The following is a 444434-nucleotide window of genomic DNA, read 5'->3' as shown; positions in this document are numbered from 1 at the left end:
GTAGAGGATGTACAACAGGAGGGTTATATAATCATAAAAAAAATATTCTTAAAACGAAAGGAAAAGATCATCTTTGACGATGTCTAGCATTTTGGCCCCGCTGGCCCATTTTGGCCCCGCTGTATTGCCTTTCCTCACATTTGGTTAAGTGTGTGTGTGTGTGTTTGTTAAGCTTTGGTCAATAGCTTCTTTGGCAAGGAAAGAGTTTGCTGCTTTAGTCTGTATTGAGTTGTTACTTAGTGTTAATCCCCATTTCCCACTACCACAAACAAACAGACAAAAATGACATTACACAACAGTGTCTTCATCTTTCCTCGTATGTGTAGGCTACACATCCAGAGGGATTAGCCTTCATATCACAGTGCTCACTACCCCACGGCCATATGCTCAGCACAAAAAGCTACCAGTCCCCACTCCACCCACACACACACACAAGTGTATGCACACAACAGTGACACACACACACACACACACACACACACACACACACACACACACACACACACACACACACACACACACACACACACACACACACACACACACACACACACACACACACACACACACACACACACACACACACACACACACACACACACACACACACACACACACACACACACTCTCTCTCTCTCTCTCTCTCTCTTCCTCCCCCTACCTCCCCCTACACACAAACACATGGTACCGCTGGGTTAGGCCTGTGCCAAAATGGCAGCTTTTTATAGCCTGTAGGTAATCCATTGGCCCGGACAGAGAACACAGAAACAGAAACTGTGCCCCAATGTCTGCCCCCAAGCAGACCTGGGTTCAAATATAATTTGCAATCTTTTAAATACTTTGAGTGTTTGCTTAAGCCTGCCTCGAGTGACAAATGTGCGAGATTTATACATTTGGGAGTATTCTTTTGATTCCATTTCTCCATGCTTGCTCAAACACAGCTGCAGTATTTGAAATTATTTAAAAAAATATTCAACCCAGGTCTGCTTTGATGCTTGTTTTGTACTTTTTATCTCACGTTCTTTCTGTTTTTATTTACATATCAATTTTTATGTCATAACTGCCATTTCACCAGAGGGATTAGGCATTTTGGGAGAAAAATTATATTATGCCATCTGTGTTTGATCACTGCTTTCTCTAGGGAGTATAACTTTGAATGAGACAGAAGTAATCCAATGCTTCCTCGTGTATTTGGACTTGGATGTCCAGTTAGATTTGACTGGATTGTTGGACAATAATATTCAATGGCTCTGCTTGTACAGAATTTATGGCAAGTATTTTTCTTACATCCCACCTCTCTGGGCAGGCAATGCTGCGTATTAACTGAATATAATTTCTGTGTGTGTTTTTGTGGGATTCCTTGCTTTCTAAGCACAGCCACAACCATCTGGGCAGAGGTAAAATTGCAATTAAAAGTTGTACACTGAACTGTGACAAATGTATTTACAGTTGCATGTTAAAGTGACAATGATTTAACTAACTGGAAATCAATGTGGCACACATGGGCAATTCATATCCACTCTGTATGTATGTCAATACTATGTAACCAGCTCACCTCCATCACACAAACCCACATACAGTTGAAGTCTGAAGTTTACCTACAGCTTAGCCAAATACATGTAAACTCAGTTTTTCACAATTCCTGACATTTAATCAGAGTAACAATTCCCTTTCTTAGGTCAGTTAGGATCACCACTTTATTTTAAGAATGTGAAATGTCTGAATAATAGTAGAGAGAATGACTTATTTCAGCTTTTATTTCTTTCATCACATTCCCAGTGCGTCAGAAGCTTACATACACTCAATTAGTATTTGGTAGCATTGCCTTTAAATTGTTTAACTTGGGTCAAACGTTTCAGGTAGCCTTCCACAAGCTTCCCACAATATGTTGGGTGAACTTTGGCCCATGCCTCCTGACAGAGCTTGTGTAACTAAGTCAGGTTTGTAGGCCTCCTTGCTCGCACACGCTTTTTCAGTTCTGCCCACAAATTTTCTATGGGATTGAGGTCAGGGCTTTGTGATGGCCACTCCAATACCTTGACTTTGTTATCCTTAAGCCATTTTGCCACAGCGAATGCTTGGGATCATTATCCATTTGGAAGACCCATTTGCGACTAAGCTTTAACTTCCTGATTGATGTCTTGAGATGTTGCTTCAATATATCCACATAATTTTCCTACCTCATGATGCCATCTATTTTGTGAAGTGCACCAGTCCCTCCTGCAGCAAAGCACCCCCCACACCATAATGCTGCCACCCCCGTGCTTCACGGTTGGGATGGTGTTCTTCAGCTTGCAAGCCTCCCACTTTTTCCTCCAAACATAATGATGGTCATTATGGCCAAACAGTTCTATTTTTCTATCATCAGACCAGCGGACATTTCTCCAAAAAGTACGATCTTTATCCCCATGTGCAGTTTCAAACCGTAGTCTGGCTTTTTTTATGGCAGTTTTGGAGCAGTGGCTTGCTTCTTCCTTGCTGAGCGACCTTTCAGGTTTTGTCGATATAGGACTCGTTTTACTGTGGATATAGATACTTTTGAACCTGTTTCCTCCAGCATCTTCACAAGGTCCTTTGCTGTTGTTCTGGGATTGATTTGCACTTTTCGCACCAAAGTACGTTCATCTCTAGGAGACAGAACGCGTCTCCTTCCCGAGCGGTATGACGGCTGCGAGGTCACATGGTGTTTATACTTGCGTACTATTGTTTGTACAGATGAACGTGGTACCTTCAGGCATTTGGAAATTGCTCCCAAGGATGAACTAGACTTGTGGAGGTCTACAATTTTTTTTCTGAGGTCTTGGCTGATTTCTTTTGACTTTCCCATGATGTCAAGCAAAGAGGCACTGAGTTTGAAGGTAGGCCTTGAAATACATCCACAGGTACACCTCCAATTGACTCAAATGATGTCAATTAGCCTGTCAGAAGCTTCTAAAGCCATGACATAATTTTCGGGAATTTTCCAAGCTGTTTAAAGGGACAGTCAACTTAGTGTATGTAAACCTCTGACCCACTGGAATTGTGTTACAGTGAATTATAAGTGAAATAATCTGTCTGTAAACAGTTGTTGGAAAAATGACTTGTGTTATACACAAGTAGATGTCCTAACCGACTTGCCAAAACTATAGTTTGTTAACAAGAAATTTGTGGAGGGGTTGAAAAACAAGTTTTAATGAATCCAACCTAAGTGTATGTAAATTTCCAACATCAACTGTACATGTTTTTTATTTTACCTTTATTTAACTAGGCAAGCCAGTTTAGAACAAATTCTTATTTTCAATGACAGCCTAGGAACAGTGGGTTAACTGCCTTGTTCAGGTGCAGAACGACAGATTTTTACCTTGTCAGCTCAGTGATTTGATCTTGCAACCTTTTGGTTACTAGTCCAATGCTCTAACCACTAGGCTACCTGCCGTCTCCAACACTTAGTGCTGCGTGGTGGTGTCATATTGGGGGTGTTTGGTTGGCCCTGGTTGGTGGTGTTTCCTGTGCATTGTGTGATCAGAGTCTATGGTGAATTGGTCAGACCCCATGGGAGCCTGCCTTCTGTGACCCAGATCTGGTCTGGACCAGATTAGACAGAAGGGTCCCTCCAGCTTCCTCTGTTCTCTTCTCCTTTCCGCTTCTCTTCTCCTCTTCTCTCCTCTTCTTTTGTCCTTTCTCTACTCTTCTCTTCAAACATACTAACTCAACCAACTAATGTTCAATCCCCAAAAGTTTACATTCATACATACATATAATTTTCTTCTGCTCACATATCCTCTTGACTGCATACGGCTTTATTTGCGACCCATTTTGCATACAGACGTCTGCCTAAAAGTCAAAAACATCCATCTCTTCTCTGCCATGCAATTAACATGGAAATTGGAATGTGACATGTTGGATGGGACAGGGGTTTTAATGACCCACCCAATTCCCAACTTCTCATCTCTCCATCTTGCTCTCTCTTTCTCAGGCTATTCTCTCTTTCTCTAGTGGGCGTTTCCGGCTTGACACTGGCCTAATGAATGAGCTGGATGATTAATGCCAACAGGGGAGAAATGGGGGGGTTGGGGGGTTGAAGGTGGGAAAGGGGCCTTCCAGGATGCCATGAAGGTGGGAGATAAGTGGGGGTGAGGTTTGAGGGCGAGTCCTAAAGGCTCTTCCCTGTCTACAGTGTGTTGAGAGGGCCCGTGAGCTAGTTTAGGGATACATGAAGGTAGAAGTGCTGTATATCAGTCGTACATCATTGTTTTGGGTAGTCTCTGTCGAGCTGAGCTATAATAGATATATGAGTTGGTCTGAATATGTTAATTCGGAGACCTGTGTGTCTCCTGTCTTTGTCTGTGTTTCTTGTGACCTGACTTGCATAGTAGTGCATCGCCGATTAACTACACAGAGAGCAGTCCCATTCCCACTCCCATTTGAATTACTCCTTGATCCAGCTAGGATCAAAAGACACATTTCTGCAACATGCCTTGTTTTTCCAGGGCACAACAGTAGGCTACAGTACCGTACAAAGACAACACATCGTGCCCTTTTTCAGTTCACTGCTGGGGCACAATGAGAGTACTCCCAGGACACTCTATTGTTTGCCAGTTTGTGTGTGTGTGTGTGCGTGTGTGTATTTATATATATATATATATATATATATATATATATAGGGAACCTCAGGGTAGTGTGTGATGTCTCAGGTGGGCAGAGGAGAGGGTGCCTGTTATTTATTGCTCTGGGTTAAGGCCCCTCACACTGGGAATTGCATACTTCTCCATGCAGAGCCAACCAGGTGGAATGTACTGTGAATAGTCAGAGGCTTCAGGAAGAAAATAAAGAAAACATGACTTCAGCTAAGCTTTTACATTTTCATTCCACCTGGAAAGAAGGGGTGGGGGGTCGTACACAGTAAACTTATTTCTAGACATTCTTATGAAACATGACTTGTAAAGTCCAAAAAAGTACCCAATTTATTGTTCAACAAATGTATTTTATTTTATTATTACAAAACAACAAGACTACCAAAAAGTTAGTTGACAGAACAGGTTATTTTGTTTTTTTTAACAGAATATGCAAGTCGGCGCACAATCGCAGCAACAGTCCTTCAAAAGTGACGGTTACAATCTTTTCACAACGTTGTCGGTCTGTCAGTTCACAACTAGCTTCTTCTGTAAAAAAAAACAAACAACAACTTTGAAAATAATATTCTCATTGGACCAGGGGCGATAGGGATCCAGAGAAGACAGGCAGAGTCGTCCTGAGTGCACGAGGACCCCTGCAGGTTCAGCTGTCCGGCCGGCTGCCTGACATGAACACACTTTGTGCTTCATATTTGTTGTTGTTTCTCCACCACAACAAGAGTGCAATAGTCTTTATGCTTTCCGAAGGGTATACAGTTCTACAAAATGACGTTGGCACATTCAAGACATTAACTTTTTATACATGTGTTTTTCCTTATAAATACAATATACTTTTTCTTTCCCTTTATCCAGAGCCCACGTAAAAACAGTACAGCAATGGCTATTTGCAAATGAACACGGGCCAAGCCCGAGAGTCATAAATAATCATAATAATATAAAACAATTTATGAAAATCCGTTCTTATTCCATTGTTCTTCAGAAAGTGATCTTAATTTTTTTTCTGTTTGCTTTGATCGAATAAAGAAAATGGGAGGCATCAAAGGAATGTCGAACGACAAAGGTGTTTTGTTTTCTGCGAGTCTTCCGGTATCCACTTATCTCATTTCCTGCAACAGACAGACAGACAGACGTGTCAACATATGAATAAAAGGGGGAAAACGCAGAAATTATTATCTGCACATAACAGTAAGGAGCTCTCACAAAGCATGTCTCATAAATTAAAAAGGTAGTCTACATTGCTAGTTTTGAATACAACAACATGTATTTAGTTGTCAATTTATTTTCAAAACAGAACCCATAACCAGATACAAAACTAAATGACAGGAGCTTAAAAACCCTAAGGAGGTGGCTTTTAAGCAGTCGTGGAAAAAGTACCCAATTGTCATACTTGAGTGAAAGTAAAGATTCTTTCATATAAAAATAGTTAAAGTATTTGGTTTTAAATATACTTAAGTATCAAAAGTAAATGTAATTGCTAAAATATACTTAAGTATCAAAAGTAAAAGTATGAATAATTTCAAATTCCTTATATTAAGCAAACCAGACTGCACGATTATCTTGTTATTTTAATTTACAGATAGGCAGGTACACACTCCAACACTCAGACATAATTTACAAACGAAGCATGTGGGGTTTTGTGAGTCCACCAGATCAGAGGCAGTAATTTGACCAGGGATGTTCTCTTGATAAGTGTGTAAATTGGATCATTTTGTGTAAAAAAATTGTACTTTTGGGAGTCAGAGAAAATTTAGCACATAACATTCTTTAAAATGTTGTAAAGTAAAAGCAAAAGTTGTAAAAAATATAAATGGTAAAATAAAGTACAGATACTACCTAAGTTGGTTTTCAGGGTATGTTAAAGTATTTTTATTTAAGTACTTTACTCAGCTGCTTTTAAGTATACACTTTTGGGAGAAAACCCACATTTTTACTAATAACCATCATAAAATGTTTCTAAACCAGGGCAAAACCCCTATTCAGCTCTATCTCGCTGTAACCCAAACTCTAGTCAACCGCCCTATGGGAGCAGCTCTGGTTCGTCCTTCATGGATTACTTGACTCTGTAATCACCCGAGGGATTGGCCGTTAATCGAGGAAGTCAAGATCTGAGGGAGTCACACAAAACGTATCCCCCACTGGGGGGATAAAGAACAACTCCCTCCCCAATCACACAGATACCCCATTCAACTGCTCTGTCCAAGTGGAAACATAAGGCTCAGCACCATGACAGAAAGAGGGGTAACCCGCAACTGGCTCCCCAGTGAAACACACAGTCCTTCTATTGTAAGGCTCTGGCTTTTATGTTCCTGGTGGAGCAAGAAGGGCAGTGGAGGTGGGGGTGGGGGGGCATCCCCCTCACTAGGGAGCCTGCAGGGAGTGCATATAAGCAACAATCACGCAGAGAAGTGTTCCCTCAGTAGTGCACTATAGAGGGAGAGTGGGGTACGGGGCTATCCTTGACATTATTATACACTGTGCAGAGGGTTTTGTGTTGTGTGTGTGTGCATGAGTGTATATTTTAATGGAGAGAGATTAAGTATTTGTGAGTATGTGCACATATTTTTCTATAGATATACAATATATAGTATTTGTACTACACGCTTGACAAGGTTTATCATTTTGCTCAGTTATCCCTCGTGTCAGCATTTCCATGCTAATGAATGATTATTTACAGTGGGGAGAACAAGTATTTGATACACTGACAATTTTGCAGGTTTTCCTACTTACAAAGCATGTAGAGGTCTGTAATTTTTATCATAGGTACACTTCAACTGTGAGAGAAGGAATCTAAAACAAAAATCCAGAAAATCACATTGTATGATTTTTAAGTAATTAATTTGCATTTTATTGCATGACATAAGTATTTGATACATCAGAAAAGCAGAACTGAATATTTGGTACAGAAACCTTAGTTTGCAATTACAGAGATCATACGTTTCCTGTAGTTCTTGACCAGGTTTGCACACACTGCAGCAGGGATTTTGGCCCACTCCTCTATACAGACCTTCTCCAGATCCTTCAGGTTTCTGGGCTGTCGCTGGGCAATACGGACTTTCGGCTCCCTCCAAAGATTTTCTATTGGGTTCAGGTCTGGAGACTGGCTAGGCCACTCCAGGACCTTGAGATGCTTCTTACGGAGCCACTCCTTAGTTGCCCTGGCTGTGTGTTTCGGGTCGTTGTCATGCTGGAAGACCCAGCCACGACCCATCTTCAATGCTCTTACTGAGGGAAGGAGGTTGTTGGTCAAGATCTCGCGATACATGGCCCCATCCATCCTCCCCTCAATACGGTGCAGTCGTCCTGTCCCCTTTGCAGAAAAGCATCCCCAAAGAATGATGTTTCCACCTCCATGCTTCACGGTTGGGATGGTGTTCTTGGGGTTGTACTCATCCTTCTATTCCTCCAAACACGGCGAGTGGAGTTTAGAGCAAAAAGCTCTATTTTTGTCTCATCAGACCACATGACCTTCTCCCATTCCTCCTCTGGATCATCCAGATGGTCATTGGCAAACTTCAGACGGGCCTGGACATGCGCTGGCTTGAGCAGGGGGACCTTGCGTGCGCTGCAGGATTTTAATCCATGACGGCGTAGTGTGTTACTAATGGTTTTCTTTGAGACTGTGGTCCCAGCTCTCTTCAGGTCATTGACCAGGTCCTGCCGTGTAGTTCTGGGCTGATCCCTCACATTCCTCATGATCATTGATGCCCCACGAGGTGAGATCTTGCATGGAGCCCCAGACCGAGGGTGATTGACCGTCATCTTGAACTTCTTCCATTTTCTAATAATTGTGCCAACAGTTGTTGCCTTCTCACCAAGCTGCTTGGCTATTGTCCTGTAGCCCATCCCAGCCTTGTACAGGTCTACAATTTATCCCTGATGTCCTTACACAGCTCTCTGGTCTTGGCCATTGTGGAGAGGTTGGAGTCTGTTTGATTGAGTGTGTGAACAGGTGTCTTTTATACAGGTAACGAGTTCAAACAGGTGCAGTTAATACAGGTAATGAGTGGAGAACAGGAGGGCTTCTTAAAGAAAAACTAACAGGTCTGTGAGAGCCGGAATTCTTACTGGTTGGTAGGTGATCAAATACTTATGTCATGCAATAAAATGCAAATTAATTACTTAAAAATCATACAATGTGATTTTCTGGATTTTTGTTTTAGATTCCGTCTCTCACAGTTGAAGTGTACCTATGATAAAAATGACAGACCTCTACATGCTTTGTAAGTAGGAAAACCTGCAAAATCGGCAGTGTATCAAATACTTGTTCTCCCCACTGTATGTATGACACTAGCACTGAACCATAGACAGTATAACCACCTCTCAGTTATGGACTGTTTTGTTCCGGCACCTATTTGGCTGGATCTGGTACCTCTCCAGGTATTACAAATTATTTTCACTTTTTGCAATGTAAAAATTGTAATCAAAGCGATCAAAGTTCATTCGAGTTGTCTTTTCCTTAATTCTCCTGCCCCCACAAAAAAACGTGATGTCAAAAAGTATATTTTCAGCCTGGGCCTAATATTCTAAGAGTTAATTTGGGTTAGGCCGGCCTGGGTTTATGGTTTGTGCAACATAGTAACCTATGTTTGAGACCAACGCGTGGCCATGGCTGTGTGAGATGCGCATCAGTATCTCTCACATAACTAGAATGAGATAAACTTTTTATGATCTCTGTGCCTCTCTGCTCTGATAGACATGAGCTGCAACTCTCATCTCTCCAGTACTTCATTTATTTCCTAATTGAATCATAGGGTTCTGGAGGAGCCTTTCGCCGCCAGATAAATTAGAGTAAATTTTTCAAAATTATAGAATTACTGCTGTCTGTTCTGAAATAAATGAAATACTTCATAATAGCCTACTACACCATGAGAGGACCTATAATTTAGCCACAGAGGATCAATTGCTTATTTTTTTTAAGTAGCCTAGCTGTTGAATGTAGCCCAATAACAAGGAATAGCCTACAGTCGGGAACGCGCGGCAAATCTGTCAGTAAAAAAACAGCATGCAGACAAAACAGGCCTTTCGCAATATTTCAAATAGAATCGAGGGAAAACACAGGTTGGAAAGCAAATGGCTCCTGCTGAAAAGACTATGCTGTAGGCTACCAAAATATTTGATCAACTTCCAAATATTGTTTTACAAGAGAGAGAGATAGGCTTTTGGCACGAGCGCATGGCCATCACCAGTGAGTGAGCTGCGCATCATTGGGCGAGTCAGAGAAACTGGAAAGCATTTTTAGGACTATAATTTCCTCCTCACATTGTAGCCTACAATATGTGTCTCCACACACCTAGGCTTAGGCTATTGATGGATTCAAGACGAGGTCATTTTTATTAATCTCAGATTCTCAGTTTGTCAGTGTCAAAGTAGCCTGCCATTTCAATTATTTGTGTGCAATAAAAAAGATTCTACCAGAGTCTCCAGTCATGTAAAATTACGTACCATTGCATGAAATGTGTTTATAAAAGGTTACATTTTTCCCGGATCCTTGGCTACTAAAAATGCTCCCAATGTGTGCAACTTCTGTAAGAGCCTCTACTCTACTGCTCTATGCTACTACGCAAATGCGACGATATGCATGCATGTCACGCTCATTGTTGCAAGGATTGGACCAAGGTGCAGCGTGGAAGGCGTTCATCATGTTTATTAATGTGAACCAGCAACAAAACAATAAAGAGTAACCAAAACGAACATGCAGCTTTGTAGTGCAAAAATGCTACAATACAATGCTGTAGTATCTCTTCTCACCCCTCTATTAACCACTGAACTCCAGCAGACATTGTAGCTCCCAATAACTAGAACCAATCATGGTCCCCTTGTATTACCACTATTCCTACTAATGTAGTCTCTTCTTGATATGAATAGTTCAACTAAATGAGAGAGAAGAAAAAACAACAGATATTGTGGCTCCCAAGAACCAGAACCCTTGTCTCACCTCGTTGTGTTTCCTGCCTGAGCCGGGACCCCCTCGTGACCCCGTGGAGCCCCGCGACGAGGAGCTTCCTGTAGTGGAGCAGTTACTGGACATCTGACACCCCCGCCCCGCCAGGTAGCTGGGCTTGCTGTACGGGATCAGGTCCTCATCTGTGGAGGAGATGGGATTGGAGGAGAGGGGAGAATTAGGGTCAGGGATTTCCATATTGGGAATGGAGAGTGAGACAAATGGCTATTCTACTGATGAAAGAGGGTCTTGAAGGAAAGAGGAAGTAATAAGAGTTTTAATGGATGGATTTGTGAAATTAAATGTATTCATATGTTAGTGTGTGTGTGTGAGAACGGGTTTATGAGCATAATTGATTTCTGTATTATTATTTGTGTGAATTAGTATTTTCTGGGTGAAAGAGTGACTGTGTTTGGGAGTGAGTGCTAATAGGCAACTGCAAAGGCTCTGGCTGTGCTTGTGTGTGTGTTGTGAATATGAGACTGTGCATGTGTGTGAGTTTGCACACCACACTTCAGTATCTGCACCACTCACCATCTTGGCGTCTCTGTCCTGATCCCTTCCTGTAGGGGGTGCTCCTTTCTCCCTCTCTGTCCAGGGATGCTTGGCCACAGTCTACAGCCCTTGCTGGGCACCGCACTGCTCCATTCTCTGGAGGTGGCTCTGGTGGAGGAGGGAGGTCTTGAGGAGAAGACACATGGACAACAGGGTTAGGGTTGGACTGCACTGGAAGACCAGTAAATATATAAACATATAGGCAATAATGTAGGCTTTACGCACACAGAGACATGCTCATGCCCAACATATATTAATTGATTTGTTTGTTCACTCACATGCGTGTGTGCGTGCGTTTGTGTGAACAAACAAATCAACGAATATATGCTCACACACACACTCACCTCCTTGATTAAGCACCTCTCTTCTGTAAGCTCCGCTGTTGGAAGTCTTCTTTTTCACTCGAGACTTCAGGCCGGGGGGAGCGTGTGTGTTGTCAGCTGGGGAGGGCTGAGCTCTTACTGTAGGTCAGCCAGAAAGACAGAAAACATTACTAGAAGGTAATTGGACATTGGTCCTTTGAAGCACTATACATGGATAAATAACAACATTGCAATGCCTTATGTAATTTCAGCTGATCGTTTAGGTGTTACGAATAACATGAATTACATACTGGATATTAATGTAATTCATTTTCTGTGTGTGTACATGCATGTGCGTGCACTGGCTTTGAATGTATGTGTTTATGCACATCCGTAGGTGGTGCATTCACTCGTTTGTGTTTGCACAGAGCAGTAAGCGTCACTGACCAGGTGTGGTGGAGCTGACATTGTCGGCACTCAGTGCTGCCCCCTGGCTGAGGTCACGGCGGTGGGCCAAGCCATTGCGGAGCGGTGTGCCCACCTCGGAGCCCTCACCGTGTTGCTGGGCTGAGAGGTTGGGGTTGGACTGGGTGAGGGGTGGGCTGGGCGCCCGGGGCACTGAGACGGGACCGCAAGGTAACCTACTGTATAATGGCAAAGAAAGAGTGGGTGGTTAGCAATAGCAATGACATACTACTGTTATTTTACTACGATGATATGTTACACAATTGAATTATTGTTTTGTTTATTTGAATGGGGATTTTACTGCTCATATCATGAGCATTGTGTTATCTGCTGTTAATGACATTGGGCAATTACCATACCAAAGCAATGATTATACCTATGTTATTACCATTTTATTAATTTGAACAAGAGGTATTCACTGCCATCACCATTAGTATCAGTGGAGGCTGCCGAGGGGAGAACAGCTCATAATAATGGCTGGTACGGAGCAAATGGAATGGCATCAAACCATGTGTTTGTACATACATCATGTGGCTTTTAGAATTTGACTGTTTTGTCATGTCATACCATGCTAGCTGCTGTCCATCAAGGAGGTGAAGGCGTGCTGTGTTGTGGGGTGGATGGCGGCTCTCCTCTCTGGGCGATGGTGTGAGGGTGGCGGTGGACTGGTGACTAAAGGAGGTGGCGGGGGACGAGGCGTCACCCCTGAGGGGAGGGGCGGGACCTACCTCGCAGCCCTCGATCAGATAGGTTCTTTCCGGAAGGGGCGGGCACCACTCTTCCTCATCAGACCTGCGATTAAATGTAATTATTCCATAGGTTCACTTTAGACAGAGGAGGATGACGTGGACCCTAGAGAATGATCTATGGTCAGTTTTTACATTTTCCTTATTAATGGTCAGGATTGGGTAGGATAAACTGTTCTTAGATCTGTGTCTAAGGGCAATTTCAATCTGGACCATTATAAAACAGTCACCACTACATCACTGCTTGTGCAGTATGTGCTATGGAGCAGTAGATCGATCATAGCACATTCACGATGGTGGCTCCAACAAGATCCTATTAAATTATTAAGTATTCTAATTCCTAATTCTATGGGTGGCCCTCCCTCTCTAATGCCTACAGTATTTGTCTGTACCGTATTGATTTCCACTGCTCTACAGCATCATTAGACAGTCTTCCCTGTGGGCAACACTATACCTGTTACAGGTCTGCTGAGGGCCATGTCTGAACAAGAGACTTCACCTGGGTGAAAAAAATCACATTCCATGTCCTTCTATGCCTAAGGCATTTCCATCAAACTGAACTGGCTTCTTCACAACATGGGAAATGTCTTTCAGCTATGTTTTTCATACGTGTGCATGGAATCAGTTTTTATACATTTGTGTTTGGTAGAGAAGTATGTGTGCGCGCGTTCGTGTCTGTGTGAGTGCCAAGTGCATTCATGTGTGTGTACATCATGGAGGAAATGGCCAAGGCCAGGGAGTAACCTAGTTAATGTCATAATGCCAGGCCAACGTTCCTCTCAGCTAGCCACAGGGGCTAACTCATAGGTTAACGCTGTTATCGTGGGTTCATCACCAATCTCTGCTAACTGCTAACGGCTAACCGCAGGGAGGGCGGTGCATGAGAAGGCTGCTGAATGATTACTTTGTTCTGGTGACCAGGAGAAAAGAACATGAGAAGGGGAACGGGCTAACGTAGGCTAATGTCATTAGCTAACGGGGTCAATGTGTAAGAGGGTTGGAACTTGGGAATGGTGGCTAAATTGCTAACTGCCTGCTAGCTTCTTGGATAGCGCCAATGTAATCTAGCTGTCAGAAATGCTTAGAAGTAGAAGTTTCTAAGCCTCATGCCTGCTTTAGTTGAGCTGCTAGCCTAGCCTATTCTAGAGGAGTGAGTGGCAGTTAGGAGCGATAAGTGAATGGTCCCCTTGCCAAAACGTGATGAATACTGACTTGCTGGCCTTGACAATACTGTGTTATATGAAGTGTGTGCGTGCATGCATGTGTGACTATGTGTGTAGGCGAATGCGTATGTATCCATTTTGCAGTGTGACAGTAATGTGGTTCAGCGGGGACCTGGAATAAAAGGTGCATTGAGGTCCAGAGCTAGCAACGGGTTAACAGAGAGAGACCAAAGAAGAGACTGTCCTGTCAGACAGAAACGTCATTAACCTCCACACAAAGCTCTGGCCCACCACTATGTGTCAGTGGGGCCTGAGAGTGCAAGGACATGGGCCAAGAGAAACACAGTGTGAGAGAGTCAAAGGTCCACAGGACAGTATACAGACCTATAAAGATTGTCCACAGAGGTTACATGAGAGAGCTACCATACCTCAATCAGTATGACCTCAAAGTTAGCAAGAAGATGGTGTAACTGATGTGTATGTGTGTGTTTAGTTGGTGTGTGTTATGCCAGACATCGTAAGAGTGTGTGTGTGCGCATGTGTTCACGCTTATGTGTATTCATGTGTGTCTGTGTGCTTACCCTAGCTCCATGTCCTCATGGTCATCCATGGGCATATCCTCTACCACACACTGCTCCAGCTCCCCAGATGAGGGGGGTGGGGGGAGGGCTTCTGTCCATTTTAGAGAAGGGGTCTTCACCGCCTTCCCCATGGACTTCTGCTTGGGTTTACCTACACATAGACACACAAAGAGCTGGGTTAGTGCTGTTCAATGGAGGTCCTAAGGTCTCTAAATTCCTTTTAATATTCTTGAAAAAGGTATATGTCACAAACCGCAAAATGGAAACATAACTGGAGATCCCTTGTCATTTTTGGAGACATGAATCAGTGTTACACAGTAGGTTAGCCACCACTACCTCTCTTGTTGCTAGCTAGTAGGTACCATAATATGGTTTCATGGCTCCAAAAATGTCAAGGTGCCTCCAGTTATTATGTTTACATTTTGTGAATGTTGCTTTGGGGTCTTGGTGCCCCACACTGAACCATTTACCAATGGAAACACAGTCTTAAACACTGTCTTACCGCAGTCCGTCCTGCAGCGCTCGGGCTGGGCGTACTGGGAAGAGGGTCCGGCGGGCTGGGTGATCCAGTGACCGCCATCTTGCTCTGTGGGGCTGTGAGAGCCATGGAGTGCCTGGTTGGTGAAGGGCATGATGGGAGTGCTGGCGTAGGGCGTGGTGGAGGAGTAGGGGCTGTTGAAGCTCCGCAGGTCCTCGGCGTTGGGGTCGATGGTGCTGTAGATAGGACCTTCGTTGGAGCTGCCCGTGCTGTACTTCTCTGTCTGGTTCAAGTAGTTAGAGATGCCCGCTTCTGATGGTGAGAGGGGTCAGAAGTGAGAAGTCAGATTCAGGTGACAGGTGACTGACTTATGGTAATGAAAATTAATTTGTTATTCAACTAACTGCAGAGTTAGTATTGTTATGTGAGTTAAGCGATTCTTGTATTACCCAAAACAGTTACCATGACATACAGTGTATTCGGAAAGAATTCAGACTTTTTCCACATTTTGTTACGTTACAGCCTTATTCTAAAATGGATTCAAATGTGTTTTTCCCCTCATCAATCTACACACAATACAAAGCAAAGCAAAAGCTGGTTTTTAGAAATAAAAAACTTAAATATCACATTTACATAAGAATTCATACCCTTTACTCAGTACTTTGTTGAAGCACCTTTGGCAACGATTACAGCCTTGACTCTTCTTGAGTATGACGCTACAAGCTTGGCACACCTGTATTTGGGAAGTTTCTCCAATTCTTCTCTGCATATCCTCTTAAATTCTGTCAGGTTGGATGGGGAGCATCGCTGCAAGGCTATTTTCAGGTCTCTCCAGAGATGTTCGATTGGGTTCAAGTCCGGGCTCTGGCTGGGCCACTGAAGGACAATCAGAAACTTGTCCCAAAGCCACTCCTGCATTGTCTTGGTTGTGTGCTTAGGGTTGTCGTCCTGTTGGAAGGTGAACCTTCGCCCCAGTCTGAGGTCCTGAGCACTCTGGAGCAGGTTTTCAACAAGGATCTCTTAAATACTTCGCTCCATTCATCTTTCCCTCGATCGTGACTAGTCTGCCAGTCCCTGCCGCTGAAAAACACCCCCACAGCATGATGCTGCCACCACCATGCTTCACCGTAGGGATGGTGCCAGGAGGTTTCCTCCAGATGTGACACTTGGCATTCAGGCCAAAGAGTTCAATCTTGGTTTCATCAGACCAGAGAATCTTGTTTCTCATGGTCTGAGAGTCCTTTAGGTGCCTTTTGGCAAATTCCAAGTGGGCTGTCCTGTGCCTTTTACTGAGGAGTGGCTTCCGTCTGGCCACTCTACCATAAAGGCCTGATTGGTGGAGTGCTGCAGAGATGGTTGTTTTTCTGGAAAGTTCTCCCATCTCCAGAGAGGAACTCTAGACCTCTGTCAGAGTGACCATCGGGGACCTGATCAAGGCCCTTCTCCCCCGATTGCTCAGTTTGGACGGGTGGCCAGCTCTAGGGAGAGTCTTGCTGGTTCCAAACTTCTTCCATTTAAGAACGATGGAGGCCACTGTGTTCTTGGGGACCTTCAATGCTGAAAAAAATGGTACTCTTCCCCCAGATCTGTGCCTTGACACAATCCTGTCTCGGAGTTCTACAGACAATTCCTTCAACCTCATGGCTTGGTTTTTGCTCCGACATGCACTGTCAACTGTGTATATAGACAGGTGGGTGCCTTTAAAAATCATGTCCAATCAATTGAATTTACCACAAGTGGACTCCAATCAAGTTGTAGAAACATCAAGGATGATCAATGGAAACAGGATACACCGGAGCTTAGTTTTGAGTCTCATAGCAAAAGGTCTGAATACTTATGTAAATAAGTTATTTCAGTTTTTCTAAAAAACTGTTTTTGCTTCATCATTATGGGGTATTGTGTGTAGATTGATGAGGAAAAAATGATTTAATCCATGTTAGAATAAGGCTGTAACGTAACAAAATGTGGAAAAAGGGAAGGGGTCTGAATACTTTCCGAATGCACTGTATACAGGATACAGTAAGCACAATAAAATATAAAAGTACAACAATTCAACCTGTTTGGTTTGCAGAAGCTATTCAGACCTGCCAACCCTGTCCAACATTTTAGAGTACCAGATGCACGCGGGAAATTGAAGAATCAACTCATGCGCGTAGAACGCTCGCTTTATTTCTTGACAGCATTCCATTTACACATATGGTAAAAGTCACAAACAATATATTTCACGAGGCAAGTCACTTAAGAACAAATTCTTATTTACAGTGGGTTAACTGCCTTGTTCAGGGGTAGAACGACAGATTTTTACCCTGTCAGCTCGGGGATTCGATCCAGCAACCTTTCGTTTACTGGCCCAACACTCTAACCACTAGGCTACCTGCCACCCCATCTAATTACAACGAAAAACATATTTTTTAAAAACAATACATTAATCATATATTATAGCTAGGAAAATATATGTGTATATATATACAGTATATTTAATTGTAAAAAAAATACTATTGCATAAACCAATGGCGTATAAATTAGCGTGGGAAAAATATCCACATAGTAATAAAGTTGTTTATAGTTGTCTGCAGCTCTGCTCATTAGTTATTTTACTCCAGCGAGAACAGAGCTGAGAGACCGTCGTAGCAGCGATTATCTTATGAAGGAATTAGCAGTTAGCTAAATGCAAAGGAGCAACATGGCAAGCATTGGCGAGCCACAACTAGAAGACGCCCCAGTATCATTCAGGTCTGCCGTCTGGGAACATTTCAGTTTCCCTGTAAACTATAACGGGGATTGCCAACGAGTGGTGGATAAAACTTCTACAACATGTATGCTCTGTTCATTGCTGATAGCCTATTCGAGTGGCAATACGATTAACATGACTACTCATTTGCGCCGACATCACCCCAAAATGCCAATCAGTGTGACTAGGCGAAAAAATGAAACGGCAACCAATCGGCAACCACTTCTCCCCACAGCCTTCACGCAACAATATGCGGCTGACTCCGGTAGGGCTAAAGAAATCAACGGAGCGAAGGCAAAATTCATAGCGGCAGATATGAGACCCTTCTCTGTGGTAGAGAATGCAGAATGCTTCACTATTCCTTCCATTTTGCCCAGACATGAATACCTGCCTTATACAACAACAACAAAAAAAACTTGAGAGCAAGTTGTCAGGAATGAGGTCTGTTGCTCTAACAACAGACAGTTGGACGTCTAGAGCTACCATACTGTAACGGCTCATTTCATTATGGCAGAGTGGGAGATAAAAAGCCATCTCTTTCAAACACGTCCCCTTGAGAGTAGTCACAACAGTGTAAACTTGGGGGAAGAGCTAAGGGCAGTAGTTGCAGTGTGGAAGTTGGAGAGGAATAATGTAACGATTCCTGTGACCACTGACAACACTAGAAATATTGTAAACAGTTGCGCTAGCTGGACTGGGGCCACAGATAGGATGCTTTGCTCACGTTATTAATCTAGCATCTCAAAAAGCAATGTCAGTGAATCCAGTCTCTTGCCTCCTAGCAAAGATCAGGAAGGTGGTATCCCTCTTTCATAAAAGCACAACTGCTGCACATGTTTTCAAGACAAAACAGGAGATGCTGGAGCTGCCAAACCACAAACTAATCCAAGATGTCCCTACTAGATGGAATTCAAGCCATGACATGGTTGAGAGATACCTTGAGCAGAAAGTTGCGGTGTATTCTACACTGACTGATCAAGCTGTGAGGAAGAATGTCAAAGATATTGTGACTGTTTGAAAATAACATAAGACTAGCAACGGAAGTTATCAAAGTGTGCAAACCTCTCAAAACAGTCACAACACTGATCTGCACTGAGAGCATTCCATCAGTTTCCATGGTCCTGCCTATGAAAACAATGATCCTGAAATCAATGGTGGCATCTGATGAAGATGAACCCGCATTAAGGGATGTCAAGACTGCTATCAGAGTTAACCTGGAGCCTAGATATGATGACCCTGGTCCAAGACTTCTTACACAAGAGCACCGCTTTGGACCCCCGGTTCAAGTCCCTGCTGCACCTGGATGCTGCTGCTCATCTGAGAGTCTACTATGAACTTACAGCAGAGATTGTGACCAATATACAACAGGTATTGTATTTATTTTGTTAATGTGACATGTATTATTTTATTAATTAGTGATTTAACAATTCATTATAAGGTAATAATTGTATTGTCATAATAGTGTCTGATATATATTTCTAACAACAAATCATATTTTTAAAGCCACTTCAGAGATAGTATTTTCATCTAATTTAATTCTGCAGGGTCAAGCCAGGCGACAGGGGTTCTCCTTCAGAAAATAAGTCTGCCATGACTGAGCTTTTTGGAGAGTTGTTCACGACCCAGGAGCAGGGAACCAAGTCAAAGGTCAAGGTCCCCTGGATGCTGATCCACTTACATGGTGGAAGACCAAAGAGTTAATTTACCCTCATATTGCCATGTTAGCAAGGCGCTACCTGGCTCTGCCTGGGACCTCTGTCCCTAGCGAGAGGGTATTCTTTCTTTCACTAGCAAATGCGAGTGAACTGCTGTTAGATTTACTCAGTGGATAAATTTTTTATTAAAAAAAGATATATAAAAAAAAAATCAGGCCCTATTAATTTCTGCATACTTTTAACTCGGAACTCGTACCTGCATGGACAGAGAATTGCGTAGTTGGTACGCAAAATGCGTGCATGCTGGCAGCCCCGTAGTATACCATTCAAGTTTATATCGCGTGCAGAGGGCAACTATACATTGAGGTTTCTTCAAAGACTGAGACTAGACCAAAAGGCATTGAAGAGATAATCCCTGGTTGTGTACAAAACAAAATGGCCATCGTGAGCAGAATCATGCTGTGTCTCATACCATTGTAGTATCTCTCTGCCGTGTCATGTTTGGAGGTGCAGCAGTTGACAGCCTCCTTGCCACTGTGGACCAGGTTGGTGGTGGGCCAAGAGTCTGCCAGCCATGGGTAGTTGCCCATGTTGCCACCCAGCATGCCAGGCCTAAAACATCATTCATCAAATCAAATCCATTTCTATTTGTCACATGCGCCCAATACAACACCTTACAGTGAAATGCTTACAATGCAGTTTTAAGAAAAATACCTACGAGAAATAAGAAATAAAAGTACCAAATAATTTAAGAGCAGTAGTAAAATAACAATAGCGAGGCTATATACAGAGGGTACCGGTACAGAGTCAATGTGTGGGGGCACCGGTTAGACAAGGTAATTGAGGTAATATGTACATGTGTACAATAATATGTACACTATGATCATATCTGATGCCAATCCACAACTTTGTTCTCATCACTTTACAAAAAAAGGTCTAATATAAGAATGTGAAAGTCAACTTGAAATTACATAAACAGGGATCCTTACCTTCCATTAAGTCCAGATGCCTCTCCATGTGGAAAGCCAACTGCAGAGAAAATTAAATGTGCATTCAGGTGTGAATGGCAAGGTAAAATACAGTAAGGTTGCCACAGTGCAGTATGGTACATTTCGCTGTAATATATTGGCACCCCTAAAGCAGGAATCAGCATTTGAAAAAATAACAAAGCGCATTCATATTCTGTTTCAGTAATAGGCTCAGGGATGGGGCTGGAGAAATGTAACCACTCTCAAATTCATAGACAAAGCTATGGATGCAAGTACTGACCGTCCATGATATCAAAATTATAGTTCTAACCATGTTTTCAGGCTGTATAGTGTTTGTTTACATTTGCTTTGTTTCAAACATTTGAGTAAAGCAACCTTATATTTTGGGTTCTGATGGGGTATGACAGTTGAACAAAGCTTGCGATCCATTTACCGTATATGTTATATTCTTCAAGAATCAATGGGTACATATCATTAAGTTATAAGCCCGAAAACGGATGTAGCAACTGCAGATGGCCCCTTTAATGCATCGAAAGACTATTTTGGTGTTCACACAAGGATTTGTTTGATTTACAACTGCACAACAAGTAAAACATCTAAACTGAAATGTAGATAAAAAAATAAAAAAAGTATTACGAATTCAGAAGAATTCAAATGAATTTGTTTGGAGGCAGGTGATTCTCGTTTACTATGTCACTTTTGGTAAGTTTCAGGTGCCTACAGTGTAAAAATAGTAATTCAACCAGGTTTGAAAAGAGAAAACAGAAGTTTCTTCTCCATTGCACTCCATTGTAAAGTGCAAGTTTGCCAATATATTAGAATGCAATAAGTAAATATTTTGTTAGGTAACTTTAAGGTATAATAGTAGCCTTTTGTAAAGTGCAGTAGAATAATTGATATGGTACAACATACTTATTTGATATTGTGGTAAAGTAACATTAAGTGGTGTGTAAAGATTGCATCATATAAAGTGTGTAAAGTACCAGCAGGCGTGTAGTTGAACGATGCGGTATAGTGACTAAGCTCCTTCCTCTTCTTGCGGCGGCAGTAGATCCACACGCTGAAACCCATGAGGATGACCCAGCAGGCCCCGCCGATCCCAGCGATGAACGCCGGCTGCTTCACCACGTCAGTAATCTGCTCGGCCAGGCTCACGCTGCTCTCATCACCCTCCACGCCTCCCCCGGTACCGGGCACTGACGGTGCCTCCACTGGCAGCTCTGAAGGAGAGCGGCAAGTAGTTAGTGAAGTGATATTTAACTTTTACCTGGTAAGTGTTATAACCAACCTCGAATCCCTGAGCCGAATATGTGAAAAATCTGTCGATGTGCCCTTGAGCAAGGAACTTAATCCTAATTGCTCCTGTAAATCGCTCTAGATAAGAGTGTCTGCTAAATGACCAAACATTTAAATGTTATTTAAAAAATGCTTAGCAATAATTTCAGTAATTTTAGCTACCCCCACTATCTCCTTGATATCGCAGAACTGAAATGTCTAATTCTGCTAGCTTGTGGTTCTGGGGGGACTCACTGATGAGGACGGACACAGGCTGGCTGTGGATGCCCACTCTGGCGCTGGTCACCGCTGCCACCTCCACCTGGTACAGGATGCCTGGCAGCAGCCCCTTGAGTACGGTGGAGAGGACAGTGCCATCCACGGTGGTGTTGATGTGGTAGCGGGTCTGGGTGTCATTGCCCACACACCACACCTGTTGATGGTTGGAGGACGGTGAGTTGGTGTGAGAGATGGAAGAGGTCAAATTTGCAGTGTCCAAATTAGGAGGCAGGTTAGCGTTTTTTTCCGTCATGGATCTTGTTCTGAAGGCAGCTCTGCACAGCCACAAAGTCATAAAATCTGATTTTAAACCTAACCTAACACTAATCTTAACCACACTGCTAACCCTAACAACTAACCCTAACCTTAAATGAAGATAAAAAAAACAATTTTAGTTTTTATATATTTTTTACAATATAGACAATTTTGATATTGTAGCTGGCCTATCTAAGAAGAAATCACTCAGTTCTGCCTCCAGGACGAGACTCATGACAGTAAACGTCAACATGCTATTAGGACTGCCTGTTGTGACTCTGAGGCAGTCATTATATAGACACAATTTATTTTACAGTCCTGTTTGATACTTATTTGGTAACTATGGGTACTTTCTGGTACTTGCTTCAAAGAATTCAAAACAATTCATAGCAACTCCTTTGTTTCCAATTACTTGTTTTAATGAATCCCAAAGAAACTATGTCGTAATTATGTAACTATTATTCTGTAATGTCCATTTTGTTTATATGAAAATACCACCCCTATGGATGCACGTTTTTGGACAGATCCAATCATCATGCCATTTTCTCTGGTTCAGTCAGCATACCTTGTACTCCTGGATTATTCCATTCTTAATGTCGGCGGGAGGAGGCTCCCAGGACACACTAATACTGGAGCTGTTGCTCAGCTTCACTGTAACCACGGTGACTGCTCTGGGAGGGGCGCTTGGGACTGCAGGAGAAGAGATATGAGCAAGGTGTGAAAAAAACCCAACTGATATAGAAAAAATGAAATAGGGGCATTTGGTAAAATAGCGAAAATATGATTTGAGATTGATGAAAATGGCCGACTCCATCAAATGCCATCAAATGGTTATTGAACTATAAACAGTGCTTCGTCTTCATAACAGGATGTAAAGGTCACACAGGTGTTGGGAATTGCAATCCAATTGCTTCGACTGTGATGTGACTCCTAGAGGCTCCTGAACAGCTAGCTATTTTCAAAAAGCCAGAGTCCTCAAAATGTTCCAAGACAAGTACTAAAAAGTTTTATTTAAAAACCACTTCTAGAATGTATTTTGTATTTCACCCTTATTTTGCTGGGTGAATTGACTGAGGGCACATTTTCTTTGACAGCAACGACTGAGTATAAACAATCAATCGCCACTTTAAAAGCCTTTATTTGAACCTGGAAATCCCATTGAGAAAAACCTATTTTAAAACCCTTGTTACCCACCATTCCCTCCATTATGGACATAGGCTATCTCAAGTGTACCATGTCCATATTAGGAGAGCCTCGGTCTCAAAAGGGCTTGTGTCAGTCTCATCAGAAGTTGTGAGTATCAGTAGCTTCTAGCCAGTCTTACCTTCCGCTGCTGTTCTGATCAGCAGCAGCCGACTGTCCTTGCCCTGGAACTCGTCGAAGTAGGGCCGGATCTTGATCTCATACTCTGTGCCTGTGAGCAGGTCGGCGACCACGGCCAGGCGCTCTGACGGGGCCTTGATATCCTGCAGCTGCCAGGTGCCACCGCTGGGCCGGTAGAGGAGCCGGTAGCCCTGGATGTACTGGGACTGACGGTCTACCTGGGGAGGGACAGAAGAAAGGGGGGGAAAGAGAGAAAAAAAGAGAAATGTATGAATGACAGTTTACTGCCCTTGGAAATGGATATACAGTAAAAAACATTCCAGAGTGTGAAAGTACAACGGATGGTGTCACGTGTGCTCCCTCTCCGGCCTCTTGGTCAGCAGGCTGCTCGTTATGGCGCACACCTGTCACCATCGTTACGCTCACCTGCAGGTCGTCAGATTCACCTAGACTCATCACTTTCCTGATTACCTTTCCTATATATGTCACTCCCTTTGGTTCCTTCCCTCATTGTTTCTGTTTCAGTTTCATGTCTGTGTGCTGTTAGTGTTTCTTGTTTTGTATTATGTTGTGTTTATTTATTAAAACACACACTACCTGAACTTTCTTCCCGACTCTCAGCGCACATCGTTACATATGGTATTTCTCCTGTGAAAGAATATGTCAAAAACTCAGGTCAGGGTACTCACCGTCCATGATACTTGAACACTGGAGGCAGTGAGTGTGATAGGCTCCTGAAGATGAACACCCACCTCTCCCAACTCTCTCTGGACCTGCCTGTGGTCCACTCCCTGACCTGTAGGACTCACATCTGCAAACACAACATTAACAAACATCAGACACAAAATAATCATAAAACTATAGTAGATGCTTACTGTAGCTCACATACACTTGATTGAAATAATCAAAATCGTTTTTATGAAGCCTTCAGACCACCATGCTTTCATGATGAAATGCCTCAAAATTTGAGAGAAAAAAGTTTTCACTTTTAAAGTTTTCACGCTCTCTCTACACTAACAACCACCTTGTAATGCTTACAATTTTTTTCAATTGTCTTTCATAGTAAATGTCCAGTAAAGCTGTTATATCCCCTCCCAGGTACTGACCTTGTGTGCGGACGGGCTCAGAGATGGGGCTGGGGTCACTCAGCCCGTAGGCGTTGACCGCTCGGACGATGAACAGGTAGATGGTGTTGGGAAAGAGACCGCTGACAGTGTGTTTCTCCAACTTTACCAGGTCAGCCACCGTTTGCCACGTACTGCCTGCTGATTGGCTAGAGTAAGAGACCACAGACAATGATGTCGTGTCATTTCCAATTATGTTAGTAAAGTTACTGTGCAAGGCAAGCCTTCCTTATACCCTATAGTGACAACGATGTCATTACTCTATAGTGACAATGATGTCATTACTCTATAGTGACAACGATGTCATTACCCTATAGTGACAACGATGTCATTACCCTATAGTGACAACGATGTCATTACCCTATAGTGACAAACTATTATTCACTGTCTTCATTCTGATTACAATAACAATAATGCCAGCTGTGTTTATGTCAAGTCTTCATTTTTTTTTGTCCTTTTAAAATGGCTTGTTTTTGTTAAAATGTGTGAGATCACTTGCATAATGATACTATTTCGCTCTGTAATAAATACATGTGATAAATCTTGTGAACAACGCATGTGATGAAGGTAGAGGGAAACAATTTGATCTTCTTTGGCTTTGACGGTCCCGTTTGCATTTTCCTCTCCTGACTCTTCTTATTTAGATTAAATGAATGGTTTGTTCTCGGGGTTCCGCCTGCTAAATAAGTTATGTTATACTCACAGGCATGATTCAAACAGTTTTAGAAACTTCAGAGTGTTTTCTATCCAAATCTACTAATAATATGCATATCTTATCTTCTGGGGATGAGTAGCTGGAAGTTGAATTTGGGTATGCTTTTCATCCAAACGTGAAAATGCTGCCCCCTATCCTAGGGGACAACAAAGTCAATGTATTGGAGTGGCCATCACAAAGCCCTGACCTCAATCCTATAGAACATTTGTGGGCAGAACTGAAAAAGTGTGTGCGAGCAAGGAGGCCTACAAACCTGACTCAGTTACACCAGTTCTGTCAGGAGGAATGGGCCAAAATTCAACCAACTTATTGAGGGAAGCTTGTGAAAGGCTACCCAAAACGTTTGACCCAAGTTAAACAATTTAAAGGCAACGCTACCAAATACTAATTGAGTGTATGTAAACTTATGACCCACTGGGAATGTGATGAAAGAAATTAAAGCTGAAATAAATAATTCTCTCTACTATTATTCTGACATTGCACATTCTTAAAATAAAGTGGTGACCCTAACTGACCTAAGACAGGGAATTTTTCTAGGATTAAAGGTCAGGAATTGTGAAAAACTGAGTTTCAATGTATTTGGCTAAGTGTGCAGTAGATGGTAAACTTCCGACTTCAACTGTACATGTACTCTAAACAGAGTAGATAGGGGCGGCAGATAGCCCAGTGGTTAGAGCATTGTGCCAGTAACCGAAAAGTTGCTGGATCAAATCCCCAAGCTGACAAGGTAAGAATCTGTCGTTTTACCCCTGAACATGGCAGTTAACACACTGTTCCCCAGTAGGCCGTCATTGTAAATAAGAATTTGTTCTTAACTGACTTGCCTAGGTAATTTAAAACACACAAATACATATATATATATATATAAATACAGTACAGTAAAAAGTTTGGGCACACCTACTCATTCAAGGGTATTTCTTTATTTGGACTATTTTCTACATTGTAGAATAATAATCAAGACATCAAAACTATGAAATAACACATATGAAATCATGTAGCAACCAAAAAAGTGTTAAACAAATCAAAATATATTTTATATTTAGGATTCTTCAAAGTAGCTCACCTTTGCCTTGATGACAGCTTTGAAAACTCGTGGCATTCTCTCAACCAGCTTCATGAGGTAGTCACTTGGAATGCTTTTCCAACATAATTTAAGGATTTCCCACATATGCTGAGCACTTCTTGGCTGCTTTTCCTTCACTCTGCGGTCCAACTCATCCCGAACCATCTCAGTTGGGTTGAGGTCGGGTGATTGTGGAGGCCAGGTCATCTGATGCAGCACTCCATCACTCCATCAAATAGCCCTTACGCAGCCTGGAGATGTGTTTTGGGTCATAGTCCTGTTGAAAATCAAATGATAGTTCCACTAAGCTCAAACCAGATGCAATGGCGTATCACTGTGGAATGATGGGGTAGCCATGCTGGTTAAGTGTGCCTTGAATTCAAAATAAATCACAGACAGTGTCACCAGCAATACACCATCACACCTCCTCCTCCATGTTTCCCGGTGGAAACCACACATGCGGAGATTATCCGTTCACCTACTCTGCGTCTCACAAAAACACAGCGGTTGGAACCAAAAATTGCACATTTGGACTCCAAAGACAGATTTCCACCAGTCTAATGTCCATTGCTTGTGTTTCTTGGCCGAAGCAAGTCTCTTTTTCTTATTGGTGTCCTTTAGTAATCGCTTCTTTGCAGCAAAACGTAGTTTCCTCTGAACAGTTGATGTCGAGATGTGTCTGTTACTTGAACTTTGTGAAGGCTGCAATCTAGGGTGCAGTTAACTCTAATGTACTTATCCTCTGCAGCAGAGGCAACTCTGAGTCTTCCTTTCCTGTGGCAGGCCTCATGAGACCCAGTTTCATCATAGCGCTTGATGATTTTTGAAACTGCATTCGAGGAAACTTTCAAAGTTCTTAAAATTTTCCGAAATGACTGACCTTCATGTCTTAAAGTAATGATGTTTCTCTTTGCTTATTTGAGCTGTTCTTGCCATAATATGGACTTGGTCTTTTACCAAATAGGGCTATCTTCTGTATACCAACCCTATCTTGTCACAACACAACTGATTGGCTCAAATGCATTAAGAAAGAAAGAAATTCCACAACTTAACTTTTAACAAGGCTCACCTGTTAATTGAAATGCATTCCTTCCAGGTGACTACCTCATCAAATCAAATCAAATCAAATTTTATTAGTCACATACACATGGTTAGCAGATGTTAATGCGAGTGTAGCGAAATGCTTGTGCTTCTAGTTCCGACAATGCAGTAATAACCAACAAGTAATCTAACCTAACAATTCCACAACTACTACCTTATACACACACAAGTGTAAAGGGATAAAGAATATGTACATAAAGATATATGAATGAGTGGTGGTACAGAACGGCATAGGCAAGATGCAGTAGATGGTATAGAGTACGGTATATACATATGAGATGAGTACTGTAGGGTATGTAAACATAAAGTGGCATAGTTTAAAGTGGCTAGTGGTACATGTATTACATAAAGATGGCAAGATGCAGTAGATGATATAGAGTACAGTATATACATATGAGATGGGTAATGTAGGGTATGTAAACATTATATTAAGTGGCATTGTTTAAAGTGGCTAGTGGTACATTTTTACATAATTTCCATCAATTCCCATTTTTAAAGTGGCTGGAGTTGAGTCAGTATGTTGGCAGCGGCCGCTAAATGTTAGTGGTGGCTGTTTAACAGTCTGATGGCCTTGAGATAGAAGCTGTTTTTCAGTCTCTCGGTCCCTGCTTTGATGCACCTGTACTGACCTCGCCTTCTGGATGATAGCGGGGTGAACAGGCAGTGGCTTGGGTGGTTGTTGTCCTTGATGATCTTTATGGCCTTCCTGTGACATCGGGTGGTGTAGGTGTCCTGGAGGGCAGGTAGTTTGCCCCGGGTGATGCGTTCTGCAGACCTCACTACCCTCTGGAGAGCCTTACGGTTGTGGGCGGAGCAGTTGCCGTACCAGGCGGTGATACAGCCCGACAGGATGCTCTCGATTGTGCATCTGTAGAAGTTTGTGAGTGCTTTTGGTGACAAGCCGAATTTCTTCAGCCTCCTGAGGTTGAAGAGGCGCTGCTGCGCCTTCTTCACGACGCTGTCTGTGTGGGTGGACCAATTCAGTTTGTCCGTGATGTGTACACCGAGGAACTTAAAACTTTCCACCTTCTCCACTACTGACCCGTCGATGTGGATAGGGGGGTGCTCCCTCTGCTGTTTCCTGAAGTCCACAATCATCTCCTTTGTTTTGTTGACGTTGAGTGTGAGGTTATTTTCCTGACACCACACTCCGAGGGCCCTCACCTCCTCCCTGTAGGCCGTCTCGTCGTTGTTGGTAATCAAGCCTACCACTGTAGTGTCATCCGCAAACTTGATGATTGAGTTGGAGGCGTGCATGGCCACGCAGTCGTGGGTGAACAGGGAGTACAGGAGAGGGCTCAGAACGCACCCTTGTGGGGCCCCAGTGTTGAGGATCAGCGGGGTGGAGATGTTGTTACCTACCCTCACCACCTGGGGGCGGCCCGTCAGGAAGTCCAGGACCCAGTTGCACAGGGCGGGGTCGAGACCCAGGGTCTCGAGCTTGATGACGAGTTTGGAGGGTACTATGGTGTTAAATGCTGAGCTGTAATCGATGAACAGCATTCTCACATGGGTATTCCTCTTGTCCAGATGGGTTAGGGCAGTGTGCAGTGTGGTTGCGATTGCGTCGTCTGTGGACCTATTGGGTCGGTAAGCAAATTGGAGTGGGTCTAGGGTGTCCGGTAGGGTGGAGGTGATATGGTCCTTGACTAGTCTCTCAAAGCACTTCATGATGACGGAAGTGAGTGCTACGGGGCGGTAGTCGTTTAGCTCAGTTACCTTAGCTTTCTTGGGAACAGGAACAATGGTGGCCCTCTTGAAGCATGTGGGAACAGCAGACTGGGATAAGGATTGATTGAATATGTCCGTAAACACACCAGCCAGCTGGTCTGCGCATGCTCTGAGGACGCGGCTGGGAATGCCGTCTGGGCCTGCAGCCTTGCGAGGGTTAACTCGTTTAAATGTTTTACTCACCTCGGCTGCAGTGAAGGAGAGCCTGCAGGTTATGGTAGGAGGCCGTGTCAGTGGCACTGTATTGTCCTCAAAGCGGGCAAAAAAGTTGTTTAGCCTGTCTGGGAGCAAGACATCCTGGTCCGCGACGGGGCTGGTTTTCTTTTTGTAATCCGTGATTGACTGTAGACCCTGCCACATACCTCTTGTGTCTGAGCTGTTGAATTGCGACTCGATTTTGTCTCTGTACTGGGACTTAGCCTGTTTGATTGCCTTGCGGAGAGAATAGCTACACTGTTTGTATTCGGTCATGCTTCCGGTCACCTTGCCCTGGTTAAAAGCAGTGGTTCGCGCTTTCAGTTTCACGCGAATGCTGCCGTCAATCCACGGTTTCTGGTTTGGGAATGTTTTAATCGTTGCTGTGGGTACGACATCGTCAATGCACTTCCTAATGAACTCGCTCACCGAATCAGCATATTCGTCAATATTGTTGTTGGACGCAATGCGGAACATATTCCAATCCGCGTGATCGAAGCAGTCTTGAAGCGTGGAATCAGATTGGTCGGACCAGCGTTGAACAGACCTGAGCGCGGGAGCTTGTTGTTTTAGTTTCTGTTTGTAGGCTGGAATCAACAAAATGGAGTCGTGGTCAGCTTTTCCGAAAGGGGGGCGGGGGAGGGCCTTATATGCGTCGCGGAAATTAGTATAACAATGATCTAGGGTTTTTCCAGCCCTGGTAGCACAATCGATATGCTGATAGAATTTAGGGAGTTTTGTTTTTAGATTAGCCTTGTTAAAATCCCCAGCTACGATGAATGCAGCCTCAGGGTGTGTGGTTTCCAGTTTACAAAGAGTCAGATAAAGTTCGTTCAGGGCCATCGATGTGTCTGCTTGGGGGGGAATATATACGGCTGTGATTATGATCGAAGAGAATTCCCTTGGTAGATAATGCGGTCGACATTTGATTGTGAGGAGTTCTAGATCAGGTGAACAGAATGACTTGAGTTCCTGTGTGTTGTTATGATGATCACACCACGTCTCGTTAATCATAAGGCATACCCCCCCGCCCCTCTTCTTACCAGAAAGATGTTTGTTTCTGTCGGCGCGATGCATGAAGAAACCAGCTGGCTGCACCGACTCCGTTAGCGTCTCTTGAGTTAGCCATGTTTCCGTGAAGCAGAGCACGTTGCAATCCCTGATGTCTCTCTGGAATGCTACCCGTGCTCGGATTTCATCAACCTTATTGTCAAGAGACTGGACATTGGCGAGTAGTATGCTAGGGAGTGGAGCGCGATGTGCCCGTCTCCGAAGCCTGACCAGGAGACCGCCTCGTTTGCCCCTTTTACGGCGTCGCACAGGGTCGCCGGCTGGGATCAGATCCATTGTATTGGGTGGAAGGCAAAACACTGGATCCGTTTCGGGAAAGTCATATTCCTGGTAGGAACGATGATGAGTTGACGTTAATCGTATATTCAGTAGTTCCTCCCGACTGTATGTAATGAAACCTAAGATTACCTGGGGTACCGATGTAAGAAATAACACATAAAAAAACAAAATACTGCATATTTTCCAAGGAACGCGAAGCGAGGCGGCCATCTCGTTTCGGCGCCGGCACTATGAAGCTGGTTGAGAGAATGCCAAGAGTATGCAAAGCTGTCATCAAGGCAAACGGTGGCTACTTTGAAGAATCTCAAATATAAAATGTATTTTGATTTGTTTAACACTTTCTTAGTTACTACATGATTCCATATGTGTTATTTTATAGTTTTGATGTATAAAGAAAAACCCTTGAATGAGTAGGTGTGTCCAAAATTTTGACTGGTACTGTATATATTTATTTTATTTTACCTTTATTTAACTAGGCAAGTCAGTTAAGAACAAATTCTTATTTTCAATGACGGCCTAGGAACAGTGGGTTAACTGCCTTGTTCAGGGGCAGAACGGCAGATTTTTACCTTGTCACCTCGGGGATTAAGTCCAATGCTCTAACCACTAGGCTACCTGCCGTATGCACATACACTGACATTGCTCGTCCTAATATTATATATAATATATATCCTAATATTAAATATTTCTTAATTCCATTCTTTTACTTTTAGATTTGTGTGTATTGTTGTGAATTGTTAGATATTACTGAACTGTTGGAGCTAGGAACACAAGCATTTCGCTACACCCGCAATAACATCTGCTAAATATGTGTATGCGACCAATAAAATGTGATTTGATTTTGATTTGTTTGATGTGGAATAAAAGCAAAGTGGGGGCAGCTGGGATGTTTGGGGAGTGGGTTAGCATGGGCCAGCCTCCAACCTAGCTGGGGTTGATTAGAATGTGAAAGGTGTCAGAGTCGGCGTGTCCGCAGGGGTGTGTGTGTGTGAGCCCTACTGCCTGTCATGCCCGGCTAACACGGCTCATGTGCTGACACACCATTAAGAAAGGATGAGGGATGGCTGCCCACAGCAACCTCTGGCTAGAGAGAGGACAGTGGGCTGGAGGATAGAAAATGTGTGTTAGGGCAAGTGTGTCTTCAGATGTTACGTGTTACTTCTAACAAAAACTGGTTTTCATATCTGTCTTTCTGTCTGTTCTACAGAATGTACCACAAGGTTGAGCCCTACTGAACGCGGCCCAGGTCTATCTTCTACTGTCGACTCCACCCACCTGAAGGCCTCGATGATGTAGGAGGTGACGGCAGCCCCCCCCTCGTGGGCGTTGGGCTGCCAGGTGAGGGTGACACTGTTGCGGGTCACGTCGGTCACCACAGGCTTCTGGGGAGGTCCCGGTAGCTGGAAGGGTTCTGATGCCTGGGGCACAAATGAACCTCCACTCTCTGAAAATCACAAAAAAATCACAAAGTATCAAATCAAACTTTATTTAAAATGCATTTAAAAAGAGACAACAGAGACAGAGGATGAGAGGGTAGCTGGATGGTAGTAGATCTCCTATATTTAGTAGTAGTGCAACCATTCTCAATATAACTGTTTTTGGAAGACTAGCACTGGCCCTTTTGTGGGCTAAAGAGTTACGAATAAATCATTCATGCAATACGGTCAATTCCATTTCAATTCAGTCAATTGCGAATTGAAAAGCGACATTATTGTCAATAAGGAGTTGAAATGGAACCGACACCACAGCCCTGATCACAGTAACTGACTTTGACGGACTGGCTGAATAACAGTTTAGTTGTGAATTATCTGAGTTTCGGCTTGGTTGGTTTACGATGCATTAGTAGGCACTAAATACCATCTTATCAAGCTTCATCAAACATTAGCATTTCATAACAGCAATAAGACACTACTTATTCCAACTCATCATCCCTCTGCTTCGCCTTGGGCCAAACAACGCCCCTAGGTGTGATTACATCCACAATATCACAAGACCTCTGCCTTTTTTCTTGATTCAATGATCTTATATGGGCATGACTGTCACGGATCCCTCTGGAACACACCTGGCCCCTATTCCCACTGATCGTATTTGTATATATGTGCCCTTTGGTTTCCTTTAGGGGGTCGATTATTGTTACAATGTCCGTTGGTGCGTGTGAGTACCTGTGCTGTGTGTTTTGGGCTTTCGTGCCCTTGTGGATTGCACAGATGATTATTGTTCTCGTCCTGTGTGTTAATCATTATGCGTGTGTGTTATTTATTCAAGGTACTCCTCGTTTTTTTGTTTGGGTTTCTACCCTGTGTTTCTGTTAAGTGTTTGTTTGGTCTTTGTCCCCATGCCTACACGGCACTCTGTAATTTGGGCTTAATTTAAAAAATATATATATTACACATTCCTGCATCTGTCTCCCAAATCATTGTTACCAACGTGACAGAATAATTGACCATTAAGGGAGACAGCGGGAATGGCCCGTCCGACAATGCTGCGACTGGACCGTCTGGCGTTGCTGCAACTTCGGCAGCTACAACTAGTCCGTCCGACGCCACTGCTACTGGTCCGTCTGATGCTGCAACTAGTCCGTCCGACGCCACTGCTACTGGTCCGTCTGATGCCGCCACAACTTTTGCAGCAGCAACTGGCCCGTCCGACGCAACTTCAGCAGCTGCATCGGGTCCTGATCGACCTGCACTGCATTCCTGTGATTGTCCTCGAGGCCGGTGTCGTTGCGCTGCTGTCACGGATCCCTCCCCGTGCCTTTACACGGCACGCAGTAATTTGTGCTTAAGAATAAAAACTATTACGCATTCCTGCGTCTGTCTCCCGATCCTTCATGCCAATGTGACAATCACATGGCAGAGAGGCAATCTAATACTGTAGGGAGGAGTTTATTACAGTAGATTTACCATTCACTGTGTCCGTGTGCATGTGTGTGTGTGTGTGCGCGCGCATGTACGTGTGTGGGCATTTACCTTTCACAGTGAGTACACCGCTCCACATCGTTTCTCCGCTGGAGCTGGAAGCCACGCAGGTGTAGGCCCCCGAGTCGGTTTCCTGGCAACAAGAGAGAGGGCCTAGTTAACATCGGTGTATATGCACAGAAGCACAATGCCTTTGCCTTTTCACATTCAGGTGTTCTGGAGCAAATCTTTCCAGATAAGTAAACATGAACATCTACCTAGAATCTATGGTCTCCAAAGACTGTTAACTATGTATAATAATTCTGTATATCTCCCCAAAGATACCCATATGTTGCATTGCTCTGATCTAATAAGTACTATTCTCATAATGGTTATTGGGGAAGTATTCTATTTACAGTATGTTCTATTGGAACATAGTTGTTGGATATGGACATTTGCGCTCATATGGTTCCATGAACATTAATAAAGAGTAACATTACACTTTGCTGTTAATGAAGTCTCACATGTAGCTGTAACACTGTTAGCTAGTCCCTTAATAGAGAAACCACAGTTCCTCAAAAAGGGTTTGGAGCATACAGTATGTGCTGTTATTTTAGTTTTTTTTTACTATAGTACCTCTGGGCCTGTGCACATAAAGCGTCTCGGGTTAGAGTTTCTGATCTAGGATCAGGTCCCCCCTGTCCATGTAATTGTATTCATTAAGATCTAAAAGGCAAAACTGATAATAGATTTGCACTCCTACTCTGAAAGACTTTACAAATATGGGCCCTGATCCTTTGGTACCAATGTGAGAGTTTTCAGGGGCAATCTGCCATTGCTACATCAATTTTTGAACTTATACATTTATTATATTTACCAATTGATTTTTAAAGAACACTAACTTATAAATGCCTCATGAGCTTAGTTCAACTGTTGTACCCCAACGTTTAAAGGAGGATAAAGGACTGTTCACATTATGTAGACAATGGTATTGTGCTGGGCATAATGAACATGACGTAGAAAAGAGGTGGAATATGTAACCAGAGGGGGTCTGCAGACTTCTGCGGCTCATACAGCACTTCATACTTCTGTGGCTCTGACTGTGCTGCATACTGAGCACTCAATAGTAAGCAGCGATCCAGGCTGATGATGCATAGCCATGCTACTAGCAAGGGAAACTTTGTGTGTGCGTGTGTGTGTGTGCGCGCGCATGTGTGTGCATGTGTGTGTGAGTGTGTGTGAGAGACTGTAAGTGTGGGTCATTAAAAATTCATTGGGAAGCTCAGAGCTAGACGGGGGCTAGAAATTGCTCACAACAGTGGAAGATGTAGAGACTTTAATTTGCAGACAAGGATCTAATGATGGTGACAGCTCACGGCCACCCGCTTGCAGGTTAGTGGGCTACACAATCACACAAACACAGATTTCAAACTACCAACTAGGTTTTCAGACCTTTTGGTTAATTTAAGACCACTCTTATTCAAAACGAAGGTAATTAATTATACAAAGCACACTACAAAAACACAGAGCGAGACAACACAATGCAATCAATATAATGCAATGTGGTTGGTGCTTGGATGCCATCCACTACTTCTCTCTGTGTGTGTGTGTGTGTGTGTGTGTGTGTGTGTGTGTGTGTGTGTGTGTGTGTGTGTGTGTGTGTGTGTGTGTGTGTGTGTGTGTGTGTGTGTGTGTGTGTGTGTGTGTGTGTGTGTGTGTGTGTGTGTGTGTGTGTGTGTGTGTGTGTGTGTGTGTGTGTGTGTGTGTGTGTGTGTGTGTGTGTGTGGCTGGCCAGTTGCAGTAGCGTTGGCATTACACAAGTCTAAGTGCCCTGTCTAAAAGCCCCAAGAGAGACAGGAGAGGTGACTCCAAGTCCAACAGTACATCACTCTTCCTTCTCACTTCCTATAGGCAGGCTGACCCTGAACGGGCCTGTATGGCAGCCAAGGATATGGCTATCTGTGGCGGCAGGTCCATGTTGGTGACTGGTGATTGGAGGAGAGAAGTGGGAAGGGGTAAACGGTCGGGCATCTAACTATTAATCATGGTTGGCAGCTTTGGGTGCTGCGCTAAACAGATTGTTAAAAATGTATGAAGGAGGCAAGAGTTTGTTATTTTCTCCACATCCCCGCTGTTCTAATATCATCTCCAGTGCACTCTTTCTCTATATTGTAGCATCTTCGTTGACTTGTTCTGTTTCTCTCTCTCTCATCTCATCTCAATATCATGTCTTTCTTTCTCCTCTATTTTCTTTCCATCCCCCTCGTTCTTGCTCTGGTCCCGGGGTAATGGGCATCTCTTCAGTCACAGAGAGGAACAAACAGACCATCTGGTCGGGTCCCCTGCCCTCTCTTCTCCACCCCACCCTCCTCTCTCACCTCTCCTCCCTCCACCAGAAGTCAACTTCCTGTGCCCCTCTCTGCTTTAGTTAAAAGATGTGCACCCTGATAAAAGGGAAGGAGAGCAATTAAAAACGAACAGGGACAGTGTCCAAGATTCAAAAAGATAGAATTGGCCATAAGTACAGTCCATCTAGTCGAGGCGAGTCGAGATGTGAGAAATTCTCTAATACAGTCATTAGAGGAAGTACCAAAGAGTGTTTTCTACATCTTGAGTGCATGACAAATGTGTTGGTACATTGAGATGCTTGACTTAATCTTTTTTCTTTCTCGGTCTCTCCCTCTCTGCCTCTCTCAAAACCCCTACAAGGATTTAATTAAAGTCATGGCGATCGTTAATCACTCTGGGCCCAACAATCAATTAATTAACGCGTCAGCTGGCCCCGAAGCTAGCCACACACTCCGGTGACCTGCAGGTGCAGCCCACAACCCCAGAGGGCTCTTGGTAGAATGTATATCATTATCCGTGCATATACCACCACTAACGATTGCACTTGTTCATTACCTTGGCGAGTATGCATCACTGCTAAGCTTTATGACGCCACAGAAACTCGACCACCAATCACTAAATCACTGAGTCACCCATAAACCATAAAAAAGCCACTCTGCCAGTATGATATTCCAATATTAATATCTGCCTCTCAATTAGATTGCATTAGATTGCTGAGTTGTGTTTTAGAGTGGAAGGCTAGTATGACCTGTATGACGCTCAATGAGTAAATATCAATATATCAAATGGACAGGTTACTTTGCCGTGGCATCTCAAAACTGCTATGCCTATTGCTGTGACTGGCAGTGAGTCATAATAGTACAATGAATTAAATTAAGCTAAATACCATTAAGGCTGAGAAGTTGATTGGATTGCATTGGAAACAGCACTCAGTTGTGACTGCATGCGGTTGCTTAGTATCACCTAGGAGAAATAGCTCAGATGATTGGCCATGATGAGACTTGGAGTGCATTGAGAGGAAATGTGAAGCGTTTAATTTCATATACTAATATCCAGGGAGTGATGGCATTTACGAAGGAGGAGGGAAAGAGAATCAATGGGAACATTCTAGCAACGTTCATGAGCATTATTGGGAACATTCTTTCTATGTTCTTAAGAATTATTGGGAACGTACTATGTAAGTTATTTTCAGGTACCTGCAGGTTTATGATCTGGAACATTCCGTTCTCCATCAGGCTGACACGCTCGTCTCCCAGGATCCTCTGGCCGTCCTTCTCCCATTGAATGCTGGGCAGAGGGTTGCCCATCACGTGGCACTGTAAATGGGCCATGGAGCCCGGCGCCAGCGTTTGATTGGTCGGTCCTTGGCGGATGATGGGTGGGACTCGGTCGGAGGATGCTGTGTGGGGGAGGGAAGGAGAGAGAGATACGTTAAGAGAGTGTAGTTGAGTGTATTCTCTTGGAGGACCATCCTCCACCAACCAGCTACAGAATACAAACACATTGCTATATATTCATGAGATAAGCTGTCTTAGAGATCATAAAACAACTAATATACATAAATTAATCGTAATAAACAGTTACGGCATGTTACGTTAATGTATCCTAAACATTTGCAGCATGGAGAGACCTTGAAGCCATCAGCCACTCTGCCTTGTTAAAATACTCCAATCCAGGGGCCTCCTGAGTGACGCAGCGGTTTAAGGCACTGCATCGCCGTGCTTGATGCGTCACTTCAATCCCAGGCTGTGTCACAGCCGGCCGTGTCTATGAGACGGCGCACAATTGTCAGGGTTAGGGGAGGGTTTGGCTGGCTGGGATTTCCTTGTCCCATTGCACTCTAGCGACTCCTTGTGGTGGGCCGGGCGCTTGTAAGGTGACTTCGGTCATCAGCTGGTCTGTGATTTAAAAATGTTTTTATTTTGTATTTTTTTTATTGAATATCCAATACATACAATATACTTGCCGCTCAACAACTACACCACACCAGCCATCCATCAGACTCCCATTCAGAGCGACACACAGAAGCATCCAGTGTCAACGCCCTGCTCAAGGGCACGTCGACAGATCTCCCACAAGGCCCAAAAAAATGGGGACGCGAACCCTCCAAGATCCCCCCACAGTTCCCCATAGCTGTCCCTCAACCATCCAAGACCCCTCCCACAGTCACCTCTCCCAATATTTTTTTTCATTCTATTCCCCACCCTCAATGCACCAACAACCAAGAAAATTAACTCATGAGAAAAAGAAAAAGACAAAATAAAACAGAAAACAAGAATGCAAAAAAAACAAAGGACATCAGGGACAACTAAAATCATAACAGCAAGGCCAACTGTATATGTTTGAGTGCATGTCTGGCACTATTTACATGTGTGTATTTGAATGAGAGTATGTGTATATGCATGTGTACAAACACCTGCACGGCATCAGCCTCAGGCAAACAGGCATTGGCTGTAAAAACACTGCCCCTCAGCGTCATTCAAACTTACTTTTTATTATGTTTTATTTTGACTTTATTTTTTATACTTTATCTTTGACCATCATTCTATTAGACAGACATGTTTCCTCCGACACATTGGTGCGGCTGGCTTTTGGGTTAAGTGAGCAGTGTGGTTTGGCAGTGTCGTAGAAAGCCCTTGTTGATAGTAGCTAGATAGCCACACCCTTGCAGTCAGAGTGCAGTATAACTGCAGTACACTGTAGTATAACTGTAGTTAGAATGCAGTATAACTGCAGTAGGCTCCAAATACTGTGTCCAAAATAACCGTTTTTTTTTTACTATAATAATTTTGCAGTTGAACTGCAGTTACAGTGCAGTATAACTGCAGGACCCCCTAACGGTGAATGATGAACTGAAAACTTGAAAGAGTCATGGTTCTATGAGCCTCTCGTTCACATGTCGTTCAGCATAGGGGGCTTATTGGAGCTGTCATTTTGACTGAGACTTGTAAACGTGTGATTTAAACAATGTACATTTGATAATTGCTAGGCAAACAAATATGAGGTCTAATTGTGGCTGCAACCGGACTAGATTGTGAACAACTCTTGGCAGAATGCATTTCTTGACTGCTGTGAGGCTGATAAGTAGCCTGACTCACACTAGCTAACATTAATAACTAACCCTGCTTTTATAGCTAAGATGCCGAAAAGCTGTTGGGTTCCGTTTTGTTTGAACAGTAGTAGGAGAAAACCACCAAATCAAGTTTCCTCGACTGGCCAAGGACCAGGTTAGACAAACCTCATAGTTTCAGGCTATACGCCGCAATGATGATGTAAATCTGTGGGCTCCGGTTACTCGATACATTTGTGTGTTCAAAGCACTTCATTCACAGTAAGTCGATGATTGGCTGAGATAATGAGTGGGCTGGACATGCAGAGAGATGAGTTCGGATTGGTCTGCCATGTAGCAGGCTTCTGTCTTTTTGAACTGGTCAGTATGTGTAGGTAATCCTGTCTAACCCGGCAAATTTTTGTATATATATCGTGTAGTAGAACTGCATAAGTGTTGTTGCTCTCCACTTTCTGGAGGACCGAGTTTTGAAATCAGTGGAATTAGAGTATGATAGTTAAGGAGCCCTGTCTCCGTATTACATCTTCAAACTAAGGGCAACCATGGCATCTGTGACAGAGGGAGAAGCGTCCATCCATGTATACGGAGATAGTCTGGCTAGCTACATTTTCAGATATTACACTTTTCTAATTTTGTCAGAAAGTCGTTTTCATATCAAGTTAGTGTACTGTTAGCTCGCTAGCTAATGTTACTTGGCTGGCTCGCTAGCTAACATTACGTGTATGAATAACCAACACATTTTTTGAACGGTCAACACCCATTGAATATGGCCGGTGGCAGTAAACGTTGGCAAAAAAGCATAAATTATTGCCAGCAGTCACCAGCGCTCTGGATAACATAAAAACAGCCTAATCAGCTCTACTAGGGCGAGTAAAATGGTCAGAGTGAGCTGTTCTCTCATTTGTGTCTGGAAGTAGCTAGCAAGCTAGCCAACGTTAGCCAATTAGCCTCGGTGCTTGACTGCTGTTGTTAGGACAGAACGCTCGGATTAAAGAGATGTTAAAGCTTAAGAGGGTGTGAACGATGCTGAATGGGTGTAGACAAAGAGGAGCTCTCCAATAGGTGTACCAAAAATATTCAAAGGCCATTTTCTCAAAAGTTAGGTTTTCAAAGCAGAATTACTTTCCCATTGTTCCTCAACTGTAATGTGTGATATACCATTTTCTACATTTATTCAATGTAAAAAAACACAATTTCAAATGTTGCTACATAAGACCGAATCGGGCTTATCGGTTACATTTACAAAAAAATCTTTATATTGCTTTCTCCCATTAGACAGCAATGTTATGGCTTAACATGCCAAAGTAGCGCTGAATAACTTAATATTTATTTGAGTGGACCTGGAAAACTATTTTTGTGTCGAGCGGCGTGAGGGAGGCGGAGGACCATGAATAAGTCATTGACGAGTCAATTACTTTGGCATTTACCATTCCCTCTCCAATGTATCTAACAGTTTTAATGGTAAAACCAAGGACATTGGACTGCGGGGATTGTGTACAGTACATGCTGAAATTGGGTTTGAGATATTGGACTCCATTCCAAGAGGCCAAGGGGATACTTTTATGAAAAAACATATTGGAAAGGAAACATAATAATTCACAACATACCACCAGGATTGTGGACACAATTCCCGCATTTGCCACATCACATACTATTTATTTATTTAACCTTTATTTAACTAGGCAAGTCAGTTAAGAACAAATTCTTATTTACAATGACGGCCTACCAAAAGGCTAAAGGCCTCCTGCGGGGACGGGGGATAAAAAAATAAAAATATATATAAATATAGGACAAAACACACATCACGACAAGAGAGACAACACAACACTACATAAAAAGAGATGTAAGACAACATAGCAAGGCAGTAACACATGACAACACAGCATGGTAGCGACAACAACATGGTAGCAACACAAAACATGGTACAAACATTATTGGGTACAGACAACAGCACAAAGGTCATGAAGGTACAGACAACAATACATCACGCAGAGCAGCCACAACTGTCAGTAAGTGTCCATGATTGAGTCTTTGAATGAAGAGATTGAGATAAAACTGTCCACTTTGAGTGTTTGTTGCAGCTCGTTCCAGTCGCTAGCTGCAGCGAACTGGAAAGAGGAGCGACCCTGGGATGTGTGTGCTTTGGGGACCTTTAACAGAATGTGACTGGCAGAACGGGTGTTGTATGTGGAGGATAAGGGCTGCAGTAGATATCTCAGATAGGGGGGAGGGAGGCCTAGGAGGGTTTTATAAATAAGCATCAATCAGTGGGTCTTGCGACGGGTATACAGAGATGACCAGTTTACAGAGTATAGCGTGCAGTGATGTGTCCTGTAAGGAGCATTGGTACTATGTGGCTTTGTTTTGTGTGCTAAATAGCCATATGGCGGTTTTATTATTATTCACCTTTATTTAACCAGGTAGGCTAGTTGAGAACAAGTTCTCATTTGCAACTGCGACCTGGCCAAGATAAAGCAAAGCAGTGTGACACAGACAACAACACAGAGTTACACATGGAGTAAACAATAAACAAGCCAATAACACAATAAACAAGTCAATGACACAGTAGAAAAAAGAAAGTCTATATACAGTGTGTGCAAAAGGCATGAGGAGGTAGGCAATAAAAAATTACAATTTAGCAGATTAACACTGGAGTGATAAATGAGCAGATGATGATGTGCAAGTAGAGATACTGGTGTGCAAAAGAGCAGAAAAGTAAATAAAATAAAAACAGTATGGGGATGAGGTAGGTAGATTGGGTGGGCTATTTACAGATAGACTATGTACAGCTGCAGCGATCGGTTAGCTGCTCAGATAGTTGATGTTTAAAGTTGGTGAGGGAAATAAAAGTCTCCAACTTCAGCGATTTTTGCAATTCGTTCCAGTCACAGGCAGCAGAGAACTGGAAGGAAAGGCAGCCAAATGAGATGTTGGCTTTGGGGATGATCAGTGAGATATACCTGCTGGAGTGTTGTTATGGTGACCAGTGAGCTGAGATAAGGCGGAGCATAGACTTATAGATGACCTGGAGCCAGTGGGTATGGCGACGAATATGTAGTGAGGGCCAGCCGACTAGAGCATACAGGTCGCAGTGGTGGGTGGTATAAGGTGATTTGGTAACAAAACGGATGGCACTGTGATAGACTGCATCCAGTTTGCTGAGTAGAGTGTTGGAAGCTATTTTGTAGATGACATCGCCGAAGTCGAGGATCGGTAGGATAGTTAGTTTTACTAGGGTAAGTTTGGCGGCGTGAGTGAAGGAGGCTTTGTTGCGAAATAGAAAGCCGATTCTAGATTTGATTTTGGATTGGAGATGTTTAATATGAGTCTGGAAGGAGAGTTTACAGTCTAGCCAGACACCTAGGTATTTATAGTTGTCCACATATTCTAGGTCGGAACCGTCCAGGGTGGTGATGCTGTCGGGCGGGTGCGGGCAGCAAACGGTTGAAAAGCATGCATTTGGTGTTACTAGCGTTTAAGAGCAGTTGGAGGCCACGGAAGGAGTGTTGTATGGCATTTAAGCTCGTTTGGAGGTTAGTTAGCATAGTGTCCAAGGAAGGGCCAGATGAAAAAAGAATGGTGTCGTCTGCGTAGAGGTGGATCAGGGGACCGCGGAAGCTTTCCAATCTTTAGGGATCTCGGACGATACGAAAGAGAGGTTGAACAGGCTGGTAATAGGGGTTGCAACAATGGCAGCGGATAGTTTTAGAAAGAGAGGGTCCAGATTGTCTAGCCCAGCTGATTTGTACGGGTCCAGGCGTAAGTGGATACATGTCAATCTACCTTCATAGAGGCTGAAATATGGGAAGGAGGAGCGGAGTGTTTGTGTGCATGAGTGTGTTTGAGTGTTTATGTGTGTGGCACTATCCCTTTATGGAGGGATGGCACTAAATCCCATCCCTCCACAGACTGTCCATCCTGTAGTGAAGCACAGGCCCTGTGTGTTTTGCGTGATTGTACACCAGCCAATGTTGCCAAAACATATCATTAACACAAAATGTACCTCAAAATGTATATCAAAACTACAGTCTTATTGTATCATCATGAGACAAATATCTTTCTACGGGACCCAGAAATGCATTTTTTGCTGAAGCCATAGCTAGTGAAATTGTTGGTTTATGAACTCAAACACCATGGCTGAACTATGACAAAGAGAAAATGTGAAACAAATATTTACCATTGAGCTGTAAGCATAATGTACACTTAGGTTGTTGTCTGTATGCTAAGCTACGATATTCTAGCTAAGGTACAGTGCTTTGAGGCAGACACGGAGCACAAATGCATCTAAACAACAGTTTATCCCCTTCCTTATTTGGCACGGCGGGACGAGGGGAGCATGTGTTCCCGGCGAGGTTAATTTGCATAGCGACATTCCGACTTGCCCTTTTTGATTACGTCTCGCGTTACCTCCTGCTGTTTGTTCATTTGGGGGACTGAGGGGGGCGACAATTTTTTATGTTTGATGGCTTTGAAGAATCTTTAATTGATTTGGGTTTAAACAATTGTGAAGGAAGTGATGGAGGGTGAGGGGGAGGTGGGGGGTTACTGGACGTCTAGTCCTTTGGCTAAAACAGCAGTCCATGAAATATGTCAGCATAAAAAATGATAATTAGGTAGTCGGAAATAGACTAATTCCCAAATGGCACCCTTTTCCCTTTATAGTGCACTACATTTGACCTAGGCCTCTGCTCAAATTTAGTGCACTATAAAACAAATACAGTGCCATTTAGGATGCATCCAAAGTGTTAGATGGTAATGGAATATCAATGTGGGTTTGTACGAGGAAGGCTCTGGGTTGGCTTTAGGAGATTGGTTAATTGAAGCTGGCTGTGTGTGTGATAGTTGATTACCCCCTAGGGATCACTAACTCCAAGGAAACTCACGCTAGGTTTCTGTCCTTACAGATTAGCTTTCATACACACACAAACTGGCACACACTCACTCACAAAGGAATGCACAAGCACACACACGCATGCACACACACACCAGTGGAGGCTGGTGGGAGGTGCTATAGGAGGATGGGCTCATTGTAATGGCTGGAATGGAATAAATGTAACGGTATCAAACACAAACATGTGGAAACCCCATTTGACTCGGTTCCATTCCAGCCATTACAAGGAGCCCTCCAATAGCTCCTCCCATCAGCCTCTGACGCATACATACACATACACACACAAACAAACTGAAACACACACAATAAGAGGCTGTGACGGTGCAAACAACTATTTTGGAGGCCTATGAATTTCTGGGACGGTGGGAATCCATTCTTTAACGACAATGTTCAGGCAGGTGAGAGATTAAAACATGCCATGATTTCCTGATTTGTGTGTGTGTTTAGCATGTGTGTGTGTCTGTCCCAGACTTTTGTGTATGAACAGCTATACAATATACACTGCTCAAAAAATAAAGGGAACACTAAAATAACACATCCTAGATCTGAATGAATGAACTATTCTTATTAAATACTTTTTTCTTTACATAGTTGAATGTGCTGACAACAAAATCACACACAAATTATCAATGGAAATCTAATTTATCAACCCATGGAGGTCTGGATTTGGAGTCACACTCAAAATTAAAGTGGAAAACCACACTACAGGCTGATCCAACTTTGATGTAATGTCCTTAAAACAAGTCAAAATGAGGCTCAGTAGTGTGTGTGGCCTCCACGTGCCTGTATGACCTCCCTACAATGGCTGGGCATGCTCCTGATGAGGTGGCGGATGGTCTCCTGAGGGATCTCCTCCCAGATCTGGACTAAAGCATCCGCCAACTCCTGGACAGTCTGTGGTGCAACGTGGCGTTGGTGGATGGAGCGAGACATGATGTCCCAGATGTGCTCAATTGGATTCAGGTCTGGGGAACGGGCGGGCCAGTCCATAGCATCAATGCCTTCCTCTTGCAGGAACTGCTGACACACTCCAGCCACATGAGGTCTAGCATTGTCTTGCATTAGGAGGAACCCAGGGCCAACCGCACCAGCATATGGTCTCACAAGGGGTCTGAGGATCTCATCTCGGTACCTAATGGCAGTCAGGCTACCTCTGGCGAGCCCATGGAGGGCTTTGCGGCCCCCCAAAGAAATGCCACCCCACACCATGACTGACCCACCGCCAAACCGGTCATGCTGGAGGATGTTGCAGGCAGCAGAACATTCTCCACGGCGTCTCCAGACTGTCACGTCTGTCACATGTGCTCAGTGTGAACCTGCTTTCATCTGTGAAGAGCACAGGGCGCCAGTGGCGAATTTGCCAATCTTGGTGTTCTCTGGCAAATGCCAAACGTCCTGCACGGTGTTGGGCTGTAAGCACAACCCCCACCTGTGGACGTCGGGCCTTCATACCACCCTCATGGGGTCTGTTTCTGACCGTTTGAGCAGACACATGCACATTTGTGGCCTGCTGGAGGTCATTTTGCAGGGCTCTGGCAGTGCTCCTCCTGCTTCTTATTGCACAAAGGCGGAGGTAGCGGTCCTGCTGCTGGGTTGTTGCCCTCCTACGGCCTCCTCCAAGTCTCCTGATGTACTGGCCTGTCTCCTGGTAGCGCCTCCATGCTCTGGACACTACGCTGACAGACACAGCAAACCTTCTTGCCACAGCTCGCATTGATGTGCCATCCTGGATGAGCTGCACTACCTGAGCCACTTGTGTGGGTTGTAGACTCCGTCTCATGCTACCACTAGAGTGAAAGCACCGCCAGCATTCAAAAGTGACCAAAACATCAGCCAGGAAGCATAGGAACTGAGAAGTGGTCTGTGGTCACCACCTGCAGAACCACTCCTTTATTGGGGGTGTCTTGCTAATTGCCTATAATTTCCACCTGTTGTCTATTCCATTTGCACAACAGCATGTGAAATGTATTGTCAATCAGTGTTGCTTCCTAAGTGGACAGTTTGATTTCACAGAAGCAGTGTATATCAATGTTTTTGAGCAGTGTATATCAATGTATATCATCCCGACAGGATTTCCTGGTGATTTCTTGGGATATTTGCATTAAAAAAATGCTAGATTTTTTGGCAATTTTCACTAGCGTTGGTAATTTATACTCTTAAAAACTTTTTAATTTATACTCTTAAAAAAATATTCATATACAGTGGGGAGAACAAGTATTTGATACACTGCCAATTTTGCAGGTTTTCCTACTTACAAAGCATGTAGATGTCTGTAATTTTTTATCACTTTTACACTTCAACTGTGAGAGACGGAATCTAAAACTAAAATCCAGAAAATCACATTGTATGATTTTTAAGTAATTAATTAGCATTTTATTGCATGACATAAGTATTTGATACATCAGAAAAGCAAAACTTAATATTTGGTACAGAAACCTTTGTTTGCAATTACAGAGATCATACGTTTCCTGTAGTTCTTGACCAGGTTTGCACACACTGCAGCAGGGATTTTGGCCCACTCCTCCATACCTTCTCCAAGACCTTCAGGTTTCGGGGCTGTCGCTGGGCAATATGGACTTTCAGCTCCCTCCAAAGATTTTCTATTGGGTTCAGGTCTGGAGACTGGCTAGGCCACTCCAGGACCTTGAGATGCTTCTTACGGAGCCACTCCTTAGTTGCCCTGGCTGTGTGTTTCGGGTCGTTGTCATGCTGGAAGACCCAGCCACGGCCCATCTTCAATGCTCTTACTGAGGGAAGGAGGTTGTTGGCCAAGATCTCGCGATACATGGCCCCATCCATCCTCCCCTCAATACGGTGCAGTCGTCCTGTCCCCTTTGCAGAAAAGCATCCCCAAAGAATGATGTTTCCACCTCCATGCTTCATGGTTGGGATGGTGTTCTTGGGGTTGTACTCATCCTTCTTCTTCCTCCAAACACGGCGAGTGGAGTTTAGACCAAAAAGCTCTATTTTTGGTCAAAAAAATATTCATATACAGTGGGGAGAACAAGTATTTGATACACTGCCGATTTTGCAGGTTTTCCTACTTACAAAGCATGTAGAGGTCTGTAATTTTTATCATAGGTACACTTCAACTGTGAGAGACAGAATCTAAAACAAAAATCCAGAAAATCACATTGTATGATTTTTAAGTAATTAATTAGCATTTTATTGCATAAGTATTGCTATGAGACTAGAAATTGAGCTCAGGTGTATCCTGTTTCCTTTGATCATCCTTGAGATGTTTCTACATCTTGATTGGAGTCCACCTGTGGTAAATTCAATTGATTGGACATGATTTGGAAAGGCACACACCTGTCTATATAGGTCCCACAGTTGACAGTGCATGTCAGAGCAAAACAATTCTGCAGCATTGAAGGTCCCCAGGAACACAGTGGCCTCCATCATTCTTAAATGGAATAAGTTTGGAACCACCAAGACTCTTACTAGAGCTGGCTGCTCAGCCAAACTGAGCAATCGGGGGCTAAGGGCCTTGGTCAGGGAGGTGACTACGAACCTGATGGTCACTCTGACAGAGCTCTAGAGTTCCTCTGTGGAGATGGAAGAACCTTCCAGAAGGACAACCATCTCTGCAGCACTCCACCAAAACCTGTCTCAGAGCGCTCGGGACTTCAGACTGGGGTGAAGGTTCCCCTTCCAACAGGACAACGACCCTAAGCACACAGCCAAGACAACGCAGGAGTGGCTTCGGGACAAGTCTCTGATTGTCCTTGAGCGGCCCAGCCAGAGCCCGGACTTGAACCCAATCGAACATCTCTGGAGAAACCTGAAAATAGCTGTGCAGCAACTCTCCCCATCCAACCTGACAGAGCTTGAGAGGATCTGCAGAGGAGAATGGGAGAAACTTCCCAAATACAGGTGTGCAAAACTTGTTGCGTCATACCCAAAAAGACTCAATGATGTAATCGCTGCCAAAGGTGCTTCAACAAAGTACTGAGTAAAGGGTCTGAATACTTGTGTACATGTGAAATATCAGTTTTAAATTAGCAAACAATTCTAAAAACCTGTTTTTGCTTTGTCATTATGGGGTTAGGGTTAGGGTTAGGGCTAGAATATGGCTATAACAGAATGTGGAAAAGTCAAGGCATCAGAATACTTTCCGAAGGAACTCTATGATTGGCCAACAACAAGCTACACACGCCACGCTCTTCTCTCTTGAAAAGCAAGAGCAGCTGCATAAATTATAAAATGTCTCTTTCTGTCTCTACTGCAGCAATCGTGTTTGGATCTGTACATGTCATTCCGGACAAGTCAGTTAAAATTACACATACCCTGAGACAATCATATCAGATCCGACTGAGACCCGTGACATTATTTAGGCTTCTGGATTTTTATTTAACCTTTATTTAACTAGGCAAGTCAGTTAAGAACATATTCTTATTTACAATGACGGCCTACCGGGGAACAGTGGGTTAACTGCCTTGTTCAGGGGCAGAACGACAGATTTTTACCTTGTCAGCTCGGGGATTCAATCCAGCAACCTTTTGGTTATTGGCCCAATGCTTTAACCACTAGGCTCCCTGCCACCCCACGGGTATATGTGGATTCGGACCCGCTTGGGTCCCAGATCGGGTCCCGGGTATATGTGGATCCGTGAAGCCCTCTAGAGTTTGTGTTCCTCCCACAGACACTCACCACTCTCGACCTCCAGCAGGGCCTTGGTGAGAATGCTCCCAGCTACAGAGATAGCCTGACAGATGTAGTATCCTGAGTCCTCACTGTGGACGTCTGTGATGGTCAGCTCCCCGCTCAGAGACACAGAGAACCGGCCTGACTGGGCAGTTTCCTGGATGGGGAACAGCAGGATCTGGGGAGGCAGGAAATGACACAACACACGGTCACATAACAAGTAGGCTGAAACCAGTCAGCACAGGGGGACAAAACTTCACATCAACTGTTGTCACACAACAGGTAAAGCATATCATAACACCACATTATTATGAACGTGATTTGGTTCTCAATTAACCACCCTGATAGAAATTGGCTGTGTAAAACTGAATAGTATTTTGCGAGTGGAATTTTGAAAGTGTTAAGCAGTGGATGCACTTAATATAATTCAGCCTTCTGAAAGGCCACATGAAAGAGAGAGAGAGAGAATGTCTGTGTGTGCATGCATGGCTGTTTGCTAAATGCATGCAGTGTATGTATGTGTGTGTGCTTTTCGTCGCCTCTAATGTGTATGTGTATATTTTGGGGGGTTGCAGGCGTGCGGTGCTCTTTGACTCTGTCCTCTAAGAGGCTTAAAGCTGGTTGGCGGACAGCCCATGGCTAGAGGTAAAAGATGAAGGGATAATCGTGTGTGCGTGAGAGGCAGAGAAATAGTGAAAAAGGGAGAGGGCCACAGTCGCGCTTAGGGATAGAGAGAGGGAGGACACAGGCACAGAGGGATAGAGGGAGAAGATGGGCACAGAGGGACAGAGGGAGGGAAAAAATTGAGGGAAAGGGCAAAGAAGGAAAGAGGGAGAAAAGAGAGGGCCACAGTGGCACAGAGGGCGAGCTAGAGGGAGGGAAAGAGGGAGGAGAGGGCGCAGAGGGATAGAGGAAGGTATAGTGGGAATAGTTAGTTAAACCAAAGAGAAGCCCTCTGTTGTGCTATTTAGAGCCAGGCAGTTTGGTGTTATCTAACACAGCCATGGCAGGGCTACAAATGGGTTCTCTCTCTCTCTCTCTCTCTCTCTCTCTCTCTCTCTGCACCTCCTACTCCCATATACAATCCTTCGCTCTCTACATCAACTTCTCATTCCTCTCCCCTCTTTTACATTAGCATCTATCCATTTCTATCTTCCCTTTTCTGTTTCTACCTCTCCCTCTACCCACTATACCAACATCTCTCTCCCTCTATCCACCTTCTCTTCATATCTCTCTCTCCATCAACCCCCCCCCCCCCCCACCCTCCTTCTGTCCCTGAGAGTGGTGCTACAGGCTCCCACGCACACACTCCCATCAAGCCTTTCAGCATGTTGCCGCAGACTGTGATGCTTCACAGAGTTCTCTGGATTCTCACAGTGACACGCACGCAGACACATACACACACTTATTTTCTATCTTGCTTAAGGAGCCTATATACTCCTGGTGAGATCTGCTCTAAAATGATAAGTATATTGCACATTTACACCATAGACTAACACCAGGGTTCACCTCCCACTGCCTCAAAAAGTGTGTGTGCACTTGAGCGCATGTGCGTGTGAGGACAAATTACTAAAGAGGGAGCCAGAGATCAATATAGCCTAACCAGAAGAAAAAAAACGGTTTCCGATTCTCCTCATCCTGCTGCCCGCTGCTGCTGGCCTTTGCAGATTCTGCCTTTAAACTCAGGAAGTTCCCAGTAATAGGCTACACCAGTGGTCGGCATCCTTTTCCATTTGGAGTGCCAAGTTATCGTACCATTTCTACTGATCTGCATGACAGTTATGATTTTCATATGCACATTTTCATGGAACGGTTTCATTTTATTTATACAAAGGTCTTCCTATCTCAAAGTCAATGTCATGTTGTTAACTTGTTTGGGATAGGGGGCAGCATTTTCACTTTTGGATGAATAGCATGCCCAGAGTGAACTGCCTCCTACTCAGTCCCAGATGATAATATATGCATATTATTAGTAGTATTGGATAGAAAACACTCTGAAGTTTCTAAAATTGTTTGAATGATGTCTGTGAGTATAACAGAACTCATACGGCAGGCAAAAACCTGAGAAAAAATCCAAACAGGAAGTGGGAAATCTGAGGTTTGTAGTTTTTGAACTCACCCCTATCGAATACACAGTGGGATATGGGTTATTTTTCACTTCCTAAGGCTTCCACTAGATGTCAACCGTCTTTAGAACGTGGTTTGAGGCTGCTTATGTGAAGGGGGGCCGGATGGGAGTTGTTTTACTAAGGGGTCTGCCTACAGCCTCGTTCTCAGTCACGCGCTTTCACTTGAGAGGTTGCTCTCGTTCCAGTGCATTTCTACAGACAATGGAATTCTCCGGTTGGAACATTATTGAACTTTTATGATAAAAACATCCTAATGATTGATTCTATACTTAGTTTGACAAGTTTCTTCGATCTGTAATATAACTTTTTGAACGTTTCATCCAAATAGACCAGATCGCGCTTTTGGATTGTTTACCAAAAGTCCCCTAACAAAAGAAGCTATTGGACATAAATGGACATAAATGATGGACATTATCGAACAAAACAAGCATTTATTGTGGAACTGCGATTCCTGGGAGTGCATTCTGATGAATATCATCAAAGGTAAGTGAATATTTCTAATGCTATTTATGAATAATGCTGACTACCCAACATGGCGGATATTTCTCTGGCTGGTTTGGGCTCTGAGCGCCGCTCTCAGATGATGCTTTTTTTTATTTTTTTTATAAATCTGACACAGCGGTTGCATTAAGGAGAAGTATATCTAAGGTTTCATGTATAATAGCTGTATTTTCATCAACATTTATTATGAGTATTTCTGTGAATTCATGTGGCTCTCTGCAATATCACTGCATGTTTTGGAACTACTGAATCTAACACGCCAATGTAAAATAAGATTTTTGGATATAAATATGAACTTTACCGAACAAAACATACATGTATTGTGTAACATGAAGTCCGATGAGTGTCATCTGATGAAGATCATCAAAGGTTAGTGATTCATTTTATCTCTATTTGTGCTTTTTGTGACTCCTCTCTTTGGCGGGAAAAATGGCTGGGTTTATCTGTGACTTGGTGGTGACACTGCCACAAGAGGTATGTGGCAGGGTCTACAGTCAATCACGGATTACAAAAAGAAAACCAGCACCGTCGCGGACCAGGATGTCTTCCTCCCAGACAGACTAAATAACTTCTTTGCTCGCTTTGAGGACAATACAGTGCCACTGACACGGCCCGCTACCAAAACCTGCAGTCTCTCCTTCACTGCAGCCGACGTGAGTAAAACATTTAAACGTGTTAACCCTCGCAATGCTGCAGGCCCAGACGGCATCCCCAGCCGTGTCCTCAGAGCATGCGCAGACCAGCTGGCTGGTGTGTTTACGGACATATTCAATCAATCCTTATCCCAGTCTGCTGTTCCCACATGCTTCAAGAGGGCCACCATTGTTCCTGTTCCCAAGAAAGCTAAGGTAACTGAGATAAACGACTACCGCCCCGTAGCACTCACTTCCGTCATCATGAAGTGCTTTGAGAGTCTAGTCAAGGACCATATCACCTCCACCCTACCTGACACCCTAGACCCACTCCAATTTGCTTACCGCCCCAATAGGTCCACAGACGACGCAATCGCAACCACACTGGACACTGCCCTAACCCATCTGGACAAGAGGAATACCTATGTGAGAATGCTGTTCATCGACTACAGCTCAGCATTTAACACCATAGTACCCTCCAAACTCATCATCAAGCTCGAGACTCTGGGTCTCGACCCCGCCCTGTGCAACTGGGTACTGGACTTCCTGACAGGCTGCCCCCAGGTGGTGAGGGTAGGTAACAACATCACCACCCCACTGATCCTCAACACTGGGGCCCCACAAGGGTGCGTTCTGAGCCCTCTCCTGTACTCCCTGTTCATCCACGACTGCGTGGCCAGGCACGCCTCCAACTCAATCATCAAGTTTGCGGACGACACTACAGTGGTAGGCTTGATTACCAACAATGACGAGATGGCCTACAGGGAGGAGGTGAGGGCCCTCGGAGTGTGGTGTCAGGAATATAACCTCACACTCAACGTCAACAAAACAAAGGAGATGATTGTGGACTTCAGGAAACAGCAGAGGGAGCAACCCCCTATCCACATCGACGGGACAGTAGTGGAGAGGGTAGTAAGTTTTAAGTTCCTTGGCGTACACATTACGGACAAACTGAATTGGTCCACCCACACAGACAGCGTTGTGAAGAAGGCGCAGCAGCGCCTCTTCAACCTCAGGAGGCTGAAGAAATTTGGCTTGTCACCAAAAGCACTCACAAACTTCTACAGATGCACAATCGAGAGCATCCTGTCGGGTTGTATCACCGCCTGGTACGGCAACTGCTCCGCCCACAACCGTAAGACTCTCCAGAGGGTAGTGAGATCTGCACAACGCATCACCGGGGGCAAACTAGCTGCCCTCCGGGACACCTACACCACCCGATGTCACAGGAAGGCCATAAAGATCATCAAGGACAACAACCATCCGAGCCACTGCCTGTTCACCCTGCTATCATCCAGAAGGCGAGGTCAGTACAGGTGCATCAAAGCAGGGACCGAGAGACTGAAAAACAGCTTCTATCTCAAGGCCATCAGACTGTTAAACAGCCACCACTGACATTGAGTGGCTGCTGCCAACATACTGACTCAACTCCAGCTCACTTTAATAATGGGAATTGATGTAAAAAATGTATCACTAGCCACTTTAAACAATGCCACTTAATATAATGTTTACATACCCTACATTACTCATCTCATATGTATATACTGTACTCTATATCATCTACTGCATCTTGCCATCTTTATGTAATACATGTATCACTAGCCACTTTAAACTATGCCACTTTTATGTTTACATACCCTACATTACTCATCTGATGTGTATATACTGTACTCGATACCATCTACTGCATCTTGCCTATGCCGTTCTGTACCATCCCTCATTCATATATCTTTATGTACATATTCTTTATCCCTTTACACTTGTGTGTATAAGGTAGTACTTGTGGAATTGTTAAGTTAGTTTACTCGTTGGTTATTACTGCATTGTCGGAACTAGAAGCACAAGCATTTCGCTACACTCGCATTAACATCTGCTAACCATGTGTATGTGACACATAAAATTTGATTTGACCTAACATAATCGTTTGTGGAGCTTTCGCTGTAAAGCATTTTTGAAATCAGACACTGTGGCTGGATTAATGAGAAATGTATCTTTAAAATGGTGCCTAATACTTGTATGTTTGAGAAATTTGATTTATGAGATTTCTGTTGATTTGTATTTGGCGCCCTGCAATTTTATTGGTTGTTGGCGAGGGGTTCTAGATGAAAATTATACAAATCTAAAAGTAACTTTTATTGCCATTGCCAATGTGTAAAAATAGCCTACATAAAGCCAATAAATAAAAACATTGCAGCCCGCAGGTAGAAAATATCTGGATAAAAATCCTATAAACCACATTGGCTACGCATGGCCTGTCTGCAAGTAACTTGAACATTGTATCAACCATTAACTTGGTCAGCCAGAAGCTGGTGCTAACAAATTTGCAGCATTGTATCAAATATTCTGGGCCCTCAGAGTTTCCTGTGCCAATGAGCTCCAGACAGACAGACACAGCTGTAGGCTTTTTGTGCAAGGGATAAGACGTAATCAGGTAGGCCTATTTTATGACGTTTCCACCCGACCAGAGCATGACATTTTTTTCCGTTTCATGCTGAGTGGTTATCGAAAGGGAGAGAGCTGGAAAGATTTTTCAAATAGGCTACGTTGAGGATCTATTGACAATCTCAATGGATGTGAAAAAATACGGTTTACTTACTGTTTGAGTCAAAGAAAAGTGAGTTTGAGAATCTCCACAGTGACGATAAGTTAAGACAATCAGAAATAGTATTTATAAGCCTACATTTCCGAGCAGGCCAGGTAGCCTAGGCATAGTTCTATGCGTAATTAAGTGTGTGTCCTTACTCAAGATTGACAGGAGCGCTCCAAACAAAAGACAATGAATAAATTGACAACTTGTAAATGGAATGAAATAAACATGTGTAGCCTAGGTTGTGCGCTCTACAAACAACGTGTCCACTTCTACATTGACAACGGTAAGACTGTAATGCATTCAATATATCATTATTATTAACAGAAAATACCGTAACCAAAATAATGTAGATTAGAAGTTATGGGAATTAACGGTAAATGTACTGCTGGTGATACTGGTGTTGTAAGGGGCTTATTACAGTTGTATTCCAGCCACTAGGGAGTACTCGGGTGAAGCCCATGGGAAATAAAGCAAAACAGTTTATGTGGACTGGGGGAGAGGAAGAGTTTTTTTTTTTTTAAATGCTCTAAACTGCTGTTACATCGTGTTGACATGGTCAAGTAAACAGTACTTTTCGCGCTGGAGTTCACATTATAAGCTCATAGAAAGGATAACACATTTGTTACCCTTTCTATGAGCTTATAATATACACTACCGTTCAAAAGTTTGGGGTCACTTAGACATTTCCTTGTTTTTGAAAGAAAAGCTATTTTTTTCCATTAAAATAACATAAAATACAGTGTAGGCATTGTTAATGTTGTAAATGACTATTGTAGCTGGAAATGGGCTGATTTTTCATGGAATATCTACATAGGCGTACAGAGGCCCATTATCAGCAACCATCACTCCTGTGTTCCAATGGCACGTTGTGTTAGCTAATCCAAGTTAATAATTTTAAAGAGCTAATTGATCATTAGAAAACCCTTTTGCAATTATTTTAGCACAGCTGAAAACTGTTGTTCTGATTAAAGAAGCAATAAAACTGACCTTCTTTAGACTAGTTGAGTATCTGGAGCATCAGCGTTTGTGGGTTCGATTACAGGCTCAAAATGGCCAGAAACAAAGCATTTTGTTCTGAAACTCGTCAGTCTATTATTGTTCTGAGAAATTATGGCTATTCCATGTGTGAAATTGCCAAGAAACTGAAGATCTGGTACAATGCCGTGTACTATTCCCTTCACAGAACAGCGCAAACTGGCCCTAACCAGAATTGAAAGAGGAGTGGGAGGCCCCGGTGCACAACTGAACAAGAGGACAAGTACATTAGAGTGTCTAATTTGAGAAACAGACGCCTTACAAGTCCTCAACTGGCAGCTTCATTAAATAGTACCTGCAAAACACCAGTCTCAACGTCAGTGAACAGTGAGGAATCGACTATGGGATACTGGCCTTCTAGGCAGAGTTCCTCTGTCCAGTGTCTGTGTTCTTTTGCCCATCTTAATCTTTCTTTTTTAACTTTTTCTTTGCAACTCTGCCTAGAAGGTCCGCATCCTGGAGTCGTCTCTTCACTGTTGACGTTGAGACTGGTGTTTTGCGGGTACTATTTACAACATTAACAATGTCTACACTGTATTTCTGATCAATTTGATGTTATTTTAACGTACAAAACAATTGATTTTCTTTAAAAAAACAAGGACATAAGTGACCCCAAACTTTTGAATGGTAGTGTAAACTCCAATTCTTTAATGGGTCACCAATGTTGTATTGGACTGTTAGTTGACTAACTGTAGACCGTCTGATGCTCTGCACAATTCATGTCAGCCTCCTTTGTCCTCTTTCATCAATGACCCATTTTCGACCAATGGCCTGCCATTGGCATGGCAGCCATTTTGTGCCAGAACCACACTGAAGGAACATCAGTTCCACAGTGAAGTGGTCATATTGGTGTATACAGAGCAACTGTGTTGACCTGATACAGTATTCTATGGTGGGTGTCTTACCTGGCTGCCTTCTTTCTGCCAGAACACGGCAGGTGGAGGGTTGCCCTTGGTTCCACAGAGGAAGTTTACAGTGCGACCCTGGGCTGTGATCTGGTCCCGGGGCCGAACCACAATCTGAGGGGGCACTGCAGAGATGGAAGAGTATGTTAGGACATCCAGAATATGTTCATGTTGTGTTTCTTTGTGTGTGCACGTGCGTGTGTGTATGCCTGTGTTTAGTGTGCACTTGCTATCCTGTCTTCTTGTGAGTGTCTGCAAGCGGTGTGTGTCCACCAAGCTGTCACCATTGACACCGTGCATGTGTGGAATGCTTAGAGGCCCACCAGAGCACCCTGTGCTCACAAACACTATGGACACACACACACACACACACTCTCTTTAGAGTGAATAAAATACAGACCACCACTTTGACAACTCTACCAATCTAACACTTACATCATTTGAAGATTATATATTTTTTACAAGGATTTAGGGTTCTTTGGCTTTCTACATGCTCAGTGGTGCATATAGAGGAGCCCACCCTCCCTCTCTATCCTATCCAGTCATGTACACCTTAAACTGGGGCACAAATCTGGAGATTTGGAGGTCACTTCTTGATCTAGAACCTTGTATTCAGAAGTCTTTGAAGGAGGAAAATAATACAATGGGGGTGAGGAGAATGAAAATTCATCCTCATAATCTCTCTCTCTCTATCTCTCACACACACACACGCACACGCACACGCACACACACACACACACACACACACACACACACACACACACACACACACACACAGCTTCTTGATTGCTATTGATCACACAACCAGCTATTGTCTATTATTGCAGAGGGACTGAATGTGTAATGATGTCACCTTTGCCCTTGTAGTGCCTAATTGATTTCTCATCTCCCTGGCTGATCCACCTTTCTTATTTCACTTTCACTCTCAATTAGAGAGCAGACAGAGATGAAGGCCAGGGGTTAAAGAGAAGGAGGGGTAGAGAGGAGGGATAGAGAGAAGGAGAGGGGGTAGAGAGAAATAGGGGTAGAGAGAAGGAGCGGGGGTAGAGCGAGTGAGTTGGGGGAGTGAGAGGCAGAAAGAGAGAAAGGAAAAGAGAGTTAGAGACAGGTCCTGACAGAGCACATTAATAGTGCCTTTGGGTTGCATCCTATTTATCTCCGCTTTCAATTCCTTTCAATTCATCAAACCAATAGTGGAGCCAGACCCCAGCAATCATTATCGACCCACCTAGAGCAGTTAGTCTAACAGAAAAGCTACCACCTTTGGTTAACTGCCCTGTGTGTATTTTCACTTTGGAGGTGTGTTTATTTCAGGATGGTTGCTCTATTTCTGAAGTGTGTAGGCCTACCACAAGCTTTCATTTTTCCCTAACGACGCCCCATAGACAAAGCTACCCCTTCTTCCTGTCACCCTCGCTCTTCGCACAGTGGGATGGGTGTGGTCGGCATGTCAACAATCGGATAAATCCCCCGCAATATAGACCCCAGGCAGAGGTCGCTGAGGGTCGTGTTCAGGGGTCAAACGAGACGCCACATGCCGACCCCAAAGGTCAACAAGGTAAAATCTGAAACACATCCCCTACTGTCTGTCATTTGGTCTAGGGGCTGTGGAGCAGAAGAAGAGCTAGCTAGCTAGCAAACAAAAGTAACACCAGAAAACAATAATCTATGTATCCCCCTTTTCTGTCTACGTAGCTATCTCTGGGGCATGCGCTCCTTTTAATTCAATCCCATTGTCACGGTTGATGAAAGCACTGAAATAGTGCAGAAACGCAGCGTAATAACCACATCTTATGCTACCTCACCCTAGGCTTGTGCGCACACACACAAAGACAACACACTTTGATGTGGCGGCAGCGTAGCCTAGTGGTTAGAGCGTTGGACTAGTAACCGAAAGGTTGCAAGATCAAATCCCCGAGCTGACAAGGTACAAATCTGTCATTCTGCCCCTGAACAAGGCAGTTAACCCATTGTTCCTAGGCCATCATTGAAAATAAGAATTTGTTCTTAACTGACTTGCCTAGTTAAATAAATAAAAAATATATATATCAACAACAATACCAACAAAACAAATCCAGTCCACACTAGATTGGGGTTTGATTAAGACAACTTGACTAAGCACAAACCCAGCTAGTTTTAGTGTTTTTTTTAACTGGGTCTTTTCCCCCTCCAAAGCTCCATCTTGAGAATAACAATGGCGATGCTTGATTTGAGGAGACATTCACTCACACATCGCCTATGGCTACAATAAATAATTAGCCATAAAGGGCACAGCGCTACAGCGCTGAGCTTCAGAGGCAGGAAAAATTGAGAAGATTTAATGTTCTCACATGGGATAGCACATTGGGGAACACACTGTAATGGTGGATCTAAAATATACATAACACCAGAATTGAGAAAACGTATCAGATGTGTCATAGGGAATAAATAAGAAATGCCTTCCGCCTACTACACGTTTTAAGAAACTAAGTTCGATCCTTAAAGCCACAATCCTGATTTGTTTTGTCAGCCAAAGGAATTAGCCACTTGGTTTGGTTTTAAGCTGAGGGATGGGGCTGGAGAAATATATTATTTGATTTATCAACCTTGAAATAAAAATAGATAGATACTTGCTTTGAATTTCAAAAGAGGAGTCCGTTGACTTATTTTAAGTGCCTATTGCAAGGAAGTGTGTGTCTTTGTGTGTATAATACTTTTCAACTGACTCCTCAGCCCCCACATACTGTGCTTACGCTAGGCTAGATCAGAGTGCAGTTAGTTTCAGTGTTGAAGTTGTATGGAACACAGCAACTCACAGCAGGCCTCTAAATCAAACAGCAGCCGACAGTGTTTACAACAGATGATCTAAAACCATGCACTAAGAGAGAAGAGGCTCTCAAACACACACACACTCATCATCATCATCGGCGATCACTTGGGGTCGAGTATGATTGTCCTACTGATGGGTCCTGCTTGTGGGTCTTCAGATAGCTGAAGAGGCTGAGCCGGGAGCCACATATTTTGGTGCGGTGTGGCCAGGGTTGAGTGGTGGATGGTGGTTGGGCCTTATTGATGGAAAGTTTCACCTTTCGAAGTTGCTGGTTGTCCTCTGCGGCATGGCAGAGATCTTCTTCATAATGTGCTACTCCTTCTTGTACAGTTTTCCTCTATGTCGACCTATCTTTTCGTAGTGTCCTCCCAGCTGAAGTTGTTTATGTGGAACCTTTTGAGGTTAGTATTTAGGTTGTCCTTGTACCGCTTCATTTGTCCTCCAGGAGCCCGCTGTCCTGCGTTTAGTTGTGAAAACAGGACCTGTTTTGGGAGGCGAGAGTTGGGCATCATGACAACATGGCCAGTCCATCGTAGCTGGTGTTGAGCAGTGTTGGTGGTAATGCTGCTGATGTTTGCCTCATCAAGGACACTGGTGTTGGTGCGCCTGTCATCTCAGTTGATCCTCATGATGTTGCAAAGGCATTTTGGTGGTGCGACTCCAGAGACTCTGACTCTCTATTTGTTACACAGGCTTTTGGACTCCCATCCTATTCTAACCACCTCTCGCCGGCTTTGTATTCATGTTACCTGATAAAATTGCTGTACAATATGATCTTGTTGCCATCTGATGCACATTCAGATAAATAAATCAGCACTGCATAAATCAGCACTGCAGAGCTCTCCCTGTCCTATGCCGTGCCTTGATTGTACTACTGTTGATGAAATCTGGAAATGTGCATGTACACCCTGGCCCATCTACTGTTGCTAGCCCCAATTCTGACTTGTGCTCTGATATCTGCTTCACTGATTTCTGCTCTCGTAAAAGCCTGGGTTTTCTGCACGTTAACAACTGTATGGGTTCACAGCTCCAATCCGGGTGTGTTGGTCATTACTGAGACGTGGTTAAGGAATAGTGTTTTGAACACTGATGTTAACCTTTCTGGTTATAACCTTTTTTGGCAAGACAGATCTTCCAAAGGTGGGGGAGTGGCAGTCTTTACCAAGGATCACTTTCAGTGCTCGGTTGTCTTCACCAAGTCTGTCCCCAAACAATTTGATTTGCTGGTTTTAAGCATTCAACTTTCAAATAGCAATTTTTTGACTGTTGCTGGGTGCTATCGTCCTCCATCAGCACCGGCAGCGATAAAGATAAAGAAACGGTGGGTGCAATGATGCTGCCTTGTTTAACTCCAGTGTTCATCTTTTAGAGTTCAGTTCCTGAGCACTGAAGCTATCATTCTGGTATTCGCAGTTTTCTGGTGAATTTGTCAGGGCAGCCGATTTTTTTACAGAATCAGCCAGAGGGCATGGTGTTTCACAGAGGCTTTTGTAAGGTCTATAAAGGTCATGTACAGTGGTTGCTTTTTCTCCCGTCATTTTTCTTGCAGTTGTGTTGCTGTGAAGATCATTTCGGTGGTGCCTCTGTTTAGACGAAAGCCATACTGAGATTTTGGAATACCTATGTAAGAATGCTGTTCATTGACTACAGCTAAGCATTCAACACCATAGTGAAGCTCATCATTAAGTTCGGGGCCCTGGGTCTGAACCCCGCCCTGTGCAACTGGGTCCTGGGCTTCCTGACTGGCCGCCCCCAGGTAGTGAAGGTAGGAAAAATCCAATCACATATATACAGTTACTGGCACAATGCTCTAACCATTGGGCTACCTGCCGCCCCTATCTACTCTGTTTAGAGTACATGTACGGTTGAAGTTGGAAGTTTACATACACCTTAGCCAAATACATTTGAACTCAGTTTTTCACATTTCCTGACATTTAATCCTAGAAAAATCTTAGGTCAGTTAGGATCACCACTTTATTTTAAGAATGTGAAATGTCAGAATAATAGTAGAGAGAATTATTTATTTCAGCTTTAATTTCTTTCATCACATTCCCAGTGGGTCAGAAGTTTACATACACTCAATTAGTATGTTTCGGGTAGCCTTCCACAAGCTTCCCACAATAAGTTGTGTGAATTTTGGCCCCCTCCTCCTGACAGAGCTGGTGTAACTGAGTCAGGTTTGACGGCCTCCTTGCTCGCACACGCTTTTTCAGATCTGCACACACATTTTCTATAGCTTCCTGACTGATGTCTTGAGATGTTGCTTCAATATATACACATAACTTCCCTACTCATGATGCCATCTATTTTGTAAAGTGCACCAGTCCCTCCTGCAGCAAAGCACCCCAACACCATAATGCTGCCACCCCCGTACTTCACTGTTGGGATGGTGTTCTTCGGCTTGCAAGCGTTCCCCTTTTTCCTCAAAACATAACGATGGTCATTATGTTCAAAAAGTGATATTTCTGTTTCTTCAGACCAGAGGACATTTCTCCAAAAAGTATGATCTTTGTCCACATGTGCAGTTGCAAACCGTAGTCTGGCTTTTTTATGGAGGTTTTGGAGCAGTGGCTTCTTCCTTGCTGGGCAGCCTTTCAGGTTTTGTCGATATAGGACTCATTTTACTATGGATATAGATACTTTTGTACCAGTTTCCTCCAGCATCTTCACAAGGTCCTTTGCTGTTGTTCTGGGATTGATTTGCACTTTTTGCACCAAAGTATGTTCATCTCTAGGAGACAGAACGCGTCTCCTTCCTGAGGGGTATGACGGCTGCGTGGTCCCATGGTGTTTATACCTGCGTACTACTGTTTGTACAGATGAATGTGGTACCTTCAGGTGTTTGGAAATTGCTTCCAAGGATGAACTAGACTTGTGGAGGTCTACAATTCTTTTTTCTGAGGTCTTGACTGATTTCTTTTGATTTTCCCATGATGTCAAGCAAAGAGGCACTGAGTTTGAAGGTAGGCCTTGAAATACATCCACAGGTACACCTACAATTGACTCAAATGATGTCAATTAGCCTGTCAGAAGCTTCTAAAGCCATGGCACAATTTTCTGGAATTTTCCAAGCTGTTTAAAGGCACAGTCAACTTAACGTATGTAAACTTCTGACCTACTGGAATTGTGATACAGTGAATTATAAGTGGAATAATCTGTCTGTAAACAATTGTTGGAAAAAATACTTGTGTCATGCACAAAGTAGATGCCCTAACCGACTTGCCAAAACTATAGTTTGTTTACAAGAAATTTGTGGAGTGGTTGAAAAACAAGTTTTAATGACTCTAACCTAAGTGTATGTAAACTTCCGACTTCAATATATATATACTCCAGACTCCAACATTGCTCATCCTAATATTTATATATTTCTTAATTCCATTCTATAACTTTTATCTTATTATTTTATATTTAAGATTCTTCAAAGTAGCCACCGTTTGCCTTGATGATAGCTTTGCACACTCTTGACATTCTCTCAACCATCTTCATGAGGAATGCTTTTCCAAAGGTCTTGAAGGAGTTCCCACATTTGCTGAGCACTTGTTGGCTGCTTTTCCTTCACTCTGCGGTCCAACTCATCCCGAACCATCCCAGTTGGATTGAGGTCGGGTGATTTTGGAGGCCAGGTCATCTGATACAGCACTCCATCACTCTCCTTGGTCAAATAGCCCTTACGCAGCCTGGAGGTGTGTTTTGGGTCACTGTCCTGTTGAAAATCAAATGATAGTTCCACTAAGCGCAAACCAGTTGCGATGGCGTATCGCTGCGGAATGCTATGGTAGCCATGCTGGTTAAGTGTGCCTTGAATTCAAAATAAATCACAGACAGTGTCACCAGCAATACACCATCACATTTCCTCCTCCATACTTCCCGGTGGAAACCACACATGCGGAGATCATTCGTTCATCTACTCTGCGTCTCACAAAGACAAGGCGGTTGGAACGAAAAATTTCTAATTTGGACTCATCAGATCAAAGGACAGATTTCCACCAGTCTAATGTCCATTGCTCTTGTTTCTTGGCTGAAGCAAGTCTCTTCTTCTTATTGGTGTCCTTTGGTAGTGGTTTCTTTGCAGCAACTCGACCATGAAGGCCTGATTCACGCAGTCTCCTCTGAACAGTTGATGTTGAGATGTGTCTGTTACTTGAACTTTGAAGTATTTATTTGGGCTGCAATCTGGGGTGCAGTTAACTCTAATGTACTTATCCTCTGCAGCAGAGGTAACTCTGGATCTTTCTTTCCTGTGGCGTTCCTAATGAGAGCCAGTTTCATCAGAGCGCTTTATGGTTTTTGCGACTGCACTTGAAGAAATGTCAAGTTCTTGAAATGTTCCGCAAATATGGACTTTGGTCTTTTACCAAATAGGGCTGTCTTTTGTATACCAACCCTTCCTTCACAACACAACTGATTGGCTAAAATGCATTAAGAAGGAAAGACATGGTCCAGAGAATGCTAAGAGTTAGCAAAGCTGTCATCAAGGCAAAGAGTGGCTACTTTGAAGAATTTCAAATATAAAATATTTTGATTTGTTTAACACTTTTTGGGGTTACTAGATGATTTCATATGTGTTATTTCATAGTTTTGATGTCTTCACTATTATTCTACAATGTCGCAAACAGTCACAATAAAGAAATACCCTTGATTGAGTAGGTGTGTCCAAACTTTTGACTGGTACTGTATGTATTCTAGGAGCACTGGTCCGCCTTCCTTCAGGATTTCTGCTGGAATCCCATCGGGGCCGGTGGCTTTGTTGTTCCTCCTCTTCCTGATGGCATCTTGCACCTCCTGCAGGCTAGGTGGTTCTGCCATGTATTCCTCCTTTGTTGGTCGCTGAGGGACGTGATCATTGACCTCTATCTCAACTGTTGTACTTCTGTTGAGGAGCTCCTCAAAGTCTCTGGAAGCTCCAGTGTCTGCCAGCTGCTGGATCTCCAGGGCCTTTTCTGTCCATCATTTGTTTTTTAGTTCCTTCACCTGGTGTTGGACAACTGCCTTCGCTCTGGCATGAGCTTCTCTTGTGGCCCTGCAGTTGATATCGTTCTGCCAGGCACAGAAGGTTCTCTGCTTGGTGTCAATGAGCTGTTCAATTTCAGAGTCATTCTTATCAAACCAGTCCTTCTGCTTTTTGGTCTTATAGCCGAGGGTGTCCTTGCAGGCGTTAAGGATGGTGGACTTGAGCATGCTACAGTGTGTTTCAATATCCTTAGGATATTATTCAAGCAGTTCTGCACTTAGAACAGTCTGGAGGTGTTGTCATTTGCTGGCATCACCAAGACTTTTGATGTCAAACCTTGGCCGATTCAGCTTTTTCTGCACCCTCCTTTTCCGCATGAGTCAGATGGACATAGTGGAGCGATTTCGACGATAGTCTGTCCAGCAGTCATCTGCGCTTGTCATTGCTCTTGTGATGTTCATACACACACTCAAACAGACAAACGCAAACAAGCTATCTTACACACACACATACACACAAGAACAGTCAGTTCTCCTTCTCAAGCTGTCTTACATATGCACACACACACGGACAGACACACAGACACACAGACACAGTAACAAAGCACAGCCGTGTCCTCGGAGAGAGCCTCCTCAGGGGCAGAGAGTGACAGGCAGCTGTCACAGTCACACAGTGACGCAGACAGACAACAGACACACAACAGACACACACACACGTGCTGGAGTAGACCCACTTGTAATTAAAAATGCACCCAAACGCTGTTAATACTGTATCAAAAATGCATTTTAAGCTTGAAACTGCTAAAGTTCAATGTACCCTCTAAGAACAATGTTCTGTGCAAAGACAATTGAAACAGATGTATATACGAAAACCCTTGCATGTTGAAGTCCACAAAATGTTCTATCCAAATTTTTATCATTGCATACTGATGTTTTGCTGATAAAATGGAGGCCATCTTTTACATTTAGAGTTTGCAAAAGATTCTGTGCTCTGATGAGACAAAAATGTAACTCTTTGGCCTGGATGCTAAGTGCTATGCCTGGAGAAAACCATGCACAGTTCATCACCCGTCTAACACCATCCCTAGCGTGAAGCATGGTGGTGGCAGCATCATGCTATGGGGATGTTTTTCAGCGGCAGGGACTGGGAGACTGGTAAGGATAGAGGCAACAATGAATGGAGCAAAACACAGGCTAATCCTTGATAGCCTGCATCAGAGTGCAAACGACCTTTGACTCGGGTGGAGATTTACGTTCCAATAGGACAATAACCCCAAGCATAGAGCCAAAGCAACGCTGGAATGGCTTCAGAACAAGAATGTGAAAAGTGTGCCTCAACGTCAGCAATCCAATCAGCTTCGAGTTCATCTACAAAATGGTCTGTACTATAGATAGTCTGCACTATAAATACAGCAACAGCCATTGACACAAACATTAAAATGCCAAAAAATGCAATTGAATCGAACTGGTCCGTGATATTGATGCACGCAAAGCTAGCCTTTTCTGTACACTTACAACAACATACATATGGTATTGTCAGAGTATGATTTGACAGGGCTGCCAGGGGGACTTAATGAATATTGACTTTTCCCCCCAATCATACAGTATAAAAGCAAACGAGGGGTTTCTACTATGCCCAATACAGATGTAGTATCTTAATTTGATCAGTCTTTTGTTGCTGAGAATTTTCCTGCATATCAGGAAATGCAAACTTGTAGTGTATTTAAGTTTAAAAAGGTTCTGATGTTTATAATTTCCACTCTGAAAATTCAAACTTGATTTGCCCTAACAAACAATCTATCAACCCCTACAAAAATGTCCATTAATAATCCACATAATAATTCACATTTCCTGTTGCTGCAGGATTATTTTCCTGCTGTAGCAAACTGGCTCAAATTAAGATCCTACATCTGTATGGCAACCACATGGAATCAGATAATTCCTTGCCCTCCTCCCGACACACACACACACACACACACAAGATGAAATGGTGTACTTACTGAATGGACCCACTGGAATGGGGAGATGGAGAAAAATTGAGCAGAGAGAAAACACAAAGAGATGAATGAAAATGAGATGGGTTGAGTTGAGACTTGATTTAATGAGCAGTGCAGTCCAGTGAACCAAGATTTAGTGTATCATCATTAGATTATGCTTTATGTAGTATGGCTCAGGTTTGAGGGTTGTAGTATGGTTCCGGATGGAGTCAATTTAGTCAATTCAGGAAGTGAGAAATAAAGAAATGCCATTTAAAAGTTTCTAACAGAATTTCTATTCATCTTCTGAATTGAGTGAATTTAAATTAAATTGACCTCAACCCCTGCTATGGCTAGGTATTTTGGTTTGATGGCTATACTTAAAAAAAGAACACACACACACTAGCATACCCCATTAATATTGCAGCTGCACTCTCCAAAGTAAATAATGTTGCCATAATTCACACAGTACAATCTCCATGCAATTCCATGCCATAAACTCCTATTGGTGAGTGTGTGTGCACCTGTGTCTTTACTTGTGTGTGTATGCGCACACGCATGTGTGTGTGTGGAGGGTTCCAAAAGTAAAATGATGGGAGTCAAATGCTGCTGAAATTGAACTAAACTAAACCTTTGATAATGCCTGTCAGCTTTACATAAGAGACTGTGTGTGTGTGTCACTCATGCCCATATTCGTGTGTCCATATTCATGTGTGTTGTGCCTGGTCTTACCATGAACCTGCAGGCTGCCCGATGCTTCTGCCTTGCCCACGCTATTCTCAGACACACAGGTGTAGGTGCCCTCGTCCTCAGCCCGAACCTGGGTTAGACGCAGGCTGTGGTCACTGCGGATATCTGACCTGCAACAACAACAACAAACCAGGGTGAATATATAGAATGAGAGCATGATATGCTACTGTACATGGGGTCCATTCGCTCTCATTGATTTCTGGTGACTAATGCAATGTTGTGTCTCTGTCTCTGTCTCTGTCTCTGTCTCTGTCTCTGTCTCTCTCTGTCTCTGTCTCTCTCTGTCTCTGTCTCTGTCTCTGTCTCTGTCTCTGTCTCTGTCTCTGTCTCTGTCTCTGTCTCTGTCTCTGTCTCTGTCTCTGTCTCTGTCTCTGTCTCTCTCTCTGTCTCTGTCTCTGTCTCTGTCTCTGTCTCTGTCTCTGTCTCTCTGTCTCTGTCTGTCTCTCTCTCTGTCTCTGTCTCTGTCTCTGTCTCTGTCTCTGTCTCTGTCTCTATGTGTGTGTGTTCTCACCTGCCACGGGGCAGCTCTCCTTCCTCTCTCCTCCAGCGGATGGTGGGGGCGGGGTCTCCGTGGGCCTCACACAGGAAGTCCACTGTGTCATCAGCCAACACCACCTGGTTCACAGGACGCTTAACAAACATGGGTCGCTCTGACAGACCGAGAGTGAGAGAGAGATATGGTCAGAGAGAAAACAACGTACAGAGAGAGAGAGAGAGAGAGAGAGAGAGAGAGAGAGAGAGAGAGAGAGAGAGAGAGAGAGAGAGAGAGAGAGAGAGAGAGAGAGAGAGAGAGAGAGAAATGAAAGGAGGACAAGATTGGAGAGTGACAGAAGTTAGGAAAATATGATAAATACACAGTAGAAAATAGAGAGGACCGGAGAAAACACAGAACCAGGGAAGCAAGGTCATCTGAATGTAAACTCCCACTCACCAAACACCACTAGTTCTGCTGGGTCGCTGTCCCTTTCCCCCACCATATTGGTGCCCACACACACAAACATGCCTGCGTCGCTCTTCCTTGTGTTCGAAATCATCAGCTTGCCTCCTCGAATCTATGAGAGAGAGAGAGAGAGAGAGAGAGAGAGAGAGAGAGAGAGAGAGAGAGAGAGAGAGAGAATTCACTCTATCATGTTGTTTATTAAGCAAACAACACATTTAGGCATCTGTGTCTGTTTATCTCTCTTTCTCCATACCCCTGGCATCAAATTGTCACTATCTCTTTCCGTTTCTGTCCCTCTCTCTTTCTCCAACCTCACCCCACTCCACTCTCTCTCTTTCCCATCCCCCCTCTGACTATTCCTCTTATTCATGTGGTTGTATTTGACATTGAGAGAACCTCCACATAGACGAATGTGGAATACATATACCCAAGGCCTTCTATACAGATAAGTGACTGTAGTGTGAGTTATGTGTGTAGTGTATCTGAGTGCTTTAGGCCTCAGGGAGAGCAGAGAGGTGGTCTGTTGTACTGGTGGGTTCAGTTTTTGGTCATTACACCTTCAAATAGATTCAATTAAATGAGCCATATAATCTATTCACTTCCATAATTGACGAAAATATAAAATCAATGCAATTGCATACACATGATTGTCCATGATAGCATTGACCAGCATAACAAAGAGATACAATTTTACAGACGGATACAACACTGAAATGATGAAACTGAGGTATAGATATAGGTATTCTAGGTTCTATAGGTATACTTATAGATATGTATAGGTGTAGACGGACGGACGGACGGACGGACGGACGGACGGACCGACCGACCGACCGACCGACCGACCGACCGACCGACCCATTCAAGGGGTTTTCTTTATTTTGACTATTTTCTACATTGTAGAACAATAGTGAAGACATCAAAACTATGAAATAACACATATGGAATCATGTAGTAACCAAAAAAGTGTTAAACAAATCAAAATATATTTTATATTTGAGATTCTTCAAAGTGGCCACCCTTTGCCTTTGCTAACTCTTGGCATTCTCTCAACCAGCTTCATGAGGTAGTCACCTGAAATGCAAGATAATTTGTGGAATTTCATTTGTTTTTAATGCATTTGAGCCAATAAGTTATGTTGTGACAAGGCAGAGGTGGTATACAGAAGATAGCCCTATTTGATAAAATACCAAGTCCATATTATGGCAAGAACAGCTCAAATAAGCAAAGAGAAACGACAGTCTATGATTACTTTAAGATATCAAGGTCAGTCAATGCAGAAAATGTCAACCACTATGATAAAACTGGCTCTCATGAGGACCACCACAGGAAGGGAAGACCCAGAGTTACCTCTGCTGCAGACAATATGTTCATTAGAGTTACCAGCCGCAGAAATTGCAGCCCAAATAAATTCTTCACAGAGTTAAAGTAGACATCTCAACATCAACTGTTCAGAGGACACTACATGAATCAGGCCTTCATGGTTGAATTGCTACAAAGAAACCACTACTAAAGGACAACAATAAGAAGAAGATACTTGTTTGAGCAAAGAAACACGAGCAATGAACATTACACTGGTGTAAATCTGTCAAATCAAATCAAAGTTTATTTGTCACGTGCGCCGAATACAACAGGTGTAGACAACAGGTGTAAACAGTGAAATGCTTACTTACAGGCTCTAACCAATAGTGTGAAAAAGGTATGTCTGTGTCTGTGTGTGTGTAGGTAAGTAAAGAAATAAAACAACAGTAAAAATACATTTAAAAATAAGAGTAGCAAGGCTATATACAGACACCAGTTAGTCAGGCTTATTGAGCTAGTATGTACATGTAGGTATGGTTAAAGTGACTATGCATATATGATGAACAGAGAGTAGCAGTAGCGTAAAAAGAGGGGTTGGCAGGAGGTGGGACACAATACAGATAGCCCAGTTAGCCAATGTGCGGTAGCACTGGTTGGTCGGGCCAATTGAGGTAGTATGTACATGGATGTATGGTTAAAGTGACTATGCATATAAGATAAACAGAGAGTAGCAGCAGCGTAAAAGAGGGGTTGGGGGGGCACACAATGTTAATAGTGCGGGTAACCATTGGTTACCTGTTCAGAAGTCTTATGGCTTGGGGGTAAAAACATCAGGATGCTCTCGATGTTGCAGCTGTAGAACCTTTTGAGGATCTCAGGACCCATGCCAAATCTTTTTAGTTTCCTGAGGGGGAATAGGCTTTGTCGTGCCCTCTTCACGACTGTCTTGGTGTGTTTGGACCATTCTAGTTTGTTGTTGATGTGGACACCAAGGAATTTGAAGCTCTAAACCTGCTCCACTACAGCCCCGTCGATGAGAATGGGGACGTGCTCGGTGCTCCTTTTCCTGTAGTCCACAATCATCTCCTTAGTCTTAGTTACGTTGAGGGATAGGTTGTTATTCTGGCACCACCCGGCCAGGTCTCTGACCTCCTCCCTATAGGCTGTCTCGTCGTTGTCGGTGATCAGGCCTACCACTGTTGTGTCGTCTGCAAATGTAATGATGGTGTTGGACTCGTGCCTGGCCATGCAGTCGTGGGTGAACAGGGAGTACAGGAGGGGACTGAGCACGCACCCTTGGGGAGCTCCAGTGTTGAGGATCAGCGTGGCAGATGTGTTGCTACCTACCCTCACCACCTGGGGGCGACCCGTCAGGAAGTCCAGGATCCAGTTGCAGAGGAAGGTGTTTAGTTCCAGGTTCCTTAGCTTGGTGATGAGCTTTGAGGGTACTATGGTGTTGAACGCTGAGCTGTAGTCAATGAATAGCATTCTCACATAGGTGTTCCTTTTGTCCAGGTGGGAAAGGGCAGTGTGGAGTGCAATAGAGATTGCATCATCTGTGGATCTGTTTGGGCGGTATGCAAATTGGAGTGGGTCTCGGGTTTCTGGGATAATGGTGTTGATGTGAGCCATTACCAGCCTATCAAAGCACTTCATGGCTACAGACGTAAGTGCTATGGGTCTGTAGTCATTTAGGCAGGTTGCCTTTGTGTTCTTGGGCACAGGGACTATGGTGGTCTGCTTGAAGCATGTTGGTCTTACAGACTCAACCAGGGAGAGGTTGAAAATGTCAGTGAAGACACCTGCCAGTTGGTCAGCACATGCCCGGAGCACACGTCCTGGTAATCAGTCTGGCCCCACAGCCTTGTGTATGTTGACCTGTTTAAACGTCTTACTCACGTCGGCTACGGAGAGCGTGATCACACAGTTGTCCGGAACAGCTGATGCTCTCATGCATGCCTCAGTATTGCTTGCCTGGAAGCGAGCATAGAAGTGATTTAGCTCGTCTGGTAGGCTCGTGTCACTGGGCAGCTCGCGGCTGTGCTTCCCTTTGTAGTCTGTAATAGTTTGCAAGCCCTGCCACATCCAACGAGCATCGGAGCCGGTGTAGTATGATTCAATCTTAGCCCTGTATTGACGCTTTGCCTGTTTGATGGTTCGTCGCAGGGCATAGCGGGATTTCTTGTAAGCTTCCGGGTTAGAGTCCCGCACCTTGAAAGCGGCATCTCTACCGTTTAGCTCAGTACGAATGTTGCCTGTAATTCATGGCTTCTGGTTGGGGTATGTACGTACAGTCACTGTGGGGACGACTTCCTCAATGCACTTATTGATAAAGCCAGTGACTGATGTGGTGTATTCCTCAATGTCATCAGAAGAATCCCGGAACATGTTCCAGTCTGTGATAGCAAAACAGTCCTGCAGTTTAGCATCTGCTTCATCTGACCATTTTTTTATAGACCGAGTCACTGGTGCTTCCTGCTTTCATTTTTGCTTGTAAGCAGGAATCAGGAGGATAGAGTTGTGGTCGGATTTACCAAATGGAGGGCGAGGGAGAGCTTTGTACGCGTCTCTGTGTGTGGAGTACAGGTGATCTAGAATTTCTTTCCCTCTGGTTGCACATTTAACATGTTGATAGAGATTTGGTTGAACTGATTTAAGTTTCCCTGCATTAAAGTCTCCGGCCACTAGGAGCGCTGCCTCTGGGTGAGTGGTTTCCTGTTTGCTTATTTTCTTATAAAGCTGACTGAGTGCGGTCTTAGTGCCCGCATCTGATTATGGTGGTAAATAAACAGCCACAAAAAGTATAGCTGAGAACTCTCTAGGAAAGTAGTGTGGCCTGCAATTTATCACAATATACTCTACTTCAGGCGAGCAAAATCAAGAGACTTCCTTAGATTTCGTGCACCAACTGTTGTTTACAAATATGCACAGACCGCCCCCCCTCATCTTACCGGAGTGTGCTGTTCTATCTTGCCAGTGCAGCGTGTATCCCGCTAGCTGAATATCCATGTCGTCATTCAGCCACGATTCCGTGAAACATAGGATATTACAGTTTTTGATGTGCCGTTGGTAGGATATTCGTTATCGTACCTCGTCTAATTTATTGTCCAATGATTGCACGTTGGCGAGTAATATTGACGGTAACGGTAGCTTTCCTACTCGCATTCTGCGGATCCGGACGAGGCATCCGGCTCTACTTCCTCTGCGTCGCTTCCTTATGCGAATAATTTGGATGTCTGCCCTGCGGGGTGTTTGGAGAATATCGTGTGAGTGCTGCTTGTTGTTGTTGAAGAAATCTTTGTCTAATCCGAGGTGAGTGATCGCTGTCCTGATATCCAGAAGCTCTTTTCTGCCGTAAGATATGGTTGCAGAAACATTATGTACAAAATAATTTACAAATATCGCAAAAAAAACACATAATAGCACAATTGGTTAGGAGACCATAAAACGGCGGCCACCTCCTCCGGCGCCATGTCCTTTGGTCTGATGAGTCCAAATGTGCGATTTTTGTTTCCAACCGCCGGGTTTTTGTGAGATACAGAGTAGGTGAACGGATGATCTCCGCATATGTTGCCTATGCCGTTCTGTACCATCACTCATTCATATATCTTTATGTACATATTCTTTATCCCTTTACACTTGTGTGTATAAGGTAGTAGTTGTGGAATTGTTAGGTTAGATTACTTGTTGGTTATTACTGCATTGTCGGAACTAGAAGCACAAGCATTTCGCTACACTCGCATTAACATCTGCTAACCATGTGTATGTGACAAATAAAATTTGCTTTGATGATTTGATTTGATATGTGGTTCCCACTGTGAAGCATGGAGGAGGAGGTGTGGGGGTGATTTGATGGTGACACTCTTGGTGATTTATTTAGAATTCAAGGCACACTTAACCAGCATGGCTTCCACAGAATTCTACAGCGATACGCCATCCCATCTGGTTTGCACTTAGAGGGACTATCATTTGTTTTTCATCAGGACAATGACCCATCACACATCCAGGCTGTGTAAGGGCAATTTGACCAAGAAGGAGAGTATTGGAGTTCTGTATCAGATCACCTGGCCTCCACAATCACCCGACCTCAACCCAATTGAGATTGTTTGGGATGAGTTGGACTGCAGAGTGAAGGAAAAGCAGCCAACAAGTGCTCCGCATATGTGGGAACTCCTTCAAGACTGTTGGAAAAGCATTCCAGGTGAAGCTGGTTGAGAGAATGCCAAGAGTGTGCAAAGCTGTCATCAAGGCAAAGGGTGGCTACTTTGAAGAATCTAAAATCTCAAATATATTTGTATTTGTTTAACACTTTTTTGTTACTACATGATTCCATATGTGTTATTTCATAGTTTTGGTGTCTTCACTATTATTCTGCATTGTAGAAAATAGTCAAAATAAAGAAAAATCCAATAAGTAGGTGTGTCCAAACTTTTGAGTGGTACTGTAGGTATAGATAGACGTATATGCAGGCCTGCAGGTCTTTTTTTGGATAGCCACAATAATGAAATTATTGAAGGAAGCAACAGAGGCATATTTCTATAGACAGATAGAAAGGACTCACAGTGATCCTCTCGTCGTGGTCGTTGACTTTCATGTTGTTCCTCTTCCAGGAGATGGTGGGCTCCGGGTGGCCCCGCGGGGGGATGCACTCCATGACTGCTGGCTCCCCTGCCGCCACCACAACGTCACTGGGCGTCTGCCTGAAGTCATCCCTCAGGACTGGAGGTAAGAGAGAGGTTGGAGAGAGGGAGGTGAAGGGGGGTTATTATATAGCAATGATTCCTCAATATCATTTGCTTGGTAATTTTACACATGTATTTCTTGCCAAAAAAGCACTATCGCAGATGGATGTGAATAGAGAGAGGGAGATACAGAGCACTACGCCTACTGCCCAATTCCAAATCAACCCCTAACCCCCTAAGCACTTTGTTGATGTAATACGATTCGATAGGTAATAGCAAGATCATAATAGCTCTGCCTTTCCCTCTGTAAGGGAGAGACAAAGATGCCGTGGAAGTCCACATCAAAATTCTAAAGTAAGGGTAGTCTAGCACATCTTTCACTGTGCAGGGTAGCTTATAATGTAGGCTAAGTTTCATTTGTAAGTAGGAACTGTATGCCATAAAGCTTTGTGCTGTCTCCACTATCAACTCTCAAGTCTAAATAAGAGATGAATTGAAAACAGATGAAATTCAGAAACCAAGAGCAACTCTCAGTGTGTGATTTAATGTTATAACCCAAAGCCCTTCAATACTAAGATAATGAAATGGCTGTGTTTACTTGCGCATGCGTGTGCGTCTGGGTGCTGGGTGCCTCCCTATGGTCTTCATTGACACAGTGTTCGTGTGTGTGTGTGTGTGTTCGTGTGTGTGTTATCGCAGCTCCTTTCTGGCACAAAGTGGATTAATTCCTCAACACACACACACACACACACACACACACACACACACACACACACACACACACACACACACACACACACACACACACACACACACACACACACACACACACACACACACACACACACACACACACACACACACACACACTCGCAGACAAAAAAGATATAGACGTGCTGTACATGAGACAGAAATACAAACACTTGAAAATACTAAAGAGACATACACTCAAACACATAGTTGCGCACAGGACATGAGACAAAAGCCTACAGATATACGAACACGCACAAACACACTTACACTCTCACACATCCCCCCCTCGTTATTTCACTCTCTCTGCCACTCTGCAATTGGTGCCTGGATATGGCCTTACATTTATGAGCAGAAGGGCTTTTGTGATATTGCCAATTTGCACTCGATTCAATCTACTGCAGTGCTTAATCTGAGCTGGATCTTGCCGGAACAGGATCCGGCACCTCTCCGTTTTGGACTGTTTTGTTCCGTAACCTATTTGGCCGGATCCTGTACCTCTTGTGGCATGAAAAATAATTAACTTTTTTAAATGTAAAAATTATTATAAAAGTGATCAAAGTTAATTCGAGTTGCCTCTTTATTAATTATCCTGCCCCCACAAAAAAACGTAATGTGAAAAAAAATGTTTTAGGCCAGAGCCTAATATTCTAAGAGCTGATTTGGTTTGGGCCAGGCTCGGGTTTATGGTTTGCTCGACATTGTAATTTACTGTATGTTCGAGATCAACGCAAGGCCGTGGCTGTGTGAGAAGTGCACCAGTATCTCTCACATAACTAGAATGAATTCGACTTGTATGATCTCTCTGTTCTGATAGACATGAGCCTGCAACTGTCATCTATCTGGTGTTGCACTTCATCATTTATTTCCTTATAGAATCATAGCCGCGTGAAGGGTTCTGAAGGAACTGCAGCACCCCTGATGAATTGAAATACATTTGCCAAAATTATAGAATTCCTGCTGTCTGTTAATGAAATCATTCAGAATAGCCTACTACATCATGTGAAGGCCTATAATTTAGCCCCAGAGGATCATTTGCTTATTTTTAAAAATAGCCTAGCTGTTGGTTGTAGCCCAATAGTAAGGAATAGCCTACAGTCGGGAACATGTGGCAAATCTGTCAGTGAAAAAATATAATGTAGACAAAACAGGCCTTTCACAAAATTTCAAATACAATCAAGGGAAAACACAGGTTGGAAAGCAAATGGCTCCTGCTGAAAAGCAGAGACTCTATACTGTAGGCTACCAAAATATTTGATCAACTTCCAAATATTGTTTTACAAAAGAAAGAGATACTTTTGGCACGAGTGCATTTGCCATCACCAGTGAGTGTGCTGCATTTTTAGGACTATAATTTCCTCCTCACATTGTAGCCTACAATATATGTCTCCACAAACCTAGGCTTAGGCTATTGATGGATTCAGGACGAGGTCGTTTTCATTGAGCTCAGATTTTCAGTTTGTCAGTATCAAAGCCTGTCAAAGCCTGTCATTACGATCATTTGTGCTGTATTAAAAAAAGTAATGTAACATGACGTAGAATTGCATGTAATGCATTTATAAAAGGCCACGTTTTTTCCAGACCCTAGGTTACTAAAAATGTTCCCAATGTGTGCAACTTCTTTTAAGGGCCTCTATTCTACTGCTCTATGTCACTACACAAATGCGATGCTATGCATGCAATGCTTTATTGTAAAGGTGATTTTTTTTTCTCCCCCTCATGCATTCTGGTACCTTAGAACTCCCAAGGTCACCCCCCTCTCTCGCTCACTTTTTGTTCCGGAACCTCCCGATTTACAAATTAAGCACTGATCTACTGTAATACCAGACTGCTGTTAAACTGAAAGGAGTCAGTTGGAAAATGGCAGTAGCTTGTATCATTGTGTTAAAAATAACTATGAGCATAGTGGAGTTGGTATTTGAGAGGGATCACTGTCCAACCCCAGGCTTCTATCCTCAAATATCGCCCCCATATTTGTACCCTCCCAAAATTATCTTTCACATCAGCTTCTGTCCCACAGTTAGCCAATGGGAAACTTGTGAAAATGGGTAGTGGTCAGCTTCTAAACTTACTCAACTTTCTACACAAAATCAGCCACTCATCTTTGAATTGAGATTCGGACATCAATGATGGTGGATGATTTATTGATGTGTGAGAGCGTTATGGGGGTGAATGTGTTGCAAATATTATGATGACCTGATCAGTAATATCAATGCATGGACGTTCTCACTACATCCTCACTGAACATGCTCTCATGAGTATGGAAAGTGTGAAACTCAAATCTTCAAGTCAAATGTTAAGAGGAAAGATTTCCCTCAATGGTTTTCCTCCAAACAATGGAAGGCCTTACCCCATATTAATTGCAACAGCACTGATTCACTATATTGTCTATTATTCAGATATTGCAATGAACAGCTTTGTCACATTCCAAAAAGCACCACTATCCCTTAACTGGTCATTAGGGGCTGAATTACTGTGCTAATGTCCTCACAATGTCACCCGAGCAGGGTGGTTCTGAGCTTAGTCTATCTGATTAATGACAACTCGCTCTTATAATGAAGGTTGAGAAAAGCCAACAAAACCCGACGACATTACCATAACCATCCTTTATGGAACTTATGAAGACATTCCCTATTTCTGTCAATGGCTAACATCCATTATGAGGACACCTTATCTCTACTGATGGGTTACGTCCCTTATGAGGACTCACTCTCCCTATCTCTGTCAATGGGGCCCTCTCATCCTGCTTATGTTTGTAATAATTTCTCCAAATGTCAAGATAGCGTGGTGTCCAGTGTGTGTGTGTGTGTGTCTCCATACATCAGCCTGTTTTGTTTATAAGCAAGGTCATGCCAGATCGAAGTGTCTGATTGAGAGAGAATGGGGGATATTTTTTTATTTCCTTCAACAGTAGCAGTATCATGGAGATACAGTATATAATGGAAGAGGTGTTTTCTGGGATGAATGAACAGTAAATGAACTGTTGAGACTGATGTTAAAACGCTCCACATCTCAGTTTCCTTGAGGATAGTAAATTGTAGTGCCTTAGTTTAAGTATATCATTGCTATTTCTAAGCCCTTGCCTAGGGCATGTGTGTGCTTACTTGCCCATACGGTATATGTTAGATCCCATACTACCACCCCTTTCCCTAGACTCCAATCATTGGAGTGGACCACACAGCCTTTGGGACCCACTCTCCCATCGGCACATCAACTGAGGGCCTGAAACACATGCGTGCGCGCACACACACACACACAGCCCCTGACCTTATATCAACCTCATTCAAACCTTACCCCAACCACCATTAATCAAGACCAAAACAGTGCACTACCAAAATCACTCAGGGACCTGTCCAGTCATGGCATGTGGTTTCAGGGAACCTATTTAGCTTGCTACATCCTGGGTCCGGATTGGAGTGCCACAGGTTAAGGAAATCTTGTGTTGACCTGTCACACCCGATGCAAGGGGTCCTTGATCCTAGGTCCCTGGATCCCTCTCCTCACTTGCCTCTGCTTCACTGGATGCATCACAAATGGTACCCTATTGCCTATTTAGTGCACTACTTTTGATAGGGGCCCATAGAGCTCTGGACAAAAGTAGTGCACTATATAAGGAATAGGGTGCCCTTTGGGACCCATCCACTGCATCTTTGAGAAAAGGGGCTCCACAGAAACTTGATTAGGCACTGGCAATTACCCATAAAGCCCTTGGGGGACCAGATTAAGCAGGTGACCCTTGACCCGCCAGTGCTGATGCCCCTCAGGGGAAGCTCCTCAAAAAAGACAGGCATAATCCCTACCACCAGGCCTGCATGGCCCACTTCAAATAAGAGGGGGAGACACACACACACACACACACACACACATATGCAGAGAGACATGCACACACACATACACAGATATTTATTTATTTATATATACACACATAAACACACACAGATACACACGAACACATCTCATGAGAGAGGTAGACCCTAATGAAGGCAACCCTATTCCATCTATCAGCTAACAAAAATCAATTTCTCATCTCAGAAGTCTTTTCTGTTTTTAAGTGAGCTCTTTTACAGAGTCAACAATCACGCAGCACGTCTGTTTGAGTTAGCTGTCAACGCGCGTCTCTCATCCAATGTAGCTGTTTGTCTACACCAATGACAAATACACTAGTCACACAAAATTACAAATAGCAAGTCTAAGCTTACCACTCTGTCATCTACATGCAAACATATCCCTTACATTGAATCTAACAAAGAAAATAAGCCACGCATATAAACAAAATCAACAATATCAGCTGTGTATTTACGGAATCAATCTTTTCCCCAGTGACCAGCGAATTACTCTTGCAATGTCATGCTTCTAATATGTCCCCACTACAACAACACTTTTCAATGTCAGGACCTCACTAATATATAAGTGCATCGTTTGTGCTCCTGATTTGAAGTAAACGCTTGAGGCAGGCAGGTGGCTCACTTAATTAAAAGTCCACTTTATTGTCATCATCAAATGCTCATCAAACGTTCATCACATTCATCAAAACATTCATCAGATGTTCAGGAAGAGGCTAGTGTGTGTTCTTTCCTCCTGACAAGCGTCAGTAATTTACAGCAGCTCTATTCATGAATACATTTTCATATAGATGACGAAGAGTGAGAGAGAGAGACAGAGAATAACGGATCATCTCAGGCTGGTAAAAAGAGAGCGAGAAAAGGAGAGAGATGAAGAGAGGGAAGAGAAGTGAGCGGGAAAGATAGGGAGAGAGAAAGAGACGTAGGTCTCCATTTCAGGCTCTATTGTGTGTGGGTTTATGGCGGTCATCTGTCAATCTGTCCACTTGCATCTCAGGCTGATGTGAGGCAATCTGTCACACACACTTGCGCGCGCACGCACAGGAGACGGGTCATCTACGCCTCCACACACACTAATCGCTGCGTTTTATCATCCTCAAACATTGATCTGATTTAGAACCAACAAAACATAACACACACTTTTACAAGCCCCCCAGACCCCCGTGATATGATTCCAAACAGAGATTGAAATTATAATACGTTATACGACTGTGGATGTACCTAAAGTGACAGTCTTAGGGGCCAAGCCGAGTTTCATCAGCTCCTGAAGTTGAAGAGGCGCTGTTGCGTCTGTGGATGGACCATTTCCGGTTATCAATGAGGTGCCCGCTGAGGAACTTAAAGCTTTTCACCCTCTCCACTGCGACCCTGTCGATGTGGATGGGGGCGTGCTCTCTCTGGAAGTCCACGATCAGCTCCTTAATTTTGTTGATGTTGATGGAGAGGTTATTTTCCTGGTACCACTGCCAGGGCCCTCACCTCTCTGTAGGATGTCTCGTCATTGTTGGTAATCAGGCCTACCACTGTTGTGTCATCAGCAACCTTGATGACTGAGTTGTAGACGTGTCATTGGCCTCCGCCCAGTACCCTACTCTGAACTTAGTCACTGTTACTAGCCAGCTACCACCCGGTACTCTACCCAGCACCTTAGTGACTGCTGCCCTATGTACAGTGCCTTCAGAAAGTATTCACACCTCTTGATGTTTTCCACATTCTGTTGTGTAATATTTTGACATTGAGCAAAAACATTATTTAAGGAAAATAAAGCACAAATATATCTTGATTAGATAAGTATTCAACCCCCTGAGTCAATACATGTTACAATCACCTTTGGCACCGATTACAGCTGTAATATTTGGGGGGGTAAGTCTCTAAGAGCTTTGCACACATGGACCTTGAAATTTGCCCATTAAGCTCTGTCAAGTTGTTTATTGATCAGTGCTAGACAGACATTTTCAAGTCTTGCCAGAGACTTTGAAGACGATTTACGTCAAAACTTTAACTATGACACTCAAGAACATTCAACGTCATCTTGGTAAGCAACTCCAGTGTATATTTGGCCTTGTGTTTTAGGCAATTGTCCTGCTCACAGGTGAATTTGTCTCTCAGTGTCTGTTGGAAAGCAGACTGAACCAAGTTTTCCTCTAGGATTTTGCCTGTGCTTAGCTTTATTCCGTTGATTTTTATTCAAAAAAACTCTGTAGTCCTTGACGATGACAAGCATACCCATAACATGATGCAGCCACCACCATGCTTGAAAATATGAAGAGTGATACTCAGTGATATGTTGTTGGATTTGCCCCAAGCACAACACTTTGTATTCAGGACAGAAAGTTCATTTCTTTGCCACATTTTTTGCAGTATTACTTTAGTGCCTCATTGCAAACAGGATGCATGTTTTGAAATATTTAATTCTATACAGCGTCCTTCTTTTCACTCTGTCATTTAGGTAGGTATTGTGGAGTATCTACAATGTTGTTGATCCATCGTCAGTTGTTGCCTATCACAGCCATTAAAAAAATCACCATTGGCTTCATGGTTTAATCCCTGAACTGTTTTCTTCCTCTCCGGCAACTGAGATAGAAAGGGTACCTGTATCTTTGTAGTGACTGCGTTTATTGATACACCAACCAAAGTGTAATTAATAATTGCAGCATGCTCAAAGGAATGTCGTTTTGTTTTTTGTTTTTTCATCTACCAATAGGCGCCCTCCTTTGCTTACCATTGGAAAACCTCCCTGGTCTTTGTGGTTGAATCTGTGCTTGAAATTTGCTGCTCGACTGAGGGACCTTACAGAAAATTGTATGTGTGGGGTACAGAGATTGGGTAGTCATTTAAAAAATCATGTTAAACATTATTATTGGATAGTGGGTTCTATTCCCGGGACCACCCATACGTAAAAATGTATGCACGCATGATTGTAAGTCACTTTGGAAAAAGTGTCTACTACATTGTATATACTGTATTATATTACTCTAAAACATTTATATGGATGGCCCAACCGCTTTCCCTCTTAGGTACATAGCCAATATTGGATCTGAATGCTGTGCTGCAGGATGTCACACACTCTAAAGTGCAGTCATGCACTGTAAAAAAACGTTGGAAAGGCCTTTTAAAATGCGTTTATATTGTTTGCCTAATTCACTTCCGTTTTCTCGGTTTTGTTTATCCAGGTTTTGGATTTCCCACATTTTTTTCACACTTTCTTAATAGAAAAACAGGGTTTTATTTTCTGTGTTCAAAACAATTCTTAAACCACATCTGGGGACGAAATTTGAGGTCTTGAGAAAATCGAATACATTTTTATTTTTGAGTGTAGTTGCCCTTTAATTCAGTGTGCATACCCTGTACTGTTGTTTGGTTACCGGTGTTTCTGTAGTGCAGTAAGCGCACATGTGATGAGTTCGCAAATCAAACGTCCGCTAGTGGTGCCACAGAACAACGAAAAATGAGTAAATTAACCTTTTCTTTATTGTAATTTAGTAGTAGTTAAGTGTTGAGTTAGATTACATAGCTACCTCAATCATTATTTCAAATCGTTAATTCACAGCAATTGCTAGCTAACTAGCTAATGAAATTTAGCTAGCTAGCTGTTGTATAGCACACTGTATTACTTATACAACTAATATAAGGACAGGACATGAGATGGGAGTAGAAATTAACGTGGGCATTGTTTAATGCGTTTCACAGGAGGAACATTCCAAGCATTTCAACGTAGGTAAGCAAGGGGGGGTTACAGGTGCCCTAAAGGGACAAAACTAGAATATCAATACACAACATATTCCTCCCCCTTTACATTTGATGACTCATAAGGAAAAAGTAAATATTCACTGTTTTCTTTTTAACATAAGTTCTCTTAATGTAAATAAATGAACTTTCAGAATAACCTTTTCTAAATAAGGGAAAGAGGGTAGACTGCCTCAGTTCCCAGACTTAACCCTGGGGTGTATTCTGCCCCAATGTCGGAGGTTAGTCTGAACTAAATAGTCAACCTGTCAGGGGGTCGTCTTTCTCCTACAGGGTAATGACGACGTACAGGTGAGTCTACAGTCACATTATCTCTGAGTCTGAGTGGTGATGGTGTATGCCCAGACTGGGGTGCAACAGTACCCTGCGTAGGCACTCTGGCTGGTTCAGGTGAGTCTGGAGCACTTTTCACATTTGTAGGTTGCTGCAGTGGATGTTCAGGTGATGGCTCGTAGTCATGGTAGGTCTCCAGTAGCTGATCTTAGTTTGTCACTTGACATGAGTCATCTCTGAGGTTGGTTCCTGGCAACAGTTGATCCACGTGTCTCCTCCAGATTATGTTTTCCGATGTGTGAACTGTGTAGGACACAGGCCCTGTTTGTGCAACCACTGTGGCTGGTATCCACTTTGGACCTTTGCAGTAGTTCCGAGCAAGAACTCTCTCCAGTTTCTGTAGGTTAACAGGAAGGTGTTTAGACGCCTATTGAGGGAGCCGTTCCCTTGTGATGATTTTAAAGCTTGCTTCATCGTTTGGAGAAACCTTTCAGCGAGGCCGTTCGTTGCAGGGTGATACGGCGCTGACTTGATGTGTTGAATTCCATTTGCTTCCATGAATGACCGGAACTCTTCAGACACCAGTTGGGGGCCATTATCACTAACGAGTTGCGTTGGCAAGCCGAAGCAACTGAAGATTGACCGTAGCTCTTCGATGGTTCTCTCCGCTGAGGTGCTCTTCATCACTGTGACCTCAGGCCATTTACTGTGTGCGTCAACTACGACTAAGAACATACAATCCTCTAGTGGGCCTGCATAGTCTATGTGGACTCGCTGCCAAGGCTCCTCTGGGAAGTCCCATGGGTGTAGTGGCGCTAGCTGAGGCATGTTCCTCATCTTTTGACATGCGGAACATGACTTGACCTTGTCTTCGATAGCTGCGTCCAGACCTGGCCACCAAAAGTAGCTGCGTGCAATCTCCTTCATTCGCACCATGCCACAGTGCCCTGAATGGAGTTCTTCAAGCACCTGCCTTCTCAGTGGCGGCGGTATGATGACTCGAAAACCCCATAGCAAGCATCCAGACTGAACTGTGAGCTCGTTTCTCCTCACTAGGTAAGGTTGTAGGCTGTCCGACATCTCTACTTCTTTTCCACGAGTGACAATGTCCATGACCTCAGACATCACTGGATCAGTGTGGGTGAACTTTTTCACTTGGACAGATGTAACTGGGGCGTTCGTCACTTCCTTGAAGTAGAAGATTTCAGCCTGGGAGTGCTCAGTGTGTGCGACAGGTGAACCGACTTACGGTTTGGAGCGAGCAGTCGCAATTCCGCTTCGCTCCACAGGTAGTTTTACCATTTTCATTTTCATTACAGTACAACGGTTTGATTTGTTTGATCTTAGCTAGCTACATAGCCGTCTTTGTATCAAAGATAATTGTGTAGTTATTGAGGTTCGCTAGCCAGCTATTTTCGTCCGAACGTGACGTAACATAGTCAACACTGCTAGCTAGCCAGCTAGCCACCGAATAGCAGCATAGCAGCACTGGAGAAACGATTACATTACAACGGAACGACTTGATTAGTGTAGTGTTAGCTGGCTACATAGTTGTCTTTGCTATCTTTGTATCTAAGATAATTGTGTAGCTTAGAGTTGGTTAGAGTAATTATTCGGTTAACTAGCCAGCTATTTTCGTCCGCCGCGCTGCGCTGCCGTCTCCTACCTAGTCAACACTGCTAGCTAACACTGCTAGCTAGCCAACTTCTACCGAATAGCAGCACTGTAGAAACTCACATTACAACTTACATTACAACGGAACGACTTGATTAGCGTAGTGTTAGCTAGCTACATAGTTGTCTTTGCTGTCCTTGTATCCAAGATAATTGTGTAGTTTTGAGAAATTGTCGAGGTTACCTAGCCAGTTAGAGGTTACCTAGCCAGCTACACGTTCAAACAAAGTCAACAACGCAGCCACTGCTAGCCAGCCTACTTCACCGCCAGCAGTACTATATCATTTTAGTCAATAAGATTTTATTTTTGCAACGTAAGCTTAACTTTCTGAACATTCGAGACGTGTAGTCCACTTGTCATTCTAATCTCCTTTGTATTAGCGTAGCCTCTTCTGTAGCCTGTCAACTATGTGTCTGTCTATCCCTCTTCTCTCCTCTCTGCACAGACCATACAAACGCTTCACACCGCGTGGCCGCTGCCATTCTAACCTGGTGGTTCCAGCGTGCACGACCCACGTGGAGTTCCAGGTCTCCGGCAGCCTCTGGAACTGCCGATCTGCGGCCAACAAGGCAGAGTTCATCTCAGCCTATGCGTCCCTCCAGTCCCTCGACTTCTTGGCACTGACGGAAACATGGACTACCACTGACAACACTGCTACTCCTACTGCTCTCGCCTCGTCTGCCCACGTGTTCTCGCACACCCCGAGAGCTTCTGGTCAGCGGGGCGGTGGCACTGGGATCCTCATCTCTCCCAAGTGGACATTCTCTCTTTCTCCCCTGACCCATCTGTCTATCGCCTCCTTTGAATTTCATGCTGTCACAGTTACCAGCCCTTTCAAGCTTAACATCCTTATCATTTATCGCCCTCCAGGTTCCCTTGGAGAGTTCATCAATGAGCTTGACGCCCTGATAAGTTCCTTTCCTGAGGATGGCTCACCTCTCACAGTTCTGGGTGACTTTAACCTCCCCACGTCTACCTTTGACTCATTCCTCTCTGCCTCCTTCTTTCCACTCCTCTCCTCTTTTGACCTCACCCTCTCACCTTCCCCCCCTACTCACAAGGCAGGCAATACGCTTGACCTCATCTTTACTAGATGCTGTTCTTCCACTAATCTCACTGCAACTCCCCTCCAAGTCTCCGACCACTACCTTGTATCCTTTTCCCTCTCGCTCTCATCTAACACTTCCCACACTGCCCCTACTCGGATGGTATCGCGCCGTCCCAACCTTCGCTCTCTCTCCCCCGCTACTCTCTCCTCTTCCATCCTATCATCTCTTCCCTCTGCTCAAACCTTCTCCAACCTATCTCCTGATTCTGCCTCCTCAACCCTCCTCTCCTCCCTTTCTGCATCCTTTGACTCTCTATGTCCCCTATCCTCCAGGCCGGCTCGGTCCTCCCCTCCTGCTCCGTGGCTCGACGACTCACTGCGAGCTCACAGAACAGGGCTCCGGGCAGCCGAGCGGAAATGGAGGAAAACTCGCCTCCCTGCGGACCTGGCATCCTTTCACTCCCTCCTCTCTACATTCTCCTCTTCTGTCTCTGCTGCTAAAGCCACTTTCTACCACTCTAAATTCCAAGCATCTGCCTCTAACCCTAGGAAGCTCTTTGCCACCTTCTCCTCCCTCCTGAATCCTCCTCCCCCTCCTCCCTCTCTGCGGATGACTTCGTCAACCATTTTGAAAAGAAGGTCGACGACATCCGATCCTCGTTTGCTAAGTCAAACGACACCGCTGGTTCTGCTCACACTGCCCTACCCTGTGCTTTGACCTCTTTCTCCCCTCTCTCTCCAGATGAAATCTCGCGTCTTGTGACGGCCGGCCGCCCAACAACCTGCCCGCTTGACCCTATCCCCTCCTCTCTTCTCCAGACCATTTCCGGAGACCTTCTCCCTTACCTCACCTCGCTCATCAACTCATCCTTGACCGCTGGCTACGTCCCTTCCGTCTTCAAGAGAGCGAGAGTTGCACCCCTTCTGAAAAAACCTACACTCGATCCCTCCGATGTCAACAACTACAGACCAGTATCCCTTCTTTCTTTTCTCTCCAAAACTCTTGAACGTGCCGTCCTTGGCCAGCTCTCCTGCTATCTCTCTCAGAATGACCTTCTTGATCCAAATCAGTCAGGTTTCAAGACTAGTCATTCAACTGAGACTGCTCTTCTCTGTGTCACGGAGGCGCTCCGCACTGCTAAAGCTAACTCTCTCTCCTCTGCTCTCATCCTTCTAGACCTATCGGCTGCCTTTGATACTGTGAACCATCAGATCCTCCTCTCCACCCTCTCCGAGCTGGGCATCTCCGGCGCGGCCCACGCTTGGATTGCGTCCTACCTGACAGGTCGCTCCTACCAGGTGGCGTGGCGAGAATCTGTCTCCGCACCACGTGCTCTCACCACTGGTGTCCCCCAGGGCTCTGTTCTAGGCCCTCTCCTATTCTCGCTATACACCAAGTCACTTGGCTATGTCATATCCTCACATGGTCTCTCCTATCATTGCTATGCAGACGACACACAATTAATCTTCTCCTTTCCCCCCTCTGATAACCAGGTGGCGAATCGCATCTCTGCATGTCTGGCAGACATATCAGTGTGGATGACGGATCACCACCTCAAGCTGAACCTCGGCAAGACGGAGCTGCTCTTCCTCCCGGGGAAGGACTGCCCGTTCCATGATCTCGCCATCACGGTTGACAACTCCATTGTGTCCTCCTCCCAGAGTGCTAAGAACCTTGGCGTGATCCTGGACAACACCCTGTCGTTCTCAACTCACATCAAGGCGGTGACCCGTTCCTGTAGGTTCATGCTCTACAACATTCGCAGAGTACGACCCTGCCTCACACAGGAAGCGGCGCAGGTCCTAATCCAGGCACTTGTCATCTCCCGTCTGGATTACTGCAACTTGCTGTTGGCTGGGCTCCCTGCCTGTGCCATTAAACCCCTACAACTCATCCAGAACGCCGCAGCCCGTCTGGTGTTCAACCTTCCCAAGTTCTCTCACGTCACCCCGCTCCTCCGCTCTCTCCACTGGCTTCCAGTTGAAGCTCGCATCCGCTACAAGACCATGGTGCTTGCCTACGGAGCTGTGAGGGGAACGGCACCTCCGTACCTTCAGGCTCTGATCAGGCCCTACACCCAAACAAGGGCACTGCGTTCATCCACCTCTGGCCTGCTCGCCTCCCTACCTCTGAGGAAGTACAGTTCCCGCTCAGCCCAGTCAAAACTGTTCGCTGCTCTGGCACCCCAATGGTGGAACAAACTCCCTCACGACGCCAGGTCAGCGGAGTCAATCATCACCTTCCGGAGACACCTGAAACCCCACCTCTTTAAGGAATACCTAGGATAGGATAAAGTAATCCTTCTAACCCCCCCCTCCCCCTTAAAAGACTGAGATGCACTATTGTAAAGTGGTTGTTCCACTGGATATCATAAGGTGAATGCACCAATTTGTAAGTCGCTCTGGATAAGAGCGTCTGCTAAATGACTTAAATGTAAATGTAAATGTAGGTAAGGGAAGCCTTGAGAGGCCGTCTGCATTGCAGTGCTGCTCAGACCTTCTGTACTTGATATTGTACTGGTGAGCAGATAGCAATAACGCCCATCGCTGCATGCGGCTGACTGCAAGCGACGGAATGCCGGTGTGGGGACCAAAGATGGAGGTGAGGGGTCTATGGTCCGTCAGCAGTGTGAATCGTCGGCCTAACAGAAACTGATGAAATTTCTTAACTCCAAACACAATGGCGAGTGCTTCACGCTCTATCTGTGCATAATTGCTCTCGGCTTTACTTAAGGTCCGTGATGCGAAAGCAATTGGCCTTTCTTCACCTGATGGCATTATGTGTGAGACAACTGCACCAACGCCATAAGGCGATGCATCACATGCCAACTGTAATGGCAAGTTGGGGTTGAAGTGGGTTAGGGCCTCTGACTGAGCTAAGGCTGTTTTCACTTTCTTGAAGGCCTCCTCACATCTGTCTGTCCACTTCCACTGTTTGGTTTTGTTCAAAAGTTCATGCAGTGGCTTTAACATGTTAGCTAGGTTTGGCACAAACTTTGCGTAGTATGTCTGTAGTCCTAAGAATGATCTCAGCTGACTCACGTTCTGTGGGGATGGAGCTTCCGCAACGGCCTTCACCTTCGATGGCGCCTTGTGGAGCACCGAACTGTCGATGACGTGGCCCAGGTACCAAACAGAGGGCCGGAAAAACTCACATTTGTCCTTCCGGACCCTCAGACCGTACTCCTCCAATCTCTGTAGTGTAGCGTTCAGGTTTCTCAGGTGCTCCTGCTCGTCTTTGCCGGTGATGAGTAGATCATCGAGGTAACATTGGACCCCAGTGAGCCCGCTCAGTATCTGGTCCATAGCTCTCTGAAACAAGGCCGGAGCTGAGGTGATTCCAAAAGGAAGCCTCCGGTACCTGTACAGTCCTTTGTGAGTCACTATGGTCAACAGTACTTGTGACTCTTGGTCCACATGCATCTGTAGATAGGCCTGACATAAGTCTATCTTACTGAATTTTTGTCCTCCAGCTAAACCAGAAAAGAGGTCGTCAATGAGGGGTAGTGGATATTTTTCAGCAGTCAAGACTGGGTTAATGGTGACTTTGAAATCACCAGAGTCTGAGTGATCCATCTTTTTTTATGACTGGAACAATGGGTGTAGCCCATTCACTAACATTCACTGGATCCAATACTCCACTCTCGACTAGTCTGTTTAGCTCAATTTCAACTTTTGGTTTTATGGCGTATGGGACAGGTCTAGCTTTGAAGTATTTTGGCTTGCTGTCTGGTTTCACGGTCAGTTTAACTGTTATGTCCTTCATACTGCCAAGTTCTCCTTTGAACACATCCGCGTGTTTCCTCAATATCCCTTGTAGGTTTGTGTCCTCTTTTGCAACCATATGAATTTCCTGCCAGTTTAGTTTGATCTTTTCCAGTCATGTGCGTCCTAGCAATGCTGGATGGTTGCCTTTCACAATGTAGTGGTAGCTTTACCTTCTGTTTGTTGAGCTCCACCGTATCAATCACACTTCCTCTCACTGGAACAAACTCACCGGTGTATGATTTCAGCGTCATCTTTGTGGGCTGTAGTGTGAGGTGATGTAGTTTCTCCTTGTATACAGCCTCAGACACCAAAGATATGGCTGCTCCAGTGTCCACTTGCATCCGTACTGCGTTTCCATCCAGTAGCGGTGTCACCCAGTAGCCGTATCCATTGTCTGAAATGGACATAACATGCAAAGATTCTTCCCCTTCAGACAGGGTATCACTTTGTTCATCCTCTGTGTGCTCCATTTTATGCACTTTCTTTTTGTACTTCCTGAAGTCCCTTTTCCTTTGTTCATTACTTTTGTTTGATTGTGTCTTTTTGTTCTTACATGCACGTTCGATGTGACCCTTTTTTCCACAACTTTTGCAGTCTAAGTCTTTGCACCAACACTCCTCTGCTTGGTGACCTGGTTTCCCACAGCGATAGCATGGCTTGCCACCTCCTGCCTTGTTTTTTTAACCACGTAGACACCTTATGCACTTTGGTCAATGCACAGGTGTTGTGCGTCTTTATTTGCTATTTCCATTGACGTACTACCTTCTATTGCTCTCTGCAATGTTAAGTTACTCTCAGTCAAAAGGCGTTTCTGAATTGCCTCGCTGCGCATGCCACACACTAACCTATCACGTATAGTGTCACTCATTGATCTCCCAAATTCACAGTGTTCAGATAACTGTTTCAATACAGCCACAAACTGTGAGATTGATTCCCCCTCATCTTGATTTCTCTTATGAAACCGGAATCTCTCTGCGATTATCAGTGGTTTGGGAGAATAATGTCCTTTTAAGGTAGCCACAATTTCATCATATGACTTATCACCTGGTTTTTCAGGCGTTACTAGGCTGCGCAGTAGATTTAATGTTTTTCCCCCCATAACAGTCAAAAATGTTGGCACACCGACTTCTGCTTTAATTCCATTTGCCAACACAAAGTACTCAAAACGTTCTGTGTAAGAACTCCATTGTTCCACAGATTCATCAAATGTTCCTATATTTCCAATCAATGCAGACATTTTAGGTTTATTTTTCTTTCTCACACTTTTCAAACGGTCCCTTACTCCCAGACCCTTTTCTTTCTTTCTTTTAACTCACGCTGACTTCACTTTCTCCCGCAGCGAAACTCTTCCTATCACACTAAGCTCTCGTTGCCGTGACATCAAAAGCTAGCTAGCATCACTCGACTGGCTAGCTCCACGTTTTGTTTGCGTCTTTCTACGGCGAAAAAAAAAACAACGACTTTAACTCAGACTTTCTGCCAAAGATGATGAGCACAAACGTGAGAACGTTTCTTCCTCGTCGCCAGTTTTGTTGTATAGCACACTGTATTACTTATACAACTAATATAAGGACAGGACATGAGACGGGAGTAAAAATGAACGTGGACATTGTTTAATGCGTTTCACAGGAAGAACATTCCAAGCATTTCAACGTAGGTAAGCAAGGGGGGATTACAGGTGCCCTAAAGGGACAAAACTAGAATATCAATACACAACACTAGCGGGCTCAGCAAAAAGACTATCCCCTAGATACAGTCATGTGTTATGTCATGAGATTTGTAAATGAAAGAGGAATATAATAATACAAATCGAATGGAGTTTCCCATCTCCCCTTTCATAGTATGCCCATTTCCTAACAGACCTGCTAACTTTCATTGTTGTCACCTTAAGGTTGGAACCAACATGCAGTACCTCCAGTAGGCAGAGGCCAGAACCATACGTCTGCTAGCTCAGGAGTAAGCTACACTGTTCACAACCCTGTGTAATGTTCAATGTAATTGCATTTCTGGACTTTTTGAAACTTCAATGTATGTGTATTGTTTAAAAAAATTACAATAAAAGGAAATGTATGGTTTAAAAATGTCTTTAATGTTTATTTGTTTAAGCTGTTAGTGAAAATTCTCAAAGTGTTAATACATTTGTATTGACATCATTAAGCCTTTATGTATATGTTATGAATGACCAAAGGTGCCTGACTTTATAGTAAGTACAGCGTCATATGATACAAGGTATTTATCTGTGTTATAAATGACCAAAGCGGTCTGTAGTACAGTGTCATGTGATATAGAGTCTTTATGGATGTGTTTGAATGACCGAAGGTGTTTGACTTCCAACAAAGTATTACAGGACACTACATAAAGTGTCAATAAAGAGGTTATTAACATTCTGATGATTTATGAAGGTTCTCTCATGAGCCACAGGTTGCTGTAGGGTGTGATAGGTATTTAAATATGTTGATGGACCTGCAAAACGTGTGTGTGTGTGTGTGTGTGTGTGTGTGCGTGTGTGCGTGTGTGTGTGTGTCAGAACCACAATGATTTGGAGTGGTCCCACCTGAGACTACTGCACCAGGTATTCCTCTTCTGTTCCCATGCTGGAGACCAGGGCTTGATTACAACCTGTTACAATGCTGCCAACATTTTGTGTCTGATCTTTCAGCGGGGGAGTGGGTGAACGTGTCAAAGACCTGACTGGGACCAGCACCGTGCAGTATGGCTCGTTATATTGTTGTGTCAAAGACCTGACAGGGCCCAGCACTGCATAGTATGGTTCGTTATATTGTTGTGTCAAAGACCTGACAGGGCCCATCACTGCATAGTATGGTTCGTTATATTGTTGTGTCAAAGACCTGACTGGGCCCAGCACTGCATAGTATGGTTCGTTATATTGTTGTGTCAAAGACCTGACAGGGCCCAGCACTGCATAGTATGGTTTGTTATATTGTTGTGTCAAAGACCTGACAGGGCCCAGCACTGCATGGTATGGTTCGTTATATTGTTGTGTCAAAGACCTGACTGGGCCCAGCACTGCATAGTATGGTTTGTTATATTGTTGTGTCAAAGACCTGACAGGGCCCAGCACTGCATAGTATGGTTCGTTATATTGTTTTGTCAAAGACCTGACAGGGCCCAGCACTGCATAGTATGGTTCATTATATTGTTGTGTCAAAGACCTGACAGGGCCCAGCACTGCATAGTATGGTTCGTTATATTGTTGTGTCAAAGACCTGACAGGGCCCAGCACTGCATAGTATGGTTCATTATATTGTTGTGTCAAAGACCTGACTGGGCCCAGCACTGCATAGTATGGTTCGTTATATTGTTGTGTCAAAGACCTGACTGGGCCCAGCACTGCATAGTATGGTTCGTTATATTGTTGTGTCAAAGACCTGACAGGGCCCAGCACTGCATAGTATGGTTCGTTATATTGTTGTGTCAAAGACCTGACAGGGCCCAGCACTGCATAGTATGGTTCGTTATATTGTTGTGTCAAAGACCTGACTGGGCCCAACACTGCATGGTATGGTTCGTTATATTGTTGAGTCAAAGACCTGACAGGGCCCAGCACTGCATAGTATGGTTCGTTATATTGTTGTGTCAAAGACCTGACTGGGCCCAACACTGCATGGTATGGTTCGTTATATTGTTGTGTCAAAGACCTGACTGGGCCCAGCCAGGGGTGTTTCTAGGATTTGAAGACATTGGGTGCTTAGCCCAAAGCCAGTTGGGGGGTCCCACAACTAAATGCATGAATTTGGTGCACTTTGAGATTAACATTGAGACACTGCCAGTAGTCAATTACAATTGCTACTGTGTTTCTTTTAATCTGGAACACATACAGCTACAGTGCATTGCCAAACACCACTCAACAACTTCAAACATACAGTAGACTCTGACCTGTCCAATGAGCCCAACTGATTAAAGCATCCCACAGTACCCAAACACTCACTCACACACGCACACACACACGCACACAGTACAGTAATTAGAATCCATAGGTCAGCTTTAAGTGATACAGTCTACTATGTGCTCACCCCTCCTCAGCCTCTCTACAGTACATCACTTTCTCTGCTTTCTTCAGTTCTTCTTTCTTAGTATTCTATGCTGCTGTCGCTTGTCTACCCTCCTCTCTCGTCCTATCCTAGTTGCAAAGTGTAAATGTAAACAATTGTTTTCATAGTAATTTCACTGGCTTTTTCACCACATCTGCTAATTCTTTGTAAACCATGTTTTACTTTTTCACTGTCTGTATTTCAGCTCTTCTAATTTGGCAAGTAAATAAAACTAATTAGAATCTACAGTGCATCTTGAAGGGTATATGAATTTCTACAATTTATAGTTGGTTTGAGGATTTTAAGTCATTGAAATTTGGAGCTATTGTAATATTAACATATTGTCCTGTGTACATTGTGTAATTTATCGATGATCCCAAACCATCCCTATAGGGATATCCAAAGTCAAACCAAATTTACCACATTAATTACGATCAGGTCACGTGCAGCTGCACTCCGAATTGATGTTTATTTGTGTGCTGCCAGATGTGGGCAGGATTTAAACAAACCCAACCTTTATTTACATTGTGATGCAGTCACAACCACAAGTCTAACAAAACTCAGTTTAGGATGAACTTGACTTTATGACCAAAATTATCCTTTTTGACAGTAGAATAAATGTGTCTGACTCAAATCGATGCCACATAGGTTGTTTCTACAGAAGTTGTTTTTAGGGTCAGTTGCTCTTTAAAGTTATTGTAAACTGACACGACCAGGGCAACTCAACTGTAAAGAAAAATGCAGGTGTCTGCATAACAGCACAACACAACTCCAAATGTAACACATGCAAATGTAAAACTTACTACTCAGCCTGAACTGTCCCTACTTGCTCCAGCAAATAGGTAGCTTTTCGTGTGGAGCCAACTGGTAAGATGCTTCAGGAGGGCGGTCACGTGTGCTAGCAAGGCAGAGGTACTGAGTTTGCGCCAGGTATTGGCGAAATTGGGATGAAAAGTTCATCACAAAGCAAGCAGCGTGATGTCCTTTACACAAACATGACAGATAAGAAGCTACACTATATATAGAAAAGTTACACTATATATAGTAAAGTATGTGAACACCCCTTCAAATGAGCGGATCCGGCTATTTCAGCCACACCTGTTGCTGACAGGTGTATAAAATTGATCAGACAGCCATGCAATCTCCATAGACAAACATTGGCAGTAGAATGGCCTTACTGAAGAGCTCAGTGACTTTCAAAGGGGCACCGTCACAGGATGCCACCTTTCCAACGAGTCATTTGTCAAAATTCTGCCCTGCTAGAGCTGCCCTGGTTAACTGTAGGTGCTGTTATTGTGAAGTGGAAACATTTAGGAGCACCAATGGCTCCACCGCAAAGTGGTAGGACAGAAACTAACAGAACGGTACAGCAGAGTGCTGAAGAGCGTAGTGTGTAAAAATCGTCTGTCCTCGGTTAAAACACTCACTACCGAGTTCCAAACTGCCTTTGGAAGAAACTTCAATACAATAAATGTTCGTATGGAGCTTTATGAAATGGGATTCCATGGCCGATCAGCCACACACAAGCCTAAAATCACCAAGTGCAATGCCAAGCGTGGCTGGAGTGGTGTAAAGCTCGCCGCCATTGGACTCTGGAGCAGTGGAAACGTTCTCTGGAGTGATGAACCACGCTTCACCATCTGGCAGTCCGATGGACGAATCTGGGTTTGGCGGATGCCAGGAGAACACTACCTGTCAACTGTAAAGTTTGGTAGAGGAGGAGTATTGGTCTGCGGTTGTTTATCATGGTTCGGGATAGGCCACTTAGTTCCAGTGAAGGGAAATCTTAATGCTACAGCATACAATGACATTCTAGACGATTCTGTGCTTTGTGGCAACAGTTTGGAGAAGGCCCTTTCCTGTTTCAGCATCACAATACCCTCGTGCACAAAGCGAGGTCCATACAGAAATGGTTTTGACGAGATCGGTGTGGCCTGCACAGAGCCCTGACCTCAACACCATCGAACACCTTTGGGATGAATTGGAACGCAGACTGCGAGCCAGCCCTAATCGCCCAACATCAGCGCCCAACCTAACTAATGCTCACGTGACTGAAAGGAAGCAAGTCCCCGCAGCAATGTTCCAACACCTAGTGGAAAGCCTTCCCAGAAGAGTGGAGGCTGTTATGGCAGCCAAGGGGGGACCAACTCCATATTAATATCCATGATTTCGACGAGCAGGTGTCCACATACTTTAATAAAAGCGAAAGCATACCTTGACTTGGAAGAGTTCCAATGTTGGATAGCCTTAGCCAACTAGCTAACATAAATAGCATTCCTCTCTGTTTGAGTCAGGTTGTTGATTAAGCTAAATTAGCTAAATCAAACACCTTTGGGATTACAGGCAAACATCCGCACTGAGCTAAAGGGTAGAGCTGCCTCTTTCAAGGAGCGGGACTCTAAAACGGAAGCTTATAAGAAATCCTGCTATGCCCTCCGACGAACCATCAAACAGGCAAAGCTTCAATACAGGACTAAGATCGAATCGTACTACACCGGCTCCGATGCTTGTCGGATGTGACAGGGCTTGCAAACTAAAAAATGTATTAAGTTATAAGACCTCTATGATTCATTTTGTCAGTTATACCAGCGAATCGAATGTGAGGTTTTTAGATGACATAACACTTGAGGAAACATAACTTAAGGGCCGATGTATTTTCTATGTTTTGTTCACCAACAATCTAACCACAAAGCTGGCAATTCTTTCCCCTCTCTTTCTGGCTGCCCTCCCCTTCAAGTTTGTTTATTTGTCGTATACACATGATATGCATGGAGTACACAGTGCTCCACACAGTGCATGGAGTACACAGTCAAGAGGTTAACCTGCAACAACAATAAGAAAGGTATGTAGCTAAATAAATAAAAACAGTAATATAAATAAAAGCTTAATTCAATAATTTCACCAATTTAATAACGAGCAGTTCACTTATTTATATATATTTTAATACAAATTGTTCCATAGTCCATATGGAAATAACAAACATGAGCCAAGTACGGAATAGGTTATAAGAATATCACGCATAAAATTTTTGTCTGTTCTACCACCTCAACATTGCTAATTTTAAATAGGGTTAAATATAATGTTGTTAAGTTCAGCTTCAGTCCACAGGGGGGCACTGTGTCACTTGGCTGTGCTTCAGTCAGAAAAACATTCTCTTATCTCTTTGGTCTCAGCTACTAGCCCGCCAGTAGTTACTGAAGGGGCTAGCCAGCCAAGCTAGCTACTAGGGCTGACCCCATTTAGTCAACTGGTCGATTGTTTAGTCGATAGGCTGTTGGTCGACTGAGATTTCTTTAGTCGAGCAGTAGCCTCCCCCCCCAAAAAAATTATATATATCGTGGTGTACAAGACACCTGTCTGATTCGCGTTGAGTGGACTGATCAATTGTGTAGGCAGTAGGGATGGCACAGTCCATCAGCATAAGACATGATACTGAAATTGTATATGGTTGTATTACATAAACAATAGTGCAAAACGAATAAAAATTATATTATTTAATAACAAATGCACTTTCTCCCTCGTTGGATAGTGGCCGCTGTCCACGGTTCTAAAACACATCAGTGCGCTGTTGAATTGGCACCTTTTCCTAGACCATGTTGATATGTGCACATTAGCAATGTTAACCAGCATATTGGTGTTGAGAGCAATGCCGCGGAGGCACTAGCAGAATGAGGAGATGAGAAAACAGCTCTTGCCTTATTGACTAAGAAAAGTGAGGAGAAGGAAACCCAAACTTAATTAGGTCTATAATCAATAGCCTAACTGTTAAATGTCCCTGGCTTTATTAATTATCAGTATATTTACAGAAATACGGTCAGATCCTGCTTATGTTGCCTGTTTGTAGTTGTATTTGCATTTATTATGGATCCCCAATTGTGACCCGATTCAGGAAAATAGGCGTATGTCACAAGTCACCACTTCACAGGAGAGCCGTTTGAACGTTAAAAAATATTTTTTTAACAAAATGCGTTTTTTTGGGCAGAAATGCCTTCTCAACCATATGAACTTTCATGTGCCTTAATAACAAATGTGTATGCCATCTGTAAATACGAATACAATTGTTATATTACAGGCCTTGTTGGTTAAGCCACAGAAAAGTCAGCAACCTTCCCACTAGCCATGATTGGCTGAGATGAGTGGGCTGGACATGCCGAGAGAGGAGTTCGGATTGGTCTGCCATTTTGAAGGCGTCTGTCTATTTGAGCTCGTCAGTCTGTTGGTAATCCTATTGAATGCGGCTTTTTTTTTAAATGTATTGCGTAGTGGAGCTGCATAATTTTTTTTGCTCTCCATTTTCTGGAGGATCAAGTTTTGAAATCAGTGGAATTGGAGTATGATAGCTAAAGTCTCTGGATTACATCTTCAAACTAAGGGCAACCGTGGTATGGCATTCCTGACAGGGAGACAGGTCCATGATGCATGTTGAAAAGTATGCAGGTGAGATAGTCTAGCGTTAGCTAGCTACTGTACATTTTTATATATTACACATTTCAAATTTTGACAGAAAGTGGTTTCATTTCAAGCTAAAGTGCACTGTTAGCTAGCTAGCTAACGTTAGCTGGCTGGCTCCCTAGCTGATGTTATTATTTCTTTCCCAGAGCCATTTGCTTTTCTAGTTAGAGTCTAATGTTAGCTAGCTAACATTGGACCTGGTTGGTTAGCTCCCAGCACTGTGGCATTGTTGCCACTTTGTTCATTGTTGTTTAACTAGCTAACGTTAGCTGGCTGGCTCGTTAGCTAACGTGACGTGTGTACAACACCCATTGAATATGGCCGGTGTCAGTAAATGTCTGCAAAAAAGCGTAATGAAATTGTTGACAGCAGAGCTGGTTAGGCTGTTTTCATGTTATCCAGAGGTAAACTAATCATCAGTCAGTGTCAAGTGTGTGCTTCGAGAGAGAAACAAGATGGGTGGGGCTAAAGCTTAAGAAGGTGTGAACGATGCTGAATGGTTATAGACAAAGAAGAGCTCTTCACTAGATACATTCAAAGGCAATTTACTCAAAAGTGAGTTTACAAGTTGATCAACTTTCAAAGCAGAATTACTTTCCCATTGTTCCTCAAATGCAGTGTATGATATACCATTTTGTAGCTCTGAGTCTCTACTTTATCTAATGTAAAAAAATTTTTTTTTTAAAGAATCTCACTTTACTACATAAGACCGAATCCAGGTGGCAAGTCACATTTGCTCTTGTACCTTGGGCCCAGCAAAATTAAGGCAGACATTCACAACATATTAAGTATGTACCCTCAGGCCCCTACTCTACTACCACATATCCTCAACACAAAATCCATGTGTACGTGTGTGTATAGTGCGTATGTTATCGTGTGTTTTGTATGCATGTTTTTTAAATCTAATTTTACTTCTTGCATGAGTTACTTGATGTGGAATAGAGTTCCACGTAGTCATGGCTATATGTATTACTGTGTGCCTCCATAGTCTGTTCTGGACTTGGAGACTGTGAAGAGACCTCTGGTGGCATGTCTTGCAGGGTATGCATGGGTGTCTGAGCTGTGTGCCAGTAGTTCAAACAGCCAGCTCAGTGAATTGAACATGTGATGAAGTCAATCTCTCCTCCACTTTGAGCCAGGAGAGATTGACATGCATATTATTAATATTAGCTCTTTGTGTACATCCAAGGGCCAGCCGTGCTGAGCCAATTGCAATATTCCTAAGTCCCTCTTTGTGGCACCTAACCATACGACAGAACAGTAGTCCAGGTGTGACAAAACTAGGGCCTGTAGGACCTGCCTTGTTGATATGTTGATAGTGCTGTTAAGAATGCAGAATAGCTCTTTATTATGGACAGACTTCTCCCCATCCTAGCTACTGTTGTATCAATATTTTTGAACAACGACAGTTTACAATCCAAGGTTACTCCAAGCAGTTTAGTCTCCTCAACTTGCTCAATTACCGCATTATTCATTACAAGTTTTAGTTGAGGTTTAGGATTTAGTGAATGATCTGTCCCAAATACAATGCTTTTAGTTTTTGAAATATTTAGGACTAACTTATTCCTTGCCACCCATTCTGAAACTAACTGCAGCTCTTTGTTAAGTGTTGCAGTCATTTCAGTCGCTGTGGTAGCTGACGTGTATAGTGTTGAGTCATCCGCATACATAGACACTCTGGCTTTACTCAAAGCCAGTGGCATGTCGTTAGTAAAGATAAAAAATGTAAGGGGCCTAGACAGCTGACCTGTGGATTTCCTAATTCTACCGGGATTTTGTTGGAGAGACTTCCATTAAAGAACACCCTCTGTGTCCTGTTAGACAGGTAACTCTTTATCCACAATATAGCAGAGGGTGTAAAGGTATGACACACATATTTTTCCAGCAACAGACTATGATCGATAATGTCAAAAGCCGCACTGAAATCTAACAAAACAGCCCCCACAATGTTTTTATCATCAATTCCTCTCAGCCAATCATCAGTAATTTGTGTAAGTGCTGTGCTTGTTAAATGTCCTTCTCTATAAGTGTGCTGAAAGTCTGTTGTCAATTAGTTTACTGTAAAATAGCATTGTATCTGGTCAAACACCTTTTTTTTTTCTTTTTTTTTTTTTTTTACAAAGGTTTGGTAACAGGCTGATTGGTCGGCTATTTGAGCAAGTAAAGGGGGCTTTACATATCCTTAGGTAGGGGAATAACTTTTGCTTCCCTCCAGGCCAGAGGGCACACACTTTCTAGTAGGCTTAAATTGAAGATATGGCAAACAGGAGTGACAATATCATCCGCTATTATCCTCAGTAATTTTACATCCAAGTTATCAGACCCCGGTGGCTTATCATTGTTGATAGACAACAATCATTTTTTCACCTCTTCCAAACTTACTTTACGGAATTCAAAATTACAATGATGGTCTTTCATAATTTGGTCAGATATACTTGGAGGTGTAGTGTCAGCATTTTTTGCAGGCATATCATGCCTAAATTTGCTTATCTTGCCAATGAAAGTTGACAATATCAGTTGGTTTTGTGATGAATGAGCCATCTGATTCAATGAACGATGGAGAGGAGTTTGCCTTTTTGCCCAAAATTAAATTTAAGGTGCTCCATTTGTCAAAGGCAGGGCTGCAAAATATTTTGCTTGTCCATTCCCAGCGTGCCTCTCCAGGGTGCTGTTGGAAAGATGCATTTCTGCAGTGCTCCACCAACACTCAGTCCCAAAAAATTATCTAACATAAATCATGTAGCAGATATAGGATATGGTAGAAAGAGTATGTGGCCTTTTCTGAAGCCTTCAGGCTGAAGATAAAATGTATGTCAATGTAATGAGATGGACACTTTTTACATCATGCAGGTTTCTCCGATCAAATAGCCTAACCTAAATGGGGCTCAATCAAATAAAAAAGGAGCTGTCATGTTAGAAAAGCAACATATCCTTCAAACAGGACAGGTCTAAGTAAGATGGACAATCACAACTGCTGTCCAGGAGCTTCACCCCATTGTCATGATCAGTGTTTTCAACCCTTGCGATAAAGATTGCAGTCAGAATGCAGTATAACCAGTTAGGGTGCTATATAACTGCAGTATCCTGCAAATACTTCATCCAAAATAACATTGTTTTTTTTCACTGCAGTAATTTATCAGTGTAACTGCAGTTAAAGTGCAATACAACTGCAGTTCAACTGCAGTACACTGCAGTTATTTCCGCAATTACTGCATCCAAATCAAGTCCTGTCCATAACAGCACCAAAAAAAGACATCTAAAAGGCGCTGGCATCGGTCAACTGCAGTTACTGCACCTTTGCTGCATCTTTTTTCTTAAGGAAAGTTTGTATCCTACCATTTTTTCACAAGCTGATCATATAGAGCGAAAAAGTAAATACTTTTGAATTTCCCGCTGTGTAAACACATTGCAAATATGCTCGTGATAGCTCCTGATAAAGTTGGGTAGCTGATATTCAGAGCATAAATAGCCAAATTGATTAGTCACAGGAATCAGGACTAATAAAGACAATGCAATGGCCTGTTTCACAAATGGTGGGCCTACCACATACGGTACATGGGCATTCATAAAATTTCATTGCAGGCGGACATGGTAGGCTACACCCTAGTAAGCACGAGCCAACGTCTTTTGGATGTGTTTTTTGGTCCTGTCCGGACGTAGTTTTTTGGTGTTTTACAAACGGTAGGCCTATCACATAGATGGGCTTTCATAAAATTCAATTTTAGGCAACACTATAGGCTACACCACAGTAAGCACGGACCGACGCCAAAGCCTTTTAGGCGTCTTTTTTTGGTGCAGATCCGGACTTGATTTCCACATCCACGGACATTGGTTTTTGGTCCGATCCGGACCAATCATAGACGTTTATGTTATTTTTTTTTATTTTTTTATTTTTTATAATATGTTTATTATTTTCCAATAAAAATAAAGTAAAAAAGACAGCAATACAAACAATGACATTCATTGTACTGTTGAATGGGATGGCCAGTTTAGAGGACAAAACAAAAGTTAACTCACACATACACAAAATAAAACAAAATCCTATTAGGTGGTACATGTATAAGAAGACAGCATATAGTCATTACAAGCAGTGTAGTTCAGCCAAAAATAAATATTGAGTGGAGTACAGCACAGAGTAGCAGCAGATCGTCAGCCCAGTTATGAAGCGGGGCTAGACCATTTATCCAGTATCGGCTGCCATATTTTGTAAAACAATGGACTTCTATTGGAGGTGTTGTATCGAATCTTTTCCATATGGATTACATTCCCTAAATCCCGTAACCACATTTCAAAGGTAGGTACAGTCTCCAATTTCCAAAATTGCAATATGAGCCTTTTGGCTAATAGAGTACACAGAGAGACAGCTTTCCCCTCCTGGTTATTCCCATCAACTGTACCAAACAGAGCGATCAATGGGTCTGGGGCTAGAACTCTATCAAAGGCCTTAGATAAGTAATCAAAAATGAGAGCCCAGTAAGCATGTAATTTAGGGCATGTCCAGAATAAGTGGGTCAACGTCCCCTCATCCTGCTTGCACCTCTCACACAGTGGTGAGGTGTCCGGGAATATTTTATGCAGTTTTACTTTTGAGTAGTGTAACCTGTGTATCACCTTAAACTGTACAAGGTTGTGTCTGGCATTCACTGAACTGTGGTTTATATTCCTGAGAGCTTCTATCCAGTCCTCATTTGAGATTTCTGAACCAAGTTCTTGTTCCCAAGCCCTTTTAATGGTGTCTGTGGATACCTCTATGTGGGCCTGTAGCACATCATACAGTCTAGAGACCGACCCTTTTGAATGGGGTTTGACAAGTATCAAGCTATCTAATGTAGGACTATTGGGCTTAATGCCATACTGTGGGATATGTGTCCTTAAGAAATTCCTGATTTGGAGGTATCTGAAAAAATGTGTTGTTGGCATGTTGAACTTTGCCTGTAATTGTTGAAATGAAGCTAACTGACCATCTATGTATAAATTACCAATTGTTGTGAGCCCCTTCTCCCTCCACTGTGAAAACACCACATCATCCAATGCAGGGTGGAAAGCATGATTCAGGCTAATCGGGCTGTCTATGTAAACAGTGGGTATGTTAAGAAAATCCCTAATCTGTTTCCAGATCCTAAGCGTATGACAAATGACTGGATTGGAGTCATAAGTGGCTTTTTTCACATATGATGGGCTATTAACAAGTGCAGGGAGTGAGGAACGTTGACAGGAGGCCTGCTCGATCAAAAGCCATGAAGGCATATCCTTCTGTCTCATCGCAGGTAAACTTTCCCTCCAGAAAGACACAATGTTCAGATTAGCAGCCCAATAATACAGTTTGAAGTGAGGAAGGCCAAAGCCCCCCTCTATCTTGTACTTGCATAAATGCTTCTTTGAAATTCTGGCTGCCTTGTTATCCCATAAAAATGGAGTTACTATTGAATCCAGTTTCTTAAAATAGCTTTGTGGTATGAAATTGGGTAGACATTGGAAGAGGTAAAGAAACCTGGGTAGGACAACCATTTTAATAGCGTTTATACGACCAACCAAGGAAATAGGCAGAGTTTTCCAGAAATCTATATTTTGTTTAAGCTGATATATTTTCATGTCCCAATTCACTTTCAATAGCTGGTCAAGGTCTCTTGTCACTACAATGCCAAGGCTTGTGAACTTGTCCCTCACTGTTCTAAACGGGGTAGATTGCAGAAATTGCATATCCACAGGCCGTGATATTGGCATCAACTCACTTTTTTGCCAGTTTATCTTGTAGCCAGAGAAGGAGCCGAATGTGTTTATCAAGTTAAGTAATGGTGGAATAGAAGTTTTAGGCTTGGACAAAAACAAAAGAACATCGTCTGCATATAGGGAAATTTTGTGCTGTGTGTCTTTTATTTTAACAGAAGCTATATCGGCACATGCCCGAATGCGAGTAGCAAGGGGTTCCATGGCTATAGCGAAGAGAGCAGGCGAAATAGGGCACCCCTGTCGGCACCCCTTGAACAGGCGGAATGACTGCAACATTTCCTGATTGGTCACAACGGACGCCATTGGGTGTGCATAAATAATTCTTATCCAATTAATAAATTCCTTTCCAAATCCGAAATGCTCCAGAACCGACATCATATACTTCCACTCAATCTGATCAAACGCCTTCTCTGCATCAAGAGCTATTACCACTGCCTCAACTTTATGATCATGATACATTACGTTGAAAAGGCGTCTCAAATTGTAGTATATATGTCGGCCCGGGATAAAACCTGTCTGGTCAGGGTGTATGATGTCGGAAATATATTTTTTCAATCGGTTTGCCAATATCTTTGTCAACACCTTGTTTTCTATGGGGAGTAACGACACGGGGCGATACGACGACATCTCCATGGAATCTCTATCTTTTTTCAAGATCAGGGCTATTGTAGCCTCATACAGTGTTTGCGGGAGTTTGGTATTTTCTTTGGATTGTTGAAACATTCGCAGCATAAGTGGAGATAGACTAGCGCAGTACTTCTTATAGAATTCTATTACATATCCATCGGGCCCAGGGGCCTTGCTGTTTGGAAATTGTGCTATCGCTGTGTTAATTTCATCTAAGGTTATCCCTGCATCGAGTGCGGCAGCTGCCCCCCTGTCTAGTTTAGGAAGTTCACATTCAGCGAGAAAGCGTTCCATAGTTTGTGGATCAGTAGCATCGCATTTTGATTGGTATAGCTCTGAGTAAAACTGCGCAAAGCATTTATTAATGTCCTGCGGATCTGTTACTATTTTACCCTTCTTGTCTTTTATTTTGTGAATAGCTCTAGATGCTTGTACATGCCTTAGCTGTCTTGCTAATAATTTATGTGGTTTGTCCCCCAGTTCAAAATAACTTTGTTGCGTTCTAGCAAGTAAAGAGCCCACCCGTTTCGAAAGGATGGTATTGTATTCATACTTTAACTTTGTGATCTTCTCAAGGACTGTATACGAGGAATTTGTCCTAAAAACGTTCTCCTGTTCCCCTAACTCTCTTTCAATTTCTCTCAGCCTAGTATTGGCACGTTTCTTCCTCTCTGATGTATAAGAAATAATGTAACCTCTAATCACAGCCTTTAGAGATTCCCAAAGGGTGGAGTCGTCAACATCCCCCGTGTCGTTAGTACTGAGGAAAAAGGCAATCTGCTCCTTCAAATACTGACAAAAAGCCTCATCTTTCAACAGGTATGCGTCTAAGCGCCACGGTCGCCGACCTGTCGACATATTGTCGCGTTTCAGCACCATGGACAGAGGAGAGTGGTCCGTAATTAGAATGGGGTGATAGGTAACCGACTCAGCTGCTGAAATTAGTTTGGAGTCCAACAAAAAATAGTCAATTCTGGAATATGATTTATGAACTGATGAAAAGAAAGAATAATCCCTGTCTGTTGGGTGCGTCAGTCTCCAAATATCGACAATGTTAAGGTTTGTCATCAATGTATTTAGACAGACACTGGCATTTGATTGTTGAAGTGACCTTGATAGCTGTTTATCTAAAAGAGGATCTAACGTACAGTTAAAGTCACCTCCAACAATAACACTTGTATCCGAGATATTTGGTATGGCCTTAAATACCCTTTGAAAAAATAATGGATCATCGAAGTTGGGTCCATATAAATTGACCAAGGTTATTGGTTTTGAATTCAGTGTACCAGCCACAATAATATACCGACCATTAGGATCTGAAATCGAGGTTGAGTAAACAAAAGGAATGTTTTTCCTTATCAGGATTGCTACCCCTCTCGCTTTTGCATCAAAGTTAGACTGGTATATCTGACCGATCCAGCCGACTCGTAGCTTGGCCTGCGCGGAGCGTTTAATATGAGTTTCTTGAAGAAGCACTATGTCAGCACCCAGTGATTTAAGATGAGAAAAAACCTTAGCTCGTTTCACGACATGCCCTAATCCATTACAGTTCCAGCTGACTATCTTTATTCCACCTGGTCTACTCTGTGCTCGGTCACTATGTGGCATTTCTTATTTTAAAGCAAATTGCTGCTGTCATACAAAACCCCGAAGAAAAACGTCCCGCCGTGCGGGAGCTTGTCATGCCACCTGTACTAATAAACGTGAACATAAAACACAGACCCCATCCCCCCTCCCGTCCCTCCACCCGTCCCTTTACTGAGTGACTTCCCCAAACGAAGCGCTCCTTGACTAACACACAAACCTTAGGGTGTCTAGACATAAAGCTTGAACTAACTCGTCGTCTATAGATGCTCCGCATATAAACTAATATTAAATAACACTTAACTTAACTCTCACGTTAGGGGGTGAGTGGCGCTAAAACATGACATGCCAAACAATGCTATATTAGCCACAACATCTCACCTATCATATAAGTCCCAATTTCTGATCTTCTGATCGAAAAGACATAGATCGGAAATTCAATTCACACACATTCCTGGCCTGTATTTGGCCATTTAGCCTGCTGGCACAACCGTTCTGTATCCTCAGCCGGGGAGCTTGCTTGTCAAGAACAGATCGGCCTCTTTTGCGTTGTCAAACGTACGTGTTGATCCCTCGACTGTCACCTTAAACCGGGCTGGGAAGAGGAATCCATATCGGATGTTGGCCGCCCTGCATTTGTTGCGTACCTCATCATACTCTTTCCGTTGGTTCCTCACCTCCAAGGTAAGATCTGGGTAGAAAGACACCCTGGCTCCGTTGTAGTTAAGGGGGAACTTTTGACTAGCCAGCTTGAGGATGAGATCCCTGGTGTGGGGATAGTGCAGCCTTACAATGAATGGCCTTGGTGGCCCGCCCTTGGCCGGCTTCGTTGCCTGTGCTCTGTGTGCGCGGTCGATCAGGATGGCCGTTTTGAAGTGTTCACTCCCCAGCAATGCCGGTATCAGCTCCGAGACAAATTCAGTGGGTTTCCCTTTCTCAGTGTCCTCCTGGATCCCACATATTCGGATGTTCTGGCGTCTTGAATGCGACTCGAGCATTTCCAGTCGGGCCTTCAGGGTTTTGTTGTCATTTTTGAACGTTGCGCACTGTTTCTCTATGTCCTGTAGCCTGGCCTCGTGATCGATTGTCGTCTGCTCAACCTCGTGCACCCTTCCCTTAGTTGCCTTCACAGTTTCGGCCAAAGTCCCAATACTCTTTGAGATATCAGCCAACCTTGTGTCCACCTTCTTGCTTAGTGCGTTTATGGCAGCCAGTATGTCACTTTGAGTAGGATCTGTGGGGAACTCTTGGAAGCTAGCCTCTTCAGCTAGCTCCTCGTGGGTCGGCGACGTTGAAATTGGTTCGTTGTCTATCTCATTCCAATTATCTTGTTTAGCGCCCCCTTTTTTGTTGCCTTTTCCCTTTGTCATATTTGTTTGAAGTTATAGGTTGTGAGAGGTTAAGATAAATATTAATTTGTTTCAAAATTGAGCGGAGCTCTAGCAATGCACGTCTACTCCATAGCACGCTCTCTAGCGCCCCCCCATAGACGTTTATGTTTGATTCAGATTTTGTCCGGTCTGGACCAGCCTTAATTTGGTAAAAACATAAATGTCTATATATGACTTCTTTCCAACTTTCATTCAGAACACAAAACGTCCGGAAAATATGCATGTTCAGTGTCCTGGAAAATATATATTTTAAACATACGGAAAATACCCTTTCACCTTTCATTCAGAACCTAAATTGAACCGAACGTATTTTAGACGTCTTTCCAATGTAATTTTACTTACTGGGACTATTCTAGTTTTTCTGGGGGGCAGCATTTTTGGTCTTGCCAATGGCAGCAGAATGGCAAAGAGCGACCCTGGCTATAGGTCAGACCCTATTGTGCCCTATTCGGATGGGATCAGTTTTACTGGTCGGATGTCGGGTAATGTAATTATGTGCATGAGCACAAAACACCACATCTGTAATTTGTGTCCCGTTCGAACCTGCCATTTCAGTAATTTTTTAATGGCAGGAGTGTAACAATTCTAACCAGAATAACCTACTATTTTTTGGCAAACTCCAAAGTCCTCTGATAATACTAGTCCCGAGCGAATCGACATCCTTGTGTTTTAAGAGAAATGTCTGAGTTTGACAGGTGTTGCTCTCGGTTTGCGTAAAAAAACAATAACTAATTCGAGAAATGTAACTAAGTGCTGCGAATAAGCTATATATGAACGGCCTACATGTAGCCTATCAACTTTCACAGTGAATGCTTTTGTTTACAGTACCAGTGAAAAGTTTGGACAACCCTACTCATTCAAGGGTTTTTCTTTATTTATACTATTTTCTACATTGTAGAATAATAGTGAAGACATCAAAATCATATGGAATCATGTAGTAACCAAAAAAGTGTTAAACAAATCAAAATATATTTTATATTTGCGATTCTTCACAGCTTTGCACACTCTTGGCATTCACTTCCATAATTGACGAAAATCAAAAATCAATGCAATTCCATACACATGATTATCCATGATAGCATTGACCAGCAAAACTAAGAGATACAATTTTACAGACGGATACAACACTGAAATGATGAAACTGAGGTATAGAAATAGTTATTCTAGGTTCTATAGGTATACTTATAGATATGTATAGGTACAGACAGACAGACACAGACAGACAGACAGACAGACAGACAGACAGACAGACAGACAGACAGACAGACAGACAGACAGACAGACAGACAGACAGACAGACAGACAGACAGACAGACAGACAGACAACAAAAGTTTGGACACACCTACTCATTCAAGGGGTTTTCTTTATTTTGACTATTTTCTACATTGTAGAATAATAGTGAAGACATCACAACTATGAAATAACACATATCATGTAGTAACCAAAAGTGTTAAACAAATAATATGAGATTCTTCACAGCTTTGCACAATCTTGGCATTCTCTCAACCAGCTTCATGAGGTAGTCACCTGGAATGCATTTCAATTAACAGATGTGCCTTGTTAAAAGTTAATTTGCGGAATTTCTCTCCTTAATGCGAGCCAATCAGATGTGTTGTGACAAGGTAGGGGTGGTATACAGAAGATAGCCATATTTGGTAAAAGACTAAGTCCATATTATGAAAGAACAGCTCAAATAAGCAAAGGGAAATGACAGTCCATCAATACTTTAAGACATGAAGGTCAGTCAATCCGGAAAATGTCAAGAACTTTGAAAAGTTTCTTCAAGTGCAGTCGTAAATCAAATGAAATTGTATTTGTCACATGCGCCGAATGCAACAGTGAAATGCTTACTTACAAGCCCTTAACCAACAATGCAGTTTTAAGAAAATACCTAATAAAAGTAAGAGATAAGAATAACAAATAATTAAAGAGCAGCAGTAAATAACAATAGGGGGGCTATATACAGGGTGTACCGGTACAGACTCAATGTGCGGGGGCACCGGTGTTGAGATAATAGAGGTAATATATACCTGTGGGTAGAATTATAAAAGGGACGATGCATAGATAATAACAACAGAGAGTAGCAACTTGGCGCTCCGGAACCGCTTGCCGTGCAGTGGCAGAGAGAACAGTCTATGACTAGGGTGGCTGGAGTCTTTGACAGTTTTTAGGGCCTTCCTCTGACACCGCCTGGTAAACAGGTCCTGGATGGCAGGAAGCTTGGCCCCGGGGATGTACTGGGCCGTACGCACTACCCTCTGTAATGCCTTGCAGTCGGAGGCCGAGCATTTGCCAAAAACCATTAAGCGCTATAATGAAACTGGCTCTCATGAGGACCGCCACAGGAAAGCAAGACCCAGAGTTACCTCTGCTGCAGAGGATAACTTCATTAGAGTTACCAGCCTCAGAAATTTTATCCCCAAATAAATGCTTCACAGAGTCCAAGTAACAGACACATCTCAACATCAATTGTTCAGAGGAGACTGTGTGAATCAGGCCTTCATGGTCAAATTGCTACAAAGAAACCACTACTAAAGGGAGAAACAAGCAATGGATATTGTGAAACCTTTATTTAACTAGGCAAGTCAGTTAAGAACACATTCTTATTTACAATGACGGCCTACCAAGGAACAGTGGATTAACTACCTTGTTCAGGGGCAGAACGACAGATTTTTACCTTGTCAGCTCAGGGATTCGATTCAGCAACCTTTCAGTAAATGGCCCAACACTCTAACCGACATTAGACTGGTGGAAATTTGTCCTTTGGTCTGATGAGTCCAAATTTGAGATTTTTGGTTCCAACTGCCATGTCTTTGTGAGACGTAGAGTAGGTGAAAGGATCATCTCTGCATGTGTAGTTCCCACCATGAAGCATGGAGGAGGAGGAGTGATGGTGTGGGGGCGCTTTGCTGGTGAAACATTTAAAAAAGAATTCAAGGCACTCTTTTTTCAATTTAAAGTTTTATTAAGTTTTCTTGTTTTTCAATCAACCAACAAAACACATTCCACATTCACAGATGTGGCAGACATAAATAATAAAATAAAATATAAAACAAACAAACTTGCAGCAGCACTATCAGCGTTCCTTTTAGCTATTTCCAGCCTTTGCTGAGACGACGAGCAAAGAATCAGTTTTTACAGCACCTTGCACAACATGTACCTGCCCATTTCCCTAATCACCCCATTCACTCTGCCCAATTTTAAATATAGTTGAGTAGTGGAGACCAGAGTCTATCAAACTTGGGCTGTCTCTTGTGGAGGTCATAAGTGAGCTTTTCAAGAGGAAGAAAGTCAACAATCTGGTCAATCCACATTTTAAATGTAGGAGATGTATTAGAAGCCCACAATAGAGAAAACGTTTCTTAGTAAAGTGTGTGATAGTCATAAACACATTTTCTCTGTCAGGATCAAGAACAAAGTCCTGCTGGGCAGTAAGAAGATAGATAGATAGATACACGGGGTAAGGCACTCTTAACCAGCATGGCTACCACAGCATTCTGCAGCGATACTCCCATTACCATCTGGTTTGCGCTTAGTGGGACGATCATTTCTTTTTCAACAGGACAATGACCCAACACACCTCCAGGCTGTGTAAGGGCTATTTGACCAAGAATGAGAGTGTTGGAGTTCTGCATCAGGTGACCTGGCCTCCACAGTCACCCGATCTCAACCCAAATGAGATGGTTTGGGATGAGTTGGACCACAGAGTGAAAGAAAAGCAGTCAACAAGTGGTCAGCATATGTGGGAACTCCTTCAATGTTGTTGGAAAAGCATTCCAGGTGAAGCTAGTTGAGAGAATGCCAAGAGTGTGCAAAGCTGTCATCAAGGCAAAGGGTGGCTACTTTGAAGAATCTCAAATATAAAATATATTTTGATTTAACACTTTTTTAGTTGCTACATGATTCCATATGTGTTGTTTCATAGTTTTGAGGTCTTCACTATTATTCTACAAATTTAGAAAACAGTAAAAATAAAGAAAAATAATCGAATGAGTAGGTGTGTCCAAACTTTTGATTGGTACTGTATATGTTTTGTGAGTATTAATTGGATATTTCCAAATGCATCAGTAAAAAATATTGAGCCTATTTAATGCAACCCTTGCTGTTAATAGACTGCAAAGCAGCAGCATACAGCTGACCTAAACGTTTGGAAATAATAAGTTAACTTTCTCATCCATAACCTTAAAATGCATCTCAAGTGCAATTGCACTGTTTAGCTCACGTCTGAAGGCTGGGGGAGCATTTAGGATGTACTGCAGATGCCTAAAATATCCTAATGATTATGATCACACTTCCTCAATTCAAATATTATGGCGACACTATAGGAAAGATGGTTTGGTATGGTTTAAAAACTTGGGAACCAAGCTCGAGTTATCAGTGTGGCCCTATCACCTGGATATGTTTTTTAATTTTAATTTAATTTTAATTTATTACAACAAAAAAACACAAGGAAGGGGTAACATTAAAAGTATTAGAACATGAAGGACAAACAATACAGCATCAAGACACTATCAAACATGTATCAGTCTTTCCGCAACAGAGCCATCCTTATGTGTGAGGGTGCGTGTGCATGATAGTGATATAAAATATATGTCATAGTTTCCTTTTTCATGATCACAATCTTGTGAAACCCGAACCCTCCAAGATCCCCCCACAGTTCCCCAATAGCTGTCCCTCAACCATTCGAGACCCCTCCCACAGTCCGTCCCCCCCCCCCCCGGAAAAAAAAACAATTAATACCATTCCCCACCCCCAAGAACCCCCAAATGCACCAGCACCAACAACCAAGAGAATGAACTAAAGAGAAAAAAGGAAAAGAGAGAAGAAAACAGCAAACAACAATGCAAAAAAAATTCAACAAAATAATACATTTAAAACAAAGGACATCAAGGACAACTGAAATCATAACAGCAATGCCAACTGTATATGTTTGTGTGCATCTCTGGCACTGTTACATGTATGTGTGTGTTCTTGTATGTGTTTATTTGAATGAGAGTGTTTGTATATGCATGTGTACAAACACCTGTACGGCATCAGCCTCAGGCAAATCGGCATTAGTTGTAAAAACACTGCCACTTAGTGTCATTCAAATGTCCTTTTATTATGTTTTATTTTGACTTTTTTTTGTCATTTATCTTTTGACCATCATTCTCTCTCACACACAGCAACTCCACTCGTCTCCAATTCCACATACCAACCCTCAGCTTCCCTCAGCCCATCCCATCTATCTCTGCTGGCCACCCACTTCGTGTGTGTACGCAACACATATATTTCAACTATGCTATGATGTTTAACGTACAATTTCAATCTATCTAATCGAATAGAATCTACAGATTGCGTGTTGAAGATAAATACTTTTACTAAGAGTATTAGTATATTAGTAATTGACTGACCCAGTCTCTCCAGATCTCCTAACAGTACTATTTCTAGTGTCAATTTTAGATCAATGCTATGCATTTTCAGCCATTCCTGAACCTGAGACCAGAAACAGGCTACCTGAGGGCAATACCAAAATAAATGGTCTATTGATTCTGTATCCTCACAACAAAATCTGCAGAGCTTCGATGATTTTATGCCCCAAATATTCAACATTTTGTTGGTGGCAAGAATTCTATATAATAATTTTAGCTGAAAAGCACGAAGTCTTGAATCTTGCGCTGTTTTATATATCAACCCATGGAATCGGTACATCAAAAATCTCTTCCCAACTATTTTGCAATTTGTATGGCACAGTTGTCAACATACTGGTACTCCTCCGCCAGTTTTGATCCTTTATATTGGGCAGACAGACCAGTTCTGTCTGCCCATTTTTGGGGCAATGCTGTAATCAATTGGTTGTACTCTTGGATTGAGCAGACCTTCCCGTACAATTCTGATAACTCCATGAAGGACATAACTCTACCCTTACGATTTACAATATCATTGTCACGTTCTGACCTTTATTTCCTTTGTTTTGTCTTTAGTTAGTATGGTCAGGGTGTGAGTTGGGGTGGGCAGTCTATGTTATGTGTTTCTATGTTTGGGTTTGTCAATTGGCCTGATATGGTTCTCAATCAGAGACAGGTGTTTTGCATTGTCTCTGATTGGGAACCATATTTAGGTTGCCTGTTTTCACTGTTGGTTTGTGGGTGTTTGTCTCCTGTGTCTGTGTTCATGCCACACGGGAATGTTTCGGTTAGGTTACTTTGTTATTTTTTATTTTTTGTCGTGTTCAGTGGATTATATTAAAACATGGCTAAGCCAGGTAGGAGACCTGAGCCAACTCCCCGTGCTTACCGTGGAGAGAGAGGGCGTCGTACTGGTCAGGCACCGTGTTATGCGGTGGAGCGCACGGTGTCCCCAGTACGCGTGCTTAGCCCGGTACGATACATTCCAGCTCCTCGTATCGGCCGGGCTAGGTTGGGCATCGAGCCAGGTGCCATGAAGCCGGCTCAACGCATCTGGTCTCCAGTGCGTCTCCTCGGGCCGGCGTACATGGCACCAGCCTTACGCATGGTGCCCCCGGTTCGCCAGCACAGCCCAGTGCGGGCTATTCCACCTCGCCGCACTGGCCGGGCTACGGGGAGAATTCAACCAGGTAAGCCGCCAGAGTCTCCCGTCTGTCCTGAGCCGCCAGAGACTCCCGTCTGTCCTGAGCCGCCAGAGTCTCCCGTCTGTCCTGAGCCGCCAGAGTCTCCCGTCTGTCCTGAGCCGCCAGAGTCTCCCATCTGTCCTGAGCCGCCAGAGTCTCCCGTCTGTCCTGAGCCGCCAGAGTCTCCAGTCTGACCAGCGCCGTCTGAGCTGCCCGTCTGACCAGCGCCGCCTGAGCTGCACGTCTGCCCAGCGCCGTCTGAGCTGCCCGTCTGCCCAGCGCCGTCTGAGCTGCCCGTCTGCCCAGCCCCGTCTGAGCTGCCAGCCAGTCAGGAGCCGCTAGAGCCCCCCGCCAGCCAGGAGCCGCCCGCCAGCCAGGAGCCGCCCGCCAGCCAGGAGCCGCCAGAGCCGCCCGCCAGCCAGGAGCCGCCAGAGCCGCCAGCCAGCCAGGAGCCGCCAGAGCCGCCAGCCAGCCAGGAGCCGCCAGGAGCCGCCAGCCAGCCAGGAGCCGCCAGAGCCGTCAGTCAGCCAGGAGCTGCCAGAGCTGCCTGTCACGCCGGCGATGCCGGAATTGCCCCTCAGTCCGGAGCTGCCCCTCAGTCCGGAGCTGCCCCTCAGTCCGGAGCTGCCACTCAGTCCGGAGGTGCTTTTCAGTCCTATGAGCCCATTTACAATCATTTAAGAACAAAATACCCTTTTCAAACATCTTTCCTATAAATACAGGTATTTAATCAACCAGCAATTTTGAGTTCAGCCATAATATTTGTTGTAATATTTGTTCTATCTTTCTATCAGGGGGATGAAATTGAAATTGTAGCCAGCTCTGCAATACTTGTTTGAAAAAGACAGATACTTTGAAAAAAGTATCATTTTCAATTAATCGAAAATGAGACATGGCAATCTGCACAAAGGCAAAAAGGTCATTTTTAAACATTGGATTAGCTTTTCTTATTAATCCACTTGAGAACCATTTAGGGTTCAAATAAAACTTTTGAATGAGTGAAGCTTTTAGAGAGAGGTTAAGTGCTTCTATATTTAATCATCTCAACCCACCCAATTCATATTCATTATATAGATAGGCTTGTTCTATTTTGTCTGGTTTAGCATCCCAGATAAAGCAAAATATTTTTTGCTCATATGATTTGAAAAACGAATCATCAGGAGTAGGCAGCGTCATAAGTAAGTGAGTAAACTGAGATATGACTAAGGAGTTAACTTCTCTAGGATAGGGGGTAGCATTTTCACTTTGGATGAATAGCGTGCCCAGAGTGAACTTCCTCCTACTCTGTCCCAGATGCTAATACATGCATATTATTATTACTATTGGATAGAAAACACTCTGAAGTTTCTAAAACTGTTTGAATGATGTCTGTGAGTATAACAAAACTCATATGGCAGGCAAAAACCTGAGGAAAAAATCCAAACAGGAAGTGAGAATTCTGAGGCTGGTCGATATTCAACTCATCAATTATTCAAATCCCAGTAATATATGGATCTGTTTGCAATTCCTACGCCTTCCACTAGATGTCAACAGTCTGTAGAACGTTGAATGAAGCCTCTACTGTGATGTGGGGCCAGATGGGAGGTGTTTCAGTCAGTGGTCTGGCAGAGAGCCAGTTCCTGGTCACACGCATTCCACATGATATCGCCTTGCGTTCCATTACTTCTGTAGACACAAAGGAATTCTCCGGTTGGAACGTTATTGAATATTTATGATATCAACATCCTGAAGATTGATTCTCTACTTAGTTTGACAAGTTTATTCGACCTGTATATAACTTTATACTATATAAGTTTTTGAAGTTTTCGTCCTACGTTTGCCTGGACCTGCGCGAGCGTTTGGACATGTGTACTAAACGTGCTAGCAAAAGTAGCTACTTGGACATAACCTGTTATGGCTGCAGGGGGCGTATTGGAAAAACTGGAAAATATGTGCCAATTTTCAAACGGCCTCTTAATCAAATTTTGCTCTTACAATATGCATATTATTAATACTATTGGATAGAAAACAGTCTCTAGTTTCTAAAACCGTTTTAATTTTTTCTCTGAGTGGAACAGAAGTCATTTGGCAGCACTTTCCCTGACCAGGAAGTAGAATGTCAGAAATCTCTGCTCTCTTCAACGTTATGCCTATACATGGTCATTTGACGTAGGACCCTACGGACACTTCAGACGCCTTCCTCTGGGTGTCAAGAGGGTGTGAGAGAAGGAATTTTGTGTTCATCTTGTTTAGAGGTTGAATAATAGCTATTTCTTTGGCGTGACCGACCAATTCCGGAAGTCTGAAACGCGCGACTTGGGAGTGACATTGGGTTCTGTTTTGCTGCCGTTTTGGACGGGAACAATCTCCGGCTCGGTTTTTAGTTGATAAATGAGATCATATCATCGTAATGTATGTTTTTTCAATATAGTTTAATCAGATTATTTGAATTTTTTCGGGAGTTTTGCCGTGTTCCGTTCTCTGAATTTATTTATGTTGGACAGATCCGTGCCAGTGGACCGGTACCCATGCTAAATTAAGGTGGAAAGTTGCCATTATGAATCCAAACAACGACTCATCTGGACAAAGGACACATTGATCAACATTCTGATGAAAGATCAGCAAAAGTAAGACCCAATATATAATGTTATTTCATATATCTGTCGTGCATGTCAACTGGTCGTGCGCGCCCAAGTGTGTCTGGCTAATGTGGCTATGCTAATATAGCGCTACATTTTGTTTTCGCTGTAAAACATTTAATAAATCGGAAATATTGTCTGGAATCACAAGAATCCTGTTTTTCAATTGCTGCACAGTATGTATTTCTCAGATATGTTTTATGAGGAGTAATTAGGTATTTGATGTTGGTGTCTGTAAATGTTATGGCTGCTTTCGGTGCAATTTCTGATTGTAGCTGAAATGTAATTTATGATTTATACCATAAATATGCACATTTTTCAAAAAAAACATATGCTATACAATAAATATGTTATCAGACTGTCATCTTATGAAGTTGTTTCTTGGTTAGTGGCTATATATATCTTTATTTGGTCGAATTAGTGATAGCTGGTGATGGAGGTAAAAACTGATGGTGTTAGAAAGTGGTGTCTTTTGCTAACGTGGTTAGCTAATAGATTTACATATTTTGTCTTCCCTGTAAAACATTTTAAAAATCGGACATGTTGGCTTGATTCACAAGATGTCTACCTTTCATATGCTGTATTGGACTTGTTAATGTGTGAAAGTTAAATATTTTTAAAAAATAGCTTTTGAATTGCGCGCCCTGCACTTGAGCTGGATGTTGTCATAAGTGTACCGGTGTCGGGCTGCACCCCAAACAGGTTATTAATGGACATTATCGAACAAAACAACAATTTATTGTGGAACTAGGATTCCTGGGAGTGCATTCTGATGAAGATCATCAAAGGTAAGAGAATATTTATGATGTAATTTCGTATTTCTGTTGACTCCAACATGGCGGAGAAATGTTTTTTTATATCTGAGCGCCGTCTCAGATTATTGCATGGTTTGCCTTTTCCGTTAAGTTTTTTTGAAATCTGACACAGCGGTTGCATTAAGAACAAGGGTATCTTTAATTCTATGTAAAACATGTATCTTTCATCAAAGTTTATGATGAGTATTTCTGTTATTTGACGTGGCTCTCTGCAATTTCTCCAGATATTTTGGAGAGTTTTCTGAACATGGCGCCAATGTAAACTGAGATTTGTGGATATAAATATGCACATTATCGAACAAAACATACATGTATTGTGTAACATGATGTCCTATGAGTGTCATCTGATGAAGATCATCAAAGGTTAGTGATAAATTTTATCTCTATTTCTGCTTTTTGTGACTCCTATCTTTGGCTGGGAAAATGGCTGTGTTTTTCTATGGCTATGTACTGACCTAACATAATCGTTTGGTGTGCTTTCGCCATAAATGCTTTTTTAAATCAGACATGTTGGCTGGATTCACAACATGTGTAGCTTTAATTTGGTGTCTTTCATGTGTGATTTCATGAAAGATTGATTTTTATAGTAATTTATTTGAATTTGGTGCTGCATTTTTACTGTCTTTTGGCCAAGTGGGACGTTAGGGTCCCACATACCCTGGAGAAGTTAATCAGGGCAATTTTTCCATAAATAAACAGGTATTTACCTCTCCATGGTTGCAGGATCTTGTCTATTTTTACAAGTTTTCTATTGAAATTCATTGTGGAGAGCTTATTTATATCTTTTGTGATATGAATACCGAGTATGTCTATTTCACCATCAGTCCATTTTATAGGTAAGCTGCAGGGTAATGTATTTTTTAAGGATCCAATACGTAATATTGTACACACTGTACATAATTAGGTTTTAGTCCAGAGAATACAGAAAAGTTATCTAGATCTTTAATGAGACATTGCAGGGATCTAGCTTGCGGACTTAACATAAAACTTGAGTCATCGGCATACATGGACACCTTTGTTTTTAAGATGGTCAAGTCGAAGTCAAGTCGCACGTGTTTTTTCTTTTTGCCAAGTCAAGTCTCAAGTTGCAAAATTTGCATCCAAGACACGTGATTTGAGTCCACATCTCTGTATAGCATGACATACGGTCATAGATGCTTTGTAACACATGTATGTAGTGCTTATGAAGGCTTTATGAAGCCTTTACAAACTGAACATAATTTAAAGCAGGACCATTATCGGTCTGGTCCCTAAGTCGAGCAGGGAATTTCAAACACAGATTCAATCACAAAGACCACAAAGGTTTCCCAATGCCTCAGAAAGGCACTTATTGGTAGATGGTAAAAACAGACATTGCATATCTCTTTGAGCATGGTGTAGTTATTAATTACACATTGGATGGTGTATCAATACACCCAGTCACTACAAACATACAGGCGTCCTTCCTAACTCAGTTGCCAAAGAGGAAGGAAACCGCTTAGGGATTTCCCCATGAGGTTTTAAAACAGTTACATAGTTAAATGGCTGTGATAGTAGAAGACTGAGGATCGATCAACAACATTGTAGTTACTCCAAAATGCTAACCTAAATGACAGAGTGAAAAGAAGGAAGCTTGTACGGAATAAAAATATGGTGGTGGTGGCTGCATATTGTTATGGGTTTGCTTAGTCCTCAGCAAGGACTAGGGATATTTTTTAGGATAAAAAGAAACAGAATAGAGCTAAGCGCATGCAAAATCATAGAGGTAAACCTGGTTCAGTTTGCTTTCCAACAGACACTGGGAGACAAATGTACCTTTCATCAGGGCAATAGCCTAAAACACAAGGCCAAATATACACTGGAGTTGCTTACCAAGATGACATTGAATGTTCCTAAGTGGCCTAGTTACAGTTTTGACTTAAATTTGCTTGAAAATCTATGACAAGACTTGAAAATGGCTGTCTAGCAATGATCAACCACCAATTTACGGAGCTTGAAGAATTGTATAAATAATAATGGGAAAATATTGTAAAATCCAGGTGTGCAAAGCTCTTAGACTTACCCCAAAAGACTCACAGCTGTAATCACTGCCAACGGTGATTCTAACATGTATTGACTCAGGGGTGTGAATACTTATGTAAATACAATTTAATTTGAATTTATTCATAGCTGACTATGAATGTGTGCTGTATCGATGGCGTGTGTTTGACATTCAATGAAAGCGGCCAGTGCCTATGATGATAAGGTCAATGTATGCAATCTATGCCTCATCTCCTGTGTGTTGAATTAAGTAGGCCTAGCCCCCCCCCCCCCCCCCCCCTTATGGTTTTGCATGTCCGTTTTCTGTATGAGGTAGTTGTACAGTCGTGGCCAAAAGTTTTGAGAATGACACAAATATTAATTGCCACAAAGTTTGCTGCTTCAGTGTCTTTAGATATTTTTGTCAGATGTTACTATGGAATACTGAAGTATAATTACAAGCATGTCATAAGTGTCAAAGGCTTTATTTGACAATTACATGAAGTTGATGCAAAGAGTCAATATTTGCAGTGTTGACCCTTCTTTTTCAAGACCTCTGCAATCCGCCCTGGCATGCTGTCAATTAACTTCTGGGCCATATCCTGACTGATGTCAGCCCATTCTTGCATAATCAATGATTGGAGTTTGTCAGAATTTGTGGGTTTTTGTTTGTCCACCCGCCTCTTGATGATTGACCACAAGTTCTCAATGGGATTAAGGTCTGGGGAGTTTCCTGGCCATGGACCCAAAATATCGATGTTTTGTTCCCCCGAGCCACTTAGTTATCACTTTGCCTTATGGCAAGGTGCTCCATCATGCTGGAAAAGGCATTGTTCGTCACCAAGCTGTTCCTGGATGGTTGGGAGAAGTTCCTCTCGGAGGATGTGTTGGTACCATTCTATATTCATGGCTGTGTTCTTAGGCAAAATTGTGAGTGAGCCCACTCCCTTAACTGAGAAGCAACCCCACACATGAATGGTCTCAGGATGCTTTACTGTTGGCATGACACAGGACTGATGGTAGCGCTCACCTTGTCTTCTCCGGACAAGCTTTTTTCCGGATGCCCCAAACAATGGGAAAGGGGATTCATCAGAGAAAATGACTTTACCCCAGTCCTCAGCAGTCCAATCCCTGTACGTTTTGCAGAATATCAGTCTGTCCCTGATGTTTTTCCTGGATAGAAGTGGCTTCTTTGTTGCCCTTCTTGACACCAGGCCATCCTCCAAAAGTCTTTGCCTCACTATGCATGCAGATGCACTCACACCTGCCTGCTGCCATTCCTGAGCAAACTCTGTACTGGTGGTGCCCCGATCCCGCAGCTGAATCAACTTTAGGAGACGGTCCTGGCGCTTGCTGGACTTTCTTGGGCTCCCTGAAGCCTTCTTCACCACAATTGAACCGCTCTCCTTGAAGTTCTTGATGATCTGATAAATGGTTGATTTAGGTGCTATCTTACTAGCAGCAATATCCTTGCCTGTAAAGCCATTTTTGTGCAAAGCAATGATGACGGCACGTGTTTCCTTGCAGGTAACCATGGTCGACAGAGGAAGAACAATGATTCCAAGCACCACCCTCCTTTGAAGCTTCCAGTCTGTTATTCGAACCCAATCAGCATGACAGCTGTGTTAATGAGAGAATCACTGACATGATGTCAGCTGGTCTTTTTGTGGCAGGGCTGAAATGCAGTGGAATATTTTGGGGGGGATTCAGTTAATTTGCATGGCAAAGAGGTACTTTGCAATTAATTGCAATTCATCTGATCACTCTTCATAACTTTCTGGAGTATATGCAAATTACCATCATACAAACTGAGGCAGCAGAATTTGTGAAAATGTATATTTGTGTCATTCTCAAAACTTTTGGCCACGACTCTATATTTATTTTGCCTTGGACACCAGATGTATAGGCAGATGTATAGGGGGTGGGGGATTGAGTGTATTGGTGGGTCCCCAAATTGGTGATCAATAAAAGTGATTGTTTGGCGGGTGGGAGGGGAGGTAGGGGGATGGAGGAGGTATGCCTTTGGGGGCTCTCCATGGGGGCCCCATACTTTCACTAGGATTAAAGACAGTTGTGGTTTGGCCTGTAAATTCTCGCTTAAAACACGAACACACATGTGGCCACACATACACACATTGAGTGACATTGACATAAATACACATGCATGTGTGTGTGAATGAGTACCTGAGGGGCAGATGATCTCTAGTTATCCCTCATACTCATAATGTAGAGGGTATTAGTGTTGGGACTCCTACTGCTAGAACCACAGCTGTCATGGAGGGTGTGTGTGTTGTGTTTGGTGTTGGGGGGGTTGGTGGCATGAGCTGGACGGGTGGTTTGAGGGGAGGTTTGTGTGTGAGTGTGTGTGTACGAAGAGAGGAGGGAGTTGTTTGGTGCTTAGAGGCACCTGCGGCCAGGAAATCTGTCCCACCCAGAGCCCCCTCACACACACACCCACCCCTCCCTCCACGCTCTCTCCTTGACGTTTCATCATCTCCAAACTCCCGATAGGGAACAAAGAAAGGCCCACTCTGGATAATGAGACTGGTTGATGGCGGTAGGGAAGGCTGGGACTGGTATGGTGAGGCAACCACTGACGGACCCAGACAGATATTGCCTTGGGGATGATAGGGAAATGAGAAGGGGGAGGTTGGGGGGAGGAGGGTCCAGTCCAGGAGGGTCCCACCCCCCCAGCCATATGACCCTGATGGTATGTTTTCTCCTCTCCTTTCTCCCCTTCCCTCATTTCTCCTAATTTTCTCCCCCTCTTTTGTTTATGATGCGTGTTTGTCCTTGTCGCGCCACTCATTTAGAAGCTGTCTCCCCTGGTTAGGCCCGTCACCTGAGTCCTGTTAACACACAACAGCTGGGGGTTCCTCCCCTTCCCCTCACAGACCCCCATCCCTGGGCCAACCTCTCTGGCCTTTGGGCGACTGATGGGTGAAAGGCAGCTGGCACCACCGTGGTGGTGACAGGGCATGAAAAATGATTTCCTTTATGACAGAGAAAACGCATAGGACTCTCCAGGTTGATGGGAGTTCTGATACACCACCATGCATTATAATACTGCTTTTTAAGCATTCTTCCTTTTTTCTTTGTTGCTTTGCATGAAATTTATTTTTTTATGAAACAATAAAACAAACAATGTTTGCATGTCTGCTAAAGTAGTGTGTCAGTTTGGGCAACTATATGAGGCAATACTGTTTACAAATAAGGTTTCACTTCCATTTTCCAACTCTACCCAGGGATGCATGACAGAAAACATACACTTCTTTAAAGCTTCTCAAAACTCATCAGCTTTGGTCAGAGCACCTCATAAAAACTCACTCGTAGCACGACTCATAACAACGCAATGTAGAAATACTGTAACGTTCGTAATTCAACCTTATATGACATAAAAATTGGTGTCTCAGACTGCCATGAAAATAGTCGGGGGAGGCCGGCATAGACGGGGAGGGACAGATAGACGAGGTGAGCTGTCAAGGTGCAACATTTCAGGCCATTTTAAGTGGTCATAAATGGCGGTGCCTGGCCCTCCTCAGCAGCCTTTCACAGACAGAAGTGCTAGGGTACAAATTGGAGTAATAAATGAGTGTGTGGCGACCGCACTACTCAATGTGGAGGGGGACTGTGACCTGCAGGGCCTCATATGAGAGCGAGCGAAACCTTGCCTGTGTGTGTTCATATTTGTACATGTATAGGTGTGTGTATATGTGTAGCCTACAGTATATGTGGGTGGGGAAGGCCAGTAAACTCCTTCATAACAGTGAGTTGGAGGGAGGGAGGGTAGTTTATATGGTAGTTGGCTTGGTCTTCACCCTCTCCTGCATGCACCTCCGTCCCCAACATTCTGCCCCATGTCTCTGGGCCAGTTTGATTGAAACACAGACATATTTCAAGTCAAGAGGGGCGTTATTAAAATACTACGACAACTGGAATGTTCCGACACCAGTCCGACCCACTACTTCTCCCCATCACACTATCACACTCCCCTCTGCCTTTTCAAGCTTTCTTTTCCTCTCTCCCCTTCTTCTTAGCCCTCTTCCCACAAAAGCAGCACTGGTCTCTTTCAGCCTTGGAAAGCAGCCTGTGGACACACACACACACACCTCTTTGGGGTGTAAATCCTTCCAATCCCCCATACCATGGGAAGTGTTCACCTAGTGTCTCGCTTCATGGCCCATTCCCATCTCCTATAACGGTGGTCCTGCTCTGGCTGTGCTCATCCGTCAAGGGGCAAGAGGTTAATCCCCCAACACACCTTTCCTGTATGTGTCTTTGGGGGGAGGGAGAACTGTGTGTGTGTGTGTGCGTGTGTGGGTGTCTGTGTGCATATGTATGTATTTGGGCTACAGTCCCCCAGGCAGCTAGGCTTAGCTGAGCACCGTAATTCAAGGAAAGTACGATAGGGAAACATGTCTGCTGCCAGCCAAGAAGCCCTCTCCAACCTCTCTGCCGTCACACTGGAGCATTCTGACTGAAGCCAGTTTTGAAGCCATGTTCCAAATGGGCCCTAGGAAAAAGCGGTGCACTATAAAGGAAAAAGGGTGCCATTTGGGATGCATGCTATGTCTCTGTCTGAGAATGTGAACACAGCACCAACGGAGGGCTAGATGTAACCTAAATAACTAATAGGTCCAAGAAAAGTATCTTAACTTATATCATATATTTTCTTTCCACAATGAATAACAATGAAAACACTTTGTGTCATAACAGCTCCTTATGGGTGACTATGTTATATAAAGGCCAGCAAAGAGTGGAAAATGAATAAATTCGAACACAAAAAATGAGTAACGTGCAGCCTACAGTATATGTGTGTGGGGAAGGCCAGTAAACTCCTTCATAACAGTGAGTTGGAGGGAGGGAGTGGAGGGTCGTTTATACAGGGGTTGGCTTGGCCTCCATCCTCTCTTGCGTGCATCTCCGCCCCCCCAACAGTCATTCCCATGTCTCAGACCTAGTGGGCCAGTTTGATTGAAACACAGCCATACAGTACTTCAAGTCAAGAGGGGCCATATTAAAATACTACTTGGTGTTTGCGGGCGAGCGGTGTATACACCCCTTCGCCACTGGAATAAAGGTCTGACCCAAAACAACTGAATGGTGAAAACAAAGAGAGGAAGCATGGTGAGAGGGAGGAGGGACGGGAAGAACGAGGGGACTGGGCAGTAATGATGGCAGGGCTTACGGGGGGAGAGTCCGGCCCCTTTCAGCCCCCAAGCATAGTCATTTTGTATGCAGATTCCTCCACAATAAATCCATTACTGATGTGGTCTAATCCCATGCGTGTGGCCAGCTAATAGAAACATTGTTTGCCCTGGAAGAGGATTACTTTAATCTAGTAATGGTCTGCTTGTCCTATGGAAGGGGAGCATAGGGCCACAAGGAACCCCATTGTCTAGAGGGGCAATTGCCTCCATTCTCCCAAATTCCCCCCACTGACCCTCTCTATTCTGTCTACTGTACGCCAGCCATCTGGAGAAACTGTTCTGTCCCCACACTATCACAATGAAATGAGAATGGAAGATTAGAATGGGTCATTCTGGTTCCACCTCCCCCACCCCCTCTCTTTAGGGTACTGTATCTCAGTACGATAATGAAGATCTCTGAATACTAAGCGAAGTCTGATAAATAATTGAAAATTAGGTTTCAAAAGGTGCTTAAGAGTTAGATTCCCAACTGATCTCTTGAAGAGTGTTTTATGGCTTTCTAAAAAAAACGACCAACCATCCATCACAGCCTGGGGACAGATATGGTGTAAAATAAGTATAGGGGGGCTAGGGTTCAGCCGTGTGATGTTTAGTTTGAGATTGCAGCCCGGAGGCACTGTCGTTCCACACAAACAAGGAGTTGATGAGTGGTCAAACATAAAAACGTCTCAGCCTTTTCTCTAAAAGCTGTATGACAATAAAATTACCATAAAACGGACAATAACAAAACATAAAAAGCTTCATTGAACAAAGACTGAATCTTGCAGTAGCATTGCCCAAAACCAAAATGGTAGATATAGTATCTAGATCTAGTATCTAGTATCCTGAAGAGAAATATTCTATTTTGCACCTATACTGTAAACTCAATTCAATTAAATTGGTTATCTCGAGTTGGAAAGTGTGCAAAAAGTACAACTGCGTCGCGCAAATTTACTCACAGAATGTGTGTGGGCTCGGAAGCTTTCTTGGTGCCCACCTTACAATGTGGGACAGCTTGCCAAATCCCATACGCCTCTATATCCACCTTCCCTCAGGAGCCAATGCGGGTAAAAAAAAAAAGAGTTCTGAACATAGTCGAAATGACTCATGCACACACAACAGCAGAGAGACATGACTGAAATGCAGAATCTGGACTGGGACTGGGCAGTGAGCGAGAGCGAGAGTTGTATTGGGTGCACACATCGGTGATAAAAACCAGGCCCGTTTTCAATCTGTTAATCTGTGCTCATTTCCAGTTTTTTTTTTGCCACTTGTCCTTTGGACATGTAGGACAGACTTTTTCTCAAATCACTATGATTATGCCTTTGCCTGCTGGACAATAAAATAATGTTGATTTGAAAACCAATAGAACATGAGAAGAATGCTGGTTTCAATGGCCTATTAAGTGTTTATATGGTCATATATTGGCTAGGCTACTTTGAAACAAGGTAAGACATGCTTTATAAAATTACATAAAATGTCCAGGTTTTAAACAATTACGTTTATGGTTAAATAGTTTCAAAATACTGACCGCCTCCGCTCAGATTCAAAGTGGGTGATGTGCGGTGTGCAACAGGCACCTCCTTCACTCTCCGGTCTTGTGACCAATTGATCTGAGTGAACTTTGCCTCGAGTAGGCTATGTCAACAGAATGAAGTCTTTAGACGCTAATTATCCTTCATTTGTCAAACATGACTGGCGTTTAGCCTATATTTATGAAATTAAAAGTCTCATTTAAGTTTGGCTACATTTTCTTGCGTCTCCCTCATGTCAGGATCGGTTTGGACAAGAGACTGTAGCCAATATGCATATCACCTACACTTTGACACGTAGGTTTTTTTTATTGATGTACATGGGAAATTTTTATTTATTTATTTAACACGTTTTCTCCCCAATTTCGTGACATCCAATTGGTAGTTACGATCTTGTCTCATCGCTGCAACTCCCCAACGGACTTGGGAGAGTCTTGCTTCCTCTGAAGCATGACCTGCCAAGCTGCGCTGCTTCTTGACACACTGCTCGCTTAACCCGAAAGCCAGCCGCAACAATGTGTCGGAGGAAACACCAACATCCAATTCTGATCGGAATAGGCCTTCATTGTTTGATATTGTGATTTGTCAGATTTTGTAAAAATTGTCCATTCGGACAGCTTAAATCTATATTCTTCTTGTCTGACAATTGTTTTACTTGTCCTGGACAATAGGACAAAAGTCGGGAGATTTAGCGGTTGGGAGATTTAGAATAGATGCTTACGCAAACACGACAAGGCCGGAGACAATGCCAGATACCACATTGTTCTAGCATCTACTGGCATGCGCCAACTGTTACACTGTTGGTTCCTTCTCGCTTTTGTGCTATTGCTGTAATTGAGGTACATGTCATGTTATCAGCTTTGTATATTGGATAGAGATAGGATAGGAGGCAGATTGAATAGGAGGCGGTTTGTGTGTGTTATGCCAACTCTGAAGCGGTGGTCATCTTAAGGTGAATGTCAGCTTAGAGAGTTTAAACGGTCATTTGCTTGGTCATTTACCATTTGTGGAGGGTTAAAAACAAATATATCCCCTTGAAATGTGCTTTTAATACAACAATGTATGGTACTGTTGAACGCCTAGAGTTTAATGTGTCTGTAAATAAAATGTTCCCAGAGTCAATTAAGCGAAAACTTGACTTTGAATCAGCCTCTCGTCTGGCAGGCAGAAGGCTCCCGGGGAAGAGATGCAACAAAATTAACGGAATAATAAAGCAGCCGTTGGTAGAACCTGAAAACAGCAACATATCCACCGAGCCTGACCCGACAGGAGTCGACTCGGGGACAAGGATGGGAGTTGATCTATTTTTGAACCGCATCTTATTCCCGAACAACATGCTTTTGAAATATATCCGAACAAATTTGAGGAATTCTGTGATCACAGGATAACAAGGTTACAGGACTCCAATTAGCACTCCTACTATTGCATAACAGTTTGGGAACTAACAGAATCTGACAGACGGTGGAGGTCAGTGGGAGGGTCTGGTGGATTTGACAGTGTGGTATAGCCAGCGGAGCTAGTGATCTGTAGCCATGAGACATAATGTAGTGTGATTAGTCACAACGGTCGGAGCAGGCTTTTATTGTTCTCTTCGGCGGTCTGCGTGGTCCTGCCATAACCCAGGGCACACAATGGCCCTGCAGATGCCCCACTGCTCATTAGCATGGGGCAGGGGTGGATGGAGAGTGTGTGTGTGTGTGTGTGCGTGTGCGTGTGCGTGTGTGTGTGTGTGTGCGTGCGTGTCTGCGTGTGCGCAATGGGGGTTAGGGGGTACTTTTATAAAGTTCTTCCTCACACCACCTGTTGTCATCTCCTCTTGACCCCCATCCTCCCTCTCTCCACACAACACACACACCACTGGCCCCAGGCCACCAGTACAGGTCTTGGTCTCGTTAGCCCCTATCTGGTCTAATTAATTCATGATCCTATGAGGAGGTCAGATTTGGCCGTTGAGGCCGGCTCGATGACCACCAGAGGGAAGGGGGACAAGAGGGGCCAGCCAGGGTCCCAGCCTCACCTCGGGCCATCTGACCCCTCCTTTTGTGTTTAGCCCCCTTGGTCCTGTCCTCTGCCCCGTCCTCAGCCTACACAAGCCTGACCGCCAGCCCACTGATCTCATTAGTGAAGCCTGGACACACAGGAGGGCTCAGAGAGAGTCCAACTCTGAGACAGACCAACTCAGAGATATCAACTCTGAAAGATCAACTAAAAGACTGACCAACTCAGAGAGATCAACTCAGAGACTGACCAACTCAAAGAAAGATCAACTCAGAGACAGTCCGACTCAAAGACGGAGCAAATTGCCTTGGAACCACTGATGTCCCTAATCTCTGCTGGCGACTATGGGCCCAGGCCTATATTTCAGGATTTCTGCTCCTAGCTAGACATGAGGTTGGAAAAAGCTCAGTCAGGAGTATGAAGCAGTTATGGAGAAACGTGGCCCATATTGGCCCTGACCAGGGTTAATAACAAAGAGGGAAACCAGCCTGGAGCTGCCTGAGGAGAGCGTTCCCTGTAGCAGCTTGGCCATTTCAAAATGGAGGGAGGCAACTCAGACACCCTTATCTGCCAAGTCCCCCCCTTCCTCCCAGTTCCTAATCCCCTAAAACCTCAAAATCTTTTTTTCTGGAGGAAGGGTGGGGGTGTGTGTGCTTCAGCTGCTTCTCAGACACTGCCGTCCTGGATTAGGACGGGTGATAAAGTTGGCCCTGCTCCTGCCACACACATACAAACACAGACACACACAAACATAAAAAACAGAGACACACACACACACTGAACCACACACACACCAGATAGAGGAGGGAGGACAGTGTCGTCAGATCCTCCCCTCACCTGTGAAATCCCAGAATTCCCCCGGCAGCTGCCATCCTGCCCCCACCTGTTCCCCTGGAAACCACAGCTGACCTCCACATGACCTTCAGGCTCTTTTTTGGACCCCCCTCTCTCCCAAGTTACCGGAAGCAATCCTATTTCAAATGTATCTCAGGGACTGACCCTGCTCCCTGTCCCCCTCTGGTACACCTCCATGCCTCGCCTCCTCAAACATATTCATGAACCATAAAAGCAGCGGTAGAGACAGAGACAGAGACGGGGTCATAAAACCTTCAGGGCAATATAAAACACCAAACAATTGACTGGCGACCTGGGGAAAGGCAGTCTGAATTTCAAACAGCTTCTCTTCAGTTGGGTCTATTGTACAGCGATGACTATTACGTTGCATTTTTAGCCGTAAAATGTGATATGGTCTTTGATGTGGATACCATCCACGAAACAAACACACACAGGCGAACACATTCAACACAGACACACTAATGTACTATATATACAATGACACATACACACACTCACAGTATGGACAGTGCCTGTCTGGTCTCTAGACCACCGCTCATCTGTGCTGCTCAGTGCCTCTCCGCTGGTAGCAGATGGAGCAACTAGAGGTTAAACCCCCTGAACCTGTGAGTGAGCCGTCCCACGAGCAATCTGGCTCCTACTCCCAGCTCACTAACTAGCAAAGAGCCATTGAAAGGCTACTGCCATGCCCGCCCCATACCCGCGCCACACCGATGCCATGCTGTGCCCCTGGCATGGGCACAGTGGCACAGAGGGTCCTGGCATCCAGGGTCGTATTTCAAGAATCACCATCATCATGCAGGCACCATTGACACGCGCCCACTGATGGAGATGAGCAGTTCCTCTCTAGGCGACCCCAGCCATGAGCCAGCCCTGGGGCCAATGATCCGAAAGTCAGATGTTCGCGCACACACACACACACACACACACACACACACTCATATAACCATGAGATTGCAGACTGAGAGAAAAAGGAAACATAGGATCCTTATCTTCTGGGGAGAGGAGATGGGAGGTATGAGCAGTGCCACTGATCCACAATGGGCAGTGTGTGGGGGTGTGTGTTGTAGTAAGGGATGTGTGTGTTGGTGAGGGGGGGTGTCCTCTCCCTGAGGGTCGGAGCAGGCGTTCGGTGTGTGTGTGTGTGTGTCTCGGTCGAAAGCCAGCTGGAGGGTGCATTGGTCTCAGAGATACCAGCTTCAGAGACCAGCAGAGACACTGGGCTCCAGAGACTAGGTCAGGATGCCAGTACCTCAAGGCCATAGGATTAGGAGTGACCCAGTGAAGCAAGAGAGAAACCTGTATAGCACTGAATTAGTGAAACCAGACCAGCATCAAATAGAGATGAGAGAAGTTGAGAGCCATCATTAGCTCATTCAACCACTTTCCATTGCAACTCTTCCTTAGACCATACAGTGTAAATGAGAATGTCTTCTCAATCAACTTACCCTGGTAAAAGAAAAGAATGTCTTGTGTAAAACCAGCACCAGTCTTAGAGCTAACATAAGTAGCCCGCCTCAAAAAGACCATCATGGCTGAAAATACTAGTCAGACAAATCATGATTCCAACAAAAACATTTCCACGACACATTGTCTTATTCCTCAGCTCCCAAATGATCCTGTGTTCTGCAGCCTACTCCACTTCCCCTAGCACAGACGAATACCTCCTAAGGCTTTACTGCTGAAAGTACACCCTTCTGAACGGCCAAGAACACAACTCCAATCTGCTTGCTCACAGCCAATCCCATAAAACATGTGGCTATTTGAGGCATCGGGATATGAGAGGAAGACAAAGTAAAAAGATAATCCTTGGAGTTATGCTTTCTGTTCAGGTGACCGACGTACGCCTTAACGACCCCGCCAAAGAACAAGCATGGGACTAATTTATGTTAGTGTTTCTGTGGAAGCAGTCAGGGGGAAATTAGGCTTGAAGATTAGGTTATAGGGCTGGAGCCTTCCAAAACAGGACGCAGGACCCGAGGTGTTGTAAGAGGGTCTAGAGTTTCACTGATTTTGGAGTGAAGAGGAGATGTTTTCCATTCTTTTTTCAGCTGTTTCTTATTACTGCATCGGGAGGTGAGTTTCATGTTATGGGGGGTTTGAGCAAAGGGCAGAAGAATTTAGAAATTCCTGAGATGTTTGCAAGTTTTAAGGCGAGCAAATTTGGCTCCAATATACACTCCACAAAAGGATGGATGAAAGCGTTTGACTTTCACTGCTACCTTAGTAAAAACAGTTTCTGTGTTTCAGCGCTAATTTGAGGGGGGGTAGTTAGTCATGGGTCAAAGACAGCCTTCACAAGAATTTAGCTCTAATAGATATGTGTATGTTGCTGTCAATACTGTATACAAACAACAGTCTGTCAGATAAACTGCTTACATCATCCTATAACAGTGTCAGAGGAATTGGGTAACTGTAGCCTCCCAGGGCTACAATGAAAACCAGGCAACAATACATACGAAGAAACCATCCTCAACTCATATCAGGAAAAACGTAATAAAAACAGCTTGAAAATACTGAAATACTCAAATTACCCGTGTTGTTGTAGAATGGAATTACATAATGAAATCCTAATACAATAGCGCATTGGCTAAACTAATAGTGAAATCAAATTGGCCCATCCACATTTCATTACAGCAGAACAGATATCAGCAGTGGCCTATTGTGAAAAGTTGCGAGGCGCCAACTTCCATTGTTTTCCATTCTCACAGGGTTTTCTATAGTGTGTGTGTGTGTGTGTGTGAGATGATTTCGGGGGCTAACACCTGGAAACAGGAACCATTGCCTGTTCTTGCTACACTTTCCCTTTCCAATGGCACTTATTCGCTTGAGCTGTCACTTATTCGCATTAATGAACCCAGTCCAGGAAGATTGCCTCTCTTCTCTGTCAGTGCTATACAGTGCTATTCTCCAGCCATCTCTGCCATCTTGGCTGACACCAAGAGCCAAATGGCAGACAAAAGCAAAGGCACTTACTTGCCACCTCCAGCGATGCATTGCGACTGACGGCCTCGCCTAGGTAGTTGCGTGCCACGCACACATAGACCCCCTCGTCAGGCTTGCTCCGTCGACCATGGACGATACGCAGAAAGAAGAGGGAGCCGCTGGGCAGCAGCATACGGTGGGAGCGCGGGTCTTCCCTGTCTGTCTCCACTCGTTCGCCATCTTTGTACCACTCCACCATGGGGCTGGGACGCCCCTCGGCCTTGCAGTTGAGGGTGGCTGGTTCGCCCTTAGACACGATCAGGTCAGAGGGGTGCTCCACAATCCGCGGGGGGGCATCCTCCAACCTGGGCCGGGATCCTGGAATAGAGAGAGAGGGGGTAACGGGTTAAAAGTGTACTCTGTTGTGTGACTTGTTGTCAGTAAGTAGGAAAAAGCAGGAGAGAGAGTGAAGAGGGTTAAACTCTTCTATGTTGTGAATATGCACTAACTTTCTGGAGGGGAGAGGGGATAGGGCTCCTTGAGTATGCACTAACTTTCTGGAGGGGAGAGGGGATAGGGCTCCTTGAGTATGCACTAACTTTCTGGAGGGGAGAGGGGATAGGGCTCCTTGAGTATGCACTAACTTTCTGGAGGGGAGAGGGGATAGGGCTCCTTGAGTATGCACTAACTTTCTGGAGGGGAGAGGGGATAGGGCTCCTTGAGTATGCACTAACTTTCTGGATGGGAGAGGGGATAGAGCTCCTTGAGTATGCACTAACTTTCTGGAGGGGAGAGGGGATAGAGCTCCTTGAGTATACACTAACTTTCTGGAGGGGAGAGGGGATAGAGCTCCTTGAGTATACACTAACTTTCTGGAGGGGAGAGGGGATAGGGCTCCTTGAGTATGCACTAACTTTCTGGAGGGGAGCGGGGATAGGGCTCCTTAAGCCTGTTTGGGATAGGGGGCAGCATTTTCACGTTCGGATGAAAAGCGTGCCCAGAGTAAACTGCCTGCTACTCAGGCCCAGAAGCTAATATGTGCATATTATTAGTATATTTGGATAGAAAACACTCTGAAGTTTCTAAAACTGTTTGAATGATGTCTGTGAGTATAACAGAACTCATATGGCAGACGAAAACAGACAAACAAATATGGCAGACGAAAAATCCAACCAGGAAGTGGGAAATCTGAGGTTTGTAGTTTTTCAAGTCATTGGCTTTCGAATATACAGTGTCTATGGGGTCATATTTCACTTCCTAAGGCCTCCACTAGATGTCAACAGTCTTTAGAACCTTGTTTCAGGCTTCTACTATGAAGGGGGAGCGAATAAGAGCTGTTTGACAAAGGGGTCTGGCAGAATGCCATGAGCTAAGTTAGGCACGCCGCCGTGAGAGCGCGCTGCGTTCCTTTTAATTTAAGGAATTGTCCGGTTGAAACATTATTGAAGATTTATGATAAAAACATCCTAAAGATTGATTCAATACATCGTTTGACATGTTTCTACGAACTGTAATATAACTTTTTTGACTTTTCGTCTGGACTTTCGTCTGGACTTCCCGCTCCTTGTGAATTTCGATTGGTGAACTAAAAGCGAAAACAAAAAGGAGGTATTTGGACATAAAGATTAACTTTATCGAACAAAACAAACATTTATTGTAGAACTGGGATTCCTGGGAGTGCATTCTGATGAAGATCATCAAAGGTAAGTGAATATTTATAACGCTATTTCTGACTTTTACTGACTCCACAACATGGCAGGTATCTGTATGGCTTGTTTTTGTGGCTTAGCGTTGTACTAAGATTATTGTATGGTGTGCTTTTTCCGTAAAACCTTATTGAAATCTGACACAGCGGTTGCATTAAGGAGAAGTATATCTTTAATTCTATGCATAACACTTGTATCTTTTATCAAAGTTTATGATGAGTATTTCTGTAAATTGATGTGGCTCTCTGCAAATTCGCCGCAAATGTTTTCGAGGCACAACATTACTGAACATAACGCGCCAATGTAAACTGAGATTTTTGGATATAAATATGAACTTTATCGAACAAAACATACATGTATTGTGTAACATAAAGTCCTATGAGTGCCATCTGATGAAGATCATCAAAGGTTAGTGATTCATTTTATCTTTATTTCTGCTTTTTGTGACTCCTACCTTTGGCTGGAAAATGGCTGTATGTTTTTCTGTGACTATGCGCTGACCTAACATAATCGAATGGTGTGTTTTCGCTGTAAAGCCTTTTTGAAATCGGACATGATGGCTAGATTAACAAGAAGTTAAGCTTTAATTTGGTGTATTGCACTTGTGAATGTATGAAAGTTAACTTCTTTCAGCTAGGGGGCAGATTTTTATGTTTGGAAAAATAAAGTTCCCAAGATTAGGATAGAAAACACTCTAAAGTCTCCAAAACTGTCAAAATATTGTCTGTGAGTATAACAGAACTGATCCTGCAGGCGACAACCTGAGGAAATCCAACCCGGAAGTGCCTTTTATTTGGAAAAATCCCTGTTCCGTTTCTAAAAAATATTTTTTAATTTTGCGCTCTGCCATTTCAGCGGATGTTGGCTAGGGGGAACCTTATTAACCCTTTCCACCTGTGATCAGCACCAACCCTCTTCCATCCTTTCCTGTAGCTGTGTGCATACTGAAGGAGCCCTATCCCCTCTCCCCTCCAGAAAGTTAGTGCATACTCAAGGAGCTCTATCCCCTCTCCCCTCCAGAAGGTTAGTGCATACTCAAGGAGCCCTATCCCCTCTCCCCTCCAGAAAGTTAGTGCATACTCAAGGAGTCCGATCCCCTCCTGAAAGTTAGTGCATACTTATTAATTTCTCTTTGAGCTCCACCTTAGCCCTCTAACTCTTTTTTACAAAGGAGACACTCCACACATGGGCTGAGTGGGCTGCAAACAACAGAATAAACAAGTCAAAAACAACATTCAATTCTGGCTCAAACACATGTCAACAACATATGAAAAAAAACATAGGTCTCGAGGAAACTGGGACATGTTGAGTTATAGTTCTCCACGTGATACTATTCCGTATTCATATCAACATGATGGCTGAGAAATTACATGCTCTAAATTTGACTATCAAACAAAAGAGTGAGAGTGAGAGAGAGAGAGCGAGAAAGAAAACAGATGAGAGAGAACAGATGAGAATAATTCCAGCAGGTTTTGATGCTGTAGTGCTTAGAAATTGCTTCCTTGTCATTCCCCCAAGTTTTAATGACAGTGTGTTGATGGGACAATTATGGATGAATAGCAACAGGAGCAGAAACACTAGCACCGTGGGGCGAGAGTGTTTTTTTAGAGTGTTTTTCTCACGGTATTTGTCAGAATAATTACGGAGATGCATCCCGATGCCGATTTTTGATGGAGCCACAAGTTTTTTGAGTCTTTGAGCTGAGTTGACTTGTCAGCAAACCAAGATGGAGGAGGAGGCTCTCAAGACCTCTCCACAGAGCCAGGTGTGAGAATGTAGGTTAAAATTGTGTCTGATAACAACTGATAAGAGGGCGGCTTCGTATCCACTGGGCGAATGCCTTTCCCTCCACGGTCGAATCCTCCAGGGTTATAGGATTAACAAGTCAAAGGTAGATGGCTTTTAGTTGATGGAGGAGATACAGGATGATTGTATTGAGTGATGGACCCTCGCTCAAACCTATTACTTTCTTATAGAAGGAATGTGTGGAATCTTGATGTAAAGGAAATGGTGGTAGATGGAGTTTTAAATCATATGTTAAACAGCAAATGTGATAGCTTGACCTTAGTTCGTGGCTAATATCTTAGAGTATCATGGGTCGTTATCATAGAGAATGATAGGCCTTTCAAAGCAAATGCTTGAACTGGCTGCTAAATCTTAACTTGAATACTGCCTCTCGAAGAGCACAATTAACCTGTATTCCAGCAGAGCTTGGTCTACTCATGCCTATAACCAAGTATAACACAGAATCTGACGGTCTACTAAACAAGAAACCACTCTCCATTTGTTTGTGGAGAGTAGTTGTCTTCCCTCTAGGGCAGACTCTGCAGAAGAACAGTATAGGACCAACTGACACTCAGCTAATAGCTTTTAGGGTGTAGAAAAGCTGGACAGATCTACGTTGAGGGGGTTGGTGGAAGGTTGTCGGGAAACCCAGCATGACAGGGCTTAAAGAGCTCCTTCATAAATATTACAGGCCGGGCCTTTTTAAAGGGGAAGGGACCGTGGTCTGAGACTGAGCTAATGTTATGTGGGCATTTTTAAAGCAACCAAGCACCTAATTGGAAATGGAGCAAAATGTTATGCAAAGGTTTTTAAAGGAGAAGAATACATTGCCTGAGATTGAGCTAAAATGTCATGCTTGGGTTTCCAAGCAGAAGGAGGCATAACTTGAAATGAGCAAAATATTAGGCAAATGTTTAGATACTGGTAAACTGGTAAAGGCCAAGAGATGGAGTTCAATGTTATTATAACGGTCGGTGCTGTTTAAGATTAGGGAAGACGATTTTTTTAAATGTGCGTGGTCTTATTTCTATTAAAGCATATTGGATTACTGTCATTCATATTCCATTCACCCAGCTCAATGTAACATCGATAGGTTTAGGCTACTACGTAATACACAAATTTGCCCTATACACATCATGAGGTTGCTACAACCTAGCCTACAAATTAAAGTTAATAACGTAGCTGCACGGGTAGAGAGACAAATATTGGAGTAATCAAGGTGACAGAGAGTAACACATTCACCTTGCACAATCTTGCCAGCATCTAGCTGATCTAGGGTGTAATCATTAGTCCAAACAGTTGCAAAACAAAACAAGAGTTTCTATTGGACAAATTAAGTTATATCGATCCCTGTTTCATTTGCTTGCGTTCATATTTTTGAAATTAGTAATTTATTTGTATTTTATATTTAACTAGGCAAGTCAGTTAAGAACAAATTCTTATTTACAATGACGGCCTACACCGGTCAAACCCGGACGACACTGGGCCAATTGTGTGCCGCCCTACGGGACTCACAATCACGTCGGTTGTGATACAACCTGGATTCGAACCAGGGTGTCTGTAGTGACGCCTCTAGCACTGAGATGCAGTGCCTTAGACCACTGCATCACTTAAGAAACATTTTCCAACAGAATCGTCGGAATGAACACACCCTTGATCACCCGCACACACAGTTCACTTTCATAGCAGCCACATACAAACAGCATCATCACTTTGCTCGTTGTATAATTCCTTCTTGCATCTACGAGCTCTCCTCCTCTCACCTTTTCCCTTTGCTTGTGGACTTCAGTGCAGTCTGTGACCAGGTGAAAAAAACTCTCCAAGCCAAACCTTCCTAAGTAGCCTTCCCTTGTGCGATCCGGAATGGCTCATAGGCTCCTGCCCTATCTCCTGTTTCTGTAGCGTGAGGCAGCTTGACATAGAAGTACACACCCTGGACAGGACGCTAGTCTATCGCAGGGTCTTACCCCCAATCTATCTCCTAAATGTTGATTGCCAAGCAGAGAGACATCAGGTCCCATCTTTACAGGCTTTGGTATGACTCATCCAGGGATTGAACACACAACCTTCCAATCTCAGAGTGGATACTCTAACCGCTGAGGCCACTGAAATGGTAACCCAAACCTTCATACCATAACCACTAACCGCTACACACAGCCTACATTGTTGTTACCATCATAGTCAACATAGCTACACTATATATAGTATGTGGACACCCCTTCGGCTATTTCAGCTACACTCGTTGCTGACACGTGTATAAAATGGAGCACACTTCCATGCTATCTCCATAGATAAACATTGGCAGTAGAATGAAGAGCTCAGTGACTTTCAACGTGGCACCGTCATAAGATGCCACCTTTCCAACAAGTTAGCTAGTCAAACTTATGCCCTGCTAGAGCTGCCCCGGTCAACTGTAAGTGCTGTTATTGTGAAGTGGAAATGTGCTGAAGTGTGTAGCGCGTAAAAATCGTCTGTCTTCGATTGCAGAACTCACTACCAAGTTCCAAACTGCCTCTGGAAGCAACTTCAGCACAATAACTGTTCTTCTGGAGCTTCATGAAATGGGTTTCCATGGCCAAGCAGCCGCACACAAGCCTAAGATCACCATGGGCAATGCCAATCGTCGGCTTGAGTGGTGTAAAGCTCACCGCCATTGGACTCTGGAGCAGTGGAAATGCGTTTTCTGGAGTGATGAATCACGCTTCACCATCTGGCAGTCCGACGGATGAATCTGGGTTTGGCGGATGCAATGACAACTACCTGCCTTAATGCATAGTGTCAACTGTAAAGTTTGGTGGAGGAGGAATAGTGGTCTTGGGCTGTTGTTCACGGTTTGGGCTAGGCCCCTTAGTTCCAGTGAAGGGAAATCTTAAAACTACAGCATACAATGACCTTCTAGATGATTATCTGCTTCCAACTTTGTGGCAACAGTTTGGGGAATGCCTTTTCCTGTTTCAGCATGACAATGGCCCCGTATACAAAGCGAGGTCCATACAGAAATCATTAGTCGAGATCGGTGTGAAAGCACTTGACTGGCCTACACAGAGCCCTGACCTCAACCCCATCGAACACCTTTGGAATGATTTGGAACACCAACTGCGAGCCAGCCCTAATCGCCCAACATCAGCGCCCGACCTAACTAATGCTCATGTGGCTGAAAGGAAGCAAGTCCTCGCAGCAATGTTCCAACACCTAGTGGAAAGTTTTCCCAGAAAAGTGGAGGCTGTTATAGCAGCCAAGGGGGGACCAACTCCATATTAATGTCCATGATTTTGACGAGCAGGTGTACACATACTTTAATAAAACCGAAAGCATACCTTGACTTGGAAGAGTTCTAATGTTGGATAGCGTTAGCCAACTAGCTATCATAAATAGCATTCCTCTCGATTTGTGTCAGGTTGTTGATTAAGCTAAATTAGCTAAGGGAATTAGCTAGCTAGGTAAATAGAAGTGAAAGTGAAAAAAATACTGCAAAATATAGCTAGCTCTCTCTTTCTGCTGCTTCTCCTTCATTTTTTGAAGAAATGAATTTGATCCAAACTCTTCAACTATTATATTTCTCTCTGAGTTAACTACTCACCTCATTTTATGCACTGCAGTGGTATCTAGCTGTAGATTATGCTTTCAGTACTAGATTAATTCTCTGATCCTTTGATTGGATGGACAACGTGTCAGTTCATGCTACAAGAGCTCTGATAGGTTGGAGGACATCCTCAGGAGGTCGTCATATTTACTGTGCAAGTCTATGGAATGGGGGTGAAAACCATGAGACTCCTAGGATATGTGATGAAGTCAATGTACCCAGAGGACAGAAAGAAGCTGTCCTTCGGCTCCACCATGTTGCTACCCATGATAGTGCTGTTTAGACTACTGTAGACCTTCATGTAAAAGTGACTTTTAATCAAATATTTGGTGATGTCAATATATTTAGTATAGTTTTATCAAAAGGTGTGTTCAAAGGGTAAGGTGAGCTCTAAATTATACTCCTTCTCCAATTGCAACTTGAAAAGAGAAAGAGGCTATTGAGTAGCTTATAAACTATGAGAGAGGACAGTAGACAGTCTGAAAATAGGCCTATGCCTGACTGTCCGGAGAGATAGACATATAACTGACAAACCTAGGCTCTCCCTGGACTTATTCCCACCTGGCGTGGTATATAGGGGCAAGAAAGTGTCAGCTTCAAAGCTTAATATGAACTCATGAAACCATGGGGAAGAGCATGGAGCTGAGACTCCCAGAAATGTATACAGTTGAAGTCGGAAGTTTACATACACTTAGGTTGGAGTCATTAAAACTTGTTTTTCAACCACTCCACAAATTTCATGTTAACAAACTATAGTTTTGGCAAGTCGGTTAGGACATCTACTTTGTGCATGACACAAGTCATTTTTGAAACAATTGTTTACAGACAGATTATTTAACTTGTAATTCACTGTATCACAATTTCAGTGGGTCAGAAGTGTACATACACTAAGTTGACTGTGCGTTTAATAAACAGCTTGTAAAATTCCCGAAAATGATGTCATGGCTTTAGAAGCTTCTGATAGGCTAATTGACATCATTTGAGTCAATTGGAGGTGTACCTGTGGATGTATTTCACATCCTACCTTCAAACGCAGTGCCTCTTTGCTTGGCATCATGGGAAAATCAAAAGAAATCAGCCAAGACCTCAGAAAATAAATTGTAGACCTCCACAAGTCTGATTCATCCTTGGGAGCAATTTCCAAATGCCTGAAGGTACCACGTTCATCTGTACAAACAATATTATGCAAGTATAAACACCATGGGACCAAGCAGCTGTCATAACGCTCAGGAAGGAGATGTGTTCTGTCTCCTAGAGATGAACGTACTTTGGTGCGAAAAGTGCAAATCAATCCCAGAACAACAGCAAAGGACCTTGTGAAGAGGCTGGAGGAAACAGGTACAAAAGTAACTGTATCCACAGTAAAACTAGTCCTATATCGACATAACCTGAAAGGCCGCTCAGCAAGGAAGAAGCCACTGCTCCAAAACCACCATAAAAATGCCAGACTACGGTTTGCAACTGCACATGGGGACAAAGATCGTACTTTTTAGAGAAATGTCCTCTGGTCTGATGAAACAAAAATAGAACTGTTTGGCCATAATGACCATCATTATGTTTGGAGGAAAAAGGGGGAGGCGTGCAAGCCAAAGAACACCATCCCAACCGTGAAGCACAGGGGTTGCAGCATCATGTTGTGGGGGTGCTTTGCTGCAGGAGGGACTGTTGCACTTCACAAATTAGATGGCATCATGAGAAGGAAAATCATGTGGATATATTGAAGCAACATCTCAAGATATCAGTAAGGAAGTTAAAGCTTGGTCGCAAATGGGTCTTCCAAATGGATACTGACCCCAAGCATACTTCCAGAGTTGTGGCAAAATGGCTTAAGGACAACAACGTCAAGGTATTGAAGTGGCCATCACAAAGCCCTGACCTCAATCCTATAGACATTTTGTGGGCAGAACTGAAAAAGGGAGTGCAAGCAAGGAGGCCTAGAAACCTGACTCAGTTACACCAGCTCTGTCAGGAGAAATGGGTCAAAATGCACCCAAATTATTGTAGGAAGGAAGTGGAAGGCTACCCAAAATGTTTGACCCAAGTTAAACAATTTAAAGGCAATGCTACCAAATACAAATTGAGTGTATGTAAACTTCTGACCCACTGGGAATGAGATGTAATAAATAAAAGCTGAAATAAATCATTCTCTACTATTATCACTACTACTACTTTTATTATGACATTTCACATTCTTAAAATAAAGTGGTGATCCTAACTGACCTAAGACAGGGAATTTTTACTAGTTTCATCAGACCAGAGAATCTTGTTTCTCATGGTCTGGTAGTCCAAGCAGGCTGTCATGCACCTTTTATTTAGGAGTGGCTTCCGTCTGGCCACTCTACCAGAAAGGCCTAATTGGTGGAGTGCTGCAAAGATGGTTGTTCTTCTTGAAGGTTCTCCCATCTCCACAGAGGAACTCTGGAGCTCTGTCAGAGTGACCATCAGGTTCTTGGTCACCTCCCTGATCAAGGCCCTTCCCCCCTGATTGCTCAGTTTGGCCGGGCGGCCAGCTCTAGGAAGAGTCTTGGTGTTCCAAACTTCTTCCATTTAAGAACAATAGAGGCCACTGTGTTCAAGTTTTTCTTGGTACCCTTCCACAGATCTGTGCCTCAACACAATCCTGTCTCAGAGCTCTACGGACAATTCCTTCAACCTCATGGCTTGGTTTTTGCTCTGACATGCACTGTCAACTGTGGGACCTTATATAGACAGGTGTGTGCCTTTCCAAATCATGTACAATCAATTGAATTTACCAAGGGTGGACTCCAATCAAGTTGTAGAAACATCTCAAGGATGATCAATGGAAAGGGGGACACCTAGTCAGTTGTACAACTGAATGCCTTCAACTGAAATGTGTCTTCTGCATTTTTCACAACCCCTCTAAATCAGAGAGGTGCTGGGCGCTGCCTTAATCAACATCCATGTCTTCGGCACCCGGGAAATAGTGGGTTAACTGGCTCAGGGGCAGAACGACAGATTTTTACCTTGTCAGCTCGGGGAATCGAACCAGCAACCTTTCGGTTAACCCAACGCTCTAACCACTAGTCTACCTGCCACCAACAGGATGCACCTGACCTCAATTTTGAGTCTCATAGCAAAGGGTCTGAATACTTATGTAAATAAGGTTTTTCTGTTTTTTATTCTTACAAAATGTGCTAAAATCTCTATAAACCTGTTTTTGCTTTATCATTATGGGGTATCGTGTGTAGATTGATGAGATTTTTAAAAAATGTAATCCATTTTAAAATACGTCTGTAATGTAACAAAATATGGAAAAAGGGAAGGGGTCTGAATACTTTCCGAATGCACTGTATACAGTAATGGCTGCATGATGTGACTATAGGCTAAGATGATTTGAAAAAGTTGCAAAAAAATATTGCGCTCTGTTCCTTGCCTCAGCCTCTGTTCTCTCATCAAGTGATCATATTTCCACCAATCAGACTATTCTCAATTTAATCTTGTCTTTACTAATATGTAACATTTATTATGATCTAGAATGGCCCATTATCAAATGGGCAGGAAAAGGGTCAAGGGAAAAAGGCATGTCATACTTTCTTTCTTTTGATTGTTTCTGGATTATATGTGTATCGTTTTTTTATTATTATTATTGCAAGGTATTACTTCACTGTTGGAGCTAGAAACACAAGCATTTTGCTGCACCTGCAATAACATCTGCAAATCTGTGTACGCGACCAATAAACTTGATCATAATTTGAATATTTCACCCCATGAATCAACCACTGTTTGAGGAACATGCTCTCTGCGCGGCAGGTGATATTCCATCCAAACTCTGTATGCCATGGGCTCGCCAAACCTGTTCCTGCAGCTAACTGTGCTTCATTTGGGAAACAAAGTGAAATCTGTTCAGGAACATGGAAAGTAACATGTTGTTACAACTAAATATATTTCATGAAACTGTTGACAGTCCCTCTCTCAAGAAAGGAATGAAGAAGAGAGAGGAGAAGGAAACACAGTGGTGAGATGTTCTGTAGCTAACAGTAATGTGACAGCCTATTCATTATGAAACTATAAAAATGCCCTATAACTAGGCTATTCAAAATCAAGTACAAATTCACTATAATGATAGGCTAACTCTGTAAGCCGCCCTGCACAATCAATGAACCAACAGCATCACCTAGGCTTATACATTCTCCCCCAGACTCAAGGAAAGAAAGTTTGGAGCGTAGCATAAGGTAACCAGTCCATCCAGTATGCCTAATAATACAGTCCACACTCAAAGGATACTACTAGAATGTGTTTAATTTTGGATTATATACCAATTGTGTACCAAAGACATCTTAAATCATTTTTGTTTTTGTTTTTATGCCATGCATTATATGCTGTAGGCTATTAGGCTATGTATTGTATAACAACACAATCATTATTTCACTTCTGTTTTTGGGGGGAGCTTGGGCTCATATAGGCCTATGCTTATTCCACTCAGTTTTAACCTGGTGTTGAACTTCTTTCTTCAAATTGATCATCACAGTGAGGTGAGTTTTAAAAGCATGATTCTGTTTTGATGATAAGTGTTTGATGTGATTTTTGATTGCATTTGCATTGATGTCAGAGTGGTTAGAGGGACAATAGAGTGCTTCGTACCAGGCCATTAGCAACGTCTTTAGCGAGTTGGGTACTACCAACGCATGTCCAGAGTGCATAAGAGGATATTACCGTGACTCAACGGTCACATGGAATTTGGCTGCGGTCATTTACATTTTAAGTCATTTAGCAGACGCTCTTATCCAGAGCGACTTACAAATTGGAAAGTTCATACATATTCATCCTGGTCCCCCCGTGGGGAATGAACCCACAACCCTGGCGTTGCAAGCGCCATGCTCTACCAACTGAGCCACACGGGTCATGACTCATGACTGCTGGTGTGGCGTAATACGGTCACCGCTACAGCCCTAGTCCAAAGGCAAAAAGATGTGCAATGGTTTGGGTTTCCTTAACTGACCTGAGGAGCATTTGAAGTGCATTGTAGGCTACTGCAATGTAGGCTATGGTCCCGTGTAGCTCAGTTGGTAGAGCATGGCGCTTGCAATTCCAGGGTTGTGGGTTAGATTCCCATGGAAGACAAGTATGAAAAAAGGAATGAAAATGTATGCACACTACTGTAAATTGCTCTGGATAAGAGTGTCTGCTAAATTACTAAAATTTAAATGTACAAATGCTACTCAATGTACTGCAACAGAGTCCAGAGTGTTGAGCTGCTTTGTCTTCAATGGATATTCGAATGCTTTAACGTTACATACTGGCATTCGTGTGATTACATATGAGCTGTTTGGCTATGGGTGTATTGACCAGATACTGTGTGTATGGAAGTACAGATGTTTATCAAATCATTCCGAAATGTGTGGTCATGCTATGGTTGCTGCTAATGTAGGCCGTCATTGTAAATAATAATTTGTTCTTAACTGACTTGCCTAGTTAAATAAAGGTTAAAAACTTTTTTTTAAAACATACAAATAGCCTCATGAGAAGAACATGCTATACAATATTGTCATGCCCACTAAGACTCCACAGCAAGCTATCGTGACTGATTAACAGCAAAGGATGAGAGTAAATTTGAGTTTTACATGCTTGTCGGATATATGTGTTTTGAGAGAGAGAGAGAGAGAGAGAGAGAGAGAGAGAGAGAGAGAGAGAGAGAGAGAGAGAGAGAGAGAGAGAGAGAGAGAGAGAGAGAGAGAGAGAGAGAGAGAGAGAGAGAGAGAGAGAGAGAGAGAGAGAGAGAGAGAGAGAGAGAGAGAGAGAGAGAGAGAGAGAGAGAGAGAGAGAGAGAGAGAGAGAGAGAGAGAGAGAGAAACCCATAACTATTTTCCCATCACTACAACAATGTATATAGACGTAATATGACATTTGGATGTGGGAGTCTTTATGTCTTTATTCTTTTGGAACTTGTGTGAGTGTAATATTTACTTGTAACTTTTTATTGTTTATTTCACTTTTGTTTATCCATTTCACATCCATTTCATGTTTCCAATGTCAATAAAGCCCCTTGAATTGAATTGAGAGAGAGAGAGAAAGTAACACAATGGCCTTGGTACGGGAACATAGTCTTGTTCAGACTTCAAATATCATTCTATACTGGAGAATGAAAAACTGCTGTGGCTGTGCGTTTTTCTCTTCTTCAAGTTAGCGAGTGGATTGGTTTGACCTTGTTGTCTGAAACAAGAGAGCGTACCAGCATCCATAGTGGATTCCATCTCCATGCCATCTCCCTCCACTATTTATTTCACCATGTCTATCCTAGTGGGCTTTTACCCGCTAAGCAGATTGATCAACTTCTCTGGGGAAGTAAACTCAATCTGCACATCACCCAACTCCCACAAATCACTTAAGTACTCACTTGACTGACATTCTGATGAAAGATGGGCCGAGGGGGACAAATAATTTGCACATTAACATTGTTCAAGATTTAAAAGAGACACTAGCAATTTAGCGCAACTTCTCACAAACAGAACGAAGATCATATTAAACCTTTTCTTTGTGTTTTCTAAGTAGTCAAAATATAATTCAAATATGGTTAAACACTATTTTTACCACACAAATTCACTACATCAGCTAAAATGTGGCCCGTGGAGGCATTTGGCAATTCTATCTTGGTTTGACCTGGGAAAAAAGTTCAATTACAAATCTCTATGACAGCAGGCTCAACCCCCATCAAGAGGTTAGAGGTCAATTGAATAATTGTCTTCTTCATTCAAGCACATGAGAAAGCCTTGATGTCAACACTCACCAACGTACAGAAGACAAATTGATACAGCTAGCTTGCTAAACATCCCCCCACACAACTAGCTAGCTTGCTAACCACCCCCCCACATACCTCCAAAGTACTCTCATGGCAGTTATGACACATGAGTAAAGTATGTGAGAAGACCTTGCTTTCATCTCCCTGCGGGGCAAACCTGAGCATAAAACACTGATGACATCTTAGCTGAGTCGGAGTCATACATTTTGACACCGTGAAAAATCTCTTTAATTTCCACCTGAGGAACTTGAGAATTAATCAGGCATGGGCTGCCTATCAGAACATAGCACCTCAAATCCTTATCACACTGTGAGGCTAAAAAGAGAAGATTAATCCATGCACTGGCTTACCATTTGAAATCACGGCTAAGTCAACCCCCCGCTTCAACTCAGCCCCGCTTCTCCGCAACTCTCTTAAATAAAACTTCTGACTTCAAGTCACCACGGCTGGAAGTAGCCTTTCACATTTTAATTCCAGTACAGTAGCTACTATAGAAGTGACCACCATCTGAGAGTTTAAAGGGGGTTATCAACCAGAGGTAGTAGGACAAGAGGAGAGGCATGAGGGGAAAGAGAAAGAGAAAACCACCAACATTCTTATTCCTCCCTCATCTACAATTATTTTTACCAGACTGCCCTCCCGTCCATCTACACTGAAGTTTGTTGTTTTATAGCAGCCCTTCTCCACCTCCTCCTCTTCTCTTTCGCCAAAGCCTGGGAATTTATTTGCAAATGGGCATTCCTTTCCCTATGTTAAATTGGGAGAGGGAAGGGGCGGAGAGTGGGTGCATTCTCTCCAACCGCCTACTCTTTGAGCCGGGGTACAACAAAAAGTGGCACTTGCATGAAAATCTAAACAGTGGGTCGTAAAAGCTATGGTCTTCAAAACTGAGCTTCTGATGGTTGCGAGTGACTAAATAGGCCAGGGTCAACTCTGGAAAGGAAATTGCTCTGGTGTTTCCTTCTCCCTTCTCCCTCTTGGGGCTAGAGGGTTTCATGACGGGAGGCTCTCTGTCTTTGAGAGGGGACTTAAGGCATCTGCATGCTTCCCATCCGAAACAGTTCGAAACAGTTTGTGCATAATATTATGAAAACATTTTGTGACGTTATGTTCGTTTTGGTCTTCAGCAAGGGCTGTTCGTGCCCACATTTTTTCTCGAGGCAAGCCGAAGTCGGTAGCCGAAGTCGGTAGCCGAAGTATACTCCCCTTTGTTGGTCATTGGTCAACAGTAGGGTTTCTTCAATGAAGTGTTTGTTCTCATTCAACGATATACAACTTGTTTTCATGCCAAAATTTGCACTTGACAAATACTGCACCAAACATCTTACTTAGATGTAAAATTGTGCGACTAAGATCTCTTCGGCAAAAAACAGAAAAATTACTGACAGATTTCTTGAATTATCTTAGATTACTTCTGACTATTTTGAGGAAGTGTACGCCTTCATTCGGTCTTATGTAGCAAAATTTGAAAAAGTGTTTTTTACATTGGATAAAAGCAGACACACAAAATGATATATCATACACTGCATTTGACGAACACATTTTGAGAAAATGGACCCATTCGTTCACACCCTCTTAAGCTTTAGCCCCACCCATCTCTTTAAGGGCTGATCCGAGCGTTCTGTCCTAACAACAGCAGTCAAGCACCAAAGCTAACTGGCCAACGTTGGATAGCTTGCTAGCTACTTCCAGACACAAATGAGAGAACAGATCACTGACCATTTTACTCACCCTAGCAGAGCTGGTTAGGCTGTTTTTATGTTATCCAGAGCGTTGGTGATTGCAACTGTGCTGCTGGCAACAATTTACAGGGCGAATTTACTAGCTACGTCTATCAACAGTTGTCCCAGTGACATTCTATTGAAATGGTTACTTGCATAGTGGAGTCTTTCGTTAAGACATAGGTAAACAATGAACCATACCATGCATGAATGTGCAGGTAGCTAACCAACCAGGTTCAATATTAGCTAGCTAACATTAGGCTATAACTAGCAAAGCAAATGGCTCTGAGATACGAATAATAAGATCATACACGTAACGTTAGATAGTGAGCTAACAGTACACTTGAAATGAAAATGACTTTCTGTCAAAATTAGAAACGTGTAATATCCGAAAATGTAGCTAGCAAGACTAGTTTACCGTATACATCATTTGACCTCACATCTTGCTGACAGTGCATATTGGTGGTTGGGGTATTTATTTAATTTTGTAATTATAAAAATAAGCTGTTACCATGTTCTGACATATGCTTTCTGTTTCAGAGTTGTAACAAAATGACTCCATGGATAAAATTGATTGAACACTTGAATTTTTATATTTTTTGTTTTGTTTTTGTTTTTACATATAGCCTACAGTAACATAAACTAAGGCAAATACTATTGTGTTATTTGAACAACAAAAAAATCGCATTCTAAACATTACCAAATTATCATTTTTGCGATAGCAAATATTACATTTATTAATTACATTGTTAGAATGTTGCAGTAAGAATGACAACTCACTAGCTTGAAGGGGTGTCCCTCGAGGCTCAGCGGTTCTAGTATTAAGGAGAAAACACATTGCACCGAATGACGGTCTACCGTTCATCTGCTGTTCGTTCACAGAGACATGTAGAATCGGTTTGCACTTGGTTTGCAAATTACTTGCACTCTGTTCAGAGGTGCTAAGTACTCTCGGCCGGCAAACAGTACCAGCGTGTCCGTACCTTTAGAAGCCTCAAATGCAGAGAGCTTGCCTACGAATTGGAGCGGGTAAGTGATATTGAACAGCAAGAATCTGAATGTAGGCATACATTTAAGATGTACAATAAATATATCACAACCCCATCCATGAATTAAACTCATCATGCTTTTTCTAGGACTTTATTGGTTCAAGTTATTCAAGAAACAGCAACATCTATCATGTTGGACACCAGAGGCCAAATCCTTGGCAAGGGTCACTGCCTAAAAGGCAACATTTTTATTGTGATTGTGTTGAATTGTGTTTGTGAAATAAACACAATTCAGTACAGCAATTAGTAGAAGTGGAACATGTTACCCCAAGGGGGCTCAACTTACCCTATCCTTATTCTCAATTTACCCCATACCTGGGGTAAGTTGTGCCAAGGGACAACTTTGTTTTCAGTAATGTTTACATGAATTCTGTTTATATCCTGAAATATATGTAGATAGCTTTGTTAGAAATAATACTATATTTCCCTTGAAGTAGTGATGCTGAATGTAAAAAAAAAAATGGGTCAACATGCCCCACTCTCCCCTACTAACACTGTCAATTGTACATGAGAGAGGGAAAGGAGGAGGAGGATGGGGAGAATAGAGAATGGAATCATAAGCGAGATATTGATGCTTCCTGTGCTGAGTTCCAGGGCTTGTCACTTTGCATGAAGGCTACAGCGATGCACAAGCCACCCTCAAGTCTTACCTCTGCTTAACTCTTTCTACATTTGATCCCACTGAAAACTAATTCAGAGAGATACTAACAAGTTTTTTCTTATTTCTTTATAATCATTAACCAAACAACAGCGACATCTGGAAAACAACTTTGCAACCGATCACGTTTCACAAAGAGCTGTCTGTTTCAGACTACAGGCAGTCATTTTTACTTAGCGTGGAGGCAGGGGTGTAAAAGGCAGATCACTAATAAATTGTCAGTGAGTGCAACAGTGGAGCCCCTGCTTAGCTGTATCATATCACTGGGGCGTGTGAGACTGTATCCCAGAGTGAGCTCCTGGTTTGGGGGTTCCACTGAGACCAGCCCAACACCACATCTGGGGGAGACAGTCTCAGCATTCTTCTGGATTAGAGAACCCACCGGAACTGAAGACACAGACATACACGTGTGCACACACAAACTGCCCCTAACTCATATCCTGTCTGACCCACAGACCTCACATATCACCACAGAAGAGGAAAGGGGCCCAAAGTGAACTTGGTGGATATTATCAAGGCATATATTGAATGGTGTAGTAGGGGGGATATCAAATGTCTGGCTGCAGAGCCTGTTCCTGCTATCCGCAGCAGATTAAGTCAGATTAACATCCCTATGCTCAGTCAGGGCCTAGCCTTGATCTCTTTGTGCATTTGGCGCTTAGCGCCTGCCTGAACAACAAAAGAATAAAGGTAACAAGGCAAAGTATGCGACATAGCTAGTTTTAAACTCACTCTGCAAAATTCACATTAGAGATGTACTCCTTAGAGTTTCTTATAAACTGGCAATACTGCTTTACAAAACGAAGGCAATACAAGGCACTAGGGATGTGTCCTAGAGTGATAAGGGATGGACACAACAGGAAATGGAGCAAACGACCAGCGGAGGAATTCTATGTGGAGAAAGATCTTCCCTTCTCGTCTGTACCTACTTCTCACTACTTCTCCCATATTGACATTCCTATCTGAGACTACAGGAATATTCAGTGGAAATCTGACAGGAACTTATCCTAATGACAGATGCCAAAGTCAAGAAATCGATGACAGCAGCTGACAAATTCTCCCCTACTCTGATAGGAATTATGAATCATCAAACGATTGCCTGAGCCTTTCGAAGTGCTCAAGTCTGCAATGTCTGGCACCTGAGAAATACCAAATGGTCTCCCTGCCAATTTGTAGAATTCTGCCAGCTGCTTCGGGTGACAATAAGACTTCGGGAGGGCGCACACTTTTACATTTTGGTTGTTGACAGTCAATTTGAAAATGTAGCTGCACCTTTGTGGAAACACTACCTGAGCTGCTTCAAAGCTGCATGACAGACAGACAAGTCCTTCAATGAATAGACACTTTTACGCAAGTAAATTGTCTGTTTTACCTAATGCTCTGTCTCATCTAATGAAAACCAAATCTCTGTTGCTAGACTTCAGAGGATGGCTAAGGGGGAAGAGAGAAACAGAAGCTTGATAACTTCACTCTATCTCCAATCCTCTTTACCATATGCCATGTATTTATTGTTTATTTTTGACATTTTCATCTGACCTTCACCAGAATGCTGAGCAATTATAACTGTCCACTAAATACTATGCTGTTAATGGAAATGGAACTAAGATAAAGCTACTAACAGTACAACAGACAGAATAGAAAGACAAGTAGAGAGGAGAGACAGAATAGAAAGACAAGTAGAGAGGAGACAGAATAGAAAGACAAGTAGAGAGGAGAGACAGAATAGAAAGACAAGTAGAGAGGAGAGACAGAATAGAAAGACAAGTAGAGAGGAGAGACAGAATAGAAAGACAAGTAGAGAGGAGAGACAGAATAGAAAGACAAGTAGAGAGGAGAGACAGAATAGAAAGACAAGTAGAGAGGAGACAGAATAGAAAGACAAGTAGAGAGGAGAGACAGAATAGAAAGACAAGTAGAGAGGAGAGACAGAATAGAAAGACAAGTAGAGAGGAGAGACAGAATAGAAAGACAAGTAGAGAGGAGAGACAGAATAGAAAGACAAGTAGAGAGGAGAGACAGAATAGAAAGACAAGTAGAGAGGAGAGAAAGAATAGAAAGACAAGTAGAGAGGAGAGACAGAATAGAAAGACAAGTAGAGAGGAGAGACAGAATAGAAAGACAAGTAGAGAGGAGAGACGCAGAATAGAAAGACAAGTAGAGAGGAGAGACAGAATAGAAAGACAAGTAGAGAGGAGAGACGCAGAATAGAAAGACAAGTAGAGAGGAGAGACAGAATAGAAAGACAAGTAGAGAGGAGAGACAGAGAATAGAAAGACAAGTAGAGAGGAGAGACAGAATAGAAAGACAAGTAGAGAGGAGAGACAGAATAGAAAGACAAGTAGAGAGGAGAGACAGAATAGAAAGACAAGTAGAGAGGAGAGACAGAATAGAAAGACAAGTAGAGAGGAGAGACAGAATAGAAAGACAAGTAGAGAGGAGAGACAGAATAGAAAGACAAGTAGAGAGGAGAGACGCAGAATAGAAAGACAAGTAGAGAGGAGAGACGCAGAATAGAAAGACAAGTAGAGAGGAGAGACGCAGAATAGAAAGACAAGTAGAGAGGAGAGACACAGAATAGAAAGACAAGTAGAGAGGAGAGACAGAATAGAAAGACAAGTAGAGAGGAGAGACAGAATAGAAAGACAAGTAGAGAGGAGAGACAGAATAGAAAGACAAGTAGAGAGGAGAGACAGAATAGAAAGACAAGTAGAGAGGAGAGACAGAATAGAAAGACAAGTAGAGAGGAGAGACAGAATAGAAAGACAAGTAGAGAGGAGAGACAGAATAGAAAGACAAGTAGAGAGGAGAGACAGAATAGAAAGACAAGTAGAGAGGAGAGACGCAGAATAGAAAGACAAGTAGAGAGGAGAGACGCAGAATAGAAAGACAAGTAGAGAGGAGAGACGCAGAATAGAAAGACAAGTAGAGAGGAGAGACGCAGAATAGAAAGACAAGTAGAGAGGAGAGACAGAATAGAAAGACAAGTAGAGAGGAGAGACAGAATAGAAAGACAAGTAGAGAGGAGAGACAGAATAGAAAGACAAGTAGAGAGGAGAGACAGAATAGAAAGACAAGTAGAGAGGAGAGACAGAATAGAAAGACAAGTAGAGAGGAGAGACAGAATAGAAAGACAAGTAGAGAGGAGAGACAGAATAGAAAGACAAGTAGAGAGGAGAGACAGAATAGAAAGACAAGTAGAGAGGAGAGACAGAATAGAAAGACAAGTAGAGAGGAGAGACGCAGAATAGAAAGACAAGTAGAGAGGAGAGACGCAGAATAGAAAGACAAGTAGAGAGGAGAGACAGAATAGAAAGACAAGTAGAGAGGAGAGACAGAATAGAAAGACAAGTAGAGAGGAGAGACAGAATAGAAAGACAAGTAGAGAGGAGAGACAGAATAGAAAGACAAGTAGAGAGGAGAGACAGAATAGAAAGACAAGTAGAGAGGAGATACAGAATAGAAAGACAAGTAGAGAGGAGAGACAGAATAGAAAGACAAGTAGAGAGGAGAGACAGAATAGAAAGACAAGTAGAGAGGAGAGACAGAATAGAAAGACAAGTAGAGAGGAGAGACAGAATAGAAAGACAAGTAGAGAGGAGAGACAGAATAGAAAGACAAGTAGAGAGGAAAGACAGAATAGAAAGACAAGTAGAGAGGAGAGACAGAATAGAAAGACAAGTAGAGAGGAGAGACAGAATAGAAAGACAAGTAGAGAGGAGAGACAGAATAGAAAGACAAGTAGAGAGGAGAGACAGAATAGAAAGACAAGTAGAGAGGAGAGACGCAGAATAGAAAGACAAGTAGAGAGGAGAGACAGAATAGAAAGACAAGTAGAGAGGAGAGACAGAATAGAAAGACAAGTAGAGAGGAGAGACAGAATAGAAAGACAAGTAGAGAGGAGAGACAGAATAGAAAGACAAGTAGAGAGGAGAGACAGAATAGAAAGACAAGTAGAGAGGAGAGACAGAATAGAAAGACAAGTAGAGAGGAGAGACAGAATAGAAAGACAAGTAGAGAGGAGAGACGCAGAATAGAAAGACTAGTAGAGAAGAGAGACACACTGCCACGTGTACACTACTTATTTCACCTTTATTTAAACAGGTAGGCTAGTTGAGAACAAGTTCTCATTTACAACTGCGACCTGGCCAAGAATAAAGCAAAGCAGTTCGACACATAAAACAACACAGAGTTACACATGGAATAAACAAAACATAGTCCATAATACAGTTGAAGAAAATCTATATACAGTGTGTGCAAATGAGGTAAGATAAGGGAGGTAAGGCAATAAATAGGCCATGGTGGCAAAGTAATTACAATATACCAATTAGACACTGGAGTGATTGATGTGCAGAAGATGAATGTGCAAGTAGAGATACTGGGGTGCAAAGGAGCAAAATAAATAAATAAATACAGTATGGGGATGAGGTAGTTGGATGGGCTATTTGCAGGTGGGCTATGTACAGGTTCAGTGATCTGTGAGCTGCTCTGACAGCTGGTGCTTAAAGCTAGTGAGGGAGATATGAGTCTCCAGCTTCAGTGATTTTTGCAATTCGTTCCAGTCATTGGCAGCAGAGAACTGGAAGGAAAGGCGGCCAAAGGAGGAATTGGCTTTGGGGGTGACTAGTGAGATATACCTGCTGGAGCGTGTGCTACGGGTGGGTGTTGCTATGGTGACCAGTGATCTGAGAAAAAGCGGGGCTTTACCTAACAGAGACTTGTAGATGACCTGAAGCCAGTGGGTTTGGCGACGAGTATGAAGCGAGGGCCAGCCAACGAGAGCGTACAGGTTGCAGTGGTGGGTAGTATATGGGGTTTTGGTGACAAAACGGATGGCACTGTGATAGACTGCATCCAATTTGTTGAGAAGAGTGTTGGAGGCTATTTTGGAAATGACATCGCCGAAGTCGAGGATCGGTAGGATGATCAGTTTTACGAGGGTATGTTTGGCAGCATGAGTGAAGGATGATTTGTTGCGAAATAGGAAGCAGATTCTAGATTTAATTTGGGATTTTAAATGCTTAATGTGAGTCTGGAATGAGAGTTTACAGTCTAACCAGACACCTAGGTATTTGTAGTTGTCCACATATTCACAAGTCAGAACAGTCCAGAGTGATGCTGGACGGGCAGGCAGATGCGGACAGCGACGGGTTGAAGAGCATGCATTTAGTTTTACTTGCATTTAAGAGCAGTTGGAGGCCACGGAAGGAGAGTTGTATGGCATTGAAGCTCGTCTGGAGGGTAGTTAACACAGTATCCAAAGAATGGCCAGAAGTATACAGAATGGTGTCTTCTGCGTAGAAGTGGATCAGAGAATCACCAACAGCAAGAGTGACATCATTGATGTATACAGAAAAGAGAGTCGGCCCAAGAATTAAACCCTGTGGCACCCCCATAGAGACTGACAGAGGTCCGAACAACAGGCCCTCCAATTTGACACACTATACTCTATCAGAGAAGTAGTTGGTGAACCAGGCGAGGCAGTCATTTGAGAAACCAAGGCTGTTTAGTCTGCCGAAAAGAATGTGGTGATTGACAGAGTCGAAAGCCTTGGCCAGGTCGATGAATACGGCTGCACAGTAATGTCTCTTATCGATGGCGGTTATGATATCATTTAGGACCTTGAGCGTGGCTGAGGTCAACCCATGACCAGCTCGGAAACCAGATTGCATAGCGGAGAAGGTACAGTGGGATTCGAAATGGTCGGTAATCTCTTTGTTAACTTGGCTTTCGAAGACCTTAGAAAGGCAGGGTAAAATAGATATAGGTCTGTAGCAGTTTGGGTCTAGAGTGTCTCCCCCTTTGAAGAGGGGGATGACCGCGGAAGCTTTCCAATCTTTGGGAATCTCAGATGATACGAAAGACAGGTTGAACAGGCTAGTAATAGGGGTTGCAACAATTTCGGCAGATAATTTTAGAAAGAGAGGGTCCAGATTGTCTAGCCCGGCTGATTTGTAGGGGTCCAGATTTTGCAGCTCTTTCAGAACATCAGCTATCTGGATTTGGGTGAAGGAGAAATGGTGGGGGCTTTGGTGGGTTGCTGTGGAGGGTGCCGGGCAGTTGACCGGGGTAGGGGTAGCCAGGTGGAAAGCATGGCCAGCCGTAGAGAAATGCTTATTGAAATTCTCAATTATAGTGGATTTATCGGTGGTGACAGTGTTTCCTAGCCTCAGTGCAGTGGGCAGCTGGGAGGAGGTGCTCTTATTCTGCATGGACTTTACAGTGTCCTGGAACTTTTTTGAGTATGTGCTGCAGGATGCAAATTTCTGTTTGAAAAAGCTAGCCTTAGCTTTCCTAACTTCCCTGAAAAGTTGCATATCACGGGGGCTATTCGATGCTAATGCAGTACACCACAGGATGTTTTTGTGCTGGTCAAGGGTAGACAGGTCTGGAGTGAACCAAGGGCTATCTGTTCCTGGTGCTACATTTTTTGAATGGAGCATGCTTATTTAAGATGGTGAGGAAGGCACTTTTAAAGAATAACCAGGCATCCTCTACTGACGGGATGAGGTCAATATCATTCCAGGATACCCCAGCCTGGTCGATTAGAAAGGCCTGCTCACTGAAGTTTTTAGGGAGCGTTTGACAGTGATGAGATGTGTTCGTTTGACCGCAGACCCATTACAGATGCAGGCAATGAGGCAGTGATCGCTGAGATCTTGGTTGAAAACACCAGAGGTGTATTTGGAGGGCGAGTTGGTTAGGATGATATCTATGAGGGTGCCTGTGTTTAGGGATTTGGGGTTGTACCTGGTAGGTTCATTGATAATTTGTGTGAGATTGAGGGCATCAAGCTTAGATTGTAGGGTGGCCGGGGTGTTAAGCATGTCCCAGTTTAGGTCACCTATCAGCACGAGCTCTGAAGATAGATGGGGTGCAATCAATTCACATATGGTGTCCAGGGCACAGCTGGGGGCAGAGGGTGGTCAAGCGAGACTTGTTTCTGGAAAGGTGGATTTTTAAAAGTAGAAGCTCGAATTGTTTGGGTACAGACCTGGATAGTAAGACAGAACTCTGCAGGCTATCTCTGCAGTAGATTGCAACACCGTCCCCTTTGGCAGTTCTATCTTGGCAGAAAATGTTATAGTTTTTCTGGGTTTTTGGTGGTCTTACTAAGCCAGGATTCAGACACGGCTAAGACATCTGGGTTGGCAGAGTGTGCTAAAGCAGTGAATAAAACAAAGTTAGAGAGGAGGCTTCTAATGCTAACATGCATGAAATCAAGGCTTTTACGGTTACAGAAGTCAACAAATGAGAGCACCTGGGGAATAGGAGTGGAGCTAGGCACTGCAGGTCCTGGATTAACCTCTACATCACCAGAGGAACAGAGGAGAAGTAGGATAAGGGTACTGCTAAAGGCTATTAGAACTGGTCGTCTAGTACGTTCGAAACAGAGAGTAAAAGGAGCAGGTTTCTGGGCGCAATAGAATAGATTCAAGGCATAATGTACAGACAAAGGTATGGTAGGATGTGAGTACATTGGAGGTAAACCTAGGCATTGAGTAATGATGAGAGAGATATTGTCTCTAGAGACGTTTAAACCAGGTGATGTCACCGCATATGTGGGAGGTGGAAATAAATGGTTGGTTAAGGCATATTGAGCAGGGCTAGAGGCTGTACAGTGAAATAAGACAATAATCACTAACCAGGACAGTAATGGACAAGGCATATTGATATTAGGGAGAGGCATGCGTAGCCGAGTGATCATAGGGGTCCAGTGAGTGGTTGGGCTGGTTGGAGACACGGCGATTCAGACAGCTAGCAGAAGGGCCTTAGAGGGACATCGCGACGGAGGAAAGTCTGTTTTAGCCTCCTCGTGCGGTGACGTCGATAGACCCGTCGTGATGGATTAGTAGGGTTCCGAGTAGCAGAGGGGTCCAAGTCCAATTGGCAAAATAGGTATAGTAGCCCAAGAAATTGGCCGATGGATCTATTCAGCTAACAGTCCAATATGCTCTAGACAGCTAGCGGGCCGTGGCTAGCAGGCTAGCAGATGGTCATTCAGGGGACGTCGAGAAGGAGGGGCCTGTTGGAAAAAAACCCTTGGGCAGATTACGTCGGTAGTCCAGTTGTGATGGATAAGCAGGGCTTCGTTGAGTAAAAGGGGCCCAGGCCAATTGAAAAAAAATAGGTATAGTGGCCCGAGAAATTGGCCGATGGGCTTGTTAGCTAACAGTCCGATATGCTTTAGACAGCTAGTGGGCCTCGGCTAGCAGGCTAGCAGATGAGCATTCAGGGGACATCGCGACGTAGGAGCCAGTTGAGTACCCCCTCGAGCAGATTACGTCTGTAGTCCAGTCGTGAAGGATCGGCGGGGTTCTGTGCCCCGTACCTGCAGTAGAAGGGGTCCGGGTATTGTAGCCCAGGAGTGGCTGATGGGCCTCTTCAGCTAGCTGGGAGATGGGCCTGGCATGGGCTAGCTCCAGGCTAATTGGTGCTTGCTTCGGGACAGAGACGTTAGCCAGAAATAGTCACTTGGATTGCAGCTAGCTAGCTGCGATGTTCCAGGTGAAAAGGTTCAGAGCTTGCGGTAGGAATCCGGTGATATGGAGAGAAAATAGGTCCGGTATGCTCTGGTTTGAATCGCGTCGTACAAACTGGCAAGAGCTTTCCGAGCTAAAGGTTAGCTGATGACCGCTAGCATTGGATTAGCTGACTACTAGCTAGTAGCTAGTGAGCTGGCTAGCTTCTGTTGGGGGAAACCGGTTCCGAGGTAAATAAAAATACTTTACAAAAAAACAGATCCCCACCACATTGAGTGAGGCGGGTTGCAGGAGAGTATTTTGAAGTTGAGGTTTAGAAAAATATAAAAAAGATATGCGAAGAAAAATGTATTAAAAAAGATATATACATGGGACACGACAAGACGAAGGACAAAGACGTCTGACTGCTACACCATCTTGGAATAATAATATGAAAACCATGACATGAAAACCAATATACAAATATACTGTAAGTTAAAAAAAGTTTGTTCAATCAGTTAAACAGAGCATATGAATTATAAATGTACATGATATACTCAATAGGCTTGGGCGGTATACTGTATATACCGTAAACCGGGGTATTTGGAAATAGCCACTGGATGTTTTTTCTATACTCTCAGTACCGTTGAAACTATATCTTAAAAATGTTCAATACATTTTAATATTTGTAGCTATTTTTTAAGTAAATGACTGCAGTCACCTTGTGCAATGAGTTTTGAGATAAAGGTGTTCATATTTCACCTGTCACATTATTTTACATTATGAAGCTTACATAGTTCCCCAGAACAGTTCGGCCAGTCACGTATTTGTTTATAAATAGCACAACCGGAGAAAGCGGGAGCAGGTGAGTACAGCTGTGTATTGACAGTCGTCGCGTTTTATATTGAAAGTCAACCGTGCTTTTTCCTTCAATAGAGTGATCAGAGACGTGCAAATACAGGTGAAGTCGGAAGTTACATACACCTTAGTCAAATAAAATTCAACTCAGTTTTTCACAATTCCTGACATTTAATCCTAGTAAAAATGCCCTGTCTTAGGTCAGTTAGGATAACCACTTTATTTTAAGAATGTGAAATGTCCAAATAATAGTAGATAAATCATTCTATTTCAGCTTTTATTTCTTTCATCACATTCCCAGTGGGTCAGAAGTTTACATACACTCAATTAGTATTTGGCAGCATTGCCTTTAAATTGTTTAACTTGGGTCAAATGTTTCAGGTAGGCTTCCACAAGTTTCCCACAATAAGTTGAGTGAATTTTGACCCGTTCCTCCTGACAGAGCTGGTGTAACTGAGTCAGGTTTGTAGGCCTCCTTGCTCACACATGCTTTTTCAGTTCTGCCCACAAATGTCTATAGGATTGAGGTCAGGGCTTTGTGATGGCCACTCCAATACCTTGACGTTGTGGTCCTTAAGCTATTTTTACCACAACTTTGAAAGTATGCTTGGGGTCATTGTCCATTTGGAAGACCCATTTGCGACCAAGCTTTAACTTCCTGACTGATGTCTTGAGATGTTGCTTCAGCATAACCATGCTTCACAGTTGGGTTGGTGTTCTTCGGCTTGCAAGCCTCCCCCTTTTTCCTCCAAACATAACGATTACTGCCAAACAGTTCTATTTTTGTTTCATCAGACCAGAGGACATTTCTCCAAAAAGTATGATCTTTGTCCCTATGTGCAGTTGCAAACCGTAGTTTTGCATTTTTATGGCGATTTTGGAGCAGTGGCTTCTTTCTTGCTGAGCGGCCTTTCAGGTTATGTCGATATAGGACTCGTTTTACTATGGATATAGATACCTTTGTACCTGTTTCCTCCAGAATCTTCACAAGGTCCTTTGCTGTTGTTCTGGGATTGATTTGCACTTTTCACACCAACGTACATTAATCTCTAGGAGACAGAACGCGTCTCCTTCCTGAGCGGTATGATGGCTGCGTGGTCCCATGGTGTTTAAACTTGCGTTCTATTGTTTGTACAGATGAACGTGGTACCTTCAGGCATTTAGAAATTGCTCCCAAGGATGAACCAGACTTGTGGAGGACTACAATTTTTCTTTTGATTTTCCCATGATGTCAAAATCAGTGTGGATGACGGATCACCACCTCAAGCTGAACCTCGGCAAGACGGAGCTGCTCTTCCTCCCGGGGAAGGACTGCCCGTTCCATGATCTCGCCATCACGGTTGACAACTCCATTGTGTCCTCCTCCCAGAGCGCTAAGAACCTTGGCGTGATCCTGGACAACACCCTGTCGTTCTCAACTAACATCAAGGCGGTGGCCCGTTCCTGTAGGTTCATGCTCTACAACATCCGCAGAGTACGACCCTGCCTCACACAGGAAGCGGCGCAGGTCCTAATCCAGGCACTTGTCATCTCCCGTCTGGATTACTGCAACTCGCTGTTGGCTGGGCTCCCTGCCTGTGCCATTAAACCCCTACAACTCATCCAGAACGCCGCAGCCCGTCTGGTGTTCAACCTTCCCAAGTTCTCTCACGTCACCCCGCTCCTCCGCTCTCTCCACTGGCTTCCAGTTGAAGCTCGCATCCGCTACAAGACCATGGTGCTTGCCTACGGAGCTGTGAGGGGAACGGCACCTCAGTACCTCCAGGCTCTGATCAGGCCCTACACCCAAACAAGGGCACTGCGTTCATCCACCTCTGGCCTGCTCGCCTCCCTACCACTGAGGAAGTACAGTTCCCGCTCAGCCCAGTCAAAACTGTTCGCTGCTCTGGCCCCCCAATGGTGGAACAAACTCCCTCACGACGCCAGGACAGCGGAGTCAATCACCACCTTCCGGAGACACCTGAAACCCCACCTCTTTAAGGAATACCTAGGATAGGATAAAGTAATCCTTCTCACCCCCCCCCCCCCCCTTAAAAGATTTAGATGCACTATTGTAAAGTGGCTGTTCCACTGGATGTCATAAGGTGAATGCACCAATTTGTAAGTCGCTCTGGATAAGAGCGTCTGCTAAATGACTTAAATGTAAATGTAAATGTCAAGCAGAGGCACTGAGTTAATCAATTAGCCTGTCAGAAGCTTCTAAAGCAATGACATAATTTTCTGGAATTTTCCAAGCTCTTTAAAGGCACAGTCAACTTAGTGTATGTAAACGTCTGACCCACTGGAATTGTGATACAGTGAATTATAAGTGAAATAATCTGTCTGTAAACATATGTTGGAAAAATTACTTGTCGTGTCATGCACAAAGTAGATGTCCTAACTGACTTGCCAAAACTATAGTTTGTTAACAAGAAATTTGTGTAGTGGTTGAAAAACATGTTTCAATGACTCCAACCTAAGTGTATGTAAACTTCCGACTTCAACTGTAGGTAGCAGCCTCTATGGAAATTTGCTATTACTTGCGCTAATTTGGTTAGCATTCTGGTAATAGACGCCCAATGGCCTTTTTTATGTTTTCTGGCGCCCCCTTGTGTACTAAGTAGGTAATACCATAAATTCCAGGGTGAGACGGACGGTATGACGATATGAAAATCTGAATACCGCCCAACCCTAATACTCAGTATACCAGAGAAAACATGTGTTTTATGTGTGTGTGTGTGCGCATGTTTGTGTGTGAGTGTGAGAGTTAGGTTACATGGAGGAGACTACTGGGTAGTTTGGTTCATCAGGCCCTAGTGTACGCTTGAAGTTATTGAGGGAGGATCATGTTTTGGCAGTGTGAAGGTAGGAATTCCAGAGTATAGAACCTCTGTATCTGATAGAGAATTGACTATGTGAGGTGTGGCAGTGGGGAGATTAGGAATAACAAACGTCCAATGATTGGAACTCCACAGGATATCTTAGTAGATGGTAGATGCACTGGTAGATGCACAACCATTTGCGTATACAAATTGTTCTCAATCATAAACATAATTATGTAGCCATTTATATGTATAATCATTAAAACCATAATAATGCAATTTAGCAAGTAATATTTTATGATCAACAATGTCGAACACTTTGGATAAATCGAGAAAGGTCTCAAAAACATGGTAGTACAGATATTAGTCAATCATTTGTAAAAGATCTTGGATCCCCAGATGTATAGTGGGGGTAACTTTGGCTTTTTTTCTTTTCTTGAGGAACAATACCAGTTTGCATTGATTTGGTGAAGATATTCTGTACTTTAATCGAGGAAGACACTGAATTCACCAAAGAGGTACCAATCTCATCATGACCTGCCTCTTTAAGTTATCAATTACCTCCATCACCTCCATTACATCAGGTGGATCAAACTGAAGCAGAGAAGGGAAATGTCCCTTATTAATGTAATCACAATGATTTCCATATATTTTTTCTGATTTTCTTTGTCAGAGTGGAACCCACATTCACAAAAAAAGTTATTCAATTCACGAGATAAGATCAGGATGATACCGGGCTGAAGTAGTGCACAACACAACCCCACACACACAAACACATAAGACTGATAAATATCTAACAGAATGGCTACATGGACTATCTGAGTTCACCCTTGTATTTTATTTTTGCACTTTCTCTTTGCACACTCAGAAGGCTCTACACACTTATGCATGCTGACACTCCAGCACACACATAACATGCATATACACATTTATACTGACTCTACACACACTCACATACAATCATCATTCACGCTACTGGTACACTGTTTATCATATATCCTGACGCCTAGTCACCTTATCCCGAAACATATCTACCTCTATCACTCCAGTATCCCTGCACATTGTAAATATGGTATTGGAAATGGCTTCTTACTTTTCGTGTTCTTCTTATTTCTATTTCTTGTGGGTTTTTGTTCTACCTTATGTTATTGTTAGTGCTACATTGATATTGATTACCACATTGTTGGGTTTGGAGCTTGCAAGAAAGGCATTTCACTGTACTTATGCACGTGACATTAAAACTTGAAACACACCAAGAGTATTGATTGAATTTGAAAACACAACGCCACATAGCCAACTTAATTGAGGAAAATAAGAACAATTAAAAATGTATTTTTGATACTGTCGCAAAGCTAACTAAAAAGCAGCATTCCCCAAGTGAGGATGGCTTTCACTTCAGCAGTAATACATTCATGAACTTCTTTGAGGAAAAGATCATGATCATTAGAAAGCAAATTACGGACTCCTCTTTAAATCTGCGTATTCCTCCAAAGCTCAGCTGTCCTGGCTCTGCACAACTCTGCCAGGACCTAGGATCAAGAGAGACACTCAAGTGTTTTAGTACTATATCTCTTGACACAATGATGAAAATAATCATGGCCTCTAAACCTTCAAGCTGCATACTGGACCCTATTCCAACTAAACTACTGAAAGAGCTGCTTCCTGTGCTTGGCCCTCCTATGTTGAACATAATAAACGGCTCTCTATCCACCGGATGTGTACCAAACTCACTAAAAGTGGCAGTAATAAAGCCTCTCTTGAAAAAGCCAAACCTTGACCCAGAAAATATAAAACTCTATCGAATCTTCCATTCCTCTAAAAAATGTTAGAAAAAGCTGTTGCGCAGCAACTCACTGCCTTCCTGAAGACAAACAATGTATACGAAATGCTTCAGTCTGGTTTTAGACCCCATCATAGCACTGAGACTGCACTTGTGAAGGTGGTAAATTACCTTTTAATGGCGTCAAAAAATTGTGTTGGTTATGGGCATATGGTATAGGTTTAGGGTTTCAAAATTCCAGTAAAATACCCTGGTTTTCCAGAAATAGATGAATGTGTATTCACAAACACATAACAGAAGGATCGCAGATATTGCTTTAATGTTGGATTAACACAGCAATAGCAGGGAAAACATCCTATTTACTTTGCCATTTCATGCAAAGAAAACTATTAATTTGCAATTCAATCATTTCAACCGGTATCTATGAAATTGAAAACACTTTGAGAGCCTCCGCAGACAAAATGTGGAGGGGTGAGACTTCCAGAGTTTGAAATGTCTTCTTCCTCAGCCCACATCACGCTGTTCTGCATATAACTACACATAGTCCTCAAGTAGCAGAAGTTTAACGGAATATGCAGAAAATGTTGTTGACAGCTTGAGTTGACAGTGACAGGATAAAAATCCATTCTATGAATTATATTCCTATGCCGACAGCAACAGGACATAACATATATTCTATGCATTGTATTTCTATGGTAAAACTGAAAAAATACAGAGAAACACAAAGCCGTAACAGTCAGACATTGTCACTTTCGCTCTCTTTTTTTCTCTCTTTCTCTGTCCATTTTAGTGCGTGACCAGCGCTAGGGGTCAGCGTCCACGCAACGTTTTATCAACGTCCATACAACTACTGGACTACTGGAACTAATACCCCCGGCCATTAAGCCGTCTGCGACTTGGGGCCCAGGGGCCCGTCAGATTGATGCCACGCTGGTATTGTTGAGGGCCCTGTGGCCCCTTTTCACTTCGGACAGCCGCGCTGGAACTCTTCAAGGTCTGGAGAGAGGTGTTGTCAGCAGTCACTGTTAAAAAAAAATGTCCCCTGTGGTTTGGTTTGTTTCTTTTGATGACCGGATGAACTGGATACCTCAGCCCTATCTGGCAGTGACAGAGAGGTTAGGGTGCCTCTTTTAAGCCCTCGGAATAAGAATGTGTCCGACCTTCAAATTACTTTCTGCCTCTTGATGGGTATTTTAGTGTGCGCTTATGATAACGGACTTTGGCTGATGACAATTAGCAGACACATGAGGAATATCATGATCGTCTTTAATAGTGAGAGTGATATAGATTTTGAACATGTCTTTATGCTTGGTTAGCTGAGTCACGCTATGGGTGATGGATCAACTCTACAGCTCATGCCAACGCTTCCCAAGTTATCGACAGTTTGTTTGATCTGCTTGATAACAGACGAAGAGAGGAGCGATGAGGGGGACTGTTAGTGTGTCAAATCAAATCACATTGTATTTGTCACGTGCAAAATACAAAAGGTGTAGGTAGACCTTACTGTGAAATGCTTCCTTACAAGCCCTTAACCAACAATGCAGTTCTAAGAAAAATAAAAGTTAAGAAAATATTTACTAAATAAACTAAAGTAAAAAAAGAAAGTAACACAATAAAATAACAATAATGAGGTTATATGCAGGGGGTCCCGGTACCAAGGCAATGTGCGGGGGTACAGATTAGTCAAGGTAATTGAAGTAATATGTACATGTAGGTAGGGATAAAGTGACTATGAATAGATAATAAACAGCGAGTAGCAGCAGCGTAAAAAAAGCAGGGTCATTGCAAATAATCCAGGTAGCCATTTGATTAACTGTTCAGCAGTCTTATAGCTTGGGGGTAGAAGCTGTAAAGGAGCCTTTTGGAATTGAAGCTCCGGTACCACTTGCCGTGCGGGAGCAGAGAAAGCAGTCTATGACTAGGGTGGCTGGAGACAATTTTTAGGGCCTTCCTCTGACACTGCCTGGTATAGACGTCCTGGATGGAAGGAAGCTTGGCCCCAGTGATGAACTGGGCTGTACGCACTACCCTGTGTGTGTGTGTGTGTGTGTGTGTGTGTGTGTGTGTGTGTGTGTGTGTGTGTGTGTGTGTGTGTGTGTGTGTGTGTGTGTGTGTGTGTGTGTGTGTGTGTGTGTGTGTGTGTGTGTGTGTGTGTGTGTGTGTGTGTGTTATCTGAGAGGCAACAGAGAGCAGGGGCGTCATGCACCGCAAAAATCTAAAGGGGCACAAAGTACGTGAGGATGGCTGGGGGGCGGTCCTAGTTGGAGAATGTTGCATTTTTCAAACACCTGAAACAGCTTTTCTTTTTCCTGCAATCTACAGCATTAATCATTATACTTATTTCTATCTAAAAAAATAATAATTAAAAAGTGTATTCGTCTGCATATCTAAGCATACCTCTTGAGCTGTCTGTTTACTCCTGACTTGGGTAAAATATTGAAAGGAATGTGAGTCTTATTCAGTACATTTAGTCATGTCTTGCTTTTCTAAAGTCTACCAACCTTGCCAGCAGGCATGCCAGCTAAAATAGTTAGACAAGCTAGCTGCTATTTATGAGGTTGGGAGAGGAGATTGAGAACCTATCTGGGCAAGCTAAAGCCAACTTCATAAAATTGCTAGGTGGCTAGTACTATTACAGAGAAACAACAAAAACAAAAATAAAATATAATAATAATAATCTGAGGGGCACGTGCCCCTGTGCCCCCTATGGGCATGACGCCTCTGACAGAGAGGGTTCTGACTGTGTCTTACCTAACGTTCTTGTCTTACCTAACGTTCTCCCTCTGTCTTCTCTCTGTCTGTTTGTCTGTCTGTCTCTCTGATGTGTCTCGCTGTCTGTACATCAAATCAAATTTCAAATCAAATGTATTTATATAGCCCTTCTTACATCAGCTGATATTTTTTTTATTTTTTTTTATTTCACCTTTATTTAACCAGGTAGGCTAGTTGAGAACAAGTTCTCATTTGCAACTGCGACCTGGCCAAGATAAAGCATAGCAGTGTGAACAGACAACACAGAGTTACACATGGAGTAAACAATAAACAAGTCAATAACATGGTAGAAAAAAAAGAGAATCTATATACAATGTGTGCAAAAGGCATGAGGTAGGCAATAAATCGAATAATTACAATTTAGCAGATTAACACTGGAGTGATAAATCATCAGATGATCATGTGCAAGAAGAGATACTGGTGTGCAAAAGAGCAGAAAAGTAAATAAATAAAAGCAGTATGGGGGGTGAGGTAGGTAAATTGGGTGGGTAGTTTACAGATGGACTATGTACAGCTGCAGCGATCGGTTAGTTGCTCGGATAGCAGATTTTTTAAGTTGTTGAGGGAGATAAAAGTCTCCAACTTCAGAGATTTTTGCAATTCGTTCCAGTCGCAGGCAGCAGAGAACTGGAAGGAAAGGCGTCCAAATGAGGTTTTGGCTTTAGGGATGATCAGTGAGATACACCTGCTGGAGCGCGTGCTGCGGGTGGGTGTAGCCATCGTGACCAGTGAACTGAGATAAGGCGGCACTTTACCTAGCATAGCCTTGTAGATGACCTGATATCTCAAAGTGCTGTACAGAAACGTCTTTTACATCTTTTTAGATCTTATCAAAGTGACGGTTTTAGATCAGAAATGAGAGGATTAAGGTGTCTGGTGTCCTCACTTGGGGATGCGGCTCTCTGTCTACTGTATGTTTTATGGGCTGGTGGCAGTCAGACGTCTTAGACAGTGTTTACAACAGACAAACAGCAAAAGCCTGGTCAATGGTGGGCTAGTGAGAGATCCCTGTTACCCATCAAAAGTCTCCATCATTCACGTCACCGTTTAGGAAATTACTCACTGAGTAATGGAGATGACAGACAGATGCATAGCTTAGCTAGTGGTTTCTATCGTAGCTGTACGCACGCACTCTAGACCCATAACATAAGTCATTCTCCACCCAGGCCTGATCTGGAATGTGTGTACTGTAATTACGTCAAAGGTTTGATCCTGGCTTTTTGGCCTCATTAAAGGCCTGTTTGGGGACAGTCATGAGAAAACTGACAGCTGTTTTGAGGCCATTTTCCAGTGACTTTAAAAGGAGCTGAGCAAACACATGGCCCTCTCCCATTTGGTCATTCAGGAGACTGAAAACAGGGTTGACAAACTAGCAACTGGGTTGATTGAACGTCACCTTACTGACAAACTGAAGCCAGACCTTGAAACTCGACCCTGGCCCCCATTTAAGGCTCTTATCAGGTGTGAAAAAGTGATGGGCGATAGCAGGATGGACCTTCACCGCATAGCGGGAATGGTTGGTGGAGACTTTTTGTTGAAAGGTAACTTGTACAGTGGAAAACAGCTTGCATCTTAACATGGACACATAGGATAACAATTATATTTGGACTTAGAGAGGAAAATCTGTTGGAAAATGACATTGATTCGATTTGAGGTTATGGGAACATTGAATTTGGAAGATTTGACAAAGCTGTGAACGAGTGTGCATTCAATGTAGTCTTGTGGCCGCATTGGAGCATTTAGAGTCATTGAAGGAGTGCTTTCCCAGATGTTGTCACGGTCTGGGTTCATAGCCTATGTTTACAGCCTCGTAAAAGCCAGCTCAGCAGTATAGGGCAGGGTCCCAGACACCATGCTGTCGGGAAATGACTAAATCCCAGTCCTGTTAAATCGGCACCAGCATACGACCGGGAATCCTCCCAGTGGCCATACGACATGCAATGGGGATAGCGAGCTATGGTAACTTCGTTGTATTAATCAACAGGCTGAGTTTCCCTTGAGAACAATCCACCTTCTGTTACAAAACTCAGTGAAACTTCAAATAAGAAATGATACTGTCATTGGGACATACTGTATCCATCTTTATTACTCACAACTGTAACATGCAGCTGTTCCAATTCTGTCCCTTTCTCCTCTCATTAGTTATTCAAGAATATAGATCTTTAAGACACAGTCGCAACAGAGGTCAACATGTTGCCAAGGTCCCCATGCCATCCATTTTTCCTCTCATAAACTCGTTTGCATAATTTAAGTGGTGTCCAACCCAGTGGCATCACTGAATAGTTATTTCTGTGATTGCTCAAGCGTTGTCAAGGTGGCCTCATAGCTTAAACATTTCTCCCCTCACGGATATCTTTTCCTCATTTAAAAAGGTACAGGGATATATTTTCCTCATTTATAGGTACAGCCAGTAGTCTGCGTTTAGCTGAGAAACGGATGGATTACGGATGCGCATCTAAGGGCATTGTTTATAATGTCGTAATCAACTTTCTCAATTGTCAATGTTTTGAGCAAAATACACCAATTTGTCATATTATCTTCTTATTCAAGATCACTCCATAATATTTTTTGACTAGGCCTATACCGAGATTAGTGTAAATGAATGCTGGTCTGTCACAGAAGCCTTGCGCGCAAAAATAATCCCCACATCTCATTTCATTGGTTAATACACCGAGAGTGTCACCAAAAACAAATTCATCACAACGGATAACAAATTTATAGTCAAACACATTGAGCATAAAATATAAGAAATAGGATAATTGTATCATGCATTGAACTTACCAAAAACCAAACCAATAAGCGCAATAAAAACCAATAGGGTATCCAAAGTGAGGCGAAACTCCATTACCCTCTGGTGTATGATAAAGTTGTCTTCAAAGGTATCCCCACAAAAAATCTAAATTATCCAAATGTGGGTATGGTCGGTCAAATCTACAGAAGTGGCATCCGACAACTTTGGAAAGTCAGCCCCACATTTTCGGACAATTTCCACCACCTAATCACTCGCAGCATTACAACTGATTAAAAAAGCCTACATAAGACATTCTGAAGAATTCGTTCCTTTCGGCTTCTACTTATATCATCTATTCCTCTGATAATGTCCTGCAACAGGCACGGAAGGATGGCAAAATTACGCTTCTGGATATGGTCGGCACTAGAATATGCGCTATTTTCTTAGTTTTCTCTGCCACTGTCACCGTATTGTTGATGGGATTTTTTCATTACTCCGTCCCTCTGTATTGAGAGTCAACTTCCTCATCAAAAAGGTATTCTTCTGATAGATTATGTGCAGTTTAATTCTTGATAGAGACTTTCATCCTTTCTCTGTGTCTCCCATTTCCTCCTCACTCTTGAACGAACAGAATTACAAGTCCTGTTATCGGCAAAACGCTCTCGTGGCTAAAGCCCACCCCCTAGCTCCTGTGTATAGTAGTCGAAACAGTGAACACTTAAAGAGACAGTGAATAAATATTTTGCATAACTTTCTTAGAACTGACCAAAATTACACACAAATTGCACACACCATGTTGCGCATTTCGAGACTGTAGGTATAATTACGCCAATGCCTTTACTTCAATCTAAATATATATAAAAAAATACATGTTTCAATAAATAGACCTAATAGTTGTATAAGTAAATTCAGTGCATACAAATCAATCAGGTATGGGAAATAAAAACGCTTAACTTTTCCATGACCCAACCAGACTTGAAAGCAAGTCTAAGAAGCTGTATATATGTTCTATGTGCACTATTTCTATGCTTCCCGTTCTACATTTTCTGAGTCTTTTACTTTCAGTTTTGTATACCAGCTTCAAACAGCTAATAATACAAGGGTTTAGATGGTACAATGATTCTCTACACAATGACTGCTTGTTTTGTCACAAACTGAAATTAGGTGAACTATTCAAATTTTAGCAACCAAGAAATGGCAGAGTGATTTCTGCATATTGCACCTTTAAAATATGGTCTACAGATCAGTAGAATGTACTGGTCTCAACTAATTTCACAAAAAATAGGTCAGTTAGTGTCAGGATAATATTTTCACTAGAAATTTTATGAATGTCATATATCAGTCGAACAATTTGTGTTAATTAATAAGGTAGTAGGGAGATTTTGTATTGCCAGTTAGAGGGTTCAAATAAGATGCTTTCAGAATGCTAGGCCTATAATCATAGTTTTCTATCTCTATGGGGTATGTTGATTCAAAATATTCACATGAAAATGCATACATTATTCAACAAATGCATTTAATTTAGCCTGCCATAACATTTACCTTGAGATACTGGCATCAATCAAGTGATCATGGAATTAATTAAAATGTAAACGTATCATATGCCTTATATGAAAAGACACACACCAGGCTTCACAATCACATTGAGTAGGCATTAGGCCGATATGATGTTATTTACACAGAGCAGGGAATAAAATAGACCATTTAAGAATCTTAACAAACCCTACCGTGCTGAGAAAATGTCACTATACCTATCTGAACGAGGGCTGTGTCTTGACTTGATGGAATGCGAAAGGCAATATTACATGTGCTTGTACAGGGGGAAACTGCAGAGTATAAGACTCGACAGAGCAGGACATAGTAGGACCCATCAAGTCCCGTGGTGGCAATAATACGGAGTGATTTGATAGAGTGCCGCTTGGCCAAATAAATATGACTTATTGCAAAATACCCAAGTAAACGCGGTGCTTGACATTCATGGAAATGCTTCTGGAGATGGCATTTACTGATCTGCCTGTGCATAGGGACTCTGATGTTATCAGGATTCCTTGGTATTCTGGTGTAGGCCACCATTGTAGATTTCTCAAAAAAAGTGTTTCTGTTGTAAATTCCTAACTTACAAATCCATACATTCAAACACAATCTACACAATCTAACAACATTTAGCTTGAAATGCATCCTTCTCCTAAAGCACAACAAAACCAAGGAAAGCAACCCTAACTTTGAATACCCTTGATATCGCCCTCATGTTTCATGCATGTGCATGTTTAACTTAATTGCAAAAACTGATTCATTGAGCTCCAGTGCGTAATTGAATAAAACATGATGATGCAGTCCCTAAATACATTTTAGCTCATCTGTGACGGATGCCGCTAGTTTGGGACCCCCATCAAACATTTGGCCAAGCTGTCAAATAAATGGTGCAGTCAATGAATTTAGATGAATTATCCGGCATTAGATGTGGTATTATGGCTGACAGCTTATCAACATGGTTGGATGCTGTGTCTCGGCCCTAGAGGTACTTCAGTTTTTAGCGGGTGATCTTTCTATTGCTGTGCCTCTGCTTCATTTGTCACGCCTTGCTGTTTGAAGTAAATTATCATTGTGGATTACAAATGCTAAAACGGATGAGCATGACCTTTTTGGAATATATGACGTGAAGCCTTTGGGGGTTCTCTCTCTCTCCCCCCTCCTTTCTTTTCGTCATTAGCATTCTCCTAACCTTTTACGTAAATTCTCCTAACCTTTTATGTAAATTCTCCTTTTTACGGAAATCCTCCTAACCTTTGTCGTTAGTTCTCCTAACCACCAATTCTCCCAGTAATTCTCCCTTGTTGTTAAGAGGCAACAGAGAAAGACGTATAATACTATACATCCTCCAAGATGTATGATACGTTACGTCATCCAATTCGTATGATATTGTACAACCACTATTCCATTCATAATGTATCCTAACCTAACATATATGTCATACATACCAAATCCTACGAATTGCCCTGAGATCTGGTTGAAAGTTCATTCTAGCCTTGAAAGAGTAAACCGGAAAAGATCTTCTCAGAATATTGTGAACTGTGATCAGAATGCAAATAGCTTAACTAACCTTAATTGCTTTGCGCAACACGGTTAGCCATGCATAATGATTGCTGGAAAGACAGACAGCGTCAACAACAACTTGGAACCGTATACATGAACCATACATACAACCCCCAGAACATCACACAACACACATGACCATCACATGGCCCGGCTCAGAAGTGACAATATGTCTAATATGGCTAATTAATCCAATGACTGTGGACTGGGTTTCAGCATGTGCCAGTGTATCATGATTTATTGCCCCAGATCAACCACTCACCATTAAAGCTGACAGCTCCAATTGGACTTGGGCCAAGCAAGTCTGTTGAGCATATAGCCCCTTGGTTGTGGCACTCCAAAGCAAGATCACATGTTATGTGGAATGTGGAAAATAGTTGTTTTGCATGACACAGCAATAATACAGAATTATTCAAATTATTGAAGTTCTGTTGCACAATCTATTTCATCTTAATTTGAGCTGTGTCTTTTTAGCTTGTAAATGTTCACCCTTTCACAAAGTGTCACGACTGCCGCCGAAGTTGGCTCCTCTCCTTGTTCAGGCGGCGTTCGGCGATCAACGTCACCGGCTTTCTAGCCATCGCCGCTCCATTTTTCATATATCCATTTGTCTTGTCTTGTTTCCATACACACCTGGTTTTCATTTCCCCAATCAATCTACTTGTATTTAACCCTCTATTTCCCATCATGTTTTGTGTGTAATTGTTTCATGTTATTGTGGTGTCTTATTATGCGCTTTACTTTTGTTATGTTCCATGTTTTGAGCACATTTGATTTATGTAGTGCTCTCGTTTTGAAACTAAAATAAAAGTGTGCCTGTTTACCTCATGCTACTCTCCTGCACCTGACTTCGCCTCTTATACACCCGTTGACTCATGGGGCCTCATTGTTGTATATACTGCATATCTGCCTCTGCCAAGCCTTGCCATTTCATTATTTTTCGCTGCTATACAACAACTCAAGTATCCACACATATTGCAGAGAAATCAAACTGTGATTGCCATGGAGACTGATCAAAAACGCTGCCTCTGAATAGTACTTGACTGCATTTCACAAACTGCTCTAAACGTTTGCTGGAAATTATGTTAAGGCCATTGAGTTAAGTATATTATATGCAAATGTCATGAGCCACTCTTCAGTGTTTCGTTTTCCAAATTACCTGCCATTTTATTTATGTGTTTACTACATGACTCTGCAAGTGTCACGATCGCCTTGAGGATAAGGAGTGGACCAAGGCGCAGCGTGTGAAAAATACATTCTCTTTTATTTAGAGACGAGAGAAACACGAAACGAACACTTATAACAAAACGAAACAAAACAACCGTGAAGCTACAAACGTAAGTGCAATACAAAAGCTACAAACGTTCTACATAGACAATTACCCACAAAACCCAATGCCTATGGCTGCCTTAAATATGGCTCTCAATCAGAGACAATGAACCACAGCTGCCTCTAATTGAGAACCAATCTAGGCAGCCATAGACATACAAACACCTAGACAAGACGCTGACCCATTTAACATACAAATCCCTAGACAATCCAAAAACACATACATTCCCCATGTCACACCCTGACCTAACTAAAATAATAAAGAAAACAAAGAATACTAAGGCCAGGGCGTGACAGCAAGGGTAAAATGAATAAAACAAATGTTTTGTTTACACCATCGCTTCATGCTAGCGACCTGTCATATATTGAAAACTGGAAGCTTTTGCCTGTGAGGGGAGTCTTCCAGCTGTTTTTATAGCACCAAAAAACTGTTAATGTATTTTATCTTACTTCTGGGAAAAGGTATGTCCAAATGCTACTGCTACTGCATAAATACTACAATGCAGGTTTTAATTGAGCCTACATTGGTGTGGTTTAGGACAAAAGCACACATACACTTAATAACCTGTATTTTAGGTGGTAACTGCACATCTATTCAACATTTCTGAGGTAAAAAAGTTAGCATCTCTCTGTGAAGATTTTGATAATAGCTTTCCAAAGCATTTATACACATTTTTAAGTATTCCCTTATTTACAAAGCATATAATTGCCGAACACGGGGCCCATTCGTTTCATTAACCCACCCAATATCTTTGGGGTGTAGTTATATTTGAACTGTGGTTCCTCAGAGAGCACAGTGCCTTTAAGGTACAGATCCCTGGTCGGAAGTTGACACTCGCCCAGCTGTTGCCTTGATTTATCCATTCTTCCTCACAAACACACATTTTATTGTGCCAGTGAGTTGTCGCTTTATGACTCTTATTTTAAAGTAGCTTTAAACTACTGGCATTCCAGATCATAATGGGAAGTCTATTATGTGGTTCTTTTAGCCACCGCACTACTCTAAATGGCTTGGAAACACAAAATTGCAAGTGCATTAAGATAACGTCAGCAACATATAGTACAGCAAGCCTCTACTGTATGTTGCCATTAACCAATCCCAGTCATTTTTCTTCAGTGCATTATCTGATTGACCGGACATTGTAAAAGACGAAAATAACTCACAAAGAGTATTGTTTTGTAAGTCACATATTTCCATGTAATGTATGGAAATTTCTTGAAATGAATCCTGTGCAAATCTGTTACTCTCTGTTTCTCACTATTCCGTCTCTAATAATCAAGCCCATATCTGTCGGCACCTGTTAATGGAGCCGCTGGCCCTTTAAGGGGCTCCTTGGATTCTATTATAGATTAATTGATTAAGAGGGTGGCGCTGGAAAATGACAATATATCTCTTCATTGATCTGCCTTTCAATTAGATTGGCTGCTACCCAACCACCCTAAGGGAGGGAGAGAAAAGGAGAGGTAGAGAATAAGAGAAAGCAAGGGATGCTATTCTGGGGGTGCCCAATTTCCTGTTTCTCTTGATTTGGTCTCTCTCTCTCTTTCTCTTTCTTTCTCTCTCTCTCCTTCTCTCGCTCTCTCTTTGGGCCTTTTTTGTGAGGCCCCAATGTTAATTGTTGGGCTGTGAAGCGAGAACGTCCCTCTGTTCTCCCGTGCTCCCTGTGAATAGGAAGGAAATTGGTGTATAGAAAAGGTGCTGAGACCCCAGCCTTCTGTTTGCCACCCAAATTATGACATGGCAGATGACCTGAGAGCCAAAGGCGACATTAACTCTTTGTCTTTCAATGGGATCCAATGGGATTTAACCATTAAAAGGGCAGAAATTAAACTGGTTTCAGCCGCTAATTGTATAATGAAGGATTCATTTTGGCATGCAAACACAGCGTTGGTTAATTTGTGATTGTACATGACTGAGCAGACCATTCAAGATGTGCATATCCCTCAGATATTACAGGAAGTATTTGTTGATTATATTGTGGTTGACGTCAGTGATGGTCGAGCCTGAATGTCAGTTTATCTCAAGATGGACGCCTTGCCTGGTTCCACAGTCGCAGAGGGTAGGAGGGCCTAAGCAAGCGCCTGCATGGTCAGTAATTTGGCCCCAGACTGTGTGCAGGTCCTAGGCTCCAATGACGCGCTCCACATCCCCTCTTTCCCTCCCTCAACTTCTGCTGGCCAAATTGGAGCTCCCATCATTTTGTTTCCCTGGAGATTAAATGACTCTTCCAATTCCCACAGTCTGTGCCTGGGCTCCGAAAGGCGAGATGACAGCAATTATAGCCCCACACTATCCTAACAGTGATGGGGGAAAGCTGCTCCCACAAAGCTGCCTGTGTTTTGTCTGACTGCTACACTGAGGCCCTGACTTGATTTTGATTCTCTCCCAGTGTTAACAGGCTGCCCTGGTTTCCTAGGCTTCTGATTATGGGATGTCGGGTGCGATTCGGGCACAGCCATTCAAGATGGTTGGCCCTTTCAAGACCTTTAACAGGGCTATAGGCTATAGGAAAGCATGCTGGTGCTCAATGTAGCCTTTTTTTAATAGCAGTGATATGGAGTATTCTTCTCTCTGTCACCACAACACATATGTAATGTAGCAATAATGTCAATGTTCCACAATGTTATGTATATATGAGTATCACCAAAGAATAACATACAACACCTATTTATCTAATGCCTGCACCTAATACAAGTATTTTCAATCATGTATACCCTATTCCCTACATACTGTAGTGCACTACTTTTGACCAGAGCGCTATTAGCCCTGATCAAAAGTATTGCACTAAATAGGGAACAGAGTGCAATTTGGGACGTAGACAGTCAGTAAGAGGCTGAAATCGGAGTGGAAATGACATATAGCCATGACTCATCCCCACACACTGGTGTTCATCACAATCACTTGGCGAGTAATTATCTGCACGCAGATCTGGCAATTGAATGTTTTGGGCTCTGATTGTTGGAAGCGAGCAACCGAGGCTGCATCCTCCCACAATGAATTTAGCCCCTTTCATTTCTTAACGCACGCAGAAAGAGAGCTAATGTTGGTTATTCCGGTTATTACTTCAGCCACGCTCAATAATGCAAATTGTCCATTGATATTTCTTGTGAAGATCTGTATCATAAACAAAAACAAGTTATGCTTGGGAATTTGTGTGAACGAATGAGTGTCCTCGTGAATTCCTTCATCGTGTTTGCCAGGAGAATTTGAAAGTTTATTGAAAACAGTATATAACCGTATATAGAAACCAAACTATTTCACTCTCAGTAGTAAATCACTGCAAAGCTGTTCTCTGCATGATTCTTAGATACTGTTTGTATAAAAGTGTTTTTTAAATGAATCAGGCACAGCACAGAGCCCTGGCCTTTGTGATTCAGCATTAAATTAAAACTTACCCAGTTTTTTTCTTTTCAATACAAAAAAAGTTTGTTCAGACTCAATAGGCAACTCAAGAGGAGTTAATTAGTGCTTTTATCAACTGGAATAGCTGTTCATTTATCTCCAATTCCCTCTAAACTTTTGTCATTTAAACACTTCCAGAAAGATAGCAAGGTTAATGATTAATGATAGGCTATACAGTATAGCCATTGATTCTGGAAGAATTTAACATAGAAATGCCTTGTGAACTTAGTTCAACTGTTGTACCCTGTCAGAACCCAAAATATAAGCTGCTTTTACTCCATGGTTTATAAATAATGTCATTGTGAACCAACACTGTATAACTTTAAATCATGTTTGAAACTATAATTTTGGTCTCATGGATGGAAAGTTCTTGCATCCATAACTCTACATACAGTATCTATGCATCTAAAAGTGGTTACATATCTACAGCACCATCCCTCAGCTGTTTACCCAAACAAGTGGAGGGGTACCTTGCTTTGTCGAAAGTGAAAAAAGGACACTTTTTTTGTTTAAAGTGTCCTTTTTTTTGGCATTGGCTTTATTACTGGGAATTTCAAACCATAGTTTGAAACCGTTGGTTTAGCAATAAATTGCTTTTGTAAATTACCCTTATGGAGGCTATGGTGAACACAGTGATCAGGCTGGTTCTATCAGGCTATTCATGAATGTTGAGATTGTAAAATCTTTAACAGGACACTGAAAAGGGTTTGGCACAAACAGGGAATACCCTTTCATTCAAGGTTTATGTATTGAATTGAATATAATTTCTAGCCAACTATGCTACTATATTCTTCAAAGGTATCTCAGTGCATTCCCTCTACTTGAATGTCAGGTGTAGGAATGTGGCAAGTCTTCTGAAAGCAACACGACAGTTTCTCCTCCTTACCTCTTTTTGAGGCTGTCAACATACCCCTTCAACCGCTCAGGGGGAAAATGTGAGATGATGAGTGAGATGATGGGTGAGCGAGTAAGAATTGTTCCGGGGTGGAGGACAAAACGTAGCAAAAGCTTGTTTAGTGGTGTGTGAGACCATCATAGAGACGGTAAACAATGTCACAGAGAGAGAGTGAGAGCAAAGTAAGCTACTACTAAGTAAAACTGCCATGGCAGAATGGATTAACAACGTGAGAGGAGAGGTTAGGCTATATACAGTGCCTTCGGAAAGTATTCAGACACCTTGACTTTTTTCACATTTTGTTACATTACAGATTTATTCTAAAATGTATCACATTTTGATTTTTCTCCTCATCAACCTACACACAATACCCTATAATGATAAAGCAAGAACAGGTTTTTTAGAATTTTTGCTAATTTACATTTAAAACAAACTTAAATATCACTTAAGTATTCAGACCCTTTAATCAGTACTTTGTTGAAGCACCTTTGGCAGCGAATACAGCATCGAGATTTCTTGGGTATGACGCTAGAAACTTGGCACACCTGTATTTGGGGAGTTTCTCCCATTCTTCTCTGCAGATCCTCTCAAGTTCTGTAAGGTTGGATGGGGAGCGTTGCTGCACAGCTATTTTCAGGTCTTTCCAGAGATGTTCGATCGGGTTCAAGTCCGGGCTCTGGCTGGGCCACTCAAGGACATTCAGAGACTTGTCCCGAAGCCACTACTGTGTTGTCTTGGTTGTGTGCTTAGGGTCGTTTTCCTGTAGGAAGGTGATACTTCGCCACAGTCTGAGGTCCTGAGCACTCTGGAGCAGGTTTTCATCAAGGATCTTGCTATGCTTGGCTCTGTTCATCTTTCCCTTGATCCTGACTAGTCTCCCAGTCCCTGCCACTGAAAAACATCCAACAGCATGATGCTGCCACCACCATGCTTCACAATAGGGGTGGTGCCAGGTTTCCTCCAGACGTGAGTCTTTAGGTGTGTGTGTTCAATCTTTGTTTCATTAGACCAGAGAGTCTTTAGGTGCCTTTTGGCAAACTCCAAGCAGGCTGTCATGTACCTTTTACTGAGGAGTGACTTCCGTCTGGCTACTCTACGATAAAGGGCTGATTGATGGAGTGCTGCAGAGATGGTTGTCCTTCTGGAAGGTTCACCCATCTCCACAGAGGAATTCTAGAGCTCTGTCAGAGTGACCATCAGGTTATTGGTCACCTCCCTGACAAAGGCCCTTCTCCCCAGATTGGTCAGTTTGGCCGGGCGGCCAGCTTTAGGAAGAGTCTTGTGGTTCCAAACGCCACTGTGTTCTTGGGGACCTTTAATGCTGCAGAACTGTTTTGGCACCCTTCCACAGATCTGTGCCTTGTCACAATCCTGTCTCGGGGCACTACGGACAATTCCTTCAACCTCATGGCTCGGTTTTTGCTCCGACATGCACTTTCAACTGTGAGACCTTATATAGACAGGTGTGTGCCTTTCCAAATCATGTCCAATCAATTGAATTTATCACAGGTGGACTCCAGTCAAGTTGCAGAAACATCTCAAAGATGATCAATGGAAACAGGATACACCTGAGCTTAATTTCGAGTCTCATAGCGAAGGGTCTGAATACTTATGCAAATAAGGTATTTCTGTTTTGAAGCTTTAATACATTTGCAATAATTTCTAAAAATCTGTTTCCACTTTGCCAATGTTTTTTTTTGTATGCAGAATGCTGAGGATTATTTTTTTTTAAATCCATTTTAGAATAAGGCTGTAACGTAACAAAATGTGGAAAAAGTCAAGGGATCTGAATACTTTCCAAATGCACTGTATATATACTGTACCAGTCCAACAGGGTTTTAGGATAACAACGTACCAGGGGATGCCTGGGTACGGTTGGGCCAATTATGTTGTAGGCTGGTGTTTTTACACACACACACACATGCAGTAGTGTTGTGTGTAACTGCTAATTGTGCGTGGAGGGTATGACAATCCCTTAGCGAGGGAGAGGGAGAGTCCAATAAGTCACACACGCACAAAAGAATAGCCGAGCATTCCTCATCACTGTTTCACCTCACATCTCACCTCTCGTATACATATTTTCTGTCATTGTACTGCAGGAGAGCGAGGGGCCTTTATTCCTGTGAATACAAGGATGTTGGTGGGTGGGGGTAGGTACAGTAAGGGGTTGCTATGAAATGGCACATAGTCAGAAAGCCCCTGCAAATGACTTTGTGTTTCCCTCTGCAACAGGGGGAAATCAAAAAGATCACCTGTTCATTAGACTTTCTCCCCATATTTTTGTGCTAGTGTTGTCATAGCTAAACCTACCCCCAGCTGAGGCTGTCAGGTCTGTGTGTGTGCGTGCACATGTATGTATCCCTCTCTCTCTCCCTCTTAATCCTTGTCCTTTCCTGCCTTTGTCTCCCACACTCCCCATGTCCTTCCCCCTGTCCTTTTAATCATTACATCAGGTCTTGCTTCTGGGGCCTGGTTCCCACTTTAATGTCGCTTTGCCTTTCTTTTCCCCCTCGGCTCGGGTTTCTCCCTGATTTACAATGGCCCCAGTGGCCTATGGGGAGGAATGGAAACGAGGGGGGGAGTTTTACTGTTCTCCTGCTCCCCTGACCCTTTATTTATGATACCTTCAGCTCAGCCAGGGATGTGTGGTGCCCGAGGGAACAGTCTTGGCTTGGGAGACAGAGGGAAAGTCTCTCCCTGGAGGGAACCCAAGGCAGAGTTTGCGGATAGCGGTTAGCGCGTCATGGCTTCGGCTGCTCACTAGACAATGGCCCCTGCCTATCACTCTGAGGGAGTCAGCTGGGTTGAACTTAGGGTGAATGGGTCTATCATGAGAAAGCACACAAGGTCTATCAGGACTTTCAACTGAATAATGGCTACATTCTGGGCTGGGGGCATGAGGGTTGACCCACTGAGCATGACAATGAGCGTTACTAGCTCGTCTGACACAGTCCCTCAGGGATGCGTCAAATGTTGGGTATTGTTGTTCTGTGGTGTTGTTGGGATATAAGACCACTAATGGTTCCTCAAAGCAGGATGTCTGTACTCCTGATCGAGTTAGAGGATAGAGGGATTAACTTCCGATCAAACATGATGTGAGAAATAATTGCTTGTTAAAAATGTTGCGCCATCTGTTGAGTTGAATGAATGGTCAACAGGGTGGATAATGTGAAATATATCAAAAACAAACACCAGACATATTTACAATATTATGTTAGAGCAACTGCGAGTTGAAAATGTATATGTTAGTAAGTTTGGATATGTACCTAGCAAAGGTCTGACAGGTAATAGGGTATTGGAGTTGTAACCCAGACAGACTGTCAGTGGCTGCAAAACTAACTGACCCCCACACCTGTTTTGCTGTGTTTTAGAGCAGGTGTACAACCTAGAGGTCAAAGGTCAGCATCTACCAGGCCAGAGTTCATAGAGATCAATCGCAAGGGAGTAGTTGTTGTGGAGTACTGGGCAAATCCAGTGGGGCCCAGAACAGAACCCTGTGGAACACCAATGGCCTTGTCATAGACGTGAATGAACTTTTCAGCTGCCCTGTTCTATCAACTGTTATGCATCCCACCCCATCATCTCCCCCCTAAACTCCAGAATTGTTGTGGTCATTTCATCATTATGAGCATGTGCACATAGGGGAATTCTGCTCAAGTGATGAAGGTCATGGAATGAACCACTAGACATGGGTTATGTTTTCTGGAGAGCCTGACCTGCATTGACAAATGAGGGACACACTGTGTATTTTACTTCAATCAATTATTCTCATTGACAAGACATAATTAAATGGTCAAAATCTGTTTGAACAAATCTAACTCGCAAACTGCTAAAGATATAGTATGCATCTGTGTGTGCATCTGATCTGACAGTATATTTATAGCATTAACATATTTCCATTAATGCTATGCAGTAGCTAAATCCGACGTACACAATGGTCCGCAAGACCAATGTTAAGAAACACAACTGTTAGGTCTAATTCCCATTTATGCAGCCCTGTCTTGACCGCAATGTAATCTTGATTAAATGTAGGGCATTTCAAATCAAATCAAATGTATTTGTCACATGCTTCATAAACAACAGTTAAAGACTAACAGTAAAATGTCCCTTCCCAACAGTGCAGTGAGAAAGAAATATAGAAATAATAGAAAAGTAAAACATGTAATAACTAAAGTAATAAATACACAATGAGTAATGATACCTTGGCTATATACACGGGGTATCAGTACCAAGTCCATGTGCAGGGGTACAAGGCAATTGAGGTAGATATGTACATATAACTAGGAATAAAGTGACTAGACAACAGGATAGATAATAAACAGTAGCAGTAGTGTATGTGATGAGTCAAAAAAGTTTGTGCAAAAAGGGTCAATGCAGATAGTTAAATAGTTAACCAAATAGCTACCCAGACTAACTATTTAGCAGTCTTATGGCTTGGGGGTAAAAGCTGTTCAGGGTGCTGTTGGTTCCAGACTTGGTGCATCGGTAGCACTTGCCTTATGGTAGCAGAGAGAACAGTCTATGAATTGGGTGGCTGGAGTCTTTGAAAATTTCTAGGGCCTTCCTCTGACACTGCCTGGTATAGAGGTCCTGGATGGCAAGGAGCTCGGCCCCAGTGATGTATTGGGCCGTACGCACTATCCTCTGTTGTGCCTTGCGGTCGGATGCTAAGCAGTTGCCATACCGAGTGGTGATGCAGCTAGTCAATGGTGCAGCTGTAGAACTTCTTAAGGGTCTGAGGGCCTTTTGTCCAAATCTTTTCAGCCTCCTGAGGGGGAAAAGGCATTGCCGTGCCCTCTTCACGACTGTGTTGATGTATGTGGACCATGATTGATCCTTAGTGATGTGGACACCAAGGAACATGAAGCTGTCGACCCACTCCACTACAGCCCTGTCAATGTGAATGGGGACGTGCTCGGCCCTCTGTTTCCTGTCGTCCACGATCAGCTCCTTTGTCTTGCTGACATTGAGGGAGAGGTTATTGTCCTGGCACCACACTGCCAGGTTTCTGACCTCCTCCCTATAGACCTCCACACAAGGGAACGCGTCAAATCCCATGTTCCCTACTCATGTCCTGGGCCAAAAGTCAGCTCTGCACTTTGGTAGAGAGCTACTTCGTCCTGAATCTTCAATTACTGCTAATAAATCATAAATCAGCATGTTAAACATCTTGGTCTTGCAGTCCAGTCCACAAGGCAATTAAAAGTGTATTGATGACGCAGCATTAGTCATCTTAGCATAGGCTTGGACATGGTTTCCCTATGAACTCTGATTGTTTATTAATGCTGATGAATTCACCTTCATTGTAAAAAGTAAAAATGAAGGAATGATTCGAGAGATATTTTAATTTCGAACCATGTGATGTTTTAATACAAAGTAATCAAACCAAAATGAGCTCAAAAATAACCAGACCCAGTCCACATCTAACATTAAAAGTAACATAAATAAAAAAGTATACCAGTTCCATTTAAGGACCAAAAAATGGACAGCTGCGCCATAACGGTTGTAAAATAGTTGGGAAGAGTTTTTGATGTGCCGATTCCATGGCACATGGTTTATGAACTGATACACAAAACAACACCTGATTCAAAACTTAGTTTTTCAATTTAAATTATTATACAAAATTCTTGCAACCAATAGAATGTTACGTATATGGGGGATACAATCATCCCAGCTCTGCAAATTTTGCTGTGAAGAGGCAGAATCATTAGATATTTTGGTACTGCCCATATGTAGATTTTTTGGTTGAAGGTTCAGGAATGGCTGAAAAATTACAACATTTACCTTAAAGTAACTGCAAATAGCACTGGTAGGTGATTTGAAAAGCAATAGTCAAGTAGAAACTATACTGAACAAAAATATGAACACAACATGTAAAGTGTTGGTCCCATATTTTATGAGCTGAAATAAAATATCCCAGAATTGTTCCATCAGCACAAAAAGCTTATATCTCTCAAATTTTGCCATGATAATCCTGACAGGTGTGGCACATCAAGAAGCTGATTAAATAGCATGGTCATTACACAGGTGCACCTTGTGCTGGGGACAATAAAAGGCCACTCTAAAATGTGCAGTTTTGTCACACAGCACAATGCCACAGATGTCTCAAGTTTTGAGGAAGGGACCGTGCAATTAGCATGCTGACTGCAGGAATGTCCACAAGAGCTGTTGTCGGAGAATTGAATGTTCATTTCTCTACCATAAGCCATTTTAGAGAAGTACATCCAACCGGCCTCACAAGCACAGACCACGTGTAACCATGCCAGCCCAGGACCTCAACATCTGTCTTTTCCCCCTGCGGGGTCGTCTGAAACCAGCCACCCGGAAAGCTGATGAAACTGTGGGTTTGCACAACCAAAGAATTTCTGCACAAACTGTCAGAAACCGTCTCAGGGAAGCTCATCTGCGTGCTCGTTGTCCTCACCAGGGTCATGACCTGACTGCAGTTCGGCGTCGTCACCAACTCCAGTGGGCAAATACTCCCCTTCGATGGCCACAGTCATGCTGGAGAAGTGTGCTCTTCATGGGGTACGAGCAAATCCGTCGGGGGTACGCCAAATAAAAATGTGATTCACATTTTTTTAAAGTCTAAAATAATAATAACATTTAAAAAAACATTTTTTCTTCACATTCTCAAACAGTCCATTTATATTTTCCAACAGGGCTATACATTTGGGTGAGGTTTTTCACTACCTAAAATAAAATGAAACCATCTAGTGTTAAGCGAATTAACAACACAATGTCAAATACAGGTAGTCTAGTCAAATAATTAACGTCCAATCACATTAACCGTTACTCTCTCGTTGGAATTCCACTAACGGTCCGTATGTAGCCAAACATAGCTGCTGCTCATTCCGTTTGCTCAAAAATTGATAAATGGTTTAAAAAAGGCCCGCTACTACCAACAGTACTACACCTGCACCTGTCGACAACACAAGTTGTTCTGCTTCCACGAGCACATCCAATGCTAGCATCAGTCATTCTACAATTGTTGTTAGCCCAGCTAGCTTGGACACTAACAGTTGTGAATCTGAAGCAGCCGAAGAGCTACTGCCCCCTTACCCGGGAAAGTACCAAACAACAGACAGGGACGTTGAACCATCGAAGAGGCGCAAATATGCTGAGAACTACATTGATTTGGGGTTCACTTATATTGGGAGTAGTGCCTTTCCTCAGCCACTGTGTGTTATATGTGCAAAAGTACTATCTCAAAACTCGATGAAACCTTCACTCTTGCGCAGACATTTAGAAACAAAACATGCCAATTTGAAAAAATAAGCCACAGGAGTGTTTTGAGCAAAATTAAGATGACTTTTGAGTAGTAAGACATGTGTCATGTTCGTTGATGGAAGAATCAGACCAAGGTGCATCGTGGTAAGCGTACATCATTTTATTTGATAAACATGAAAAAAACAATAAACTACAACCGATCGTGAAGCTACATGCAGTGCAGAACGCAACTACACACAAACAAGATCCCACAAACTAAAGGTGGAAAAAAGGCTGCCTAAGTATGATCCCCAATCAGAGACAACGATAGACAGCTGCCTCTGATTGGGAACCATACCTGGCCAACAAAGAAATAGAAAAACTAGAATGCCCACCCTGACCTAACCAAATGGAGAAATGAAAAGGCTCTCTAAGGTCAGGGCGTGACAATCTGTATAACAGCAACAGATACCATTAATAAGAAGGAGCTAGAAGCGGCTTATATGGTGAGCTACTGAGTGGCTAGGACAGGCAAGCCCCACACTATTGTGGAGGACTTAATTCTTCCTGCCGCCGCGGATTTGGCTGGGACAATGCTGGGGGAAAAAGCCAAAAGAACTATACAGACAATGTCTTCATCAAACAACACTGTTTCACGACGCATCAGTGACATGGCAGGAGATGTTTTGAAATAATTACTGCTTTGCATACCTGCCAGTGAATTCTATGCGTTATAGCTGGATCAGTCAACAGACGTGGCGGGCCTGGCACAGCTTCTGGTATATGTCCATTACGTTTATGGGGGGTCAATTAAGGAAGACATCCTCTTCTGCAAACCACTGGAAACCAGGATAACAGGAGAGGATATTTTTAAAGTACTGGACAGCTTTGTGACATAAAATGGACTTTGGCAGTCAAGATGTGTTGGTATCTGTACTGATGGCGCAAAAGCCATTGTCACGCCCTGACCATAGAGAGCCCTTGGTTCTCTATGGTGTAGTAGGTCAGGGCGTGACTAGGTGGTGTTCTAGTATGTCTATTTCTATGTTGGTGCTAATATGGTTCCCAATTAGAGGCAGTTGTTTATCGGGGCCTCTGATTGGGGATCATATGTAGGTAGCCATTTTCCCACCTGTGTTTTGTGGGATATTGTTTGTGTTTAGTTGCCTGTGTGCACGTCATGACTTCACGTTTCGTTGTTTCTTTATTGTTTTGTTTGTTTCACGGGGATTAAAAATATGTGGAACTATACTCATGCTGCGCCTTGGTCCGCTCATTATGACGATCGTGACAGAATATCCCACCAAACAAGGACCAAGCAGCGTGCCATGGAGGAGAAGGTGTTTTGACATGGGAGGAAATCATGGGAGGACACGAGACCCTTCCTTGGCGGGAGTCGCCAAGGAGCATAGAAGGACAGTGACAACGCCGGGGACCACGGTCACAGAAACCCCAAGATTTTTTTGGGGGGGGGGCACGAGGGGTGGCCGGTCGAGCCGAGGAGAGTGCCAGAGCCCGCCTGGGAGTCGATGGAACAATGTGAGGAAGGATACCGGCGAGAGGGGTTAGCAAGGAGTAGGCTGGAGCGCAGGCGGGCTGAAGAGCGGGTCATCAGTCCGGTGCCATCTGTGCTGGCTCCACACACCAGATCTCCAGTGCGCCTCCTCAGCCCGGTATGTCCTGTGCTGGTTCCTCGCACTCGTCATGAGGAGCGTCAGTCTGCTGCCAAAGTAACCCCAAGATTCTTTCGGTGGGGGGCACCGGGAGCTGGCGGCTGAGCCGCGGGAAGAGCCAGAGACCGTCAGGGAGGCGATGGAGAAGTTGGGAGAGAGAGAGAGATGAGAGAAATGTTATGTAGGTGTGTTCTGCACGGCATCCAACCTGAAGAGCCTGTCAGCAGTCTGGTGAGTCCTGTGTCAGCTCCCCGCACTCGCCCTGAAGTGTTTGTCACCAGTCCGGTACCACCTTTGCCGGCTCCACGCACTAGGCCACCAGTGCGTCTCCTCAGTCCGGTACCACCTGTTCCAGCTCCCCGCACTTGCCCTGAAGTGCGTGTCACCAGTCCGGTGCCACCTGTACCGGCTCCACGCACTAGGCCTCCAGTGCGCATTCACAGTCCAGAGCTTCAGGCAACGGTTCACAGTCCAGAGCTTCCGGCGACAGTTCACAGTCCAGAGCTTCCGGCGACGGTTCCCAGTCCAGAGCTTCCGGCGACGGTTCACAGTCCAGAGCTTCCTGCGACGGTTCACAGTCCAGAGCTTCGAGCGACGGTTCACAGTCCGGAACCTCCAGCGACGGTCCACAGTCCGGAACCTCCAGCGACGGTCCACGGTCCGGAACCTCCAGCGACGGTCCACGGTCCGGAACCTCCAGCGACGGTCCACGGTCCGGAACCTCCAGCGACGGTCCACGGTCCGGAACCTCCAGCGACGGTCCACGGTCCGGAACCTCCAGCGACGGTCCACGGTCCGGAACCTCCAGCGACGGTCCACGGTTCGGAACTTCCAGCGACGGTCCACGGTCCGGAACCTCCAGCGACGGTCAACGGTCCGGAACCTCCAGCGACGGTCAACGGTCCGGAACCTCCAGCGACGGTCAACGGTCCGGAACCTCCAGCGACGGTCAACGGTCCGGGACCTCCAGCGACGGTCAACGGTCCGGGACCTCCAGCGACGGTCAACGGTCCGGAACCTCCAGCGACGGTCAACGGTCCGGAACCTCCAGCGACGGTCAACGGTCCGGAACCTCCAGCGACGGTCAACGGTCTGGAGCATCCAAATAAAATAAAATACAATTTTATTTGTCACATACACATGGTTAGCAGATGTTAATGCGAGTGTAGCGAAATGTGAGATATGAGATGAGTAATGTAGGATATGTAAACATAATATTAAGTGCCATTGTTTAAAGTGGCTAGTGATACATTTTTACATAATTTCCATCAATTCCCATTATTAAAGTGTCTGGAGTTGGGTCAGTATGTTGGCAGCGGCCACTAAATGTTAGTGGTGGCTGTTTAACAGTCTGATGGCCTTGAGATAGAAGCTGTTTTTCAGTCTCTCGGTCCCCGCTTTGATGCACCTGTACTGACCTCGCCTTCTGGATGATAGCGGGGTGAACAGGCAGTGGCTCGGGTGGTTGTTGTCCTTGATGATCTTTATGGCCTTCCTGTGACATCGGGTGGTGTAGGTGTCCTGGAGGGCAGGTAGTTTGCCCCCGGTGATGCGTTGTGCAGACCTCACTACCCTCTGGAGAGCCTTACGGTTGTGGGCGGAGCAGTTGCCGTACCAGGCGGTGATACAGCCCGACAGGATGCTCTCGATTGTGCATCTGTAGAAGTTTGTGAGTGCTTTTGGTGACAAGCCGAATTTCTTCAGCCTCCTGAGATTGAAGAGGCGCTGCTGCGCCTTCTTCACAACGCTGTCTGTGTGGGTGGACCAATTCAGTTTGTCCGTGATGTGTACACCGAGGAACTTAAAACTTTCCACCTTCTCCACTATTGTCCCGTCGATGTGGATAGGGGGGTGCTCCCTCTCCTGTTTCCTGAAGTCCACAATCATCTCCTTTGTTTTGTTGACGTTGAGTGTGAGGTTATTTTCCTGACACCACACTCCGAGGGCCCTCACCTCCTCCCTGTAGGCCGTCTCGTCGTTGTTGGTAATCAAGCCTACCACTGTAGTGTCGTCCGCAAACTTGATGATTGAGTTGGAGGCGTGCATGGCCACGCAGTCGTGGGTGAACAGGGAGTACAGGAGAGGGCTCAGAACGCACCCTTGTGGGGCCCCAGTGTTGAGGATCAGCGGGGTGGAGATGTTGTTACCTACCATGGTGTTAAATGCTGAGCTGTAGTCGATGAACAGCATTCTCATACAGGTATTCCTCTTGTCCAGATGGGTTAGGGCAGTGTGCAGTGTGGTTGCGATTGCGTCGTCTGTGGACCTGTTGGGGCGGTAAGCAAATTGGAGTGGGTCTAGGGTGTCAGGTAGGGTGGAGGTGATATGGTCCTTGACTAGTCTCTCAAAGCACTTCATGATGACGGAAGTGAGTGCTACGCGGCGGTAGTCGTTTAGCTCAGTTACCTTAGCTTTCTTGGGAACAGGAACAATGGTGGCCCTCTTGAAGCATGTGGGAACAGCAGACTGGGATAAGGATTGATTGAATATGTCCGTAAACACACCAGCCAGCTGGTCTGCGCATGCTCTGAGGACACGGCTGGGAATGCCGTCTGGGCCTGCAGCCTTGCGAGGGTTAACACGTTTAAATGTTCTACTCACCTCGGCTGCAGTGAAGGAGAGCCCGCAGGTTTTGGTAGCGGGCCGTGTCAGTGGCACTGTATTGTCCTCAAAGCGAGCAAAAAAGTTATTTAGTCTAAAGTTATCCAGGCAAGGCGTCCAGTCCTGCTCCAGGGCAGGAGCCTTCCTCTGCGCCGGTAGCAGGTCCAGGCACGGCGTCCAGTTCAGCTCCATGGCCGGAGCCTTCCTTTGCGCCGGTGCTCAGTCCAGGCACGGCGTCCAGCCAAGCTCCATGGCCGGAGCCCTCCGTTGCGCCGGTGCCCAGTCCAGGCACGGCGTCCAACCCAGCTCCAGGGCAGGAGCCTTCCTCTGCGCCAGTGCCCAGTCCAGGCACGGCGTTCAGTCCAGCTCCATGGCCGGAGCCCTCCGTTGCGCCGGTGCCCAGTCCAGGCACGGCGTCCAACCCAGCTCCAGGGCAGGAGCTGGGTTGCACAGAGGTGCCCAGAGTAAACGGCCTGCTCCTCAGTCATAGTTGCTAATATATGCATATTATGATTAGTATTGGATAGAAAACACTCTGAAGTTTCTAAAACTGTTTGAATTATGTCTGTGAGTATAACAGAACTCATATGGCGGGCAAAAACCTGAGAAGAAATCCAACCAGGCAGTGAGAAATCTGAGGTTGGTCGATTTTCAACTCATCGCCTATTGAAAACACAGTAGGATATGGATCTGTTTGCACTTCCTGCGGCTTCCACTAGATATCAACAGTGAATTGAATGAAGGTTCTACTGTGATGTGGGGCTGAATGAGAGGGGAATTAGTCAGTGGTCTGGCAGAGAGCCAGGTCCTGGTCTCACGCATTCCACATGATATCGACTTGCGTTCCATTACTTCTATAGACACAAAGGAATTCTCCGGTTGGAACGTTATTGAATATTTATGATAACAACATCCTAAAGATTGATTCTATACTTAGTTTGACAAGTTTATTCGACCTGTAATATAACTTTTTGAAGTTTTCATCCGACGTTCGGCTGGACCTGCACGAGCGTTTGGATTTGTTTACTAAACGCGCTAACAAAAGTAGCTACTTGGACATAAATGATGGACATTACCGAACAAAACGAACATTTCTTGTGGAAGTGGGAGTCCTGGGAGTGCATTCCGACGAAGATCAGCAAAGGTAAGTGAAGATTTATAATGCTTTTTATGAGTTTTGTTGACTGCACAATTTGGCGGGTAACTGTATGGCTTCCTTTGTGGCTGAACGCTGTTCTCAGATTACTGAATATTGTGCTTTTGCCGTAAAGATTTTTGAAATCTGACACAGCGGTTGCATTAAGAACAAGTGTATCTTTAATTCTATGTAAAGCATGTATCTTTCATCAAAGTTTAGGATGAGTAGTTATGTTATTTGACGTGGCTCCCTGCAATTTCTCCGGATATTTTGGAGGCATTTCTGAACATGGCGCCAATTTAAACTGAGGTTTTTGGATATAAATATGAACTTAATCGAACAAAACATATATGTATTGTGTAAAATGAAGTCCTATGAGTGTCATCTGATGAAGATCATCAAAGGTTAGTGATTCATTTTATCTCTATTTCTGCTTTTGTGACTCCTATTTGTAAAGCCTATTTGAAATCGGACACTTTGGTGGGATTAACAACAAGATTACCTTTAAAATGGTATAAGATACATGTATGTTTGAGGAATTTTAATTCTGAGATTTCTGTTGTTTGAATTTGACGCCCTGCACTTTCACTGGCTGTTGTCATATCATCCCGTCAACGGGATTGCAGCCATAAGAAGTTTTAACAAGGACAACACACAGGTCTTTCTATCATTGTATGATTTTTTGTGCGCAAATGAACTCAAGCTTACAGATAATGTCAAATGTGATATAGCGAAACACCTGAGTGAGTTGGGTGCGCAATTACACAGGTACTTTCCCGAAATGGATGACACAAATAATTGGATTCGTTATCCCTTTCATGCCCTGCCTCCAGTCCACTTACCGATATCTGAACAAGAGAGCCTCATCTAAATTGCAACAAGCGAAAATTTAAATTTTAATTTTAATCAGAAGCCACTGCCAGATTTCTGGATTGGGCTGCGCTCAGGGTATCCTGCCTTGGCAAATCGCTCTGTTAAGACGCTGATGCCCTTTGCAACCACGTACCTATGTGAGAGTGGATTCTCGGCCCTCACTAGCATGAAAACGAAATACATGCACAGACTGTGTTTGGAAAATGATTTAAGACCTGGACTCTCTCTAATACTTCCCAACATTGCAGAGTTTTGTGCATCCTTTCAAGCACACCCTTCTCATTAACCTGTGGTGAGTTAATCACAATTTTCGATTAACAAATAAAGTTTTATATGTAAGATGGCTAAATAAAGAGCAAAATTATTGATTATTATTATATTATTATTTGTGCCCTGGTCCTATAAGAGCTCTTTGTCACTTCCCATGAGCCGGGTTGTGTCAAAAACTCACACTCATTCTTATGTTTAATTAATAAATGTATCGTATAGTGTGTGTGTGTGGCAGGCTTACAATGATGGAAGAAAAAAAACATTTGAGAGTGAACTGACCCTGGTGCTAGAGGGGGTATGCAGCTGGAGGTTGAATGTTTTAAGGGGTGCGGGACTATAAAAAGTTTGGGAACCACTGGACTAAAGAAAAAGAGGGATAACTAAGGTAAAATGTACCGTGCCCATAAAATGTATATGTACGAGTTGGAAGTAGAAGTCTAAGTATTATATTTAAAAGGTAAAATAAAATATGGAAATTATGCAATTATACAATTACATTGATGAAACACACTTACAGTCACAACAATCACAGTAAAGTACTTAATTGTTACCCAGAAATTATTTAATATTGAGATTAAAATTGTGTCATTGGACTTTAAAGCAATTTTACTCATTTTGCCATGGGGTAGAGAGAAAATAAATCCGTTTTACAGCTAATTTCCTGCAATTCTACCCATTTTGCTGTAAGGAGGAGAGAAATATTTGCAGTTTTAAAGTTTAGTTCCTGCAATTCTACACATTTTGGTATGACTTATGCCATGTTAATATAACATCTGCTAAATATGTGTATGCGATCAATAACATTTTATTTTATTTTAATATATCTGAGTGAGAATGGCTAACAAAATCAATGGTGGAGTTACCCCGCGTGCTCGGTCGGTATTCGACACCGATTACCAAAAGTTTATATTAGAGTACGACCGATGTGTTTTCAAGTGCTGATACCGATACTGATTTTTGAGGGTCAAGGAGGCCGATGGCGATATTGTATGCCGATAATAAATATAAAATGTTAACATTTTGATGAGACAATTTCCCAGAGACAGCAATATATGAAATAACAAATCAATTATAAAACCAATTAGACTTTTTTAATTTTGTATTATTATTATTTTAAATTTGTATTTAAAGCATACAATCTACCTCCAGTGAAGTTGCTCAACATTTACATTACATTCAGTCATCCAGCAGACACTCCCATCCAGAGCGACCCACAGGAGTAACCAGGGTCAAGCGCCCCGCCCAAGGGCAGATGCCCCACCCAGTTGAATCAAGGACCCGAACCAGCAACCTTTCGGCCACCGGCTCCCAACTGCCAGGCCAACAACCATCCAAGATCCCCCCCACAGTTCCCCCTCGAAGAGTTACCATTCAATACCTACCACAGTCCACCTGAAAAATACCTCCCCCTCCACTCCACTCCACTCCACTCCCCACCCCCAAATCCCCCCATCTCCACCCTCCCCAAGCCACCGTCCCCCTCCAATCAAACCAAAACCACTATCCACCCAACCAACAAAAAGAACAAAAGAGAAAAAAATGAAAAGCAAAGTAAAACAATAATGCAAAAAAACAAAACATCAAGGGCAACAAAAATCAAAACAGCATGGCAAACTATTTGCGTTTGTGTGCATGTGTGGCACTATTTACTTGTGCGTATGTGTGTGTGTGTCCATGTGTATGCACGTGTGTGCATTTTAATGCGAGTGTGTGTGCATGCTGTATATAGATTTTTCTACTGTATTATTGATTGTATGTTTGTTTATTCCATGTGAAACTCTGTGTTGTTGTATGTGTCGAACTGCTTTGCTTTATCTTGGCCAGGGCGCAGTTGCAAATGTGAACTTGTTCTCAACTAGCCTACATGGTTAAATAAAGGTGAAATACATATATATTTTTTTAAGTATGTATGTGTGTATGCATGTGAACGCGCATACAAGCGCTTGCATGGCATCAGCCTCAGGCAAACAGGAATTGGATGTAACAACGTTCCTTTTTTAGTGTCAGTACATCCTTTTTTAGTGTCAGTATATATATATATATACACACAGTGCATTGGGAAAGTATTCAGACCCCTTGACTTTGTTCACATTTTATTACGTTACAGCCTTATTCTAAAATTGATTAAATCGTTTCCCCCCCTCAATCTACACACAATACCCAATAACGACAACGCAAAAACAGGTTTTTCTAAATGTTTTCAAATGTATTAAAAACAAAAAAATAAAATATCACATTTATATAAGTATTCAGACTCTTTACTCGGTACTTTGTTGAAGCACCTTTGGCAGCAATTACAGCCTGAGTCTCCTTGGGTATGACACTACAAGCATGGCACACCTGTATTTGATGAGATTCTCTCATTCTTCTCTGCAGATCCTCTCAAGATCTGTCAGGTTGGATGCATAGCGTCGCTGCACAGCTATTTTCAGGTCTCTCCAGGGATGTTCGATCGGGTTCAAGTACGGGCTCTGGCTGGGCCACTCAAGGACATTCAAAGACTTGTCATGAAGCAACTCCTGCGTTGTCTTGGCTGTGTGCCTAGGGTTGCTGTCCTGTTGGAAGGTGAACCGTCACCCCCAGTCTGAGGTCCTGAACGCTCTGGAGCCGATTTTCATCAAGGATCTCTCAGTACTTTGCTCCGTTCATCTTTCCCTCGATCCTGACTAGTCTCCCAGTCCCTGCCGCTGAAAAACATCCCCACAGTATGATGCTACCACCACCATGCTTCACCGTGGAGACCAGGCCGAAGAGTTCATTCTTGGTTTCATCAGACCAGAGAATCTTGTTTCTCATGGTCTGAGAGTCCTTTAGGTGCCTTTTTGGCAAACTCCAAGCGAGCTGTCATGTGCCTTTTACTGAGGAGTGGCTTCTGTCTGGCCACTCTACCATAAAGCCCTGATTGGTGGAGTGCTGCAGAGATGGTTGTCCTTCTGGAAGGTTCTCCCATCTCCACAGAGGCACTCTGGAGCTCTGTCAGAATGACCATCAGGTTATTGGCCCTGACCAAGGCCCTTCTCCCCCGATTGCTCAGTTTGGCCAAGCTGCCAGTCTTGGTGGTTCCAAACTTCTTCCACTTAAGAATGTTGGAGGCCACTGTGTTCTTGGGGACTTTCAATGCTGCAGAAATGTTTTGGTACCCTTCCACAGATCTGTGCCTCGACACAATCCTGTCTCGGAGCTCTACGGACAATTCCTTTGACCTCATGGCTTGGTTTTTGCTCCAACATGCACTGTCAACTGTGGGACCTTATATAGACAGGTGTGTGCCTTTCTAAATCATGTTTAATCAATTGAATTTACCACATGTGGACTCCAATCAAGTTGTAGAAACTTCTCAAGGATGATCAATGGAAACAGGATACACCTGAGCTTAATTTCGTGTCTCATAGCAAAGGGTCTGAATACTTATGTAAATAAGGTATGTTTTTTTATTTTTAATACATTGGTAAAAAATTCTAAAAACCTGTTTTTGCTTTGTTATTATGGGGTATTGTGTGAAGATTGCTAAAAAATATATATTTAATCTATTTTAGAACAAGGCTGTAACTTAACAAAATGTGGAGAAGTCAAGGGGTCTGAATACTTTCCAAAGGCACTGTAAGTAATCAAAGTGGCAATAGGGTACAGTAATAGAGCCTCACTCCATGAGTGGCAAAAGTTAATAGATATCTAATCAATGGAAGATGGAATTAAATGACAAATTTAAAAGTTAAAGGAAAAGGATAGACTACAATGACCAAGTGCCAACAGGGAGTCAGGCTGCTACTTAATATTTTGAATGGAGTTGTTGTTACTTGTAACAGTAAGAAGAGAAAGTGCATGCACTGCAGCCTCAGTTAGCCTAGCCAGCTAACGTTAGCTAGCTTAACTAGCTTCTCCTGGTTTGAAGCAGTCAAGACAGGTACTAAGTAATCCGCTTTTCCTGGTTTGATGCAGTTAAGACAGGTACTGCATAGTCATATTTGATGATAAATAACCTAGCTTTGGCAGCTATGGCAGCAAGTCGGCTTGGTTAGTTGCTGTCTCTCCCTCCCCATGTCTCTCCCTCCTCTCGCGCTTTATCAGCTCTGGTTAATGTTGCTTTCCTCACTCGGATCGGACCGGGTCTGGATCCAACCAAGTCTATACGGAAAGGGTCTAGTTGTCCTCGGTTCCATATTATAGACAGGTGTGTGCCTTTCCAAATAATGTCCAATCAATTGAATTTACCACAGGTGGACTCCAATCAAGTTGTAGAAACATTTCAAGGATGATCAATGGAAACCTGAGCTCAATTTCGAGTCTCATAGCAACTGGTCTGAGTACTTATGTAAATAAGGTATTTCTGTTTTTTATTTGTAATACATTTGAAACAATTCTAAAAACGTGTTTTTCGCTTTTTCATTATGGGGTATTGTGTGTAGTTTGATGAGGTGAAAAAAGTACTTAATCCATTTTAGAATAAGTCTGTAACTGTCACGTTCGTCGTAGTGAGGAGACCAAGGCGCAGCGTGATTTGAATACATTCTTCTTTTAATTAAACGAAGAACACTTAAACAAGCTAATCAAACGAGTGCTGACATGCAACTACACATAGACAATAACCCATACCACCTAAATGGAAAATGGCAACCTAAATAGGATCCCCAATCAGAGACAACGATAAACAGCTGCCTTTGATTGGGAACCAATTCCGGCCACCATAGACCTACAATAACCTAGACTTACAAAAACCCATAGATCTACAAAAAACCCTAGACAACACAAAACACACATACCCACCCACGTCACACCCTGACCTGACCAAAATAATACAGAAAACATATATAACTAAGGTCAGGGCATGACAGTAACGTAACAAAAAAGTGGAAGAAGTCAAGGGGTAGAATACTTTCCGAATGCATTGTATATATCTTTAACCGTCATTCTACCCACCGCCCAGCAACTTCACTCCCACTTGTCTAGAGTTCCACCTTCCAACCCTCAGTTTACCTCAGCCCATCCCTCCTATCTTTGCTGGCCACCCTCTTCAGATTTCGTTCAACGATAAAATAAAATAAAATAATATTTGTCACATGCGCCGTGAAATGCTTACTTACAAGCTCTTAACCAACAATGCCGTTTTAAGAAAATAACAAAAAAAGTACGAGATAAGAATAACAAATAATTAAAGAACAGCAGTAAATAACAATAGCGGGGCTATATACATGGGGTACCGGTACAGAGTCAATGTGCGGGGGCACTGGTGTTGAGGTAATATGTACATGTAGGTATAGTTATTAAGGTGACAATGCATAAATAATAACAGAGAGTAGAAGCAGCGTAGAAGGGGGGGGGGGGGGGGACAACAACAATACAAATAGTCTGAGTAGCCATTTGATTAGATGTTCAGGAGTCTTATGGCTTGGGGGTAGAAGCTGTTTAGAAGCCTCTTGGACCTAGATTTGGTGCTCCGGTACCGCTTGCCGTGCGGTAGCAAAGAGAACAGTCTATGACTAGGGTGGCTGGAGTCTTGAACAATTCTGGATAGCCTGGATGGCAGGAAGCTTGGCCCCGATGATGTATTGGGCCATATGCACTACCCTCTGTAGTGCCTTGCGGATGGAGGCCGAGCAGTTGCCATACCAGGCAGTGATGCAACATGTCAGGATGCTCTTGATGGTGGAGCTGTAAAACCTTTTCAGGATCTCATGCCAAATCTTTTCAGTCTCCTGAGGGGGAATAGGTTTTGTCGTGCCTTCTTCACGACTGTGTTGGTGTGCTTGGACCATGTTAGTTTGATGGTGATGTGGACACCAAGGAACTTGAAGCTCTCAAGGAACTTGAAGCTCCACTACAGTCCCGTCTATGAGAATGGGGGCGTGCTCGGTCCTCCTTTTCCTGTAGTCCACAATCATCTCCTTAGTCTTGATCACATTGAGGGAGAGGTTGTTGTCCTGGCACTACACGGCCAAGTCTCTGACCTCCTCCCTATAGGCTGTCTCGTCATTATCAATGATCAGGCCTACCACTGTTGTGTCATTGGCAAACTTAATGATGGTGTTGGAGTCGTGCCTGGCCGTGCAGTCATGAGTGAACAGGGAGTGCGGTTTTAGTACCAGCATCGGTCTGTGGTGGTATGTAGACAACTACGAAAGATACAAATGATATCTCTTTAGGTAGATAACGATGCTGTGATGTTTACCATACCATTTGAATCTAATTGAATAGAATCCACAGATTGAAAGTTGAAGATAAATACTTTTACTAAGAGTATTAGTATATTAGTAATTGACTGACCAGGTCTCCCTAAATCTCCCAACAATGCTATTTCTAGGGCAATACCAGAACTTTTAAACAAAGGATGAGCATTTCTTAGTAATCTACCTGAGAACCATTTTGGGTTCAAGTAAAACATTTGTATAAGTGAATATTATTAGCTATCTAACTACACAACAACATAATGGTAATAATTTATTTGACTGGTAAATATCTTGATCAACTGGTTAAATCAAGATGGCGTAAGCCTATTCACAATACAGGTGAATTCATATTCAATAGGACTATGTGCATGCATTGAGTTATTGAGCTCCTTTTGTCTGATTTCAGTGGTCTATGGAGCGACAGATGACAAGGAATCTGGTTCCCTTTCATTTGGGATCATGTTAGGACTACTGATTAACAACATTTTCATAGGAGTAGCCTATTGTCTTCTATCATAAAAATGTGTGCTGTCTCTTTAAGAGAAAATGCACCACTTGTATGTCATATAGCCAGACAGTTTGGCTCAGCAGTTCAGCTCGGCAAGGGAAAGACAAGTAATTTAGCTTAATCGGTGAAATATATATATATTTTGTGACAATTAGCTTTGAAATTAGCCAATTTTGCTTTTAGGTTTGGGGGCCCGACCGCTTACGTGTATGTCGTTTATGCCTGGAACCAGAACTGCACTCAACAGTTTACTGGGTATCAGTCAGCACAACACTACCTCGTGAAGAGACAGCTGGGTGTGGGTCAACATTGATGGAGAGAAGCCTGACACCAAAAAAGCGAAAATTAGCAGGACGGGGGGAAAGTGAGAAATTAAGAGAGAGGGAAAAATATTTGAAATGCCAGGGCTTGGGGTAACACAAATCCTCATCACCTCATCACCAAGCGAGAAACAGAGAGCCACATCTTTGAATAAGTCATGAGTTCAGTTCAACCTTGGCGGAAAGGCCAAGTTGTGTGGGTGCGGATGTATTCAAACGAACAACTTGCACAATCTCGTCTCATCTGACGGTCCTTGTGAAAAGAGAGGTGCATCTTGAGAGGTGTGAATGTAAGCTAAACACATGGCATGTTTTTCCCTGAAAGCTATTGTGGGAGTTTGAATGGCTGGGATAGTGGGTGGCAATGTGGGCCTAGATAACAGAGGATGTTTCTCGAATGCTACCCAGTAGAATTCTCAGTGGGTCACGATCAAGCATTATATGGCATTCAATACCTGGAAATGCATCAGGAACATTTCAGCAAATGTGAGCTTTGTGACACATATATTGGAGGACAGGGAACATTGTGTGAAGTAAATATGAATATTGTTATAAAGTTTCAATTTGATGGCAATAGCCCAGCTCATAGCTACTATGTCCTTGAAGGCCACAAAAAAAAAGAAAACAGACATACTGTATGTTCTCAATGCTAGTGTATACTAGCTACTATACAAATACAAAGTTATTTCTCAGAATACTTGCAAGGAAACTGTGGTCTGCACTGCTTCTATGCTGTTTGCTAGAACAAAATAAATGGCCTGTAGTGCAGAAGGTCATAGCGGTTAAGTCGGGGTACTAGGAGGTCTTGAAGACAGCGTCTTGGGGGATTTGCTGTGTTTGTCAGTGCGGGTCAGTGAGTGGTTGAGATGCTCAGCTGTCTGGCCTGTGTGTCTTCAGACTTCCCCTCATGTTGTCCCTCTTAAAGCCTCAGTCCACTTACACAGACAGGGCCCTGGGAGCCAGCTGCCCACTGCCCATCAATGACCCACATGTTTACACTTGGCTACACATCAGTCAAACAGATACACTAAACACACACACACACACACACACACACACACACACACACACACACACACACACACACACACACACACACACACACACACACACACACACACACACACACACACACACACACACACACACACACACACACACACACACACACACACACGTTTCAAGTTTTATTAGTCTTATGTAGGGATATGCATGGCACACATCGTCCAATGAAATGCTTACTTGCAGTTTCCTTCTCGACAATGCAACAACAATAAAAAATAATAACAAAAATACAAATACGAACATAATGTAAATGGCAGTAGATTAACGCAAAAATAGCCATAAAAAAGCAAAGTCGAGCAAGAGCCGGCACACATTGCTTCTCTGCTTGTGTGGGGGCTTTGGTCTGGACACTGTCCACTTCAGTGTAGGCAACAAAAGGTTTTTGCCCGGACACCCAAGTCATCTGTCCCTGGTCTGGTCAGTCATCAGTGCTTCCTCATTGAAACCTCGCCAAAAGAAGAACAAATACTAGGTCTTTTACCCGCAGCTAAAGTGACCGTGTTAGGTACTGACAGCTCTCCCTTTGAGTACTATGGCCTATGGTTAGAATGGATGAAATACAGTAAACTCAAGCATATGTTAGCCAGATATACTTCCATTATGTGACAAAAGTATAACATCCCCATAGTTCAAACCATTATGGATCATTAGAATTGCACTATGTGAGAACAAATTGAGTTGGGTTTCAATGACTGTACAGTTTTTATTATAACAATTTTGTTGCAGAGTAGACTTCAGAATACCAAAAACAGAATTCCAGTGTCAGCCCCAGAACCTGTCTGCTTTTTCATGCCAGTTGAACGCTGACATAGACAAGACAATTGAACACAGCCGGGCAGCTAGCCTTAAAATGACCACAGAGTCTGTTTGAGGTCAATTGAACATTGAGTTGGGATGAAGTGACTCTAATGCGTCACCCTAAGGGACTTCTGCCTTAGGAACTCGGAACCAATATTGAGTTCAGTACCGGCCTCTTCACTCAAGAGAAGGACTGCACTGTCATATCGAATCACATTGATCTGTTCATCGCTAACGGCTAGCTCTGCTAACTCCATTGAGCCTCACTAGCTTCTGGCTTCTTCTCAGAATACAACATGACAAAGACATGCTGGCAGCTGGCTCGTTTGTTCAACACACTTCACAGAGTTTCTTCTTCACCGGACAGAAAACATCCCAGCTATGAAATTAGCCAGTTTCCGTTTTGGATGGCGAAAAGCGAGGGGCTGGTGAGGTGACAAGTCATAAACAAAGGACTTTCGGTTGTCTCCAGAGCAAGTTCTATTGGAGGGATGGGGAGAGAGGAAACGGAGGAGAGGTGCTGATTGGAGGGCCGGACCTGTCTGTCAGGCTTCCAGATGGAAAATTGCTTGTCCATCTGCACGGGCTTAACTCTTAGCGTAGCCACCGGTTGACCTGCAAACCGCGGGGGGTTGAGTCTCAGTTACCATGGCGCGTTGGCACTAATTCTAAACCCCCCAACAGTCAGGGATTTGATGACAGTGAAAGGGTTGGCGTGTGCCAACCGTTTAGAGGAGTGACAGCAATGACAAGGGTCGACATCTGTCTGGGCATCAGTAACTAAACTAATGCGAACGATAGCTGTTATCTCTGCTCGCCAGCCCGGCTTTAGCGCTATGCTAGCTACAACACACTGAGCTCCTATCAAGAGGTTCAAGCCAGAGGTGGGAATGAATAGATATACCTAAGAGGGATTTGTTCAACACTGATCCAGTGGAAAGTCATTAAAGGAAATTATGCGAACAGATAGAACATTGCTTCCAGCAAAGAAGTGTTGTTTGCCTCACTGTTGGGGAGCTGGCTCTGAGAGTCAATTGTCAACATTGATCTCAGAAAAACATGATGATGTGAGTGACTGAACTTAGTTGCTGTCATATTCTCATGTTCTTACACTACCGGTCAAACGTTTTAGAACACCTACTCATTCAAAGGTTTTTCTTATTTTCACTATTTTCTACATTGTAGAATAATAGTGAAGACATCAAAACTATGAAATAACACATATGGAATCATGTAGTAACCAAAAAATTGTTAAACAAATCAAAATATATATAAAAAAATTGATTCTTCAAAAAGCCACCCTTTGCCTTGATGACAGCTTTGCACACTCTTGGCATTCTCTCAACCAGCTGCATGAGGTAGTCACCTGGAATGCATTTCAATTAACAGGTGTGCCTTTTTAAAAGTTAATTTGTGGAATTTCTATCCTTCTTAATGTGTTTGAGCCAATCAGTTGTTGTCACGTGTGCTCCCTCTCCGACCTCTAGGTCACCAGGCTGCTCGTTAGGGTGCACACCTGTCACCAGCCTTACGTGCATAATGACACTCACCTGGACTCCATCACCTCCTTGATTACCTGCCCTTTATATGTCACTCCCTTTAGTATCTTCCCCAGTCGTCATTGTTCCTGTTTCATGTCGGTGCGTTGTTTGTGTTTCTTGTTTTGTTCATTTATTTATTAAATGTATTCCCTCCCTGAACTTGCTTCCCGACTCTCAGCGTACATCGTGACAGTTGTGTTGTGACAAGGTAGGGGTTATACAGAAGATAGCCATATTTGGTAAAGACCAAGTCCATAATATGGCATGAACAGCTCAAATAAGCAAAGAGAAATGACAGTCAATCGTTACATTAAGATGTGAAGATCAGTCAATACGGAAAATTTCAAGAACTTTTAAAGTTTCTTGAAGTGCAGTCGCAAAAACCATCAAGCGCTATGATGAAACTGGCTCTCATGAGGACCACCACAGGAAAGGAAGACCCAGAGGTATCTTTTCTGCAGAGGATAAGTTCATTAGAGTTACCAGCCTCAGAAATTGCAGCCCAAATAAATGCTTCACAGTTCAAGTAACAGACACATCTCAACATCAACTGTTCAGAGGAGACTACGTGAATCAGGCCTTCACTGGAGCTCCCTAGGGGTGCGTGCTCAGTCCCCTCCTGTACTCCCTGTTCACCCACGACTGCATGGCCAGGCATGACTCCAACACCATCATTAAGTTTGCAGACGACACAACAGGCCTGATCACCGACAACGACGAGACAGCCTATAGGGAGGAAGTCAGAGACCTGGCCGGGTGGTGCCAGAATAACAACCTATCCCTCAACGTAACCAAGACAAAGGAGATTATTGTGAACTACAGGAAAAGGAGCACCGAGCACGTCCCCATTCTCATCGACGGGGCTGTAGTGGAGCAGGTTGAGAGCTTCAAGTTCCTTGGTGTCCACATCAACAACAAACTAGAATGGTCCAAACACACCAAGACAGTCGTGAAGAGGGCACGACAAAGCCTATTCCCCCTCAGGAAACTGAAAAGATTTGCCATGGGTCCTGAGATCCTCAAAAGGTTCTACAGCTGCAACATCGAGAGCATCCTGACTGGCTGCATCACTGCCGGGTACGGTAATTGCTCAGCCTCTGACCGCAAGGCACTACAGAGGGTAGTGCGTACGGCCCAGTACATCACTGGGGCTAAGCTGCCTGCCATCCAGGACCTCTACACCAGGAGGTGTCAGAGGAAGGCCCTAAAAATTGTCAAAGACCCCAGCCACCCCAGTCATAGATTGTTCTCTCTACTACCGCATGGCAAGCGGTACCGGAGTGCCAAGTTTAGGACAAAAAGGCTCTCAACAGTTTTTACCCCCAAGCCATAAGACTCCCGAACAGGTAATCAAATGGCTACCCGGACTATTTGCATTGTGTGCCCCCCCAACCCCTCTTTTTACACTGCTGCTACTCTCTGTTTATCATATCATATATGCATAGTCACTTTAACTATACATTCATGTACATACTACCTCAATCGGGCCGACTAACCAGTGCTCCCACACATTGGCTAACCGGGCTATCTGCATTGTGTCTCACCCACCACCCACCACCCGCTCTCTGTTCATCATATATGCATAGTCACTTTAACCATATCTACATGTACATACCGCCTCAATCAGCCTGACTAACCGGTGTCTGTATGTAGCCTCGCTACTTTTATAGCCTCGCTACTGTATATAGCCTGTCTTTTTACTGTTGTTTTATTTCTTTACCTACCTATTGTTCACCTAATACTTTTTTTTGCACTATTGGTTAGAGACTGTAAGTAAGCATTTCACTGTAAGGTCTACACCTGTTGTATTCAGCGCACGTGACAAATAAACTTTGATTTGATATGATTTGTTTAATTGCTGTAAATAAACCACTACTAAAGGACACCAATAATAAGAAGATACTTTCTCGGTGCAAGAAACACGAGCAATGGACATTAGACCGGTGGAAATCTGTCCTTTGGTCTGGTCCAAATTGGAGATTTTGGGTTCCAACCGCTGTGTCTTTATGAGACGCGGTGTGGGTGAACTGATGATCTCCGCATGTGTATTTACCACCGTAAAGCATGGAGGAGGAGGTGTTATGGTGTGGGGGTGCTTTGCTGGTGACACTTAACCAGCATGGCTACCACAGCCTTCTGCAGCAATACGCCATCCCATCTGGTTTGGGCATAGTGGGACTATCATTTGTTTTCAACAGGACAATGACCCAACACACCTCCAGACTGTATAAAGGCTATTTTATCAAGAAAGAGAGTGATGGAGTGCTGCATCAGATGACCTGGGCTTCATAAACCTCAACAAAATTGAGATGGTTTGGGATGAGTCAGACTGCAGAGTGAAGGAAAAGCAGCCAACAAGTGATCAGCATATGTGTGAACTCCTTCAAGACTGTTGGAAAAGCAATGTAGGTGAAGCTGGTTGAGAGAATGCCAAGAGTTTTCAAATCTGTCATTAAGGCAAAGAGTGGCTATTTGAAGAATCTCAAATATAAAATATATTTTGATTTGTTTAACACTTTTTTGGTTACTACATGATTCCATATGTGTTATATCGTAGGTTTTGATGTCTTCACTATTATTCTACAGTGTAGAAAATAGTAAAAATAAAGAAAAATCCTAAAACATTTGACCGGTAGTGTATATAAGGTGCACACCTTAATCTCTTTTTCTGCCCATAGTGAGATCCGATATTTCTGTTTGCAAATAGGTAGGTCAGTATTGGCCATGTAATTGCCACTGAGTTATTCGAATTCTGACTAGCGCTAATGCAATTGCTAACTAGAGTTAGCACAATGACTATGGAATTCCATGGGTATCTGCTAGCATGCTAGTAAATACCCTTAGACCTCCAGTCATTGCAATAATGCTAGTTAACATTGTATCACAAAACAACCTCTAACTTCCTTCATACTGGACACAGAGATATAAAAATGGTGTCCATGAGTTCATCTGACTCTGGGGAAGTAGATAAAGGGCCTCATTGCCAAAATCCTGAAGTATCCCTTTAATGAGCTCAAAGCTCAGGGGATTGTCCTTAATTTTGTAGAAACATATAAAAAACACAATATCAACCAAGAATATGTGTCCCTCCATATCCAAAGGGCATTGATAAACGGTTCAAAGACTTGAATGTCTTCCAGTGAGGGGCCAATGGGATCTTTGAATCTTTTGAAATTCCACCACCTACTGTGAGGCTTAAGGTGACACATTGAAATGAATTGTATTAATTGCTCACCTTTGGCCATCTCCTCCGGTGCCTCCAGACTACAGTAGCTAAGAGGAGGAGCACGCCCTGGCCATGCACCCTGCTCTCAGTCCAATTAAACTTTGCTCATTAAATAACCCAAACGATAGCGCTCTACCTCCAGGCGGTGGGGTAATCAGTCTAAAGAGGCTGCACCATCAGTCGTGTAGGCTACCCACACACACTTATGTTCTCATCTAAATACAGGATAAAATACTGATGGTGAAACACATGAATATGACCATAATAATACTGAGATACACTTGTGAGATACACTTGTGTGTACTACTTAAGCACTTTATTGGGGTGTCTGTACTTTACTATTTATATTTTTTGACAACTTTTAATTTGCTGATGTCAAATGTTTCATTATTTATTTTGTAATTACAGCAACACTTTCAAAAGCCAGAAGAGTAAAATGTAAAGGCACTACAGCACAGCACTGACTCTGAGCACTGTCAAAATAAAGGTTAAATATACACTGAGTGTACAAAATATTAGGAACACCTTTCTAATATTGTGTTGCACCCCCTTTAGACCTCAGAACAGTCTCAATTTGCCAGTGTTGACTCCAATGCTTCCCACAGTTGTGTCAAGTTGGTTGCATGTCCTTTGGGTGGTGGACCATTTGTGATACACACGGGAAACTGTTGAGCGTGAAAAACCCAGCAGCGTTGTAGTTCTTGACACACTCAAACCGGTGCGCCTGGCACCTACTACCATACCCTGTCCAAAGGCACTTAAATCTTTGTCTTACCCATTCACCCTCTAAATGGCACATATACACAATCCACGTCTCAATTGTCTCAAGGCTTAAAAATCCTTCTTTAACCTGTCTCCTCCCCTTCACCTACACGTATTGATGTGGATTTAACAGGTGACATCAATAAGGGATCATAGCCTTCACCTGGATTCACCTGGTCAGTCTATGTCATGTTCTTAATGTTTTGTACACTCAGTGTATAACACAATAGAGTGTGAAATACATCAGTTGGCTCGGTCAGCTCAGCATTCAGCCATGTTCCACATGTTGACACTGTTGCCCTACCAGCCTTCTAGGGCAATTACAGGTAAATTACCTTTCTCTAAGACACTACAACAATTGAACCACCAAGGTCTTGAACCAACAAAGCCACAAGGTCATCAGCTTGATAACCCCTGACCCTTCATTCGACAGCGGCTGTAAAACATAAGTTACTGATAAGATAGCGTGGTGTCACTTTAGCCGATCAATGCTAGCTCTTTGTCTTACATCTGGTACTAAACAAGAGACTGAGAGCCAGGGAGATAAGGAACGAATACACCATTGTATCCGTGTGTCTGTGTGTATGTCTGTCCTCACCGTGAAGTGGGGTGTGTTTGTCGAGTACAAATGAAAGCAAGCATGCGTGTGTACACAGCCTTGTTGTTCCCTAGGTGGACTGTCTACATGCCACCCCCTTGGCTCCAACTCCTCCCCACACGCACACACACACACACACACACACACACACACACACACACACACACACACACACACACACACACACACACACACACACACACACACACACACACACACACACACACACACACACACACACACACACACACACACACACACACACACACACACACACACACCCTCCACACTGGCTGGGCTGCTCCCTCTCTCGAGAGGAAGGCCTATTGATCAGGAAGGCATCTCCCTAATTAGGCCGAACCAAGAGAGGGAGAGGAGAGGAAGGGGGAGGGGGAACACAAAGACAGACAGAGAGAAAAACAGAGGGAGAGGGGACACAGCGGATGTAGGGCACAGCGGGCTGTTCAATGAATGTGTTGTTCCAAAAGAAATGGAGGTGGGAGAGAGGAATAAAGTTGTGCTACACAAGAAAAAAAGAAAGAGAGAGGAAGAATGGTGGGAGGAAGGTAGGAACGACAAGGTTGTGATGAAGAGAAAGAGAGGAAAGAGGAGAGACGGTGGGAGGAAGGTAGGAACCACAAGGCTGTGATGAAGAGAGAGAGAGAATGAGCAAAGTGGATTGCTTGGAGGACAGTAAGGGAAGGAGAGGGATATAAAGATAGTGATGGATAGAGATAGAGGTGGAGAGGGCTGGAGCAAAATAGAAATAGGTTCATAGAGTTGGAAGGTGATGAGGAGTGCTGTGACTTTGTTACACAACCTCATAACTGATTGGCCCAGAGCACATCCCAGAATCCTTCGATCCAGCCGTTGGTTTTCTGAAGCATTTAGGAGAATGGAAAAACACAGGCAACTCTGCTATTTGATTCCAATCACCTTCGGGCCTCAATATGCTCCTGGGATTGAATTAAAAGATGCAATTAACTTGTTCACAGTTTTTCCTCCTCCTTTCTTCCCCCCCCAGCTAAAGGAGGAGTGGTTTAGAAGGAGAGAGGGAGAGAGGGGGGGGAGATAGTGAGAGAGAGAGAGAGAGAGAGAGAGAGAGAGAGAGAGAGAGAGAGAGAGAGAGAGAGAGAGAGAGAGAGAGAGAGAGAGAGAGAGAGAGATTTGAAAACTTCTATAGTACCCGTAATTCTGTGACATAATTATTTTTTCCTATCATCTTGTAAATCTCAGTTTTATCCTATTTACAATTATGACACGAGAATACATTTTTCTGATTCATATCGATGCCACATAAGCCAAAACAAGAAGTTGCTTTTTAGGGGCAGTCGCTGTTTAAATCTAATTAAAGGGAATGGATCCATCCCAGTCACTTTAAATTGGTGATTAAAAAAATAGACACCTGGGAGACCTTACATCAACATACCATCCCCACTGCTCACTATGCACAGTCTTATATCTAAAGGGAAATATGCTGTACATTGGGAAATACAGAGCATTTGGAAAGTATTCAGACCCCTTCCCTTTTTCCACATTTTGTTACATTACCGCCTCATATCTAAAAGTGATTACATTCTTTTCCCTCCTCATCAAACGACACACAATACCCCATGACAAAGTGAAAACAGGTTATTTGAATGTTTTGCAAATGTATTAAAAATAAAAAACAGAAATACTGTATTTACATAAGTATTCAGACCCTTTGCTATGAGACTCGAAATTGAGCTCATGTGCATTCTGTTTCCATTGATCATCCTTAAAAAGTTTCTAGAACTTGATTGGAGTCGAACTGTCCTAAGTTCAATTGATTGGACATGATTTGGAAAGGCACACACCTGTCTATACTAGGTCCCACAGTTGACAGTGCATATCAGAGCCAAAACCAAGCCACGAGGTTGATGTAACTGTTTGTGTCGCACAGATCTGTGGAAGGGTACCATAACATTTCTGCAGCATTGAAGGTCCCCAAGAACACAATGGCCTCCATCATTCTTAACTTCACTAGGGTAGGGGGCAGCATTTGGGATTTTGGATGAAAGCATGCCCAAATTAAACTGCCTGCTACTCAAGCCCAGAAGATAGGATATGCATATAATTAGTAGAGTCGGATAGAAAACACTCAAAAATGTGCAAAACTGTTAAAATAATGTCTGTGAGTATAACACAACTGATATGGCAGGCGAAAACCCGAGGAAAATCCAACCAGGAAGTACTGTTATTTTGAAAGGCTGTTTTTCCATTGAAAGCCTATCCACCATACAAAGACTTAAGACCCAGTTCACGAGCTCTGTGGCTTCCTCTACATGTGGCCAGTCTTTAGGCATTGTTTCAGGCTTTTACTCTGAAAAATGAGGGAGATACAGCACTTTCAATAAGTGGCCAGTGGAAATTTCCATTCATCAGCCATGCGCCTGATCGGGAACGTGCCTTTCTTGTTTCTCCTTTCCTGTTGACGAAGCTTTTGTCCGGTTTAAATATTATTTATTATTTATGACAAAAACAACCGGAGGATTGATTTTAAACATCGTTTGGCATGTTTCTACTAACTTTTATTGTACTTTTTAAAAACTTTTGTCTGGATTTAGTGCACACGCCTTAAGCATTCAGATTACTGGACAAAACGCGCAAACAAAAAGGAGGTTTTTGGTCATAAAGAGGGACATTATCGAACAAAACAAACATTTATTGTCTAACATGGAGACCTGTGAGTGCCACCAGATGAAGATCATCAAAGGCTGGAAAAATGGCTGTATGGTTTTCTGTGACTAGGTGCTGACCTAACATAATCGCATGGTGTGCTTTCTCAGTAAAGCCTTTTTGAAATCGGACACTGTGGTTGGATTTACAAGAAGTTTATCTTTAAAATGGTGGATAATACTTGTATGTTTGAGGAATTTGAACTATAGGATTTCTATTGTTTTGAATTTGGCGCCCTGCAGTTTCACTGGCTGTTGCCGAGGTGGGACGCCACTTGTACCAAAGAGGTTAAATGGAAGAAGTTTGGAACCACCAAAACTCTTCCTAAAGCTGGCTGCCAGGCCAGCCAGGTTCTTGGTCAGGGAGGTGACCAAGAACCCAATGGTCACTCTGACAGAGATCCATAGTGCCTCTGTAGAGATGGGAGAACCTTCCAGAAGGACAACCATCTCTGCAGAACAACATCAATCAGGCCTTTATGGTAGAGTGGCAGACAGAAGCCACTCCTGAGTAAAAGGCGCATGACAGCCCACTTGAAATTTGCCAAAAGGCACCTGAAGGACTCTCAGACAATGAGAAACATGATTCTCTGGTCGGATGAAACCAAGATTGAACTCTTTGGCCTGAATGCCAAGTATCATGTCTGGAGGAAGCCTGGCACCATCCTAAGGTGAAGCATGGTGGTGGCAGCATCATTTTGTGGGGATGTTTTTCAGCGCCAGGGACTGGGAGACTAGTCAGGATCGAGGGAAAGATGAACGGTGCAAAATACAGAGAGAACTTGATGAAAGCCTGATCCAGAGTGCTCAGGACCTCAGACTGGGGTGACCTCGATGTGTCTCCCCCCAAGCAGACACATCGATGGCCCTGAACGAACTTTATCTGACTCTTTGTAAACTGGAAACCACACACCCTGAGGCTGCATTCATCGTAGCTGGGGATTTTAACAAGGCTAATCTAAAAACAAAACTCCCTAAATTCTATCAGCATATCGATTGTGCTACCAGGGCTGGAAAAACCCTAGATCATTGTTATACTAATTTCCGCGACGCATATAAGGCCCTCCCCCGCCCCCCTTTCGGAAAAGCTGACCACGACTCCATTTTGTTGATTCCAGCCTACAAACAGAAACTCAAACAACAAGCTCCCGCGCTCAGGTCTGTTCAACGCTGGTCCGACCAATCTGAATCCACGCTTCAAGACTGCTTCGATCACGCGGATTGGAATATGTTCCGCATCGCGTCCAACAACAATATTGACGAATATGCTGATTCGGTGAGCGAGTTCATTAGGAAGTGCATTGACGATGTCGTACCCACAGCAACGATAAAAACATTCCCAAACCAGAAACCGTGGATTGACGGCAGCATTCGCGTGAAACTGAAAGCGCGAACCACTGCTTTTAACCAGGGCAAGGTGACCGGAAGCATGACCGAATACAAACAGTGTAGCTATTCTCTCCGCAAGGCAATCAAACAGGCTAAGTCCCAGTACAGAGACAAAATCGAGTCGCAATTCAACAGCTCAGACACAAGAGGTATGTGGCAGGGTCTACAGTCAATCACGGATTACAAAAAGAAAACCAGCCCCGTCGCGGACCAGGATGTCTTGCTCCCAGACAGGCTAAACAACTTTTTTGCCCGCTTTGAGGACAATACAGTGCCACTGACACGGCCCCCTACCAAAACCTGCGGGCTCTCCTTCACTGCAGCCGAGGTGAGTAAAACATTTAAACGTGTTAACCCTCGCAAGGCTGCAGGCCCAGACGGCATTCCCAGCCGCGTCCTCAGAGCATGCGCAGACCAGCTGGCTGGTGTGTTTACGGACATATTCAATCAATCCTTATCCCAGTCTGCTGTTCCCACATGCTTCAAGAGGGCCACCATTGTTCCTGTTCCCAAGAAAGCTAAGGTAACTGAGCTAAACGACTACCGCCCCGTAGCACTCACTTCCGTCATCATGAAGTGCTTTGAGAGACTAGTCAAGGACCATATCACCTCCACCCTACCGGACACCCTAGACCCACTCCAATTTGCTTACCGACCCAATAGGTCCACAGACGACGCAATCGCAACCACACTGCACACTGCCCTAACCCATCTGGACAAGAGGAATACCCATGTGAGAATGCTGTTCATCGATTACAGCTCAGCATTTAACACCATAGTACCCTCCAAACTCGTCATCAAGCTCGAGACCCTGGGTCTCGACCCCGCCCTGTGCAACTGGGTCCTGGACTTCCTGACGGGCCGCCCCCAGGTGGTGAGGGTAGGTAACAACATCTCCACCCCGCTGATCCTCAACACTGGGGCCCCACAAGGGTGCGTTCTGAGCCCTCTCCTGTACTCCCTGTTCACCCACGACTGCGTGGCCATGCACGCCTCCAACTCAATCATCAAGTTTGCGGATGACACTACAGTGGTAGGCTTGATTACCAACAACGACGAGACGGCCTACAGGGAGGAGGTGAGGGCCCTCGGAGTGTGGTGTCAGGAAAATAACCTCACACTCAACGTCAACAAAACAAAGGAGATGATTGTGGACTTCAGGAAACAGCAGAGGGAGCACCCCCCTATCCACATCGACGGGTCAGTAGTGGAGAAGGTGGAAAGTTTTAAGTTCCTCGGTGTACACATCACGGACAAACTGAATTGGTCCACCCACACAGACAGCGTTGTGAAGAAGGCGCAGCAGCGCCTCTTCAACCTCAGGAGGCTGAAGAAATTCGGCTTGTCACCAAAAGCACTCACAAACTTCTACAGATGCACAATCGAGAGCATCCTGTCGGGCTGTATCACCGCCTGGTACGGCAACTGCTCCGCCCACAACCGTAAGGCTCTCCAGAGGGTAGTGAGGTCTGCAGAACGCATCACCAGGGGCAAACTACCTGCCCTCCAGGACACCTACACCACCCGATGTCACAGGAAGGCCATAAAGATCATCAAGGACAACAACCACCCAAGCCACTGCCTGTTCACCCCGCTATCATCCAGAAGGCGAGGTCAGTACAGGTGCATCAAAGCAGGGACCGAGAGACTGAAAAACAGCTTCTATCTCAAGGCCATCAGACTGTTAAACAGCCACCACTAACATTTAGCGGCCGCTGCCAACATACTGACTCAACTCCAGCCACTTTAAAAATGGGAATTGATGGAAATTATGTAAAAATGTACCACTAGCCACTTTAAACAATGCCACTTAATATAATGTTTACATACCCTACATTACCCATCTCATATGTATATACTGTACTCTATATCATCTACTGCATCTTGCCATCTTTATGTAATACATGTACCACTAGCCACTTTAAACTATGCCACTTTATGTTTACATACCCTACAGTACTCATCTCATATGTATATACCGTACTCTATACCATCTACTGCATCTGCCATGCCGTTCTGTACCACCACTCATTCATATATCTTTATGTACATATTCTTTATCCCTTTACACTTGTGTGTGTGTGTAAGGTAGTAGTTGTGGAATTGTTAGGTTAGATTACTTGTTGGTTATTACTGCATTGTCGGAACTAGAAGCACAAGCATTTCGCTACACTCGCATTAACATCTGCTAACCATGTGTATGTGACTAATAAAATTTGATTTGATTTGATTTGATTTGAGGTTCACATTCCAACAGGACAACGACCCTCAGCACACAGCCAAGACAACGCAGGAGTGGCTTCGGGACAAGTCTCTTGAGTGGCCCACCCAGACTTGAACCCGATCTAAAATCTCTGGAGTAGACCTAAAAACAACTGTTCAGCGATGCTCCCCATCCAACCTGACAGAGCTTGAGAGGATCTGCAGAGAAGAATTGGAGAAACTCCCCAAACACAGGTGTGCCAAGCTTGTAATGTCATACCCAAGAAGACTCAAGGTTGTAATCGCTGCCAAAGGTGCTTCAACAAAGTAATGAGCAAAAGGATGAATACTTATATATTTTTATACATTTGCAAAATGTATAAAAACCTGTTTTTGATTTGTCATTATGTGGTATTGTGTGTAGATTGATGAGAATATAAATATATATATTTTTATATATTTTAGAATAAGGCTGCAACGTAACAAAATGTGTAAAAAGTCAAGGTGACTTCAGAAAGTATTCATACCCTGTCACATTCGTTGTAATGAGCGGACCAAGGCTCAGCGTGAGTATAGTTCCACATATTTTTAATCTCCGTTAAACAAACAAAACAATAAAGAAACAACGAAACGTGAATTCATGACGTGCACACAAGCAACTAAACACTAACAATATCCCACCAAAACACAGGTGGGGAAATGGCTACCTAAATATGATCCCCAATCAGAGGCAACGATAAACAGCTGCCTCTAATTGGGAACCATATTAGCACCAACATAGAAATAGACATACTAGAACACCCCCTAGTCATGCCCTGACCTACTACACCATAGAGAACCAAGGGCTCTCCATGGTCAGGGCGTGACATACCCCTTGACTAATTCCACATTTTGTTGTGTTACAGCTTGAATTCAAAATGGATGAAATCTTTTCTCTCTCGCCCATCTACACACAATACCCCACAATGACAAAGTGAAAACATGTTTTCAGAAATGTTTACACATTTATTGAATATGAAATACAGAAATATCTTATTTACATAAGTATTCACACCTGTGAGTCAATACATGTTAGAATCACCTTTGGCAGCAATTACAGCTGTGAGTCTTTCTGTGTAAGTCTCCTAAGAGCTTTGCACACCTGCCTTGTACAATATTTGTGCAATATTATTTTAAAAATTCTTCATGATCTGTCAAATTGGTTATTGATCATTGCTAGATAACCATTTTCAAGTCTTGCCATATATTTTCAAGCAGATTTAAGTAAAACTGTAACTTGGCCACTCCGTAACATTCACTGTCTTCTTGGTAAGCAACTCCAATGTAGATTTGGCCTTGTGTTTTAGGTTATTGTCCTGCTGAAAGGTGACTTCATCTCCCAGTGGCTGGTGGAAAGCAAACTGAACCAGGTGGAAAGCAAACTGAACCAAACTGATAATTTTGCCTGTGCTTGGCTCTATTCTCTAAAACTCCCCAGTCCTTAACGAATACAAGCATACCCATAATATGATGCAGCCAGCACTATGCTTGAAAATGTGTTGTATTGGATTTGCCCCAAACATAACACTTTGTATTCAGGACAAAAAGTTAATTGCTTTGCCACATGTTTTGCAGTATTACGTTAGTGCCTTGTTTTGTAATATTTGTATTCTGTACAGGCTTCCTTCTTTTCACTCTGTCAATTAGGTTAGTATTGTGGAGTAACTACAATGTTTTTGATCCATCCTCAGTTTTCTCCTATCACAGCCATTAAACTCTGTGACTGTTTTAAAGTCACAATTGGCCTCATAGGGGTATCCCTGAGTGGTTTCCTTCCTCTCTGGCAACTGAGTTAGGAAGGATGCCTGTGTCTTTGTAGTGACCGGGTGTATTGATACGCCATACAAAGTTGAATTAATAACTTCACCATGTTCAAAGGGATATTCAATGTCAGCTTAAAAAATAAATATTAAAAACATCATTGGGTATTGTGTGTAGGCCAGCGACAAAATTGAAATTTTATCCTTTTAAAATTCAGGCTGTAACACAACAAAATTTGGAAAAAGACAAGGGGTATGAATACTTTCTGAAGGCACTGTATATGAGCATATGCTTATTTTTCACATTTGTACTGTAGTATGCTTTGCTTCTACAAAGATGTGTATACGAAGTCTGTCTCCACAGAAAATATATTGCTCGCTCAATTATACCATTGCTACAGAGTAGTCTAGACGGAGTGATCTTTGTCTTTAACCAGCTCAATGTCAGCTCTTAGACAATCCCTTTAATGAGTCCAACAGGCAAGTCCATCAAAAGACAGGTCAGTGTGAGGAAAAAGGGAAGAGAGAAAAAAGAGTGGTATGGTTCAAAATGACTGCGGCTCAACAAACCGCTGCGATGGAACACGCTGGTGAACTCGTGCTATTGGCCAATGACCAGGGGATCATCTTTCAGTATGCGCACACAGGTACTACAGATGAAAGACATTGTTGGAGAGAGGGACAGGGAGAGAGGGAGGGAGAAGGGGTTGTTCGCTCAGAAGAGTTCACTGAGAGGAGTAGGGAGTACACACTGACTGGGGAATATAAAAAATAATAATTTGGGTTGAGCTAAGACAATGGCTGAGCTCTGTGAACCTGTGGTGTGTGTGTGTGTGTGTGTGTGTGTGTGTGTGTGTGTGTGTGTGTGTGTGTGTGTGTGTGTGTGTGTGTGTGTGTGTGTGTGTGTGTGTGTGTGTGTGTGTGTGTGTGTGTGTGAATGCGAGCGTGCATCTGTCTGACTATTTGCATGTAGCCTAGGAATGTACACTGTATGTCTCTGTGGTCTTTGTCTGTCTGACATGATTAGTCTGATTGAGTTGGTTTTGTTGTTTGTTGTGTTTGAAGTGTGTGTTTGCTCACTTGTGTAGGCATCATGTATGCTTTTATGTGTGTGCGTGGGTGTGTGTTTTCAGTGTGAGTTTCCCATTTGGGTTAAATCTCCAATTCCACCCAGAGACACACATTTTCCCTCTTTCTCTCTCTCCCTCTCTTCCCCTCTCTCTTTCGTGTCAGTGCTACTCTTCAATCACGCCAATTGCTTGTGAGTCTAATGTGAGATGTTCAGCTCATCATGCGCGCTGCCCCACTTTCAAGCAGCCAGTAAGCAACAAACCTCTAAATAAATCCAATAAGTGTCAGCTTCCCAACATGGAACTAAACATCAGAGCTCACAGTTTCCCAGTAGCATTTCCCCAGTGTGACTCCACCTAGGACCCCATTCAGCCTCCCTCCGCCTTGCCTGCCTGAAACGGCATGGAATAGAAATAGTTGTACGTGCACATTGCCTGAAGTGGAACAGGCTTGCTATGAAATGTGTTACGATGGAGAAAAAACGATGCTTTTATACACGGCATTGTTGGCTGGTAGAGCGGGAAATGTGAGACAGACATATCAAAGGATGCTAAACACGTTCGTAAAGACGTTTCGTAAATACGTCGTCTTCGAAACAGGGCCCCTGATTAAGAGGATCTTAAGAAGTCGTTATTTAAAAAAAAATGTGGGTTGAGTTTGATTGTGTCCCAAATGGTTGTGTCCCACTATATAAGCAATATGGTTCCATTTGGGAAACAATCAAACTCAACACACATTTAAAAAATAAAATAAAATTGTGTGTGTGTGTGTGTGTGTGTGTGTGTGTGTGTGTGTGTGTGTGTGTGTGTGTGTGTGTGTGTGTGTGTGTGTGTGTGTGTGTGTGTGTGTGTGTGTGTGTGTGTGTGTGTGTGTGTGTGTGTGTGTGTGTGTGTGTGTGTGTGTGGTGGGTGTAAGGAGGAGGGACCTCGGTGACTGCCTCTTCTCCAGCTATCATGCAATATTAATGGCCTCTATCGATTATGTTTATCCTTCACTAGGGAGATGGGACACACAGACATGTCTGCAGTCACTCACACCTCCACTCACGCACGCACACACACACACACCACACATACACACACACATCTCAAGACACTGAAAACTCATGTGGATAATCCCCCCAGACCCAAATAAATAACGTAAAAACCTATCTTCTGTCTTTCCTCCCTCCATACCTCCCTACCTCCATCCCACATCCAATATAGTGTACCAGGTCCGTGTAACAAAGTGCCATGACGTCCCCAGTTTCATTTGTAGGAGGACGAGAGACAAACTCCTCAGTTTCAATTGCTGGAGCTGTCGGCCCATTTCCCCGCAATGTAAAGGCGTGTTGGACGGTCTTGTAAGGTCACCGATCGAGGGGGGAAAGTATTATTTTTAATTCATTATTCTCTTCTTTCTCTACTCGTTTCTCACTCTTGTCTCTCCAAGATGGAATACATTCTAAGTCCAAGGATTGATAAGTTGACTGGCTGCCATCCTCCGAGGGTAGTGTGTGTGTGCGTGCATGATTGTGTTTGTATGTAAGGGTATTGGGCTAGATTTGTCAGAATGTGTAGGTTCTTTCTGGCCCATTGACCGCTTGATAATATAATTAGTTAAGCCCAAACTTAAAAGTTATTACCTACTGGGCACGAACTGTTTCAACGTGATTTGTCAACATATTGTGACGTGGAATCTACGTGGAAAATACATTGGGTTTGAAAAAAGTCAACGTAAACTGTTGTTTTGAGGGTGAAATTTCAACCACAGGATTATGTCATCATGGTAACCAAATTTCAACATAGACAAACCTTGTGTAAAATATGTTGAATTTGTACCTTTGTCAGATCTTCAACCTTATATACCTTATTCTGTATACTTCTGGCCCTTCTTTGGACACTGTGTTAACAACCCTCCAGGCGAGCTTCAATGCCATACAACTCTCCTTCCGTGGCCTCCAATTGCTCTTAAATACAAGTAAAACTAAATGTATGCTCTTCAACCGATCGCTGCCTGCACCTGCCCGCCTGTCCAACATCACTACTCTGGACGGCTCTGACTTAGAATATGTGGACAACTACAAATACCTAGGTGTCTGGTTAGACTGTAAACTCTCCTTCCAGACTCACATCAAACATCTCCAATCCAAAGTTAAATCTAGAATTGGCTTCCTATTCCGCAACAAAGCATCCTTCACTCATGCTGCCAAACATACCCTTGTAAAACTGACCATCCTACCAATCCTCGACTTCGGTGATGTCATTTACAAAATAGCCTCCAATACCCTACTCAATAAATTGGATGCAGTCTATCACAGTGCCATCCGTTCTGTCACCAAAGCCCCATATACTACCCACCACTGCGACCTGTACACTCTCGTTGGCTGGCCCTCGCTTCATACTCGTCACCAAACCCACTGGCTCCAGGTCATCTACAAGACCCTGCTAGGTAAAGTCCCACATTCTTCCACTGCAAATCAACCATTCCAGTGTTTTACTTGCTATATTGTATGTACTTCGCCACCATGGCCTTTTTTTGCCTTTACCTCCCTTATCTCACCTCACTTGCTCACATTGTATATAGACTTATTTTTCTACTGTATTATTGACTGTATGTTTGTTTTACTCCATGTGTAACTCTGTGTTGTTGTATGTGTCGAACTGCTTTGCTTTATCTTGGCCAGGTCGCAATTGTAAATGAAAACGTGTTCTCAACTTGCCTAGCCTATGTTTCAGACATAAGGAAGTGGATGGCTGCAAACTTTCTACTTTTAAACTGGGACAAAACAGAGATGCTTGTTCTATGTCCCAAGAAACAAAGAGATCTTCTGTTGAATCTGACAATTAATCTTGATGGTTGTGCAGTCATCTCAAATACAACTGTGAAGGACCTCGGCGTTACTCTGGACCCTGATCTCTCTTTTGACGAACATATCGATGCAGAAAAATGTATCCATGCTTTTGTTACTTCTAGGTTAGACTACTGCAATGCTCTACTTTCCGGCTACCCGGATAAAGCACTAAATAAACTTCAGTTAGTGCTAAATACGGCTGCTAGAATCCTGACTAGAACCAAAGAATGTGATCATATTACTCCAGTGCTAGCCTCCCTACACTGGCTTCCTGTTAAGGCAAGTGCTGATTTCAAGGTTTTACTGCTAACCTGCAAAGCATTACATGGGCTTGTTCCTACCTTACTTTCCGATTTGGTCCTGCCGTACATACCTACACGTACGCTACGGTCACAAGACGCAGGCCTCCTAATTGTCCCTAGAATTTCTAAGCAAACAGCTGGAGCCAGGGCCTTCTCCTATAGAGCTCCATTTTATGGAATGGTCTGCCTACCCATGTGAGAGACGCAGACTCGGTCTCAACCTTTAAGTCTTTATTGAAGACTCATCTCTTCAGTGTAGTCTGGCCCAGGAGTGTGAAAGTGAACGGAAAGGCTCTGGAGCAACGAACCACCCTTGCTGTCTCTGCCTGGCCGGTTCCCCTCTCTCCACTGGGATTCTCTGCCTCTAACCCTATTACAGGGGCTGAGTCACTGGCTTACTGGTGCTCTTCCATGCCATCCCTAGGAGGGGTGCGTCACTTTAGTGGGTTGAGTCACTGACGTGGTCTTCCTGTCTGGGTTGGCAACCCCCCTTGGGTTGTGCCGTGGCGGAGATCTTTGTGGGCTATACTCGGCCTTGTCTCAGGATGGTAAGTTGGTGGTTGAAGTATGCTAAGTATGCTCTCTCTAATTCTCTCTTTCTTTCTTTCTCTCTCTCGGAGGACCTGAGCCCTAGGACCATGCCTCAGGACTACCTGGCATGATGACTCTTTGCTGTCCCCAGTCCAACTGGGCGTGCTGCTGCTCCAGTTTCAACTGTTCTGCCTGCGGCTATGGAACCCTGACCTGTTCACCGGACATGCTACCTGTCCCATACCTGCTGTTTTCAACTCTCTAGAGACAGCAGGAGCGGTAGAGATACTCTCAATGATCGGCTATGTAAAGCCAACTGACATATACTCCTGAGGTGCTGACTTGTTGCACCCTCGACAACTACTGTGATTATTATTATTTGACCATGCTGGTCATTTATGAACATTTGAACATCTTGGCCACGATCTGTTATAATCTCCACCCGGCACAGCCAGAAGAGGACTGGCCACCCCTCATAGCCTGGTTCCTCTCTAGGTTTCTTCCTAGGTTTTGGCCTTTCTAGGGAGTTTTTCCTAGCCACCGTGTTTCTACACCTGCAATGCTTGCTGTTTGGGGTTTTAGGCTGGGTCTCTGTACAGCACTTTGATATATCAGCTGATGTAAGAAGGGCTATATAAATAAATTTGATTTGATATGATTTGATTTTGATTTGGAGCCAGTGGGTCTGGCGCCGAATATGTAGCGAGGGCCAGCCGACTAGAGCATACAGGTCGCAGTGGTGGGTGGTATAAGGGGCTTTGGTAACAAAACGAATGGCACTGTGATAGACTGCATCCAGTTTGCTGAGTAGATTATTGGAAGCTATTTTGTAGATGACATCACCGAAGTCGAGGATCGGTAGGATAGTCAGTTTTACTAGGGTAAGTTTGGTGGCGTGAGTGAAGGAGGCTTTGTTGCGATATAGAAAGCCGATTCTAGATTTGATTTTGGATTGGAGATGTTTAATATGAGTCTGGAAGGAGAGCTTACAGTCTAGCCAGACACCTAGGTATTTGGAGTTGTCCACATATTCTAGGTCAGAACCGTCCAGGGTAGTGATGCTAGTCGGGCGGGCGGCTGCGGGCAGCGAACGGTTGAAAAGCATGCATTTTGTTTTACTAGTGTTTAAGAGCAGTTGGAGGCCACGGAAGGAGTGTTGTATGGCATTGAAGCTCATTTGGAGGTTTGTTAACAGTGTCCAAAGAAGGGCCAGATGTATACAGAATGGTGTCGTCTGCAAAGAGGTGGATCAGGGAATCACGCAAGAGCGACATCATTGATATATACAGAGAAAAGAGTTGGCCCGAGAATTGAACCCTGTGGTAACCCCATAGAGACTGCCCGAGTTGCGGACAACAGGCCCTCCGATTTGACACACTGAACTCTGTCTGCGAAGGCGAGGCAGTCATTTGAGAAACCAAGGCTATTGTGTCTGCCGATAAGAATACGGTGATTGACAGAGTCAAAAGCTAGCTGAGGTGCACCCGTGACCAGCTCGGGAACCGGCTTGCACAGTGGAGAAGGTACGGTGGGATTCGAAATGGTCAGTGATCTGTTTATTAACTTGGCTTTCGAAGACTTTAGAGAGGCAGGGCAGGATGGATATAGGTCTATAACAGTTTGGGTCTAGAGTGTCACCCCCTTTGAAGAGGGGGATGACCGTGGAAGCTTTCCAATCTTTAGGGATCTCGGACGATACGAAAGAGAGGTTGAACAGGCTGGTAATAGGGGTTGCAACAATGGCGGCGGATAGTTTTAGAAAGAGAGGGTCCAGATTGTCTAGCCCAGCTGATTTGTACTGGTCCAGATTTTGCAGCTCTTTCAGAACATCTGCAATCTGGATTTGGGTGAAGGAGAAGCTGGGGAGGCTCGGGCAAGTAGCTGCGGGGGGGACGGAGCTGGGGTAGCCAGGAGGAAAGCTTATTGAATTTTTCGATTATCATGGATTTATCGGAGGTGACCGTGTTACCTAGCCTCAGAGCAGTGGGCAGCTGGGAGGAGGTACACTTGTTCTCCATGGACTTTACAGTGTCCCAAAACTTTTTGGAGTTAGAGCTACAGGATGCAAATTTCTGTTTGAAAAAGCTAGCCTTTGCTTTCCTGACTGACTGCGTGTATTGGTTCCTGACTTCCCTGAACAGTTGCATTGTATTCTCATTTGAACTTTGCTGTGCTTTTAAATGGTTCAAAGTGCAGTGATAGACATTTGGGTGTATACTTAACCAAAGTTCTTACATTCTATTTCCATTGGAATTTGGTTGTGCTTTTAGATTGTTGAAAGCATAGTGACAACACATTGAAGGTTCAACTAAGTTTTGTCTGTTTTTTTGAGTGGGTGAACATAGGTTGTAATCTCATTGATCAACGTCTCATCCAAATATTACCCAATTATCCACGTTGAAATTACGTGTTGTGCCCAGTAGGTAGTAAACAATACAATGACTTACCTTTAGAAGGACACAGAATACCAAGAAAACAGCATTCATCAAGACACCAGAGGATGCGGAGGAGAGGAGAGAAAGGGAGAGAACAACAAACACTGAATTAGTAATTGGTTTATAATTTTAATTGGTAACAAGTTGTACACCACATATGCAAAACTGTTTCGGATGAGAGAGAAAGAGATGTCATAGGCTTTGACTGCTGCAGTCCATAATACTTATATACTCACAACTCTCATTATAGAGAGGGTAGCATATTATGACAGAGTAAAGAGAGATGTCATCAGTTCATGTTGAGTGTTATGACAGTTTCTGGCAGTATTATAGGTGTTCTGATAGTCGTCTACACACTCACTAGTGCTGGTGCTCATTTTAACGTCCAACCGATGACGCCCAATGAATAGTAATGATATGTTAGCAGGAATCCTCTTGATTCGAGTTGACAAAGTAGGTTGGAAAGATGGATCTGATGATAGGAAAAGAAAATGAGCTCTGCAAACACAATAACTACTTGTGTGAGGTTCCAACGTGCATTGCCTATTATTTATCTGAAAACATATGGTTCCAACACCAAACTCCCCACTCATGCATAACAGGCTGACTACACCGTTCGCGTCGCGTGCGCCAACGAGCGTCTGCGTTGCCAAGGGCTAAAATAGAAGTCAGTTCTATTTGTGACACAGATCGCGCTGCGACTCCTGCCTCTCCCATCACCTCATTGGTTTATAGAAGCAGGTACCCACGTGCCACCTCCTCATTAGTTATACCCACGTGGGTGACTGAAAGACGAACAAGGTCAGTGGCGGTAATGCACCTCATTTATAAAAGTTGTCAATCGCAATATAATGTCAAGAGAAGAAAAAGCCTGGAAGGAGATGACTAGAAACGATTCGGTTGACCATTTTAAGCATGGATTAATTGGCGGAGTAGAGGTCCTTGTGCATTTCAGGTAAAATAACAACTCAATGTTTATATCCAAGGACAAATTAGCTAGCAACAGCAAGCTAGCTAAATAGGACAAATTAGCTAGTAAGTGCAAGCAAGCTAGCTACATTTCCAAAAATGTTAAATGCTTTTCGACCTGTTTCCCAAATTAATATAAAAGATTATAGCAGGAAGCACCAGTAGACTAGATAAATAAAAAAGTGGTCAGATGAAGCAGATGCTAAGCTACAGGACTGTTTTGCTAGCACAGACTTGAATATGTTCTGGGATCCTGTCAATACAGGACTAAGATTGAATTGTACTACACCGGCTCTGACACTCATCGGATGTGGCAGGGCTTGCAAACCATTACAGACTACAAAGGGGAGCACAGCCGAGAGCTGCCCAGTGACATGAGCCTACCAGATGAGCTAACCTACTTCTATGCTCGCTTCGAGGCAAATAACACTGAAACATACATGAGAGCACCAGCTGTTCCGGAAGACTGTGTGATCACGCTCTCCGCAGCTGATGTGAGCAAGACCTTTAAACCGGTCAACATTCACAAGGCCGCAGGGCCAGACAGATTACCAGGACGTGTACTGCGAGCATGTGCTGACCAACTGGCAAGTGTCTTCACTGACATTTTCAACCTCTCCCTGTCCGAGTCTGTAATAGCAACATGTTTTAAGCAGACCACCATACTGCCTGTGCCCAAGAACATTAAGGTAACCTGCCTAAATGACTACAGACCCATAGCACTCACGTCTGTAGCCATGAAGTGCTTTGAAAGTCTGGTCATGGCTCACATCAACACCATTACCCCAGAAACCCTAGACCCACTCAATTTGCATACCACCCCAACAGATCCACAGGTGATGCCATCTCTATTGCACTCCACACTGCCCTTTCCCACCTGGACAAAAGGAACACCTATGTGAGAATGCTATTCATTGACTACAGCTCAGCGTTCAACACCGTAGTTCCCTCAAAGCTCATCAATAAGCTAAGGACCCTGGGACTAAACAACTCCCTCTACAACTGGATCCTTGATTTCCTGACGGGCCGCCCCCAGGTGGTAAGGGTAGGTAGCAACACATCCGCACGCTGATCCTCAACACAGGCGCCCCTCAGGGGTGCGTGCTCAGTCCCCTCCTGTACTCCCTGTTCACTCATGACTGCACAGCCAGGCACGACTCCAACACCATCATTAAATTTGCTAATGACACAACAGTGGTAGGCCTGATCACCGACAACGACGAGACAGCCTATAGGGAGGAGGTCAGAGACCTGGCCGTGTGGTGCCTGGACAACAACCTCTCCCTCAACATGATCAAGACAAAGGAGATGATTATGGACTACAGGAAAAAGAGGGCCGAGCATGCCCCCATTCTCATCGACGGGGCTGCAGTGGAGCAGGTTGAGAGCTTGGTGTCCATATCACCAACAAACTAACATGGTCCAAGCACACCAAGAAAGTGGTGAAGAGGGCATGACAAAACCTATTCCCACTCAGAAGACTGAAAAGATTTGGCATGGGTCCTCAGATCCTCAAAAGGTTCTACAGCTGCACCATCGAGAGCATCCTGACTGGTTGCATCCCTGCCTGGTATGGCAACTGCTCGGCCTCCGACCGCAAGGCACTACAGAGGGTAATGCGAACAGCCCAGTACATCACTGGGGTCAAGCTTCCTGCCATCCAGGACCTCTATACCAGGCGGTATCAGAGGAAGACCCTAAAAATTGTCACTGACTCCAGCCACCCTAGTCATAGACTGTTCTCTCTGCTACCGCGCGACAAGCGGTACGGGAGCGCCATGTCTAGGTCCAAGAGGCTTCTAAACAGCTTCTACCCCCAAGCCATAAGACTCCTGAACATCTAATCAAATGGCTACCCAGACTATTTGCATTGACCCCCCCTCTCCCCCTCTTTACACTTCCATTACTCTCTGTTGTTGTTGTTGTTATCTATGCATAGTCACTTCCATAACTCTAACTCCTACATGTACATACTACCTCAACTAACCGGTGCACCAGCACATTGTTTCTGTACGGGTACCCCCCTGTATATAGTCTCCCTACTGTTGTTTTACTGCTGCTCTTTAATTACTTGTTCTTTTATCTCTTATTCTTGTCTGTATTTTTTTGAAACTGCATTGTTGGTTGGGGGCTCTTAAGGAAGCTTTTCACTGTAAGGTGAACCTGTTGTATTTGGCACATGTGACTAATAAAATGTGATTTAGGGCCTCCCGGGTGGCGCAGTGGTCTAGGGCACTGCATCGCAGTGCTAACTGCGCCACCAGAGTCTCTGGGTTCGCGCCCAGGCTCTGTCGCAGCCGGCCGCGACCGGGAGGTCCGTGGGGCGACGCACAATTGGGCTAGCGTCGTCCGGGTTAGGGAGGGTTTGGCCGGTAGGGATATCCTTGTCTCATCGCGCTCCAGCGACTCCTGTGGCGGGCCGGGCGCAGTGCGCGCTAACCAAGGGGGCCAGGTACACGGTGTTTCCTCCGACACATTGGTGCGGCTGGCTTCCGGGTTGGTGGCGCGCTGTGTTAAGAAGCAGTGCGGCTTGGTTGGGTTGTGCTTCGGAGGACGCATGGCTTTCGACCTTCGTCTCTCCCGAGCCCGTACGGGAGTTGTAGCGATGAGACAAGATAGTAATTACTAGCGATTGGATACCACAAAAAGGGGGGAGAAAATGGGATAAAATAAAAAATAAAATGTGATTTAATTTGGGGAAAAAATGATCAAGTGCATTATTTGCATACATTTACATTTACACAGAAAGCATCAAATTCAATCTCCTATTTCTATTGTCGTTTTCTTGTCACCACAGTCACACGTACTTGGCAAAGAAAAGCATGAGCTGCCATATGTGTCAGTCCATTAAACTAAACCAGGTTGTGAGGGTATTTAATTGAAACGCAGCCAATAAAACGCGTAGGCATGCTAAATTAGCTTCCATACAGCCCTGGGGGCCACTGTTGCTGTGTATTAGAACATGCTACCGTCATGTCAAAAATGACCTTCGGGGGGAAGAATTTGCCTCCTGCAACGTGATTACCAATTTCCATATCCAGTTGTAGCACTATAGCCACGTTGATTTGATTTCATTGGGTTAATAGGATTTGATCTGCCATGCACTGCCACCAATATCCATAAAAACAGGGCCCCAGAATGTAGGCTCGAGTGTGTGCATGTTATTGGCTGGCGCACCCCTCTGGAGCCCTCACAGAACATTTCCGACAACGTTGTGAGTGTTAATGAAGAGTTGTCAAGCTTTCATGCACGGTGGCCGGCAGACTGGTAGAGGCAATTATGGGGGTGTAATGCTAGTTGTGGTGGCGATATAACTCTGAATTATAATGCCCATATTTATGGGAGTTGGGAGGTTACTGTGTGGCAGATTGTGTGTGTGGATGTGTGTGTATGTATGTAGGCTGTATGATAGATAGATGGATAGCTAGATGGATGGTAATAGGATGACTTCTAGTCCTCCAATGCACAGATCTGTCGGAGAGAGTGCTTCAAACACATGTACACCCACACAAACATCACACACTCGCATCCTCCACATATTCATGTATTCACACAAGCTACTTCCACTTATCTTTTTGTATACAGACATACACAAGCACAAACACACATATACACACATATTTGCACGCATGCACACACACTCAGATACAATGTCAATCTGGTAATGGAGAAGTGGATACACAGCTTTTCACTTCAAGGCTCAGCAGGTAGCTTTTCATTTGCTTCCCTGACCACGGCAAAAAAACAGTGGCCCCAGCATCGATCCCTGCCTCCCTCCCTTCATTACCATGTTAATATCTGCAAAACGCTCCTCTTTCAGAAAAGCACAGGCTCACTCCACAGCAAGAGATGGAGGGAATGAGAGGAGGAAGACTACTTTCCTTTCGTTCCAGCCATGAAAAAATGTAAAGAGTAGGGGAAAAACTAAAACACACAAAGCTCTGGGGTGTCCAAGCGAGTGCCTGTTTTAGTTCTGGGTGATTTCCTCTCTCTGCGAGTTTGACTGGGGGCCTCCAGGAATGGGGATAGGGGAGGAAACACACCCAGGAGAAGAAGCCTCTGCCCTGGGTAGGTAGGGGGGATGGAGCCCTGTGTAGCTAGCCTAGCATCATTAGCCATCTCCAGCTGCCTGGGTAATGTGCACACTTCATTTACCCCCTGTGGGCCCCCAAACCACTGCATCTCCCAGTGCCTCCAAACTACCAGCAATTTAGGCCAATCTTGGCTCCTTAGCTTCTGAAGTCTAATGGTAGCCCCCTGAACAGAAACATCAGTGGAGTTTGCTTTTTAGAAACCTTTGTTGCTGTGTGTTTGGATAGCTTTGTTTCTTTTCCGAAGTCTTTCTTGACAACACAGTATGGCTGCCATGAACAAAGAGGAAGATTTCCAGTAGAGATTGGCTGTAATTTGGGGCATTGGTGTAATTTACCTTCGTAAGGTGAGGTGACATTCATAGAAATGTTCATGGAAGTCAAATCAAACCTATATCTTATATTTAGAACTGGTTATCTTTTTAGGCTTGTCCTTGCATGATCAAATTCATATTGAAAATGCTATTATTTTGGAATCCCTATACAGTTCAATGTTGATGTTTTTGTTTATTTTTATATTGGGTTTAGCCACTGTAATTCTTAAGACAAGGCTGTATAATTAAATATAAAATGGTCAAATGTGTTCCATCTACTGTATAGCAGCCTACTCATCCTTTTAGTTCGAGCCACCCATTCTTCACCCTGTTGCATCCCCTCCCCCTCGATGTGTGATGCATGCTGGGTAATCCACAGTGCTCCAACCCCTCACCATCTCCTCTGCTCAACCCAAGGACACAGGTCTGTTTAGGAGCTATGGCCACAGCCAGACAAATTTGTCCATTACATTACTTGACCCTTTGTCCGACCCTCTGCCTTCTTTGCTAATGCTAATTTAGTACTGTCACGTTGCCTGCAGTGGAGTGCAGTGGGGGTGTGGGGGGGGGGGGGGGCAGACAGAGGAGACGTCCTCATTTGTGCTCACTGATTAAGTGTCACCAGAGAGCAATGACCTCCCCCCACCTCGCTCTCCTGCTGGAGAGGTACAGGTACAAAAGGCTTTAACCCTTTCATTACTATTACCCTGCCAGGCAAAGCTAGATATAGAGATAGCTTGCTTCAGTGTTTATGGCTGTTGTGGTGGGGAGGGAGGGAGGGAAGAAGAGAGGGAGGGAGGGAGAGACAGAAAAGGAAGGAGAGAAAGAGAGAGGGAGGAAGGGAGAGAGAGGCAGAGAAGTAGCTAGCTCAGTGTTTATGGCTGTTGTGGTAGGGAGAGAGGGAAAGAGAGAGAGGGAGGAAAGGTAGCTCAGTGTTTATGGCCGTTGTGGTGAGGATGAAGACAGAGGAAGGGAGGGAAGCGAAGGAGAGAGAGAGGGACGGTGGCTCATTTAAATTCAATGCAGCGCTGAGGTGGGAGATAAGCAACAGATGACAGTAGTGCCGGGCCATTCTATCTCTGCCTGGGAGAGGCGAATCAGAGAGACAGATAAAAAAAATACACTCCTAAATACTGAAATTATGGGGATGGTGGGGGTGTAGTGTAGGGAGAGGGGATAGGGGAGTGATTGAAAATGTCGCAGGGTGAAATAAAATGGCGATGGCTCTTGAGATTCTCCTCGAACCTTTGTCTACTAATACAGTTCATAGTTTTCTCTTCCTCTCTTTTTTGAATGATCAACCAATACTTGAATACACTAAACAGGTTCCACACACTTACAGTATATCCAGATCCATACTGTATATACTATATCCATTCATTCTTTTTAGATCAATAATAACGAAGGAAATGAGGAGATTATGATATTCCAGACTATTGACTATAGCTAATAGTGATGGAGTATAGTGGTGGGGGCACTAAGGAGGGTCTAGGCTGCATAAGGAGAACCCCTAAGAAACAAAAGGTGACCTTGCCAATGCCTAATGCCTCCTTCCCTCCACCATTGCCTTCACATGGTTTACTATGTCTTAATTACCACACACCACCAAAACCTCTACTGGATTGAATGAGAGAAAAGAGGAGAAAGGTGGAAGGGAAAACAAGATGCTTTGATTGATTTGGTACGAACATGGAAAAGAAAGTGGATTTGAGGGACCCAAATGAAGACTTGCCAGGGTAACTTCCCAAATCAATCTCCATCATCACTCCCCGCGTAATCAATTAGTCTTCATTTAGAATGGAGTGTCACAGATGGAACACCAAGAACCCACTAGACTGCGATAACATTTTTCTAATTGAAACCATAATAGGTGATTATAACACTGCTTGGATTTAAATCATTCAATACTGGGAATTATTGCCTAGTCAAACAAGGGATTTACCCTAAATTAGTTTAAGTGTTAAGAAGTCTTATTTTTCGGTTCACTTTCTATACCATAAATGGGTCTTTTTTTACTCAGTGCCCAATGGCTGAACGGCTTCCAAATTAAATTCCCTCAGTTTGTAAAAAAGTTAATCTGGACCTTAGCCGACTACGCAACAAACATATTGAGCAGAGCATCAGACGCTTCCCTGCGGCACTCTCAATGTGGCATTTGTCATGCTCTTATTGCTGGTAAGCCATTTCGCTAAGCTCCATGGGTGAGAAGCAATCCAGTCTCCTTTGGTTCTTCCAAAGTCTATAAGCTGGCGTGTTATCTCTGAGCCACGCTACAGACTGTCACAGGTCAGACCACCAACCTACAGCAGGCTACTCACCACCAGGGTTGGGCTCAATGCCAGACTCTGCTCAATGCCACATGAATTAGATTACCATCAATGACTTCAGACATTCTCATTGCAAAATGACTGCCCGAATCAATGAATTCATGAAAATGAAAAATCACATTTTTGTTAGTTTAGAACATGTTTCAAGAATCTGTTTACAGGAGTGGCAATACTACTTCATTGCATTTCCTGATTTGACAGGAAATAGAATTGACCCCAACCCCCCTGTTTCTCTCAGACGTCGACTACTAGACACAGAGTAATAAAGAAAAGAGGATGGCTAGTAGAGTGACCTGGTGTGTGTGTTATGTGTGACCAGTGTTATGTGTGGGGTGACCTCCAGTTGCACTGACCCATATTAATAATGACTTGTGTCAAATGAGGCTCGTGATTTCCTTTATAATCAACCCCCGCCAGATGGATGCACACATGGCCGTGGATCATGGTATTGTCATTCAGATGATGTGTGTGTCACTGCCGTTTTCTTAAAAAATGAGGAGGAGCATACATTCATTTTGGTTTTATGGACCAATATGGTTTGTTGCCTAACCTTCTCTTTGCATCTTTGTGTTCTTTGTGTTCACACAGATGCATGTTTCAGTAATTGGCCTAGGGATTTTTTAACCTAGGCACAATATCTCTGTCGTATCAAAACACCTTTTCAATGGATTATGATGGATTGTGTTGCAGCCTTTTGTGTCTGTTCACCATCTATTCTGCATTGATGAAATGGAGATGTTAGGGATACCTCGATCAGTTTTGTCCAAGAATGTTTCTATTTGGCCATTTCACATATTCAAGCTGCCTTGTAAACAAAACTACAAACTTCTGTAATATTCTCATCCCAGCTTCTGAAATAGCTATATGTTTTGCTTCCACACTCAACAGCCCTCTTTATCTAAATCTCTATACCACAGACAGTATGCTGAACACACAATCCTATTTCTGATAGCTATCCACCACAGGCAAGGCAGTGGAGCAGCAGTGTTGTTGTAGTTAAGCCTCCAGACCTAGGGCGACAGACCACACAGCACATCTCTTTGACTGAAGTGTTTGGACTGAAGTGTGCCCTCGCACACAAATACAATACTACTCTGATCTGACTTCCTCTACCATAGGGAATATGCTGGGGAGGCATCCTTTACTCCTCTTTACCCAAAGCTACATTGTACATCGGTGTATGTGTTTGATGTATCTCAGCTGCAGAGAAAGACTTATTATATAATACAAAGAAAATACTTCATATGCCAATTGTCAATGAGTACTCCCAAACGTAGGTTGAGAATTTTGAAAACCTTCTGTTGTGTCATACAGTACATACCTGTATAAAGCAGAAGGTTACCATAGCACTCCTATCGATTTTTTGAATGTCAGTATTCTTGCTACAAGTGTGTGACACATGCTTACGGCTGGTTTTCTCGACAGCCCAGTTTGACGTAATCACACATTATTTTGACTTCAACCACGGCACACAGCATTCAGAGGGAACTCTTCAAGTCCTAATAAAAAAAAATTATGTGGTACAATTTCACAATTCTAAGCACAAAAATCGAAACAGATCATCATATAAATGATTTTCAAAATGCAATATTAACTTCTTTTGATATGATTTTTCTTGTCATTTGTTAACTATACTGTCACGGCCGTTTAAAGATGAGGACCAAGGTGCAGCGTGGTGAGCTTACATTTTCTCTTTATTTGATAGAAATTACGCCGAACAAAACAACAAACACTACAAAAACAAACCATGAAGCTACAGGCTATGTGCCCTAAACAAAAGTCAACTTCCTACAAAGACAGGTGGGAAAAAAGGCTACGTAAGTATCGTTCCCAATCAGAGACAATGATAGACAGCTGTCCCTGATTGAGAACCATACCCGGCCAAAACATAGAAATAGAAAATCATAGAAACACAAAACATAGAATGCCCACCCCAACTCACACCCTGACCAAACCAAAATAGAGACATAAAAAGGATCTCTAAGATCAGGGCGTGACAAATACATTTAACCATCGTTTAATAACTGCTCAAAACTGATAACTACTCAACCAAAATTATGTAAACTCAGCAAAAAAGCAACGTCCCTTTTTCAGGACCCTGTCTTTCAAAGATCATTCGTAAAAATCCAAATAACTTCACAGATCTTCATTGTAAAAGGTTTACACACTGTTTCCCATGGTTGTTCAATGAACCATAAACAATTAACGAACATGCACCTGTGGAACGGTCGTTAAGACACTAACAGCTTACAGACGGTAGGCAATTAAGGTCACAGTTATGAAAAATTAGGACACTAAAGAGGCCTTTCTACTGACTCTGAAAAACACCAAAAGAAAGATGCCCAGGGTCCCTGCTCATCTGTGTGAACGTGCCATAGGCATGCTGCAAGGAGGCATGAGGACTGCAGATGTGGCCAGGGCAATAAATTGCAATGTCCGTACTGTGAGACGCCTAAGACAGTGCTACAGGCAGACAGAATGGACAGCTGATCATCCTCGCAGTGGCAGACCACGTGTAACAACACCTGCACAGGATTGGTACATCCGAACATCACACCTGCGGGACAGGTACAGGATGGCAACAACAACTGCCCGAGTTACACCAGGAACGCACAATCCCTCCATCAGTGCTCAGACGGTCCGCAATAGGCTGAGAGAGGCTGGACTGAGGGCTTGTAGGCCTGTTGTAAGGCAGGTTCTCACCACACATCACCAACAACAACGTCGCCTATGGGCACAAACCCACCATCGCTGGACCAGACAGGACTGGCAAAAAGTGCTCTTCACTGACGAGTCACGGTTTTGTCTCACCAGGGGTGATGGTCGGATTCGCGTTTATCATCGAAGGAATGAGGATTACATCGAGGCCTGTGCTCTGGAGCGGGATCGATTTGGAGGTGGAGGGTCTGTCATGGTCTGGGGCGGTTTGTCACAGCATTATCGGACTGAGCTTGTTGTCATTTCAGGCAATCTGCGTTACAGCTCAGCCAAGAGTGTGCAAAGCTGTCATCAAGGCAAAGGGTGGCTACTTTGGATAATCTAAAATCTAAAATATATTTCAATTTGTTACGTTACAGCCTTATTCTAAAATGTGACACGATCAGGAAATTAGGCTTATGTCGCAAGTCCCGACTTCACAGGAGAACCTTTTGAATGTAAAACATATTTTTTTAATCAAAATTAGTTTTTGGCCAGAAATGCCTTCTCGAACATGTGAACTTTCATGTGGCTTAATATCAAACTTGTATGTCATCTGTAAATACGAATAGAATTGTTAAATTACGAGCCTAGTTGGTTTAGCCACAGAGAAAGCCAGCAACCTTCCCGCTTGCCATGATTGGCTGAGATATTGAGTGGGCTGGACATGCCAAGAGATGAGTTTGGATTGGTCTGCGGTGTTTCATCTTGTGTCTATAGAATGAGCTGCTCATAATGCCAAGATAATCCTTTCTACTGCAGTTTCATTTAAAGATATAACGTTAACCATGGAGAACTGCAAATATGTTGCTACTGCTCTCAATAACATTGCTGCCCTGAATTTATCAGGCGCTATCGACAAAGGTCAGTGGGAAAAAGTTGTGATGGACTACTTTTTGCACGACGAATGCTGACCCTCTCTCACTCTGAAAATAACACGTTTTGAAATCAGTGGAACACAACGGGCCAAACAAGCTGTGCAAACTAAATGGAAACATTATTGACCAATAATTATTTGGGAAACATTATTGACCATTTATTTGGGAGTTAATCTGAGGTGCAGTTAACTCTCAATGTTTTGATTGGTAAGTTAGTCTTGCCAGCTATCTACACTTATAGTAATCATAAATGAATACCGAACAGGCACACAGAGAGTCACCGTCAAAAACACCATCATTGGAGAGCGATTCTGAGGTAATACCTTTGCGCGGACTGAGCGAACGCTTGTGTCCTGATTTGAAATAGAGCTAGAACTGCTTGTGTCCTGATTTGAAATAGAGCTAGAACTGCTTGTGTCCTGATTTGAAATAGAGCTAGAACTGCTTGTGTCCTGATTTGAAATAGAGCTAGAACTGCTTGTGTCCTGATTTGAAATAGAGCTAGAACTGCTTGTGTCCTGATTTGAAATAGAGCTAGAACTGCTTGTGTCCTGATTTGAAATAGAGCTAGAACTGCTTGTGTCCTGATTTGAAATAGAGCTAGAACTGCTTGTGTCCTGATTTGAAATAGAGCTAGAACTGCTTGTGTCCTGATTTGAAATAGAGCTAGAACTGCTTGTGTCCTGATTTGAAATAGAGCTAGAACTGCTTGTGTCCTGATTTGAAATAGAGCTAGAACTGCTTGTGTCCTGATTTGAAATAGAGCTAGAACTGCTTGTGTCCTGATTTGAAATAGAGCTAGAACTGCTTGTGTCCTGATTTGAAATAGAGCTAGAACTGCTTGTGTCCTGATTTGAAATAGAGCTAGAACTGCTTGTGTCCTGATTTGAAATAGAGCTAGAACTGCTTGTGTCCTGATTTGAAATAGAGCTAGAACTGCTTGTGTCCTGATTTGAAATAGAGCTAGAACTGCTTGTGTCCTGATTTGAAATAGAGCTAGAACTGCTTGTGTCCTGATTTGAAATAGAGCTAGAACTGCTTGTGTCCTGATTTGAAATAGAGCTAGAACTGCTTGTGTCCTGATTTGAAATAGAGCTAGAACTGCTTGTGTCCTGATTTGAAATAGAGCTAGAACTGCTTGTGTCCTGATTTGAAATAGAGCTAGAACTGCTTGTGTCCTGATTTGAAATAGAGCTAGAACTGCTTGTGTCCTGATTTGAAATAGAGCTAGAACTGCTTGTGTCCTGATTTGAAATAGAGCTAGAACTGCTTGTGTCCTGATTTGAAATAGAGCTAGAACTGCTTGTGTCCTGATTTGAAATAGAGCTAGAACTGCTTGTGTCCTGATTTGAAATAGAGCTAGAACTGCTTGTGTCCTGATTTGAAATAGAGCTAGAACTGCTTGTGTCCTGATTTGAAATAGAGCTAGAACTGCTTGTGTCCTGATTTGAAATAGAGCTAGAACTGCTTGTGTCCTGATTTGAAATAGAGCTAGAACTGCTTGTGTCCTCCGCGACCACTGTGAGGTAAAATAGAGTCAAGCAACCAGCATAGCAACGGACGCTTTGGTTCATTACGTGGGCCGGTCAGAATCTTGTAAGTTCTAGCAACAGCCCTAGCAATGGTAGCTAGAACTCATTGAATGCCATTGTGACATGGTGGGGGGACACTATTAGGCATCACAGCCCCCACCATTGATTTTGTTAGTCCTTCTCACTAAAATATTACAAACCTTTTTCACAGATAAGTTGACTGAGAACATGTTCTCGTTTACAGCAAAGACCTGGAGAACAGTTACGGGGGGGGGGGGATTGGCCAATTGGAAACTGGGGATGATTAGGGGGCCATGGTATGACGGCCAGATTGGGAATTTAGCCAGGACACCGGGGTTAACACCCCTACTCTTACAACAAGTGCCATGGGATCTTTAGTGACCACAGAGAGTCAGGACACCCGTTTAACGTCCCACCCGAAAGATGGCACCCTACACAGGGCAATTTCTCTAATCACTGCCCTGGGGCATTGGGATATTTTTTTAGATCAGTGGAAAGAGGGCCTCCTACTGGCCCTCCAACACCACTTCCAGCAGCATCTGGTCTCCCAACCAGAGACTGACCAGGACCAACGCTGCTTAGCTTCAGAGGCAATCGAGCAGTGGGATGCAGGGTGGTACGGTGCCAGCATAAGTCATGGCAAAATGTGTAGAATTGCAGGAAATTATCTTTAGAAATGCAAAAATGACTCTCCACCCCATGGCAAAATGGTTACAATTGCAGGAAATGACCTTTAAAACTGAAAAATTATCCTTGCCCCATGGCAAAATGTGTAGAATTGAAGGGCCCAACCAAATCTCGCTTAGAGGGCATGCTTTCATGATCTTGGGGCACAGGAAAACACTGAATTTCTCATTTGGGTCCCAGGCTGAAAAAGTTTAAGAAACCCTGGTTTATAGTTTTGTACTTAAAGTTTTGAAAATATACCACTTACATCTGAAAAATGTGCCAAAGTGATTGAAAGAAATGAACAGCCTCACGAGATCAGAGTGTGTGTGGGTTAGTGATGCACAGGTTGACTCATAACCAGCAGTCCCCGCGGTTATATCCACTGGGCGGGCGGCGGGTTTAGGGTCATGAAATATTGTGTGGACGAAGGGCGGGTTGGTGGGGGGCGGGTTTAAAAAATAGAAAACAATGCAGAAAAAAATCCCTAAATTTATAATTATTTAGCAATTCATATCTATAGGCAATATTGAGGTTTTTCTTTCATTAATTGTATCTGGCGTTAGTGCATAGCCTTAGCTTTAGGGCCTAACTGTAGAGCGCCAAATACACGCCAATATCCAAATGCTTTTGGGAACATGGGCAGCAAAAGTTAACATCGATCCACTGAGGCAAAAAGGACAATGTCGGAGTTTAATTCAATGATAGAAAATCTGTGAAATAGAGAGTTGAAAATAAATAGAAGGGAGGGCAGCAACAGGAAATGTCAATTATAATTATGTGGATTATAATTAATGGACATTATTTGTAGGGGTTGATACATTTTTCGTTAGGACAAATCAAATTTGACATTTTAAAGTGGAAATTAGAACCTTAAGAAGCCATTTAAAGGCACTACAGAGGGTAGCGCGTACGGCCCAGTACATCACCGGGGCCAAGCTTCCTGCCATCCAGGACCTCTATACCAGGCGGTGTCAGAGGAAGGCCCTAAAAATTGTCAAAGACTCCCGCCACCCTAGTCATTGACTGTTGTCTCTGCTACCGCACAGCAAGCAGTACCGGAGTGCCAAGTCTAGGTCCAAGAGACTCCTAATTAGCTTCTACCCCCAAGCCATAAGACTCCTGATAATTTGCATTGCCCCCCCTGCATTGTTGTTTAAGGGCTTGTAAGTAAGCATTTCACTGCATGGTGTACACCTCTTGTATTTGGAGCATGTGACAAATAACATTTGTTTTTGTAAATTCTCAGCAACAAAAGAGTGATCAAATTTAGATCTTACATATGTAGGTCAATAACCTCTCACATAGCCTAATATAATATTAACTCCTGCAGAAGTAAGCATTTTTTGCTGTCAATTATACACCAAATTTACATTTTGACTTGGGAATTTACATTTTGACTTGGGAATAGGAATGGAGAACTATTATTTATTTCGTTCAGAATCTTGAGAGAATGAGTGCACGGTTAGGGACCGTCTGTAAAGGTGCTATCTTTATCAGCATCATAATAGCGAACTGAAATCTTATCAAAAACATGTTGGGTTGTTTCAACAGCTTTTAATTTCTTTAAAACAAACTGATGCCATTTGGAAATCTTTCCATTTAAAAAAAAAGATTATTGCATTTTCTCCACGGTCTCTAAAAGTCTTTGCTGCTAGAGTGAAGCAGAGATAAAAGAGGAAAGAGAAAACAAACCAACGTCAACTAAATTGAAGCATTCATTCTATTGATTTATGACATTATTCAGGTAAGCAAGGGTTTATTTAATCTTCTAAGGCAACACGTAATGACAGAAGAGAAGCTGTATGTATCTAATTTTAGATAAGTTGACTAACAAATAGCCTACCAAAATGTTGGAAATTATAAACAGAAACACAGGCCTATCTAAAAAAGCCTTAAGATAGACCATTTTCTATATTAGCGGGTTATGGTTGGGTGAAGGTCTCATGGTTGTGGATGTGTAATTAGCAATTGTGGGTGGGTGAACAGCTGACCCGTGCATCACTAGCGTGTGTGTGCGTGTTCATGCGTGCGTGTGCATGTGTGTGTACATGTGTGTCTGCAAGAAGACCATATGTACTGTATGAGAGTATAGTGTCAGTATATGTGTGTGTTTTTGTCTGTGTTTCTACACCTAACTGTTTGTATCTGGATACATCTAGTAAGAGATAACCCTCCTCCTGACCTCAGTGCAGCACTAATCCTCCTTCTACAAATCCCCCAACTTCTCTCTCCCTTGCCTGAGCTGCAATCTAGCTCTAAAGACAAGCTCCACAACTCACAAGCCCTGCAGAAAAGCTGTGTCTGCACTACCTGTGGCTGGGGATTTCCAAAGTCATTACACAAGAAACAGAGGAACAGGGAAGGGGGCAGAGGGATGGGAGGGAAGGAAGAAACATGATAGAAAGAGGAGAGAGGTAGATAGAGTGGTGGAACGGGTGAATAGTGATAGGGGAGCAATTCACATTGGCATTTTCCCTGTTGTACGTCCTATTGATTAAAGTGCTTTTCAATTTCGCTGCCATGAGTTCTAAAACACGCCTCAAATTAGTAACCCCTCTGTTCTTGTTATTGGATTCAATTCCATAGACAACTGCAACAGAGGGTGTTCACCAGATAATGGATTTCCTCCCTCATAGGCTTTGGCTTGTGTTCCTATAGAGCAGGGGTTGGCAACATAAGGCAGCACTGAAGATGAGAGAATCGTTTTCACATGGCTAGCAGCTAGCAAGCCTTCTTTGGTTTTTTGAAAAAAGTTCAGGGCGAAAAATAAGGCAGATGTCAGCTCATTTGTTGCCTCTTGGACAAATGAAAATGGATTTGTTTTACTGAAGACAAGGCTGAAGGAATCAAGAGGAACATGTCCAGGTATGAATAGCAAAGCAGTGTGTTTACAAATCTACATGCAGTCAAAAATCCAGCTATAGAGGGGAGCTACAAAGTTGCGCTGTGCATAGCTAAACATGGAAAACCATTTACTAATGGGGAATATATTAAGGAAGCTTTCCTCAATAGTTCGCAGGCTTTATTTGATGGATTGCCTAACAAAGACAATCATCTCAAAGATAAAAGACATGCCTGTGTCTGCCAGAACTGTTGAAAGGCCCAATACCGAGATGGTTGAAAATGTAAAGGAGCAGCAAACTGTAGCGTTAAAAGATGCACCTGTGTTTAGTGTGGCTCTTCATGAGAGTGTGGATGTGAATGAAATTCCACGCCTGGCAGTTGTTGCAAGATACTGTCTCAGAGCAGGTACGTGAGGTGCTGCTTTGTCTGATACACATGCATGGTACTACTAAAGGGGAAGATGTAGCAAAAGCCTTCACGGATCATTTTGAAGAGGTGTTATTAAAAACATATTCGCTGTTACAACTGATGGAGCCCCGCTATGGTGGGGAAAAATAAAGAATTCACAAAGCTGATTGAAGATAAGATTGGCCACCCCATGGTTAAATGTCACTGTATCATTCAACAAGAGAATCTGTGTTCCAAGAACAAGCCCGTGGTGCTAATGGACAGCACCTCTTTTTAGCGAGCTATGGAATTCTTCAGTTTGTGGGCAATTAGATATTCAATAGACACAATTAGTTGTAATGCACATATGAAAATCATAACTGGCATGCAGATCGTTAGAAATGGTAGGATAAATTGTAAATTGGCACTCCACACAAAAAAGGTTGCCTACCCCAGCTATAAAGCTTGGTTAATATTTCAGCCAACCTGTCTTTTCCTACCCAACCCAGTTTACTTTATTTAATTATTTGAGGTTTCCCCCGATACCATACCACATCCGTGGTGGGAAGACGGTATATGATACAATTTAGTACCTGTCAAGGAACTCATTAATTTATTTCTGAACGACCAACCAAACACTTTCGAAATCTATCATAGAATCCGGGGTTATTCTGGCGTTCCTCTCGGGAGATGACTTGGAGATAGGAAGCGTATCCCAATCCGAAAAAGGGAGGAGGCAGCTTGACTTGAGAAAAGAGAAAAGCTTGGGACGACTGGAGACGGTGATGTCATTTATCTCCCTATACAGTAGGTTACACACTCCCAACAAACAAACAGGAACAGTATGTCATGGCACTTCCTGGTGGTGTGCTGTCAAAAAGATACCCCCCCTGCTATATGGAGTCAGACGGGCCAGATTTGATGGTGGTGTAGTTGTCACGCTGGTTGTTTTGGAGGTGTTTAGAAAAGAGGGCTGCCATTTCCTGACTCGTTGCCTCACAGGACCCATTGAGGATGGGGGTTGATGGGGGGTGTAGTGCACAGAAGGCTGCTGAGGGGAGGACAGCTCATAATAATGTCTGGAACAGAGGGAATAGAATGGCATGTGTTTGATGTATTTCATACCATTCCACTGATTCCGCTCCAGTCATTACCACGAGCCCGTTCTCCCCAATTAAGGTTCCACCAACCTCCTGTTGTGTGGTGAGGGATTGTGATCCTGAAACTGGTAGAGTTCAGGATGCCTGGAGTGCAGGTGCGATGACTTGAATGGAGCCCAAAATATCCCCCGTCACCCAGAATGCAAGTGTCCTTCCTGCATCCTGCCCCACACACAGCACTGCTAAACACATCAGCCTCTCTTTCTCTCTCTCCCACTCTCTCTCTCTCTTTCTCTCTATATCCCATGATACACACATACAGTAGAAGCATCTCTATCTTTACCTGACATTTACTGTACATTTTACCCCCACTATAGGTCTGACTGAAGTCCTTGGCTATGCATTGCACAGTAAATGTTGGTGAATATAATGGTAGATTGCAAATTTTCTTACCAAACATTTAAAGTACATTTTTATCCCTAACAAACTAAAGGACTGATTTGCATGAATTTGCCCTTAAATCATGGAGTGACGCTATAAATACTTTTTAATGACTATTATTTCGTGTGCGTACAGTCACTGTAAGAACACTTGAGGTTGGATCCCCACCTGAAAGCAGTTGGTACAGCGATGACATCATTCAAAATCAAATACAAAGTATTGGAGAGCAACTTCTCGAAATGTGATTAACATACCGCTGTGCTAAAGAATAGGCACAATCCGTGACTCAAATCTGGTGGCCCACAGTGGTCATTAGTAATTAAATTAGTGTTTGGACAGCCAGCAGGTAAGTGGAACAGCTTCATGTAGGCAACGAGTACATTAACATAATGGTAGTTAATTACACTTTGGGCTTGGCTGGAGACTTATTACTGAGAAGTAAGAAGTAAAGCTGACCTTTTGGGAAACTTTTTACTTTGGTATTGTGATAGATCTCCATTGTTTTGAGGTACAACTGAGGTGTGGCCTTTCTAAAAGTATTATACTGTATGTTTTAATGTTAGAGTTTATATGCAGGTGCATATGGTAAAGATTTACAGTATAGAACATGCATTGACATATTTGTGTTTCAGCCAGCCTGTCTTCTCCTACCCAACCCTGGTTTACTGTATTGATTAATCTGTTGCTTCCCTCTATACCATACCACCTCTGTGGTGAGAAGACGATATATTATGGAATACTTTTCAAGGATCTCATTCATTTTTTTCTGAACGACCAACAAAACATTTTCATTTCCCCACGTCTGCAGAACCTATCATAGAATCCCTGTGTTCCTCTCAGGAGATGACTTGGAGATAGGGAGCGTATCCAGATCCGAAGGAGGGAAGAAGCAGCTTGACTTGAGAAAAGAGAAAAAGAGAAAAACTTGGGACGACTGGAGACGGTGATGTCATTTATCTCCCTATACAGTAGGTTACACACTCCCAACAAACAAACAGAAACAGGATGTCACGGCACTTCCTGGTGGTGTGCTGTCAAAACGAGACCCCATCCCCCCGCCTGCCATATATGGAGTCTGATGGGCCAAATTTGGTGGTGGTGTAGTGGTGTCACACCAGTTGTTTTGGAAGGTGATTAGGAAAGAGGGCTGCCATTTCCTGACTCGCGGCCTCACGGGACCCAATGAGGATGAGACATGATCGGGGATGTAGTGAGGGATTGGGCTCCCGGAACGGATAGAGTGCAGGTCAAGGATGCCTGGAGTGCAGGTGTGATGAATTGAATGGAGCCCAAAATATTCCCCGTCACCCAGAACGCAACTGTCCTTCCTGCATCCTGCCCCACACACAGCATTGTTAAACACATCAGCCTCCTCTCTCTCTCCCTCTGTCTCTCCCTCTCTGTCTCTTTCTCTCTTTCGCTCTCTCTCTCTCATGATACGTAGAAGCATCTCTATCTTTACCCAACATTTACTGTACATTTTACCCCCAACATTTACTATCGGTCACAACTAGGTCTCACAGTCTCACTTCAGAATTAGATGTCTCAAAAGGCACATTTACAAGTTGTTGCAAAAGTCAAATTTCTAAGTGTTTAAGGTTAAGTTTAGGCATTAACTCCAAAAACATAAGGCTAGGAATTAACTCTGAATGGTTAAGGTAAGGGTTAAAGTTTGGATAGGCAAAAAAAAACACAACAACAAAAAACACTTTCTATCTCTGGATTTGAACGGGTAATCTTTGGCCTGCGCCTGCGCCAGGTCGAATCATAGGCAGATCATAGGCACCATCCCCGTCCACAGCATCCAAAACCAAAAACCTCACTATTGCCCAGCAGCCCAGCTGCACTTACTGTTGCCCCTAGTGTCAGGTTTCCACATCTCCTGACATCTTCAAAAATGGATACTCACTTGTATCACGAGTGACCTCGCTGCTGACTGAAGTCCTTGGCAACACCCTGACTGCTGAATGAAGTCCTTGGCTACACCCTGACTGCTGACTGAAGTCCTTGGCTACACCCTGACTGCTGACTGAAGTCCTTGGCAACACCCTGACTGCTGAATGAAGTCCTTGGCTACACCCTGACTGCTGACTGAAGTCCTTGGCTACACCCTGACTGCTGACTGAAGTCCTTGGCTACACCCTGACTGCTGACTGAAGTCCTTGGCAACACCCTGACTGCTGACTGAAGTCCTTGGCTACACCCTGACTGCTGACTGAAGTCCTTGGCTACACCCTGACTGCTGACTGAAGTCCTTGGCTACACCCTGACTGCTGACTGAAGTCCTTGGCTACACCCTGACTGCTGAATGAAGTCCTTGGCTACACCCTGACTGCTGACTGAAGTCCTTGGCTACACCCTGACTGCTGACTGAAGTCCTTGGCAACACCCTGACTGCTGACTGAAGTCCTTGGCTACACCCTGACTGCTGACTGAAGTCCTTGGCTACACCCTGACTGCTGACTGAAGTCCTTGGCTACACCCTGACTGCTGACTGAAGTCCTTGGCTACACCCTGACTGCTGACTGAAATACTTTTTAATGACTATTATTTTGTGTGCGTACAGTCACTGTAAGAACACTTGAGGTTGGATCCCCACCTGAAAACAGTTGATATGGCAACAGCGTCATTCAAAATCAAATAGGTGTTGGAGAACAACTTCTTGAAATGTGATTAACCTCCCATTACATTTGCGCAAATAACAAATTGAATCAATTAATGCAATTAACGTATTCTGATAGTCACCATTTAAACCACCCGCTGTGCTAGAGAATAGCCGCAATCCATGACTCAAATCTGGTGGCCCACAGCGGTCATTAGTAATTCAATTAGTGTTTGGACAGCCAGCAGGTAAGTGGAACAGCTTCATGTGGGCAAAGAGCACATTAACATAATGGTAGTTAATTACACTTTGGGCTTGGCTGGAGACTTATTACTGAGAAGTAAGAAGTAAAGCTGACCTTTTGGGAAACTTTTTACTTTGGTATTGTGATAGATCTCCATTGTTTTGAGGTACAACTGAGGTGTGGCCTTTCTAAAAGTATTATACTGTATGTATTAATGTTAGAGTTTATATGCAGGTGCATTTTGAAAGACAAACACGTGCTTATTGGGCAAATGTATTTACGTTTTCAATTCACATTTGCAGATGATATAGCTTAAAAACTGTCAATACGTTTTGTTGGTAAACACCTCACCCGGGTATGCATTAGGGTTTGGTCTCTTTGCTCTCTTTGCTCTCTCTCTCTCTCTCTCTCTCTCTCTCTCTCTCTCTCTCTCTCTCTCTCTCTCTCTCTCTCTCTCTCTCTCTCTCTCTCTCTCTCTCTCTCTCTCTCTCTCTCTCTCTCTCTCTCTCTCTCTCTCTCTCTCTCTCTCTCTCTCTCTCTCTCTCTCTCTCTCTCTCTCTCTCTCTCTCTCTCTCTCTCTCTCTCTCTCTCTCTCTCACACTACTCCACTTGCTAGACACACACATACAGTATACCAACTTGCAACAGGGTGTTGGGTTTCCAGGGACCTCTAATTTCAGCTCTCTGCAGCAGTTCTGTGCGAGACACACACTCACAGACAGACAAGAGCTATAGTACAGTACACATAAATCACACACCCAACCGCAGTAACATATATCAGACTGTAACTGTTGAGCATCAAGCATCGATTGCTCTTGGACAAGAGTGTGATGAGGGCCGAGCCAAGGGGAAAATTATTCCCTCCTGTACTCCCTGTTCACCCACGACTTTGTGGCCACACACAACTCCTACACCATCATTAAGTTTGCAGACAACACGACGGTGGTAAGCTTGATCACCGACGACGATGAGACAGCCTAGAGTGAGGAGGTCAGAGACCTGGCAGTGTGCACAACCTCTCCCTCAATGTCAGCAAGACAAAAGAGCTGATCGTGGACTACAGGAAACGGAGGGCCGAGCACGCCCTCATCCACATCAACAGGGCTGTTGTGGAACAGGTCGAAAGCTTCAAGTTCCTCAAAGTCCACATGAATAAGGAACTATCATGGTCTACACACATCAACACAGCCGTGAAGAGGGCACGACAATGCCTCTTCCCCCTCAGGAAGCTGAAAAGATTGGTCATGGGCCCACAGATTGTCAAAAAGTTATACAGCTGCACCATTGAGAGCATCTTGACTGGCTGCATCACCACTTGATATAGCAACTGTTTGGCATTCGATAGCAAGGAGCTACAGAGGGTAGTTCGCACGGCCCAGTACATCACTGGGGCCGAGCTCCCTGCCATTCAGGACTTCTATACCAGGCGGTGTCAGAGGAAGGCCCTAAAAATTTCCAAAGGCTGCAGCCACCCAAGTCATAGACTGTTTTCTCTGCTACCACATGGCAAGCGATACCGATGCATCAAGTCTTGAACCAGCTTCTACCCCCAAGCTATGATGGATAAATAGTTAGTTAAATAGTTAACCAATTGCTACTGGTACACCGTGTATTAGAGTTCTTCAATGGTCCGAAAAGTTGAACCGTTCTGAAATGGACCTAAGGCTTTCCCACCCAGACCCGTTATGCATAAATTTGTGTAAAAATATTGACACCCATTCCGAACGGACCCGAGGACAACTAGACCTGTTCCATATAGACCTGATTGACTCCAGACCCGGTCCAATCCAATCTGATTGAGGGAAGCAGGAGAAAAGTAATTTTTAAGCTACTTTTTTAACCAGAGCTGATAAAGCACAAGAGGAGGTAGAGGAGAGACAACAACCAACCAAGCCGACTCATTCCTATAGGAGACTAATAGCTGCCATAGACAGTTATTTATCATCAAATATGATTACGTAGTACCTGTCTTGGACTGCATCAAACCCGGGAGAAGCTAGTTAAGATAGCTTTAGCTAGCTAGGCTAACTGAGGCTGCAGTGCATGAGCTTTCTCATCTTACAGTTACAAATAACAACAACTCCATTCAGAATATTAAGTAGCAGCCTGCCTCCCTGTTGGCTCTTGGTCATTGTAGTCTATCCTTTTCCTTTAACTTTTAATTCTGTCATTTTAATTCAATCTTACATTGATTAGATATGTTCTAACTTTTAACTTTTGCCACACATGGACCTAAGCTCTATTGAGTACAACAGTATGAGTCATAAAACGCGGAAATGGTTCATATCGTTTGTTCACCATTCATTTGTCCATCTGGGTTTTAGAACTACTTCATATAAGGTCTATGTTTCGTGTAGGCTTACCTTGGCGTGACGTTTTGATAACCGTACAAATCTCTATTGGTAACTTTAATAAATAATTAGCATAGCAAATTTTTGTTGAGTAAATTGAGGCAAATATATTGATAAAACTCACCTTGTCCGAGAGGGAATTACATGACTATCAAAACGTCACGCCAAGGTAAGCCTACAACAAACACACAATTAATGTGATTTTTGGATGAAATTCACGATGTGAAAAATGTATGGCTGAAAAACCATTGGAACCATTTCTGTGTTTTTGTGGGTATTATGACGTGTCCACTGTGGCGGACTATGACTGTAGCCTATTGCCGCTTTGATGACTTATGATTGGCCAACAACAAGCTACACACGCCACGCTTCACCCTCATGAAAAGCAAGAGCAGCAGCATAAATTATAACATTTCTCTCTCTCTACTGCAGTGGTCGTGTTCAGATCTGTATGGGTCAGTTAAAATTACACATACCCGAGACCCATGACAATCATATCAGATCCGACCCAGACCTGTGACATTCTTTAGAAGTCACTCGGGTCCCGGATCGGGTCTCAGATATTACGGTACAGGTGGAACTGTGAAGACCTCTACCGTGTATATAGCCAAGTTATCGTTACTCATTGTGTATTTATTCCTTGTTTTTCAATTTATTATTTGTTATTATTTTTTCTACTATTTCAATTTTTTTTCTCTCTGGATTGTTGGGAAGGACTTTTAACTTCTTGGAACTATAGGGGGTGCTGTTCCGCATTAGCATATTTGTGTCTCCAAATTAAACTGCCTCGTGCTAAATTCTTGATCGTACAATATGCATATTATTGTTATTATTGGATAGAAAACACCTTCTAGTTTCTATAGAAGTTGGAATTTTGTCTCTGAGTGGTACAGAACAATTTCTACAGCACTTTTCATGACAGGGTTCAGATTTCAGAAATTTTTACCTCTGATCTGGAGTCTGTTTATAAGGCGACAGTGAATGCTATGAAGAAACCGACACTGCCTACGTCTTCCTCTGGGTGTCTGTACGTCATCACGTTTTCAATGAAATCGATGGGACATTCACAGCCATTATAAAAGACCAAAATGTACAGAGACCCCCCTTTCTCATCGTGCGCCTGAAGCGTGAAGGACATCGGACCTGCCTCGTTCCAAATCGTTTTCTAACCAGCAATATTTCTCCGGTCATGTTTTCAGTCGTTATAGTTGTTAAAAACATCATAATGTAGTTAATTTGAACCGTTTTATAGCAATTTATATCCGTTTAGTGCGATTTTGAGGAATTTCTTTGTCGTGCCCTTTTTAGCTTTGGAAACGTTTCGGGGTGTCGGTCGTTGGTGGTGGACATTTCGAAGGACAGAGGACATCTATCGACCAAAAGACGTTTATAACATAGAAAGGATACATTGCCCAAGAATATGATGGAAGAACAGCTCAAAGTAAGCAATATTTAATATGATAAATCGTGTTTCTGTCGAAATATTTTAAACGCATATTTCGCCATTTTGTTTGGTATAGCTTCACTTGGCGAACCCTGTATTGAAAAGTAAGGATAATTTTAAAAATGTAAATCAGCGGTTGCATTAAGAACTAATTTGTCTTTCGATTGCTGTCAACCCTGTATTTTTTAGTCAAGTATATGATTAGCTTTCAATTAAACTAGATCACTCTGATAGATGACGTCAGACATATTGAGGCTTGATTTCCTAGTATTTTTATTGTGTAACCACGGTTTTGTATGGCTAAATATGCACCTTTTCGAACAAACTGTATATGTATGTTGTAAAATGATGTTACAGGAGTGTCATCGGAAGAATTCTGAGAAGGTTAGTGAAAAAATTAATATCTTTTGGCGGTGATTACGTTATAGCGCTCTTTGGCTGGAATCGATGCTCTGGTAACGTTTGCACATGTAGTATGCTAACTTATCGATTTATTGTGTTTTCGCTGAAAAACGCTTAGAAAATCTGAAATATGGTCTGAAATCACAAGAACTGGGTCTTTCCATTGCTATGCTTTGTCTATTTTTATGAAATGTTTTATGATGAGTAAATTGGTCATACACGTTGCTCTATCTAGTAATTCTAGTCGATTTGTGATGGTCGGTGCAATTGTAAACTGTGATTTCTACCTGAAATATGCACTTTTTTCTAACAAAAACTATCCTATACCATGAATATGTTATCAGACTGTCATCTGATGGTTTTTTTTATAGGTTATTGGCTATCAATATCTTAGTTGAGCCGAATTGGTGATAGCACCTGAAGGAGTAAGAAACTGATGGAGTTAGAATAGTGGTGTATTTTGCTAACGTGTTTAGCTAATAGATTTACATATTTTGTCTTCCCTGTAAAACATTTTAAAAATCTGAAATGGTAACTTTATTCACAAGATCTGTATCTTTCATCTGGTGTCTTGGACTTGTGATTTAATGATATTTAGATGCTACTATCTACTTGTGAAGCTATGCTAGCTATGCTAATCAGTGTGTGGGGGGTGGGGGGTGCTCCCGGATCCGGGTTTCTGAGGCAGTAGAGGTTTTAAGTAAGCATTTCACTGTTAGTCTACGCCTGTTGTTTACGAAGCATGTGACATACAATTTGAATTGATTTGGTTTGGTTCGCAATGTCTACTGTAAGACCATGGATCCTTTGCATTGAATTGATGTGGAGAATAGCAGGTGAGTTGAAGGCAGTTGATACAGTATGAGTGACTGCTGAGTGACTGCTAGACTGCTAGATTCATCAGAGGAAACAGAAATTGAGCAGAATATGGGATTTCTGACTCAACGAGGAAAACATGTTTGTGCTTCAGTCAAACATACAGAACAACAACACTCATCGACACTGACAGAATTGTTTTAGCACACAAACAATAGTTAAAGTTTAATTGAATTAGAGTTGCAAAATTCCAGGAACTTTCAATATATTCCCTGGTTTTCCAGAAATCCTGTTTGAATGTTTCCCGGAATCAGGAGGGAATAAAGCAGGTAATCCAGAATGCTCCAGCCAGGATTTCGGGAAAACCAGGGAATTTATGTAAAGTTCCTGGAATTTTGCAACTCTAATTCAATTAAACTTTAACTATTGTTTGTGTGCTAAAACAATTCTGTCAGTGTCGATGAGTGTTGTTGTTCTGTATGTTTGACTGAAGCACAAACATGTTTTCCTCGTTGAGTCAGAAATCCCATATTCTGCTCAATTTCTGTTTCCTCTCATGAATCTTTCTGCATCATCTTATTGATCGATGAACCGGAACAATTTAATACCTCCAATTTGTTCAAATCTTTCCGCACTGAACGTGAGTGTGTGGTAGAGAATGGAGAGGAGAATTGGTGTGTGTGTGTGTGCGTGTGTGCATTCGTGCATGAGGGTATGTGTGCTATGAATTACAGTTATTTGCCACAGAGAACCACCACCCCATCCCCAAAATGAGCAATGATTCAGGAAGAACAACAGGAAAGAGATAAGCCATCTGAGTGGAATGCAAATGGTTTATTGGATATAACAGCTCTTTTCCTGTACCAGAACAAGACCCTCTGTGTTTTATGTTCTGTGGACTTTTTTTAATTTGCTCCTATTGACTCAATGCTTTGACAATGCTAAACAATCCAAAATCCTGATGCTATGTCAGTGTGCTGTTCTGTGAATGGGAGATTGGGTGTCTTTATTGAAATGTGTGGTTTAGTAAGAGGGATTTCTCTGAAGATTCTAGAAGGTTGGGGATCTGATGGGAAATGTAGCTGTACATACATGAACACACACATACAAATACACTCACACACAAACATAAAACACACACACAATCCAATACTCACACAAACATGTTAACAAGTACGCACATGCGTTTGCTCATGCTCTGAGACACACACAAACACACAGGGGAACCCGAGCTTTAGATCAATGCTTCAACATAATCAATACACAGCGATGAGGAAGGAGAGGAGAGGAGGTAGAGCGCTCAACAGAGATATATTTAAAAGGCAACCTACTCATTAGTCAAAAGAAATGTGGGAGTGAAAGGAAAACATACAATTGAGATTTGGGTTCAATACAACATTTACATATTCATTTGTTCAATTACATTTCTCCAGAGGAGCATACAAATGGTGTTTTCAATATATATGATGAGCAAGGGGAGGTAACACATAGCCAATGAGAGATATACAGTGCCTTCAGAAAGTATTCACACCCCTTAGCATTTACCACATTTTCTTGTGTTACAGCCTGAATTTAAAATGGATTAAATTGAGATTTTGTGTCACTAGCCTACACACAATACCCCATAATGTCAAAGTGGAATAATGTATTTTTGATTAATTAAAAATGAAAAACTGATATGTCATGAGTCAATAAGTATTTAACCCCTTTGTTATGGCAAGCCTAAAAAGTTCAGGAGTAAAAATTTGCTTAACAAGTCACATAATAAGTTGCATGGACTTTTAAGTCCCTCAGTCGAGCACTGAATTTCAAACACAGATGGGTTAAAAAAAATTTTTACTTTAAGCATGGTGAAAATATGAATTACACTTTGGATCAATACACCCAGTCACTACAAAGATACAGGCGTCCTTCCTAACTCAGTTGCCAGAGAGGAAGGAAAGAGCTCAGGGATTTCACCATTAGGCCAATGGTGACTTTAAAACAGTTACAGTGTTTAATGGCTGTGATAGGAGAAAACTGAAGATGGATCCACAACATTGTAGTTACTCCACAATACTAACCTAAATGAAGAGTGGAAAGAAGGAAGCCTGTAGGGAATAGAAATATTCCAAAACATGCATCCTGTTTGCAATAAGTCACTACAGTAAAACTGCAGTAAGTGTGTCAAAGAAATTAACTTTATGTCCTGAATACAAACCGTTATGTTTGTGGCAAATCCAACAACACATCACTCTTCATATTTTCAATCATGGTGGTGGCGGCATTATGTTATGGGTATGCTTGTCATCGGCAAGGATTAGGGGGTATTTTAGGATAAAAAGAAATGGAATAGAGCCAAGCACGTTTGTAATTTTGTATATTTTATATTGTATTTTATATTTTTAATTGTGTATATCCCTTAAGACCAAGTTCCCTGGCAAAGGTCAATATAAAGGTAAAATAAATTGATGTATAAGTCAACGCAAAGGAAAGCTAAATAAACAAAATAATGAGAGAGAAGGGGAAATAGTCCAACCCTGATGAATGGTAGTTAGCACTAGCAATACAAGTGGCACCATGTGCACTTCTTTGAGCTGGCCTATGTGGATCTGGATCCAAATACTCTGCTGAGCCCAGTCTACTCATTCCTCTTTTGGTCCTAATGCCTTACGTGTCTGTGCTTAGGTCCATGTCAGGTTAGGTGGACATGGGCTATGTTTATGTCATATGGCCAACCCCCCAGGCACACTAATCTCCTTAACCCATAATTAAAATCTTGTGTAATTTGGACACAGCTGCGTGATTAAATCTGGGACCATATGTGTACGAAATGTGAAGTTTGCGAAGTCTCCACCCTCAAAAAAGGAAACTCTCAGCCGCTAATTTTACCACATGTGCGAGGCAGTCAAAGTTTAAGCACCGCCTTCGCCCAATCCTGATATGTCCAAATAATTAGCTACTGCTGCTCGTCATCCGATGCATTCCATCCCGTTGCGACAGATTCTTCGGTTTACTCACAGAATCTGTCCACCAGAGATTACAGGCACACACACACACACAGAAAGAGAGAGATGGAGAAACAGTGAGAGAGAGAGACAGAGGGAGAAAGACATGGACAGAAAAAGAAAGAGAGGAAGATAGTTAATCTATGCCTACTAACAGGAATAGTCCATTGACTTGACTAGGCTTGGGGCTATACGGGGACCAGGGGTGGGGTCAGATTTGCATAAAGAGGGTGTGAGGGGACGCTGTCCCAGGGACCCCCAGAGACAGGGGACAGAGTGGGGTGACACACACACACACTACTCCAAGACAGCAGGGTGACAGAGTGACAGAGTGGGGTACACCTGAAGAGGTGGACAGAGGGTACAGATGAGAATTACTGGGGTTTGGGCTGGAGACGCCCCCTCACCTGCCACCATGGCGCACCCGAACAGAGACACATACATAGTCATGCACACACAAGTCATGCACACACACACACACACACACTCTGCACATATACTAACACACTTTAACATGATGAAAGGAAAAGGGAAAGGGGGATACCTAGTCAATTGTACAACTGAATGCATTCAAATGAAATATGACAATGCATGGTAATATACTGTGTATGTCAAGTAAATGTCTATAATAACGTCTTCTTCGTGAATTGATGTGTAAATTCAGTTTTATGGATTTCTATATAGCGCTTACCCGTTTGCATAGACTTAATAGGTCTATGACACAGTCTGACCGCTTGCTCATGGATATACCCAAATAAACTTATATATCCCTCTAGTAGCTGGTGTAAGCTAGTGTTGACATCAACTTGAATAGAATGGTTGGGCATGCTATTATATAATGTATTTGAATGCCATCTACTGGTCATTCTAAAGTGTTACATGAGGGGAATGCCTCATCATGAGAAGAGCAGTATTCTCAAGGGAATGTATTTCCCAGTGCTTTACGGTGTAGGTTTAAGGTAAAATCCATATTACAACACATTAAAATTACACATAATTGACAAATATCTTCTATAATTTACAATGGGTTTGGAAATATGAAGTATAATGTTACAATTCGACCTAAATGTATATGAATTCTGATTATTTCGGTCTGATTTCGTTCTCTCTCATCTGGCAGAATAACTTGGGAACACAGGGTTCTAACACCATCGTGTGTCCATTTGGTAATATTGCAGGGGCATTCATCAGTGTGTATCAATAGGCAGTTTATCCAACCCCAAATCATATGACTGTACTAGTCGCTGTAGGCTACATGTACATGTATATAGAGGATATTCTGGGTATATTACTTTAGAACAAAATATTCTATGTGCTTTACTAATATAGTTTAGCAATTTGCAACAAGGGTTGCTAACCATGAAAAGCCTATATAAAGCAGGACTAGGTTCACTACAATCCAAATAGTTGTTACTACATAGCCACAAGAGGGAGACCTCATCTCAGATTTAAGACACCCGCAAATGCATTCACCCGCAAATGCATGTTAAAACATTACCAATGTATAAAAAACGAAATCACTGCACTACAGACTCTGTACAATTGGTAAGCCTGCTGAATACTTTGAGGAGCAGGTGCAATGGCAGGTTGTTACAATTACTAATATCTATTTTTCAGTGTGTTCGCAGTAGTGCACTGCCACTGCCTAACTTTTATGTTCCTATTCTTCGTTCTCTTTCTATATTTTTGTCAGGTCTTCATTGGAAAGGAGTGGAACATTTCACATGACTTGCCTGATAAAACAAAGGTGAGGACAGAATGAATTACAAAAAACATATTGTGTAGCCTGGCCCACAGGCTATAGCTTCATTGACCTCCTTTAGAAAGACCCCAAGACTCTATACATCAAATCAAATGTATTGGTCACATACCCGTGTTTAGCAGATGTTATTGCGGGTGTAGCGAAATACTTGTGCTTCTAGCTCCGACAGTGCAATAATATCTACCAAGTAATATCTAACAGTTTCACAACATGTACCCAAAATACACGTAAATCTAAGTAAGGAATGGATTAAGAATACATATGTCAGAGCAGCATTTGACTAAGATACAGTGGCATAGTATAGAGTACAGTATATACATATGAGATGGGTGATTCAATATTTACACACAATTAAAGTGACTAAGATACGGTAGAATAGTATAGAGTACAGTTTCTACATATGAGATGAGTAATGCAAGATAAGGAGACATTATTAAAGTGGCTAGTGTTTCATTTCCTTGAAGTGGCCAGTGAGTCCTAATCTATGTCTATAGGCAGCCGCCTCTGATGTGCTGGAGATGGCTGTTTAACAGTCAGTGGTGTAGTATAGAATACAATACAGTATATACATATGAAATGGGTGATGCAATATCTAAACACAATTTAAAAGTGACTAAGATACCGTAGAATGGTGTGGAGTGCAGTTTATACATATGAGATGAGTAATACCAGATACGGAACATTATTAAAGTGGCTAGTGATCCATTTCTAAAAGTGGCCAGTGATCCTAATCTATGTCTATAGGCAGCTGTCTATGATGTGCTAGTGATGGCTGTTAAGCAGTCTGATGGCCTTGAGATTAAAGCTGTTTTTCAGTCTCTCGGTCCCAGATGCACGTGTACTGACCCCGCCTTCTGGGGACAAACCTGATGGGAGGGGTTTGTCCTGCTCTCCACCACCTTGCCTCTTTTTCACTCCAATTCCCCACCCCACCTTCTGTCCCACACTGGAGGAAAGAAAAGGGAGGTGGTCGTGGAGGAGAATCTCTGAAATGTCATCCAGGGATTGGCCAGCTTTGATAAGCAGCTATCAGAGCTACCCTTTGCCCCTGACATTTCCTTTTAATGTGTGGGGCTCCTGGCTGGCAGCAGGGTCTTTTAAATGCAAAGCTCCAGGCCCAGGGGGGAGCAGAGCTGGGGGAGAGAGAGAGGGAGAACTCCTTCCTTTCACCCCTCCCCTTTGCCTCTCTGTGGGCACCACGTAGTTCTTAATTGGCAGGGTAAATGGTTTGGCACACATGCTAATTAAGGCTGCCTAAGTCAATACCCCCCCCCCCCCCCCCCACACACACACACACACACACCCTCTCCCCTCCTGCCTCCCCACCAACCCCAATGCTTCCTGATTTCTGATTCCACTCTTCTATTCAAAAGAAGAAAGGATGGGGTGTAGGTTTCAAATGAGAGACTCATTAGGTTAGGACACAGGCGTGAGATTATTTCCATAGTGAATAAAATCTAAAGGGTTATTTTATTTTGAATGGTTGAAAAAAAACGAATTAAGTTCATTCAGTGTGGGCATGGGCATTTCAGCTGCCAATGTATGAGTATCACTTTAGTTATGACAACACACGCACACACACTTTTTATTCTACAGCTTAAGACCTATTTAATGATTGGTTTCACACGTACACACACATAAACACACACACATACCAGTGGATTCATGGGATGATTGTCACATTTAATCACAGTATGTCTCAAACAATTAGATTAGAATATTAATGTTATTCTCCCAATTAACCTTCTGCCATGGCATGTAGTGCCTGCCCTTCTAGCAGTCATCATGTTGACTGTTACAGGCTAAATTAAAACTTTACCATTTAATTGAATATTGTTACATTAAGGTGATAGTAAAATAGGATGGACAAAAGAATCAGGAAAATATTTATTCCTGTCGTAACAGCTTTTATATGTTATTTGAACATGTATTTGAAACATGAATCCATAACAAAAATCTAGATTGATCCACCAAGGAAAAGCCTCTCTCTTGTGGCGAATGAGTAGAATTGCAAGAAGGCCGCTCAGTGCCATGATTCCAGTCAGTCAACTGAGTCAAATTTCAGATACTGAATAGGAAGTAGGCATGAATTTCCTCATCAGACATAACTGAAATCAAGCCAAGCTTTCCATACTGTAACAGTATACCAATGCAGCTGTCACTGTATTGAAGCCATTTTACGCAGTTTATCATAGCGCATTTAGCTTTATTACAAGTTACACATCATTGCATTTTGTAGCAGAAAGTAGGCTGGCCCTCCTTGAAGTCTCGTAGACTGATGCATTGCACTCTTTTTGTCTATAAACCCTCTTGCATAAACTTCCCCCATACTTTACCTCATTGTTAACCTTCAGACATATAAGTTACCAGACCCCGACTCAGGGAGGGTAAACCCTGGAGATTCCTTCACTCTCCACCCAATTAGATTCATCTGATTTTTGTTTTTTTGCGCCTCTCATGTGGAATGATCTTCAAAAGTCCTTAACGTTGGTGGATTTGGAGGCTCTAGGGCAATTCAGGCGAATGTTAGAGGGCCTTTTTACTGAAGGATGTGTTTGTTTCATATGGTTGTGTGTGTTTTGCTTTTAGTGTTTTGTGTTTGCTTTTCATGTATTGTGTGATTGATGTGTATATAGATATGTGTAGTGTAGTTATTGTTTATTAATGTGTTCATGCAGGGCTCATCTGAGAAAAAGTCGGTGGTCTCAACATGACTCCCTGCTTAAATAAAGGTTAAATAAAAACAATTATATCATTATCACCTATTTGCACCTTACCTACTCCTGAAGAGTTGGCTAATGATCTTTTCATTCATCTTTTCTTTTCACACACACACACACACACACACACACACACACACACACACACACACACACACACACACACACACACACACACACACACACACACACACACACACACACACACACACACACACACACACACACACACACACACACACACACACACACACACACACACACACTCAGATACCAACTGCTGGGAGAGCAGAGGTGCCTCATTGAAAGGTCAGTCAGAAGCCATTGGTGTAAATAACATATGAAGCTGAGAGGGGCACAGGGTCAATGGTGTATAGAGGAGGTGTGCCAATCACAACATCAGTTGTGTGTGACTTTTCTATAGCAGAGGGGGAATTCACCATTAATACAACACAGGGTTGAGGGTTTCTGTCCCAAGCCCAAGTCAAACCCTGACCACTGGTCTTAGACACTTTGTGATGGTCCCTACATCTGACAGGGGTGGGGAAACAGTTTCCACCATAATGCTGACACCCATCCAGTCTTTTCAGGCTGTCTCTCTTGTAGAGTTGCTCACTCCTGATCTAATGGGGGGTGATCGCAGTCAAGCTGACTCTCTTTTCATAGAAAGAAAGGGTGCCCTCTACTGGCCCATCTACACATATGCAGAGATAACATCTAAGCCAGTGAGCCACGAAGTGAGGATAACCAAGACCCTTGTAGCACTCTGCCCACCCTTCTGCCCCTGCTCTGACCACTTCCATCCATGTGCCAGGCTCAGTGGCCCAGCCTGCTCCTGGTTGGCATTTTACTCCCTGGTAGCATGCCTGGTATTGGCATAACATGAGGAGTTGGTCAACAGCAGGGGTTCTCTCTCTCTCTCACTCTCACTCACTCACTCACACCTGGCATCTCTAGGCCCCCTTCAGTACACCGTAAAGGGGTTGCTGTGAATTTGAAAGTAACTTGCAGGCAGCTCTGTAGCAACTAAAATTCAGTAGTTCATATTACAGTACACCTACTGTAATATAAATACAGTATCAAAGCAAGTACTGTGTAATGACACACAGTACAATACCATAAAATTAACTGCATTATACTGTAAAAAAGTTAATGCTACCGTAATCGGAAATGAATGAATGAATGAATGGCTGGCTGGATTAATTAATTCATTGAGGGAGGGAGGGGTTTGTTTTTAACAGTATTTTACTGTAATTACAAGTGATTGGTAAAGCAGGTTGGCTGCTAGGTAAAGTGTTACATTACAGCATATTATTGAATATTTTTTTGTTTTATAACAAAGGCTTCCAAACTGGCAGCAACTACAGGGCAAAACGGACCAAAAGGACATGGCAAAATGCTCAACCGTTTAAGGTTTAAAACTTGCTCCCACTCCAATCTGTCCCCTATACATTTTACATTGATGGGGCACTATAACCACATATGAGTTAAATTGGTACAGCATTTTCACTCACAGGTGTAACAAATATAGCCTCTTACAAGGCACACCTTAAATTATGTTAATGAGTCAAAAACAATACCATGCACTCACTAGTGGTCAAAACGTTTTGTGCTCCAAAGGCACGGTATGGTACGGTACTATATTCTGTGGGGTAGAATTAAAGTAGCATTAGAAATATAGCATTTATTTCCCGCCACAACAAGTGACCGACCTACTTCTCATACATGCCAGGTTATGTAGTATGTGGGATAATTGATAAGGTTGATAGGCGCACACCTGTGTGAATTGGCAGAGTCTATTAACTTGACTGTGCTTAAGCACAAGTGTGTGTGCTTGCCTCTACTGCATCTACTGCCAACTCAGACCTAATGTAAGCTGGTGTGTATGTGTGTTAAAGGAAGGAAAGGTATGCACCTGAATGAAGCTGACCAGAGACCTGAGACCTTCTGTACGTATTTTATTTGATTCACTCACCAGGCTTTTGTAACATGACTATTAACAAGTCATTTGCCAGTAAGACAGATTCAAATCCTCAGCTTCTAATCCACATGAGATGCTAATATGAACTATAGTGTAAGAAACAGAAAATCTGAAAGGCAAATGCTACAATGTGTCTCATTACAAAACTCCCCACGCTGTCTTTACTGCGGCTGGAGCTTGGTGGAGGAGAAGGGAGATCAATCCCCTGGTCTCATCACCCAACCCTTCCACCTGCAAATGGCCAGCGAGCATTCTCCCTCACGCCTCTGCCCCCCACACTTCCTCTGGCGCAACCATGGCAACATGCCCCTAACCCCAGCTTTTCTGTCATGTCCGTTGGCAGGGCGAAGGTGCACTCAGCCTGGGAAATCAGCCTAATAAATAGCTTTATGCTAATGAGGCTGGCGAGCGGCGGACAGAGCTGCCAATCTTAATACACTTATTACATTTCTATCAGGCGCCCCAGAGACAGAGGGGGGCACTCGGTGCTTCCATCTCTTTCTCTCTCGTTTTGTTTCTTTCTCCCTCGTTTTGTTTCTTTCTCTCTCGTTTTGTTTCTTTCTCTCTCGTTTTGTTTCTTTCTCTCTCGTTTTGTTTCTTTCTCTCTCGTTTTGTTTCTTTCTCTTGCTCTCACTTTCCCCTTATCTATTTTGACACTATCTGCCTCTGTCTTCATCCACTCTCTCTTTTTCTTTCTCCCTCACGCCAACAAGCATGCACAATCTCAGTAAATTGGAGTTTATTCTCTTGTGCTCTACAGAGAATAGATACAGGGTCTATCCAGGATGACTGGGCTGGCCAGCTGGTCTCTCGCCACCTCCATCTATGCTCTCTCTTTGGTTCATGCCTCCTACAACACTCTCTCTTTCTCCTATGTTCTTGTCTCTTTTGTATTCCTTTCTCTTTGCCACCCCTTTCTTTCTTTCCTTCTTTCTTTTTTTCTTTCTTTCATGTCCCCATTCCCCTCTCTACTCTGCAATAATAATGGAAGTGCAACACCTTACTGTGAATCAGTGTTTCACAAATCTTTTTCCCCCTCTCTCTGCTCTTCCCTCTCTCCCAGCTCTTCCCCCTCTCCCTCCTCTTCCCCTTTACTCCCCACAAACCTGTCTGTAGTTTGACACACAGTGTAACTCTCCGTACTGTCTCTCCATCTGCTCTCCTCCTCCTCTTCCTCCAGCACAGATGCCACAGGTCCTCACCCTACCCCACCACCCCACCGCCAGAGTGCGGGCATGAGGAAGTAGCAACAGTGGTGACAGCCTGGCACTAAATACCTAATCAGTCGTAACACCCTGAGAGTGAGCACACTGCAGACCCACTCGTATCAGCGCTGCCAGGGGTTAAGACAAGGTATGAATACAAAATTTAGACTGCACGGCTTCCTATCTTATCTCCAAGCTGTGAAAAGCAGCCATTTTCTTATTATATGTCTGAAACAGAGTTGCATGTTATGAAGTAGAGCTTAAATCTTATCTCTTTTGTACATGCTGATAGTTGTCATGTGTATTTTTATTCATATCATTATTCACAGCTAACTGTAACATTGCACCAGAGGCAAGGATGAGGGATATATCCATGAACTGAATTGGACGTATGTTTCACATGACTATATCACAAACCATTACCCCCGGGGTGGTCACTCTCTTCCCAAGGATATAGGTCATGAGTTGGGGATGGGATGTGTACTTACAGTATTTTCTCTGTGTCCATATTAGGACAGCCTTAGTCTCTACAGGACCTGTGTCAGTCTGAGACCAAGGCTGTCCTAATATGGACACCGTACTTACGGGGCATTAGATACCACTTTACATATAAGACCTGTTGTCATGCCTCCATATTCCCAACCAACAACCATACGTCAACATCCACTCATTACTGTTCATTAGTTATTTGCTTATTAAGGGGAACTTTATGTCCCCAAACCTGGTTCCATATAGTGCATAATTATATTCTGTAACAACACAATGGCAATAATGTTGAACTTCAATCAAAACTAAATGTTTCCCTGACAAATCTATTGTTATGTTAATCATATTAGCATTTAAGTCACCGACACAAGCATTCCAAAAAGTAACATAATTTCTTTAGTCTAGTGGGGTAATGAGTTGCATTGCAGAGTGTGTGTGGGTGTGTGTGTGTGTTGTTGTGCAGGGCCGCAGGTGATTAAGAGTGTGATTATTATTGCGGTGTTTGCTTCTCTGCATGCTGGAGTACACTTGGTCCTCTCATCATTAGTTACAGAGAGAGATAAAGGGATAAAGAGAGGGAGAGTGAGGAGGAGGAGGAAAGGAGAGGAAAGAGGAGAGTGGATCTCTCCCTTAGAGTGTGTGTGTGTGTGTGTGTGTGTGTGTGTGTGTGTGTGTGTGTGTGTGTGTGTGTGTGTGTGTGTGTGTGTGTGTGTGTGTGTGTGTGTGTGTGTGTATGTGTGTGTGTGTGTGTGTGTGTGTGTGTGCGTGTGTGTGTGTGTGTGGTGTGTGTGTCTGTGTGTGTGGTGGAGGGGGTTGTGGGCATGAAACTGACAGTACTGCTCTGTAACGACTTAATTAGTGTTTAACTGGGAAATGCCTATTGATTGGCAATATGGCTCTTCTCCCCAAGGTAGCCACCCCCTCCACAAACACACAGACACAGACACACACACACACACACACACACACACACACACACACACACACACACACACACACACACACACACACACACACACACACACACACACACACACACACACACACACACACACACACACACACACACACACACACACACACACAGAGCTCTCCATGTGGTGCGATGAAGTGATTTATCATTTCCACACACCCCGTCCTCTCGCCAGACACACACTACGCAAACCAACCAGCCATTAACAGTGTTGGCTAATGAATCAATAGCCGCATGCAGCCACAGCAGCGTTACTAAGACAGTGATCATATGCAGCCCATAATAATGCTAAACAAATCATGTCACGGATTAGCTGTCACACCAGGGCAATTCCATGGTAACGGAATTACGCTTTGACTCAGTTTTTTAACTTCAAAATATATGCTAAACTTTGGTAACGGGATTACGGTAAAATCTCCCTCAGTTTTTTATGTGACTATGTTTAAAAAAAAATCTGTTACATTTCTGCTCCAAATTAAGATTCAAAGATGTCTGCAGAAATAATGTGGTGTCAGCTATGACATGGTACCTTGAGTTTAAAAAATAACTCTTTTGGTTATTGAAACTACAGTAAGTAGAGTGGATTTACACCCGGTAACAGAATTACAGTAACGGAATTACATCATGGGTCCCTGATCTGTACTACACAGAAATGCATTATTATGGATATGAATGTAATTCTCCTCATGTTTCACAAGTTTGGACATCACAGTGCCGCACAACAGAGAACAGTAGAGTTCAGTGCAATACAGCACAGCAGAATAGGGGAGAGTAGAGTTCAGTGCAGTAGAGTACAGTAGAGTACAGTACAATAAAGTAGAGCATAGTTCAGTGCAATGCACTGTACTCTACTGTACTCTACTGTGCTATCTAAACTATATTGTACTGTACTCTACTCACTGTACTGTACTGTATTGTATTGTACTGTGCTCTACTGTGCTTTACTCACTGTACTGTACTATCTAAACTTGTGAAACATACGTCTTTGATAGATAGATTCCGATTTGCTCCAGTCCGGTCTGTCTATGGACGTTAACATCAATACCAGGTTGGACTGACCAAATTTCAACTACTTTTCAACATCCATGGACGTCCGGTGTCGGTCGGTGCTCAGTGGGTGAGGATTAGGGTGACCACATTCAAAATACCCAAATGCAGGCCTCCCGAGTGGCGCAGCGGTCTAAGGCACTGCATCGCAGTGCTGAGGTGTACTACAGCCTTGGGTTCGATCCCAGGCTGTATCACATCCGGCTGTGATTGGGAGTCCCATAGGGTGGCGCACAATTGGCCCAGTTTTGTCCGGGTTTGGCCAGGGTAGGCCATCATTGTAAATAAGAATGTGTTCTTAACTGACTTGCCTAGTTAAATAATGGTACAATAAATTACTACATTTAAAAAAAAAGATATATACATTTGGCATAATGTCGACCGGGTTAGGGGAGAGTTTGGCCGGCCGGGAAGTCCTTGTCTCATCGTGTTCTAGCAACTCCTTGTAGGGGGCCGGGCGCCTGCAAGCTGACTTCGGTCGTGAGTTGGACAGTGTTTCCTCTAACACATTGGTGTGGCCGGCTTCCGGGTTAAGCGAGCAGTATGTCAAGAAACAGTGCGGCTTGGCAGGGTCATGTTTTGGAGGACGCACGGCTCTAGACCTTCGCCTCTCCCGAGTCCATAGGGTAGTTGCAGCGATGAGACAAGACTGCAACTATCAATTGGATACTACGAAAAAGGGGGGGAAATTAAATAAAATGCGGGACAACGGGATGATTTTGCAGGACATTCGCCAGACAGTGTAGGCAGCCCCCCACCTACGTCTCGTCTTGCACTGTGCAAATATCAGATGTCAATTTGAGAAGTGTTAAACACCACCAGTAGCCTACTTTATGATATATATCTTGTCATAAGCGCAACTTGACTGCAAGATAGAGGTTGGAATGTCAATTCTCATCAAATGAATAGGAAGTCTGACTGAAATATGCAACAAATCAACTTTTTTTATTAGTGTTGTTTTAATGAATTGATCAAATGCGGTACATGATTGTTTTGTTGTGGGACAAGGGACAAAGGGACAAAATGCGGTACCATGAGTGTGCCTGAATATGGAAGTGTTGACGTGTTTTTCTACGTAAAAGTCAAGGTCTCTGAGTATACTGTATGTATTGCTATGTGAAAGTGTTGGACTGTGTGTGTCCATGCACATAATGTCAGGCAAGGTGCATGCTTTGAAGCCCCACACATTGCATCTGCACTGTGTACACTGGCCTGGTGGTGCAAACACAAGCCCACATCCACTGGGGGATTGTAGCCATTAGAATAACAATAGTGGAGGCAGATGTCACAGACAAAAGACTGGGCTCCTTTTCAAAGCCCTGCGGTGTACTGTATGACCAAACTGCCGCGGGTGCTGAGGTTTGGGGGGACTCTGTGGAACTGAGATGGAGGGTGAGTCATTAGCTTATGTCAAAGAATGGAAAATAAATGAACCCCCGTGTTCTGTGTTATGGGTGCTAGGCGGGATCAGGGGAGGGTCAAGGGGCACGACCCCCTCTGGCGTCATCAGCACACTTAACCCCCTCACTTACATTGACATCCTGCTTGTTGGTGAGATCCCAAGTGGATACTGGGACAAGATAGCCCCAATAGGCCAGACCAGAGGAACATAAAAGTCAATCTGGTTAGTTTTTACATATAATTTGATTAAATACAAAAGGCTAGTGTTTTACGACAGCAGAGGATATTTGTAGTAGATAGTGACATACTGTGATCATGTATTAGAGAGAGGAGGGAGGGATGGTGTTTATAGTATTGATGAGATGATTGACAGGAACTTAAAAACTGCAGCAAGACAAAGAGTCTGATACAGTCACCATCTGCTACTATGGGTCTGACTAGCATGCATGAATATGTGCGTACACACACATACACACACATACACACGCATACACACACACACACACTCCAGGTCTTCCAATATCTGAAGGGCACTTAGCTAACACTCCCCTCATTTCTATTCAACCCAACACATTCTGTAAAATCCCACCACTTCACATCCCAATAACACACCACACAAATCATTTCCATCCCCCTGTGCACATAACATCACAGTCCTTTTAATACCTGGACGGAGTGGCACTTCCTCCCTGACAATTACTATGGCAGCACCAATACAACTCCCTGATACGCGCTTGTCACAATATGACACTAATACCTACAACAGCCATGAATAAATCCTACCGCAGTCTCCACTATATCACGTTTCAATCTTAGCTGCATCCCTAAGGGCCCTGGTCAAGAGTAGTGCACTACATAGAGAATAGAATATCATTTGGGACGCAACCCTACTCCGCCCCCTCACCTCCTAAAGAAATCCTCAGCGTAATTGAGTAAGTTGCTGAAACGTGCATTATTATATCAATAACAATCGTGACGCCCAAGTTCTGTCTCATCTCGCCCGACGCTAGCTCGCTACCCCTTATAACGCCCGTCACCTTCACACATGCAGATGCAGATTGCAGCGGTAGAGCCGCCTCATTTCCATTCCCATTAGGTTATGTACATAATTCTGCATATCATCACAGGTGGGGGTTAAGACCCTGGGATTAGCTTGTCAGGGTTAGCGGCACGGCGGCGATGGCAGTGGTGAGTGCCTGGCTCATGGAGGCAGACGAGGAGGCTCACCCACCCTCAGATAGAGAGACAGATAGAGAAAGGGTCTGCATCTCAAATTGCACCCTATTCCCTACATAGTTTACTTATTTTGACCAGGGTCCTAGTCAAAAGTAGTGCACTACCTAGGGAATAGGGTACCATTTCGGACTCAGTCAGGGATGATACAACAGTCATTTTCCGGCTTCCCGGACAGATGACTCTATTGCCACAATGTTATTCATAGCCTGCCCAGTTGGAGGAGATTGACGCCGTGGAGGGGATATTGAGATAATGCGAAGATAGGCTGGAGGAGATGGAGAGAGATAGGGAGGGAGAGAGATAGGGAGGGAGGGAGAGAGATAGGGAGGGGGGAGAGGAGAAGATGGATAGAGGGAAGAGATAGAGATGGAGAGTAGTGATAGTGATGGAAGAAGGAAGCTCAAGGAGGAAGATAACGTGTGCTGTTATGGCCCTGCTTTCTGCTTAACCCCAGTGTCCCATGATATTACCCAGAGTAGACATGAGACAACCTTGCTTTCTGTGGTGATAGCATCACATGTCAAATGAATGGTAATGCCCTTCTCTGTCAGGCCAGATCCTTCCCAGACCAGAGTGCATGAATGAAAAGAAGCAACAAGTCCGCCCCAACAGAGAACCACTGTCACAGCCTCTGCCTTTAGATCCTACAGTATGTCTGAATGGATGGATAAAGACAGTAGTTACAGGTATGTAGCCTACTGTATATGATAGCATTTGGTTTGATTTGGATGCCACAAATATTAATTTGAAATAATTTGACAAAATTCTGTTGAATCTGTCTGGCACTGGACATGACAAAACTGTGATATTTGAACCTGAACCTTACTATGGAATATCAGGTGCTGTTTCTTCAGCTTAACCATGATAATAGGTCTCTATTGAAATGGCACAGGGAGGAATAAAGAGCTCTCTGTTGGTCTATGGGCCTGGGCCTGCCAGTCTAGGTAGCCAGCAGCCACTTGGTCTTCCTATTAATCAGTCATTCTCTTTCTCTCTTACTACAAAGTCCCAGAGCCTAGCCCTGTGCCGAGTATCATGACTGGCAACAGAAGACTGGAAAAGGTCAGATTTAATGACGGTGGTCACGATTTATCTGGTGCATGCTGTCTATGAACAGTGCATGTGTGTAGGTGTAAGAGCATATGTGCATCTGTGTGTGTGTGTGTGCCCGCGCGTGTGCATGTCTTTGTGTGCGCGTGGATCTGTATGTGTGTGTGGATCCATGTGTGTGTGTGCCACTGTGGCTAATAATGGCAGGCTTTGGGAGAGTGGGGAGATGAGGCAAAGAGAAGGGGAGGACACCTGGCGTTCCCAGTCCTTGGCTGCAGTATGCATAAACATGTTTGGCTTCAGAAAAGCTCTTCAGCATTCCATTAATAATGCATTCCTGACCACCCATTCCAAGTGAATAAATGAGGAATACCGGAGTGGCGAAGTGCCAGTGAGGCGCCACTACTGCGCTAACATTCTTTCACTGTTTGTCTCTCTAACTATGTCTTTCTCTCTCTTTCCCTCTGACTCCCTGTCGTTCTCTTTGTCTCATACTAGTGATAGTGCATCAGTTCATGTCGTCCACAATTTTGTATCCAATATGGACCCAATTAAGACACAATTTATGCAGCTCACCTCTCTCTTCTTCCCTTCTTCTCCTCCCTCTCTCCCTGTCAGAGCTGGGCCAGAGCCAGGTAATGCAGGGGGTCGACAGTTAGTCAGTGTAGCACAATATACACACCCTGACAGATTGACAGTGTGTTCTCACACCTCGTACCTGACAGACACCACGGAGTGCTCTGGCACAGGAAGTGTGTGCACCCACTCAGCGCTCCTCCTTCAGGACACACATCACAACCATGCCACGCTGATTGCGCTCCCCAGTAGTGTCAGGGCACAGCAGGTTCGGATCTAACTTTTACGTTTTAAATTTAGTGTTTTCTAAAGCTGCAAATTGAACCCGTCGAGTTAAAACAAAACAAGAAAGTTGATGTACAGAACACCTTATAAAATTAGATGTTTGTTTCTGTCATGACTATTTAAGGATAAAAACAGATTGGACACAGTCAGAGCTTTCACACTCTTGATTTGCATATTGAGAGATAATTGCCACATACACACACAGCACACATGCACGCACACACAAACACACACACACACACGCACACACACACACACTCTCACATGGTGAACATGTTGAATGAATGACCTGGGTTGATATGGCTCGGTGAAAGAGCGCAAAGGGGAGCTTGATCTCGATGAGCAGACAAATGGCCACATTAGCACAGAGAGATTAGCACACACACACGCATGCTGGCCACCTCGCCCCAACACCCACATCCCTAATTAGAGCACAGGGATTACACTCCCACAGAGTCAAGGTTTTAATACTGAAAACGATTTCCTCCACAATCTTTAGGCTTCTATAGGATCCATTTGCTAAAAACCTGAAGATATCTCTGAACAGGAAGTATTAACATTTAGGACTAGGGCTGTCTGTTAGTTAGATCACATAAGCATAGGAGTTTAGCTGACATGTTGTAATTATGATGTGTACAATCAAACCTGTCAATTAGCCTACACATGTACACTCACACACAGACTCATATGGCAAAGCTCAAACTATTTCAGAATTTTCCAAATCAAAATCAAATCAAATGTTATTGGTCACATACACATATTTAGCAGATGTTATAGCGGGTGTAGCGAAATGTTTGTGTTCCTAACTCCAACAGTGCAGTAATATCTAACCATTCACAACAATACAATACACTACAATACACACAAATCTAAAAGTGAAAGAATGGAATTAAGAAATATATAAATATTAGGACGAGCAATGTCGGAGTGGCATAGACTAAAATACAGTAGAATATGGTATATACATATGAAATGAGTAAAACAGCATGTAAACATTAAAGTGACTCGTGTTCCATTATTAAAGTTACCAGTGATTCCATGTCTATGTACATAGGGCAGCAACCTCAACCCTACTTTCTGAAGGTCATAAGAACAACCTCAAAAGGAATACATAATGTGCTTGAACGATAATAGAAAAAGCAGTCACCAGAAACAGTCTAAAGCCTGACAAACGTCAATATTTACTGTGAGCCTCCTCAAACACAGCTATCTCTGCCCACAAAAGTCATTCCATGCCTCCAAATACGATCCTCCCATCACCCCTATAAGAACATCAATCAACAATACTGCTGAATGCGCAAACCCAACAAATCCCATTGAATCGCAATAGTCTATGTGCGATAAAGGGACTGGAACTACGCAGACAACATTGTCAAACAAAGAGAATAGAGAGAGAGGAATAGTGAGAGAGGAAAGTGAGAGTCAGAGAGGGAGAGATAGATACAATAATGGATAAACTATTGCCAATCCGATGTTGTCCAATATAGACTGTGTTTGAACAAATTCACCATTATTTCCAGGATTGGTTATTGGGCCACATTGATTTTCTCCATTAGTCGATGAGGCTCTAGGGAACCCTAGCAGACTGTCCATTCTCTGCCCCGCTGTTGAGCTTCTCGCCTGGGCACCCTTTGGTTGACTGCCCCCTGGTCCTCCAGTCCTGGCTTGGAGAACCAGCAGGAAGAAAAAACAAAAAGAGATATAGCGGGAGAGCGAGGGTGTCTTTAAGAGCAGGGCTCACAATGAGTCCCTTCTTTACATTCCTGGAATGAAGCCCAATACACCAGACAACAGTTATGCTGCTGAGGTCCATAAAGATTTTCTGACACCTCCTAACCTTCAGGGCTCCTCTACCTGTCCTTGTCATCCTGTGGCTCTATTACTCTCTAGCTTGTCTAGTTCCCCTACTCTTGGCAGGTTTAGTAGAGCAAGGACTATACCATTGTTACTGTGTGATGCTTCTCTCAGTAATGTAGGCAAACATGGCAACATTGATCTGTAAAGCTATAGTTATCTTGGAGACAACATCGGTAATTTACACTCTAAACTTATCGTATTGGAGCCTGTCGAATGATCGTTAGAACTCGACCGGCTCTCGGCTCTCGAGCTCAAACGAATCACCACATTGAATATCAGCTCATCTAAACAAGAGTCACATTTAATAAAGGCCTCAGATAGCATCTGCAGTGCTGACATCAGTCAATCCCTCTGCAATAGATTGTTTGCCTCGGCAGTCGGCACACGCCTCCCTCATTGTGCTCCTATAGATCTGAGGAGTGGACTGCCGCTCCATCTCTATCTGCACTCCATTAGGGCTCTGTGATGAGACCGATGGACAGAGGGAAGAAAGAAAAGGTGAGAGGGAAAAAGAGAGGCTATACGCGCCCACCGCTGAGATAAGCAGCTTATCGGGAGGCTGCATTTACTTCCCACACGTTTGCCTTTAAAATACAGCCCCCCTGCCCCTCCAACAATACACCCCCTACACACACACACACACACACACACACACACACACACACACACACACACACACACACACACACACACACACACACACACACACACACACACTCGCTAACCCTCCCCACGCCACTTTCTAACTCACAAACATCAATCTGCAGTGCCAAGCTGTATATTTATCAAACAAAAATACTATTAGTCAAGATGTCAGACGTGTTCTGAGAAGAAAGGGGGGAGAAGGGATACAAAAGATTGTGTTACTAAAAAGATTGTGACATGGTGAAATATAGAGTGAAGAAAGAAAATGCAATAAATAAATAAATAAACCAAAAATCGTGTCAGATCAATCATAGTATTAATTGCCATGATAAAACTGCTTCAGTCAACATCTATCAACAGCAATTTCTCAACTCCCCAGTGTAATCCTCAGAATACAGTAGACTGCAACTTAAACCAACCATAACATATGATATAGCCTATATACCTGACCATGGGAAGCCCATAACCTTGAGTGCCAAGGCATGAGAGGAAGTGTGTGTTTGTGTGTTGGCCAGTATTACAATATTGATTGGTGCACCCAGAGCAGGGGAGCTCATTAGAGAAACATCAAGGTGAACACACCCTTCCCTCCACTTAACTCCTCCCCAACTCTCCCCTCCCCATTTCCTATCCCTACTCCCTCATTATAGGAGCCAGAGGAGCAGGGCACAGCAGGAGCTTCACATTACACCGTTTGCCTAGCTGCCTGTTGGTCGATTCCACGCCAGCGGGAGAGGAAAATATTTTTTTGATATTCATATAAATATTTTTTATGTTGAATAAATTAATGTGAAAATATCAGTGGTGGGAAAAGTACTCAATTGTCATACTTGAGTAAAAGTAAAGGTACCATAGAAAATGACTCAAGTAAAAGTGAAAGTCACCCAATAAAATACTACTTGAGTAAAAGTCTACAAGTATTTGGTTTCAAATATACTTAAGTATCAAAAGTAAATGGAATTGCTAAAATGTATCAAAAGTAAAGTATGAACCCCTTTCAAATCCTTATATTAAGCAAACCAGACTGCACATTTTTCTTTATTGACGAATAGCCAGGGGCACACTCCAACACTCCAACACTCCAGCACTCCAACACTCCAACACTCCAATACTCCTACACAACATAATTTACAAACAAAGCATTTGTGTTTAGTGAGTCCACCAGATCAGAGGCGGTAGGGATGACTAGGGAAGTTCTATTGATAAGTGTGTGAATTGGGCCATTTTCCTGTCAACATGTTATGAGTACTTTTGGGTGTCAGGGAAAATGTATGGAGTAAAAAGTACATTATTTTCTTTAGGAATATAGTGAAGTAAAAGTTGTCAAATTTATAAATAGTAAAGTAAAGTACAGATACCCCAAAAAACTACTTAAGTAGTACTTTAAAGTATTTTTACTTTAGTATCTTACACCACTGGAAAATGTGTATTTCAGAATCTAGACATACTCCATATGTTAGAGCACAGTGCACACTATAATGAGTATAATAATAATGACACCAAGATGTTGTCTGTATCATGTACGGTTCACAGATCACAGGGTCTTACAGGAGGCATATAGGTCTAAAAAGGGCCTAAAATGGCCACTTTCATCGTGATTTTCCCAAAAACATCTGTGATACAAATTTAAAAAGCATGTCAAACATTCTTCCTTCCAATTAAGTTTCTATGTGAGAATTGCCAGAATAATCGGAGATTCCAAAAATATGATGTTAAATTGTGAATAAGTCTACTAAAGACAATGCATCATCTTTCTTTGCTATAGGCAGAGAAACTCTCTCATTCAATCTTGTCTCACTCCAATTTAAACAAGTTACAAGACAAAATATTTATAATGACAGACAAATAACAGCTATCTTTACGTTAAACTGCAAAATAAAATATAATTTCATATTCAAATATCAAATTCATTTTAAATTGCCCATCCATCAAAGTCAGCAGATTATATATCTTCTCTCATGCCAACTCTTTGCTCCTTATTTATTTCTGATCTCCCTCTACACTCAAATTAACACTTAAGAGAGCTCCACACATCAGTCAGTCAGTCAATCAGTCAGCGAGTCAGTGAGTGATACTTTGAAATAAATTAACATAAAGTCTGTAATTTTCCGTTATCTTGCTTTCAAGATAACTATTCTTACTCCTCTTTCTACACTATAGAATTACCACATTACAAAGCCCAACCCATACAGCACCTCACAACATACAATAATAAACTTTATGACAGTCAGTTATTTGTAATAAGACAATAGAGACACACCATTGTGAGGTGTCAGACAGTGGTCCACTCTCCATTGAAGCTGACTTAACATTTGCTTTCATGATAACACATTACTTGTTCTTACTTATTTTTTTACCACTCAACAAAACCCCACACATACAGTAGCTTTAACACAGTAGCTTTAACACACATACAGTAGCTTTAACACATACAGTAGCTTTAACACACATACAGTAGCTTTAACACACATACAGTAGCTTTAACACAAATACAGTAGCTTTAACACACATACACTGATACATCTTATAACAGTCAGTCATTCTTAGCAATAAGACAACAGAGAGAAACACCAGATAAGGGACGTGTCAGAGGTCCACATTCCTTATTTTTTTACCACTCAACAAAGCCCCACACCTACAGCACCTTATACAATGACAAAACATTTATCATCCAGTCATTTTTGGAAATAAGCTGATAGAGGCACCATTAAGAAGTGGCAAACCGCTGTCTACTCACCATTGAAGCTGGCTTTACATTTGCTTTTATGATAACATTAAAATGACTTCTTCTTTCACCCACTCAACGAAGCCCCAGACATACATCACCATACATACAATGTAAGCCAGCAGAGAGAAACACCCTTCACAAATGTCAGTGTTCCACTCACCATTGATGCTGGCGGTGAAGTTGCCCCAGTCCAGCAGCAGGGAGGTGTTCAACGAGGGGATGGAGGAGAGGTTGAAGAGCAGCTCACTGCTGTTAGACGGGTCTCTCAGGGTGTCTGTGAATAGGTTCATCTGGAGCAGGGTCTTGATCAGGTAACGCAGCATCTTGCCTCTATAGCGGTCAAAGAGGGGGACCACCGTCCCTCTCTTCTATCACTCCTTTCAGATCGATATCTCTCCTTTCAGCTCTATGAGAGACTAAATGAGCGACTCTCTGGCTCCCACTCTCTCGTTGTGTGAAAAGTGTTAAATGAGGGTCCTCAATGTATTATGAATGTCCACTTATTCCCAACGCTGGATTCAATGGTAATTCAGCAAAGTCTTACACTTTTAAAAACAGTCTTTTGTAGGTAAAAGTCTAAGGGTTGGAAGGCAGAAAGCGGATAAAAAGATGAAAAAACTTTTCTCATTAACTGTCAGGCTCCGAGGGTTGTCACATTGGGGGGTACCCCTCTTTCTATTCTTCCCTTTCTTTTCTTCTCCTCCTCTGAGTGCATCGGATTGTTTCCCCTGCTCTCCTTTTGTTCTGGAATCACATAACTTCACACGGCGTCTGCCGCCGCACAAAAACACCTTGCCAGTGTGAAAGAATCTAGCTTCTATCTGATTACCCTTTGGATTGCCTGCTCTTTTTTTCACCCCTCCCTCTTGCAGCCTGTGTCCCTCCTTCCCTTTCTCTATCCCTCCCTCCCTTCCCCCCTCTCTCTCTCTCTCTCTCTCTCTCTCTATCTATCTCTCTTCCTATCCTCAAGCTTCCTGGAATGGTGTGATGGCGTCCCCAGGGGTCCGGGAGAGAGAGAGAGAGAGAGAGCAGGTGCTGTCGGCAATAAATGTTTAATTATTGGATTAATAATCATCCCTGGAGGCACGATGGAAGAGGGAGAATACACTGTCACTGTCTTAACAGAGCGGGACGTGCATACACACAGAGGCATAGACACACGCAGACATATACGGTCACCCATAAATGAATGCACACACAGACAAATGCAGTGAAATAAACAAACATGAACTGATACTAACTGATACTAACCACTCCTATCTGTGACTATTAATGAGCATTTATATATATTAGATTCCAAACAATGTTTTCAGAACAGTATTTCCATAATAGTGGGAGCAGTTTTAGGTCAGACGACTAAATCACAGCTAGCTCAATTGATACATGTATATATTATGATTTATGACTATGCTTTGTTGCGTCTATGAAATATGTATGAGGAATCATTGTCAAACACAATTTCAATAATCCCAAACTGATTTTGAGCTCTTCATTGGGCATGCAGTGAGGTAATTGCTATTGCGCTGCAATCTAATTTCATAAGTCTAACATTTATATACAGCAGTCAGCATTTTTGGGATAAAACATGTTTCATGATACTTTTGTCATTATGTCATCACTTTTTATGTGATTTAAAACCTCTACAACAAAAGGAAGACATCCGCTGGTGGTTGGTCAACAACACAAGATGGTGTGGCATCAACTCTCATTTCATCTCGCTATGAAAGACGAGCTGATGTCTGCTCCTTTATAAAAACTAAACCAAAAATAAGAGAGCGTGATTTAGATAGCCGCCACATCTGAGCTGCTACAGAACTGTTTCTATAAGACAGAAATATATGATTTCATTTTCCATTTCAGATCAAGTAAAGCAATGTCTAAGACTAGTAGTGAAATGGAAGTGGTCTGATTGTGAATAATGATGTGACTCCTACTCAAAACTGTAGGTAAAATAGTGTCTAAGATTATTAGTGAAGTCTAAAGGGTGTAGTGATGCTCAGCAAAGTGGAGGATCACTGAATATACAGTCTATCCTAAGCAATAAATGCAAGTGCATGCATGAACGTAGACCTATGTGTGTGCATGTGTATGCATGAATGTGGGCTTGTGGATGTATGTGCATGTGGATATCTACACATGCATGCTGTGTGTGTCTGTGTATTTGTATGCTTGTGAGAAATATTGAATATATACGTGTGTGGGCCAAGACATTTGTGATGTATGTGTCTGAATGTGTGCATGTGTATATGTTAGTGAATTTTTTTGTCCCTAAATTAGTGTTTTTGCATGTCTCTTAATACGCTAAACTTGGCGCGTGTGTGTGTTGGGGTGGTCCGGGTGGTCACGCGTGGTGCAGCCCCCTGCTGACAGCGTCAGTGTGACTCCTATTAGCAGATCCTTTCCCCCATCGGGCCCCTGTCCTCCCGCTCCGTCTCTGGGACAATGGATGCCATCCCCTCTACAAAGTTGGCGTGACGACCCCCATCCTGCACCCTTTCCAGGGGAACTTTCCGGAACCCTCATTTTAAGGGGTCTTCCATTCATGGGGCAGCTGTGCCAGAAGATTCCACATCGGCTTCTCATCAGCGTACAATATGGGGATGGTATGGACCCCATTCAGTAGATCGATAGTCTCTCAGGCTATGTGCGTAAGGCCATTGCGTCATCTCATCCCTCAACCCCACTCTCAGACCTCACACCAATTTGCCAGTGTAGATGTTCGAGTGCCTCGGTAGTAGCTGGTGAGGTGAAAGCAATGCATAGATTATCTCTATAGGTGATAGTCGACATGGCAGCGTCAACATGTGGATGTGGTCTACCAGTAAAGATGTGTAATTGCAGTGCAAAGATAGAATGAGTGTCTTCAGCATTCTCTCTCTCTCGACCTCTCTCGACCTCTCTCTCTCGACCTCTCTCTCTCGACCTCTCTCTCTCGACCTCTCTCTCTCGACCTCTCTCTCTCGACCTCTCTCTCGACCTCTCTCTCTCTCTCTCTCTCTCTCGACCTCTCTCTCTCTCTCTCGACCTCTCTCTCTCTCTCTCGACCTCTCTCGACCTCTATCTCTAACTATCGACCTCTCTCTCTCTAACTCTCGACCTCTCTCTCTCTAACTCTCGACCTCTCTCTCTAAGACACGCACAGGCACATTCGATAACTACTCCATCATCTGCTTAGGTGTAGGAGTAGAACCTCCACAACCATGTCTTATTTTCTAGCAGGCACAATGAACACCCACTGGGAGACACACATCCACACCATTATCTTCCCATTTGGAATCATATTACATTGTCTGAAGTGGATTATTGCCTTCAATATATCGCCTCACAAAGACGATCATTTGTCTGTCAAACCATCGAATAATAGCCCTGGAAATGAACCAGTAAATAGTATTCCAACAAAATGAACTCACTTAAATCAAGCAAAGATGAAGTTAGAAAATGATGCCACTGCTGCATGCCTTATCTCAGAAGAGATGCATTGACGTAATCTGACACGATTAAAGCTTGATTTAAAATTGAAACGACTTTGACAAATGACTATTACATGGCCGCAATTATCTTTGGCGCCAAACCAACGGTTTTATCGCAACCATAAATCAACCATAATAAGCTGGTAATAAAATACCACAGCAAAGATGAGTGTAATTACGTTGTAATGATTGCATGCTCCCTGGTTTCTCACTTCAGCCATGCATATCATGTAATTATTGTTCTCTGTTGCAATAGCATCATGCTTGGTGAATACATTCTCTTTCCTTCTCTATTACACATACAAAGTGAACCCCATATTCACTTTTTACTGCCTTCTGCATTTTATCGCTACACCGCCACTGCGTTCTGGCTACCAAACAGTGTTGAGTATGTACTCTCCCGCTATTAAGGGAGATCAGTTTTGGTTGTATTGTTTGGAGCATGTTTGCCTCTAGTAAAAGACAGACCATCAGCGTTCTGGCTGGAAGTGGCGAGCCGGCGAATGGAGGGCCCGTGGTGTCAAATTACTGTTTAGGATTCAGCCCGTACTCTCTGTACTCTGGCTGGTAAATGCAAGGTGCAGTGTGATGAGAAATAAAAGCACAGCCCGGTCAGAACACACAGGAACAATATGTTATATTAGCACATGGTCCAAACTCACAGCCACTGCATGCCAATGGCTTTGTTCTTCCAAATGCATACATTTTAAGACGTGTGCAGCTGATATTGCTCATAACTTTGGCCTGGAGTTTTCCCTGGTCAGGTCTTGAGGTCCACTTCTTGCTCTTACGCTTCATCATAATGTTGCGTCAGATGTCATAACTCAATGTGGCTTGTCATTAATGTAATGTAATGGCAGTCAGTATGTAATTCCTATGACAGGTGAAAAGGCCATTACAAGCTATTGCTACCAGGTAATCTTGATCATATTGTCATTTGTACTGTCTGGATCCTCTATCTACACCTACCACTGATGGTCACTCTTGGAAGTGATAGAAAGTGACAGTTCATATCATTTTTTTCCTTCCCAGACTCTCCTCCTGAGTGGCAGTGTTTAAAAAGTGGTCTCTAACTGAAGTGTTCCATTCGGAGCTCAGATTGGAGATCGATAGCAGAGTCTGCGTCGTGGCGTCCACTGTTTTTTCTTCCCCTGCTTGAGAACATCATCAAAATCGAACTCTCATTACCATTCGATCCTCCATCCTCTCCCCAAGAGCCTCCAACAATTAGTCTGATTCAATTAAGTGAGAAGAAACACAGCGCAATCATTTATTGACCAACCTTTGCATTCCGGAAACCTCCCAGACAAGGAGTGAGAAGTCAGTTTCGTTGTTCGTTGGTCTTCTCTGAGACAATTTTTACCTGTTCTCTATACTATATTGAAGCCGCTAAGGCCGAGAGATGGGGTTTTGTCTAAGGAATCGATTGCATTGACCTTCTACATATTGACCTCTGTGACGACTTCAGTCTCTTTTGCTCAAGCACAGGGGCTGTGAAAATCCATATATTGCTGCACTGTTGGAGCTAGAAACACAAGCATTTCGCTGCACCTGCGATAACATCTGCAAATCTGTGTACGCAACCAATAAACTTTGATTCAATTTGTTTTTTTATGCAAATGTATTGAAAATGAAATTCAGAAATATCTAATTTACATAACTTTTCACATCCCTGAGTCAATACTTTGTAGAAGCACCTTTGAAGGCGATTCCAGCTGTGAGTCTTTTTGGGTAAGTCTAAGAGCTTTGCACACCTGGATTATACAATATTTGCCCATTATTCTTAAAAAATTTATTCAAGCCATATCAAGTTGAGTACTGGGCGGAGGCCGGCTAGTGGTGAATGTTTAACAGTCTGATGGCCTGGAGATAAAAGCTGTTGTCAGTCTCTCGGTCCCAGCTTGTATGCACCTGTACTGTCTCCGCCTTTAGATCATAGCGGGGTGAATGGGCCGGGGCTCGGGAGGCTGAGGTCCTTGATCCTCTTGGCCAGGTCGCAGTTGTAAATGAGAACTTGTTCTCAACTATTCTACCTGGTTAAATAAAGGTGAAATAAATCAATAAAATTATCTTCTTGGCCTTCCTGTGACACCGGGTGCTGTAGATATCCTGCCCCCTGGTGATGCGTTGGTCTGACTGCACCACCCTCTGGAAAGACCTGTGGTTGTGAACGGTGCAATTGTCATACAGTACCAGGCAGTGATACTGCCTGACAAGATGCTCTCATTGGTGATTATGTATAAGTTCGTGAGGGTCTTAGGAGCCAAACCAAATTTTTCAGCCTCCTGAGGCTGTTGCGCCTTCTTCACCACACTGTCTGTTATTTTCCTGGCAACAATCCTTCAGGACTCTCACCTCCTCCCTGTAGGCTGTCTTGTCATTGTTGGTAATCAGGCCTACCACTGTTGTGTAGTCAGCAAACGTGTCAGCAGTGTCTAGACTAGAGAGCTTAGCCTTTTGAAGAAAATCTTAATTTGCATGGCGCAAACAGTACTGGAGTCAATGACGAAACAAGGCATATGTCTATCAACACACAATATACATATACCCTAGTCTGCCAGCATATCAAGTGGCAACCCGTGAGCCAACACATGTCAACTCATTGCTGTTGGCTTTGTGATAGCCATGGAAGCTTGTTCCCCCAGAGATCTGCCTGTCTGCTGAGATGGGGTGTGGTTGATCATTGAGCTCTTTCGAACAGCGAGACGAGACTTCTGCTGTTCACACCTGCAGTTGAATGTGTAAAATCGGTGGTGATGTGGCCCCACACTGTTTAGTGGAACTAGGGGTGGGCAGAACATATGTGCCCAGGTCTGGCTGTGCCCTGCTGAGAAGCTCCAGGGCTAGGGTATAGGACAGCCAGCTGAAGCCCCCTCCTCCCGGTCCCAGCCGGATGAAGGTGGCGACAGACAGCCAGTCCCATGGTGCGATCAGGATGCAGGTGTGCCATGTCCGCGAGTCCTCTGCCCTTCTACAGCTGGATCCACAACTCCCATCAGGGAAGGAGGTGCCTCGTAATTGGGTGACTTTTTGGCAACAACACCGAGCGCCGCTGACCCTCGGCTGGCGAGCAGTTGGCATGCACCGTCATTAGAGTGGCGCTCCTGCACTGCCCATATGCCAGGGTGGCATAATTGGTTTTTCTGTACGTTCAGCTGGGAGACCAGAGGGAGAACCCCCAGAGCAAGCTGGCCACTGTCTCCTGAGGGGGTTGTGTCCAATCACGCCTCACAAACTAACTCTCCAGGAAACGCCATGGCTGATTTCACCATTTCCGCACGATCACGTCACGAATCAGTCAACTTGACTGTTCATTCCAAAGCATTCAAACGCAAACCTTATGGCTGAAACTTTCAGGATCGATGCAGTTTAAAAGCACAGGTATGTTCTGGTAACACCAAAGTCCTTTTTTTCTAATATGTAATTGTAGGAAAGCCAGCAGAAGATGGGTTAACAGGACCTATATGCTGTTGTTCTGGGCATTAGCTATAGCCCCAATGTACACTTGGAGCCACGAGGGGAGGAAGTTAAACAAAGCGCTGGCTCCAGCCCACAGCAGTGACTCTAAACCCTGAGAAATCTCTGCGTAATCACACAACAAAGACACAATTAGCCACGACCCCATGGATATTAACTTGGAAAACACACCCCTGTCATTTGTACCCTTCTGACATTTGCATTTCATAAATTCTACCCCCTACCTTTCCCTATCCATTTATCTTATTTCATAAAAAGTTAATTTGCTGAAAAATGCTAAGTATTCATTTAAATATGCATTAGAACACCATCCCCCCTGCTAATTTAGCAAAACTGCAGACCATATATGTCTCACTTAAGTTAGCGTCCTCAAATCTGAATGTCTCTTAGCAATTGTCTCCTATTCTCAAGTGCTTCTCCAGACTGGCCCTTTGCACCCATTGCAGCAACACTTTGATATGACCAGTCTGAAACAACCTTACCCACTCACTGGGATGGGTCGCTTTCAAGCAATCAATGCACCGAATGCTTCAGAAGATTTCAGTTCATTCCAATCAGTACTATAAAGAGAAAACAGTGGTGTGTAAGTGTGAGAGTGTGGCGTATTGATTGTTACAAAATATGAATTATTTGTCAGCCCTGATATTTCAAGGGGAGAGATCTTTGGTTTGATTGCTTTCCCACTGTGCTGTCTGCTGTTTGACAGACTTCAAATAGGTCAAGCATTTTAGGTGAGTGAACCTTGTGAAAATCAATTGTGTCCACAAAAATAAAATAAAAATACAGCATTTTTGGAGGGGAATATCGCTAGCAACAACAGAAAATTTTTTATAAAGTAGAAAAGAGTAGAATATCTTTCTAATTATCTACTTTATTTCTCAACTCCTAATATTAAACAAATTACACTAATTCGAGCCAATTACACTCACTGGAGTATCTGACATACAGTAGGTTTTGAAAAACCACCCGTGAATAGGCTACCAGTGTGGCAAGTGCCGCTGGCTGCTGGTAAGCTTTCTTAACTTACATTTTGTCAATACATGGCTAACCTTTGTTTAAGCATCTAAACAGCTGCTCTTGTTTTTGGAGTTCCCTTTCTATATAAAAAGCTACGTTAGAGTTTACACCTCCTCTTCCAACTATAACGTGGGGAGGTCAAAATAATGAAAAACTATCTACCAAATCTATTCATTTAAAATGTTAATTACTTCTCCTTGTCATTATCATTCACCTGATGATAAGACAAGACATGTGAATGTCTTTTTGCTTGTTGCTAATGTGTGACGGGGATCCCTGTGTTGGCGGTTTGCCTGGGAGGGGTCCCTGGGCAAGAAAAGGTTGGAGACCCCTGATCTAGAGGGCTTTTTGGGTTTTCATGTTTTGAATACAAACTGGAAAATCCACTGCAAATTCAATGATTGACAAGTTGGAAAAGTTGCAGTTTGAATGTAAATATTAGGTTTTACTATTCCTTGCCCTGACCATGGCCTTAGTTGAGTCTGCTGCCTGGTTGTGGCAATTCAATACTTATCACTGTGTAGACGATATACACTATATATACAAAAGTATGTGGACGCCCCTTCAAATGAGTGGATTCTGCTATTTCAGTCACACCCATTGCTGACAGGTGTATAAAATCGAGCACACAGCCATGCAATTTCCATAGACAAACATTGGCAGTAGAATGGCCTTACTGAAGTGCTCAGTGACATTCAATGTGGCACCAACATAGGAAGCCACCTTTCCAACAAGTCAGTTCTTCAAATTTCTGCCCTGCTAGAGCTGCCCCGGTCAACTATAAGTGCTGTTATTGTGACGTGGAAATGTCTAGGAGCAACAATGGCTCAGCCACGAAGTAGCAGGCCACACAAGCTCACAGAACGGGTCTGAGTGCTGAAGTGCGCAGCGCATACAAATCGTCTGTCCTCGGTCGCAACACTCTCTACCGAGTTCCAAACTGCATCTGGATCAATGTCAGCACAATAACTGTTTGTCGGGAGCTTCATGAAATGGGTTTCCAAGCCTAAGATCACCATGCACAACACCAAGCGTCAGCTGGAGTGGTGTAAAGCTCACCGGTAGCTCGAATGCATAGTGCTAACTGTAAAGTTTGGTGAAGGATGAATAATGGTCTGGGGCTGTTTTTCAGGGTTCGGGCTAGGCCCCTTAGTTCCAGTGAAGGGAAATCGTAATGCTACAGCATACAATGACATTCTAGACGATTCTATGCTTCCAACTTTGTGGCAACAGTTTGGGGAAGGCCCTTTCCTGTTTCAGCATGACAATGCCCCTGTGCACAAAGCGAGGTCCATACAGAAATGGTTTGTCAAAATCGGTGTGAAAGAACTTGACTGGCCTGCACAGAGCCCTGACCTCAACCTCATAGAACACCTTTGGGATGAATTGGAACGCCGACTGCGAGCCAGGCCTAATCACCCAAAATCAGTGCCCGACCTCACTAATGCTCTTGTAGCTGAATGGAAGCAGGTCCCCGCAACAATCTTCCAACATCTAGCAGAAAGCCTTCCCAGAAGATTGGAGGCTGTTATAGCAGCAAAGGGGAGATCAACTCAATATTAATGCCCATGATTTTAGAATGAGATGTTCGACTATCAGGTGTCCACATACTTTTAGTAATGTAGTGTATTTAATGTTTGAATGCTAAATAAATGTAATCTCACAATGAGTTAAAACAATTCTGAAACAAAACAAAAGAAAGAAAATTATTACTTTTATAACCAAGGAAGAATGGCCAGTTAACAAGGCAGGTACAGGTGAACTAATAAGAGAAAATCTGTGGACGTAGCCTAAGTGAGTGTAAGTGTCTCTATGCATGTGTATGGTATGTGTGCTGCGAGGTGTGACTTCCCTAAGACAACATATAACGGCCCACAGACGGCCATAAAACAACTCCATACACAGCCACCACGCCTCACCAGCCATGGACCCGCCCCATCCCTAACTCAGGGCATCCTGGCTGGCTGGCTGGCCAGCTGGGGCTCTCTCCTCAGGGCTGATGAGCTGGGCTGAGTAACAGGTAGCATCCCCAGGTGCAGGGGCCTCCTCCCAGGTCGGTAAGCCATTGCGCACAGGGCCGGGATAGCTGCGCTTAATTAGGCAAGAAGGGGGCTCCCATTGGTCTGTAATGGGGTCTTATAAGATCCATGTTGGAGCATGGGCGAACTAGGGGGGTCCGCTCTTTTCCCTGCATTATGGATTTACCCATCTGGCCATTGGAGGGGGTGGAGGGCAAGGTGATGTGCTGTTGACCGACTTAAACAAAGACACAGGGTGAGAGGGGCGTGTCCATGATCACACGCCGAATTACTGTGGCCTCTACAGGGCTATTGTGTTCATGATGGGTTGGCTTTTCACAGCTGGGGCAGCCCAAATTGTTCTTTTATACTCTGTTATACTCCCTTATTGGAGCCAGAGGGGATCTGGGAATGATTAACAGACACCACAATGAAGTGGACATATTGCCAACCTTTCCTTCTCAATTTACTTTTCCCATTATTTCTCCCTCCCCAATTGCAAATGTCTGGACCTCGCTTGGTTAACTATGCTGACCAGTGGATGCTCCTCAGAGGAGGAAGGGGAGGACCATCCTCCTCAGTGAATTTCATAAAAATTGTAAAATATTGAAAAAGTTATCCTTTTTAGATAAAACTATACTAAATATATTCAAGTCACCAAATAATTTATTAAAACACACTGTTTTGCAATGAAGGTCTACAGTAGCCTCAACAGCACTCTGTAGCGTAGCATCATGGTGTAGCCGGAGGAAAGCCAGCTTCCGCCCTCTTCTTGGTACATTGACTTCAATACAAAACCTCGGAGGCTCTTGGTTCTCAACCACTTCCATAGACTTACACAGTAATTATGACAACTTCTGGAGGACATCCTTCACCCTATCAGAGCTCTTGCAGCATTAACTGACAAGTTGTCCACCCAATTAAAGGAACAGAGAATGAATCTACTGTAGTACTGAAAGCATAAGGTACAGCTAGCTAGCACTGCAGTGCATAACATGTGGTGAGTAGTTGAATCAAAGAGAGAGAAAGACAATAGTTGACCAGTTTTCAACAAATTAATTTATTCAAAAATGAAGGAGAAGCAAGAGAGAAACTTACTTAGCTAGCAAATGCAGCTGGATAGTTTAGTTACTCAAACACCCGGCTCAAACAGAGGGATGCTATGTTAGTTAGCTGGCTATGACTATTCAACACAACACGGGAACTCTTCCAAGTAAAGGTAAGCTTTTGGTTATATTAATTTATTGCCACCGGGCCCGTCGGTTTATCTGACTGTACACTGTAATGTTACTGCATGATTGTAGCGGGTTTACTAACGTGTTAGTTCTATTAGCTATGTTGACTAGGACGTTACTTTAGCTAATATGGGGACAACAAGGTTATGACATGGTTATGACATGGTTTAGCTTGGATTTTTTTTGTTGCCTGTTCACATAGCTGATGTGTTGTTCATTGAAGTCCACAAACGAAGGGAAAAGGTGAAAGGAGGAGAGTGCATAGCGGCGAGAAGGAATACAACGTGGCTGCTATGAAAGTGAACTGCGTTTATGCATGATCAGGGGTGTATTCATTCCGTCGATTCTGTTGATAAACGTTTCTTAAATAGAAGCAAACGAAACGGGGATAAAATACCTGAATTTGTCCAATATAAACTCTTGTTTGCAACTATTGGACTAATGATTTCACCCTACAGTAGATAAGCTAGATGCAGGCAAGAGTGTGCAAGGCGGTATTAAATGCGTCACTGTCTGTCCATGTGTCACTGTCTGTCATCTCAAATATCTGTATTTGTTTGTTTGCCCAAACTTTGAAAAACTTCAGGTAAACTATAAAGACTACTCATTCAAAGTCTTTGGACTACTCATTCAAAGTCTATCAGTTTCAAAAGTTTGGTCATTCCATCTGTGAAATTACCACAGACTTTTCTAGTTTTGTCCTCTTCACACTCCTGACACAGTTATCCAAACAGTGCAGGGACACGAAGGTGAGTGCCGAGTGGAGAGAGTCAAATCTCCTTGTGCCCCATACCCCTCCCTCCTGTGTTGTGCTTCCTGCATCTGATCTGATGTCCATTTTGCAGCCCGCCGCTGGTCCTCAGGGGAAGGGAAGTGGAATAGAGGCTCTTCAAATGAGGCCAGTCCCCCGCCCTCCTCCCCAATAAGCCCAGCTTGATAGAGTTTACGTTGCAATTAGGAGAGAGACGAGTGGCCCTTTCATGAGTTGGATAAATGAAAGGCCTGGCTGGTCGGGCTCCGGCCCCCGCTGGTCCTCTCTTGGTACGAGCTGAGCCCTGCCACCGGTTCCCCCTCTTAGATCTCTCTGTCACACTGAAGCCATTAGTCCAGTGTGCCGGTTGGTGCTGAGACTAATAATTGTGCCCTTCCAGGAAATGAAACCGACGTAATGAAGATGCTTTTATTTTGGGCCTGAGGTTTTCACTTTATGGTGGCTTGAGGTGTTAAGGTTTGCTGTGGGGAGAGCAATGCACAAAACTTTTATTTGAGATGTTATCACTGGAATTTCTTGTATTCTTTGAGTGTATTTTGTCTTTGTAAGCCACATTTGATGCTGTAAGGAAATAGAGCAGTCTCACTGATTGTGACATAACTAATCATTGATTCCTCTGACCCTGTTCAGTCTAAAACTGGAACACCATTTTACTGAGACAGTACAGATGTGTCGCAAATTGCTCCAGCTAGATCTATGGGTCTCCAAGTTAACTACCATTGTATCATTCTTGTGGCATCGTGTTACTTGTTTTGCAGTTACAATACTTGTCTTGAGTGTATCAAAACAAATGATTATCAAAGTGTTATCGCCACAAGGGCCAACTCTATCCAATATACAGTACATTTTCCAAAGTCAGTATATACAATGCAGAGCCATGCTGTAGTGTTATATTAAACCACGAGTTCTATGATTTTGGCTGTAATCGTTTCGTATACACTATGGGGATGATGGCAAACACAATGGGGTATGTAGTTTGGCCTGCTTATGCTTGTATTGACATTCTTGGACAGTGACAGTGTTTTTGAAACAGCAGGGGTTCTGTCTGAAGACATAGCTGATGATGGGATAGGGCTCTACTGCCAGCTGAGCACACGCACACACACACACATCCACAAAGAGAGGCGTTTGACAGGCCGATTACAGCACAAAGAGATGGACAGGGTGGGTTCCGTTCCTTCAGTGGGATCCCCCAAGGACCCCCACACACACTTTAAACAGAAAACTAACTCACACACTCCAGCACAATGGGAGAACCTTGTAATTAGGCCATAGAGTATTTCATTGAGCTCATTATGACACCCGTGTAAAGATTTGATGCTCCATCAACCCTCAGAGTAGCGTATAGTGGAGTCATAACTATAATGATGGCTTCCCTCTGTGTATAGAAATGTACAGTAGACACAGCTAGGAGTAATATATCTCTAGTCTACACTATTGTCCCATAGTTGCCGTCCTGTTTTGACCTTCTGTCATGAAAGGTTTTCAGAGCACAGGCCCAAACATGAGCGAGCTGAAATTACTTTTGTCTGGTGATTTGTTTTTTTACTTGACCCTTGCTTTTGTCACTATGAATATGTTTCCACACGACAACAATTGAGCAATACAACAGAAAACAGACACCGACGTACAAGGAAAGCTAATTTTCTTCTGTTAATTACATTGGCTTGTCCTAAGCAGACCAAGATCACTTCATAACATATTGAGATTATGCCACTCATCTAGGAAACGCGAGAGACAAATCCACAGTCTGTGCCTCTAAGAGCATAAATATAAATTCATAGTTTCCCCACCGACATTGGTTTGTATTGTGGGAAACCATAGTCTGATCAAAACCTATCCAGTAGCCCTACGATGTTGTGACATTATGTAGGGATTGCTATCTCAGGTATAGCAAGAGGAGGGCAGAAAATCAATACAGTGTGCAACTAGAATAGATGTACAGTATAGATATCAGATACTACTACAAAGCCTGAATTGTAATTTGACTTTGCACTAACTCAAACTTCTGCATACTGAAAATTATAGGCTATATTATTGTTAATGGTAGATTTGCAAAAAATTTAACATGATGTGCATCGTACTGTACCTCAAATCAAGACCCTTAAAAATCACTACATTAGACAAAGGGATGGGGAGCCTACTTCACACTAAATACTTTTCTCTGGGTGTGCTCCAGCTCATGCTTTTGTGGTGTTGAAAGAAAACATGGGGTATGGAGGTGCTGACTAACAGCGAATAAACTGTAAGCTATTAAGATAAAGAGAGTAGCATACTCTATACAGTGCCTTCGGGAAGTATTCAGACCCCTTGACTTTTTCCACATGTTGTTACATTACAGCCTTATTCTAAAATTGAGTAAATTGTTTTTTTTCCCCTCATCAAAATATACACAATACGCCATAATGACAAAGCAAAAACAGGTTTTTAGAAATATTTGCAAATTTATTAAACACACAAATATCAGATTTATATAAGTATTCAGACCCTTTACTCAGTACTTTGTTGAAGCACCTTTGGCAGCGATTACAGCCTCGAGTCTTCTTGGGTACGACGCTACAAGCTTGGCACACCTGTATTTGAGGAGTTTCCCGCATTCTTCTCTGTAGATCCTCTCAAGCTCTGTAAGGTTTGAAGGGGAGCGTCGCTGCACAGCTATTTTCAGGTCTCTCAAGAGATGTTCGATCAGGTTCAAGTCTGGGCTCTGGCTGGGCCACTTAAGGACATTCAGAGACTTGTCCCGAAGCCACTCCTGTGTTGTCTTGGCTTTGTGTTTTGGGTCATTGTCCTGATGGAAGGTGAACCGTCACCCCAGTCTGAGGTCCTGAGCTCTCTGGAGCAAGTTTTCATCAAGGATCTCTTTGTACTTTGCTCCGTTCATCTTTCCCTTGATCCTGACTAGGATCCCAGTCCCTGCCGCTGAAAAACATCCCCCACAGTATGATGCTGCCACCACCATGCTTCACCGTAGGGATGGTGGCAGGTTTCCTCCAGATGTGAAGCTTGGCATTCAGGCCAAATAGTTCAATTTTGGTTTCCTCAGACCAGAGAATCTTGTTTCTCATGGTCTGAGTCCTTTAGGAGCCTTTTGGCAAACTCCAAGCGGGCTGTCATCTGCCTTTTTACTGAGGAGTGGCTTCCGTCTGGCCACTCTACCATAAAGGCGTGATTGGCAAAGTACTGCAGTGATGGTTGTCCTTCTGGAAGGTTCTCCCATCTCCACAGAGGAACTCTGGAGCTCTATCAGAGTGACCATTGTGTTCTTGGTCAAATCCCTGACCAAGGCCCTTCTCCACCGATTGCTCAGTTTGGCCAGGCTGCCAGCTCTAGGAAGAGTCTTGGTGGTTACAAACTTCTTCCATTTAAGAATGATGGAGGTCAATGTCTTCTTGGGGACCTTCAATGCAGCAGACATTTTTTGGTACTGTTCCCCAGATCTGTGCCTCGACACAATTCCTTTGACCTCATGGATTGGATTTTGCTCTGACATGCACTGTTAACTGTGGGACCTTACATAGACAGGTGTGTGCCTTTCCTAATCATGTCCAATCAATTGAATTTACCACAGGTGGACTCCAATCAAGTTGAAGAAACATTTCAAGGATGATCAATGGAAACAGGATGCACCTGAGCAAAATGTAGAGTTTCACAGCAAAGGGTCTGAATACTTATGTAAATAAAGTATTTTTATTTTTTATTTTTTATAAATTAGCAAACATTTCTACAAACCTGTTTTCAGTTTGTCATTATGTGGTATTGCGTGTATATTGGCAAAAATAATCTGTATAATTTTAGAATAAGGCCGTACCATAACAAAATGTGGAAAAAGTCAAGGGGTCTGAATACTTCCTGAATGCACTGTATAAACTCCCAGTAATTTACTGGGTAAAACACCAAAGTTTCGCCATCACTGTGCCTTTATTAGGTAAAACACCAACATTTCGGCATCACTGTGCCTAAACTGGGAGTTATATATATATTTTTATATAATATATATATATATATATATATATATATATATATATATATATATATATATATATAGACACACACATATATACAGTGTGCTACTTTCTTTCAACACAATGCCATAACCTACAGTATCAACCATGATAAGCATTAGTATCCTTATGTGTCCATTCGCACAAATATACATTACCTACATATCATATGTGTCCTTTCTGGCCGTGAGTGATTACTGTTCACATAAAGAGGCAGCCCTTTACTTACCCAGTCTGGCCCTGGGGAGCCATTACAGCGGGGAATCTTTCCACTTTTTATTAGTACATTTTAATATGGGCTTAGAAAAGAGCAATGGGTTGGGCAGCCATTTCCCTCACCCTGGGACATGTATCCTGCTTTAGGGTTTTAGTGGAGCTACTACTGAACCTTACACTTGAATATAAGCATGGTGGGCTGTGGACCGGTGGGCTAGTCCCAGGGCGCAGGACCATGTTACACGGGTGATGGACGATGCAGTCGGGCCTCATCTGGGGGTTCTCCCTAACAAAGGGAAGACAGGGAGAGAGGGAGAGCTTTCATAGGAGTTAATAAGAGGCCATGTAAATGAAGGGCAATGCTGGCACTGAAGGGTGGAGGGTTGCATCAGATCATGCTCCTTCAGAGGAGTAGTCAAATGCAGTATTGGTGGAAAGAGTAAGAGGGACCTATGACTTAGGAAATTCAAGGCAGGAGACCTGAGCAGGAATAATTCTGTTCCCAAACTATAGCTCTATTTACTATCCCAAAAAGTTTTGTTCTGTAGGACCCCCATGAATGCAGGCATGTCACTACAAAGATCAGCAATCGACAATGTGAACTATGTGAATGCATTTTTTATTTATTACAATATCAGTTTGATTTCCCATCAACAGTATCAAAAGTATGAACTAAAGTACATACAGTCAAGGATAAACTCAATCTCTTCCAATTTACCCCTGATACCCACTTAAACCCCAGTATGATTCAAAGTCCCTCAAAGGGAACAGGGAAATTGCTCACTTTAGTGCCTGATTCAACATCTCAAAATGTGGAGACAAATGTAACATAAAATAAGCCACGACAGAACTCTGTAACATAACAGAATGCTAGGAACTGAGGAAATTAGTTGTCAAACATCTGGCTCTAGTGGCATGCATTGAAACGCGTATCTTTCAGGAGGCTTTCTTTTGCAAATAACTTTCAGTTAACAGAGTTATTTATTCACCATTATATTAAGGTGTGGAACATTCAATGTATTACAGGGATCAATAGCAGGTCTATTTTGCTCCAGAGAATTAGCTCATTGTTCCCTGGTTGGTACAGACGCTAGCCTAACTTCTAACTAACTAACTAACTAACGTTAGCTAGCTAGCTATCAAGCTAGCCAGGTTTCCTTGGCAGCTTGTACACAGCCCACAGCCCTTGCGGCTAGGACAGTGGATTATCCCGAGAGTGTGACTGTTTGAATCCCTGCTGTTTGCTGCTGTTTCAGTCTACCCAGCGACCTGCCATGTCTAGAACTGCTAGGAGTAACAGCGTAGCCTACATTGCTACCATGACAAAGACCAAAGCCAGTTGGAGTAATGTTGAGGACAGTGGTGTCTCTCTATCACAGGTGAAGGATCTTTTAAACAAACAAAAATAGTCCTACAACCAGTTGTTACAACAACAAAAGAGCTTCAAGTGTTATGTCCAAATACTGGTGGCGTCAACTAATAAAATTATGGATGATCTGACCAGAGACGTCCAGGACCTGAAGAACAGTTTGCAGGGTCAGCTTGATGAGTTTAAACAAAACAATATGACAGCAATATGTAAGGCATTGCGAGAGGACCATGATGAATCCCTGATAACTATGGCAGAGAAATCAGATTTCCTTGAGGGACAATCAAGGCAGAACAACATTGTTGTGGACAAAATTGCGGCCTCCACATGAGACCTGGAATGAGTCTGAGGACAAAGTGAAGGAAATGATCTCTGACAAACTGAAGATGGACCACAGAAATATTGAGGTGGAGTGAACCCACAGGACTTAAAAAACCAACACCCAGCACAGGTGACAGGCCCAGGCTGATAGTGGTTAAGTTCCTGAGGTTCAAGGACAAGGTAGCTGTTCTGAAAAGAGCCAATAACTTTAGAGGAATGTACATCTTCCTCAACGAGGACTATTCTGAAGCTGTGCGCCAGAAGAGGAAAGAACTTATCCCAGCCATGAAAGCTGCCAGGGCACGTAGGGATATTGCTTACAAATGGCCCATATTAATACATTGTCTTCAGAAAGTATTTACACCCCTTGACTTTTTCCACATTTTGTTGTGCTACAGCCTATATTTAAAATTGATTACATTTATATTTTGTGTCACTGGTCTACACACAATACACCCATAATGTCAATGTGGAATTATGTTCTTAGAAATGTTCACAAATTCATTGAAAATGAAAAGCTGAAATGTCCTGAGTCAATAAGTATTCAACCACTGTTATGGTAAGCCTATTTCAGGCATAAAAACTGCTTAATAAGTCATATAATAAGTTGCATGGACTCTGTACGCAATAATATTGCATAACATGATTTTTGAATGACTACCTCATCTCTGTACACCACACATACAATTATCTTCCCAACTCAAAGGAAGGATACCACTCAGGGATTTCACCATGAGGCCAACAGTTACAGAGTTTAATGGCTGTGATGGATCAACAACATTGTAGTTACTCCACAATACTTACCTAAATAAGAGTGAATTGAAGGAAGCCTGTACGTAATAAAAATATTCCAAACATGCATCCTGTCTGCAGGAACTAAAGTATAACTGCAAAATATTTGGCAAAGAAATTAACTTTATATCCTGAATACAAAGTGTTATGTTTGAGGCAAATCCAACACAACCACTCTTCATATCTTTCCAAAATTGGTGGTGGCTGCATCATGTTTTGGGTATGCTTGTCATCAACAAAGACTATGGAGTTTTAAATAAATAAATACATGGAATAGAGCACAGGCAAAATCCTTGAGGAAAATCAGGTTCAGTCTGCTTTCCAACAGACATTGGGAGACATATTCACCTTTCAGCAGGACACTAACCTAAAACACAAGGCCAAATATATACTGGAGTTGCGTACAAAGATGACATTGAATGTTCCTGAGTGGCCTAGATACAGTTTCGACTTAAATCAGCTTGAAAATCTATGGCAAGCCTTGAAAATGGCTGTCTAGCAATGATCAACAACCAACTTGACAGAGCTTGAAGAATTCAAAAATAATAATGTGCAAATATTGTACAATACAGGTGTGCAAAGCTCTTACAGACTTACCCAGAAAGACTCACAGCTGTAATCGCTGCCAAAGGTGATTCTAACATATATTGTAAGGGGTGCGTGTTGGTGGCAGGGAAGTCAGGCGCAGGAGAAGGAACTAGGTATAAACGGAGTTGTATAATAAATGCTGACCAAACTCCAAAACAACCAAAATGTACAAAATAACAAAGTGGGTACAAAACCCGTCGCACACCAACACTAAATAGCACATCACATACAAACAAAACAATCTCCGACAAGGACATGAGGGGAAACAGATGGTTAAATACACAACATGTATTTGATGGGATTGGAACCAGGTGTGAAGGAAGACAAGACAAAACCAATGGAAAATGAAAAATGGATCAGTGATGGCTAGAAGGTCGGTGACGTCGACCGCCGAACACCGCCTGAACAAGGAGAGGGACCGACTTCAGCGGAAGTTGTGACAGTACCCCCCTCGACCCGGAGGGCGAGGCGCAGGGCGATCCGGATGGAGACGGTGGAAATCTCGTAGCATGGAAGGATCCAACACGTCCTCCACCGGAACCCAGCATCTCTCCTCCGGACCATACCCCTCCCAGTCCACGAGGTACTGAAAGCCCCTCGCCCGACGTCTCGAATCCAGTATGGAACGAACGGAGTACGCCGGGGCCCCCTCGATGTCCAGAGGGGGTGGAGGAACCTCCCGCACCTCAGACTCCTGGAGTGGGCCAGCCACCACCGGCCTGAGGAGAGACACGTGGAACGAGGGGTTAATGCGGTAATCGGGGGGAAGCTGTAACCTTTAACATACCTCATTCACTCTCCTCAGGACTTTTAATTGCCCCACAAACCGCGGATCCAACTTCCGACAGGGCAGGCGGAGGGGCAGGTTTCGGGTCGAGAGCCAGACCCTGTCCCCCGGTGTCACCCGGCGAACACCGGGGCCTCACTGCGGTGACGGTCTGCGCCAACTTTCTGGCGCAGTACGGCGCACTGAAGGTGGACATGGGAGGCGTCCCATGTTTCCTCCGCACGCCGGAACCAGGTCTGACTCTGATGCCAAGGAGCCAGAACCGGCTGATACCCCAATACACACTGGAAGGGAGAAAGGTTAGTGGAGGAGTGGCGGAGCGAGTTCTGGGCCATCCCTGCCCAGGGCACGAACGCCGCCCACTCCCCCGGCCGGTCCTGGCAATAGAACCTCAGAAACCTACCCACATCCTGGTTAACGCTCTCCACCTGCCCGTTACTCTCGGAGTGAAAACCTGAGGTAAGGCTGACCGAGACCCCCAGACGTTCCATGAACGCCTTCCAGACCCTTGACGTGAACTGGGGACCCCGATCAGACACTATATCCTCAGGCACCCCGTAGTGCCGGAAGACGTGTGTAAACAGGGCCTCCGCAGTTTGTAGGGCCGTAGGGAGACCGGGCAAAGGGAGGAGACGACAGGACTTAGAAAAATTATTCACAACAACCAGGTCATGGTGTTACCCTGTGAAGGTGGAAGATCGGTTAGAAATCCACTGACAGGTGCGACCACGGCCATTGTGGAACGGGTAAGGGTTGTAACTTACCTCTAGGCAGGTGTCTAGGAGCACACCGAGCAGGAGGAAACATAAACCCTCATGTCCTTAGCTAAAGTGGGCCACCAGTACTTCCCACTAAGACAGCGCACCGTCCGACCGATCCCAGGATGACCCGGGGGGGTGACGTGTGGGCCCAATAGATCAGCCAGTGGGCCGCAGATGGAACGTACAGACGCCCAGCTGGACACTGAGGGGGAGCGGGCTTTGCACGTGACGCCCGCTCAATGTTCCGCGTCCAGCTCCCACACTACCAGCTCCACCAAACAAGAGGCGGGGAGTATGGGAGTGGGATCCATGGACCTCTCCTCTAAGTCATACAGCCGGGACAATGCGTCTGCCCTAACGTTCTGGGAGCCTGGTCTGTAAGAAAGGGTAAACACAAAATGGGTGAAAAACATGGCCCACCTTGCCTGGCGAGGGTTCAGTCTCCTCACCGCCCGGATGTACTCCAGATTGTGGTGGTCAGTCCAGATGAGAAAAGGGTGTCTAGCCCCCTCAAGGCAGTGTCTCCACGCCTTCAGGGCCTTGACAACAGCCAACAACTCCCGGTCCCCCACGTCATAGTTTCGCTCCGCCGGGCTGAGCTTCTTCGAGAAGAAGGCACAAGGGCGGAGCTTCGGTGGCGTACCCAAGCGCTGAGAGAGCACATCTCCTATCCCAGCCTCAGACGTGTCCACCTCCACTATGAACACCAAAGAGGAATCCGGATGGGCCAGCACGAGAGCCGAAGTAAACAAAGCCCTCATGTGACTGAAAGCCCTGTCCGCTTCAGCTTTCCACTGCAAGCGCACCGGACCCCCCTTCAGCAGTGAAGTAATGGGAGCGGGACCTGACCAAAACCCCGGATAAACCTCCGGTAGTAGTTGGCAAACCCTAAGAATCGCTGCACCTCCTTAACCGTGGTGGGAGTTGGCCAATTACGCACAGCTGCAATGCGGTGACTCTCCATCTCCACCCCTGACGTGGAAATGCGATACGCTAGGAAGGAGATGGACTGTTGGAAGAACAGGCATTTCTCAGCTTTAACGTACAGGTCATGCTCCAACAGGCGACCAAACACTTTGCACACCAGGGACACATGCTCGGCGCGTGTAGCGGAGTATATCAAAATGTCATCAATATACACCACTACACCCTGCCTATGCAGGTCCCTGAAAATCTCTTCTACAAAAGCTTAGAAGACTGATGACGCATTCATCAACCTGTACGGCATGACGAGGTACTCATAGTGCCCAGAGGTGGTACTGAAAGCTTTCTTCCACTCGTCTCCCTCTCGGATACGCACCAGATTGTAAGCGCTCCTGAGATCTAGTTTGGTGAAGAAGCGCGCCCCGTGCATTGACTCTATCGCTGTGGCTATGAGCGGTAGCGGGTAACTATACCTCACTGTGATCTGATTTAGACCCCGGTAATCAATACACGGACGCAGACCTCCCTCCTTCTTCACAAAAAAGAAACTTGAGGAGACGGGTGAAGCGGAGGACCGAATGTACCCCTGACGCAGGGATTCGGAGACCTATGTTCCCATTTACCCCTTTTACCAAAGAGTACCTTCTGTCTACCAAAATGTACTATTGTGTACCTTAGTAGCGCTTCCCTTCCTCCTAAGTCCAGTTTTTGTCCCATCGTCCAGAATGACACACTAAATACATTTGCCAAGAAAGTGAATTTTGATGTGGAGAATCTGTTTAAGGGTAAAATTGACTCCAACCAAACACGACGTAATCTTTCTAAGACAGAGAGGGATGCAGTTGAATCATTGTCCAAAAATGAACGGATTGTGGTTAAAAAGCAGACAAAGGTGGCGCTACAGTAGTGTGGAGTAAAGACAAATATGTGACAGAAGCCTACCGTCAATTAGACAATGATGATCTCTTACCTTCAACCCTACAGAGGACCTAAAAACTGAACTGAAAGGGATCCTCACAGGAGCTAAGGAGAATGGCTACATTTCAGACAATGAGTTCAAATTTATTTTCAATGGCAGTCCGCGGATTGCTTCTTTTTTACCTTCTTCCAGAAGTCCATAAAGATCTTGAAAGTTCCCCAGGCAGACCAGTCATTAGTGGTAATGAAAGTCTGACAGAACCCATCTCTAAGTACATTGATTACTTTATTAAGCCTTTTCTGACGTCACTTCCAGCCTATCTTCAAGATACCACAGATGTGTTGAACAAAATTAAGGAATTTAACAATATAGGTACAGCTTCCTTTTTAGTCACCATGGAGGTGGAGTCTCTATACACCACCATTGAGCATGAACAAGGTTTGGCAGCTATGCACCATTTCTTGAGTACCCGACCTGAAGCTGAGATGCCTCCTACAGAATTCATTGTCTCACTGACTGAATGAACTCTTACTCATAACATCTTTATCTTTCAGGACAGTATTTTTAAACAGGTCAAAGGATGTGCCATGGGAGCTTGCTACAGCCCTTCCTACGCTGGTTTGTACTTGGGTAAATGGGAAAATGACTTCATTTTGGATCCTTCTAATAACCATTTCTTTGACCGGATTATATGGTGGGGACACTATATTGATGATGTTTGCCTGTTTTGGTCCGGCTCAGAAGATGAACTTATTTCCTTCCACCAATACCTTAACAGCATTAACCCTAACATCAAACTAACTATGGAGTACAGCAAGGATAACCTTCATTGTTTGGACCTCGACATTAGTAAAAATTACAAAGGTTGTTTGCACACATCAATCTTTAGGAAGCCTACAGATGGGAATACCATTCTGAGGGCAGACAGCTTTCACCCCAAAAGGCTAAAAGAGAATATTCCATATGGCCAATTCCAAAGAGTCCGCAGAATTTGCAATCAGGAAACAGACTACAGTGTCAAATCTGCTGAATTGGAGAATCGCTTCTTGAATCGGTATAAGGGCTGGATTACTTGACAGAGAGAACTTGTTGCGAATGGGAGTGCCTCGTGATACATCAGAGAGAGTGTATTTTGTTACAAAATAAAGCACTGAAGCAGAGAACATTAAAATAATCATTAAAAATAGTTGGGGAATCATCCAAAGTGATACACTACTAAGCCAAGTCTTTCCTGAGCCACCAGTCATAAGCTTTAAGAGATGTCTTACCCTACATGACAAATTAGTCCACAGTTATCTTCCGGGTGACTCTCAAAAAACTTGGCTTGACCACAAACCCAAGGGCTCTTTTAAATGTAACCATTGCAACCATTGCAGAAATATTGCACAGAAGAAGTTTTGTTGACATAGCTTACAAATTTGAATATTACGTCAAGCATTTAATTAACTGCAAAACCACTCATGTCATCTATAGATTGGAATGTCCACAGTGCAAGGTGTTCTACATTGGATGGACAAAGTGACCCCTTCAAGACCGCTTAGCGGAACACAAGTACGCCATACGGGTAGGCAATGAAGACTACCCCATGGCAAGGCACTACAAGTCCTTACACCATGGCAACCCTGCCTCCCTACAAGCGATGGGTATTGATCATATTCCGGCCTCTATTAGAAAAGGGGACCGTCTTAAACATTTCAAACCAACGGGAACGTTTTTGGATTTACAAACTACAGGCCACTAAATACCCTGGTTTAAATGAAGATATGGATTTCTCACCCTTCCTATAGGGTTGTGATAGGTCCATTTGCTGTCATCTAGTGGACATTTTGCTCAATTGCCCTTAGCTATGTTTAGACTGTTGTTGTTCATGTTTTGCTGTGTTCTAGTGTACTATGGATTATATTGCTTTCTTATTCTTGACACTTCTCCCAGTTATATTTAAGGTGAGAACTACCTTTCTAAGTGTACTGATACTTCTAGCTTGGAATTGTATTTTTATGATAACATAGCTACAGTATTTTACTTTTTAACTTCGTATGGCTGCAGGGGCAGTATTGAGTAGCTTGGATGAAAGGTCCCCAGAGGTGCCCATAGTAAACTGCCTGCTCCTCAATCCCAGTTGCTAATATATGCATATTATTAGTATTGGATAGAAAACACTCTGAAGTTTTTAAAACTGTTTGAATGATGTCTGTGAGTATAACAGAACTCATATGGCAGGCAAAAACCTGAGAAGAAATCCAAACAGGAAGTGGGAAATCTGAGGTTGGTCGATTTTCAACCCAGCCCCTATTAAATACACAGTGGGATATGGATCTGTTTGCACTTCCTACGGCTTACACTAGATGTCAGCAGTCCGTAGAACCTTGTCTGATGCCTCTACTGTGAAGTGGGGCCGAAGGAGACAGGAGTTAGTCAGGTCTGCCATGAGGTGACCATGTTCTGACCATGCGCGTTCACATGAGAGGGAGCTCTGTTCCATCGCACATCTGAAGGCAATTGAATTCTCCGGTTGGAACGTTATTGAAGATTTAAGTTAAAAACATTCTAAAGATTGATTCAATACATCATTTGACATGTTTCTACTGACTGTTACGGAACTTTTTGACGTTTCGTCTGCTTTTAGTGAACGCGCTTCCTGACTTTGGATTTGTTTACCAAACACGCTAACAAAAATAGCTATTTGAACATAAATGATGGACATTACCGAACAAAACAAACATTTCTTGTGGAAGTGGGAGTCCTGGGAGTGCATTCCGACGAAGATCAGCAAAGGTAAGTGAAGATTTATAATACTATTTATGAGTTTTGTTGACTGCACAATTTGGCGGGTAACTGTATGGCTTCCTTTTGTGGCTGAACGCTGTTCTCAGATTATTGAATATTGTGCTTTTGCCGTAAAGCTTTATGAAATCTGACACAGCGGTTGCATTATGAACAAGTGTATCTTTAATTCTTTGTAAAACATGTATCTTTCATCAAAGTTTATGATGAGTATTTATGTTATTTGACGTGGCTCTCTGCAATTTCTCCGGATATTTTGGAGGCATTTCTGAACATGGCACCAATGTAAACTGAGGTTTTTGGATATAAATATGAACTTAATCGACCAAAACGTATATGTATGGTGTAACATGAAGTCCTATGAGTGTCATCTGATGAAGATCATCAAAGGTTAGTGATTCATTTTATCTCTATTTCTGCTTTTTGTGACTCCTGTCTTTGGCTGGAAAAATGGCTGTGTTTTTCTGTGATTTTGCGGTGACCTAACATAATCGTTTGTGGTGCTTTCGTTTGTTTGAGGAATTGTAATTATGAGATTTCTGTTGTTTGAATTTGGCACCCTGCACTTTCACTGGCTGTTGTCATATCATCCCGTTAACGGGATTGCAGCCATAAGAAGTTTTAACGTGTATTAGGGCTAATTGGAAAAGCTGTTCAAAAGAGGACATTGTATTATTTTTTTGTACTCCCTGACAAAGGCCATGCAGCCGAAACGCGTTTGATTTTTAAAACTTTGTTTCTACTGAACATGCCATACTAATAAAGGCATTTTATTTAATTATATGAAGAGTGCCTCGGTCCTCCTTTCTTTTTGATGACCAATTTACCCCTTTTACCAAAGAGCACCTGCTGTCTACCAAAATGTACTATTGTGTACCTTAGTAGCGCTTCCCTTCCTCCTCTTTCATGTAATTGATGTAATTGTAACCAGGTGTGAAGGAAGACAAGACAAAACCAATGGAAAATGAAAAATGGATCAGTGATGGCTAGAAGGTTAGTGACGTCGACCGCCGAACACCGCCCGAACAAGGAGAGGGACCGACTTCGGCGGAAGTTGTGACATGTATGGACTCAGGGGTGTAAATACTTATGTAAATTAGATATTTCTGTATTTCATTTTCAAGAAACTGGCTAAATGTAATCAATTTTGAATTTAGACCGTAATACAACAATATGTGGAGTAATTCAAGAGGTATGAATACTTTCTGATGACACTGTATACGTAGCCTTAGAAATAAGGTTAATGAAATCAATAACTTGCAAACATCAGATAAAATGTATATATTAGCCATTTCTGAGACTCACTTAGCTAATTCCTTTGATGATACAGCAGTAACAATACAAGGATATACATCTACAGAAGAGACAGGAATGCTATGGGGGAGTTGTTGCTGTGTATGTTCAGAGGCATATCCCTGTAATGCTTAGAGAAGATCTCATGTCAAGTGTTATTGAAGTGTTGTGGTTGCAGCTTCACCTGCCTTATCTAAATCAGACAGAAATGACTGATTGGTTTAAAGAAATTAATGATAAGATCTGCCATATCGTGAATTCAGAGCTACTGTATCTACCTACAGTAATAGAACACTGAGGGTTTTCTTTAATGGAAGCTTCTCCAATGTTAAACATGTAAAGTGTGCTGTATCGCAGGGAAGCTCTCTTGGCCCTCTACTATTTTCTATTTTTACCAATGACCTGCCACTGGCATTAAACAAAGCCTGTGTGTCCATGTATGCTGATGACTCAAACCTAGACACATCAGCAACCACAGTTAGTCAAATCACAGCAACCCCCCCAAAAATAGTTGCTGTCAGTTTTAGAATGGGTGGCCAGTAATAAACTGGTCTCTAAAATGACAATGAACAAAAATATAAACACAACATGTAAAGTGTTGGTCCCATGTTTCATAAGCGGAAATAAAAGAGACCAGAAATTTTCCATACACACAAAAAGCGTATTTCTCAAAAATGTTGTCCACAAATTTGTTTACATCCCTGTTAGTGAGCATTTCTCCTTTGACAAGATAATCCATACACTTGAAAGGTGTGGCATATCAAGAAGCTGATTAACCAGCATGATCATTGCACAGGTGCAAATTCTGCTGGGGACAATAATAGGCCACTCTAAAATGTGCAGTTTTGTCACACTATGCCAAATATTTATTTGAGAGAGCGTGCAATTGGCATGCTGACTGCAGAAATGTCCACCAGAGCTGCTGCCAGAAAATGTCATGTTCATTTCTCTACTATATGTTGTTTTAGAGAATTTGGCAGTAGGTCCAACCGGCCTCACAACCGCTTCGTGTGGGGGCGAGTGGTTTTCTGATGTGAACAGAGTGCCCCATTGTGGCGGTGGGGTTATGGTATGGGCACGTACAAGAATAGCATTTTATCGATGGCAATTTGAACGCCCAGAGATACCGTGGTGAGATCCTGAGGCCCATTGTCGTGTCATTCATCTGCCGCGATCACCTCATGTTTCAGCATGATAATGCAAGGCCCCATGTCGCAAGGATCTGTACATAATTCCTGGAAGCTGAACATTTCCCAATTCTTCCATTGCCTGCATACTCACCCAACATGTCACTCAATAAGCATGTTTGTGATGCTCTGGATCGACATGTACGACAACGTGTTCCAGCTCCCGCCAATATCCAGAAACTTTACACAGCCATTGAAGAGGAGTGGGACAACATTCCACAGACCACAATCAACAGCCTGATCAACTCTATGCAAAATAGATGTGTCGCACTGCATGAGGCAAATTGTGGTCACACCAGATACTGACTGGTTTTCCGATCCATACCCCTATACTTTTTTTAAGGTATCTGTGACCAACAGGTGCATATCTGTATTCCCAGTCATGTGGAATCCATAGATTGGGGCCTATTTCATTTATTTCAATTGACTGATTTTTGTTGTTTTGTTGTTTGTTGTTTGTGCTTTGTGGTTAATGTTTTGTTTATTTATTAAAACACTCACTCTCTCCCTGTACTTTCTTCCCGACTCTCAGGGCACTCGTTACAGAATAACACCTCATCTAAGGGAAGCATCAGGGAGTGCTTTTTTTGTGTGTCAGTGTAAATGACGTCAGATTCAGGAGCCGCTACAGGCTCTCATGCCTCAGCCAGATCGCCAGGCTTCCCTGCCTCCACCGGCTCGTCGGGCTCTCATGCCTCAGCCAGGTTGTCGGGCTCCCCTGCCTCAGCTGGCTCGTTGGGCTCTCATGCCTCAGCCGGATCGCCAGGTTCCCGCGTCCCAACCGGCTTGACAGGTTCCCGCGCCCCAGCCGGGGTGACAGGTCCGCTCCTGATCCCTGGGTTTGTCCCCTTTGTCAGCGACCTGCGGCTGCAGCCGTGCGTCGGGGAGGGGGTACTGTCACGTATACTCCCTCTCCGGCCTCTAGGTCATCAGGCTGCTGATTATCAAGCAACACCTGTCACCATCGTCAAGTGCACCAGCGCCTCATGACACTCACCTGGACTCCATCACCTCCTTGATTATCTTCCCTATATCTGTCACTCCCCTTGGTTCTTTCCTCAGGTGTTATTGACTCTTTCATGTCGGTGCGTTGTTTGTACTTGCTTCCTGACTCTCAGCTCACTCGTTACACTCAGTAAAATCTTTGAAGTTGTTGCATGTCGCGTTTATATTTTTGTTCAGTATAAGTGCATTGTATTTGGTTCAAATCATTCCCTAAGTTCTAGACCTCAGCTGAATCTGCTCACGAATGGTGTGGCTGTTGAGCAAGTTGAGGAGATTAAATGACTTGGTGTTACCTTAGATTGTAAACTGTCATGGTCACAACATATTAATTCAATGGTTGTAAAGATAAGCTCTGCTTTTTTGACAACACATTCCACAAAGCAAGTCCTGCATGCTATAGTTTTATCTTATTTTGATTATTGTCCAGTCATATGATCAAGTGCTGCAAAAAAGGACCTAAGCTGCAGGTGGCAAAGAACAGAACAGCACGTTTTGCCCTTCATTGTAATCAGAGGGCTAATATCATGCCAGTCTCTCTTGGCTAAAAGTTGAAAGACTGATTGCATCACTTCTTGTTTTTATAAGAAACAATGTGTTGGAAATTCCAAATTGTTTGCATAGTCAACTTACACACAGCACTGACACACTAACCCCACCAGACATGCCACCAGGGGTCTTTTCACAGTCCCCAGGTCCAGAACAAATTCAAGAGAAGTACAGAACTATACAGAGCCATGATTGCATGGAACTCCATCTTCCATCTCATATAGTGCAAATGAACAGAGTTTTCATTTGTTTCAAAAAACAAATAAAGCAACACCTCATGAAACAACGCCTCTAAATTAGTCTAGCGGCCAGCTATCTAAACTTTTAGCATTCAAGGTCGAATTAGAACCTGGGGAGCCCCATTGATTTTGTTAGACAGTCTCAGTCAGATATCATATTAAAAACTGAAAAATGTCTCATTACCCTACAGCAAAATGTGTATAATTGCAGGAAATTAGCAGTAAAACTGCTCATTTTCCCCTCCGCCCCATGGCAAAATGAGTCAAATTGTAGGGAATTAACTCAAAAACGTAAACATTTGCATGGAATTAGTTATAACATTTTTTAAATCTTCTCTCCGCCCATGGCAAAATGCACGTGCGTCTGCATTCTGGAGGCATTAACGCACCACGTTAATCAAAGGCAGAGGAGAGACCGGGAGGGGAGATGAGGGGAGGGGAGAGACATAGGGCCCCACTGGGCGCAAAAGCAACCCCTCTGCTCCCAGACCCTTTTAATTAGACTCACAGCAGGGGCACATTACTGACACATGTGCCACTCACGCACACACATAAACTTTTCTCTCTCTAGTGTGTCCGGTCATCCTCTTGTCTCTAATTCTCTGCTAGTGAGCTGCTATCCAGTGGCCAACAGGGTCACAACCCTGACCAGAGAAAATAAGACGTCCTGAGACCCTCCTCTGTCCCCAACGCCCAGTCTGTCAAAGCAGTGAGTAACAAAAGGATAGACTGCGTCATATCGCCTCATTAGGGAACCATGGACAATTAGTATGGCAAGGGCCTTTTCAGAAAAACATGTGAGAGGAAGCTAGACATCTCACTGACCAGAGAAACAACTAAATAATGTTGTTTTGGAATTTATCAATTGCAGATACTTTTTCAAGTGCTCATTTTAAGACATGTTTGGGCAGTGGACATAGAGGTTGCTAGCCATCTGCCCGCCTAAAGCCCTACGGAAGCATTGACATTCGGTCAGAGACCTTTCACCTCAATGTAAAATGTCACGACATCAAGAGTCACCCCGACACAAAGAGCCCTAAACCCCAAAGGAGGGAAATGTAGCTAACCTGACAGAACAGGGTCCTGCCCGTAATCAAGAATGATTCATTAGTTCAAACATTTACTATCCACTCCTTGCAGAATGAGTGACACAATTGACTCAAGTCTAACTTCAGGTGAAAGAGTGCCATTAAAACAATGCTGGATCGAACTCTGCTGTCATAGCACAATAGACACCCTCAACCCCAGAGCAGTACCCTGCAGGAAGTTATATTAATTGGGGACACTCAACGTGCAAGGATAAGACCGGGCTGGAATACACTCGTTCTGGAAAAGCTTCAATCTTTATTGCGGTTATCAATCACTGGCACACAAAGTGAGGAGACACCGAATAGGCCAATTTCCCACGCCAGTCGCAGTCATTATGACACAGTTGAAGGGTGCCGACAGTGAATTACCATGTGAAGATTCGGGAAGGTGATGCTGAAAATGGCACGATCTCATCCATTTCATAGATTTCAATCCCATTAGGGACTCAGTATGAATTCTCCTAGGAACTTTGAACTGGTACTTTGGCCATCAAATAGAGCTCTTGTGCACTTTTAAAACCTGAGTGGTACAAGCGGAAAGAAACGCGTCTGTCATAATCTAGGTAGATCCATTGAAGTTTTCAAAAGGTTTTCTGAAGTGTATTTTTTTACATTTTCCTAGCTATACAATGGATGTATTATCTTAATTGGTAAAATAAATTACATTCGGGTCCATTTTGAGTCAATAAACCAACTCAATGCCATAGTTCAGAAGCCACAATGGACATTTGATTCACGTGTTCAATGAAAACGTTCATAAGTAGTTTTTACTTTCCTATACAAACCCTTTTCACTCAATGCAATAACTTATCTGCAGTTCATTGAGGTGAAGAGTTCTGTCTTTCACTGAGTGAAAGTGACAAAGGCTATGCAGCCACTTACCCAATCATTCTCTCCCAGAGTTAGCCCATGCAGCCAGTGAGAGTGGTGGTGATCTCTAAGGGCAGAGCAGGGGATAAGGCTTAGGGCAGCTGCTGTGGGTAATGGCATAATGAGCTGTGGACAGGACTGAGGTCAGGGGGCTAGGGTCCAGCTGCCCCACACCTGGGTCCACTTTGGGGCGAAATGCCTGCCCACTCAGGGCCACTGCCCCTCCTCCCACCACCCACGCTGTGGAGTGGTCCCTTCATCACTCAGGTCCCGCTCTCACACATTGGCGGCCCGTCTTGGGCCCTTAAGTGGGACCATGCATCAAAGACGATGACCATTAGTGATCCTTCATTCATTCCTCTCCGTTTTTCCCCTTTCTTCTCTCTAACTTTGACATCTCTGGATTAATTGCATTTGAATGAAGCACACAGAGTGAAAGCTGATTTGTCTCAAATGGATTTGATTGAAAATTGCTGACTAAGGGAACTGCATGTATATTTGGTAAGTAAAACATGTACAGTATGGGTTAGAGCTACCTGATTCATCACAGATATAGGTACATCTAACCCTCTGTCCAATTCCTTCAGGCAATGCTCAAAACCTACATCACAACCCAAGCATTCAGTTCTGCCACCTCTGGTCTCTTAGCCATCCCACCCCTACGGGAGGTCAGCTCCCACTCAGCCCAGTCAAAGGTCTTCTCTGTCTTGGCACCCCAATGGTGTAACCAGCTTACCCTCATGCTAGGAAAGCAGAGACCCTGCCCATCTTCTGAAAACGTCGCAAACCCTACCTCTTCAAATAGTGTATATATATATATATATATATAAAGTCAGCAAAAAAAGAAACGTCCCTTTTTCAGGACCCTGTCTTTCAAAGATAATTCGTAAAAATCCAAATAACTTCACAGATCTTCATTGTAAAGGGTTTAAACACTGTTTCCCATGCTTGTTCAATGAACCATAAACAATTAACGAACATACACCTGTGGAACGATCGTTAAAACTTCTTATGGCTGGGGGCAGTATTGAGTAGCTTGGATGAATAAGGTGCCCAGAGTAAACTACCTGCTACTCAGGTCCATAAGCTAAGATATGCATATCATTAGTAGATTTGGATGGAAAACACTCTGAAGTTTTTAGAACTGTTTGAATGATGTCTGAGTATAACAGAACTCATTTGGCAGGCAAAAACCTGAGAAAAAAATCCAACCAGGAAGTGGGAAATCTGAGGTTTGTAGGTTTGCCTATCGAATATACAGTGTCTATGGGATCATATTGCATTTCCTAAGGCTTCCACTAGATGTCAACAGTCTTTAGAATCTTGTTTCAGGCTTCTACTGTGAAGGATGAGGGAATGAGAGCTGTTTCAACCAGGTGTCTGGCAGAGTGCCATGAGCTCACTCAGGCGCACCCCCGGGAGAGGTAGCTGCGTTCCTTTTCGTTTCTAAAGACAAAGGAATTCTCCGGTTGAAATATTATTGATTTATGTTAAAAACATCCTAAAAATTGATTCTATACATCGTTTGACATGTTTCTACAAACTGAAATGGAATTTTTAGACTTTTCATCTGGCCTGTGCGTCATGAATTTGGATTTTTGAACTAAACGCGCGAACAAAAAGGAAGTATTTGGACATAAACTATGGACTTTATCGAACAAAATAAACATTTATTGTGGAACTGGGATTCCTGGGAGTGCATTCTGATGAAGATCATCAAAGGTAAGTGAATATTTATAATGCTATTTCTGACTTCTGTTGACTCCACAACATGGCGGGTACCTGTATGGCTTGGTTTTGTGTGAGCGCTTTTTCCATAAAGTTTTTGGGAAATCTGATACAGCGGTTGCATTAAGTACTGCAGTGTATCTCCTCATGGACTGCACCAGATTTGCCAGTTCTTGCTGTGCGATGTTACCCCACTCATCCACCAAGGCACCTGCAAGTTCCCAGACTAGCCCTCACCCTCCGATCCAACAGGTCCCAGACGTACTCAATGGGATTGAGATCCGGGCTCTTCGCTGGCCATGGCAGAACACTGGCATTCCTGTCTTGCAGGAAATTACGCACAGAACGAGCAGTATGGCTGGTGGCATTGTCATGCTGGAGGGTCGGTCATATCTTAGACTGGCCAATGAAAAGAAAATATTAAGATGGGCAAAAGAACACAGACACTAGACAGAGGAACTCTGTCTAGAAGGCCAGCATCCCGAAGTCACCCCTTCACTGTTGACGTTGAGACTGGTGTTTTGCGGGTACTATTTAATGAATCTGCCAGTTGAGGACTAACTAGACACTCTAATGTACTTGTCCTCTTACTCAGTTGTGCACCAGCGTTGTACGAGATCTTCAGTTTCTTGGCAATTTCTGGCATGGAATAGCCTTCATTTCTCAGAACAAGACTAGACTGACGAGTTTCAGAAGAAAGGTCTTTGTTTCTGGCCATTTTGAGCCTGTAATCAAAGCCAAAAATGCTGATGCCCCAGATACTCAACTAGTCTAAGGAAGACCAGTTTTATTGCTTCTTTAATCAAGAACAACAGTTTCCAGCTGTGCTAATGTAACAGATGTGAAATGGCTAGCTAGTTAGCGGGTACGCGCTACTAGCATTTCAATCAGTTACGTCACTTGCTCTGAGACTTAAGTAGGGTTTCCCCTTGCTCTGCAAGGGCCGCGGCTTTTGTGGAGCGATGGGTAACGACGCTTCGTGGGTGTCAGTTGTTGATGTGTGCAGAGGGTCCCTGGTTCGCGCCCGTGTCGGGGCGAGGGGACGGTCTAAAGTTATACTGTTACACTAACATAATTGCAAAAGGGTTTTCTAACGATCAATTAGCCTTTTAAAATTATACACTTGGATTAGCTAACACAACGTAACATTGGAAAACAGGAATGATGGTTGCTGATAATGGGCCTCTGTAGATATTCCATTAAAAATCAGCCGTTTCCAGTTACACTAGTCATTTACAACATTAACAATATCAACACTGTATTTCTTATCAATTTGATGTTATTTTAATGGACAAAAACAAGAATTTCTAAGTGACCCCAAACTTAACGGTAGTGTATATAACACACTTGCACTTGTCTTTTCCTACTAGCACTGACATTGTTAACGTACCACGACTGTGATATGTGGTTGTCTCGCCCATCTTAAGATGAATGCACTAACTTTAAGTTGCTCTTCTAACGTATACGCTGGGAGTCGGAAAAGCAAGTGCAGCTGGTGAGTTTAATAATAAACGGAACATCGAACAATAACAAACACGAGTAGCGTATAAACATGAAACAACCCTCCCAGTCCACCAGATACTGGAGCTGACCCCCACGATGTCGGGAGTCCAGTAGAGATCTGCATAGGCCGGGGGGAGGGGTGTCATGGGGACAGCATCAGCTAAGGGACCAGGAACCACCTTCCTGAGAAGGAAGACATGAAAAGGTGAGATACGGTAGTCACTGGCTATAACCTACACATCACCTAGTTGACCCTCCGGAGAACTTTGAATGGCCACACAAACCGGGAGCTCAGCTTCTTGCAGGGCAGGCAGAATTGGAGGTTCCTGGTAGAAAGCCAGACGATCCCCAGGGTGGTACACAGGGGTCTCACTGCAGTGGCGGTCTGCCTGCTCCTTTTGATGGTGGATGGGTCACTGGAGTCTCACGTGAACATCGCTCCACACTACTTCTGCATGCCTGAACCACTCAACTGCAGGAGCTTCAGTCTGGCCCAGGGTCCAGAGCCAGCACCGGTTGAAAACCCAGAACATACTGGAAGGGGGTCAACCCAGTGTAGGAGTGATGTAGCGAGATCTGGGCGTACTCCACCCATAGAATGAATCAAGCCCACTCTCCCTGCCAGTCCTGACAATGACTCCTCAGGAACCTCCCCAGCTCCTGGTTCATCCTTTCCACCTGCCCATTGGACTAAGGCCTATACCCGGAAGTGAGGTGATCCCGAGCTTCTCCATAAAAGCTCTCCATACCCGTGATGTGAATTGGGGGCCGCGGTCGGAGACGATGTTTTCCGGAAGGCCATAATACAAGAAGACCTGCTGGAACAGTGCCTCAGCGACCCGGAGAGCAGCAGGGAGACCAGAAAGAGGGATTAAACGGCAGGATTTTGAAAATCTATCCTCAACTACCAAAATGGTGGTGAAACCAGCAGAGGGGAGATCAGTAACAAAGTCAATGGATAGATGGGACCAGGGACGCTGAGGCACGGGAAGGAGTCGCCCTGCTGGAGCGTTCCGGGGAGGATTTGGTTTGGGCACATACAGAACAGGGGATGTCCTGCGCCAAGGTGGGCCACCGGTACTACTCAGAGATGGATTGGGTAACGCGAAAAATACCTGGATATCCAGCGACGACAGCTGTGTGTGCCCAGGTCAGCAGCGATCCCTTATCCACGTGGGAACATAGATGCGCTCAGGAGGACAGTTACTGGGTGCGGGCTCCACACCAACCTACGGGGACCACCCTTGAGGAGAGAGGTGAGGCGACGGAGCTGAAGTTCCTGATGAAATGGCGGTAAATGTTGGCAAACCCCAAAAACCGTTGTAACCTCTTTTTGGTGGTTGGGACTGGCCATGACCTGACTGCATCTACCTTCTTGTCTTCCATCCTCACTCCCTGCGGGCTGATTTGGTAGCCTAAGAAGGAGACCGCCTTGTGATGAAATTGGCACATCTCAGCCTTGACGAACAGGTGGTTAGCCAGGAGGCATTCCAGGACTGCTCGAAAGTGAGTGATGTGATCCTCCAGGGTAGCCGAGTAGACCATGATGTCATCGATATACACAACCACCTGGCATCTGAGCATGTCTCTGAACACCTCGTTAACAAACGCCTGGAACACTGACGGAGCATTGGCTAAACCAAATGGCATCACCAAGTATTTGCAGTGACCAGTCTTCCATTCATCCCCCTCCCGGATGCAGATGAGATTGTATGCACTCCGCAGGTCCGCAGGCACCAACGGGAGAGGGTAACGGTGCTTTGTGGTGATTTAATTGAGTCCTCTGTAATCTATACATGGACATAACCCTCCATCCTTCTTGGCCACAAAGAAGAAACAAGCCTACGCAGGAGAAGTAGACGTGTGGATGAAATCTTGTTGGAGCACCTCTTGGATGTAATCCTCCATGGCCTGGGTCTCAGCCACTGACAGAGGGTAGATGTGTCTGCGCAGAGGCGTAGACCCTGCCAGCAGATCGTTTGCTTAGTCCCAGGAACGATGAGGAGAAAGACGGGTGGAGTGGGTCTTGGAGAATACCTCCCGCCGGTCCTGGTATACCTCTGGGATGTTTGGCTGAAGGGCAACCAAAGGACTCTCAACCGACGTGGAGCCACAGGGGATGGAGAAGCAGGTCCTCTGGCATTCAGGTGACTACAGGTGATCTGTGATTCTCTTCCTCAACCATGAGATGGTGGGGTTATGGCATTGAAGCCAAGGGAGGCCGAGGATGATCTTGTTAACTGGTGCACTGGTGATGAAGTGGATGTTCTCCTGATGAATGACTCCATGGTGAGGGTGATGTATGTAATGTTACGGATCCTAATGGCTGACTATCGAGGACTTGAAACGGGAATGGAGAGGAAAGCGAGTATAAGATGTTCAGAGAGGCGGCAAGGGTCTGGTCAATAAAGTTCCCCGCGGCACCGGAATCCACTAACGCTGTAGACACAGTACATGAGGGACAGTCAACTAGTGTAATGGACACAAAAGAGCTTAGGAGAAAGGGATGAAGATGGAATACTCACTCCTGCCTCTTGTGGATCCTGGATTGGGAAGTGCTGGACACTGCTGGAGCTGGTGCTATCCTTGACCACAATACAGACAGAGCCCCAGCTGTCTCTGTCTGCATCGTGGGGAGGCATGTGACCCCTACCTCCATGGGTTCAGGCTCTGATCCAGAGTGTTCACTGAGGGAGGGAGAGAAGCGATGAGTACCGACGCTCCCGAAGAAGGTTATCCAGACGGATGGCCATCGCAATGAGTGAATCCAAGGAGGAGTTGTCGGGCCAGTCCAGTTCTGCCTGGACCGCCTCGCGCAGACCTCTTCTGAATAGCGTGCGTTCCATCCACTGGATTCTGCTACTGTCTGGAAGGTGAGCGCATACTCGACAGCCATCTGGTCCACCTGCCGTAATTGAAATAAGTGCTCACCCCCCTCTCTGCCCTCCGGGGGATGATCGAAGATGCACTTCAATAGAGCCATGAACCCCTCATATGAATCTAGCTCCTCCTCTCTCCCAGACGGCCATGGCCCATTCCATCGCCCGCCCAGTCAGCAGAGAAATAACCGTGGCAACCTTGGACCACTCGGTGGTGGGGGCTCCAATCTGGTGTGTAAAGTAGAGGGAGCACTGAAGTAGGAAGCCAAGGCATTTAGTGTGGTACCATCATATTTATCCAGGAGGGACACACGAGCGTCGCTGACCTGAGCAGGTTCCTGAATGGGCTGTTGTGCTGGCTCGCTGGGTCGACTGGTTGTAGAGTAACCTTCACTAGTTGACGACAACACCTCCCGGGCATATTTGAGACATTGCGAAGAGCCTCCTCCATAGCCGTCCCAGCAGGTCATGAACCTCTACCGCTTCTCTCTCCCGGATCCGGGATCCTCATCAAAAAAGCTGACTAGCATAGCCTAGCCTAACGGGACAGGGATATCATATAATATAATTTCATGAAATCACAAGTCCAATACAGCAAATGAAAAATAAACATCTTGTGAATCCAGCCATCATTTCCGATTTTTAAAATGTTTTACAGCGAAAACACAAAATGTATTTATATTAGTTAACCACAATAGCCAAACACACAACGGCATATTTTCACCATGTTTCCACCGCATAGGTAGCTTTCACAAAACCCACAAATAGAGATAAAATTAATCACTAACCTTGAACAACTTCATCAGATGACAGTCTTATAACATCATGTTATACAATACATGTTTTTTTCTAACATTTGCATATTTATAGCTACAAATCCTGGTTTTACATTGCAGCCACCATCACAAATAGCACCAAAGCAGCCAGAATAATTACAGAGAGCAACGTGAAATACATAAATACTCATCATAAAACATTTGAAAAATACATGGTGTACAGCAAATGAAAGATAAACATCTTGTGAATCCAGCCAATATTTCAGTTTTTGTGTTTTTTACAGCGAAAACACAATATAGAATTATATTACCTCATCACAATAGCCAAACACACAACGCAATTTACTCCCCGCCAAAATAGCTTGCACAAAACCGACAAAATAGAGATAAAATTAATCACTAACCTTGAACAACTTCATCAGATGACAGTCTTATAACATCATGTTACACAATACATTTATGTTTTGTTCGAAAATGTGCATATTTAGAGCTGCAAATCGTGGTTATACATTGTGAATACGTAGCAACAATTCACCAAAATCTCCGGAGATATTTTGGACAGTCACTTAATCTAATCAAAGAACTCATCATAAACTTTACTAAAAAATACATGTTGTACAGCAAATGAAAGATACACTGGTTCTTAATGCAACCGCTGTGTTAGATTTCTAAAAATAACTTTAGTAGAACATACAGCATGCAGTATTGTGAGACAGCGCTCACATATTCTCCGCCTTGAAGCCAACATTTACCACAAAAATACGAAATAACATCATAAATATTCTCTTACCTTTCTTGAGCTTCCATCGGAATGTTGTGCAAGGAGTCCTATTTCCAGAATAAATCGTTGTTTGGTTTTAGAATGTCCATTTCTTCTGTCGAATTAGCAACTTTGGCTAGCCATGTCGAGCTCACGTGTCCAAGAAATGTTTGCGCCCGGAATGAAAAATTCCAAAAGTCCCAATAAACGTTGAATAAACTGATCAAACTCGGTTGAAAAATCCTACTTTATGATGTTTTTCTCATATGTATCAAATAAAATCAGAGCCGGAGCAATTCGCCGTGGATAACGAACGCTTTTCAGAAGACAATGTGAGGCTCCCCTGCGCGCCGTCTAAAACTGCCAAAAGAGCTGACGTGTCATTCCAAAAGCTCTTCATCGGCCCCAGATCAAGCTAGACACCCCATTCAACCTTCCACTGCCTGTTGACATCTAGTGGAAGGCGTATGAAGTGCATACAGATCGATAAATAAAAGCCAGTTGAATAGGCAGGCACTGACACAGAGCCTCGTTTTCAGATTTCACTTCCTGTATGGACGTTTTCTGCCAAATGAGTTCTGTTTTACTCACAGATATAATTCAAACAGTTTTAGAAACTTCAGAGTGTTTTCTATCCAATAGTAATAATAATATGCATATTGTATGATCTAGAACAGAGTACGAGGCCGTTTAATTTGGGCATGATATTTTCCAAAGTGAAAACAGCGCCCCCCTATTCACAAGAAGTTAACTTAGAAGGTATCCTTGCTCATCAACTGTCTGGGAGATATTGTTTTCCTGCTGGTTCCATTGTTGGAGTTAGTATTCTGTAACGTATACACTGGGAGTCGGAAAGCAAGTGCAGGTGGTGGGTTTAATAATAAATGAAACAGCGAACAATATAAAACCACGAGTAGCCTATAGAAATGAAACACAAACAATACTGACTGGGGAAAGAACCTAAGGGAGTGCCAGATATAAGGGAGGTAATACGTGAGGTAATGGAGTCCAGGTGTGTCTGACGATGACGTGCAGCTGCACGTAATGATTGATGCCAAATGTGCGTAATGATGGATCCCAGCACCGGTGGTTAGTGTACCAGCGACGTTGAACGCCGGAGGGGAGGAGCGGGAGTAGATGTGACAGCTCTGGATAAAAGCGTCTGTTAAATTACTCAAATGTTAATTCTATTGACATAGCATTTGAGAGACTGATTTTCTATAAAAGGCATGGACCATGACTCTACAACATTAATCTTTGAGACAAACATTCTCAAACATTTATTGTTATAAAAAGTCTTGCTTTGCTGTGATTGATTGATCGTACTTCCTAATAACTCATATTGCTGCATGATCGAGGTTCTCTGTTTCCAATGCTAGCTACAAGAGTTGCTAACGGTTGAATTTCCCAACAAAGTTGTAGCATTGACATCTGATGTGAGTATGTCCTCACCCACGTGACCTGAATTTTCTACATACGATTTGCTGACTCATACCTGAGACAATAGTTGAATTAAGTCCTACTGAGACTGATGTTATCCTAATATGGACACAGTACAGTGGCTTACTTCAGCGACATGACTTACGCTTGATCTGTCTCTTCATCTTCACTAAATGTATTGATCCTATTACAATGACAAAGAGGGCAAAGTTATTCCCTTTCAGCTCTATGAAATATCAAAGACATATGCTTGGCTCTGAGACAATGCAGTGTAAGACTTGGTTCATGCTGATATAATATCACTACCAACCAATTACCCACCCCTTAATTTGTCATTCATGAGATGTTAATGAACTGTAAAATAACCCTAATTTGAAACGGTGTCTATAAAATGGTGCCCAGCTGGTGTTTAAATACAGACCCTTTTGGCTGATAAATAAGTAATTGTTTACCATTGTCCTATTTTCACCCTAATGAAAAAGACATAAGTGTGGGTGTTTAAGTTAATTCCAATATCTAGAGATAAAAAAATAACATTTGATGAGCATATTCAGTATAAATTCATCAAAAGCACACCTTTGAACTAGTGCCTTTCTTAACCTCTTCATCCCCGACACAGCCTCAAACCCACCCTGCTTCACCAAGACTTGAACTTGGATTCCCTCACTGCTCAGCCTGCCTCCATCCCTCCGTCCTTCCCTCTCTCCATCCCTCCCTCCTTCCTAAGCACAAAGACATGACATGACTTTGGCCCTGAACCTGGGCTACCTGACTGTTTTGTTATGAGCGGGTGGAGATCAGATGTTTTTAGTCATTACACCGCCTCTCATTAGGTTCTGGCCTCGTCCACATCAAGCTAATGAGACAGTGTTTAATGTGGAGCCCGAGCTCCCTGATGAGGGAGTCGCGTGTGTTTGGGCGCGCTGGGCAGAATTACCCCCACGTCTGACTAGGGGCTGGCACCTGGGCCTCTGTCGCTCTGGGGAAGGTTAGCCTAGGGCCTGGAGCTCCCTGGGGGGAGAGAGGGTTGGACTCAGCTGGGGAAATCCGCCAAGGTAAATTCTCATTGGGACGGTGTGGATTAAGGGATGAGGGCCTTTGTTTTTTGGGGGGGAAGACTTGATAGGGTTAGAGGGGGTCTTTTGTTTAAAGACATGCGGGAGAATTCAGCGCAACCGTCTGACTTAATTGGGAAGTGGGAGGCGAATTAATTAATTTGGCGTGTGCTGTCATTTTAATATATCTGTTTAAATATTCATACAGCACATTGAGTCTGCCAGTCTGACATTTTGATGCATGCGTTCTAAAAGGAGCACACAATGCTCATACAAAATCATGACCTTTCTCAAACTAAAAAGCTTTTCCAGAAGCTTATTCAATGACAAATACAACACTGTTATATTGTTCCCCTTTGTATCACTATAATAACAAAAAAAGCTGTTGTGGCACCAAGAACAAACATTGGCTACCAAGAGGCAATGCAAGTACTAGTTACAACAGTGCATGCTTAGTTTAAAGTTTAATTGAAGGAATTAAAAGTAGCCTTACACAACTAGCTTCTACTTATGTAAAGAAAATCAAGTGATCACAATGTATTATCAGCCTTAAAGGGATAGTTTGGGATTTTGGCAATAAAGCTCTTTATGTACTTCCCCAGAGTCAGATGAACTCGTGGTTACCATTTTTATGTCTCTGTGTCCAGTACAAAGGACAATTGCTAACTAGTGTTAGCGCAATGACTGGAAGTCTACAGGAACAGCTAGCATGCTGTTCCCATATACTTCCAGTCATTGTGCTAATGCTACTTAGCAATTGTGCAAACGCTAGCTAGCAACTTCCTTCAAACTGTGGCACTGGCCACATTGCCAAGGCCTTGGGACACAAAGGTTGTGTTCAAACACCCTTCAAATGAGCACACATCCCAATTTCCAGTAATTTACTATGAATGTATGGATATGCATTTTTCCATATTTGTTTTTGCAGAATCCTTGTCCATTAGGACATTATGCTAATAATAGCTGTCTATTTACAGAAACGTTATCCTTTCTTTGGTCAGACGGAAGTGGATTGAGTAGGCTACGGAGCCATCCAAAATGCAATCTGAAGCAAGAAAACTCTCTGAAACAAACCCACCCTAACACCTGCACTACTGTACACATGTCATAAACCGAAAATGGTGTCTGATTGAAAATAAACATTATAATATTCACAAGTATGATATCATCCCTCCCTCTCAATCAAATCTCATCTCTCATGAATACCTTACCATTTTAATAATAACACACTCATGAATAGACCATGCTAAACTTAAAATTTGAATGGCACCACAAGGCTTATAATACCAGACAGCTTATAATTAGAAAGATACACTAGGTAAATGCCTCCAGTATAAACCTCATAGCCAATCCTTTTGTCCTGAACAAGTACAAATACAGCAATCACCTCATTAATCTTAAATTATGTCTGCCCATATATGGAGCGTAATGGAGATGTCATAATGGCATATAGACACAGATCCCAGTCTTTAGGACATATTTGCATTCACGATTATCCAATCACCCATGGAGCTTTTAGGGCTGTCTTTACCTCTTGAAAATGTGCATTTGAGCTGCTAAACAGAAGTCCATGGTTGCGTCCCATGGTTGCGCCTTGTCAAAAGTTATGCACTATAACAGCAATTGTGTGCGATTTGGGATGCAGACCATATGTAATAAGTCATAATGAAAAAGTATTATTCTATTGACATAAAGCACTCTCTCTGAATTTATAGCCTCTCCTCACAACCGGATGTGCAACCTGTCTTTAAAGGTTAGTCTGTCCACCTTCTTTCCTGTATCTGACCTTCACTACATATCAAACACATGGAGTGTGTCAAAAACCATGCCTACTGAGAGAAAAGGGTGGACAGGAGTATTTTCCTCCCCTCTGGCCAGGTCATGACCTCTAGCCACAGAAAGTGCAAATGCCCACTTTTGGATGACAGCTGGCAAAGCAGTTTCTGAATTGGGTCGAGATGCCTGAAGGAAGTCCAATCAAACATTGTCACAAAGACGATGTGCTCTTAACAATGATACACTCCACCATGCCCATCAAAAGGCCAATTATAAACACTATTTAGATTAACCGTATCTTCCTTATTTCATTTATAGAAATACTGTCCCTTCATAGAAACATAGAATGTTACATCAAAGATGATGCAGTGAAAGACTGCCATCTTGTTAGTGTTAGCCGTAATGCTAATGCAATGGTAACCAGTCATTTTCAATGTGCTGCTTAGTACATTCTTGGTCAAAATATGAGTGGGACAATTGGGTGTAAGGTCAACAACACATTAGCATGAATTATGTGAACAAAAGCACAACATTACAGAACCATTCAGTAGTACCGCATTTGCCTCATTTCATTTGAAGAAATACTATACATTCATAGGAAGATACTCACAACCTGTGTCTACGAACTGCGTTAAACTCTTTGTGGTCTGGCAGAAGTCATTGTTTTCTAATGGAGGCACTCTGGACTGTTGTGGGACACTAGCATTTCAACTGAACACTTGGATTTGTAGAGATCTGAGACATGTTAATTAGTTGTTTTATAGAAAGTGTGATTAGTGTCTTGAAGGGCAGGTTCTATTTGACAAAATAGTTCACCTCTGGAAGTGTTGTGTACAATAGGAATATGATCAGAGATAGTCATTAAAGATAGTTTGCTATTGCAATTTGTCAAATGTTATTTGACACAAGCAATTACACTCATTTGAATGCACTGATCCTCACATAATATGGTCATGGGGAAATTGTGTGAGTAGAGAAGTAATAAATGTAAGGCATCAAGAATACGATTACGGGGGGGCTGCTGAGGAGTATTTCTGTCTAATAAAGCCCTTATGTGGAGAAAAAAAAATTCTGATTGGCTGGGCCTGGCTCCAGTGGGTCTAGTGGGTGGGCTGGCTGCCAAGTGGGTGGGCCTATGCCCTCCAAGGCCCATCCATGGCTGCACCCCTGCCCAGTCATGTGAAATCCATAGATTAGGGCCCAATACATTTATTTCAATTGACTGATTTCCTAAAATGAACTAACTCAGTAAAATCTTTGAAATTGTTGCATGTTGCGTTTATATTTTTGTTCAGTAAAAAATCTGTGTAAAACAAATCCTAAACTCACATGGACACCAACGGCACTTAAAGCTGCCTCAAATTCCGGAATAATCTTTTCAATGTCATTGCCTGGACGACAGGTATGACAACAGACCATTCTCCAGACAAAGTATGTGTGAGGGAGAAAGTCTGAACTAAGATTAACTTGCCAGGATGTTATGAACCTCATAATGAAAAGGATATGGCTCATGCCCAAGCATTTGCAATCTACTGCAGAGATAGCCTGCAAAGTTCTGTCATACTTTCCAGGTCTATGCCCAAACAGTTCGAACTTCTAATTTTAAAAATTAATCTCTCCAGAAATAAGTCTCTCACTGTTGCCGCCTGCTACCGACCCCCCTCAGCTCCCAGCTGTGCCCTGGACACCATCTGTGAATTGATCGCTCCCCATCTAGCTTCAGAGTTTGTTCTGTTAGGTGACCTAAACTGGGATATGCTTAACACCCCGGCAGTCCTACAATCCAAGCTTGATGCCCTCAATCTCACACAAATCATCAAGGAACCCACCAGGTACAACCCTAGATCCGTAAACATGGGCACCCTAATAGACATTATCCTGACCAACCTGCCCTCCAAATACACCTCTGCTGTCTTCAATCAAGATCTCAGCGATCACTGCCTCATTGCCTGTATCCGCCACGGGTCCGCGGTCAAACGACCACCCCTCATCACTGTCAAACGCTCCCTAAAACACTTCTGCGAGCAGGCCTTTCTAATCGACCTGGCCCGGGTACCCTGGAAGGATATTGACCTCATCCCGTCAGTTGAGGATGCCTGGTCATTCTTTAAATGTTACTTCCTCACCATATTAGACAAGCATGCTCCGTTCAAAAAATGCAGAACCAAGAACAGATATAGCCCTTGGTTCACTCCAGACCTGACTGCCCTCGACCAGCACAAAAACATCCTGTGGCGAACTGCAATAGCATCGAAGAGCCCCCGCGATATGCAACTGTTCAGGGAAGTCAGGAACCAATACACGCAGTCAGTCAGGAAAGCAAAGGCCAGCTTTTTCAAGCAGAAATTCGCATCCTGTAGCTCTAACTCCAAAAAGTTCTGGGATACTGTAAAGTCCATGGAGAACAAGAGCACCTCCTCCCAGCTGCCCACTGCACTGAGGCTGTTTAACACGGTCACCACCGATAAATCCGTGATAATCGAAGACTTCAACAAGCATTTCTCAATGGCTGGCCATGCCTTCCTCCTGGCGACTCCAACCTTGGCCAACAGCCCCACCCCCCCCGCTGCTACTCGCCCAAGCTACTCGCCCAGCTTCTCCTTTACCCAAATCCAGATAGCAGATGTTCTGAAAGAGCTGGAAAACCTGGACCCATACAAATCAGCTGGGCTTGACAATCTGGACCCCCTATTTCTGAAACTGTCCGCCGCCATTGTCGCACCCCCTATTACCAGCCTGTTCAACCTCTCCTTCGTATCATCTGAGATCCCCAAGGATTGGAAAGCTGCCGCGGTCATCCCCCTCTTCAAAGGGGGAGACACCCTGGACCCAAACTGTTACAGACCTATATCCATCCTGCCCTGCCTATCTAAGGTCTTCGAAAGCCAAGTCAACAAACAGATCACTGACCATCTCGAATCCCACCGTACCTTCTCCGCTGTGCAATCCGGTTTCCGAGCCGGTCACGGGTGCACCTCAGCCACGCTCAAGGTACTAAACGATATCATAACCGCCATCGATAAAAGACATTACTGTGCAGCCGTCTTCATCGACCTGGCCAAGGCTTTTGACTCTGTCAATCACCATATTCTTATCGGCAGACTCAGTAGCCTCGGTTTTTCTAATGACTGCCTTGCCTGGTTCACCAACTACTTTGCAGACAGAGTTCAGTGTGTCAAATCGGAGGGCATGTTGTCCGGTCCTCTGGCAGTCTCTATGGGGGTACCACAGGGTTCAATTCTCGGGCCGACTCTTTTCTCTGTATACATCAATGATGTTGCTCTTGCTGCGGGCGATTCCCTGATCCACCTCTACGCAGACGACACCATTCTATATACTTCCGGCCCTTCCTTGGACACTGTGCTATCTAACCTCCAAACGAGCTTCAATGCCATACAACACTCCTTCCGTGGCCTCCAACTGCTCTTAAACGCTAGTAAAACCAAATGCATGCTTTTCAACCGTTCGCTGCCTGCACCCGCACGCCCGACTAGCATCACCACCCTGGACGGTTCCGACCTAGAATATGTGGACATCTATAAGTACCTAGGTGTCTGGCTAGACTGCAAACTCTCCTTCCAGACTCATATCAAACATCTCCAATCCAAAATCAAATCAAGAATCGGCTTTCTATTCCGCAACAAAGCCTCCTTCACTCACGCCGCCAAACTTACCCTAGTAAAACTGACTATCCTACCGATCCTCGACTTCGGCGATGTCATCTACAAAATAGCTTCCAACACTCTACTCAGCAAACTGGATGCAGTTTATCACAGTGCCATTCGTTTTGTTACTAAAGCACCTTATACGACCCACCACTGCGACCTGTATGCCCTAGTCGGCTGGCCCTCGCTACATGTTCGTCGTCAGACCCACTGGCTCCAGGTCATCTACAAGGCTATGCTAGGTAAAGTGCCGCCTTATCTCAGTTCACTGGTCACGATGGCTACACCCACCCGCAACACGCGCTCCAGCAGGTGTATCTCACTGATCATCCCTAAAGCCAAAACCTCATTTGGACGCCTTTCCTTCCAGTTCTCTGCTGCCTGCGACTGGAACGAATTGCAAAAATCTCTGAAGTTGGAGACTTTTATCTCCCTCAACAACTTTAAAAATCTGCTATCCGAGCAGCTAACCGATCGCTGCAGGTGTACATAGTCCATCTGTAAACTACCCACCCAATTTACCTACCTCACCCCCCATACTGCTTTTATTTATTTACTTTTCTGCTCTTTTGCACACCAGTATCTCTTCTTGCACATGATCATCTGATGATTTATCACTCGTGTTAATCTGCTAAATTGTAATTATTCGATTTATTGCCTACCTCATGCCTTTTGCACACATTGTATATAGATTCTCTTTTTTTCTACCATGTTATTGACTTGTTTATTGTTTACTCCATGTGTAACTCTGTGTTGTCTGTTCACACTGCTATGCTTTATCTTGGCCAGGTCGCAGTTGCAAATGAGAACTTGTTCTCAACTAGCCTACCTGGTTAAATAAAGGTTAAAAAAAAAAAAAAAAAATTCCTCATTAGCCATGGCTGTTCGAAAAAACATGACAGGATCAGCTCAGCTGATAGGTTTATTGAATGGTCTCGGGTAGTGTTCCTCCCACTCACAGGTACTTAAACACGCATGACACAGCTCTAGCTCAGCTGCAAATAGAAAGAGGTAACATTTACATCCACCAAAACATTCAAGTGAAAGTTCAAACAACTCTTGTTTGGGACAATAATGATTTTCAGGAAGAAATATTGTCTGGGAAGGGGACTACACACAAAAGGAATGGCAATGGCATATTCATTAAGAAGATGATTCCCTGTGAATTATCTACCCCTGAAAATCTGTCTCTAAAAAGAACAAGAAAGAGGTTTCTATTCCCACCCCTAGCAAATCTTGAGACATACAGTTGAAGTCGGAAGTCTACATACAGTGGGGAGAACAAGTATTTGATACACTGCCGATTTTGCAGGTTTTCCTACTTACAAAGCATGTAGAGGTCTGTAATTTTTATCATAGGTACACTTCAACTATGAGAGACGGAATCTAAAACAAAAATCCAGAAAATCACATTGTATGAATGCAAATTAATTATTTAAAAATCATACAATGTGATTTTCTGGATTTTTGTTTTAGATTCCGTCTCTCACAGTTGAAGTGTACCTATGATAAAAATTACAGACCTCTACATGCTTTGTAAGTAGGAAAACCTGCAAAATCGGCAGTGTATCAAATACTTGTTCTCCCCACTGTACGTACACTTAGGCTGGAGTAATTAAAACTCGTTTTTCAACCACTCCACTAATTTCTTGATAACAAACTATAGTTTTGGCAAGTCGGTAAGGACATATACTTTGTGCATGACACAAGTAAATTTTCCAACAATTGTTTACAGACAGATTATTTCAATTATAATTCACTGTATCACAATTCCAGTGGGTCAGAAGTTTACATGCACTAAGTGTACTGTGCCTTTAATAAACAGCTTGTAAAATTCCAGAAAATGATGTCATGGCTTTAGAAGCTTCTGATAGGCTAATTAATACAATTTGAGTCAATTGGAGGTGTACCTGTGGATGTATTTCAAGGCCTACCTTCAAACTCAGTGCCTCTTTGCTTGACATCATGGGAAAATCAAAAGAAATCAGCCAAGACATCAGAAAAAAATTTGTAGACCTCAAGTCTGGTTCATCCTTGGGAGCAATTTCCAAACTCCTGAAGGTACCACGTTTATCTGTACAAACAATAGTACGCAAGTATAAACACCATGGGACCACGCAGCCGCCATACCGCTCAGGAAGGAGATGTGTTCTGTCTCCTAGAGATGAATGTACTTTGGTGCAAAAAGTGCAAATCAATCCCAGAACAACAGCAAAGGACCTTGTGAATATGCTGGAGGAAACAGGTACAAAAGTATCTATATCCACAGTAAAACTAGTCCTATATCGACATAACCTGAAAGGCTGCTCAGCAAGGAAGAAGCCACTGCTCCAAAACCGCTATAAAAAAGCCAGACTACGGTTTGCAACTGCAAATGGGGACAAAGATTGTACTTTGGAGAAATGTCCTCTGGTCTGATGAAACAAAAATAGTACTGTTTGGCCATAATGACCATCGTAATGCTTGGAGGAAAAAGTGGGAGGCTTGCAAGCCGAAGAACATCATCCCAACCGTGAAGCACAGGGATGCTTCAACGATGTCGTCCCCACAGTGATCGTTCGTACATTTCCCAACCAGAAGCCATGGATTACAGGCAACAGCCACACCGAGCTAAAGGCTAGAGCTGCCACTTTCAAGGAGCGAGACACGGACGCTTATAAGAAATCCCGCTATGCCCTCAGATGAACCATCAAACAGGCAAAGTGTCAATACAGGACTAAGCTTGAATCCTACTACAACGGCTACGACGCTCGTCAGATGTGACAGGGTTTTAAAACTATTACAGACTACAAAGGGAAATCCAGCCACGAGCTGCCCAGTGATGCGAGCCTACCAGATGAGCTAAATGCCTTTTATGCTCGCTTTGAGGCAAGCAACACCGAAGCATGCATGAGAGCACCAGCTGTTCCTGACAACTGTTTGATCAAGCTCTCTATAGCCGATGTGAACAAGACCTTGAAACAGGTCAACATTCACAAAGCCGCGGGGCAAGACTGATTACCAGGACATATACTCAAGGCATGCGCTGGCAAGTGTCTTCACTGACATTTTCAACCTCTCCCTGGCCGAGTCTGTAATACCTACATGTTTCAAACAGACCCCCATAGTCCCTGTGCCCAAGAAAGCAAAGGTAACCTGCCTAAATGATTACTACCCTGTAGCACTCACGTCGGTAGCCATGAAGTGCTTTGAAACCCTAGACCCACTCCAATTCGCCCCAACAGATCCACAGATTACGCAAAAGGAACACCTAGGTGAGAATGCTAAGACCCTCTGCAACTGGATCCTGGACTTCCTGATGGGCCGCCCCCAGGTGGTAAGACTAGGCAACAACACATCTGCCACGCTGATCCTCAACTTTGGGGACACTCAGGGTTGCGTGCTCAGTCTCCTCCTGTACTCCCTGTTCACCCACGACTGCGTGGCCAAGCACGACTCCAACACCATCATTAAGTTTGCTGACAACACAACAATGGTATGCATGATCACCGACAACAATGAGACAGCCTATAGGGAGGAGGTCAGAGACCTGGCAGTGTGGTGCCAGGAAAGCAACCTCCCCCTCAATGTGAGCAAGACAAAGGAGCTGATCGTGGACTATAGGAAACGGAAGGCCGAACAGGCCCCCATTAACGTTGACAGGACTGAAGTGGAGCGGGTCGAGAGTTAAGTTCCTTGGTGTCCACATCACCAACAAACTACCATGGTCCAAACTAGAGGTCGACCGATTTTTTGGGAATGGCCGATTAATTAGGGTTTTCAAGTTTTCATAACAAATCGGTAAATCTGCATTTTTGGACACCGATCATGGCCGATTACATTGCACTCCATGAGGAGACTGCGTGGCTGGCCATATTTGACCATATTAATGACCTAAGGCTCGTATTTCTGTGTGTTATTATATTATAATTAAGTCTATGATTTGATAGAGCAGTCTGACTGAGCGGTGGTAGGCAGGTACAGGCTCGTACGCATTCATTCAAACAGCACTTTACTGCGTTTGCCAGCAGCTCTTCGCAATGCTTCAAGCATTGCGCTGTTTATGACTTCAAGCCTATCAACTCCCGAGAATAGGCTGGCAATACTAAAGTACCTATTAGAACATCCAATAGTCAAAGGTATATGAAATACAAACGGTATAGAGAGAAATAGTCCTATAATAACTACAACCTTAAACTTCTTACCTGGGAATATTGAAGACTCGTGTTGAAAGGAACCACCAGCTTTCATATGTTCTCATGTTCTGAGCAAGGAACTTAAATGTTAGCTTTTTTATATGGCACATATTGCACTTTTAATTTCTTCTCCAACACTTTGCTTTTGCATTATTTAAACCAAATTGAACATGTTTCATTGTTTATTTGAGACTAAATTGATTTTATTGATGTATTATATTAAGTTAAAACAAAAGTGTTCATTGTTCATTCAGTATTGTTGTAATTGTCATTATTACAAATATATATATATAAAAATCGTCCGATTAATCGGTATCGGCTTTTTTTGGTCCTCCAATAATCGGTATCGGCGTTAAAAAAAATCATAATTGGTCAACCTCCAAACTGGTTGTGAAAAGGGCACAACCCCTTTTGCCCCTCAGGAGACTGAAAAAATTTGGCATGGGTCCCCAGATCCTCCAAAAGTTCTACAGCAGCACCATCGAGAGCATCATGACCAGTTGCATCACGACCAGTTGCATCACCGCCTGGTATGGCAACTGCTCGGCATCTGACCATGAGGCGCTACAGAGGGTAATGCATACAGCCCAGTACATCATTGGGGCCAAGCTTCCTGACATCCAGGACCTACATACTAGGCAGTGTCAGAGGAAGACCCAAAAAATTGTAAAAGACTCCAGTCACCTAAGTCATAGACTGTTCTCGCTGCTACCTCACGGTAAGCGGTACCAGAGTGCCAAGTCTAGGACCAAAAGGCTCCTTAACAACCTCTACCCCCAAAGCCATAAGATTGTTGAACAACTCAACTAATCACATTTTTTATCTGACATTACTCTCATAAAATGAAATTAAATCTGGTTAATTTACCTAAACCCCGTGGCAAAATGTAAACAATTGCAGGCAATGTTTCTCTCCGGCGTCAAGACGGGGGCCACTATCTTGTTTAGGGCCCCCAAACAGCTAGGGCTGGCCCTGCGCTAACTCCTCTATCTCAGGTTTGTACCGGTTATGTTACATGAAAAGTTCTGTTTTAACTTTTTATGTATTCAAGTGATTCAAATGACTAATCTACACTCTTCAGATCCCTGATGAGCTGATCCAGTGAGAGTAAACGTAGAATTTTAGTTTTTCTGACCCAAGGTTCATATTTTTGAGGGGTTTAGCAAATTTTTATTTCTATTAGATTTAAGATTATTTGAAATTCTGTTTAGTTTCAATTAGTTTACAGGTCTGATTTACCTGTTTTTATTTAGTTTTAAAAAAACATTTTTCATTTTGATTTTATTTCATTTCAGTTTTAGGGACAGAAAGTAGCCTATGCGTGAGAGGCTAGAAGCCATGTATGTGTTGTATAGTTTGTTTGTTTTTTGGGATGTCACTTCTTGCCACTGTGGGGCAGTGGTATTAGAAGTCAGGTTTGTGACCCTTAAATGGGGAATTGTAGTGGGGTCGCCCCACCAACATCAAATATAGAGTGCACACAGAGAGGAAGAAGATAAGCGAGAGGCTTTTTCTCCCATCAAAATCTGTCCACGATAATTTGTAATTTTTATTAGGATCCCCGTTAGCTAACACCGTTATGCTAGCTAATCTTCCTGGGGTCCAACACCAATTAACAAGACATTACAAACAACCACAAATCAAGGCTTCAAACAGTCAACAAGTAGATAATACAGACAATTAAAATACATGACAGGAAAAACATTTAACATTCAGCTGATGTCTTCTTTTTTTGATAAGCAGACATCCTGCCTTCCCGCCTTTGGGACAATGACTTCCATTGTTAGGGTGGAGACAAGACCATCTTGTACCTCTAGTACAGTCTATGGGACAATGTACAAACTTTTTTCAGAAAGATAATTTGAAAAATACAATTTGTTGACTAAATGTATTTATTGGTTTTCTTAAATTCTGATAAGAGATTAAAATGTAATGAATTTAAGGTTTTGTTGATGTAAAAATCGTATTATACACAGATCACTTCCTGCTGATCGCGGAACGAGGGAGTCCTCGATTTGTTATTTTGAAAAGCTTTTTTTTTTTTTTTTAAGTGTATTGGAAAGTTCTTAGTAGCTAGCTAAATTCTTTGTTTGGTTCCCGCGACGCATTTGGCATCAGTTGCTGGGACTGCTACTCTGTCTAGTAATCCTGCCGACCAAGGCCGGGTCTAAGGAGCTATTTGGCGTAGCAGCTACCCTAGCTGCCTATCAAGCTAGCAGGGTTTCTTGGGGGCTTGAACGCAGCCTGCGACGCGGTTAGCCATTGTGGCTTGGACTGCGGATTGTCCCGGGTTTGTGACTGTCTAGATCCCTGCTGTTTGTTGTGTTCAATCTTCCCTGTGAACTGCCCTGTCTGGAACTGCGAGAAGTAACAGTGTAACCTACGTTGATAGCTACCATGACAAAGACCAAAGCTGGTGGGAGTACCGTTGAGGACAGTGGTGTCTATCACAGATGAAGAATCTTCCAAACAAAATTAGTTCTACAAGCAGTTGTTACAACAAGAAAATAGCTTCAAGTGTTTCATCCAAAAACTGGTCGATTCAACTAATAAAAGAATGGACGACCTGACCAGAGAGGTCCAGGACCTGAAAAACAGTTTGCGGATCTCCCAGGGTCAGCTCGATGAGGTGAAACAGGAGAACGGCAAGATGACAGCAATCTGTAAGTCATTGAGAGAGGACATCAGTTCTGTGTGGGAATCCATGATAACAATGACGGATAAATCAGACTCAAGGGAAAATCAAGGCGGAACAACATGTTTTTTTTGTTTTTTTATTTCACATTTATCTGACCAGGTAGGCTAGTTGAGAACAAGTTCTCATTTGCAACTGCGACCTGGCCAAGATAAAGCATAGCAATTCGACACATACAACCACAGAGTTACACATGGAATAAACAAAACATAGTCAATAATACAGTAGAACAAAAGAAAAGAAAATGTCTATATACAGTGAGTTCAAATGAGGTAAGATAAGGGAGTTAAGGCAATAAATAGGCCATGGTGGCGAAGTAATTACAATATAGCAATTAAACACTGGAATGGTAGATGTGCAGAAGATGACTGTGCAAGTAGAGATACTGGGGTGCAAAGGAGCAAGATAAATAAATAAACAGTATGGGGATGAGGTAGGTAGATGGGCTGTTTACAGATGGGCTATCTATGTACAGGTGCAGTGATCTGTGAGCCGCTCTGACAGCTGGTGCTTAAAGCTACTGAGGGAGATATGAGTCTCCAGCTTCAGAGATTTTTGCAGTTCATTCCAGTCATTGGCAGCAGAGAACTGGAAGGAAATATGACCAAAGGAGGAATTGGCTTTGGGGGTGAGATATACCCAGTGAGATATACCTGCTGGAGTGCGTGCTACGAGTGGGTGCTGCTATGGTGACCAGTGAGCTGAGATAAGGCGGGGCTTTACCTAGCAGAGACTTGTAAATAACCTGTAGCCAGTGGGTTTGGCGGCGAGTATGAAGTGAGGGCCAACCAACGAGAGCGTACAGGTCGCAATGGTGGGTAGTGTATGGGGCTTTGGTGACAAAACGGATGGCACTGTGATAGACTGCATCCAATTTGCTGAGTAGTGTTGGAGGCTATTTTATAGATGACGTCACCGAAGTCAAGGATCGGTAGGATGGTCAGTTTTACAAGGGTATGTTTGGCAGCATGAGTGAAGGATGCTTTGTTGCGATATAGGAAGCCAATTCTAGATTTAATTTTGGATTGGAGATGCTTAATGTGAGTCTGGAAGGAGAGATTACAGTCTAACCAGACACCTAGTTATTTGTAGTTGTCCACGTATTCTAAGTCAGAGCCGTCCAGAGTAGTGATGCTGGACGGGTGAGCAGGTGCGGGCAGTGATCGGTTGAATAGCATGCATTTAGTTTTACTTGCGTTTAAGAGCAGTTGGAGGCCACGGAAGGAGTGTTGTATGGCATTGAAGCTCGTTTGGGGGTTTGTTAACACAGTGTCCAAAGGGCCAGATGTATACAGAATCGTGTCGTCTGCATAGAGGTGTATCAGAGAATCACCAGCAGCAAGAGCAACATCATTGATGTATACAGAGAAGAGAGTCGGCCCGAGGATTGAACCCTGTGGCACCCCCATAGAGACTGCCAGAAGTCCGGACAACAGGCCCTCCGATTTGACACACTGAACTCTCAGAGAAGTAGTTGGTAAACCAGGCGAGGCAATCATTTGAGAAACCAAGGCTGCCGAGTCTGCCAATAAGAATGTGGTGATTGACAGAGTCGAAGGCCTTGGCCAGGTCGATGAATACGGCTGCACAGTAATGTCTCTTATCGATGGCGGTTATGATGTCGTTTAGGACCTTGAGCGTGGCTGAGGTGCACCCATGACCAGCTCGGAAACCAGATTGCATAGCGGAGAAGGTACAGTGGGATTCGAAATGGTCGGTAATCTCTTTGTTAACTTGGCTTTTGAAGACCTTAGAAAGACAGGGTAGGATAGATATAGGTCTGTAGTAGTTTGGGTCTAGAGTGTCACCCCCTTTGAAGATGGGGATGACCGCGGCAGCTTTCCAATCTTTGGGAATCTCAGATGATACGAAAGAGAGGTTGAACAGGCTAGTAATAGGGGTTGCAACAATTTCGGCAGATAATTTTAGAAAGAGAGGGTCCAGATTGTCTAGCCCGGCTGATTTGTAGGGGTCCAGATTTTGCTGCTCTTTCAGAACTTCAGCTGTCTGGATTTGGGTAAAGGAGAAATGGTGGGGGCTTTGGCGGGTTGCTGTGGAGGGTGCCGGGCAGTTGACCGGGGTAGGGGTAGCCAGGTGGAAAGCATGGCCAGCCGTAGAGAAATGCTTATTGAAATTCTCAATTATAGTGGATTTATCGGTGGTGACAGTGTTGTGGACGGAATTGCAGAATCTCCACATGAGACCTGGACAGAGTCTGAGGACAAACTGAGGGAAATTCTCTGAGAAATTGAAGATGGACCACCGGAAGATTGAGGTGGAGCGCGCCCACAGGACTGGAAAACCCACCACCGGCCCGGGTGACAGGCCCAGGCTGATAGTGGTCAAGTTCCTGAGGTTCAAGGACAAGATAGCTGTTCTGAAAAGAGCCAAGAACTTGAGAGGAATGTAAATCTTCCTCATTGAGGACTATCCTGAAGCTATGTGCCAGAAGAGGAAAGAACTTATCCCAGCCATGAAAGCATCTAAAGCGTGTGGGGACATTGCTTACATCCGCTATGAGAGGCTCATTGTCCACCCTCCCTCCCAGAAGCCTGGAAGGGATGAGAGAGCCAAGCCTATTGGTTCGTAGCTTCAACCCCGCAGTACACACACACACACCAATTGATTAATAGACTGCTGATGTCTATCGCTGATAAGCCACCCAGGAAAAAGCTGAAAATAGCCCAGGAAAAAGCTGAAAATAGCCCATATGTAGCCTTAGAAATAAGGTATTTTTTAACCTTAATTTAGCTAGGCAAGTCAGTTAAGAGCTTGTAAGTAAGAATTTCACTGTATTCGACGCATGTGACAAATAACTTGATTTGATAAGATTTTATTTGAAATCTATATATATTTTGTATTTGAGATTCTTCAAAGTAGCCACCCTTTGCCTTGATGACAGCTTTGCACACTCTTGGCATTCTCTTAACCAGCTTCATGAGCTAGTCACCTGGAATGTATTTCAACTAACTGGTGTGCCTTGTTAAAAGTAAATGTGGAATTTCTTTCCTTCTTGATGCATTTGAGCCAATCAGTTGTGTTGTGACAAGGTTGGGGTGGTATACAGAAGATAGCCCTATTTGGTAAAATACCAAGTCCATATTATGGCATATTATGGCAAGAACAGCTCAAATAAGCAAAGAGAAACGACAGCCCATCATTACTTTTAGACATGAAGGTCAGTCAATCCGGAACATTTCTGTAGTCGCAAAGAGCATCAAGCACTTTGATAACGCTGGCTCATGAGGACCGCCACAGGAAAGGAAGACCCAAAGTTACCTCTGCGGCAGAGGATAAGTTCATTAGACTTACCAGACTTAGAAATTGCAACCCAAATAAATGCTTCAAAGATTTGTAACCACTCCCTCTTCAAATTAGGGCTAATTGGAAAAGCTGTTCAAAAGAGGACATTGTATTATTTCTTTGTACTCCCTGACGAATGCCATGCAGCCGAAACGCGTCGGCTTTAAAAAAAAAAATCTATTGAACATGCCACACTAAAAGGCATTTTAATTAATTATATGAAGAGTGCCTTGGTCCTCCTTTCTTTTTGATGACCAATTCAACCCTTTTACCAAAGAGCACCTTCTGTCTACCTTAGTAGCGCTTCCCTACCTCCTCTTTCTACTAATGCTTCAAAGAGTTCAAGTAACAGACACCTCAACATCAACTGTTCAGAGGACACTGCGTGAATCAGGCCTTCATGGTCGAATTGCTGCAAAGAAACCACTACTAAAGGACACCAATAATAAGAGACTTGCTTGGGCCAAGAAACACGAGCAATGGACATTAGACTGGTGGAAATCTATCCTTTGGTCTGATGAGTCCAAATTTAAGATTTTTGGTTCCAACCGCCATGTCTTTGTTAGACACGGAGTAGGTGAACGGATGGTTCCCACCATGAAGCATGGAGGATGACGTGTGATGGTGCTTTGCTGGTGACACTGATTTATTTAGAATTCAAGGCACACTTAACCAGCATGGCTACCACAGCATTCTGCAGCGATACGCCATCCCATCTGATTTGCGCTTAGTGGGACTATCCACAGGACAATGACCCAACACACCTCCAGGCTGTTTAAGGGCTATTTGACCAAGAAGGAGAGTGATGGAGTGCTGCACCAGATGACCTGGCTTCCACAATCACCCGACCTCAACCCAATTGAGATGGTTTGGGATGAGTTGGACCAGAGAGTGAAGGAAAAGCAGCCAACAAGTGCTCAGCATATGTGGGAACTGCTTCAAGACTGTTGGAAAAGCATTCCAGGTGAAGCTGGTCGAGAGAATGTCAAGAGTGTGCAAAGCTGTCCTCAAGGCAAAGGGTGGCTAATTTGAATAAACAAATCTAATAATTTGTTTAACACTTTTTTGGTTACTACATGACTCCATGTGTTTTTTCATAGTTTTGACGTCTTCATTATTATTCTACAATGTAAAAAATAGTCAAAATAAAGAAAATGTCTTGAATGAGTAGGTGTGTCCAAACTTTTGACTGGTACTGTAAGTGTTTAGGCAAATCATTAGTTAGCTAGCTACCTATCACATGAATTGTGAAAAAATACAATAGCTTACGTTAGGTAACTAAGCGCCAGCCAGTCAGGGGGGCTGACAGAAGTAAACTGGTATCAACATGTGTTTCACTCTATCCCATAAAACATGACATTGCTAACTAAGCATTATTTAGCTAATAAATGTTAACATTTATAAGGAAGTTTAATTAATAAGTTAGACACTCACCGGACATCTTTGGTAGGTAATGTGGCTAGCTAGATAGCTTGGTTTCCATTTTCCAACAAATGTTACTGGTCTTGGAACTCATGTGTTCACCAGAAATGGCTTCTGGTAAACTGTTTGCCACGAGTGGCAATAGATGTTATTGTTGCCAAAGGTTTACCACCGATTCACCACTAGAGGCAAACGTTTGCAAACTTCTGTTAACTATGTGTTACACTATTTAGTTTGCAGCAAATTTGCCACAAACTTGCAGGAAGTTCGCAGGAACAAATTCATTTTTGTAAGGGTAGCTAGCTAGCTGGCTAATGTAAATGTTTGCATTTAAAAGATGCATCTCAGCACCGGCTGCTTTTTCATCAATGAGATCTGAATGCTTTATGGAAATGGAAGAGATCTCGTAGTGAGTTTGACTACTGCTCTAGACTGATGTGTGGTGGGCTTTTTTTGTGCAGTAGCAGCAGCAGAGGCATCACCCAACTGGGTGCCACACGTTATTTGTGGATGAGTACAAAGTCCAGGCTACAGAGAGGCTGAGATGAGAATGACATTAGGGCCAACAAGCCAACTCCATCACCATCACCTGGCATCTTAGGCTATGGATCGAAGGGCCAAGGATAACATCAAATTCAGGACCATTATCTGGCATCAACTGAATCATCATTATCTGGCATCAACTGAATCATCATCATCTGGCATCACCATCAACTCAGTTTAGGAGCCTGAGATCACTGATCTACTGAGGGTGTCCTGCTCTAGGGCCTAGTCTATGACAATGTCGTCCTTTTTTTGTTATGTGTTACTGAAGTATGCCTAGTAAGCTATGTCACCAGAATAAGACCCTCAATATTTATTGGAAAGGTGCATGAAGCTCATCACGTGCACTTTCACCACCCTGTGAAGTTCATCATAAGTTATTTAATCTGTAGCCTAATAAATTGCATGCTTTGTGTGTGGGAGGACCACACACACACCACATAATTGTGTGACTCCAAGTTTACTTCGAGATGACGGTTATTATATAAATAATTTGCACAAAGCCGCTTCCACTGCCATTTCTCACATTATTAATTTTACAGACACAAAAGATCCAATCCTAGTGTATTTTGTTTTGTCGACATTTGGAAAGTTTACAGAAAAATTTGATGTTTTTCAGGCCTGTCGTGAAATGTTTAATATATACTTTACTCGCATAAAAAGGTTGGATGGAAACCTGGTTATTGTCACCAATCAACTGCATTACAGTTAAAAACGACTTCGACTAACACCACCGATTTCTGTATGCTAGCTACGCTACCATATTATACGAACGGGAGTTAAAATTTAGCAGTCACTCCTAAACCTGAAATGGGACAACTTCTACATATTATGCAACGAAAATAGCCAAATATATAAAAATCAGGCATTAGTAACCACGTTGTGGGCCTGTTACAATACATCAATCATAATGTATTGACGAATATCCACTTTGTTAGATCAGATTTGTTGAATATGCACCAATCCGGCAACCTCCTCCTATCCCCCACGGTGTGTGTTCGATTGACCTCTTTACCGTATACAGTAGTATCTGTAGAACATACAGACAACTGATATCTATGATTTATAGTCTTATCTTATCAGTGATTTTTACCATTTTAAATCAATGAAATGTATTTTATAAAGCCGTTTTTCTTCAGCGGTTGTCACAAAGTGCTTTACAGATACAGCCTAAAACACCAAAGCACAGTGGCTAGCAAAAACTCCCTACAAGGCAGGAACCTAGGAGGAAACCTAAAGAGGCTGCGAATGGATAACATGCAAATCCGTGAAGCTCTCCAAATGTTGAGCTTTTGTGCAGAACCCACTAAGTTGCTTCAGATGCCAAGCTTATGGTAATGTTGCAGCAGTGTGTAGGAGGTGATTGCTTGATGTGAGAAGTGTGTAGGATGGCATGGGACAAAGGAATGTGTAGTATTGGTGGAAACTGTGTGTGTCGTTTGTGGGGGTACCCACGTTGCTGGGGATAAGAAGTATCCGTTGCGAGAGAGACTGGTTGAGATTGCCAGGGCAGAACAGAAGGTGTCATATGCTGAGGCAGTGAAGAGAGTAGAGGATTATGGGTCAAGTGTGAGTAGTATGCCTAGGTCAATACAGAGTGATACAAGTTTGTGCTTCAGTAAGGTTGGCTTCTTAGCATTCATTGCCATGGTTATCACTGTACCACATAAATGGAGTGGTGTAGGGTTAGTTGGTGGTGCAATTTTTCCCTTTTACTTTTCCCTTTTTTATATCACAAAATGTAACGTGATTAACACACACTACCGCACAGTAGGTGGCGGCATGCAAACAAAACATGCTAATGCCATGATACCAAAGAAGAAGAAGATGAAACCTATAGAGCAGTGGTTCCCAAACGTTTTATAGTCCCGTACAAACATTCAAACTCTAGCTGCATACCCCTTCTAGCACCAGGGTCAGCACACTCTCAAATTTTGTTTGCCATCATTGTAAGCATGCCGCACAGGCTTCTGAGTGCAGCCCTATCCAGAAATCTGGCAGTGGATTCTGATTAAATTTTCACAGAATTTCAATGAGGCTCTCTTGTTCAGATATCGGTAAGTAGACTATAGGCAGGGCATGAAAGGGATAACGAATCTAGTTGTTTGTGACGTCTGTTTCGTGAAAGTACCTGCGTAATTGTGCACCCAGCTCAATCAGATGCTTTGCTATATCACATTTGACATTGTCCGTAAGCTTGAGTTCATTTGCACACAAAAAAATCATACAATGATGGAAAGACCTGTGTGTTGTCCTTGTTAATGCAGACAGAGAAGAGCTCCAACTTCCTAATCATAGCCTCAATTTTGTCCCGCACATTGAATATAGTTGCGGAGAGTCCCTGTAATCCTAGATTCAGATCATTCAGGCGAGAAAAAACATCACCCAGAAGGGCCAGTCCTGTGAGAAACTCGTCATCATGCAAGCGGTCAGACAAGTGAAAATTATGGTCAGTAAAGAAAACTTTAAGCTCGTCTCTCAATTAAAAAAAAAAATTGTCAATACTTTGCCCCTTGATAACCAGCACACTTCTGTATGTTGTAAAAGCGTTACATGGTTGCTGCCCATATCATTGCATAATAACACAAGAGTTCAGGGGCCTTGCTTTAACAAAGTTAACCATTTTCACTGTAGTGTCCAAAACGTAATGCAAGGTGTCATGCATTCCCTTGGCAGCAAGAGCCTCTCGGTGGATGCTGTAGTGTACCCAAGTGGCGTCGGGAGCAACTGCTTGCACGCGCGTTACTACTCCACTATGTCTACCTGTCATTGCTTTGGCGCCATCAGTACAGACACGAACACATCTTGACCATTGTCAAGTTGTCTAGGTGTTATAATCATTTCAGCTCTGCCCAAACTTGAAAACGGCTTGCTCAACACGTGAAGGATGCAAAGGGACAACTCAATTCCTTTCTAGTGTTTTATTATGGGTTTGATGCCATTTGTTGAATATGTTGAAACAGTTGATTTGTTGAATAGAGTAGTTGAATGACAGAGGAATAGGGAATAGGAATAGGTTGATAACCTTAAGAGAATAAACATGCATTATTTTACACAATAAACAATGCATGACACAGCAACAAAGCATGGCTTTGAATAAAGTAAACGTTTAAACAATTTAATCTAGCACTTCAAGCAATTACTTCTGCAGTCAGAAAATATCCACAACAAAAGAATTCACCACTCCTACCAGAGTTAAACATGTAAATTGTGCTAAGCACTGGATGCAACATAATAAATAATTCCAAACATTACATACCAGTTGCGTCTTTAGGGTTGAACAATGAGCTGTTTGTATGTTGAGGACCCAAGCAAAGCTAAGCCCAAACATTTTATACCCATGCTTATCTGCCAGGTGCGCATGTAAAAGTAGTCCCTCCAGAAATCCTGGCTCAATTTTTTAGTTCCACCCGTGTTTTTTAGGTTATCTGCCCTCTTGAGGCCTGGAGTTCTTTAAAGGAAGAGCTGCCATTGTGCTCATGTTTTGAGTGTTCTGTTTTTTGACGCAACAAAAAAGTCCATTTGATGTCACAAATCTGTCCAGTACTTTAAAAATATCCACTCCTGTTGTCCTGGTTTCCAGTGGTTTGCAGAAGAGGATGTCTTCCTTAATTGACCCCCCATAACTCTAATGGACATATACCAGGAGCTGTGCCAGGCCCAATACGTCTGTTGACTCATCGAGCAGTAAAGCATAGAATTCACTGGCTTATATGCGAAACAGTAATTGTTTCAAAACATCTCCTGCCATGTCACTGATAAATCGTGAAACAGTGATGTTTGATGAAGGCATTGTCTGTATAGTTTTTTGGCCTTTTCCCACAGAATTGTCCCAGCCATATCCGCGGCAACAGGAAGAATTAAGTCCTCCACAATAGTATGGGACTTGCCTGTCCTAGCCACTCGGTAGCTCACTATATAAGACACTTCTATACCCTTCTTATTAATGGTATCTGTTGCTTTTATACATGTCTTACTACTCTAAAGTTGTCTTAATTCTTGCTCAAAAAACTCCCGTGGCTTATTTTTCTAATTGGCATGTTTCGTTTCTCAATGTCTGCGCAAGAGTGAAGGTTTCATCAAGGTGTGAGATAGTACTTTTGCACATATAACACACTGTGGTTGAGGAAAGGCACTACTTCCAAAATAAGTGAACCCCAAATCAATGTAGTTCTCATCATATTTGCACCTCTTTGATGGTCCAAAGTCCCTGTCTGTTGTTCAGTGCTTTCCCGGGTAAGGGAGCAGTAGCTCTTTGGCTGCATCAGACTCACAACTGTCAGTGTTCATGCTAGCTGGGCTAGCAACAAATGTAGAATTACTGATGCTAGCATTGGATATGCTCGTGGAAGCAGAACAACTTGTGTTGTCCACCGGTGCAGGTGTCGACGAGCTCAGAATGGGAAATGTTTTTGTTTTGAAAGGTTAACTCAGAATTCCAATTCAGAAACTCTGGCACCTGAAAATCACTGATGTCATGATTTGACCTTGTTTTTCCCCCGGAGTTCCCAGTTTACCGGTTTAACAGACACAATCACTTTCATCATGCAAACCTGAGGCTATGCAATTCTGTGGATATGTCTTATGGTTAAAAGTAGAGCTCGAATTGAAGGGGTATGTGAGGATATAGGCCTAACTCTTGTTAGAGATGGGAAAAAGCATATGCTACCCCTTGTTTGCTTAGACTTAGAAAAAACAACGCTCCAGATTATATAAAGCGATCTAGGCTATAACAATGATTAACTCCACGATTATTTCCACATAGTCTACTAGCCTATCGAAGGTCTTGCTCAACCTCAACATCATAGGAAAATTTGGTTGGTTTATTAAATATTAGTGGTACAAAAGACCAAAAAGATAGAATCAGTATGGGTCTATGCATAGACCAAAGATCTTAACAGATAAAAATGTTTTTATTCTGGAGAATTCCATTGAATCAGGCTATTCATTTCAGTGCAGTTGCGTGCTTTCCAATAACCTTAGCCTAAACGTAACCGAAATCACCCAGCCTGTTTTGATCACAGATCATGATGAAGTCTGAACATTTCAGCTGTTTGTCATTGATTTTGCCCACAATCACCTACAGATTTGATACGACTGAAGACCTGTATTTAATCTGGATTTGACAAATAGCCTGACTAGTATCCTGACTTTTCCCCATGACATATTTGTTACCAATTAGGCTAAATGTATTCCTATTTCCTATTAATTTGCATAGGCTAACCATTGCGATTAATGTATTTACCATCTTCTGCTTTTTATGAATAAACAGGCATCGGGTGAAACATAATATAATTTTGATGCCCCCCCACACATTAATGTTACTTACCTTACAGATCACAAAGTCAGCTAATTTCCACTCCATTCATATACAAATACATTTGATTCTTGTCTGGCTTGCATGTCTGGCTTGCATGTTTTCATTTTAAACAGGCCTTATTTACACTGAAATAATATTATTTCAGTAATCCTCTATTATGATTTTTTTTTAATCATAGCTAATTAGTACACCCTTGTGGTTGAATATATATCTATTGGATGTTCTATGATACAACAATGAATAATGTTGAACTAACAAATACCATCAAGGGATACATTACCATTTACAATAATGAACACCTTATGAAACAACTGTGAAAACTAATCTGGCCCCCCCAAAAAATGTAATACACTGCTCAAAAAAATAAAGGGAACACTTAAACAACACAATATAACTCCAAGTCAATCACACTTCTGTGAAATCAAACTGTCCACTTAGGAAGCAACACTGATTGACAATAAATTTCACATGCTGTTGTGCAAATGGAATAGACAAAAGGTGGAAATTATAGGCAATTAGCAAGACACCCCCAATAAAGGAGTGATTCTGCAGGTGGTGACCACAGACCACTTCTCAGTTCCTATGCGAAAGCAAACCATGTGATTATCTGAGGACAGCGCCTAGCACACAAATGCATAACAAATCATTTTCAACCAGGGAGTTGCGACACGAAAGTCAGAAATAGCGATATAATATATGCCTTACCTTTGAAGATCTTCTTCTGTTGGCACTCCAAAAGGTCCCAGTTACATTACAAATGGTCCTTTTGTTCGATAATGTCCTTCTTTATATCCATAAAAACTTAGTTTAGCTGGTGCGCTTCAGTCAATAATCCACTCGGTTTCCCTCCTTCAAAATGCATACAAAATGAATCCCAAACGTTACCAATAAACTTATCCAAACAAGTCAATCAACGTTTATAATCAAACCTTAGGTACCCTAATACGCAAATAAACTATAAAATTTAAGACGGAGAATCGTTATTGTCTTTACCGGAGAAAAATACCAAAGAACGCGCTCTCATTCACGCGCTTGGAAAAGCTACAGCCAAAATGGGAGCCACTTAGAAAAACGAAAATTTCTGGCTAATTTTTCAAAAAATCAGCCTGAAACTCTTTCTAAAGACTGTTGACATCTAGTGGAAGCCATAGGAACTGCAATCGGGCACGATTTCGCCCTATTATAAAAGTGCCAGCCATTGAAATCAGTGGTAAGATGAGTGGTAGGGGGGGTTGTTTGTCCTCGGGGTTTCGCCTGCCATTTCAGTTCTGTTATACTCACAGACATTATTACAGACATAACAGTTTTAGAAACGTTAGAGTGTTTTCTATCCAAATCTACCAATTATGCATATCCTAGCATCTGGGCCTGAGTAGCAGACAGTTTACTTTGGGCACGCTTTTCATCCGGATGTCAAAATACCGCACCCTATCCCAAAGAAGTTTTAACAGATGGTGACCCCAACTAGGAGCGAAAGAGCAGCAAGGTTTCCCAGGTCTCACCTTACTTTTGTCCTTCTTCGCAGCCAAGTAATTCGCCCGGATGTCGAAGCACTTGGTCCCCTTGATTCTCCTCCGGTAGCTCTCCTTCTGTTTCTCCTGCACCATGTCCATGTTCAGTCCCACCTTGATTGATAATAGAAAAAAATGCAATTATATTTCAAATTATTACAAATACATCTCTTATATACTGTATCTCTTGGAAGGTCAGAAAATAAATTAACAGTGGACAATCATTTTTACCTGGTCAAAAACCTCCACGTCCTTCTCAGCCAATGCCTGAAGTTGGTCCTCGAAGGCGTTCTGATCTGGTTCAACAACTTCCACCACATCAAGTGGAGTTTCAGTGACCTCAAAGTACGTTATACAAAAATAGCAATAGACAAACACGAAGTCAATCACCCATTTTTTATACTACAGTATATGCAATAATTATATATATACAATTGCATTGTTTATGTCAGTAAACAGCTGCGGTTCCCGTCTGTACAGCAGGCGATAGGGTGAGTACTCTGGAGGCCTGGACGCTGCTGTTGTGTGCAAAGATATTTACCTTCAGATTGTCCTCCCACCATTCCTGGTACCCATCAAGGAACTTGCCCATGGCAGTCTCATTGGTCCGTTCATCCAAAGATGGAGTCACCATACATCTACACATTTACATTATACATAACTCACTGTACTTAACCTCTCTTGGGTACGTGAGACGTTAGCGTCCCACCTCTTCATCAGCCAGTGAAACTGCTGGGCGCAAAATTCAAATACAGAAATACTCATTATAAAAATTCAGAAAACAAAACATATTTTACATAGTTTTAAAGATTCACTTCTTGTGAATCCAACCACGGTGTCAGATTTTAAAAATGCTTTACGGCGAAAGCATACCTTACGATTATTTGAGAACATAGCCCACTAGACAAATCATTACAAACAGTAACCAGCCAAGTAGAACAGTTACACATGTCAGAAATAGAGATAAAATTAATCCCTTACCTTTGATGATCTTCATATGGTTGCACTCAGCAGACATTAATTTACTCAATAAATGTTCCTTTTGTTCGATAAAGTCTCTTTATATCCAAAAACCTCAGTTTTGTTCACGCGTTTTCTTCAGTAATCCACAGGCTCAAACGCAGTCAAAACAGGAAGACAAAAAAATCCAAATTGTATCTGTAAAGTTCATAGAAACATGTCAAACGATGTTTAAATTCAATCCTCAGGTTGTTTTTAGCCTAAATAATCAACAATATTTCCACCGGACAATAACGTCGTCAATTTAAAAGGTAAACAACAAACGCACTCTCTCGGTCTCGCGCATGAAAAAGCTCTGTGACACTTTAGGGTCCACTCATTCAGACTGCTCTTACTTCTTCATTTTTCAGAATACAAGCCTGAAACAATTTCTAAAGACTGTTGACATCTAGTGGAAGGCATAGAAACTGCAATTTGAGTCCTAAGTCAATGGATACTGTAATGGCATCGAATAGAAAACTACAAAACCAAAAGAAAACTACTTCCAGAATGGATTTTTCTCAGGTTTTCGCCTGCCAAATCAGTTATGTTATACTCACAGACACTATTTTAACAGTTTTGGAAACTTTAGAGTCTTTTCTATCCAAATCTACCAGTTATATGCATATCATATCTTCTGGGCCCGAGAAGCAGGCAGTTTAATTTGGGCATGCATTTCATCCAAAATTCCGAATGCTGCCCCCTACCCTAGAGATGTTTTAATGTAAAAATAAAAGTAAACTCTAAATTACTAGAGGCCTATGCAAAACAATGCTACAACCATTATATTATTAACCACTAACATGTAAGCTAACACTGACTGAAACCAATTAGGTTAGAGCTAACTAGCACTTGGCCAAGCTAAATTTGGTTAGCATCAAGCTTGCGAATTGGAACTTCTTCGGGACTGGTGTCCCTTCCACGGAACGGTTGAGCTAATGTAGGCTAATGCGATTAGCATGAGGTTTTAACCTCTAATTCCTCCCAAACCCGGATCCGGGAGCACCCCCCACAGTAAAAAAGCTGACTAGCATAGCCTAGCATAGCGTCACAAGTAAATACTAGCATCTAAATATCATTAAATCACAAGTCCAAGACACCAGATGAAAGATACACATCTTGTGAATCCAGCCATCATTTCTGATTTTTAAAATGTTTTACAAGGAAGACACAATATGTAAATCTATTAGCTAACCACGTTAGCAAAAGACACCACTTTTTTTACTCCACCAGTTTTTTACTCCATCAGTAGCCATCACTAATTCGACCAAATAAAGATATAAATAGCCACTAACCAAGAAACAACTTCATAAGATAATCTGATAACATATTTATTGTATAGCATATGTTTTTTTTGAAAAATTTGCATATTTCAGGTATAAATCACAGTTCTACATTGCAGCTGCAATCTGAAATAGTGCCGAAGCTGCCAGAATAATTACAGAGACCAACGTCAAATACCTAATTACTCATCTTAAAACATTTCTGAAAAATACACAGCGTACAGCAAATGAAAGCCCAACATCTTGTGAATCCAGCCAATATGTCATATTTTTTAAGTGTTTTACAACGAAAACACAATATAGCATTATATTAGCTTAGCACAATAGCCAGAAACACAAGCAATTTACCAGCAGCACAGGTTAGCGATCGTAACAATACAGCAAAAGATATATAATTTTGGACTAACCTTGATATACTTCATCAGATGACAGTCCTGTAACATCATATTACACAATGCATATAGGTTTTGTTCGAAAATGTGCATATTTAGCAGCACAAATCGTGGTTATACAATGTGATCAGTGGCAACAGGTCATGCATTCTGGCCGGCGCCATCTTGGAAAGGCACCTAATCTAATCAATAAATAATCGTAAACTTGACTAAAAAATACAGGTTGGACAGCAAATGAAAGATGCATTAGTTATTAATGCAACCGCTGAGTTAGATTTTTTAAATTAACGTTACTAGACATTACAGCCAGACTAGGCGTTACAGCCAGACTAGTGCCGCAATAATGGCGGACAAATCCGTTTACATTTTTCCACATAAATACGGATTAAGTAACAAGAACATTTCCCAGGACATAGACATATCTGATACTGCACTGTCCAATTTACAGTAGCTATTACAGTGAAAGAATACCATGCTATTGTTTAAGGAGAATGCACAATTTTAACATGAAAAGTTATTAATAAACAAATTAGGCACACTTGGGCAGTCTTAATACAACATTTTTTACAGAAATACAATGGTTCATTGGATCAGTCTAAAACTTTGCACATACACTGCTGCCATCTGTTGGCCAAAATGTAAATTCCACCTGCGCTGGAATAATACATTATGGCCTTTCTCTTGCATTTCAAAGATGATGGTACAAACAAAATACAAAAGAACATTTGGTTTTTCCTTTGTATTATCTTTTACCAGATCTATTGTGTTATATTCTACTACATTCCTTTCACATTCCCATAAACGTCAAAGTGTTTCCTTTCAAATGGTACAAATAATATGCTTATCCTTGCTTCAGGGCCTGAGCTACAGGCAGTTAGATTTGGGTATGTCATATTAAGCGAAAATTGAAAAAAAGGGGCTAATCCTTATTTTTGTACATATATTAACACTAACACATTTTATGGTGACATCACATATTTACATATATTACCTAAAGTAAACTGAGCCTTTTGTTCATAGAAAATAAAACAAATTGGATCTAAAAAAGAAAGTTCCTTCTCTTACATGTAAGTCATGAGCAACCTAGCCAAACTCCATTACTGACAATGGGGAAAATATCAACCAGCTTTTCACTCGGTTAAAACTCCCTTCAATTGCCTTCAAACATCACCAAACTCATGGACTATGTAATTAAGCATGTTACCGCAATATTTTGAGTCATATTGCACTTTTAAACATTACATACCTGAATTATTAGGGTAAAATTATGAGACAGAGCAATTTTTAAGAGTAGTCATTCTCCAAGATTGAAGAAGAAATCGCCAAGACCTCACCATCTCACTAACGCACTCCATTGACTTCACAGCTCCCCCTAGCCGCAGTAATTATATACATACATTAAATGTAAATACCTGGGAGGCCTATAAAATGATACAAAGGATGGCTCCATAAAATAACAAACTAAATAAAACATAAAAAATATGACCATACATATTTGTGTGTCACATATATACATGGCATATGCTTGGGTACCACCATGACATCTCTGATCTGCTTGCCTCAATAAATGAATGCTAGAACATTGGTAGCCAGGAATAGCAATTTGTACCTAGTCTCCTAATAATTACATAATGGTGCAAGTTAGACACATTATCTTTTGTTTGCATGTGAGCATGTCTTTTTTTGTCGGTCCAATGTTGAGTGATCACACATGCCTCAGCACACATAGAAGGTTACTTCGTCTGCTTGCAAATGTGTGCTAAAAGTGGTGATGTTTCATAGATTATCTTAACTCCCCACCACCAATGAATAAAAAATAAAAACATTGGGCAGAAAACCACGGAACGACCACTGCACTCAGATAAAACCAAAAAGTGTTCTCCTTCGGTGATAGCCAAAGAACCCTGTTGGAACCCCTTTCTCAATGAGTTTAGCCTGTTAAGTTTACACCATTTCATTCTGTACTCAAACATCTGCCTGTTATTCAAGATAACACGCAACATAGCACCACTAGGCTCTACCTTTGAAGGTTTTCACCAACCTCTGCCCAGACTTAAATAGCAGTGTTCCAAGAACCTCCACCAGGGGTGACTGTAGTATCCTCAAACAGACAAAACAGGGTTCTTTGGCAATTTTTTTTTTTTTTTTTTTACCTTTATTTTACTAGGCAAGTCAGTTAAGAACAAATTCTTATTTTCAATGACGGCCTAGGAACAGTGGGTTAACTGCCTGTTCAGGGGCAGAACGACAGATTTGTACCTTGTCAGCTCGGGGATTCGATCTCGCAACCTATCGGTTACTAGTCCAACGCTCTAACCACTAGGCTACGCTGCCGCCCCACCGAAGGAGAACACTTTTTGGTTCCATGTAGAACCCTCTGTGGAATAGAGCCCAAAGGGGTTCTACCTAGACACAGAAAGGGTTCTACCTGGAACCCAAAAGGGTTCTCCTATAAAAAATTATACTATAGCACATTCAATTACATTATTATTGTAGACTATAGGCTACTCCTTTATCTACCTTGTACAATATCGTAATCATTGAATGAAGTAGCGTACCCAACCACATTTACCATTTCATTTATCAATTAGATAAATAATACTAGCACATACAGTTACATTATTGTAGAATAGGCTACTCCTGTATCCACACTGTATTAGGATACCGTTATGATTTCCTTGTTCTTGACAGGCATGATTTTAAGGTCTTCGATCAAAGTTGTATGTCGTACCTCATTCCCTTCAGTGAAAAGTAGTTATTCATCCCCCATTCAATTCAGTTTTAGTGTGAATGTGTAGGTCTAGTGACAGTGGACAAATAAACCCATAGCTCCAGCACACAATGGCATGTAAGGCTATTACACCAATAATCATCAAATTACGTTATTATTGTGCACTAGTCTACTCCCCTATCAACACAGTAAATAATATTGCCTACGTGCTTTCGACAATGCGTTACAAACTCAAATAAATCAAATTTGCCTTATCAACACAGTAGGCCTAAATATTTACTAACGATATCACAACTTAAATATAGCCTACTTACTCCTCAATCGGATCAAGGACATCTTGGTAATTATTTTCATAGTCTCTAAGGCAACTATCTGGGTTAGACACTAGACAATTGAGTCCCGTGCTTGTAAAAAAAACAAATAAATGTCTGTGGCGTCTCCGAGCTCTCAAATACCGTGCCGTCTCTCACTTTATGAACGGTCACTGCTATCCGGACTCCTTGGGACGTCCCTACACTGAACCCTAAACTATAACACTAAACTTAACCATTTTACATTTATACTTGATTGAGGTAGGGACATCCCAAGGACTCCGAATAGCACGGGTCCTCTGGGAAAGCCTATGAACTCCTCTATTCGACTGAAAGCCGTGGAGAAACTCCTATTGATTGTCTGATGTAGGCTACTGAGAACTAGTAACAACATAGTCTGTGATTGGCTAACAACATTTAGATCTGTATACAGAAAGATAAGATAACATACCATGTCATGAGGTGTTTAGGGAAAGACAGATTACCTATAGATTGGACATAATCTTTTCTAGGCAATTAGCGATAACAGAAAATACACAAGCCATATGCTACACTATAGCTCAAGATGGCTACTTCGGAATGTCGGCTTCCATGGGAAAAATTGTAAGTTTCTAACATTTATGGTTGAGATGTAATTAATATAAATATAAACTATGCACCTTAACACTTTCATTAACACGCAGGCGTCACGCAGACGTTAGAAAGGCATTGGTATCATGTCCTGTCAGTCAGACGTTCAATGGTAAGCGACAGCCACAAGGTGGTACGGTTGCCTATGCTTAATTCTGGCACATATCACCCCCCATACAGAAGACGTATATCACATCCCCTTCCCTTTTGACGCCTGCTACGTTAGGCTACCCTCCCCTTAGCAACAGAAGAAAGATGGCGGCGCCCTGTAACTCTAATCATTCTCCCGAGATATCGACGCCGTTAAAGATGCCGAAAACAGAAGTTCCATCACCAGAATCAGAGGATTTGAGTGACAGCAACCAATATCATTCCAATCCCTCCACACCTAATCGATTCTCGCCTCTCAACGTAGGTATGACGATTTCTGGGAGCGCAGGCCGAAGTGGATCGGCCTTTGCCTCAAATAGCTTCACAGCTTGCCGAGGGATGTCGTGGACCCCATCCGAAACAAACGCCCTTATTGCGGTGTGGGGCAATGAAAGACTGACGGAGGCACGAATGCAGCAATTGGAGGTTGCAGGCACCGTTTTTTCTGGAAAGGCCCCTGGTCCCGCAATGTACGAGCGGGTCTCACGAGCCCTAGCAGAGCTCGGCTACGAAAGGACCCCATCCCAATGCAGGGAGAGGATGAAGGTAATGGGGGACAGAGTAAGCATGTTCATCTATCACATAGGTAGTCATCTGTCAGCTGCTTGCCACTCTTCGTAGGCAGTAACTTCGTGCTATGTTCAATCATGTAATGTTAACCAGGGATGTTGTCAGTGTTACAGTAGCTTCCTAGCGTATGCCCATTGACTAACTAACGTTAGCTAGCTAGTAATATGTAGCTTGCTAATGTAACGATTCAACCCGTAGGTACGTTTTAAAACATTCAGTACATTGTCAAGCTACCACGTAGTTGATTTTAGTAACGCTGTTGTATTCACATACACTAACGTCACTTTCAGTTGTATTGGGTTGCACAACAACAGTCCGTGGGAAGCCTTACTGTGCCTGTGTTGTGGGCATGATGGTTGGTCCTTATGACGGGAGATTTGTGACAAAATATGTAATAGATATTATTAAACAGACTTTCCAAACTTGGGTCTGTTGTAGACAGTGCATGACTTTTGTTTTGACATCAGGTAAGCAGACAGGAAGTGTGCCTGCAACAGACTAGAGGCAACGATTTTTATAACTAACCCAAGATAAACCAGAGCCTGTCGTTTCCAAAGGGAGAAAATTAATCATAGTGGGCAGAGCCAAGCACGAGCTAGGGAGGTCCTATTGGCACATTCTAGCATTTATTTATTTGCATATTTCTGTTAGGGAACTAATGGAAATATGCACTACTTCTTGCACTACTTATAAACAACAACATTTTGGGGAGAAACTTTGGCAAAGGGTAAATTCTACAAAACACAGACACTCCTTTTGTTACAGATTTTAGTTTTGGACATAGACAACTGTATGGAGATCAAATGGTTCATCGATGAGAAAATTAGCAGGATGTTGGCCAAAATCAATCTCGCTCCATCTTCTCCCACTGCCGGCCACTGGGCTTCCTCTCATCACTTTGTAGTGAGTGGAAACGCCAAGAACAATCAGCCCTGAACCCGAATGGACCCTACTACAACCAGACCTAGACTCAACCCATACCCTAACGGGTTTGACCCAAGTGGCAACTTTATTTTTTTATCAGCGAACTTGCTCTTCTGGTTAAAGAATATGTTGGCTAGTCCTTAAATCAGTCAATAAATTCACCTTATTAGCATAAAATAAATATGAGCCGCGGTCGGGTCCACTCGGATCTATCAGACCTGGGCCCAAGGGAAAGTTAGAATTTTGAACCCGGACTCGCTCAGGTCCCGGGTCGAGCCTCGGGTATTCAGGATTGAGTGGACCTCTACAACAGACCCACGTTTGGAAAGTCTGTTTAAGTGATAATGCCCTCGAAGCCGGTGTTTGGAGGATATATTGGCACGGGTGTTGTTCGGCCTGAGACGAAGTCGAAACACCAGCTTCGAGGGCATTATCACTTTCATATAACAACATGTTCAAATAATGATTGACATATTTTCATAAACTTTTTATTTTAATGAATTTATACATACTATTTCATCCTTCCACGAGATATAGTCCCGACACAAATCTAGGGTTTCTATTGATGCCGGCTGGTCATTCATTTTAGTCTTTTTGTTTCATATCTATGTACGCAACCCTACGGAGGTCCAGAGAGGACATATGAATTAAAAAAGTATTCCCTTGTTATGTCGATCACAACTTATTTATCTCATGATCACTACATAACAAAAGTTGTTTTGTCGAGATTGTAAGATCATTTTCTCGTGATCACGGCATAATACAAAATATATATATATATATATATATATATATATATATATAGAAAAGACACCAAGAGACACCAAAAATACTATTTACACACTTCATATATACAGTACCAGTCAAAAGTTTGGACACACCTACTCATTCCACGGTTTTTCTTTATTTTTACTATTCTACTACATTGTAGAATATTAGTGAAGACATCAAAACTATGAAATAACACATGGAATCATGTAGTAACCAAAAAAGTGTTAAACAAATTCTTTAAAGTAGCCATCCTTTGCCTTGATGATAGCTTTGCACACTCTTGGCATTCTCTCAACCAGCTTCATGAGGTAGTCACCTGGAATGCATTTCAATTACCAGGTTTGCCTTGTCAAAAGATAATTTGTGGAATTTTTTTCCTTAATATGTTTGAGCCAATCAGTTGTGTTGTGACAAGGTAGGGGTGGTATACAGAAGACAGCCCTATTTGGTAAAAGTCCATATTATGGTAGGAACAGCTCAAATAAGCAAAGAGAAAAGACAGTCCATCATTACTTTAAGACATGAAGGTAAGTCAATCCAGAAAATTAAGAACTTTGAAAGTTCTTCAAGTGCAGTCGCAAAAACCATCAAGCGCTATGATGAAACTGGCTCTCGTGAGAACCACCACAGGAAAGGAAGACTCAGAGTTACCTCTGCGGCAGAGGATACGTTCATTAGAGTTACCAGCGTCAGAAATTCCAGCCCAAACAAATGCTTCAGAGTTCAAGTAACAGACACATCTCAACATCAACTGTTCAGAGGAGACTACATGAATCAGGCTTTCATGATTGAATTGCTGCAAAGAAACCATTACTAAAGGACACCAATAAGAAGAGACTTGTTTGAGCCAATGAAACACAAGCAATGGACATTAGATCGGTGGAAATCTGTTCTTTGGTCTGATGAGTCCAAATTTGAGATTTCTGGTTCCAACCGCTGTGTCTTTCTTCGACGCAGATTAGGTGAACGGATCTCTGCATGTGTTGTTCCCACGTGAAGCATAGAGGAGAAGGTGTGGGGGTGCTTTGCTGGTGACACTGTCAGTGATTTATTTAGAATTCAAGGCACACTAAAACAACATGGCTACCACAGCATTTTGCAGCGATACACCATCCCATCTGGTTTGCGCTTAGTGGGACTATCTTTTGTTTTTCAACATGACAATGACCCAACACACCTCCAGGCTGTGTAAGGGCTATTTGACCAATAAGGAGAGTGATGGAGTGCTGCATCAGATGACCTGACCTCCACAATCACCCGACCTCAACCCAATTGAGATGGTTAGATGAGTTGGACCGCAGAGTGAAGGAAAAGCAGCGAACAAGTGCTCTGCATATGTGGGAACTCCTTCATGACTGTTGGAAAAGCATTCCGGGTGAAGCTGGTTGAGAGAATGCCAAGCGTGTGCAAAGCTGTCATCAAGGCAAAGGGTGGCTACTTTGAATAATCTAAAATATGAAATCTATTTTGATTTGTTTAACACTTTTTTGGTTAATACATGATTCCATATGTGTTATTTAATAGTGAAGACATTGAAACTATCATTCTACAATGTAGAAAATAGTACAAATAAAGAAAAACCCAAACTTTTGACTGGTACTGTACATATTCATATTCTTATATACAGTACAGTTAAATTAGATCTTTAGAAAGAGGAGAGGTGCTGTGATAAAACATTCTATTTCATCTGTTTTTAAAGCTAAACTTGCTTTTTGCCATCAGTAACTTCTGGTGGCAGAGCATTCCACAATGTCATGTATATAAATGAGCAATGCATTAAATCTGTTTTTGGTTTGGGTACAGTGAAGAAACCAATAGTGGCCTGTCTGGTGGTGGATGTACAGTGTATTCGGAAAGTATTCAGACCCCTTCACGTTTTTTTTTTTTTTTTTTTTACATTACAGCCTTATTCTAAAATGTATTAAATTAATTGTTTTCATCACTCTACACACAATACCCCATAATGACAAGCGAAAACAGGTTTGTAGCAATTTTTGCAAAAAAATAACTGATATCAAATCTAATTTTATTCATCACATGCACTGAATACAGTGGAATGCTTACTTACCTAACCAACAATGCAGTTTCAAAAAAATACGGATAAGAATAAGAGATACAAGAAATTTAAGAGCAGCAGTAAAATAACAATAGCGAAACTATTTACAGGGGGGGTACCGATACAGATTCAATGTGCGGGGGCACCAGTTAGTTGAGGTAGTATGTACATGTAGGTAGAGTTATTAAAGTGACTATGCATAGATGACAGAGCGTAGCAGTGGTGTAAAGACGGCGGGGCGGGGGCACTGCAAATAGCCATTTGACTAGCAGTATATCCTTCGCGTTGGGCTCGTCAGAGTCGTGAAAGGAAAAAAAGTATTCTGTTAGTCCGTGGTGAGTATTCGCAGTCCTGATGTCTACAAGTTATTTTCGGTAATAAGAGACGGTAGCAGCAACATTATGTACAAAATAAGTAAAAAATAAGTTGTAAACGGAACAAAAAATACAATCGGCTGGGGGCATGTAAAACGTCTGCCTTCTTCTCTGGCGCCATCTTACAATAATCCATCATAACTTATTTACATGAGACTCAAAATTTAACTGAGGTGCATCCTGTTTCCATTGAAAATCCTTGATGTTTCTACAGCTTGGCTGTAGTCCACCTGTGGATAAATGCAATTTGTTGAACATGATTTGGAAAGGCACACAACTGTCTATATAAAGGTCCCACAGTTGACAGTGCATGTCAGAGCAAAACCAAGCCACGAGGTCGAAGTAATTATCTATAGTGCTCCGAGACAGGATTGTGTCGAGGCACAGATCTGGGGAAGGGTACCAAAACATTTCTGCAGCATTGAAGGTACCCAAGAACACAATGGCCTCCATCATTCTTAAGTGGAAGAAGTTTGGAACCACCAAGACTCTTCCTGAAGTTGGCCGCCCGGCCAAACTGAGCAATCGGGGGAGAAGGGACTTGGTCAGGGAGGTGACCAAGAACCCGATGGTCACTGACAGAGCTCCAGAGTTCCTCTGTTGAGATGGGAGAACCTTCCAGAAGGACAACCATCTCTGCAGCACTCCACCAATCAGGCCTTTATGGTAGAGTGGCTAGACGGAAGCCACTCCTCAGTAAAAGGCACATGGAGTTTGTAATTTGCCAAAAGGCACCTAAAGGACTCAGACCATGAGAAACCAGATTCTCTGGTCTGAGGAAACCAAGATTAAACTATTTGGCCTGAATGCCAAGTGTCACGTCTGGAGGAAACCTGTTTCTCAGCAGCAGGGACTGGGAGACCAGTCAGGATTGAGGGAAAGATTAACAGAGCAAAGACAGATCGTTGATGAAAACCTGCTCCAGAGCGCTCAGGACCTCAGACTGGGGTGAAGGTTCACCTTCCAACAGGACAACAACCCTAAGCACACAGCCAAGACAACGCAGGAGTCCTTTAGGACAAGTCTCAATGTCCTTGACTGGCCCATCCAGAGCACGGACTTGAACCCGATCGAACATCATTGGAGAGACCTGAAAATAGCTGTGCAATGACACTCCCCATCCAACTTGACAGTGCTTGAGAGGATCTGCAGAGAAGAATGGTAGAAACTCTCTAAATACAGGTGTGCCAAGCTTTCCAAAAACCTGTTTTTGCTTTGTCATTATGGGGTTTGTGTGTAGATTGATGAGGGGAATAAAACAATTTAGTCAATTTTAGAATAAGGTTGTAATGTAACAAAATGTGGGAAAAGTCAATGGTTCTGAATACTTTCCGAATGCACTGTAAATTGCTGAGGTAGTCACTTTTGAGTACACAAGCTCAAGTACACAGTACAAATATCATAAAAAATATATATTTCATGATGTAATTACTATTCAACAAAACTGAATAAGCCTTGAAATGACATATGCTTTCTAAATATAGCATAATGAAATTATAAAACGAAGACTTCACCTTCCGTATAATTGTAAAACACATATTTGTATGTTTAGTGTTAGAGGAAAAGTACACATTTCTAAAGGTCTCTCTTGATCAAAACGTCTTCCCCAATCACTGTGAACGTTTCACAGAGCCTTAGCTTGGCTTCCTGAACTCGTTAGGAACTTGCCTTTCACCTCATATTAATCTTGTCCATCAATGACAAACTATTAATTATTTTTGATTGATGGCTATAAATCAATCTCTGAATTGCAGTGCTTTGTCAGTGGCTGTGATGTAGGGTTCAGCCAGGAGTTGATGGATAGTTGGAAGAGTGAACTAAATGGTAGGAGGGATATCCCATCTCCAAGTGGTTTCAGATCCTATGTCACACAGGCTCAAAATACTACTGTGTCCGTTGGAACCATGGCTATCGCTCAATGCAAGCCATTTCGATCTACAGTGTCCACAGCCCGATTTATAAGCAAAAATGTTGGTCGGAACCGGTACCAGAACCATGCAGGTCCCCTTACATCTAAGAGGTGCTTTTCCCATTGTTTTTTTATGTAATTTATCTTGTTTTGGTAAAATAATTTCTTATTTTTTTGGTTTAGTTGTGGGGGCTCTAACAGTTCTCAATTAGTTACTTAACGGGTGAATGTTTGTCAACAGTTGGCAAGAATAATTTTACAAATACTCCAAGTGCTTAATCTGGATTCTCCTCCTTATACACACCAGACCAAAATAAATATTTTACATCTTCAACAAGAGTCCTGAGAAAACATTTTGTATGATCTTATAAATAACTTTAGGCCCTGCCTTTGGTACTTTGGCTTTCCTTATTATTGCCACAATATTATGTTCACGACAGCCAATGGGAACTGATATTGCTTTGGAGGAAAGCTCTGCAAGCATTGGTGAAGATATGATCAATACAAGTGGATGTCACAGATCCAACACTTTTGGTATACACTCTAGTTGGCTGAGTGATAACCTGGGTCATGTTACAGGCGTTAGTCACAGTAAGAAGCTTCCTCATGAGAGAACAACTAGATGATAACCAGTCGATGTTGTTGGATTGCGCAGTGAGATGGAACAGTAAATAGGCATTTCAACATCATAGCCTTGTGGAATTGACACCAGGTAGAACGCGGTTTAATCCAATCAGCATCCAGGAATAGGCCCGCCTGTTGTATATTTAATACCATCCTTTTCCGTTCCGTTTCTTCCCGTCATAATGAGCAACCGTCCTGCCCACCGGCACAATAAGTTGTAATGGAACTTCTGGCTTCCCATGGGCTATTTTTGTGCAACCCAATACAGTTGAAAGCAACGCTAGTGTATGTAAATACACCCACATTGCTAAAAGCACCTAGATAGCTAGCAGGTAAGCTGACTGGAAGTTTGCAAAAGGGTGCTGAATTTTGCATCTAGTGCAATTGTAGAGAATAAAATATCCTCAGCTATTTGCATTTCAAAGCAAATAATTTCTGTAAATGTATGTAGCCATTCATTCATCTTGATCCCAGTCCTTTTGTGGGTGACTATGCCGTCTCTGGTGTATTTGTGGCATTGGATAGGCCTATAGCTAGTCTAATAGCTAACACTAACTTCAAGATCTTCCTTTGACGTTCACACACCCATTATGACCCGCAGACGCTGCGCCGGTGCTATAGCAGAGTGAAGGAGCATGGCGTCGGCAAGAGGAAGAGTAGCTACTCCATCGAGCAGCTGGAAAAGGTGTTTGGCCAGGGAGGCTGGGACTCCCAGACGTGTGCCCCCGTCCTCATCAACAGTAGTGGCCTGTACCAGGAGATGGAGTCTGACGGCAGCACTATGGAGGACTTCTCCCAAGAAGACTGGTGCAACCAGGTGCTGGCCTCCGCCTTCCAGGAGGGAGAGATGGAAACTGGTGAGTGGTGGTGATGACAAAAGCAGGCAATAGGGAAGGGGTCAGCAGACTTATTTCTTTGTTAAAGTTGTAGGTAGACTATCCAGGGAACTGGTAGTTCTTATTAGGGGTAGCTATGCCTGCATTGTTGGTTAAGGGCTTGTAAGTAAGCATTTCACTGTAAGGTCTACACCTGTTGTATTCGGCGCATGTGACAAATAAAATTTGATTTGATTTAGTATGCAGGCTCTTCCTTCACTCTGTCAAAATGAATACTGTAGGAGTAATGAGCATATATGCCTGTCAGGGTAGCGTTTGATGTGTTAATTTGATGATAAAAAATACTGTTCCTTTATTTCTTCAGAGGAAACACAGCCGCCAAAGAATGCCAGTGTACTGCAGCTTCGACCTGAGCCCTCGGAGCAAGTTCAGTATGTGTTTTTGCCATAGAATTAATGATACCTGATAACAGTACATGGATACAAGGTCAAAATAAATGCTTTTTACTGCCAAGATGTTATTGAAAACAAATCACTGACAGAGACTTCATAAAAATGTATCATCTGTTCTCATTACCAACCCTCCACTGGTTCCAACCTCATCTTGACCGTTCATGTATTTCTGTCCCTCTCAGGAAACAGGAAGTGATGCAGAATGTGGTGCGCATCCTGGAGTCGGTACAGGTGAAATGGGAGCACTTTCAGACGTGGACCGACTTCTCCAGATTGCACCTCTCCAACAAGCTGGCCATCTTTGGCGTGGGCTACAACACACGCTGGCACGAGGACGTCTGCTACCACTACGCCGAGATCAGCTCCCAGGTTCCCCTGGGAAAGCGGCTGCGCGAGTACTTCAATCCGGAGAAGGCAGAGGGCCGTGTCATCATGACCAAAGTGCAGAAGATGAACTGGAAGAACGTTTATTATAAGTTCCTGGACATCACCATTAGCGAGGCGCGCTGCCTGGAGCTGCACATGGAGGTAGACTGGATCCCAATAGCCCAGTCAAGGGTGACGGGCTGTAGCAACGGGGCCTCCCAGTACCTCCTACCCGGGGGAATCCCTAAGACTTATGGCCTTTATGCCATCGGTTACGAGGAGGTGTCAGCGGAGTCAGACTACATAGGGGAGGATGAGGCCCCAGACTCTCCGCTGCAGCACCAAGACTCTGACCAGAGCTTGCCTCTCTCTGGATCGTCGGGCTCTGGCGGGTCTGGGTTCGAGAGTGTGGTGGGCCCGGGTGGGAGAGTGGGGGAGGGGGAGAAGACGGGGGCCAAAGTGACCTACTGCTACCTGGGCATCGCTGAGGAGAGGACCCTACAGCAGTGTCTGTTCCAGCACTTTCAGAGCTCAGGCAAGCACTACAGCCGCAGGCAGCCCTCGGCCGTCACACGCTTCCTCCAGGGGAACTGCAGGGGCACCGGGCAGCAAGCCAGGGAAGAGGGCCTCTCCATGGGCCCTGAACGCTCGGCCATTTACATCAAATTTATCGAGGTGGAGCTAGATTTCCTCTCCGCTGGCTCCCTGGTGGAATGTCTAGAAATTGCAGTTGGTTACTCCTTAAAGTACAACAAAGCGACGTTGTAACGTATGTTGTTTCGATTCCCATTGACTGAAGGATTGAAAGAGGGCCAGAGGGACATGCAGTATCTCTTTCCCCCAATTTAAGTGCAGACCTGAGTTCAAATACTATTTGAAATATTTTTGAGTACTTAATCTGGGCTTGATTGAGCTTGCCTGGGACAATGGAAACAATAGAATAGTCGCAAAACTGCAAACCCCACCGACCTGACACTCCAGGCAGGACAAAGCAAACACCCCAAAATATTTGAAAGATTTAAAATAGTGTTTGAACCCTGGTCTGTATACACGCTATCTTATCAGGGAATGTGAGAGGGAATGGCTAGTGCTGGATGCATTTCCCTACCTCGAGGATATAGCAGTGGATATATATTAAAAGATTGTGTGTGCGCTTGTTTAAAAACTGCCTTTACATTTCTTAGACTTTGGATGTCTATCTTCAGGTCTAAATTGCCACATAAAGATCCAGGGGTAAAGATCATGTAAGGAATGTGAACTAATTGAAAAGAGGACCTAAAGGGGAAATATGAATGAATATATAAAATATTGAAGATCTCTATATAGAAATATATATTTAAGAATATATATTGATGTTGTCAAGCATTCCAGTATTTGCAAATATATGACATTCAAAGAAGTATGTTAATGTTTTGGTGTTTTATTATATATATATTTTATTATTGGTTAACAGTTTTTGCGTAATATTGTTTCCAGGTCACAGTCTTGTATGTTTACATGTTTAGAAAAAACAATAAACGGGGCACTGACCGTCATTTGCCACTCACCAATTCGTTTTAGGTTCCGGTGTGCTCATTTGTGGGTGTTGGGTGTTTGCTATCTAGTGATGACCTGTAGGTCCTATCCTTCCTTGCAGAAAAGCCCATGCTTCATGCACCACTTTGGTCACTAGATGGGAGCAAATAACAGGGTGCTGAGAAGCTACAGGCAGAAGGCGAAACCCTGGCCTGCTACATTAGGTTAGTGAATCCCAAACTATGGGGGGTGGTAAGTTCCAGAATTAAGCCTCATGAAGCTACTGATACCGCTCACAAAGTCACCTAACGTCTTCCTAGCGCTATAAAATACAAATGAAGACAAGTTGTTTTTTTCTAAGGCGTCAAACAGCCGACGCGTTCACATGACACGTGCATGTCATGTAGACGTAGTGTTCACGTCGTGGCTTGTAAGTTTATTATGAAAGATCTTACCATGAACGCCTTATAAACGTCTACATGTGTTACGCGTCACGTGTTAGCTTAAGTGTCTAGATAATTTTTTTTAATCTCACCATGAACGCCTTACAAATGTCTACATGTATATGATTTTGAAAAAATATTTTTCATTGGCAGAGTAATCTAATCAATTTAATTTGTCGATTTAGCTAAAATAGGCATATCAGCTCTAGAAAACTTTAGGCTAGTTGATATCGCAGCTAGCCACCATTACTGTGTAGATATGCCTATTTCTCACATCAATACAGACACAAGGGCCTCTTTGTTGGAGGTAGCCATATTCAGAAATAAGAGGTAGCCTAGGTCTCTAGTGGCGCATTTAAAAGAACTCGGAACTCTGCAATCTCTGACTTCCGACTTTGTTTTGAACGGTCATCCAACTCGGAATTCCAATTCAGAAACTCTGACCTGAAAGTCACTGATATTATGATTTGACCTCATTTTTCCCCCGGAGTTCCCAGTTTAACAGACACAGTCAATCCTTAGGCTATACATTTCTTTGGAGATGTCTTATGGTTAAAAGCAGGGCTTGAATTGAAGGGGTATGTGAGGATATATGCCTAACCCTTGTAATAGAGACGGGCAAAAAGCATGCTACCCCTTGTTTACTTAGCCTTAGAAAAAAGCGATCTAGGCTATAACAATGATTAACTCCATGATTATTTCCGCATTGTTTACTAGCCTATTGAAGGTCTTGCTCAGCCTCAACATCACAGGAAAATTTGCTTGTTTTATTAAAATGCTCTGCAATTTAGAATATTATTGGTAGGCTATACCAAAAATACCTAAAAGATCAAATCGGTATGGGTCTATGCATAGACCAAAGATCTTAACAGATTTAAAAAAAAAAAAAAAAAAAAGGTTATTCTGGAGAATCCCATTGAATCAGGCTATTCATTTCAGTGCAGTTGCGTGCTTACCAATAACCTTAGCCTAAAAGTAACCGAAAACACCCAGCCTGTTTTGATCACAGATCATGATGAAGTCTGAACATTTCAGCTGTTTGTCATTGATTTTGCCCACAATCACCTACAGATTTGATACGACTGAAGACCTGTATTTAATCTGGATTTGACAAATAGCCTGACTAGTATCCTGACTTTTCCCCATGTCATATTTGTTACCAATTAGGCTAAATGTATTCCTATTAATACGCTTTTGTTTTCCTATTAATTTGCATAGACATACCATTGCGATTTAATGTTATTTATCATCTTCTACGTTTTATGAATAAACAGGCATCGGGGGAAAAAATTATATAATTTTGATGATCCCTACACATTAATGTTACTTACCATACAAAAAATAAAAAATACTTTTTAAAAAACGTACCATACAGATCGCAAAGTCGGCAAATTTCCACTCCATTCATATGCAAATACATTTGATTCATACACTGGCTTGTCTGGCTGGCATGTTTTCATTTTAACCAGGCCTTCCCTTATCTACACTGCAATAATACGTGGATGTTGATTATGGCAGCCCCCCACACCTCTCTGATTCAGAGGGGTTGGGTTAAATTTTTATTTATTTTTTATTTATTTCACCTTTATTTAACCAGGTAGGCTAGTTGAGAACAAGTTCTCATTTGCAACTGCGACCTGGCCAAGATAAAGCATAGCAGTGTGAACAGACAACACAGAGTTACACATGGAGTAAACAATAAACAAGTCAATAACATGGTAGAAAAAAAGAGAATCTATATACAATGTGTGCAAAAGGCATGAGGTAGGCAATAAATCGAATAATTACAATTTAGCAGATTAACACTGGAGTGATAAATCATCAGATAATCACGTGCAAGAAGAGATACTGGTGTGCAAAAGAGCAGAAAAGTAAATAAATAAAAGCAGTATGGGGGGTGAGGTAGGTAAATTGGGTGGGTAGTTTACAGATGGACTATGTACAGCTGCAGCGATCGGTTAGCTGCTCGGATAGCAGATTTTTAAAGTTGTTGAGGGAGATAAAAGTCTCCAACTTCAGAGATTTTTGCAATTCGTTCCAGTCGCAGGCAGCAGAGAACTGGAAGGAAAGGCGTCCAAATGAGGTTTTAGCTTTAGGGATGATCAGTGAGATACACCTGCTGGAGCGCGTGCTGCGGGTGGGTGTAGCCATCGTGACCAGTGAACTGAGATAAGGCGGCACTTTACCTAGCATAGCCTTGTAGATGACCTGGAGCCAGTGGGTCTGACGACGAACATGTAGCGAGGGCCAGCCGACTAGGGCATACAGGTCGCAGTGGTGGGTCGTATAAGGTGCTTTAGTAACAAAACGAATGGCACTGTGATAAACTGCATCCAGTTTGCTGAGTAGAGTGTTGGAAGCTATTTTGTAGATGACATCGCCGAAGTCGAGGATCGGTAGGATAGTCAGTTTTACTAGGGTAAGTTTGGCGGCGTGAGTGAAGGAGGCTTTGTTGCGGAATAGAAAGCCGATTCTTGATTTGATTTTGGATTGGAGATGTTTGATATGAGTCTGGAAGGAGAGTTTGCAGTCTAGCCAGACACCTAGGTACTTATAGATGTCCACATATTCTAGTTCGGAACCGTCCAGGGTGGTGATGCTAGTCGGGCGTGCGGGTGCAGGCAGCGAACGGTTGAAAAGCATGCATTTGGTTTTACTAGCGTTTAAGAGCAGTTGGAGGCCACGGAAGGAGTGTTGTATGGCATTGAAGCTCGTTTGGAGGTTAGATAGCACAGTGTCCAAGGAAGGGCCGGAAGTATATAGAATGGTGTCGTCTGCGTAGAGGTGGATCAGGGAATCGCCCGCAGCAAGAGCAACATCATTGATGTATACAGAGAAAAGAGTCGGCCCGAGAATTGAACCCTGTGGTACCCCCATAGAGACTGCCAGAGGACCGGACAACATGCCCTCCGATTTGACACACTGAACTCTGTCTGCAAAGTAGTTGGTGAACCAGGCAAGGCAGTCATTAGAAAAACCGAGGCTACTGAGTCTGCCGATAAGAATATGGTGATTGACAGAGTCGAAAGCCTTGGCCAGGTCGATGAAGACGGCTGCACAGTAATGTCTTTTATCGATGGCGGTTATGATATCGTTTAGTACCTTGAGCGTGGCTGAGGTGCACCCGTGACCGGCTCGGAAACCGGATTGCACAGCGGAGAAGGTACGGTGGGATTCGAGATGGTCAGTGATCTGTTTGTTGACTTGGCTTTCGAAGACCTTAGATAGGCAGGGCAGGATGGATATAGGTCTGTAACAGTGTGGGTCCAGGGTGTCTCCCCCTTTGAAGAGGGGGATGACCGCGGCAGCTTTCCAATCCTTGGGGATCTCAGATGATACGAAGGAGAGGTTGAACAGGCTGGTAATAGGGGGTGCGACAATGGCGGCGGACAGTTTCAGAAATAGGGGGTCCAGATTGTCAAGCCCAGCTGATTTGTATGGGTCCAGGTTTTCCAGCTCTTTCAGAACATCTGCTATCTGGATTTGGGTAAAGGAGAAGCTGGGGAGGCTTGGGCGAGTAGCAGCGGGGGGGGCGGGGCTGTTGGCCAAGGTTGGAGTCGCCAGGAGGAAGGCATGGCCAGCCATTGAGAAATGCTTGTTGAAGTCTTCGATTATCACGGATTTATCGGTGGTGACCGTGTTACCTAGCCTCAGTGCAGTGGGCAGCTGGGAGGAGGTGCTCTTGTTCTCCATGGACTTTACAGTATCCCAGAACTTTTTGGAGTTAGAGCTACAGGATGCGAATTTCTGCTTGAAAAAGCTGGCCTTTGCTTTCCTGACTGACTGCGTGTATTGGTTCCTGACTTCCCTGAACAGTTGCATATCGCGGGGGCTCTTCGATGCTATTGCAGTTCGCCACAGGATGTTTTTGTGCTGGTCGAGGGCAGTCAGGTCTGGAGTGAACCAAGGGCTATATCTGTTCTTGGTTCTGCATTTTTTGAACGGAGCATGCTTGTCTAATATGGTGAGGAAGTAACATTTAAAGAATGACCAGGCATCCTCAACTGACGGGATGAGGTCAATATCCTTCCAGGGTACCCGGGCCAGGTCGATTAGAAAGGCCTGCTCGCAGAAGTGTTTTAGGGAGCGTTTGACAGTGATGAGGGGTGGTCGTTTGACCGCGGACCCGTGGCGGATACAGGCAATGAGGCAGTGATCGCTGAGATCTTGATTGAAGACAGCAGAGGTGTATTTGGAGGGCAGGTTGGTCAGGATAATGTCTATTAGGGTGCCCATGTTTACGGATTTAGGGTTGTACCTGGTGGGTTCCTTGATGATTTGTGTGAGATTGAGGGCATCAAGCTTGGATTGTAGGACTGCCGGGGTGTTAAGCATATCCCAGTTTAGGTCACCTAACAGAACAAACTCTGAAGCTAGATGGGGAGCGATCAATTCACAGATGGTGTCCAGGGCACAGCTGGGAGCTGAGGGGGGTCGGTAGCAGGCGGCAACAGTGAGAGACTTATTTCTGGAGAGATTCATTTTTAAAATTAGAAGTTCGAACTGTTTGGGCATAGACCTGAAAAGTATGACAGAACTTTGCAGGCTATCTCTGCAGTAGATTGCAACTCCTCCCCCTTTGGCAGTTCTATCTTGACGGAAAGTGTTATAGTTGGGTATGGAAATCTCAGAATTTTTGGTGGCCTTCCTAAGCCAGGATTCGGACACGGCAAGGACATCAGGATTGGCAGAGTGTGCTAAAGCGGTGAGTAAGGCAAACTTAGGGAGGAGGCTTCTGATGTTGACATGCATGAGGCCAAGGCTTTTTCGATCACAGAAGTCAACAAATGAGGGTGACTGGGGACATGCAGGGCCTGGGTTTACCTCCACATCACCCGAGGAACAGAGGAGTAGTAGGATGAGGGTGCGGCTAAAGGCTATCAAAACTGGTCGCCTAGAGCGTTGGGGACAAAGAATAAAAGGAGCAGATTTATGGGCGTGGTAGAATAGATTCTGGGCATAATGTGCAGACAGGGGTATGGAGGGGCGCGGGTACAGCGGAGGCAAGCCCAGGCACTGGGTGATGATAAGAGAGGTTGTATCTCTGGACATGCTGGTCTCAATGGGTGAGGTCACCGCATGTGTGGGGGGTGGGACAAAGGGGGTATCAGAGGTACGGAGAGTGGAACTACAGGGTCCATTGCAAACCAAAACAATGATAATGATAACTAGCCTGAACAACAGTATGCAAGGCATATTGATATTTGAGAGAGACATACAATAAGGCATAAAGTGATTGCAGGTCTTGATTGGGAGAGCTAGCTAAAACAACAGGTAAGATAACAGCAGCAATAACAGGGTGCTAGTCTAACACAGCAACAACAGGTAAAAATGGCGACGACTAGGCAGAGAGGGTCGGATTAACTACACACAGATCCTGAGTTAAAGCACAGAGCCGACAGATAAAACACAAATAAACAGAATGGAGTACCGTGAATTAATGGACAGTCAAGCATGCATCAGCTATGTAGCCAAGTGATCATAGTGTCCAGGGGGCAGCCGTAGATGGAGCAGGGAGGCCTCCACTAAGCTAGCACGCGGCGTTTAAAGTTAGTAGCCCGGGGGGTGGTCTGCTCAGACGGAGGGGGTCTGCTCAGACGTGGTCGTGTCGACAGAGAATCCAGAGAATCCAAGCCGAATGGCGAAAGAGAGGTTGTGAATTGTAGAATTGTGTTTGCTAACTGGTGCTAGCTTCGTGGCAGTGGCGCTAACTGCGCTAGCTGCAAGCTAGCTGTGAGGATCAGAAGTAGTGGCTCAGGGATTACGGCAGGAATCCGGCGTTGTTGTCGAGAGACAGTCCGATGCTGGTAAATTGGTGAGTAATATCCAGGCTAATAACAGGGCTGGTGTCTGTGCAGAAGGTAAAAGCTACTAGCAGCGGCAAAAAATGGCTAAATTAGCTTGTAGCTGATTTAGACCAGTTGTGATGGATTGGCAGGGCTCTGTGTCGGCAAAAAAAAAGGTCCAGTCCAATTGGCAAAAGAGGTATTGTAGCCCAAGAATTCGCTGGTAGACCTCTTCGGCTAGCCGGCAGATGGGCCTAGCTCGAGGCTAGCTCAAGGCTAACTGGTGCTTGCTTCGGGACAGAGGTGTTAGCCAGTAGTAGCCACTCGGTTGCAGCTAGCTAGCTGTGATAATACGGTGTAATTGTCCAGAGCTTGCGTCAGGAATCCGGTGATGTGGTAGAGAAAAAGCAGTCCTATATGCTCTGGGTTGATATCGCGCTTGCAGACTGGCAGGTATTGGCCCGGTATTGAAGCTGGCTGTGTCCGAGTTAAGGGCGAAGACCGCAGCAGTGGCTAACTGACTACTAGCTAGTAGCTAGTTATCTGGCTAGCTTCTGATTGGGGTTACGGTTCTAAAGTATAAAAAAAATAGCAGGTCCGTACCACATTGGGTGAGGCGGAATGTAGGAATGTATATTCAGTTCCTAGATGGAAAGTGAAATTAAAATATATACGAAAAATACGAATACTATTTACACGGGACAGGACAGGACAAAGACACATCCGACTGCTACGCCATCTTGGATGGGAGAGGGCCGGCAGGTAGGTAGGTAGCCTAGTGGTTAGAGCGTTGTGCCAGTAACCGAAAGGTTGCTAGATTGAATCCCCAAGCTGACAAGGTAAAAATGTGTTCTGCCCCGGAACAAGGCAGTTAACCCACTGTTCCTAGGCCGTCATTGTAAATAAGAATTTGTTCTTAACTGACTTGCCTACTTAAATAAAGGATAAATAAAAAAATTAAAAATAAATGCATTAGACATTTCAGTTGAATGCATTCAGTTGTACAACTGACTAGGTATGCCCCTTTCCCAATAATATTATTTAATTAGTCCTCTATTATGATTTTAAAAAAATGATAGCTCATTAGTACAACCATGTGGTTGAATATATATCTATTGTATGTCCTATGATACAACAATGATTGTGGTATACCATCAAGGGATATGTTACAATTTACAATAATGAACACCTTATGAAACAGCTGTGAAAACCAATCTGGCAATATTTGGGATTTAAATATATAAATGTTGATATTCTTTTGGTACATGTGTGTCAATTTACTTTCACAGATTTTTTGTACACTCACATGGTAATCAGGCTGAAATACTGAATTCTGGAGTGTGGAAAATAGAGAGGTGTGGGTGCTGTGTGGATGAAGGTTCTGCCTGTCACTTGTATTCAACGGGCAGTCAGTCTTGAAAGGGGGACTCGAAGAGGCAGACTGCAAAGTCCAGGCGCTGCTGCTTACTTTGTTCTGAGTGTTTGCAGTGCTAGTGTTTTTAGCTAATCTGTGCATCTCACATTGTGCCCAGTATGATAGTTACTAATAATTACATAATGGTGCAAGTTAGACACATTATCTTTTGTTTGCATGTGAGCATGTCTTTTTTTGTCGGTCCAATGTTGAGTGATCACACATGCCTCAGCACACATAGAAGGTTACTTCGTCTGCTTGCAAATGTGTGCTAAAAGTGGTGATGTTTCATAGATTATCTTAACTCCCCACCACCAATGACTTTTTTTTTTTTACAGAAAACCACAGAACCACCACTGCAATATAGGCCTACACTCAGATAAAAAGGTGCCATCTAAAAACTGAAATGATTCTTCCGCTGTCCCCATAGTATAACCCTTTTTGGTTCCAGGTAGAACCCCTTCTGTGTCTAGGTAGAACCCTTTTTGGCTCCATTCCACAGAGGGTTCTACATGGAAACGAAAAGACTTCTACCTGGAACCAAAAAGTGTTCTCCATTGGTGACAGCCAAAGAACCATGTTGGAACCCCTTTCTCAAAGAGTGTTCTCAACAAGTTTAGCCTGTTAAATTTACACCATTTAATTCTGTACTCAAACATCTGCCTGGTATTCAAGATCACACGCAACATAGCACCACCACCTTTGAAGGTTTTCGTCATTCTCTGCTCAGACTTATATAGCAGTGTCCCAAGAACCCCCACCAGGGGTGACTGTAGGAGTCACAAGAGGGAACCCCACACTCATTTTGGATCCCAAGGGGTCTTTATTTTCATCACTATCTCCTTTGCCATCTTCTCATGTCTTTTCTTGGAACTTCATCCACACACACACACACACACACACACACACACACACACACACACACACACACACACACACACACACACACACACACACACACACACACACACACACACACACACACACACACACACACACACACACACACACACACACACTGCAGCATATTGTTTACATTTCTCACATTTTAGGCGTCCAGCTTTTCGCCCTGGATGGAACATGTTGCAATGAGATGGGCACAGAGGTATGTATGTACAGTGCTTTTCAGTGTGGCGGCAAATTAATTGAACAGGAGAAGAGGATGTGGTTGCTTGTGGAGGGAGAGCAGTGTGGGTGGTGGGTAAAACAGCTACAGTGATGCTGATTGGTTGCTCTGGCTCATCACTTCTTGACTAAATGAAAGATAGATTTATAAATTAGTTTGACCTTGCCATAGTTCAACAGCTGAAAAGCCTTCATTAACATACTCCCAGAGATAGCAAGACATTCAGTATTCACTGAATGAAGTAGCCTACCCATCCCCACTTACAATTTCCTTCATCAATGAAAGAAATTATACTATAGCACATTCAATTACATTATTATTGTAGACTATAGGCTACTCCTTTATCTACCTTGTACAATATCGTAATCATTGAATGAAGTAGCGTACCCAACCACATTTACCATTTCATTTATCAATTAGATAAATAATACTAGCACATACAGTTACATTATTGTAGAATAGGCTACTCCTGTATCCACACTGTATTAGGATACCGTTATGATTTCCTTGTTCTTGACAGGCATGATTTTAAGGTCTTCGATCAAAGTTGTATGTCGTACCTCATTCCCTTCAGTGAAAAGTAGTTATTCATCCCCCATTCAATTCAGTTTTAGTTTGTAGGCCTAGTAACGGCGGAAAAATAAACCCATAGCTCAAGTGTACAATGTAATGTAGAGATAGTGTATTACAATGTAAAATATGTATATATCCTATAGCACCGCATGTGTATATTTTCATTTGCAATTTAATTCATCCATTAAATAAATAATACTAGCACATCAAATGACGTTATTATTGTACACTAGCCTACTCCTCTATCGACACAGTAAATAATATTGCCTACATGCTTTCGACAATACGTTATCAACTCGTTATCAACAAAAAAATATTATTTTCAAATAAACCAAATTTGCCTTATCAACACAGTTGTCACGCCCTGGACCCTCCCCTTTAGAGTCAGATTTTGCGTCCGGAGTCCGCACCTTTGGGGGGGGGGTGTACTGTCCCCCCCAAAGAGCCATAGAGAGGCTTTTATTCTCTATTTTGGTTAGGCCAGGGTGTGACTAGGGTGGGCATTCTAGTTTCTTTATTTCTATGTTTTCTATTTCTTTGTGTTTGGCTGGGTGTGGTTCTCAATCAGAGGCAGCTGTCTATCGTTGTCTCTGATTGAGAATCATAGTTAGGTAGCCTTTTTTCCACCTGTGTTTGTGGGTAGTTGTTTTCTGTATAGTTTTAGTTACCTTACAGAACTGTTCGTTTCTCGCTATGTTATTTTTGTTCTAGTGTTCAGATTTAAATAAATATCATGAACACGTACCACGCTGCGCTTTGGTCCACTCCTTCTTCATCAGACGAGCATTACAACAGTAGGCCAAAACATTTCCTAACGATATCACAACTTAAATATAGCCTACTTACTCCTCAATCAGATCAATGACATCTTGGTAGTTCTTTTCATCTTCTCCAATGAAATTATCTGGGGCAGACACTATTGAAAATCACGTCTGCCGCTTAAAAAACGTAAAAAAACGAATGTCTGGGTCCCCACCGAGCTCTCAAATACCGTGCCCGTCTCTCACTCTATGAACGGTCACTGCTATCTGGATTCCTTGGGACGTCTCTACCCTGAACCCTAAACCCTAAACTATAACACTAAACTTAACCATTTTACATTTATACTTAATTGAGGTAGGGACATCCCAACGATTCCGAATAGCAAGGACCCTCTGGGAAAGCCCATTAACTTTTCTCTTTGACTGAAAGCTATGGAGACAACTCTTACTGGTTGTCTGATGTAGGCTACTGGTAACAACACAGTCTGTGATTGGCTAACAACATTTAGATCAACAACAAAAAAAATATATATTTGTCACATGCGCCGAATACAACAGTGAAATTACAGTGAAAAGCTTACAAGCCCCTAACCAACACCGCAGTTTGGAAAAAATACCTAAGAAAAAAACAAAGAAATGTAAGTAAGAAATAAATAAAGAGCAGCAGTAAAATAACAATAGCGAGGCTAAATACAGGGGGTACCGGTACAGAGTCAATGTGCGGGGGAACCGGTTAGTCGAGGTAGAGTTATGAAAGTGACTTGCATAGACAGTAACAGAGAGTAGCAGCAGTGTAAAAGGGTGGGGTGGGGGTAATGCAAATAGTCTGCGTAGCCATTTGATTAGATGTTCAGGAGTCTTATGGCTTGAGGGTAGAAGCTGTTGAAAAGCCTCTTGGACCTAGACTGGGCGCTCCGGTACCACTTGCCATACGGTAGCAGAGAGAACAGTCTATGACTAGGGTGGCTGGAGTCTTTGACCATTTTTAGGACCTTCCTCTGACACCGCCTGGTATAGAGGTCCTGGATGGCAGGAAGCTTGGCCCCAGTGATGTACTGGGCCGTACGCACTACCCTCTGTAGTGCCTTGCGGTCGGAGGCCGAGCAGTTGCCATACCAGGTAGTGACGCAACCAGTCAGGATGCTCTCGATGGTGCAGCTGTAGAACCTTTTGAGGATCTGAGGACCCATGCCAAATCTTTTCAGTCTCCTGAGGGGGAATAGGTTTTGTCGTGCCCTCTTCACGACTGTCTTGGTGTGCTTGGACCATGTTAGTTTGTTGGTGATGTGGACACCAAGGAACTTGAAACTCTCAACCTGCTCCACTACAGCCCTGTCGATGAGAATGGGGGCGTGCTCGGTCCTCCTTTTCCTGTAGTCCACAATCATCTCCTTTGTCTTGATCACGTTTGTGGAAGAGGTTGTTGTCCTGGCACCACATGGCCAGGTCTCTGACCTCCTCCCTATAGGCTGTCTTGTCATTGTCGGTGATCAGGTCTACCACTGTTGTGTCATCAGCAAACGTAATGATGGTGTTGGAGTCGTGCCTGGCCGTGCAGTCATGAGTGAACAGGGAGTACAGCAGGGGACTGAGCATGCACCCCTGAGGGGCCCCCATGTTGAGGATCAGCGTGGCGGATGTGTTGCTACCTACCCTTACCACCTGGGGGCGACTCATCATGAAGTCCAGGATCCAGTTGCAGAGGGAGGTGTTTAGTCCCAGGGTCCTTAGCTTAGTGATGAGCTTTGAGGGCACTATGGTGTTGAACGCTGAGCTGTAGTCAATGAATAGCATTCTCACATAGGTGTTCCTTTTGTCCAGGTGGGAAAGGGCCGTGTGGAGTGCAATAGAGATTGTATCATCTGTGGATCTATTAGGGTTGTATGCAAATTGGAGTGGGTCTAGGGTTTCTGGGGTAATGGTGTTGTTGTGAGCCATGACCACCCTTTCAAAGTACTTCATGGCTACAGACGTGTGTGCTACTGGTCGGTAGTCATGTTATCTTAGTGTTCTTGGGTACAGGGACTATGGTGGTCTGCTTGAAACATGTTGGTATTACAGACTCAGAAAGGAAGAGGTTGAAAATGTCAGTGAAGACACTTGCCAGTTGGTCAGCGGATGCTCGCAGTACACGTCCTGGTAATCCGTCTGGCCCTGAGGCCTTGTGAATGTTGACCTGTTTAAAGATCTTACATCGGCTGCGGAGAGCGTGATCACACAGTCGTCCGGAACAGCTGATGCTCTCATTCATGTTTCAGTGTTACTTGATTCGAAGCTTGACTATTTCGCTCGTCTGGTAGGCTCGTGTCACTGGGCAGCTCTCGGCTGTGCTTCCCTTTGTAGTCTGTAATAGTTTGCAAGCTCTGCACCATTCGACGAGCATCGGAGCCGGTGTAATACGATTCGATCTTGGTCCTGTATTGACGCTTTGCCTGTTTGATGGTTTGTCGGAGGGCATAGCAGAATTTCTTATAAGCTTCCGGTTTAGAGTCCTGCTCCTTGAAAGCGGAAGCTCTACCCTTTAGCTCAGTGAGGATGTTGCCTGTACGTACAGTCACTGTGGGGACGACGTCATCAATGCACTTATTGATGAAGCCAGTGACTGATGTGGTGTACTCAATGCCATCGGAAGAATCCCAGAACATATTCCAGTCTGTGCTAGCAAAACAGTCCTGTAGCTTAGCATCTGCTTCATCTGACCACTTTTTTATTGACCGAGTCACAGGTGCTTCCTGCTTTAATTTGTGCTTGTCAGCAGGAATCAGGAGGATAGTGTTATGGTCAGATTTGCCAAATGGAGGGTGAGGGAGAGCTTTGTATGTGTCTCTGTGTGTGGAGTAAAGGTGGTCTAGAGTTTTTTTCCTTCTGGTTGCACATTTAACATGCTGGTATACATTTGGTAAAACGGATTTAAGTTTCCCGGCATTAAAGTCCCCGGCCAATAGGAGTGCAGCCTCTAGATGAATGTTTTCCTGTTTGCTTATGGCGGTATACAGCTCATTGAGTGCGGTGTTAGTGCCAGCATCGGTCTGTGGTGGTATGTAGACAGCTACGAAAAATACAGATGAAAACTCTATAGGTAGATAGTGTGGTCTATAGCTTATCATGAGATACTCTACTTCAGGAGAGCAAAACCTCAAGACTTCCTTAGATATCATCATCAGTTTAATCTTGCTCGCAGGTCATCAATTTTATTTTCCAATGATTGCACATTGGCCAATAGAACGGATGGCAGTGGGGGTTTACTCGCTCGCCTACAATTTCTCAGAAGGCAGCCTGACCTCCGCCCCTTTTATCTCCGTCTTCTCTTCACGCAAATGACGGGGATTTGGGCCTGTTCCCAGGAAAGCAGTATATCCTTCACATTGGACTCGTTAAAGGAAAAAGCTTCTTCCAGTTCGTGGTGAGTAATCGCTGTTCTGATGTCCAGAATTTTTTTCCGGTCCTAAGAGACGGTAGCAGCAACATTTTGTACAAAAAAAGGCATAAAAGAAGTTACAAACAACGCAAAAAAACAACGAAATAACACAGTTGGTTATGAGCACGTAAAATGTCAGCCATCCTCTCTGGTGCCATTCTGTATACAGCGAGATAAGATAACATACCATGCCATGAGGTGAGGGAACGACAGATTACCTATAGATTGGACATAATCTTTTCTAAGCAATTAGCTATAACAGGAAATACACAAGCCATAGGCTACACTATAGCTCAAGGTGGCTACTTCGGAATGTCAGCTTGCACGGGGAAAACGGTAAGTTTCTAACATTTATGGTTGAGATTTAATTAAGATAAATATAAACTATGCACCTTATGACTTTCATTAACACGCATGCATCACACAGACGTTAGTCAGTCAGACGTTCAATGGTAGGCGACAGCCACACGGTGGTACAGTTGCCTAGGCTTAATTCTGGCACATATCACCCCCCATACCAAACCAGCCCCTTGCCCTTACCTATCCCTCAGTGCTCCAGACTCATATGGATGGCGTCAGGTCGGGATAGCACTTCACTCTATAGCCCACGGTTTCCCAAACTCTGTCCTGGGGCCCCCCCCTGGGTGCACGTTTTGGTTTTTGCCCCAGCACTACACAGAAAAATCAAATAATCAAATATTGATGATGAGTTCAGAAAGTATTCAGTGCATTCAGAAAGTATTCAGACCCCTCCCTTCTTCCACAATGTGTTACGTTGCACACTTATTCTAATATGGATTTTTTTTAAATTCTCCCTCGTCAATTTACACACAATACCCCATAATGACAAAGCGAAAACAGGTATGGTATAATTAAGGTATACAGGTATAATTTTTTGCTCATTTATAAAAAAAAATAAACTGGCATTCCTTATTTACATAAGTATTCAGACCCTTTGCTATGAGACTCGAAATTGAGCTCTGGGTGCATCCTGTTTCCATTGATCATCCTTGAGATGTTTCTCAATTGATTTGACATGATTTGGAAAGGCACACACCTTTGCAAAAATGAAGGGGATTTTTTTTTTTTGCTTTGTCATTATGGGGTATTGTGTGTAGATTTGTAGGAAAAAAAAGAAGGAAGAGAAGCGCTGCTAAGGTACACAATAGTAGATTTTGGTAGACAGAAGGTGCTCTTTGGTAAAAGGGGTAAATTGGTCATTAAAAAAAAGGAGGACCAAGGCACTCTTCATATAATTAATTAAAATGCCTTTATTTGTATGGCATGATCAATGGAAACAAAGTTTTGACGCGTTTTAGGCTGCATACCAATCCGACAAGGTATGACTCCAAACACCCATAAAAGGCTACCCTCCTTCATGTTATCCTCACATGTTATCCTGATGGGTATCAGTCTGGTGTTTTCTGTAATGACCTTAGTGATCACTATTTTTCAGCCTGTGTTCATAATGGCTGCTCAGTGAAACAACCTGTCCTGATTTCTCATAGACGCTTGCTAAAAAACTTCAATGAGCAAGCCTTCCTTCATGACCTGGCCTCTGTTAATTGGTATAGAATCAGCTTGATCCCCTCTATCGAAGACGCTTGGACCTTCTTTTTTGATATTTTCAGTGGTATTGTTAACAAACACGCCCCCATAAAGAAAATGAGAATTAAAAACAGGTTCAGCCCCTGGTTCGACCGTGATCTGGCAGAGTTACTCCACCTCAAGAATTCCATTTGGCAAAAGGCTCGGCACACGCATACTCAGGCTGACTGGCTCTCGTTCAGGCAAATGAGCAATAAGTGCACTCGGGCTATCCGGAAGGCCAAAGTTAGTTACTTTAAGGAGCAGTTCTCTCTATGTCAGTCTAACCCCAAGAAGTTCTGGAAAACGGTTAAAGACCTGGAGAATAAACCTTCCTCCTCCCAGCAGCCCATGTCCCTTAACCTCTTTCAGCTAGGGGGCACTATTTTTATGTTTGGAAAAATAACGTTCCCAAGGTAAACGGACTATTTCTCATGCCCAGATGCTAGAATATGCATATAATTGACAGATTAGGATAGAAAACACTCTAAAGTTTCCAAAACTGTCAAAATATTGTCTGTGAGTATAACAGAACTGATTTTGCAGGCGAAAACCTGAGGAAATCCAACCCGGAAGTGACTTCTATTTTGAAAAATCCCTGTTCCATTGCCTGCCTATCCTCCATTTAAAGGGATATCAACCCTGGATTTTGTGTTAAAACTGTGAAGGACCTCGGCGTTACTCTGGACCCTGATCTCTCTTTTGACGAACATATCAAGACTGTTTCAAGGACAGCTTTTTTCCATCTACATAACATTGCAAAAATCTGAAACTTTCTGTCCAAAAATGATACAGAAAAATGTATCCATGCTTTTGTTACTTCTAGGTTAGACTACTGCAATGCTCTACTTTCCGGCTACCCGGATAAAGCACTAAATAAACTTCAGTTAGTGCTAAACATGGCTGCTAGAATCTTGACTGGAAGCACACACATCACTGCGACGCTCCTCTTTTCAGTTCGCTGCTGCTAGCGACTGAACGAGTTGCAACAAACAGTCAAACTGGAGAGTTGTATCTCCATCTCTTCAATCAAAGACTCAATCATGGACACTCTTACTGACAGTTGTTGTAGCTTCGCATGATGTATTGTTGTCTCTACCTTCTTGCCCTTTGTGCTGTTGTCTGTGCCCAATAATGTTTGTACCATGTTTTATGCTGCTGATGTTGTGCTGCTGCCATGTTGTGTTGCTACCATGTTGTTGTCAAGTTGTGTTGCTACCATGCTGTGTTGTCATGTGTTGCTGCCATGCTATGTTGTTGTCTTAGATTTCCCTTTATGTAGTGTTTTTGTGTCTCTCTTGTCGTGATGTGTGTTTTGTCCTATATATATATATATATAATTTTTTTTTATCCCAGCCCCTGTCCCCGCAGAAGGCCTTTTTCGTTTTGGTAGGCCGTCATTGTAAATAGAATTTGTTCTTAACTGACTTGCCTAGTTAAATAAAGGGGAAAATAAATAAATAGATTATAATACAATGTCCTCTTTTGAACAGCTTTTTCCAATCAACCCTGATTTGAAGAGGGAATGGTTACATAATTCATTGGACAACACCTAGTAAGCAAAACTATACACATTTAAAAGTGAAATACTGTAGATATGTTATCAAAAATGCATCTCAAGGCTAGAAGCATCAGAACCCCTAGAAAGGTAGTTCTAGCCTTGAATATGACTGGGCAAAGTGTTAAGAATAGGAGAGCCATCTATTTTATAGTACACTAGTACACAGCAAACATGGACCACAACAGTCTAAAACATAGCTGAGGGCAATAGAACAAAATATCCACTAGATGACAGCAATGGGACCTCTAACGACCCTACAGGAAATGTGAGAAATACATATCTTCATTTAAACCAGGGTACTTAGTGGCCTGTAGTTTGTAAATCCCCAAACTTTCCCTTTGGTTTAGCTGTTTAAGATGGTCCCTTTTTCTAATTGAGGCCGGCACATGATCAATAACCATAGCTTGTAGGGAGGCAGGGTTGCCATTGGGGCGGCAGGTAGCCTAGTGGGTAGAGCGTTGGACTAGTAACCAAAAGGTAGCAAGAGTGAATCACCGAACTGACTGATAAAAATCTGTAGTTCTGCCCCTGAACAAGGCAGTTAACCCACTGTTCTTAGGCCGTCATTAAAAATAAGAATTTGTTCTTAAATGACTTGCCTAGTTAAATAAAGGTTAAAAAAAAATGTTGCAATTACTTATAGTGCCTTGCCATGGGGTAGTCTTCATTGTGTTCTGCTAAGTGGTCTTGAAGGTGTCTCTTTGTCCATCCAATGTAGAACACCTTGTTCTGTGGACATTCCAATCTGTAGATAACATGGGTGGCTTTGCAGTTAATTAAATCTTTGACTTGATACTCCATTTTAGAATCTGTCAACAAAATACTTTTTCTGTGCAATATTTCTGCAATGGTTGCACTGATTGCATTTAAAAGAGCCCCTGGGTTTGTGGTCTAGCCAAGTTTTTTGAGAGTCACCAGGAAGGTAACGTTAGCTGTGAGCTAATTTGTCATTTAGGTTTGGACATCTCTTAAAGCTTATGACTGGTGGCTCTGGGAATACTTTGCATAGTAGTGTATCACTTTGGATGATTCCCCAATTGTTTTTAATTATTATTTTAATGTTCTCTCTGGTGCGTCACGAGGCGCTCCCCTTCGCAACAAGTTCTCTCTGTCAAGTTGTCCGGCCCTTCTACCTGCATCTTTCAGGACCTGAGTGCTGTTGCCCCGATTCAAGAAGCGATTCTCCAATTCAGCAAATTTGACAAAGTTGTCTGTTTCCTGATCGCTAATTCTGCGAACTCTTTGACCATATGGAATGTTCTCTTTTAGTCTTTTGGGATGGAAGCTACTGTATGTGCCCTCAGAATGGTATTCCCATCTGTAGGGTTCATAAAGATTGATGTGTACTGTCGTAGCTGAATCAGAATTAGTTAGGTAACATAGATAAATAATATGTTTTATTTACTTTATAACTGTCATTAGAATGTCTTCTTTTGCACTATACTGTTGGCAGTTACATTTTCCTTTCTTCTCTAGGGAAAAGTCACTTGGGGCCCAGAGAGGGGAGAGGTCAGGCTTGTCTTTTACATGTCTGGTAATATGCAGAATATCAGAAAGGAAGAAGTCAGGTTTGAATATTGTCTGCATATGTGAATGTATCTGCTAAACCATGTGAAGCGATGGCGTGATTAATGGGGAACCAGTTAGTTATCTCCACAATGTCTGTACTCCAGTCATTCCCTCCTTTTCCAATTGGGGGGAGGAGTATGGCAGTGTCTGGAACCATTGTATGTCCCCTCTGATATTGCACTTATCTTTCATAGTATATGACCTAGAGGCTCACTCTCCTCCGTGAGCTTGTCCAGGAGGGGACGTATTTGAGATGGGAGTATCTAGAATTTACAATTGATATATGCCATTGGATGAGGTAATGTTTTGGTACTATGAAGTACCAAGAACGAGAAGTAGAACCTCGTCTAAGAGACCAAACTGAACGATAATTTATAGCTAATGCTATCTGGCTATGGGATGCTCCTCTCTCAAGTAAAAGGCCCTTTGTGAAGTTCCTAAGATCTGTGGTTTGTCATGTGAGTTGAGAGGGGTGTATCTTGGCTATAAAAGATAGTAAGTATTATTTTGTAAGCACTCTCAGGGAATTAATTTATAGACACTGAATTAATCTGAGAGTCAAAGGGCTATGGTGAAGCTCATATAATTAAAGATGGACTTTAAAATATAACCCTAACTTGTGTGTGGTTTGTAAACTCTCCTCATTTAGTAATACAGGAAATTACCATGACAGTACAAACAACCTTTGTCATGTTTACTGATGTCGAGGTCCAAAAATGAATGTTATGCTTGCTGTACTCCATAGTTAGTTTGATGTTAGGGTTAATGCTGTTAAGGTATTGGTGGAAGGAAATAAGTTAATCTTCTGAGCCAGACCAGAACAGCAAACACCATCAATATAGCGTCCCCACCATATAATCCGGTCAAATAACTGTTTTTTAGGATCCAAAATGAAGTCATTTTCCCATTTACCCAAGTACAAACCAGCGTAGGAAGGGCTGTAGCAAGTTCCCATGGCACATCCTTTGGCTTGTTTAAAAATACAGTCCTGAAAGACAAAATGTTATTATTAAGAGTCCATTCAGTCAGTGAGACAATTCATTCTGTGGGAGACATCTCAGTCTCAGGCCGGGTACTCAAGAAATGGTGCATAGCTGCCAAACCTTGTTCATGCTCAATGGTGGTGTATAGAGACTCCACACCCATGGTGACTAAAAAGGACGCTGTACCTATATTGTTAAATTCCTTAATTTTGTTCAACACATCTGTGGTGTCTTGAAGATAGGATGGGAGTGAAGGCAGAAAAGACTTAATAAAGTAATCAATGTACTTGGAGATGGGTTCTGTCAGACTTTCATTACCACTAATGACTGGTCTGCCTGGGGGATTTTCAAGATTCTTGTGGACTTTTGGAAGAAGATAAAAAAGAAGCCACATGCAGACTGCCATTGAAAAGACATTTGAACTCATTGTCTGAAATGTAGCCACTCTCCTTAGCTTCTGTGAGGAGATTGGAGATTGGTATAATTCATCATTGTCTAACTGACGGTAGGCTTCTGTCACATATTTGTCTTTACTCCACACTACTGTAGCGCCACCTTTGTCTGCTTTTTAACCACAATCCGTCCATTTTTGGACAATGATTCAACTGCAGCCCTCTCTGACTTAGAAAGGTTACATTGTGTTTGGTTAGAGTCAATTTTACCCTTAAACAGATTCTCCACATCAAAACTCACCTTCTTGGCAAATGTATTTAGTGTGGCATTCTGGACAATGGGACAAAAGGTGGACTTGGGCTTAAAATGTTTTTTTGAGGGCACAGAAACTGCCTGACCTGAGACACTGGCGTCTGTAGTTGGACAGATGTTTTGCTTGTACCAGGCCTTCAGATGTAGATTCCTGTAGAAACTAAATAGGTCAATCTTTGTATTGAATTCATTAGTCGAGTATGTGGGGAAAAAGGACAGTCCTTTAGACAAGACCCTTACACATCATTAGAAAGGGGTTCTCCAGAAATACTGATCACAGCCTTGTTCTGGTCCTGCTCCGTGTGGTTTGATAGTCCTGATTTCAACCTACCCTCCATGTTGGCTTCTTCTGTGTCGTCTCCCTCTCTTGTTGGGGAACCTGCGTGGCTCCTCTTCCCGGCCTCTGACTCTCTGGGGGCGATCCTTATCGTTGCTGCTCATAAAGTTGAAAGAAACAGATCTAGGCTTCATCCTCTGCGGATGTGATTCTGAATTCTTGCAGGTTGGTTTTCTCCAGGCAAAGACCTTACCATCTCTGAAGTCTTCTTGATCTCTTTTACATTTCTTTAGCTTGTCTTGCTTCAATGTCAGAGTGAATGTGTCTATTTTCTCTTTCATAATCTCATCACATTGTGCTTTGTTGGAATTATCACTGTTTTCTGACATTTTTCTTTTTACTTCTTCAATATCTGTTTGGACTACTTGTCTGTCGTTTTTAGCTTCCTCTATTAGAAGTAGCATTAGGTCAAAAGAACACTTGCTGACAAAAGCCTCCCATTTATCTCTAAATTCAGTTTCACCTTGTGCTCCATTAGCTGGAAACTTCATAATACGGAGTCCTTTCTAGGGGTTCTGATGCTTCTAGCATTGAGATGCATTTTTGATAAAATATCTACAGTATTTCGCTTTTTAATGTGTATAGTTTTGCTTACTAGGTGTTGTCCAATGAATTCTGTAACCACTCCCTCTTCAAATCAGTGTCGATTGGAAAAAGCTGTTCAAAAGAAGACATTGTATTGTTATCTTGTTATCGTAGGCCATGCAGCCGAAGCCCGTCAGAGTTTTTAAACTTTGTTTCCATTGAACATGCCATACAAATAAAGGCATTTTAATGAATTATATGAAGAGTGCCTTGGTCCTTCTTTCTTATTGTGTGTAGATTGATGAGGGGGGAAAAAATGATTAAATCAATTATAGAATAAGGTTGTAACATAACAAAATGTGGAAAAGGGGAAGGGGTTTGAATACTTTCCAAATGCACTGTATAGAGTTCCTCTGTCCAGTGTCTGTGTTCTTTTGCCCATCTTAATATTTTATTTTTATTGGCCAGTCTGAGATATGGCTTTTCATTGCAACTCTGCCTAGAAGGCCAGCATCCCGGAGTCGCCTCTTCACTATTGACGTTGAGACTGGTGTTTTGCGTGTAGTATTTAATGAAGCTGCCAGTTGAGTACTTGTGAGGCGTCTGTTTCTCAAACGAGACACTCTAATGTACTTGTCCTCTTGCTCAGTTGTGCACTGGGGCCTCCCACTCCTCTTTCTATTCTGGTTAGAGACAGTTTGCACTGTTCTGTGAAGGGAGTAGTACAGAGCGTTGTACGAGATCTTCAGTTTCTTGGCAATTTCTTGCATGGAATAGCCTTCATTTCTCAGAACAAGAAAAGACTGATGAGTTTCAGAAGAAAGGTCTTTGTTTCTGGCCATTTTGAGGCTGTAATGAAACCCACAAATGCTGATGCTCCAGATACTAAACAAGTCTAAAGAAGATCAGTTTTATTGCTTCTTTAATCAGAACAACAGTTTTCAGCTGTGCTAACATAATTGCAAAATGGTTTTCTAATGATCAATTAGCCTTTTAAATGATACACTTGGATTAGCTAACACAACATGCCATTGGAACACAGGAGTGATGGTTGCTGATAATGGTCCTCTGTACGCCTATTTAGATATTCCATGAAAAATCCTTCTGATCAATTTGATGTTATTTTAATGGTTACATTTTTTTGCTTTTCTTTCAAAAACAAGGACATTTATAAGTAACCCCAAACTTTTGAACAGTAGGATATATATTATAGATAGATAGATAATATATACTGTATAATACACTGTATATACTGTATATATTTCCTTTTTATGTTTATTTTTTGCTGCCTCTTGGGCCCCACACAGGCCTGGGCACAGGGGCTTTAGCCTCGGTAAGCCACTGCATTAAGCCGGCCCTGGCTGCATTGTCTTTCATGTATTTCCTAGTTAATGTACAGAACATGGGAGTTTATCTCTTACATAATATGTAGGCCTAGGCTGTGCAATATGCAATCATGTGTACCAATGTACCACAGTTCTATTTGGGATTATAAACTGGGTCGTTTGAGCCCTGAATGCAGATTGGCTGAAAGCCATGGGTTCTCAGACCATATACCATGGGTATGACAAAAAATAACTTTTTACTGTTTTAATTAAGTTGGTAACCATATTATAATAGCAATAAGGCACCTATGGAGTTTGTGGTATAGGCTATATATGACCAATATACCATAGCTAATAGCTTTATCCAGGCACTCAACATTGCGTCGAGAGCAAGAAAAGCCCTTAGCCGTGGTATATTGGGCATATACCACATCTCCTCGGGCATTAATGCTTAAATAGAACTGCTGCACCGGTAGTGCGCTGCGAGGAATTCCGAGAGGGTGTTTCTAATGAGCACAGGTGTCGCTCGTTGAGGTGGCAGGGCAGAGCTTTCTCATGATGACAAATGTTTTATCCAAATATTCAATGTCCCAAAGCGTAAAAGAGAAAGTTGACGAAGACATTTTTGTAGACTTGGGCATTTGCCGAAGTAGTTCACTGGAATAATTCCTCGCGCCCGATGCTGAACGCCAAACGCGAGTCTGTGTCACGTCAACTGCCGCTGAGGTCACATTGCCTACTGTAAACGCGCTACCCTTGTCTTTTCTCTGGCGGAAGGAAGCATATTGAAAGACCACCACATTACCCAAAGTGAAATTGCGCACAGATAACGGGAAGACCGTATACATTACGACTGGAAACAGCGATTGTGGGGTGACCAAAGGCGCATACTGAACTTTGGAGATGTATACTTTGCGGAAATTTGGCACCTTGCTGTCACTTGCATTTCTCTTGTATTTTCCAGGTAAGACAATGGTCATTTTGAGTTTGAACTAACGCATTTTCTTCTCTTACGTGGTAGTTGTTTTTCAATAGCTTATTGTGGATATTTTAAGGTGTTTGTAACCAACCAAAAATTGTCGAGCTAACACCGACAACATAGAAACAATGTTCTTGGTGCCTCTGAATGACAGGAACCTACAAGACCTAATAGCCAGTAATACTAAAATGAATCATTGAATTATGGAGAAGTGGAAGATTAATGTTACTCAATTTAACATTCTGATTTAAATCTGAAACACCGGTTTGTTTTCCATGGGATTTGAAACAAGTGTGTTATGCATAATTCTGAGCGCTGAGGCAGGGAAGAATAATTTATTTATTAGATGGATAGACACTGCCTGAACAGTGGGTTTACACTGTTTAGCAAAGTGTTTCGTCAGTCAAGAATTCTAACATCAACGGTATTGGTCATACTAGTGAGATTACCCTTACAATTTAACCACGTTTTAAATTAAACCTAAAAAATAAGATAATGGTACTAGGGTTGCAAAATTCTAGTAACTTTACCCACATTCTCAGGTTTTCCCAGATATCCTTGTTGAAAGAACTGGAATAAAGAGGGAATAACAGGAAATCCAGCAATCCTCCAATCAGGTTTTCTAGAAATCCTTGTAATTTTGGGAAAGTTGACTGGAATTTTGCAACCCTAATTATGGTACTAATTCTGTGCTTATTGATCATGTAAAAAAAAATATTTAAAAAAGTCTTCCATTTGTCTATGGTTTTCAGAATTGGACACAATTTTCTAAATATTGTACACTTGTCAAATATTTATGCTTCTTTCAGTTTATATCCTTCCTTCAGTTTATATCCTTTTGTTTCCAAAACAATCACATGTGCTGATGCAGGCAATCTCACCCTTAGCTTATTTCACCTTAACAAGGTGAGGCATTGCCAATAGTATTTCAAATAGTAAGGAGTATTACAAGGACTCATTCCTTGACACATGGTTAATGCAATCTATCCTCACACTCTTGTCTTGAGTATGAAGTGCAGAAAAAAGCTGCTAGGTAGCTAAATCAAATCAAATGTATTTATAGAGCCCTTCTTACATCAGCTGATATCTCAAAGTGCTGTACAGAAACCCAGCCTAAAACCCCAAACCGCAAGCAATGCAGGTGTAGAAGCACGGTGACTAGGAAAAACTCCCTAGAAAGGCCAAAACCTATGAAGAAACCTAGAGAGGAACCAGGCTATGAGGGGTGGCCAGTCCTCTTCTGGCTGTGCCGGGTGGAGATTATAACAGAACATGGCCAAGATGTTAAAATGTTCATAAATGACCAGCATGGTCAAATAATAATAATCACAGTAGTTGTCGAGGGTGCAGCAAGTCAGCACCTCAGGAGTAAATGTCAGTTGGCTTTTCAGACCCATCATTAAGAGTATCTCTACCGCTCCTGCTGTCTCTAGAGAGTTGAAAACAGCAGGTCTGGGACAGGTAGCACATCCGGTGAACAGGTCAGGGTTCCATAGCCGCAGGCAGAACAGTTGAAACTGGAGCAGCAGCACGGCCAGGTGGACTGGGGACAGCAAGGAGTCATCATGCCAGGTAGTCCTGAGGCATGGTCCTAGGGCTCAGGTCCTCCGAGATAGAGAAAGAGAGAATTAGAGAGAGCATACTTAAATTCACACAGGACACCGGATAAAACAGGAGAAGTACTCCAGATATAACAGACTGACCCTAGCCCCCCGATACATAAACTACTGCAGCATAAATACTGGAGGCTGAGACAGGAGGGGTCAGGAGACACGGTGGCCCCATCCGATGATACCCCAGACAGGGCCAAACAGGCAGGATATAACCCCACCCACTTTGCCAAAGCACAGCCCCCACACCACTAGAGGGATATCATCAACCACCAACTTACCATCCTGAGACAAGGCCGAGTATAGCCCACAAAGATCTCCGCCACGGCACAACCCAAGGGGGGACGCCAACCCAGACAGGAAGATCACGTCAGTGACTCAACCCACTCAAGTGACGCACCCCTCCTAGTGACGGCATGGAAGAGCACCAGTAAGCCAGTGACTCAGCCCCTGTAATAGGGTTAGGCAGAGAAACCCAGTGGAGAGAGGGGAACCGGCCAGCAAGGGTGGTTCGTTGCTCCAGAGCCTTTCCGTTCACCTTCACACTCATGGGCCAGACTACACTCAATCATATGACCTACTGAAGAGATGAGTCTTCAGTAAAGACTTAAAGGTTGAGACCGAGTCTGCGTCTCTCACATGGGTAGGCAGACCATTCCATAAAAATGGAGCTCTATAGGAGAAAGCCCTGCCTCCAGCTGTTTGCTTAGAAATTCTAGGGACAATTAGGAGGCCTGCGTCTTGTGACCATAGCGTACGTGTGTACGGCAGGACCAAATCGGAAAGATATGTAGGAGCAAGCCCATGTAATGCTTTGTAGGTTAGCAGTAAAACCTTGAAATCAGCCCTTGCCTTAAAAGGAAGCCAGTGTAGGGAGGCTAGCACTGGAGTAATATGATCACATTTTTTGGTGATAGTGCTAAATACTGCTACTAGAATCCTGACTAACTGAAGTTTATTTAGTGCTTTATTCGGGTAGCCGGAAAGTAGAGCATTGCAGTAGTCTAACCTAGAGGTGACAAAAGCATGGATTGATTTTTCTGCATCATTTTTGGACAAAGTTTCAGATGTTTGCAATGTTACGTAGATGCAAAAAAGCTGTCCTTGAAACAGTATTGATATGTTCGTCAAAAGAGAGATCAGGGTCCAGAGTAACGCCGAGGTCCTTCACAGTTTTATTTGAGATGACTTTACAACCATCAAGATTAATTGTCAGATTCAACAGAAGATCTCTTTGTTTCTTGGGACCTAGAACAAGCATCTCTGTTTTGTCCGAGTTTAAAAGTAGAAAGTTTGCAGCCATCCACTTCCTTATGTCTGAAACACAGGCTTCTAGCGAGGGCAATTTTGTGGCTTCACCATGTTTCATTGAAATGTACAGCTGTGTGTCGTCCGCATAGCAGGGAAAGTTAACATTATGTTTTCGAATGACATCCCCAAGAGGTAAAATATATAGTGAAAACAATAGTGGTCCTAAAGCGGAACCTTGAGGAACACCGAAATGTACAATTGATTTGTCAGAGGACAAACCATTCAGAGACACACTGATATCTTTCCGACAGATAAGATCTAAACCAGGCCAGAACTTGTCCGTGTAGACCAATTTGGGTTTCCAATCTCTCCAAAAGAATGTGGTGATCGATGGTATCAAAAGCAGCACTAAGGTCTAGGAGAACGAGGACAGATGCAGAGCCTCGGTCTGACGCCATTAAAGGGTCATTTACCACCTTCACAAGTGCAGTCTCAGTGCTATGATGGGGTCTAAAACCAGACTGAAGCATTTCGTATACATTGTTTGTCTTCAGGAAGGCAGTGAGTTGCTGCGCAACAGCTTTAAAAAAAATTTGAGAGGAATGGAAGATTCGATATAGGCCGTTAGTTTTTTATATTTTCTGGGTCAAGGTTTGGCTTTTTCAAGAGTGGCTTTATTACTGCCACTTTTAGTGAGTTCACATCCGGTGGATAGAGAGCCGTTTATTATGTTCAACATAGGCGGGCCAAGGACAGGAAGCAGCGCTCTCAGTAGTTTAGTTGGAATAGGGTCCAGTATGCAGCTTGAAGGTTTAGAGGCCATGATTATTTTCATCATTGTGTCAAGAGATATAGTACTAAACACTTGAGTGTCTCCCTTGATCTTAGGTCCTGGCAGAGTTGTGCAGACTCTTTGGAGGAATACTCAGATTTAAAGAGGAGTCTGTAATTTGCTTTCTAATGATCATGATCTTTTCCTCAAAGAAGTTCATGAATTTATTACTGCTGAAGTGAAAGCCATCCTCACTTGGGGAATGCTGCTTTTTAGTTAGCTTTGCGACAGTATCAAAAATAAATTTAGGATTGTTCTTATTTACCTCAATTAAGTTAGAAAAATAGGATGATCGAGCAGCAGTGAGGGCTCTTCGATACTGCACGGTACTGTCTTTCCAAGCTAGTCGGAAGACTTCCAGTTTGGTGTGGCGCCATTTCCGTTCCAATTTTCTGGAAGCTTGTTTCAGAGCTCGGTATTTTCTGTATACCAGGAAGCTAGTTTCTTATGACAAATGTTTTTAGTTTTTAGGGGTGCAACTGCATCTAGGGTATTGCGCAAGGTTAAATTGAGTTCCTCAGTTAGGTGGTTAACTGATTTTTGTCCTCTGACGTCCTTGGGTAGGCAGAAGGAGTCTGGAAGGGCATCAAGGAATCTTTGGGTTGTCTGAGAATTTAGAGCACGACTTTTGATGCTCCTTGGTTGGGGTCTGAGCAGATTATTTGTTGCGATTGCAAACGTAATAAAATGGTGGTCCGATAGTCCAGGATTATGAGGAAAAACATTAAGATCCACAACATTTATTCCATGGGGCAAAACTAGGGCAGACTGTGGCAGTGAGTAGGACCAGAGACATTTTGGACAAAACCCACAGAGTCGATGATGGCTCCGAAAGCCTTATGAAGTGGGTCTGTGGACTTTTCCTTGTGAGTATTAAAATCACAAAAAATTTGAATATTATCTGCTATGACTACAAGAACTCATTCAGGGAACGCTGTATATGGCCCAGGAGGCCTGTAAACAGTAGCTATACAAAGTGATTGAGTAGGCTGCATAAACTTCATGACTAGAAGCTCAAAAGTCAAAAACATCTGGGTTTTTTTTGTAAATTGAAATTTGCTATCGTAAATGTTAGCAACACCTCCGCATTTGCGGGATGCACGGGGGATATGGTCACTAGTGTAACCAGGAGGTGAGGCCTCATTTAACACAGTAAATTCATCAGGCTTAAGCCATGTTTCAGTCAGGCCAATTAAGATTATGATCAGTGATTAGTTCATTGACTATAACTGCCTTTGAAGTGAGGGATCTAACATTAAGTAGCCCTATTTTGGGATGTGAGGTATCACGATCTCTTTCAATAATGGCAGGAATGGAGGAGGTCTTTATTCTAGTGAGATTGCTAAGGCGAACACCGCCATGTTTTAGTTTTGCCCAACCTAGTTCGAGGCACAGACACAGTCTCAATGGGGATAGCTGAGCTGACTACACTGACTTGTGCTAGTGGCAGATTCCACTAAGCTGGCAGGCTGGCTAACAGCCTGCTGCCTGGCCTGCACCCTATTTCATTGTAGCGCTAGAGGAGTTAGAGCCCTGTCTATGTTGGTAGATAAGATGAGAGCACCCCTCCAGCTAGGATGGAGTCCGTCACTCCTCAACAGTTCAGGCTTGGTCCTGTTTGTGGGTAAGTCCCAGAAAGAGGGCCAATTATCTACAATTTATATATTTTGGGAGGGGCAGAAAACAGTTTTCAACCAGCGATTGAGTTGAGACTCCGCTGTAGAGCTCATCACACCCCCTAACTGGGAGGGGGCCAAAGACAATTACTCGATGCCGACACATCTTTCTAGCTGATTTACATGCTGAAGCTATGTTGCGCTTTGTGACCTCTGACTGTTTCATCCTAACATCGTTGGTGCTGACGTTGATAACAATATCTCTATACTCTCTACACTCGCCAGTTTTAGCTTTAGCCAGCACCATCTTCAGATTAGCCTTAACGTCGGTAGCCCTGCCCCCTGGTAAACAGTGTATGATCGCTGGATGATTCGTTTTAAGTCTAATACTGCGGGTAATGGAGTTGCTAATGACTAGGGTTTTCAATTTGTCAGAGCTAATGGTGGGAAGCTTCGGCGTCTCAGACCCCGTAACGGGAGGAGTAGAGACCAGAGAAGGCTCGGCCTCATACTCCGACTCGCTGCTTAATGGGCAAAACCGGTTGAAAGTTTGTCGGCTGAATGAGCGACACCGGTTGAGCATTCCTACAGCATTTCCCTCCAGAACCCATGAGAAAGTTGTCCGGCTGCGGGGACCGTGCGAGGGGATTTGTACTAATGTTACTATCTGTACTTAATGGTGGCACAGATGCTGTTTCATCCTTTCCTACACTGAAATTACCCTTGCCTAACGATTGCGTCTGAAGCTGGGCTCACAGCACAGCTATCCTCGCCGTAAGGCGATTGTTCTCCTGTATATTATGAGTACAGCGACTGCAATTAGAAGGCATCATGTTAATGTTACTACTTAGCTTCGGCTGTTGGAAGTCCTGATGAACCATGTCCAGATAAAGCGTCCGGAGTGAAAAAGTTGAATGAAAAAAAGTTGAGTGAGGGGAAAAATATAAACAGTAATTAAAAACCGTAAAGTTGTCAGGTAGTAAAGTAAGGTTGGCAACAAAACGCACAGCAACACGTAAACAAGTCTGCAAGTTGTGACCGGAAATGACACGCTCTCCTGTTCTATGAAACATTACAATAAAGACCCACACTCTATCCTGTCGGACTTATTGTAATACAACTTTCTCAACATGAGTTTTCGGCCTTTACTTCAGCTGTTTGACTCTACAGCAGGTGTGTCCCCTGAGGTCCAAAGCATGGGAGGAAATGGTTGTGAATAGCATCCTGCTAACAGGAAGATTGCTCATTCTCTGGGCAAGCTACAGATTGTTATACCAGGTTCTTGTATCCATTACTGGGAGTTACAGGTTAGGTACTGATTGGTGTAGCACAGATAATGTTCGACCAACCTTGAAGGGTAATGTCATATTCATCATCTCCAGCACCACCCCAACATCAACATATGTGAAAATTGTGAGTCTATGTTTGGTAGTAAAGTTTTTCCAATGATTACATTGTTGTGCATTGTGATTTTAACCAATTATGAGTAGGCATTGCCTACTAATTGGTTGATGTCATTGGAAACAATACTTTTATGTTTTATTGTGTTGGGGTGGTGCTGGAAAGATGAATATGAAGTTGAACATTTTAGAAATGTCCCTTTTTAACATGGCTATACATCTTCATTCTCGATTCGGCCAAACATGTATCTTCTAAAATGTCTGTGTCCAGTTGCAGGTGGTTCGTTTTGAATCTAGAAAGTGCTCCGTTACTAAAATAAATTCTCCATGAAGTAATCCAGCAATGTGTACGCCGCCATCTTGTATATTTCAAATCTTCTCTCGTTGACCGAGACAGGTGAGTGTCATAATGACATGCAGCACCACCTGTCTCAATCAATGAGAGATTCTCCATTTAAAATATGGAGGCGCAAACATTGTTGTACACGTACATTTTAGAAGATGCATGTGTGGGTGACTTGGTTGGTCTACAATTCTGTGCTACACCAAACAGTACTTAAACTGTAACTCCCAATACTGGATACCAAAACTCTGTGGTAAAATCACATTATCTGGTGTAACAATCTGTAGCCATCTCCTGGCATGCCTTCATCCCTATGGCTATGTTTCATAATTAGTCATGTAAGGAATTTGTGTTCTTGAAAACAGGATAACCTGTGGTGGTGTTTTTTTTGCCTTTTCAATCAAATGATTAATGGGTAATGTAAATTAGTTTTGTGTATGAAGTTGGGAAAACTAGTGTCTTGGAACTGAAGTCTGGAGTTAAAGTAGGCTACATTAAACAAATGAGTATTGTTAGTACACTGCTGCACAGCGTGTGTGTGGCACCCCATACCATTAAAATACGATCAAGCCAGGCGCCAGTATTGTTGTTTTCATGGCAGCTTCTTGCGCAGTTGGTCATTTAGAATCTAGGTTTATTTCATTTGGAACATTAGCATGCTCGCTGTTCTTTCAACACAGCAGGACATGTTGCCATGTCAGGCACTATAAGACATATAGTAATCATATTTCATAGGACCATCACATGGTGTTAGTTACATTGTCCCGAGATCGCTAAATCAAATAGGATTGTCAAGTCAGACGCTAGTTGTTTTGGTTTAGCTCATTTTAATTTTCCTTTAGTCTCAGTTCAATTGGTTGACTACATAATTATGTTGTAGTTGTTTAAATAACCTTGTGGTGTTTCCACTTTAACAGAATCTCATTCCAAAAATAAATGAGTTTCATTTTTTTCCCCCACAACTTGATGTCCCTGGACTTGTTTTTGTAAGGTGGGTCAAAGGAAAGCTGTACCAGTATTGTTACACTTGAAAGCTTTTAGCTCTTTCAGTCTGATCGCAAGAGGTGGTTCAGGGTTATCTGGATAATTTGGATCAGTAATGTATATGGAGAATATACAGTTGAAGTTGGAAGTTTACATAAACTTATGTTGGAATCGTTAACTCGTTTTTCAACCATTCCACAAATTTCTTGTTAACAACTATAGTTTTGGCAAGTCAGTTAGGACATTTACTTTGTGAATGACACAAGAGAAAATGTCCAACAATTGTTTACAGACAGATTAATTCACTGTATCACAATTCCAGTGGGTCAGAAGTTTACATACACTAAGTTGACTGTGCCTTCAAACAGCTTGGACAATTCCAGAAAATGATATCATGGTTTTAGAAGCTTCTGATAGGCTAATTGACATCATTTGAGTCAATTGGAGGTGTACCTGTGGATGTATTTCAAGGCCTACCTTCAAACTCAGTGCCTCTTTGCTTGATTAAATTGGAAAATCAAAAGAAATCAGCCAAGACCTCAGAAGAAAGATTGTAGACCTCCACAAGTCTGGTTCGTCCTATGGAGAAATTTCCAAACGCCTGAAGGTACCACGTTCATCTGTACAAACAATAGTACGCAAGTATAAACACCATGGGACCACGCAGCTGTCATACCGCTCAGGAAGGAGACTCGTTCTGTCTCCTAGAGATGAACGTACTTTGTTGCGAAAAGTGCAATTCATTCCCAGAACAACAACAGGAGGACCTTGTGAAGATGCTTGCGGGAAAATTATCTATATCCACACTAAAACGAGTCCTATAGCGACATAACCTGAAAGGCTGCTCAGCAAGGAAGAAGCCACTGCTCCAAAACCGCCATTAAAATAGCCAGACTACGGTTTACAACTGCACATGGGGACAAAGATCGTACTTTTGGAGAAATGTCCTCTGGTCTGATGAAACAAAAATAGAACTGTTTGGCAATAATGACCATTATGTTTGGAGGGAAAAGGGGGATGCTTGCAAGCCGAAGAACACCATCCCAACTGTGAAGCACGTGGGTGGCAGCATCATGTTGTGAGAGTGCTTTGCTGTAGGAGGGACTGGTGCACTTCACAAAATAGATTAAAATTATGTGGATATATTGAAGCAACATCTCAAGACATCAGTCAGGAAGCTAAAGCTTGGTTGCAAATGGGTCTTCCAAATGGATAATGATCCCAAGCATACTTCTAAAGTTGTGGCAAAATGGCTTAAGGACAACAAAGTCAAGGTATTGGAGTGGCCATCACAAAGCCCTGACCTCAATCCTGTAGACAATTTGTGGGCAGAACTGAAAAAGCGTGTGTGAGCAAGGAGGCCTACAAACCTGACTCAGTTACACCAGCTCTATCAGGAGGAATGGGCCAAAATTCACCCAACTTATTGTGAGGAGCTTGTGGAAGACTACCAGAAACGTTTGACCCAAGTTAAACAATTTTTAAAGGCAATGCTACCAAATACTAATTGAGTGTATGTAAACTTCTGACCCACTGGGAATGTGATGAAGGCAATAAAAGCTGAAATATCATTCTCTACTATTGACATTTCACATTCTTAAAATAGTGGTGATCCTAACTGACCTAAGACAGGGAATTTTTACTCTGATTAAATGTCAGGATTTGTGAAACTGAGTTAAAATGTATTTGGCTAAGGTGTATGTAAGCTTCTGACTTCAACTGCACTTATTGAATAGTTAGACCTCATTTTAATGACCTTTTTACTTATATTTTATGAACAATAAATAATTTATATTCAAAATGATATACTTGTTAGACGATGTGATGGGGAGATGGAACAATCAACACGCTGGTTGATGACACCAATACAGTCCTAACATATAAACTGACAGTGCATAAGCAAATGTTAATATTACCCAGCTCGACGATAATGACTAGCCTCATTAATGTTCTGCCAGAACGATTTATCACTCCCCTGTTTCTAGAGACATTGATTTTCATTATGTGCAATGAAGTTGCACATGTTCTGTGTGTGACATTGTAGACCATGTGTCGAAACGGAGAACAGGTTTTGGGGTGTGAACACCCGATAAGACCAAATTACAGGTCCCTTATGGAACCTGTTGTTCACAACCATGGTGTATGGAGCCCACTTTATCCGAGAGCCAAGCCAATCTCTGTGCAATTAATCTTCCATTCCAAACACACCATCCCTGGGAAGAGAAGATCTTCATTTGTTTTCCAGGTGTTCTCCACAAAGGACTGACTTATTTAACAAGATCATCCCTTTGAGCTTGACGATTGGAGACTCGTCCCTGAAGACACAATTCCCAGTTCACCTACTTCAGTGACTTACATTTTTTATATATATATTTTTTATATATATATTAGTAGTAAAGATCAAAGCTTTCTGAGCAAAAAAAAAGTTAACATTTTTGTTTTTTGGGGGGTTGTGGGGGGGACAGACAAGAATGTAAACACCAGGAAATCAGCTCCAAGTGATTTTAATTTAAATCTGTTCTAGAGTATTCTCACACATAATAGAGATGTGATCGTATATAAATGTAAGCAAGGTTTAAAATTATTGTTTTAGTCAAACATATCTGCTTGGTCTCCTTGTGGTCAATTTGCAGTCTACTTATTATTTGTAATTGTTCCCCTGTCAATCCCCACATCCCAAAATACCCCAAAGACCACTGAGGGGAGGACTCTGGAATGCAATCTATCAAAGTTCTAACTTTGCCTTATCTCTAATTGCTTATTTCTTAAAATAATATGGACTGAAGGCTTGCCAAAGGCCCTGTGTTTAGAGCCTGGATTACAGGCCCAATTTGAAGTCGCTGGTCCCTTGTGTGGGACTCGAGCAACTGGTATGCTTTTGATTTGTCACAGGGGATTGCGGATTTATCTGGACTATTGTTACAGATGTAATGACTAAGAACAACAACCTGTGGTACTTGTTCTTACAAGGTGAAATGAGGGTTGTCCAATCGGGAGTCCAAGAGAACCGTCAGTTCTGATCCTGTGTATTTCCTCTGGCATATACAGTGAGCTCTAAAGGTATTGGGATAGTGACACATTTTTTTTGTTTGTTTTGGCTCTGTACTCCATCCAGCACTTTGGGTTTGAAATGATACTATGACTGAGGATAAAGTGCAGACTGTCAGCTTTAATTTGAGGGTATTTTCAAACATATCGGAGGAACCATTTAGAAATTACAGCACTTTTTTTGTACATATTTTGTCACATTGACTTAGTTTCTATTGATCTTTTTTTTGTTGTCACTTTTTTATTCTAAATAAGAATAGAATATGTTTCTAATAACTTCTAAATTAACGTGGATACTGCCATGATTATTGATTGTTCTGAATGAGTGATTGAGAAAGTTAAGACTTCCATCATACCCCCTCCCAAAAAAATGCTAACCTCTCCTGTCATTGCAATGGTGAGCGGTTAGCATGTCTTGGGGGTGTGATATTTGTGCATCAAACTCTCAGTCAATTGGATTATGAAATGTTATAGCCTACAATGAGTGCATTTTCTTTTTCTCCCAGTGCGGGAAGGAAGAGGGGGAGTGAGTGGCTCGCGCATCACAGCAGCAGGCCCCAGCGAAACAGGATCAGTGCAGATACTTTTAATTATGAGGATAATGCACATTACTGTTTGAACAAATCATGGTTTTAGTCTCTCCCCAAAAATGTGACAGTTTGCATGAGGTGACAATGTAGAATGAGCAGCTTTCTGATGCAACCAATTAATAATGTAACTCGCACAGCCAAGTCAAAGGATTTACAAAATGTGCCTAAATGGTTGCAGTCTGGAGCCCTGCTATAGTGATATCTGATCCACAGAGGGAGCGAATGTGGGCAGAGGGGGATGGGCAACCTTTTGGAATGAAAATCAGCCTAACTAGTGGCTTCTGCCACACAGGCCATCCCCCGGACGACTGTCTCAGACAGACGTCACTTTCCTGCTGCTCTGCTCTACGGCTCCCGGCATGCACTGTCCCACGAGGAACGGCAGACTCCACGCTGGCCAGGGGTCATGAGAAAAGCAGTGGGCGACTTTCCCAAGTCCCAACACTGAGCCTGGCCTATGGCTTCCCTTAAAGATACACCCACTCTCCCTTCTTTCTTGCTCCCCCTCTCTACCTCCCACTCTCCCTTTGCCCATCCCTCTCCTTCTTCTTTTCTGGAAGAGGAAATGGCCTGAGCCAGCACTATAGATGGGCAGAGGGCTGTGCTTACTATAGCTTTCACATTATTGCCCCCATTAGTCAGTGATTCATGACTGCTGTGTGTTAATCTTTCCTGAGAAAAATTTTATTGTATGTTTGCATAATAGAGGACAGTGTTATTTTGAGTCTCCTGCAATGTTTTTATGGCTAACAATTTTATGAAATCCCTCTTAAATGCACAGTAGGCCTACATGGAGTTACTGGTGTGTGTGTGTGTGAGCATGATTGATTACGCTTTAGTATTAATAATACTGACAGTTGTGTACCTCAGATGTTAATTAAACTAGTTTATGGACTCATCACAGTAGTTGTAATTGAACTAAATGTAGGACTCTGGTCTTTATTTCAAGTGCGCTAACCCCCTCTGTAGACTGTCTATTCTGTCAAATGAGCTGGGATTTCTGTTCACTACAACCCGCTGTAACTTGTTTCGTGCACACTCACCTAATCACTAATAACGGATTATCTGGATACTTGGGTAGCTACTATTGAATGGAATCCAGGTCTATCGTTGGGTCTGACATTTCTCCTCCCCAAACTATGTAAATTGCTTTGAGCTACTGGAAAAGTGTTATATACATCTAATTGATTAACCGTTATGATAGGGCAGTTGATATCAAATGGTGATAATCATATATTTTCATGTGCAAGCTAAGTTTTTGTGGTTTGTCCCTTTTTTTTACTGTGACGAAAGCCATTGAACTGGTGTTTAAAATAATAATTGTAGTGTCATCGTGACCTCTGCGTAGGTCTCCCCCCAAGCTGAATCCCCTATACCCCTTACAAACAAACACATGTTGTTTTGATGAATGAAGGACAGATACCAGTGTTTATCTTATCCCTTGTCCCCTATTTGTCATTCTGGTTGGGACAGGTGATGTAGCTAGGAATCTGAGTCGATTTAATAGCAATTGGATAAATGTGCCATATGCCTGGATTTCCTTTGTGGGCAAAACCCCACTGTCTCCCCTCTGCTATAAAATGACTAATGTCCTCTGAAATCCACTGCAATCCCATCTGGCAAATCAAGGCCCAGGCGCCATCAGCCAATCCTCCTACTGCAGCATACAGGAAATGTCAGAGAACAACATGCAAATACATGCCAATATGATCTCACTAGCCGGTGCTTGGCTCTGCCCACATCCATGCTTGTTGTGCCCACTATGATTTAATTTGCGCCTATTGGAAACGACAGGCTGTCTATATTGGGTTAGTTATAAAAATGTTTGGTGACCTCTATGAAAGCCCCAGCTAGCTAGACCAGAGCCTTACAGGCAGGAGGGAATAGCATTGCAATAGTGCTGGTGAATCTTTCTTAAACAAAAAATATAAATTCAGCAAAAATCTTGGAAATTTTTGTTTTTCATTAGGCCCTAATCTATGGATTTCACATGACTGGGAATACAGATATTATTATTATTATATATGTTTTTAAATAGATAGGGGCGTGGATCAGAACCAGTGAGTGTCAGGTGTGACCACCATTTGCCTCATGCAGCGTGACACCTCTCCTTCGCATAGAGTTGAGCATGCTGTTGATTTTGTGTTATGTTGTCCCACTCCTCCTCAATGGCTGTGCGAAGTTGCTGGATATTTGCGGGAACTGGAACACGCTGTCGTACACGTCGATCTAGAGCACCCCAAACATGCTGAATGAGCGACATGTCTGAGTATGCAGGCCATAGAAGGACTGGGACATTTTCAGCTTCCAGGAATTGTGTACAGATCCTTACGACATGGGGCTGTACATTATCATGCTGAAACATTAATTGATAGCGGTGTATGAATGGTAGAACCATCAGGATGTAGTTACGATATCTCTGCATTAAAATGCAATTGTGTTCGTTGTCTGTAGCTTATGCCTGCCCATACCTTAACCCCACTGCCACCTTGTGGCACTCTGTTCACAACGTTGACATCGGTAAACTGCTCGCCCACACAACCTCATACACGTGGTCTACGGTTGTGAAGCCGCTTGGACATACTGCCAAATTCTCTAAAATGAGGCAGCTTAAAGTAGAGAAATGAACATCTAATTATCTGGCAACAGCTCTGGTGGACAATTGCACGCTGCCTCAATTTTAAGACATCTGTGGCATTATGTTGACACAACTTCACATTTTAGTGGCATTTTATTGTCCCCAGCACAAGGTGCACCTGTGTAATGCTCATGCTGTTTAATCAGCTTCTTGATATGCCACACCTGTCAAAGGGATGGATTATCTTGGCAAAAAAGACATGCTCACTAGCAGTGATGTAAACAAATTAGTGCACAAACGTATTGAACATTTCTGGGATCTTTTTTTATTTCAGCTCATGAAACATGGGACCAACACTTTACATGTTGTATTTTTTGAGAGGGAGGGGGTTGTGTGTTTGCACTCCAGCTTTTGCACCAGCACTGTATTAGCCACCATATCCACACTATTAAGTGAAGCCCTCCCCAGGGCGGAGTGGATGCTGCATTTTCCTAGTAAGGTGGAGTAGGTCATCAAGCGGCACTGGGTAAAGCGGGCTAGGAGCTACCCCAAGGGTCACGGCGCTGTGCTCCGCTCCCGTTATACACCCTCAACCCCTCTGCCTCCCACACATCTATATACCACGCACATTCCTCAGTCCAGCACCTCCATAGTCAGTAGCATCTTGCATGTCTTTCACACCTGTCACAGCTGGCCCCTCTGCCTGCTCAGCAGAACTTTACCACAGGGGGACAGGTCAGCCTCCTTCTCTCTCCCCAGAGGGCTGGAGCTCAAGCGTCTCATCAGCACATCTCAGGTCAGCCATGAGGTTAGAACAAGTACACCTCAATACACTGAAAACAAGCTGGGATAGGAGGTGAAAGCATGTAGTGTGTGGGTGTGTTATATAGATCCATAGGCAAGCCTTTACTTTGTGGCTTTAACCTTTTTTAATTTTTTTATTTGCTCTTACCTTCCCTCCAGTCCTCTCAGCCTTCCCATGGTGCTGTGTAATTATAGGATTTCTGGTTTTTGGTCACACAACAGTCCTCTGGAGTCATAGTGTGTGGGGCTCGGAGGTGCAGCTTTCTTTCTTTAAACTGTAATTGTTGTTTATGTAAGGCATCCCCAGAGTGTCAGTGTGCTGTACACACATTTTATAATGTGCTCCTTGTGCAGAAAAGTATGAAAGATCATATCTCCACTTCACAATTTCTGTCAACCTCCCTCCCTGTCATTGTTGTCTGAGAATCATACTTAATTCTACACAGAAGTGACTGCAGCCTTGAGATAAAACATGGAATGCTAATCGAATTAGGAACCTCGAGTGTGTTAGTGGTTTCCCCAAAAATTCTCACTAAAATAGTATTGTACAAATGTATTTTCCATGACCCTCGCCAAAGGAAGTGCTTGATAAGCTGTTTTTGGGCCCAGAAGTCACTTTCTGTCATCACTTGTAGTAGACAATACCCCACCAGCATTAAATGGCCACTAAAGGCATTGATTTTTGAGGACTATTTGCCTCTGGGGTTGACTTTTCCTTCATTGTCGCCAACTGTTTAGTCAACGTTGCTGTGTCCCCTTTCAGTTTTGAATGGCCATGTTGGCTTCAGTAGCTTCCCTTGCTGTATTAGGAAGTGATATAAACTAAATGCAAACTATGCTATACCTTTTGTAAGACGTTGCATTAGCATAAAGCAGTGATTCCCAAACCTCTCTTTGAATGCTTCCTCCTCCCCTAGATCTTTCTCTGCCTTTTGGTTTGTCCCCTTCTGCTAGCGATTTGAGGAATTTCCCCTCGTTTGGTGGTTTCTTGCTTTTTATGTATGCATCTACAGTAGCCTACAAAGGCACAGCACCGTACCACACAGAGAGCCTCCATAATCTCTCTGCATGTCTTTTGAAGAGGTATAAGTTTTAAACTGAATGCTAAACAGGATCTATTAGGATTAAGTCTGGAGGCAGTCTAGATTAGTGTGACTTCCATATTTTCCTTCCACTCGCCAGAAAAACATTGAAGTGCTACTGTTAACCAACCACCGTACAAATAATACATTTCCCTGAGGGGAAGCTATCCACCTTGAGCATGGGGATTCAAAAATATGCATAAAATCTGTAGGTATATGGGTGTGCTCTGCTACTGTAGGTTTAGACAGCCACAAATAGTGCTTAACGTGTACATTACAAATGCTTTGTACTGAGACAAACGGTTTATGCAAAGACAACGTGATGGTCGGCCATTTGTTAGTCTCAACGTGGTCATTGACGTTTTGAAACTTCATTAGTGACTGTTCATTACAGCTATTGATTTCTCAGGGAGTTACGATCCATGGGAGTCATGTCCATTAACCTAATCATTAAGCACAGTTAGCTAGGTTAGTGGGCCACTCGGTTTGGGTTTCCACACCAACTCTTTGCCCTGAAATATATCCATGAAACAGTATTTGACCTGGTCTCAGCCTCTACCCAGGACAAATTTGTTGTGACCTGTGATGCTGCATAATTGCACCCATTTTGAGATGAGGCTTGACAGAAAGTAGTAATACTCGAATCCTCAGAAGATTGTTTGGTTTTGACTGTTATCCTGAACTGGGCAGGAGTACGCACACATCCACAGACGCACACAAACTCTAACAGTCTCACAGATCCATGTGATGAAAAAGCACTGTAGAAATGCAATGCAGCAATCATCCAAGTTACATTGAGACCAACTCCTAATCAGTCCCCATAACGCTCTTTGCATACCCTACCGCTATTTATTCTTCCAGTGCAACCCGCTCACCACCAGCGACTCCAGAGTCATACATTTATCTCTATTCATTTTGCCCATGTCCTCTCGGGTGACACGACTGGCTGTCTCCATACTTTTCCTTTTAATCTCCTCCTTAATCACTCTGGGTCTCCCAACCTCGGTGGTTGAATTCGTCACCGAAAATAAAAACCTCCCCATCGCAGTTAATAACACACATTTTCGGATTCCGAAAACGCAACGGTATTACCCCCTAACATTACCTGTCATCAAAGAAGACCTAAGGAAGAGATATCGCCTCATTTCTCGAAGAGAAATGATCAGGCCCCTAACAGTGCTAGGAGGCTCATCGCCTCATCGGTCTTTACTGCCAGTGTAAAAATAGCCATGTGGCTGTCAAGGACATCCCACAATATTTTTTTTCCTTGACAAGCTATCAATAATTCTGTGTAATTATCCCTCCACTTGACCAAGCGACCCTACTCCTTCAGATTAACTGTTTCGCCCATTACCTGCCAATCATAGGGAACACGGCTACTATGTCTTTCTTTGGGAATACTGAATAAAAGCAACACAGATCCAAAGGCACAGAATGTTGCTACTTTCACGTGATAGACAAACCGGTAGTCCACTGTTAATGTTGAGTCTTATCATTATCGGAGATTGGGATTGTTTTCCCTGACGACTTCAGAGTTTGGTGTTCTGGGGCAAAAGTGGGTGCAACTCAATATTAGGAAGGTGTTCCTAATGTTTTGTACACTCAGTGTATAACCGTTCATACACTGAGTGTACAAAGCATTAGGAACACCTTCCTAATATTGAGTTGCACCCACTTTTGCCCCAGAACAGCCTCAATTTGTGGACTCTACAAGGTGTCAAAAACATTAAAGGGATACTGGCCCATGTTGATTTCAATGCTTCCCACAGTTGTCAAGTTCGCTGGATGTCCTTTGGGTGGTGGACCATTCTTGATATGCATGGAAAACTGTTGCGGGTGAAAAACCCAGCAGCATTGCAGTTCTTGACACACTGAAGCCGGTGTGCCTGGCACCTACTATCATAGGCACTTAAATATTTTGTCTTGCCAATTCACCCTCTGAATGGCACACTTGTTATTATTTTTTTCGCCTTTATTTAACCAGGTAGGCCAGTTGAGAACAAGTTCTCATTTACCACTGCAACCTGGCCAAGATGAAGCAAAGCAGTGTGACAAAAAAACAACAAGAGTTAGACATAAACAAATGTACAGTCAATAACACAATAGACAGTATATGTACAGTGTGTGCAAATGTAGTAAGATTAGGGAGGTATGACAATAAATAGGCCATAGAGGCAAAATAATTACAATTTAGCATTAACACTGGAGTGATTGATGTGCAAGTAGAGATACTGGGGTGCAAAAGAGCAAAAATAAATAACATGGGGATGAGGTAGTTGGGTGGGCTATTTACAGATGGGCTGTGTACAGGTGCAGTGATTGGTAAGCTGCTCTGACAGCTGATGCTTAAAGTTAGAGGGAGATATAGGTCTCCAGCTTCAGTTTTATTTTTTTTCCCCCAATTTTGTTCCAGTCATTGGCAGCAGAGAACTGGAAGGAAAGGCGGCCAAAGTAGGTGTTGGCTTTGGGTATGACCAGTGAAATATACCTGCTGGAGTGAGTGCTACGGGTGGGTGTTGCGATGGTGAGCTGAGTTAAGGCGGGGCTTTACCTAGCAAAGACTTATAGATGATCTGAAACCAGTGGGTTTGGCAAAGAATACAGTTGAAGTTGGAAGTTTACATACACCTTAGCCAAATACATTTAAACTCAGTTTTTTTGCAATTTCTGACATTTAATCCTAGTAAAAATTCCCTGTCTTAGGTCAGTTAGGATCACCACTTTATTTTAAGAATGTGAAATGTCAGAATAATAGTGTTTTTTTTTATTTGTATTATTATAATTTTTTCCCCCAGCTTTTTCTCTTTCATCACATTCCCAGTGGATCAGAAGTTTACATGCTACCAAATACTAATTGAGTGTATTGCCTTTAAATTGTTTAACTTGGGTAAAATGTTTCGGGTAGCCTTCCACAAGCTTTTCACAATAAGTTGGGTGAATTTTGCCCCATTCCTCCTGACAGAGCTGGTGTAACCGAGTCAGGTTTGTGCCACACATTTTCTATAGGATTGAGGTCATGGCTTTGTGATGGCCACTCCAATACCTTGACTTTGTTGTCCTTAAGCCATTTTGCCACAACTTTGGAAGTATGCTTGGGGTCATTGTCCATTTGGAAGACCCATTTGTGACCAAGCTTTAACTTCCTGACTGATGTCTTGAGATGTTGCTTCAATATATCCACATAATTTTCCTACCTCATGATGCCATCTATTTTGTGAAGTGCACCAGTCCCTCCTGCAGCAAAGCACCCCTACAACATGATGCTGCCAACCCCGTGCTTCACGGTTGGAATGGTGTTCTTTGGCTTGCAAGCATCCCCCTTTTTCCTCCAAACATAACGATGGTCATTATGGCCAAACAGTTCTATTTTTGTTTCATCAGACCAGAGGACATTTCTCCAAAAAGTACGATCTTTGTCCCCATGTGCTGTTGCACACCGTAGTCTGGCTTTTTTATGGTGGTTTTGGAGCAGTGGCTTCTTCCTTGCTGAGCGGCCTTTCAGGATATGTCGATATAGGACTCGTTTTACTGTGGATATAGATAATTTTGTATCTGTTTCCTCCAGCATCTTCACAAGGTCCTTTGCTGTTATTCTGGGATTGATTTGCACTTTTCGCACAAATACGTTCATCTCTACGAGACAGAACGCGTCTCCTTCCTGAACGATATGACTGCTGCGTGGTCCCATGGTGTTTATACTTGCATACTTTTGTTTGTACAGATGAACATGGTTCCTTCAGGCGTTTGGAAATTGTTCCCAAGGATGAACCAGACTTGTGGAGGTCTACAAAAAAAAAATATTCTGAGGTCTTGGCTGATTTTTTATTTTCCAATGATGTCAAGCAAAGAGGCACTGAGTTGGAAGGTAGGCCTTGAAATACATCCACAGGTACACCTCCAATTGACCTAAATTATGTAAATTAGCCTATCAGAAGCTTCTAAATCCATGACATTTTCTGGAATTGTCCAAGCTGTTTGAAGGCACAGTCAACTTCTGACCCACTGGAATTGTGATAGATTATTTCACTGTCTGTAAACAATTGTTGGATAAATTACTTGTGTCATGCACAAAGTAGATGTCCTAACCGTCTTGCCAAAACGATATAATTTAACAAGATATTTGTGGAGTCATTGAAAAACGAGTTTTAATGACTCCAACCTAAGTGTATGTAAATGTCCGATTTCAACTGTATGTAGCGAGGGCCAGCCAACGAGAGCATACAGGTCGCAGTGGTGGGTAGTATATGGGTCTTTGGTGACAAAACGGATGGCACTGTGATAGACTGCATCCAGTTTGCTGAGTAGAGTGTTGGAGGCTATTTTGTAAATGACTTCGCTGAAGTCAAGGATCGGTAGGATAGTCAGTTTTACGAGGGTATGTTTGGCAGCGTGAGTGAAGGAAGCTTTGTTGCGAAATAGGATGCCGATTCTAGATTACATTTTGGATTGGAGATACTTAATGTGAGTCTGGAAGGAGAGATTACAGTCTAACCAGACACCTAGGTATTTGTAGTTGCCCCCAGAGTAGTGATGCTAGTCGGGGGGCGGGTGCGGGCAGCGATCGGTTGACGAGCATGCATTTAAAAGCAGTTGGAGGCCACGGAAGGGGTGTTCTATGGCATTGAAGCTCGTTTGTTAAGTGTCCAAAGAAAGGCCAGATGTATACAGAATGGTGTCATCTGGGTAGAGGTGGATCAGATAATCAACCGCAGCAATAGTGACATCATTGATATATATATATATATATATATATATATACATAGAAAAGAGTCAGCCCGAGAATTGAACCCTGTGGCACACCAATAGACTGCCAGAGGTCTGGACAACAGGCCCTCAGAGTTCAGTGTGTCAAATCGATCTGAGAAGTAGTTGGTGAACCAGGCGAGGCAGTCATTTGAGAAACCAAGGCTGTTGAGTCTGCCGATAAGAATGCGGTGATTGACAGAGTTGAAAGCCTTGGCCAGGTCGATGAAGACGGCTGCACAGTACTGTCTTATCGATGGCGGGTATGATATCGTTTAGGACCTTGAGCGTGGCTGAGGTGCACCCATGACCAGCTCGGAAACCAGATTGCATAGTGGAGAAGGTACAGTGGGATTTGAAATGGTCAGTGATCTGTTTGTTAACTTGGCTTTCAAAGATTTTATAAAGGCAGGGCAGGATGGATATAGGTCTATAATAGTCTGGGTCTCGAGTGTCTCCCCTTTGATGAGGGAGATGACTGTGGCAGCTTTCCAATCTTTGGGCATCTCAGACGATACGAAGGAGGTTGAACAGGCTAGTGATAGGGGTTGCAACAATTTCGGTGGATACTTTTAGAAAGAGAGGGTCCAGATTGTCTAGCCTAGCTGCCTTGTAGGGATCCAGATTTTGCAGCCCTTTCAGAACATCAGCTGTCTGGATTTGGGTGAAGGAGAATTTGGGCAAGTTTCTGCGGGGATGCAGAGCTGTTGGCCAGTGTAGTGGTAGCCAGGTGCAAAGCATGGAAAGCATGGCCAGCCGTAGAAAAATTATTAATGAAATTATTGATTTTCGGAGAATTATCGGTGGTGACAGGGTTTCCTAGCCTCAGTGCAGTTTTGCAGCTGGGAGGAGGCGCTCTTATTCTCCATGGACTTCAGTGTCCCAAAACTTTTTGGAATTAGTGCTACAGGAAGCAAATTTCTGTTTTGAAAAAGCTAGCCTTAGCTTTCCTAACTGACTGTGTATATTGATTCCTGACTTCCCTGAACAGTTGAATGTCGTGTGGGCTATTCAACGCTAATGCAGTAAGCCACAGGATGTTTTTGTGCTGGTCAAGGGCAGTCAAGTCTGGGGTGAACCAAGGGCTATATCTGTTCTTAGTTGTCCATCTTTTTTTGAATGCCACATGCTTATTTAAGATGGTGAGGAAAGCACTTAACGAGCAACCAGGCATCCTCTACTGACGGGATGAGGTCAATATCCTTCCAGGATACCCGGGCCAGGTCGATTAGAAAGGCCTGTTCGCAGAAGTGTTTTAGGGAGCGTTTGTCAGTGATGAGGGGTGGTTGTTTGACCGCGGACCCATTACGGACGCAGACAGTGATTGCTGAGATCCTGGTTGAAGAAAGCAGAGGTGTATTTAGAGGGCAAGTTGGTCAGGATGATATCTGAGGGTGCCCATGGTTACGGATTTAGGGTTGTACCTGGTAGGTTCCTTGATCATTTGTGTGAGATTGAGGGCCTCTAGCTTAGATTGTAGGTTGGCCGGGGTGTTAAGCATATCCCAGTTTAGATCACCTAACAGTACGAAATCTGAAGATAGATGGGGGTGCAATCAATTCACATATAGTGTCCAGGGTAGAGGTTGACCGATTTTATGATTTTTCAACACCGATACCGATTATTGGAGGACCAAAAAAAGCCGATACCGATTAATCAGCCGATTTTAAAAATATTTATACGTAAATAAACCAATTATATACAGTGGGGAGAACAAGTATTTGATACACTGCCGATTTTGCAGGTTTTCCTACTTACAAAGCATGTAGAGGTATGTAATTTTTATCATAGGTACACTTCAACTGTGAGAGACGGAATCTAAAACAAAAATCCAGAAAATCACATTGTATGATTTTTAAGTAATTCATTTGCATTTTATTGCATGACATAAGTATTTGATCACCTACCAACCAGTAAGAATTCCGGCTCTCACAGACCTGTTAGTTTTTCTTTAAGAAGCCCTCCTGTTCTCCACTCATTACCTGTATTAACTGCACCTGTTTGAACTCGTTACCTGTATAAAAGACACCTGTCCACACACTCAATCAAACAGACTCCAACCTCTCCACAATGGCCAAGACCAGAGAGCTGTGTAAGGACATCAGGGATAAAATTGTAGACCTGCACAAGGCTGGGATGGGCTACAGGACAATAGGCAAGCAGCTTGGTGAGAAGGCAACAACTGTTGGCGCAATTATTAGAAAATAGAAGAAAATAGAAGAAGTTCAAGATGATGGTCAATCACCCTCGGTCTGGGGCTCCATGCAAGATCTCACCTCGTGGGGCATCAATGATCATGAGGAAGGTGAGGGATCAGCCCAGAACTACACGGCAGGACCTGGTCAATGACCTGAAGAGAGCTGGGACCACAGTCTCAAAGAAAACCATTAGTAACACACTACGCCGTCATGGATTAAAATCCTGCAGCGCACACAAGGTCCCCCTGCTCAAGCAGGCGCATGTCCAGGCCCGTCTGAAGTTTGCCAATGACCATCTGGATGATCCAGAGGAGGAATGGGAGAAGGTCATGTGGTCTGATGATTCAAAAATATAGCTTTTTGGTCTAAACTCCACTCGCCGTGTTTGGAGGAAGAAGAAGGATGAGTACAACCCCAAGAACACCATCCCAACCGTGAATTATGGAGGTGGAAACATCATTCTTTGGGGATGCTTTTCTGCAAAGGGGACAGGACGACTGCACCGTATTGAGGGGAGGATGGATGGGGCCATGTATTACGAGATCTTAGCCAACAACCTCCTTCCCTCAGTAAGAACATTGATGATGGGTCGTGGCTGGGTCTTCCAGCATGACAACGACCCGAAACACACAGCCAGGGCAACTAAGGAGTGGCTCCGTAAGAAGTATCTCAAGGTCCTGGAGTGGCCTAGCAAGTCTCCAGACCTGAACCCAATAGAAAATCTTTGGAGGGAGCTGAAAGTCCGTATTGCCCAGCGACAGCCCCGAAACCTGAAGGATCTGGAGAAGGTCTGTATGGAGGAGTGGGCCAAAATCCCTGCTGCAGTGTGTGCAAACCTGGTCAAGAACTACAGGAAACGTATGATCTCTGTAATTGCAAACAAAGGATTCTGTACCAAATATTAAGTTCTGCTTTTCTGATGTATCAAATACTTATGTCATGCAATAAAATGCTAATTAATTACTTAAAAATCATACAATGTGATTTTCGGGATCTTTGTTTTAGATTCCGTCTCTCACAGTTGAAGTGTACCTATGATAAAAATTACAGACCTCTACATTCTTTGTAAGTAGGGAAATCTGCAAAATCGGCAGTGTATCAAATACTTGTTCTCCCCACTGTATATATTTTTTGTAATAATGACAATTACAACAATACTGAATGAACACTTATTTTAACTTAATATAATACATCAATAAAATCAATTTAGCCTCAAATAAATAATGAAACATGTTCAATTTGGTTTAAATAATGCAAAAACAAAGTGTTGGAGAAGAAAGTAAAAGTGCAATATAAGAAAGCTAACGTTTAAGTTCCTTGCTCAGAACATGAGAACATTTGAAAGCTGGTGATTCCTTTTAACATGATTCTTCAATATTCCCAGGTAAGAAGTTTTAGGTTGTAGTTATTATACTATTTCTCTCTATACCATTTGTATTTCATATACCTTTGACTATTGGATGTTCTTATAGGCACTTTAGTATTGCCAGTGTAACAGTATAGCTTCCGTCCCTCTCCTCGCTCCTACCTGGGCTCGAACCAGGAACACATCGACAACAGCCACCCTCAAAGCAGCGTTACCCATGCAGAGCAAGGGGAACAACTACTCCAAGTCTCAGAGCGAGTGACGTTTGAAATGCTATTAGCGTGCACCCTGCTAACTAGCTAGCCATTTCACATCGGTTACACCAGCCTAATCTCGGGAGTTGATAGGCTTGAAGTCATTAACAGCAGAGCTGCTGGCAAAACGCACGAAAGTGCTGTTTGAATGAATGCTTACGAGCCTGCTGGTGCCTACCATCGCTCAGTCAGACTGCTCTATCAAATCATACACTTAATTATAACATAATAACACACAGAAATATGAGCCTTAGGTCATTAATATGGTCCAATCCGGAAACTATCATCTCGAAAACAAAACATTTATTCTTTCAGTGAAATATGGAACCGTTCCGTATTTTATCTAACGGGTGGCATCCATAAGTCTAAATATTCCTGTTACATTGCACAACCTTCAATGTTATGTCATAATAATGTACAATTCTGGCAAATTAGTTTGCAACGAGCCAGGCAGCCCGAACTGTTGCATATACCCTGACTCTGCGTGCAGTGAACGCAAGAGAAGTGATACAATTTCACCTGGTTAATATTGCCTGCTAACCTGGATTTCTTTTAGCTAAATATGCAGGTTTAAAAATATACTTCTGTGTATTGATTTTAAGAAAGGCATTGATGTTTATGGTTAGGTACAGTTGTGCAATGATTGTGCTTTTTTCGCCAATTGTGCTTTTGTTAAATCATCCCCCGTTTGGCGAAGTTGGCTGTCTTTGTTAGGAAGAAATAGTCTTCACACAGTTCGCAACGAGCCAGGCGGCCCAAAATGCTGCATATACCCTGACTCTTGCAAGAGAAGTGACACAAAGAAATTCATGTTAGCAGGCAATATTAACTAAATATGCAGGTTTAAAAATATATACTTGTGTATTGATTTTAAGAAAGGCATTTATGTTTATGGTTGGGTACCTTTTTCGCGAATACACACCGCATCGATTATATGCAACGCAGGACACGCTAGATAAACTAGTAATATCATCAACCATGTGTAGTTAACTAGTGATTATGATTGATTGATTGTTTTTTATAAGATAAGGTTAATGCTAGCCAGCAACTTACCTTGGCTTCTTACTGGATTTGCGTAACAGGCAGGCTCCCTGTGGAGTGCAATGAGGCAGGTGGTTAGAGCGTTGGACTAGTTAACCGTAAGGTTGCAAGATTGAATCCCCGAGCTGACAAGGTAAACATCTGTCGTTCTGCCCCTGAACAAGGCAGTTAACCCACCGTTCCTAGGCCGTCATTGAAAATAAGAATGTGTTCTTTAACTGACTTGCCTAGTTAAATAAATACATTTTAAAAATGGGCCAAATCGGTGTCCAAAAATACAGATTTTCCGATTGTTATGAAAACTTGAAATCGGCCCTAATTAATCAGCCATTCCGATTAATCGGAATGTCTATAACAAGCGGCAACGGTGAGAGACTTGTTTCTGGAAAGGTGGATTTTTAAAAGTAGAAGCTCGAATTGTTTGGGTACAGACCTGGATAGTATGACAGAACTCTGCAGGTTATCTCTGCTGTAGATTGCAACGCTGCCCCCTTTGGCAGTTCTATCTTGTTGGAAAATGTTGTAGTTGGGGATGGGAATTTCAGAATTTTTGGTGGCCTTCCTAAGCTAGGATTCAGACATGGCAAGGACACATACACAATCAATGTCTCCATTGTATCAAGGCTTAGAAATCCTTCTTTAACCCGTCTCCTCCCCTTCATCTACACAGATTTTTTTTTTTGAAGTGCATTTAATAAGGGACCATAGCTTTCACCTGGTCTTGGAAAGAGTAGGTGTTAATGGTTTGTACACTCAGTGTATAGTTAGTTTCTGGAGCACATGTTATGTGGTCTGCTTTGTTCTTGTGGCAGTCTACTAGTTTAATGTTTAGTTAGCCCAGACCCTGGAGATGTATATGGACTTGAACATGGCTTCTGAAGGACCCGCTGAGTGTCCATTATACGGAGTCAACACACACAGACAATCCTTCCTGAGCCTTCTCGGTTGATCGGCGAGACTAATAATCACGCTTTATTGGTCACATACACATATTTAGCAGATGCTATTGCGGGTGTATGGAAATGCTTGTGTTCCTAGCTCCAACAGTATAGTAGTATCTTACAATACACACCTAAAAGTTAAAGAATGGAATTAAGAAATATATAAATATTAGATTGAGACGTCGGAGTGGCAATGACTAAAATATAGTATACATATATGAGATGAGTAAAACAGTATGTACACATTATTAAAGTGACTAGTGTTCCATTTATTAAAGTGGCTAGTGATTCCAAGTCTGTATATAGGGCAGCAGGGTTGAGTAGCCCAGTTGAAGTCAGCTAGTGATGGCTATTTAAGTGTGATGGCCTTAAGATCGAAGCTTTGATGCACCTGTACTGACCTTGCCTTCTGAATGGTAGCGGTGTGAACAGGGCTTGGCTGATTGTCCTTGATGATCTTTTTGGCCTTCCTCTGACATTGGGTGCTGTAGTTGTCCTGGAGGGCAGGTAGTTTGCCCCCGGTGATGCGTTGGGCAGGCCGCACCACCCTCTGTAGAGCCCTGTGGTTGCGGGTGGTGCAGTTGCGCCGCCTTCACCACACTGTGTGGGTGGACCATTTCAGATCGTCAGTGACGTGTACGCCAAGGAACTTAACTTTCCACCTGCTCCACTGCGGTACCGTCGATGTGGATAGGGGCGTGCACCCTCTGGTGTTTCTTGAAGTCCATGACCAGCTCCTTCATTTTGTTGACGTTGAATGAGAGGTTATTTTCCTGGCACCACGCTCCCAGTGCCCTCACCACCTCCCTGTTGACAGTATCGTTATTGTTGGTAATCAGGCCTACTGCTGTTGTGTCGTTGATTGAGTTGGAGGCGTTCGTGGCCACGCAGTCATAGGTGTACAGGAGTGGGCTGAGCAAGCACACTTGTGGGGCCCCTGTGTTGAGGATCAGCGAAGTGGAGGTGTTCCCTACATTCACCACCTGGGAATGGCCCGTCAGGATGTCCAGGACCCAGTTGCACAGGGCGGGGTTCAGATCTAGGGCCCTGAGCTTAATGATGAGCTTGGAGGTTACTATGGTGTTGAATGCTGAGCTGTAGTCAATCAACAGCATTCTTACATGAGTATTCCTCTTGTCCAGATGGGATAGGGCAGTGTGCAGTGAGATGGCGATTGCATCGTCTGTGGATCTATTGTGGCGGTAAGCAAATTGAAGTGGGTCTAGGATGCCAGGTAAGGTAGCAGTGATGGGAGCCTAATTTGGCTCTCAAAGCACTTCATGATAAGTGAGTGCTACGGGGCGATAGTCAAGTTCAGTTACCTTTTGTTCCTGTACCCAAGAAAGCAATGGTGGACAGCAGACTGGGATAGGGAGATTTTTATATGTCTGTGAACACTCCAGCCAGCTGGTCTGCACATGCTCTGAGGACGTGGGTAAGGATGCCGTCTGGGTCGGCAGCCTTGCGAAGGTTAACACACTTAAATGTCCTACTCTCGTCTGCCACAAAGGAGAGCCCACAGTCCCTGGTTGTGGGCTGGGTCGTTGGGACTGTTATCCTCAAAGCAGGCGAAGAATGCGTTTAGCTTGTCTGGAAGCAAGACGTTGGTGTCCGCGATGTGGCTGATTTTGTTCACTTTGTAGTCCATGATTGTCTGTAGACACTGTATACACTTCCTGATGAGCTCAGTCACCGTATCTGTGTATTCATCGATGTTATACTGTAGTATTGTCCCAAAGTGAGTGTCCAAGGTCCTGCAATACAGTAGCTAGTTCACACTGGAGCTGAGAAACCTAGAGAGGAGCTGGTGAGAGGGTGGACTAGCAGAGGTGTGTGTGTGTGCACGTGCGCAGAAGATGCGCTGAGATACTGAGCTGGAAATTTGCCTGTTTTTAATCGAGCCTGTGAGGATTAGGCTGGGATTATGCAGGAATTGTGGCGTATTTGCAAATTAGCTCGCTGGGCTTTAATCTGAGAACCGGTCAAAGCTGGGCCACTCGAGTGGACCGCATTGTGGGGGGTATAATATTAGGTGTAATGATATAATATTAGGGGGATGGGTAGTGTCTACTGTAATCTTATGGTGGATGAGACTCACTGACTCGCCCAGTCCAGTTTATACTTTATTTTGTGTCTTAACATTGTTTTGACTTTATATCACTAGCCAAGTCTTTCATCCTCAGACACTTAAACACATCTAATATTTTACAGCTGTTACACTTAAGTCAACATAAAATGACATGAAATGACCTCCCAACGCAATGAGGATAGTGTGCTTTAGCAGCCCTAGCCACACATGTTCTAAAGTACAGATACAGGAAGACTCTCTTGTCCAGAATTACCTAGAGACCGGTGAAAGATGTGTGTAGGACATTACCAGAAAAAAGGAACACCATGGATATGACTGCTGAAAATGGAACAAAATTAGACTAATAAGCCTTACCACCGGAGCAATGCCTCATGAATACCATTTTGAGAAATGAACGGCCACATAAATTACGTCAAATACCTATTTTTGCCGTTTTGAAGTGAAAGCGGGACCACCTCAGTACTGACTGTAATACTTCCAGTAGTGAGCAGCAGCCCTTCTGAACCCTGCTCGGTGCAGATAAGTCACAGACCCATGAAGCGTGGAGGTGGCCCCGTCAGCCAACCGAACACCTATCATACATTTTGCAACCAGAAACAGAAAAATAAGGTACATCTCATGCCATTCACATGACTGCACCTCTCCAACAAGAAAAAAAATGAAAACCTCTGACACACAACCTTATGCCTCGAAGATGTGCAGACGGGAAGCCAGTTGCTTACCCAACTCGTTTACAACGTACTGAATCTAGCACATTTTTTTTTTTAAATCCTCCTGTGTGTCTATTGCAATCACCGTTCAATTGGAGAAATAGGCATATGCATTTTCTGCCTGCTCTGCTGGATGTAGGTCTGTCTGCAGCCGGTTAGCCCGTCTTACATTTGCGTTGGCCTCTGTGTAGTTGCCAGTGTATTAGAACTCTTTTAACTAGCACACCAAATAACTTTTTTATGTAACCGACACACTCAAGGTATATTATACTCTATTTACTATCTTAAGATTTGAGGTAATGCGATGGCAGGCAATTTGCGTTGGTTTCCTAATGGACTCCCTATAGGTTTGTGGTGAACATATTTATTCACATATCCTACTGTATTGTTGAATGGATAGGTTATTCATCTTTGTTTCTTTAGGAATAATATGTAATAAGACAGGCGACCCATCCAGTTCAAATGTGGACTATTCAGACAACATTCACATTTTGATTTCCTGCACTGATACAATTTCCCCATAAGCCGAGCATCATAGCAAACTTTTGACCACTGCTCTCGTACATATTATATAATGTGACCATCATTTTGAAGGTGTATAAAGGGGTTGGTGTGGTGTAACTAGGCTGTGTAAACTTTGTTTTCTTTGCTCGACCAGTTCCTCTCAATCAGGGATTTGTTTGTTTTTGTGTATTGGCTTGCGGGGCAAGGCCCCAAATCTCCATGGGACATAGGAGGGCAGATCCATGCTACTCCCACATCTGAAGGGAAGGGAGGAGCCCCATGCTTAGTGACCGCACCACACACGAGCAGAACTTTGAACAGACACCAGGGTGTGGAAGAAGTGTGTGTGCTCACACATTTTACAGACTTTTACTGGGGGTCCTAGATATGTATTGACTTTCCGCTCTCCTGCAGTACTCATCTTAGCCACCTTTGGTGTGTGTGTGTCTCAGTCATAAGAGAAACTACTATGAAGGCCCATAGCATTTCCATCTCAACCCAATAGCCTAGATTCCCTTGTGCAGGGGGAAGAGGACTTACAGTGCCCTCGGAAAGTATTCAGACCCCTTGACTTTTTCCACATTTTGTTACGTTAAAATTGCTTAAATATTTGTATATATCTATACACAATACTCCATAATGACAGTGAAAACCAGGTTTTTGGAAATGTTTGCAAATGTATTAAAAAAAAAAGACCTTTGTGTTCAGACCCTTTGCCAGAAGACTCGAAATTGAGCTCCGGTGCATCCTGTTTCCATTGATCGTCTTTGTTTCTAAAACTTGATTGGAGTCCACCTGTGGTAAATGTTTCAATAGATTGGACATGATTTGGAAAGGCAGACCTGTCTATATACAGTTCCACAGTTGACCGTGCATGTCAGAGCAAAAACCAAGCCATGAGGTTGAAGGAATTGTCTGTAGAGCTCCGAGACAGTATTGTCGGCACAGATCTGGGGAAGGGTACCAAAAACTTTCTGCAGCATTGAAGGTCCCCAAGAACATAGTGGCCCCCATCATTCTTAAATGGAAGAAGTTTGGAACCACCAAGACTCTTGGTAGAACTAGCCACCCAGCCAAACTGAGCAGTCGTGGGCTAAGGGCCTTGGTCAGGGAGGTGACCAAGAGCTCGATGGTCACTCTGACAGAGCTCCAGAGTTCCTCTGTGGAGATGTTTGTCCTTCTGGATGGTTCTCCCATCTCTGCAGCACTCCACCAATCAGGCCTTTATGGTAGTGGCCAGACGAAAGCCACTCTTCAGTAAAAGGCACATGACCGCCCGCTTGCAGTTTGCCAAAAGGCACTTAAAGACTCTCAGACCATGAGAAACAAGATTCTCTGGTCTGATGTAACCAAGCTTGAACTCTTTGGCCTGAATGCCGAACGTCACGTCTGTAGTAAACCTGGCACCATCCCTACGGTGAAGCATAATGGTGGCAGCATCATGCTGTTGGGATGTTTTTCAGCGGCAGGGACTGGGATACTAGTCAGGATCAAGGGGAAAGATGAATTGAGCAAAGTATAGAGATCCTTGATGAAAACCTGCCCCATAGCGCTCAGGTCCTCAGACTGGGGCGAAGGTTCACCACCAGGACAATGACCCTAAGCACACAGCCAAGACGACGCAGGAGTGGCTTTGAGACAAGTCTCAATGTCCTTGAGTGGCCCAGCCAGAGCCCGGACTTGAACCCGATCGAACATCTCAGGAAAGACCAGCAAATAGCTGTGTAGCAATGTTCCCCATCCAAACTGACAGAACTTGAGAGGATCTGCAGAGAAGAATGGGAGAAACTCTCCAAATACAGGTGTACTAAGCTTGTAGCATCATACCAAAGTAGACGCAATGCTGTAGTCATTGTCAAAGGTGCTTCAACAAGGTACTGAGTAAAGGGTCTAAATACTTATGTAAATGTGATATTTTTTATAAATTAACTGTTTTTGCTTTGTCATTATGGCGTATTGTGTGTAGATTGAGGGGGAAAATGCAATTTATTCAATTTTAGAATAAGGCTGTAACGTAACAATGTGGAAAAAGTAAAGGGGCCTGACTACTTTCTGAAGGCAATGTACATGTGGCAATATGATTCCAGTCATACAGAACTGAGTATTGAATTCGGATGCACTCTAGTTGGTCTGAACCGGTGATTGGGGAAAGTTTCCCCCGAGATCTGAGTCCCATCTCAGAGCAGTCCCGCCCGATAGCAGTTGTGATCAACACTACGATAACCTCTGAAAAATGGTCTCAAAAACACAACCTAACGCTTTGATCACACCAATTAGCATCGTTGTGCAAAATAGTATGCTGCAGCAAATGGATGTGTGCATACAAAAGTTCAACATTCACCTTCTGCTACCATTTCTGTCAAGCAGTCTACGCATACAGTTTGAAGCATATGTTCAATAAATCCAACGTATGCACCACACAGAACGCACTGCAACTGCCTCTGCAATGCTGCAAGGCAAACGCAGCGTTCCATTGGAAATTGATGTACTTCTGGTGTACCAAAATGCAATAACACTGTCGGTGTGATTGAGGCATAAGTTGTTGATCTAGAACAGGGGTGTCAAATTCATTCCATGAAGAGCCTAGTGTCTGTTTTTTTGGGGGGGGGTTCCTTTTAATTAAGCCCTAGACAACCAGGTGAGGAGTTCCTTACTAATTAGTGACCTTTAATTCATCAATCAAGTAAAAGGGAGGACTGAAAACCTGCAGACACTCGGCTCTCCGTGGAATGAGTTTGACACGTGATCTAGAAGCCTGGCACGTTGCATACAATGTCCATACCTGTAAGCTTAGAAAGCATAATTGGGGAAGTGTCCCTCTGGAGTGACTTGTCGAGCCACTCGCTGCTCTTTCCATACAGAAATTGTGGTTGGCCACGTAACCTCTCAGCTAGCTAGCATCTCTGATAGCCTCTCATGCCTTTGACGCGACCACAGTCCCCCTGTGTGCAATCAGCAGAGAAAAGACTGATGGTGGTTACTGGTGCCCAAAGATTCAATTTTCACCTTGGTTTCTAAGAACTGCACTTAGTTGGGTCAGGGTGTTGTATTCTTATTACTGCAGGTACATTTTGTCTGCAGTTTGGGGAAATTGTTTTCCCATCCAAACATTTACACCTCGATGTGCCCCTCAGACAGACACTTCACTCTTCTTGTATTCATGTCCAGCGGTGTAAAATGGTAGCTTAAAGGTTTTAAATATTCACCCTGACAATTCCCAGCTTCTGCAATCCACACAGGGACCGAATTTGCACGTATTTGTTCATTGCAGGTCAGAGTGACCGAGTTCAGATGAAGAGAACTGTGAGGCTGAGCAATACCTAGGGATTTGCTGAGCTATCAGTTACCTACTGCCCGTCCCATGCCCTTCTCTCTCAACGCTGTTGTGTACAATCACTGAGTGGTGTATGTTTAGCACCTATCGAGTATAGGCTACTGTACATTGCAGCTCTATTACACTGTAAACTCTAACATGTCCCAAAAAATGTTATGCCAGCTGTTTCCACTGCAGGAAATTCATTTCACTCCTGGTATTTGTAGGTTTAGATATCACATGATCATGGCACGTGTTTGCGCAATGTGCATTGCCTTATAACGAGGAAAGTTCAGAAGGCTAAGTGAATTCTAATCAGGGTTAAGGTGCAATCCATTTACCAGAGGATTCATTGACCACTTGTTCACCCCACCCTATGAATAGTTAAAGGGATGGAAACAAAACTCACATTCTATTAGACCTGTCATAAACCAGATCCCATTTGGTACTACATGTACATTGAAATAAGTCTCTTCACATCATTTGTTATTCTGAATGCAAGCCAATGGACAACAAATCACACTGCCTTTTTGGCTGCATTTCTTTTTTTTTTAAGTTAAATTTGGACCCTCAGATACAGAAGGGGGGAGGGGGGACGAGAGGGGTAAATGGAATAGTGAAATGCTCCGGAGAAAAGCCGATCCTCTGGTGCTGTTTATCAGCAGGAAAGCTCTGCGTCCTGACTTTTCCTCTTCCCTGACACTCCACTTCCTCTCCCGGCAGCCTGGCATTCCCAGATAAACTCCCGGGAACATTCCTCCATTCCGCGGCCACGCACAATTCCATCCGCACTGATCCCACCCCCGATAACACAGAATGCCTTTTTTCCCAAATAAACACATCTCTGGATTCTCAATTTAACGCAGTCTCAATAGAGGAGACTGCTGGTCTGGACCAGAGCGTAAGCACCAGTGAATCCTCATTGTAGCTGGAGAAAAGCATCCGGTGGTTTCTATGATGAAATATTGAAAAGCTGGGATCTGAGGGGTAATTGTGTGGATTGGGGTCTGAAGAGCAACAAATAAAGTATTCTTTGCCCAGATGGAGGCTACCAATTCAAGGTCATCAGTTTGTGTCCCAGCTTTATCATAGGTTGCACTGGAATTAAATATTCACTCTGAACTACATTTCCTACAGCATATCAGTCATTCCTAGTAGAGAATACCACTAAACCATTGTTGGTAGGTTAGTCATTCCCGTGAAGAGATGACATTCCGCCGATCGTTTATGAAAGGATGATAAACCAGCAAACTCAAGGATGAGAACCATACACAGAGGATGACTTTGTCAGCGATTGCACCGCAAAACCAAACAGCAGTCTTCATTTAATCAGTTATACACTGAACAAAATATAAACGCAATATGCAACAATTTCATAGTTTACTGAGTTACAGTTCATATAAGGAAATCAGTCAATTGAAATAAATTCATTAGGCCTTTCTATGGATTTGACATGACTGGGAATACAGATATGCAACTGTTGGTCACCGATGCCTTTAAAAAATAGGTAGGGGCATGGATCAGAAAACCTGTATCTGGTGTGACCACCCGCCTCATGCAGTGTGACACCTCTCCTTCACATAGAGTTGATCAGGCTGTTGATTGTGGCCTGTGGAATGTTTTCCCACTCCTTTTCAATTGCTGTGCGAAGTTGCTGGATATTGGCGGGAACTGGAATACGCTGTCATACGAGTCGATCCAGAACATCCCAAACATGTTGAATGGGCAACATGTCTGAGTATGCAGGCCAAGGACAATGGAAGGACTGGAACATTTTCAGCTTCCAGGAATTGTGTACAGATCCTTGCGACATGGGGCCTTGCATTATCATGCTGAAACATGAATTGATGGATGAATGGCACCACAATGGGGCCTCAGGACCTCATCACAGTATCTGTGTGCCTTCAAATTGCCATCAATAAAAAGCAATTGTTCGTTGTCCGTAGCTTATGCCTGCCTGTACCATAACCCCACCACCATAGGGCACTCTGTTCACAACGTTGACATCAGAATACTGCTCGCCCATACAACGTCATACTCACGGTCTTCCCTTTGCACGGTACAGTTGAAACCGGGATTCATCCATGAAGAGCACACTTCTCCAGCGTGCCAGGTGTCATTTGAAGGTGAGCATATGTCCACTGAAGTTGGTTACAACTCCAAAATGCAGTCCGGTCCAGACCCTGGTGAGGACGACAAGCATACAGATGTGCTTCCCTGAAACAATTTTTGCACAAACTGTCAAACCATTAGTTAAATCCATTTTCATCGGGTGACTGGGGGGGAATTGGATGAGTGGGGTGAGGCAAGGGGTAACTCAAGTCCTACTTTCAATGTCTATTGTCTTGTGGGAAGGGCACTGGTTGATGCCAGAGACAGACTGCCAATGATCGTCATTCATCACGGTCACACATTCTCGCACAAATGGCACCTTATTTCCTATTAGCGCACTACGGTTGACCAGGACCCATAGGGTCAAAAGTAGTGCACTATATATGGAATAGGGTGCCATTTGGGGCACACCCACAGGCTATCAGGAGCTGGGCCTGGACTCTTACCTGGATAGGAGTAGAGCACTGTTCCCCTTCTATCTGGCTCCCCATTAGACTATCGAGCCTTCAGGAATCTCTTTTCAATTAAGCATTTCAGAGAGATCCAGTAAGTGAACCCAGAGAGGGAATGCTCTGGAATAGCTCTGTCTCCCAGACTTACTTTATAAGAAGATATCATGTTTGACATGACTTTGATGTAGTTGTGGGCTTCATGTATGCCTACCTGGTTATACTGAAATGGTGCACAACGAACATTAACTGTTTGGCTACATTATGTAATTCCTTTTATCAATTCAAAAACACCTCAGACCTTCAGCCAAAACATATTCTGTGCCAACCACTAAGTCTTAACTGGCAGGTGTTAATATTGCTGGCTTCTTGTGAATTCTTTCTCTGGGCGTGTTGGCTGTCAGTCATATGATGTATTTATAGCCATGTGTGTTCATGTCTGCATGCATGTATAGATTATTTTTTTTGTTAGACATTTAATTTTTTTCATGGGAGTCATCACTAAGTCATATTTTCCCTCTGGCCTGTCTTTGGGGGCCTTACCTTCAGAGATGGTTTTGAAAGCTGATAGGATTAGTGCGTGACGAGCAGGCTTAGCATGGGCCCAGCACTCCCAATCTCCAAGTGTGGGACAGGACTGGGTGCAAGGAGGGGGCTATGTACATGGAACTGTCACCAACCCCTGTGCCCACACACCCCTTATCTCGCTCGGTGCATCTAGTCATCTTTCACCAAAGCAAAATCGTCCACTGTTCATATTACTACACGCTTGACTTGACAATCAAGTGCATCATCCACTGATGTGTTGAATAGCCTGTATAGACATGTCTGGTTTTGACGTAATGGAGATTGTTCTTTGGCTCATATCACACAATCTTTGTGGAGGATTTTGTCATTGTTGTTACATGACGTCTGCATTTCCATATTGTGGTATTTGCTCCATAGCATCACATTGAGCAAGTTCTTTCCCCCTGATGCTTAGCTATGTCACGTCCTGCTGTACCACTGACCCCTCAGTGGAAAGTGGCTTCTCACAGCAGCTCGGGACCGTATTGAGTCAACACATACTCACACTCCTGCTGGTGCCGACAGGCTACTCAAACTGTGTAATAATCAACCCTGCTCAATCCAGCTTATTTCGCAAGCATCAGTCTGTCATTGTATATTTAGTCAAACAGATGTGCATGTGGTTCAAGGGTCCTATAGGACTATAGTCAGAGCTTTGAATGGTGAAAGATACAAATGCACCCCACTCTTATAGTGTACAATAGAATAGTGAACAATTGTAGCACCTCATTTTGCCCACCAGCGTCTGGTGGTTGACGTGAGAACCGACCGACTAGGCATATGAACATGGCAATGATGTCACGTCCTGTCTAAAAACGCAACATTTGAACAATCAACATAACAATGGGCTAAAATGTCTGTATTACATGACGTGCCTCAAACGCTTCATATGCAAAAACTTGACCCATATCCCCCACAGACATCGAAAGGCCACTCCAGCTGTGCTGACCAAAATTCAACAAATTTGCTTATCTTTTTCTGAATGTTCAGGGGAGTTGTGTATGAAAGCTAAGCCCTGTTAAGAGTCCTAAGTAGGGTTAAGCAAATGCTACTGGTGGGCTTGGCGGTGAACAGACTACTACGCATTTCAGCCCAGTAAAGCGGCTCTCTCAAGGTCAGAGCTACATTACTGCGCAAATTACTTTTTTCTGCAAGGAAATAAATGCTTGCCATGCCAAAAACCTCACAGGCAGATGTGACTCCCAAGTGGAAATGTGATGTCCGGAGCGTGTTTGTTTTTAAAGGCTCTGTAACAATCGGCACACCTTCTTGTCGACTGAGGATTTGTAAAAATATGTCAGGTTTGAAGTCTTTGTTTTACTACTCGTTGTGGAACGTGTTCAAAATATTTGCTAGAACAGTGCTGATATGAGGTCATGACAAAGGAAAGTGGTACTTGCTTAGAAAAGCGATTGTAGAGTAAACATTGAGCATTTCTAAATTGATCCTTCCATACCTTTCACAGGTTACTATGACTCCTATCAACCAGCCTCTAAGACATTCCATCAAAATATGCAACAATGTCCAACTCAACTGACCCTGAGTAAGGAAGACTCATGCATTTGCTCCTCATACTCTTTGCTTATTTACTCCATGGACCTCAGATTTCTATCTTTGGCCACGTTGTCATTGTTGGTCAGCCAAAAACTTGGAGACATTGAGCGACTGAATATTTTTCCATAAAGAATTCCTCGCAATCCAAAGATTCCGCCAAAAAGTGGCTATTTGAATCCAGGCGAAGACATAGGAACAGGCCTACTTTTCAAGCATATATTTCTCAGTCAGATGGACAAACACATGGTTGCCTATTGACTGTGGGCTTCTCACATGGAACGGGCCACCATAAACCAGTGGTGACACCGAAAGGGGAACATTTTCCACTCAGCCAACCTCAGGGGCAGCAGTCGCAGAGGGTGTTTCCAGTTTGTGGACGATTACCTTCAGAGGCAGGAAAGATGACCAGAGTTTCCAGGAAGTCAGTTCTCTCTCTGAAGACATGCAATGGGACTAGCAGCCTCCAGGCTTCTGTTTGTTTCTTATGACCTCTTTTAATTAGGCCCTTAACTTAAGACACCATGTCTTCATGACAGGAAGAGACCATACCTTATCAATGACTGTTCCAAATATGGTATCATTACTCAAGTGTTCCCTCCGATAGGCTTGGTAAACACATTAGAACTGTAAACTCGCCATTTACAATTCCCCTGCCAGTTATTGTAGCAGCACCCACCTGTAGCACGCACTCCAGCAGGTATATCTCACTGGTCACCCCCAAAGCCAATTCTTCCTTTGGCCGCCTCTCCTTCTAGTTCTCTGCTGCCAATGACTGGAACGAACTGCAAAAAATCACTAAAGCTGGAGACTCATATCTCCCTCACTAGCTTTAAGCACCAGCTGTCAGAGCAGCTCACAGATCACTGCACCTGTACATAGCCCATCTGTACATAGCCCATCTGTACATAGCCCATCTGTAAATAGCCCATCCAACTACCTAATCACATACTGTATTTATCTTGCTCCTTTGCACCCCAGTATCTCTACTTGCACATTCATCTTCTGCACATTCTATCATTCCAGTGTTTAATTGCTATATTGTAATTATTTCACCACCATAGACTATTTATTGCCTTACCTCCCTTTTCCCACCTCATTTGCACATATAGACTTTTTCTACTGTATTATTGTATGTTTGTTTATTCCATGTGTAACTCTGTCGAACTGCTTTGCTTTATCTTGGACAGGTCGCAGTTGCAAGTATCCCGCTATAAATCCAGGCCAGTATATTTACAGAAAGCGTCACTAAACTGATCTGACAGGGTATGGGGGAAAAGGTCCTCCAGAGAAAGTAATGTAATCCAGCCCCAATGATTCGCCTCTTGTCTCAGTTGCAGATTGTGGCATTTCTCATTTTAGTCGCTCGTAACACCATAACCTGTCTATATTTAGCTTCTCAATTTTGAGGCTTTCCTTCTAATTCCTCCCTTACGAAAAAAATATTGCAGTATGCTGCAAATTCTGCATCCAAAATAAGTATTTTTTTTACTGCATTAATTTTGCAGTATAACTGCAGTTATTCTGCAATTACTTTTTTGTAAGGGATATGAGAACTTGTTCCAGTGGCATTGACTTTCTAATCTTGGCCAACCAGGATGTTTCTTCTTTTGTTCGAGAGGGGGTGAAAAAAAGTTTACTCAGTGACATCACAGATTGCTTCTATGTGGTGTTATTAGCATGTTGAACAGCCCCAATTAGTATTGCTACACCAGGCCTGTGTAGTCGCTGCCATTCGAGTGAGCCGTTATCAGTGGCCACGTCAAAACAAGACTAATGCCTCACTCTGCCTTATCTTTGATATTGAATCCCTCCTCTCCCGCCTTCTCAAGGGTGTGTAAGTCAGCCTCTTAAATTTTTAACACATAATAATTATTGTTTCTGTAAGATTGAATCAAGGTCTGACGCAGCTGCTGTCAAGAGTATAGCACGTGTAGTATACCATAATCAGCCTGAAATAGTTTGGCGCATGGAGTGCTAGCCTCGTTAGCCTAGTTCTGTAGCGTCTTGTCTTCCTAGGAGCGCTATGGGATGGGCGCTAGGAGTAATAAGCACTTGGCTACATGGACATGACAAGACCATAGACAACATATGGTGTTTTGGGGTCTGGTGTTCCCTTAGGTATTAGCCACCTTGGTAAGGTGATTATGCTGATGTCACGCCAGTGGGGCTGTCCTCACATGTTCCACCCTGCTTTTAACTCTGTTCTGGCAGCCACAGGAGTCCCCCCTCTGAGGTCTGTCTCAGTGGTCCTCCCTGCCCAAAACATTATTTATTTAACTAGGCAAGTCGGTTAAGAACAAATTCTTATTTACAATGATGGCCTACCGGGGAACCATTTTTTTTTAAACTTTTTTTTTTAACCTTGTCAGCCCGGGGATTCAATCCAGCAACCTTTCGGTTACTGGCCCAACGCTCTAACCACTAGGCTACCTGCCGCCCCAAAGCCTAGCCTTTCGCCAACCTTTCACTCCATCAGACTCAACTTTCTGCTGCTGGCCATTTTTATCAAGATAGTCCCTTCGCTCTAAAGACTGTTTGCTCTCCACTGAGCCTCTATCCACTACTGAACTCTCACTAGAAACTCCTAACCAGAGATTTTGGCTGAGGTTGGTGGAACAGCATTGAAAATGGAAGGGCTTTTGGTAACCACACTGTTTGATAATCAGCAGTGATCATTTATACTTTTTTTCCCCTCCCTCAAACTCCATTCTACTGCATCTCTACCTAATGTAACCTTTTCCCCCTCCACCTTAACCCCACTCCTGTCCCCATAAAGCCTCCATTACTGTCAAGACACAATCAGCTTCCCTAGTGACCACTTTGACGCTGACCACCCATACCCGACACCGAACTACAATGGAGAACCATGACAGCCCTGATGACATCTGCCAGATGATCCCAGCCAGAGTTTGATTAGAGTAGAAAAGTTATCAGACACACGTGCACACTCACAGAAACATACACAGTATCTCTAACTCACACACCCACTTGCTCTCACACAGCATACTAGAATCAGATATTGAAGCCAGTGTGTTGAAATGTCACAGCTCAGGCTTCATCGTGGCTATATTTCAATGTGTCCTGAGAGGATTGTCACCTGCCACCTTTCAGTATTGTGCAGATTGATCTTCCCATCAGTCTGTCTGATCGGATCCCTGAAGAGATCAAATGGCGTTGTGGAGGCCGGGTAACGTTCCAATCATTGCCGAACAACACCATGTCATTTTATTTCATCACCATGGACTGAGACATGATTGCTTGTTTCAAGATGAAGCACATGGGTTTCGAAGAGTTGAGGTTGTCTATTTTGTGTGGCGTTATGAATGGATTATGCACTGTAGTGTTAGACACTAAAGTATGTATTGTGTTCCGTTACTTTACATTTTGAGTAAGACGCAGATTTTTTTATCTAGATTGTATTTTTACACGATCCAATCAAAAAGTAGTTACAGATCATATGGATTAGTGCTATAAGTATTGTACCGAGCTGTCAATTTAATTATTATATTTATGCTTTTACAGTTCTACCTTTTCCCCCAGTTCCTACACCGACTCAGTGCAGGATACATTTAGCCCATCATGATATGACATCACAGGTCACAAATGTGAGGTAAGTTACCAGAGGTCTTGGGAGGAAGTCGTATCGCAGAATGCCTGTTTTTGAAGCCAGGTGTCCACAGCTGTGTGTGACTAGCTGGCTTCCTGTCTGTCACTTCCTTCTTGACCTGTGCATCTCTGACAGACACTGCTAATTCTGGAGCACGGCCCGATCCTGATCTCTATCAGAAGGCCCAGGTTTTTCCTGTGCGCCTCGATCGGCACAATGTAAAGGAAGTGTGTGAGGGAGGGGGGGTTTCTTTAATTTTGGCCCTGTGTAGAGGATGCTGACTTCTGAGCTTTGCAGTAGATCAGCAGCACTCTACTCAAAACACTTTTCTCTCAAATGAGTAATCTTCTTTCAGGACTAAGCAAAACCCACTCTCACTATTGAGTGACATGATCATGTAAAATTGTGTGGTCTTTGAGGCAACATTCATTCTTTGGAATGGAAACAGAGCTGTTGCTTCCACATCATCATACTTACTTATCGTCATCATATAAATATAGCCTATTGGGTATATGAAGGCTTTTTGTTATCTATGTCTATATGAAGACCATTAAGCTTTGGAAGTCTGTCCCTGATTTCCCTCCGCCAATACACATGACAAGCGCTCTGTAATACCCACCCTGTCTCTCACTCTGTCCCCCCCAAAAGACCATCCCAATCAGATCCAACTCAAAGCTGTCATTACCGCTTCAATTAACCTCAACGTCTCTGTGCTCAGAGCTCCTCCAGGCTCAGCCTCTGTCTTTATCAACCCTGCACATCACCGCTACACACTACGCTACACATGCACACAAATATACTCCCATTAAACACAAACACACATTTACAAATACACTAGCACACGTATGCGGTAAACATGCATGTGCACACCCGACAAACTTTGTCCTCGCCCCTGCAATTAAACTAATGACTAAAAACGTTTTTATTGTCTCTCTCGACTGGAAGGCTGTACAGATAAGCCAAGAAGGGAGCAGGAGAAACTGTTTCTGGGAGATGGAGTCAGTACTCAAGTCTGCTGTTTCTTTTAGTTACACTGGAAGACGGGGCTGGGAACGAGAGAGCCTTATCAGATTATGAGCAAGTCTTCACTGTCTGTCTGTCTGTCACCGAGAGGAGTGTGTTTGGACAGACTACAGTAGATTGCCTTTTCGCCTCAATTCTGCATGGTTATCGCATAAAAGTCCAGTCATCTCTCACACACAGTTTAAATAACAGATGTCTATAAGATAGTTGTCTGATTCTATCACTCCACCAGTCTGTCACACTCAGTGTATGTGCTGTTAATCTTGTATTTCCTGATCAATATTTAGACCTAGTACTACAGTATAATTAAATTGCTCAGACAGTATGTACTTACAGGGAATCTTTTGTTGTGAGTCTAATGTTTCAGCCTTTAGCGCCTACTGCTTTGATTTGGAGACCCTGATCCCCAGTCTAGGGCATATTCATTAGGGCATGCAATTGAAAACATTTTGCAATGGAAAACAAGAATGAGTATTTCTTATTGGAAGCCACTCCCTGTTTGTGTTAGTTTTCTTCTGTTTGGTGCCTGGTGTTAGTGGGTGACCTTTCCCTGGAGCCCGTTTGGTGCTTTATCTCCATGAGAATTGTGCTACTACACCCATCCTATTCGATGTGCCTCTCTCTCTCTGTAGCGTGTCCAATCCTCTTCAGAAGAAGTACTTGGACTGTTTCGCCGAACAGTAATCATAAGATCGACTCAATTTATCTCCCCCTCTTTCATTCTCCCCCCCCCCCCCCTTTCCTCTCTGATGTGCACGTGGATTCATCTTTTGCTTTGATTTTTATCGATATTCCCCTAGATTGGGGACAATCGTAACCACCACGATGACGTACGTTCTTTGAAAGTACATTTCTTCATCAAACCCAATCACTTATGGGACTTTCATAAAAGATCTTCCCCCAGTTATCATCACCACCATCCATCCATCATAATACAGGGACGAGACATTCCTACAAAGTGACTTCCTCTTAACATTGTGCTGTTCATAAGGCGGGTGAGGAAGTTAAATGGGTGCCTCCCGCAACTTAGCTTTAGCATTTAGCATGACGGGATGCTATATTAACCAGCACCTCCATCAAAGAGCTAGCTACAGATGTATCTACTTGTAGGATTCTGGAGGGAGTAAACAGGACCTAGCTACAGCCCTTCCTGTCATTTGGGCCTGCTTACATGAGACACGCACTGCTCTTCCCTGGGGGGGGGGGTTATTAATCTTCACTGCTGCAAACCTGCCCCTAGACTGAGGCTGTCCTAATATGGACACCATTCTACTCCCATTCATTATCCATTAATCCCACACCTCTGATCGAGAAGGCTATAGCTTCTCAATGAGTCCTTGTTGGAGAAAATTTACTTAATATAAGTTTTAAAGCTGTAATAGTTCATTGAAGCTAACAAAACGTCACCCTCCTGTGTTTTGGTAAAAATTTGAGGGGCCTGGAGAAATGTAACCAAATTCAAAGCGAGTGCTATGTATGCAAGGACTGACTATCCATGATATCCAAAGTATAGTTTTGAGGCTATACAGTGTTTAGTTTACTTTTACTTTGTTTACAAACATTGGAGTTAAGCTACCTGTAGCTTATACACTGCTCAAAAAAATAAAGGGAACACTTAAACAACACAATGTAACTCCAAGTCAATCACACTTCTGTGAAATCAAACTGTCCCCTTAGGAAGCAACACTGATTGACAATAAATTTCACATGCTGTTGTGCAAATGGAATAGACAACAGGTGGAAATTATAGGCAATTAGCAAGACACCCCCAATAAAGGAGTGGTTCTGCAGGTGGTGACCACAGACCACTTCTCAGTTCCTATGCTTCCTGGCTGATGTTTTGGTCACTTTTGAATGCTGGCGGTGCTTTCACTCTAGTGGTAGCATGAGACGGAGTCTACAACCCACACAAGTGGCTCAGGTAGTGCAGCTCATCCAGGATTGCAGATCAATGCGAGTTGTGGCAAGAAGGTTTGCTGTGTCTGTCAGCGTAGTGTCCAGAGCATGGAGGCGCTACCAGGAGACAGGCCAGTACATCAGGAGACGTGGAGGAGGCCGTAGGAGGGCAACAACCCAGCAGCAGGACCGCTACCTCCGCCTTTGTGCAAGGAGGAGCACTGCCAGAGCCCTGCAAAATGACCTCCAGCAGGCCACAAATGTGCATGTGTCTGCTCAAACGGTCAGAAACAGACTCCTTGAGGGTGGTATGAGGGCCCGACGTCCACAGGTGGAGGTTGTGCTTACAGCCCAACACCGTGCAGGACGTTTGGCATTTGCCAGAGAACACCAAGATTGGCAAATTCGCCACTGGCGCCCTGTGCTCTTCACAGATGAAAGCAGGTTCACACTGAGCACATGTGACAGACGTGACAGTCTGGAGACGCCGTGGAGAACGTTCTGCTGCCTGCAACACCCTCCAGCATGACCGGTTTGGCGGTGGGTCAGTCATGGTGTGGGGTGGCATTTCTTTGGGGGGCCGCACAGCCCTCCATGGGCTCGCCAGAGGTAACCTGACTGCCATTAGGTACCGAGATGAGATCCTCAGACCCCTTGTGAGACCATATGCTGGTGCGGTTGGCCCTGGGTTCCTCCTAATACAAGACAATGCTTGACCTCATGTGGCTGGAGTGTGTCAGCAGTTCCTGCAAGAGGAAGGCATTGATGCTATGGACTGGCCCGCCCGTTCCCCAGACCTGAATCCAATTGAGCACATCTGGGACATCATGTCTCGCGCCATCCAACAACGCCACGTTGCACCACAGACTGTCCAGGAGTTGGCGGATGCTTTAGTCCAGGTCTGGGAGGAGATCCCTCAGGAGACCATCCGCCACCTCATCAGGAGCATGCCCAGGCGTTGTAGGGAGGTCATACAGGCACGTGGAGGCCACACACACTACTGAGCCTCATTTTGACTTGTTTTAAGGACATTACATAAAAGTTGGATCAGCCTGTAGTGTGGTTTTCCACTTTAATTTTGAGTGTGACTCCAAATCCAGAGCTCCATGGGTTGATAAATTTGATTTCCATTGATAATTTTTGTGTGATTTTGTTGTCAGCACATTCAACTATGTAAAGAAAAAAGTATTTAATAAGAATAGTTCATTCATTCAGATCTAGGATGTGTTATTTTAGTGTTCCCTTTATTTTTTTGAGCAGTGTATTTTGGCTTCTGGTTGGGTATCAAAGTGGAACTAGGCTCATTGAACATTTATATGTTGTATCATAACTTATCCATCATGACACTCTTAACCGCAGCAGGAAGCCTAAGAGCATTGGGCCAGTAACCGAATGGTCGCTGGTTCGAATCCCAGAGCTGGCAAGGTGAAAAGAAAAAAAGAAATTAATAATAATCTGCTGTTCTGCCCATGAGCAAGGCAGTTAACCCTCAACGACAACTGCTTCCCGGGTGCTGCTGATGTTGATTAAGGCAGCCCCCCGCACCTCTGATTCAGAGGGGTTTGAATGCATTGTTGTGCAACTCACTAGGTATCCCCTTTTCCTGCCTCTCGACACCTGTCACTCCAAATGCAGGTGCTCTCACATTACCTACTGACTAGATACTGATGGTGTCAAGGGCCTCCCCTCCAGTGAGGTTCTCAACCTGATATTTCAGTCGGCTCTCATTTGAGGCCCACATCAGGACTATTACCAAAGTCAAATGTTTCCATCTACGGAACATTGCCAGGTTAAGACATATGCTATCACGACCTGCAGCTCAGCGACTCATCCATGTCTTTATCCCGTCTGGACTATTGTAACAATCTTTTTGTTTGGCGCATCTGCCAAGTCCCTAAACAGGCTACAATACGTCCAATTTGTAAGTCGCTCTGGATAAGAGCGTCTGCTAAATGACTTAAATGTAAATGTCCAACTGTTCTGCACGTGTCCTCACCCATAACTCCCTCCACAAACTGGCTGCCCATATGCTCGCGCATCAACTACAAATTCCTGGTTCACACAAAGCTATCCACAACTCTGTGCCCAAGTACCTGTCTGACCTCATTCTATCCTCCTGCCCCACACGCACCCTTTGTTCCTATATGTCCGTCTCCCTTCAGCAGCCCTGCAGCACATACAAAAAATATTGGTGACGGGGCTTTCAGTTGTGCGGCTCCGCTGCTGTGAAACACACTTCCAGACACTATTAGGGCTGCAGAGACTGTCCTCCATTTAAGGCACAGCTCAAGACCATGCTGTTGAGAAAAGCTTTCAAGGACCTCTGCTAATTCTGTTCTCATGTCTTCTGGATCTGACAACACCTGTATATGGCTTTGATTGTCTGTTCTGGGTCGTTGGTGTTATTTTACATGTATTTATTATTATTGTCTTTACCATAGCTATACTGAACAATATTTTTTAACACATGATTCATGAGCTGAAATAAAAGATCCCAGAAATTTACTATACACACATTGATTTGTTTACATCAATTTATAAAGCCCTTTTGACATCAGCCGATGTCACGAAGTGCTATACAGAAACCCAGCATAAAACCCCAAACGGCAAGTAATGCAGATATAGCAGCACGGTGGCTAGGAAAAACTCCCTAGAAAGGCAGGAACCTAGAAAGAAACCTAAAGAGGAACCAGGCTCTGAGGGGTGGCCAGTCCTCTTCTGGCTGTGCTGGGTTGAGATTATAACAGTACATGGCCAAGATGTTCAAACGTTCATAGATGACCAGCAATTAGTAAGCATTTCTCTTTTCCCAAGATAATCCATCCACCTGACAGGTGTGGCATATCAATAAGATGATTAGACGGCATGATCATTACATAGGCGCACCATGTTCTGGGGACAAAGCAGTTTTTCCACACAACACAATACCACAGATGTCTCAAGTTGAGGGAGCTTGCAATTGGCATGCTGACTGGATGAATGTCCACCAGAGCTGTTGCCAGAGAACTTAATGTTCATTTTTGCTACCATAAACCGCCACCAACATCGTTATAGAGAATTTGGCAGTACGTCCTGCAGACCAAGTGTGGGCGAGAGGTTTGCTGATGTCAACGTTGTGAACAGTGCCCCGTGGTGGCAGGGTTAAGGTATGGGCAGGCATGAGCTACAGACAATGAACACAATTGCATTTTATTGATGGCAATTTGAAGGCACAGAGATACCGTGACGAAATCCTGAGTCCCATTGTCGTGCCATTCATCTGCCGCCATCACCTCATGTTTCAGCATGATATTGCATGGCCCCATGTCGCAAGGAATTGTACACATATCATGGAAGCTGAAAATGTCCCAGTTCTTCCATGGCCTGCATATTCACCAGACATGTCACTCATTGACCATGTTTGGGATGCTCTGGATTGATGTGTACGACAGCGTGTTCCAGTTTCCGCCAATATCCAGTAACTTCGCACAGCCTCTGAAGAGGAGTGGGACAATATTCCACAGGCCACAATCAACAGCCTGATCAACTCTATGCGAAGGAGATGTTGTGCTGCATGAAATGGTGGTCACACCAGAAACTGACTGGTTTTCTCATCCACGCCCCAACCTTTTTTTAAAGTTATCTGTGACCAACAGATGAATGTCTGTATTCCTAGTCATGTGAAATCCATAGATTAGGGCCTAAATAAATGTTTCACTTGACTGATTTCATTATGAACTGTAAAATCATTCAATTGTTGCATCTTGTGTTTTATAGTTTTGTTCATACATCCAATGGTTTCTGTGTTTTTTAGAAGAGAACAAGGTTGTATTCCGTACACACCAAATGCTAGAAAATGTACAAACGGAGGGACTACCTGAACTTGTACAATAAGACACGCTTGTTTTCATATCCATTGTACAATGTAGAGATACAGTAGTTGGAGAATGCAGCCCGCTGGACCTCTGACACTGGACTCCAGTCTCTGTCTACGCAGCAGCAAGTAGCAGGCTCTCTCACCTTTCCTCATACTACAGCCAAGCAGCTCGCCTTACCCAGGTTGCTGTATCATACACAGCATGGACCAGCACACAGTCACGCTGTGCAGATATACACATGCAGCGGGTCCTCTTATTAGTCTGACACACACACTTTCTAGCGTTTGGTGTGTACGGAATACGACCTTGTTCTCTTATAAAAACACAGAAACCAGTGGATGTATGTGAACAAAACTATAAAACACAATGAACCTGGAGGATCCCTACCCCTCCCCCCCAACTACCCCTGTATGAGTCTGCTAAGTGACTCCTGCCTTCACAGCCACTAGAAGGTACAGCCGCAAGGGTGAGAATCTCAAGAAAGGCATTAGGCCAGCTAAAACCCTTGTAGAGGGAGGGAGAGTGGCTAGAAGAGGAGAGAGGGATGATTAAAAAGGAATGGAAGAGAGCTTCTCTACTTAATGACAGTAGTCTGTTGTAGACTCTGGTTCCCCCCCGCCGTACGTCCCTTTGCTGGGTTATTCCCCCCTTTCTGAGGCGTCTTAGCAGACTCTCAAATAGCGGGAGGGGTCTCTCTCTCACACTCACTCTTAGCCTTACAAGAGGCGGCAAAATACATTCATTAGACTATTTAAATACTGCTAAGTATAGCAAACATGCACTAAACACACCCACACACACTGTAATCATGAATATAAACACATGGACTCCACTCAGAGCACCTTTGCTTCTCACATCTGCAACCCACTATGCCTTTTTCTTCTGTTAGAGCAATAAAATGATACTCTAAAGGATTTAGACATTTTAAGACAGGAGTGGAGAAATATTTCTTTCTTTCACCTCTTGAGAAAATAAGCAGCATTCTTACATAGGTATTTCTCTTGTCCAGATGGGATAGGGCAGAGTGATGGTGATTGCATCGTTTGTGGGTCTATTGGGGCGGTAAGCAAATTGAAGTGTGTCTAGGGTGTAAGGTGAAGGTGATATGATCCTTGACTAGTGTCTCAAACCCCTTCATGATGACAGAAGTGAGGTCTACGGGGCGATAGTCGTTAAGTTACCTTTGTTCTTGTACCCAAGAAGGCAATGGTGGTCATCTTGAAGCATGTTGGGACAGCAAACTGGGATAGGGAGAGATTGAATATGCCCGTAAACACACCAGCAAGCTGGTCTGCACATGCTCTGAGGACGTGGCTAAGGATGCTGTCTGGGCCGGCAGCCTTGCGAGGGTTAGCACGATTTAAATGTTTTACTCACATCGGCCATAGAGGAGGAGAGCCTACCGTCCTTGGTAGCGTGCCGCGTTGGTGGCATTGTTATCCTCCAAGCGTGCAAAGAATGTGTTTAGCCTGTCCGGAAGCAAGACGTCGGTCTCGGCGACATGGCTGGTTTTCCTTTTGTAGTCCTTGATTGTCTGTAGTCCCTGCCACATACGTCTCATTTCTGCGCCATTGAATTGCGACTCTATACTGACGTTTAGCTTGTTGGATTAGTTATTCACTCCACAAAGCATACTGTTTTATAATCTGCCCTATTACCTGTATCCTTGCCATGATTAAATGCGGTGGTTCTCGCTTTCAGTTTCGCGCGAATGCTACCATCTATCCACGGTTTCTGGTTAGGGTAGTACTTTTTAATAGTCAGTGGGTACTACATCTCCTGTACACTTCCTTATAAACTCATTCACCGTATGTGTCTAGATTATTTTCGCAAGCTACCTAGAACATATCCCAGTCCACGTGATCAAAACAATCCTGAAGCGTGGGTTCCGATTGGTCAGACCGGCGTTGAATAGTACAAAGAAAGGGCACTTCCTGTTTGAGTTTCTGCCTGTAGGGGGGGTGAGCAAGATGGAGTCGTGGTCAGATTTGCCTAAAGGAGAGCAGGGGGAGGGCCTTGTAAGCATTCTGGAAGTTTGAATAGCAATAGTCGTAAGTCTTAGTAGCGTGAGTAGGACTGTTGATAACTTCGGCAGCCTAGTCCTCAGATTTGCTTTGTTAAAATCCCCTGCTACAATAAATGCAGCCTCAGGATCTGTGGTTTCCAGTGAAGTTCTTTTGAGGGCCGTCGGTTTCGGCTTGAAGTGGTATGTAAACGGCCATGGCGACGACAGAGAATTCTCTTGAGATAATATGGTTGCCATTTAATTGTGAGGTGTTCTAGGTCGGGTGAACAAAGCGCTTGAGTTCCTGTATGTTCCTAGAATTACACCATGAGTCGTTAATCATGAAACGCACTTGTCTGCCCTTCTGCTACCCGGGGAGCTATTTATTCCTCAAGGTGCAATTTACTGAGAATCCTGCTGGGTTTACCGACTCCGACAGAGTATCCTGAGAGCCATGTTTACATGATACAAAGTATTTTACAGGCCCCGATGTCTCTGGAAAGAAATCCTTGCTCTACGCTCATCAACTTTGTTATCCAAAGACTGAACATTAGCGAGTAATATACTCTGAAGCGGTGGGTGGTGTGCGTTCCTCCTGCGTCGAACCAGCAGGCCGCCTCGAGTGCCTCTCCTCCGCCGGCGACGTTTTGGGTCAGCCTCTGGAATAAGTTAAATTGCTCTGGGGGAGTGAACAAAGGATCTGCTCCAGGGAAGTCATATTCCTGGTCATAATGCTGGTAGTTCTGGTGAGTTACCGTCGCTCTAATATCCAATAGTTCTTCCCGGCTGTAAGTAATGACACACATTTTCTGAGCTAATAATGTAAAAATAATACACAACAAAATACTGCAAAGTTTCTTAAGAGCTAGTCGCGATGCTGCCATCTCTTTCCCCTGTTTTGGAGTTCTTGCCTTTCCTCCCCGGTCCCTAAACAAAACAGACAACTTTACCGGTGTTAACTAGATTGCTAATGCATTCATTCTATTGATGTGAGACATTTATTCTGGTGAGCACGACTTTATTTTTAGTCTTCTGGGGCTACAAGTTATGATAAACCGAATGTCGGAAATGTATAGTATGGCCTACCAAATGTTGGAAATTATAAGCAGAAACGTGTCTAAATTAAGGGTGAAGGTAGCCAGTAGTAAATTAATTATAGTAGGCTAAATTATGGAATTATAGTGGATCGAACTGCGCAGGTAGCCTACTTTTTTTGAAGTGATGTTTGACAATCAGATGAACTACAATCACACAACACCCATGATCTGCACAGACCGTAAAAACGACAGTAAACGGGATAAGATTTTTACATGCCACAGTAACCAGTCTTTGATCAAGATATCCCAGGCATCTTATCCAGGTTTCTCATAACCGTGATACAAGCGTTTTCATGTTATTGTAAACGGGATTTGATGTGTATGTGTCAACTTGAAAACAGAATACTTGATATTGGTGTGCATGCAAACATGGTCATTGTTTTTTTTAAGCTCATTGGTGCTCAGTGGCAGGTATCTGCTGCTTCCACCTGGTCATTTGGACACATTGCAGTCTGTCTCTGGCCATGTGGTTGTTATTGAGTAAATCTCCACTCAGTCAGAACAGGCAGTGGACTGGGCTGATTGGTGATTGGGCATTTTACAAAAATGTAGCCGGTTTGTTTTAGTCATTTTTATCATGTCAGTTATGTGAGAGATTGCTTCTGTGTTTGAGAATAAGATTAGGAGTTTAATCTATTGAATAATCAAAATTATACTGGTATCCTCGTGTTCTGATAACCCTGGGCTAAGAATTTGGAGTATGGCTAAAAGAATATGAACAATAATTTGGGAGTGGGAAGATCAGAAGTCCTATACAGACACACACATTACATTTCATACCACATGGACGCTCAACAGACACGCACTGAGAAGCTTACACACTCCCATGTGATAGTTAAACCCCCATGCACACAAGCAGGCCCCATATGCAGGCACACATGCATGCAGTGACACACTGGATTGCGAGAAATGAAGATTGCACACAACTCTTTGAAATTGGAAATTTAATTTTATTGAAAGACAACAAGGATATTGCAGTACCATAATATGAAATGATTACTCAAAACAAGTAACATTGATAGAGCTTCTCTTCCATTTGATTTACAATTAGTGATGAAGTCAATTTCTCCTCCACTTTGAGCCAGGAGAGATTGACATTCATGTTGTTTGCTCTCTGTGTACATCCAAGGACCAGCCGTGCTGCCATGTTCTGAGCCAATTGCAATTTTTCTGAGTTCCTCTGTGGAACTTTCACATTTCTTACCAATTGCTGCAGCTGTACACAGCCCATCTGTAAATGGCCCATCCAACCAACTACCTACCTCATCCCCATATTTGTTTTTCTGCTCTTTTGCACACCAGTATTTCTACTTGCACATCCTCATCTGCACATATCACTCCAGTGTAAATTGTAATTACTTTGCCACTATTGGCCTATTTATTGCCTTACCTCCATTTTCTCACACTGTATACAGATTTTTCTATTGTGTTATTGACTGTAAATTTGTTTATCCCATGTGTAACTCTGTTTTTGTCGCACTGCTTTGCTTTATCTTGGCCAAGTCGCAGTTGTAAATCAGAACTTGTTCTCAACTGGCCTACCTGGTTAAATAAAGGTGAAATAAAATAGTGGCACCTGACCACACGACTGAACAGTAGTCCAGGTGTGACAAAACTAGAGCCTGCAGGATTTGCCTTGTTGATAGTACTGTGAAGAAGGTAGAGCAGTGCTTTATTATGGACAGACTTCTCCAAATCTTAGCTACTGTTGTATCAATATGTTTTGACCGTGAGTTTACAATCAAGGGTTACTCCAAGCAGTTTAGTCACCTCAACTTGCTCAATTTCCACATTATTTATTACAATATTTAGTTGAGGTTTAAGGTTTAGTGAATTATTTGTAGCATTCAGGGCAGTTAGAGGGACATAAATTGGGTTACTTACTTTGTCTACCAATGCCCCTGGTGTAATGTACATTTGCTTAAGCATTATGATGACTCAGCGACACAATGGTAGAGATTAACAGAGCTGGGCTTGGGTCATTGATTAATCATTGTCTCAATGCAGCCTTATGCTGTGAAAGGATCCAGGAACGCAAATGATTTGGGTGGATCCCATCCTCCTTAAAACGTGTTTTGTTTCCAAAAGGTATCGAAATTGTCAACAAAAGCGAGGTTTTAGCTAACTGGCTCACAAGCAAGGGATAAGAACGTTGGCATTGAGCATGACAACGGAACATTAAAGAACAAATATCGTTCATGAATGTCAAGCTAAACTGAACCAACGACTGGGTTGCGTCTCTAGCAACCAAAATATAAGAGTATGAATTTTTCTTATACACTGAACAAAAATATTTATTTCTCAATTTTGTGCACAATTTGTTTACATTCCTGTTAATGAGCATTTTATTATTTTGTCAAGATAATCCATCCACCTGGCAGGTGTGGCATAGCAATAAGCTGATAAAATGGCCTGATCATTACACAGGTGCACCTTGTGCTGGGGCAATAGAAGGCCTCTCTAAAATGTGCAGTTTTGTCACACAACACAATGCCACAGATGTCTCAAGATTTGAGGGAGCGTGCAATTGGCATGCTGACAGCAGGAATGATTTGATGTCCACCAGAGCTGTCGCTAAACAATTCATGTTAATTTCTCTACCATAAGCCACCTCAACATCGTTTTAGAGAATTTGACAGTACGTCTGATTGGCTGGGCCTGGCTCCCCAGTGGCTGCGAACCTGCCCATTTTTTTAAGGTGACATCCAGAGATTAGGGCCTAATTAATTAATTTAAATTGACTTTCCTTATATGGACAGTAATTTAACACAAACTTTGCGTTTTTATATTTTTATTCAGTATAAATGAGTGTTTTATTTCTAATGGTAAACGTTGACTTAGTGTTGGTTCTGTACATTACCATAGTTGCCAAAGAAAGCAATATGAAAACGCATTTACATGTAGAAATTGTATTTTTCGTTGATATTTTCATTTTTGGGAGTGCACTGAGTGCGCTCTCGGCATTCATATATTCAGGGGGTGTGTGGGGGGGATGCGGTTGTGTGTGGGGGGGGATGCGGTTGTGGGAATGCGGTGGTGGGTGGGGATGCGGAGGTGTGTGTTTGCGGGTAGGGAATGCTGTGGTGTGTGGGTGGGGATGCGGCGGTGTGTGGGTGGGGATGCGGTGGTGTGTGTTTAGTGGGGGATGTGGGGGCGGGAGGCGGTGGTGTGTGTTTGTGGGGGATGCGGTAGTGTGTGGGGGGGTTGTTGTCTGTGGGGGGGAAATGCGGTCATGTGGGGGGGGGGATGCGGCGGTGGTGTGTGGGGGGATGCGGTGGGGTGTGTGTGGGGGGGGGTGCAGTGGTGGGTGTGTGTGTGGGGGGGATGCGGTGGTGGTGTGTGTGTGTGGATGCAGCTGTGTGTGGGGGGGATGCGGTGGTGGTGTGTGTGTGTGGATGCAGCTGTGTGTGGGGATGTGGCTGTATGCGGGGGGGATGCGGTGTGTGTTTTGGGGGATGCTGCTCTGTGTGGGGGGGGGGGGGTGGTGGGGATGTGTGTGTGTCTGTGTGGGGATGTTGTGTGTGTGGGGATGCTATTGTGTGTGTGTGTGGGGGGGGGGGGGGGGGTGCGGGGATGTGTGGTTGTGTGAGGGTGCGCTGAGTGGACCATGGACTGAATATACTTACTCGTTTTGGCCAAGCTGGTGCACCAGACGGGTGGAGATTGATCCACTTCCCTTTTTTCCCCTCCATTCTTTTTTTATTCCACATTTGATCTACTTCCAACTGGACAAATAAGTGCTGCCTCTAGTCCATTTCTACCACTCTGCTTCAATGACATCATGAGATGTCTTTATTTTTTACTATGTGGGTTAGTTGCTGTGACTTGTTGGGACCAAGTGACCATCTAGCATGGGGTTTGTTGTTATGAAAACCTCCCCAAGTGCTTGTCTGTTTGTATTTTTTCCCATCGTTGGTTGGTAGGAACAATTGTTTCATGATGTGGGTTGTGCGCAAAGTGGATGTCTCCATGAGCTGTGGTTGGCAAGCCTGTGATGGCTTATTATTGGTTCCAATAGCTCTGGAAGAGAGCGTCAAATAAGTTTTTTGTCTTTGCAAATTGTTTCCATGTGTCCCTACTAAGCATTGTCATTTTTTGTTTTCATAGCTGTTTTTTTACAGTATGAGGAATCTCGTGAAGTAGATTTCTTGAAGGGTGACACATTTTTCACTGACAATCAAATTAAATGTGGCTTGTCAACCTTTTGACTTGGCAAGTGTCAGTCTTTTTGTTTTGATATGAAAGTGGACTGTAAATGTGATTGATTGCCTCTGTGTCCACCTATAATAGATCTGAGAGAAGACGTTTTGATATGACATGTTTTAAGTGCTTGTCAACAAGCCACAACCGCTACACCTTTTCCTTATCAAAACTTGTATCTTGAGAAACTATAAAAATAAACATGCTTGCAGTGTGTGAAACAAAAGCTTAGCAGGTTATCATTTCAAACACAGCTTGGGAAAAGCATGTCTTATTGTTTTTTCCATTCTGCCAGAAACAATTACAAAACGCAGGGGCTTTTCAATCTATTAAGCCAGATAATCACAACCACACTCGGACAGGTTCCTTAAGTAAGTACTCTGTTTTTCCCCTTCCCCTCTCCGTCCTCCAGGTGTGCTGGCCCAGATCCAGATGCCCCAGAGTATCATGAAGGTGATCGAAGGTCAGAAGGTGGTGCTGCAGGCCTGGTACAGCACCAGCTACAGCATCGGCAAGAACACCGTCCTCTGGAACTTTGTAGCCAATAACTCTCAACTGGTGAGTGTTTGGGCTCTGTTATGTTCTGTGTGTGGTGCCTTTAGCATCTGTGCTGATTGTCTGACGATTTAGGGCCGTTCTTACTTGAGACATGTACAGTAACTTGAACTTTCGCACTAAACATTAAGGCAATGGCATATTTGTGCATCTTAAGTTGGGATGTGTGAAGATCCCTTTGATCATGCAGTGGTCATGATTAGTCTGTGACATCCTAAGGCTACAATATAATGTCCCAGAGGCCAGTAAGGTACCTGCATTAGCTCTGCATACCAGTTAAATACTTTTTTTTAAATTATTTTTATTTAACCTTTATTTAAGTTGGTTTGGGACTCCCAATCACGGCCGGATGTGATACAGCCTGGATTCAAACCAGGTACTATAGTGACACCTCTTGCACTGAGATTCAGTGTCTTAGACCGCTGCGCCACTCAGGAGCCCAGAAGTACTTTATACATGGAAGTTTATTTTTTGTAAAAATGTATAAAATCTGTAATATGACTTTTGTAAGTTGAACTTGAAATGATGAATGTATTTAATTTTGTTAGGGTTTGTTTTAATGTTCAACTCAGACTTCTGTGATAATTATAATTTGTCTGTTGATTATTACAGATAATGTGTTTGCTGTTTTGTGCAATTTTTGCTCAAAAGCTCCCAACTACCAGAGTGCCAAGTCTAGGACCAAAAGGCTCCTCAACAGCTTCTACCCCCAAGCCATAAGACTGTAGAACAATTAATAAAATTGCCACCGGACAATTAACATTGACAACCCCCCCCCCTCTCCATTTTGTACACTGTTGCTACTTGCAGTTTTTATTATCTATGCATAGTCACTTCACCTACATCTACCAATTACCTCAACTAACCTGTACCCCTACACACTGACTCAGTACCGGTGCCCCCTGTATATAGCCTCGTTATTCTTATTGTGTTACTTTTTATTATTACTTTTTATTTTAGTCTACTTGGTGAATATTTTCGAAACTCTTCTTGAACTGCACTGTTGGTTAAGGGCTTGTAAGTAAGCATTTCACGGTAAAGTCTACCTTGTTGTATTCGGCGCTTGTGACAAATTAAGTTTGATTTGAACTACAACTGAAAATCTTTCTTGCTTGGCCATCTGTGGCGGAACGTGGGGGAATATTATCATGAAGGATGTTGACTGCTGTTAATCTGGCAAAGCTCTTCCTTCGGAAACCCTCAGAAATGAGTCTAATAAAATGCTTAGCACTCCATCTTTCCAATGTATTTTACCCCTGCTTGAAAATGCATAAATATAAAATAGCTTGTTTTTGGCTTTTTCCGACTAACATTTCAGAAAATTAGGCCATCAAGTGATACGACTCTAAACCACTTGAGAGGTGGTTTAGGGGTTAGGTTGGGGTTAACCCTTTACAAAACAAAAACAAATGAAGCTTGTGAAAGCGGGCAGTTGGCCATAAGGCTCTCATCTGACTTGGATCTTCAAACTTGCATCCACAGACGATACTATCTAGGGACGTGCATGGGCTTATATTTGCTAATCACAGATTTGTTTTACAGTAGTATACAGATGGACCAAGTCCCAAAGGGGAAAAACAAAGACAAAAAAATCCAGTTTGAGTCTCGTAGTTACCATTCCACTACAGTAGCACTCACCAACAGTAGATTGGGAGGTTGCAGTTGTTGGTGCTTTGGCTAAAGGCCCAGTCATGGAGCGGTAGTCGGATTTAACTACGGAATGTCTGAGTTGTGAGCCTTTATCTCAACTCTGAGTCAGACTTCGTCTTTAGCTCCAAATGATAATTCTGTCTTGCTTGTTTGCATAATGATCTATATGATATTTTAAAGTACTTTACTTCTATTCATACTCCAATGTACTCAATATTGCCTTATCATGGCTCTATTAAGAACATAACATTAGCTAAGAGAACCTCCTTAGTAATGGTAGACTACATGGTGTAAAATAAAGAAAAAGCTAAATTATTTTCTAGGGACCTTTTCAACAATCTTCATGGCTCTTGTCCCCTCCATCCAACCCACACAGATAATCTCCTACACCCTAGACTCAATTAGTTTAGGCAGCCCGCAGTTTGAGGAGCGAGTCGGCTTCACAGCCACCATGCCTTCGGCCAACCTCTCTCTGTACATCAACAACACGAAGGAGTCAGACTCGGGACGCTACTTCTGCCAGGTCATCATCCCCGGGGCCCAGGGCTTGACCGGGGAACTTGTCCTCGACGTCATTGGTAAGGACGAGGAGACCCCTTATGTAGTTCTTGTAGTCATGCAGTACGCCATCTGTGTATTCTTATGAGCTGTACATGTAGAATGAGGCATGCATGTACGTATACAGTGCCATCAAAGTATTCATACCCCTTGACTTATTCAAAATGTTACAGCCTGAATTAAAAATGGATGAAATTGACTGACTGCTTTCGCTCACCCATCTACACACAATACCCCATAATGGCAAAGTGAAAACATGTTTTTAGGAAAGTTTGCTAATTTATTGAAAGTGAAATACAGCAATTGAATTTCCATAAGTATTCACATACCTTTGCTATGACACTCCATATTGAGCTCGGGTGCATCCTATTTCCTTTGATCATCCTTGACGTCACTAGAACTTGATTGGAGTACATCTGTGGCCAATTCAATTGTTTGAACATGATTTAGAAAGATACATACCTTTCTACAGTATATAAGGTCCCACAGTTGACAGTGTATGTCAGAGCAGAAACTATACCATGAAGTCCAAGGAACTGGCCACAGATCTCCAAGATTGGTACTGTATGCCTCATCACAATTCTGTCAAAGTTTGGACACCAACTCATTCAATGGTTTTTCTTTATGTTTTACATTGTATAATATAGTGAAGACATCAAACTATGAAATAACACACATGGAATCATGTAGTAAGCAAAAAAGTGTTAAACAAATCTAAATATTTTATATTTGAGTTTATTCAAAGTAGCGGTGATGACCGCTTTGCACACTTTTGGCATGATCTCAACCAGTTTCACATGGAATGCTTTCCCAACAGTTTTGAAGGAGTTCCGACAAATGCTGAGCACTTGTCGGGTGCTTTTCCTTCATTCCGAGGTCCAACTCAACCTAATTGAGATGGTTTGGGATGAGGTCGGGTGATTGTGGAGGCCAGGTCATCTGAGGCCAGGTCATAATGCTCCATCACTCTCCTTCTTGGTCAAATAGTCCTTACACAGCCTGGAGGGGGTGTTTTGGGTCATTGTCCTGTAGAAAAACAAATGATAGTCCCGCTAAGCGCAAACCAGATAGGATGGTGTATCGCTGCAGAATGCTGTGGTAGCCATGCTGGTTAAATCAGACAGTTTCACCAGCAAAGCACCATCACACCTCCTCCATGCTTCACGATGGTAACCACACATGTGGAGATCATCCATTCACCTACTCTGCGTCTCACAAAGACACGGCGGTTGGAACCAGAAATGTGGACTCATCAGACCAAAGGACAGATTTCCACCGGTCTAATGTTCATTGCTCGTGTTTCATGGCACAAGTACGTCTCTTCTTATTATTGGTGTCCTTTTAGTAGTGGTTTCTTTGCAGCAATTCAACTATGAAGGCCTGATTTATGCAGTCTCTGAACTGTTGATGTCTTTTAGCCAGTTGCACCCTGTGGTTCAGGGTGCAACTGAGCTGGCCGTCCGACCAAACTGAGCAACCAGGCAAGAAGAACATTAGTCAGGGAGGTGACCAAGAGCCCAATGACCACTGACAACTACAAAGTTCCTTGGCTGAGATGGGAGAACCTGACAGAAGGACAACCGTATCTGCAGCACTTCACCAATCTGGGCTTTATGGGAGTGGCCAGACGGAAGCCACTCCTGAGAAAATGGCATATCGCAGCACACCTGGAGTTTGCAAAAAGGCATGTGAAAGACACTGAGCGTAAGGCAAAAGATTGTCTGAAGAGACAAAAATTGAACTCTTTGGCCTGAATGCAAAGGGCTATGTCTTGAGAACCAGGCACAGCTCATCACCTGTCAAACACCATCCCTTCCGTGAAGCATGGGAAGGCTTTTCATCAGAGGCAGGAATTGGGAGACTGGATAGAGGGAACAATGAATGGAGACAAATATAGGCAAATCCTTGATGAAAACCTGCTTCAGAGTGCAAACTACCTTAGACTGGGGTGAATATTTACATTCCAACAGGACAATGACCCCAAGTATAGAGCCAAAGCAATGCTGGAATGGCTTCAGAACAAGAATGTGAAAGTCCTTGAGTGACCCAGACAATGCCCAGTCTTGAATCCCATTGAAAATCTGTGGAAGACTTGAAGATTGCTGTTCACCGCCACACCCCATCTAACTTACAGATTTTCTCAAGCTCTGTTAAGGAAGAATGGAAGAAAATTGCAAAATACAGATGTGCAAAGCTGATACAGACATACCCAAGATGATTCAAAGTTGTAATCGGCGCCAAAGGTGCTTCTACAAAGTATTTACTCAGGTGTGAATACTTATCTAAATGAGATATTTCTCTCTCTAATTTTCAATACATTTGCTAACTTGTATCAATTTTGAATTCCGTCTGTAACCCAACAAAATGTGGAATAAGTCAAGTGGTATGAATACTTTCTGAAAGCACTGTATATGATCAAATGCTGATAACACACACACACACACACACACACACTTACAGATGTGCTCTACTTGCACATAAACCCGCATACAGTACATGCGCACCCGCATACCTGTACACACGTTCCTGTATGTATCTTAACACAATAGTTTCACTGTTTGCCACTACCCTAAATCCTTAACATTCTTCTATCTATCATTATTCAAATACTGTAACTTAGCATCTCATCACAAATGTTCAACCTCTCTCCTATATCTCAGTCCCTCCTGCTGTCCCAGAGTGCGCTCTGTCGGGGAAGCCAGTTCTGAAAGGCAACGTCACACTGAGCTGCAAGTCCAAGTCAGGCAAGCCCATCCCCATGTACAAGTGGCAGAAGACCAGCCTCACGTCTGAAGTCTTCTTCTCTCCCATGCTCAGTGAGTAACTAACTGCAGTCTGACATCTGAAACATGGAGGTCTAACTTTATTAACCAACATCATAAGCAAAACCTTTTTACTCAGAAATAGTGTATTTATTGTAAATGTACTGTATTTCAGGGAGAGCTTGCTCTCTTTCTGCAATTTGATAAGACTTTGAGTACTGTAATAGTATGTCGTTCAACCAAGTTGTTGTGCACACTTAATGTGAGTTGCTCTGGATAAGAAATGTACACAGTATATACCATAAGCAAATGTAATGACAAAGCAGAGGGTATAATTTTGCCAATGGCAAAGGGATTTTGAAAAAGTTAAATTTGAATTGAGGCAATCAGGTCTCACTTTACGTTAAGTGTCCTAAAGTTACAGGTATTATTTCACTTAGAACTCACTGTATCACAATTCCAGTGGGTCAGAAGTTTACATACACTAAGTACACTGTGCCTTTAAACAGCTTGGAAAATTCCAGAAAATTGTCTTGGCTTTAGAAGCTTCTGATAGGCTATTGACATAATTTGAGTCAATTGGAGATGTATTTGGCCTACCTTAAAACTCAGTGCCTCTTTGCTTGACATCATGAGAAAATCTAAAGAAATCAGCCAAGACCTCAGAATTTGTTTTAGACCTCCAAGTCTGGTTCATCCTTGGGAGCAATTTCCAAACGCCTGAAACAATAGTACACAAGTATAAACACCATGGGACCACGCAGCCATCATACCGCTCAGGAAGGAGACGTGTTCCGTCTCCTGGACAACAATGGGTACAAAGTATCTATATCCACAGTAAAACAAGTCCTATATCGACATATCTTGAAAGGACGCTCAGCAAGGAAGAAGCCACTGCTCCAAAACCTCCATAAAAAGCCAGACTACGCTTTGCAACAGCACATGGGGACAAAGATCATACTTTTTGGAGAAATGTCCTTTGGTCTGATGAAACAAAAATATAACTGTTTGGCCATAATGACCATTGTTATGTTTGGAGGAAAAAGGGGGAGGCTTTCAAGCTGAAGAACACCATCTCAACCGTGAAGCACGGGGGTGGCAGTATCATGTTGTGGGGGTGCTTTGCTGCAGGAGGGACTGTGCACTTCACAAAATAGATGGCATCATGAGGAGCAAAACGATGTGGATATATTGAAACAACATCAAGACATCAGTCAGGAAGTTAAAGCTTGGTCGCAAATGGGTCTTCCAAATGGATAATGATCCCAAGCATACTTCCAAAGTTGTGGCAAAATGGCTTCAGGACAACGAAGTCAAGGTATTGGAGTGGCCATCACAAAGCCCTGACCTCAATCCTGTAGACAATTTGTGGGCAGAACTGAAAAAGCGTGTGCGAGCATGGAAGCCTACAAACTTGACTCATTTACACCAGATCTGTCAGGAGGAATGGACCAACATTCACCCAACTTGTTGTGGAAGGCTACCCAAAACGTTTGACCCAAGTTAAACAATTTTAAAGGCAATGCTACCAAATACTGTGTATGTAAACTTCTGACCCACTGGGAATGTGATGAAAGAAATAAAAGCTGAAATAAATCCTCTATTATTCTGACATTTCACTTTCTTAAAATAAATTGGTGATCCTAACTGATATAAGACAGGGGATTTTTACTAGGATTAAATGTCAGGAATTGTGAAAAACTGAGTTTTAATATATTTGGCTAAGGTGTGTGTAAACTTCCAACTTCAACTGTATCTATGTGGATTTAAGGACTCTTAATGTGAAATGGAACGGGCAATCAAAAGGATTGTGCATAAACAAATCAGAGTTTCAGTAGGCATAGCCGTGTCATTGTTCTGTTTTTGTTTTGACTTTAGCAGATGTTAATGCGAGTGTAGCGAAATGCTTGTGCTTCTAGTTCCGACAATGCAGTAATAACCAACGAGTAATCTAACCTAACAATTCCACAACTACTACCTTATACACACACACAAGTGTAAAGGGATAAAGAATATGTACATAAAGATATATGAATGAGTGATGGTACAGAACAGCATAGGCAAGATGCAGTAGATGGTATAGAGTACAGTATATACATATGAGATGAGTAATGTAGGGTATATAAACATAAAGTGGCATAGTTTAAAGTGGCTAGTGATACATGTATTACATAAAGATGGCAAGATGCAGTAGATGATATAGAGTACAGTATATACATATACATATGAGATGAGTAATGTAGGGTATGTAAACATTATATTAAGTGGCATTGTTTAAAGTGGCTAGTGATACATTTTTACATAGATTTCCATCAATTCCCATTATTAAAGTGGCTGGAGTTGAGTCAGTATGTTGGCAGCGGCCACTAAATGTTAGTGTTGGCTGTTTAACAGTCTGATGGCCTTGAGATAGAAGCTGTTTTTCAGTCTCTCGGCCCCTGCTTTGATGCACCTGTACTGACCTCGCCGTCTGGATGATAGCGGGGTGAACAGGTAGTGGCTCGGGTGGTTGTTGTCCTTGATGATCTTTATGGCCTTCCTGTGACATCCTAGGAGGCTCATGGTTCTCACCTCCTTCCATAGACTCACACAGTAATTATGACAACTTCCGGAGGACATCCTTCAACCTATCAGAGCTCTTGCAGCATAACTGACATGTTGTCTGCCCAATTTTTAAAGGATCAGAGAATGAATGTAGTGCTGAAAGCATAAGCTACAGCTAGCTAGCATTGCAGTGCATAAAATGTGAGTAGTTGACTCAGAGAGAGAGAGAAGACAATAGTTTAACAGTTTTGAACAAATTAAATTTATTCAAAAATGAAGGAGAAGCGAGATTTGCTTTTACACTTTCACTTAGCTAGCGAATTCAGTGAGCTAATTTCGCCTACTCAAAGTCCTGGAGTGAAGGATGCTATGTTAGCTAGCTGGCTATGGCTATCCAACACTGGAACTCTTCCAAGTAAGCTTTTGGTTTTATAAATTTATTGCCACGAGACCCACCTGTGTAACTGCTTGCTGCTGACTGTACACTGTACTGCATGATTGTATGTGGTTTACTAGAGCATTAGTTTTAGTAGCTATGTTGACTGACGTTAATATGGTGACAACGATGTAGGCGGTTTATAGAGGTTATAATATGACGGTTTGGCTTGGAAAAGTTTTTTTTCCGGCTGGTCACAGAAAGCTGATGTGTTGTGCACTGAAGTCCACAAGCGAATTGAAAAGGTGAGAAGGAATAAAACGACCAAAGGGATTATGCTGTTATGTGACTGCTATGAAAGTGAACTGTATTTGCGTGTGATCAGGGGTGTATTCATTCTGTTTTTTGTTTTTTTAAACATTTACCTACCGAAACGGGGATTAACATACCTGAATTTGTCCAATAGAAAATCTAGTTTGCACACCCTAGATCAGCTAGATGCAGGGAAGAGTGCAAGGTGGTTTTGAATGAGTCAATGTCTGTCACCTTGATTGCTCAAATGTACCTCGACCTGTGCACCTACCTATGTTGTAAACTTTAATTCATAAGCTAGGTTGTAGCAACCTCATGATAGGTATAGGGAAAATGAGTGTCATGTAGAAGCCTAAACCTATCGATGTTACGTTGAGCTAGGTGAATGGAATATGAATGACAGTCATCCAATATGCTGTAATAGAAATAAGGCCATGCTTATACAAATAATCATCCTCCCTAAACGGCACGACCACCACTGATGGGTGTGTGTTACAGATGAGAAGACAGGCACCCTGAAGCTGAGCAACCTGAGCAGCAACATGTCGGGGAAGTACGTGTGTTTGGCCAGCAACACGGCCGGCACAGAGAGATGCTACATCAACCTGGAGGTCATCACCTGTACGTACTTTTATAGTGCAACACTGGACACACACGACTCACTGTACACTATGTGGGCCAGTCAGAATGTAGAGAAATGTGCTTCCTAAAACAGTTGGCACCTGGTACGTGAAACGGCTTTGATAACCAGAGCATGCAGATATCCAGAGTAAGTAATTAAGAATGCATTTTAATTGGGACTGATTCACTGCCCTCACTTATATTGAGTTTTCCTTCATCTAATGTGCACTTAAAAAACAAATGATAGTCACACTAAGTGCAAACCAGATGGGATGGCGTATCGCTGCAGAACACTGTGGTAGCCATGCTGGGTAAGTGTGCCTTGAATTCTAAATAAATCAGACAGTGTCACCAGCAAGCACCATCACACCACCTCCTCCATGCTTCACAGTGGGAACCACACATGCGGAGATCCGGTCACCTACTCTGCGTCTCACAAAGACACGGCGGTTGGAACCAAAAATCTCAAATTTGGACTCATCAGACCAAAGGACAGATTTCCACTGGTCTAATGTCCATTGCTCGTGTTTTGTGGCCAAAGCAAGTCTCTTCTTCTTATTGGTGTCCTTTAGTAGTGGTTTCTTTGCAGCAATTCGACCATGAAGGTCTGATTCACGCAGTCTCTTCTGAACAGTGGATGTTGTGTCTGTTACTTGAACTCTGTGAAGCGTTTATTTGTGCTGCAATTTCTGAGGCTGGTAACTCTAATGAACTTATCCTCTGCAGCAGAAGGAACTCTGGGTCTTCCTTTCCTGTGGCGGTCCTGAGAGCCAGTTTCATCACAGTGCTTGATGTTTTTTGACACTGCACTTGAAACTTTCAAAGATGTTGAAATCTTCTGGATTGACTGACCTTCATGTCTTAAAGTAATGATGGTCTGTCTTTTCTCTTTGCTTATTTGAGCTGTTCTTGCCATGATATGGACTTGCTATTTTACCAAATAGGGCTATCTTCTGTATACCACCCCTACCTTGTCACAACTGATTGGCTCAAACGCATTAAGAAGGAAAGAAATTCCACAAATTAACTTTTAACAAGGCACACCTGTTAATTGAAATGCTTTCCTGGTGACTACCTCATGAAGCTGGTTGAGAGAATGCCAAGAGTGTACAAAGCTGTCAAGGCAGGGTGGTGTACTTGGAAGTATCTAAAATATGAAATACATTTTGACTTAAGACTTTTTGGTTACTACATGATTCCATATGTGTTATTACATAGTTTTGATGTCTACAATGTAGAAAATAGTAAAAATAAACCCTTGAATGAGTAGGTGTGTCAACTTTTGACTGGTACTGTATACACACACCACACACGGTGTGTCTGTATGTGTCAATTCCTACACTTGGTAGCTATCTCTTTCTGTTATCTATTACCACCTAACATTTCTTTCCTTAAAGTTTTCTGGGAGACTACAGTGTATAAAATAGGACAAAAAATGCAATTAAGCTTCTTTAAATTTGGTGGAAAAGGGACATTGGTTGGTGCTACTCTGTAAATTAAATGAGCTGGGTATTGACTGAATGTAAGAACAAAACTAATGTACAAATAACATGATGCTGCTGTAGTTTTATCTTTTGGACCGCAAAGGGTAAATTACTACAGCATCTAAACAGTGTATTTATTTCATTTTCCCTGGAGAGTGAAGGTACTATACCACAGATCTGTAGTGCAAGTGTGTTTTAATGTTGTGTGTTTCCCCAGCGACCAACGCAGGGATGATTGCTGGGGCCACGGTGGGCTCGGTGCTGGGCTTAATCTTCATCATCCTCTTCCTCGTTGGTCTCCTGAGGAGAAGGAGAGACTCTGAGGAGGACCTGGCCAATGACATCAAGTTAGATTCACCTTCACTTGTGTGTGTGTGTGTGTGTGTGTGCACATATTAGTATACTATACAAAGAACATACCGTATGTATACTGTTATATACCTGTGACATGAAGGTGCGTGTATGCCAAATGGATGTCAGCCAGTCTCTCACCCCTTCTTTTCCTCCTCTCCACCCCCAGGGAGGACGCTCAGGCGCCCAAGCGCGTCTCGTGGGCCAAGAGCGGCGGCTCTGGCTCGGACGTGGTCTCCAAAAATGGCACACTCTCCTCCATCACCACCGCCAACAGGCCCCACCAGAGGGAGCCTTCTTCCCAGCTGTGTCCCCAGTGCCCTCCCTCTGACACCGCCTCCAACATCACTGCCACAGGCAGCGTCTCTGGCTACCGCCTCGGGCCGTGCCATGGAGCCTCCACACCCACACATGGCCACGCCCTGCCAGGCTACAGCTACAACACTGATACAACCCTGACCCGCGGACAACTGGCTAATTCTGCAGCCCCCAGTGCCAATGGTAGTCCCAGAACCCAGCACCCACAGACCTATACCCAGCCCCAGACAGCACGTCCGGCCCCACGCTCGCCACCTCTGCCCACTGTCGTGACCGCGTCCAACATTTCCCGCATGGGAGGGGTTCCCATCATGGTGCCAGCTCAGAACCAGGCCGGCTCACTGGTGTAGTGCCAGTCTGTTATGGTGCAGTGTCCTTTTACCCTTCAACTGTACTTACTCACATAGATTTTCATAAGGAAAAGATTCAGCTGCCACAAAGAGATAAGCTAACTCGAGGATTAAAGCTTGAATTGGCCATCGAAGATGGAGCGTTTGACCTGCTCAAAATGCAGTGAGATCATTGGTAAGACCTTAAGAGATGGACTGTGTTGCTAAACAAGGCTAATTTATTTAATGAAGCATACGGAAGTACATTTTATTAAAATGTTTTTTTATACTCCGTATGTATACAAAATATGTACAGATCTGGATTTCATACATTTTGGAAGTTTTTCGTATTTCTTCTATTGCACATTCAAGCAGTGTATTTTTTTACAAAGTTTTCCAGTGCAACTATTTAAGTCATCGGTCTTTCTTTGACAAGATTGTATTCACTCTATCTGTCACGTCCTACCAAGGCCATTGTATGATGTCACTTTCAAAACGGGGACTTGACAAGATGTCATGGCACACTGGCCTTAGATCCCCTGATTTTACTTCCTGCAGATGGATATGACAATGTAGATTATGAAGGACCAAATTAGTTTGAAGAACAGCATATTATTAATTTTATTCTATCTATTTTAACTTCTCAAATGAGTATATTAGTGTAAAAATATGGTGGATTACTGCTGAATACCTGCCTAGCATCATGCAGTGAAGAAAATGACTGGGCATACTAGATTGAACATTTGTTACTACATTTTCTAAATGCAAAGTACACTTTTTGCCTTTTCATGTAACTTGTTTAAAACTTCATGACAATTCTCTTTAGACACAGCTCTTAAAACGTAGGTCTTTTGCCACATAGGAATAGCTTTTCATATTATATAAAATACAATTTGACACATTTTGTCAATTACATGGAATTTAGCGACTAAGATGGTGGTTATATGGTTACACCATCGAGCTGTAATGATTTTGGATTGCTCTCTGCAAGGAAATTGTAAATAAGGTTTGCTTTCAATTGTATTGAGGCTGTATACAGAAGATAACCCTATTTGGTAAAATAGCAAGTCCATATTATGGCACAAACAGCTCAAATAAGCAAAGAGAAATGACAGCCC

At 43.2% G+C, this 444434-nt stretch overlaps 3 protein-coding genes across 5 annotated transcripts; 2 read left to right on the top strand and 1 right to left on the bottom strand.

Moving 5' to 3' along the window:
* Nucleotides 1-4942: 4942 nt before the first annotated feature.
* LOC139537573 (roundabout homolog 3-like) lies at nt 4943-270396 on the bottom strand. 2 transcript variants are annotated; one of them, XM_071339042.1, is made up of 27 exons: nt 269738-270396; nt 131174-131500; nt 73562-73719; nt 67693-67813; nt 67273-67411; nt 66744-66871; nt 56277-56401; nt 48491-48662; nt 37073-37275; nt 33600-33681; nt 31906-32074; nt 24458-24624; nt 24041-24162; nt 23353-23569; nt 22594-22718; nt 21750-21927; nt 21203-21439; nt 20220-20259; nt 19703-19842; nt 14869-15156; nt 14367-14517; nt 12444-12668; nt 11859-12055; nt 11454-11570; nt 11089-11235; nt 10549-10697; nt 4943-5719 (listed from the first exon to the last, which is right to left on the bottom strand). In XM_071339042.1, the coding sequence occupies exons 1-27, from the start codon at nt 269898-269900 to the stop codon at nt 5708-5710; spliced, it is 4299 nt and encodes a 1432-aa protein (XP_071195143.1). In that variant the 5' UTR covers nt 269901-270396; the 3' UTR covers nt 4943-5707. The 2 variants fall into 2 exon arrangements, with proteins under 2 accessions (XP_071195143.1, XP_071195144.1); XM_071339043.1 differs by lacking the exon at nt 269738-270396 and adding an exon at nt 167833-168419.
* Nucleotides 270397-342364: 71968 nt separating this feature from the next.
* On the top strand, nt 342365-352740 carry LOC139537572 (myb/SANT-like DNA-binding domain-containing protein 2). 2 transcript variants are annotated; one of them, XM_071339040.1, is made up of 4 exons: nt 342365-342864; nt 350133-350388; nt 350732-350798; nt 351002-352740. In XM_071339040.1, exons 1-4 carry the CDS (start codon nt 342409-342411, stop codon nt 351951-351953), a joined length of 1731 nt encoding a protein of 576 aa, XP_071195141.1. In that variant the 5' UTR covers nt 342365-342408; the 3' UTR covers nt 351954-352740. The 2 variants fall into 2 exon arrangements, with proteins under 2 accessions (XP_071195141.1, XP_071195142.1); XM_071339041.1 differs by having other exon boundaries at nt 342366-342849.
* Nucleotides 352741-375295: 22555 nt separating this feature from the next.
* Nucleotides 375296-444232, top strand: LOC139537570 (endothelial cell-selective adhesion molecule-like). Its single transcript, XM_071339035.1, has 7 exons — nt 375296-375777; nt 431869-432014; nt 434038-434239; nt 436880-437035; nt 440712-440834; nt 442536-442665; nt 442839-444232. The coding sequence occupies exons 1-7, from the start codon at nt 375717-375719 to the stop codon at nt 443335-443337; spliced, it is 1317 nt and encodes a 438-aa protein (XP_071195136.1). The 5' UTR covers nt 375296-375716; the 3' UTR covers nt 443338-444232.
* The last annotated feature ends 202 nt before the right edge of the window (nt 444233-444434 follow it).

The sequence above is a fragment of the Salvelinus alpinus genome, chromosome 13 (genome assembly GCF_045679555.1).
Source record: "Salvelinus alpinus chromosome 13, SLU_Salpinus.1, whole genome shotgun sequence".
Lineage (NCBI taxonomy): Eukaryota > Metazoa > Chordata > Actinopteri > Salmoniformes > Salmonidae > Salvelinus > Salvelinus alpinus.
This window is presented reverse-complemented; position numbering and strand designations above follow the sequence as displayed.

Coding starts and splice junctions, on each gene's coding strand:
- LOC139537573 (XM_071339042.1), bottom strand. CDS start 269,900: ATGCTGCGTTACCTGATCAAGACCCTGCTCCAGATGAACCTATTCACA. Junction 20,260..21,202: donor GTTCAACTACACGCCTGCTG/GTACTTTACACA, acceptor TTTTCTCTGCAG/TTGGCTTTCCACATGGAGAG. Junction 11,571..11,858: donor TGTCAGCTCCACCACACCTG/GTCAGTGACGCT, acceptor GCTGACCTACAG/TAAGAGCTCAGCCCTCCCCA.
- LOC139537572 (XM_071339040.1), top strand. CDS start 342,409: ATGGCGGCGCCCTGTAACTCTAATCATTCTCCCGAGATATCGACGCCG. Junction 350,389..350,731: donor GGAGGGAGAGATGGAAACTG/GTGAGTGGTGGT, acceptor TTATTTCTTCAG/AGGAAACACAGCCGCCAAAG. Junction 350,799..351,001: donor GAGCCCTCGGAGCAAGTTCA/GTATGTGTTTTT, acceptor TGTCCCTCTCAG/GAAACAGGAAGTGATGCAGA.
- LOC139537570 (XM_071339035.1), top strand. CDS start 375,717: ATGTATACTTTGCGGAAATTTGGCACCTTGCTGTCACTTGCATTTCTC. Junction 432,015..434,037: donor TAGCCAATAACTCTCAACTG/GTGAGTGTTTGG, acceptor CAACCCACACAG/ATAATCTCCTACACCCTAGA. Junction 437,036..440,711: donor CTTCTTCTCTCCCATGCTCA/GTGAGTAACTAA, acceptor TGTGTGTTACAG/ATGAGAAGACAGGCACCCTG.